General features: G+C 39.7%; 14 protein-coding genes and 1 long non-coding RNA gene across 33 annotated transcripts; 8 read left to right on the plus strand and 7 right to left on the minus strand.

Moving 5' to 3' along the window:
• The first annotated feature begins 1,682 nt into the window (after nt 1-1,682).
• On the plus strand, nt 1,683-76,457 carry ncam1b (neural cell adhesion molecule 1b). 6 transcript variants are annotated; one of them, XM_056373681.1, is made up of 21 exons: nt 1,684-1,964; nt 32,424-32,498; nt 34,007-34,216; nt 35,746-35,889; nt 37,234-37,371; nt 37,759-37,876; nt 40,577-40,737; nt 42,357-42,499; nt 43,798-43,821; nt 51,433-51,462; nt 55,247-55,397; nt 55,642-55,829; nt 56,287-56,383; nt 58,362-58,532; nt 59,133-59,261; nt 63,610-63,734; nt 64,343-64,523; nt 66,808-67,006; nt 69,959-70,075; nt 70,829-71,950; nt 74,395-76,457. In XM_056373681.1, exons 1-21 carry the CDS (start codon nt 1,913-1,915, stop codon nt 74,513-74,515), a joined length of 3,696 nt encoding a protein of 1,231 aa, XP_056229656.1. In that variant the 5' UTR covers nt 1,684-1,912; the 3' UTR covers nt 74,516-76,457. The 6 variants fall into 6 exon arrangements, with proteins under 6 accessions (XP_056229657.1, XP_056229656.1, XP_056229658.1 ...); XM_056373683.1 differs by having other exon boundaries at nt 70,829-71,968; nt 74,395-74,527; XM_056373684.1 differs by lacking the exon at nt 70,829-71,950 and having other exon boundaries at nt 1,688-1,964.
• A 2,183-nt stretch (nt 76,458-78,640) lies between these two features.
• On the plus strand, nt 78,641-99,243 carry zbtb16b (zinc finger and BTB domain containing 16b). The gene is made up of 7 exons (XM_056375081.1): nt 78,641-78,741; nt 79,974-81,246; nt 83,998-84,095; nt 86,378-86,464; nt 94,047-94,217; nt 95,322-95,489; nt 96,629-99,243. Exons 2-7 carry the CDS (start codon nt 80,069-80,071, stop codon nt 96,856-96,858), a joined length of 1,932 nt encoding a protein of 643 aa, XP_056231056.1. The 5' UTR covers nt 78,641-78,741; nt 79,974-80,068; the 3' UTR covers nt 96,859-99,243.
• A 7,258-nt stretch (nt 99,244-106,501) lies between these two features.
• On the plus strand, nt 106,502-113,767 carry tmprss5 (transmembrane serine protease 5). Its single transcript, XM_056374229.1, has 14 exons — nt 106,502-106,533; nt 106,687-106,897; nt 107,702-107,840; nt 108,249-108,329; nt 109,419-109,532; nt 109,856-109,997; nt 110,225-110,338; nt 110,446-110,489; nt 110,668-110,830; nt 110,976-111,160; nt 112,134-112,232; nt 112,327-112,469; nt 112,612-112,764; nt 113,581-113,767. Exons 1-14 carry the CDS (start codon nt 106,502-106,504, stop codon nt 113,587-113,589), a joined length of 1,629 nt encoding a protein of 542 aa, XP_056230204.1. The 3' UTR covers nt 113,590-113,767.
• Nucleotides 113,768-113,876: 109 nt separating this feature from the next.
• Nucleotides 113,877-116,717, plus strand: pih1d2 (PIH1 domain containing 2). Its single transcript, XM_056373509.1, has 5 exons — nt 113,877-114,236; nt 115,342-115,468; nt 115,615-115,842; nt 115,982-116,253; nt 116,409-116,717. Exons 1-5 carry the CDS (start codon nt 114,054-114,056, stop codon nt 116,541-116,543), a joined length of 945 nt encoding a protein of 314 aa, XP_056229484.1. The 5' UTR covers nt 113,877-114,053; the 3' UTR covers nt 116,544-116,717.
• Nucleotides 116,718-116,864: 147 nt separating this feature from the next.
• dixdc1a (DIX domain containing 1a) lies at nt 116,865-134,284 on the minus strand. 3 transcript variants are annotated; one of them, XM_056373507.1, is made up of 16 exons: nt 134,196-134,284; nt 127,716-127,894; nt 123,576-123,733; nt 123,322-123,467; nt 121,035-121,124; nt 120,731-120,784; nt 120,579-120,629; nt 120,223-120,327; nt 120,048-120,101; nt 119,863-119,955; nt 119,254-119,331; nt 118,539-118,700; nt 118,316-118,382; nt 118,049-118,157; nt 117,736-117,844; nt 116,865-117,471 (listed from the first exon to the last, which is right to left on the minus strand). In XM_056373507.1, the coding sequence occupies exons 2-16, from the start codon at nt 127,736-127,738 to the stop codon at nt 117,388-117,390; spliced, it is 1,383 nt and encodes a 460-aa protein (XP_056229482.1). In that variant the 5' UTR covers nt 127,739-127,894; nt 134,196-134,284; the 3' UTR covers nt 116,865-117,387. The 3 variants fall into 3 exon arrangements, with proteins under 3 accessions (XP_056229482.1, XP_056229483.1, XP_056229480.1); XM_056373508.1 differs by lacking the exon at nt 134,196-134,284 and adding an exon at nt 128,008-128,358 and having other exon boundaries at nt 119,878-119,955; XM_056373505.1 differs by lacking the exon at nt 134,196-134,284 and adding an exon at nt 128,008-128,357.
• nkapd1 (NKAP domain containing 1) lies at nt 133,837-137,633 on the plus strand. Its single transcript, XM_056373510.1, has 6 exons — nt 133,837-133,922; nt 134,212-134,288; nt 135,274-135,356; nt 135,511-135,651; nt 135,787-135,840; nt 136,542-137,633. Exons 2-6 carry the CDS (start codon nt 134,220-134,222, stop codon nt 136,984-136,986), a joined length of 792 nt encoding a protein of 263 aa, XP_056229485.1. The 5' UTR covers nt 133,837-133,922; nt 134,212-134,219; the 3' UTR covers nt 136,987-137,633.
• A 3,921-nt stretch (nt 137,634-141,554) lies between these two features.
• On the minus strand, nt 141,555-298,855 carry lrfn1 (leucine rich repeat and fibronectin type III domain containing 1). Of its 4 annotated transcripts, XM_056373502.1 has the most exons (8): nt 298,828-298,855; nt 298,546-298,612; nt 298,190-298,345; nt 197,532-197,628; nt 191,844-191,895; nt 167,261-167,366; nt 145,806-147,201; nt 141,555-143,472 (listed from the first exon to the last, which is right to left on the minus strand). In XM_056373502.1, the coding sequence occupies exons 7-8, from the start codon at nt 147,179-147,181 to the stop codon at nt 142,572-142,574; spliced, it is 2,277 nt and encodes a 758-aa protein (XP_056229477.1). In that variant the 5' UTR covers nt 147,182-147,201; nt 167,261-167,366; nt 191,844-191,895; nt 197,532-197,628; nt 298,190-298,345; nt 298,546-298,612; nt 298,828-298,855; the 3' UTR covers nt 141,555-142,571. The 4 variants fall into 4 exon arrangements, with proteins under 4 accessions (XP_056229477.1, XP_056229478.1, XP_056229479.1 ...); XM_056373503.1 differs by lacking the exon at nt 197,532-197,628; XM_056373504.1 differs by lacking the exons at nt 298,190-298,345; nt 298,546-298,612; nt 298,828-298,855 and adding an exon at nt 244,084-245,336.
• Nucleotides 298,856-303,986: 5,131 nt separating this feature from the next.
• Nucleotides 303,987-307,365, minus strand: socs9 (suppressor of cytokine signaling 9). Its single transcript, XM_056373151.1, has 2 exons — nt 307,203-307,365; nt 303,987-306,114 (listed from the first exon to the last, which is right to left on the minus strand). The coding sequence occupies exon 2, from the start codon at nt 305,948-305,950 to the stop codon at nt 304,238-304,240; it is 1,713 nt and encodes a 570-aa protein (XP_056229126.1). The 5' UTR covers nt 305,951-306,114; nt 307,203-307,365; the 3' UTR covers nt 303,987-304,237.
• Nucleotides 307,366-307,480: 115 nt separating this feature from the next.
• Nucleotides 307,481-322,864, minus strand: LOC130167189 (protein Smaug homolog 2). Of its 2 annotated transcripts, none has more exons than XM_056373150.1 (13): nt 322,533-322,864; nt 320,663-321,186; nt 320,030-320,500; nt 319,587-319,829; nt 319,349-319,458; nt 318,942-319,028; nt 318,295-318,568; nt 317,937-318,022; nt 316,485-316,600; nt 316,035-316,233; nt 315,331-315,457; nt 312,225-312,308; nt 307,481-310,407 (listed from the first exon to the last, which is right to left on the minus strand). In XM_056373150.1, the coding sequence occupies exons 2-13, from the start codon at nt 320,856-320,858 to the stop codon at nt 310,379-310,381; spliced, it is 2,022 nt and encodes a 673-aa protein (XP_056229125.1). In that variant the 5' UTR covers nt 320,859-321,186; nt 322,533-322,864; the 3' UTR covers nt 307,481-310,378. The 2 variants fall into 2 exon arrangements, with proteins under 2 accessions (XP_056229125.1, XP_056229124.1); XM_056373149.1 differs by lacking the exon at nt 322,533-322,864 and adding an exon at nt 322,186-322,325.
• gmfg (glia maturation factor, gamma) lies at nt 322,389-326,409 on the plus strand. 3 transcript variants are annotated; one of them, XM_056373155.1, is made up of 8 exons: nt 322,389-322,519; nt 324,497-324,604; nt 325,023-325,119; nt 325,250-325,299; nt 325,381-325,430; nt 325,549-325,631; nt 325,807-325,880; nt 326,223-326,409. In XM_056373155.1, the coding sequence occupies exons 2-8, from the start codon at nt 324,602-324,604 to the stop codon at nt 326,292-326,294; spliced, it is 429 nt and encodes a 142-aa protein (XP_056229130.1). In that variant the 5' UTR covers nt 322,389-322,519; nt 324,497-324,601; the 3' UTR covers nt 326,295-326,409. The 3 variants fall into 3 exon arrangements, with proteins under 3 accessions (XP_056229130.1, XP_056229128.1, XP_056229129.1); XM_056373153.1 differs by lacking the exon at nt 322,389-322,519 and adding an exon at nt 322,869-322,887; XM_056373154.1 differs by lacking the exon at nt 322,389-322,519 and adding an exon at nt 322,928-322,946.
• A 229-nt stretch (nt 326,410-326,638) lies between these two features.
• Nucleotides 326,639-331,984, minus strand: paf1 (PAF1 homolog, Paf1/RNA polymerase II complex component). Its single transcript, XM_056373152.1, has 14 exons — nt 331,757-331,984; nt 330,852-330,881; nt 330,627-330,719; nt 330,396-330,517; nt 330,227-330,293; nt 330,025-330,126; nt 329,821-329,926; nt 329,405-329,473; nt 329,030-329,133; nt 328,824-328,940; nt 328,561-328,689; nt 328,190-328,295; nt 327,528-327,612; nt 326,639-327,389 (listed from the first exon to the last, which is right to left on the minus strand). The coding sequence occupies exons 1-14, from the start codon at nt 331,801-331,803 to the stop codon at nt 326,959-326,961; spliced, it is 1,608 nt and encodes a 535-aa protein (XP_056229127.1). The 5' UTR covers nt 331,804-331,984; the 3' UTR covers nt 326,639-326,958.
• Nucleotides 331,985-332,203: 219 nt separating this feature from the next.
• On the minus strand, nt 332,204-336,610 carry LOC130168317 (uncharacterized). The gene is made up of 4 exons (XR_008827412.1): nt 336,499-336,610; nt 335,156-335,292; nt 334,794-334,838; nt 332,204-334,687 (listed from the first exon to the last, which is right to left on the minus strand). It is a non-coding gene; the product is annotated as an uncharacterized LOC130168317 (long non-coding RNA).
• A 150-nt stretch (nt 336,611-336,760) lies between these two features.
• On the minus strand, nt 336,761-351,851 carry taok1a (TAO kinase 1a). Of its 3 annotated transcripts, XM_056373972.1 has the most exons (21): nt 351,746-351,851; nt 351,483-351,566; nt 347,467-347,716; nt 346,454-346,525; nt 346,241-346,342; nt 346,085-346,130; nt 345,854-345,950; nt 345,634-345,747; nt 345,427-345,518; nt 345,095-345,188; nt 344,905-344,986; nt 344,620-344,787; nt 344,258-344,458; nt 343,996-344,124; nt 343,379-343,615; nt 343,149-343,277; nt 342,780-342,983; nt 342,402-342,641; nt 341,874-342,086; nt 341,493-341,675; nt 336,761-340,874 (listed from the first exon to the last, which is right to left on the minus strand). In XM_056373972.1, the coding sequence occupies exons 3-21, from the start codon at nt 347,596-347,598 to the stop codon at nt 340,332-340,334; spliced, it is 3,078 nt and encodes a 1,025-aa protein (XP_056229947.1). In that variant the 5' UTR covers nt 347,599-347,716; nt 351,483-351,566; nt 351,746-351,851; the 3' UTR covers nt 336,761-340,331. The 3 variants fall into 3 exon arrangements, with proteins under 3 accessions (XP_056229947.1, XP_056229944.1, XP_056229945.1); XM_056373969.1 differs by lacking the exons at nt 351,483-351,566; nt 351,746-351,851 and adding an exon at nt 350,307-350,596; XM_056373970.1 differs by lacking the exons at nt 351,483-351,566; nt 351,746-351,851 and adding an exon at nt 350,109-350,596.
• A 1,558-nt stretch (nt 351,852-353,409) lies between these two features.
• Nucleotides 353,410-363,063, plus strand: tsr1 (TSR1 ribosome maturation factor). Its single transcript, XM_056373433.1, has 15 exons — nt 353,410-353,597; nt 355,253-355,356; nt 355,441-355,669; nt 356,289-356,423; nt 356,564-357,015; nt 357,860-358,004; nt 358,577-358,758; nt 360,860-361,068; nt 361,215-361,374; nt 361,479-361,589; nt 361,733-361,865; nt 362,047-362,166; nt 362,346-362,486; nt 362,601-362,675; nt 362,763-363,063. The coding sequence occupies exons 1-15, from the start codon at nt 353,471-353,473 to the stop codon at nt 362,939-362,941; spliced, it is 2,502 nt and encodes an 833-aa protein (XP_056229408.1). The 5' UTR covers nt 353,410-353,470; the 3' UTR covers nt 362,942-363,063.
• A 9,570-nt stretch (nt 363,064-372,633) lies between these two features.
• Nucleotides 372,634-388,797, plus strand: hic1 (hypermethylated in cancer 1). 4 transcript variants are annotated; one of them, XM_056373434.1, is made up of 2 exons: nt 372,634-372,832; nt 379,436-388,797. In XM_056373434.1, the coding sequence occupies exons 1-2, from the start codon at nt 372,773-372,775 to the stop codon at nt 381,677-381,679; spliced, it is 2,304 nt and encodes a 767-aa protein (XP_056229409.1). In that variant the 5' UTR covers nt 372,634-372,772; the 3' UTR covers nt 381,680-388,797. The 4 variants fall into 4 exon arrangements, with proteins under 4 accessions (XP_056229409.1, XP_056229412.1, XP_056229411.1 ...); XM_056373437.1 differs by having other exon boundaries at nt 372,676-372,832; nt 379,452-388,797; XM_056373436.1 differs by lacking the exon at nt 372,634-372,832 and adding an exon at nt 373,994-374,652.
• Nucleotides 388,798-469,050: the final 80,253 nt, after the last annotated feature.

The following is a 469,050-nucleotide window of genomic DNA, read 5'->3' on the forward strand; positions in this document are numbered from 1 at the left end:
TTTTGATGTTCTTTGCATGTTTTTTCAGATGTTGGACTCTTATTTTGTTATAAATTACAAATTAAACTGCATTATTATGTAGTTCATCTTTGGCTTGAAATTCATATCAAGTATCAAGTACAGACAAAGGATTTTAAAAAATCAACACACTGGAAGATGCAGATGAGAAAGTAATTTAAAAGAAACAACAAAACAAAAAAACAAAATCCTGGCTATATGACCCTGATTATCACGGGGTTGTTAAGTTGTAACTAACAGGTAACTTAATGATTAAAAAATAACTTACTAAAGCTTAGTAGATGAGTTATAAACAGTTAATAAGAGCATACTTTGTGTTGCCAGGTTGTAAATTAATCCCTTTTTATATTTGGTAATAACACAGTTATAAATGTTGGTAATCCAACATTAAATGCTTACAAACTTAAAAGCTTTAAATGAATGAATTTGCAGATTCCCTGCAGCCCTTTTCCAAAAGGAAGGTGGTTATAGTTTCATTCAAAGGGAGTTTTTACACCCCAGCAAGCAGGGCTGACCAACAATTACTTTAATTATCAATTATGCTGCTGATTAATGTCATTATGTGATCAAAATGCTTGTTTTGCCTGGCCAATGGTCAAAATTGAAAGATATTCGGTTTATTATTAAGACTAAGAAAAGCATCAAATCCCCACAAATGACAACCAGGAACTGGGAAATTGTACAAAATTCCTGTAATTATGAATTAGTTATCAACACAGTTGCTAACAAATCAATTAACTGACTAATAATTTTAGCTCTACTGGCAACCCAAAAGTGGTGCTTATTAATTGTGTATAACTGATCTATAAAAATTTATTGAATCTAAATGAAAAACTCATGAAGGGTGCTTTTTCTTCACATGTATTTGTACATTCACTGTATTACTAGAGCCAGATTGTCCCTTTATGTGGTCTTAACAGCTTAAACCATATCAAAACGACATTTTGTTACAGAAAGGATAGCTTTAAATGGATGTCTTTTGTGAGCTTGGAGGCATGGATGGATTACTGAAGGGACCTGCTGGGCACAGGCCCACAGGCCCCAAGGGTCAGGGGGCCCTGAGCCAGAGCCTCATGTTTGAAGGGGTTGTTAATATTTCTTGTTAGAAAGTCAATCAAACAACAATGAAAAGATAAAACGACAACAAAGAGATGCAAGATATTTGCAAAGAAACACAAAATGACCACAAAGAGACAACAATTACCAAAGAGATACAAGATGACTTCAAAGAAACACAAAACAGCCAAAGAGATGCAAAACGGCCAGAAAGGGATGCAGAACAGCTTGAGATGAAAACCCCAAAAAAGACACAAAACGGCGATACGACCATAGAGAGATGCGAAGCATCAACAAAATGATGCAAAACCACAACAGAGAGATGTGAAACGACCACAAGTAGACGCAAAAGGACCACAAAGAGACACAAGCGGCCTATGTAAAATGTCCATCCTTTCATCATCTTTTTGTTTGCTTTATTATTTTTGAGACAATTTTAATAACCCTAATATATATCATACTTAATACGAACTGTATAATTTGGATGTTTATGATCATGACAGGGGTTTCCCCACTACACTGGTCTCCTTTGAGACCTGCGCACTATTTAACAGGAGGTCCTTTATTCCGCTGGTGCGGATTAATTCACGTGTGTGAGAAGGCTCCGCTTGTCAGTCAGACTTTGAACAGTGCACTGGCGCTCATCACCGCTAATCTCTGACCACTGCCTGTCATCAACGACGCTGCTACTGACACTTATCACCAACCAGCTGAGATATATAGATTAGGATGAACAGTTGCTAAGAGAGGCAGGAAACCCAGGGGCAACACCGTAGGGACCGAGCGGAGATTAAACGTAAGCTTCGCCGTTTAACGTTCACGTTACTCGGGAGTTGCGATGGTCCAGTCAAGGGATATTTTTTTAGCCTTGCTTCTTGTGGGCTGTACAGGTAAGGAAATCTTACATTTAACTCGAACTTTACGCTTTTAAGCTAGAACTGTTTTATGCTTCCGTTCCTCTATGAATTTCCCATCCATTTTCACCCTTTTAATATTGGTCAGGACCGCAGGCATCCACTCGTCTCCTGGTCTTCCCTCTTCCTCCGCCCGTAGGCACTCTGTTTAGCAGGTGCAACGGTAACGGTACTGCGACTGCTGCTAATTAGCTTACTGGCGAGCTGAGTGATGTGTTGTTTAAGTAAAGACATCTCTCTGCTAATGTGTTAGGGGACCGTTGTCTCTGGACACACACTACATAACACTGCTCTTTGCGTGACCAGCCTGTACGCTGACTTAGCGTTATTGTGCATTAAATAAAATATGATGCACAAGAAGAACAGGCTTTAAAATTGTATTAGTACGGATGTAGATAATGTACCAATGGAAATGTGGCATGGGGGTTACATTGTTCTCCATTTGTGGTCGTGTTGTGCCGTTGGTCTGTGCTTGGATGGGACGTGTTGGTTGTTGATGGGGAGTGATGCTGGGCTCCCTCTGTATTTGTAGACACACACCTCAATGCACACACACACACACACACACACACACACACACACACACACGCACACACACACACACACACACACAGCCTTCTGGGTTGAGTCACGGTCTCTCAGTTAAAGGTACATTGTGCAAAATAAAACACGTGGCATTTTGAATTGCACCTGACAGTGTGCACAGGTGTGATGGTGGCATTGAGGAGGGGTCATAGACAATGGCTTGCTTAAAATAAAATACATCAAAGGTCTCTCAGGGACAGTGTTGGTTTATTTGGACTTTCTGGCACACTGATGCATAGCAAGCACAACTGCTACTCTGAATCATCTGTTATGTAATCTGATGCCACGATAAAGGCTTTGAAATGAGATCCACTAAGTTGGTAAAATGTGTTGTTATGTAAGTCTATTTGAGGGAGTTTTGTGTCAAATTACATTTTTAAATAACCCTTGCACGCCCATTTTTTTGTGTGATTAAAACCAGTAATTTGACATGTGAGGGGCTTATGGTTGGAGTAGTACTCTTAGCTACACTCAGGCTCAGGGTTTTCGTGGGATAGCCTTTTAATCCTTTATGTACAATCCGGTATGTGCAGGGGTGTTCCTCAGGCAGGAGAGGAAAACGCAGTGGGAGTGGAGTCCTCACTGCATTGTAATGGTAATGCAATTTTAATTTCTCCTGGGTGTATGGGAGTATTTTATGTAGAAATATATATATTTGAAGAATGCTCTCCTATGCCATAATTGAATGTAAGCATATTTGAATGTGTTTGACACATTTGTACTGCTTATTTTGTCATGTATCTACCATAGCTTACAGTAAGGAATCTGTAAGCTACTTGTGAATAACTGGAGAAAAGCCGTTAATTTAATGGAAATGTTAGATGAGATCGGAAAAAAAGGAGAGAATAAATAATAAGCAAATAAGAGAAGAAATAAGCAGCTACATGCCTCAAAAATTCTGTTTGACAGAGAAAATCTTTTAAGTTTTTGTGTAGTTAGTGCTCTTGTTAGAAATTTATACAACAGTTATATAGAGACATTCCAAATGATGGATCTAATACAGTTATTAACCAGTTTTGCACTTTAACCATTAATGATAGATTGCTAAGGTTGATAGTGATATTTCTGGGATCACTTGTTTTGTTCTTTTGAAGAATTATGATTGAATATCACTATGAACTGTAAACTATATAACTTAGAGACCGTTTCACCATTTTGCATTTCTGTACTTCAATTTCTTGTTAAATTTCAGCCTTATTTGTGATAAACAAATTTTGGTAGATGTACCAGCCTAGCTGACTAATCGCTTTAACTCTATTGTACAACATAATTAAGAAAGGAAGAATGGAATTTGGGGTTTGGTTTTGGCTTTAATCCAAAATGACAAGCTGGCAAGCATTACCTTAAATGTACAATTATGTGCAATAGAAAGTGGACAATGTAGCGTTAGAGATAACACTGCATGGTTCTCAATTCTCATTTCACAATTTATCGCACTGTCAGTTAACATCCATATTCAGTGTATTTGTGTTGTTGAGTCATCTCCATTCTGATCTTGCATAATGTAGACTACCTTTAACAGACTGATGACTTTCTCACACAACTCAAGTGGCAACACTGAAGCTATAATTAAAATGTTTTGTATTAATGTTTGTTTCCTTTATTGAATATATTTGTTGTAGAGTTTGTAATGCTCAACACAAATGTCAGAAAAAGTATTTTCAAATGTCACTTTTTATCCTTGAGCAGTTGATTGAAGTCAAAGAAAATCCAAATCTTTGAATAGATGATTATATGGCATGGTTGCAGTATTTATGACTGAACTGACATTGGGGAGGGATTAACCATCTTTTTTCTTATATTTCCTCTCTGCTGGCTGCATGCTCAATGGGCCTGTTGAGCCTCTTGACATAATTATTAATTGATCCTTTTCAAACTGATAACTGGAATATGGAATAATTTCAAGACTGCTATTCTGTGAAAATGAAATATAGCCTCCAGAAATCAAAGCGAGAGAAGTGAAGCAAAGCTGGGCAAGATAAGAGATGAGTTCTGAATGTCCCCAACCTGTGGGACTGCTGTCAGAATTGCAACTCTGCATCCCGCCATATGGCTCTTTTGAACAGGAAAATGTGGCTCTAGTTTACAGTAGGATTGTTTCACTTAGCCTGTGTTACATCATCAGTCAGATCATGTGGAAATGATGACGTAGCTCCGTGCTGCTCCATTTACAAAGCAAGATGGAAGCACAGCTGACTGCAGGCCGACTATCAGAAGCGCCAGACTTTTTTACATTTGACTTAGCCTTATGAGGACAGAAATCATCATTGCCAAAAGCAATGGCTGCAAATTCAACAGCAGACCTCTCTTTCTTCAAAAAGATACAGTTAGCCTTCATTCTCCTGCATGACCACAGCCAATCAGTTTACAGAAATACATAGCTTGATTGAGTTCAGAGACCTTTACGGTTTGTCCGTGGCCTAATGAAACACGTAATATCAGGCCATACCTTGCAGAGAGGCAACAGTGAAAATGGTTAATGCTGCAGCTAATGTTTCTTTTTATTCTGAGAATAATCTTTGTATTCTTTTCTTGGCCCGTGGATTGATCATTTAGTCTCTAAAATTACTGAAAGTTTTGAAAAATGCCTGCCACAATATCTATCTGCATGAGCTGATTCCTGCAAATTGCTACTTTTTGCAACTAGCACCAAAACCTGAGGGTGTTCCATTTCCAATTATATGAAGCAGAGAAAAGCATCAAAACCTCAATCCAGTCAATCATTCACCTTTTGAGCATAACATATGATGGTGGCTTAGTATGCCACAGGACTGCTACAATGTGCTATATTGGACCAGTTGTGCAAGAATTATTTCAGCATTCTGTTCAAACCACCATAGAAACCAAGTTTGTTGAAGAAGGAACCAGGAGTAATTACTCCAGTGTGAAACTGCAAACCTTGATAAACCAAACTGATCTTCGACTTCGAGTGTCAAGCAGTACTCTGCAAAATTGTGTTAAAATCAGACAATGAATTTTGGAGGAAATCCATTAGTGAAATCCCACCACAGTAGGTAAAGGGCTAAGACCATATGTTTTCACCTGTATTTTCATTTTTTTTCATTTTGTTTTGTCTTATCAAATAACTAAACCTGCCAAGAACACAGTGCCTCCCTACAAGCTACAGCTAAGCTTTAGAGGACTTTTTTTGAACCAGAATTTGTTTCAGGATGGAAAAGATCATGGAAAAATACAACTACTGGATAGGCAGATAATTTTTGTGAAACAACTGTCAGCCACACATGCCCTAGGTCTTTTATCTATTCAGACTAGTAATTTCAACAGATTCATATGTTATCGTAACCATGAAACCAGTGAAATGTCCGTTCCCTACAAATCAGACTGTGGACTCATTTTTAAAGCTCTCATATCTTTTGCACTTCATTTTTTTTAAATATCACAGATGCTAACGGTTTTCTTCCACTATTAGGAAGGAGAAGCAAGGCAGGCTGTGGTTTTGTTCCAGCCAGTACTACTTGACTCTTTGGTGATGGGAGTGGATCAGACAGATCCAGGTCTGAGAGAGTTGAGAGGAGATGCATTGCCTAAGGACGCTAAAAAGATGACATTACACGTTCACGTGACCCCGTGAAGCACTGTGGGAGGAACATAAACATACTTTCCTAAGGGTTTGCTCACAGAAGAGGCACAGGCTTTGGGCTGAGTAGTTTTTTCAGTGATTAGATTCTGTGGTGGGAGTGTCCTTAATGTCATTCCTGTGAGATCTGAGTTATTATATCAGGGATTAGTGTTAATCAAGTTTAATTTAAGAGTGTGAAACAGGTTAAACAGAGAGGCCTGGGAGACAAGCCCGTTGTGTATCTTGTTACTACTGTGCGTACGTACTGAAAACCTTCTTCAGACACATTGCTTTTTAGCTAAAGATTGTAACGCTACAAACTTCATACTATTCCTGCTTCTCTCAATTTCAACAACATAATCTCAGAGCTATCAGGGAAATTAGAACACTATGTCCTTGTCATTCATCAAATTAGAAAAAAAAGAGGGCAGTGCTGTGAATGCAAGATCCCTGTGGACATGTAACTGTAGATTGGCAAACCTTTAGGCATAAAATGGCTTCTCTCTGCTTTGAAGCTTTAGCTCTGTGGAACAAAAGGAACCTGCGACTGGGTGTTGCAGATTTTGTGAAAGTTTTGTAACGTGTCAATAATCTGCAAGGAATAGCAAGACTATACTTGAAACACTGTTGTTGTTGTATGTGTGAAGCGCTCAAGTAATGCTTTATGCAGTAGATGTGACAATTACCTGTTTGTAAACAGTTTGGCAGTTGGGTTTTAGCACTTGGTCGATTGGACAGGCTGCCAGCTCCTCTTGACAATGGTAAAAACAACTTTGAGCCATTTAAATGCGGCTGTTTTCTTTCCCATTCTGATTTCCTCTAACCAGTCACCTTCAGCTGTGTAAATGCTCAGTGCACTTGGCAAAATGTATCACCTTTTTTCACTAGGCTATTCACTTACAAATAAAGGCTGATTTCCCCTTTTGCTTAGGCTGTTATAAACTGAGAGCACCTCCTGGCACCCTCTCTGTGCCTCTCCATGTCTTATTTGGCAGTGAGAGAAGCAGGGAAAGGCAGGACTCTTGTGACCCAAACTAAGTCATCACAGCCTTGCCATGTGGCCCCTGAAAGAGGAAATGAGCTTACAATCATGTCACTATCCATGCTGGGAGGAATTATGTCTCAATTTAGAAAGTATATAGATAAGTCTTCTCAACTCAAACTCCTGAAAGAGAGCTTACAGTATGTCCGATGTAAGAAAATGAGTGCACGTCTCATCTTACCATAATAAAGCAATATGCTGTTGGCTAGGATTTAGCTCTCAACTTCTTTTATGTAGTGTGAAGGGAAGCAGTGTGCATGTCTTCTCATGCATCCATGCACATCATGGTGCATTCATTATTGAAACACTATAGGATGCATTTACCATGCACAGAGCAGGGAAAATTTGGATTGCCATGCCTCAGGCTTTCTTTTTATGCAGTCACCATAGTGTGTCACCTTCTCTAACATTACACTTCTCTATGGCTTAGTCATTGCCTGGCAACTTGGAGATACCACTGTATCACACAAAGACATGGCATGCATTAATATTATTATGAAAAAAATCCCGTCATTAAAGAAGTGAAGTGATGCTCATTCAGGAAAAAAGATGATATTTTTAATCTCTAATTAGATCACAGTAAGAAGACACTCTCCAGGGGAGCAGTAGCAGCTATAGCTGATCCATTCAGTGTGCAGGATCCACTTTGAAATGATGTCAGTGATTCCCACAGATAGGCTATACTTGGGCAGCCTGTAGAAGTATTTTAACAGTTGTCAAGTACATTTTAACCCATTTAACAATTTTACATGTGACAAGTTTTGTCTGTTCTGAGGCATAGCTGTGGAGAGCAGCACATTTGAGTATTTTTCATGTAATCTTGCACATTTAACTGTTAACTCTCAATTCAAACGCTCTTTATTCAGAGGAAATTTGCCTACTCATGAAAAGATAATATGTAATAATCACTCTTTTATAAATTTATTAGCCTACAGCTACAGGGATCAGTGAACCGTCACATTATTCTCAAGTTGATCATATTTTATGGGTACATGTCTCAGTATTAGGATTTTTAGAGGACTAGAAGGAAAAGAAAATTTAGAAAGTGATATCACAGGAGATGGGAATTAACCTCATTTCATCCTCATTCAAGCAGAGTAATCTAAAATTATGCAATAGACATGTCCAAAGATAGAAAGGAACCTACACGGCAATATGGCACCTCATTTTGTATCAAGATGAACTGTTTCCATAGTATGTTAAATAAGGAACATTTTCAAAGATCTTTCTAATTGATCAGAATTGCTGTAGTCATTTTTTGACTCCTATTGCTTTGCAATTTAACTTCTAATAATGAGCTGTTTGTGGTATTTTTTGGATTTTTGGTATTCACATCTGAACATTACACCGGGGTGGTAATTTTGAGACAATTCAGTCTGAGATGTTGTAATCCACTTTGACCTCTTCTATCTGAACAGCTGATGGAGGCCTGTGGTCATTGATCCCAATGAATAATGAATGAGTAATGGCAAGGGCATTACACCATCTCTTACCAACATTTGCCTGTGTAGTACTTGCTCTCTGCAGTACGTGGAGAAATACTGCTCTTGTTAATGCCCTTGTAACAGATGGCATTATGACATAAACTTTTTTTTTCATGTATTTTCTCTTTTTCACCATTTTGACAGCCACTTTCCTTGAAACTGAGGTGTATGTATTATATTATTATAATAATACAATCGTTTTTTTTCCCCAACAGAGTAGCTTTGCCAGGAGGGAGTGTCACACAGAGATTCACACTACCACACATGTACCACAGATCCCACCGTCCTTTTTCACACACAGACACCTCAACCAATCAGATGTAACCACTGCAGCCTGGGCATGGAAGGAATTTTGTGAAGTTAAAACGTCTAATTTTAAGGTGTTTTCATTGAGGGCGCTGGATTGACAATATTACTTGACAATCTCATTGAGAGCTGAACCTACCACTTAGCAGAATTCCTGAACCCTACACATACACACACACATGCACAAGCACGCACACACATGCACAAGCACGCACACACACACACACACACACACACACACACACACACACACACACACACACACACACACACACACACACACACACACACACACACACACACTAGACAGGAAGTGCAGCTGGAAGATTCAAAGGGATTAGAGTCCATCTCTGAGTCAGAGGTCACTGGAGTACTACAGTTTACTCCTCAGTGGCAGGGTGGTGGGGGTGGATGAGATTTGTTCTGAAATGCTGAAGGCTGTTTTGATATTGTTGGACTCCGTAACAGTGTCCTTGAACCGGTACACCACCACCACTTCAGGGATGTTTTCTGGCTACCATGTAATTACACTGTTTAGTCCTTCTTGAAACCTGATTGAAAGGTGCTGGAAGTTAGCTCCAGCCAATTGATGAATTTCAGTTTCACCTTTTTGTGCAAAAGTTGGTCAATTTTTGACTCACTGACTCATGATTAAAGGGTTACAAGGTTTTGCTATTCCTGTGTCTGGAAAAGCTGTTTTCTGATTGACCTTATGTGGCACGCCTATTTTTCTTTTTGGGGTTTTGTCTTTTAAACTCCATTTGCTATTTCTCTTATTCATACAAGTAAAAAGTTGCTGTCCTGATCAGTTCACACAGTCTACTATACATCTGTCAAAGATCCAAAGATCATAATGCCTGACAACAGCACATCCACTACAGATTGAAAAGATAGGCTTTGGCACAGAATTATGTTCAGTATCAGCAAGCTTACAACTAGTTCAACTAGCTTACTGTACACTGTGTTGCCGTAGCAGCTTGATGGGCCTATCTTAAAAAAAACATTTCAAGAGCTGTGATGCAAACTTATATGTATGCTGGTTATTAAGTTATTAACAGTATTTGCATTCCTCAAAACCAATCACTAAAACACACAATTTTTACTTTGTTGATGTGCAGGCTGGTTTATCAACACTAATTTTTAACACTAATTTTATGCATAATAATAAACCTGTCATTGAAAATTGGACTGTGCATAATAGTGTAATGAAAGGGTGTAATTATGCCCACATCATGCAGGTGTAACTGACCACATATGAGCCTTCCCTGTGACTCTTTGTGGAAGAAGAAATATTAGGGGGCTATTTCAAGTCATTCATACCTTGTAACCTCAATCTCTGTGGCATTCTTGGCATAAAGTCAAAAACAGTCAGTGTTGGCATTGGACTCCGACATGGTTTGACTTGTCACCTTTACTGTGTACGATACCCATAGACACAGAGATAAAGGCGCAGTGTTTGGTGACATTGGCGTGTTGTAATCTTGGCTTCACTGAACTGTGATTCAAAGCAAAGCTGTCAAACTCTGTGGAGTTTACAGGTCAGCTCTCACCTTTGGTTACAAGCTTTGGGTATTGACCAAGAGGTGGGTGTTTTCTGTGTCACTCTGTGATATAATGACTTGTGAAGGTGTCTTAGTTTTGATTGACAGATCTCTCAGGCTGTCGCACTGCATGCTCAATTCACCTTAGCTCCCCTCCAGCTCCACCATCTTGCCAAATCTGGCTTCAGTAGCTGACAAAGATGTTGGCCAACTGTAAATCTAAATCCAGGCTGTAAAACATCCCTTTTAACCATCTATTACTGCATCAACGTTACCTTTTAAAAACTGTGAGAGCCAAGGATAATATTTATGATAGTCAATACAGAACATTTAGATTAAGGCTCAATGTAAGAAAGATACTGATGACTGGGACCCAGGGAGGATTGATTTCTTTGTCACCACACCAACAGAACCTACTGGTTAGTCCAGTGGAGGTGGAACTGGGGTGGTAGTGTAAACCTTCCATACATTATGCCCTGCCAGTGATGCACATCGGTCTGTGGCCTGCAGATACCGACAAGGACACTACAGCATATGAAATTGGACATGCAATATGGAGGAGAAAAGTGAGAAAAATCTAACAAAAATAAACATATACAATTGCATAATTTATTACATGTTTGAATTTATAAATGTGCAAAGCTCTATGTACCAAATTTGGCTGACTGAACAGATGACTAATGAATTATTAAGTGGCTGCACTATAACAGAAAGAGAAAGCTACTGCTTTCTTAGAGAATAGGAATACCTAGTGCTACATATTTTTCAAGTGTTTTAATAAGTGTGAACAGAATATATTCCTATCACAATGAAATGATGATTATCTTAAAAGTTTATTCATCCACTGGCCTGTAACTATAATACTTATGATCTTAAAATGATGTGGTACTCAAATAGTCAAAAATAGAAGTGATGATTGAGATTCATAACTCATGAAACTTGACTGTAAATCAGCAATTGGCAGTTGCTGTTTTGAACATTACTAATTACTAATTACATTACTAACATTACACAGTACAAAAGTCATCATAGCACTGTTTGTAATATTTGTGTAGTATTAGGCCATTGATGTAATGTTATAATAAAGTAGCATAGTTACTGCAAAAAATGGTGATCCTCATTAATGAATATTATGATTCTTACAGAACTGCTAAATATCATCAACACACGTTGAATGAACTACACTGCTTATTACAAGTAAAAGCCATTACCCCCCATTGTTTTCCTGTATTTAATCTAAATTGATCACAAAGTACTAGATGTAGATAAAGAGCAGAAGATGAGTTAGAGAAGAATTCTTCACCCCAGAGACAGCTGATATGGCAAATCTCATATTTGATTGAATAGCCTGGTCATAAGATTGAAACTTGCAGACATCCTTTGGATTTCAGTATTTAGAGACAGTGTTGGTATTTCTGCTGGTATTGATACAAGTACTGCCTATAATTATTGATTGCTGAAATCTTATTGAAAACTGTGCCCAGTTAAGATAGTAAGCGTCGGAGAGTGAGAACATAAAAGAGAATGAAGAACAAAAGAAGTGCAAGGTTACAGATCTGACTTAAACACACCATGGTGTAAGATCAACCCAGATGAGCAGACTGAAAATGAAATATCCAAACAAAATGTTTTATATCCTGCAGTGCCATCTTTTCTAACTTTTTCGTGTGTGCTCTGCATGTTTGGCATCTTGTCTGCTTGTCTGTCTTGATCTTTTTTACCATGTCTCTCATGCCCCTCCTTGAAGGATCTCCTCTCAGTATGACTCATTGACTTCCACTGCCTGAAAGCTGTCTTGCTCTCTTTGCCAGCAGAAGCCGGATGTGTCATGAACCCCTTTGTGCATCTTTTCCATGGATGCCATTGAGTGCAAAGGCGGATGACAGGCCATCTGAAGCAAATGAAACTATCTCACATCACCAGTCATAGTGACAAGGCCAGTGTAGAGACAGGGTATCTATGCACCCTTTAAAATGTTTGAAAATGGCTGCACAGCACCATTGAGAATTACTGCCCTCTAAAGATACTGCCATTGTTCTGCGAGTGTTTTAAATACCAACAAGTATTTACTGATTGTTATGAAGCTGCAGTCTGAAGCAGTTCAAGATAGGTTTTAGAATTTACTCAACTAAACCCTAGGCTGACAGGGTGCTTACATCATATTCCTCACAGCTTGTTTTTAGTATTTAGTCTTTTTTAAGCCTGAGACATTTTGGAGCATAGGGAGGTTTTGCGTAAAAACAAAACACGTTTTGTAAAGTAATCCTTTCATTCTTTTTTAGTGGACCATTATTCAAAATACAATTCATGTTGATCTAAAAAAAAAAAAATCAGTGAATGTGCTGCATGTATGCTGTTACCAAACAGTAATCATCCAATGTATTCTCAATGGCATACTGGTGACTTGTGTAGCTACTCCCACTGGAGATTCCTTCACAACAACCACCATTAGTAGGGAGAGGGGATATGCCTGTGAAGAGCTGTTTTCTACCTTATGACAGCACATTGGTGCTTTCTCTGCCTGAGTGGCTACGGTAACACACAGTTAAAACACATTTTGACTGAACGGGGTCAGAGCGGTGTTTCAGATGTGGATGTAAGCCACCGTGCTGGAGCTTTATGGGTGTTTGACATCAGCTGTTATGGTATTCATAGCATTCGTCTGACTTACTATGCCATATTGGAAAATGTTCTCACACAGGGTCTGTGGTGTCATGATATAATGGGGAGGCTGAGCAGTTTAAGTTTGAGTATTAGGTTGTGATACTATTTAGAATAGTTTTTTTAACTTCTTATCTACCAGAATCGTTTGCACTGTATTTGCGTGCATTGTCTGGAGACGTCTGTGCAATCACTGGAATTCTTCTTATACTGTTACTGTGATGTGTGGTACCTCCTGGGTGTTTAATTAGCTAGAAAGGACTGAGATGGCTGGTCATGTTAAAAACTACTTATAATAGTTTTTGTTATTCCTGTTGATTTTGAACTTGTTGTAGCTGAACCAGTGGTTGTTTGATATACTGGCCTCGGAAAGTGTTCAGGCCCCCTTCACTTTTTACACACTTAATTGTGCTGTGTTTTTACTTTTAAATGTATAAAATTGCTATAATAGCTGATCTTTTATATTCAATAAGCCATACTGGTAAAGTGACAAAATGTTTGAAAATGTATCAAAAATTCACAAACTGTGAAACTCTCATTCACAAAAATATTCAGACCCTTTGCTGATGTACAACTTGACTGGACTCCACCTGTGGTAAATTTAATTCTTTTGACATAGATTAGAAAGGCACACAGCTGTGTAAGTTCCCACAATACACACTGCATGTCAGGACAAAATCCAAGCTATGAAGTCCAAGGAGCTCTCTATGGACCTCCATGATAACATTTTTTGGCAAGGGATAGATCTTTGGCCATTGCTCATCAGCTGGCTAATACCATCCCTACAGTGAAGCATGGGGGTGGCAGCATCAAGCTATTGGCGGGGCTTCTCAGCAGCAGGGACAGGGGGACTAGTCAGAACTGAGGGATTGGTGAATGCAGCCAATACAGAGACATCCTTAAAGAAAACCTGCTCAAGAATGAATGCACATGACCTGAGACTGGGGGTTCACTTTTCAGCACAACAGTGACCCAAAGCATACAGCCAAGAAGATGCTGGTGTGGCTTCTGGACAAGTCTCTGACTGCCCCTGAGTGGCTCAGCCAAAGCCTGTCTGTGGAGAGACCTGAAGATGGCAGTTCACAGAGGCTTCCCATCCAATCTGATGGAGCTTGAGAGGATCTGCCAGAAATAATGGGATAAACTGCCCAAATCCAGGTGTGCAAAGCTTGTAGAGACTTAAGCAAGTAGACTTGAAGCAGTAATTAAAGTAATGTAATTGAATTAAGGGACTGAATACTTTGTAAATTAGAGATTTAATTTAATACAGATTAAAACATTTGCAAAAATTAAAAAAAAAAAACTGTTTTCTCTTTCTATCTACAATCTCTAATCTCCAACGCAATCAAGTGTGCAATAATCAATCTGAATAGTTTCTGAGGCCACTGTAAATGTCCTATAGTTCCTGTCAATGTAGACACAACAAATCCAACACCAGCAGGTTTATACTCATTAGACCATAAGATATAAGATGTCACTGTTTTGGGGTTGATTTGTATTCCTAAACAAGGAACTCATTTAACATAGCAGAGCTACCATCATATCATGTAATGTACAAAATAAGCATAAGTTAGACTGCAGGATCCAAAGTATCTGTCCACAACATGGAATTGTAATATGTTATGCAAAGTATGCAACTCTGTTTGCAAGCTAATTTTCTCACAGAACTTAATTAGAAAATTAGCTTAGAGGAATGCAGTGTTGAAATCCTTTTGCAACATGAGACATCATGATTGGAGGGCTCCATCTTGGAGCTGCTGTATTGCCTTGGGTTCTAGATATTTATTCAATGATGGGGTGACATGTTTTCCCACAGCACTTGGATGCTGTGAACTGAGGCAACTGTGGTTGGTTTGCTAGTGTCTCAAAGAGATCTTGTTTAAATAACCAGAGGAGAGATGCTGCCCTAAAACAACTGGCAAACGCAGAGAGGTGAAAGTCATGCGGAGTGCACTTAACACTGAATAATTGCAAAATTTTCATGTTAGTTTGTTTATGTGCAGCTGTGATAGTCTGTAACTATGTTTCTATTGTCATCAGTACACTAATACCTGCAAAGTACTATCCACAGACTGGTAAGCATGAAAAAAGTACAGCCACTACTAATAAATTTCCTGTGTTAGACATGAAATTGGAGGAGTGATGACATAATGTGTTTTCACAGAGACATTGCACATATGACCTCCTAAAGGACACTCCACACTTGCTGCAAATGGAATTTGGTGGTTTAATTGAATATAATAGTAGTTTTAAAACTGTCATTACACTTGCAAGTTTTGAAAAAAAAAAAAAAAAAAGTGTAGAAAAACATTAACGTCAGGGGCTGTCATATCATGGTCAAACCATTTCAGAAATCTGAATACAGACTAGGCTAGATGTTCCTGTGTCCCTCAGAGAAATATATTCAGGTGGAGCAGTAGTGTGTCTGATCAAAGACCACTGAATAATTTTAATTTTAAAAATGTTACCTGACCATGTCAAAAATTTAAATCCAGAATTCAGAATCAGATTGATAAATATTTTTTCATATATCCCCATTGCATTTAGTCTCTATGTAATATACTGTCCGGTGTGACATCCCTTAGATATAAGGCTGCAACTAACAGATACTTATGATTATTTACTTGCTAAATTGTTTTGTTTATGAAATGTTAAAACAATGTCATTCACAATTTATCAGATGCCATGGTGATGTCTTTATTTTGCTTGTCCAGAACATTAATATACTCAGTTTACTATCAAATATGAAAAAGGAATCGACAAATCTTCTGGAAAATCATTTGGGAAGCTGAAACCAGAAACTGTTTTTGCTTGAAAATTCATTGAAATGATTAATCACTAATCACAGTAGTTGCTGATAGATTTTATGCTGATCGACTTGCAGCAGCATGCCAGGTATAACATAACCCTTCACAGCCAGACTGGCCATCGGGTGTACCACTGCAACCCCCCCTCCTCCAGTGGAAAAATATCATATCACAAACACTGTAATTGATTATTTGACTTATTGTTGAAGCTCTACTTACATGATAGTGCTAGTTTATGTTGTTTTTGGTATAAATTCTTTAGAAGTTTGTGGCAGACGATGTGCACAGACGACACATATGTCAAAATGAAAACTTCCACTGAATGCACACCCCCCCAGTTTAAATAAAGGATGGCTTGAGTTTTAAAAATGACTTAAACCGACTTCCTCTGAAGACTTGAATTTCTGTTTTTTTTTGCTCCTGACAAATTTATCAGTAGTGCAGCCCACAGGATTTGCAACAGAACATTCAATGAACTGCAGCTCACATGTGCAGCATATACTGCCTTGGCTCTACCTCAGACTGAATTTAATGAAGGGATCTGTAGTAATCGGGTGGCTTGACTCATTATCATTTGAAGGTCAAACAAATGAGGTACATCAATAACTATCAATAACAAATCATGGCCAATGCAGTGATTTTGTGCAAACGTATAATGCATATCAGTAGTATGTGTACCTTACTCCATGTTAAACCTTATTTTCTGCTCTCAAGGTATAACACTGGAAAAACCATTAAAGGTATACATGACCCTCGAATCCATGTCCGACGGTAATGAAATCAGTCTAGGCCACTTAGCTGAAACTAGCACGTATTATACGTATAATGAGCAGGCATAAAATCAGGAAAAAGGCATTACCTCACTCTAATTCATCCCAACCCTGTTTTTAAGTGCCTAGATTAATGGCGATAGTCTTCCCTCTCTGTGGATGTCTCCGGAGATTCTAACCCTGAGGAATAGAATAGTCTACTCTCTGGAGGCTAGCCCTGTCCCAGTGTCTATTTTTACAGTCCAGCCTCTGATTGGCCAATAAGGTGTGTGTGTGTGTGTGGAAGCTCATGTTGTGTCATAAGGTGCCTGTGTGCCATCTGTCGCCCTCAGTGGAGCCGTTGTGAAGACGGACCACGCCTAGTCAGTCTGTCTCAGAGAATGCAAAACACAACCTTGGGCTTTCCTTGCTCTTTTGCACTGACAGCTATATCAGGAACATGAAGGGAATGCAGGATCCAGCTTCACAATTAGTGCTTTTAATGAAACCTAAACAGTGTTTTTGTTGTTCTTTCAAGCAGGTTACATGTGGTATGATCAAATGCAGTGGATTTCAATACTAAGTATTTCTTGAATGTGCACTAGATTTGTAGAGAGAGGAACACTTAATATTATGTGCCAACAGTAAACATGAGCAGATTTGCTTAGCAGGTGTGGTAATCGGTTGTTTTCAGTCATTGCTCTGGTTAAAGTATGAGTCTCACCAAAAGTGTTAAATGATTAAATCACAGCATTTGTATTATGGCTGACTGAAAATTAACACAAAGCAAACTACTTCTTAAGGTTGACTGTTTATGACTTATCTTACCTGCCCTTCTGCCTAAACCTTATCCTTCTCAAGCCTCAGTTACAGTATGTAGCATGTTTTTTTAAACACCTTGGCAGCCCACCTACCAAGGTTTCCTTTGGTTGCTGAGGTTTCTCTCTCCACAATTCATAGACTCTAAATGGTAATTGCTAAATTGGCCATTGGTTTGTGCATCTTGAGGTGTCTGTATGGTCACGCATTGATAAATTTTCACTTGTCAAGTGTATTTCTCTGCCTTTCGCTCAATGCATCTTGTAAAACTATTAGTATCTTACTGTATTGCTATTTTGCACGGGGCGGAAAAGGGAAGTGATCACATTTAACCACTGTGTGGTATACAGTACACCACACATACCGGTCTATCTTTAAAAGAGTCTAATAATCACAAATATGTCTCAGATGCGCCAATCTGAATATTATCAATATGCTACATAGGTCACAAGTGAGCCCTCAGTGTCAAAAAAAAAAACTTGACTGGTGTTAACCATCCACATCTAGCTTGTCAAAAGCACCTCTAATTAGTTGGCAAGTGAAAAAAGTTTGGAAGAGCATAGCACTGTTGCTTAAGAATGCAAATGGCTGGCTGTTATGGCTTAGCACAATTAGATGTGGCATGGATTAATGAGGTATATCAGGGATGGCCTTGAATAACATGGATGTGCGACTGGAGGACCAAGCTTGCCCTTGTCAGAAAGCCTAGAAACTTTTTTTATTGAAGGTCTTCATTGTAAATAGTCTGAGACAAGAATTTAGAGCACAGCCTTGAGAATAAATATTAAAAGCAACATGCTGTGAAAGTGATAGATTTGGAAAATCTAGAATTTGATTTTTGACAGCTTTTAAGACCATAAAGCTATGAGTTTTATTTCAAGCTACAAATGCAGTCAACTACATTCTCTTAGAGTTTTCTATATGTGAATGTGGTTTTCATTTTTTCATGTTCTGCCAGTGTCTCTATGGATTTAGTTACTGGGATACTCCTGCTATTGCCCCTGAACAAGGTGCTGGTCTCAGAACTGCAGCTGGTCCCCAGGCACTGTATTGTGTTTTCCCAATCCTCCTAAATAGATAGGATGGGTCACATTGAGAGGATAAATTCCCCCATGGAGTAAAGTATAACTAATTTTAAATAGGATAAAACAAATGAGCTCCTAAGTGGAGCATAGATGACTCTTGTGTTATGATCAAAGGGTTTTATTCTGATATGCAAGAGACTGATTTTCCAGCAGGGAGATGCATGAGAAAGATGAATTGAACTGAAGGCATTTCTGTGGCAGTTGTCTGGTTAGTTAGACGGCAAAGGATCCTATGCATATAGATAGGGAACATTATGGAGCAAAAATGCAGCACATTCCTCAGTCTGTGAGGTCGAATTAGGTTATCTTGTTCAGGGAACCTGGCTACTTGTGCACAATAAACAGATTTATTATTTTGTTCTTTTGAAATTACAGTTGATTAAATTAATATTATCAGTGCACAGCTAGGCATGATGTGTGCTTCACTAAATACTCTTTTAAACTAGCAGCAGAGAAAATATATAAAAAATAAAACGGTAAATTGTGTCATACACAGAGCAAAACTGAATGAATGTTTTTCTTTAAAGTCCACATCGACAAAACAAGATAAAACATCAGAAAAGCTTAATAGGCATAAATTTGTCTTTTACTTAGCAAGGTGATATCAATACTAAATGAGCACTAAAAATGGTTGAAAGTTCACCATTATTAGATAGAGTTTCATGGATCATGCAAAGGCAGTCACTTTCCACAGTACCTCTCAGTGTTGCTGTTTTATTGTTTTACAATCCATTTGTTTGACGAGACTCTGAGCTGTAACACAACTTGTTTTCAGTGCTGTTTCATCTTCTAAATGAAGTGAGGAGCATTGTGAAAAATTCAGTGAAGAGACGAGCAGATAGAAGCTTTGATTTCAAACTTGGTTACTCACTTGTACATTAGATATTTTCTGTGTCTTGGTCTTTTCTTTCTGTATGTATCATTCAAGTTCTTTGTATGTGCTTATCTTCAAACCAGGGTTAGTTTGGATAAACAACTGAGAAATAACCGTTAAGCAGTTTTTTTGTTGAGCCAGCAAAAGAGGCAGTTAATCTGAAGCCTGCTTGATTCACAGCCACGGTTTTGCTTTGATTTGATTGGCTCGTGGATTGAGAAAGTGTACGGTGGTCAGTGGGGACATAATCTGAGGACAGGAAAAGACCAGCTGAGGCATCATCATCTTGGCCGTTGTGGTGGGTGACCCTTGTTTATTTACTGGCAAAGACAAATTTTACTGGCATTTCATACTTGGCAGGTGTTAATTTCAGACTCAGTTAGTATGGGAGGCGGGACATCAGTATCTGATTGACTACTGGTGGGTGATATCCAAATGCTCAACTGCAGCCAACTGTTTCCATGCCAGCAAGCGAGGGAAAAGAAATAACCATGGTGAAAATTGTCCAAGATTTCTCTGGTCATGAGATAGGTTCGGGCTTCTGTCGACCGGTTTCTCTGTCTGCTGTCAACGTGTTCACACAATTATCTTCCTCAGCTCTGTAACCTTGATAAAGACATGCTCATGTCGGTTTTTATTTTCATTAGTGCTTTAATCCAATTACCGTGTGGTCTGCCCTAATCTCTAATGGGTCTGCATCGTCTTCCTCCATTCATAGATGACTCCAGAAGTGGCTGTGCACACTGTGTCATCCTACACAACATAATGAGTACTCAAGTGCTGCTCTGCCTCTCTGCCCTGCCCCTGGCTCTGTCTGGCTGTATCTGAAATGGTGCATTCCCTCCTATTGATCCTCTTCCTGGTGGAGTCACAGGCAGGCTTATCCGGCTCGTCCCAGCTTGTCTGCCTTCTGAATGGACACACAGAGAGAGCTGTGTGCATGTGCCAGGCTTCGGGGTTCTGTGTAGTCCCAGGCAGCTTGTGGCTGAGTGGTCATTGTGGCTCCCTCCCTCGTGCCCTCCTGCCCTCCCTGTCTCCCTTTTTTTGCCTCTTTGTTGTTAAAATAATAATTAGAGATGCATGAAATTCTGCCCAGTTAGCACAGCATTAGTGTATTATATTCTGATAAACCTTAATGGCTTTCTTGCTAGTAGCAAGCAGGGTAGTTGTTTTGTGGGTTTTTCCATGGGAGTGTGTCGTGACTAGCACTAACAGGGAAGCCACCGGAGAACCACTGTAATGATTAATCTGGAAGAATGAGTGTTATTTTGCGACAGACTGTGGTGATTCATTGTGTTCACAGAGATGTTAACATTTCAGTCATTGTTCATGCCACACAGACTCCCTATTCTTGTATGTAGTTGCCACACAGGATTTGAGCCGAAAATAAAAAATCTTTGCACAGTCCCCAGAATTCAGCCTCCAAGAATCTTTCCATTTCACTGATTATGCATGTCTCTTTTAGACATGGTGACAGGCTGCTCTCTCTCAGTCCTTGCACAGGTTGTACAGCTCTACTGGAGCCCTAAGTTGGATGAAAATCAAACTAAGGTTTTTGGCATAATTATTATTTCTCATCAGCCCTTACCTGTCTCTCAAAGTTGACAAGACATGCTTGTCCTGGATTTTGTGTTCACAGAATTGTCAGAATGATTTAATAAACCACAATAATATCCGTCCTATTATTTTTTTCCCCTATATTTTAAGTGTCCCTACCAGCACAATGTCTGCATCTTCTTCTGGCCTTGTTTTCAGCCTTTTAAATACTGACTCATTACAGGAGTACACAGCATGGCATGATGGGCCACAGACGCTAAGCTCTCCACCTCCCTGGGCTTTTGTTGTGTGGTGCACAGCTGAGGCAGATGCTGAGGGGCACTCACACTAAATTGCCTGAATGAGGGTGAATTCTGTTGGCCGCTGAAGTGGAGTGCACCGTAGCTCATTGAGTCACAGCTTATCTTCCACTAAGAGCGGAAGAGGAATGTAGCTCAGAGAGGCATTAGAGAGAGTTCATTTTAACTCATATTTTGGATTCACTTTGAGTCATGATGTTTAAAAGATCTTACAGCATCATGGCAGTGTTTGAGGCAGCCCAAAATATATTGTGAAACTGCATAGACTGGAAAATATCTTCCCTAATCTGAGTATATCTTGTGAGTGTATTCTCCTAAATTGGCCCAGTTATTGTGCTTGCACCTGTTCTTTGTACTATCCACATTAGGCTAATGAGTATTTTCATTGCAGATTAATTGATCAGTCTGTAAAATGAAAGAAAATAGTGACAAAAATAGGGATGTCACGATACCAGAATTTTGGTCGTCAGTACCCATACCAATGAAATTTTATGGTTCTCAATACCAAATTCGATACCACAGCGAAACAACAGAGGCTGCTGCTCAGTGTGCTAACAGTTGTTTGTAAGCAGTAGTTTAAATTGACTAATAAGGTGACAGACCCACATGTGAAAATATTCATTTATAAAGTCAGCATTATATTCTGACAGACTATACGGTATAATGACAGTAGCCTACTAATGTTGTGAGCACCCAGCTCATGTTATGAGCTGTCACTGTTGGACTAAACAAGCTCACTTTAGCCTAACATTTTGTGTGGAGCTTTGCTACAACAGATGCCAGCTGTCGCAAATAACAGTAACATTTCAGGACAAGAACATTTTGACAACATGTTAATATGAATTTCACAACTGAAACAACTGATCCAGATGCCTGTCTTTGAGCTGCTTAGATAAGTTTGAGGTGTTTCCTCCTTTCATTTAAAAATGCTCTGTGGAACCGTTTTCATACTGGACTTTGGTCATCCATAACTTGTCCCTGCTCATCCTCATCAAATACAAAATATCTACATACAACAGTCATGGCTTTTTTTTTCCCCCCACAAGTGGCGCCAGGCCTAATGCTGCACCGATACCTGCTGCCATTCCACATGTTGTTATTGTTAACTGTGCCTGCCTTCTTCTTCTCTTCACATTTGATGTCAGACTAGAAAACTATACTGTCTATACTGCCCTCATCAGTCCCGGAAGAATCACATCTCAAGTACCCACAACATCTATGGTAGCTTACTGTAGATGTTGTAGGTGAAAAAAAAACTAAAAGTACTGTCACATTTTCAGAATTTTGGCGTTGACTTGAACCAAAGTATCAGTTCTCATGACATTCCTCGATGAAAATTAAAACTGCAACAATTAGTCAATCAACAGAAAATTTAACAGAGATATTTTGATGACCAAATAAAAGTTGTTTTTTTTTATTCATTAGTTGCAGCCCAATGAAAAAATGTCACAGATTGCTTGTTTTTTCCAGCCAGAAGTCAAAAACCCAGATATTCGGTTTACTATCATGAAGACAAAGAAAAGGAGCAGTCGATTATCAGTATAGTTGCAGATTAATTTTCTGTTGATCAACTAATTGATTAATCAACTAATTGTTTCAGTTCTGGTCCGCATGTCATTGTTTGTAAGACCACACCTGTTGTTGTTGACAACAACAATAAATCCTGCTCAGAACCAAGCCAGGACATCAGGCACGTTACACCACATTTGTGTCTAAATGTATCAACGTCACATTTTGTCGTGTCTAATTCAAATTAACAGCAATTTTTCCAATTGACCTCTTAATGTCGTAGAGGTCATTGGTTGGAACATTATAGATTTGAGTTTTAAAGAGTTAACACTGCTGTCCTGAATGGTTTAATGAGTTACAATTAAATTTATAAGCTATGTTTCTATATTTGATCTCAAAATAGTAATGTTTTAAAGGACATTTTTTGATGTATATTTATTTTTAGTTAAATCCCTTCTTATAGTGATGCAAATCAAGCTACAGTACATGGGACTAAAATTATCCTTTTGGTTTATGACAAAATGATAAAGGTAATATGGCAGAAAGTGGGACATATTTTATGATACTTCAATATCACAGCCAAACACTTTTCAAATGGCCACTCTTCAACAACAGATAGAAGTCTGAATCATCTCCACTGTGGCAGCTCATCTTCTGCTGCCTCTGCCTCTTATTCTAATGTGTACTGCCCTATTATGCAACTCATAAATATGACCATTACATCAGGATTTCAAGTGATATTTTACGCCCTCGTTTTTTAACATGCAGCATTCTCCTGTCATGGAATAAATCCTGTTATCTGCTGATTGTGATTACAGAATATATTCATTTTCAGATGTAATTAATCATTTATGATTTATAAAAAGGATTTAAGTGCATTTGAATTATATTGTAAGAGTGTTGTAGATGACACAGAAAGAATATTTGGGATTAAGATTTAGTAGAGTAATTTGGATTGAAAGCTTTGAAATATATATAATTAAGAGCCAGGCAGTTTCTCTGTATTCGTGGTTCATTTTGTGTTGGCACGTAACCTTTAAAGCTAATGCACAGATTTACTGTAAGCTGACGGCCATCTGTTATGCAGTCTTATCATGGTTAAAAACTAATACACAAATGAAATGCCCCAAGTGTCTAAAGCCTTGCAGATACTGATGCCTCAGTTTGGGGTTATAATAAGTGCAGCACCAGCTGAGCCACAAATGAATTGTTAAAATTTGCTCTTTAAGCATCATGTGGTTTCATTGAATAATATTGTACACAGGGTTGAATTCATAGCTTTCATGTATTTGTAGTATGGGTTAAGTGGTGCAGACGTTGGCGCATCATATCACCAATGCTCCACCCAGTGAAAGCAATCATAATGATCAGTTGAAGTTGTGCGCTGTGTTTTGAAAACCTCTTCAATGTAAATAGTCACTCCTCAGAGGCTGCACTGCTGCATCCAATCAGACAGCCAAACAAGAGAGAGAGAGAGGAAGACAGAGAAAAGAGAGAAAGAGAGAGAGCAGTGATGTCAAAATGTGGGGAGAGGGGAGCCAGGAAACACGTTTCCATAGCAACTGGTAGAAGTGAGTATAACTGTGGTTGAGAGACATGAGCAGCAAGCAAATACTGACTTGTTCCTTAAAACTAGTAAGTACTGAATACTCTCACTCTGGGTGTGCATTGTTACTTCAAGACAGGCATCTCAATGGTGTGTTTGTTCTGCATTATATGCTTTAAAGTTAATTTCTAGTAATATGTGGATTTTATTCTCACTAGTATTTACTGAGAATCAATGTGTGAGTTTGATGTACTGAAACACCGCACATACAGTGGCTGTCTGCTGCAAAATAAACCAGACCAAAAAGAAAATACCTTCCAATAATGTTGAACGATTAGTTGATGAATCGATTAGTCGATTGAAATAAAAAAAAAATTCTGCAACTATTTTTATAATTGGTTGTTTATGTCCATTTTTAATTAATTAATGTTTCCAGCTTCTCCGGTGTGCCACTTTTATCCAGTTGTATGTTATAGTAAAAACTAAATATCTTTGGGTTCTGGACTATTGGTTAAATATAGAAAGCTATTTGAAGACATCTTATGACAGAAAGAAAGAAAGAAATTCTTATGTTCACTATTTTTAAAAATTTTACAAACCAAACATCTAATTGATTAATCAAAAAAAAAAAATCAGCTGATATTGACAACTTGATATTGAAAACTATGATTAGTTGCAGCCCTAGGACACATCTTATTCTAATTCCACAATAACCCACCAGTTGTAAATAGTTTATCATAATTTCAAAGTTGGTGAAGCTTGCTCCAGTGCCAAATATGTGTTTTGAGTTTTGTGTTTGTAATAATGACGCAATACCAAAAATATGTCTAAGTTGGGGAGTGTTTGGCAGCTTTTCTGAGCTAGTAGGTGTGGGACAAATAATCATCATAGTGATATATTGTGATGTATTGTTTGTCAGTCTCTTTTGCAATACATTATAAAACACACTGGCACCATTACTGAGGCACTTAATTCCCGGACATATGAACTCTAATATGTTTTTCTTTCCAGTAGACGCTACCAGTTAAAGGATGTCTGACACTGAAATAGTGGCACATATTCATGTTGCTCTGTGTCTTCAATCTTAATTAATTTTGGTATTTAATTTCATCAGTCTGTAAAATTGTGTATGTAGGTGTATGAATGTATTGTATATCACAAATCCCCTGTGTTGTAATACACTGATGTTACCTTGGGGAAAAAAAAAAAAAAATGTAATTTAGAAATATTGTTTTAGTATTGTATCATGAGTTACTCAGTGATTTCCGGCTGCACTACATAGAGAACATTTCATCTGAAGGACAGATGAGATTCTTTTGTTTGTTTTTGATTACAGATAGTTAAGCTAAGATTTATAACTGTGACTGTCAATTTGGCAGGCTTAAAGTTTAAATGGTTTTCTGTGTGTATGTGTATGTGTGTGTGTGTGTGTGTGTGTGTGTGTGTGTGTGTGTGTGTGTGTGTGTGTGTGTGTGTGTGTGTGTGTGTGTGTGTGTGTGTGTGTTTTACGCTGGCAGAATAGATAATGAGCATAATCCCACACGGCAAGTGAAGCGAGTCACGGCTTGGGTTAAGGCTTACTACAACATCCAATAGCACAGGCTGCAGCACCCGAGGTGTTGTTCTAAGATAACTACAGAGGCTGGAGGAAAGAGGCCAGGCGCTGCATAAATTCTCATCTATATGGTGTCCTTACTCTTCATATCTTATCAGTTACTTCCCACATAACTGTGGAAGAGGTTAAATATGAGATACAACCCAATCTAGAATGGATGGGCTTAGACTATGTGGGACTATTTACGGACCTCCGACTGCAAGCATTGATTGATGTAGCTCAAGGACATCAATGTACATCATTTTCATTCATGAAATAACACTCTTCCACCACCATTTCACAGACAGACAGACACGAACCCACCCATACACGTGCAAGCAGATGTGCATGCTTGTGTGTGCACTGGTATTAAGTTGTACAATGCCTCAGAGCTGTGCTGATTAAAATTACCCTTAAATAGAAACACAAAGAGCACATTATTTTGAAATGGATTGAATGCAGTCATTTCTGGTCCTAAACTACACTTTCACTCAAATAAGTGGCCCAAAATGTTTGTTTGTTACATCATGTTGTGATCTGCATTGAGAAGCAGCAGAAAAACAAACAATATAACTGATAACACAATACCAATAATATAGTATTTCTCAACGTTGCTATAAATTTAACCAGATTCTTCTAAGATTACAAACACTAAGGTTTCATTGATGACCTACAGAGGCATGAATTATTGACACTGCAAGCTGTCTCCTATCGTCATGATCAGCCTGCATCCAAATATGACATTGCCCACAGCTACAGTAAATGTTACATCACAAATGAACGGCTAATGTCAGAGTCACAGTTCCCGTGTTGCATTCAAATTCGCCTCGTGTTTTCCTGTTTGGACACAGAAAAACAGACCAACAACTAGATTTATTTTCTTGGTATTCTTCTTGGTATTGTGGTAAAATTTAGGCAGACCATCATTCTCTGCTCATACAGTATGTCATCTGTTAAATTTATTTCAGCCTGAACACATATGGTACAATTTTAAATAAGACTTAATTTGCTGTTCAGATTTTGGGATAGACCGACATTCTTCATCCATTTGTTGGCATCTGATCTTGGGGTTCCAGCCATATTTTGTATCCATAATTGTCAATGTCTTGAAGGCAGAAATTATTAAATCCAATTACCCTCCTTGGTTTTTGACAGTGTGTCTTGGTTTCTAGACTTATTCCTATTTTTATTCAAGCTATACTTCATCTTTAGTTTGTGGTCAGTCTCTCTGACATTAGTTTGTTGTTGGAAAATAACACTCTGAAGTTGTTGTAAGATGTCTTGTTCTTGCTTTTATTTATGGTATTATACTTGGTCGATAGAGAACGGTTTTGAAGGGAAGGGGATTTAATTTTTTTATCTTAGTATTTTTTTAAAGCTTTTTGATGAATAGCCGCAGTCTGAAGGCGCATTTTAATATGGAATGTCAAGTTTAACTGCAGGGAGATTACATGTTTTCCTAGAACTGGGTCACTCTTACCTACTTGAAATGTTTATCTCTCTTTAGGTCTCTCAAGTAGTCTTGTGTTGAGGGCCGTAACAACTACAAAACTTACCACCGATTTGGGCATGTAACTCCTGCTTGTCTGCAAGATTTATAAGCCTAAGGTTAGGTTTGCCAATTAGTGGTGCACAGCACCTTCTGATGCTCTCGGGCCATTCCTTTTCTACTCATTTTTAAGCCCTTGTTACAGTGGTAATACATAACAGTCATACTTTGAATCTTCTTTCAGGGAACTCTGTTAAAAAGTATATGCTAAGTTTACAGTAGATTTAGGAGATTGTGTTTGATGATTAGCAATTCAGTGAAATAACAGCGCGATTTAATGTCTGGGATATTAATATGACGAAAGAAAAAATCTGAGAATTGAAATGCTTACTCTTTTTTTTTTTTTTTACGAATTGGTAGATTTTCTTTCAAAATGTGAACACAAGTATGTTGTTCCTTGTGCAAAGAGGATTTGGGATGGAATTTATACATGCCATACTGCATTATCCTTTTTAAAATCCCTCAGGTGTAGAAATTGAAAAGTTCTGCTTTTGGCAACATGGTTCTATCGAAATGACACTTGCAGAAAGCAATGTGTTCTGATACACCTCTGGCTCAACAGAGATACTGATGTGCCCTTGATATTGATTGGCATATAGGAAATCAATTTCAATCAACAAAATTAAGCAAGCATTTGCTAATTAGCACTAAACACAAAGTACAGCTGAAGCTGATGGGTTATTTGGTCATAAACCAAAGTATATGAGAAAGTGATCACAGAAGTTTCCAAGACTGTACCAAATTTCATATCAATAGTTGTCAAGACATTTCACTCAAAACCACAATTGTGCACCACATTGTAGCGCTTGAGAGAGATCACCAAACACATGAAGTTACATTGTCTGAGAACCTTGAAAGTCTGTATAAAAAATTGTGCCAGTCCCTCAAGTATGAGTAAGTGAAAATTTGCTGGTGGTGCTGGAGTAGGAGTAGAGTAGATAGTCAGTAGGACACATTTGTCTGGGGACCATGAATTACTGCTCAAAATTACATGACAGTGTACCCAGTAGTTGTTATGATGTTTCAGTCTGGGCGAACTTTGTGGTCTCAACTGACCAACACTGCCATCACTAGTGCCAGGCTCTTAGCATGGCTAAAATATGGTCCTAAATTAAGGAATTAAGATAATGTTGCATTTATCAGTAAACTATGTTTGAAATTTGTGCTACAGGCAAAAACTAAAAGTAGTGTATATGTAAATCTCAACTTAATGTTCTCTTCTCTTCTTCTTATCTACAGTGCATGCTGCTTTAACTTCTATTATGTGGAGATGTCCATGCAGTTTCAGTTCTACTTGGCTTTAAAATGGATTGGTCACTATGGATTCACATTCTGATTAAATTTCTAGGACACACAGTTGCTTCGTGTAATTTGGCCACCCCCTGCTTTGAAAGAGTTTTTGCCCTTTAACTGGACTTGAGCTACAGTAGCTTGTTAGGCTCTTTAATATATGAAAAGTGAGCTGTTGGTTGGAGAGCAATTATTCTGTCCTCTTGTTCATAACTATCTGTGAAGAGGAGCCATGGCTCTGCCTTCGATCTGAGAGAACCAATTAGTGCTTGGGTTACAGAAATGATTTAATTTGGAAAACTCCCAGACTGTGCAGGTGTGTTGTTCGTGTATTCTACTGTTCTACAGAATAAGGAGAAAAACATGCAGTGAAAGGCAGGGAAGAGGATGGGAGATCATGTGATAGAAATTCCCTATGGGACCTTCATCCTTCTGAATGTCAGCTTGCTAGGAGGATATAAGAACAGTTTTGCATTGTTGGTTTTGATACAAGAAAAGCTATGTTGTAAAATATACTGCTTTTTGACTTCATGACATTTATTCAGCACACATGATTGATCTAGTTAGATGGAAGTTTCTGATATCTTAACACTTATACTAAACTGACACTAATCTTGCCTGTTCCTCTATTATTTAGCCGTCTATCTATGGATTATACTGCAGACTCACGTGTCAGTTTATTAGGTACACTCAGCTAAAACTAACACAATCTAATAAAACAGTGAGTCCTGCAATAACTCCTACATTCATGAAGGTTATAATGTTCAGTTTTGGTTTGAATCTGTTTTAATTAAGTGTTAGCTTTATGGTTATTTTGGAGGCTGCAATGTTTGGTGCTGTTAAATTGTATTGCGTTACACTAAGAGGTGGTTGTTATGTCTACCCTAATTGATATCTTCGGGTGGAAACAAAGCCCTTAACATTATAACCTTCACAGGGATTTTTGCAAGGCTGTATTAGACTGCATTATTTCAGCTAGATGCACCAAATAAACTGGCAACTGTGTACAATATATGCATCATACTATCAAATATCATGACTTACTTTTGCACTTAATTTGCTCTTCCAAATGCAATGCTATGGTAAGCATTTAAGATATATTCTGTATGATTTTGCAGCTTCTGCACTGCTCTGACATATTGCAGGGCATACAGTAAATCCTGACCTAGTAATCTTTTTTCATTTTTGAATGCATCATCTGTCTTTTCTCTGCAAGTATGTTAAAGGGAAGTGTCTGAACAGCAGTTCATCGACCTCATTGGGGTCTTCTTATAATGGGTTTATGTTATTACTGAACCTGTAGTTCTACTTTTTAATTGTGGTCTAACTTTGTGTTTCCATTACTTCCTGTTTTGGTTTCAGCCATTGGTTTTGTGTGCATAATATGTTTTTGAGGTTTTTCCCTGGGCTGATGTAAAGCGCTTTCAGACATTGAATGTGATAATGGGCTGAACAAATAAACTTCACTTGACTTGAATAATCATCATCATGCATCCTCCGCAAATGAGTTGCCTGTTTGTTTGGCTAAATGAATACCAACCATACTTATTTCCTCAGCCCAATTAAAACAAAGTCCTTATCCATAAAATTAGCATAACATTGTTTTAGTTAGTAGTTCACATGAAAATAAAATGTGAGGGGTTTTGATGCCTTGTTTTCATGTTCTTTCACTTTGAACATCATATCCTGCTGACAAAAATTAAACAATTTGGCTCATTTAAAAATAAAACTTTCAAACAACTGAATAATTGCCATGCATCTATTTTAATGTAGTACATTGTGCTTTGTGTTAAATTGACTCAAATGAGGATAATTTAACAGCAGAGACAGCGCAAACTACAGTGAGTTTCCACCTAACACTGGCACTCTGATGGGATGAGGGTTCATTCTGCTAAATGTCAGTCTCCCGAGGATGTAGCAAACATTATTTAATGGATTCAAAGTTGGGTATACTGAGCAGGGTCTAATCCCAGCCATGTATTGGATGCCCACCTTTGATCAGTTAATTGATTATTTATTTGATTGATTCAAATTAGCACTTGATTCATTATCAGTGCAAGAAGCTCTGAAGACAATTTTGGGAAATCTTACCTCTGTGAGTAGTAGCCACTTTGAATGGCAACCACTTAACCTCGGCTTTTCATTATCAGTTATAATGGTCAAAGGAATTAGACAAATGTTCTAATTAAAAATCTGACTTAAAATCTGGTTAAACTCTGAGTAAAATAATGACAATGTGTTAACAGTTACAGAGTTCATTTATAGCACTAATATACTAGAATCAGTAAGAAGTAAACAAATGTGAAAGGACAGAAAATCGATTAATCAAGGCATTTGAAATGTTTTTATCTTTACATTTTCACATTTGATGGAATATCACTTTTAGGAAAATTAACTTTTGTTGAAACAGATGCAACATTTTGCCTGTTCACTCCAGTTGATTTGTCTTCTTTCCCTATGTCACTTAACAACACTATGTGCCCTCTCTTACCCTGACCTCCAGTGTGTGTGCACATTGGAGATTGTTCATACACATTCACACATTCTTGCTCATGCATAATATAGAGCGGGATTTTGGGCCCCATTTAGTCACACTTCTTAGTCAACCCTGGGAGCCCTTGACTGTCCCCTTGGGAGATTCTACAGGAAACAAGTGAAGCTTTGTTCTAATTAAGCGCAGAAGTGTTTCAGGCCATACTTCTGACTGTGTCAAATAAGAGAAATCTGTTTTTTTTTTAATTTTTATATGAAGTCTTTGATGAAGTGCAGGCTGACACTGAGAGACACACTGCATTTATCTTGCTCAACAGACGGATGATTTCAAAAAAATCTTTTAAAGTGTCTTAAATATAATTTTTTGTCAAGGTAAATTGGCAGCACTGAATTGGTTCTTACCAATTGCTGAACGTTAACTAAATAATTTCAGTGCCTGCTTGATGTTATTTCTCTTGAAAGGACAGGAAGACTGCAGGCAAAAGAGGAATAGGAAATGTCCATCTTTTTGGTAATAGGGCTGCTCAAGCCAAAACTGGCATAGTCAGTTTCTTGATGTGCATGGGCATTGCTTTCCACAGAATTTTATTTTTTCTACTGCCTTTTCAACCGGAGTAAAAATATTAATGCATGTGCAAACATGGTTAATGCCACTTACAGCAAGCAACTACAGTTGATGAAGTAATATGGGTCACCTGCAAGAAATGAGTATCACAGTTTGAGGTTGATTTTTTTTTTATGCTGTTGTCTTTGTGTGTTAAAAGTTTCTAATTTATAACTTGTACCAACTATTAACTAAAACTCTAGTAATTAATAAAGATTAAATAAAATGAGTCTTGCAATCACTCCACTCTGACAACCAGATAGAAAATACAACTCTGCTTATGACTATGAAACGTGCAACTACAGTTAGGTACATTGATAAATCCACACCTGCAGGTCAAATCAACTTGCGGGATACTTAAAATGTCAGTGTTTTAAGCCTTTAAGCATTTCTGTATTCTTAAGAAGTGTGCCATTTATTAGGTTTCTGATTTTGCATTGTATATGTTTTTTCTGTTGTAGTTTCACTGGAAGTGATGATCACACCAAGTCATGGTGAGATTAGTCTGGGAGAGTCCAAATTCTTCATGTGTGAAGGTAAGTTTATCAAACTGTTCTGTCCTTATAAATATCATAGAGCTTTTAAGAAGATGTGGAACAAGCTGATACAGAATATAAAGTAGTCAATAACCGTAAAAAAAGATTCTGCAACCTTGAAGCAACTTAAGGAAAGGAAAACACTATTTGAAGTGGTTAAATCTGCTCCAAAACTATTGCTTTTTGGCTTTTAGTCACATTTTGAGATTTTTGTAAAGGTAAATGCAAGAAATGTGAAGTGATTTAAATAGACAAAGGGTCTGGACAAAAGAATCAGAAGTTTCTGTTTTGTGTTTAAATTTTCATAAAGATAACACAATAAAAGTTTGTTCTTAATGTAGAAAAACAAACAACATTTTTTAATAACTTCTTCTAAACAAATCTGCCAGAAAACAGCCTGATTCAAGTTGGCATGTTAATACTATGAGTGCACACAGCACAGATACTCTCAACTGGCAATCAATTGCAAAGGCAAGGCAGCTATATTTATAGAGTACATTCCAAAGCCAAGAGGCAATTCAAAGTGCTTTACATAACAAAGAAAACCCTTAGAATGATATTCAAACACAATAAGCAATAAAAACCAAAATAAAACCATTATATAGAATAAAATGAGAAAGAAAAGATAAAATTAAATACAAATAATAATAGACCAGAAATACAGTTAAAGTGCTGTTACAGTCCAGTAATAAGCTGTAAACTGCCCCAAATGCAAACAAAGGAAATAAAAGCGCAGTAGAGAACCAATCAGTCACAGGCATAAGGGAACAGCAGGGATTTTGATTTAGATTTAAAAGTGGCTGGAGTTCAGGTGCTTTTGAAATCATAAGGAAAGTTGGATCCATCTGTGTGCAGAAATGCTAAAAGCAGCTTCCTCCTGTTTGGTTATGACTCAAGGTTTTACCAGCTGACTGCTTCATAAGGCGTAAGAGACCCTACTGGATTTATATTTTTCGAGGAGATCAGATATGTAGTTTGGTCTGAGATTATTAAGGGATTTATATGATGAAATAATATTGAGTACTAATAAAGTACACATTTGCAACCATGTATCCTCTTGTAAAACTACATCACTTCACTAGCCATATTTTAAAAACATTTATCGGCATCCTGGTGATTTATAGGTTGAGGATGCGTATCACGTTGCTGAAAGGTCCTGGTTTTCAGTCTAATCAATCACTGACCTTTGTTGCATGATACCTCCTTTAATGTTCTGTATTTCCTGTTGCCCACTACATTGGTTGAAGGCAAATAATGCCATAAAGCAAACATTTTGAGCTTATTGTTGGCTGATGTGTTTCATTTTCTGACACTTTGGTTTTGGTACTTTTGGTTTTTGTAACCAGCTAAAATGTATAAATCACAGGCTTCAGCCCAACAGATTGTACAGCAGAAGAATGTACAACCCACAGTGTTCAGTCTGTGGGCACTGGTTGTCTCCACTGCTGTTAAATGTGTACCTTATAGATACTTGTTTTCTTATGTACTGCTCTTTACTGTGCTCTCAGTTGTAGGCGTTGCCAAGCACATAGACTGGTTTGGGCCGAGCGGGGACAGGATAGAACCGAACAGACCAGACATAACAGTAACCCGTAATGATGAGTCATCTTCCACGCTCACGCTGTATAAAGCTGGCACTGAAAATGCAGGGACATACAAGTGTGTCGCTACCAATGGAGACCAGCAAGCGGAGTCAACTGTCAAAGTGAAAATCTTTCGTAAGTATTTCCCCCCCATCTTATACACTTTCCAAACTATTGAGTGGTATGAGCACAGAAGAAAAAAATCCTATTTATTGAACTCATAGTATTTTATTGACTGCTCAAGGGCAACACATTACAATTTTTCTTTTCAAGTGAGGATGGATTTTTCATCAGTTCAATAAATGTTCAGAAGACCATTAGAGGGCTGCTTAATGATCCTGTCTGTTGTGCAGTTCTTGTGAGTAATGGCTTTTATTTTCCATAAATGCCAAACATCAGCAAATGTCCGTCAGAGACGAAATCCCTTGATTTTCCAAACAACTTTTCTGTTGTTTCAGTGCCTATTTTAGGTTATTATCAGAGGTGGTCACCCATGTAGATATTGTAAATTAAAATCAATATACAGTCTATCGCAAAATAAGACAGCAGTTTTACTTTTCACTTTGCTGTTTGAGCATATTTGTCTTGGTTCAGTAAATGTTAAGAAAATTGGAAAATTATGTTTTAAGAAAGAAAATTTAACTATTTTTAGATGTGAAGCATCTTATGGAACTGGCTCAGGAAACTCACACAGTCACATTAAGCAAGCTACTGCCATTGTCAGACAGGTTATACACATGCCAGCCTCTGCCACATACAGGAAAGTAATCACAGCAGCAGTTTGCAGATGTAATGCAATGTAAACCTATTGCAAAGAAAATAATAGCTGTGCCCCCTGCAGGCAATTAGAGCTTTTTTCATAGCTGTGTGTGTGTATGCCTCAGGTTTTATGTTAAAGACTTTTACCACCTGTTTAAAAAAAAAAAAAAAAGCATATGCACATATGCAAGCGTATGCAGCATATGAGTACATAGTTAAGTGTTGGATGTGTTTTCTGCTAATATCAGCAAAATGATGATGATAATATTCACAATATTGGATGGCCTAATATCTGGGAAGTTTGAATGTTATTCTGTAACTTTTTTCCTCAGTCAACTCTAAAAGGTAACATTAGTTCATTCCATACCGTGTAAAACTCGCAGCAAATTCCATTAACCACTTGGTTAGTTTTAGAAATTACTGCTCCTCAGTTCTGCTAACTTAAAGAATAGTGAGTCAGGGGAGCTTGTTTAGAGTAGAGTAATGTTCAGAGGAAGCAAGTTTGAGGGAAAGAAAGTCCTCTCAACATAGTTATAGAGAAGTTGGTTAAAGTCATAGAATTTATTCATTTTGACCTAGGCTTGGGTAAAGTCTGGGTAGAATGGTAAAAAGGCTCAGAATTGGATTTTTTTGTATGCAAAAAAGTGCAGCATTTGGTAAAAGTGCCAAGCACTCTTCCAGTTTTACTCTGTTTTTGCAGAAAAATTGCAGGTTATTGAAAAATAAATTGCTAGTGTGATTATGAATGTCGCATATGGAGTAAGATTTTAAAAGAACTGGATAACAAATGTTTATATCTGGTATATAGTAGTGAATAAAATTATATTTCCACCCAACAGTCACAGAAAGTGAAAGAGTTTTGATTAGACTTGGAGTAACAAATGTGTTTTGCATGTTTCTTTCAGAAAAAATCACCTTCACTAATGCACCCTCACCCCAAGAGTTTACTGAAGGAGACAATGCTAACATTATCTGTGATGTCATCAGTTCACCTCCTCCCACTGTACTATGGAAATATAAAGGAGCCAAAATACAGATGGAAAAAGATGGTAAGATTTCTCTGAACAGAATGGGGATGATATTTCGATTTCACCTGCTATTGTGATAAGCTGTTGTTATGCATTTTTGCTCAACAATTTAAATGATATTAGTATTTTGCTCAACTCTTAACTTTCGACAAACATTACAATATGAATAGTTTTCAATATCATTTGTAGTTTAGTTTGTATATAGTTTGGTTTGCATAAAATAACTTTAAATCCATTGCATTAGAAACAATCTTTGTGTTCCTTGTTGTATTTCTCTCAAAGGTGGAACTTGCACTCTTGAATTTGTAAATCTGGGAAGTATCTATGTAGTCATACTCAGAATTGGGTGCGTAACAATGTAATATGGCCAGAACATGAACAAGGTTTACCTCCGAGTATAAGATAATTGCAGTACTGCAGTTTCGTAGTATCAAAGATTTGAAAACTCTCAAGACAGCCAACATAAAGCATATTTTAAAACAAAAGTCTAACCTAAAAGCCAGACAAAATGTTACTAATATATTGTCACTATAATAAACATAGAGTGCAACATAAAAGAAGACCACATAGTCAAAATAGAACCACATACACCTAATAACAAGCTATAATGGATATGTAGATTTGCCATTGTAAAAGAATTGAAATTGTTCATGCCTGCGTTTGTGCCATTATTGTGCAGGGTTTATCCATTGCTCTGAAAGGAAAAATTAATTTGGTTTTGAATTTGAAAATACAATTGACTCACTCATATTCACCCTTGACACTGAGCAATATTATAATGTGTATGGTATTGTTAGTATTGCTCGCTGGAAAATAATAACACAAGGTCATGTGTGGGTTGTAATAGTATTCTGAATTACTACATGATTAAATTTGTTTTGTTCGCATTTCATCTCAAACTGAGGGGGTTCCTCTCGCATTTCTCCTTTTCTGGAGCTGATGGAAGGAGAGTTGGACTTTGGGATTTGACAAAGTGGAAATAATATAAAATATCTGCTCAAAAAAGACTTGTTATCGTGAGTTGTATTTCATCACATTAGCCTTGAGACTAGAAAAAAATAATACATAGTCCTCACATTAATGTAAATTGATGAAAATGGATAAATTCAACAACAAGTTTGTAATAATAATGCAGAGATATCTGTGACTACAGACATCAGTGTTAAAATGTTGTCAGCCAGATATATCAAAGTAAAGCTTTGCCATGGCCTTTTAATTCAGACATGAGTTCTCTTTATTTATGTAACTCTCCTGGTAGCACTGCAGCAGCTGTTCGTCATCAAACACTTGAAGTGATTGACTTGTGCCTGATTTGCCAAATACGTAACACACCTGACAGTGCATTTACTCTCTTCTTCCTTACAGTTCGGTTTAAGGTACTGAGCAACAATCACCTTCAAATCCGTGGCATAAAGAAGACAGATGAGGGCTCATATACCTGCGAGGGTCGCCTCATGGCCCGCGGCGAGATTGATCTGCGGGTCATCAAGGTCGTTGTGAACGGTTAGCGGCCCTTTCTCTCTCACACTATTTCCTCTTCCTTTTTGTTCCTGTGTGCATGTTTTTGTGCGGCAGGTGTCCCATGACGCTTAAATAAGCTGAAGATCCTTAGAGGCGACCAGGCTCAGCATCAATGTGGAAATAGTTGCCCAGAGCAACCATGTATCAAAGATGTTTCATGCTAATGAAGTCTGTTTCCTGCAACTTCTGAGCCTAGCAAATGAGTGTGCCTAAAATAAGTGTTCTGAATTTGTCACTGCTTCTGTTTCTGTATTCCCTCCTGCTATCTGTCTATGTATCTATGTGACTATCTGCCTATGTATGTGTGTATCTATCTACCAATTTATTTTTCTTTCAATTTATTTCATTATTGATCTCTCTGTGTCTCAGTGCTCCCGACCATTAGGGTATGGCAGTCGGAGGTGAATGCCACAGCAGATGTCGGGCAGTCTGCCATGTTGACTTGTGCTGTTGATGGCTATCCTGAACCCATGGTGACTTGGACAAGGTAAAGCTCTGGTAGCAACTGTAGAGAAAAATGCTTTCGAATAGTTGCAGCAGCATTTGTCAGATACTAGCCCAAAAAATTTAAACTATGTACTGTATTTGAAAATTTGTAGAATTAAGCTGCAGTTAAACTGGACGTTTTGTGGTTTATTATGTGGCTCTATTAAACAAATAAAAACAATAGCGATGCCTGACTTAATCTAACGATAAATTTAATGCTGTTGCATAAAATGAATTTAAGTCCTTTCACTTATTTATTATTTATTTTTTGTCATTTGTGACAACTCACACATATACCATCAGAATATTGACCAGTAAAGATCAATATTAATTTTTAATCTTTGAAGTAACTTAAAGCCTGTTAAAGTTTAAACTTTGTTATGTCACCCTTCAACTTGTGATGTTTGTAGAACAACTAGCTGTACTAGAGGTTGCATGAGGTTGTACTTACGCACAATGGTGCTTTGATGTACATCGTTTGAGCTCAAAGCCAATGCCAACATACTAACATGGCTGACAATGAAAATGCTAACATGCTCTCGTTTTGTGGGTGTAATGTTTACCACGGTCAAAATCTCATATTAACATGTTAGCATGCAAATAATTGCCTGTTAGCACTAAACACAAAGTACAGCTGAGGTTGATAGCAATATCATTTTTTTTGCAGGTATTTGGTCATAAACCAAAATATTGGACAGAGTAAAAATTTGACCTAATGATGGAGTTAGATGTAGAGTTGAGGGATTACCAATTTATCCTGAGGTGAATATGAATGTCTGAACCAAATTGCATGGCAATCAAATAGTTGTTGAGCTTTTTCATTCTTATCCAAAAATGTCAACCTGCTGGTGGTGCAAGGAGATATGTCAGCGGATCAACAAAGTCAGTAGAATTCATCCTCTTGGGACCATGAATCTAAATCAGTCCAATAGTTGTTGGTCATTCCACCATGTTGGTCAACACTGAAATCTCTCAACAGACAGACCAACCACTGAACCATGCAGTGATTTTGGCTAAAAATTAGGTTTTGACACATGTAGCACCAATTATAGTAAACAGTGCAAATGTATGTTGACCTATAGCATCAGCAGAGGTTAGAGCTGCGACAGACTAACAGACTACAAACAGACTGAGGTAGGGCTAATCAAATATAATGAGCTGTTTGGGTTGTTAGTGTACCATATAAATATATATATATATATATATATATATATTCATACATATATATATATATATATATATATACATACATACATACATACATATATATACACACATATATATATATATATACATACATATATATACACACATATATATATATATATATATATATATATATATATATATATATAAAAAACAAACTTGCTCCTTCATCTTCAGATTTGCCCTCTGGTAGTTCTTAGTTTATTTCACAGAATCATTTCCTCTTGCGTAAGATATATTAATTAAACATGAAATTCATTATAGCTTGTTATACTTCTATGTTATGAAGGTTGTTGAAGCTGTCTATAATACAACAGGATTGTGTGAAAATGTATTTTACTCACCATCAGTGACTAGTAAAGAAAATGTTTTTATAGAACAGAATACATAGGTTTCAACTGAAAAATAAACAGTATAGCCTGCTGGTTCAGTCTTTGTGTCAGAGAGCATTATGCTGCTTCGGTAAAATGTGGCTTTGTTGAACTGAATATCTTGCTCAGAGCATTTGAAAAGAAAAGGGAAGAGGTTTGTTGTCATTTGGCTTTTACAGGTAATTATTGGAATAGTCTAATTTGAACACTGTCAGTAGCTATAAGGTAACCGACCCACGTCAGGTATTGGTCCTATGTACCATTTTACCTGCTGCACACGAGACCAAAGTGTATAGTGGACTGTAGGGTTATTAGGGATATCATACTGACTGGTTTATTCATTGAAATAGGATACTTAATCGTGGGGTATTAAAGGTGCAGTGAACAGTGAAACCTGAAGACCTAAAGTGTCATCAAGAGCCACATTATACTGTGTGTCTGAATACAGCCATTGATAGGCTTGTGCTTTGTTAAACTGTTCCTGTTCATCTTGTTTCCAAGACAGTGGTTAGCTTTGTAGATAGCTTAGACTGGGGGGGGGGGGGGGGGTCACAAAGTACAAAGACACCAGAAGCATCTGTTGGTCTTGGTCTTTCGTATTTCGTGGCCCTTTGAATCATTTTTAATACCTGTGCAGTTAGACAGAAGCCACAACTTGTTGAAAGCTGTACTGAAGCCCAACACAAATGATCGCAGACAGTCAGAGGTCAGAGAACATTATGTCCTTTACACCTGTATTATGCCATTTCTGCCGATAGTGACAAACAATTTATAGTCAATTAGGCAAATTGACAAATTGAAAATAATTTTTTTTAATTTCCTAATACCAAATGTCAAAAGTCTCTCAGAAGAAAAATATTGTCCCTCTCATTTTCTGAAAACATTTTCTGCTCTGAGACTTTCAGCTTACGCCTTCTTCATCACTGCACCTCTACTGCATCACTTGATCTTTTTCACTTTGTAATTCATTTAGAAACTCCTGCATGTTTTCCTAATCTCTAAGGGTCAAGAAACATTTTACTTTTTTGAAGAACAGCAACCTGTTAGCATGGTGCAGTTTAAAAATGATCTTTGAAATTGATTTGTTAGATGTGTATAATGTTCAGCACTTGTGTTTTCCACAGGAACGAAGTGGTTCTCGAGGCAGGAGAGAAGTATAGCTTTAATGAAGACGGCTCAGAAATGACAATAATGGATGTTACCAAGCTGGATGAAGGAGAGTACACCTGTATTGCCAAGAACAAGGCTGGGGAAAGTGAGCAGGAGCTCAGTCTAAGAGTGTTTGGTAAGGAGAGACATTTTATATACATACATGTATTAAAGTGACAATATAAAATTCTCCAAGTGAGTGGGAATGAAATATAAGAGTATGTAGGTGGGGTAAAAACAATGGTATGGTTATGTGTCTTGCTTTCTAAGGGATACAAGATGAGGTGTTGTTTCAGTGTGGGTTGTGTTGTTTCATGTAAGGATGGAGACTAAAGATGTAGAGAATGAAGTTCAGCTCAGCTGAACTCTTTGAATTCCTGAACTATTTTTCTTTGTTTTTTCCCACTGGGTTGTTGCCGCCTTGATTTTGTCACGTAACAATGACCATAATTTCAATCACAATCAGAATATCAGTTCATGTAGTCATGTCAGTTAGATTCATATTAAGCTGGCATGTTAGCTGGTGCATTTAATTTTCCTAAACAAAAGAAGTGGCCAAAGCGTGGTTCCTCATAGCTCAATGGGTAAACAATCACCACAAAATTACAGCTTTTCAAAGCACATTGTTTACCTCTTTAGGAGATTTACCACATAATCTTGCAGATTTTCTTGCACTTTCAAAGCCCTGGTCTCCTTACATCAATGTGGAAAAAGCTGCAATCATGTTTCCCTTTAAACTCCCATTTCTGAATATTAAAGTTGCAAGTGTGTTTTGTGATCATGTTTTTTTTGACTAGATCTTGATTGGATTTGTTTAATATATGGTACCCATCAATACCAAGTCGGATTGGATATTGATATTTTCTCATATAATATAGCTGCACAATGCACCACTAGCCACAAAAATCTTTCTCTACAATATTCAATATTCTTGGCTAGACAAGCAGCAGGTAGTGGTAAAGGTAATGTTTTTAGGTTATTTGTTCTTAGGTTTGTTATTTATCAAGAGTTTAATGCTAAAATTCAAGGGTCATCCATATTGTGTGGATGCATTTTGAGAAATTTGATTGACAGCGCTGCAAAATAAGCAAAACAACCTCACAACTGTTCTTCACCGTTCTTGTTCATCTAATCAGTCGGTTGACATACTATAATAGCATATTAATTCAAGGTTGTAGTTGTTTTTTGTGCTGAATATTGTGTAAACTTCAGATGACACAATCTGTAAACTGTATTCATATTGAATAGACTTACATTTAGCAAACCCATTGCCTAATCCATGCATTCATCCTTCATGGAGAGGAATAGAAAAGATGAGAGCGCAGGGTAATGCACTTCCTTGCGCTTCAGAAGAAGCACTTGAATTTGCTGCGCTCTGCTCATGTCACAGTTGTGGCACCCTGCTGTTCTTTCAGGTTAGCTCAGGAGTACTTTAACTTGACAGTTTGCTCAAATGTAAACAAAAATGAAGACAGGCTCCTTTGAGATAGGCTAAATAAATTATTACATGAATTAAGTTTGGATCCACACATGGTTATCACAACTTTGCCGTCGCTGGGACTGGGAAAGCTTAAATACAGTTTTACTGCCATAAAAATCCCCCTCACCTGTCAAGCTACTGATCCTCATCCTCCCTTTGAACTCATCCCAAATCCAGAGAGTTGCTCTTTTACGTATTGTACTTGTGCTGCCAAACCACCTGGCTGCCTCGTTATGCTTGTGCGGATGTGATGACTATGTGTTTGTGTTTTACAGTCAAACCTAAGATCACATACATTGTAAACCAGAGCACGTCAGAGATGGAGGAGCAGGTAACTCTAACTTGTGAGGCTTCAGGTGATCCAACTCCCACCATCAACTGGAGCTATGGTGAACGCGTCTTCACTGAAGGAGAACAGGTAAAATAATAAAGGCGGTATGGATGGCAATAGTAGCTAAATAACTGAATCCTTAATTTTGGTCCTCAAGGCCTTCCAGCGTTTTTCCCTTTTGGAGCTAATTAACCACACCTGGCATAAGGTCGACTGCTACTGTCTGTTTCCCAGTTGCATACTATACATAAAAGCACTTGGTACTGGATGTACAAAAAAAATTATAGAAAAAAATGAAAAAATGAAGGATGATGGTGGTGCATTGTCTCTGGTGACAGCACAGAAAAAAATTAATGTAGAAATAAATCCCTGAAAACATTTCTATTACTTACTTCCAAATTGGAAATTAGTGATGTATTTCTGAAGCCGTAGTTTGACTGATATCAGCTAATCTCATGCATCAGTTCCTCTGTACAAAATGAAAAAGTACATTTTTTTTATTTTACTTTTCTTATATTATGCTTTATAAGACATCAATGTGTGATGTGGAACTGGGACACAGTGACTAGTAACCACCCGGGAAGAACACAAACCTGCTAGACACTGTGTCTCAGGGAGAGGAATTGAATACCTGTAACCTAAATTCAAGAGGTATATTGATGTGCCGGCGGGGTGCTTGTGCTGTTTCATTGTGAAACACCCTCAACAAGTTTTATGTACTTCTTTCTATTTCCCCTAAATTAGCAGCTCCTTCCAGATGACCCAGTGGATTTCATGTAATTAGCTCAGCAATACTCAGCCAGTAATGTGGAGTACACTAAGACTTGAGTTTTCCCAAATGTCAAGAAAATCAGCACCATAAATGCAATTATAACATTCCCAAAATAAGCATTCAATTTGAGGCAATAATTAAACGTTGTCCGCTTCTTACTGTATTTGCTAGAATCAGCACTTGAATGCTCAAGTGTTTGTTTAGCATTTTCAATCACTATTGCCATTATTCTGCTCATGCCAGTGATTGAAAAGTTTTTTTTATTAAAATGTTTATAATTTTTATCAGTCGATATTCTGCTCCCATCTTTTAAATTTGTTTTGGCACTGCATTGGTTAAGAGCTAGTTTTGTACCTTCTATTACATCCTTGATACCCATGTTTGTTCTCTTGGTAATATCCTCTATAATATTCAATGTGCAAACCATCAAAAATAATGAACACCTGATTGGTATTCTTGTACATCTAATGCCCACATGGGCTGGTTCTTCAAGGTCTTGGTGTCTTGCTACAGTTAACAGGCAATGAGAGGGAAAATGCTTCAGAGATATACTGTAGATCATGGAGGAATTCTGGAGCCAGTACATTACATGCACTACATTTTCTTCCTACAGGCACATCTAAACAGGATCTATCAGGTATGAAATCCGCGTGGCACAGAAATGTACTGGAGTAGTGTTGAAAAGTATGCCTCCAGATTTGACAAAACCCCCACTGAAATCAAATAATCCCTTTTTATTGAAAATTTCCCAGCTGTTTCTTGAAAACCCCAAGGAATGATCTCATCAGAGTTCATGAAATTGATTCGACTACTGCATGCTTTCCAAATATAGCCTGAAGCCTTCACTGATCTTGTGTATAGAGCTTATCTCATGAGATCAGATGAAAATGTGGTTAATAACATAATAATAGGGAAACACCATTTCTGTGTCGCTGTTGCATCATCATTTCAAACTTTCCATAACAGCATGAGGCTGCCTGGATTCAAGCCCAGTTATGTCTGTCCGTCATCTCAATATTAGACATTAGATGGTCTAACATAAATGTTGGTGTCATCTGAAAATTGAGGGTAAAAAAGCTCCACCTTAAATTTTATCTTTTGAGTATCCAACACCCAACCCCTGTAGACAAAAATCTGACTGTTTGAAACATACTGATCATATAGGTGGCCAGTAGAGAAGTGGATTAACTGACATTAATTCAAGCAGACTACAAGTACTGTGCTCTGTGAGGAGCAGAAATATGAACCTTATACAGCCACCTGTCAAACCTACACGGCAGAATGTTAGATATTCAAAAACAAATTTTGAGTGGAGCCTCAAGTGCAAAACAAGCTACCACCATATGGCACGTCACGACAGGCCTATTTTTTTCTTTGTAACACCCACAGTGGCATACATACTGGCATTCCAGTAAGAGTTTACACCTCAGTCCTATTATCCAGTATCAATGTCCCAGGAGACAGCATTTTTTGCAGAACACACCTCTAAACTGCTGTAGCTCTACTTTCTCTTCTGTCAGTGACAGGTTGGCTTCTTTTGTGGTCTTGAAGCTGTCACAATGGATGAGGAGACTCATCAGAGCAGTAGACAAACACTCGAGAGCTCTACATCCCACAGTTTCACCATGAAATATTATGAAAGACATTGCCTGGCAAGCTATACCGTAGGTGTGAAGATTGACTCTGCAGGTGAGGACTGAGGAAATAAATAACACTTTTAGACTTTTTCTTATTAACAAAAAACAGGCAACTACATTTTGCAGTAAGCACCCATTTTCTGCACTGTGTAGTCACTGACATGCTGCAACATGGCATGTCACATGACACGTTATGTGACGCACAGCTGTGCTGTGGTGGCAGTGTGTTTTGCACTTCATTCTGCAGTATACTGCGTGATCTGTGTCATCTCCTCTTTAAAGAAATGATTAGCAGCCTTACTGAATGACTGTAGAGTAAGAGTACGTACAGATTGCTATAGTTCTGATTATCAGCGGGGGAAATGATTTCCATGGTGGGGCTCCAACGAATGCAGGAGGAAACGGCTGCTAATTGTTTAATTGTGTTGTTCTGTTTGTTCATTTGATGTATGTCTGTCATGCTTTCTGTAATCATCATAACAGCTGTATTTCATCTAGAATGGGTGTGACAAGTGAAACAACATTCATTTGGGGTGGACATGGTTAAGTGAAAAAAGAAAATTGCAGCTGTTATTTCACTTAATTTTTTTGTACAATCTTTAAAGGATTGAAAGGGCAGCATTGGTCAGAAAACCAGTACAGATCTGTACTGTGCCATTTCAGATGTGTGGTGATGATGAAGAGATGGAATTAATTAGCAGTTTATATGAATGTGTTTTCAGTTCTTTGGCTCCTGGGTTGCTCAGCTCCTCATGTTTGGCTGGATCACAACAGCAGGGCCAGCCCTACAATCATGAATGTCTGTGACTGACTGACTGACTGACTGACTGACTGGAGTTGCCCCATTGCCTGTTGCGCTTTCAAAATGAATTGGTGCAAACAGGCTTTGTTAGGGTAGTGTTTCAAGCTACAGTGTTGCCAATATAGCGCATATGTCACTAGATTTAGAGACCGTAGGTTTAGAACTACGACTATTCTTACAGGCATTCATCCAGCCGCCCTTGTTTCCCTGCTACTTGGAAGCTGCAATGAAACGAAGTAGCGCTTCCAATTCACCAAGCCTCGCCTCCATTACAGCAAATAAAGTACTTTCATTACATGTACCAATATTACTAAAATAAGAGTAATAACTAAACGTAAGACACGGAGCAAGAGAGTGCATTAGAGTGGGAGAGAGAGAGAGAGAGAAGCCATTGGTAAATGCTAAGCTAAAGAAACTAGCAGATCTGAATAGCATGTAAACAACAGAAATGACAGTAACAGGAAAATGAGACAATATGATTACTACAGTACAGCAATAAAAAATAGGAAGTGTTGAGTTTGTATGAACACGTAATACAATAACTTTAATACGGTAAACAGGAGTGACTGAAAATGAGGCTTCCTACGAGGATCAATTATACTTGTCAAACAGCAGTAATTAGAAATAAAGACTTGTCTCTAATACAAGCCTGTCTCAAATTAAAGTCCAAAGTTTAATTTTTAAAAATGTTGCGGATTGTAGGCAGTGCACACTATGTAAGAGACAAAACAAGAAAGATACTCTTGCTTATAACTTTCTCTCTGAGCGATCACTTTACAAGTAAATTCAGCCAAAATCACAACAGATTTTGTCTTTAACTGTGTTTGCGTGTTTTTTGTTTGACAATGTCGCAGTTATGAAATCAGGATTTTAGCAGCAGCAGAGCAGCAGTTAGAAAGTTCACACATAGTCTTAATAGGCCGTGTTACAGTCACTATTTCATACTTGTGTCATTGTCTGACAACAGAAACAGAAAAACATGTAAATGAGAACAGCTTTATTGGAAACTTGGCTGTATTAAAATCCTGTATGTGTGAGCACAGAGAGCAGGAGAGAAGCAAACAGATAAAGGGCTGAAACTGGCTGACTAGTCTCATTCCTGTTTGCAGAGCTTTGGTTATAGTACATTGCATACCGTACATTCAGCACATAGATGTTTTTTTTTTACCTAATTTATGCAGAACCCTGTGATAATAATAAAATACAGTGCTCTACTTTATCACACATATAAATCATGTGCCTTTTATTGTTAGACCTGAAATTCAGCAGAGAAGAGGATTATCAGAGTAGTGTGATAAATCCCAGATTTGCTGTAATAGTCTAGGTTTTAGAAAAATGATCCTACCCTACCTCGGACTATGTAGGAGACTATGGGCTGTGACCCTATAGGAATACACTGACAAACTGTTTCATCAACTTCTCTGTACAGTAAGACTATGAGTAGTAGTTTCACTGCAACAACAGTTAATTGTGTAATCTGCATTACACAGTGGATCAATTAAGATTTTGCATTTGAGACGGACTATAACTTCTTTTAATGGTTCAATGCTCAGTCCACAAATGATACCAACTTGGAAAAAAGCCTCCGTCTTTAAAGCTAGAATACAGCCTTGAAAAAACATCTGTGTGGGTTTATTAAAGGTGCCCTGTGGAGTAAACAAACAAAGTTTCTGTTTACATTCAGTGTTGCTCACCAAAACACATAGTTTATATCCTTTAAGTCTAACTAATGTGTAGAGTGCATTGCTTCCCTTATAAAATATGTGTAAGCTGATTTTTCTTAAATCTACTTGCACACAGTCTTTTTCTCCCCTGCTTTTATTACAGCGTTACTTCCTGTAAATCGGTGGAATAGCGTGAATGTTTGTCTGCATTAACATGCCCAAGGACAAACAAAATGTGAGCCCAAATGTAAAAACATTATTCCATAGTGCTGCTAGTGGTCACAAAATCCACAGGGTAACTTAAAGCTAATATTTACACTTTCTATAATTTTCAGTCTCTCGATTACCTTATTGTAGACTCTCAGTTTACCTACTGTTAAATGAAAAGTAAAATTGCTAGAGAGGGTTATGGTTTTAATGATATTATCATCACTTTTCATGTGAGAACTATGTTATTTATGATGCAGCAGATGGAGGAGACTCTACTCTACAGCTTAAGCTATTGAATTGAGCAAAAAGATCAGGATTAGAGAATTCTTTCACATGCTGCTGATTAGTCATGTAAGAAACCAAGAGTCTATTTTACATCTAATATTCTATTAGCCATTCAGATCTTTGTCTGGCTTTGTTTGACCCTGTGCCCTTCTACTGTGATCTTGGGTTTTAAAGGTTAACTTGAGGAGAGACAAATTCATTCTGAAGATTCTGAGTGAAATCTTCAGTTTCGGCAGACAAAAGCATTGTCCGATAACCGTGAGTAAAGAGATGCATAATGTCAGGATTGAAGGAGATTACTGTATCATACAATAGTAAAGCCGTAGTACTGTACATGAAAAGGGACAGGATAAAAGGAGTATGTTCAAAAAAAATGTTGTTCACTCGTGGGTGTATGCCTGCTTAGAGTTACGTTTCAAATTCAAATTGGTACTTATCTGAGGATAGTTTTGTTTTTGTTTATACATTAATTAAAGTTAAGTGTTTATATTTATTTTAAAACTTTAATCAACTTTACGTGTGGTATGTGGTTGTTTCAGTCTTTTGAATGCATTCACTGTGAGTCGCACTAGATAAGTGTGTCTGTTTATTAAATGAAAATGTAAATTAAGTATTTATCCATGCTTTGTACATTATCTACATAATGAATGTTTTGCTTATTTGAATACATATTAAACATTCTGCTTGATGCAGGGAGTTTTTAAGCTGTAATTATCTGGAACTATTTTCAACTATACAGTGAGACGTTATAGTCAAATAAGACTTATTATAAAACTTAAAAGCAGAACAAAGTTATTAGTTGATTGGTGATGGCACTTTACGTTTGTAATCTGTTTGTATTAAAAAAAAAAAAAAAAAATTGAGTTTCAGGACACAAATCCGCTTTTAAGGCCTGCTATGTGTAACTTCCAGATTTCCAATTAGAAATTTAAGACTTGAGTAAAGAAATTAATGATTATTTTATTTGCAATGAGATGCTTAAAGAAAATTTGTAATTAATGTTGTGTGGCAGCGGTGTAGGCAGGGCATCTGGACAAGCTTTAAACGTTGCGTGCCAGTACAGAGAGAGCATTGTTTTCTCCAAACACAAAAGGCTGCTCATTTACAACAGCACGCCTGCTAGCTTAGTAGTCGGGTGATGTAAGGGTTTCTTCACCAAAATGCTAGTCAGTTTTCCATGATGTACTGGCAGAGGCTCCTAGGCTCAGCAGTTAATGACACAGGACGATGACAATATGCATACTCATTAGTTTCAGTCAGGCATCACCCAGTGAATAAAGCACAGGCAGGGTTCGGTACATTTATGTGTTTAGTGTATTTATGTTAGTATGTCGCCTCTCCCTGCTTTGCCCTCTTCACGCTGACATTACAATTCATGTCAGAACAAAGAGCGAGGATAATTCTCTATGGAAGGAAATAACAATGGGCTGGAAAAATGCTAAGTCCCAAAGGAACCGTCACTATATTGTTCTGCGCGTTTACTCGGAGACATGATTGTGTTATGGTGTCTTTGGTTGTGCATGCTCACATCTGCTGTTGTTCATTGTCCTTTTGTCTTAAACAATCACCTGTCACAGATATGACAGTGATAGTTGTCAGCTCACTTACTGCAGAGGCAGTGCTGCAGACAAGTGTGTGGATGAGGGTGGTGATGTTACAGACCATTAGGTTGCCTGTTTTAATTGGGCTACCACTCTTTCTCAGCACGGTGGTGATATGCAGCCAACTGTTGTTTGTAGTGATGTATGGTGCACCCTGTCTCTTACTGTGACAGTAGAGGACTTACAATGCTCTCAAGAACATAGTGAAATTATACTCATACATTATATTTTTTTTCTAATAAGTGTTTTACTGTGCCCGCTATTTAACTTCCTCATTTTGCTTATTTTCATAGTAAATAGTGAATCAGGTTTGTTAGTAATATAAACTGGTTGAATTCAAACACACCTTATGTGTATTGTGTTATTTACAAGCCTCCAGCATTGATTATGAGAGGATAATACAGGGGCTTGATTTACCGTTTTGCCCTACAATTATTCCGGCAGATTGCTTTCATTTATTTGACATTTTCTTGCTGTTGCACCTGATGAAATAGCTGTTTATCATTTTGCTTGTTACGCTTCAATACCTTTTCGCTATGTGGGCCATCACATCTCATCGTCATGGTTAACATTTTCTCCTCAGCATCATGAAATCCATAGAGCATGCTTTCCAAAAAGCTTTTTGTCTTGTGCAGCTGGGCTTTTCAGTGTCACTGATTTAACTTGACATAGCATGTTGTCTAGTACAGCCTAGTACAAGTGATCTGTTTGTTATACAGAGGTTTGATTTTATCTGTCATGATGTGAAGTAATTCTGTATGGGGCAGGATGTTTTACTGTATTTGAGAGAGATATAACCAACATGATTATTATAATCACTTATTCTTGATATATGTTAATTTATTTCCTGAGTAATAAATGTCAAGCCCATGTTGATCCCAGTCAAACAATGAGTCAAATATGCTTTTTGTGTTTTTACAAATAATATACTTGAACAATATTTACTATAATTTTATAAAATATGCCCTAAGTACATGAGACAGACATGAGGACATAACTGCTGCTACACGATGACGTGAAGAGGTCCTAGTTATTATTTAAATTATACGGTTTTGGTCAGTTATTGACTCTTTACTGCCACAATTCTTAAAATACAAAAAATAATAATATTTGTAAAGCTAATGTGGAGATTTATAAACATCCACTGACCAGGGTAGATACCATCATATTGTTTTTTAAAGAACGAGACTTTAAAATTCTGAATTCTTGCAAATCACAGTTTTGTCTGTTTTAGCTTTGGATTACAATCAAAACATAACAATGGGTGAAAAAACACTTAATTTGAAATTTGTAGTACAAGTATTGTTAACAAGTTACTCAACATAACCTGGGCCACCTGTAGGCAAAGATTTATTTGCAAGTCTCACATGGGGTGTAGAAAGAGCAGCAACTAAATTGCTTATTTTAAAACCGTCATTGTTTATTGAGAAACCTAGCAAGTGTTGTTCAATGACTTGATCGACTAGGGTACTAACTGTCGTTTCTTGATGTAAGAAAGGGAAGAGGAAAGGCTTTTTATATGCACAGCCAAAGACAACAGTGAGAGTAAATTCTGTTTTATTGGCTTTTATCCTCTCACTATTGCTTCAAGCCTCAAAAATGGATTGTGAGTCGATAATTGCTGCAGTACTTTTACTAAACAGACCGACATATCTCTGTTGTAGCAGTGTAATGGAGTCACCTCTTCCTGATAAACCAATAACCTTCTTATCTGTAAGCATTTGTGCCATCATGATGCCAATGGACTACCGCTTGGAAGCAGTATGTGCAGTACAGAAAAATAACACACTGAAAATTTACCTTTAAAATAAAACATTTATTGTCACATAATAGGCTTCTCTGGAAGGTAAATCCAAAGCCTTACCCCTTATTATATCTGTAGACCTTTAGTAAAATCAGACATTCAGCTCAGGTACTATGGGTGCACAGAAAATAAACTGTGGATATTTAATGCATGCAATGTGCAGCATCCCAGCTTTGTCTGGATAAGGATTACTTTCTAAGAATCGCTTTGCCTTGTGTTTGTTGTTCTGTCTCTGTCCTCTACAGGCATCATGGACTCGGCCCGAGCAGCACAAGGTATTCTAAATGCATGACTTTTTCCTACACCCATCCATCTTTCATGTCAGGGGAGTCTAATTCAATTCTGGATGGATGCAGATCAAAATTCTTGATCAAATAAGGGTCAGGGAAAGTATAAACCCTGTGAACGATGCAGTAGTCCGCCTGTCTCATTGTTTTAGTTGTTTGTGTTCCATATAAACTTAACATGCTGTAGCTTACTTCAGCCTGTGATTTTTTTCCAGATTTGTAACTGAACACAGGTTATTACAAGACATCTGCCTGCAGATATGATTTTTTTAAATTACTTTTTATGGATTGGATACATTAATCTTTAAATGCAGTTTGTCAACCTGTTTACTCTCTGATGCATTTTATTTATTTATTATATTTTTGAGGCAAAACTCACACTTTTAAGACCTCTGCGTCTTTCCACCCACATCTTCAGATCTCACTCAGTCCACTGCCAATTCTTGATTATAACTTATATAACTTATAACAGGTATTTTTGACATTGTAAAATAGTTTCCTGTCGTTCTAATTCTTTGTAACAAAGATGACTGAATATTTATGTAAGAAAAAATGAAACATGTCTATGTGCAGCAACCCAGAGTATCAGAGCCAGGTACTTTTTCTGAAAGAAAGTGAAAATTGGCAGAAGAAAGAGCTGCCCACATAAGCCTCTCTCCAACTTTCTTCACTATTGAATATGTGTTTTACATATGTGAGAAAATTGGTGAGAAATACCTCTTTGTTGGGTCCAATATTAGTGCTGAGTGCACCATACTGGAGGATAGAGCTGGTAAAGATTCATTTTTTGGCTTGCGAACGAACAGAAATTTGTGCTCTCACGAAGTATGCCATCCTCAATGAGCCCATCACCATTTCAGGCACAACATCATACATTAGGGTTGCCATTGTTATTTATACTTTTGTATCATTTGACAGGAATTGAATATGTATTTTTAGACCATTTGGTTCCTCAAATAGCATTGCTATTTTATTTTAAAATTGCAGGGAGCTCTGCACATAAAGTGAATTGGTCTTTTCCTTTTACTCCTTTTTGTGATAGTTTTGAGAGTGTTTTTTTTTTTCTTTTTCCATTCATTGTTTCCAGCAATCAGTAAATATTGACAGCTGATATGCATTCATTAATGACACCTGTGATTACACAAACTTTGGAGTGAAAAACCTCATCACTCACTACAGGAGGTGAGGAAGAACCTCTAATCAGGCACATGCTGACAGTAATTACTAGGTTTGTGTAAAACTGTGATTTACACTTGGTTACACAAACTTTTTTGTGCATCAGCTTAAATAAGCGGTAGACTTCATATACACTCTTACCTATAAAATGAGGGGGAAAAGCATCATTTTGAACATCTGGATTCATGATCAGCAGATTGTACAAGAAATAGGCAACTTCAAAAAGCCCAAACAGTGCATCTTAGTAACCTTACTTCTCAGTGTTTTAAGAAGGATGAAGATAATCCCAAGCAAGTGCCACTTTTCCCTAAAACAGAAACACATAAAAGGCTTAAAAATTTGTTATGCCATCCTTTTTTTTATTTTATGAACCACATTTTAGTTAATCTGTTGTCTCACAAATGACATCTCGGCCACATATATGTAGCACATTAGCGGTTTCAGGTTGTGAATGTATTGGTTTACATTAATGGATCAGGCGATAATTATTTTCACTTTCTGACATAATGACATGGTGTTAAAAATCCACTTGGACTCTGAATTGATCAGTGTGTGTCTTTCTGCAAGACATACCATTATGAGCATGAAGCAGTATGGGCACGCTGAGCATGTTTGTTGCAAACGCGTAGGCAGCTGAGTGTTGATTTGACAAGCCACTGAAGGGAAGGTACATTCTGGGGAAGGTGCATCTGTATGCTGGGACAGTTAAGATTTGGTGAGACATGAGTTTAACATGTCCTCAGTGTATTCTCAATTTTATGCTCTGATGTTCCTGCAGTATCTCTCTCCTCTGATGGTAAAGCTGAAGAAGCTGGTTGGAGAGCTCTGCTGTCAATGTTGTTTGATTTATTAGAAGAGCTTATGTCTGAAAGTCTTTTTTTTTCTTCCCTCAACTGTTTTATTCCAGGTTTTCACACAGACATAAAAATTGGTTTCATATGTATTTGTAAGAGGCAGTAAAGCCAAAAATATGATCAAGGAAGTTTCCAATAGACAGCCACTCTGGTGCAATGTTGCGTTAATGATGAAACCATTATTATGAAATGTTAATGTATCACACCACTAAATTGCAGTGAACATACAATTTCCCTCTAGTAGATAATGATATTCATTACAGGTCCCTGAGAAACTGACCATATGTGGTTCTGGCTTTGTTTGCATTTTGATGCTGCATTCTCCAAAAAGGAGCACAAAATTAAAAAGGACTTGATATTGAGGCATAGTGACTAACCAGGACTTCATGGTTGTACATAGTGTGGCATGTTGCACAGATGCAGGAGTCAGAAGCACTACCACAGGGGTCGAGAGAGAACACTCTGCACGGGGGTCAGAATAAAAGGGTAGTGTGTTATGTAAGTGTCTCCCTGGTCCTGCTACCCGCTATGCATAATGAATGCCCCAGACATGCTTTGTCTATTGAATTTGAATACAAACTAACGAGGGTTTCTCTTACATGGCTTCCCAGACTGGGCCCTAATTCAGTATGTGTAAAAGCAACCGTGCCATTGTTTTGCCTCTAGCTTGGATCAAAGCCATGAACGCAACCAAAAGAGGGGCTTAGATATTCAGTTGTGCAGCATCTTGTTAAAGGAATAATTCACAAAAACACCTCAGCTTACTGTATAAAAAAAGTACAGCGCAAAAACGCTTGTATGTCTCATATCCAATAAATTGGATTTGAATTGGTTTAAGACATACTGAGTTAGAGATTTTCATCTACACGACAGTTAACATTTTCTGTGTCATTAGCAGCCTAAATAAACAATTAAGTTGTGGTTCACCCAACTCATTTGTGAGGAGAAATTAATGTTTATCTGTATAATAAATGTTTTGAATAATAATATCCTAGTGGTGAAAATTTTCTTTATAAAAAGGCGAAGCTGGGTCTGTCTGACACTTAACACTACAACAGTTGAGTCTCAGATGACGATGACAACCACAACAACACAAAGTTATTGACCCTGAAGGTCAGGAAGCTACTTATGGTTGGATGTTGTAACTCTGCATATCAAGTTAATGAAACCAGGTATGTCTAGAGCAGGAAGGTCATTTACACATCTCATTAGCCAGCTGTCTTTTTCCCAGTTTTCAAATGCTATGTGACTTGACGTGTGCCTTTCATCACTGAATGTGGGGCATGTGCTAAATGTGAGTTCACAGAGCGCTGCGACCTAATACACCAAAAAACACCACACGTGTCTTCAGTGTAAAAGTGCGAGTGTGGTATATAAGGTGACGCTCTGTCTAGTGTCATGCTTCAGCATATTTCTCGACTCGGTAAGCCTTCGTGTGAAAAGCTCTAGATGGTTTCTAGTGCTTTCTGTCATCTATTATTGATAAGCTCCCTGTACTTTCAACTGTGTCCTTATGTTTCCACGTAACAGAGCAGAATGTACCTACTTCATTAATGTTATCTGTTCTGCTCATTAAAGGCTCACTTTCATAAGCTTTTGTTTTTCAGGTCAAACATCTTTCCTCTGAAATGTGCTCTGTAGATGTAAATGTGCAATATGGCTACGGAAAATAACTGACGTGATGTGAATGGGTTGTTTTTTGTTTTTTTTCCTAAACCAAGCTTTTTTCTGCTCCCATTTAGAGTCTGGATGGAAATGTGGTGGTGAGGAGTGATGCTCGTGTGTCCTCTCTCACTCTGAAGTATGTAAAGTATACAGATGCTGGCCAGTATCTCTGCACAGCACGCAGTGCCATTGGAGAGGATGATCAGCAAACGTACCTGGAGGTTCGCTGTAAGTATTTCCGTCACTTAATAGAACTGTTTGGGCCTAAAATATTTGTACACCCTTGTAAAAGTGACTTTACGTCAACATACCTACATCTTACAACCTTCCACCCCACCGAACAAAATAAACATTTCCTGATCATATAAAGCTCTTAAATTCAACTTTAGACAGCTCTATACTCAGGCACTATTAAAACCACAAAGTCTAAAATGTTTTGGCAGAAAGTTTCTAGTGTATTTTTGTTTCCTAGATGCCCCTAAGATACAAGGTGCAGTGGCAGTGTATACCTGGGAGGGAAATCCGGTGAATATCAGCTGTGAGGTGATGGCTCATCCCAATGATGTATCTATTGTTTGGCTGAGAGATGGACTGCAGCTCCCCAACTCAAACACCACCAACATCAAGATCTTCAGAACTCCATCAGCCAGCTACCTGCAGGTACACACACGACAAACCACAATTTACTCTCTATAAATGTACACATATACAGTCCTTCAACATGTATATACACACACACACACACACACACACACACACACACACACACACACACACACACACACACACACACACACACACACACACACACACACACACACACACACACACACACACACACACACACACACACACACACACACACACACACACACGTCATCAAGATTTCATGACCATAGACTTGAAGTGAAGGGTTTTCTTTCAACTCCATTCTGTAAAAAAATCAGATGAATAATTCAGCAGCAGGAGAGCTCACAGCAACAAATAAAAATAGGCTACTCTAATGGACAAACAAAAAGGTCACCTTCAGAGTGTTTGACACACAAGTTTGTTCATCTGTTTTGGTACACTGCCCTTCATCTATTTGCTGCTTTCTTTTTTTATTTTCCTCCTCTAGATAACCCCCGAGTCTGAAAATGACTTTGGGAGCTATAACTGCACCGCCTCTAATGAGATGGGCACAGAGTCCAAGGAGTTCCTGCTCATTCAGGCCGGTCAGTGATGATACTGCGATTCAAAGTCTGTCTTTATTTTGCATTTTCATGTTTGTGTCCGTTTTTCCAGCATTATCAAAATTTTAAGTATTGATGACAGGAAGAAGTCTTATGTAGGATGTACATATTCCATAATTGCTTGAAGGGGACATATTATGCTCATCTCCAGCCCTATATTTTTCTATATTTCTCCTGCCAAGAGGAGCGCACCGCCTCATCCTCTTTCTGTTATGGACATTCTGAAAGCAAACTGTACATAATTGATTGTAAATGGTAACTTCTCAAATCCATCGGTACATGCTCAAGCTTAGAGTGGACAGTATGTTTATCCACAGCATATAAAAATGTTTACATATATGCTCCCGTTAACGTGTGGGAAATGTGCTAAAATGCCGACTGAAATAGAATGCTGTCAGGAAACACCAAAGCCTTGTTAGTAAAATGTCATTCTGCTGTCGTCTTTATAGTAAACCTGCACCATCGGTTATTTCTAAACAAAGGGAATTTGTGTTTGCGCCAAAAAAAAAACAGAGTCTACACGATGACAGATGGCGACAGGCTATGACTAATCAAACTCTTCCTGCCCTTTGCTTTAACTGTCTTTGTGCGAGGGCGTGCCAAATTATTATGCAAATGTGTTACATAGTGACGTAGACAAGTTATGGAAGAAAAGCCTGGAATACAAACAAGGCAATTCAGCCACATGAGGAGCAGTGTTTTCTGCGGGAGAGAATAAATCCCTTTGCCGACTTTGGGCTTTGTAACTTAACAGACCTTTTACATTCACAAAAGCTATATAAACACATTCAAGAAAAGGGAAAAGCAACTTTAAAACCTTGTGTGTTAGGGATAAATAATCAGTAGTCAAGGTAAATTTAATTGTAGCACACAAATTAAATTGTGAGTAATACAAAAGGTTTTTTCTGGCCCTAGGCTTTAGGAGACGATTTTTCACCCATATTCAAAACACATTAGACCAAAACATCTACCACAATGTGGGATTACACAGAGCGGTGTTTGTTTAAATAGATGATAAACTTAGATGAAAAGGCAATGTAACCAACGTGAGATAATTTAACATTACTTCCCTCTGGTTGTTTAGACAATAAAGCGGATCTGAGCTTTTCAGTTTGTGCAGTGCAGAAATGTAAAACCATACATATTATTGTGCACACTCAGAATTTTACTCTTATTTAGATAAACAACATTTTTATCAAAGTTACTTTTTGTGACACGAGCTCACCACCAGCAGATAGCATAGACTGGATATTCACCAGCACATTAGACAAATGGAACAGAGAGCAGAGTGATCGTGCCAATGTTAAGCCACAATCTCAAGTAAACGAAAAGCGATTCAATACACAACTGTCTTCCCACCAGCGTGTGTGAATTTCAGCCACTAGTGCTTGGATATCGAATACAGGAGAATGTGGTGGTAGGTGAACTAAAATAAGACTATCTGCTCTTCTGATCATCTGATTAAACTTGCCTAATATGAATGTAAATAATGACTGGTCAATTAATTGTGTTCACCAGAAATCTGATATTTTCTATACAAAATTAAGTTTGTCTCTCAACTTCATTTTATTTTCTTCAGTACCAAATGCTTGCAATTTTGGGATACTTGAGTTACAGTGTTCTGTTATTTTCTTTCTGCAGTTATCATCATTTAAGGCTGATGTTGGATCAGCTGTTACATCAGTTTGTCATAGGGACATTTAAATGTTTTTCCCACCTTCAATTTTTTTTTTATGAAATAATGTCAAAGATATGCAACATTCAGTGCCAGGGAAATGGCATTACTGTCATAAATCATAGATGTCTTACTAAGATGAAGCAGTATTACATGTAATTTGGAGCTATTAGGAGCTGTGAGCTCATTCTGTAAGTGCAATGGAACAATGGAGTCTGACAGTATTGGTGTGGTGCAATCTAACAGGTTTTGTTGTAATCGCACTGCATTTCCTCCCTTTACCAGAGGTGCCATCAGCACCATCCATCAGTGAGGTGAGGCCCTTCTCCACCACAGCACAGATCCAGTTTGAGGAGCCTGAGTCCACTGGAGGTGTTCCTGTGCAAAAATACAAAGTGGAGTGGAGGACGCAGCACAGGGGCAGCTGGGTGCACAGGGTATTTGAGGTCGAAGATGGTAAGAACACAAATTGAAACTAATTTTCACATAATGCATAACACTGGAACACTGCATTAATTGCATTAATTATTTCAATTATTATATTTTGATAAATTCATGTGATTTTGTGATGTTTGCTATATGGACATAAATATCAATATTGTCTTAAAAATGTCTTTAAAAGCATGTAGCTACATTCATTGAATGAAAGGAAGTTTTCCCTTAGCACTTGTTACACAGAAGAGAAAAAATGAATGAAAATCATGAGATAGGATTAAGCAATAAATGATATTATTTAACAATGAAACAGGCAAGATTAACAATATGTGCAAAGACATCCCCAAAAATTCTTTAAACATGGTAACTGAGAAACAGCTTTCAGTTAGATCTGCTTCCGTGTATGTCTGGTTTTAGACCTTTTAGACCGTCGCTAAATAGATTTATCTGTTGTTTAAACATTGTTGGAATGAAATGAGAATTGCTCTAATCACTGTGTACTTGTGATGTAATTAATTATGCATGTATTGTTGGAACAGGGGATGTGTTTGTTTTACTGCTAATCAAAATTATCAAGGTGTTCTCAGCAGGGATTGCACTGCCTCTGATATATTGTAACAGGCTCCATCAGTGAGGTGACTATCACAGGCCTGAAGCCAGAGACCAGCTACGAAGTGAAGTTGTCAGCCATCAACGGCAAGGGTGAAGGTGAAAGCACTCCAGCTGAGTTCTTCAAGACAGAGCCTGTTCGTAAGTGGCGCAAGTTGCACACTTTACAGCTCACTATAGAGCTTCTATCAGACCTTTTTGACCTCTGTCAACACAAAAACATTACCTGAGGTCCCTCTCTCTTGGAGTAAGAAGTGCTTGTCTGTCCCATTACTGATCTAAAATCTCATTGAAGAGAAGAGTTTTTCAGCTGCTGCACAGCAAGACACAAGTCAGACTATTTGGACAGTGTCACAAAAGCTTCCAACAGAGTCTTTTCAGTCTAAAGTCTGTCCTCTTCCAAGTTTTTTGTTTGTGTAGGAGTAAAACTGACAACAGGAACTAACTCACTTGTGGGGGATCTAAATTTAAGTTTCGCTGACCTCCTTGTTTTGCTTACTTAGTTTTTCCATGGAGGGACATGGAAATCTAAGAATTAAGGGAACATTTTTATTGTCCAAGTGGCTTATCGCCATCTTGCTATTTTACACATGAAATTGCTCTCTGATTTCATCACATAGATCACACTTGGATCTAATCGCACAATCATTTAAAATCCACAGTTTTACAGTCCTTTATTAGGCTCATTATGGACTTGCAGACTATGAATTAGAATGTGAAACAGCAAGTTATTCCTTGGTTCTTTAAATACCAGCCTTGTGGTGAGTCTTTAACTCATTATTTAGTTTTTAGCCCCCTCTGTTGGTTGGGGATGAATGTTTTGGGACGAGAAACAGCTATCTGTTGGATTCACATTGATTGTGCCGGTTGACTCATAATTGATCCCGTTTTTGTTCCTAATTGTCTGCATGCTGCTCATCTCCACATACTTTCACTTTATAATTTTAATCATCAATTTTTTTTATCCATTTGCCATCATCTGTCTGTTGTATCCATCAGGCCACACTTACAAAAGTAAGTGATTCATCTCTTTTTGTTGAGCTCTCAGTTGAACTTGAACCTTTAATGTGCTAGGTGTTTTAATTCTGTTCAGTATACCTTTGCATTAGTATATTTGTAGAGCATTATCTTACCCGTTTCAGTTTTGCTTTAGATCTGTATGTCCTCACCCTGTTTCTCTGTTGTTTGACACCTACAGTACGTCTTAACTGTTCCAAGAGATTCCTGATGAGATGTTTAACACACACTTATATGACAAGATCAAAATTAAACCCATGGCAAAGACAATAAGTAAACGCTTGTTAAAATTCAAAGTGCTTGTTTAATGACTAAAATTTGAGGACTAAGACGGCAGGCACAGGGCAAATCATTTAGGGTTTTTAACATTTTTAATAGCAATTTATTACTCTAAACAAACATTTTTTGATGTCTATTAATAATTAAAGACCAATTAGGGTATCTGGAATAAATTAGCTGGAATAAATCCTTGAAATATAAGAATGTTTGACTTCATGCTGTTGAACCAGTGTATTAAAGCAGCCTTTGTGTTTTATGCGTGCCTCCTCTGCCTCATTCCAACCTTATATGCGGCAGTCATTTAATAAAATGTTTTGTTTCCTCCTCTTTTTTGGTATAGTCTGCCAGAAATGAGTCTTAGTAAACTCTTCAGTGAAGTGTTATTACAGAGACTCAGGTAGTCATTTGTGCAGACAGCTGATTCTTATTGCCTGATATCTTCTCTTTTATGTCCCTAGACGGCATTTTTCATTTTTTCGCTGAAGACACAGGTTTGTTCTGTAGTGAGGATAATAGAAGATTAGTTTTTACTGCTGTAGCTGTTTCGTTCCCTACAGGATAGCCCCATCACCCTGATCATCCTCAACTCCTCTGTCTGTAGATTTTATTTATTTTACCCACATCGCATGACATAGCAGCAGAGTTATCCAAATATGAATATTAATATAATTTTGATTAGCAGCTTTTGAATTAATTGGCTTAATGACAGTATCATGAATTAATGCTCTAATCTCTGCATTTCAAAAGCCTTACATTTCCCCTCTGGCTCCTGCTATTTGGTGTAATTTGGGAATGTTTACATTTGGATTAGGCCCATCAGCATTGATTAATCAGTTGCCTTGCAAATTATGAAGCCTGTTAAGTCAAGAGAATAAAGCTAAAGATGTCTATTGCACTTTTCACATTGAGAACCCAAACAGAGGATTGTCTGTGCTCAGTTGTTGTGTATACCAGTATGACTATGTTGTTGTCTTTCTGTTTTAGTTTTGTCTCTGGCTAATTTAAGTTTTGTTGTCCTCTACCTGTGTCTAAGTTGTGCTGTATGTCTTTTATGTCCCTCTTCAACCACTCACATGTGCATTTCATGTGACTTATTTGACTTGCATGGTGCTGATGATCCCGTCCTCTCAGCAGAAGGTAACTTAAAGTTGCAGATTTTTGAAAGAAGATTCCTAACTGTAACCGGAGAATCCCACAATTAAACAACACATTAATTGCTTCTATGCAATCATGTAACACATGTCTACCTCTGTCCGATTAATCAAGTCATGTAGACATTTGCCTCAGCAGGATAAATGGGGGAGAGCCAGAGCTGTCGTCACAGTAATATATAACAGTCAAGAGTGCTTAATATCAGCATCACTTGGATGGTTTTGATAGCCCACTACCTGAGGGATGGTACACCTCCTCCTTATAGGGTATTTCACTATAAATCAGGTATGTAATAAACACTTTCCTCTGATTACAAGAGAATCATAATCAGTGTCCTCACACCTTCCCACAAACTATGGCTCCTTCCAGCCATTTGCTCTGGTTCTCAATCAACAGCTATCAGTAATCCTGCTCAGTGCTACCATATACAATATATCTTCCACATTGTTCATCATCAAGCTTTGTCTGAATACCATCACTAGAGGCTAAATCCACTAACATGGACTGCTGAATTTATCAGGGTTTTGAAAGCAAGAAATAATACTAGTCTGAATACAAACACCTCACGTCTTTCTTGTTGTCTATTAGTAAGTAAAACTTAATTTTAGAACTTCAATGCTTGGTCATTTAGTTATGACTCAAGTTTTGTTGTGATTTATCTACAGGAAACTAGGAGACATCCATGAATTAGTCCACTTAAAGTTTTTGTAAACGATCGTCACCGTCTGTCAGTAAACACACAAGAAGCACAACTGAAGGAAGTTACCTTATGTATACTAACGCCAACAAAAAACATCAACCTCCAACCATTAGCCACGCTAGCATTACTGTGATATGCTACAGCAATGCTAGCAGTAAGCCGGCTAGAAATGGCAACATTTGCCGAATAATATTGGTCATAGCAAGTTAGCTGCTGTAGCCGTCACTAATGAAAACACACGTGACACTAAGTAGCCATCAAGTTGCTTACACAAGCAGAAGAAAAAAGCCGGTACTGACCACGATTTGAGCCAGTAGTCCTCATGTCCAGTCCGCCTGTGTCCTGGTTTTATTTCTTTTCTTTGTCGGAGGCCTTTTAGCTGAAATACTCGTTACATTAGAGGAGTCAAATCTGGAAGGTACTTTCACCTGCACGCGGTGTACCGCACTGTGCTATCCCACCTGTGGGCGGAGCTTGTGTCTTTTGGGGAGGGTCAACTGTTTAACAGGAGGGACTCACATGCACTAATATGTGCGCGTACATGCACTAACATGCACACGCACACCCTGTCAGACCTGTTACCAGTAGGAAGCAGAGAAACTCAGTTTAAAACACAGTAGAGGGTGTGTGACTTTGTTCTCTGCTCAGGACGCTATTACTCCATTATATCTTTACATAGAAAATAATTGTTTGCTTCTATATTGTTGTTTAAAATCTTATTTTCTGAACCTTTATGACAAAAACAGCCAAATTTGAAAATGTATTGTTGTTAGTTATATATTTAAGTATTTAATACATAACACTAATTGTGGAAATTAGTCCTATGAGTTGAAAGACAAAACATTGCTTAGTGTATCTGACTTGTACCCAGTAGTTATCTTTACAGTTAAACCTATTTCTAATTCTATGAACCGCAATTGTACATAAACATTTCAGTCAGTGATAAATAACCCTTTACCCTGAAGCCTTGTTTGACACTGGGGGAATGTCAGTCTGTAATTTTTGTTCCAATTGAATGTCACTCAGCAACTGGGACTGAATCAGATAAGCATGTGGCTGTGTGTCACTCGGTAATTAGTCAGACTTGAGACATACCATCTTGAGGCAAGTGATTAAGGAGGACAAGTGACCTTAAAGGACAACAACAAAGAGAGCGGCCAGTTTCAGACTTTAGACTTTCTTCAAATTTCTAATTAAGTTTTTTTTTTTTCCTCCCATTGTGTAATTTTAAAGGTGGACTGACAGAACTCCCTCATGCTTCTTCTAAGAAAAATAACACGTCTCTGCTTTTTTTTAAATGAGCCTTTAAAAAACCTCTGCATTGCTCTTGTGTGCCTGTAGGGAATCCCAATCCTCCGAAGCTTGAAGGAATACTTCAACCCAAAGGCAACTCCCTCAAAATCAGCTGGATCAAGCAAGACGACGGTGGCTCACCCATCTTACATTATCTCATCCGCTATAAACCAGTGAGTATGGTGATTAGAGGTTATGGTTATTAGGTCTATGTGAACTACTTTGATAATCATATTCATAATTCTTTAAGCAAAATGCCAAACATTCTCTCAAATATCCTCTCAACAATTAATCAGTTGATCAAGAACTTAAATGGCAGACTAATTATAAATTAAAATAATGAAAGTTAGTTGCAGCCCTAAAGACTTTTATGCTCATGCCTTCGTGTCAATGCATATGGAACTGAAACGATTGCTGATAAATTGATTAGATGATTGCCATTAAATGAATCTGAAACTATTGATTCATCAATTAAGCCTGTTTTGAAGCAAAAATGACAAACATTTTGATGTTTCAAGCTTCTCATATGTGAGGATTCTTTGCTTTTCCTTGTCTTACATCATAATAAATTGTAAATCCTTGGGTTTGCAGTTGGTTGGACCAAAGAAGGACATCACTGTGGGCTTGAAAATATCAACTTGAGTAATAGTGGACATTTTTCACTATTTCCTGATGTTTTATGGACCAAATGATTGATCAATTATTCTGAAAAAAATAAACTGTAGGTTAATTGATACTGTAAACGAATGCACATACTGAATATCTATCTGTGTGTCCTCAGATACAAGCGTCAGAGTGGAAACCAGAAATCCGACTGCCCAGCGGCAGCGAGTATGTGGTTCTCAGTGGGTTGGAGTGGGATACAGAGTACAATGTCTATGTGGTGGCAGAGAATCAGAAGGGCAAGTCGCAGCCAGCAACCATGTCCTTCAGGACGTCCACAGAGCCAGATGCCATCCCAGGTACCCTCCCTCAATTCATTCGCACTAAACTGGAACTAAACTGCCAGAAAACTGAGGAGCCAAACTCAAAGCTCGAAACCAGAGCGTCACATTCTATTTTTAACTCTGAAAGGTGAATGACAACTAAATAAATCTACAGAAAAAAATAGATTTCCTGGACAGCAGTGAGCCAGAAATGATTTTCCGGCTGAATTTTCTCACTTTAAAGTTTTGACAGCCCTTGCTAAATGAGCTTGAGTTTGCGCTCACAGAACTGGGACAGGCACTTTCCACAGAGGATGAAATGATTTCCTCTCAGTGATTGTAGTTTTTCTTTAGCTTTGTTTACTATTAAAATAGAAGCTAGAGTGGATAGTTTGTCCCTTTGTAGAGGCAGCCTTCAAATTGACCCTTGATAACCACTGATTAACTCAGCTTCAGGAGAGGGTTTTTTACTAACCGTACAAAAACGACACAGTCTGTTAGATTCCCTTTAGGTGCTAGACAGTCGAGCGCTTCGCTGAAACATCGCAACTCGCACCATTATATCTTCCTTTCACTTCTTTTCTAATTCATTTTCCAATCTAAAGCATTTCCCACTCACCCACCACTGAGTCACCTTCGAGTCAACATGTAGTTTTCCCCTTTGTGCTGTGCTTTTGCTTTGATGTGTTGCTGTTTTTTTCTCCCTTGATACAATTTTTTCCACCTTTGGTTTTCAGACCTGACACATTTTCACTTTCTCTCTTCCTCTGTTTTCCCCACCCTTCTCTTTTTTTCCTCTTTGTTTCCCTTCATTCCCTCCCCTGTACTCGTCCTTTATTCTCTTTCCCTTTCTCTCTCTATCCCCTCTCTCAATGTTCCTGCTCTCTTGCCTGGTCCTGGACATTGGTGTGATGGACCACGTGAACATTTTCGTCCTGACCTGTGTGCATTTTGGTGTGGTCGGGGTTGTGCTGTCCTCCCCCCTCAGCCACTCAGGGCTGCTCATCTGTGACATGCACTTTGGTATCACTCATCTTGTCCCTCATCACTGTACTTCTGCTCTCTTAGTTTTTGTTGGGAAAGCACATCATAACAGTAGCGGAGAGGTTGCCTTTTCTCTGGCCTGGCTGTCTCTCTGGACGCTTTCACTCCTTAAAACAGACTTTGTCCGTGACAGACTTGTCTCTGTTATGGGTGAGAAAAGGGTGCTGTGTAGCTTGAGAACAGACCAGACAGACATGCTGTACCAAAGGCAGTGGAAAACCTCCGCCTCCCACAGATTCACTCTGCTCAACATTAGCACAGCTAGTCATCAGTACTAGACAACAGAGGAGTGCCAGTTTACAGTAATGATCAATAGTGGAATTGAAATGAGGTTATTTTAAAAATAGATAAAACAGAGTAAAGGCTGAGTGCTGGACATATCCGTTTACATAAACACTGTTCTATATTCTTTAATCGCTCACAAAATTTTGCATATGTACTGTAAGGGTTTGTAACATTAACGTTTACATTATTAAAAACAGAATCGTCTAACTAAATATGTTTGTAATAATAATGGCACCGTTGATAAGCTGTACACAGAAGTATCATAAGGGAAACTGTTATTTTTGTGCTGATTACTAAGACAAATGTCCAGATATTTCTCATGCATGTAATGTGTATCAAATGTCATTCAAAAATACCTGTTTTTATACATTTATAATTGGAGGGTGCTTGACTCAGCTGTATTTAATTCACTAGCAGACCTTGTTTACATGTTAATTATTGGCATCACAAGAGTTAAATTATCTGTAAACAGAGAATATTTTAGAGTTGACACTCTGCAGTCTTCTGCTAGAATTAAAATGGACTTTACATAAATGGTGATGATGCCTCACAGGTTTTTGTGTTATCTGGAAAAAGCCTCACGTCCATTTTGTCCACAAAATGTCCTGCATGTCTGGGTAACTAGCAACACAGTGTAAGCTTTGGTTTGCTCTTCTTTCTAATACCAAATAAATGGGTTGAATATATATTTCTTATGTTTTTGTTTTTTCTAAAGACAGTCTAACCCATTTGCATATAAATTCCTCAACAAGCTCCATATTTAAAACGAAGTTTTATAAATAATTGAACACAAGTCAGACAGCAGAGTCTACACAAACATCATACTGCTTCTAAATTTATGCTGAGACAACTAGAACCTATCATTGCTCATTGCAGGTGAGTTGTTTCTGTGTTATGGAAGTATTTGCGGTTACAGTAGCATGGTTGTTTCTATAAAACTGTCACGCTGCAGTTGTTCAGCGCTCTCCCTCTCTTGTCTCATGTCTGGCAGATTTGGGTGATGAGGCAGCGCTCTCCATGGGCATCATGATCTGGGCAGGGATCCTTGTTGTGGTATTTGTACTCCTGCTGCTGGCTGTGGATGTCACCTGTTACTTTGTCAACAAATGTGGCCTCATCATGTGCCTCTGTGGCAAATCAGGCACAGGGACCAAAGGACACAACCTGGAGGAGGGCAAGGCAGCTTTCATGTGAGTATTAGAGACAGAGTACATGCACTTCAACAATCATTTAAAAAGTGACCCTGGGCAAGATCAACATTAAGGTCCAGCTATACTGTAGGATCCAGTTTTCTTTTCCAACCTTCATTTATGCATTTTATTTTCACAAACTGGCAACATAGATGTTTTTAAAGTTGCTCTCATCAGTGTTTTTATGCATCTTTCAGATGACTTTTGTTTTTACAGCCCGCTTTTGTTGGTGATCACTATCATTTCCTGTGGCAATAGACAGTTGTTTTCAGCAAAACAGCTCTAATAAACACTACCTGCCCAGCACCAAACGGCAGCCAGATAAAGTTAGAGGCTAGCAGATGTATAAAGTGGAGCATTTAACAGTCAAATGACAGATTCAAAATGTTTCAAGTCTGTATTAAAACAATAGTTAGGTGCCCTCATGAACATTGACACAGGGTTTTGCTTGCTGTGATCATTCTCCCTGTTCATACCAGCCATTGGGATATTCCTCCCTACTGCAATTTAAATGTAAATTACGGAGACAAAATTCACCAGTCCCCTTTCCATGTAAAAATATATTCCAAAGTTCTGGCTTCAACCATCTGAGTTAGACATATCAAGTGGACATCTTCCAAAGTTCTTTGTTCTTGTCAGTACAAATTTCCTAATTTTCTTACCATCACCACTGTAGCTCAGCAAGAAAACACTGTGCAAACACACCCCAACAACTGGAACTTTGGAAGACACGTATAAGCTTCGGATAAATATTTGTATACATTTTTGCACAAAAACTGCAGCTTTTCCCCCATCACTTACACTAAAAGCTCTTTAGGGAGGGATCTTTTAAAGGCCAGTATGAACAGGAGGAATAATTAGCGAGCTAAAACTTAAAGTTCATATGGGCATTCGGCATTTGTCTTTAGACAGACTTGGAAAAAACAGTGTGAATCTATCCTTTAAAGAACCACATATTTCCCTCAGGAGTTGGAATAATCTAAAACAGGTCTTTAAGTAGAGTGAATATTGTAACATTATTTAAACTCTGCATTAACATATGAACTAGATATCCTCTCTGGATAAGGAGAAACATGTCTTAATGCAAGTTGTAAATGCACGCAGAGTCTATTGTTAACAGCATAAGGTTGGATAAGCAGCAGCAATATAATGATATCTAAGCCAAGTATGAATGCAATCTGTATATTGTGACTCCAATAAGAAACTAGTGAAAATGTGTCAGGTCTGAACAATAGTTATGCGATGGGATATTTGTGTTAAACTGTCATAATTAGCGTATGAATTGAATGAGTTGTGGCCAAAAACATGTTTTGTGAGGTCAAAGCGACCTTGACCTTTGACCATCAAATTCTAATCAGTTTATCCTTGAGTCCAAGTGAAGATCTGTATCAAATTGAAGAAATTCCCTCAAGGTGTTACTGAGATATTGTTCATGAGAATGGGACGGACTATACAGACAACCTGAAAACATAATGCCTTCGGCTCTGGCTGTTGCTGGTGCAGAGGCATAAAAAAATGTGCCCAGCAAGTTGAATTATCATCTAACTGTGCTTTTTACCTCCCTTCAAGCAAGGCCGGCAAAAGCTACTAGTAATAGCAGTAGCTAGCAAGTCTTCCCTCATGAAGAAAGGTGATTTAAAAATGATTGATGTCCATCCAGGACATTGTTTGTTGCCCAAAAGCCCAATTTGCTAATATGCATACTGAGATCCGACCATAATCGAGATAATAAGAACGCTAATTAATACCAGGTGTAAATTCAAAGCCGTGTGGATCTAATGTCATTATGCAGTATAATGTATTGAGATACACATCACATATTACACTACATGCTAATGTTGCTCTCTGTCTGCTGGTTGTGTAAACATAGGCCGTTTTCTAACTAGTTCACCATATCAACTTTATATGATAATATGTTTTGTTTGGAGCTTGTTCTGCTGCCCCCAAGTGGCCAAAATCAATAAATTAAATATGACCATATATGATACTCTTAACACTATTTTGAGTAATAAATCTGTGATTTTAAAAGTATTCCAGACGTTCTTTAGATCAAGTTCTAATTTATCTTTTTGTTGTTTATACCTCATCTACTGCACTTGTACTTTGGTGACTTCCTACTTTTCCCAAAAAGCCTTTCAAGGACTGACATTTAAGATGATTAAGAGTTTTAGCTGAAGGTTTTACGTTTAGGCTGATGGAGCAAGAGATAAATGGGGAAGATTTTTCCATTAGGAAAAACTGAAGAGTTGTGCCTCAGGAGCAAAATAATCATGTCTTGTGATGGTCCACTCAGTCAGTATCTAAAGGAACAGGGAAAATACACAAATCAATAACATGGGCCATTAAATGAGATGAAGTTTTTAGAGTGGTTTTCTCCTTCAATGAAAATATGAAGGATGCTGGGTTTAAGTGAGGCATTGAACTAATACACTTGTGCACAATAACGCAGTTTCGAATCAATTTGAGTGGGAAGTTGCATTGTGTATCGATTTGTGCTACATTTCATGCTGCCAGTTTCTCTAAAATACAGCCATATGGACTACTTCATGTGTCAGCCGATCAAATATTCAGACTGTGATTGGGTTGAAGATAATCCATTTGGCCTGTATACATAAAGAGCTCTTATATGTAGGGCTTCAACTTATGATGATTTTTATTACAAGTTAATCTCAATTAATCATTCATCTCTCAAATGTCAAAAAATTGTGAAAGAAGGCCAATCGCGACTTTCATGAGTCTAAGGTGACGTCTTCAGATGCCTTGTTTTGTCCACCCGGCAGTCCATTTAGCTTATTGTGATATATGATAATAAATCCTCCCATATTAGACGCAGAAACCTGAAACATGGCAGAATTGTTTTCACTATTTTTGTTTGATAAATGAATGAGTTGATTATAATATAATTATAATAAGTCGCCATCTTACCAAGATGTACATCTTTCCGTCCTACAGAAAAGATGAGTCCAAAGAGCCGATTGTGGAAGTCAGAACAGAGGACGAGTGCACAGCCAATCATAACGCAGCAGGACCTACAGAACCCAATGAAACTACACCTCTCACAGAGCCAGAGTGAGTAAAAGCTGACATACAGCACATAGCCTTTTTACTGCTCAAGTCTTTTTAGCTGTTGTACATTGCACTCCACTTCAAAGAATAATTACGTTATTCAACAGGACATTTGACCCTTGAAATTTTCAGAAAAGTTGAGGTCATTCTTGAGTGGAGTCCACTGAACTGTGTTGCTTTTCTGTTTTTATTCCCTTTCAGAGGCATTACTGCACTTTGTGTTTCTTCTCCAGCCTTTGGAGATTTTCTCTCTCATTATTAACAAGGTTGAAGCAATACCAGTTAAAGACACTGAAAGGCTTTTGTCCTCTTGAGTGTGGTCAACTCATATGAAGTCATTTGACAACCTCAGCAGCCATCTCTCATATCAGCAGTCTGGAAAAATTAGATTACACAGTATGACATTGTCACTGGTACTGTTTAACCCTTATAGGTGGTTCTGCGTGGTGCTGTAGTTTTCTGCAGGAAGACTGGTGCTTTTTTAGTACATTAGTTTTCCTAGTCGGTGTACTATGTGTTGGTGTGTGTATGGGATGTATCCTTTAATGTCCACTCACAGCATGACGCCCTCTTTTTCTTTGTTTCTTTTTCTCACTAGGCTTAATAGCTGCTGTTTTTTAGTTGCTTTGTCTATGTTTGTGTGAATTTGTAAAGCCAACTAAATCCTCTGCATGCTCTCGTCCGGGCCACCCTTCCTCTGTCACAGTCACCCTGGTGTCTAGTCTGTGTGTCTCTGTTCTCTCCCTGCTCTCTCAGGCTGGCGGCTTTCACTGCTGCTCTGGCACTGGAAACCCTCTCCTCCGTAGCCACCAACTCTGACACAGCCACTGCAACAATTGACCCCGCTCAGGACAGCCCCTCTAGCGAGACCACTACCCTCACTTGTAGCCTGTCTACCCCGGCCAACGACCCCTCACCCACCCCCATCCTGGCCCCGGCCCCTACTCCAGAGTCGAACGCGACCCCACCGACTCCCCTCCTCTCTACGTCTGCCGTCGAGGCTAAAATGGCCCCCTTAGTAGAACAAAGAGGAAACAACACCCCAGAAGAAAAAGAGAAAAAAATCACTCCTCCTTGTACACCTGAACGGACTAAAGCTCAAAAATCTGGGACACCGATACCACCGAAGCGTCGACACTCTCCCAAACTTGCCGCTCTGAATGCTAAAGGTAGCCCCTCTGTATCTCCACTTGCTGCGTCTTCCTCATCGTCCTCTCCTACTCTCGACACCAAGAAACCTGCTCCAAGCCCGCCGGTCGCCAAGCTTCCCATGCAGCCACACGCTGTAGCCTTAGACACCAAAACACCAGCACAAACTGCCTCCATTCGAGCAACCACTGCCCCTCCAAAACCAGACACTGATTCAAATACCACTGCCCCAGACTCCAGTGGTCGTAGCCTTACTGCCTTTGACACTAACAAACCTACTGACCAAACAATTGATAATAACATACCCACTGCCAAAGATGCTGTTACTAGCTCTCCTTCAGTGATCCACAGTGCTCTTAAAGTCCTGGATGCTGAAGAACCTGCTCCTCTAGTTACAGACATCTTCTCTGCTCTTCCTGTTACTGCCATTTCTTCTGCTCCTGCCCCCCCCAGTCAAGAGGCACTGGTCTCGAATGATCTCCTCACAGCGGTGTCGGACACATATGACTTACTAACCCCCGACGTGGCACCCAGAAGTGCTAATTTAGAGTTAGAGCTGACAAACGGGACCGAGAGACCCTCCCTGCCCTCGACAGACCTTATTAGTTTAGACAGCCCGCCCTCTGCCCCCTCTCTGCCCAACGGAGACGGAGCAGACCTCCCCCCCTCAGGCCCAGTTCTGGAGGCATCAGAGACTCTGGCCAAGACCGCTCCTCCTGTCAACGATGAGTACGGCTCCCTCTAGAGGTTTATCTCTGTGTGTGTGTGTGTGTGTGTGTGTGTGTGTGTGGGGGTGTGTGTGTGTGTGTGTGTGTGTGCGAGTGTAATTTGTATGCCCATTCATTCACCACCGCATCTTGCCATTGACCACACAATATGAAATATTGTAATGGTAAACTGTGGTAATGACATTGGGATAAGTATCAGTGAGATGTTGTGGATAGAGGAGTGATATAATGGTTTTGTTTTTTATGCTTGTGTGTGACAGTTCTCCATTGTGGGGTCTCTACTGTTGCAACATTCACCACAAGAATAGTTGAGCCCCTTTCAGACATGCAGCTCGTTACATAAATGTGATGGCAATTTTACACGTCGATCTCATGTCTTGAGAAGTCCCTGAATCAATTTTACAGAAAAAGTCACAATGGCAATCTTCTTAGTTTGAAGCTCACCTCGTACGATTTCTGTAAAGCTTCCAACATGACAGTCTGAACTAAATATGCGCCAGATTGAAGTACAGGCTACAGCAGCACAAGGTAAAATGTCTTTCAGCCTTCTGAAGAGCGTTGTAAGAAATGTATCACTTCAAGGATAAAGCTGGTGTTATTCTGTATTTTTCTTACTGTCAACAAATCCCATGAAAAGACCAAAACCAACACGGAGTTGATCCTACTAACAGGTTCTGTCTGTGGAGTCAGAACCTGATGTTTTCTTGTTCCTCTACGCCAAAGAGCTCCATTGTTGTCTGAAAAGCTTTAAAAACAAATAAGCCACATCATTGCACTGGGTGACATGTTCCTTCATTACAATGTATGTGGGTACTGTAGTTTATTTGGAGTGAACCCCACATTCACTGTTCTGCTGCTGTTTAAAACTACAATATCCAGCTATTTTAGGAGATTAAGTCTTTTTTTTTTTTGATGAAACTATATATTTGTGAGCCATTTTTCACAGTAAGTGGGAAGTATTGAGACATGATACATTGTCATGTCTGATATTTATCAGAATGATACATTGGTTTGGGCCTTTTGGACAATAAGAAAAATATGGAATAACACCAGACTTATCCTTTAAATTATCTTTAAAAAAAACACTGTGAGTAACTCAATGTTGAATTGTTGTGGAGATTCTTCTAATATCAGATTGGTTTCTGAAAATTAGTTGATTTACAAAAAAAAATCAGCTATTTTGATAATTGACTGTCATTTTTTCAGAATAAATTATTAAACATTATGTATTTCCAGCTTTTCACTTTAATGGATCCAGTTTTGCTTTGTCTTATTCTACAATAAACTGAATATTTTTAGGTTTTTGAAGTATTAAGGGAAAACAAGCAAGTTTATGACATCACTTCAATTAATCATGATTTGAAGCCCTAAAAGTGTTTTTTTTAAAAACCCTCTTAGAACAACAATAATCAGACCTGCAGTCTCCCTCTCTGTATATTCTTTAATTCTATAATTATAAATATCCAGAAAAACAACCACTTTATGTGAGCAAATGGAAATAAAATGAGTGTCTCGACTTTATGTCTTCTCATTCTGTGTTTGGGCATTGTCAGACATTAAAAAATAGGTATTAATGATGAAATTAATGAGAGAATTTAGTAGGGGGTTGAGTTTAAGAAGAGGGGACGAGTGCTTACAGTGGCTATTAATTAAGTCTTCAACAGCAAAACAAGTTGTTAAAATCAATCACCTACAGAAAACATTCTTTACTTTTTAACTAAGCAGTTCCACCACTCCCTCTCGTGCGCCACATGCCAAATATCGCACAAGCATTGTGGCTCGTTCCATAACAGTCCTGTCAAATCTGAATAAAGCTGTAACACCTACAGTACATATGTAAGCCATCACTTTAACAGACAGATGAATCCAGCAATGTCTCATATTCCATGTCTGAAATGGGCCTTATTTTAATGACAAAACATTTCGTCTCAGGCAGTAACTCTCTGCCTCTGAGTGTTGCCTAAATCCTCAGCAGCTCTGCAGCTCTACTACAGAGAACAGAGGCTAGCCGTGGTGTTTTCCTGCTCTGAGCTGCAAAAGAGAGGAGAGGCGCTGCGGGCAGGATCTAGAAACTGTGCCTCACTGCTTTAACACGAACATGGATATCACAACCGCAAGCCCAGGGCTCATTGATTGTCCTATCACAGTCTCTTTGAGGTAGAACTAAACTGATCAATACAAAGTATTTGCTACACAGTTTAGGAATGAATTATATGGGTATGTCATTATCTGTTTAATTTTATCTGTCTGTTATCAAGGTGGTGAAGAAATATGTAAGAAGACGTCTGAATACATAATGTCTTCTTACATATTGGGTGAAGATGTCATTGAGAATAAATGGTTAAACTTGTGTTTAACTAAAGTGTTTGTTTGCTGAGAATTCTTTGTGTTCTTGCCAAAGATGATCAGATTTGTAATTTTGAAATTCTCCTTTTTCCACTGCAGGAAGATTTTTTCTGATGAGAAAGTCAAACTGGAGGAGGCCGAATTATCAAACGCCCTGACGGAGATCGCTGCAGAACACAACAGTATCATACAGACAAAAAGCACCGAGAGCAAAGCATGATGGGCCAGGGAAACCCCAGCCCAGTCCAAAACATTTTGCAGCAGCAACAAGCAAGAAACACTGCAGGAGTTTTGATTTCCAGTGCCCTTAACTACATATTCAAAACACACGTGTCGATTGGTTAGAGCGCACTTTGACTGTGCTTTCATTTCTGCTTTCATTCATGAAATGTTTACTACACCCAAGGAGTTTATCTTTAGGTCATAAGAGATTTGTTTTATTTTTTTATTCTTGTTTTATTTAAACCAGTCAGGATGATTTAGAAAATCTCTTATTATAATGGTTGCTTGGTAAATATATGAAATTAGACTCTACTTTCTATTGTGCTAACAGTTTAAATTGCGACTGCACACAGGTATTGGATTACTATGAGAAATGTAAAAAAAAAAACTAGAAATTATTTTTGTTATTTTCATGTTCTACTGCTCAAATGTAAAACTGTTTGCATTTTTTTTTTGTTTGACTCTTAATTTGTAGACTAGACTCATTAAATAGCTTGTTCTGCATGTCTGACCTGCAAGTGGTTGTACAGTTTTGTTTACAAGGTTTATTGTTTCACTCTGTCTGTTACAGGGATGTTCCATCTCTCACAGATTTACTGGCATTGATTAAACATAGGCCCGAGTTCAATGTTTGGATTAAAACCATATTTGCTATGGTTTTAAAAATACAGGATTAACCCACAGCACGCTGCAGGGGGAAAGAGACTCAGAGAATCCCACAACACATCGACTGTGCTTCATCAGATCAGATTTGGCCCATTTTATGATCAGATTTATTCAGACTGTCACTGCTGTACAACAGTGGTAGTTAAAAATATTCATTAATAAAATGTGTTTGATTAAAAAAGGCAACTCATTGAACACAAACATTCACAGAAAGACAAAAAACGCAGAACTGCTGATTCTCAGCCAAGGGTGGAAGAACCGTGAATCAAGTGATCAAATGTCTTATGATCTTGAGCTAAATATACGGCACATTTGTTTGGGGGGCAACAACTACGATAGCTATCACTTCTTCCTCACATTAAAGCAGATCAATGGTCTGGCTTCGTGCTTTGAGTTGTGCTTTTGAAGCAAAAAATAAATAAAAACCCTCAAAAGCATTTTTGTACTATTTAAAAACTACAAAGATTTCTTTTCCATTCCTGCCTGCAAGCTTGTGCACTGTGCCTGTGTGTCAGTAGATTGTCTTGTCATCAGTTTCTATGATAATCTGCATAGCTTTGTCGTGAGAGATTTAGCCTTTTCTTTTTATTTAATATATTGTATTATTAGAATAAAAGTACGATAAATGGACTAATGTGGTCATTATAACACGTGTAGTGTATAAAACTGTCCGTCTCTGGTCACAGCACTATATATTGCCAGCTATAGTGAAGGGAGGTGTTTTGAGCCTTGGCATGAATTCAGTCGGTTCTTTATAACGTATAACTACAAGGCAGATAGACGTGCCCATGTTTGTTTGGGGCAAATAGTTCTCATATTGATTTAATGAGTGTTAGCCTTTGGGGCTTGTTCTGGCATAAATACACATTATTTTCATTTCTCTCCCCCAGGTGTTATTCAAGTGTTCTGTAATGTGGTCTTTGAATTTCTTTATTTTTTCTATTTTTTTCTCAGTTTTTGTCTTTTTTGTATAAAAATCACTCACCAAGAGCGGCTGCTTGACAAGTTCAGGAAGCAGGGTGGTCCACCTGAAGCAGAGGATCAAACTTTTTGTAAAAGCTTTAGATAATAGATGTAATGTCAAGAGAACCGAACAAATACTAACAAAAAACAAGCTTTACCCACCTTGTACTCCACTGCTGTTACCAGACCACCTTGCTCCCTCGTCTCTGGACGCTCCTTTTGGTTTTATTGGGTCAAACTCAGAAAATATCTGTTGTGTACAGTCTGAGTGCTAACCCATTTACAAAATAAAAAATGGTTTCCGAATCTAATTTTGTCCTGGCCCATTTTGTCATTAGATTCAATTACTTTCCCCCACTTTTTTCACACTGTGTCCTGTCTCACATTCAGAGCGTGTAGTAACATATTTTGGACACTAGATGGCAGTAAATATCTGTTTTGAGATTACCTTTTTGTTTTCGCCATGTCATGGACACAGGACTATTTACAGAAAGGTTACAGTGCAAACAGGTTGTCTTGGGGCTGGAAGTTCCCCGGGCTACTTGTTCAGAAAGATGGGGAACAAATAAACACATGTTACATAATACATGTTTGTGTAGGAGTAAAGTTAATACTTCCAGGCTAGGATGTCAAAATACTATGTACCAGTGAGGGCTTGATATTTTCAGCTGTGGTAACCCCCCCCCCCCAAATCAGTCCCTCTAATGTGACATGAACCCGCAAACCGGTGCCGTGTCAACAAAGTGTAAACAACCACAGCGGCCAGCACTGACCCGGCACGGCATCCTGTTTCAGCCACCACACTGACCGACTGTCCCTTTTGCCCCACTTCATTTTTCTCTTGAGTCCTGTTAAACACAAACTGGTGTCATCTATATGCCCGCTGCCTGAATCAGTTTCTGCTTCTTATTTCAGGGCAACAGACTGGTCCTCACCATTATAGCCGACTGTGGTTCAGATGCCCTGTAGATGTCTCTGATTGCAGCCTTGATGGAGAGACGAGGAGCAGAGGGCGATCATTTAGAACCGTGACGTCTCCCCGTTGGTGATTTGCAGCCAGTCAAGTCTGCAGCAGCCAGCCACGAGGATACAGGAACTTAGGTGATGTGGCCTTCAAAGTAAAAGGGTAGACATGAACAGGAGAGGTGAATGGCTTTACACTACAAGGGTTGTATGAAACTGTGGGTATTGTTTAAGTATTAATTTTCGTCTACAGCTGTAGCTACAATTGAGGTAACGCCTCTGTAATTTTCTGAAAATTGTAGTTTTATGAGTTTATTCTTTTACGATAGAAGTATTCAGTTCGCTCATTTAAGTAGCAGTAAACATTTTAAAGTGAAAAGAGGTAAATGCAACCACTGGAGCAAACAAACATTGTTAATGCATCGTTTCTTACTTTTTATTTCCTGAATTTAAAAAATAGGAAAAATTAAATCATGACTGTGATGTGCAAAAGTTTGGGGAAACCTACTAATTGGCACTTAGTAACCCCTGTTGTTGTTTTTTTTGGCAGACATCGCAGCTTGCAGAAGTTCTTTGTAGCACTAAATGTCTATCTAGTCTTGATCGATTAATTTTCACCCACTTTTTCTTCCAGATCACTTCAAGTTCAGAGATATTTTGGGCCATCTTGCACACACAGCATGTTTATGCTCTACCCACCGATTTCCAGTCATGTTTGGGTCAGGGGACTGCGAGGGAAATCTCATAAGCTTCAGGTTGTGTTTTTGAAGTAGTTCAAGGTGGATTTTGAAGTCTGTCCTGAAGTAGAAGCCAACCTCTTTTCACTCTCACTTTCTTGACTGACTGCAGGACAGTTGAATCCAAATTTACTGATATTTACTGGAGTCCATTCTTCCCTCTATCCATGCAGTGTTTCCTGTGCCACTGGCAGCTACACAACCCCAATGAATAATATTTCCACCCCAGTGCCTAACAGTTGCCAAAGGGGGGGTTACTAAGTACTGACTTAGAAGGGTTTCCAACACAGTCAATAATTACTGTTTAATTGTTTCCTTTGTAAGTTCATGAAATAAATAAATAACAGCATTAACATCTGAGGAAAGGCTCATTCTTAGTGTCTGTCGCTGCATATTTTCACTACTAAAAATCAACAAAATGTGTAATTTGTCCAAACTTTTGCATGCAACCTGAGTCATTACACAGGCACAATGAACTCCACAAGTTACATTAGCCTATTATTATTATTAGTGATACAGTAATTTGTTAGACGCTTCATTTTAATTTGATAGTCTTTGTCGACAGAAAATGGCAAACATCATTGTTTTAAAATTACTTTGCCATAAATTCTGAAGTGTAGTTGTAACATAGGTTTACTATTAATTAACTGGACATCTCCTTAATGGCACATTATAATCGCGCTACATTCTGTCTTACACTTCAACACGTGGTTTTCCAGACTTGTTTTATTTTGAAAGTTGTACTCGGAAGTCGTGTTTTATCCCTACTGCTTTGACTGTCGTGGCTGGGTGATGATTTGCTTACTTGGAGCAGGACTGAGTTTGGAGCGGGTACTGTGAAATGTGTAACCATGATGTTGCCTGGATAATCAGCGGAGGACGTTAGGAGACAGAGGTAAGAACTGTGACAGCCGCCACTTTTATTATTTCTCCTGATTATTTCAGCCCGATCATTGTGCTCCGACGAACTTCTTTTCAGTCTCTAGACTAATTTCAATATGTTAAATGACGCCAATTTTGGTGGCGGATTTTTGTCATTTTGTCTGACAGTGGACATGTGGAAATCGACCGAAGTTTACCCGCAGCCTGATTTAGGATTTTACAAACTTGATGAAGCTCAGACTGTATCGCAGACTGTTTCACTTCAGCGTGATATCATTGGACTATTTTAGATAAACTGGGTCTTTTATTTCTGGACAGCACGCGTTCCCTCGCACACCGCGCAGACAGTAAATAAGCGCGTAGTGAGGGTTAATTTGTCGCAATGTGTTTGGATAATAAAGGTGGATTTGTGCGTCTGCACCTGATGCGCTCCGATGTTGCGGTTAGTTGAGGATGCAGCCTGTCAGCATCACTCGAGGTGCTGCTGAGTGGTCCGACAACACTAAACATCATCCAGAGCTTAATCGTCTCCCAGACAGTCATCCAGGTATTTAAATGGAGGGTAAATAACATGAAGCGCTGTCAGGATTGCGCTTCATCTTCATCCTTTTATCAATTTGATAGTTTTATAACTTATTCAGGGATTTTCAGCTGAGTGCCTTAATTGTCTTTTACACATCTAATCATGAACGTGCGCAGCCTAAATGAACTAATCAGCCCTTCAATGCGTTTGTTAATGGCAGGCCTACCTGTTGAGGGCATAGGTGTGAGTGAGTGTGCGTGTGTGCGTGTGTGCGTGTGTGTGTGTGTGTGTGTGTGTGTGTGTGTGTGTGTGTGTGTGTATGTGAGGAGCTTGATAAATTGAACCGTCACCTCTCAGTATGCAGACGTTATTACAGCGACGTGACCGCTTCTCAACGAGACCTCAGACTAATCACCTGCAATGGAAACTGTTGATGCTTTGCGCTTATCGACCTGTTGTCTGCCTTTGGTTCTTAATTAAAATAAATAAACATGTTGGGTGCATGAAATAAGCCCCCTGAAATGATCAAGTGAGGGGTTTATATTCTACAGAATATATTTAATCTGCTATTTTCTTATTCGTATTATTTAAAATAAACATTCCCATTGATTGAGGATGGATGGAAGTGTAGACTGGAGTATAATTAACTGTCTTTTGCATCACATTGTTAAGTGAGACAGGCGCTAACGATCCTCTACCCTCCCCCTCCACTCAAACCACAGACCCACAACCAGCTGAAGGCAAGTGAAGCAGGCAGGACAGCCACACCTCATGCGTGGGCTCAGCAAAGGTCCGAGTGGATACGGGTCTGACAAACATGGGTGTGCTCCAGCTCCACAATCCCACTCACCCCAGCACGCTTCTGCAGCGGGCCAATCAGATGCGTCTGACAGGCACCTTATGTGATGTCATCATCACGGTGGACGGCCAGGAGTTCCCGGCGCACCGCACCGTCCTGGCCTGCACCAGCAAGATGTTCGAGATCTTGTTCCACCGCAGCAGCCTGCGCTACGCCCTGGACTTCCTGTCCCCCAAGACCTTCCAGCAGATCCTGGAGTATGCCTACACTGCGTCCCTCCAGGCCACAGCTGAGGACCTGGATGACTTGCTGTATGCTGCAGAGATCCTGGAGATCGAGTACCTGGAGGAGCAGTGTCTGAAGGTGCTGGAGACCATCCAGGCAGAGGAGAGCGAGGAGGTGGCGGTGAGGAATCACAGCTCTGGAGACCACAGTGACCACAGCCGGGCCAGGCACTGGAGGCACATGTTGATGTCCAAGAAGCATTCCATACAGGACGGACCCAACCGCACTACTCCCACTGCTCTACACCACCTGGCACTGTATCACATGACGGAGAGGAGCTCCCCTGGTCCAGAGCTTGAGGTTGCTCCTGAATCGAGCCCCAAGGTAGACACGGACGTTGGCATGGAGAGTTCCCAGCAGCCTCTGCAGCACAGTGCAGAGTTATCCCAGGCTTCATCTCTGGATCCTGCTAGAAGTATAAAATCCGAGAGCATGCAGGTGGATGAAGCCAACAGTTGTGAGGGCAGGTCCTCCAGCGCTGGGGAGGGAAGCTGTGTGTCAGATCAGCCCAGAGACGAGGGCCCGGGGACGCCCCTCAGAGGCAGTGTGATCACCAGTGCCCGAGAGCTGAACACAGGCCCCGAAGACGGAAGACAAGTAGTGGGGAATTCTCTTGACTGTTTCCCTGGGATCGCTGAAAAACATCTGGCCTCCATATACACTGTGCCCTCCAACCACACAGGGGAGGGGATTCTGCCAGTGTCCGTTTCAGTGGCCCCGTCCCTGGGCGTGCCACTGGACCCGAGGGCCTACAGCGGTCTGCTGCACCAAGGCTTATTGCACAGAGAGCTCCTCAGCAGGCTGGGCCAGTTTGCAGCAGGGATGAGGCACGAGGGCCAGACTCAAGGCCAGCAGTGTTGTGGCGAATGCGGGCTTCAGCTGCACAGCAGGCAGGCCATGGAGCAGCACAGGTAACACGCGTGAAATATTCATCACCACCACATTTTTTACACTCTTCTGCAGCTTTACAGTGTGTTTTAATCTATTTTAGTTTCTTATAGTTTCATACTGGGCTCCGAAATTTCATTATCACTTGTTAAAGCCAAAAGAAAGAGGTCATAGCTTTAGTCTATGACATTTTTGCTGAAAAAAACAAAACAACAGTAACAACGCTGCTACACTCTCTGCTCCACATTTTTACTGATAAACATGTTAGGTCTAAGAAAAGATGCGCAGGGATTTGCAGGTGCATGTGTGCTTGCGCGCCATGATGAATGTAAGTAGTTGATTATGCTGTTAGAAAATGCATCGGACATGTGTGTCTTGAATGGAACTGTTTTTGGTCTTCAGGATTTTTCCCCTTCAACATTTTAAAATACTACGAGAGTTAAAAACTGGAAGGAGCAACAGCAAATATGTTAATTTATTCTCAGGGACACCTGCACTCGTGTCTTAACAGTGAGACGTGTCGGGAAGTTTTGAATCGGGTCTTTGTGAGGGATTTGATATAAAGAGGCCTCGGTGTCTTATAATGCTGTTATTTACAAAGCCTTATTTCTGAAATTCTGTTTGATTATTTGTGCAGAAGTGTGTCTGGCTGTCTCCCAAGCTATTTGATATGCATTCCTTTGCATCAGCAGAGAGGAGCCGCTCAGCAGGGACCAGGCTGGACGCTTCAGCTAGATGATGGATAACTTGTGCTTCTTGATTCGCTCTGCCGTTTCTTCTTTATTTCTCCTTTATTTATGAGCTTGCCAGTTTGTATTTTGTCATTGTACACAGAAAAACTTACCAGCTATCTCAATGACAACTCTCATTAACTTGATTGCAGATGTTTATAATTGTGTGTGTGCTTGGCAGTGTTTGACTCATCACTAATCATTAGAAACAAAACAAATCTGTGAGCCCAAAGTCCTAATATGTAACTAACCCATGATTAGGATCACAGCCTTTCCCCTGTCTGCGCCTGTGGCTGACATTTCAGCATCGTGCCACTTTAGAGTTGTGTTGAAACCGCCCAGCGAAACAGAGCATCCTGTGGGATATTTAGTGATGCGCGTTGCTTACTCATGGAGACAGGCGGATGTCCGCAGGTTGAGGGAGTTGCATTGGTGGCACTGCTTGAGGATGTAATGAAGATGCTGCAGGTCTGTAACCAGGTCACTGAGCATACACCTGGTCTGTAGATTGACATTTGTAGTGTTGTTAAAGAAGCGTCTCCTGGCACAGTCATAGTATGAAAAAGCATAGAAGTTAAACAGATTTGTTTTGTTTGTTTTTTTTGCTGAAGTAGTCCTAGTAGAAAAAGTAAATAGAAAAAGGAAGAAAAAGTTAAGAAATTGAGTTCCAAAATAAAAATGAAATATAATAAAAATTTAAATATTTTTTAAAGATAATGCAGAGTTAACTACAATACTTCAGTTAATTTTTAAAGGTTACTGAAACCTCTGCTGATAAAACAAATTATTGGGCTAGACATCTAATTTTTTCAATATCTTTAAATTAATTAACTCTAATTATCGTCTGTATGCTTTTTAGGAATAAAAAACTTTATGGCGTTTTTGCCTTTTTAAATGCATTTTTCTGTCTGTATTATACTGAAGAGGAGACAAGAATTGAGGAGAGAGAGGGATGGGGAATGAGAGATGGGGAATTAAAGTTTACAAATTTCCCACCTCGACTCAAACTGGGAAAGTTGTAATCACATGGTCTGCACCTTTAACCCCTAGGCCACCAGGAGACTCCATATAAGAGACTAGCTGTTTAAATAAAGGATTTAATAATAATAATAATAATAATAATAATTTTATGAAATAAAAATTGTTTCTGTACAATTTTACTAAATAGTTAACAGTATAGAGAGAAAAGGAAATGTAGCTTATACATCCTGGTTACATAGCTCACACCTAAGACTGCCAAAATAAAAGCTTTCGTTAGTAGCTAATGAATTAAATTATCATAGAAACTAAGTTACATCTTTAAACTTACAGTAAAAAGCTGAAAAATTGCCAGTGCTCCTGAGAATATAGCTCCAAAATTATTCCCTTTCCTTAATATGTAAATGTTTATTTTATGTGTGTTAAATTACATCCCAGGACATTTATTTTGACCACAGAGTGTGTTTAGCTGTGAACTCTTTTTAGGCCATTTGCTCTGCTGTGAGCGGGGTGATATAAGGATAACAGTACAGATGCCTTGCATGCTTGGATGTGTGTGATATGATATGATAGGTTTTGCTGCCGGCAGAGCTTCAGCGAATCATCTTCCTTTCTCCTTTTTATTGCAGTTACAGGAGAAGTGTATGTGCGCGCATGTTATGTTGGGATGTGAGTTTGTGTGCATGTACTTGGTGGGTGTGTGTGTGTGTGTATGTGTGTGGTGTTTGTGTGCATGCCCAGTGTCTTGCAGTGCTGGCGGGTGGAGGCACGCGTATGTCTGCACTCTGAAATTAGCCAGATATCCTATTGTCTGTGTTCTTTTAGCATTCATGCGTTGTGATTCACAACTCCAAGGGCCTCTTACACTAATGATGCTGCATTCAGTGAGGGATTCTTGCCGGAATTAAAACATGCTCCTCTTGTTACGAGGACAATGATGCTTCTGGGTTTGGGAGACTGTACAGAAAAGGCGCAGAAATGAGATACTTTTATTATCACGAGTGCGTTCTTCGCTCTGTTCTTGTCTCTGTTAACACGCTCACATTAGTGTTTGTCTTTCCACAGGAGGCTGCATAACGAGGAGAAGGGCCACGGCTGTGAATACTGTGGCAAACACTTCCAGGACAGCATGCGGCTAAGGATGCACATGCTGTCTCACACAGGTACTTAGTAACTCTCACACTCTTCATCTCACAGTATTCTGTGCTTATGAAGCCTCTTGATAGTGCGGCCTTTCAAATGCACCTGTTCATACTACAAACCCCCCCCCTCCCACCAGTTAGTGCTGCTCCGAATACTTGGATCATGCTTTCTTTTCCATGCTTAGGTCTATGTACCTCTCCCTCCCGCTCCTCTCCTCCCCGTCTTTCTCTCTAGTCTCTCTCCGTTTGAATCGTTTCTGTGTTTTTTCGGAGACTCTGGCAGCTCGCCAGCTCTGCCCCTTCTGAGTGATGACATCATCAGCTGCCGGCAGGCCTGGGTGTTCTGCCAGTGTTCCGAAGCGTGTGTGATGGCTCGCTCGCAGATGTGTGTCCAGGAACACACTGTACCCAAATGCAGACTTAATCAGACCTGACTGCTCTCCCAGCTACTTTATCCAAAATAGAGAAAGAGGAGCAGAGGGGTGGGGGTGGGAGGGTGGATCAGGGACTAAAAATGAAACTAAAACAGAAACCTCAACTGGAATATGTGTATAGACAAGGCGAGGTCCCTTGTTCGGGAATGACATACTGCTGACAGATGAGAGAGAATCTGCTTCTTTAAACTTCACCTGAGTCGTCCCTTTTTTCCCTCGTCTATACCCTCTGCACAACCCTAAACACACACGCATATTGTCTTGCATTGCTTGCAGACCTCGACAACACGCTTTGATTTTCAATTCGCAGTGACAGCCACAACAGCAGCACCTTTAACCTAATTTGAATTTTTGCATAAACTCTCCCCGTCCCAATGTGTCAACCCATAATGCTACAAAAAAAAGAGAGATGTGGATCTCATTTCTTTGTCACTGTGTATTTCGGTATAGCAGCCTTAGATCCCGCTGGTTGCTAAGGAGCGAGTGCTCCACTGCTCTAATGGGCTGATTTGGTATTCAGCTCGATGCTGGCTCTTATTTTGGTATGCCAGACAAAGTGTTTTGATGGAGGACGATTGCAGCCGCGTCTGGAGACAGTTTGATGGTTTATGGATGAGAGCACACTCCGTGCCTTTGACTGCACAAGACAATGCACTATGTTCTCTTCTTCCCTTATCACACAATCTCACACAACACAACACACCACACTGGACAGCGTCACACAACATCAGGATCTACAACACTGCTCCAGTGTTACTACTATATAAAAATTCTCTCAACCAAGTTTTATTTTTGTGCCGTGTAACAAAACGCACCATCCCAAACAGTAACAGTTTGTTTTCAAAAATTGTTGTTTTTAGAAATGAACAGATTGGGGCTTTTTTGTTATTTGTGTGCAGCACTGGGAACAGTGGCACAGTGTCTGTGTATAGAGGCATCGTAAGAGTTGAAAGAGGACCACATTTAGGCTGTAGCGCTCAGAGTTCCCAAAGCTTGTGGGTGTTTTAATGAGTCATTTTAACTTCATTTAAAGCCAGCTGAGCAGAAAATAGATCAGTGAATGAGCCCTGGGCCAGTATGGATCTGCAACCGATTTACATCTCTGTGAGAGCCAACCCACATCCAAACAGCTGTGTGTGTGTGTGTGTGTGTGTGTGTGTGTGTGTGTGTGTGTGTGTGTGTGTGTGTATGTGTGTCTGTGTGTGTGTGTGTATGCATATCTGCCCTATGTGTCTGTCTGTGCAGGTGTGAGGTGAGTGCATAACAAGGATTGAATGTTTCTGCAAGCAGTATGCATACTTGTCTGTTTCATGTCTTCATCAGAATAGACAAGGGCATTCCAAAGGTGAACTGGGAACTGTAGTTACAGTGTATGCGATGGGATTTGGGGTGTTGACTCTGAAGTGTTTTTTTGATAAAGGGATGTGCCGCAGGCGGGAAGCGTCTGCTGTAGAGAGAACACCCAGTCCTTCTGTGGCCTCTCAGGCAGACAGTCTGCTCACTGTTCAGAGACTGATAACAGGGCACGGTAAATAAAACTCTTCAGCTTGGCTCTTTTTTGTCAAGAAGGAGGCCCGTTGCACTCTGTCTGGTGCTTTTGTTTGTCCTGAGTTGTGTTTTTATGGCGCTTTCCTCTGCTCCATTGTACTCTGCGCATTTGCTTCCTTGTGTTAACACCTGAAAAGCACAAGTGTGTGACAAGCAAGCCTCTTTGGTGATTTCTGAAATAGGGCGCCTTTGTTCCTCTCTTGTTGCTTTTTCCACAGTTCTCTATAAATGCTAAATTAACTGACTTACTCTACAATTACAAACACGTTTGTGCTCATGACTGATCAAGATACATTCTTATAAATTTGATTTTATCTACAGCTCCTGCAGAGGCGCTGGTGTGTGATCAGTGTGGAGCAACATTCTCCTCAGAGGATGCTCTGGAAGCCCACAGGCAAACACACACAGGTACTCTACAAACGTGCACTAACACACACACACACATGCTATGTATAACCTGGACAGCATGCATTGACCTGTCGAGTAAGCCATGACTACTGGACTTGTGATCGTGGGTCTAAACTTGCTTGTCATGCTGGCAGGGTTAAACTGTTCCTGTCATTATGCTCCATAATTTATCAACATGGAGGTGGGAGGCCCTCTCACATATCACCCACTAATATCTGTTGGCATCCAGACCCACTGCATGCCACTTCGCCACAGCCGCAGCTTTACAGCACGAGTATTACAGTTTCACAGATATGTTATTCTCATCTGCTGCCTGAGAACAGCTGTGGAGTTATTTACCTTACACTCACACACTCAACAACAAGATGAACACCTTTTATCGTTTTCAGTATTCTCAAATTAAGAAAATCCTTTCCTGTCCAGCAAGTGCCTGCCATTAACAGTTGGCTCTAGGATGAGTCAAAATATTTTTTTCTTAAAGTTGTGCTTTTTGGCTGAGGGACTGCACAACCTGGATGGTGGCTTGTGATTTGCAATCTGGACGCTTTGGGTTTGGAACAAGTTGCCTGAGGAGCTGAAGTCATTTTCATTTTTTTTAAAATCGATTCTTAAAAATCAACATTATTATTAGTATTATTAGTGGCAAGCAAACAAAGAAACTGAGCAGTGCTAGTTAGTACGAAGTTAGAAAGTGCTTTACAGAAAGGAGACAAAAAAGATGAGATACAAAAACAAGGACAATTAAATGTATTAACGATGAAGTAAGAAGTACTAAAATCAGGAGAAAGCCAAAGAACACAAATATTTTTCTCAGTAAATTGGTATTTTTTATTATTGATGGTAGTAAGAGTATTACTATTATTAGATTCAGGAGTCGTTATTACTTTTAGTACCACGTTATAATTGAGGCCAACATATAAAAGGGCTTAATTAAGTAATGACTTCATTAAAAGTAATACTTTCTCTGTCGACCTCAACTTAAATTTATTGTGCCAGAGGAGAACGTCGTTTGGCAACCAAGTGAAACATGGAGCATAAACAGATTTCAAACATAAGATACATAATACATATATGTAAAAATGCTAAATCCCACCGCACAAGCTCACTTTAAACAATGTACATCGATGTATCAGTAATAATCCATTAAAACAATAAATTGTGTGCCTACATTTCAGCAGGTTTTTGATGATGTGTATTCTGTGCCAACATGGCTTGCTTCATATTTTTAGCTCTTTGATAAATTATGGAAGGAACCCTCCTGTGAATTGTTTGGTCCCTGACTCCTTCTGAAAGAAAGCTTCCAAAAATTTGAATAAATAAAACTTTTAATGACTTAAAATGTCATTTATGGCTCAAAGCTGGATGCTTAAACTGAAACAATTAGTTGTTTAATTGATCAACAAAAAATTAATCTGCTACTATTTTGATAATCGTTCAATTTTTTAAGCAAATTTTTCAAAAGTATACCGCTTCCAGCTGCTCTGATGTCAATATTTGCTGGATTCTTAGTCTTCTACCACAAAATTAATAACTTTAGTTTGTACACTGCTGGTTGAACAAACCAAGCAATATGAAAACATCTTGGGCTCTGGGAAATTATGATGGTCATTTTCCACTATTTTCTGACATTTTATTGACCAAATGATTAATCCAGGATTAACAGATTAATCAGTCATAAATATAATAGTTACTTGCAAGCTTATTTGAAAATGGACAAAAAATCCAAGATAAATTTAAGATAAACATCAACTAACATGATCATAAACCCACAACCTGGTAAATTCGATATTACAACAGCTTAATGCTGGTTTTAAAGCACTGGCAACTACTTTTTGCCATTGATAAAATCTTTGACAACCTATAAAACTTATACTGCAAGTACGGCCAGAAATGAAGTGGCTCATTACTCTTGAATATCATCCTATTATCTTGTAGCGAGAGACTTAACAACACGTTTTACTCAGACCTCTCTGACTGTGAAAAACAGGGGGATTGTTGTCAGACGGTACATATGCCTGACAGTGTCTGAATCCACACCTTTTCTGCTACTGTCAGAGAAAGGTGATAACCCTCTCAGGAGAACTGGCATGTAACTGTAACTCCGGGTGGCACACACAGTATGAATAGTTAATGGATGTGGACATGGAGGGGTGTTAACGATGCCCAGAAGTTTCTACCCTCATCTCCCTGAGTTGTAAACATCCAGAGCTCGGTTTCAGCTTGGCAGTGTGTCCAGAGCAGGGTACAGGAGGGCATTACTCTCTCATTTTGTCATGATCTCAGCTCGGTCTGCTGTGACGCATGACCCTTTTTACTGACTCTTATTGTTGCTCTCACAGCTGATGACATGAGCTACAGGTAATTTTATCAGCTGTGTTGAGGTTACATGGGGAAATTATGACACTGCTCCAACTCAATTAAAAGATTTAATAAATATCACCTGGATTTTATTTCTCCTAAAAACACACGTGATCTTTTAGTGCTCAGTGCTGTTGGTGCAGCCACGGCTTTAATTTGCCATGTGGCATAACCAGTGAGCCAAATGAGTTTCCTCTTAGCAGATTAACACTTGTCAGACCTCAGCAGCTGCAACACTGCTGTCCACCTCCTCTGGAGGGGAAATAATACTACTTTTGGGAGACCTTACTCTGAGGCAATTGGCAACACTGGCTGCAAGACCAGTTTACAGTGAAAGTCTCTTTAGCCATTTTGATATGTCAGAGGTGAATGGCCGTGGGTTGCTGAAGTTAGAGATCAAAGAGAGGAGGGAGAGGGGGTTGGGGGCGGAGTGGACTGTGGGAAGGGAAGGGAAGGGGGTAGGGGGTATGTGAGGACTTCCTGAGGGCAAGAGGATTGCTGTTGGTGTTGGATGCCAGGACTGAGAGGAAAACAACATCATGTGCTGCTGTTTACTCCTCACCACAGCACTGTCATAGTCTCCTCTGACCTACTTGTCAGTGCCCAAAATAAAAGAATGGATCTGTCTCCGAATTGCTCTCACAACAAAGGGGTTTGTTTAATCAGAGCAAGTCAAGAGTCTGGGGTACCAAGCTTTCAATATTGGAAAACCCGAGTCTGTAGCTTATCAACAGCACACACAGAAAGTGACTGTATATCCTTCAAACCATACTGACCATTGTGCCACCTTGCCTTCAAGGCAAAGGCCACAAGAGTGCTGCCTTTGTGTACTCACAGCAGCTGCACTGTTTCCACACATTATGGGCTGCTTCATCAAGTGAATAATATTACCTTCTGTCCGAACCCTAATTAAACAGTCCAGTAGTCCATTCAGATACGGCCCAGGCTTTATAATACAGCCTTCTTAATGCAGACCTTTTAGCTCGCCTAATTGAGTGTCCGTCATCATATTGCACTCTCCTGTTAATACCCAGTTGTAATTCGTACAAGCCTTAAACTGAATTGAACTGTGCTCCGTTTGGCCATTGTGTCCCCAGTATTTATTTGCACTGACTGTCACGATACACAAAACCTCGGGATGCCCCGTCATTTCCTGCAAAGTGAAATACAGTTGATAGAGAAAATACTGTAAACATTATTGGAATTGAGGCAAACGAAACAGTGTGTGACCTCAATGAACCGGTCCATGGAATGGTGGTTAAACACGAGCAACGTATCTCTTGTTGCATTAATTATTGAGTCGGCTGTTCCTCACTCGGGTAGATTAGCAGTCTACTGATGAGCACCCGGGGTTGTCTAAGGTACTGTAGTGTTTGTGTGTGCGCCTCTTGAGCCGCCACATCTAGGGGAAGTGCCTCAGTAAACACATACAGTAGTATGAATGCACAGGGTCATGTGAGGTCTAGCACATAATGTAGCCTGCATGACTGTATGTTTAACTGAGCGATATCAGTGAGCCAGTATACAGTAAGGAAACCGTATATTCACTGAGCGGGGCCTTAGGAAACAGTCTATACTGTCTTCACATTGCATACTCTAGCTGATGGGCATGATCAGCAATGATGTAATATTGTAAATTGTGAAATCCGTGTGAAATTCCTTGTCCTTTTGATAGCAGCAGGGGATTTGTTTAGCTTTCATTTGGCTGTCATTCACAATTTACTGAAATAAATACCTTAACAGATCAAATTCTGCAGGGATTTATTAAAATGGGGCAAATTATTTGCAAAACAGCAGTCAAAATGACATGTTTTTGTTTTCTTTAGAGTTTAACAGATATAAAGCAAAATTATTTACAAATCAATCAGTGTAAATGGTGGGCAGCGGACACTAAAGTTAAGATTAACACAGAAGAAATTATACAGATTTGCGGCCATCACTGAATACAATCTCTTGTTCAATTTGCAGTGGGTTTACTCCCAGATTCTCAGGGTGGGAAAACTTTTGTTTGCCGCTTGAAAAGAAACAGGCTGCGCTTATTTGTGAATGAAGGGATTAGCTTGAACACTTCACCCCAACAAGGACCATGATCCTATCTGGTTGCCTAGACACATGGTTTTGTTTCTTAGGCAGCGTGAGAGCCTGGCTGGCTCCCACCTCAGTTGGACTGAATAAGTGGCAGATGTATGAAGGCAGACCATGTTAAATCACATGAGCATACACATCGCCTTAGTGGAGATATGCTGAAATAACATAAAAACCTCAAACCACTCTGAATTACAAAACTAATTGTGCATTAGACAAGCAGCTCAGTAATATAATGCACACAGTAAAAGTTTATATCTTCTGCCTCATAGCAGAATTGCTTGAAAGTAAATCATTATTCTCACTGTTAAGGCTCCCTACCTCTAAACACAATGCTCAGTCAACTCTCCAGCCTTTTGAGGAATACCATTGATTACATGGTATTTATCCCATTCAGGGCCAAGGGTCGGGGGGTCATCCTGTGCCTTAAAACCCAGATCCCAGGCCCATTGTCTGGTTAAGGGTGAGAAAGCAGGGGGCAATGACAGCCAACTTTAGGGCTTATTCTCTCATAAAGAAGCTCCTCCGCACTTATTACCAAAGCTTACTGGAAAACTCTACAACTGCAAATCCTTTTCGTTTGAAAAGTTAACAGAGCACGGCGAGGCGAAATGCCACCACTAACACATACAAACACTTCCTTGCCTCCGAAGGTTTTTGTTTACACTTCAAGATATTATTTGTCATTTTTATTTTCAGCGTCGGTTGCGCAGAATAAAATCGAAAACGACTGCAGAGCTGTTGTCACTGTGTGTCAACCTGAGATCAAGAGTGAGATTCTTGTGACAGAATATTTGTCATGTTTCTTTTGTCAAGTTTCAGTATTGTTGGTGACAGAGGGATCAGGATATACATCTGTGAGTGTCTGCGAGTGTGTCAGGGAGTAACGCTTTAGCTCCTTAAAGAAACTGGAATGTTAAACTTTCAGAGCAGCCAGAACAAAGCATATGGGCTGCATTGAAACAGCCATTTACAATATATGATAGTTAATAAAGAGAGTGGAGAGAGAGGATAATTAAGGTAGCTTTGAAGTAACTACAAGGTGGATAATGTGTTATTCAGTTTGTTAAGGGCTCTGCTATGCTTTGCCTGCAGCTGAACTAACCTGGACACATTGGAACAGAAAGCACTCCCCCTGCTGGCTGCAGCAAATATTACCAGAGAAACTAGTTAAAGTGAATCAAGGCCCCACATCACAGGTCATGCAGTGACTGCATTTTGTGCTTCTTGAATGTCTTTAGCCATTTTTAGATAGATCATTATCCAGACTGCCCTGTTGCACTATGCTTAGTGAACTGGCATTAGTTAGGTATGACTCAGGCAGAAAGTGAAGCTGGTTAGACAGTGAAAGGATTTCCTGTATGGTCAGCGGATGAGGGGAGTGGGGAGGGTGCAGAGGCGTTGAGAATGGAGGGTCTTTTGTCTTCAACTAAAATATTGTGATCCGTGGGTGAGAAAGGGCCTTGGTCATTAGCCGACAGCATAAAGACAGGGATTGTAGGAGTTGTGTGAGTAGCCTATGACTAATGGGCTTGGTCAATGAGGGCCTGAACCTCATTGTGTAACCTTTGTGCAAAAGTCCACAGGATAAAGCCTCTGAACAGGTGCAGTTCATTCCACCGGCTCACCTCCCTCCAGGATTGTTAAGATCAGGGAATGTCTTTCATCCTGTCTTCTTTCTGTTAATGATTACGAATGATGAGTTCTATTAGAGTCGTTTTGGGGGGGAAAATTTCAAAACTAGGTTCAAAAAGAAACTATACATATATATATAAATAATTGTACATAATTTCAAAGAATAGGCTTTGTGTGTTTATGCCAAATTGTACTTATCTGTGAAATGTTAAGACTAAAAAAAGCATCTTGCTTTGTTTGAACAAATTGTGATACGTGGATTAGTAAACAACACACAGTGAATGTTTCTGATTTATCCCTGAAATGTGAATTTTCTTGATTTGTTTCTTTTTCTCTCTGCTTTGAACAGGCGTCTGTTAACTTGATTGAACCTAAAGCAAGTGTCTGACACTCTTCCCTCTTAGTATGAGTGTGCTGTATCCCTTTCCCTGCGTTAATTCCAATTTAATTGCCAGTTGCCTCAAGGCACTTCAATAACAGTAACAAATGATTTGATTTAGTGGACCTCATCAGACTGCATTTTAAATGCGACACAGCAACCCCACTTGAATTCCAATGAAGTGCTGGCACAGTCCTCTGTTTACTAATGATCCTCCGCTGGAGATGTCTGATTGAATCTGAGTCAGGAGCAATGGGACCTGCTAGCATTGTAAATGATCTGCAACCTGAGCAGACAGAGAAATAAGGACCTCATAATCTCACATTAAAGCCTCACTCTCCAGGACATGCACATTATGTCCAATGCAGCTGATTAACCAGTCCCTCAGTTTTACCACACATATGAATTTGCACTAGTCAAACACGCACAGTCAAACACTTGTATGCCAGCACTCAAATCCGTTCTGGCATTCACAGCCTGTAGATCAAGTGTTGACTGTATGACAGCCAATGGATCTTCTTCACAAAGCCATTTTGACTTAAACTACCCTAACAGCGACTCCCTATCTGTATTCCTCTCCACACTCTGTGCAACAGGAAAGCAGCCCCAAAGAGATGCCAGGTCACACACAGGATTAAACTGGATTGTGTTTTTTCCTGCAGTCCTGCCTTTAATGGCTTGATATCACTACTTAACATTCTGCACGGAGCGCATAGTGTAGGCATCATTTAGGGTGGAGCTACTATCAGCCGCTCTTTGAGCACAGAGACAGAGGACTTCACAGGCTGGAGCTGACTCCTGATGGGGAATGAAGAGAATAATTACACATCTAACACACCAGGAAGGAGCCATTGATTGTGTGATTGGCATGCTGTGCATTGTGTGGGAAATTCTTAAAGAAAACAATGACTTTCATGGTTTAAAATAGAACGTATAAAGACTCGCAGTAGAAAGTGCCTCAGGGCTTTTAGGGGAGTTAGTTTAGGTAGAGGCACTTGCTCTTTGAAAGAAGCTTTTCCCTCTGAGGACTCACACAAAGTTGAAGTGACCCAGTTTCCCCACTTAAGGCCCTGTCTGTGTATGGTACTGAAATAACTGTGCATCTGTGTCTTGTGCGTTCTCCAGGGACTGACATGGCGGTGTTCTGTCTGCTGTGTGCAAAGCGCTTCCAGACCCAGAAGGCCCTGCAGCAGCACATGGAGGTCCACGCAGGCATGCACAGCTACATCTGTAGCCACTGTGAGCGCCCCTTCCCCAGCCACACTACCCTCAAAAGACACTTGCGATCGCACACGGGTAAGACACGGATCATTTGCACCAGCATCGCTGTCTGTAGTGTCATCTCCTGTCACAAAACATAAACATTTGGTGTCAAACGCATGCATATGTTGAAAACGAGACAAAGACGGCGGGTATTTATTTTTGTATTTGGGTTAATTTCCTTAGGTTATTGGCTTTCAGGTTTTAGTCAATTTGCATGCATCCTCTCCCACCCTCCTTTTTTCCTTCTCTATAAGATGACTCACTTCTCTGATGACAGCACTGTACCGTTATGGCCGGTGCATATTTTGGGCAATTTCATCCTGTTTATATTTTGGGTTCTTATACAGCCTTTGGGCTTCTGCAATTCACGGCTGTCAGTTCTAGTGTGGTTCACCCAAAATGATAGAGGAAACCCAAATAAATATTGAAGGAAAAGCAAATGGAAATGACTTGTCTGTGTGTTCTACCGAGGGTGAGTCTTAGTGCCGCAGGAGACGGAGAGATATTTACTGAAAAGATGTCCCCCTTTCTTCTTTTACCTTAAATAACACTCCCAGCTGTCAGGACGGCTTGATGTCTAGACAGGAGAAATACATAATTGATGTGAAGAGACAGAAGTGAAGGGAGTTTTGGCCATGGCAGCGTATCTTGTTTGTATGCCATTCTGCTTGGAAGTAACATTTTGTAAATGTCATCTGCTCCGCAGTGGGGTGGAGGATTGGGGAGAATCGGCCTGTAATGAGGAGAGCAATGTATCCTCTGACTTGGCTGTTGCTGTGGACACTGAGATAATGAGGCACATAGGTCATTGGAGATGAGTCAAACCCTCAGCCTAGGAGAGAAATAGATTAACTACAGTATAGAGAACAGAGCAGCACATGCCTGGAGGACTTTTATTAGCTATTAGCAGACAGCCAAGAGGAGTGTCCTCATGTCATAACATTAGCAACGTTTGAAAGCACATTATTTCCCAGCCTGATATGCATGTGCACAAAGGCCTGTGTGACTATTTGACCTATGCAGCTACATATGCACCATACCATGTTGTGTCAAGGATAAAGTTAGCCTTTAATGTTTCTCATGATAATGGGCTGTGCTGGTGTTGTGGCTGCTGTTGTGACCCCACTGTGTTTTCAGGCGATCACCCGTTTGAGTGTGAATTCTGCGGGAGCTGTTTCAGAGACGACGGCACGCTGAGGGGCCATAAACGCATCCACACAGGAGAGAAGCCTTATGAGTGCAACGGCTGCGGGAAGAGGTTCAGCCTCAAACACCAGCTAGAGACACACTACCGTGTACATACAGGTGCGAGTTCAGAGACCAAAACACACTCAAACATACAGGAGAGAGCAGGGTCTTCAGGGCATTGGTGCTGTTAATAGAGCTTATTTGCTTAGTAGTTCAGTATTTTTTAAATTAAAGGGACATGAAAAATATAGAATATTGCAAGTCTTACTGTCACTCAATCCCATGAAAATACAAAAACATGCAATGAATTGTTCCTGCTAACAACTATTTTCTTTATATCCAAAGCCTGATATATTTTATTCCTGTGTGCCACAGAGCTCCAGTGTAGTTCAGAAACTATTAAAAACACATCAAAGAACCACACTGTTTCACTTGGTTATATGTTCCTTCATTATGATGAACACCGCCAATACCACATACACCATCCTGCTGCTGTAAAAACTCACCAAATGTTTATTCATATGCAGATGAAAATGGTCTACAAAGGCCCCTGTTCAGTAAAATTCACTCAAAACTACAGTGCCCAGTGGTTTCAGGAAATGATTTGTTCTTCTTAAAAAATAAAAGTATATTTGTGGCCTGTTTTTGGATTCATATCTTCAGTGGAAATGAATAGGCTGGAAGTTCTTTCCATGGGGCTTTTGAAAATAAGAAAAATATAGAATTTTTTTTACAGCCAAAATGACTCTGTCGCACAAAGATACATAATTTTTAAAGTGAAGAGACAAAACAATTTACGATTAAGGGCATTAAAAATTTTATGTGAATCTGAGGCTAAATACAGCAAATCCTAATCACTAGTGCCTTAAATTAACAGATCTTAAAGGAAAAACACCATTAAACAACTACATCCAATTATTTAACTGTTCCAACAAGTTAAATTTCCTTTCATCTTACATTTTACTGCCTGCTATCTAATATCTCACAGAGGTCAGAGAGAAACTGAATTTGTGCTGGATGACATTGACGGATCAATATCTAATATCAAACTAAAGGCAAACCGATATAGGTCTAATCCTAGAGCACAAACTCACACACGCGCACACACACACACACACACACACACACACACACACACACACACACACAATACCACAGTAAGTACAATGGACTGAAATCGAGGTGAATCCCGTTTCACCTGGCAGGCCACTGGCTCTGGGTCTACAAGGTTAATGCTGTATCGTTGAATTTTTCAGGTGAGAAGCCATTTGAGTGTAAGCTGTGTCACCAACGGTCCAGAGACTACTCGGCTATGATCAAGCACCTGCGCACTCACAACGGAGCATCTCCATACCAGTGCACCATCTGCCAGGACTTCTGCCCGAGCCTGGCCGCCATGCAGAAGCACATGAAGGGCCACAAACCTGAGGAGGTGCCGGCGGACTGGAGGATAGAAAAGACTTACCTGTACGTCTGTTACGTCTGAGCAGGACTTGGACCCCGTGCACAATCTGACACACTCACACACAGACACACACAGTTGGGTGAAAACTCCAATATTGCTTATTTTTAAAGCTGAAGGATAAAATGTTTCTTTATGGGTTAAAAAAGAAAAAAAAAATCTGACTCTTTTTGGATAAACTGAAAAATGCATTGTGGGAAGGTGTGATTGTGGGAGAGTTTTTACCTGACAACATGCTAGCATTAATACAAATCACAAAAACACAAAACACACTAGGGCTGCCAATAATGATTAATTTCATTATCAATTTGCTAATTTTTACTAATAAGTGATGACTCATTTAGTCTAAAAAAAATGTCAGAAAATATTGCCGTGGTAGTGAGATCTTCAAATAACTAGTTTTGTCCAACCAACAGGCCAGTCCAAAGAGATGCAGGTTATAATGATATGAAACTCAAATTCCCACATTTTGAGGGAAATAGTGTATATTTAGTATCTTTCCCTGCAAAAATTAGTAAATCAATCAATTGATTATGAAAATTGATGACAGTTTCCTGATCACTTAACCGTTTCAGCCCAAATACACACAAACATACAGGCATTCTCTCTCTCTCTTACACACACACAGTTTTGATAGTAACTGTATCTCTAATGGATCCACTGTGGTTAAAATCAGTGCCACAATGGCTGCGACTCCTGACCTGTATGTGTAGCAGGAGCCTTTTGATTGATTGCTAAACCATCAGGCAACCTGAGTCATCGTCTATGATTGTGCAGTAGGTGTTGAAACAATTCCATGAAGGCTTGACTGGCTGAACTTTGCAAGGTTTCTCTCCTAATTTCCTGTGACTTCTCAGTTTTGTTTTGTTTTTTTTCTGCTGTTGGATTTTTATTTTAGAGTTGTTTATTTTCTGCATGTTTTACTTGAATGGCTGCCACGTTTTGACCTCATAAGCTTGATCTCTTTAATTGCCTTGTCTTTCTTGCAGTGGGTGTTATTGTTTGAGGTAACTGGCTCACAATTTGAGTTTCTCTTGCAATGGAATAGGTTTTGCTATTTATATGTTGTTTATTTGTTACCAAATATGTACTGGTTTTCATCACAAAGTTGGCGTCTCTCGGGATGATTTCTAGTAGAGCGAGCTCTACCTCTCCTCACTTTTAACCGTTTGTTTTAAACCTACTGCAAAGTATTCATCCATTAGTAGTTTTAATTTTCTAACAAATACGTCATAACTTAAATGGTCAAACAGTGTGTAAAAAAATGCGAAGAGCCTCAACATGGCTTTTATGTGTAGTTTTTTATCATTAACGATATATAGATGTCTTATAAAATCACAGAATCAGAATTTTCTAGAAGAAAATTGAAGAAAACATGAAAAGAAGTCGTTTTTTTTTTTTTTACAAAACATGAAAAAGAAAATTCTGACATTGAATCACTATGAGCAGGTTATTGTCAGTTGTAGTGTAGCTGTAATGTACAAACTGTCATGGTATGTTATTCCCTTATGTGAGCCTAACACAGGCCTTATAGATTTAAAACATGTTGTATTTTTGTATTACAGTAATTTGCTATTTGTTTACATTTGGTATGATTTGAGAAACATCTTAAAGTGTGTGTTTTATAAGTCTCTGATTTGATTAAGATCCCTCCCTCGTGCCTCTTTTATAAGTAGCGCATCGATGTGCTTGAGTACATGGGTCTGTGCTATCGGTAGTTGTTTCTGGGTGTTTGTTTATTGTTACTTAATTAAAGATAGACTGCCATGTAGATCCACTTCGTCTCAACATTGCAACTGGAAGCAACATACTGTGATAGTGGCTGATACTCTGATGCAAGTTCCAAGCAATTTTTTGATGTAAAAGTACACGCTTGTCTCAAATTATTTCCTTCAAAGTGACAATGGACTGAGATCTTTGGATGAAAACTGTGTGTATAGCACATCTTGGCATGTGTGGGCATTACCAATGCCTTCTTAAGTAGCCAACAACACTCAGTGCCATGAAAACACACATTCACTGTATCTATTCTACATGAACATGCACTATAAATGGATTTCCTCGGTGGACCAAAAGAAATAGAGCACTTTTGTTTGAAAAGGGTTTTTTCTTTGATCTTTCTATGTTGTGATAATGCAGATGTCCTTTTATTTGATGTGTCCTAGAAGGATGTGATTAGCATTGTTTAGATTATGTCAATGTCTGTCTACCTCAGGGCCAGATCAAAGCTCGACCTGGTATCCAATCAGGGTTGTTCTTCTTGCCATGTGTGCAGTAAAATCCCTCTTCATTACAGCTTTGTAACACAGTGTGTGAAAGTGTTTTCTCAGTGTGGATTCAGGCACAACTCTGTATGCGTCAGTGTTCAGTGGCATGGTTAAAAAAAGAATAAAACAATTTACTATTTTATGCATCCTGTGCCCCAGTCTTTTTTTCTATGACGTGCCCCCACAGCCCCTTAACGATGAACTCACCCTTTTATCAACGCCACCTGTCATGTTCAAAATGCGCTCATTTGATTTGATTTAAACTGGATGTTATTTAACACAATTGTTAGAATCATTTTCATATGACTGAACTGTCAATGGTTATAGCACTTTTCTAGTCTTATTGATTACTCAAAGCACTTTACAATGAAAGCCACATTCACCCATTCACACTTTAACACTTTTCTACCATACACACACATTCATACACCAATGATACATCGGGGGCAATTTGTGGTTGCCCAGGGACACTTCGAAATGCGCACTGGAGGAGCTGGGAATCGAACCACTGACTTTCCAATTAGTGGTAACTCTACCTCCTGAGCCACAGCTGCTATTACTTTTGGCTAACTGTTTCAACCATTATTTTATCTATCTATAATATATATGTATTTATCTAATTAAACAGTTTTATATTTATAGCCAATTATTCTAATCATTTATCCACTACTTCTGCAATCTGTTTCAACCATTTTACTGTTACCTTTACCTATTTATATACTGTGAAGTGTTAATTCTTTACTTTTAGCTAACTGTTCAGGCTTCCCTGCTCTCTTGCTAACCAGTTTTCATGCAATATGAAATCACAAAACATCACATCATACATTTTGCTTCATTCTTTCTCCAAATGCCAAATAGAAACTGCACACGTACCCCCAGGGTACATGTATCCCTTGGGGAATCAGAGCTGTATGGTCTGACTTCTCTCTCTCCACAGCCCCTGAAACTCCTAATTGAACCTGAACATTTCATTTTTACAGCCCTGCTATTGCTCTGCCCATCATCTGGACAAAGACAATGCTGCTGATCCCTCTTAACAGTTTATTGGCTTTTGCCACAAAGCTTCACATTCTCAAGCTGTTTATAGAGTTTGTGTGTCATCTGGGCTACTTGCACCCAGCTGGAGTCATTCCAGGATCTGTGGCGACCTGATGGCAGTCTGCCAGAGCCACAGCTGGCCTGTATTTCAGCCCAGATGTTAAAAGGAGCTAAGAATCAGTATCCTAGCTCTGCCTCTGCTCCCTGCACAGCACAGTGGAAGTAAGACTTCTTAATTACTGTACATTTTTTGATATTGGGTTTTTGTTAGCCTAATTCCTTTGGGATTCAGCAGGTTATTGTGCTAGTGCAATGTGTTCTTTTGGTTTCCTTTTCTAACCTAGTCGTTTTCCCATAAAGTCTGAGTACCCTCTGAGAACACTGTGAATGTTTTATTGTGTAATCTATTTTCTAGCTATATGACTTCAAACCCTTCAGCTAAATTCCAGCCTGCAGTGTTTACAGTTTCTCTCTACAATGATCACGCTCTCTTGTTTTCTAGTGCTTTGAGTTTTTTCAGCTCACTCGTTTCACCACAGAGATAATTTAAGCTTCATTTTAGCTACAGTATGCAACTCCATTCATGTCTGTCCATTGAACAACAGTGTAAACATTGTGAATATATGTGTAAATGTCATTAAGAGAAAAACATTTAAACGCTGCTGATGCCCAAAAAGGGGATTTTGTAAATTGACCGGGTCACCACACCAGTCTTGAACACCTGTATACACAGCAAATGAACATAAGGCAGTGGTTCCCAACCTCTAGGTTCAGGAACCCCCGAGGGTCATCTGAGGGGTTGCAAGATGATAAACAAGAAAGAAAAACAGCACAAAGGCAAAAACAACAACAAAAAAAAAAAAACACTCTTTGCTTGTAGAGCTCACAAGTTCACAAACCACAAAGGTTGGGAACCACTGACTTAGCTTTAAGTGGTGGGATATGGAGGGTAACAAATTCAAACTTGTGAACTTGTTGGCAGTGCATAAACACACAGGTGATAGCCAGTGAGAGATCTTCTTAGATATAAAAACGTATGAGTAAAGTTTTAACACCTAAAGGGTTCAAAGAGCGAGTTTCATCAATGCTAAAATAGTCAGCAAATTGGAAAGAAAACAAATAAATTAACATATTAAACTGCAATTTCAGATGAGAAAACCTGTTTAATTTCCTTTTAAAAGCAGCTATTGTTTATCTGTAAAATCAAGTATTAATTTCCCTGTGGGAAAACTCATTGTCAAATTAATTTACACCATCCATTATCTACTTAGTTGTTTAGCAACAGATTGATTTATTCATTTGTAAATTCTTAATGACATAATCTCATTTTATTGTCCAATTACATCCCTGCTTATAATTTACTTTATTGTTCACTGCTCAATCAATGAATTGCATTGTGACTTTGCATTTGCAAGATTCTTTGGGTCTGTCATAATGCATAATGTCATGTTGCAGCAGCAGATGGAGGTTGAGTGCCTTGCTCAAGGGCAAAGAGAGTAAACAGTAGTAAAAGTGTGGGAATAGTTTTAACATTTTTCTAATTGATCCAACCATATGGTCTCAAACATTTCTTTCTAACATTCTCCAACTTTCGAGTGTTTAATAAGAAATTAATTTAGCTCTGAAGCAAATATGTAATTTTGACTCTGCATAAAATGACAATCACCTCTGTAACCCCTCCACCTCCAATATCAGCCCTGCGTTCAGTCCAAGGCCACGCTCAGCGGAGGAGCAGATTGAGTGGGAGCCGGTGTTAATGTAATCTCCTCTGTTTAATTAGAGTGAGCGTGGTGGGCAGCTAAAGCAAACCACATTACCCACCATCTGGTGGGGAGCAGCTCTGCTCTTACCCACCCTCACTATCATTAGCCTCTACAAGACAAGACACAAACACATACATGACAGCTATTTATTCATCCTGCCGCTTTCAATACAGACACAACTGCATACCATTTAGTGACTATGATGAGGCCATACTCACGCTAAGACCTGTCACAAGTGTATTGTCCTGTAATTACGATACGCTGCACAGCAAACCCTCTGAATTGAAATAGTTGTCAAAGACTTAAACTATAAAAGCCACAAACTGTCTAACAATAATTCATATCCAATAATTCATCTCCACTTTTCATCAAATGTGACACCCAACCAGCAACTACACACACATTCAAAATACTGAAGAAGGCAAAAGTCTATAGGACCAAATAATCATCATATATTTTATATTTCAAACTCTAGGATGAACACGAGGCTGCTGAATGTTCACCCAAAAAGTGAATCTAGCTTTTTACTTTGACTTATCCTCAGTAGATCTTAGATGAAAGTATTTAAATCTACCACAAGAGGGCAGTATGCTACCACAGCTGACATGCAGGAGACTTCAGACTGCAGGAATGGCTCAAGTACAGAGGATTTACTGCTCCACAGAAAGCAGAGCTCACAAGCAGTCAGCAGAGCAACACGGTTATTGAATCACAGAGAGAGAACCTGGCAGTCAGTTTGTGCGACTGTGTTTCCGTGTGTGTGAGTGTGTGTTGACGTACAGATCAGTGGCTTCTGCCCTCACCCTGTGCTGCATCAAGACCTGCACAGCTTAAAAGGGGGTTTCACTTCTTGAACACATGATTGTGACATGACACCGGAAACATGAGAGACCAAATACCTCCTTCATGCTTTGAGAAAGTTTCTGACTTTCTTCATATTAATTTCTTGTACATATGGTCACATAATGTAAGAGCTTAGCTTCTACATCAAAATAAGCATTTTACCCACAGTCTTGTGTTTTGGACCTGACAGCAGCTGGAAGATTTTTGGGCAGGGGTTTTGTAATACCCTTTCACATGTATGTGGCACAGTTATTGATCCTAACCCTTTGATGGCTATATTTAGGTGAACTAACCAAACAGTAGTTGACGCTTTTTTCACATCACTGGCTCGACGACAGATTCTCCTCAGATGGAAAAACTCTATCATTGTCTCATAAATGCTCGCTGGGGGATGTAATGACACACCGCAAACAGCAAAAGCATACTACCCAAGGCTGAATCAAAACCTAAAAAAAAAAAAAAAAAAATCCTATCTCCAGAATTGGACATATTCCAATTTTTTTCTCTCCTTTCTGTCTCCATGTATTCTATCTTGATATTTCCGCATAGGCTGCGGGTGTTGTTTGTGCATGTGTGTGATAATTGAATCTGTGAAAAAAATTGGTTTTCCGCTGACTTCTGAAAATTCACTAATATTTGCGTAAAATAAGCATTTTGTGCATTTGTGCGAGAATACAGACCTAATTTATTGCTCTGTTTGCAAATGTTACCAATGAAAACAAACCTTAAACGTCATCATACATATTAACTTTAAATATCAAAATATCTATTAAATGTTTACTTTAACACTTGTAAAGTGTATTACATTCTATTGAAAGACGTTTAGGAACGAAACTCCCAACCAGGGGTATGTTAGACGTATTTCTGCAGTTACCAAATACACACAAGCAGATTTACACACTGTCAGGCTGTTCTTGAGTATATTTACGGTGACAAATCCAAATAAACTACCAGCTACATCAGGCTTACACACATCCCACCCATTCTAATGAATTAATAGCAAAAAATCTCCACTAATAATGGTAGTAGCATGAATGCAAACTTGGCCAAAACTGCTACAGAAGTTTTAAAAAATAAAAAATAGGTACTTAGCCTAAACACAGGCAATTCTGAGATCACGTCACATACTATATATAATATTTTTAAGGAATAGTTTGATATTTTATGAAAGGGGGTTAGATAAGAAGATTAATACCACAGTTAGCTTAGCATAAAGACTGGAAAAGGGAAAACATAGTCTGTCTATATCCAAAGGTAAAACAATTCCCCAAAGCCAGGTTTCTGTTTCACCCTGTTATTTCCAGTCACTGAGCCAAGCTAACTGGCTGCTATCTTTAGCTTTCTCTTTAGCTGACAGATTTGAGAGCGGCATCGTTCTTCTCATTTAACTCTTAACAAGAAAGAGAATCATATTTCCTGAAATGTCGATTTATTCCTCTAAATAAACTCCAATTTAAAAGCAGTTTAGAGGAACACATATGGAACATGACAGGTGGTGGGGCACTTGAAGGGGTACTTGAGCTCATGTGATAAGGCTGTGTGCGTGTGTCAGATAAAAAACATCCACCAATGCATTTGGGCTGTGTGTTTAACAGGCTACACTCTGCCCTGCCATCTGTGGGAACTCCAACCTTTAATGACCGTCTCTGCTGAGAGGTCACAGCCAACTGTATCAATGATACAATTCTCATGGCAGTCCACACACCAACGAATGAGTTTTAAATGCCTTGGTGGGGTGGACTTTGAAAAAGAGCTGTCGAGGCAAACGCTGGCCAAATGTTAAAAAGAAGCTTCCCTCTGTTCTGTTCAGTCAGAACCTACTGTGGGATTTCTGAGAGGGGACTGAGAGAGACCGCATGTGATGTTCAAGGTCTGGACATTGAGAAAGGCACACATACTAATGGCTGAGATAAGAGTGGAGCTGATCAAATCTCACAGCACCAAACATGGAGAGCGCTTCCCCTTCAGAGTAGAGAGAGATAGATACAGCTCCAAACTGTGCTGCAGCCAGCCTCTTCACAGTGGAGCCTCAGACTGTGGTACATGAATAAATGAATGAATGTAGTCCACACTGGGGCATTTGGGCTCCGCCCCACCTCTGTGCCCGGTGACAGACTGTTATTGTAGTAGTCACATTGGAGGGATTTACCCCAGTATTCAAATTTCTGACCCAAAACATGACCATGAACCAAATTCTCATCAGTTACTCGTCAAGATTCAATATATTTACTTTAGTGATATTGACTTTATTTGACTTTAGATAGTTTCTGTGGTTGTTTCTTATAATATAAAGTGATATATGTGTGATAGTCTATACTCCCTACCATTAATGCAGTCTTATAGAACAGTCCTGGCATAAAGTCTACATTCAGGGAGCTTGTACTGTTAAGTTTTTTTTTTTTAAAAAAGAGGTGTTGATTCAACTTTATGATCATTTCAGAGGATAAAATTTGTGGTGTCGTTAAATTGTAGTTATACTGAGATATCAGAGAGCATATTAAATATTAGAAACCTGTTAAGTTCAATATGGCTGAAGCTACTTATTATTTTTATTGTCAAGTGAGCTGAATATTCTTTCGATAATTTTTTCATAAAATGTTGAAAAATCATGAAAAAATTTTCCAAATTTCTTAAAAGTCCCATTTAGCTTATCTAGTCTGACCAATTGTATGTGGATATTTAATCAAATTAAGATTTTAAGATTAAGATTACAGTGATACAAAACAAATTACAGCAGCAAATCCTCTTATTTGAGAAGCTAGAGTCAGGCAACATTTGGTGTATTTGCTTGATAAATGTCAGTTATCAAAATTTTTTTTGTTGATCAACTAATTGATTAATCAACTAATCATTTCAGCATGAAATATGACACAATTAAACAGCACCACAAACCGCATAGCCCTGAAAATGACTAAAGTTTCACCAGAAGAGGGAGACATGAAAATCCTTGTGAAACAGCAGCTATGTTGTCCTAGCTCTTCTGTTTGCCTCTGCAAGAGAAAAACACAGTGCAGCTAATATTTTCAAACAGTATTAACCTTACAACCCTGGTGATATGAATTTCAGCTGTTGCTCCATCACATCCAATTTACACCACTGATGCAATGCTCATTACTCTGTGTTTGATTTCCAAATAATTCCATATGACACCTGTTAGATGAGCCAAATAGATCTGGGTCATTTCTTGGATTCAGCTTGGCAGTCAGAGGAGGAGGAATTTTCTTCCTGGCAGTTGTTCCCTTCACCTGGACTCTCGCTAATCCGACACCACGCATATGGGAGATGCATAAATAACCTTTCTATCAAATGTTCCTTTAGTTAAAAAGGATCTAATTAGTTATTTCTTCTCAATAAGAATTCAATATGTCTTTCAGGAAATGAAGTGAGGACAGGTTTTGATCTCTTATCTCTGAGTTCAAGCTATTTTCTCACCACTTTCAAAAAGCCCATCCTGCTCATCTAAGTTGTTAATTATTTTTTACTATTTTTAGGGTTAATGATGTCCTTTGAAGCCGCTCAAATGCCACCTTCTCTACTGTACTTAAAACAGAGAGGATATTTGAAACACAGCAAAACAGTATTGTCAAAAAACAGTCTGACTGAGCTGGTTAAAAGAGTGAAGAGAGAGGAGAAAGTCATCTGTCAGCGGGCAGACAGAGCAGACTTCATTTTCTTCTTGAGTGTTGAAAGACGATAGCTTTGGATTCCAGATGATGGGGATTGACATGATGTGAGACTTTTCAACAATCTGCAATAATGACCTTTTCTCAGAACCTACAAACTGTCAGGTAATAAGGTGTCTCAGGGGAAAATGGACAATCTTTTGGCACAGGTAAAATATGTTACCTAGCAACCCACCCGGTGTCCTATCAATAGTCAGCTTGGCGGTATCTCTGGAGATGCTCTCCCCTACAAAGACCTGGTTCAGCTTGCTTCCACAGGCCCCATGACCTCCCTGGACAAACAACAGCCTCATTCTCTGCACCACTGCTGACCTCATTGTCTCTTTGTGAAGGGAAAATCCAGAGTTGCATTCTGTTAAATGGTGCATCAACTGACGAGCGGGACAGACCTCTCTACCTCCAGCACAGGCCTACAGATGAGCACGGACACCGCTGCTTTTTCCTTAGGACTGTACGCAAGGAAAACATGGTAGGAAAAGGGACTAAATATTCACTCCACCTTGCTAATGTAAGCAATCCTGACACCACCACCTCTCTCACATTGTCACCTTCACCTGCTGTTTACACATGTAGTACTCGCTTAAAACCTGTATCATACTTGTTTCTGTCACATTTCCATGTGGGTTTTTTTTGTTTTTTTTATAATTCATGTGCATGTTATGACCCAAGCTGTACAGCTGTACTGAATCTCTAAACTGCTCCTGCACATACATCCTATTCATGCTAATTCAATCTTAAGCTAAACTCAAGTGCTACAATCATATAAGAGTGCAGGTGGTATGGCATTATTTGATGGATTTTGTGCAATATTGTATTATATAAATTGCACCTATTATAACTACTGTGATACTCTCAATATGTTGCTTATAAAAACAGCTGCTCCTTAGAGAGTAAATCCATTAAAAAAAATACACTCCAACTTGATGAAACCATAAAACCCAAAAAACAAAAACAGGCAATGTATTTTAACCTCAAATAATTAAAATGTGCTGTACAAGACACAAAACAAGCATGCTTGTTCATTTTACCTCCCTCAGTGAGGAGGAATATGACACACACTTTTACATGCCAACAGCTCCATACATCTGGACTGGTCATTGGCAGCTAATATCCAGGATTACAGTGCTCCTAATTAAACCTGACAGAGCCTGACAGGTTGTCACGGAGCAGATAGTCAGCACGTAGTATTTCTTGCAGGGAAGCAAATCTGCCAGAACTTTATCAAAAAGGAAGAAGCTGTAAATGAGAAGCCTGCCTACTGTAATTCTTATAGAGTCTTGATGGAGACACATTATCAGTGATTGAGAACCCGACGGCTGTCAGTCATCCTTTTCACTCAGAGAAAACAGCAGGAGTCGAAGGGACCAAGAGGGTGCACGGCTGGTTAAAAGGGATTCATTCTACAACTAACGGTAAGCTGCAGCAGTGCACCACCCTAATGGGCATCAAACCTCAGATTACAACAGCGATCCTGCTTCATTAGTGCAAAAAACAACAGAGCTATTAAACACACACTGCTCTACATGTAAAGAACAAGCCTAATTAAGACTTTGCACTGAATCAAACTAAACTGAATCTGCATTGTGGTGATAAGAAGTCAAACAAAGCAGCGCTTTCTTCTAAAAATGTCAGTGTGTAGATTTGCTCTTCATCTCTTTAGTGTTGTGCATGTACAGAACATAGTTTATTCATTTCTGTCTCTGTCTCAGTGCTGTTTGTCACTATGCTGTGTATGTATTTAACAGCTGGTATTTAATAATTCTTCTCAGCTCATATCTGGAATCAGAAGTCATTAACTCCTGCCCTAACTGTTGCTTTAGCTCACAGGCTGGTGAGGCTGCTGGCAGCAGTGTGTGCAGTTGGGCTCCTGGGAGGCTTAGCTGTAGGTGTATGGTTTCTGGGTGAGTCGCTGTGTATAAGAAAGAATCACTAAATGAGCTTAACAGGAACCAGGAACTGGGAATGAATGTGCAAGACGTCTAGTAGCTATAGCTACTACACAGTAGAGCTCCTCCTGGATCCTCCTGGATTTCTGAAGCTAATACAATGTCAGTATCTGAAAGTTTTAGAAATTTGATATAAGGTTGCAACTAACTATTTTCATTTAATCCGCCAGTTACTCCCTTGGCTGATCAATTAATTAATTCTACAAAACATCAGAAAACAATGAAAACTGCCAGTATTCCTTTAAATTATTATTTTTTTTTTTTTTACATACACAAACTGAGTGCGACATACATTTTATAGCTGAAAAATAAACTTGTCAGTGCTCTCTGCTGGACAAACTATATGACAGAGACACTGGTTTGAAATTATTTCAACATATCTTTGGCATTTTTATTTGTTGATACCTTGATGTCTGCATTAAGGTAACATTGGCTGACAAATTGGCCTGGCTGGTACTGGCTACATGCCGGTCTGGCACTACTATGAAGTACTGAAATTTGTTTAAATCTGTGAATGATTAACTATTCCCACTTTTACTCCAGTAAGCTTTTAACAGGATGCAAAGTAATTCAGAAATATATCAGCAAAACTGATGCTGATGCTTTATGGGTATAATTTTCAAAATAAAGATCCCTAAAACTTGCTCATGAAACTGTTTAAGGACCATGTCCTTGAATTCATTAAAAGGAGTACTCTATTACATATTAACATCAATCTACAGTCAGTAAATGAGCAGGACCAGCATTTAGGACTAAAATTCAGGATATGCATGATATGTCTGCCTGTGCTGCATCAGTTTTCTTCTCACCAGTCCTGAAGGAAAGATTTTATAGCAGCAAAAAATAATAATAATGATGTTAAGTATTTTTTTAGTGAGCTATTTTCCAACCAACAGCACCTCGCAACAAAAATATTTCATTACTTTAATCCTCTGCATCATAATACTGTATGTTATTGCTTTACAAGACAGGCTTTGCCTTCATAAAAAACACGTTTTTCCTGCTGATTAAACAACCGATTAACTGTATCTTTTCTACATATAGTCAAACTTCTGCTGAGGCCTAGCTCCTCCCAAAGTCCAGTGGGACTTGGAGACACAAAGGAGACGTCTTTCTGCAACGTGACAGAGGACATCACCATCTCTGACCCCAGGAAAGGTCTGTGTTCCCTCCTCTCTTTGGTGTTTGGTGCAGGCAGGCATTTCTTTCACTGTCTTTTGAATTAACAAACAGAGCGGGATTGTGTGGCTGCTTATTGTTAAGTCATACTGGGTCATGGTTCACGTCTGTAGTCATTATTAGTTGAAGAGAAGCAAAATTATCATTCACTAGCTGTTTCTTGTTGCACATAATGATGTGTTCGTATTGACTACATTAGCATAGATACTTGTGTTTTTCCTAATCATTTCCCACTCATAGAAATGCCTCATTCATTACTGCTGACTGAGAGCTTGTCTCTGAAGGGATTTTCAATCAATCAGGTTCAGTGTTTTACAGAATCAGCCCGGAGAACTCCCTCCTGGAGATCCAGCTGGGGAAGCTGCCCACCTGGCTGCCGGTGTGCTACGAGAGGTGGAACTCATCGCTGGGAACGCTGGTCTGCAGACAGCTGGGTTATCTGAGGTTTGCACTCCTGACAAGATCCCACACCACCTCAGCCCTTAACATTGATTGAGACTGGAGCGCCCACTTACTAACTTATAGTTTAATCTCAGCCTGCTTTGCCAAGGCTGAAGGCTTGGCTTATTTATGATCTGCTAATACCTCATTTGCAATCCTGCTTCACACCTTGTGAGTCTGAATTATCTTAATACCCACTCCCACCCATTTTGCATGTGTTCCCTTACCAGACTGACCAAGCATAAAGGAGTGAATCTAACTGATATTGGGCCAAACCATACAGATGGCTTTATACAAATTACCTCAGAACACAAGAGCAGCCTGGAAAATATGTGGCAATTCAGGTAAGGCAATTTGTCTGAGGACATCATACTCATAACGATGCAGAGAAAATTGTGGCTACTTACACATTAATTATGCATCATTAGTTACCCAATTTATTTTCATTTAGGGGGAGCTGTATCACAGGGAAGGTTATTGCTTTGCAATGTTTTGGTGAGCAAATTAAACTTAACTTTTTGTTTGACTTTGCACCCAACACAAAGCCCTGTAGTTCTTACCATTTTCTTAGAAAAGGCTTTACATCAGTGGCAGAGAGAGTGATTGGTGCCACTTGCTGCAGCGCTTTCTGATCAATCCAATTCCACTTCTTGATGAATGGATCTCTGTATAGAGTGTGGGACACGAGCGAAGTTGCCCAGGATAATCGGGGGAGTCGAGGCTACACTGGGCAGGTGGCCCTGGCAGGTCAGCCTCTACTACAGCAACCGTCACACCTGTGGAGGCTCCATCATCACCAGTCAATGGGTAGTCACAGCTGCCCATTGTGTGCACAAGTAAGACTGCCGACCTTACTAGCACTAAAGGTCAAACTTTACAGCCTCAGTGAAGGAGAATAATCAGTCATTAACAGCTGCACTGGACACATGACAGTTCTCTATTATCAGTACCTGCCTCTTCCCTTCTCGTCTCAAACGTCAGCTACAGGCTACCTCAGGTATCCAGCTGGGTGGTCTATGCTGGCATTGTCACCCGCAGCTCGACAAAAATGGCTCAACACACAGGGTATGCTGTGGAAAAGATAATCTATAACAAGAACTACAACCACAGGAGCCACGACAGTGATATAGCCCTGATGAAACTACGGACTCCACTGAATTTCTCAGGTCAGTCTGGGAGCCTCCTCACAAGCTTTGCACACAACATATGAACTGAAATAGCAGCCCTCAAAAAAGACCATGACCACTGAAAAAATATTAATACTATGGCCTCAGTTCACCATTTTATCCTCTTAGTCATTTCACACAACATAGTGGTATTCTCCAGCTTTTATAAAGAATAACTGATCACTGCCTGGTGTAGGTTGTGCTAACTTTTGTAGTCATAATGAACAATGATATAGATCAAAAAGATACAAACATATTTCACACCACACCCCTCCCTGCAACTACATCTTATACAACAAGTTCTTTATACAAGTTCAAATGTAGACATTCAACCTCAACAAAGCTTTCCTGCAAACATGTTTTAAAACTTCTGCTTTGAGTAATAATCTGTGTCTGTTAATAGTTTTTTAATTTCCAAAATTGAACTGCTAGACAAAAGATATCTCCTACTTCACTCTCAAGTCTCAGCGTTGAGCACTGAAGGTTTCACGTTTTCACATTGCACTGATGGTCACATACTGGACCATGATTGGCTTCCATGTAATGAAGTCATTCTCGTTTATAAACCTCTTAAACTGAGATTTTAGGTTTCCCCCCTCAGCAGATGAAGGTAAAGTCAGCCTCCTAGTGTAAAGCTTTGCACATAAATCATTCTGTACAGAAGAGCTCAAACATCCAAGCAAGGTAGTAATAAACAAAATACATTTTTCAGTGAAGGGGCACATTAGGGACCCACTTAAAGAACCCAACCATATTCAGAAAACTGGATAAACTTGAGGGAGCCCATTACAAGACAAAACCACAACAGGAGAATAAATATAGCATCTCAAATAGAGCAGAAGAAAAAGCCTTAATGAAAGGGTTTGAAAAAAAAAAAATCATAGTGTATTCCAAATTGTCAACTTGTTAGTTCCTGCATGTTGGAATTCAAATATAAAGAGGGAAAATTAATTACTTTTTTCCCTTTAACCAGATACGATAAGGCCTGTATGTTTGCCTCGGTATGAGTATGATCTTCCAGGAGGTACACAGTGCTGGATCTCTGGATGGGGATACACACAGCCTGATGGTGGTAAGACACTACTGCAGCGCTCTAAAACAAATTTACATCTGAGTGTGCCAAGTGTATTGACAGAGCAGCCTGAAACATGTCTTTTCTCTCTAAGTTCACTCACCTGACACCTTGAAAGAGGCACTAGTTCCCATAATAAGCACAAAGAAGTGCAACAGCTCCTGCATGTACAATGGAGAGATCACGTCACGGATGCTTTGTGCCGGATACACAGAGGGAAAAGTGGATGCATGTCAGGTCAGGTGCATGTTTTGAACACTAACTTGCAGAGGCGTTTTAAAGATTCACCTTCCTTTCTGTGATTTGCTTAGAATGAACCACAGGCATATTGAAACCTGGGTCAGTCTATAATGAAGAGCGTCTGTGTTTACCTCTCTAGGGGGATAGTGGGGGCCCTCTCGTTTGCCAGGATGAAAACGTGTGGAGGCTGGTAGGAGTCGTCAGCTGGGGAACCGGATGTGCTGAGCCCAACCATCCTGGTGTTTACACCAAAGTGGCAGAATTCTTGAGCTGGATCTACGATATGATTGAGGTAAACAGACTTCTTAGAAATTCTGTGGTATTTGTACAGTACAAAGGAACTAAATATTTGCATTTGATGCTATTTTACACTTTTACACCACAGCATTTTAGAGCAAGATATTGTACACTTTACTGCACCACGTTTACAATTTGCAGGTCAAAAGCATACAAAAAATATGATCATTCTATAAAATATGGTGCATAGTGGGTTACACTAAATCCCAGAACACTTCAAAATGCTTCTTTTATCCAATCAACACTCCAAAACCCAAATATATCCAATTTAGTATCATATCAGATTGAGCTGGAACCAGCAAATGTTTGGCATATTTGCATGGAAACTGAAATGATTAATTGATGATCGAAATAGCTCGACATCAAGTTTCTTTCATTGACTAATCATTGCAGCTCTGGACTAGACTACTCAGCAGAATGTAAAGTAGTTCAAATTATCGTCACATTGACCAACATTAAAACGCTGCTTAAACAGTAAATGATGCATCAATATCAAAGCCAATCTAATAACATCTTGATAATGTACTTGAATATTTTTAATTTTGCTGATAATGCTTCTGTTCCTCTGCTTAAATACGTTTTTGAAAGCAGCATTTTTCTTATGGAGTCTTTTTTTTTTTTAACAATGCTGCTTTTACATGAGTAAAAAAGATGACAATATCTCTTATCAGAGAGCCCTAATTAAATTCTCACACAGCCATTATCATGATTTATATATCATCAGCAATGTGATGGAATATTTACAACTGCACAATGTAATATGATTACAGTTTTTACACACACTGCTAATACTGACCGTTTCTTTTTGCAGAATTACTGAAGACACCTCATGAAGCACGAGCAGAGGATGCTACTGATATTATTACTGAGACATTTGAAAATTAGTTAATATTTTTACTTTTAGTGTCCGTTATATGATGTACACATAAAGACAGCCTAGAGACAAAATGCATTTTTACGTTATATTTTCCATGTACTGTAAATAAATTATGCCTCTTATAAAACTGTGTAGTGTCATACTTGAGCTGTAGTTTACCGCCAGGTGGCGTCTGTGTATCATTTCCGCTCATCAAGTCTCCATAGCAACTGACAACATTAGCCGAGTAGTAGTTTGTTATATTTATGTGGTACTATTCTCTCTCTCTATTTTAGTCAAATATTTAGTCATAAATAATATTCAGAGTGTCTCCGGTTGTTTTCTTATCAGAGAGCTAACTTAGCTAGCTAGTGGCTCATTAATATTAGTGTTTGCTAACTCCAAAGCAAGACGACATTTACCTGAAGATGTCCTCTACTGGCGGCACAGAAGGTGTTTTGCAGCAGGTCAACCAGTTCTGGTCCATGCTGGACGACCTGTCTCAAAATGACCCCGCAGCCTACCGCAGGTTCATCCACAAGCAAATGGAGGAAGGGGCTGAATTAATGGCACCGCCTGAGCTCGACTCCAGTCTGTGCACTGAAATCTTGGTGAGTTATAATTTTAAGTGGCAGCGGCGTATTAACTGGTTAACTTTGTTTTAGAAATCTACAAGCCTCATTCACGTCAAACATTCAGCGTCAGAGGAGGAAAAAGCACACGTGTGTCTCGTTAATTGTGGCCCGGTGTGCAAAGGTGTTGCACCAAATCCTGTGACCTATCAGATTCTGTGAGTCACTGAGGAAGTTCACCTGTATTGATACGGTTGATCCTGCAAACGTTTTCAATATTTGTTTTATTTTATTTTTATATATCTTAATTTGAAAGTGCAGTAGTGTGCAAAAGTTAGTAAAGTGAAGATGCTTTCAAAAATAAAGCCATGAATAGTTTTTATTTATCGATAAACTTCATACTAAGTGCAGTAAACAGGAAAAAAAACCTAAGTCAAATTAATATTTGGTATCACCACCCCTTGTTCTTCTGGGTTCACTTACACACATGTTCTTAAGGTACTTGGCAGGTAGGCTGTTCTGAGCATCCTGCTGACAGGTCACATCATATGTAATACTATGGGAGCACCATACAATGTTTGGCTACAGTTGTCAAAATGTTTTAAGTCTGTGGCAAAAACACAGATTCAGATGTGTTTTCACAAAAGTGAAATGAAGACATTATTACTGATATTACTGAATTACACATTTTAAAAGATGTCATCAATAGATTCTTTGCATTATTAATTAATGTAAAGATTATTTTCTTAATTATTTGTTTGGTCTATAGTGAAAAAGACCCATCAAGTGCTCTCAAAGCCCAGTGCAACATTTTCAAATGTCTTGTTTTCTCTAATCACAGTCAAAAACCTCACTCATCATCAGAGGAGGCAAAGAAAACCAGAAAACATTCACTTTTGAGAGGCTACAACCTGTGCATTTTTTTTTTTTAATTACTTGAATGATGGCTTGATTATTAAGGTGTGGCTATCTAGTTCTTCTTTTAGTTCACTTACTTAATTGTCACTTTCAGCTCTACTGCCTTACCCCTTAATATACAACATCTGACTTATACTACACACAATGAAGCTGTCACACCTGTGTCCATTTATAGGTCAGAGATAGGGTGTGTTTTTTACAGACAGTACATCTGTGCTCTCAACAGGAGCCCAACAAAGGGTTGCTGTATATCAACATATGCAGCTGGAAACGTGTGCCTGCACCTCAGGATCCCAGCAAGCCACTACCTTTATGTGCAGGAAAACTGGAAACAGACACAGATGAAAGTCACGGTAAAAGACAAAGCCAATTCTGGTCTTATTTGTATTTTTTGTACAGCACTTTTTTCAACTCTGGTTGATTTAAATATGTTTTTTTTTAAATAAACTTGATTTGATAAACAATAAAACTATATAAATTGGATGTTTTCCTTCCACAGGCTTATACACTGTGTTGGATGTAGCTTTAAACCCTGTAGTGCTAGAGGAAAGTAAGAAAGATAAAACAGAAGTCTATATGCTGGCCCTGAGCTTTGCCCACCAGCAGCTTGGGTTGAGGTTATCTCAGCAGTACACTGTCATCAGCTGTAGCCCGAAAAGTAGTTTAGATGACTTTCACCGCCGCCTTGGGTTTCAGCAGTCCAAGACCTCCAAACAACCCGACACAGGTAGGGCAATAAGTTTCATATCCTGATAAGCTGCTACAAGCCCTTGATGTTGGAACTATTTTCCTTTGCTGCTGCAGGTGTATCATCTTTCACCTTCTACCTCAGTTTCTAATAATCTATAGCACTCCATTTTTTGCAGCAAGTCAAACCCCAGCTGCCCTCCTGCAGCAGATCTGCTCTCTACGTTCAGAGAAACAAGACGTGGAGCTGGAAGCCCAAATTATCTCTAGACCTGCGGAGCACAAAAAGGATTTGATCCAGGTCATCTCCACCACTTTTGTGCAGCCTCAGAAGCCAGAGTACCAACTTCGGGTGAAAATTGATACAGCAGGAGTTCCTCGCAGCGTGGAGCTGACAGTGGAGCTGCCAAAGGTTTGCTCTGTGTCAGAGTGCCAGCTGAGAATCTCCAAGGTTAGCTGTTACACACTCCCTTGAACAGAGTTATAATGAACCACTTTAGAATCCAATGTGTGTCAGTGCGTAGTTGGATGTCATTAAAAATACATAACTGACCTGTTCCCACTGTTATAAGTCTTATAATGTGCTGAATGTACTTACATCCGCAGGACGACGTCTTACTGGAGGTGGAGGATGTTTACTTTTTGCTTCTGGAGTTTCCAAAAACTGTAAACGAAGACACTGCATCTGCCATCTTTAACAAAAAGAAACGAAGGCTTGCATTGACAGTGGATGTTTTGTGACCATTTGCTTTAATGGAGAAACAAACACACACACAGGTGATCAGCAATCTGAAAAACCCAAGCTAACAATCAATAAACAGCTGCCCTGTGAACTGACCCCTCCCAAAACCAAAAATGTTTTTCTGAAACAATATGTCACTGTGTTGGTTGATCTGCAGCAGCAAATTTAATTCTTCACCCAAAAAACATTAATTGACTCTAATGACAGTATGTGGGTTTTGTTTGTTAATGTGTGGGCGCATGAGGAGAAGTGTATAATGGCTAGGAGCTGGTGTACGGTGTCATTACCTGATGCTGTGGGAATAATTGACAACAAAATGATCCATGCAATAATTCATGTTTATTAAAACATCAGAATTGATGCAGAACAACAACATCAGTATTTGGCAATCTGGAACGTGTGAAAAATGCCAGTCAACACTTTTATTGAAAGAGTTGCATACTATGCACTGATTGCAGCTTTTTAGAGCACAGCTTATCACATATTATTTATTGTAAGTCACATTAACTTTCTTTATAATTCAGAGTTTCAGGTTAACATTACTGACCATCAATTGGTAGCCCCACATATTAAACTATGAGCTGCAAAACAATGTCTAGTATGCATTCCTTCAAAAAAAAAAAAAAAAAGTGGTACCCAAATGTCAAATTCAAGTCAAATTCTTCATATGAAACATTCACTTTTAAAACATGGTTTTATACTGAAACGGTGTTAGATCCATTGGTCCCAGTTAATTGTATTATAACTATTCGTTTTTATGGCATCACAAGTATTTTTTTCTGTGAAATCCTGGTCCAGTGGGAACAACTGAGGTTTGTAGTGGTGATCTCTGGTTTTTGGCCTCTACCTCCTCTCTCCGTGGTCCTCCTCCACCCACGCTACAATCTTCCCCTCCCAGCCAGGCACGACTGCTCCGTCCTGGAATACCTGAACAGCCAATACCAACATTTACATATCCAAGACAGACTCGCATCTATAATGTACAGCCAAAAGGTCTGCATAGAAACTGAAAATGATTATTCAGTGTTATCATATTCTCTGGGATGGAAGTCAGTCAGCCCATAGTGTTTTGAAGTATAGAGCAGGCACGGCTATTATTAGCATATCTTTCTCTTTAACTGGCATTTTACATTTGCCTGCTGAAGCTGATGTGAAAAGAAGTAGAAGCTATAATTTAAGTCCCACGCCTACCTCCTCTTTCACTGTGCCAAACTCCGGGTCAAGGGCCTTGAAGTGGTATCTGAAACTGCCTTGTCTGTCTACAGCGGCCTTGAAGTCACGTAGTGTCACTTCGCCCAGCCTGTAAGCACACACCCCCAGAGGCATTAAGCTTTTCTAATATAAACATTTAACTATCACAGCCACAGAAGCATCTATATATAGATTTGGTCATGCAAGAACCCAGCTCCAGCCCAAACAGCAATTTCATGCACACTCCAGTGAGGGAACAAACAATAAAACAATAATATAAACCTAGAGCAGCATAAAGTGTGTTTATTTTCACCTTTTTGGGATGTTAATCAGAAACGGAGTGAGCGAGCGATCAGTGAAGTAGAGCACTTTAGTGGATACAGCGGTGTCCAGTCCCGGGCTGCTGTGTGAGTGTGCCATTTCTGGAAATAATTACAAAAACAGCAAACATTGTTTTTCACAACCACAGCCAAATAATGCTCTCTCTGCACATAGCAATGTAACTGAATGACACAGCCAGAGATGAGATGTTGCAGAGGATGACAAATCCTAAACAAAACAAGGATTTTGTTTGTCTCACTTGAGCTCGGCGGCCAGGAGTCACGGTCTGTTGAGTTGGCTCTGCGTCCTGGTGATTTAAATTCCTCCTGGAGGAAGAACCAATTACTCATGGTAAACTGTCAGTTGCCATTTGTTGTTGACTCATCATTCATCAGATGACAGATGTGTTGCTACTTTTTAGATGTACTTTGAAATGGTGTGTGTGTGTGTGTGTGAGAGAGAGAGAGAGAGAGAGTGCGTACCCCTCTGTCTTGTCTGCGCTGGGTATCCGCTGAGTGTAATCGGTCCATGAGGCTGGACACACCCTGCTCCAGAGTGTCCAGGGTGTGATGTTGGGGATCGTGGCCAGAAAAACTGTCTCTCAAACTACGCAGTGCCTCCCTAACCAGCTGCAGCTCTTCACCCTGTCACAAACTCTTAATAGTCATACACGCTCTATAAATGTAGTTTTGATTTTCTATTTATTGTCTAGAAAAAAAAGCTGGTAGGTGAACATCATGAGATACTAAGTCAGATTTTTTACTCACTAATTCAAAATTATAATACTAAATTTGATTTATGACTTATTTCAGTTTAATACTTTGACTTTGTAGGCAAACGTTTGGGCTTATTATCTCATAAATCTGCTTAAGTTTCATCATTTGAACCTCTTGTAATTCTGACTTTGTTCTTCATAATTATGACTCTAAGCCTCATAATTATGACTTATTATGTCATAATTTTGACCTAATATCTCATAATTTCAGTATAATATTTCATCATTATGATCAAGTCAACATTATGCTTACTTACTATCTCATTTTTACTTACAGGGACTACAGTGATAACTTTTCTGCTATATTTCTGTCTTTCTGGTGGAAATCAGCTTTCATGCAATAAGACATCAAGTTGAACTTGGTAAACTGAAAATTATAGTATTACAAAAGAGCTGAAATAAAAATAAAAAAGGGCATGTACCGGTGCATTGTGTTGAAATGCTGGAGGAGATGTCGAAGCCACTGAGTTGCTGTAACCACCACTTTCACTCCTGAATGACTGTCAAACACACAACACTATATGTAAGTAAAGTGAGCGAGAACACAAAACACAATATGATGTACCCAAAATAAAAAGGTTACTGTTCTTCAACCCTTTTGATTACAGTCATAACCCTGGTCTCAATCAATCAAGCAATCCCACACAAAACTACTCAGGTTTCTGGAGTTTTTCCTCCATGACAATATGTTTATTGGACGGAAGCTTGGGTATCCTCCCTCACAAACAGCTGAAAAGTTGAGGAGTGAGTTTTCTGTTCTGTGTGCTAACCTGCTACAAAATCCAAAACAGCTGTTGCAGTTATATGGGGATCCTGAAATGCTTAGAACAGATAGAACCAGGAGACCGAGAGCCTTCAAACAACCTCTAATTTGTCTGAAGATTGAGTCAAACACAGACCAAAAAAAAAGTACAGTATTACTACCAAGGAGAAGCGCTCTATAAATAAAGATGATATATTATATAATTATATATATCTTTTACCTCCAACCATATATTGTGGAAATACTTGAAACACGTCATGCTCCATACCCGTGCAAGGCTGACCTCATGTGCCTTATGCTGAGCTTCATCCAGTTTTTGTTGCTGTTGCTGCAGTATCCTGTCCTTCCTCCCAAGTTGCTGCTATTATAACAAGAAAGATGGATGACATAAGTTTTCATATGCATGTGTGTATCTCAGGAACGCACTGAAATGTAAATAAAAAAAGACAATACCTCATATTCACTGAGTAATTTGTTCCGTTCACTCAACTTGTGTTTGAGCTCTGCCTGCAAACAGAAACATCAGTTTGATATATGAGGGCTATATCATTCTCACATAAACCTGCCCCCGCGGGTCAAGCAGTGCAAATATTTTATTGTGTCAAATGGAAATCATCACTTGTCTCACATTTTCCCCTTCCAGCTGATCTTTGGCCATGTTGCATCTCAGTAGTTCCTGCTTTAGCTGCAGCACATTATCCTCCTGCACCGCCAAGCGCTGCTGCAGAGCATCCTAATGAGAAAGAGAGGGAGATCAAAGAAACGTGCACAGAAGATGTGACTACAGATACATCCACCTATCGACAGCATACGCCCACCTCTAAGCTTTATTATCTTTATAAAGAAATGAAAAATATATGTTGTGTACGACAGAGCCTGTAGAATCCTCAATTTGGGAGGGTACACGAGTGAAATAGATTGAATTATATCCTATAATCCATTTTGATTCACACATAAAGGACAAAATTAGAGTAAGCGGTTTACCTTGATGGCCTGAATGTGACGTGCCTCTTGTTTGTGTCTCAGGAGTTCCCTCTAAAAGCCACACAAGTGAACAGAGAGACATTAGAGAAAGGGACTCTTTGCTCGTAAGGCAGCTCTTCTATACCAAACCTAATTACATTTACGTCCTGTACCTTGAGATCAAGGGCTTCCTCCATGCTTTGGTCCAGACGACTGCGGATTAGAACCTTCAAAGGGAGAGAGGGCATGAGCAGCGTAATTAGAGAATGGAAAAATGTCAGATTGTATGAGGAGGCAGTGGGCCTGTGTGACAGCGGGCTAGCAGTTTAGAGCGATTCATTCGTGCTCTACGGTATCCACTCTTGAGAGGAGTGATGGCTGCAAACCTCATCACAACAGAGGGGCTGACACTGACACTTCACAGAGAGAGGCGAGCAAGTGTTGTTTTCTTGAGTTAGCAGAGAGAGGGCACTGTACCAGCTGCTGTTCAGTGTTAGCCCGGTTATCTCCGAAGCTCACAGATCCATCCTGGTCCTCTTCAGGGAGGGAGCCATGGAGCAGTAGAGCCTGAGGACAAAACAAGAAGCCTGATATATTTCTGTATTTTGTATTTGTAAATACTGAAATTCTGTATTTTCATACTTGGCTGCTCAACAAGTTTTCCATTTCAGCTAATCAAGCCAATGAATTCAGTGAACTGAATCAAATTAAAGCAAATTGAAAAGCTCGTAGAGGTATACAGAGACTTCCTCTGCTCACCTACATCAACCCGTATATACACATCACCACGCACACATACACACATATTTAACCTCCTAGGACCTGGCGTCACATATGTGGACCTCACATTTTGGGTTCTCTAGACCACAATACTAACTTTTTCTCAACAAGGGCCTGGTGACCACATATGAGGATATTATACTGCCACTCAGTAATCGAAATTTAAAACTAATGTCCTCATATGTGGACATAATTTTTCTCAGGTCCCAATCAGCCTAAATAGCAAAGAATAGAGCTCGGGTCTTAGGAGGTTAAAGCATAAAACAAAAACTCTCCCCTGTTACCAAAATGATCCTTCCAAGTCTATTAAATTAATAATGAACAGTTTTAAGTTACACATTTTACAAGAGGGTGCTTATTTGCTCATTTGTATTACCTGTTAGTATTCTTAGTATTATCTTGGCATAGCAATATCTTCTTTGCTGTATTGCATTTGCCCAGAATTTGATTTCTTACATCAGCAGTGATGTGAGTCCATGTAAATCCCTGAAGGTCAGTGTGGAATAGAGAAAGGTCTAAAATGTCTAAAAGCAATTTTTGTTTCATTCATTTGAATCACTGAACAAATCTGAGATGTGGGTGGTGATTCAGATTCCTGGAACCAGGCTACAAACTCAATGTATAAGTGTCTTTAACTAAATTGGATCCCATAAAGATAAAAATATAGACAGGGCTGTACAGCTTAGCAAAGTGATTGCACTCAGTGTGAACATGACAGTATTATGTGGGAAGTTGACAGGTCTATTTCTGTAAAAGTCACTTCACACATCTATTTTAGGTTCTCTACAGCGTGTTGACTACAGTATGTCGACTTGTTAAAAATACTCCATCTTTGGATATTGTACAGACATGTGATAAAGATCTTTCTTGATCTATATCAATAAACTGGAGAAGAATATGGAAAAAACAGCACGTTCTCTTCACACATTTGGAGTCAGCAACTACTACATTTTAAGTTTGTGCATGAACTTTATGTGATGACTGCAGTACCTCCTTATCTTTATAATTTCACATAATTTCAACACTTTTTCCTCATATGATGTGGGATTATTATTATTATTTGGGATGTCCTGATGTATTCTTCTTATTTGTTATGTATTGATCTCTGTATATTGCCTGCTTTACTATCATCTGCACATGATTTATTTCACCATAAAGATGATAACATGGAAGAATGTGCTGGAAATATAAGCATGGGACTGAAACAAAAGAGATAATGGACAAAAAAAAAAAAAAAAACTGCATTTTACCAATTATTTACATTCAGATATATACTGTATGGACCCTGTGTACATAAAATACAAAATATTATAATATATTCAGTGATTGTTTTCATATTTTACAAACATTTGAAATATTGGACTCTGCAAATAAAAACATTTCCATTGCAATAGAGGCACCTGAGTAGCAACTTAATCATTAAATGTCACAGAGATAATTTTGCATAAACTTGTCAATAGCGGACAACCTGTATATTGATTTGTTGAGAAAAGATAGATAGGAGATGGTATTTTGAAGAAAGTCAAAACAAAGACAAAGAGAGGGCAGGTGAGTTTATCTAAGTGCCTTCATTATTCACCTTTATTTATCTCAAATTGGTGACTTGACAGGAATGCCAAATGTCCTTTGTTAGCTAAATATTTCAACATAGAAATAGAGGATAGAGAGCATCAGGTGTTAATGATGAATCTTGTTAGCCTGATACTCAGAGAGAATAGCCAGTTTTTTTTTATTCTTTATATCTATCATTCTTATTATTTTATTGCTATAAAAATCATTTTTAGTATAGTCTATTTGAATCCATGAAGAAACACTGCAGACGTGGGCAGGCGATCATAATCTGGAACCTGGCTTAAATTTCACTGTTTGCTAAATTTGAGCTGTGGACTTCCTCTGATGCATCTGTGGTCTTTGTGCCTTCTGTCAATATGTTCATAGCAGCGGTGCAGTTTGTTTTTCATGTGTGCTGTCATCAGGAACTTACCTGTAGGCGGAACACCATCCTCCTGGCCTCCTGCATCTCTTTCTCCAGCTGCTCCTGGTGGGCGTCCAGCTGCTCCTCCCAGGACTTCTCCTCCTCCTGCCCATCATGCCCGAGGGAGGGACACAATCCACAGAAAGACACCTCCTCTGAAAGGAAGAGATGAACATGGGGGGGGGGGGTGAGGCAAGGGAGTTTATGTTTGGATTCACTGCATCGTATTTTGCTCAACAAGTGCTGATGTGCAGCCAACCAACCTGTGACAGATTTTTTCTCTGTCAGCTCAGATTTGTCATCCTGAAGTTCCCCCTGGTCCTCAGACTGATCATGGATGGTTTCCTCTTTAGGGGTGTCAGTGGCCTGGGTGATAACATACTCCTCTTTGGGGGAGTGAGCAGGGCTGGCTGAGCTGAGACTGAAACAGATGGTGGGCACAGGCAGGAGTGAACGTTTGCATCTCCTGCCAAATGAATGGCAATAAATAAACCTAGCTACATAAAATGGAGATATACAATTTAATAACTCCCCAAGGAGGACAAAAATGTGAATTAATCCCATCTGGGCTAAATTTTTTTAATCTGATTTTAAACATGCAATGCCCATAGGAATACAGTGAATCACAGCTTATTAAACAAATAATAAAATGAATGAAAACACATCACAGAACAGGACTGAAACCTGTTCAGAGAATACACAGCCAGAACAAGAATTCTCCCTGTCATTTTCCCACAGGAAATTCTTTACATAGTTTGCTCCCCCTTTGGCCACAATTTCAAAACATAATGCTTGCATAGTTTTTTCTTAAAGACTGGTTTTCTTGCAGCTTATGAATATATGTTTTGTGTTTTTTGAGAGCAATGCTAGTGGCTTGAGGTTCAGGCCAACTGTCATCTTCACTATGCTGTGTTTGTAGAAATAAGATACAGCTACTGTGACCTGTGACCTATGGCATTATGCATGGTCCTTTAACAGGGGATTTCGTCTTTTTCCCTCTGTGTCTGTGGGAAAACAAGCCTGCGTCTGTGGAAACAGATCTAAACTCTGTGCTAGCAAAGGGATAGAAAAGCACCACAATTCATCACCCTGTTCCCGAGGCTAAAGACTAAGAAGAAAAAATATATAACAGTTGACTTAACCGTGGGATAACACTGTGTTGAGAAACCAGTGAATGTCCTGAAGGATTGCATTTGCACGGTCAAACATGTTCTTCCCATACATATGCAGTAAGATCTGGATTGTAGTCGATGAGATTTTCTGCTTATCTAATAGCATTACTCAGCACAAGCTAATATCACAACAGACAGCAAACAGTAACACTTGTATTATCTGTCACTTTTGAGTTCACACTGCCTCTGCATGGAATAATTGTGCATAATATTTCTGTGACTTATTCATCATAATGTGCACTTAAGGTCTGTTTTAGGACTAAGAGTCTGCAACAATACAGGTGAGAGCCTGTGAGATAAATGCTGATGTCAACATGTTAAATACTTAAAATAACAATGCTGACATGGAACTATAATGTTCACCATCTTCATTTAGCAAGTTAGCATGCTAATGCTTGCGTATTAACACTAAACACTCAGTTGGCTATTCATTGGACAAGGGCACAACAGTGCTAACCCCTACACCACTGTGCTGCCCTAAATCCCAATGTCAGAATACTAAATTGGTCAATTCATTGTTTTGATGCCCAGGTTAGAAAATTTGTTATTTCACAGCTTTTATTTCCTATTATTGATTATATCATATAACAGAACACTTCTGGAACACATCCCCACCCTTTAAATGTAGTTTACAACATTTGTAGATTTGTCTTGAGGTGACGTTATCTTACACATCATTGTTCCACTTAACTGGTTACCACTAAACTCTGGTGGACATTTTCATTGGTTGCTTTTTATTTTCAAATCCATTTGCTTCAACTATCCTTTATACTTTAAACTGCTTTTAGTTCCATTTAGATACATAGTCAACACCCTTTTATTTATTGTGCCATTAATTTCTAAGGAAATTGGAAGACATGCTTTTCAATTTAAAGCACCATCACACTGGAACAATTTGTCGAACTCACTCAGATCTATTACTACCTTTCATGGCTTTGTTGGCAGGGATAACTTATTTTATTCCATGTTAGTTTTGTAACTGAGATGTAGTGTGTGTGCTTTGGGAGTGTAGGAGAGCCTGTGTGTGTGTGTGTGTGTTTTTGTTGATGTTTGTATGCTAATTGTTTTGTGTCACCTGGATTATTTTATTGTACTATCATTACTGTTATTTATAAAGGAAATTATGTATTTCAAGGGGTTTATTCTCAATTACAAGTGATGCTGATTGGAATCTTTTGTTGGTATTTGGTCATAAACCAAACCACTGTTTGAACTAAAATACTGACCTGATGATGGTGCTAGATGAAGAGTCAGAGGGTCACCAAAGTCATTACAATTAAGCCTGAGGGGGACATGGATGTGTCAATGAAATTACATGCTAATCCGTCATATAGTTGTCACAAAAAAAGCATAAATGTCCACCTCATGGTGGCGCTAGAGGTAAAGTCAGGGGATGACCAAAGTCATTAGGATTGATAGTCTGGGCATCATGGATATGTGCACCAAATTTCATGGCAAATTATCCAAAAAGTGTTGAGATATTTCAGACTGGACACAGGTGATGGACCAACTGACATACCGAAATTTTTGTCCTGCTGCTAACATGTCCAAAAAAAGTATATACAATTTGTCATAGTGTGAACTTTTTAATTCAGGAGAGTAAAGTCATGTGACAGTTGTCAGGCTACAATCAGCACACTGAGTAACCTCTGGTAGTTATGTCATCCCAACTCCTCCGAAAGAGTAATTGCAACAGGTCACGTAAAAAAAATGAACTGAGCGTCTTATCAGATGCTGCTGTGATTATCCTTAAGTGTTTTTCACAAGGGGATCAAAGAAGCTGCCTCCTACTAATCTTGTCGTTGCAGATGATGACATTATCAAGATACCCTCTATCATTGTTTCAGACTGCAGTTCAATAAACTCTAACAAATGTATTTTAGATGCTAGCTTCTGATCTGTGGCACCAAAGGAACACATACATACAGACAGATTTGGAACATATGGGCTAAGCCAGAGATTAAGCACTGGGATTTGCAAGAGATGAGCTTCAGTGCAACAGATTAACATCATTTGATCAGCACTGGTGGAAAGTTACTACATACATTTACTCCAGTAGCTACTGTACTCCAGTGCAACTTTGAGGTACCTTTGAGTGTTTCCATCATATGTTACTTTACATTTATGCTTCACTATATTTCAGAGGGAAATATTGCACTTCTGACTCCACTACATTTATCTGACAACTGTAGTTACTCTTTTACTCGTAGATTTCACATAATAAACATATGATAATCTTAATAAATACAATTTATTGCTAGAACACTGAACCAGTCCTCCACAACCTTTTTGGCTTGTGGCCCCTTAGAAAACAGCAGTGTCTAGTTGGGACATTTCAGATGTCTAGCAGTTCTACCAAAGAAAGATCCCCCCTTTACACTTCTCAGATGGTTTCACTTAAAACAGTTTGACACCCAAAGAGGTAAAATGATGCAATGAATCATTTTAAAAATTCTTTAAAATAGTTGTGTGGCATAACTTAGATTTTTCTTCTTTCCTGTCCCATTAATCATCTCCAACTCTTCAGATTTATATTGTTTTTATTGTATTTAAGTAGTTAAATTCACTTTCACCTCAACCAGCTACAGCAGAAATATTCTGTTCATACACTGATGCATCAGTATTGATAATCTAATAAAGTTATCAATAATAATAAATCAATCAATCCTGGGGATTTTTTTCTGAAGTATGAGTACTTTAACTTTTGATAAGGATGGAAGACTTTGATTTAGAAGTTCAGTTTCTATATAGTGTTTGTTGTGGTAAACACAAAATCTTGGAAAAGATGGTGGCTTTTTAGAATATGTTCACAATCCAAAAGCCAGTTTTATCAAACAAAAATGTAGAAAAAAACACCCTTTATTTGCTGTTCCATCCTCTGAATCATGAAATGGAAGAGCCAGTAATGGAAGTTGGACTGTGGTTGCTAGGCAATAGCAGCTCAGCTCACACAGACAAATACAGGGACACACCCACACCTACTGCACTGTAAACACAGAACAATAACCTGCACAGTTTGGGTATCAGTCAGTTGTTATGGTGGCATATGTTTCTAACACCAAGACTGAAACACACAGACGCTGATCAAGATGATTAAGACGATGTATACTCTCATGAATTTAGGCCTCGTGTATTGTATATCTCCCTCCACTGATACACTCATGTATCGTAGACAAAAAGAGCAGTCTGTCTTCACGTAGAGAAATAATAATAATAATAAACAGCACTTACCATTTCATCTGTTTTGCTCCCATGCTGGTGTTCACAGGCTTAACCTCCCAGACAGTCGGAGCGCCGCATCTGGGTGATGCCCTGCTTCTCAGTTAGGACCATAGCCCAAACACAGCCAGAGGCAGCAGGGAGGGGAGCAGCCCTGAAAGCAGCAACCAGAGGAGTCTCCACGTCGCACACTGTGTTCAATCAGACATAACAGCACATTCAAATCCTCTCCAGCAGCATATTCCTAAAAACATAAAGCTCCAAATCCCAAACACAAGCCCTGAACCCTTCCCCTAAATCATACCAAGGCTCAGTCCTAGCTGGCAGAGGCAGAAAGAGAGAGACAGAGGGAGAAAGGATTGGGGCTCAGCAACACCAGCGACTGAAGTCTGCCTGGTTTCTCATTGCACTCGCCTTGTGGTTGAGCTCACCAGCTCCCATTCACGAACACAATGTTTTTTGTTCCTTGCGGACAAGAACTGATGCAGCCCTTGTGCATCTTTTTCACCCTTTTTTCTCTGCCGGTCTGTTTGCATTTATTGCCTCCGCCCTCCCTCCCTGCCTCCTTCCCTCTTTCGCTTCTGCTCGGTCGCACTGGCTTTGTATCAGTCTTCCCTTCTTTCAGTGAGCGAGGATGTCAGACATGGCTCTGTCTGGGTGTGTTTACCCTCCCCCCTCTCCCTCATTCCTCCTCCCTCCTTTCCCCACTGCTCTCTCCTTTCATGAGGAGGAGGAGGGAGATTCTCTCCTTCTCCTTCTCTCTCCTTTCCCTGTGCTTTTTCTGTACTGTATGTCACTGCAGCTAAAATGAGAGCCAGCACATGGATGGAAAAAGAGACATGAAAATCTATATGATGAACTCTTTTGTTTGTTGAAAAAAAATCACAAGCTTGCAAAACAACAACCACACAAGCTGAAATGAGAGGTTAATGATATATTTACACAGTCAGTATAGAGTTCTTTGAGAATAAACAAATGGAAATTGGTATCTATAGGACGCACACACATCAGCCTACAATTACAGCTCTTTTCACAGCAGTCATGGTTGTGTAGCATATGTAGTAAACAGTGTTTTTAATGCAATTGTGACAGGAATCCTTAAAAAGACTTATTTAGAAAATACACCAAAACATCAGAGCCAGATGAAACCTCAAATGTAAAAAGTGTCAACATTATAATTTGAGCAGCAGGCAGCAAGAACAAAAGGTTTTCTACGACATGTGTTAAGTACTCCTTTGAGAAGCGCTTTGACTGAGCACACTGTCATTAAGCTGTTAGAAAATGTTGCTGGTGTCATCAGCAAGAATGTCAAATAGGTCTCAACGTGGCAGCTTGCAATCCTGCCCAGAACAAAATGACACTGTCTTAAATTCTGTATGAGCATCATCAGCATATGCTCCAATGAACTATTTTACTGTAGCGTGTTAACACAGAGCCATGAAAATGCCGGCTAAAGCAGTCCTAGATTTATGTCATCAATATACCTTATTGTGTTGGCTATGCGGAATGGCCCATCTAAGAATACTTATATTATGTTATTAGATTAAAATTATTGCTAAATTAATGATTAAGCATCACATTTTGCAAGGCAGGGCTAATTTTACTATTCATTATAGTTTTGGGTAGTTTAAACTTTAATAATAAATAATAATTACTTGATGATCTTATTTTGAATTAATGATCTGCATCTGCAAAGTAACTAGTAAATTCAAATTACTTTCCACCACTGTATTTCAAACATGCATGTGTGTCTAGATTAGATTGATTTCCTATGACATGACTGAGATGTGCTGATTTTCTTTTCTTTTTTTTGGACACCAGAATGAAACCAGCTATCTAGAATACAATTAAAAATCATAGGAATTTGTTAAGAGTGAATTTCAAATCCTGTTTTATACTCCATAGTATCTCAACATTATTGCAGCATGTTAACACATGTTAATTGGTGAGCTACAGATGTGTTACTGGTCGGTGTATTTTATTACCTCTGGACAGAGCCAGGCTAGCTGTTTCCCAGGCTAAGCTAACAGACTGATGCCTGTAGCTTCATATTTCATGTACAGACATGAGGATTTCCTGATACTGATCTTCTCATCTAACTCTCGCCAAGAAAGCAATTAAGTTTCCCAAAATGTTGAATTATTCCTTTTATGTTGATCAGTATTTATGCATAATCATTGTCACTCAAATTAATGATTCTCATCATATTACGGCAACTGGTATTAAACTAATCAAACTGTTTTTACTTTTATTTAATAGACAAAAGAACGAGCATAGTTAAAAACTATTCTGAAGGAATATGTTCCCTTAGGTTTGTAATTATTCACACTGTGTCTAGGATTCACTGTCTTTTGTAATCCTCAGATGCATAAATTCACTGTGCGTCAGCTGTTTTTGTCAAATATTTGGTTGAAATTTGCAAAACTGCCAACTGGAAAACACAGGAAAATTTGGCTATGCTTTTCCTGTGAAAACAAAAGTGTCCGTCGAGGCAAGAAAATCAAAGTGGCTGCTGTATCCACCTACAGTCTCTGATATTGTTGGGCAAGGATTAAATAGATAAACTCAAAGTGGGACCATGCAGCACTCAGTCCATGTAATATTTGCAGAGAATAAGTAGTGCATGAATATGGGACAAAGTGAGCTGCTGGTGAAGCGTTGATATCAGTTTGACATTCAGTAACTTCTCATTTCTATTCTTTTCAGCATTACTTTCAATGTTTTTGCTCCAGTATTAAAAAGACAAGGACAAACTCAGGTAACAGGCAGACAATGAAGACTTGGCAGACCAAGATATGACTGAGGGAATTGGGGGAAACAAGGTGTTTCTTTAACAGAGAATATTCAATGGCTGCATGGATGATATATAAGGAGTGACTTTGTTGTTCAAAGTGTGGTGGGAAAGTCATTCCACCACTGGGGAGCCAGGAGGTGGGAAGGAAGCCGGTTTGCCACAGGGACAGCATGCAGTCAGCCAATTTGTAAATCAAATGAGCTGCTCAAACAGAACATATTGTTTGCATGGTCACCATGGATTCTGATTGTAAATTATTATTGTGCCTGCTATGAAACAAGAGGTACCAATCTTTTGTATTTCACTGACCTTCAAGCAGATATGTATGAAGCACCACAGAATGATAAGACTTTGTCCCTGGGAATCTCATCCCATTTTTGTTGTCAAATACAATTTGTAAAAGGAAGTCAGTGGCTGTTTACGTTTATTGTTTGGGTGATAACAGCGTATTGTGAGAAAGTTAATTGAAAGTCAGTCTGTCGTTATAAATCAGCTGTTGCCCAAAAAAATTCATGCATCAAAAAAACTATTTGGCTCGGATATTATCTGAAAATTATCAAGCCCTCAGAGCTCATTCTTATGTCAAGGCACATCCTCCTAAATTTGCTATTTGCTTAACAGAAAATGTTTGGAAAAGTTTAATCTTCATATGAATAACAAAAATATTCAATCATGCCCTATCTTTAGAAATCTCAGATCTACTTTGATACACACCAAAACATTCCTGCCAAGTTTCACTGAAACCTGTCAACAAATGTTGTTATATATAATCATGCTTACGAACAAACAACAGGCAAAACACAAATCTTCAGTGCTGGAAGAGCTATTTGTATCCTTTACCTAACTAAAAGTAATAATATAACAGTATAAAAACACTCTATTACAAGTCAAATGCCTGCATTCAAACCCATAAAAAGAACAGAGGTATAATCAGCAAAATGTAATCAAAGTAAAAACATTTTTTGAGAAAATAAAGAGAATTTTTTTCCGTATAAGGAGACATTTTCTGCTTTTTATCAGACAGCTATTTTTTGTGTCAAATATTGTTCACAGTGCTTTGTACTTGGACTTGACAGGTCTGAGTATCTTGACAAAAAAGGAAGCGTGGATAAGGAGAGATAAAAAAAAAAAAACCTAACAAGGTCTAGCTTCTGAGTTAAAAAAAAAAAAAGCCCATTGTGGTAAGGGTGTTATCAAGGCTCAAGATAGATGGATGTATTGGACAATCCTACTTCAAGATTGAACTCACTCTACCCACTTTACATACAAATATGTAGGTAGCTCTGTAAAATTAGTTCATACAGGAACAAGATGAAACTTTGATTCCCACAGGGTAGCTGGGAACACACAATCGTCTTCTCACTCAGTGATAACACGGAACAGCTTCATACATGTATCAAAGTAGACTACTTATTAAAACCACTAATTAGGCTACCACTAAATTAAACACCATACTCTTCATCATGTTATGCCTTTAAAATATTGGCTTACCAGGTTATTTGAAATAGGCTGAAGCCTAATTAGTTTTACAAAATGACATATCTTTGAACATTTTGCACATAGGCTATGTTGATAAAATGCATATGTATTTTACATTGTTTCCACAGTCTTTTGGATGGCTACTCTTAAAGCTAGGGCCAAATATATCATTGTGTGTAACACTCTGAGGACTTTGCATTGTAGTATATTGGTTGCCTGAAGTGATGTAGCATATTTATATGTGGGTATAAGTCAAGACAGGTCAAAGCCTAAGCACAAAGTAAGACTGGAAGCAGGGGGATATGATAGAATACTTTTTGTGAACTCATATTATTTCCATTGGTATTTTTATTCAGTTGTATTTATTTTTTATTTTAAGTTAACAGATTAACAGTTAATAGATAACCTAGATCTATCATCACACTTCAACAGAACTCAAAATGGCTGATCTGTATATCTTGTGTAAATGACACATTTAGACATTGGACATTAGACATTCTGGTCTCATTGGCGCTGTTGAGACCTATTGTTATAGCCTACCTGTCCTCACACTAAGTGAAACTGTCAGCCTTGCACATTCTTATAATGCTGAACCAAAAAAGTGATTCTTGTTGTATTTGTGGATAGCTCTGCTACAAGATATAAATGTAACACCCAGTTACCTAGCTACAATTTTGACATACTTATACCTGAGTAGTTTCATTGTATAGTACTTTGTACTATACTACTTTTTACTACTCTAAACGTATTTGATATAGCTTTAGTTACTTTGCAGGTCAAGATTAATAATAAAAAATATTAACCAACAAATAAATATCCAAGTATTATTATAGGATATGACTTTTAGGCAACGTATAAAGTAATTCAAATGACAGCTGCAACTAATGATTATTTTCATTGTTGATTAATCAGCTGAATACATTTTCATAATTTAGTCTATAAAATGTTATATGTAAGTGTTGAAAAAAAAAACAATCAGTGACAAAAGTCCCAGAAGCGGCAACTTCCAAATGTTCCACATTCCACATTTGAAAATGTGGAATTAGAAAATCTCTGGTACTTTTGCTTGTAGAATGACTGAAATGATTAACTGATTATCAAGATAGTTCGTTGTTGTTTTGTTTTTTGTTTTTTTTTGATTTACCACTAATTGCATCACTAATTAAAATTATCCCCATATTTACCTATTACAAAATTAAACTGATACACACATTCATGCATCAATAACTTTAACCCAATAATATTTTATAGTTACATTATGCTGAAATGGCTACTTTGATCTTTTACTTAAGTAACATTTTCAGTTTTAATTGTATGGGAGTATTTTATATTGTTGTATACTTTTTAAAGAATCTCATTAACTTCTTCCGCAACTCTTTGTGTGTGCCCCTGTAAGCAATAAAACTCCACTACAAATTCACAGGCTTTAGCTTATCCAGTTGTTAGGGCTAACTTTTTTTGCAAAATAATTGGGTATGTAAACATCAAGTGGAAACCAGCACCATGTCTTACACCCTAAGTCCTCATTTCTCTTCTCTTGTTCTTTTTAGCAGGCTGTTGTATTTGTCTGCCCTGATTTTGTCTGCGAGTTACACAAAAATATCTGGATCTTTTTAGCTTGCTAAGCAATGTGAGCCATTTATTCCGTGTATAAAAGGTTGATAATTAGCTATGGATTTTATTAGTCGGCTACTGTAAAAAAAAAAAAAAAAAAGCCTATTTACTGCTAAAGTCAAGATTTAAGACAAATATCAACCATTTTAGTGATTATTTTATATTAATGATATTGCTGTTGAATATTGCTGGTGAACCCTTGGAACAGCACAGGTCTTTCCAACGTTCAGTGACGTACACTGTACGTTACCGTTACGTACGAAAAAAAGCGGAAGTACCAGCAGAGACTGAGCTACGTTTTGTTCCTCTTGAATGCTACTCGTTTTGGAAAGGTACTGTTTGTACACATTGACGAAATGATGGTGAAAGTGTACAAGTAGTAGTAGTGGTCTGTTGTCCGTAGCGGACTTTAAACAGGTTAATTCATAGGCCTATTACTTCAATTTTATCTGTTTATCTGATTGTCCAACACTGTTAGCTAGCAAGCTAGGCTAACAGGCGAGACTTCGTTTAACAGCTATCACGTATTTGGAAGTTAAGCTGTTATTTCTGCCTTATTTTAACGTTTATTAACCAACAATCTGTTTTGTTTGTCGATTACTTACACGACTCTCATGTCAGGTGTCGCCATGTCAAAGCAGCCGTTGGGGAAAACCTTGTTGAGGAATGTAATCCGCCACACAGATGCCCACAACAAGGTGCGTTTGAGTTCACATGTTCGTGTAACAAGTGAGAAACACACTCAGTTGTCGGTTTATTAGATACAAGTAGCTAGTAGCTGACCTGACCCCGTGAAAGTCATAATGGTCAGTTTTTATTAAAACTGATTAAGAAAGGTGATGATTCAAGTGTATGGTCATTTTTTAGGATGTTGTTTGTGGTGATTTTGTTTGTTGTATTTGGGTATGTGAGGGTAGACTAAATAACCATATAAACTGGCAACTGAGTTTGGCTATGGTGGGAAACAAGACAACACTGTTGATTTATTCTCTGTTCCACATAATGTCAGAAAATTGTGTAAAATGCCCATCAAAATTTCTTAAACTCTATGGTGCAATCAACACTCTGAAAGTTATTTGGTGTACTATAATATAAAAAAAGAAATGCAGCAAATCAGCATATTGTATAAACCTTGGAATCGGTAATGCTTATGTATTATAATGTTTAAAATATCATTTAAATAATTATCAAAATAGCTGTCAATGTTCTGCCCATCTATTTAAATAAATTAATTGTTTCAGCTCTAATAAGTTGCATGTTTGAGAAAAAAAGTAACTTTTCATGTTCATGTGATGCCAGGATGGTTTAATTTCTCTCATGATATGGTTTTGACAATGTTCTTGAAAATGAGGGCTCAAGGGAAGTTTGATCCTTTAAATAAGCAACAACCTGCGCATGGATCAAGGTTTTGGGTTTTTTTCTGGTAAAATGATCTGGTTACCTTGCAAATATCACTGAGTTAAACTATAATTGTAAGTAATACTGATATTTGGCAGCCTTGAGCATGTACACAAATTGATTTGCAGGATTTTTCTTTACCCACAAGTGTTGAGGAATGTATAAAACCTCTGGAAATATTTGAATCCATTATAATTTTGCTTTTGGCAAATTCAAATTAGGCAGTTGGTGTGTGTGTGTGTATCAGCAGTTTTTAATGTACTCACTGATGTTGACCCACTGCAGATCCAGGAGGAGATGGAGATGTGGAAAATGCGAGGCTGGGAAACGTCCCACAACAAACATTTTTCAGATACAGAGTGTGCGAGGTAGGAACAGTGGATGTCCCTGTTTAATTTGAGCCACCTGGACACAAGAGACACCAAAGCTCAATTGGAACTATATTTCATAATGTAGCTCTCACTTCAGAGAACTGTTACTGTATGTTGGCTTGCTGATATATTAATAGTGGTTGTGTTCCAGGGGGCGTATGCACTGTGATCGAGTACCATATGAAGCTAGAGACCTAAGTCGAGGCAGAGAGCGAGTCTCTGAACACGACGACCGAGAGGCTCGATACTGGTCTCGCAAACTGTATGAATTTGAGGCCAAAGATCCTGACAGGTACAGTTTATGGTATAATCTTCTTTTAAATACAAGTGTTTTTGCTTTCATGGAAAATGACTGGAAATGGCGAACATTTGAAAGCAAATAACAATAAAAACTGACAAATCTTTATTTTATGTGCTCCCAACACAGGTGGGGACATAGTGGCTTTAAGGAGCTGTATCCTGAGGAGTTTGAAAGTGATAGGTAAGCAAAAATGCAGCGCTGCTTATCTGAGCAACAGATTTTAACTGAGCTACATATGCAACTCTGATCTTAAAGGGGCAATCCAGTGGTTTAGCACTGTACTTTCATGAAATTGGAATTGTAAAACCATCTCCAGTGTGGGCCAAGCTCCATAAAATCCGGATCCTTCACTTCCCACAATGCAGCTCGAGAGCATTTTGCTATGTTGTGTTCATGTCACATCAGATTAATTGTAGTTATGAGCTTCTGACTTGTAAATAATGTTCGCATCTAACAAAACAAATATGGACTGCGTGTAATTCAACGCAAGTTTAATATGTGGTGATGATGTGAACACTTCCAGTCAATAACATGGGAATTTGCATCTCTACTATCGACCCTGTGTGACATGTGGCATTAGATACTGTCTAGCAAATGCCACGTCTTTTAAACTTCATGCTATTATGTTTCTGTTAAAAAATGAGCTCCAAGCCAAAGCTGAGATAACCCTGATGACACCATGAAGGATTCATTTTTTTCAGACTTCTACAACTTTTCATAGGGTGAGTACTGCTCCTGATGAAAAATAAAATGATCTGATGTGTGAAATTGGTGGATTGCTCCTTTAAGTCATTATTTGATGTCTTAAATCCTACCAAGGCTTTGTCTAGCCTGTATTTATTCTGTTCAATTTGTTTTGTTTTTTTTTGTGAAAAAAATAGAGCTACAAAGAAGCTTTTGCGCCATAAAATGAAAAGGTCAAAGTCGGATACAGAAGCAAGCTTGTCAAAACACTCAAAAAAATCCTCTCGAAAGAAGAAAAAGAAAAAGAAGAAGAAAAACGGGGAAGTAAAGCGAAAAAAAACGAAGTGTTCAAGCAGTGACGATAGTAGTGACGACAGCAGCGTTACCAAAGACAAACAGAGGAGAAAAAGGACTAAAAGTCGACGTAAGGACAAGAAAAGTGCAAAAGCCAGAAGGAGAGATGATGACAGCAGCTCAGGGGACAGTGATGACGGAGGAAGGGAAAGACAGACTCACAGTCGCAAAAAGAGTAAACAGGACTCCCACAAAGACTCAGACTCGGGGCCAAACTCAGAAAAGAAGAGGAGGAAAAATTGGAGAGCAGCCGGTGAGGAGAGCTCAGATCATAGTTCTGCTGACTGAGATGCACTGACATGGACAGATGCACAACTCAGGTAACGAACAAGAAAACTACTGCAGATCCCTTTGTTCCCCTTAACCGAACAGAGGGCTTTTCACTGTATGGCCGTTCTGTTTTGTACTTTGTTAGACATCAACAAGCCTGTGCTGTCGGCCCTCACTGTGGGCGTTCTGTGTAGCAATATCACATCACCTCTGCAGTGGCTTGAAGTACTTTGTACAGCAGTGCAGGCAGCAGGCAGCGTGAGGAGTAGGTGGTGGGGTATCCTCATGAAGAATTCTCTCGACTGCAGGCTCATTGATTGATCTCTGACTCTCGCCTGAGACTGTCAGCCTAACGTGGAGACCATCTGTCCTGAAATAACCGCTTTTTTAATTTTATTTAAGAAAGAAAAACAGTAAAATTATGCAACTTTCCTCACTGGTTACGATAGAATGTCCATGTGGTTTTAATCATGTTTTTTAGTTTTGTAAATTTTAATATTTGTATGCAGCACATTGTCATTCGTGAAAAATAAACATCTATTTTTCTGTTTTCTGAAATGATTTTTGTTTTTTAAAACAGTTGAATATTCAGTATATATTTTTTTTTAAAGAATAACTCTGTGCTAAAGATGTCTGTTTATTAAAAAAAAAAAAAAAATTAAAAACATCAATTCACACTGTTGCACTGGTTGACACGTACCGCTAGTATACTAAGCGGCTGGGCACCAATTGTGTATCTATCCACAGCTGAAAGTAGTGCCTGACAAATTTCCTCCTATGTAAGTAATATTTGCTAAAACCTACACCTTTTAATTATTTAATTATATCTGTATATTTATGACCCGTTTTTAAAGATTTACATGGTTTTGGGCCAAGTGTCACAGACGAGGTATGGAAGTCAGACAGTAGTGAAAGGCTGACTAACACTGTTGGTTTTGATGTTTTCATGGGATTTGTTGATGATAACAAAAACTGAATATTGCCAGCCTTATCCTCTCACAGAAATGGTTATACATGTTAAACCATGTGTCATAGATCTGACATTTTCATTTTATTCCTGAACATATTGCAGTAAAAATATGAAAACCACCATTTCCACCCGTCTGCTCAGATTCTGTCAGTTTAGAACATTCACACAATTTAGGAGCCAAATAAAGCAATGTAATGAGATGCTAGTGGAAGTCTAGATAGCTGAGTTAATAATTCACACTTGAATACTCTGAAATAACCTCTGACATAAAACAAAAAAAAAAATACATTTACAATTTGAGGTCTTGTTATTTTTCTTGATTTGTCAGGCTGTTTGTAAAGAAATAAACAGGTTGGTTTCCTCTTCGTAGACCATCATGGATCAGATGTCACTGCAGTTTGAACACGCACATCTATTCAAGATGCAGAAGACACACCTTAATAAGCTGCTACTCATGATCAAAGTGAATAAATGTAGAGCTTTATGGAAGTGCTCTTTGACTGCTAAGCTAGTCAACGAGCACTCAGTGGTTCAGGTCTGTACTGAAAAGCAGCAGAGTGCCTTCCCCTGAAAGGCCTTATTGCTTAGGGATTCTAATACATTGGTAGGATTTAAAGCCTGAGAAAAAGACTGAAAAACACCAAACAGCCGCAAGCATACAAATTTAACACGACATTCAAACAGCACTATTTGAACCAAATGAACATCATCTGTGTCGCTGGTAGGTTTCTTCTTGACACTACATTTGTATTTTCACATTTTTTTGACAGTCTAAATAAACCTGGTAACAAGTAGTAGGCCTGTGCCATCTGGGTATTTTTAGATAATCGGATGCTGAAGGAAGTGTTGGTAAACCATTTCGAAAGTGTGTGTACTGCAAATGCCTGAAGCACTTTGCTGAGTCTGTGTCAATAGGCTAAGTGTTCTCTCTAAGCAGCAGAGAGTGGGCTGTTTTGAGCTTGGCTGCAACTGCCCAGATCTTGGAAGTGGAAAAAAGCAGATGAAATTCGACTGGTCAAATCAGTGTTGACAGAGGTTTTTAAAAACACATTGTCTAGGTTAATAAGCATCTGGCAGGAGGGCAAAATCCATAATTGAATGTGTATTTATAGCCACATATATCTAACTTAGTCAGAATTCTATTATTTAGAAACTAATAAATAGATCATTTCTGGCTCCGAGGATTTCAATATTATTCAGTTGGTCCATCGCCTTCATCCTGACTAAAATATCTTAACTACTGGATGACTTGGCAACACCTCAACGAATATTGCATGGCTTGCCATGAAATGTTATACAGACATTAATGTCCCCCCAGGGTGAATTGTAATAACTTGATTAGCAAATGGTAGCATGCCTTCTTGCTAAAGTAAGATGGTTTACATTGTAAATATTACCTGCTAAACATCAGCATCTTAGCCTTGTCATTTTGAGCATGTTAGCATGCTTGCGTTAGCATTTAGCTCAAAGCAGCACATCAAGTACAGCCTTGCAAAACCACTAGCATGGGTGTAGACTCATAGAATTAGAAATAAATGCAAAAAAATTAGATTTTTTTCCTGCTTTGCATCTTGCTACATTATATATTATGAGATATTTATCAACAATATGAAGTGTAACTTTTTGCTTATATCTGTTACTGCAAGTGTCCTCAAATGGTTGCGATGACAGCAGTTTCCACATTTCCCAAGTAATGAAACACTACTTCTCCTAATCCCAATTCTCTCCACAAAAACTGTGTACAATGTGTCTTGATTTACATTTTCAGATTCCACTTCTCAAATCAGAAAAAGGAGTGTATTTGTACAAATATCACAGGTAGGTTCAAGGCAAACCATCAGAACAAGGGTCTGTCTGGGATCAAAATCATGTACCTATATCATGTTTAAGTATGATGAACATTAGCCTATCACAGAAAAAAATGATATAAGTTGGCATCAGCGTTTGAGCTTCACCACAGTTAGAATAGGGTTTGGTGAAAAAAATAGATAAGTCTTTACATTTTATACTCACTCAAACAGGTTCAGATTGGACATTTCAAACACATATTATTATGCATTGAACAAGCAGTGGGATCTTCAGTGAAAAAAAATCACACAGTCACTCAGAACTGCTGATGAGACAAAACACACTTTGCTCTTTCCCAAGTGTTTGCTAGTTTGGCTGGCCAGGACGATTTTGGAGCCTGGCTGAGGTCTCAGCCTCCTCCTACCTAAGCAGATTTTGTGTTGAATTATTACAGATAGGAGACTGGAAAGCATCAGCATTAAATGAGGAGATGGACGAGGGTTGAAAAATGTGTGCACCACAAATTGACAGCTTAGCATTTACACCCCGAAGTTAAGTCTTCTTCTCGTTGGAAAAAAACAATATTTCAGGTTATGTAAAATGTGAGTGGTTTTGGCTGAAAACTGGTTAAGTGTGATGAAGAGAAAGGAAAGGGATGACCCCGTTCTTAGACTCAATCCTCTCTGTCACTGAGGATGCAAATTGAAGAGGAATTAAAACCTCCAGTGTGACTTATCTCTATGCTCCATGTTTTATCTGTGTGCTGTCCACGCAGCTGTTTGATCTCTGCCTGTGCTAAGTAGCTGCAATCAGAAGGAGAGGGTGGTTTCTGTAGCAGCAAACAAATATCCCTCATCCACCCTGATCATATCTTTTCTCGCTGTCATGTCTGCTTTTCACCCCCCATATTAAGCATTTATAGGCAGTTTATAAACAATTACAAATGCTTTATAACACACTATAAGATGGTTGTAAGGATATTATGGGAAATTTTTAGTGTTTATGGATGGATTTGTCAACAACTCGTCTTTTGAGGCATCTGTAGCTTGTGTATTTAGTTAATGAATGATTTACATACGTTCATTACATTTTGATTACATTTGTAAATGAAGTATGAACAGAACACCATCTTCTGATGAAGGCCATGGGGTGAGGATTTGTGTATGTATCTAATCATAACATCAAATATGACTATAGCAGTGGTATACTTGTGTTATCAAACATTCGTCATTCACCAGTAACGGATGCTTCACAGGAGGCGTAATAGTTGCTGACAAATACCTTAATAAACACTTGAAAACGTGTCCTTACATCTGCTCACAACTACATCACAGTGATTCATAAATTATTTGTTAAGTGTTTACTGCTTATAAATGATGAATAGGGGGAGGTTAAAGTAAAATCTTAATTCTTTTTCAATATCTAAGCTTTCAGGCAATTCAGAATTAGAGCTTAATAAAAACTAAACTTTAAATGCCACATGTGATGCACATTTCTGCTAAATACGGTTATTAATGCATCCTCACTGCAGTGTGCAAGTAATTAGGAACCTTACAGAGCTTTGTCTCCCCCTAGTGGTGGGCAACTGATGTTACACCCTTGTTAAAACAGCTGGCTGCATTTGAATTCAGCATCTCAACGTCCAGTTATCATGTCCCTCGTCGTCCCACACTCCACTCTGCTCCATGGCCGTCGCGCAGCTTTCACAGAGGCCTTATAAATAGTACTCAGTACATCAAATATTCATCATCTCTATTCGTGAGTCCCTCTCTGCAGCAGACACATATTGCTGCTCCTGAAGCACAAGAAGGAAACGTCACTTACACAGTTAACCCACACAAAAAATTTAATACCCTTCGTGAGGGGATAAATGGTCCAAACTTTGACATACTAAATAGGGAGAGGTGTGATGACACAGGTTTTTAATGTAAAAACTTGCAGCCAACACCCAAATGCTTTGTAAAAAGTCATGTGACATATGACTTACTTACTTACATAGTTAGTACACATACACCAATGTTTTAATATACTTATATATGTCTTTTTGTTTGTTGTCTTTTTATCTAGACCAGCCAGATACAGTACCGATTAATATACAGTCACATCTGGGACAATACCTATTTAACATCATATAGTCCGACTGCCGAGGAGGAATCCACAGCAGGTTTCCAGGTCCATCCTCTCTATGCTAACATTAGAAATCGGCATGTGTAAAATTCTGTTCTTTTTTTTTTTTTTATTATTATTATTGTATAGACTGGTGGTGATACTTGTCCTTGTATCTCGTGTCTTCTGTGCAAAAGTTTTTTTTTTTGAAAGAACCCAAAACATGATTGACATAACAGGATACCTGGCTGTTCACTTTACAGTTATGATGAAGTTTTTTTTTTTGTTTTCTTTTTTTTAAATTTTTTTTTTTAAACAATTCAACAGTCACATCCAGATGCCACACCCTTTGCCATGTCACAGAAAAAGGAGAAAATTAAAAATCCAAAATAATGCTTCCCATTATCAGGGTGGGAGGCAATGATAGAGAGGAAGGTTTATGACTACAGTGAGCAGCATCCTCCATTCGTTCATTTTTTTAGAATAAGGCACCGCTGCATAAAGAAAGGACATGGCCAACAAACCTCTCTGGGAGTATGATGGGGAGGCAGGATGAAGGGAGACTGTGTTCTTCTCCAGCAACTCACAGAAAGTTTGCATGTGTAAGTAAATGTGCTTGTGTTTATCGTTTGCTGTGTGCAGGAAAAGTGTGCGTTATATGGCATGTAGGCATATTTGTGTTTTTACATGTGTGTGTTTGTGTGTGGCTGAGCCATTTTTTTCAGCTACACTGTTTTCCTCAGACTGTGCTCTCAAGCATCCACTCGGTGCTGCTGAATGTAACTCTCCTGTTGGCGAGCGGAGATGACTCCACGTTGAGCTGGTTGGTGGACTTGTGCCACCTCGTCCTCGCTCTGCGTGGGTAACTATGACTCTGAAATATGGAGTAATCCCCACCGTCAAAAGAGAATCTGTGCCTAGTTCGTGCCAGCTCATTAGGGAGCAACCCCATGTTGGCCAGGGTACTTTTCTTGTCCTTGAGCCTGGGAGCCTCCTTGGTGCCAGCATTGGGACCTATGAGACACAGGGACATGGTGGAGCCCGTCAGGCTACTGTCTGTCTGCGTGTCCTCAGACGGGGGACCAGAGCGCTGTGCATCCAGGCTGGTTCTTCTCTTCATCTTGTCTACAGTCAGCGGAGGCAGCTCCACCTCCAGGATGGCAGTAGTGGCAGCTGGATCCTCCTTCTTCTCATTGTCCACTCTCAGCACCAGCGCCATGCACTCTTTGGGCGCCTGCGCTTCGCGCTGGCCCTCATCAGAAGGCTGCTTGGAGATGGAGCGCTGGAGCCGCTGCTGGCTGCCGTTGGTCTGTGAGTGCATGCTGGAGCTGACCTTGGTCTTGCTGTCCTCTGGGCTGCTGTAGGTCTTGTAACGGATCATCAGGATGATGATGAACACCAGCACTGAAGCAACAATTATACCACCGATAATGATGATCATAGTGCCTCCCAGGAACTGACTGTGCATGAAGCGGCACTGGCTGACCTCACTGGCCGTGTGGAACTGTACGCAGCCAACCACACGTGTGGCTGTTAATGATGTGATACCATCGTCATAAACCGCCAGCACACAAAGGTCATACTCCCGCCCCGCGGCCAGATCATTGATTAAGAAGTTCTTACTGGTAGATGGGATCATTCTGCAGAGGAAAGAAACATGATGACGATGTAGAGGATTAATCATCAGAATTACAACACCCACATATACTGATTTGCATAAGGTGTATTAAATCACACAAAGGTGTCAGTTCCACACAACAAGAAGACAACCGGGCCATCGCAGCTCTAGCATTAAATATCACTCATTCTGGTAGAGAAACATAAAAAGTACTACACTCCATTAAAGCTGACAAATGAGAAAATATGTAACATTATAAAACAGCAATGAGAGGTTGCTCTATTGGGTATGTGTATAAAATGACAGTGAAAGGTAAACTGCACGGTGATAAACAAGGCAGAAGTGGCGCACTGTCTAAAGAAAATGCCACAACAGCTGCGGGCTGCAGGACAAGTGACGCATGATGTGAAGACAGTTTTGATGTGTGAATACCTAAGGTCACATTTTGTTGGCAACTGCAAGATTACATGACTCTAAATACGAAGGAGAAAGGCATTGTCTTCAGGTCAACATTGGCGTTAATATAATTAGAAGCTTGTTCCTTTTCCCTAAAGGGAGATTTTGATGGTTATCATTTGTAGGTAATGATGTACCACCTAAAGACAAAACAACACTCAGCTCCATGCCTAAACTGGATGAGAAAATTATACAGGAGAGAGACTCATTATATCTGATAAAACCTAGGAAAAAAAGTCGACCACTGTTATTAACTCGCTCCGTGAACACATAAATCCTGCAATACTTTTCCGTACGCTAGCTTCACTTTATGTGCGTCACATGTTGCATAAGAAACACATCGAGCTTATTCTCTTATTTAAAACAATATTTTTGTAAGCTTTGCAAATGGTAGTTTTTATTCACCATTTTAAAAAGAGTGAGCTCATACTGCAAGAGCATGTCTCAGTTTTTACTTGTAACAAAGGGTTATTCATTTTCCCATTTTCCCTGAATAATCACTTCATACATACATATATTACACATTGCAACTTAACTACTGTATATTGTAACTTACTATGAGTAACTTGCCTATATTGCCCTTGTGCTTCTATTCCTCTCTTTGCTTCAACCAAGCACTGGTACAAAGTAGTTAAGGACATTTAATCAAGTACTGTATTTCCATTTTCTGATCTGTGTAGTTCTTTTCAGAGGGAAATAATGTGACAGCTGTGGTTACTAGCTACTTTTCACATTAAAATTTTAAGGTGATGAGCTTATAGAATTCAATGCAAAAAATTATAACCGGTAAATTAAACCGGTACTTCCCAAACTTTTTGGATGGTTACAAAAAACCTTCAGTGCCTTGTCACAGTTCAGATGTCTGTGAGTTTACAGAAGTTCCACCAAAGAACGATTTCCCCATTAAAATTCTCAGATGGTTTCATTTACTATTTGAAGCCCAAAGAGGTAAATTGTCCAAAAAAACAAACAACCACATAAAAAAAATGATCTTAAGACCCCTGAGGTTTAAGTTGTGATCCTCTGGAGGGGCGTGACCCATAGGTTGGAAACCACAGTATAGTAGTTAAAACTAGCTCTACCTCGACCAGTTTCAACAGTAAAATGTTCCTTGCACATTGTTGCATCAGTGTTAAAAATCGAATAATGTCATGTATAATAACATATCAGTCACATTATTCTGCAGAATTAGTTCTTTAACTTTTGATCATTTAAGTATGTTTTGCTGATAATACTTCTGTATTTCAATGATGTCAAATTTTGAAGGCGGGACTTTTGAAAGGACTATTTTTATAGCATGGTCCTGCTCCTTTTACTTACTGTAAGTAAATGATCTGAATACTTGTTCCACCACCACTGCAACCAAGCCTATCATTAGACAACCATATCTAATCGCACTCTGTGTTGCAACCAATTAATGTAGACACTTGCTAATGATATAAACAGTTACATGCAGTAAAATAGTTGGTCTCATGTTATTGTTGTCAAATTATGTTTTAATGATGCTGAAAAGGCCCTTTAGTCCTTTAGAGCACTGAAGTTCACAATCTATTCATTTGATTGCAACAATCTACTCAAACATCAGAATGAATATTGTTTACTAAACCTGTAAATATCTTAATTATACTGTACTTTTTATGCATATTACAATGCATTTTAATGTATTTTAATTTATGGAAAAATATTCTTTCTCAGTTTATCCCCCAGACTACGCTATAGGGGTTCTGCTTATTTTTGGACATACTTAATCATTTTGCATCTTTGGGATCCGTCAATCTGCTGTAGCGGACCGTTGTGTCATTCAGCAGATGGTAACTCCAGATGTCTCACCTTTCCTCTTGTCCCTCCTCTACCACCCTCCTCTCCCTCCATTCATCCACCCCCTGCACCAAGACTTACCTGTACACCAAAGTATCATCTGCTGTGCTGTTGTACTGAATCTGGTACATCCTGATGCCGGGGATATGGCGCTCAGATGGCCAACGGATCACAGCTGACGAGGAGGTCAGCTCTGTGACCATCACCCTCCTGTCCTGCTTGTCATAGCCCTTTGTGTCATTGCCAGATTTGGAGGAGGTGGTGATGTCTGAGAGACCGGGGTCCTCACGCATGTGGCCTGTGTTGTTAACAAACAAGGGTAAGGGGATCATGTTGATCTCAACAGCAGCTGTAGCAATGCCTGCAGCATTGGACGCCACACAATTAAATGCTCCGCTGTCCTTCAGCGTAGTGATGAGAATATCAAGGGTGCCATTATCATACAGGATGGTGCGGGAATTATTATGCACCAGCTTGCCGTCTGGTGATCGCCAGTGAATATCTGGGTCTGGATCACCAACAGCTTTGCATTTAAGAGTCACACCCTGCCCCTCCATCACATACGGCTTAGTGGAAAGATGTTTGGTGATGAGCGGAGGCTCACAAATGAACTCCTCCTCTTGGATGGACCAGAAGTATTTGTCCATGAGGTGCTCTGGTGAGGCACAAGTCTCCAGATCATCCTCTCTTGTCAGCCTGCGGAGCCACAGCAGTTCACAGTTACAATGAAGAGGGTTTCCACCGAAGCTTACAGCCAGAGTGGACGAGCTGGAGCCCTTGGCATCAGACAGGACCTGTGCGTGCTGGAACAGGCTGTCTGGTGGCAGCTTCTGCAGCCTGTTTGAGGTCATGTCCAGCCGGACCAGCTTGGTGAGCAGCGTAAAAGTGCCTGCTCCAATGTGATCAATCAAGTTGTGGTCCAGTGTGAGTGTGTTGATGTTGGTCATTCTGGCTATGGCTTCCCAGGGAAGGCTGCGCAGGTTGTTGTTGGAAAGATCCAAGTCCTCTATGGTGGAAACAAACTCATCAAAGGAGGTGGGGGCCACCTGGTGGATCTGGTTGTTTCCGAGGATGAGGTGCCGCAGGTTGATAAGGCCTTTAAAGTGGTCGCTCTTTATCACACTGAGGCGGTTTCCATCCATGTGGAGCGCTCGCAGGGATCGCAGGCCGAAGAAGGCATGGGGAGTGATCTGGCTGATGGTGTTTCGGGACAAGGTGAGGTGGACCAAACTAGTCATGTTGAAAAAGTCTTTCCTGCGGATGATGGTGATGAAATTGTCAGTTAGTCGCAGCTCGACGGTCTTGCGGTCAATGGTGGGGGGCACGAACAACAGGCCAGTCTTAGCACAGAGCAGAGTTAGAGTGGGGGACAGGTGCTGGCAAATGCAGCGGCCGGGGCAGCTGTACCCTTTCACCAGAGCTGCACAGAGCAGCACGCACAGAACCAGTCGGTCCATTGTTGATCAGTTTCCAGGTCCTGTGTGTGAGACAGATACAAGGAAATAGGAGAAACAGTGAGTTAAAAAATAGAGATCTCTGAATGAATAAATAGCATCATTGCCTTTATGAGACCTGCTACAAAAATCAAGAGTCTGACCAAGATTGCTGAGACTGTCAGCAAGGTATCAATCACAAAATGAAATGGAGCTTTTCTGAAAGAATGGCACCTGGGATGATGAAAGGCTGTGCCAATACTGTCAGAAGCTCGTGTCTCTGTAGCCTTTCAATGGAAATAACAGAATGGCTGCATTACCACTGAACCATATAATTTGTCGAATGATCACAGGACAGTTTTCCTATATCAGGTAACCATACCATGTACATTTCCATCATATAACAAGGTTCGTGTGTTTTTCTTGCTCTGAATTCCACATCAGGGTGGAGAATTAAAGGTAGAAAAGGGCTCTTGTCAGCAGTGCTCAAGGAGCTTTATGACCTTTTCATGCTCTATGCTCTCCGCCCAATGCTTCCGCGATGTACTGCAAAATTAGACAGAAACCTGTCATGTAAATCACGGCAACAAAAAGTAAAGGTGAAAACAGCGGAAATGCAGCTTGTTTTTCAAGTCTATCCAATGAAGGCATTATTGGATGATTCTCGGGTTTTGAGGATGCTCTGATTCTCTGATTCCCCTTTAGAGGTATTGATTTCTCTCTTGGAGAGAACACGCCTGTGGTGACAGGAGTAAAAAGTGATCCTTTGCTGTAATAACCATAAGAGACCCCAGTGGAGCACCAACAGTGATGTGCTGATGCCCACTTTGGTGTCCATCTTCACTGTTAATACCTTAAGCTGCGCTGTTGATGAGAGAACATGTTAACGCACATAAAGTAAACGGCTGACAACTGACTTCTCTTTTCTAGGTTTAGAGATCGACATAAAGGTTGCTTCAGCCTACCACCCCATCCAACCCCACAGGGTGACAGCTTTGATCCCTGCCAGATCCAATGTCTCAATCAACAGTGATGTCTGTTTTTTTTTTTTAGAGGTCCAGCGTAAATATTTTTAATACACTCAAGAAATGCTGGCTGCGGATTTTAAGCACGATTTGAGTCTGTTTTTATGCCCTTTTGATGCTCCATCCAATTTGTCATGAGTAATTTGAGCCTTTATATCCACGTTACGCTACATCGAGGTGGTGCTGACGTCTTTAACACCACCGATTTCGTCCCCCATTGTGCCCAAAGGAAAAGCATCTAATGCTCACAGTACCAATAGCCCTAAATTAAATTAGATTTAAAAGTGCCTGCGGTGAAAGTCATAGAATATTTAAAATGCCACATGTCAAATTCCGTAGGAAAATAAAGTATAAGCAAAGTTTTCTTCCTCCTCAGACTCTCAGACGAACTTAATTGTATGCTATGCACGAACACTGTTTTCACACGTCTTAAACTTTACAAACGTGGCCTGATGACATTGCCTCATGTCGTTGCTATGCGTGAGAGAAGTGAGAAATTGCAAGTGCACTGCTGTCGTTTTACATCAACCTGTGTTGCGTTTGCCAGCCAGCAATGAAAGGTCTTAGTTGCTTTTTTCATTTGAACTCGCGTCGTGCACACACGCACGCACGCAAACACACACACACACACTGGCTGGTTACTGTCTGACAGACAACAGGGCACCTCGTTAACTATGAAATACTGCTGTCCAATCAGAGCGCTCATTAAAATCTGGTTTTGTATGATGTCATTTTCTGAGGGACGTAGAACAGCTTGAAGCACAAGCTCAAACCAGTGGGATAGTGTGTTAAATGTTGTTGATCAAATATAATCAACACTGACAGTATTACTCCTTTTTCATACTACTTTTCACTAGACCATTAAACGGTATTTAAAAAAAACACCAAACCCAAACTTTTGCTCAGTTTGTTTACACACTCCCTCCCTCCTGGTTCTGACTCTGCAGGCTTAGCTATAACCTCCATTTCCAGGACAGAACCACCTAACTGTCTGAAATTTCAAAAGATTTCTCCTTGTGCAATTTATTCAACAAAGAATATACAAGCAAGATAAAAATACAACTAGCTCACATAGTTATTTTCTCTGTTCAGTCATATTTATACTGAGGTTAAACAATTTCCTTGTACAAAGACACACACTAGGTGGTACACTGTGTGAGAAAATTTCCAAACCTCCAGAGAGAATTTATTTATTTAGCAACGCTCCCCTATGTTGGTAGCACAGTGTGCCTGCCTTGTCTAATTTAATTCTCTTAAATTTCCTTTTTTAAGATTCTGGGGAAGCTAAAACTACAACCGAGTTTGCTTCCTCTTAAAAAGGTTCCCTTAGAGCTACAATACAGCAGGGTGAGAGGGTTTCAACAGTGCTAAGATCTTTGGTTCAGATTTAATCTAATATTGTTGCCCAAGTTTGTTGAGTTTCATCACAATAGAGACCTCGCTTGCTTGTGTTAGTATTCAGAGAGTAACTAGGCCACAAAGCTCATGGTTTCTCAGAGGACCATCTGTGCCAGCGCATGTCCTGCCTCACCGTCGAGGATACTCTATTGATCTTTCAGCATCTCAGGGCGGGAGAAAACTTTGTTGCCACGGCAACTCTGGTGTAAAATGTAGGTCTTTGAATTGCATTAAGATGATGTTGAGTTGCCCGAAGAGCAGAGCTTCAATCTGAATGGGAGCTCAGAAGGTAAGAAGGGACGTACACGTCTGAATGGCCGAGTGAATTAAAAAGAAAGCTCTGCCTCGCATTTCTATTTCTGTTTTATTGCTTAATATTAGTGCCAGCTGCCAAATCTATAAGTAGACAATGGGAGGGAGCATAAGGTGAACTGGAATTTAGGTTTGTTTTTGTGTCCAGTCATGCAGGAGCACACAGGACTGCTTAGACCCCTTCAGTTTTAATTAAGAAAAGGTTGTATTCACATTCTGTAATATTCAGACACTAAAACAACTAGGCTATAAATGTTTTTTTTTTTTAAATCACACATTTACATTCATCCAGGAATATAATGATACCCATGACACATACCTATATAGTCTATGCACACATAGAGATATAAATATGCACATACTGTCTGTGTAAATGCGCCTATGGAGCTGTGAAACATCTGCAGAGCTTATGAAACAGTGCAGTCATAGCTTCATTTCTAAACCCCACTTAAAGTGTGTCCTCGTTTGCTTTTGAATATAGTAAGGTAAGCACTATAATTCATTATAATTGAAATTTGAAGATTTGCATATCCTAAGCCACCCATGAATGAACCTGCCACCATGCTCAAGTTTTCTCAAGTCTTGATCGGTCCCACAATCCACAAGCTTCTTTTCACATCTGTTGTCCTTGGCCACAAAAAGCCGTATTACTACAAGTTTGTCTAGTAAAAAGAAAATCATGCAGACATGCAGAAAACAGCCTGAATCTGAACCTCTGAACAGGAGAATATATGCAATTTGTTTCAAATTTTATATATTTAAATAAGCACTGATATAATGACATTTGACTTTTGACTTGATCTAAAATAAAATGGGGGGAAGTGGTCTCAGACTTTTGGACCCCACTTTAAATACGTCATTGTTATTGATCTGGTCAGAATATAACATTGTATGAATCTGAAAACTTCTGGAAATGCGGCACAGCAAATTGTGAAACAAAATAAATATTGTTTATTTACTTAACTTTGTAATATAATTACCTATATTAATATTGATCATTTGCCAAAACAAAGTACTAGTTTTGTTTTAATTATGCTTTTGTTTAATTTTGCCCCCATAACACAGCTTAAAATGCATGTCAGAATTAGTGAAGCTAATTTTACAGGGAGAGCTAAGTAGCTCTCCCTGTGGACACTAATGACTGATGACTCTCATCTGTATTAGAGGTGTATTAGCGCTGGTGGTTTTAGTTTCTTTAATGCCTGTGAAAGTTCTCCTCTGTTGTACCCTGGTTATTTGTGTTTTGTCTTAAGTGCAGTTTTTAATTTTTAGACATGTGCTTATGGTATGGGCTTCTTCAGAAGCTACACTGTTGTCTAGAAGACGCCTGCTGTCTGCCCTCCTATTGGTGGGTGTGTTTCTGACCTAGCTTCAGTTTGGGGTGATCCTTATTATTGATTACTGTGCATTTTGATTCTGAGTTACCCTGCTTGTACTGGGTGTATTTAGCTTTGTTTTAGCCGTTTGCACAGACATATACTCTTGAGTGTGTGTTGTTAACCACTGCACCAATAGAAGCAGTCCTTTCACCAGCTGTGTGGGGATTTCTGTCCCTTGGTGCCTATTTGGACGTTAACTGCTTGAACAAGGGTTGTAAATTTTTCTGCTTTACATCTGGCTGTGTGGTAATTGTTCTCTTGCCTCTGATACTGGACCAAACTGGATAAAAAGAGGTGATGGCAACTACAGCTGGAGCAATTAGGCAACCAACAGAGGAATTAATCATCAAAAAATGCTGATAAATGATTAATTATTTAAATCAGTTATCAAGGGAAAATGACAAATGGTCTCTGGCTCCAGCTTATTAAATGAGAGGATTTGATTACTTTCTCTTTGTTATATCATTGTAAAAGGATATTTTTGAGTTTAGGATCGCCGGTTAAAACAAGTAACTGAGGACATCCCCTTGGGCTCTAGGAAACTGATTGTGATTTTTTACTATTCTGACATTTCATAGACTACACCTTTATTCAAAAAAAATAATTGGATTAATTAACAATGAAAACAATCATTAGTCGCTTCCCTAAGAGCAACACTGTTGACAGGTCTTGGAACAAAGGTTGGTAAAGTTTTATTTTACATTTCCTGTATTTGCCAGTTAAACACATGGAAACTTTCCTCACACTTTCTTAAAAAAATTGCTGATTTGGTATTTATATGTTAATTACTAGGACAGTTCAATGAAAGGTCTACACAATTTAGCACTGATTGTAAGGGAAATGGAGAAAGTGTCAGTCATTACCCTCTTATTACACAATCAAATAAAATAAACAAAAAGCCCTAATTCTTGATTCAGTACACAACGTGCTACAGTGAGTCATTTTATTTTACAGGTCCGGTCTTAGCTAGAAATAGTGTATGTAAACATAAACGTAACATAAACGCACATCTATAATATATGGCAGTTCAACGTCATAAAGACTTTTTGTCAGTCTTTTTATGAAACTCTATGAACTATTTTTTACTTTACTACCACATAATTTACTATTTTTTACTTAAACACTTGACTATAACAAGCAATTAACATTTTCCCTTATTATTCATACTAAACTTTGAAATTTTGAAACTGATTTGAAATACCCCTGTAATTAACAATTAAATACCAGCAATTTTACAGGAAATTATAGGGAAAATTTCCAGGAAATTAGATGGAAAATACTGGACCTGTAAAGCAAAGCGTTACACTTACATTACATCTGATCCTGAGCACAGATTATTAAGATTATCAAATGTTACCATTCACAAAACACAGAACAAGCATAATTCTGCACAAGGTATGTACATGTGAGTACAGTATATTAAACACAAAGCCACCCACACACAAACACAGGAGAATACATGCAGAAACACAACAACCTATCTACACGTCCGTGTAACATACAGACAAACATGCTGAGCAAAGAGAGAGCGAGCAGTAAGAGGAAAAAACGAAGAAAATAATAAATTAATGCACAGTTTGGATTTCTGCCTCAGACACACTAATGTAAGTTTGTGTCTGTGTGTTTATATTTTTGTTCTCAAACATACTGAGAAAAAAACATGAGCAAAAAATAAACTTGCCTGCTTCTTATTAATGTTCTTATGGTTTACAAATTCTCAATAGAGCTCTGTTCAAAGAGGAGACACCTGAGCAGGTGCTTGTGAGAATTCTTCAACAATCAGCCGCTCGCTTAAAAATGACTATAAGTGAGAGCTTAGAAGGCGTCATAAACAATGCCGGAGGAATCAAATAAAGGCTGAAAGATGTCGTCTCAAACAGCCTGTCCTATTTCTGACTGTGTAACACCTTTCTGCCGCTGCACTCCTAACGCACAGCATCCCGTTTACACATTAAACAGAACGAGCAGCTGCAAGGACAATAACGCATTCGCACAACTTCTTTATTTAAACACAGCTGAATGACAAGCAGCTTGCTTTTTCACCTGCTCAGTTACACCCAAATACTGTAGTATAACTCCAACATAACACTGTTGGAAATGTTAATTAGGACGTTCCTGAATTCTCCAGGATGTTCTCATGATTAATTAACCAGACAGAAATAACGGTTTTACAAATTGAACAACTGAGGACAACTCAGTTATATTCTCATAAATCACAGAACTGTCACATGAAGCAAGCACACACCTCAGTTTCACAAAAATCAAATGCCCAGATCAAACAGTGTCTCCTTAATTATTGTCCTCTGTGAGAATAATGTATATGAATCTTAACTACCATCATTACACTCTGCTTATTACCTGTCAGCTTATATTCACTCAGAATGAAATGTGGCCTCACTTGATGTAATGTTGGGATCATAATGTGGTGACAGTAGCTTCTTTTTCCAGGGCAGCATACCTCAGATGATCTTTGTGGTTTTTTGTAATGAAAAACACCACTGACCTTTAAAATTTTAATTCATGTGAGAGCACGCTCAAGCTGAAATAATTAGTCGATCAGCATAAAATTAATCAACCCAATAGTTTCCCCTATTACTTAATTCCAGTTTTGTAGCTGTGAAGATTTGTAGCTTTTCTTTGCTGTTGCTGCTTGAATATCTTTGGTTTTTAGCCCGTGATAAGACAAAACAAGAAATAAGAAGATGTCACATTAGGTTTAAGGTACTTGCCATGAGAGTTTTCCACAATGTTCTGGCTTTTTATAGATCAAATAATTAAATTGGTCTCTTTTTTTTTTTTTTTTTTACACTTTTTGGGTGTTTTATTTGAAGTCTTGACATCCATAAGAAGATATATTTGTGGTTGTAAGCCTCTCTCAGGCTTATCTCTGGAGCTCTAGTAACAACACGTTGGTGAGCCAATCAGAAGAGAGGCTCTGAGCTTCTCTTCTGATTGGCTGACCACTTTCTGAGAGACTGAATGAAAATATAGCAGATTTTAGGTAAACACTTTGATAAATCAAATCCTGCAAGGCTGGACAGTGAGTCCGGGTGGGCCGGGCTTGGGGCATGGCTGAGAGAGGTGACTGCTTTGTTGTGACATCACAAAGTAACAGAAGAGCTTATTATATATTATACTACTGGTAAGTTACAAAGTCCTGATGGCTCATTTTAAGGCTCGGTTTCTGAATACAGGCTGTGTGCATTTCTCTGTGGACTGAATGCTTTAATACTTTTACAGTATTAATGTAGCACCTAGACCTGCTTTATAAAAAAAATGACATGGAAATCTCAATTAGTGCAATATGGGACCTTTAAGCCGAAATGGCAAAATTGTCTGACTAAACGACCAGTATGAATATGTCAAAATTATATCAATGAGACTGAAAAACCAAACGGAAAATAAATAATCTGCAGTTTAATGTATAATTAAAATATTCATTAATGGAAACCCTAGATTACAGTTACATTAGATGAAGCTCAAGCGTATTTTGAATGTGACATTGAAAATAGTCAGTGATCAAATATGGACAATGCCAGAGTTTGTCCTTACCTCACAAAAACATCTGTTCAGAGTATTGTAAGGATATTTTCTGGACATGACTTTGTCAGGAAGCTGTAAATACCAATTAGACTGTGCAGGCAGTGAACTGCTAGCTGACCTTGTGTGACTCTTGTCAGGATGCAGGCATAATTATTGACAGGCTGAGTTCATTGGAGTCAGTTCTGTCTCCACCAGTGGACGCCTAAAGTGAGGCTCCACAGCCCCAGGGATTTCTGGTCGCATCTCATCAAGGGGCGTGGGGTGGGGTGGGGTGGGGGGTGGGGGGTGGCAGCGGGCTATTGTCGTAAACAGGAGAAGCATTTGCATATTATAATTATGCCTGCATGCAAAGATGGTCTCCTCGATTACATCCCATTTAAAACTTTCAATGAAGAAGAATTGAGAAGCACAAACTACTGCAGCTCCATAAACCAAGAGCTTCTCTAAGCAAGACTGAGAACATTAGAATTACATTGGCACTGCATAAATATAGTCATGCATATCACTTGTCAATTCAACACTTAAGGTGATTGATTGTTACCCTTACCTGCAACAAGCTCATTTTAATTTGAATACAGATATAATCAACCCTCAATAGCTGGTGCAACAGTTGGAAATTATCTCAAAGTGAATAAATATGTTTTATAATAATTAGGCTTTTGCAATTAAAATAACACAATAAAAAATCTGCTAATTGTTAAGGATTGGTAACTCAGTTCTCTGACTGATTTCCAAAAGTGTACCCTTGAATATTACCTGCTGATTCACGCATAAAAAGTCAATTAGCTTACATGGGGGGGATTGGAAGACATACCTGTAATTAAGATTAGTTTCACCAAATATCTACTTTGACAAGTGGCATAACATGTGGACAGATTTTCCTGATCATAGTGCTGCAGTTAATCTGCTGATTAATTTCTTGATTAATCAATGGTTCGGTTTATACAATTTCAGAAAATAATGGAAAATGCCCATCATAATTTCCCAGAGCATTAAGTTGTCATGTGTATTGTTTGTTTTGTCTGAACAATCCAAAACCCCAGAATATCCAGTTTACTATCATACATGACTGAGAAAAACTGGAAATATTTGAGAAACTAAAACCACTGAATATTTTGGCATTTTGGCTTTTTAATAATCAATTAATTATTTAATCAGTTTACCTCATCGTTTGTTTAAGAATTTCTTTACATCAGACAATCTTCACAAATAATCATGGTATGTGAATCTCCCTCACTCAAATAATCAAAGTGGAAATGAGCTTGAGTCACATGAATGACATACGAGTGCTTTTTCATGTGAAGTGATTGTTTCTTGCTTTTTAGGTCTCACAGCCACTCACGCTACATTTCTGCACAGAATCCTGATTACCGTATATTCATTCACTCAATCCTTCACTGAAATAGACTCACTAATCACAACCACCATATGATGCATAATGGAATTATTTGATATGGTGTTGTTCCAGTCAATCCACTTTACACACAAATTGCCTCCACAACTAAGCCAAAATTAAAAAAAAAAAACAAACCCTCTGACTGCATTCCATCTGTTAGCTGTCATGATTAATAGAATAAACAGGACAATTCACTGCCCTCTGATTTACAATGGCCACTTGCCTATTTTAGATTTGCTGTGAGAGGTTTTGCAGAGCTTCACACTCAGAGAGGACGCTGGCCTTTCTGAAGTTCACACTTTGGATAAAGGACACTGCAGCAATTATAATAAAGATCAACTGCGCTGTTTCATCTTTAATGATATAGAGTGTTAATATGCTGGGCTTGAGTAAAATTATAACATATACTAAAGTAAAATTAGAGTGCTAGATGGATACATCCTGAAGGAAGGACATTTAGTCATTCAGTAGCTCGTTCAGTACAGACAATACAAACCAGTGCAAAGGATACAACTGACAAAATTAAGACAATAAAAAAGGCAATGACAAATAATAAAAATCATACAAAGACTAAATAACAATAAACAATAATGAATTTTGGGAAAATGTACTTTAAGTATAAAAGTAAAGCCAAAATGAGCTCTGTCAGTATTACTTTATCATATATTGTATCATTGGATTATCATTATTGATGCAATAATATGCTTTAATATACTTTATAACCATGCATTATATTTGATATGCTCATTTTAAGCCTTTAACATCTTCATCTGCAAAATAAAGTGTAGCTACTGCTGCAAAACAAATGTAGTGAAGTAACAAGTAGAATTTCACACTAAATGCAGTGGAGTAGAAGTATGAAGTAGCATAAAATTAAAACACGTAAGTACATCAGATTTGTACTTGAAGTACAGTACTTGACTAAATGTACTTTCTACCTATGAATGATATGAATAACCTGCAAATGTAGTACACCAGAACAATATACTTTACTCACTGAAAGAAACAACCCACCTTAGGGATTGCAAGGGCTCAGCCTAAATTTGTTCCTTTTTGGAGACATGTCCTGACATCTACCAAAAGCCTGACAATACACAGTGTGGCTGTTACTCCTTTCCCCATGTAGCAGTTTCACCGACACCTTTCAAGAGATTGCTGAAGTACAGTCAACATATTTGACAATTGAAAAAAAAAAAGAGCAGTGATAAACAAGCATTGATAAAAGCAGGAGCTGCTGGCAAACAATATGAGGACAGAGTGATTCTGAATGACACCCAGCTTATGGGATTTCTATTTCTAGGCTTAGATATTTTGAAATTCAGCAAGGGTCAGTGACAAGAATTGGTTATTTTATAAACATTGTAGCAGCGTGATTGTCTCTTCTATGTGTAGTTTGTGCATGTGTTCCCATACGGTGACAGTTTTGTTACTTCCTCACTGATGCATGTCTATTTGTCCTCTGCACTTTTCATTTTACCCACTGAATTGTTATTTTATTGTATTCTGGTCTTCTTGTTCCTTGGAATTGCAGCTCCACACCCTCCTCGCTCTGTGCAGATGAGCTGAACAGCCCTCTGAATTGGTGCTTTATGATGCTACTTTGTGCTACGGTGATGCTAAGGAATCCACACTTGGTTTCAAATCCTCCTCCCAAGGCTCCTATACTGCATTGATCCTGCTCTGTATGTACCCTTGCAAGGCATTATGTATGCCTGTTATGTGTTTCACTGCCACAGCAGATTCTAGCTAAGAGTTGATTCACACTTTGGAGACAATATATCTCAAATGGCTGAACTTAAACAACTAAAGATGGATTACTGACCAGCTTGTTCTATATTAAAGGAAGCATGTCTGAAACAAACAATGCAGACAAATCACACAATAGAATCACAAATAATTGATTCCTTTAAATCAACTACTACAGTTACAATAAGGATTTTTTTCAAACACAACAACACATACACACTATCATGGACTAATTTAAGCTGCTGATGCATCTAACTTGGGTTTTTAGCCACACTAATGACATAGTTCTAGAAACAACCATGTTGGTTACTCCGTAAACCGCTAAATATCTCAACCACTACTGATAGCCCTGATCTTTTATACAGACATTCATGGTCCAAATGGGATAAATCGTAATGACTTTAGTGATCCTGTGTGTTTTCCTCTAGTGCCACCACTATTTTGACATTTTTGCCTTTGTTTTTTTTTAGTGAATTGTCTGAACAACTATTGCATGGATACAGATATCCATGGTGTCCAGATGACGGATCTTAATGACTCTGGTGATTCTCTGACATTGTATCGAGTGCCACCAGCAGGTCAAATTTTTCTCCTTTCCAGATACATATCTCAGAAATCTAAATGATAAATTGGGAATGGGATTTTGTAAAAACATTCATGGTTTCCGGACAATGTTTCCTATCCTGGATAGGATGTATCCTGATTTGGGTGATCCTCTGACTTTTCCTCTAGTGTCACCATGTGGTTGAAAGTTGTGATTTTGAGTCATAGTACAGGATGAATTGTAATATCTTTGGCAATGCCATCATCAGGTCAAAATTTGAATTTGCCCAAATACCTGCAAAACTGACATTTCCGTCAGCCTCAGCTGTACTTTGTGTTTGGTACTGATTAGCATATTAGCATAATAACATTAGAATTAGGTCAACGCTATGCTGCGCCTCAGTACAGCCTCACAGAGCTCAGGTCGATTAGTTGTTACAATGTAGTGTCTCACCAACATGAACATCAAAAGTGTTCTTGACGGCTTCATTCAAAGGTGGTGTTAAAAGCCGGTCATCATAGAGAGAGAGGGGAGTCGTGGTATCATTTAAAAAGAAGGATAATGGTATGCATTCTCAGACAGTCTCTCCTGGAAGAGATGCCCTCATTGTGTTGCACTTGGCTGTTCACACACTAAGTGAAGGAAATATAGTTGTATCAGGAATGAAAACAGAGAGCTAGAAAGTTACAGAAATGGTCACACAAAGTCCCCCAATCAGATGTCCCAAAGGTGTGGGGGGAGTGGGTTTCTGGAGCTATATGACCACCTGACAAGCAGTTCATATGGAGTACACTGGCCTCTGGTTTTCTTAAACTAGAGTACTGCCTTGCTTCCTAACCAGACCCTACTATATGTATATGACTCCATTAAGTCAAATACAGAGTAAATATCCTATGTGTACCTTCTCCTTTGAGATTAAAGTATTATTTAATTATCAAAAACAATTGAGATTTATTACCAATGGGATCCACATGAATAAATCTACTGTAAAAAAATAATGGAAAAATTCATGCAGCTCTAATTGATATAGACGACAGTGGTCCAAATTCACTCAAGGCTGTAATGCTTGTGTGTGTCACAACCTCAGAAAGAGGCAGCTTTGCCTGCATGTGATTCAGTCAGTGCACACAAATAATGGATCACACGGCTTCAATTTAACACCCTTCAAAGGAAACACTGCAAAAAGCAGGTCTAGGCAGAACTTTTGTCAAACAAATATTTTGGGTATTATATTCATATTTTCACTACAGGGTGTCTGAGCCTCACTAATCTGGTCTCTGTGTCAAATAAAGCACCTTTCAATGGCAAGACATACACAGTGGCAGTGGGGCAGTAAATAGACATAAGGTGTGGATTTATCTACAGTTGTCTTTGTACCTAGAAAATTAATTGAATTGAATGAAGACTTGCTGCTGCCAACAACATCACCATGTACCAGTTCCTTTATTTGTTCACCGTGACAACTAAAAACAAAACAAAACAAAACAAAACAAAACAAAACAAATCGCATTAATCTTATACACCATCTTTTGTAAAACTGCTAATACTGGATTTGCATTTGCATTTATGAATTTGTTTATTTGTGCGGTTTGTATGATATGTATTGACTTGTTTTGCTTTAGTATGGGGTGCACCATGAAAATGTGGTGCCATGTTGTTCTTTATTCATGTATTTTTAAATGTTATCTTCAACTGCAGTGCCAGATTAACCCACTAAGGGAGCCCAGGACTACTGAGCCCCTCCCCAGGGGCCAGGAAACTAACGAGCCTCAGGGTTTGCTGTGTGTTCAGTTGGTATGTGATTATTTGATTAAACACAAATTTATTTAGAAATATACAGCACATACGAAATATCTAAGACAATAAACCTATATTTTTACAAGGCCCCATTACAAGACAGGGCCTTGTGATTTGTTAGGGGCCACCTTCAGTTTCTTTACATTCCAGTTTTCATTGTGCTGTAGTGGTTATTATCAAGCTAATTAGCAAATAATGAAATCACCACAAAGTAAATGTTTAATATTAGTAAAAGTATATGACACACAGACAACCTGAGGGGGCTGGGCCCCCTGAGGGTCTGGGGCCCTGCAGCATTATCCTCCTTGCCTGGTTGGTGATCCAGCCTTGCTTTAACTACATTCAAGTTACAGGTACCCTGTTGAAAGAACAAAACACATTGTATGTATCCTTGAGGCCTAATAACTGCATTTAATGCATTCATAAAACATTTACAAAGATGATTTTAAAGGAACTGGAAAGCTACGGTACATTGTCTACATGCATGTTGACTTGTGATCGGATCACTGCTGCAGCGGATGCATGTCAATGTCAGGTCTGAGCAGGGGCCATGGTGAGCCACTCTTAAAAAACAGTGCTCCACAGCGCTACTAGTGGTTGAAAACTCCACATGGTACCTTTAAAATTTACCCAACCTTTCTGTAAAGTTTCGTAAAAAATGCAAATAATGAACTCAATTATGTAACATGCACGATAATAATAAATTGTTTAAGATATCAAAGTGTTAGAAAGATCTAAATCAAATTAAGACCCAATTTTATATCTCCGAGCCTGGAAGTGTTACCTGCCAGGTTCATATAAGGGTCATGTTTAAGAAGTACTGATATGCATGATTCAGAGCGAATTAGATCTTTATTTGACAATTCTGCCTCCGATTATAGTTATTTGTGGAAATTAGGTCAATGCAGTTAATCCATGACATATCTGTATAATTAGTAATTATATCAATGAAATGTCTAGATTGAGCGCAGACAAGCTCATGCCACACTTTGTGAGTCCCTAATCACAAACCTGTCAGGCCTGTTATTTGAGATTGAAAGACACATTTAGCTCTCGCTTATCAGTCACATAATTATTTTTTATCTAGAATTTTTTTCATAGCTGTGCACAAAGTTAATACAGCTGGATCCTTGTAAAATAGTCAATTGCACTTTCTCTATAATGGAAAATCAGTGTTACAAAACTGGATTAACTACTGTGTAAAGTTGTTGATGATTTCCAAACCAGCCAAAAGAAATTAACCGGATTAAATCATTTGAACCTCCAACCCTGTCATCAAAATGCTTTAGCTACTTCCTTAGTTTCATTTAAATTGCATAGCTGTTTAACCTTGGAAATATATTTCTTCTAACTAACTATAATATAACAAAAAAGGTCAAGATCTATTTTCTGAAATAATTATACTGGCCGATGTTAATGGACAAGAAACATTAAATACAGTACATCTAGTGACTTTACCACCAGCAAGAGGAAGTTCATTATGGGCCATTGCGCATGTGGCTGTACCATAAATAATTAGTTCACAACCTATTTGAGGAAGGTGGCATTATCAGAAATTGCTCTTTATTTTCTGTCTCTAGTTAATTAGTAAATTTGATAAATTAGCCACTGAACCAAATTGCTGTCCAAAAGCTATCAAGTTAGGAACAAATTAAGCCTGAGAAATGAGGACATCAGAGAACATTCACTGGGATTGAGCTGAAAGTGATTTTTTGGGGGGGTATTGTTCCCTTTTATTGGGCAGAACGTGAATTTCATTCAAAATCTTACATCAAGCAGTTTCTACACATTCAACATCTCCCAAATGGGTGCTTGCTGCCATATTCAATGCAGACGTCTGCTCAGTGCAGAAAATGATTTGTAAATAACTCGCTGCCTTGGATTTGAATGAATTCTTAAAGAAGATGTTAAGATCACTTCCCAGGTTTGATATATGATCTGAAAAAGAGAGGGCAGCGCGGTAGCTCGAGTGGTTTTGTCTTTCGTTTTGATCTCCGGCCCTGGCCCTTTCTTGTGCAGACTCTGTTTATTTCCTCAGTGTTTGTGTGGGCTTACTCCAGGAGAGTGATCTTTCATCTAAATGAATTACACGGAACTGGAGATATCACTTGCTAATTAGTGGAATACATAGCAAAGGGTATGTTTTTTTTTTGGAATGACAGATATTTTATTTGTTTCATGTAGTCTGACTGATAGTTTTCATATGCTGCAGGAGACAGGTGCGGGGAATGAACTGAGAATAATGCAGCTATAAAACATACAACACCAATACAGAATGTGACTGGGATAGTTTCAAATGACATTTCTATAATTTACTCCAGACACTAACACACACCATAATCTTGGACAACAGGGCAACCTGCTCAGCGCCATTATTGCACTTTAATATAGCTCTGCCCATGCCACTTGTCCATAATACTACAACCAGGCGAGCTCATTGTGTTGCCAGGACCACTTTTAACATCCCTGCCTCATGTGCAGCTCCTCCTCCTCCTCACTCTCCTCTGCCTATGAGCCAATGCAAATTACAGTAACAGCTTGGACGTGAGTATAATCTCAAGTGGTGCGAGCTGGGCTCCATGGCAAGGCATGCAGGCAGATGGAAGCAGAGACTCTGCCAGGCCTCTTTAGGGGCTCCCACTCTTTCTCCAGCATGCTAGACAATGGAGGAGCTGTGGCTCATAACCAGCTACTGTACTCGTCTGCCACTATCATGCAGCCTACTCCCTTACGCTGTATTTGGTAAATGATATGAAAGGAAGGGGACTCCTGTCATGGCCTTGTTTAGACCCATGCACAGATGGCCACATTATATCATGAGGCACTTAAAAAAAGCAGAGGGCAGAGATGGTTGTTCAGATATTCACATTTGGTATGATGAAGGAGAAGTGAGGGGAGCACAGTGGGTGTGTTTCTTTATGTATCTCTGCACAGCAGGTGGTAAAGGCCTTTCCCCTTGAGCTATGGTAGATTTATAAATAGCACTTTAAATAAACAGCCTACTCTATTTGCATAAAAGTTCATATCAGAATTCAATGGAAATTATTTTTGCCCCATTAGGAGAAAAGCTTTGATTCTCTAGAAAAAGCAACATATATTATTCATTAATGCAACTCCAGTGAGTACAACACTACTTCCAAAACTGTACCTATGTGTCTGAACATACATCATCTAGGCAATATTCATACAATATACACTATGAAGGATAATTAAATTGAGCATATTTTAAATATGTTATAGGTTTGGGTTGCCTCAGGAAGAACAATTTAGTTTCAGCATTGAATTAGTTTTTCTACTGTCGGTATCGCTGAACTTTCACTAACTTCTGCCTCTGATAGCCATGAACCAGAGAGACGCTCTGCTCTGTAATTTGTCATGCCCTGTTGATTTCTGAAAAAGTGAATAAAAAGATAAATTTATGAAAGAGAAAGGAGAGAGGGAAAAAAACTGATACCTTTCTGATTCAGATGCTTTTTTAATTCAAAAGCTTGCCTCTTTGGATTTAAGCACTGCAGTAAAAGTTGCATCAAAATATAATGCACCTGTTATTTTGAATGAATGAGCTCCGGGCTTTACACTTGCATGACAACACAGATCAGAGGTTCTCTGTTTTGCTGCTCTGGGAGAAAGGCTTGTTTATGCTCACAAACACTGATTGTGTTATTCTTGGCCATTAATGTAAATTGATTCTTAAACTCAGTTATATTCCTTGTAAGTAATGAGGACGCTTATGCAATAAGGTTGCACCTCCATGTGTCATTAAACATGCCTCTGAATTTTTAATCATGTGACGCCGTAAATCAGGGAGCTCCGAGACAAATATATGTGCCTCGGAGGAGTTTGAAGAACGCCTTTCCTCCCGTATACATACATAACAACAAACATACAAAAGAATATGATGTATGAAGAAATCAATAGACTCTGAGTCAGTTGTATGTCAAGATGAGGCTGTTTAAGTGACTCAGTCTTCAATATGTTGCCAACCCTGAGTGCATCTGCACTTACAAAAAGATATTTGACAGAGAGACAGAGAGAGAGAGAGAGAGAGAGAGAGAGAGAGAGAGAGAGAGAGAGAGAGAGAGAGCGAGAGAGAGAGCGAGAGAGGGAGAGAGAGAAAAAGCACCAAGACGCAGAGCACTACTCCCCTGGAGCTACGCATCTATTGTATCTGACTTGTGCTCACACGCATGCAGGTGTGTTTGATTTTACTATATTTTCCACTATTTTTTTGGAAATAGCTTCAGCTGCACCATTTCAAATTCACAAAACCCCTGTTATTCTGAGATGTGGATGACAAGGAGTGTATAGCTTAATTTATGTGGGTGATTAGAGCTGCAGTTACAAGAATCAGGCTCAGAGATGATATCTGCTGATATGTGCTGTAAACCTCAACAATACCCTGAGCTGCTACCCGACGCTGCCTGTCACTGTCTCCTATACTTGGTATTCCATGAAACACTGACTGCTAAACTCAGACTACCTTGACAAGAGAAGCAGGCCACAAAACACAAGACAGGGGAGGGGCGGCATACATGCACAATGGAATTTTGAATATGTGAGGGTAATAACTTGACCTCCTCCTCGCTCTCCCCTCGATCCCTGATTAAAAACGTGTATTCATTACCTACTTATAGAGCACCATTTTCTCAGTTGTAGTACCATAATTTTGTGCAGGCAGAGATGAACTGGTGGGGAATCCTGTTGTTACGCCTCTTATCGCCCTCAAACTTGACAACCAGGATTAAACTACACTCGAAAGAACAGCTGGGCAAAGATGCCGAAAGAATACATATGGGCCAAAATTGCTGTACTTTCCCAACACAAATTGCTTTTATTTGACGGGATGGGTTGATTCAATTCTCTTAGAAAGGATTAATTTAACTATGGGAATTATTTTCTTTTTTTAGGACAGAAACAGAACAGGATGTCTCACAGTGCACAAAATATGCAGAGTTATGCAGGGTGCATGACTGTTGTAGACGCTGCTTGTTAGGCGTACGATGAGGGGGAGGGGGAACACTGAAGGGAACAGCAGTTATGTTCAATTCAGTAACACAAGCTGGCTAATTAGCACTGCCCTGCCATTCCCTTTGAACCAGCAGAGGACAAGTGGGAGCCATCATATTTCTTTGTTCTCAGCACCGTGTGATTCCCCCCTGACCGCAGGAACCACAGGGGTTCTGACCACAATGGGTCAGAGGTAGAGAAAATAACCTCACTTCCCACCCCCCTCCTTACTGAACCCCAACCCCAGGGGAATTACCCAGACCTTTTCCTAAAACCACGCCCTCAGCAAAGCACAGTTACTGGCAGCACGCGGCATCAGATATAGTGCCTAGATGTAGAGCAATGACATTTTCAGGATGCAAACCTACTCCAAATACACCAAACAGATGTTAAGGGGAAACAGGTACCTACAGCACTTCAGATGCACACAATTATTTTCAGCTGACTGCTCTCTGAAGACGGAGCACAGATCATTAACTCTATCCTCTGGTGTGCTCGGTTTTAATTAATGGTTTTATGCTATATAATGTACAATTGAAACATGAAACTGCATTTATGTACTGCTCCAGCGTTGTGAAGAGCGTTTTATGGCCCATTTCAGGTTAGTTACAGATGCAGTCAGTCACACTGAGACTCCAGATAGAACTTCTATGTACAGCACGTGGATCACATCACATGAAATACTTGGCAAAATTAGTTCAGTGGTTTAGGCAGGAGAGTAATTATTCATAGAGGAGTATTGTGGAACCCCCAACATTATCTGACTATTTGGCTTGACATCACCAAACAGAACAAGAACAGACTGCAACGGAAAGTCACGTCCAGCACTTGTACACCTCCAGATTCCTGAAATGGGACAATAAAATGACACCTCACACCCTGCTCACAACCATCTCTGCTCTGGTAGCTGCTACAGAGCCCTAAATGCGCAAACAAGTGTGTAATTTGTATTTTTTCCTACTAAAATTTCTCAACAATATCCTCTTGCTGTCAAAATTAAGATGAGAGACTAAAAGAGATAATGAAAATGTTGACAGGCTCAAAGCAATAAGTTTAATGAACAACAACACGAGCTTTGTGGCCTTATTTTGCCCCACGTCTTGCCTTCCTGGCTAGACTGCCTCCTCCTAGCATATTTTGAGGATAAAAAAAAAAAATCATTACATTTATATATACTGTTTAATGAACACCACCCTTTTAAAATCCATCACAAAGTGTTTGTTGTTGTTAAATCAGACATCATGTGATGTCACAAAACAATCCCAGGATAATAACCCTGCAACACCAAAACATCTACTGTACTTGCAAATTATATACAGTGTAAGACAGTTTAATATAGAGCCTTTGCATATAATCCTCTATTATCAAATGTAAATCTAAGGAGGCTCTTTATACTGTCCATAAACCACCTCCTGTTTGCATATAAAGAGAAATACTCCCACACGTTATTTGTAACCCTGCAGACATTGTATGTTGTTGTGCATTTGTTATCTATATACAGTATGGGTATCTCTTTCTTCATACCCACAGTACCTGCCTGTACAGAATAGCCATATGTTTATGTTTGTGCATCTCTGTTTCAATCTAGCCTTTATTTAGATGCATGTCTATATGTATCTTACTGTTGTCTGCACTGACAGCCAGTCAAAACCTGCGCCAAACTCCCTGTATGCCTAAACATACCTGGCTAATTAAGCTGATTCTGTTTTGACAAACTCCACCCATAAGGCTGTTTAAACTGTGTAAAACAAATGCTGCATAAAAAAGAAAAAGGTATTTGCAAATTTGACCCAGTTCTGTCCTGCACCTGTAGTTTCATCGTCTTTTCTGTAATATATTCCCACCGGTGATCTACATAGTACTGCATCTTCAATCTGCTGATGCCCCACTGCTAACACAACACTTTCAGCACAGTTAGAGCCGCTCCAGCTGATGATGAAGCTGCAACAAACTCACCAGATATCAAGCCCTGGTTTCCATTGCAGGTTTCACATCAGCATCCCGATCAGCTGGCGGTCAGAGAGTCAAGGCTGAGGCAGGGGACTCCACAGGAAAACACCACCTAGAGGACAAAAATAGGTTTAGGCCTTTTGTTAGGATTTAGACACATACAGCTGAGGTGAGTTCGCAAACTACACTAAAAACCCTGCCAGACGTGTGGTTGTTTTAACACATTTTGGGATGTTTATCACCTACCTCTAGATAGTATTCTAGTGGAGGAGGCAACATTCCTCAACACACTAGAGAAGCAGTCATACATTCATAATCTCATTGACTGAGCTTGCTCCTTTTTCCACTTGGCAGCTTTGGGTGCGATATGAACGCTGATCTGATTATGAAACAACAAGAAAGAAGCATAAGCTGCGGGAGACGCACCAGAAAAACAGAGTTGGAGATACCATGACTATGAATGTGTGTCCTGTCATTAATATTTCACTGCATCATTGTAGCTAAAGAAGGAGAACAAAGTGTAAAGGGGAGCATAATGAAAAATTAATCATGTTTTGACACAGCTTTGGAATTTATCTGTGCAAAACAAAGAACGGGCGAATCTTCTGCTTGTGATGAGATTTTGTGACTGAGAAAATAAGGTGATTAATGCGTCTAAATAATTACTGCACACTTTAACATAACGTTATTGCAATTATATGCACCAATCTGAGGAAGATGGATGCGAATGAGGTTTTGTAACTCACTTAACAGGCTATTCTTACTGCAAAGTTTTTTGTTTTTTTTGTTCTCACACTGGAGAGAGGTGACTGCCAAGGTCGCAGGCCCTCAGTTTCTCACTTGTCCCTGGAACTCAAAACAAGCTACATGACATGTCTCAGCTCTGAGTACAGCAGCACGCAATCCAAGAGAGATTACCATATCGCTCGCATTTGTCTGCAGAGAGCCTTCATGCATTAAAAAACAGAATTCTCCACTCAGGTTCTCCTTCCAGCTTTACTGTACATGAATTTGTATTCAGAGAGGGACTTTAGGCCTGTCACCTTCAGCTATTCACCTAGGCAATAAAGTATTTATGACGCAAGCTTTTGCTTTTTGATACGTCACTATAGTGCTCTTCGACTTATCTCGGGCTGGGTTCAGTGCTGTCATGTCAAGAGTTTAAGAAATGAAGCAGAGAAACAAAGTAACAGTGTAGGTGTCACAAATTTCACGGTCTATCATTTCACAGTCTATCATGCCATGCATATTAACGCCTTCCACTTGTGTGTATAGTGGTGCTGCAGCCCGGTCTGACACTCAGTGTGACAGTGAGCAGTGTGACTGCAATGTGACTGAGCAACCACTGGGAGATTCATAAAGTTTAAATTTGTTTCAAACAAGAAGTCCTTCACCCGTCCAGAATGGCCTTACAACTGATTTTTCAGTTTTGTCTTCATTTCCGAGCATCAGATCATCACCTGGCCAGGCGTGATAAGTCCGGTGTCAGCCCAGAACAAGCGGGTCTCGCTTAATCTCCAACATGGCTCCCCTTCACTGTATCAAACGCTCAACTTCCCTGCTCCAGTTTGCTCTCACAGCCACAAGATTTTACCTCTCTATTTCTCTTTCTCTGCAGGCCCTTATATGAAGTGAACGGACAGAAAAAAAAAATCCTTGGTGCCAGGCAACTTTGGCCAAAGGACATACTCCGTCAAGTCATTATCCATCACTGTGAATCCTTCCTTCCTATCTGAGCAAGACAAAGACAGTTGTTAGGGAGACAGTCATCCGTCTGCACTGCCAGCTTTGTTACTTAGAATACTCTGGTATGATAACAGGGGCGGCTGAGACTTCCCTTTTTACCTCTCTGCAGTTACATTCTGTCTTTCAGTCCACATAGAGACCTTTCCTTCTTGGATATCAAAGAATCCTCTGCAAAAACCTTGAGGCATCTCATTACATCAGACCCTGCTGACCATCTAGGGAGACAAAAACAAGCCTTGGAGCTTCAATCAATTATAGATTTGAGTGAATGCATTCATAGTGGAGATAGTCGCCTTTATTTGTGCTCCATTCCCCAGATATCGACAGCAGTGATAGCCATTCCTGAGCTTACTGGCAGGTAAGCAAAGGACCCACAGCATTTAATAGACCACAGAAGTATGTGAAATTAATTCCACCATGACCATGTAAGGAGATTCCTGTGTATTTATTACACACTTTAATTATTCTTAGCTTACTTGACTGGAGTAAAGGTTTTGGTTAGAATTTAATCTTTCATCGAGTTCCTCCTTTCCCTAACTGCAGGGATCACGGTGCCCGAGATAAAGACAAGTGATAAAGCAGCCGCAGCTGTAACACGCTTAGGACATTCTCAATGTCATCATGACTCAGCAGACAGAGCCACTCGTTGAGGAAACAGCAATGCTGTTCAGAGGTGTAGAGTAGCCTTATAGCTGTCATAACTGTGAGGTCAAACTTATCCTCAGCAGATCCACGAAACTGAATGCCATCAGACCATTTCCCTTTACCTCTGGCTTTACAGTAATTTACTCTTCACGTCAGCACTTTGATTAATGACTTGATTTACACACACAGGATCACATACGCTATATGGCAAGATATCAATCATAGTACTGTATGCATTCATGGATTTTCAGCAGCTGTGTTGCCACAGTCAAAGCCTAATTACATCTACCTAATAGGTGTGCATGATGAGCAATAGCCCAAAACTGTTAACATATTGAAGATACTGTATGTCTCTAAGTGTACACCTAATGTGTTTAAATACATCGGATATATTCCGTTTATTCACTAGTTGCAAAATTCTCAGTCAACTGGGGACAAAACCACAAAAGTGAGATGATTATTAAGGACGAGCATCTGTTTCTGTCTGAGCCATTTTCACTAATCTAAAACACCATCAGACTCTAATGAACGCTCCCATCCCTGTGGCCTGGCTCGAACGGAACTGAGCTCTTTACTTGAAATGAGACAAAACAGTTTCAAGGAAAATTGCTTGTAGGAGCAGTTTGATTGAATAATTAGCTTTTTATTAGCTTCTACAAACCTTTGGCATTTGAGGTCAAGAAAAGATGAATGGTGAGTGTGTGCGTGCGTGTGTGTGTGTGCGTGTGTGTGTGTGTGTGTGTGTGTGTGTGTGTGTGTGTGTGTGTGTGTGTGTGTGTGTTCCCCAGCCAATCAATACTCATGAATCTGCTGTTGCTGGAGGGCAAGGTTACTAAGAGAAGGCTTGGAACTAAAGGAGCAGGTTGGGATCACATAAAAACCCAGTCACAGTGATAATTAAGGCTGGTTATAACACGGTTAGACTCCAGCACACAAAGCTGGAGGATCACATGTTGAGGTCTTCTGTAATGCATTAGCTGAAGGTGCAGAGGCTTTTCAATAGGACTTCATCCATTCACGCGAACATGGGTTAAGTTACAGGTCTGAACATGCAATTGGATTTTGCTCACATTACTATCAGATCCTCAAATCCAGATATAGAGGTCTTCTTTTTGCTCTGTGACTGCAGTTCATCCACAATGCAGCTAGGGCTGCAATTCATCTGCCGATTTTTTTTTTCAATTTATCAGTAAATCCTTTGATCTATAAAATGTCAGAAAATAGAGTAAAATGCCTAGTGAGCCCAAGGTTAAGTCTATGGTTTGACCAATGCTTGTTTGTCAGGTCAATCTACAAAGATACAGAATAAAGAGTAACACTTACCTTTAATCCTTCCCACTATCTAGCATTTTAAAGCACTATCCAAACACTTAACAACTGTTTTATAACACACAATAACACACTATCATGTAGTTTTGTCCATTATGTTCATGAATGTATTTGTCAACATTTATAGCTTTTCCTACAAAGTATCCATAACTGGTGTATCAATGAATGGCTGATAACACAGTGTAACACAGATGTAGTTATATTTATTGATGATTTTTGATTACACATAAGAACAAGTCCTGTTGATATCCTATTCACTATACACACAGATCTAATAATTATTATCAGGCAGCTTTCAATGATCTATAAATGTGTTTAAAACTCATCCGGACTGGACTTACCATAAATAACTGGATAGATATACTGTACTTGCTGGAAAAGGTTACTTCATCTTTAACCGTAAAGATGGACTTCATACAACACTGGGATATATGGGTGCAATATGTCAAACCTGAGACCTGATTTGTTTAAGACAATGAACTGGTGGAACATCCATAATTTTGTATGCATTTATTTTTTCCTTTGTGTATTCTCCTTGATGTCCAAATATCTCACTGTAACATGTAATGTATGCAACTATGTTAAACCAAATTGCTACAAGCATTTTTATTTATTTTTTCTCTGTACTTCTCCCTCTCTAGGTGTTATAGGTATGCTGTGTCTCTTTTATCACAGTTTTCTTTTGAAAATGAAAATGTGTCGACCTAAATGAAAATTAGACTGAGAGACTATATTTTTGGTACAAAATACTTTCTTACTTGTATTTTATTGGATTTAGAAATTAACCACAATTTTTCCCTTTGCTTGTAAATCCATTTGTAATGTCTTTGGCTGTAATACCATTGCATAAAAAAATTAAAAAAACTCATAAAAGACATGTTGAATTTGAAGGTTGATTCTGGACCTTGGAAACCTTGGGTTGAGTTCCTAACTCAAGGTTCACTTCCAAGCTTTCATGTGGCCTTCACCTGTGAACAGAGTTTGCTCAGTTGTCATGGACAGTGAAGAAGTATTTATACCTTAGATAGATTTAATGTTACATATGCTTCACATAAGGTGTTATGAAATAAAAAATGTCCCTATGGAATAAGTGTTTAGAACAATATGTTTACAACTGCATTACAGTGTTTTATAAACTATTTATTAAGTGTCCTTGTCGTGCTTATGAATGCTAAATAGGGGGAGTTGAAATACAGTGTTGCCAAAAAGAGAAAAGAAGCGAATCATTACATTTGAGAAGCTACACATGAAATGTTTGGCATCTTTGAATGAACACGACTAAGAGTCCACAGCCATGCTCCTGGCATGGTATTCAGACACAAACAAAAGTATTAGACAACTTGACATTTTGACTCAAAGATGACGTTAGAGGTAATGTCAGAGGATGTCATCCTGAGGGGATGAATGTGTGTACCAGATTTCATGGCAATTCATCCAAGAATTGTTGAGATATTTAACAATATACGTAAAAACTTTGACCTGTTGATGGTGGTAGATAAAAAGTCATTATGAATGTGCAAACTTTCGAGTTAATCCAACAGTTAGTTTGGTTTCTGTCTCGATAAAAATTGTGGACCAACAGACCAATATTGCCATCCCTAAAGCCATGCTGCTAGAAAGAAAGAAGATTACTTGATTTTCTGTTTAAATTGACTAATTATTTAATTGATTAACTTTTTCAGCTCTAAGAGGTTCAGAGGGGAGTAAAAATTACCATCCAAGATTTAAAAAATACAAATGAGATATTGTGTGATATTTAGGTCATGCATGGTAAAAAGATCACAACTGTGTTGAAATGCTGTTTTTTGCACACACTGCTCTGTGAAACATCTCTGAGATAATTTTGGCTCCAGTTAGATTACAATACTTTGGGGGAGGACTGGACATGTTTTAGAGATATGATCAGCCAAAATTTTGTAAAACCTCGTAGTAGGTCAAAGCTCACAAAACATCAAACATCCTAATATGATATTAATCCAAAACAACTGGCAAGTGATGAATCATTTAATCTAAATTTGCAGTGAGTGGATATAAATAATAAAGTTAAGTTTGCTTTTGACCATGTTTAAATTCTGTACTACAAAATAAAAGGCATCACCAAGAGTAGAAAGTGCAAAAATAAGTCAGACAAACTCTATATTAGAGCATACAAGTTCTTTCTTAACCTTGTAAGCAGTGGTTAAACAAAACAATACCAACTAAATGTCCCCTAGCATTTTGGGTCCTTTTAACCACATCACATGGTCTTCATCGGCAGTTGGAGTTTGCTCAGTTGTCATGGAGATTGGATCTCTTTAGGCTCAGTAGATGTTATGATTTCATCCAAAGCATTTTTAGGATTGCTTGTCTATGCTGAATTCCATCAATTTTGTGGGAGCACTACTGCGCATACTAAAATAACCAGCTCACACGTCAGCAGATCCATCTCCTGTGTTGATGATAAATCAGTGTCTCAGTGAATCTAAATCAAGCTATATTTTCCCACAAGAACAAATTGCTCACTAGGATTAGATTTTACATTTCCCTAATTCCCAAAGAACGGTTTTGCAATGTGGTTCCACCAATTATGTGCACAATCCTTCCACAGGCAGGTCTGCACATCTTAACACACTGTGTTCAGGTTCTGGCATCGTCACCAGACTGCACGGTGCAGTTTATGGAAATTTTCAGGGGTTTGACGTGTTCATATCACATCAACAGGAGGAAATATCATAAGGGCTTAGGTAGCTGAATAGTAGCACAGTCTTGTGGCAGTATGAGGCAGTAAGTATACTTAAGAGTAATATGAATGCACAAAGGACAAGCAGCTCTTATTAAAACCTAAAACAATAATTCATCTGAAGAATTTTTTTCTATCATTTTCACTGTGCTATGTTCTGTATTTGCTTGGGTGAATATTCATATCTAACTTCATTAACTGAGGAAAATGCTGTCAACCGAGAATATAGAAGAGCTTATGATGAAAAATGATCCAAATTTAGTTCACCCAGTGATTGTTTAAAAACCAGCACAAGGTGCTATTGCTGTCTGCATGTCCCATGCCATTACCATGTGGCGTAATTTCAGTTATAATGACACTGATCATTTTGTGCCGCTGTAATAAGAAAAGACAGGACTGATACACCAAATGAAGGTTTTACAACTACCTCTCCTGCCCCATTGAGTTTTAACCTGAGAATGCAAATCGACCTCATGAAAACCAAGTGATTTCATGGTTCACTGACTGCTACATAAGCATATGGTCTGCAGTCTCCAGGACAATGTATTATACAGGGGGGGTATACATATGAATCTTACCTTAATCTGTCACTGTTCGTTTTGTAATCATTCAGTCATACTTGGTGTACTCTTGTACATCACTGCTGCAGCATCACAGTTTGCTGCATTATACTCTTTGGGATCATTTAGAAACTCGGAGGAATTCAAGCGACTTTTTACAGTCAGCTATATTATGCCATCAGTATTTACAGTATGTGGAAAAGACATGGTCCTCTGTTCACAAATTCAAGCATGAAGATTACAAGGGCTTAGTACGACAAGTATTAGCATATCCTGTTACATACAAGCCTCTAAGCAGGGTTATGACAGAGTAATGGAGCTGCCTTTAGCTGGTTGAAATTTTGTACAATTAATTGAATACTAGAAAAAAAAAAACTGCAATAAAGCTTTGGCACCTTTGCTGCATAATCCCTTCGCAGAGATCAATGATTCTGAGGGAGTCTGAGTCAACAGATTTTGAAGGCTGAGGAGAGAAAAAAGCTTTTATTATTTTTTACTATCCCCTCTCCACCAATAAAGTGGGAGGGTAAAACCATTTTACAGAGCCCCAAGCACGAGCGTAATTTGCTAAATGAATGTGACAACTTGTCTGTAAACAAGAGCTGGGACTAACTATGAATCATACTTGCTAGCCAGATATTTTTCCTTATTTACCATCTGCAAATAATGTCAGCGTTGTGCCCAAGCGCTGCCAGAGCTGTCACTTTGACAGGTTGTGGAGGTGGTGGTGCAGCAGTCACCAACAAAACAGGTTAAAAAAACAAGTGCTCTTCATTTCCTTCCCCTCATGAAAACATCCCAATTCTCCCCAGCCTGGTAAAAACTCAGGCTTCTGTAATTTGTGTCTCATTCTTGGATTTATTGCCAACTGTAACAGGATTTGTCTGTCAAGAAGAGGAAGTCAGGAAGAGGAGACCAAGCAGGAGAGGAGAGGGTTGATAAGATCGTTTGCAATATGTCAAAGGAAGAATAAAGAGGGTTTATCTGTTTTCCTCAACTCACTCTCATTTCGCTGGTGCTGAATCACAAAAATTCATTTATTTCATTTTTCTTTTTCACTTTCCTACAATAAATGAAGGTAACTAAGCAGCACTATAAGAATAAAGCTCAGTCTCATTAGGTACAGAAGTTGAGTTGTCCTACTGCAAATCATTTCATTTTACCTCTATTCTCACATTAGGTTGCATGTGCAGTAGTCACATAGAACTTAAACAGTGATACGTACTTTCATATATCACACTGACTACACTTATTAGTTATAAGGTGAGATCTTCCCCCATGCCTTAGATCTTATTTTCTGTGCCTTTGCACACAGCAAAAGAGAAAGCTAGGCACTGACTTATCGTAATATGAAAGGTGGAGAATTTGGCCAGAACAAACTCACCTGGATTCACAGTGGAACTCAAAATTTGAGCGGTAACTTTATGTGTATTATTAAAGGACCATGCTATTGCTAGTTGCATATACTCTCAACTATTAAATAAGCTGTCATGAATTTGTGCACATAAAAGAGTATGTACTAGACCTGCTCTATTTGAGAAACTGAGAAAACTTCTGTAGTGATTTGCCGCTATATATACATAAAAATTGACCTGACTTAACACATTCACATTCATTTTCCCTCCAAAGGACAAATGGCGATAACTTTGGTTTCTGTCTAAATACCTGCTAAACCAATCACATTCCCATCAGCCTCGGCTTTAGTTTATTTTGTGCAAATTAGCATATGTTAACACATTAAGATCAACTAAGATGGTGAACGTGGTAAACATTATACCTGCTTATCATCAGCATGAGATCATCACTGTGAGCATGTTAGCATGCTGACACTAGCCTTTAGCTCAAAGCACCAAAATGCCTAAGTATAGCCTCACAGAACCACTAGCATGGCTGTAAAATCTGAAGTCTTGTTAAATGATACAGAGAAAAGTAACATTGTAGATCAAGCTGAGACACTGTTAGTGGCTAATGTTATCTCTTTACTTTAGTGTATGTTCTTGTGTGCTCCTTTTTCTCATTTGTGTTTCGTGTTTTTTTTTTATCCTACCTTGTTTCCTAGAAACTACATTTATATAATACTATCATGCGACAGCAAATCATTTTTGAAGAGAACATATTGCTGTTTGGATAATGTTGTTCATGAACATAATGAGCGAACAGTGTTAATGAATATACATGCCAGGTCTCAGAATACAAACTAAGCACATCTACAAAATGTTACCTAACAGCGCATTTCATTTGTTTTCCTACATCCTCTTGTGACAACTAAAGTGTGATTTATCTTTTTTCTTTGTATTGCTGAGGCACTCAAAGCACTTGGTTAAGACTAGAAAAAGATTGTAGTTTTGATTAAAAAAAGGCAACAACATGTTTACCTTCTACCAAAACCATAATCTTTCCCTAACATTCCTCAAAGTGTTTTTGAAGCCTAAACCTAACTACACACGAGGACGTGAACCCAAGGTGTCAAAGTCGTCGCACTGTACGCCCCACCATCCACCGTGACCACCTCCCAACAATGAGTTTCAGCACACAAATGTACAACCTCCTTCCACGGAGAAAATGGTACATGTGAACAATATCTAGCAACACAAATATAACAGAAAAAAATTTATTTCTGAGGAAACTGGGTTGCTTTGTTTGTCAGTTAGTATTTGCCTGAATGTCAGTTTCACATGTGAACCTCGAGCTAGAAAGAGCTTCATTACTTTCACCTGTTAACTGTTAGATGTGTTCGTATTAAAGTTAAAGTGGTTTGTCTCTCATATCATTTAAAAAATGTAGGTAAATAAACCCCCGCCTGACTCTCTTGGTCCCTCACAAATGCATGAGCACAGACTCTGAGCTGATCAATAAATAACACAGTTATTAAAGTTAAGTTGAAAAAAAAAAAAAAAGAAATCTTGGAAGTTTCTACAAAGTCTCACTGAACATCTTGGAAAATTCCTTCCCAGCTCCTTAAAACAAATACTGAGAAGCACCAGCCTCAAAACATCAACTATTAATCACATTTGAGGTTTTGTGCTTATGAGTGAAATACCCATAACACCTCACTGCCCTGCATGGTCTCAAATTACACAATCAAAGGGAGCTTTGGCATCAAAACAGACTTGAAGTGGGGCACAACTTTCACATACTTCACAGTAATCTAAAATTCACTTTCACCCCATGCATCATATTTTCTAACTGTGAAAAATGTAATTTTAGGTTGAACTGTCCTCAGAAAAAGAGATTTATTAAACCTCTTGAGCAGATAGGGAACCTAACGTTTCCTGTCCTTCACTGCAGACATACCAGATAACGACCTTTATCATCTCTATCTCATCTGTTTCTGTTCATTCTTTCTTGTTAATCCACTGAATTCATGATTTGCATTTCCATCATTTGCAAATCCAAGGTTTTTCATGTTTAAACTAATTACAGTAAATGATTACTTTGAGTGAATGCTCTGTCAGTAGACAAATAAAGGCGAATGTTCAAATATTTCAAATGTAAGATATTTTCACAGGAAGTGTGGGTATTTGAAGAGACATTAATTGAAAATGAATTCCCACCAGCATCTTTAACACACTGTATAATTTTCCTGATGCTACGTCCTGGTCTTGATTTTATGCACTTGAGCACATTTATCTCTTTATGTATTATTGATATACACAACAGATAATGTTACAACAAGGTCTTCAGGATCCATCCAGCTTAGATGGATAGCTGTTTTTTTTTCTTCAGAACTCTCAGTGACTCCTCCATATGCATTCGACAGTTGTAAACATATGTATACTGCTGGCGTGGCTGAGCCGCACATCTATAATGGATATAGAGTTGCGTGGGGTGGAACAAGTCACCTCTAGTGAGATACTAGGACTTTATGAAATGTTAAAATGGGCCTCTCCAAATATGTTCTGCATTTCCATGAATAATACCCAGAGCTTAGAGTACGAAAATGTCAATCGCTCTCTGCCAGGCCTTCAGAGATTTTCAGAGTGCAATGAGAAAATGTCTTTCTTAAATGTACGCTACTCAGGAGATCTTCTGCACCTTGGTGTGCTGCAGTCAGTCAGTATTTCATAACCTGGACTAAATCTTCTAAACCTCAAGATGTGCAGTATGCCCACTGACTGCAATACAGCAGTTTTTTTTTTTATATAAATCTCATACAAACTGTATATTTCTCCTAGGTTTTGCAAAATGCCGTTTCCCCAAACTGCTACTTTCTATGAATAATAATGTTGAAAAATTTAAATTGAGTTTTAAGACATCCCATGGCTCATAGATGGTTTTCCTTGAGCTCCCCTTGTTGCTGTTTGTGCTTGTGATTGCTCTGTTTGAATTCCTTTTGATCTCAGCGCAGCAGTTGACACCACAGACCAGGTCATCTGGCTTGAAAGCCTCGAAAAAAGGGTTTATGTCACAGTTACTGCCCTTCAAATGGTTCAGACCATAACTTAGTGATAGATCACTTTCTGCTGTTGGAGGTCGTGCATCATCTCAACTGTATTTCATGTTTGGTGTTTCCCCTGAATTGATTTCGGCTTCTTTCTTGATGAAAACACTCTTTATGAGCACACAAAGAGCTTTTAATCAATGTGCAAAAAATGTTGGCAATAAGTCTCTCACTGTAATTAAATTATTCAGAAGAAATGTTCTGTCAATACATAATGAAAGCCAATATAAAGTGTTCAATAACATTTGCAACAAAAGGACCAAACCATTCAACTGCTATAAATGAGTAAAAGTGACTTGCCTCCTCCCCTGGTCTTCCATTTTTTGGGGGGCCACAGTGATTTCCACAGTATTTCTCAGGTAGACTTAACTCTCCATAGTAATAATATTGGACGATCTGACTTGGTCACATCATTTGCAAAACAGGATATCTATTTCCCCAGTGAGCACCCACTAGTTCCAGCCTTTACAATGCACCGATAACGTATTTAAAAAAAACACATTTGCAATAAAAAAGATGTTCATTTCTACTTGGTAATGAAATTATTAGAACTGAATCATTTGTCGAAGTATAGCAGTAGATTCACGTTAATGATTTGCTTCCAGATATAAAGTGATATCTCCAAACTAAAATATATCACTAAACTGCGAGTTAATGATAATGAATCTAGGATTGCTGAATTCCACCCACTCAGCTCTATTAATCCGATTCAACGGGAAAAAAAATTGCAGCTTTTCTGGAAATTCCTGTTAAGTCTGTGAATCAGAATCTTGTGGATTTTTACTCAGATCTTTTTCTAAGACCAAGATGTGAGAACTACTCCGTCTTCCTACCACTACTGAAAATACTGATAAAATATTGTCTTTTCCAACCTCCAAAGTTATCTGTGCTTTTATTTCATCTCATTTTCATCACCACAACTCTTACCACCAGTTGGAAATCTGCAGTCAGGCCAACTAGGATCATGCTGCTAATTTAGTGGGTTTTTTTTTTTAGTAGAGCTTCCTCAGTTTTTCTACGGGTACTAATTTGTGACTTGTCTCTTCAAGGCTCATGACTATAAAAGTAATTTAGGAGGGTAAGATTATCAGCACCTAAAAAAATACCTCTTTTTACATTTTTCAGACAGCAATGCTGTTAATAATCAGCTTATACTTCATCCTAACATCTTATGTCACTTTATTTCAAATACTTCTCAAACTATTTTCATTTTTGTATGAATAAATTATACTATTATATATTAGGGTTGGCATTTAGCTTGTGTTCCAAAACACTGGCACACAACCTTGTATTATAACTTGACACTGTGTTCAATATATGGCTGCAAATCATGATTAATGTAATTATTAATTATTATTATTATCTGTTCATTATTTGTAATCTAATTTGTTTAGTCTATAAAATGTCAAATTCAAATGTCTTGTTTCATCCAGTTCAAAAGCTACAATGAGATAAAACAGAGGAAATGAAACAAGGATGTCTGGCATTTATTCTCCACAAATGGCTCAAATGATGCTTAGTTAATAGAGTATACATTTTAGCATAATTGCATTATATCGTTATGTGTCACCTTGCTGCAGATCACTGTAGCTGCTCAGAACCTGCAGAATCTTTCACATCCTAAAAAGAAACATGACAGAAACATTGCCACAGCTAGGTCTTAATACATTTGCTTGTGTCATATTCCTTCAGTGACTTATTCCTTTCTAAAGCCTCAGATTTTCCGTTATGGCTTTGTTCAAGGTTAAATAAAAAACCCTAAGCTAAGGAGACTTTTTTCTTTTGTTAGGTTTGGGCCTGAATCGTATATGTTACATCTTTAGTTGTGCATTTCAGAGCTGGTGTTCTTGAGGCAGTACGCTGAAGCTGGCAGATTCAAAAATACTCAGGAGGAAACCAGATTGCGTGAGCTGTGATTTGGGAGAAGTGAAGTGAGTCTCATTTTCTTTTGTACTGTACAAATTATGATGATTTAAGATGAGTTACTCTTCCATGAAATGCTCAAACAAATCCTGAAGTATTCTGGTGCACAGATGATCAAAACTTGAAGTAGTTGCTCAGTTCTGAATTTGCTAAGTTTGGCTGGGAAGATGGCAAGATGGACGACTTATACAGTATTTTCTCTAACCTTTCTTGTATTATATAGTAAATGCTTTTGTCAATAATGAAGACAATGACAGTTTGAAAAGCTCATCTGGAAAATTATTTGAATAGGGTTTCTTTACTTTTAGACTTTTTTTTGTAGTATTGTTTACATGAATTTGTGGAGGCTGGCCATACTGTAGTTGTATGCATGACGCAATACTTAAAATCTCACTCATTTACTCAACATATGATGCCAGACTGGGAGACAAGTCCACACACAGACTTGAGTACTGCAACGCAGAGCGTGACCGTGAGACAGAGGCCAGTGATTAGCCCCATCCACTGGGGAAAAAGTCCGAAAGTAATGCCTCGGAGTGATGACGAGTAGAATATGGAGATGGTGCAGTGAACCGTCACGTACACGTCACCTTCTGTAATGGTATTCACTTGATTAATTGAAGTTAACGTGTCTGATTCTTGAAGCTTAAACACTCAGGTTTGCTCTACATATCTGATTAAAGGTCAGTTCACTCCAATTTATTTGCCAAAAAGGAGAGGACACAGGGGAACAAGCACAGGCTGGGAATTTAATCAGCGTGCCACCCTGATGCTGAAAGCTGGTTCTGCTCTGTAAGCAGGCTGCTTCACGATGACACGAACATCTGAATATGGGCAATGGTGTGCGACTAATGATCAATGACTGAGACAAACTCAAATCACAACATAGTGACAAGTTTTGCTGACAAATATTTTGTTAGGACAGACAATGCTGATTAATACTAAGAGTTAAGGTCATTTCAATTTCAGTCTACTTTAAAGACATGTTTCAGTGAGATGCTATCTACTGATTATCCTGCTCAAATCTTCTCACAGGGACATAAGGTGTTTTCAATAAAAAGATAGAAATGACCATTACTCAGTCTGGATTCAAGAGAAGGACTTTCACAGTTAGACAGAATCAAAGCAGGAAAGTGGTTAGAGGAGTTATTGATCCATTTATTTGGGCAACGTCTCTGTTAAAACTGAGTGGACTTCACCTCAATTTGCGTCTGTAAGTCCCTTGATGTCTGCATGCACTCAGAGAACGATTAAATCGACATTAAAAAACTATTTTCCAGCCCGCAGTCTGTCTTTGAAGAGTATATACACTTAGAGGCTGTAACTGTCAAGTGCGGTATATGTGAAATGACTTCAACTGCGACACATTACGTTTACAGTCGGGGGAAGGATTTCGTTTTTTGTTTCATTAGAGATTATATTCCTGAGTCTGTCTCTTACTGAGTCGCTATGATGTTGAAATTCTGATAAAAGTGGGTGGATTTAAATGAGGACGATTTTGTATTTAAGAAAAAGAGTTTTGTCAAAGATGACGCACTGCATCTGAAAGAGATTTACTACATTTCATACCCTGCACTGTGCAACAGATTTGAAAGCTGTAAAAAGCTTAATTTATATTTTATCTTATTTTGTTAATGTATCTGTTTACAGTGCAGCCAAACAAACTCCCAACATGTTAATAAAGAAGTCAGACAAAACTTGGCCTCTGACCGTTGTTATCTAAATGCATGTTTTAATGAACGATCTTAGTTTGCGCTAATCTCTGTGACAAACCCACTTTCCTTTTTTCCGTTTCCGTCCTCTTCACGACGAAAGACATTCTCTGTGTCATGTAATGTGAAGCAACAGCAGTAAGATGTTCTCTTTGCATTAGCAGTAACTTATCAGTGACATCAAATTGGAGTACATGCCGCATCCTTTTCTATGAATGTCTTGTTCGTGTCAAGGCAATTTGCAACAAACCTTCCAAATTAAACGGCAAAGTATGTCATTTGTCCATGCCCTCTAGAACGACACAAACAAGTGACGCCCCATGTCGGCAGGACGGCATCATTTCTCTTTGCCTTCTGAAGCCGTCACCACTCTTTGTGTAAATAATGTCATAATGTGGTTCAGTTAAGGTATAAAAACAGCTTGGTTAAGTCTAGGGAAAGATCATGGTTCGGGTTAAAATACGCATCATTATGGTGAGGAACGTGTCCTTAACACCATAAACATGGCGTTAAGTTATGGAATGATCGCAGTCATCCTTTGACAAAACAACCATTGACAGCTGTCTATCCTGTTCAAGTCCTATATTTTGTTGACACAGCCTTCCACCCTGACCTCCATCTTCACAGACGTTCTTGCTCTAAAACACCATCGCCAGACTTCCACCTTTGCTCGCTAGAGGCCTTTGTCACTTGATCGTAAACAGATTTGTTTACATTTTGGTGCACTTGCTGAAATAGCTTATGTTTTCATTCTTTTTGGGAGTACGGTCTGACTGGTTTACATACATGCATTGATTTCCTCTGAATTATTATTGCATGTAAAGACAATTTCAGTCCAGCACAGGAATGGCAGACTCCACCACTATTAATAAAAACTACTATATAGAGTAGTAATTGCTGAATGTAAATATGCTAAATCGATATTTCTGAACAAAATCCTTCCATAAAAAGCATCAAAAATGGAGTCTGATTTTATTAAAATCTTGAGGATTATACATTTTTCGATAATTGACTGAGCCCTGCAGTATAGACAGCTAGTCGCGGAGATGTGAGTATTAAAACCCAAAAGAAATGCTTCACAGAGAGGGTATTCAACCATCTTCCCTTTCCTGGCAGTTACTACAGCAAACCTCACATCAGCATGAATGAAGGAACAGCAGTGAAGAAAAATGACATGCTGTGATGCCTGGAGAGAGATGTCCTTCATGGGATACAATACTGCAAATGGTATTATTATCTGACTACTGCATTCTGTTATTCCTCTCACCTCTTTCCTTGTTGTGCCCGCACTGTGATGAGGAAGCAGCCATATTTCACCTCGTTATTTATATATAGCTGTAATAATCCTCTGTGTTCCTTCCCCATCATATTCATTTTGATATTCTACAGTATTTACGACTAAGGGCTTTGCAGCGCATAGTCAATATAGGTGGAGGGTAATGAATAAATTAAGCATCAGGGTGAAGGCACAGTCCTACTCAGAGATCACATGTATTTTGCTGCCATTTTAAAACGGGCAGATCACTGAGGAATATGGCAGAAGAATACGTCCAGTCAGATGCAAGTGAGCGGATGTAAATGGGCGGCCATTGGGGAGCACCTGAATAATTTATACCTTCCCTTGTTGTGCTGCACAATCAGGGAAGGTTTATTTCAAACAAAGAGAACATGATGTCTGTTATGAATTTCTGTTATGCTTTGTCTCACACTGTCACGTTTGTACTCGCAATTTTCATCTGCATTAGATTTATTTTATTTGATGTATCAAACTGCTGACATGTAGTTGTAATTGATGCAGCTCTGCATGAATAAACTGAGCAGTTTATAAAAAAAAAAAAAAGAAGTTGTGGGTGTTTAAAAACACAAAAAAAACTGCATTTCAGCATGATCTTAATCTGATAACTCTCATCTTCCTGCTGCCTAGGATGTCCCACTACGTCTTTCTCCAGAGATGCCAGGTCTCACTGACACAATTCTCCAGAGATATTCACAGCGTGAACCATTAAACATGGCACTAGAAAGACTTCACCAAGAGGCTGTTTGCCTTTTCTTACCAAAACTCCACAAGCACAGTCGAATGCATTTATCATCTCTTCTGTAGTCTTTCCAACATGCAACAAAAAAATACAAAATTTAAAGTCTATAAGTAAAGGAAAACACAACGTAAATGCTTCATGCAGTGTGTAAACAGTAACTTTCTTTCTGCTACCACACCTTCCTCTGTGTACAACAACATATTACATTTCTCTGCAGGTCAATGGCTACAAGCTCAAATTACTATTTAAGATGGCTTCGTTGGGCAGTAAAGAGAACAACGGAAAGAAGCAGAGACAGAGCAGCTATAACCAGCACTGATACAAACAACACATGCAACCTTAAAGTGCCTTTTTGTGTTATTATTGTGTCTGTCTGTCATGTCATTCACTTAAGATTATAGTTTTAAAGTCCTGTGCAATGTTGTCTTGTCTGTTGCTGTGACAGTCTGATTATTGCATGCATGTGCAGATGTCTGTTCTGTAACGGTTTCACTAGCTGTATCCTGTGTGTGTTTTGATGTTGTTTTATCTGCTTGTTTGTGCCTTTTAATGTGTAACATCAACATGCTCAGGGATTACGGATGATAATTAGTCTTTTGGCTAAACCTGATACATTTATATCATATTGATGTTAATTAATGTGTGTCGTTTGTGTGCCAAATGAATAAAGTAAATCTTCAATGTTATGCCAATTTGTAAAAAATACTGTTTTTCAAGCATACAAAATTGCTGTAGCTGAGAAAATGCCTCATTCTTTCTACTAAAACACCCAGAATACACTGCAATAAATGGAAGTCTCGCAACCCTACACCATGCCATGATGCCCCCCAGTTCCAGTATATCTCCCACTCCAGCTGAATGAATGTGGCTTTAATTCTGTACTTTGGCATGCATTGGTTTACAAGCATGTAACAAATGTACATACACAATAATTCTTCCACAACAGTGGAAAAAATCATTACTTTTGTGCAGATGGAAAAGGTTAATAGAAATAGTGAACCTCGCCATAATTGATAATGCTAATTAGCTGCATTTATGTGACCACATTTCTCATCACTTACAAACACACTGTAGGAAATGTCACTGAAACACTTACTCAGCAGGTAGCTGCACTTGTTTTCCTGTCGGCATTGGCTGCTTCTTTCAGCCTATTTTTAAAATAAAGTTTCAAGCCATTGTTACTCACAGCTGCACACTCAGGCCAGCGAAGCCAACAGCGTGACTCAAAGATAAACCAATAGATACGAGCAATGCCACAAGGAATAAAACAACACTGCCAACTGCTTGCTATGTTTATGGGACCAGTAATGTCAGTAATGTAATAATATATATGATATTAATATGAATTGGATATGAGGCTAATAAGCACAAGGGATCTCACTGAATACAAATATATCAAGGATATAAAGAGCATCAATATTCCTGCTTTTCCACTTTCCACACATCTCATTCACACACTAACATTATCATCAGCTAAATTCATACTTTCTAGTGACAGTAGTGGCTACGATGATAAAGGTTCATTGAAATCAAATGACTCGTAATCATTCAATTTAGATTTTCCAAAGTATTCAAGTAATTTCTATCTCTACAGCTGTGCCTAAAGTTACACAGCTTTTATTTAGACAGGCATAAATTGTTTTGCTTGGTGGAGTTCAAATACAGTTGATTCTTGATTATTTGATGCATTTAGGTACATGGTCATGTTTTCCTAGCAGCTAAACTCATAAATACATCAAGAATATAAACAGCAGAAAACAATTTGGCACATGCAGCCTAGACAGTTTCCAACACATTGTAGCATAGGTCTGGCTAACTGCCAGTGTAAATCTGAACACAGATACATACAGCACATAGACACATAGAAATGCAGATATCTTTGTGAAATAAACAAATACAGACAGTAGCTCTGTGTTAAAACTAATTGGCTACTATTGACTGTTTAATTAATTCATTAATTTTACACTGAAAAATGTACAAAGCTTTTTCCTCAACTCCTAGGTGACTAACAACAGTCCAAAAATCAATATATATTTTGAATGAAATAAATAAATGAGAGAAAAGCACTAAATCCTCACACTGGAGAAGATGGAACCAGAGGACATCTTGGATTTTTGCTTAAAACATTACACAAACAATTGTAATAAACTCAGGCATATTGCAATAAAACCCTGTCTCTGAGCTATACTGCATGTTATCGCACTCGAGAGCCAACATGTTGTCAGTTCATTTTCTAAATCTGGAGACACCTCCCTCAGAGGTGGGCCAACTAAAACTGAGGAAACACAGACAGCAGCTGAAGCCGGGGTGAGCTCTCAAATCACAGAACTCAGTGGGAATTTTTATGTCAGACTTTCACATGTCATATTACAACAAAAGGAGCCGGGCTGAGAGAGGCAGCTGATCCTTTGATGATTCAGACACGCAAGACTGAGAGGAAGAATTTCTTTGGAATGTAAATATATGTGTATAAATATTATACATAATCAGCCTATAAATACTGTATACAAAGATATTATGAATAATAAATATATGTAAATTTTAATATAATAAAAATACATTTGCATATTCATTTGATAATTTATCGAAACACTGGTCTTTCCATTACATTCAAAATGAAAGGAGAGATCCACATTTCACTGTAGTTTTTAACAAAGATCCGAGAGGATTACGTCTCATTTGCAGCTTGTCTTTGGAATCAGGCTGCAATTTGCTGCTGCGTGAGACGGTAAGTCTTACTGCACTGCACATGTGGGCAGCGAACGAGAGGGATGTTTGCTCACCTCTCCATCATAATCTGCTGTTCATCAAAGAGATCTATTTTCTGCCCTCTTTGTACCTTTTCAGTGGACTGCAAACTCTGACAAAGTGCCTGAGTCTATGCTCTTTAATGATGATATATGAGAGTTATCCTGAGGATGTTGTCAGATCAGGGGATGTGCTGTGGGTGTAAACCTGGGTGATGACACGAGGAGAGTAAATAGAAAAAATATGGTATTTTTTTCTGTAATTCAAAAAGATGACTTATCTTGTGATGGAGCTCTGCTCTTAAAATGTCAGGAAACAATTGAAAGAAGTCCAAGATGCTTTAACACTGTTAAATACTTCTTAACACTGATTATTAACCCCTATTTTCTAATGTGTTTCACTATAATTGGGGGTGCCACGACTTAAGCCATTACTGGGAGAGGAGATCAAAGCAGTGCAATAAGTTTTCCAGCTGTAAAGTGGCAAGTAATGTGCCTTCATAAGTTTAGATTTTCAAGTAGTTGCTGATCATACTTGTCTTTGATAGATAGGAAATGTGGTGCAAAGCTTGTTTAGCAAATTTTCCACAAACTGATTTTTGCTGCATTCTCAGACATCTATGCCACTGAGGTAATGAAGATTAATTCAAGAATCCACAGACACACACACTCTTAGAAATGGATTCCGCTGTGTGTGAAATCTAGCTGTTGTTCAACCCGCATTGCTTTGACACAGTGCGTTTTCCAACAGCCATTTCTCAAACTGACACAGAATAAAGAAGGGTTGTGGCCTCCTCCTGTTTAATTATAGCGCCCTGAGAAAAGCAGCAGATGCCAACAAAAGACATCAAAACAGCTATTTGGATGAGGAGAGTCTAATTTGAAATGAGTCAAGAAGCTCTATCTTGGTGTGCTGGTATTTTTGGTATGCTGAAGATGCTCTCAAGGAGGAATATGGTTAATCTAAGAGCTCTTTTAATTTTGCAAGATATTAGACTCATGTCATTTGGTTTTGCTTTTTCCTGCTGTATAAGAAAAACATTTACATTAGGACATGCAAGTCAGCTGCAAAACACTGCGAAAAAGCAATAAATGTGAAAGTGATATACACAATCTGTATATCCTCTGCAATGCTGGTGATAATCAATCATTTATAAAATACCTTCCTTAGGGCTTGTTAATTATTATTAAGAATTATGGTAATGATTTCATTCTATATAGAAAACACTGGGTATTTTCATAACCTGAGGTAATGCTAATGAAACCTTTGTCAAACTTAAGGGAAGGAGAACTGTTAAATAAGCATTTTAAAACCATCCCAGAGTATCAGCACTAATTCAATTATGTGATATTTATTTATTTACTTGCTTATTTATTTTGTTGCAATCTTATGTTTACATCAAACACAGTTTAATATTTTTGTTTACTGTGCTCATACTGTGGCTATGAGTTAACAGTTTGAGACAGTATCTGTGATTAGGTGTCACTCAGATAAACTTTATTTGTTGTGACTACTGAATTGGCAACCCTGAAAGCTCTGATTCTGTAAAATAAAATAAAAATTAAAGAAATAACATCTGCTCATTTTTACATCTGTCTAGTTTGAGCAGAAAGAAATATAATCAAAATATTTGTCGAAATGATCAGTATCAGTGCAACTTTGAAAACTCACTTTTTTCTTCTCTTCCACATTTTCTTTCAAATAAAAAGAGGAAACATTAAATCAAAGTGTTCTAAATCCAGAGACCAGAGGTGTATCTGTGGTGTAATTGTTTTTTCTTATTAAAAACAACTCGATAAAGCCGACATATAAAGATGATATGATATGAGGAAGACAACACATAAACCAGACTATCCACAGTAATGAATCTGTGATGCGCTCTGTTCTGTGCAGTCTCTAGATATAAAACTGCTTTGAGAGGACAACCTAATGGAAGTATTGTCAACAGAACCTCACATGTAATAAGTGGTCAAAGCTGTCAGACTCATTTCCTGCATTCCCCGCCAAAAGAGACCAGAATCCCCTTCTCAAAGAATATGAGGATAATTAATAACCTCATGACCACATCATCAACTTGCATTTAATTTAAAACCCCACGCTAAAAATATTCTGTGTGGCTAAGTTGCTAAGAGCTTCATCAAAATACCTGAATTAATTTGTTTCAAAGAATCTTAGCAACCAGATATTCAACTAGCAACCATTCTCACAAGAGGCTTTATAACCCTGTTCATGGCTTTTTGCGTATAAAAATAATGGCTAATGCAATGGTTTTTCCTTTAAATGTTTTGTTAATGCTCATACTATGGATTACTAACTTTCTATTTCTACCCAACTGCCAAATTAGCTGATATAGCCGATGTCTGCTTCCCTGAGCAAAGCTGAAGCCAGACACTCCCCTTGTTCAGAGAAGCATCCTCCAGGACGGCTAGTTCAAAGCAAGAAAAATCAATGTCCTCTCACTGTGCCACATTATGTAAACCCCAGCCACCTGAAAATGATCAGTTTCAATATCTGCAGTGCTTAGCTGCCATGCCTGGCCTGTCTTGATGTCCCTCATATACTATGATATGGTGTTCCATTACAACAATATATGTGCCTCAAAGAAATGTCTCATTTTTAAATATAAGACTGGATTGTCAGCTTGTTTTCAGGACGAGTTCAAACCAGAGGTGGACAGTAACAAACTACATGCAAACTAAGATAACATATTTGTATTTATTACTTCCATTTTATGCCCCTTCTTACTTCTACTGCACAATGTTTAAGAAGGAAATATTGTAGCCCTTTACTGCACTACATTTAGTTTACAGCTATTATTCACTTATGTTGCAGATGACATAAATTATAAAACATATGATCAATTTATAAAATATATAAAACATCACTTGAAAACATGATGTTAAGATGCGTTGTTAAACAGCCCAACAGATTATATAACAGTTAAACTGACCTCCACCTCCTCCAACCACTACATAAACAGTGTTTAAATCTGTCGCAATAATAAAACAATGTAAGGGGAAAAAAAGGAAAGAGGTCAATCTATATAGTGAGTACTTTTACTCAAGTATAATTTTGAAGGCATGACTTTTACTTTATATTGCAGTATTGCTTTTAAATAAGTAAAGCATCTGAATACACCACCGGTTTAAACTCTCACAAGACCAAAAGATCTTGTTATTCTTGACATATTGGACCACAGATTAGATAGCACCAATATCAGTAAGTACAGTCCTATCAGATGATTACTGTAAAACACAAGGAAACTAATTTAGCCAGGGTACATCAAGTTACATAACTTCTGTCTCCACACATAATAACTTTTGTTTTATGGCCTGGGAAAGTTGACACACAATTACCACTGTAGTGACATTGATGAAGCTGTTAGTAAAGGGCTGAAAAAGCCACAACAAGTCAAATCTTTCAGTTCGATTACAGACGCTGACTTCTTACCGAATGGAGCAAAGAAGAAATTTTTGCAGGTTGTCAAAAATAAAGCAAATGGGAAAACAATAGGGGGAAAAAATCCAAAGTCACAGTACGAAGCTTAGATATTTTTTTTTCTTCTTTTTGCATGAGGCATTAATAAAAAATATGTCATTAAGAATATCCAGCTGCTCTATTCTCTGAGAGATGATAATGTGCTCTCACAAGACTTTCAACAAAAGGAGCACACATGTGGCACTGGTTCATGCTGAGTTTATGTCATGTGAGAGTACAGCAGTTGAAGAGCTTTCTTTATTTATCTGCAAACAGTAGCATGAAGACAGCTTGGTCGGTCTAAGAATAACAGTAGCAGCATATTACAGACATTCACCTACCAGGGATCCTGTTTAAGGTCTGATATGTGCTTAGAGGCAGCGCCATAAATAATTGCTTAAATACAGTATATAATGGCGACGAGATCTTCCCTTCCCTGAATCATTATTTACAGTAAAAAGCAAATTCCCTTGAATATCTATGACCAGCCACGAATTCCTATGAGAAATATCAGTGCCGTGCACGTTCATGAGTTTATCAAACCATCTATTGTATGTATCCTCAATCCGTGTTCACAGCAGCCCAGGGTGTTTTCTGCTGTTCATCAGAGGGGCTGTTTTCCCTATTGAGATAAGAAATTAAATCTGCAGGAGCAGAGGATGCTGGGTTTGCTGCAGGGTGGCGAAGCAGCAGCTCTGATAATGGAGCCGACTCCCATTGTGCAGGCTATGAGGCAAACAGCCGTGGCGCCAGCCCAACCCTGCCTATGTGAGGGGATAGCTAACAGTGTCACTCTGAGGAGGCTCGCTCTCTCTCTCTCTCTCTCCCTCTCTCTCTCTCTCTCCCTCTCTGTATGCGAACATGTGGTTAAATCGGCATGTGACAGGGAGAGGAGGAAAAGAACGTGATGCTCTGTTCTTACATTCCTCTGTCTGCATGTGAGTAAAATATGTGTAGGGAGAGAGGATATAAAATGGGTAAAACTGTAAGGTTTGCCTTTGTGTTTAATGTAGTGAGAATATGCATGCATGGTGAGTCAAACATACTGACCCCGTGGAATAAAAACTGAAGAATCGATTGAGTCAGGGGAGGGAAATATCTTTTTTTTTTCTTTAGCATATTATTATCAAAGCCTTTCCTCTCTATCCCTCTGCCCCATCACTTTCTGTTCATGCTCACAGTCTGGATGGGTAATGTGTGGTAGTATATTATGTAAATGTGAAGAGGGTTTTAATTTCAATTTGGGTACTCACCAGAATATTGTGTCGTTTTGGATGCTCCTCACGGGGTTCACTTCAAAGCAGTCTGCAGAGAGAAATAAACGGTCACACCTTAATGTGCAAGCACAAATAACATTGGGGGCCATACGGCACCAGTTGTAATAGTGTCAGAATCATAAAAAGGTTCAATTTATAGTTCAATCTTTGATTCCATCCCAGACTCAATACAAATGATTTGATATTTCTATAGTGGTGGAACAATCATTTTCTGCCCAGGGCCTCTCTGCCAGATCAAATTTAGAAAAGGAGAAATTCAAGCAGAAATATCATTTTACCTCTCTCCTCCTTAAAAGACAATTTCCTGCTTTATACGCATAACTAATATTTGTCTTTAGCCTGTATTATGATTAACCTTGGATTGTACACTGGCCTTACCTTGAGGTTAGTTTTTCTTTCACATATGTAAATTTTTTCCATTACATCTATTAAATGCAATGAATGAATTCAATGAATACTGACTACTGAATACATAACATGTAGCGTCCTTGTGTGGTGTCATTATTGGATAATTAGTTTGTCACTATTACAAATAAAGTTAATAAGTTTAATAATAGATAGATAGATAGATAGATAGATAGATAGATAGATAGATAGATAGATAGATAGATAGATAGATAGATAGATAGATAGATAGATAGATAGATAGATAGATAGATAGATAGATACTTATAGAAAGGATTAGACGGTTAATGAAGGTGCTTCTCAGGCTGTTCATCTCCTCATGGAGGATTTTGGACCTCATCCTCCCGTCAGCCACCTCCTCCAGGCTGTCAAGGTGTACTCCTACAACAGAGCCTGCCTTTCTGACCAGTTTAATTAGCCTGTTTTCATCACCAGCCATAATACTGCCTCCTCAACACACAACAGCAGTACACCAGCCATCACATGGAAATTGCGAAGCAGCCTGTTGCACACACTATATGGCTGCTCTGTCCCGTCTTCTAGAGGACATCACAATTATCTGACCAGTCTGGTTTGTTGTTAAGGTACACGCCCAGGAACTTCCTCCTACACCTACAGCTCCTCACCCAGAATGGTGACAGGTGTAGGAGGCATCCTATTCACTTCAAAAGTCCAAAAACATTATTCTCACACTGCACCCACACCTCTCCAGGTGGGAGTAAGCTTTGTGCAGTAGGTAAATGACGGCATCATCCACGCCAAGGTTTGTCTGTACGGGATACAGAGGGACTGCCACCAGTGGCATCAGGTGCCGCAGAACCAGCCTTGCAAAGGTCTTCAATATGTGAGAGGCCAGTGCCACTGGCCTGAAGTCAGTGAGAGCACTGGTGCATCCCCTCTTAGGCACACGGACGATGCATGAAGTTTTCCCTCATGCATCAAGTGAGGGGACCTGCTGCATGTCCAGGGAGAGGTTGAAGAGGTGGCAAAGAGTGCCAGACAGCTAACCAGCACACCCCCTCAGCACCATTGGGTTGACTCAATCAGGCCAGGAAACTCCTCAGCTCCCTATTTACCTGGTTGATAGTGATAGTCAACCTGACTATCACTATCACAAGTCTTGACCAATGTTGTCAATGCATAAGTTAATACAGTATAGTCCATAATGCAATCTGATAAATCATTAATATCCTCATCTTTTGCAGTGCAGAATACATGCCAGTCTCTCAGGTCTCTGTGTCTGAACTGTCGCGACACGGCTGCATTCATGGAGGGAGGTAAATGGTTACTGATAAATGGATTCATGCATCACACTCATACGCAGTCATACACTGATGGAACAGCCATCAGGGGCAATGTGGGGTTCAGTATCTTGCCCAGTGATACTTCAGCAAGTATGCTTGGAGGAAGAGGGGATTGAACCACCAACCCTCTAATTAGTGGACGACCCGCTCTACCGCCTGAGCCACAGCCGCTCCAAGGAGGAACGTAACAACCACAGCAACTGTATGAGAATTCCTGTAGCACATAGGATGGTCACATTCCCACTGCTAACAGTTCAGTATCAGGATTGCACAGCCTAGATTTCAAGGTAAATGTCTGATGAAAACAGCAAGCCTCTTCCTTTGCTTATACTGCTCTGTTTCCCTCTGTCCACTTGAACCAGCTGGAACCCCTCAAGCATGACTTGCACTCACGATACTGCACTCACGATATTCCCGTTGTGCCACAGTGTGGACAGAAAGTTCATTCATCTTATTCGCCAATGATCTCACATTCCCCATGATGACAGATGGCAGGAAAGGTTTAAATTTCCTCACCCTTACTATGTTCTCTTCTTAACCTTAGCTCCAGCTCTAACCCCTCTCCTGTGTCTCCTCAGCTCTGCTGGGATGCCTGCCGCTTTCGGCTAGGCGATGTTACCAAGTCCAATCAACTGACCAAGGTATGACAAAAACAAAAATAGTCCATGAAATTCAGAAAAACAGAAAAGAATAAATAAAGACTTAGAAAAAGACCAGACAAATCAATGGAGAGGAAGAGGGGTTCAAAGGCAGCCTGCTCATCTGGCGCCATCATGAATTCAACGTCAATGTTACGGTGGAAAAGCATATACCATTACATACAGCCTCCACGCTGAACATAGACTTGAAGCTTATATTGGTGTTGCACACACAGCCCACCATAGCTCATTACTTTTAATTAGACCCACCTTTTTAGTTAATTAGTGACAGCCACACTGATTCTACCACTCTGTCAAACTCATGAACCAACACATATTGCCAAAACACATTAACATTTACCGCCTTCAAACTAAAAGGCCAAGTCGTTAAACAGGTTTTACAGGTGGGTGAAATTGGTATGACATACAGTACCAACAGTGTACTTTGTTGTCACTGCTCCACATCATATCAAGAAAAGATACAATATTGAATTTGTATCCAGTTTATTTAAAGAGCCAGTACAATTTGAAATACACTTGCACTGACCAAGGGCATGCCTATGGCCTATCGCCTATGTATGCCAATCAAAAATCCATTTTCAGTATTTATACTTTATATTATTTCCTCTCTTTTATTATTCAGCAAAAATGTTTGTAAACAAATTTAACCCTTTAGTTTTCATTCCTACTTTTAGCTCTTTCTTCTGGCATAATACATGTGTAGGTTAGAAAGATAACAAGTGCAGATTTACCACTTGAAATTTGTTTACCAATAGGTTCTTGTTTACAAAAAGAGGTAGACAAAAGCAGGACTCTTATTTCTTGTCAATGACTGTCAATGTTCCTCAATGAAATTACGTTTTATCCGCTGTAGCTTGCTAGGCAATTAAGCAAATACTAGATTCATGAGCTGGTTGAAAACAACTTCTCTGACTGACTTTTTAGGGTTTCCAGCTGGCTTATAGAAAAGCTAACTAAAGAAACATCATTGTTTCAACAATTGCAATTTAAAGCTAGCTGGTTCTAGTGTTATAAGTATGATAATGAAAAATGTAAGATCAGGCTGTTATTTCATGCGTGCTTAGATTACATCAACTTTTTCAATAATGTAATGCTGTAAAGTGCTAGTCACAATTGGAGATTTTTTTTTTTTTTTTTTAACATTAACATGTAACAACACAAACTTATGTAAGCTAGTTAGGTAATGATGTGCTTCTTGGCTTGGTTGCTACTGTAAGCTAGTTAGTCAGACATGCTATCGATTGCAGCTTCTGACAGAGCAGAAAAAAAGTCCATTCATTCCACTTTCATTCTTGTGCATTTGGTTTTGGAAAGGCAACCCCCCCCAAAAAAAATCTGCCGCCCTCCAAACTCTTTAAAGTAAAGTATTGCTGTAGTGAACCTTTGAAACACTTTCTCGCAAGCAGGAAAATCAACTACATTTATTCCAATGACTGACTTCAGAAAATCATGTTGCACTTAAAACTACATTTATAGGCATCCCTAATCTTCTCTGGTGATTTTACCTGCTGAGAGCATATAAATGCTGGGCATGAATATGAGTATCAGTGCAGTTGCAGAAAAGACCTGTTTTTAAGCATTTTTGGTGCAGTGGTGTCATGCACACCTCAGCTTCAATCTCCCATGCAAAAGACCAAACTGTGGAGGACTCTGGGGAAACAAATAAAACGAGATAGGTATAAATAGCTTTCAGGGGACACAAACAAACTTCTTGGAACTAATTTAAACTGCCGCACTGTATATAGGCTAAAACAGTTCAAGGCAGCCACAATTTCTTCTCTCTTCCCCCAGTGCATAACTAAATGCACACATGGAGCTATCACAGTTAATTGAAACTTTTGCAAATGGAGAAAAACTTTTCCACTTTTTTCTTTTTTCTTTTTCGGGAATAATGACAAAAGAGGGGCAGCTCTGATTCTCCTCCGTCAAATTTAATTGCCAAAGCAGCAATCTTGATTAGGATCTCAACAGTCCTCTTTATCAGCCCCAGCCACAGCAGCACAGGGTGTTTGTCCAAGCAAGACATATTTACCCAACCGAACTATGACTTCTACCAATGTGTAAACAAGGAAGGCCTCTACAAAAGACCCTGACATTGAGAGCAACCTTCAAAGGTAGTTGAGTAACTGTCCATTACATTCAATGGAGACACGCCACCCTCAACACGTTGGTGATATTCCAACCATTTAGCTAAATCTAAAATCTTCCTAGTGTTATTAAGGAATCTGTGACATATCATTCAGTGTGAGTATTTTGCCAGCTTTTTTATACAACCTAAATCCTTTATTTTCAAAACGCCATTACCTAACATCCAGTGGCCGGCTTTCTGGCTGACCTAAGACAGTGATGTGAGAAGTACAATTTCACGCATGCTTCACTTCACTGATACGTCCAACCTATGTTCCTGTGCCCTGAGGCATTCAACACAAAGGAATTGATTAATACACACTGCGCACACACTCACTCTACAAACATCACTCAAGCTGTTCATGCTGCTTTTGCTGTAATCTTACATGTTGTGACTGCATGCTAACTGCCCCTCCATCTACTCATCCAACTCCCACGCAGTCGCATCACATACATACACTGCACGCACATAGACTTCAACCGAGTGACACGGTGATTAGGTTTGTGAGAGGATTTTCCACTCTACATTTTAGTCACTGTTGTTATTTTTCTAATTAAAAAAAAAACACTGGCAGTGAGATGTGTGATTTGCATAGGAGAGGGAAAAGGTTGTATACTCAAAAACAAAAGCAGTTATGCTTCAAAACATCGTTCAAAAATCAGATGTCATTAGGATCATACACTGCCTCCAGGAATATCTTCATTTCTGGTAATGCAACAGGATTTACTGAAAGAGATGACTTGCAGCTTTTAGAGCTTAACTGGTGCGGTTGAAAATATATATATTGTGCTGCAACTTATGCTTATTTTCATTATGAGTTAATCTGCCTATTTTCTCAATTAATCCATTATTTGTTAGAAAAGAGTGATGACTGCTGATCATAATTTTCCAGAGCCCAAGATGAAATATTCAAAAGATCTGGTTTATGTGACGATCCGTCAAAAATCCAAAGATTTGACGAAGAAACAATTCAGGTCTCATGTTTGAGAAGCAGAGAGTAATCATAGAGAATTTACAATTTGATGAACTTAGAGGGAGATACAAAATAGACAGTAATGCTTTCTTACATTGTGCTCAATCAAGATTAATTTTATCCAAATTTCCCAATAAATAATTTGACAAAAAAATTTGATAAAAAATTCTGGTATTTAGCCCCAGACATACGTACTGTGTCAGGTCTGTACAGGTTGTTGATTCTCTCCTCCTCTAACCTCAACATTCACCTCAGTCCCGATGGGAGCAAGACTTATGGGTTTCACTCATCTCTGCAGAGTGGGAAAGAATATAGAAGGCGTCCTCAGTAACATCCCGACTTATACAACTGAAAATCTTACACAGAGCTTTTATCCCTCCCTTAAGAATTGACAAAAAAATGGAGCCAAGCTCCTCTGATCTGTGCTGGCATGGTTGTGGACTGATTCATATGCTGTGGCACTGCTACACACTCAAGTCCTTGAGTAATTATGAATATAAATCTCATTCCTTGTCCTGGGGTTTTGTTTGCTGGGGTCTAGGGCTGCACAGCTAAGGTCCAGGAATACAGCAGAATAGCAGGTTTAGCCTTTTTTGACTGCTATGAGAATAATTTTGTTGAATTGGAACATTCGTATGTCATTGTTTTTCAATAGAAATCTGGCTGCTTGCATTATTAAATCTTCTTGGTATGGAACGAATAGCTGATATGATCAGCGATTCTATCTACAATTTTGGAATGAAGTGTGGAAATGTGTATCAACATTGTGTATTTGCAATGAAATTACAATGGACTCATTGTGGGGCCCTGTATGAGGGGATTCTGAAACCTGGTTCCCCCACACAGGCCGAAAAGACCTTATGATCATAATTACAGATAATTAACTAAATTATGTATTTAACTGTGTGCTGTACTGTAGTTATGTCTGCCCTCATCATAAACGTGTTGTATATCAGTGCACTGCTGTTAGTTGTAATGTAGTGTGGTCTTGTTTTTTCTATATGTATAACCTGTATATAAAAATATTCTTCCAAACCAGTTTTCTGATAGTTCTGATAGTTACTTCACTAATCAATGAATGTATTTTCAGCTCTATACACATGTAGTCTTATATATAATTATAATATATATATATATATAAGACTGACGATTTACACATGATTGATGAAGCATCAGATGTTAATCTGCAGCTGTCAGAGTGGTGGTTTGCCTCTCCCTGCTTTTCTAAACCCAGAGTAGCAACCCAGGCTTCTCATTCACGGCCTTCCTCAAGGACAAACAGCTATTTGTTGTGTGTTTCAGGATCTCAGAGCTTCTGTACACAGGGTGAGGCAGGCGTTTGGATAACTGTAAGCTTGGATTATGTCTCCACATAGCGACAAAATGGTTGTTTCATTTGACTTTTTTTCAAAGATTTTGCAGTGTTGCTTCAGAAGAGCATTCGACATATACTGAAACAGTTTCATGCTGAAAAGAGAAACCTGCTATTGCCTGCATTTTGCAGTACCTGTTGGTATGTGACTAGAGGCCAGCGATGCCCATAGAAACATTATCGCCTCTCAGTCGACACCCTCTAGAATTCTTAATGAAGAGTGAAAAAGAACCAGCTACAGGGCCTCTCTATAGCAGTGTCTAAACCATGTGTGAAAATGCTAGGCACACAGCACATCCACTTCCCCATTTCTCTGCTCGACTTGCCACAAGGCTAAAATAAATATTTTGAGGCCAACACCACACTGCTAATATAAAACCCCCAATAAAAAACAAATAAAGAAACACATATTTGATGTTGGGCCATGGTGAACTTAACCAGTTGGATGAATTATGAGAGGCTAGCCGATGAAGTCTTAGTACAGCCTGCTTATTCTGTCTGTATATTCCCCCTCTCTTGAAATGATCAGTGTGGAATACAAAACAAGAAGTGACATGGTGAGAAAGGACAGGATGCGAGAAATACATTATCTAACACGCTGCATGCTTAACTGATGGCTTGACTGCAGTTTGCCTCTGTTGTGCATGTTAAGCATGTTGTGATTTCCATCACATACTAAACAGCCGTGATACTCTGCTGCCTCCGCTGAGTGTGATTTAACAGACAGCATATGGTTCTCTTAGCATGCCCACACAGTTGGCACACTGACCATTACCAGTACCTCCAGGGCGGCCAATATGACCTCCAGAGATGAGAGAGCTCCAGACAAAGGCAACAACCCAAGGCAAAGTAGAAGCCTGTACTGTGGGCTGCACTGCAGAGACCTGGAACACATGAGCACACAGAGATAATGGCGGTGGTGGAGGTGTAAAATGATGACGAAAAAATGACACTGATATTTTACAATGATATTTAACATGACTGTGATGTTGTGACTCCTTTGTTAGGAAGGAAATTTCGTCACGGTGTAGACACTGACCGTGGTGACACTGAGCTATAATACAAGTTGCCTGAGAGAATCACATCAAATAATATACGCTCTAATAATTGCTGTGGTTATGCAGCTATTTTTAATAAAAAAAATAAAAAATTTAAAAAAAGAATTGCATTTGCAAGTCTGTTTCTCCACAAATATAAGTCAGTGAACCAAGGGGAACATGGTAATAGAATAAAGCAATTTTCATCTCATATGAATAATTATGCAATAAGAACAACCCAACGTAGTGCACCAGTGGCCACAGAGGTCACCAGGGTTACCCATGAGCCTTCACCATGCAGACTACGAGCATGCAAGGGATCAGAGTTTCCCTCCGTTCTTGATGAGTCAGGGAGGATCGTCTCTGTTGCTCATGATCTGATGCTCTGGTAGTAAGCTCTTTCCCCTCCCCTGCCCCCTTGTGAGCTGAAACCTCTGATGATGTCCGTACTGCTATTAATACACTTAGCCATGCTCAGCACATTTACCAGTACCACATCAATAATCAGTAAGTATGAGAGACAGTGTGCAAGAGGGACGGGTTTGTTTTAACACAGCAACTTCTGGCTTCCTAATTTCACAGAGCAAAGTACCACGTTCGCAACATCCCACTTCTGACTCGTTATTTCTGTGCTTACGTACTCATCTCTAAACCAAAACAGAGTTTTTACTTATTAATGCAGCCATAAACAAGCAACTGACTGGGTAATGGGTACTTTGACTGGAAAGTCTTTAATGGTCATATTGATTGTACTGAACAGGACTGATAAGGTCTCAGAGAGCATATACCCCATGTCAGCAACATTTCAAATGTCCCACTAGGGATAGCTGCTCAACTTACTCAATGTCTTCTTTCCATGTCTACTACAGGGGGGCGATTAAATTTGAAATCAAATTTGGTCTCAACATCAAGTAAAACCAGGGTGAAAATCACTGATACTTTTTTTATTATTAAAAGCAACTAATGTGCCCTCATGTGAGGGAAGAGCAAGTTGTCATGATTTATGAGGTGAATGCATGATTAATAAACTACTGCTGAATATATTTACCATTAAATGATTTGCTAATTTCTTTTTGCTGTTCTCTGCCAATTACTAAAATTCACATGCAGTTAACAGTACGAAACTGTGTTTTGTGGTTTGTTTTTGTTTTTTTTAAATAAAAAGGTTAATTATGTGAAAAGCAGCAGAAGCGCAAATAGCAAATAGTACATGCACAGAGATTAGTGTCCAAGTGCCCAGAGCGGGGTCTAAACCTGAAGGTGACCTGAACGTGATATTTTTATTTATTTTTTCACTCACTTTTTTTGTATTGATCCTATTGACTCTGAAGTTCTGAAAACAAGATTTATCATTCTTGCATCAGTGGAATTGATTGTCTTTTCTTTTTTGCTCAGTTCACTGAAACTGAAACTGTGGGGTTGTATAATTGTAAAATTGCAAATTCAATCATTATTGCACACAAATTCTATGCAATGTTGGCCTCCTGAGTTAAATGTCAATTTTTGGTGTAGTCTCTTTTCCTGTGTTGCACCAGGATTAGATTGAGCATGGTTGCCAAAATTCTATAATCCCACCCCAAATTTATTTAATGCTCATGTTTGCAGTTTCACAAAAAATGGAAGGAGAAATAAACAATATAATCAGCTGGTTGGCTTGGGATAAGCTTCTGTAATGGCAGATAATGTCAGCATGTGCTCATCCCCTTTAAAAGCAGCAGACTGTCTCTGACTGCAAGAAGAATCCAGTCTGGCTTCTCCCTTAAGTAAACTGGTGCCATGCAGTGTGCCAAGTGCCAAGGTCCAAAGCACAAATGTACTGCACCCCAAATACGATTATACAGCACTCCAAATATTCTTCCAAGGATACATCATGTCCCTGGTTAAATTTAAATTGTGTTTCAAGAGATACTAAAATTCACCATTCTTTCCATGTGAACAGCATGTGCATATAGTTATTTACCAAACAATGAAAGCCGAGGACCATGTGTTCATTATTTTCATCTGTTGCTTGATTCACAATTTCACTCAGTTACTCACACAGTTTAGGGGTTAGCTTACAGCACTTTTCTGCAAATGTGCTAAGATTTTTGATGAAGCACTGTACATTCACTTAGAGTCTGTGTGCCAATGTACCAACCAGGTGTTCTGAAAAGCACAGAAATTTGTGTAGTTTTTGCTGGAGCCTCTTGCCATGTCAGATGAGTAAATTCATTCATTAATGGACCAACGCTGTTTTGAATAATTGTGTAATTTTCCATTAGAAAAATTGCAGCACATCCTTTAAATTAGCGACGACAGCCGGAACACATGCATCATTTCCACTCCTGTATGACGGCTACATGTAGTTAATCCGCTAAAAGGGAAGACTGTCATACATCCTACATGTACATGTGCATGACATTACGGGTATCATAATTAAACCTTTAATTAAATAATGACGGTGTGTAAAGCCATGAGAAATTCTGCTGGCACTTATACCAAAATGCATAACAAAACTGCCCCACCCCATGATCTGCATAAACACCACCTCAGCCTGCATGTCGCACCTTTTAAAAGATTTTTTTTTTTTTTTTATCACCTCTGCTTAGCACCAACAAGTGAAAACAGCTGTTAGGGGAAAACATTGTCCCTTCACCTACCTTGGTGCAAAGATGTTTGGACCCACAAAACTAGAACTAGCATTGCACTGCCTACATTTGCAAACCTGCATAGATACAGAGAAGTCTATCTTTTGTTGCAGAAAAGGTTTCAATATATGCAGATGAAAAAAGGAAGTCCAAGGCTATGGCTTCCCGAAGCAGCTGTTCTGCCTTGCTGCTGCCAGGGAGACACAATAAAAATACAAAAAACTAAAGTTTTATACCTCACTAATAACAGGCTGTTATTTCATTGATCATTTTAGATTTACCCATTCAATAAAAAAATAGAGTCAACACATGTTAGGAAGTCCAATGACAAATAGCTTACAGCACAGTCATGGCTGAAAATGGAAAGTGAAAAGATTTCCTTTCAAGTCTACTGGAGAGGCAAAGTTGAAGGCATTTTGAGAATCATATTAAACCCAAATGTATCATTTACAGGCCCACAAGCTTATTACTACCTATCTAATGATGTTAAAGATCATATAAAGCTTCAATTTTCAAACTATCTGAAACACAGCAAACCGTGTCCAAATGGCAAATTATCATCAAATGGGAAGAATAAACGTTCATATTAAAGCATGAAGACATACAAGGCAGTTTTCCTGCAACACTGCTTGATTTTAACTTTCTTTTCTATGATTGTGTATGTGCACCATACACAATTATAGAGCATATTATGCTCCACCCACATAAAAGTTTAACATATTTTAATTTTAGCTCATAAAATTAGAATACATTTTATTCAAATCTACAGTAGTTCGTTTAATTCAAATTCAGATTGTAATTACACTGAGTTTTCTGTTTACTACTTCATTTCAAATTAATTTTACAATTTTACTAATTTTAAACAGTGGGGGTGTTTTCCTGACTGAGATTCAGGAATAAGTGAGTATACAAAATGAATGGATAAATATATAAACATACATGATTTCCATATGCTACAGCAGGATTTTCATGTAAGGTCAGATGAGATGAGATGAGATGAGACGAGATACAATGAAACCTTAATGAGTTCCATGAAGAAACTAGGCAGCAGCAGCTGCAGGAGGAGCAAGTATTGATAGGATATAATAAGAACATCCTGAAATATGTTGCGTTCTACACTGAATGTCTTTTTCAATGCATCAAGGGCAGGATTTCGAATGCTTGGCAGGACGGTGTAGAAGCAGAAACAATGCAATTTTCAACATTTAGCAACATCTGAATGTGTAACGTCAACAATTTGCCTGAACCCACTTGTTTTTGAAAAGTGATTGTTTTCATAGCTCTCTCAAACTGTCATGGTTAGCTGGACTTGGACAGCCGTGCTTAGTCACGCTGACAGAGCAGTGCTTCCACAAAACACCAGAAAAGCCCTGTTATGATCCACAGCTACAGTCTCATTTGAACTCGGGCACCAAATGTGCAGAGAGCGCCATTGTTTGTTTAGCCCCTGAGATGTGCTTGAGTGTTAGCTTTGTGTGTCCAGTTATTTACTTCAATATCTGCAGGCCCCATAACTACCACAGTGTTGGGGTGCAAAGAATAAAAGGCAGCCTGGATTACCCTTGATGATATTGTATTAGACAGGCAGTATTTCGCCAATGGTTTAAATATGTTTTGTCATCACAGCGTCAGTGGATATACAGTAACATTTATATCACTGCAGTGGCTAATAATAGCAACCTGCCAGCTAGCACTGCAAACACTGTGATCGGAAACAACAGTAAGCCTGCAAAACCGTCGTATCCTATCCATTCATGTCAGCGCACTGACACCCTCACTGATATTGAAAGGGATTATGTGACTTAAGTCTGCATGTTCTGCATGCCTGAAGAAGTGTTCTACTTGGATGGGGGCTGATCTCGTCGTGCCAGTCAGCCCTGTCTGAATACTGACTTCCTCCTTCGCAGATAATCCCATGAAAAAGACAACTCTTTAATGCCTAACATCCTTAACACAGCTCTCTCAATTCGTTGAATCAAAATTAGCCACCATGGACGCCCAATCCATTTTGTGCCTCACCGTGGACCTTTTCCACACGTCAGTGGTGATGTGCCATGAGCATGAATCCGGTTCAAAGTGATTGGGATAGAAAGGTATCACTGATAAGGAGTATGTTGGTCAATATGATGGGCCAACAAGGCACATGTAGGCCTTGTTTGTTGCCGTTATCAAATTAAATCATCTTAAATTCTTTCCACTCTACGGTATGGGTGTGTTATACAATCTAATTTCATTGCTGTTCATCTTATGCTGGGTTCAACACAGATGCAGCTCTGGCCTCTCTTGGTCTTCGGTGCAAAAAAGCTGCAGATTTCCATTAAGATAAATTGGAAAATGCCCTGATAGAAAGGCCACAAAAACTCAGTGTTTACTGCAAGGTTTCATGAGAAGACAATAACTGGTTTCTTTTTTTTGACAGTAATCTTGTTTCTCCTGTTTCTAGGTATGACCGTGTATGTATAAAGACCTCCTGCCACATATTTATGGGGACTTTTCTTTGCAAATCTTCTGAGCGGTCAATACAGATTTGAACTCATTTAAATCCTTCCATGTTACATTATGATATTGTGAAATGCAAAAACACATGTCATCCTTTTTTTTTATCTTAAGTCTTCCATAAAATGTAAATCTGGGTCCAGTCGAGGACATCTGTGCCGGATAAAAATGAAAGGCGGCTGAAGGAAAGGAAAAGAAATATGGCCATGTGTCTGCATGAGTAAAGGACATTACGGTCCAAATGCTCCAGACACTATCCAGCAGATTCTGAGGAGAGGCAGTGGAAGCCAGAGAGGCCATGATGAAATAGGAGGGCAGTCAAACAGATTGTTTGCTAAGAAATTGCTAAGAAATGTCAATCAAAATGTTATGCCCTCGAGTGCAGGTGGAGTCAGCTCGCCTGCAAAGAGTGCTAGTAGAAGGAAGACTGAAAAATTATTTTGAGTGTCTGTCTAAAAAATTGTACTGTACTGGTCCAATTTGAACCAAGAACCCTTAGATATCTTCCTTTTATATATGGAGGCGGTCACTAATGGGTTTATCAAAGGATAAGAAATTATTTCCTGATGTTTTATAGATTAGTTATAAGCCATTACTGAAAACAGCTTTTCCCAAAACTTCTTTGGCTCAGGACACTTGCTTTGTCCTTATGGCTGCAGGGCATCACTGCCACAATCCATTTATTAAATATTTATGACCATTTACAACAGCAGGCTTTATGAATTATTGTACAACCCTTTAGCAATGATTTCAAATTCCACATGATTTACTAACTTTTGCTGATGGCTGTTAAAAGGTGAGAAATCCGGTGACCATATATTAATGACTTATAAATATAAATAACAGCACTATTGATGGTTTATTATTCTTAATTTAAGGCTGCTTTACAACTGCACACCTGATGGCTAAGAAAGTGAGAAATCCATGAACATTAATTAATGACTCAATAGCAAGTAAGATTTTTCATTACCTGGCAGCCCAAAAATTATAAATAAAAGATAAAAGTAGTTGAGAGCTACTGCAACTGAAATAGATTCAGTATGGCTGTAACAAAGACTTTAAGTAGTATACTGTAAGTGAAGACGCATAAAACAACAGGGAGTCTATAACAGACACTGGTCCACAACCATTTAGAGCTTTATGTACAAGCAAGAGGAGGCTAAGAAGAAATCATGTCTGTAGAATTAAAAGGACATTAAAAGTTGGTTTGATGTTATCAAATATCAAATTGACCTCTTTAAGTGGGAACACTCAAATGCACATGTTAATACTGTACAAATGAGCATTAATATGTTCCATAAAGTTCTGTATGTAATCTCTAATGGTCTCTGATGGTGAGCAATGATTGAACCCATCTGTGTGTTCTCTGTTTAACCAAAAGACACTCCTACCTGCATTTCAAATAACAAAGGCATCTTAACAACACCTTTCTATAAAGTACTATACTTTTAACCCTTTTCAGAGCAATTAATTTTGAGTCTCTGTGAAATGGCTGCATATGCAGCATTACCATAGACAGTGCTGTACATATAGCCTGCCCTTTGTAAAGCCATGTCGCAAAGTACAATAAGACTAATGTAACCTTGCCATGGATTATCTCTCAATTTAGCAGCACTGTTGACATACACAGTCCTGGTTTGTGCAGTTTCTTTATTTTTATGCAAATTTGATGCTAGCATAAAGGAATGGTTACTATAATTAAATGACAAATACAATATGGCTGTATCTTATCAGTGAAATCAAGCCCAGTTTTTTTATAATCTTTATATTAAAAACTTTCAAGCAATGATGCAGATTTTTTTAATCCATATGCATATGGTGTGCAAGGTATGAACCCATTTAAATCACAATGAAAAGATAAATTACAAGTCATATGTAAAAACACATCTTTAAGCCTCATGGAAAACCTTTGAGGACAATCATATAAATGAGGTCAATTGTGTTCATTGCATCCCCACAAGTAATCACCAACAACCTTATGCTTTTCTGCACATTTTAGTTACATAAATCCAAACTGCGAGTGCCTTGTACTATGCTGCCTTTGACCACAGAGAACCAGAGATGAGGGTGTTGAGGGAAAAAAAATGAATTGTTGATTGTTAATGGCTCTGGGAGCAATGAGAGACAGAGCAATGAAACGGCTTTCTAATGTCTTGTTGCACCATGAGAATGAAGCAGACAGGAGTGAAAGGGTTTTTGTTCTGCCAAGGTCAATTGTTCCACGTTGATTTTATTATGAAGTGGAAAAGAGCTTGATAATAAGCTTGTTTAATAGCTGTGTTTCAAAAGTTATTAGTGGGTACAACAATAACAACGGAGAACGTATTGTATTTTAAGTGTAGGCATGGAGCAAACCTATTTTATCTTTATTGCCAAAATGAGCAGTAGCACGGACAGAGCGTTATTTGCTGCACAGACCTAAAGTCGTTGAGCCACTGAGGCAATTTGAGCTGCGCTTGACAGCATCCATTATTTATGACAGCGCCCTCTACATATTCTAAAAGACATATTAATTAACATGGTTTGTCAGTTATGTTTTATATTACTGGGGGCATCTTGACCGGGCCAGCAGAAAACAAGAAGTGCATACACCAAGCTATTTATCATTAATTTGTCATCATTTACATTTAGGTGGGAGAGAGGAATCCAATTATGTAACCCAAGACATGTTTTATCCCTTATGGGAATAACCCGTGAAATAAGACTCACCCTGCAGACTTTAAAGCTAGATTTCAGATTGGTGTCATTGGAGTTAATCCCATTATAGGGGCAAATAGAAGCCACGCTGAAAGAACGGATATGTATACAGAGGAAATGGGATCAGTGCAGAGATTCAGCCAACCAAGCTATGTAGGGGTGAACTCATGGTTTAATGGATTAAAGCCAGTCAAGCCGTGATGATTAACCTGACCCGGTTGTTGAAGAGTGGCCCCCTTATACCTCAAAGCTTGGGAAATATGTGTCTGTTCTCGATCCGGATCATGGGAGGTTTGAATCAAAACCATCCTCCAACCATGGCCACCAGACAAGGCCCTTGGACACCCCGCAGATCCATCTGTGAAAGGCAGATGACGGGGGAGTTTGACTCGTACAACACACCACGCCATGACTCACAGATGGGAGCCAGCTCAGGCAGGATTTGTCACCATAATGGGAACGGTGTCTGTATATGTGTACTGTATGTGTGCGCATGTGCTCGTGTGTATGCACGTCTTGTGAGGGTGTCTGTGAGCACGTAAGTATATGTGTGGTGAGACCATGGTGTTGACTTTCAGCGGAAAGGGGGTGGGTGGAGGAGAGGCGCTTTGACAAGTGTGTGATGCATTCTCCTGTGACGGCAGCAGCCATCAGAGAGCAGTGGGCTGTCAGAGACTGATAACCCAGACAGGAGGACTTTACCACGACCCCTGTCACTGGGCCTAATCCACGGTTCAGCAAGGCCCTCAATACATAGCCCTTTAAATGTACTCTGGAGTATGAAACTGGCTGTTGAGAATGTTTTTAAAGCATATTGTACATCTTTATTTCTGCATCTATAAGCTCTTCTTTGAGCTGAAATAACATCTACACACACCAAAGGTTGTCATTTTGACAACTGCAGATGCATAAATTAGATAAAAAATATTTGTGAATTCATAAATTAATTGAAAGCAAACTTGTTCCTGCAGTATCACATCCTGTCTTCCTTTAATTCAAATGCACTGTACAAACATAGTGTTTAGTCTGTGAACCCTACAGTAGCTGCTCTTCACTTTGGCTCCCACTATCTGCACAAATACATAAAACAAGTATATCACTGCTACAGCTAGGGCTCCTTATCAACGTGTTGAGCAGGCCACCACGTCATTCTAGCTTATTTCCACTTTAAATTTACTAGATATGAGGTAAAATATAGCTAACTCTAAACAGATGGATGTTGTTTTAGATGAGTTGGGCTTTAGTGCTAGCGATCACCAGCCTACTAGGACCAACGATAGTAATAAGTGAGCAACAACAAACCAAATGCAATCTGTCAATATCCTGTTTCTGAACAGACACCTACAAAGGTGCAAGAATAACATATTCATCTTCTGTTTCACAAAGGTCCATTCCTCCATTTTGCATCATTCTTTTCATGTCCAATTCTCACACAAATGGCTAAGTTATCCATATTTAAAAACCGAACAAGGAAAAGCCGTTGATGTAGTGATGTTACAGGCTGGGGGGGCTATGAACTATAATCTTCCAGCAAATCCTGCAATTGAAAAGGTTTTAGGTAGAAATACAAAAGTGACTTTGTATAATATAATCTAAACACTTAAGCCTCACCTTTGCATTTTTGAGAGTGACTTAGTTCAGGTCAATGTTCTCCGCTGCTTCACTCTCAATGAAGAAAAAAGAGCAAGAGCCTCTCTTCATTGACTTACTCCTCCAGAGACACCAAGCACTTGTAGTCAAGTAAAAGAACACTTCAATGCTTTCAGTCAGCTCAAACAGCACGTAGTCTGCACAATGCTCATGGGAATATTCAGGTAAAATCTTTATATTGCTAGTTTTATCACTACAAATAGAAATGCTGAATCTTTGGGAGCTCAACATTATGCTCTGTAAATAAGCTTCTGTATATGTATATTTAATATGAATATTGAAGTATGACTGATAGTAAGTAACAAGCCATTTCACCATGGGTTGAATTTAGTCACTTTTGAGTTGTGAGTCATTTTTCATTCCGAGGAATTCTCAACACATTGGTGCCTCATCCAAGAATTGATAACTTGAAACAGCATTTGTTTTTACAAGCTATCAGAGGATCTAACTAGGAGGACAAACAATAAGCAGGAATGGATGTTTTGAGAAGGATAATAATGAAGAAGGGTAACATTTTGCATTTAAAGGATGTCTGGCAGCCAACTCTCAAATCTCGGATGGCCATGCTTCCCACAAGCACATCAATGTACCACACAAACAGATTTTTTCAGACCAAACCACTCTTTTAATTGCATTTGCAATGCAACGGTGCAGTAACTGACAAAAATGAAATGATGAATATGATGTTCACATTGTCTACACGCAAATTTAGAGTAAATGTGATTTATAGTAAATGGATTAAAACATGCAGAAACAGCAATCTCGCTCTTTAAATGCTCAATTAGTCAGTTGTTTCAACAGTATGTGCAGGCCGGTTAGAGATGCCTGAACAGGCCTTCAGCTGCCTGACCTGAGCATGGGAGTTAAAGCAATTAACAGAAACATCAGCTAAGCTCTGCAGCTCACAATCTACAGTCAACATGAACATGTGGAGTTCAGCAGAGGTTTGAAAATCCTACAGTGACTTAGATGATATCCTAGCATATACAGCTGCTTGCTAACATGATTGCACAGCATTTATAATTGTATTTATGCTCAGACAATTCAACAGTGGGGACCTTTGTGAATGCTGGGCTACTCAAAATAGTAATAAATCAGGATTTGAAATGAAAAAAGAATCCAACTATCATTACAATTTTATCATCTTCTGTAGATGTGCAAGAATACCACAATGAGACAGCTTTATAAGCACACAAGCTGGACTGGCTGCCATGACTACTGTATCCTCAAAACCAGATATGGAAGCAGTTAAAGATCATTTTATGAATATGTTACAACTGTTCTACAGCACCTTTACTACCAGTAACCTTCTATTGAACCTTTTCTGAACTCACAATAATGTAGCAAAAGAAGTTGAGGGTCAGGGCTCCATTCCTCAGTCAATATGTGATGAGATAGATGATGTAATATATATAATGTTATTATATAATATGAAATGGTGGTGCAGCAGCAAATCTTGAATCTTAACATGGCACACAGTGAGATAAGAGCAGTCAGCATAAGAGCCAGATGTTATCGCTTTAACATACGTAAACCATTTCATGTGTGGGTGATGTGTGAGGAAGAGCCAGATTTTGGTGGAAATATAACTCTTTGGCGCATGCACCGCAAACAGACATAAAATAGAGAAGTAGGTTCTTGTTCTGCTCAGGTGGAGAACCGATACACCGAGCTCGCCAAGGCTGCAGAGCAGAACAAGTACTGCCATCACCAGCTGTGGTTAGTGGGGTAGCTGTTTAACCGTTAACAGTGGGCTGGTTAGCAGCGGCTGAACCATTAAACTTAAACATTTAAATATATACGGTATAATACCTTTTAATGATGTAATCTGTATGATTCATCCAAAAAGTAGATCATATTTTTAAATAAGATCGTCCGCAATATAAGATCGTCAGATCACCCAGCCCTATGTCAGATCATTAACTATCAAAGCAATCCCTGGGTAGCCCACATACAAAGAAGTGAGCCTAGGAAAATGTAGACACAAATTCAAACACTGCTACTGTAAATGCATAGCAACACTTTTCATCTTCATATTGAGGTGTACAGCAGTTTGTACTTATAACATAAAATAGTCTGAATATGATACAAAAATGTACAGTACCTCACGAAGAATGACCAACAAAGAATGGAGAGTGCTTTACGAGACAAATGAACTGAATACAGTGTTACTACTACAGTATATTGACTAATAATAGTATATTGAAGTAATAATTGAGTCACCAGTGTTTGAGTTTTCGAATATTACAGATTTCTATGTTGCATAGTACTGGTCTTTCTAAGAATGTACTCTTTGTGACCATGAATGTTTCATCTGTGTTTGCATAACTCACTAAATCTGACATAGTGGCATCCGCAGCTCACCTCAGCCTACTCAAGAAAAAAGCAGACATCATGCCAAAAATGATGCCTCTTTCAAGTTGACTTTAAAATGATGATAGCGGCCTGCTGAGGATGTCACTGAAGTTATTTCTTCATATTCATCTCTTGAGTCTTTCAGGGAGAGGATTCGGAAATTTGAAAATCTACTGCGTGTATTAAGTGAGAGTTCTGTGTCAAATAAGTGAAACAAAATATGTGAGCAATGCAAAGCTCTGAAAAAAATACCGATCTCTGACCTGTGAGATTACCTGAACAGCATACTGAGCCAGTTTGGTTGTTTTATTTACTCCATAGCTGGACTGCTGCTGCCACTGCTGCTGTAGCAGTTTCAATGTCTGATTAATGACTGTGTGGTTTAAAAGGACTCGAAACTTAATAAATCTTAACCATTCCCTTGAAATCTGAGTGCTTTCACCAGACCATAAACATAATTTCACACAGTGCCTTCCAAACTTCAGGCGAATGACCAACGTTGAGTATATTGTGTGTTTTGTTTGATGATTTTAATGCTCAACCTGAGGGCACACATCCCCGCCCACAACAACACTGCACCTACTGCTATGAAGAATGCCTGACTCTCGCTATACAGATCTTGTGTGAAATGTAGCTTGAAATATAAGAAATCCTTATGCGTATCAAAATCAATTAAAACACTTGACATATCGCTGTTGGTGTAACTATAAGAGAAGCCTCATTAACTTCAAGAAACTGTCAATCCTAATATAAACTCATAGGCTTGATCAAAAGGTGCCTATGTGGTATGGATAGTCTGCTTGTCAAATCCCCATGAGATTGACTTTCAGGCTCACTTTGAATTTATGTTCTCAGCCAACATAGTGCCTCTCTGAAGGAAACTATAAAGGGATGAAAGTTGGCATCTGCCTGTCATGGAATCAAGATTCGCTGCCGCACTACGCCAAAAAAACAAAAAACAAAAAAGAAAACGGCGGCGACGAGGAATGAAACAATCACCATCTTTGACAATTTCTGCTGCAGATTTCCGAAGAGCTGCTGCACATGCAAACAATGGCACAAACCATAAATGATACACCTTGCATGTCTGAGAAAAGAGCAGTGTGGGTGTAGCACTAATGGAGCACTCTTCTGACAGTCAGCTCTTTCAGTCGTCTTATGAAAGCAGCTTGCATCTTCGGCTGAGGTTAATACAATGGTATGTTTGCAGAACACTTTTATTCCAAGAATTACTCCAGTTTGTTTTGCAGGTTGCCTACATACACAGTGTCTACTCTTTGCTCTGTAGCTCCTGCACTCTATTTTCAATTTTCCTCCATAACAAAACAGTTAAATGTTCGCATAATCTACAGACTTCAGCAGTAGCCACTGAACCACTTCCCTGTGACAGTGTTATTTTGAAAATGACACTTGGCCATCCCTTGTATAACACCACACACTGTCACAGTCAGATACTGCTCATCTCGGCACAGTAAGTCACACTTCCCATAAGCTTTCTAGCTGCAAAGCCCAGTGATGACTATGTGTGTTGAATGCAGCTTAAATAAGGAGCACAACAAAGCAAATTAGCCCCGTAACCATCACTAAATAGACCATCATTTTTAATCCTGAAGAAGCAGCCACGATGTCTAGTGTCAGTACGTTGTTGCATGTTGGTCCTCATCACTGGCAGAGAAAGACAGTTTTTCCGAAACAAAAGGAGACGGGCCGAAAACAGCCCTATGGGAAAACTAGTCTGCATATTTTTTAAGAGAGCTGTGAGTTGAAATTCACGACATGCTCTCAATTAATGACAGGAAGCAAGTGGATGGGCGAAGACGGGGGAAGAGCAACTACAGACAATCAACATAAATATCCTACAAAAGGGTCTGAAGGGAACGTACCACCAGGCACCGTCAACCAAGGGTCTGATTAATGACAGCTCCCTAGTCTGCAGGTTGTTTCATCCGCGGTCATACAGCGCTCCACTCGTCCCCGAGCGCCTCAAAAGTCGATTACTCCTCTACAAATTCACTCATTATAAATCAAACAGGAGACATTATCTGCAGGAATATCATTGTTTTCTCAACAACTCAGACGCATGAACAGGGACATAAACATAAAAACAATTCTGTACAACATTCTTTAAGAAGTATGTTAAGCTGTATATGGCAAACTTGACTACAAGTTTGCCTCTTTGCATATACTGAGAGGTGCATATCAGTATATGTATATGCTTTATTTATTTATAATCTAGAATTTCAAAGTAAGGAGTAAATGTAGCTGTCATATAAATGGGGTACAATTACAAAGCAGCATAAAATGGTACCTAAAAGCAAATGCACTGTTACAATCCACCAAAGCATATATTGCACAAAAACAGGGTTATAGAGATTACCAGCGATGGAATAAGAATTATGGAGATAAAAAATGCACAGTATGTATAAAAGAGCCTTCATCGATCTCTTCAACAAAAGCCAAAAATGAGAAAGAGCACTCTGTCACGCACATCAAGAGACAATAAATTGCCAAAGATGGAAAAGGCTGCTGTGACAGAATCCTGGACGACAGGGTACATTTTTAATCTTGGAAGTGTTGTCTGTAATATAACGTTAATCCCATATGAATGCTGAAATTTTAAAGCCTGTTAAATGACCATTCTCCATGCTGGCATCTGACATTGGTATCACAATCATTTGTTTAGCAACTGTGCAGCTGTCTATGCTAACGCCAGTGTTCTAAAATTTGGTTGTGACGCACTGAAGGAAAAGAATAGGAACAAACAATTTATAAACAACACCATTGTTGGCAAAGATATTTCAACATTTGTTATCATTTTTCACTCTTTGTCCTTTAACTGCAGTTGGTGTGTTGGCAAGCAATATTTCCTTTATAACCGGTTTGTCTTTCATATTGCTTTAATTTTGCTGAATATACACAAACACTGCTCATACAGACTGTAGTAGTTGTTTGAAGTGAAATTCATTCAACTACAGTAGTCATAAGCCATTCATAAGTATCATGGGGTGAATGTTAATTGCGCAACAATAGGAGTTTGTGTCCCATTTAATCCGTTGCAAAGCATGATTCATAATAATAAATACATAAAACTGGGTGAATTTCTGCATGTAAACAGAGCCACGGTAAACACCTGCTGAGGAGCTTCACTTCAACTTTAAATTTTGACATTCTACCATGTAGAAGACACAGCTCCTCACACAGGATTATTGGTATTAGGTGCAGATACAGATCTTACAAACAGTGTTGACCTGCTGTGAGAATCAGTGAACAGAGCCAACACGCTGCCCGCTGTATGCCCACAGCAGGACGGGTGTTTGCACAAACCTGTAGGTGCAGAGGTTTGTGCAAAGCTTCTGTAGTGTTTCATCTAACGTTTCAATTGTGTGGCGCTCTTCTTTTTTCCTTGTTGCTTTCAAACCAAAACCTACACTCCTATATAGTATTTTGTTACTCCAGCTGTTAAAACTTCATTGCTCATAATTGCTCCTAACATATAACATAAGTCCTTCTTGTCTTGTGATCCACTCCGCTTTGTCAAAGATGTAACGGTCTCAACTCATCATTACTGAACCTGGCCGGCATTGTACTGAGGTGGCTTCACAATAAAGGCCTTGCACTGTCACTATTCGTCTCTGGGTTGTTTTGTTCCCTCCTCCGGACTTGCTAGCCCCTCCTTCATTGTTTTCCCCCAGCACAGATACCTGTCGTACTCCACCCATCCACCAGATGTCTCCGGACTTTGCCTGTCTCCATATCCACCTGCTCACCTGTTTTTCCATTTTCCAATCACTGAATCTTCCCCACCTACCTACACATCTGTTCCTCATTTGCTTCATCTGCTGTATTTATACCAGCCCTTTCTTCCTCAGTCACTTGTCAGATCATCTGCTAATGTCTCAGTGTGTTTCCCGTTGTACTTCTCATACTGTAGACTCGCGTTCCTGCTACCTGTGTGGGTCCTGTGCTCCTACTACCATCTACAACAGTACAACGGTCCCAGCTGACGTCTTGCGTGTTCCTGAGTCGGGGGTTACAAGCTGATGTCAAGCTTCTTCTCAAGGCGGGACTGTCAGGACCAGACTTGGGAACAGCCTTGATGTCAGCTGAGTTTGAGCGTCCCAGCCAACGTTTCGTCTGTTCCTGAGTGTGTTCTTGAATCGGCTGCCCTAGCCTGCTCCCAAAGCTGTATTCCCAGCTGAGGATGCCCTCTAAGATTATCAGCGTACCTGCCCGATGCTCCAGTTCCCAGCCTCCACTGCGTCTGGTTGTCAACTTCGCATGTTGGCCTGTCTGGCCCCCCTGTTGCTGGCCGCCTACTCTGGACCCCTGTACCCTGCTCTTCCTCCGGGGGGACCCGCCTTCGCCAGCAGCCTCCTGCCCTTTCTTGAGAGAAGACCCGCCTTCGCCGGCAGCCTTTGTGCTCTCCCTTCAGAGGGGACCCGCCTTCGCATCAGCCTCCTACCTGATCTCTAGAGTGGACCTGTCTCCACCATCAGCCTCCTGCAGAGGGGACCCGCCTACGCCGTCCGTCTCCTGCTTGACCTCCAGAGGAATCTTGCTTTTACCAACGCTTAGCAGACTGGTTTTGTCTGTCTGTCCTGCCTCCAGGCCATCCTCTAGACCTACTGGCTTCTAACAAATTTATTGTGAAGCACATGCAGGAAATGTCAAGCTGGTCTCAGTGGTAGCTTAATGTATGAATATTAGTTAACTGCAGCAAATGAAGAGAGCAGAAAACGATGCCATGGACAATGTCATTTGTGTGACAGAATGACTTCTGGCAAATAATGATAAAAAACGCAATGTTGCACAGAGGACTGTTGGATTGTTGAAAATTCAGGTGTGGCACATTGCCATGAGTCAATGAATGTAGCAGGTAAAGTATATTAACATCATCAGACCAGCAGGAAACAACAATTCTGAAAATAAAGCATAATTCTAGGTAATTCTTTGTGACATTAACATATATGTATTTCAGAAAAAATGCTGGGCATAGGATTCAACACTTTCCTTTTTCAATTCATAAAAGCATTATTCTCAAAATCCCAATTCATTGCATTTGGAAAATCAACTGAAGCACAGAATAAGGAACATAATGTGAAGAGGGGAGAATATATTTTTAAATGTAGCACATGCTGTGCTCACAGCTCCATCTTTAACATAGCTTTGTGAGGAACAGGCAATTATCTTTGCTCCTCTAAAGTCACTAAACTTTTGGTTTGCGTTTATTGTGAGTGAGACAGAACTCAAACACTGTGAACGAAGCAAAACGGGAACATTTCCTCTCCATTAACACTTTGTTCCTGATCTACGTGTAGAGTATTTTTTTGGCTCATTTCCCTCCTCACACCTCCATTTTGAATTATTCATAGAACGTTTCACATTTTGTGATCATGTTTGTTTTTTGCATTTATGGGGCAGAACCCTTAATTCGACCATTAACTCACATAACTCATTTGCTGCTCAAATTAAGAAACAGAATAAATATCAGTGAGAACTGCAGCACTTTGCTGCTGCATCTAATGTGTTATAAAATGTTCAAAAAGGCTCTGAAGTTACGAAGAAAACTGGTAAATAATATTAAGTATTTCACAAGATAAAAGCAAACAAGCTAACTCATGTAATCTATAAAACATTAACCAACAAATGCACTGAATATATTGCTGTGAGTAGTTTATTTAATGCTTAATTAATCATTAACTGTTCAAATAGTTAACACCCATGTGTCTACAGCAGGTGCAGGCCCGTAGTGGTCCTCTTGAACCTGAAATGAGTTGCTAGAAGCAAAGAGGAGGCAGTGAAATACTGTCAAACTTCAAACAGCTGTGGAGCTTCCCCGGTCGTACCTTCACTCCAGTCTAATTTTAATACTACATCCCAGAGTGCTCCAGCTTTGAACCTTCTCTACCTGTTTTCTCATATCTTGGAGTCACCTGGCGCTGAAATGTGTATTCATGTTTTGACACAAATGAATTTTGTTTCAAGTCACATTTTTCTTATGAGCAGCAGGTCTATGCAATATTAAATGGGAAATGCAGTGCGTATGCCAGAGATTTGGGCTTGGAAAACATGTGAAGCATCTGGCCAGATGTGCTCTACATCATTCATTTATGTACAACTAAATAATCTTTGAAAGGAGTGACCCACTTGCATGCATACATAGGTCTCAATCTCTATTTTGGGCAGTTTGCAATGACAAGTCTTCAAACAGTGACTCTGACGTTGTATTGTGTCGAGGGAAAATGTACATTAACCACGAGTTTTCTATCCAGCTCTTTAGTAACCTGCTTTTTTATCCACAAACATGTGTGATTCTTCAATAAGAAAAACATGTCTACCATAAAGTTTTTCATTGATTTCCTCATAAATACCATTCAGACAAAGCGAGACTTCATTAAATAGTAAGTAGTAAAGTAGTAAAGGTCTGTTTTAAAAAAAAATTATGTTAGTAACTCAAGAACAACTTGTAATCAAACAGACTTCACTGAATACGCAGTCTATATAAATATGTACTGTAATAATATGTAATTATGTGCTGCATCTCTAAAACAACAGCAGATTTTCAATGTACTCTCATGGTCATTAACTCTTATGCTAAACTTACAGAGCCATTTTCTTGTAACCAGAACACGTCTTTCTATTTTTGTCAAATAATTACAAAATACTGCAACAAATAATTACTTTTCTTCTGACTTATGGTGGTTTACGGTTATTCTAAAATACTATAATTTGACTAATGTTATTTTAGATCATGTTGGGATAAATTACTTTGTTCAACAATCGACTAATGTTTTGATCAGAGTTTCACTTACTTTCATATTAAAACAGCCAATGCTGAGTCCCACAAATTGGAGAAAGAATACACTTAATTTTGAACAAACTATGAATTTCCTGACAGACTAGGCTTAAATTGTAGTCAAGACGAAAGTAGAAATCAGCCAATGCAAGTGACATTAAACAATACATATACACGTTACAAATTAAGGTAAATTAAAAGTTTGAAATGTAAGACAATCATTAAAAAGTTTGTGATTGATTCTGCTATTGTTATTGTAATAGCAACAGAAGTAGATGCTAGACCCCTGCAGCTTAAACATCCTTTATTTATAGCATTAACACTATAAATTCACTGAAGCCATTATTATTCAAATAACATTTTAAATTTCTATATCATATTGAATATTCATATTAACTACAACAGCAGTTTATTTTTGCTGCATATTCACAGAATTCATCTTTTCAGCTATTTGTTCCAAACAATAGGAAGATGCAAACTCACAAGATCAGAAGTTTGAGTTCGTGTCAACAGATAAGTGATATCTGTTACATCTGGGACTGCGACTGTTACATGTTTTATTGTATGTACCTTTTCGGTGCATCAGCCCTTTCTGAAATAAAGTAAGGAATTCATGACATGATCCCTTCTCAAGCTGAAAGATTTTGTTTGACGGTGATGGGAGATGTTGCCCCACTTTCTGCTCGGCCCCCTTGGGAACGGTCCTCACTCTTCCCTCCTCGCCTGGTTGAAAACAGAGAGCCAGGCGCAGTGAAACAACTGCACTAAATACAGCCCTGCAGTTACCATAGAAACCAGCGCTGGTGCATCCCTGACTAGTCCTACTGTATTTCATTTTGCACTTGACCCAGAAAAACACTGGGAGGTTGATGTTTAGTTTCTTCTCAGTCAAAGTACAGGTGATATAACAGGCAGGAACAAAGAGTTACACCGTGAATGAGGAATAAGCAAAAACCCAGAGCTTTCTAAAGGAGGTAAAAAGGGAAAGATGCAGGTGTGTGAAAAGGATAGAGAGGTATAAGCGTGCATGCAAGTGATGATGCCAAAGGCGCTTCAGGGAGAGTGAATTTACAGTGACAACAAAATAAAGTACCGCTGCAAGGCTGGCCATAGCTAAACTGGACTGGACAGCACATGATCGCATTTGAAATATATCAAGTTCTACTTGTGCTGACACCTTTCCTAAGATAAAGGACAATGCGACAACGTTTTTTTTTTTTTTTTGTAGGAGTAGTGTGGCAGTGCTGTTATTAAAGTTATATAATGCAAGGTGCTGCATTGCATCAAACAGAATTGTTTTAAGACACTGTTGCCCATCTTGCTTTAAAAATTCACACACAGGTTACATTAAATTCAATGTGAATCTTCCAACTGCCAACAAAATTATCTGAAGTATCTATCTTTAAGAAGAACGAAATGACCTTGGGGGTCCGCAGCAACAAGTCAATATCAGTTATCAGACAGCTCAGTTCATAATTATAAACTTTTTATGATATGTTGCCATTCTATTGGACCCCATAACGTACAGGCATTTCACAAAGTTAAATCATTTTGTACTGTGCTCTCAGTTCTACTGGGACATCATTATAGTGTCCTAAATAGGTCAGGAGCAGCCCATTATAATGCAGCCAGGCTTTATTCTACAGAACATGATAAAGCTTCGGCATCATTACCACCCTTTTCTAACAACACCCACTGATTCCCACGTGTCTTTAAAGTGATAATACACCAAACATACATGATTTCATACAGTTATTTACACAGTTATTTACACAGTGGCGCTGAGCATGTAAAGGCCTAAAGATTAGATACAACATGAGACTTTAAAAGTCTGTCAGGTTTGTATTGGAAAAACTGGTGTAAATGATGCAACTATATCATACACAAAGAGACAGCTACATTTGAGCTGTGGGCACACTAAATATGTAGAGGCTCCTAACATCTATCAAGCCAACAAGTCACAACTGATCTCTAAAGTCTTCGCACTTCAAAGGAATTACTGCTGCTACAATCCAATTTTGTGGCTGGTGGTTGGACTATATACTGCGATTAAAGAAAAATGATATCACTACGGGCTCTCTATACAAAAAGAACTGCAGTCAGCACATACAATAAAAACAAAATTTCAATAAGGCAATCAGAGAAGAAAAATGGGTGACTGCTGAGTACATTTTCCATGATAAATCTTTAAAAGCGACTAACGCTGGGCATTACTGAGATCAATGGCTACATTTTATATTACAGGTAGTTAGCAAGGTGTCTATCTTATATACATGATGTAGTGAATGTGTGGTGCTAGTGGTTTTATTCCCTTTCAACATTTATTCTTCCAGGGAAGGTTTGCCATGCTTGCAGGATGCGGTGTGCTGGAAACACACAATACCAAACAGTCACATAAACAGTCAGGAAAAAAAAGTGGCACTCCAATCACCATCAACTCACTAACTATAAATAAATTCACCTAAAATATCAACACATTAGATGATTCTTTTACTGTTGACCACTGGAGTGCTGCCTTTTTTTCCTGATTCTGTTTTTGGCAGAGAACCCAGCTGAGGTTCAGAGCAGAGGTAACACACCTGTTTCCTTTTATATCAGTCAACACTAACACAACGATAAGATGAAATGTTCTTTGGTCGATGTTCACATTACAGCTGTACAAGAGATAGGTTACAAGGTCAAGAGGTAAGAAACTAGAAGAAAGGAACAGGCTTGGAGGAAATAAGCAAAAATAAAATCTATAATTTGGACATTAAATGTCCTACCTTCATCATTTTATCAAATAGGATAAAATGATGAAGGTATTTGACATTTATGTCAAATAGGTTATGTTTGACACTCCTGCTCCCATCTGTAGAACGGGCATAACAAGGGGCGGCTACACAAAAGCACCCTTATAGCTGATGCATATTCTGTGTCATTGCACTGTGCTGCCATTCCTTCTCAACACCACTTTTAGTAGCCGCAGAGGGAAAGGAGAAGCCTCCTCATTCACTCATGAACCTCTGGTCCACTGACCTTTAGCTTCATACCATCATATTATCCTTCAGATGAAAAAGCTGGAAATGACAATTATCCTATATAGAACAGCATTCCTCATAGGTTGTTGCGCTTGTAGTCCATTTCACTTTTAAAACCTATTAAATGGTCTACTCCTCTATTATTGTAATAGCCAATCAGGCATTCAGCAGCATTAACAGGGAGACCAAACAAGCTAATGATTGAACAAATGCAGTGGCAAATTGGACTAATTTTCTGCTTTTTCTGCTTCTTTTTTTTCGCATTGAGCAGCAGCACTCCATAATGACTGTCTGACATTGGGTAAGCACAGGGTCGTACACTCCTGTTTTTGTCTTTAATGGTAATTTGAATGGCACTGGCATACAAATCCTACACTGCTGGACGGGGCTGAGCCAGTCCTCCACAGTTAGGGCCTGGCGGCATCATATTACAGTGCTGGAAATCTTCTATTAAGTGTGAGCACTATGGCACAAGACAACTGCGGTCTTTCTAAGTGGTCTATGAGAGCACTGCTAAAAGGAAAAGCACACGAGTCATATAGATGTTCCTACTAAGAGGCATTTCACAGCATGGGAGGGGGCGTAAAAAAAAAACAAATTATTTGTGACAAGTGCACTTACACAATGGGTGAATTGTCACAAACCATTTTAAAAAATCACAATCTGCCACCTAAATGCCACAGAAGACTTGAGCAGGACCTCTATAGTATGTCAGCTGTGAGAGCTACAAATGTGCCTTAAAGCGAAGTGGAGGAAACTGTATAAAGTGTATATATATATGTGTGAGTGTGTGTGTGGTTTCTTAAGAAAGAAAAAATACACCAGAAAGTGAAACTTCAACCCTACCAAACATGCAAAAATATTTTGTGCATTTTATGTTTTAAAGTTAAACATAATTACATGTCAATGTAATGTCTTATCCTCTCATTTTAAGTCTCAATTCAGTCAAAATCCTCCCCCAATCACAGAGTAAGAGAGCAGACAAGAAGAAGATTAAATTAGGGTTGATATAACCCCTGTAATGGCAAGCCTTGAGAGATGATTAATGGTAATTGTATGACTATCAGATAGTTAAAAGGAATTCAAATGAGACTTGGTGTGTAGGCTCAAACGGATGATGCGAACAATGTAGAGTTTTTGTATTTTATAGAGACACACTTTTGAATCCCTTTTAAATTACTTTGTAGAAATTCAACAGAAAGTTAAGGACATTTCATCCGTAGCATCAGTATTCCTCTGTAGCACGATCCCTGTTTCAGCCATTAAAAAAAAAAAAAAATGTGTATCCTAAAACATGTTTTTAGAATGTTAGAAAAGTTATTATACCTGAACTAATTTAATATTGTATCATTTACTATGAAGAATAACAGAAACAATAATCCAAGATTGTTACAGTCACTATTACTGTACAGCTGATCTAATTTAAAGGGGCGCTCCAACAATTTTACGCATAAAAATACTGTTGCTGAAAAAATGACTCGAGAAATCTCTTGAGTAGTTTCATCTTGAGCTTGGAAACAGTTTCTTAAATAGAAATCACGTGTTTCAAACGGGAAATGTGGAGTTTTTAAAGATATAAGCAGACAGGGAGGGTCTCAGGAAAATGTCATTGATTGCATTATGGGAAGTGTATGATCCCGTGTTTTTGAAGCTTGATCCATACTAGAGATGAAAAGTCTAGATATGTCAGTCTCTTGTGAATCAATATTAACGTTTTAATGAAAGTGCAATACTAAATTGCCTGATTTGTCCTCTAATAGTTCAGTTTTCTCTGAAAGAAGAAATCACAGTGATCTTATCAATAAAATGCAGTATGATCCAATATCAGAAGAAACATTACATCAAACTATTCTTCACCATAAGCCCGAAGCATTACTGTAATGTCCATTTAGTAACTGTTCTTAATGTATTATATTCAGGTATTTTAAAAATATTATTACTTTCTGGACATCAACTAACACTATATTACCTGAACTGACAAGATATTTGGAATCAGTAACCATGTGTACTGTATAATATAATTATACAGTACACATGCATCTGTGGCTTAGATGAAAGCTGTTCATTATTGGCCTCTGATGTACAGCATATGGACTCACAGCAGACATCATTAGCATGGGTGATTAACTGGCCAGGTTAAGTGTCTTGCACTTGAGGGCCTAACGATACTATCCGCCTCTAGGGATCAAGTCGCCTGAACGGCAAATCGCCATATCCCCAAAATCAGTGCAGCGGCAGGGTGCCAGCCCGGGTGCTGGTGACACATCATACGTATTAGGTGACTGTGTTTGTGGTTACACGACTGAACGTGAGAAAGAATGAGGATGTGAGCCAACGTCAGCGGGGAGTGAGACAGGGGGAACTGTGTCACAACAGAGCGACCGGGGGAAGCTGCGATGATTCCTCCTAGATTGAAACACGCCCATCTCACATTCAAATTTAATGAGAGCATGTTGGGAAAAAGTCATAGAGGAGTTAGGGTGGTGGTAATAGGGTGGCAGCCTCAAGCCATTAAAGCAACTTAAAGAAAATCAATTTTGAATCTCAAGTTCAAAGACATCTCAGTCAGTGTTTGACTGTGAGCCTAAGTGAGCTGGCACTGGGGATTTCTCTCTTTGCATTGCACATTCTTCTTTATGAGTCTTAGTAACAGGTTGTTTCCTCTAGCTACCACAGAACCTTAATAGATTGTCTTTAGACTAGTGAGGTGTAAAGAGCTATATTTTTGACTTTTCTCTATGTAACTTGCATGGATGCCAAAGAAAGGAGTGTGCAATGTTGAGATCCTAAAACACTTCACACCACCCGAGTTGCCAGAGTGCACTGCATTTACGGGTGAGAGGTCGCAGTGCCTCTAGAGTCCGTTCTCATTCTCTGAAGGCAGAGCACAGGGTTCGCAGAGTAATTCCAGGCAGAGAAAACGATGCTTTCACCATTAGATGCTGTTGTTCTTGTGCAATTTCTTGAGGGTTCATCGCTACTTTTAAGTGTTACAAAAGGGTTTTTGGGAAGGTGAAATTCTACTGGAAAAGAAACTTGAGACTACTACTTTCACTTTCTTGAACTACCCAAATCCCTTTCTGCTCACCAGTCAATTGACTCCTCCTTTTCAGTGAGAGAGCCAGTCATATCACGCTGCTGTTGATGGAAAAGTGAAACAGTTTTAAGCTTGATGCCCATGAGCAGTTGCATGACTTGTTCCTACTCACTAGTGTTGTTCACCCACTGATAAACTGAAAGTGTGTAGAAGGTAGCAGAAACGGTGATGAAGCCCTCTGTATCCGAATCTAACCTGTTCTCAAAAAACAGCAGGGGGATGAATATATTACAGCATGACGATTCATTAGCTGAATGTCAGGCATTAAGTGTGCACTGACATGGCCTTGCCTTTCAACCATAGTTCCCTACATGAAAGAGGACCTTTAGTTAGACTAGAGTCATCCACAAGATAATTTAATAACTTACCATAATAGCTTTCTGTATTTTGATAAGGGATTTTCAATGGGACTTCATCTGTGAACCTTTGCCCTCTATGAGCCAAGATTTTTTATTTTACTGCAATAGAAGCTTTTCTATTTCTAGTCAGAATATGAGTGAATGTGGGTTTATGAACAGCCACCCCCTCATATTAGCTGGAATAGGCACCACAGGCATTAAAAAAAATTTGTATCAACTTATCAACTTGGAAAATATAATTGTATAAAACAGCATAGAACACAACAGGAAATCCATTTAGTAGCTGTTGCGGAGCTGTCAATCATATCACCTGAATTGGGTCCCACTTGATAGTTGTAAATACGTTTCTATATTTATGTGTAAAGTCCTTCATAAGTGCTCAGAAACTACTTGCTAGTTTTAAGATAGTGATTTACTACATATGGGTTCCACTATTAAAATTTAAGTAGTGTCTTAGTTAAGACTTTAGTCATATGTATATCAGCTGGTCCATCTAATCAAAAGCCCTATATCTGTGAAAACAAGAAGTCACCGTAGCATCAAGAGCTGTAACATAATTCAGTTTTAGAAGAGCAAACAACATATTAAACTTTATTGCAGATCCTTTGAAAAATGATTTTGGTTGCATAGAAGAAGAAATGTGGGATTCAGAGTTAGCAACATTCATGGGAGAGAAATATCAGACTAGGCTAAAGTGACTGATGTTATTCAATTGGCATAACATTTTGTAATATGAGGTATACTGTGCGTTTTGTGAAATGTAATTCAAAATGTTCATCATTAAATTAAACAGTACTTTGATTAAGTGTCAGGTCAGATAAACCTTTCACTCTTCCAAATATTTTTAACAAGCTAACGTTAGTTTTGTCACTTAGGCAACAGTTAAACCTGCCAGTTACTGGGTTTTATATTTAGTGAGACGTAGGAACCACTTTAAACAGTGACATCCATATTAATTCAGTGATGCATAAAATTTCCATTTAGCAAACACTTCCGCTAAAACAAGGATAAGTTTGAAGTTACTAACAGCTGGTGCAACCTAAGCTTCATCAGCAGATGAAGTTGGAAGTTAGTTTATTGTCCATGCTGGATTAAAATAATTAATAAAGTAATAAAGGGAAATCGGAACAGCTACGATTCCTTGATAACTGTGCAAAATCCTTCTGCTGATGTAAACTAAAATAAAATCTGCTTCATATGGAGATTTGCTCAGTTAGCAATGATTATAACTCAAACGCTCACATACTGTAAAGAAAGAGTTCAGCAGGGGATTCAATGAATCTTCCCTTTTCTTTTTTTTTTTTTTTGCAGGGCCCTATTCAAAAACCAAGATAAGAAGATGAAGGTAAAAATATTTATGTTATAGCAACATCTTTATCTGTCATGCACAGAGAATTTCACTGCAAACACTGTGAAGCCTGAAATTTCTAGCTAAATCCCCGTGGCCATTTTGTGCAGCAGAAAGATACGGCGCCGGCATATAGAAAGAAAGGCCAGAATTCTGTTTTTAATACTTAATTCTGAAGTCACTGCTGGTAAGTGATCTTCGCGCTCTCTGCATACTAATTTGCACAGACGTCGTCCTTGAGACCCGTGTGATTAATAATGGATACAGTGTGACTATATGCCAATAGCAGGAGCGAGCTGTAGAGCAGTGAACTGAAACTGTGTTTGAAAATGTGCCTCCTTCCATCTCCACATCTCAAATGTAGTGTGTTTAAATTAACCAAGACAATTAAGAGTTAAATTTTGCCATGTTAAATTGATCCTCTCTTGTGGTTTTGCAGCAACTGGATACAGGAAATCAGTGAAATCTGATCATGTAGTCAGAGCCCTGCCAGCCCTGCAGCTACGCAGCTGTCTGTAGCATGCGTTTCTAAAACTGCTTTCTACCTAAAGAATATGTCCAACACCCATATAAGACGTTCAATAATATGGGCTAAAATACACACAATGAATGAGTAATGTTCTCTTGATTGCTTGGGGTATTATACTGGCAAACTTTCAGCAGGAATACAGTGGATTAACAACAGTAGTAGAGTGTCAAAGCTCAGCACAAAGGATTTCTCACATTATTGTCATCCTATTATAATAAAATTTATGAAATGAAACAGCTGTCAAATTAGTATCGAAGATGTGCAATCCAGCCCAAAATCCTCTTTTTCTGTAATAAACTGACTCTAAACTGATATTACATGGCCCTGCTCCAAATTTAGATACATGCAGAAAGAAGTCTGCTGACAGTAACATCTGCGTCATTCCTCCTTTAGATGTATCTTCATTGGTGGGTGAGACAGTGTACTGAAAACATGACATTTTATTTTAGCCTGAGTGTGATCTGCGAGAAATCAAGCCTGCAGTTAACATGTACAGTAAATCTTGTATACAGTGCACACCACATGTAGACATTACGCCGCTACAGATTCATTCGCCAGGGGCCATTTTATATATTTCTTAACAGAGTTAAAACGGAAAGCAAACAAGTTAACATGCATAATTAAACAAAACTGAAACACTTTCTTAAAATCTGGTAGAGATGATACTGTATCCGGGCAAAAGACGACACTAGAGTACGCTTGCTAATCAATGTTTTGGTGTGGATGAAGACGCCGTGCACATTAAGATGTAAGCTGCTTAACAAAATTCAATGCATATGAATGGTCCAGTGCTCTCAGTGAGTACAGCCCTTGTGAAATGACCCAGAGATTCTCTTCTCTGCAACAATGTCTGCTCCTTTGAGGTGATTGAAGTGCACAAGATCCCCCTTTAAATTTTCTTCAAATCTCATCCAGTTCTGTCATTAAGAGTAGGCTCGAGAGTTTTTTTGTGCTGTATGAACTACTTTCAAAATGGATGGACAGATGGAGCTTTATTGTAATTCCAAAAAAAGATCTCAAGGGTAAATGGTGGATGAAGAAATCTCCGCCTGAATTACAAAAGGGTACATTTATTGGCACTTAGCTGGTTGCTATATGCGGTACACTTGTGATATGCACCATTTGCTCTCATGGTGCTAAAGTCTTAATCCTCTACCTCCCGGAAATAGAAATGTTTACTATTCTTGTCCTGTTTAATAGGTAACTGTGTTCAAATTAGCTTTGCAATCACGCCAGAAAATGTGTCATATTATTGCAGATGTTGTTTTCATAGACAGAAAGTGAGCCTCCACTGCAGCACCTTCCAGGTCTGTGATAGTCCTGGTAACTAGTGGAAACAGTCTACTATGCAGAGAACAAAGGCAAACCTGAAGGATGGGACCTGCCAATGATTCCCCCTTGTGTGCAGCCACAAGACTCACAGGCCATGTTGATTTACTGACAAAAACAAGGTCCCCTTCTGTGTGAGTCAATGCTGGTGTGAAACACTGCTCAAACAGGATATTTCGCTCTTTAGTGGTGCTCATCTCTCAAAGGTAATGGCTTGGAAAATCTGGGTGCCTTTAAAAGGCAACAGGGACTACAAGGCCATTATACATTTCTTATCCTACTGACATTGCCATCACAGCTTAGACAGGCTGACATAAAGGGTCAGTCGCTTATTACTTTCTCATAGATGCTATGGTCCAAATGAAGGGAACGATATCATAAAGACTTCATTTTAGAGACTTCATTTGTTGCCAGTGTAACCTGCACATGGCAGGTCGATTCAATGTCAATCCCAACTACTGCTCCTATCATAATCATTTCAAGCATTTACAGGATGTAGAAGTAGAGTCTGCAGTAGTGGTGGATGACAGCTCAGCTCTTCATGTGCTCTAGCATTTCCACTGGTGCCTTTTACGTCTTCTTGATTCCAGGTTCAGAAGACACCGTAATCCGACAGACGATCGGGCTCTAGTATACCACCTATTAAAGATGCTGGAAAAATATCTGTGCACCCCAAGAACATGTGGTCAATAGTTGGTGTACAAGACTTACCTCGCTAAGCCGGCTTATACTTATGTGCTCATAGCACTTCTAAGCTTCTTAACGAGTAAGCTCAAACTGAGCTAATTATTCATGGACAGCCTCCATCCCAGGGAACACAGCCAGGGATGAGTACCTAAAATCATGAATTTTGTACTGTAACATATGGACACCGCTTAATTGCCTATTTCAAAAAGCATGCAGAAACATCTACCCTTGCTTTATACGCTATAGAAGTAACAAAGCTGGGGGTGCCCTGATAGAAAAGTGGTTCGGTAACATACCAAATAGGTGTACATGCCTTAAGCAGCGAGTCCCTGGTCATTCCTCTCCTCTCTTACCCTGCATTTCCTGTTCGTCTTCACTGTGTCTATCAATTAAAGGCAAATAAATGTCTAAAACATAATAATAAAAGCAGCACTGCTTTTCTCCATGCTTATTATTCTAAAACATAGCCTTACGTCAGATCTTTGTCATCCACAATCCTTTGTTTCTGGCTTCGCCTGGTAAACTTAAACTGGCTATGATATCTTGATATTTTAAATTAAAACTGTAAGTCAGCTGTGGCTGTGATTTCTCTAATGTTTTCATATTCAAGGCAAGCTTTTGTCCCAAAAGATTTAAAAGCTGACTCATACTTAATTGTTACTCATCTTAGTATGTCTTTCACATGTGCCTTTGTCATTTTAATTTAGCTACTTCAAAGTCAAAAGTCTCTTTCATGGTGCTTTTCTGTGATGTTGCTTACTGTCACCAGAAACAGGAACATTTTGTGAATCAGATTAGTGAAAAAAATCTTCCTGAGTTTGTCAAGATTTATTACTAATTCTCCATTTCCTGACTACCAACATGAAATTAGAAGTCCACTGTACATGTCATTTATGTAAATTAGTCATCCACTAAAAAGAGCAAACACTGTACACGCTGTAAACTGTACACCCGAGTATATTTCATGCAAAACATGTTGTCACTATAATTTTCCTTCATATTTTCACATTAGTATTTCATATTTATATGCCCAGAAAATAAATCGCTGATCAAAACTGTGTGCATCTGTTGAAGTACAGCTCCATCTGACATCCCCAAGTAGCAGAGGTATTATGATTGCGCAACATTAACAGAGATACTTCATTACATTTACATTGTAAATCCAGCTTACTCTTTTTTTTCTGGCATATCTACATTGATTTTCCCATATATGTAAATTGCTTGCTGAGGCACTTCATCACCTGCCACACCAACAACTTTATAACTTCATTCTGGTTATCAGCATATAACCTAAAAACTCATTTATAGGAGACAATTGGATCACCTGTGAGGATCACTGTTGCGCAAAGTAAAGATGATTGCCTATGTAAGATTCTACAGTAATCTGATCCAACATGATTAACAGGGAGTTCCTAACAATCACAAACTCCAAGTCAAACATATTACTGTGAAAATAATTACATATTTGAATAATAGTCAGGCAGGCTTTTAATGGGAACCATAATGAACTTCAATTCTGCGTGCATTATAATGGGGTGGGGGCAGTAGGAAATGGTGAACGGAGCTGTGCATTAGGTGCTTTTTGAAACTATGGCTAAATTAGTAGCTACAAGGCACCTGCTCATAGTGCTAAATTATGATGCTACCAGGCAAATTAAATGTAAATGGTATGCAAAATACTGGAGAGAAAAATCAATGTCACCTTTCTATGTAGCATGGCCGAGCGTCCAAACAAGACATACATAAAGTGAAAAGCTAGTGTCAAATCCTGAAAGCAGCTGAAGATAATAATGCATGAACTGACTTAAATAGTGTAAATGGTGTATGACTCAAGACAGAAAAATTATTTTTTTCTATTTTGTGAGGTCTTGAGTTTTATATCATTTCAGCATCCACATCTGGATATACACATAGATATACAATCTATGGGCTTTGGTGTACTTGTCAACCATGTTGTCATTAGCTTAGATCACTTTTATCCTAATTTTTAGCCATGCTAGCAAAGTTGTTCAGTTGTTCAGTTGGTAAACTTTTGTGAAATTATTGGATTTATTGCCCTGAAATGTTGTGCAGATGTTCATGGTTTGACGAATGAATCCTAATGACTGCCATGACCCTCTGACTTCAACTAGCCCTGCCAGCAGGTCAAAGTTTTCACCTATCCTGTGTAATAGTATCCACTAAATGCACTGGCAAAACCTTTGGCTCAGACATTTATGGTTCCCAGATATTAAATCTTAATGGATTTGGTGACCCCTTGACTTTTCTTCTAGCGCCACAGTAAAGTTATTTAAGTCACTGATTTTTGCAAACACACCTGCCCCCAGATAATGACAAGACAAGCGTATGTGGCAGATTTTTTACCCAACATTGGAGGACAAAATTTTTTAAATGAAGTCTCAGAGGACTTTTGCTTTAAATGTCAGGGTGCAAGGTTGAAACAACCTTTTAACTTTTGTATTAAATATCAAATTACCTGAGTGAACAGTATGATCTAAATGTTCACTAACTCCTGGAGTAATTACAGTGAAGTCTTCTATGTCAGTTAAATGAAAAAGACTTCTCAGAGATTATAGATAAGCCATTAAATCTGAAAATTCATCACAGAAACACAGAATAAGATTCTCTGTGATAACACAAAAGGTTTAATTACTATATAAACTGAGGACATCATGGTGACCATGACAGCTACTGTACAGCAGTTCTGTTAATGTTAGTATCACATGACCATCACTGTCATAGGCCCCTCTCTGTCACACAAAAAGTATTTCACCTGGAGCCAAATCATTTGGAGTCTATGAAGTGTCCTTGGACCAGAATGATGGAGCTGTAGGCTCAACAGCCATATGTTAGGCGACCGATTAGACTCGAGCCATGCTGAGAGAAACACTTCCCCTCAAGTCAAACATGGAGGTGCATCTGGTTTGAATAAGGCTTGTTTTATACCTTCACGTGTCTTTATTGCCTATCCAATTCAAAAGGACAGTTTAATTTAAAGTTTCACTGCTTGTGAACACATACACAATATAGGGACTTTTTAAATCACCATCCATCAATATATTGTAAAAAACATTCATGATTTTCTGTCATAGCCTAAGCTGAAGTGTAGTAAATCAGAGCATCTTGCTGAAAATGTCTTTCCTTCCATATTTAGTCGGATAAGAGCTTCACTTTCTAACTGTCATGGCGGTTATTTCTATAGTTGAATACAGTGCTGAAACATGGAGGAAAAGATGGGACAAGGATTGATATGTAACCAAGTGTCCCTGCTGGATTCAAACATAGCATATCACAATTACATGACACACACTTTATCCAGCTGAGCCACCAGGATGCCACAAACGCCTAACAGGTTTGACGAATGTTTGCTGCCATGGCAACCCATCAAATAATACTGATGTGTCTTATCATTCCACGTTAGTCCACTTTTTTTTTTCTTTTTTTTCTTTTTTTAACCTGAGTGAAAAGGTGTTTTTCTTTTTTTCCCTATAGAAAGACAATCTATATATGGCCAGTGAACTTGGTTTTCATGTGTTTCACAAAGCTTTCGCAAACACATCTTATCATTAGCATCTTAATCCCACAAATTTTTTTAAATGTGTGATTCAAAATTGAATTTCCTGTGGCTATTTGTAATGATCACAGGGGACATCACTGAAGACCGTAAAATGCACAACGCATTTCACTGTCTAATACGATGAAGTCTCTTCCCCAAAGCTACTCAAGTGACAGCCAGCTGCCAAGTGTCTTGCTTGCTCAGCTGTCTAATCTAAAAATTACTGACATGTCAAAATTCAAAGAGTTTTGCAGCTGTAAAGATATTCAAGAGGAATTCTTTAATTTAATGATTGGATTTGACACTCAAGGCTGTATAACGGACTGCGTATTCTTGACGAACACGTTTCATGAACATCGTCTTGTTAACGTCAGTACATGTGATTCAGACTTCAAAGCACTTTTTACACAATTATGCCATTTTTAAAATACTACCAAGATTTTGGCAATGATAGCAAAGAAACATATGTATGTTGTAATTCAATTTCAATCCTCTCTTTAAATAATGGTGTTATTAAAATGCCTGTGTAGTCTAAATACAGTCAAGTCGAGATACAATGGAAGTGCTTAACTGCTGAATGTCTTATCACAGTCACTCAATCGACTTCTCCTCCCCAACTGGGGATCAAAGGGGTATCCATCTGCTATTACTGAGCTAATGCCATGCGCTCTTTCAGTTAGAGGATTTCTCAGACGTTATCTCCTTTTCATCCTGAACCGGAGCTTTATTTCCGCAGAGACGTGTACTCACAAAGAGGCACCCAATCATCTAGCAAAACAAACAAAGTATGAGACAAGAGGAAAGGGCAACTGTTTTAAGTATTATATTTCACAGTTTGTCGTATTAACACACAACAAGTTACCAATTAGACAATGTATTTGTGCCATTTATGGACGCTTTATTTGTGAAAGTAAGGTAACAGGAGCCAAGCTCAGTCAACAATTATCATTACTGAGATTCAAATCGTACCTCAGTGCTGAGCTGAGGCATGGAAATCCTGACAAATCTACGTTGCCTTTGGTATGGAGGATTAATAATCAGAGACAGTGACAGCACATGCTCCCTAAATTAACGTCTCATCATCTCTGCAGCATGATCTCAGACACTTTTCGTACAGATTTGTGTAGGCTACATGAATAAGAATTTCCTGAAGCTATGAAGACTGGAGAGGCAGTTCTTTAATCCTTGAAGTGACACTTTCTCAAGTTGCTTCTGTCATTAACTAATTTTGTGAAAAATGGGACAATATGATACTGGACTCACTGGATGAATATAAATATAGGATAAACGCTATGAAAGTGATATCTGCAATGTAAAACTATTTGAAAAGTGCATCCAATATTATCCTCTGTTCCAAAAGTAGAGCAGATATTTAAGAGTACAAACCAACAGAAAATGAAAGTTTCTGGCAAATAATTAATCATGTACCCCCTTGTTACAGCTTCTCTATTGTGAACATTTTAATAAGCAAAATAAATGTATTGATAATTTTAAAAGGATCATCAATTGCAGCTCTAAACTGAATATCGTTTCACTCTTGGGGGGCATTTTAAAGGATCAAACACTTAATAGATTGATGACTTATTTGTTGCAGCCCTACTTGAGTGTCAGATTGAAGTATGAGCAGGCTCAAACAAACTGAGACCCAATGACACAAAAAGTTATCGGATCCTTACATTATTATTATTATATTCAATATTAATTTTTAAGTATTAATTCATTTACCACAGTAAAAGTAATTGCTGAATAAAGCAGTGAAATGTGCTGAAGTATGTATGAAGTATGAAGCAAAACACTCAGGAGAAAAAAGTCATTGCCTTCTCAGAGTGCTGGTTTAAGACTGTCCATTTTAAGGTCTTGTACAAACAGCTATCAGATGAATGTGGTGTAGCAAAAAGTTCAATATTTCCCTTTGAAACATAGTAAATTATACATTCATGCAGAATGGTAAACATGAGGTCAAGTACCAATATCTTTGCAGAAGAGTAAATCTGTAAACATATTTTACTTTCCATCTCTGCTTAGTTAAATCGTACATGTAGCTCTGCAGAATAAGCCCGAAGCCTTCAACCATCCGTCCATCCAAACCTCCAGGAGGAGGCTGACACGCTTTATGAATGTCCTGCATCACTAATCCTGGCCACCATAAATGAGGCCCTTTTAGTCAATAGACACCCAGCCCACAATGACTGCATCCAGTCATCATCTGTCAAGTTTCTCGATAGAGAAAGTAGTTTGTCAGGCCAATCTAATGAACTGATCTTGCTGAGGCCCGTCAAAGTGCATCATCAATAACAGTAAGCATGGATGGCTCCGAAAGGCCAAAAGCATGCTGCTATTGCCTGTTGGAAGATAATCACTCTTTAACGATATTATCACTTTACATTGCTAGGCTGGTTTATTTGCTAGTTTGCCACAGATTATATTGATGCCGGTATCAAACCATAAAGCTTTCATATTGTTTCACATCTCAGCACCGCTCGTATGAAGATGATATAGAGCTGACCTTCTACTGGGCACCGTTTTCTCTGACACGAGTCTGGTTGGCATGTCTCAATGCATCTTGACAGACAGGTACGCTAAGGGCTGAGACTGTTATGCCACTGCTGTTTTTCTTTTAATGGTTAAGTTTGAGTTGCTTTTGTTTTGCCAGTTCACATCTCATGTAAGTCAATGTCAAGCACCTGCCCTCAGTAAAGGCCCTTGCAGATGATTCCCCACATCACAAAAGATTTAATCGAGAACATGGTATGCTAAACCACTCGTCCTTCGGCTGGTTTGTCTTATGTAAGCATGCCAGTTTAGAAACTGGGCAGTTCAGAATAAAAAAAACCCTCCTAAAAATCTTCTGGTAGTGCTGTGGGTTAATTGGACTCCAGAGAGAGACTTCTAATTTTCAGATAGCAGTATATGGGGCAGAGTATTGCCTTTGCAATGGCTAGTGCTTGCATGCGTTTAATGTAGGAAAATCAAAAATAAATAAATAAAAAATCACAACCCTAACATTAGAATTTACGGCATTTGCTAGACGGGCTTATCGAGAGCAGCTCAGAGAAGCCCTCGGCATTGATAATTACAACAACAGCACTGGATCAACTGAAGGCATTTGGCAGCGACCTGATCATCCCAGCTGACCATAAGTGTCCTACAAAAAGTGAACTGGTGTGCTGGACTAACAAGCCTCATTCCCTTGAATAGATTTCCATTTATATAGGGCACAATAGGCGGTCACACTTAGGATACTGTCTTTAGTGCAAAACATGCCAGTCAAAGTGCTCACATTGTCAGCATGGCAATTTCTTTGCACTAAATGGTAAAATAGCACTTTCTGTTGCTTTGTATCCTTTCAGTAAATAGGTATTCCAAGGGCTTTAACCACAAGTAAGGTACAGAGATTGTCCCATTATAGTCTTTTATGGGCTATATTTGGCTGAAGCTGCATTGTGACTTGGCAGTAGCTGCACAAAGCGTGTACTTGATCCACTTCACATGAGGCTCTGTTCCAAAAGAAATAAAGATAGTTTTTTGGATATTGTCAGTGCCCCACTAAAGGGCAGAAGCATCCTCAAAAAGGTTTTGACAGAAATCCTCTTTGAGGCACTGTGTGTTGTTTTTTTTCCCCATTTTCACGGATGTTGCTGTTCACTGTCTGGAAATGGTGTAACAACTAAGTTTTAATCACAACACATTGCAGTGTTCAACATAATTACAAACCAAATGCACAAATGACAGCCTTATTGTTGTTTTTATATCAAGTTTCTCCTTGGTTTGTCCCTTCACTGTCTAAAACAGACTCTGTTAATATGTACAAATTAGCCAAAGATAATAAGCTAGAGTAGCTCTAAGAGACAGTGACATCAAGGACAGACAGATGGGCAGCTAGACAAACAGATACATGTATATACACATCCATGCACACATTTCTGGGGATTTGGAGGTATTATTAGACCCTGTTTAAATTGTTAAATGATTCCAAAATAAAACGACCGAAAGCTGAGTCCCAAGTTACACTATAAATTCTTAGGAGGTTTAGAGCATGTAATTGTGTTCACACTGGAATAGTGGCAAAATTAGGTACAGAGCACATATGAAGAAATTGATGATTTTTGAGTGAGCTGTTGATGTACACTATTCTTCCACAACGCAACGAACAAAAGAAATGGAGGACCTACAACAGTATTACATTTTTATGGTGATATTTTGCTTTCTCTTTGTAAAGTTTAAAGTTCCCACAGTGGGATTCATAGTGATGAACAAAGTGTATCATTTCTAGTGCATAAAACTGGAAAGTGCTGATGTCTTGTATACTAACTGCAAAAACAATATATTAAAATGATTCATGCATAATGCATATTGTTTACATTTAGTATGTAGTATGAAACTGGGACATAGCCTAAGAATTCTTAATTTGGGGGTACTGTGGTGGCTAAGCATCTCTAATTCATTACACAGAGAGCTGTTCCTGTTATTTAGATTTTACCCTCATTGATATAAATGGGTTGGACAAAATAATAGAAAAAAACCTGTAAAAAGTACCAGAACTACATTTAAATCAACACCTCTTTAAAACCGTTTCAACAAAAACTGAACATTGTAACTGTCATGAAGGTAGGATTCATTGCAGGACTTGTTGAATTAGACTAATAAACTGGCAACTGAGTGTAAATGAATAGGTGGGTGGATATCCATAGAAAGGACTGAGAATGGGTGCTCCCTAACCGTGAAAAAAAGCTATAGCTATATCATGTAAATTACATTATGCTAATCTATGCTACATTCAAGCAGTGAATGCAGGAAACGCATGAAAATTTCAGGTGCTGCAGGATTTATACGGCCTACTAAACAACAAGTCAGTCTGTGAACACATGGGAGTCACTGGGCACACTCCAGGGATACAAACGTCAATTCCAAGAAGTGAGACCTTAAATATCACCAAAAATGAAGAACTGCTGAAATTAACTCAGTGTTAGAAAAAGCAGCAGTTCATGCAATTTGGAAACAAGGATAGAAACATACAGTAGATGTTGAACTGAGGAACAGATTTTCTGAGCCACAGTTCAACCTCTGCATCAGCATGAAATCCACCCTGCTTAAATGTCCTTCTGCTCACGTATGTGCAATAATGTGCTGATCAATGCGTTATATTGCTTACTTAAAGAAAAGTGCAGCCAAATAAATAGATCACACTGCATAAACACTTCATTAAGTAGGTTATCAGGTTAACCTTTGTCTGTTATGGAAAAAAATTCATGTTCATGTTTCTTGATTTCACATTAACACTGGAAAAGAAAATCAATCATAAAATCAGATAATCAGACTTTTAATCTGCAACGGCCATAATGACGACATTCCGCATCCATTACTACAGAAAACACCAATTAACAATTCTTTGTGCTACATTTCTGCAGTAGCTGTACCTTCAATCTATTCTGAGGAAAATGTGTATTTCAGAGCTATAAAGCTTTTGAAGGTCTCCAAGATTTAAACATCAACAATGTGCAGCTTTACAGAAAAATAGTACACCACACCTGGACATAAACCTGCTAGGTTGCTATTGTTTCAAAAAAGAAAAAAAAAAAAGCCCAAGGCAGTAAATTATCAGTTTATGATTCTTGTGTGCATATTAGATAAACATCAAACAACATATGCAGCAGCAACGCCTGCGCACAAATGCGAGCCAAATGCGTGGATACTGCTGTTCCTCTGAGGTAATGTATTTTTCATCTCTTTAAGCTCTGCATTTTTGTGATGATCAAGCCTTGTTGGAATTGTATCAATGCAGCAGTGGTCCTTTGACATTCTCCTCACAGACATTAGGCTTGACAGAGATTTAATCAAGGCTAGATGAGTTTTTTTTTCCCTCACTATTGTTTGTCAGCTCTAGAAGCGAAAAATCAAGAGGCCAAGCAGGCATCTCTCAGAATTCAACATCTCTTTGATTAAGTATTAAGACATTGGGACTCTGTGGAAAAATTAAAGCACAGAAAAAAAACTTTTGTAATAATAGTCTCTGATTCTTCTTCCCCTATATGTAAGAAAACAATACCCTATTGTGGTTGCACAACATCAAACAGTATGAAGTGAAACACATCCCGACAGCTGTCCCGGAACAGCATGCATAGATACTTTTAATAGACAACTAGATAAAAATACAGTCAGTGACAAGATATTATTCACAGACTTTTTGTTTTTGCACTGGGGTGCTAGATTATGCATGTGTCTCTATTAAAGCCAGACATTCAACCAAACAGAGAAAACATAATGTGAAGGTTGAGGCTCTTAACCATTTGCTTCACTAGAATAGTTGATGCTTTTGCAGTCCTCCAGCCTTTAATAGGCAGAAGAGTTTGACATCTCCATTGATGCTAGTGCAGCCTGATGAAGAGCATGCCATATGACTCTCTGACAAACTAATCAATATGTAAAGATAGAATGATCTCTCATCATAGTGGCATAGTCAGTAGGGGTAAATCATGGAGGCATTATCTTTTTCTTAATGCCTCAGTTTTGTCCAATATTTCTTAGGTCAGAGAAGAAATTCTTAATAGGGCTAGTAAGACCTGTGGTACTAAGCCCTGCACAATAATATATTGTTCTTATGCATTATTTAATGGGACTGTGGGATAGATAGTTTTTGTGTGCATTTCAAATTCTGTATGAGAGCATGTAGCACTCTTAATTGGCTTTCGAGAGAGAGCCAAAGGGAAATGCTGTTCTGGTAGAAGATATTGATCAATATGACCAGATGCAGCTACTGAAAGCATGATCTAAATCAATGTCACCTTCAGGTAAACAGTACAAGACTGGAAGCTGCAGTGTAAGACATCAGTGGGACTTTGCTATTATATTGTACTACATCCAGACATAGCTTCATGTTTACATAGTGATATCATATCACTTTATTTAAATGACCATATAAAAGGCTCTGACACGCAGCGTCAGGAGCAACAGTTTAAGTCTGCAACAGTAGCAGGGTGACTGCACAACAGTGGTTCTTGAGGGAGACAGATGCCACCAATGATTTTCCTATCCGAGCCAACAGAAGGAACGGACGACTGGCTGGTACCATGCAGTAGATCGCATGGGTATAAAATGTGATGCTCCTCTGCAGTTTAAATGCCATATGCACGACAGCAGGTGAAATGTTTTTTTCCCAATTTGATATGTGTGTCAGGACTCTATCTGCTCTAGACAGGTTGAATATGGTATGTTTGGATTGTAACAGCTGCTTACTACTGAGCTCAGCTGGGCATTCAATATCATACCACATCCTGCACAGTTATTCCTGAAAGAATTAGCTCTCTGTTCTCTCTGTATAGATCTTTATGTGAATCTGTAGCCCCCTTCAGACAGCTAGTCTCTCACAATGACTCTCAGCTGCTACCCCCAATAGACCCATACTCCAGCTCCCATTGTACATTCTGGTTACACCCAATTTCTCCATTTTACATGCGACACTCATGAAGTAGTGCCGAGCAGGTCAGTCTTTAAGGCACTAGTGCTCGTTGTGCTCACCTGGTTTTCAGTCACTGTCAGAAACAAACAGCAACTTAAGCCATGGGTAACAGGGATGCTCCAGGCACATGTTCAGTCTCTGTGACAATAAATGACAGTTTTCCTTATTCAGATGTACTGCTCAGATGCGAGGGGCTAAAAGCCTCCAAGATAAAAGGAACCATGGAGCAATCATTATTTCTAAAGATAGCATGTCAGAATATGAATGTTCACGAAAAAACATGACTGACTACAAAAATTATAAAGTCTATCTACTCTGGTTTATGCACTTTTAAATTGTATTTTTGTGAGGTTTTGGAGGAGTTTTCTGCTGCTTTGCTTTCCCTGCAGCTGAGGGGAGTTTGTTTCATCTCAATATATTGACTGAACATTTGCAAACAAGTGTTTGCCAGAGTACTTGATTGAGTGTAAAGTATTTGTAGACATTAGCAACAGTGCAAGTCACTTTCAGCAAATAATGTGGTTCATTCATCCTTTTTCAACAGTGCTTTTCCTGTTCATGGTCACAGGGAACAGCAGCCTCTCCCAGCATGCATTGGGCAAGATGCAAATTACACTCTGGACAGGTCACATTCACCTTCAAACAAAATAAAAATAAAGTTTCCAATCCTCTTCACATGCATGTCTTTGGACTGTGCATGGAATTATTTTACTCTGTGTGCAGGCATGAGAGATAACCATTAGTATGAGCTAATCACTGCATTCAAACCCCTGACCCTCTTTCACATGAGGTGAAATCATGCACAATATGCTGCACAAAAAATATCTTTTGAGTCCTCAACTAGTGTCAAATACTTCATTCCTTACTGATGAGTAAGAAGGAACATTCTTTAAACAGGCTAATCTATACATACTGTGTCAGATATCTCATGTGAGTGATCAACAGATCTGTTCACGCCTTGTAAAATATCACTGCAGTAGCATTTTAGTGTAATATTTTAGTGCTCTTACCTTGTGCTCCTATTGAAATTCATGATGCAGCAAAGTTGAAAAGTGGAAAGTGTTTTATGCCTCTTGAGGCCTGAATGTTATTTACCTGTGTTTCCTCCGGTGTTCAATGCTTTCAGTGCAACACTGCCTTTTCCTGTCACTTTGTTACTCGCTAACCTTAAAAAATAAATTCGAAGACTAGCTCTAGTTTAATTGCTTCAGTGCTTTGGTGGCTACTCCTTTGATCTTTTTGGCTAGTTGTAATTACGCCATTTCTTCAACTTTTTTCATGCATCTTGAGCGCTAAATAACTTGACTTGCCTTGGGAGAAACATCTACATCATTCTGTCGACTGATAACAACTTAATTGGCACTTATTTTCTCCTTTCTTTACTGGTTCTTTTCTGCATGCAGAGTCCAGAATTAAAAAAAAAAAAAAAAAAAAAAAACAAGTGGTTAGAGTTTTTTTTTTTTAATTCACTGACATCACTTCTTTTAAGTCTTTCGTGGTTTGCATCATAATATCCTTTGATGTTTATTTCCAGACAATGCATGAGTGCAAAGGCAGCGTGAAGAAAAAAATTCCTTCATAACAAGACTGGTGACCCTTCTCAGTTTCAACAAACTGCCTTTTGTTAATGCATGGATCAGCCTGTTATCTCTCAGCCTCTTGACTCGAAGCCAGCACACAATATTACACGGTACTGTGATGCTGTACATAACTGTGTGTAGGACTGACTGAAAATCATGCATGCTAAAAGTTACTTATACCATTTGACTCTTTGAATTATATCTTAGAGTAGCTTGAAAAAAAATTTTTTGGAGCATATGTGTACATTTTGCAAATGTCAAGCTGCAAGCATGACTCACTCTAAAACGGCTACTCTATTATGCCCGATACAGACAACAAAAACAGGTCCACATATTCTCATATCAAGTCTTTTATACTCCCAAATGCAGATCAATAGCTTATGCTTGCTGTTACTCTTTCATTCCTGCACTGGCTGATAACCCTCTACTGGTCCCGATTTCATAATGCTAACACATGACACCATGAGCAGCTGCTGTAACACAATGCAACAGAATGGCAAGGCAGAGAGACTCCATTAATCTCACCCCATGGCCCGCATGTAGCAAACTAAAGGGAAAAAAAAAAAACTCTGCACGCATGCCATTGTCACTTTCTTTTTATGCATTACCTGCTGAGGTATGAATTTGTTCTACAGTCATTCCCTCCCTGCACTAGCATTGCTAAACATAGAAGTGTTGGCAATAATGCATGATAATGACCATCCTGCCTGACTTCATTAGGCAAACACATGACAGCAAGTGCTCTGAGCTTCTGTTGTAACATCCTGCAACACATTGACAAGCCAAAGACGTGATCATCACCACTTACTGTAGCACACAAAGCTAGTAAAAAAAACACATCTAAATACATAAGAGCCCTGCTGCATGCACTGCTAATTCAAATTACAAATCCAATAAGGCTCAAGTGTATCAACCCTCCTAAGAAGAAACCTCATTAACCTCTGTTTTTAGGAATCATTTCAAGTCCCTTACGTAAAAACCTGTATGATGCACAGCTTTAACCAAACATAATTTCGATTTGCTCAATTCACACAGCCAGTCAAAAGCACAGGTTCAACCTTTGCTGAAACACTTAACAATAACAGTGAGCCAAAGCCCTGAGCTGCTTGTGCTTTTGTTTTGTTTTTTTCCACCATAAAAGCCTTATATGACGTATACAGTAGGGGTTTTTTTATTGCCCTTAGACATTAGAGGCATCTGTCAGAACATTGAACAATGCCAAGACCTTGTGGCAACTTTCATATTTCATCTGACTGTGTAATTTCAGTGGACAGTTGCAAAGAGGTGGTGCTCTGCCTAGTGGGGACATACATACAGTCCTAAGGCTCACTAAGAGTAAAGGAGGGTGCATACAGTAGATGCAGCTGGTAGTCAGTGTTTTTCAAAGGCACTGCAAGCTGCAGTAAGACTCACTGCACGCCCTGATGTAGCAACACAGCTGCCCAATGCCTACATCTTCCCCAAGGGATGTCTTGGAAGGTATTATGCGGATAAAGCCGAGCTAGATGAGGGATGTTCGCTTGACTTCAGTGTAAGCATATTGACATCTAACCCCACCTCAATCTAATAGATTTACAACCTTGCTATCGCCAACGCAGGCACCCTGGACCCTCACTTCTCCCATCTGTTGTTGCCAATGTCCTCTGAGTGAACAGTATTTCCAGAGACCAGACACTGACCTCTCTGGCCCTGCAAGCTGAAATTACAAAAGCCGGAGTGTAACAAACTTCCAGCAAATGCTGAGTTGAATCCAAGGAGGCTGGGCTTATTGAGTAACTGGAAAATGATGAGAGGGGCTAAAATTTCCAGCTGCAAACGTAATTGCCAGCATTCACTCACAGTGCCCATGAGATCATTATCATGCTGCATCAGTGCTTCTGTATCTCTTTATCATCTCTAAACCTGCTAAGCTGATTGTCAAAAACAAAAAGGTGTGCAGCCCTCTAACTCATGTACACAGTGCACACATGCTGCTGAGGCCTCCAATCACCATAAAACAAGATAATCATCTGGCTGTATCCCTTTTAAAACTCAACTCATAGGACATGAGCAAGTTTTTTCTCATCGTTCAAGCTCTGTGTTTCCACAGCAAAACTGTCCACTCACTCGGCAATCAGTGCAATTTGCCCTGATGGGAGGTGTTTCAGTGCTGCTGCTAATTTATGAAAAGTCTTGGTCTCTGCGTCGTGCTGATGCAGACACGCCCGGCCATTTCCACTTGTGCTCCAGTCTCTGGGAATTCAACTCACATGTGTTTCACCATCCATTTCACTGCACAGCTATAGGAGCCACAGTACAGCTACAGTATGACAGGGCTGTTTTTTGGGCATTGGACTCTGCCTAACAGACAGTAGAACAGCACTAATACTATCAATAACTGCTCCACCACGTGAGGACTGAATATCACAAGTAACCTGAACACATCTCTGCTAGACAGACATCACATTATCCAGCAGACTACTGTGAATGGCTGCCTTTAAAGTAGAGCAAAGATAAGATTTGCACATTATGCAACACAGAAATAGATAGATAGATAGATAGATAGATAGATAGATAGATAGATAGATAGATAGATAGATAGATAGATAGATCATAATGCAGGCCTATTATGCTACATTTAGTAGTTTGCACAATCAATGCGGCACATCATTTGGACAGTGTTCAGCTCATCACAGAAACATACATTTCATCCAAACATGTGTCAGAGGTGCCAAAGTCCACTGCACATTTCTCACCAAGTCTACTTAGTGACTTACCAAAAGTGGGACTAATAAAACAGATGCCAAAGGGTTGATCCTATTGCACATGATTTCCGCCGTCCACGCGCTCGTCTCACTGGATAAATTCACAACGCATCTCAGATGGCAGCGAGAGTTCATTTATTCCAAATTCACGCGTAAAAACCTTCTTGTTAGGCTGGTCGGGGCTGTGCTGAAAAATCCAACGGACGTGATGAGCGACAATCTGCTGCTGAAGTGTCATCAACAAGAGACCGAGGGGTATCTTCCAGTTACCTGCGTCTGGATGAAACCCCACCTTAAATCCCAGTACGATCCGATTGAGGTTTAAAGGCAGAACATGTAAAAACTGAAATCCCCAAAAAATCCACAAGCTCAGGAGAGTCCCGACGCTCGCGTCCGAGCCGTGTTCAAAGGAGTTAAAGCGTCAGTACGTGGTCGTATCAAGTCCCCCGCGTAAGGGTTCGTAACGCAGGAATAAGGTGGATTAAATCTCCAATAAATCTCACGCTTGTAATGAATTGCAGTGCAGATGGTGTGAGGAAGGAAACTGCAGTCCGGGGCTCTTTCTGAAGAGATAGGTTGCGCTCTTGGAAAAACCTCCTGGCGGCTTAAGGTCGGCGTCAAATTCAGGCTTTAAGTCCGTCACTAATCACGAAGGTCAAAAACTGTCCGCCAACACCGGTTTACCACAGTGCAGTTATCACGGCTGTTTTACCGCCAGTTGTTTGCCATTACTGTGGCCGTTTGTTGTCATAACTTGCCCTATATGAAGCGCAGAGGAAGAATCCCACCCATGCACTGATACCGTGATATTTTTTTTTTTCCCTTTCTCCTCTGATACTATGCGTACGCATGCCAGCAATTAGTTTTCATACATGACTTGGTCTGTCCGCTCCTCCAACAAAGCAATGCGGTCGATTTCTCCGGGCGGGATGTGGCAGGAAATCTTGCTGTGTCGCGGAGAACAGGCAGCCTTTGAAAATGCGCCTCTACTCCTCATGCAGGCGTCCACCTGCGTAATAAGAGCCCGATATAAATGAATACATGTTGTCACGCCATGATGTCTGAAGCAGAGCAGAGCAGAGCCAAGTGGCCAGTGGACACATTTCTTGGCATCAGAGGAAACGACTGACACCTTTCACGGACAGTGCAGCACTGCAGCAATGTGATGTCATTTACGCTGTGTTTAAAGCATTTACACGACAAGCTGACGGTTTGTTTCACTGTGCTGAAGACGAGAGGGAAAATGTTTAACATGACAGTGGCTTCGTCAAGACGGGAGGCGCTACGGGGTGTTTGCGATACAGCGGGATGGGCTGGTGGCTCATAGTCCAGTACAACAAGATACTGCAACGGTGGGGAGGGAGGGAGGGTAAGAGGCTGGAGAGAGAGGGAGGGGGGGTGTTAGGTCACTGCTGCACTTTTAAAAAAAAAAATCACATTCACCCCCTAAAGGCATAAGACTGCTTTGTGTTCAGGCTCTAATGAATACCCTTTTATTTCCTTATCCTTCTCAATCTTGAATGCCCACCATAATATGTGGCAACACAAATAACTTGACCACCCACATGTCTCAGACAGCACTTCATGCTTTGCTTTGCTTTGGGACAAGCAGTCCTCTTGGCCCAAATCAATGGGAATGGATACCCAGCATATAGAAAAATAAACATGAATATCCACCCACCCGAAAAAAAAAAAAAAAAAAAAAAAAACACAACAAAAAAACAAAACAAAGGGTAATCCTCTCAGAGTTGCAAAAGAAAATCCAGAGAGCCCATCCTTCATCATAATGTGCACATCCACAAAATGCCTCTAAGAAGAGGATAACATGTTTTGAATGTCTTTTTTTTTCTTCTGCATATTCATCCCCAAGTGCATTGTCTGCCTGCATGGAGGCCACAGGACATGTGATGAGAAAAATAAATTCTGGTGGACTTGACAAATCCTGTCAAATCCAATCCATTTGGCTGCAGGAACATCACACATACTTGCACACAAGAAAAGTCGTGTTGTATATGAAATGGTGGATATATAAGAGATCTGAGTCATTTAGAAAATCTGGATAGTATGAATTTACCTTTAAAGTGCAGTTCATTTAAATGGAATATGTCGGCTGTGAGTTGAATTAATAAGACATAAAAAAGTAGCTAATGATACAAGAAAAATTTAAGATGCAATGAAAATATCACACATATCAGATCCCAAATGTAAGACTATATTAGTGTGGAAATGATTAGAAATAAAAGTACCACACTGCTCATTATAAAGTACCACAGGCGCACTTTATGTCCTTAAAGGAAAATAACAGAAATAATAAATCTTTATACAAATATTTTTTATAGGCATTGTTTTGGAATAATATATAACCTAACTACTGTAGCTGTAGGTTTCACATCATCTTTGTTTCGCTGCTGCAACATGACAGGTGGCACAATTATCTGATGTTCAACTCTTAGTACAAGAGCAGCAGCCTGTCGTAATTAAAGGGCATTCCATAATGGGTGGGGCACCTCCAGGGCAGTTTAAATGGATTGGTGAGATGTTACGCAAACTCATTTTGGGGACTCATGCACTCACAAAGCGAAGCTTCCTATTTCGAAAGCCAATTTTTCTATCAAACCTTCACTATTTTATTGTAACTCAACAAATATTCACTACATAGTTATCCTTAAAAGGGTTGAAACCTGCAGAGTTTAGATTTAAATACACCCTCAAAACTAGTTTTTTTTTTTTTTTTTTTTTTTGAATCGATGCGATCTTCTAAAATTTCATTGTGCTGCAGAACGTGCTGTATGAGCTGGAGTTTCATTATGTTATTGCTCTGAGCCCAACCTGAATGAGCATGTGTGTTCCTGAGGTGGGTGAGCGCAAAAGACGCATGCAGCGAATACTGATGGAAATTGAAAAAGAGCCATGAAGGAAGCCAATCTGCTATTTATATCAGGCTGCACTCTATGGGGCACAGCTCTCTCTCACAGTAATGCACTGTAAGTGATTGATTAGTGTGATATTGAGAGATTGTCCGTCTTAACTGTCTTCCCTCGCCAAAGTGATGAAATTACTGCACACTAGTCTTTGAAAGCGTAATGGCAGATTAGGCCACTGTGATCCATTTACTGAGGAAACTTAAAGTTGAAGTTGCTCAATTTATGTTCAGGTGTACACAGTCTTTGTACGTGTCCACCTAAAAAAATGCCATTTTTGACACAACACAGTTGCCTTTGTCACTTGTTTCAACAAACTGTGCAAATCAATTTCCATTAGGGACGAGGAAATTCACTATTTCTTCTCCCTGGCTGAGCCCCTAGGACCTATGATGTGATGCTCCATCGGTTCAACGTGTCTGGATGGTTTTGCATGTGTGTGTACTTTGAATTTGGATTAGAATTAGTGCACTGATGGAGACTATAAAGCGCTGTCTTCAGGAACAGCAACATCATTACAGCGTATACGGTGCTCTGTAGTGGATTGGGAGCAGTCTTGTTTATACAGTTGAATCATCCTGTACATTAGCGCTAGCTTTCAAAATGCAAAAAGTTCCTCTTAATGTGCTTTAAACCTTCCATCTCACCATCAAATGCGGAAGCACCATAGATGTGATTTCCACAGTAAGGGTCTGTAATTGGCTTATCAGTGGTGCTTTTTTGCACAGAGGAATAACAGGAGTCTGTCAGAGGCAGACTATTTCAACAGAGATCAGTATTAAGTGGAATGTACAGTATGTTCTGTATATACTGTATATGGATAAGAGCATACGGTGCTTCTTTGTTTTATTCAAGCAGGTTTGTTCTCAGATCTCTGTAGTATCAAAAGCAAATGATGCAAAATTTACAAACACTGCTCTTCCACTAGGTTATGATAAAAACGCATGCACAGCAGGTGGAATGTGTACAGCAAACCACACGGATCTGCAATTGCTGTCGACTCAGCAACATTGTAAGGTCACTCTCATGGTACCGGTGTCACAAATTACACAAATGTTATATATTAACCCACTCTTACCAATTTCTCATAAGGCAATCACGTATTCATGCTTTCTAATGTACTATATCTCAGCCTTGGCCTGCTTTACTTTGAATAAAACAAGTACTGCTTAGCAGCTTTAAGGGCTCTTCAATGTGTCCTTGTATGGGGAATCTTAAAGATAGACGTAGGCCATCTGGGGAAGTGTGAGGTACAGCTCACTCACAAGCCGTCCTCCAAGTTTGTCTTTATGCCTGAAGTTATAAAAAGATCCCTGCTGCTCTTTAAGAACAAAAGACAAAGCTTTGAGAGTAAAGACCAACGTGTTTTAGCTGCAAAGGCTTTCATCAGTGTTAAAAGATTACATGTACGGTTAATTCATCTAAAATACATGTATAATAGCCTCTTAGATGCCAATACTTAAAAATATAAGAAATTATATCAGCAAATGTAATTAAGGATCTGACATTGTACCATATTAAAACGGCTAGAGGATATGTTTAAAAACCACGTCCCCCATTTATTCTTGGGTTAAGACATAAAAGGGAAAGATCCAAAAGGTCTCTCTCTCTATTTTTTCTAATGAAATTTAAATCACCTCCTCCTGGACCAAGAGACACCTTCTCAGTGGCAATAAAAGAAAAAGCAGACATAGTGAGTGTCTGGCCCCTTTAAAGTGGCTTCCTACAAGATTTTTGACACCCTATCTCTTAATGGAGCTCCTGCACTCAGTAACTCAGTATTTCAATGAGCACTCTGTTCCACTTTCCACGGGGGCATGAAATCATCCATCACATCTGTTGTTTTACAGTTAATGAATTTCTGCATGCCTGCAGTCTTACAAAAAGTTTTCTGTATTTCTCATATATAGTCGATTAAGGCTATAGGCATCTCGAATATTACTGAATATCTTTATTATTGACTGCAAATTATCGCGTAACCCTAATGAAGGGTGACAGCGAGGGGTTTCTGACATTAAAGCTTTGTCTGTTGTTTTTCAAGAGCAGCTGCATTTCTTTTTTATTTCTTTGGTTCTTTTGATCTTGAATTTTGAGAAGCTGTTAGGTTGTGACGTGTTTTCTTTTTTTAACCCTTTGAATATAGACAGTCCTTACTGGCTGTTGTTGACAGCAAGCAAAAGGTTATGAAAGAAAACTTATGCCAGACTAAAAAAAAAAAAAAAAAATCTACATTTCACTTTGGTTTAACAATATAACATAACATTATCTCCAAAAACAGCCTGACCACACTATTATTTTTTATTTAAAGCTGCACTCATTGATATTTATATATAGAGAAAGAACAAACTGAAAACACAGCAAAGGCATATTATCACCTTATAAAGTTGTAGCAGTTGCTTATTTAAACATCCAGCTGACGCATTAGCTTTCATTATTGGCCACCTGACAAATATAAGTTCTCCTTTTAGCTATTTTGGTCTCCACAAACACTCGAGGGAAGTATTAGGACTTTTTAGCTGCTAAATGCTCAGTTCATGCAATATGCTATGTTTACAGACTAGATACTGACTGTGTCTGTCTGCTGTTTGGTGCAGGCAGTGTGGGTTATCTAAACTTTTTTTGATGAAAACAACTGCCTGCTGCGCCTGAAAGCAGGGTTGATGAGACAGGGGAGAAAGAACCACAACAGTAAAGTTGCAGGCTGTAAAATTAAAACAGTGAGTTGAAAGATGCTAAAACGCTCTACAGAGCTGAGGGAAACCACTGAGTCAGGTGATATTTGTCTGTGGGTTTGTCACTACATGCAACACCTTTCACACTACACACAGTCATTTGATCCACTGTTGATATAAGTAATACTGGATAGCGCTTCAACATTCAATCCGCTGCCAGGTGTTAATTGTGAACTAGCTCATCCTTAGTCAAAACAAATGAAGTCAGTATTTCTCAAATTTGATTTGCTCAACTTGTGATGGATCAGGAAGTCTGATCCTAACACAGTATGTCTGATCCTAACTGTACTTTGAAGGAAAGTGTTTTGAGATTAGAAAGTTCAGCTAAGAATTTTTATCTGAATCCTAAAATGTTTGTTCTGTATAAAGATATTACATCCTAAGATGTGTGTGCATGCTGTGGGTGAGGCAACTGTGATTTCAACCACTACCCCCGATGGAGCCTCCACGGTCCTGCCGAGAGCAATTTCAGACCCTATATCCCTTGTAATGTTTGTGTATGCACTAAAACAGAATTAATTCAACAAAAATTTAGCAGAAGATGCACGTCAGAACATCACTTCTTTTATTTTCAGTGTTTGTTTTTCTTTTTTCTTGTTTTTTCCTCCCAACAATCTATTTTTACATTACGTACTAATTTTGTCTCAGATTGATCCAAAGTGTTTTTGTCTTTGAGGGAAGCAGAGAGAAAAATGAGAACTGCTATCTCAAGAAGAAAAAAAAATCTCAGCAGCAGATTTTTCAAGGTACCATGGCAACAGAACATTCAAAAGAATTTTGATGAGAACAGCAGGCAAAGAGAGGCTGATTACAAGGGAGACAATTTGTTACTCCAATTACAAGAGCAACAGTCTGATTGCACATACACAAGCATTGTGTTGTATTCTTTATCTGGACCACTGTGCAAAAACACTGTTTTTTTCTGTCCTCTTCAGTCTGAGGATGAGAGAGAGCGGCTGGAGCATCCTGGTGTGGAGATGAAGGGCTCAGTCTAGGTAGCTGTTGCCACAAGGCTAGTTTAGCAGCTAAAGCGTTGGCATAGTGATATGAGGTGGACACGGCTTTGATTGGCAGTGCAGCAGGATGAGGAGCAGACATGCAGTGGGCGGACAGTTTTTACTTCTTTTTTTTATTTTTTTTTTTTAACTTTTTTTTTTTATCCTGAGAAACTCAATTTCAAATCACACAAGAGGAAGTGGCAATGGACACAGTGCTGCAGCTGACTATTCTCACTTCCCAATCTCACTCTCCAATGCTCGGCAAACAGACCACCGTCATGACAAACATAATCACTCACAGCACAGATTCAAAGAAACAAAAAAAAAGGCTCTATGCACACTCAGTTAAACACCTTTATGCGCTGAACACTCAATTCTCAGCTGCACATTATTAGGTGATGAGTGTTCTTTAAAAGTCCCTGTCATCAGGAACAGAAGCACAAAACAAGAGCACTGAGACTTTGCCAACAATCACAGATATGCACTTACACACTTCATCTGCAAGGCAGATAATTCAAAGAGAATCATTGATGCCATATGGGTTGAATGAATATTTATATCTAATGTTTTGCATGAAAAATATGGAGTGGGGATAAGACATCATGTCAAATAAGTTTTGAGTTTTAATTGAAAATCCTTACAGTCACGTTATAAAGTTCATTTTGCTGTGGCCAATTTTTTTATGTCACCAGTTCATTTAATTGTGTTTTCTCTGTTAACTTCACTGCCCAACTGACATTTATTGGCATTTTAGTAATATGTATATTGTCTAATAACTTAATATATGAAATTTTAAGGTTATACAAGATATTATCATAAATTCAACTATGACATTTTAATTGCTGCTGACAAATGTGGTCTATGACTGTTCTATCTCATGCAGAGCCCTTCAAGGTCTGTAATATAAAACATTTGTTCTATTGTACTCAGCTGCAGAATGAAGGAAGAAATTAGTCATACAATTTATCACCAGCAGCCATTGTTGCTAGAATTAAAGCTGTTGTGAGCGTAGAGTCTAGTATACATCTGAATTTCTTCTGTAAGTCAAGAAGTAATCTCGTCAAAATGACAGCATTCAATCACAGTGAAACCCCGGGCCCCCCCCCCTGCACATGAAGTGAATTGAGCTCAGGAGTCAGTGAAAGGATATCTGACTAGATGGATCTGGAGGCTGCCATTGTATGAGTTCATGTAGGTGAGTTTCAAGGCTCCACGTCATGGTTTTGTGCCGTAGAATAGATGAGTGTTAGGGTTCAGTGGGTGTGAGGAATAGAGGCTACCAAGGCTGAGATAAAAGGAGGATGCCGACTAACACGCAGAGGATGGGAGGCAGTGACTAAAGGCCCTACCTGAGCATAGCAGTGCCACAGAGCAACCCTCATCTCCTCTTCTCGGGCTGACTCTGATAGAGTGTGTTATCAGTGCAGACAGGCAGGCTAAATCACTGGTTGAGTAAAGGTTAGAGCTACCGGCCTGTTACTTTGCCCATGAGGGCAGGCAGGTGAATGTCAAAGCAGCCTGAATCACAAGGGAACACTCTGGGGTGGAGGGTGAGTCAACCCCCCGGTCAGACGCTGATTTATGCATTACTTGTGTTCAGTGGTGCAACACCATATTAAACTGAGCAGTTCACTGATGAGCAATATGTAAACTACGAGGATCATTGGGTTTCCTTATGCTTTTGCATGGAGTACTAGAAATATGGTTCTTCAAGCACACTCCTGGTGTTTCAAGCTTAATGTCTGATACAATTAAGTTTAACTACGTGTCGATGCAAGGAAACAGGACTGTAGTGCATCCTGACAAAGAAAGGTGCCGACGGTATTGGTGAAGACCCAGAAGCAAACAAAATAATTAGTGGAGGACCTGCTCTACCTCCTGAGCCACAACCTACAACTTGCTCTATCAATGAACATGACTTTGTGCCAGCCAGTACTTTGTTACAGTCTGTATCTTTAATCTTGGAGGCAAATGACATATACAAAGGGGATCCTAAAAACGGCAATGGTAATTATAATAAATCTCTGCCACAGACATTCATCCACACCTTTTAAAGACTAAACGTTCTGGCCCAACCTCAACATCACTTTTTCTTTGATGGTTTTTTGGCACATCACTTCTGAGCCTCCAAATGGTCATTGGTAAGTCTCGTATCACCTGCTACATAGTGTTTTAAGAGGTGGATCAGTCCCAGAAAAAAATTAGGATTACAGGGAAGATTCACTTTCACATCCAGCTGCATTCAGTGAGTTTTCAGTGTTACACAGAAAACAAAGGAGGCTGGTACATTCATGCACATCAGATGGGGTGCGCTGCTCTTTATTGTAAATGTTTTCCCTGCAAATTTCCCTTACTATGCAGATTTTGCATCTTAATAAATACAACGTTCGATTCTCAGTTGACTATAATCTGGATATAGTTAAAAACACAGCTTATAAATTCATACTGTATGTAATCATTTGACTGTAGTGTAATATAGTTTTCTAATGATCTGGTCTCATATGGTGCACTATTTGCCTTTAGGCTTGACACTAATTTCTCTTCTGTGTTTTCTTGTAAGGCCGGAGCAGAGAAATAAAACTGTAGATACACAATGTCTTGTTTCCACCTGGCACTTAGAGTAGATCTGGGACTTGGCTATAATTGAGACTATGCAGGATTCCATTAGTACAGCTGTCCAACAGGGAGGCAGCCTGTTCAGGCTTCTCAACGTACTGTATCCGCCACTAAAAAGCCCTTAACACAGGAAACCTTATTTAATATTATTGGTTTCAAGCTCTCTCCTCTTTCTCACAGGGCATGCTTATGTTTGGGGATTTTGCAAGTTATGCTAAATGTAAGTTTGAGAGCAGCTGTTCAGGCGCCATAGTTGTCATTTTATATTGGATTAGTGAATGCGGTTTATTCACAGGCCGACTGCGACAACTGTCTCTCTGCTCTACATTGACAGTTCTTTATCCATAAATCCCTCAGTTGGACAACAGTGCTTCAGGTTAAACAGCTGTTGTGGCTCTTTCCACGCAGGAGTCAAGTGTGTACACAGGAAGAGAGGGAGAGGTGGAGTTGAGCCTTGGGCACATGCAGCTCTGCAACTTCAATAGATAGCACAAAGTATGCTCAGCAACTGGGCCCACGGCTCCTTTTTTCTCTTTCCTGCCCCTGTCATTTTAACCAGACTTGTGATAGAGCCTGTTTGCTGTGAAACCCCATTAATTTCCCCAGGGGCTGATCATTCAATATTCAATAGCTAGTGTTATACAGCACCAACTGTGGATCAAGCTACTAAGGCTGCTCTCCCTGACCAATATCATCAGAGCTCAAAACAATTTCTGCAAGGGGATCACAAGATCAGACACAAATAACCTTGTTTTCAAATGCTCTCTCTCTCTTCCAGCTGTCAGTTTGGCTGTAACCGGCGTTACGTGCAAAATATGTTTGTTCTGCATTAATGTACACAGAGAAAAAAAAATGTACTGGGTAAAATATATGCTGTGACACATTTTAATGGGTTGTTTTTTCTCGATGCATATGTTTAGCAATGAGACATCTTTATGATGAACTAAATGTTCTTTCAAAATGTCACAGGAAAGACAAACAGACATTAATTCATTTATCACTTCTTAAAACGGCTCCATATTTTTTAAAAGTATTATGAAAAGGCTGTAGGTGCTAAAATAGTATAGAGAAGAGTAAAGAGAAGATGCTGAGTTACAGTAACTTTTCTACAAATTATTGTGTTACTGGGCTGCGCTCAGAAAAGATACGAGCCTAAATCTGCCGCTCTGCAAAAAAAGTGTGAATAGCATGAATTAGGCCTCATGCTTGTTAGTGCCTTTACAGTATTCGCTGGTAAAGGATGTCAGTGTAAGGCATGAGGGGGAAGATCAATTGCTGTTTAATCCTGTTTTGGTTTAACTGTATAGCGACTCTTTTGAGCAATTAACTCTGGCAGTGATGGTTGAGACTGTGTGAAATCTCTTGACATACCGTGACAGTGATGTAACTGATGTGTATGTCCAAAAATGCATTGAAATGAAAAAAATGAAGCTATGTGTGATTTGATAGCTTTCAACATTCAAATGAGTTCTGGCATCCTCAATGTCACCATGACTGTCTATACTAGTAAATGGGGTTGCCTAATATGTTTTGAGGGAAATGTGATTTCGGCTTGGCATGTTTTTTTTTTTCCCAGTCAACAAAGTGATCTATCGTTATGTTCATGGGTGGATGGTCGGTGTACGTAGTGCGGTTGCTTAAAACTGCTATAGTTGCCATGAGTGGAAAGTGTAGGGAAGACAAATGCGAGACTGTCTTCCTAAGAAAAACGTCAGTATGAGTTGTTTCTTCTAATGCCCAAAACTACATTTTCTTACATTCAAATGATTTGAATTATGAATCTTGTCCATCTGAAGCAAAGGAGGATATTGTGTAACATCATCATAGAGTCATAAAGTCCGCAGTAGGACAGGTCAGGGTAGCTGTTCCCTAACCTTTACCAACTTGTTTTTGTGCCTAAACCTAACCCAGTCTTAACATAAAACAGTTTGGAAGGCACTGACAAATGATATTATCCTGCTGGTAGGGACATCAGATCAGAAAAATGCATGTTTCGCTCTGAAGGATAATCACAAATGACCTATTTGGTGGTTTAATAACTTGTTGAACAGTATGGTCATTGAAAACGTGTCCTCGTTATGTCAGAAAAAAAAAAAAAAAAAACATAATCCAGTTTCTTTCAAAATGTATTTGCTGTTGCAAATGAGTAGTAGCCTATATAAATATAATATCTAGGAGACAGGACTGGACAGAGGCATTTTTTGTGAACTCTTACCAGCAGATACAGGCTGTCAAATCTGCCCTTAGAGTATCTGTGTGAGTGACAGAGACAAATGCAGGGAAGGAGTTTAACAGCTCTACCTCATATGCACTTAAACCTAACACCACCTTGACATGTTGGAATTTATTCTAATTTTCTTGACAATGTTCAATGTCACATTAATGATTAAAAAGTGCGTGTGACATTACCTAATTTCAGTACGAAATACTGCGTGATTATTAACAGTCTTCAATCAAGCTAATGGACAGCAGGAACATTCAGCTGAAGTTATTTTTTGCTAATTTCTCAGAACAAATCCATCACATAAAGCAAGAATAAGTAAAGCAATGTATGACTATAAATGACCCACTGTGCTCCTCTTGTTAGTTTTTTGTTGAGTTTAAGGAATTCACTTACTGTGTATAAAGTGTCCGAGTCAAGCAACTTTTTTATCTGATCCTGCAACAATTACACGCACATCCCCTTGCAAACCAATTTGTTCAGACAGTCTTGGAAACGTGGAAGGCTCCTGGCAGCAGACACTTCCACTTCAAGAGTTTCTGAGTTAGTGGGTGATTAGGACCAGTTGCTGGAGAGCAGCCAGGATTGGAGTCATTGGAAAGGCAGGTAGGGTATAAATTGTCTTTGTTCGACTAGACTACTCAGACTACTCATCATTCCCAGCACCTCCCCAAGTTAAATGATTTGTCAATTTGCTCATTGGCTATGAGCAGTGTGGATGAAACAATGTCAGATCCAAAACAAGATTTGAATTTCTATCTCATTTAGTCACTGACCAATCTGCACCCATTATGCTTCAGTTAATCAACAAAAATTGAGAAACTTTATTACCAGAAGTGGCAAAGCATATGCTTATTTTTGCTGTAAATGGAAATTTCAATGCAGCCGTCTCTTTGTGAATCAATAATTTTTTTATTTGGTTTTAGTTTAGCGTTAAGACTGGAAGCAGCGGAGAAACAGCAAGCCTGGTTCTGCTCAAAGGTAAAGAAATCCAGCCGCCCTACCAGCACCTGTTAAGTTTTTGTTACCTTTGCAGAGAGCCCCTCGTTTCCAGTCTTTGCACTTAGCTAAGATAAACTAACCTAGCGCAACCTTCTCCCAGCTGTAGTTTTATATTTACACAAGATGAGAGGTACTGATCTTCTCATCCTGTACCAGACTTGCCTGATATCAAGACAGAAAACAAGATGTAATCAAGGTTGAAAAGTGTGTGTGAACTTCTTCATCACAACATTCAAATTTCTAACCTTCTTGAAATGAATTTATCTCTAAAACTGACGCCTCAAGTTTCCCAGCTGAAATGAATTTGAGGTTTGTTGAAGTGGAATCAGAGAGAGGATGCTGAGCAGCTGAGCCTGTTTCAACGTACAGCTGGAAACAGGTGCCATGACAGCTTGTTCTTCTAAATCGATATGAGATGAAAAAATTGAAATTTTATGTGAGGCCCCTGGAGGGAAGCAAAAAAAAAAGATTAAGTATGGAAATAAATAGCAAAGGTTAACACAACTCAGTAATGTAAAAGTGGGATAAAATATGTTTTCCTCTCTTCACTTTAAGAAGCAGATAACAAAATTTGACCAAAAGGGAAATAATTTCAGGAAAAAATACATCTTAATTCTTGCTTGTAATTGGCGAAATTTGTTAGTGAAAGTATATTTACTTCAGCTGTCAAAAAAATTAGTCAAGACAGCTGGAAGTAATCATGGCCAAATAAACACAATAGGAACCTTCTAGCAGGGTAAGATGATAGAAAATTAATTTCTCCTGCGCCTCCTCAGGATTCTTTGCTTTGTAGGAAGTAAATGACAGCCAAGGAAAGTGAAACAAATGCCAAAATGTGGGTAAAAATATCTGCTTATTCAAATGCTTACTGTGGACACACTATCTAAAATCAAAATAGTGTATAATATTATCCACAATGAGGTGGGAAAACTATGCACTTGTGTGGGTGAAAAACTTTCTTGTGGCACGGTTATTTATACCTTAACTTCTTTATGACAGAAAGTGAAAATGAAACTTGAAAAAAGTTTGAAAAATTAAATGAACAACAAGACCGGATGGAAAAACTGCTCATATATACAGTATTTTAATAATATCCAAATTCCAATTAAAGCTGTTCTCATTAACACATTTTTATTCTTTCATGGACAATGGAACAAGTTTGAAATAGTGACTGAAACGCAGCCCATTGAGACTACATGTTAACCAGCACTCACTTCCAAAGCCATTTCCAAGCTGCTTCTTTGCACTGCCAAAATCCTGATTTTATACCCACAACATCGTCTGACAAAATGACCAAACACATAAACTAAAGACAAAGACTGTGTTGTGATCTTGTGGACAGCTTTCCCAGAGGAGTAGAGGCTGTTATAGCTCTACATTGATGCTCATGATTTTGAAATGAGATGTTCAAGAATCACATTTGGGTGCAGTGTTTAGTGTCCGCACACTTTCAGCTATATAGTGTTTGTTATGATGTTTTTGATATGATGTACCTTGAATGTTTGGAAAGCAATATGTTGCACATGGGAAGAGGGTTTTTATGATGTTGGACGGTATTGTGATTTACTGTCTAAAATATTCACAAATTACTATAAACCTGAAAACATGTACAAAGAACTGTTTAATTAGTTTACTAAAGCGCAATCCATTGTAATGCTAAATCTATCACAATATACCCCTATAGACATATGGGTACCTATCAGTTCCAGTCATTTAATACCTGTGTAGTCATAAAAGTTATGATCCTAACTAAACTCTGTGTGAATCCAAATCTGAGCAACTGTAATTTAGTCAAGGTTATTATTTTTGATGGATTCTGATTTGGGGGTAAATTGGCAGTGTCATTTGATACAAATTTTTCTGCATTAGTCCTGCCAAGCATCTCAAAAAATATGGCTCTACATCAATGAATTTTACACAACTACACGCCAAAAATCCTTGAGAGTTGCTTTTTTTCCCAGTTTCCAGTATTTCCTTAACTACTGCTTTCACGTCGCCCAAGCACTGCAGAAAGAAAGCTGTGTATTCCACAGCATTTACTGGATATAATGTTATCATTTTAGTTAGTTATTTTAATTATATACACAACTATGGAAATAAAATGTTCTGTCTTCGGATGTTATTCAAACATTTTAGCTTGTAAGAGTCTTCAGAGAGGTGATTCTGTGGTAAGTGGAGCATAATTACTTCCAATTTGCAGTTTACAGTTTTTTGAACTGAGCATGATTCAGATGAGTACACAGTGAGCTCTCACACTCTCCTCTCTGCTTCCATCACTTTTCAGACCTCAGAATAAAACACTCAAAAAAGACAAAAAAAATGGGATTCTTTTTAAAATGAGTGCATTCCAGTTATTGAGTAATGTTGGTAAATCCAATTTATCCAAGATAATGTTAACCTCTGGCTTTTTGGTTCATCTAATGGTATCACTTTCAAACTGCAACACTACATTTAATTTGAAATAATCGATGATATCCCACAGGTATGTACATTGGTTCATTTATTTGCCAGTTTTTAAAAGCTCTGTGAATGCATGATGATAATTATTATACCTTTAATTTAACTTCTGCACTGGAAACCTCTGTTCAGCTCAATACCTGAAAAAAGTTTTACAGGAAAAAAAAGTTTTAATTTGGATGTCAAAGCACAATGAAAAATAATAGTTTGCCTGATGTGTCATTTCATGATTATCAAAGGTTCATCCTTGATTTACACTGAGCACTGAGTTTAGACTAAATGTCTTGATGTAACCTTCATTTTAATGTCAGAGCTGAATTTATACCTATTTTTACATGATATATAATTGGACGCTGGTTGTCACAAATATAGTCACGAGGCCTGGGGCAAGATGCATTAAACTGTGCCTGCACAGACAGAAATACGCTTTCTTTTTGTCAGATTTACAAAGTCATGCATCTGCCTGGTTCTGTCTTTTACATCTCAGTCACTGTGAAAATGGAAATACAATCTCCACTCCCACAGTAAGCCATATGTAGAAGTGCCCTCAATTATCTGTTTGCATATTGATACTTCTGCCTGTTCCACTTGTTACACCTCTCAATGAAAAAAGCAGCAAAGTAGTGCAATTTTACCAACTGTGCCATACTGGTGAGGATCTGTGACAGCACCATTACAAACGACTGTGGTTATTTGTAGTGCCTGCACCATTAAGGGCTTTTTCATATTAGATTGCTTCATACAGTGCCCGTCTCTATTCCCCCGATGCTCAGCTTTCACATCAGTAATGTTGTTCTGTACACGAGTATCAGCACACGCTGATACAGTAGGTGGTGGTATGCACCTAGTTGGTTTGGTTTCCACCAATAAACACAAAGAGGAAGAAGAGTACACTGTTGTGTTCACATTCTAAACAGTGGTCCACCTCCACCTCCATTTTGAGATATGGCCAAAAACATATTTTGAGAGGTTACAGTGACCTTGACCTTCGACCACCAAAATCGAATCACTTCATCCTTCTGTCCAGGCGGACGCTTGTGCCAAATTTGAAGGGATTGCCTTGAGAAGTTCCTGAGATATCACGTTCGCTAGGCCAAAAGCGTGTTTTGTGAGGTCACAGTGACATTGACCTTTTAACCTGTGACCATGGCATAAATAACTGCCTCTAAAATACATAGCTTGAAACAAACTATTTCTCAGCCAGATTAACTTCACTTGACCATTTGGTGGATGTGAGAGTTCCTACTTGAAACAAGTAGCATTAAATTAGGCATGTTACATAAAGACAAGAGGCTTGTGTGTGCAGATTTGACAGCCCTCCCCCGAAACTGTGCAGCTGACACGCTGTAGAAAGGGAGAAAAAAAATGTCAAGCTATAGATCTTCAGAGAATGGCACCGTGACATTTGTTAGCTGCCTCTCTGTGTAAAACTGGCTCTGCCTCACAGGTGACCTTCCAAGGTCTATTTTTGTCAGGTAATGACTGTCATTATGAATGTCTTTGCTTTACATTGCTTCTACTGCAGCAGGCATGCTCAGATAGAGAGATTTAGACAACAGCAGCAGTCCGGTGCTGATCCCTGTGAATCTGACCAGCATCAATGGAAGAGCTGATGGGTTGTCAGGTTTCCCACATCCTTGTTCAGAGAAGAGGTGGAGGTGCCGCCCTATCAGAGTGTGCTTCAGCGCCTCCAGCTCCCTCTTGATTGCCTGACATTCTTTATCAACAGTCAAGTAATTCTGTTCCCTTGGCAACAGTTTCCTGCTGATACAAAGAATCAGGTATCACCTTGAAAGTTTAAGAGTGAGGTTGGCAGCCTCAGTGTTTTCATTTGCGTGCAGCTGCACCATAATTTTCAGGAGGAAACTAGGGTTTAGTTGTCAGGTCTGAGCATTTACTTGTGTCCCTTCTTGCACTGCCCTACATTCAGGACATGACATTCTTCCATTTATTCCTCTTTACCACCTCTGATCGGTCACTGCAGCGCTATAGAGCTTCTATACAGTGTTTTTCTATAGTGCTATATCTGTTATCTCTTTTGTTTCTCAGAGGAAGGTCTCTGCTCTCATGTCATATAGCTATTACTAAACAAAGCTACAGGTAATAATCTAACTGTAATTGAATTTACATTTATAATAAATAACCAAGGCGACTTTGAGATTAGGCTCTTTCTAGATGCCCGAGTGTGAGATTGCACTGACATTTTTCTCCCTTTTTGACCTTTTGGGGATTGTGATGGGGGGATCACAAAATGTAATTCTATTATGCTATTAACTCCCCGACTGGCACTGACATGCATCAGCCCTGAATTAAATGGAACAATGTTATATTCACCCTGGCAGCACATTATCAGCACGGTGTTGGTTTCCGTGCAATATTTAATTTCACTTATATTTTCTCTGAGTCTGGAGAGAACTCTGACTCTTCTCAGGCATATTTTATTTACTGGTTATGGTCTGGATAGAAAATACATTCACTTTCATTCATTGCTAGAACAAAGGAGATTACCTGACAATCATAAGTGGCATTTTCTCATAGACAGTTAGATGTAAGCCGAACTACACGAACTACATGTCCAGTTGTTTGAAATGGCAGATAACATACAGCTGCGCTGCATTTGACAGTGCTTGAAGAGTCTGAATGGATGATTTTGCCCTTCTCGCCCCAGAGCCCCTTTATGTTTACTCTCATCTAGTGTCTGAGTTCTTCTCATGTCAAAGGTTAGCATGTATCAAATATTATAGGGAGAGGCAAACTCGCCAATAGAAAGAAAAGATTTGAACATCAAAACTGGCTCTCATGGCTGGCTGATCATCATGGGTCAAAGGCTTTATAACATTCACTTATACCCCCTCACTTCAGGTGCACTCATGTGAACAGAGTGAGCAGTGAAAAGTTTGTAATAACTGTCAAAATATAGGAAATGTGAACACACAGCCATATTTTTAGGTCTCGAGGCTTTTGGAAATGGCTCCAGCTAATGTTAATGTTCATTTGTAAAAAAAAAAAAATATCCAACACATAGGGGCTAGAGAAAATTTTTCATTCTTTGTCCAGTGATTTATCCTCAACTCCTCCAATTGCAATTGCATCCTCATTACAAACTATTCCATATAATTGTATTTTCTTCAGCTACAACAATGACACAGCCAATTTAAACTGCTGTTTCTCCAAAAGCAACCCTCTGTCATGTTGGTGATTTTCTGACAGTGTTAATCTACTATCGCTGTGAGATATATTAGTCAAATATTATTACATTATTCACACAACCACATTTAGTCCAGACAACAAAACAAACGACCACCACCAGCTGAAGAATCCACAGACTGTCCACACACATCCATGCTCTCTTGCTCTGTACCCCCATTTTTTGACATTTTGCAGCCTTATGCTAAAACCCCCCAAAAAATTCTCCCCTTATCAATCTACACTCGATGGCCCACACTTACAAAGTGAAAACAGAATTTTAGTTTTTTCAAATTCATCAAAAAGGAAAAACTGAAATATCACATTGGCATATGTATTCAGACCCTTTGCTATGACACTTGAAGTTTAGCTCAGGTGCCTCCAATGTCTCTTAATCATCTTTGAGATGTTTCTACACCTAGGTTGGAGTCCAGCTGTGGTCAATTTAATAGATTGGACATGATTTGGAAACACACACCAGTCTATATAAAGTCTCACAGCTGACAATGCATATTAGAGAAAAAAACCACGCCATGTGGAGGAAGGAACTGCCTGCAGAGCTCAGAGACAGGACTGTGTGGAGACAAAGGTTATAGGAATGCTGCACTGAAGGTTCCTACGAGCACAGTGGCCTCCATCATTCTTAACTGGAAGAAGTCTGGGACAACCAGGAGTCTTCCTATTGTTGGCAAAGGACTAATTATCATTTGGACTTTGCTAAGCACTGCCCACCTGAATGGGAATATTACAATAACAAAACTATGTAATTTGGTACTGATTGCAGAAAATTTTATTATAGGGTTTTTAGTTATGTTAGTTGGAATTGAGTTAGTTGTGTTGAAGTAATGAGCAGTTGTTTGAAGAAACCCAAGTAAATATTAATCTTCTCATTAATTTATTGAAACTTTGCTATAAAATATATTTACACTTCATTTATGCAGACAAATTTTACATTTTCAGCTGACCTGCGACTAAAGACTCCTGGTTGCTCTACCAATTAGCTGAGTCATTAATCAGCAGGAGACTAATTTGTCTCTATTTTTCCTAGAATTAGTACAAAATATATAAAAACAGCTCCCACACTGTCAACAATTAAGGTAAATTAATGAACAGCTATGTTTATATAGGTGTGCAAAGATCACTTTAAAATGTTAAATTACACAGCTCTATCCAGGAAACTACCTTGCAAATTATTAGAAAATTATGGACCCATAAAATGAAGGGTTATAGAACATTATTGTGTTGGAGCTATTAAATGTTACTAAGTACTGATTGGCTAGATAATTTCAATGTTACATTCAACCCCAATCTTATATTGTGTGTGTGTATATATATATATATATATATATATTTTATTAGTAAAACGTGTGACAGATGGAGAGCAGCGTGGAGATATATGACATCCTCGAGTCACTGTGAATACAGAGTGGATAAAATGTGTCATGCAACGTGAAAAGGTTGTAAATTTGAGCCGGAGCTGGGTCACTATGGGGGCCAGGGAGAGCAAATGCCCTTCAAGCGCTTGAAAATATGATTCCCACTCCGGGGGAAATTTGTCAAGGCAGCATTGATTGGGGCTGTGGTAGGAAGGGTGACATGCTCAACATGCTGAAACAAGCATCTTCTCAGCCCGGAGCAGCAATACCAATATTTCATCCTGATCTCTTTCCAATAAGTAGCAACAACCACAAACACAGACACACCTGATTTACTGCTGCTTAAAAATGTAATTATAAGTCTTGACAAATAAAATCTCTCATCTGATCATTTGGTCGGTGAGTGTGTTATGGGCATGAATCCCTCATATACGCTGTGAATTTCTATTTTTTCACTTTCACTGTTTTCTATTTAGGACGTCACATTGATTATTGCGGATGTAATCAGCAGTCTTGGCAGTTTGATTAGTAAAGGCAAACCTAAATGCTTCGCTGCAACGCCGTCTTCATTGTTTCTGTGCACCGTGGAGGAGATCCCACAAACAAACCAAGCCTGTGCCTGTGAGTTGTTATAATGATGCACTTTAGTTTATCAAATTATGTCACTGTGGTATTATCACAGTTATGGCCCCGGTGGATACTAGAAAAAACCCAGTGCTCTTCCAAATGCTTCCTAATGAACCATGCTGTTTTTCTTGCATAGTCAAGAGTATACACACACTTGTGTATGAAAACCCTGCTTATGACAGGTTAGGTTTTAATGACCGCACTTTAAACCATGCAAATAAGGGATACAAATGTGGGGAAAATAAAGCATTACTAAGGTAGGAGGCAGATTTTGTTGGCATGGAGAAAATCAAATGAAGACTACATTTTTGCTTCCAGGAAGATGATATTTTTATCAACAAGATCCACATAAAATATGAGAATTTCTACATGAACATAGTGTATAAAGTGAAAAATGTACTTGATCACAATCTTATAGGGCTAGGTTTGTTTGAGGCAAGACAATTACCTACACTTTCTTTTCAATGCTGACAATTTGTCAAAAGTTTGTGATGCATACAAGTTTATACAAGTAATTTTTTCTTATTTATTTAAATAAGAGTTAATTCCTCATTATAATAATGTCACTACCATCATTTTATACAAGGCTCAAGTGACATTCACAGTTTGTAAACATATTCCTTTTCTTAGACCCAATAGATTGATATGCATGAGTGGAGCAATTAAAATCGAAATATGTGGACAATTAAATTAAATGGCGCTAATTGCTTCAATCATCAGTTCACCATTCATTTTTTACACAGCAACATAGGCATGAATTTATTCCTCTTCTGTTAAAGGTCCAACGGCAGCATAAAATTTCCATTAGCAGTGTCTCTGAGCCAAAAAATCTGTATTTTCAGTGCTGCCTGTTTGCTTTTCTTTCTCTGTGCAGTCTTCGCTGCTTTTTCCTGTCTGCCAAATATGAGGTTAATATTCATGCTAGAATCCACCACCAATGCATCAACAAAAAACAATTTAGAAAGATGGATTTTACCATCATTTTAAAAAGTCGTTTTTAAAATTCATTTTTAGAAGCTAAAATTATGCAGTCCACTTTACTATCTACACTGGTAGAGTCAGGGTTTCCCTCCATCCTAAACAACAGTCACACTCATTAAATATATGAAATTGTGTTTTTACCTGGAGGTTGATGTTATATTTTGTAATATTATTTTTCATGATGGTAGGAAGAAGGAGGAAGTCCTGCTATCCACACTGGATGGCGATATCATGTACACTCACATTCTGCCTCTAGCCTTAAAAGGAGCGATATGGAAGTTTTTGCTATCGTTACATAGCCAACGTGAGCAGCAAAAGAGGAAACATTGTGAGTTCAGCCTCAAACGTCATTCCTTTACACACCAAGAGCTGTCTCGAATGGTGGAAAGCAATTTTAACTCTTGTTTTGCTTCTATTTCTATCACTTAATTTCTTCTACCAAAGTTAGCATGCTACCCAGCTAGCCCCGGTCCAGCCAGACCATTTCATGACTTGACAATATCGAGTCAGCTCAGCTCAGTGGGCGTATTATAACCTTGTCTTGTAAATGGAATGACAGGTGAAGCTCGTTGACTGTTGTAAACAGCTGTTAATGTTAACGTTGGCTATGTAGCATTCAGAACTTGCAAACAGTTCATTTAAACCATTAGAAATCATTTACCGTAATGCTGTTGATTCATCACTCAGTTCAGTAGCTATCAGACTCATCTCTGTTAGTTACATGAAAAGGTCAGACAGTCATCACTGTGATCTAAGAGGCATCAGTGCACCTGTAGTATACTTAACAAAACCTTGCCATCTAAGTCGCAGAGAAGTTTAACGTCTTAAGTTGAGGTCAACGGGAACGGCCGTGAAACCAGATCACAAACAGGTTAGCTTTAAAAGGGAGAGAAGATGGTGCAAACATACAAGGTACATTTCAACACAGTCAACCAATGTGGAGAATTATGGAAAGCAACCGACACACAAAAAGCACACACGCTGCTGCTGAGGATGACAACTTATTGAAACCCACCTGGTGGTGATGAAAGCAGCCTGACCCCCCCCTTTGATTAATCAAGTGTCTCAGCTCTTGCAGAGAGAATAAGGTTAGTATTCCTTGTGCATCCTCTCCCAATTTTGACTTTACCTACACGGTCAGCATTTAAAGCTGAATGTTTTTCTTTTTATACATTATAATCTTTGAGCTTTCATTTATCATTCATTTGATTTGGGTATTTCCTTTATTTCATTCCTAAAATATAAATGAAATACTTTGCAAGGGTGTCATGGTTCAGCAGTCCTGTGGATTGCTGCTCCGAGTCCAACGGCACATCCTGTCGGTTATCACAGTAGACATTAATCCCCTGAATTTCAGGGTCTCAAACCTCACCTTGGACAAATGAAAGAATAGATGATAAGGATGTCCTGAGAGAATCCTACTTACTCTGAATCCTGCTTCACTCACTACCGTTTTAACGTCACTAAATCAAATATTGGCCCGAACTGACTGGAAGAAATGGTTGTCTGTGTTTTTTCTTGTCTGGGCTACCCCTGAACTCCCCCTGCCAGTCAACTATAGCCTAAAGTCATTGAATGACACTGCAACACAGGTGAAAAAAATTATACGGTATCTAGACATAAAAATTTATAAAATGCTACCGACTGCTGGTATTTGTCTAGTGCTGAAACATTTAGTCAAACAGAAATTATATCAATAATAATTTATTGTTTAAGGCGTTATGAAGCAGTATGCCAAACTTAATACAGTTCCAGCTTTTCAAATGTGAGGATTTGCTTTTTCTTGGTTTTATATGTTTGTAAATTAAATATCTTTGGCTATCTTTTGGACTTCTGTGTGGACAAAACAAGCATTTTGAAGACACCACTTTGGGCTGGGGAACTGTGATGGGTATTTATCCATTATTTTCTCACAATGAATAGACTAAATCAGTGGCTCAAGGTCAGGAACCCTACAAGGGATCACAACATAGGTCTGAGGGGTCACAAGATGATTATTTTTATGAAATCTTTCTGCTAAACCAAGTTCTGTTTATTTTTTCAGACTTTCGTCTAATCTTTGCCATTTTATAGTGAATTACTGGATAATTTGACCAGCTCAGGCTCACAGAAATGACATAAAGGAGATCACTCTGGAAGAATTGCCGGTCATCAGGGAGCATTCACATCGTTTTGTTTTAAGGGGTCTCCTGGGAAAAACTGGGCTAAACTATTAATCAATTATTTAAAAAACAATTGACCGCTTAAGCAGCTTTAATTTTCTTCCAACTAATATCTTTCAATCATGGCTTGAGTTTCAATATCTGAGCAGCGTCTGTTAACACTCCTCGCACTGTGGGCATTTCACACTGCTGTCTGCATGTCAAGATTCTTCACAGCTGGTAACAGCAAAGGCAAATGTGCTGTGGTGGAGAGGGTACACCTGTGTGCAGCACTTCTGACACAAAAGTACTCCCTTAAGTGTTTCGGTCAGTTCACTATCCATGCAAAGTAAGTGTCAGAGAAAAGTACTACGGTTTCTCCACAAATTCATGTTTACCGGTTTGGTCTGTCTGACAATGAGGATGATAATGGAAACAGCTTTTAAAGTGAGCAGTCTATTGCTCAATGGATTGAGTATCCATTGCTACTGTTTGAGAGACAGGTGTGTACTTCACTGTTGACTGACTGTTGTGTTCGTGACTGACAAACGAATAAACGCAACATCAACAGGTGTCTAATGCAGCTCACGGTGGCCTGTAATTTACAGAGACAAGGTTACTTTTCCATTGTAGAGCTGAGGAGGTAACGTACCTATCATCATGCTAAACACTATAATAATACTGCTTTTTGGCTTGACAAAAAAAAAAAAATGTACTACAGACTACTTTAGGTGTTTTTGCACTGCCATTACTGTGGTTCGGTTGATGTGAAAGCATTTTCACTGTTCCCTCTGACAGATGACCTCCGGCCTCCACACTCTGCATTAAAAAGAGGTGTGTAGTAAACTCCAACCAGCATTACTTTAGCTATAGCTTCTAATAATAAAACAACAATTTTGGAATCCATGACTTGCATTGTGATCAACAAATATCTGAAACTTTTGGCCAGGAAACATAAGCACAGCTCGCACCTGCAGCACAGCCGTCTATTAAAATAAAAGTTTTTAAGATTACAAACTTCATTTCAAGTGCATTTTGATAACTATATAACAGAGTCTACAGGATCTCCTGGAGATTTTTCATAGCAAAAGTAAAATGTCAAATGTCCTTTACATACATTACAGCATTATGGTGATGGCAGCTTGTTTACTTCAGCCTCCAGCACAGATGCTGATGATATTGGTAAAAATTGTAATAATTGTACATACATATAATCACGTCCTGTGGTTGGAGAAGTTTGGCCCGTGATTTCAGGTTGGTCTGGGCTATGATTGTGTCAACAACCTTTCTCCAAGTATAAAATTACAAATAACAGACACTCACACACCAACTCAGTCTTTGTTTCAATATCAGAGGGAATGATAAGAACATGGCCATCTGCCAGTGATGTTAAGCTCCACACAAAATCAATATTAAAGGCCTAAAATGCAATTTAACACAACAACATTACACCATAAAAGAATCTTGGCCTACAGCAGCAGTGATCCACACCACGACCATTACTACCAATAAAACATTACTTAAAACAACATACCACTCGTAAAGGAAGAACAGGAACAGAGCAGTCACAGTCTGGCTTTTAATAATAATTTGCTAGAAAAATGTTGATGTTTATTTTTGAAAAGGAGGATTTCACAGTGGTCGCTCAAGTGTTCAATCTGACAGTCCATGGATAAATTCATTTCTAGCAGTGTTGCCTTTTCTGCCCCATGAGGCTTCATGAAATAGGTCTCATTTCTTTTGTCTGTCTTATAAGCTCAGTGGTAGATATCGCGGTCAGTGAGGGAAACAATGAAGGTTTTGTTATTGAGTTAGATTTTTTTCTTTTTTACCAGTAGTGGGATGAATGTCTGTATAAGCAGATGTGGGTGCACAGTGTCAAATCCCCTGAAAGAAGACACTTCTGCCCCCGGCAAAAGCGCTCCACCACCCCTGCTCTCTCATCATCAACACCCTTCTCTAGTCCTTTTTTTAAAGTTTTATTCCCAGCCGTCGACCCCCAGAACCATCACAACTTTTCACCCTACCAGAGGCAACAAAACACTGTTAGGCTCCACAGGCTATCAAGGTGACCCTAACCCTAACCCCTAACCCTAACCCAACCCTGTGCACAACAGTTTCCCCACTATAACCTTCCACTTAACGCTGAAGAACCAGCCCTACCATTACATTTTACACAGGAGCGACATGCGAGCAGCTCCCACCAATTTTTCCCTGAAAATGTTAATGCTGTGCAATTGCGCTGATGGACAAGACCAATGACCATCTTGAATGTTAAATCAAAATGAGATTACTAATATAATCTTTTATTCCACCATTATGCTGAGCCATGCCTGTAGATTTTTCTGCTGTACCACACAGGGTCATCACACCTGCTTCTAATTGAATATCACAGCTGTACTCAACACAAGAGGGCAAATCTATGGTGCCTCAATTAATGGGAATTGTAGAAAGAATGTGATATTTTATTCATGGATACATTATTTCTAAAGTTCTCCTTTTGCTCCACAGTGGGGCCTGGCTGAAGTGTCAGGGCTTAATTTTCTTGCTTGAACACACTACAGCACAGGCAGATGCTAACCAGCACCACCAGGATCTTAAACACTTCTCTAAATCTCAAGGACAGTCTTCTCACTGTATGACCCTGCTGCCCATGAGGCACATGTGTCACACACTGGCTGTACTGGCTATAATTAGTGTACACACGCATGATTTCAAATGAAAGATTTCCCCGATTCACGATGAGCTGTCATGACTGATTACCATGGTGTCATATATCAGTTAAAAGTTGGCTGACTACACTTCATGGTCCTTGGCAGGGTCCTGATGTCAATTTGTGAAAAAACTCTGCCAGGTCTGGAGGAGCTCCTTGACTCACAACAATCCTAATCTAGGGCCTAGAGGGAGGCAGGGCAGGGATGAAGGGGGAAAAGGGACACACTGAATGGATGCTAGAGTGGACTTGAGTGTGAGGTCACAAAAACTGTTAACAGTCCAGGCACTTGGCTCGCTGCAGTATGTCATAGCTCTGTACCCACAACTGCAATTTTATTTCCCAGTGGCCTCAATTTGTCAAAAGGGATTCTGTGTGTCAGGACTTCCCCTCATAACTAAGGGCAGTCTAGTTGTGTGAGAGAGAGAGGCCTAAACAGCTGCAGTGAAACTGCTCTAATGCTAACACCCCTCTACTTAAGACAGAATAATCACTGTCAGACAACTGCGTTTCCTCTGCCCCCTCCCTCTCCCACTCTCTAAGTTGCTTCAGGGGGTTGGTGTGTCATGCCCAGCATAAATAGAAAACAGCATTTCCATCTGTCTGGTAAACAAGCTGGCTAAGCTGTCACCTCAGCTCACCCATTTTGGATATTTCCCATAGATGAGGAGATTCAGATGCTTTACGCTCCACACATGCATTTATCAAATCAAGCCGTAGCATTAATTCCATCTAAAACCTACCGCTATGTTTATATGTGCTTTTTAATGGAACGGAGCACAATGGAGTGCCAGGACTGCAAAGGGACAGACACTATTCATCTCACTTGAATTGAAATAGAAATTGTTAATCTTTGATAGAAATAAAAATTTAAACACGGTTCAAACACTAGGAAACAGCCAACTCACTTTTATGTGTCACTTGTTTACTGCATCTTGAAAGCCTTTGGATGGCTTTCCTTTGATGCACCATAAGATGCCTTTCTGTTAGTGAAGAGGTAATAGAAAGAGATCAACATCATCAGGGTTAATAAGCGCAGATGGTGACATTTCGGGATCAAATTTCCTACTTGATATTTACAGAGAATTGCCAGCATTTTTCATTTCACTTTTTAAACTCCTGAAGAGCTCCTGACTTATTCTAATTTAAGACTAAATGACTAAAATGGTAGAACACTTCTATAATTACAATAATAATCTTATTTATTGTCGCCTATGTACATGTACATGGTACAGTTTAGGGTATTTTTACAACGAATTGTCTGTTAAAAAAATATAATAACACAATGTACTACTGCAGGAAAACATCTGTGAAATGTTGTGATGCACTAAGTGAAAATGAAAACTGGTAGAAATATTGTAGCAAAGCAAATTAGCTCACTCACACGCACACACATACGCACATAATCACAAATACTGCAAGTCAAAGGTTCATTGGAACTAGATTTTGTTTAATTTATGCGGCCACATTTTCTCAGCGCCATTGCACCTTTTGTTCGTTTTTTAATGGCTGATTATGAAATGGAAAGTTATTCAACACCTGAAAAAGGTTCCAGCTGAGATGGGAGTCAGCTGTGATTGGACTATTTATGCAACTTCAACCAGCACTTTGTATTTATAATTGTGTGAATATTAAAAATGTGAATTGTAAAAGCTTGTTAAAATTTATTGATAAAAGCTCTCCTATTAATGCTACGCATACAACTTCAATGTGAATACACCGCAACCACAAGCTCCTGGCCATCATGGTATTAATTTTAGACTTTTCTACCATGTTATACTACATAGTACGCGTGTTGCGACACACTGGTATTGATGATAACCGTGATATTTAAAAATGCAATATTGATCCTGTGTTATTAATACATAATAATAACAATAATAATATATGATAATATCGTGATGGCAGATGTTAGACCTTGTGGTTCTTTAGTTTATTAGTTGATCTGGTTTCAGTGTAATTGTTCTTTTTGTACAGTTATGGTTACAGACTCTCTACACCTCCCTCCAGCCGTAATTAATTTGCTAGGAATGAGACAAAACACACAATAAACAAAGGCAAAGATGAATCTGACCGATTACCATTGTTATTATTTCAAAACTTTCAATAGATATTGTGATAATATTGTTATCGTCACTTGTTTCAGCCACAATCATCGTGTAGTGAAAATCTGATATCATGACAGCTTACTTGATAGCCAAAACTTTTTTCATAGAAGAAATTGTTAATAAATTGTGTTATTCACAGACTCTATGCTTGCCATGGGCTTGCATAGTTTGCTAATATAAACCAGTCAGAAGATATTGGAGAACTGGACCAAATTGGGCCAACTGACTGGTGTCAAGTCTGTGATCAACAATGAGTATTTAATCCTGTGGTCCCATGAGCCACCACTGTAAGACTCATACATAATTCTGCACACTGCTTGCACACAGATATACACTCATGGATGCGCACACACACACACACACACACACACACACACACACACACACACACACACACACACACAGATACACAGATAAAAAGACAGAGACAGATACCCACCTCTTGCCTCCTGTCAAATTAGTTTACAGCTTCATAAACAAGGTGCAAATAAGCTGCGATACCAGCAACAAGAACTGTAAAAACCGACAGCTGTGTTGATATCTCCATCAGGAGGGATAGAGACGACTCCACTGCAGACATGACACTCTTCTCTTTACACAACTTATTAGCCAAAGTAATCACTTAACAATGCTGCAGGTAATCGGTGTAGACAGGATCATATGGTCACCCATTTCAGATGTCATCTGCTGGGACATGACCTGAATTTTAACATCACCACCATCAATGTATTGCCTCGCCAAAACAAAAGAACAACAAAACTGTTTGCTTTCAGGATACCAATTGTGTAATGCAAAGAGGAACTGATTTAATTTTGTTTGTTGGGGAAAAATCAGCATGTTGCGCGTGCATTTCCTCTCGACACCAGAGTGAAATCAAATCTATTTCTCATTACAGAGGCAGCGTGCGAAAGGCGCAGTGTTGCATATCCATGAGACAATGTCGGACTGTTTTAAATCAAAGTCATTGTCTGATATTTACTTTCTGAGATAAAAAAAAACAAAAAAAAAAACAAAACTAACTTCATTAAAGACCAACTTTTTGGATGCCAAGCTGCACAGCATCAGTCTAAGAAAGCCATTTTTCTTGGGTTAAACGACGTGACTGAATAAATGTGAGGCCTTGAATTCTTCTGTTTTAACAGCCACAAAACAGAGTTCAATCCTTGAATGCCAAAACTAACAACAGTTTACTATCATAACTTCAGTGTTATCAGTTATCAGCCTGAGGATATCAGATATTCTCCCCAGTGGACTGGATTCATGGTGAGATTAATGCAGGACCAAAGTGGGTCAGAGGAATATTGGTATCCTGCCTTTTATTTTCCTTTTTTGATCAAAGATGTTATATCCAGTCCAGACAGGAAAGGCACTCTCATATGCCTCATACTGAACAATGAGTAAGGAAACCTGTGCAAAAGGAGCAAAAGGAGCTCTCCCTTATTCCCAAAATAGAAGATTTGCTGTTGCTGCAGATAAGGTGTCACCCACTGAAAACAGCACTCAATTTTGTTTCCATGGTGGCCCTCTATCTTCTAAAAGACACGATGTAGAGCCACTTCTGTTAACATCACATTTATTTCTCCGTTGACCTTTCTCGGGGATAACTTCTTGAGTGTAACTTTTGTTGTTCCAGATCTAAATGTTTCCAGATGCTACACTGTATTATCCATTAACTGCACCCAGTAGGAAGTGCTCAGTGCAGAAGAAACCTAGAATGAAACCTCCGGCCTCGTCCGTGTCAGATATTGACTCCAGTATCAAATTGAAGATGCAAACACACCTGTATTTGTATTTTTTAACAGTTCCGAAAAGGAAATAGCTTTTAGGTCATTTCACTCCGAAAGCAGAATGAGATGACAGAATTTATGAAGCAATGTGCTTTGATCTTGGTGTGTTGTCCTCATTTTACAGGAAACACCTGCCTCAAACACATTTAGGGAGATTAGGAGTGAGCTTGTTATCTTTCCACTCCATGCTTGTGTCTTTTACAGGACTGGAATTTCAATGCAGGACCAGACAGTGTGAAACTGTTTCCACAACCAGCAGAACACAGACGTCGTTCATTTGTTGCTGAAATGTTGTTCAGCTACATCAAGGGCCTGCTCATACTGATAAATCTGAACTGGGCTGTTGCGAAGGTAAAGTGATGCTGAATCTTTAAAGACCAACAAGTTAGCAGTAGTTAAAGTGCAATTAAAAAGATGTATACAGGAGCAAATAAAAACAATTCATGGCAAGAATGCTTATTTCTATGAGATTTAATCAAGTCTATACTATGAATTGAGTTTGAATTTGTGATTCCATAGCATTCGTGCCTCACCAAAAAGAACACAAAGAACAATGCACATGTATATCCCAATTTTCACCTTCAAAAGATTCCTTGAATGCTCAAGAGATCTGCAGAGACATTTTTCTACAGGAAGGAGCATTACTCCCTCACAATCATAAAGTTTGCACTGAATAAATACTTGGAGCTCGCAACATTGTCTTATTGATGTGCAGAATATACATGGGTAGGCGGAAAATCCCAAACCAAATTTCAGTGAGACAGATTGTGATCTCATCATCAAGGAAAGGCGATGGCTGAGATTGATTGTGCTGCGTCTTTTATAAAAACAAAAAAAAATTGTTCTCTTGGCAGCCCACATTGTGGATTTCTCATAGGAAAATCATTCTTTGCTCTGAAAATAATACATCTGTGGCTGTGTACATATGCTCCAGGCTAGTGTGTGTCAGCCAGCGATCTTTAAAGAGTATGGTGGTGTTTTATGGTGTTAGTTTGACAGGGGTGTAGTTAAACCTGCTGCCAAATTTGCTGACCTATAAACCACACTGTCTGTTTGCTAAAGTTATTTGTTATCTGCCATTACCTTCCTGTGAAATGTACACACACCACACACACCTCCCACTGTCACCATGCAGAGTGTATAAGCGAGTTGAAATGGACAAAATAAAAAGGGGCAAAGTATCAGAAGAACATAAACAATCAGCTATCTCATTCCCGCAGCCTATCTGTCAGTCTTATCTGTGTCTTCCAACTACAATGATGTAAATAATATCTCACTGGACCCTGCCAATAGTTAGAGCACATCAGCTGAACAAGGCCCATGCTTTGTAGATCTCATTTGATTTTCACTGCTGATAGTGGATGCGGCAATTTATGCCAGTGTTCATTCAAGTAGATGGAGATCAAAGAACCTCGTCCTACCCCTCCCTTCACTCCCATCTCTGGTTTCATCAGATCTGCAACAGGACTCCTTACAGAGGCTTCCCAGTTCACCCACTGAATCATCAGGGTCAAAATCCATTTCTGCAGAATAAATGTGCACTGAAAAGCTCAAGTTTAAAAGAAATTTGCATGTATTCACAAGTTTATGAACCGTGGCAAAATTAGTTCTTCCAATCTTTCCTGATCAGACCTGATTGTATTAAAAAAAAATGCAGTGTGACATATTATTTTCCTCCCCAGACTGTGCAAAGAAGTTATCATTCTCAAGTGGTGCTGGGCTGTATATATCACTTTAAAAAGACAAACATTCATTCACAGTGCAGCTATGGGCAAGGTTATTTAGTCTTAAATATCAGTTTAAGTCAACACCTAATGCATTAGAAATCCCCAAAGGGAGAAGGGAGACATTCTAAAATCAATTTTTGCTTTCACGTTTCATTTATGACTAACATCTATCCATAATGGATTGAGCACATATTGGTATACTTTATTTATTAGCCAATTTGTTTTGCATTATTCCTGACAGTCTATTTATTGTTGCCGTTTTGTTTTTATCAATCCTGCTGCACTGTACGAAAATTAGAATATTACTTCAAACAGCTTTCACGAATGAGTTAAGAGCATGTCCCCTTCAAACAAAATGAAGTGACACATATTTAACAAACAGTACTATTCTAATTTTCTTTTTAACAAGAAACCAATATTCCTTTTTGAAACAAAGAGAAGCTATCAACGTTCGTGGCAGGTAACAATGTAAGACTGTTTTGTAAGATTTGAAACAGGTGTTTGGAATGAAAATGCTATGTCAGATACGTTATGAAGTATTGTACGTAGCAGATCATACACGGTAAAATTTTCTATATCAGTGGTTCCAACCTTTGTGGCTGGTGACCCCTTGAAATGAAGCCAAGTTGTGGCTCACCACCAAGCTAAGAACCACTGTTCTACATCTTACATGTTGCATGGTTTATACCATCTACATTCAACTCTAGTCGTGTCAGTGTGGTGAGAGAAATTAAATGCTGCTATGAGTCTAGTAGCCTTACTGTGTCATTTTAACAAGAGCTCATTACAGCTTCACCATGACAAAATTCATACCCTGAAGAAAGGAAATAAGGTGCAACAAAACAGCCGGTTTCTATGAGACCAGGTAACACAAACCTGGCAATTCTCCTCGGTTGTGTGTTGCAGTGGATGCACCAAATGTTCAACTACATCAGACAGATCATTATTAACCCTTTCAAAGTGACCCTGCAATCTATGAATATACATGAGATTCAATTTGTTTGTACTTCTATGAGGGAAACACTGAAAGATGCGCTGTAATATTGTTGCACTGATATGATTATGTCATGCAACCAAGTAACAAAATAAATGGTCATCTATGACAGCAATCATATAGAGGTATCATTAAATCCATATTCTCATTAACAAAAACAAGGCCAAAGATGCAGAAAAATGATGTTCAACATTAGCCTAATTACTGAAATGGTGAATGTTGTTGTAATTTATTAATAACTGTAAAAATATGCAGATGAATATTCATTAATGCCTTTGTGATGAAACACCGATAACATCTGTGAAGTCTTTTACAGTCAGCCTCTGTTCTTCCTTAGAGCAGATGCTCAAATACTTTAGTCAACAAAGCACACCTCCGAAAGGGGAAAAACAAACAAATGTGCCAAATGTTTTATCAGATCTTCAATAAGAGAGCTTATAGAAAGCAGAGACTGTGCATCAGACAATGTGCAGCCGAAGAGTCTCACTGGACAGTGGAAAAGCTGCTCCAAACTACCATGCGGTGAGGTAATTCACAGAGCACTGATGAAGACAAGGCACCATGATTTAGCTTCCCATTAGCGCGCATATGCACACACCCTCGTCTCTACACACAAACACTCTCACACACAGTCGTTTTTCAGCATTATTCTGTTGGAGAAATTGCAGCCTGAGCAAACGATACAAAACAAGCACTTTTTGAGTGCTGTAAATGTGGCAGTTGGAGGCAGTTAATAGCAGCGTTATTTAGCCCTTTGCCAACACTAGACTCTTTTTATTCCTTGATTTCTAAAAAATAAAATAATAATAATAATAATGTGCCTATATAAAAAGAAAACAGAATTCATACCACCAATATGAACAGTAAACTGTTAGCCTTACCCATGTGTTTATGGCTTATATAGTTCCAATATGGAGCAGAACTACTCTGTTGTTTTCCAATTTCCACTGATGCCTCAGACTTATTTTCTTTTTTCTAGATACAAACTTTTTCATCTCACACCTTCTTCAAGCAACACCTGAATAAAGATAGAAGATAAAAATGGAAACAACACAAAAAAAATGGAAGAATGATTTATTTGTTTTTCTTTTTTCATGTGTGAAAAAAAGCCTGTATTAGACTTTCAGGTCTTTCTCTAAACTTGTTCTGAGGTGTCGTATACAGTTCAACCTTTTCAAATGTCAGTTGTATCCTGTAAGCCACAGTAAAATAAGAATTCAGTAGCAGTTCTGTTGTTCCCATACACAATGATTATTTTGCCTCTGGTTCATCTTGAATAAATTATGGGTTCTTGTGATTAAGGTTGCAAACAAAGTTTTAGGTTTATTATCATTATTTGTGTGCTAATCAGTGTTACCGATTCCGGTGTTTGTTTCCTCTAGAAACACCCAAACACGTAGCAAGGACATGTTCAGTAGATCTATTCAAAAGAGTGAGGAAAACAGAGATTTTTTTTTTTTTTTTTTTTTTTTATTTGGATTTTATTCAAAATTTTTTGAAGCCAGTTACTATTGGTATATATATATATATCATGGGTTGAACTGAGCTTTTTCTATATTTAACCAAACCACAACCTTCACCAAGACAGGTTTAGGTAATAACCTTATAACATATGACCTTAACCAAGCCCTAAGCTCCCATTTTCTCATTATTATCAAAGCATCTTAGTGGCCTAAAACTAACTACACGAGAGAGGCAGGATGTAAACACCAATCACTGTCCTTTGCTTCAAACTATATGCCTACCATAGACCCTGACCACCGCTCTATGACTTCCTTGCATAGCAAGAACACAGCACTGGACTGGGACTTGGACTAGAAAATAACATGCCACTAAACACATCAAACAACAGTTTTGCAGTATTAAAGTGTAAATTGTAGGACAGGAGATTGTAAGTAAGGGAGAATATATAAGACAGTAAGAAAAAAAACTATTTAAAACACCATTTACTGATATTGCGCTATGAAAAAAATTTAGCTATAACAAAGCCATGGCTCAATTTTAGCATCTCTAAAAGTTTCATACATGCAGTTTTCTTGCTTCTGACTTAGCCACAAACAGAAGCCCGTATTCATATTTGAGCCGAAGGCTAGACCCCTTTTCATAACCCTGTGTCATGTTGTCAACAAACTAACATTTGAGGTCCCTGAAAATCCTGTATTACAATGTCCTATCAGTGCACCTGCTAGAGGGCATGTTGCAGCTGCAGACCCAAGAGACTGACTGCATGCCACATTTTAAAGCAGGATACAAAGCAGCAGAATAAAAGAGGAGGTCTGTGGTTTCACTGTCAAGGTGTGGTGACCCGTAGAACATGTATCATAACTGATTTTCTTTCTTTATCCTCTTGGTTATCCTTTCCTGAAAGCTGTAAGTGATGTGTGGGCCAGGGCTTATCCAGACCCACATCTAGAAACCAGCCACTGCAACGGGGCTTATGGAGATAATCAAGGGTCTAGATTCACTAACACCACCTAGACTAGGCTTATCAGGCTCTGCAGATGCTGTTACCAAAAGCTATCATTCTTCCTTTCAGGTTTTAGAGGGTGATGTAGTAATGAGAAACTTGACAGGAAATGGTTATTTTACTGTCCAGTTTACACTGGTTTTTACCAGAACCTCAACCAGCCTCAGTGATATAAGCATTATAGGTACTGGACTGGATTTTAAATAATATAATTGGGTGGTTGGTAATGGAACAAACTTTTTTATTATAGACATAACCCTTTAAAATATACTAACATCCATAATAATACTTTATAGCCTTCCTCTATTTAACATGCAGTGTATGATAGAGTTAATTATTCAACTAACTTTATCTGACGTGATTGCATCTTTTAGACTGAAATTCACAATTAAAAGCAGAATTCCTAATGCATGTATACATTTATCTAAATAACCCTGTCAGCTGGCTTTCCACATGGGCTTTAGACTGTGCGGATAGTTAATAGGTATTCATAATTTTGTTTGCTAATATCTACACTGCTAATAATTCAACAGCAATTACAGTGAAATGGATTTGACAATGGATTTGAGTTGACATCCACAGTAATGAGCTGTCTGCATTTATGAAGAATTGATAACAGTTGTTTTTGCAAATACCTGTCTGAAGGCAAAGGTACAAAGGTACAAGGCCTCTTTACCATGAATATACTTACAATCCATCAGAGTCCAGTTCAACTCTGCTTCGTTGTTATTTGGCCATCATTTTGTCTCCTACTGTAACTATGTCTTTTAAACTGTGACTCTGCACTGAGGGAACATTTAATTAGGGCAAAGTGCTACCTGTAGGTCAGATTATGTGGTAGCTGGCTACCTCCTGTTTTGAAGTGATTGCCATCAAAGTGAAGGAGCTCAGCATGTGGACCGTTACTCAACATGATGCTTATGTTACGAGATACTGTGCCTGATATTGGTGATTTCTGGCTTTTACACTATATAAAGTCTTTGGCAATTGAAGAAAAGTTGTATACTTCACTGCACTTTTAATGTAGCGTTTTTGCTCATTTGATTCAGCTTTGTTTTTACTGATGAATCACCAGTTTTACTGTTGGAAATTAAATCTTGTTGCTTTGATGCCATTTCATGATCAACAAATCCCTTTTGCTTAAAAGACCCCAATTACTAAGTGTGAAAAATTTCCAAAGGATGTTGGCTAAAAGTTAATTCAGGGAAGAAGCACACAAACACGGTAAGTAACAGAAATAAATTCCTCTGCCAAGTAAAATCACACACACGCAACATCACACAAAGAAAGGAGGAGATCGAAGCCAAAACTACTGTGATTATAGCCTCCAAAAACTAAGGAGAGTGGTGATTATAAAGATCATATTACAGGGCTTAACAGTGTCTCAGAACTTCCTTGCTGACTCAACTGGTCCCAAAATGACACCACAGCATTTGATCTTCCAGCCTAGAACATGCCGTGGGCATTAGCTGTAGGTTGTGATGTGAAAGTGAAGAGAGAATAGAGAAAGAGGTGGTGGATCTGCACCACAGAGCCCTAACTGCAATATTGTTTTACTATTTAAGCATCACTGAAGCATGATAAAATGGTTTGTTTTGTTTCAGGATGGTGGTATCCTCATGAAAAGAAGTATCTCCTGAGTTGGGGATTTATCTTTATCACACCAAAGGTTAACATCACCCAGTTAATTTCCTCGGGGCAGCGAGTTAAATTTGCTACAACAATGACATGAGATTTATAAAAGGTTCTGTGTGTAATCACTTTAATGAAAATATTAAATGGGAATGACATGAGGTCTAAGACTAGAGGCTCTGATGCCTCTGACTCACCGATGTAGACCAGGGCCCTGACTCCCTGCAGTCGTTTTGGTTCTCTCAAAATACAAAGTTTGGAAATCAAACACTGTTTTTCTCTTTAGGTTTTCACTTACATCTTGAATGCATTAAAACGAAAGCTTGGATTATTTCAGTAAAGTACTTACAAAATATACCACTTCAATGCAACTCAGAAAATAAAGGGAACATTGCAAGTTAAAATTTTAAAGTTTTAATTTACTTTATAACTTAAATAATTTAAAATGTAATATATATTTGCTATATTTGGTTCCTTCTCATGCAGGAATTTACATTGGTTACTGAACCCTGACTTGCTAACCACTTGTCAGATTATTTCACAGAGAAGAAGTAATTAATAAATAATAATGACATGAAACAAAATGTCTAGCAACAGATGATATACAAATTCAGAAACAAACTCAAACTCAGTATCCATAATAAGAAACATGTTATTAATGAGCAGCAAGTGGGCCGATGTGAAGAAAATGACTGCAAAGTTTAACTAAAAAAGATCAGAAGTGTCTGTGTTACACATTGACATTGTTGTTCAAGTAATATTTTTAAGTCTCACATAGAATTATCTCATCGCTGGATGTTTAGTCTGGAGATAATTATTCCAGCAGTCACCAAGTGACGTGTGGGAATTATATGCAAGCACAGAGTGAAAAAGAAAAAGAAAATATCATAAATTTGTAATCTAGCTCTACCACAGTGTCAGGTGCTTTATTTTAGCACAATGCAGCTATGAATTTAAATACTACGAATATTCACTTGTAGAAAGCAGTAATCACCGCAAACACTCATTCTGAGGGATAAGCAGCTTCCCATCGTGAGTTATTTCCCACTGACAGCAAGCTGATCAAAGTACAGAAGCATGAATATTAAGTCAAAATGAACACACAATGGTTCTGGTGGGTCTGTACTGGGGGTGGATTTTTGAGCATTATGGAGAATTAATTATCACTTCAAGAAATCTGAGTATTCTGACCTACATTCAGTAATGCAATGACTTCTGGGATGACAACACCTCTTTCCACAGCTCTCACCCAGCAGATAGCGAGATAGCAATGTTAACCGTGTGATATGCAAAATTCTGTGTATAACTATAATCCTGACAGAGGACTTAAAGGAAAGTCAGAAATGCCTTCTAGATATTTTTCTCCTCACAATGACTTCACAGGATCAATATGCTAACTGAGATAAGGATTGACCTTACACAGCAGGAGATGACGGGACGAAATTCATGCAAAAACAGACTACCATAGAGTGGGGAAACTGTTATGCAAGTCTTTCTAATATTCTGCTACTCGATATGTGTTGTGCTATATGTTTTAGATGGGCAGTATGACACCTAGATTTTGAGTTTAGGTATTGTGGGAGAGGCCCCTCAGATTGCTGTGATTTCATCTCTTTGCACAAAACAGTACAATGGAAATGCTGAGACAAGGATGAATGACCTAATCTTATTTTATTTTAAAAGGTTAGCCTTTTCTCCATCTCTTGGGCCCCTTGCCAGCTCTGGACCACCAGGTGCCCCATCTCCCCCTTTTAAGACTAAGGCAATGTGGCCCATTTTACAAGACATTTAGAAATGTCACAGTCATTAACAGTCAAAAATGTAACCTAACGTGTCTTCTTCAGGAACAAAAAGAGAGGCTAGCACACATGATATGATTTTACAGTACATTACTCAATGAATTTTCTAATTCATCTGTAACAGCCATTATTAGCCATCTTTATACAGCAAAAGCCATATCAAATCCAGCTTGGATAACATTGTAATTTGGCACACACAATATTAGTGTCGTGGCAGGAGGCCAGCTTCAACCTATTTTTTTCTGAAGAATTCAATTTGGCATTATGCCACATGTGAACACTGCCGGTGAATTATCGTGTCCTTCCCTTGAGCACATGTATAAACACATTCATTTATACCTGTAAATGGCTTGGTGGTGACATGTTTCTGACCATGATTTGTGCTATGATGCTGTTGTCTAATTCTGTGCTTATGTAAGGCGAGCCAAAAAGACACGAAAAAAAAAAAGCCAACCACTATTCATTCTCCCTGGATAGTAAAATTGCAATTTAGGTAACTCCCCCATCACCTCTGCAGCTATTCCACACTAAAACTATCAAATATAAATTGTTCTTACTGCCTTAGTTAAAGGGTTGGGAATATAATTTCATGATATATGTTCAGGACTAATGTGTGGCATGATGCACCTCAAGCCACAACAAACATAGACAGAAGTGACATATCCATTATGTCTGTCTGAGGCAGGGAAGTGACCTTTGAAACTCATTCTGTTCCTGCACACGGATTAGAAAGGAGAGCATGAATTCCTCCTTTTATCAATCAAATGTTTTTCCATGTTTGTAAGGTCTCACTCATCTGAATAATCGTCCATCAGGATTAATGTTATAATGAAATGCTAAAAAAAAAAAAAAACCATTTCTTTAATAGCAAACTCGACAACCCATTCTCATACGCCTAAAACAATTCATTTTACCAGACTGTTTGCTAATTCAGAGACACACAGTGGTCTAAATCATATCTTATCTGGAGGAATGTGGGGGACAGATGCAGACCTAATGTGCATGCCAGAAAGGATAAAACCGATCAAAGAGAAACAGTCAAATCTCGGTATGAGGCTACAGTGTGGATATGTTGACTCAAATGACTGTAAGTGAGCTGTTGTACTGCCCTGAAAAACAGCTTATCTTTTTTATTTGCAACTGTCTTTCAAATTTACCATTTAATTGTAAATGTTTCCACATAAATTAGATCCCTGGTGATGTTGAATACAGTGCATATTTAATGGGAATCCCAAGAATGATATTTTGAGTGTGAACTTGGCTTAAGATTTCACCACCAATTAAGAGAAAATCAGCCAACGCAGGGATTTGCTGCATTTAATCAGCTGACTTGAAGGGCTGGTTGTTTTGAATCGCAGAGGCAAGGCCAAGAGGTAATTTGACTAGACACACATAGGGCATGCTAATGACTCTGTGCGCTTCATTACCCCAGCCTGGGACTGCACTGCTGAAATGAGTATTACTGAACAGATCTTTCTATCATCATACCTTTTGTATGACTTAAATTCCCTCCTACATCAACTTTCTCTTGAGTTTGGTGTATAATATTGTTTGCATATCTGAGGCCATGCAAATTTGATTCCCCAATTGAATTCCGAGAATGCCACCGCAAAGTCATTACTACTGCCATCCCACTTCATTTACCAAGCCCTGACGCGACAGTGATTCGTTGGAATGAGAGTCCCTGCTGAAGAGATGGAGATAACAGGATGATTCATAGTCTTTCAAAAGAGGTCACAGCTTCCTGTGCTTTTACGAGAGGAATTTGGGATTCCCTCAGTGCCGTGGTGAAGGGCAGCAAGCCAAGCATCCCAGTGGGCATACAAAATTAGTTGTGGTGTGGATAAGGACCAAACACCTCAAAACTAATTATCCTGAACTCCAATTGTCAAGTCTAGTCTTTTCGATAAGCATAAGCAGTATTAAGTCTTATTTTAGAATGTGCACAAATCCAAACCTTAGTATACTAGAGACATAATTACTGTCAGAATACCAGAAATAACAAATGGAGTACAATAAATACATTTTAATGTTTATAAGGATGACCATGACCACACAATGGAAATTGAAAAGCAAGACACGAGTTGTCCAGATAAAGGGTGGAAATTCACTTGTAATAAAACAAGGGGATGTGAAGGTTAAATGCAAGCTCTTCCCTCCATCCTCCCTGTCTCTAATTACTGGGCAAGAGTGTGAGAGAGCCGTGCTCCTGACTGCAGCTGCTTGGTGACTGCAGCAGAAACCAAATCTTCTCTGCTGTCTATTATAATGATAGTGACCAGACCCTCAGGCAGGTATTTCTATAGGGAGAATTGGGCTCTGCGACAGCTTCTAAGTTTAACCTATCCTTCCTGATGAATCAAACACTGTCTTGATTTCTAGATCGTAACCAAAGATAGCCATCAGGGTGTATTGTCATGTTGACAATGTGTAAACGTGCAGGGGTTGCACTCATGCACATCATGGCACTTGTAATAAACAGACAAGATCATTAATTAAAGTTCCATTTTAATGAGACTGTCAGTGCCTCCTGGCTAACAACATATGCAATGATATACTGCATAATGGTAACGTAGCTTTATCATTGGAAACTGGTGACCAATGAAACCATTATGTTTCTGGTTTGTCACAACAGGCCATGGTGGTGTTATATTGGTGCTAAATTCAGAAATGACAGGTTACTTCTTATTTTAATTTATACCACCTTTTTCATGCATTGTAACACAATAACAACAGTAATGCAGTGTTTGGCTCCATGTGAGAAATTGAATAAAGAAATTTGAAATATCTTTGTATTTTACCCATAATACAGCACATTTTCATAGCATCACATTTTAACTCGTCACCGGCTGCATATATTTTCTTTCCTGAATGGTGCAAGTTTGTTACTGTAGGATGGATTTCAACAGCAGATGCAAATCAAAACCTTGCAGATACAGTAGAGCACTAACATGCTGCATCCAAATTCAATCTTATCAGATAAACTGAGTTTCGGGTTTATGCGTCACAAAATTTTTCAATAGATGTAATCAGTTTGTCACTGAATTGCAACACCACATTCACTCGCTCACAAAAAAAGCATGATTTAAAACATGACAAAGTTTTAGTTTAATTAGAAGCAGTGGACCTGTACACTATGGGAAATCTATTTAATGTAAACTTTTTAATATAAATTTAACTGTAAAAACAGTTTAAACACATGCCATACTATTAAAGAGATTTTTAAAACTTGACAATTAACTGCAAATACCAACTGTGTAGATAGTGTAAAAGTTGATGAAAATTGTGATAATTTGGCAAATATTTCATAACACGACAGTACAGGAAATGTATCCAAGCTGGTATAATACAGAAAAGGAATGCAGGAAATTAGCAAAAATTAAAATCAACCTTGAAGTTTCCTTCCCTTAATTTAATTAATTTTCCCTTCTGACTTAATTATACTTCAGTAAAAGTAGACACCTTGCAAAACATAGTAAGTCCATTCTGTAGCTGAAACACAAACAGATAATCAGCCAAACATTTATATATAGCATCTCTCATCCAATCCACTAGATAACAGTGTTGCTGGGACACTAAAACATGCAAATTCCACACAAAAGAGGTCAGAGATAAGAACCAAACCTGCCCTGAGGTGGCTAAATATTGAGTCACACTGCCACTACCCCATTAAATGTTAACCTTTATCTGAAAACACCCTGCCCCTGTAATTATATATAGTTTGGAGCTCAAAAAGACACAGCATAGCATCTGGTGTTGGCAAACAAAACTCTCTCAGACAGCCACAGAGTCAGCTGGTGTATTCCCCTATTCAAGTATTAAGTTAAAGATGCAACTACAAGTTATGAGAAAAGGTTGTACTGAGGACTGTGCTGAAAATTTACTCTTAATGGCCACTTTATTAGGCACACGTGTACACTCTTATGCATTCCAATACAAGTGTTGTGTACCAAAGTCTACTTTTATAATTTAATTAGTATTTAATTATTATATATACAGAATTAAATCTTTCACATGCAGAAAAATCAAAAAATATAAAAGATCTGATCTTAACTCCTCACTCTGTCCAAGTGAGTCATGCAGAAGGTCTGCTGTTCCTTCTGCAATAGACAACCACATTATCTGTCATTCTTATCTCACGAATCAAGATCAAAGAATAAACTCAATCTCCAATATCCAACATAATTCCATATGACTTGTTTAATTCAGCCAACAACTGGTTTTCAGCTTTGATATGCCAAAGGGAACAAAAACCTCACTCTTTCTTTCCCTCCGTCTCTCTCACACACAGCCCAATAAACTGAAAGACTGAAAAAGGTGTCCATCAACTGAACTGTTTGTTTCTGTCTGTGCTGATAGAGAGGGCGAGTAGGACTGCATAATGCGACTGAAATCGATATCACAATATTAATAAGAATATTTTTGATGTCACATCACAATACGATAAATATATGAAAACATCACATACATGAACAATCTTCAAACTAACGCCTGATTGATGTTCAATGCAATGGCCCGTAGCCCCACTGTAATGCATTACATCAGAAAAAACAATTCACTCTTTTTTCTTTCACACACATCTACGTCTACACTCACAGCTTCCATCCAGCTGATTTTATGCACATTTTCAATTTACGCATTAAAGGAATTTCAAACTAACACAAAAAAGCCACGGTTCAGTTGATACCTGCGTTGTTTTTTTTCTCCTTGAATATACCGCAGATGTGAAAACTTGGACCAAAATAGTCACGTGACACATGCAGTTGGAAGACAATAAAATAGGTTCACTCTCCACAACACAGATGTACATTTTCTGACTCCCTTGTCAAACAGACAAACAGGTTCATCGCCTCATTTCTAGGCAGTTGTACATAGATAATAGTGAGGTACACAATGTGCTGACTTTGCTTTAATACCTGGCTCCGGGGGAAGGATGCCCAACGCACTGTGCAGCTGTGTGAGATTCAGTCTGTCAGGATAGGGTCTTGCTATGGTTGGGTAGAACATGCAAATTAGCAGGTAAAGGATTTCTCAGACCAGCTGGTGTTTAAAATTATAACTTTCAATTATGGATTTTGAAGTTGACTATGAAGATGTTTTTTCTCAGCATGTCCCTGAGCAGGCAACACCTCCATTCCTCCATTTGATTTCCATCAGAACTGTGTTTAAATGGACTTACTTTTATTACTCATGCTTATAAATATTCATTATATTTTAGCACATGTGCTTTACTTCTCACTTCTTTGACCCCGAAACAAATATGGCTGAGCATGCATTCCTACATTTGGGTGCAGCTGATTGAAATACCCTTGGACCCAGTTGTGTTACTTTTATTAGAAAGGCAATGCAACATGCAAAATAATGGTAAAGATCAAGTCTTGCAATCCATACGGCTGCATAGTGTATGAACAAAGCAACCAGCATTCATTAATTCATTAATTGAACCTAGCCCTCTATTTTCTCACATGGGCATTTCATTAGACATTAGATGAACAAAGTCCTGCATAGATACAACATGGGACAGTCAGTCATTGGCTGCCCTTTACCTACACAGTGTCAGTGTCAGTGAGCTTAGACTAGGACTGAACACGACATGAGCAAATGGTAAGCAGTTGAAGGATTTTGTGGAAGTAGTCAAATACATAGCCCATGATTACTAGAGATGTAGAGTAAACGCATCAGACTTTATTACTGTGAGTGGTTTCTAGTGACAATTTTACCTATCTCAAATGGATACCACTTTTGGAAGCTCAGTTCTCTTTGAACAGTGAAACCTCTTAGTCTGGAGCACCAAGCGATGAGTATTAATACAAACATTTTATAGACGTATTCCCTTTAGCCAGCTTCTTACAGGGTTTCTGCAGGGTTCACTGAGTTAAATTAAAACTTTTTAAAGACCCTTTTAAATACCACATACAATGCAATTTTATACTTGTTTCATAATCATAGCAGTCAAAGTATGATAGAAAATCTCTACAGATGGTATGGCCAGGAATGATATGATTATTATCATAGTATCTGAACGACTGTGCCTTAAGAGAGCGAGTCATTCACAAATTGGAAGGACAGCGGTTCAATTCCCGGCTCCTCCGATCCACGTGGTGAAGTGCCATTGGGTAAGATGAACCTGCCGATGTATTGATGATCAATAAGACTAGAAAAGCACAATATAAGTGCAGTCCATTTACAATATCATCATCATTTAGTACCTCCCAGCAGTATATAACAATAATTCTTAATGTTATAATTAATTAAATTAGCATGACCTGGATTCAGATAAGCGAAAATGGAAAATGCATGGATTGACTACCCAATTATAAGTTATCTAAAAAATTAAAAGATATTTGCCCATAATATGAGGCACTCAGCTACTGTAGTTCATAGTAGTGACAGTAGTTGCAATAGGTCAGATGGTGCTGGCTGAAACTTTCAAGGACTGAAAAGCCTCATGCACAGACAAAATTCACTTTCGAAACAATCCCACTTTTAGTTTAAGTGTGTAATGTCTCTTGGCAGCCTAATCAGCTACAAAACCATTTTATAACCTTACCACTTATGGCAGGCTAGAGAAATTATTGAAGATGTTTGTAAATTAAATTTAAGACTTTATAATACCCTCTAAGGCCTTTTTGAGGTTACTGAATTCACAGCTTTTTAAGACTTTTATGAACCTGCAGCTACCCTGCTCCAGTTCAACAGACACCCTTTCTAACACTATAGGCTACATCTTTGAAACAGTGCCTATTAATAAGAGGTGATGTGCTGAAACAAGTGACAAATAAAATGTTTTCATAATTTAAAAAAAAGAATAGTAGCAGTCCCATGGATAGAGAAAGCACGCCCCCCTATTTATCACACCTTCAAATCCATAAAAGTAGAATCAGGAGTTGCAGGTGAGGTGCTAATGACTAGAACCTCCGTAGGTAGTGCAGGTGGAACCTGTCTTATTTAAAACCTCTGGTGTTCTCTTTGCTATTGAAATGTGTGTGTGGTGTCATCATGCCAAGATCTAAAGAGCTCTCTGAGGCTTTCATAGAAAAGGTTGTGGATGCCTGCGAGTCTGACAAAGGATTTAAAAAGATCTGCAAATTATTTGAAATAAATCATTCCACAGTAAGGAAAATCATCTACAAGTGGCATAGATTTCAAATCCAAAGTTGTCCAGGATTGGCCGGCCCAGGCATCGCTGTCCAAAAAGAGCATTAGAGCAAGACAGTTTGCCACTGAATATACAGGCAAACACCAAGCCTTTTGGAATAATGTGCTCTGGACAGAGTTGTTTGACCACAGTAACAGTATACATGTTTGGCCCATACCAAAAACAGCTTTTCAGGAGACAAACTCATACCAACTGAGAAGCATGGTGGTGGATAAGTTTTGGGGTATATATATATATAGTTTGGGGTTGCTTCGTTGCCTCAGGGACTTGGCATTTTGAAGTCATTGATTCAACCATGGATTCTGTATCGTAGCAAAGAGTACTGGAGGATAATGTGAGACCATCTGTCTGAAAGTTGATGTTGAACCTGAAGAAATGGAGGGTTATGAAATGGCCTAGTTAAAGCCCAGTTTGTTGTGGGGGGATTTGAAAGGGGCAGCACATGCAAGAAAACCCTAAAATATCTTGCAACTAAAGGAACAGACCTGATGTCAGAAACTGGTGGACAACTATTTCTGCTAAAGGGAACGATACGAGTTTCTGGGGCCAAGGCAACAACATATATTGATATTTCTATTGAATAAATGACTGAAAAAGCCAGTTTTCTTTGAGGTTTTGTAAGTCACCTTTATCTATAGGCACTGTCTGAAGAAGGATCAAATGTTTGCTTGTTCAAATACGTTGAAAAAGTCAACAGTTTCCTTGAGGAAGTTAATTTCTCACATGACTGTAGGTGCACTGTGGCACTCAACTTTATCATTTGTTCAATAAAAGAACAAATCAATTGCAACAAAACGCCTTCTACAAATGGCTGATATTAACTCCACATGCAACAAATTTCTTATACAGAGTAAAATGTGGATCTCACCTTATCTCTGAAATGTATGTTACAGTGCATCTGAACCAGAATTTTCAAGTAGATGGTTTTATTTTTCAAGTGATCTTGCAGGGTGTAGAACAATTTAAACGCTACAGGGTAGCTTTTCTCATGAGCCAATCTAACTAATGTGGAAGCCAGTGCCATGAGATGGATTTGATATTTTCTACAGGTTTGAGAAATTGCTTCTTCCCAGGCTTACAACATTAAATCTTAAGTACACATAAAAACATAAAACATATGGTGGTGGTGTCTCCTTCTGAAAAGGCCAGTCAGCTACAGAAAATAATCTCATGGGCAATATTGATCACAACTAAAACTTTGAGAAATAGGTTGTTTTTTACCTGCCCCTTACAAAAAAAAGTAGCCACAACACTGCTGCTGCTGCTGGATCTCTTTTCTCAACAAGTGAAGATGAAAAGTGAAACTGTGACAGCCACACTACACCACACCCAATAAAATCCAAAATACCGTACATCATTTCACACTTCTCCTCTTTGTTGAACTAATAAGTAAACCACAAAACATGCTTTGTGCCAAGAACATTTATTGCCACTGGTCATTGCTGACCACAGGAGGAAGAAGTTGGCAGCTCGACTGGACTCGCAGTATGCCAGAGACATGTCATCATGCCAAGTCATAATGTGATCAAATCTGCCTTTCTTTGCTTTGCCACGCCTACTCTGCATAGCCACTGTAACTTTCTCTGTCTCCATCGCTTGTGGCATTGCCGTGTGCAGATTCGATTTTTTTTTATGCCAAGAAACTACAAAATGCTGCATTGCAGGCCCCTCACAAACAAATCATTAACTATTTTCTGGTTCTGTGCAAAGAAAAGCACAACCTAATATGGAAAACTAGTATTAAGTAACAAATATATAGCCCCATTTCCTTATTATGGTGTACATTTTATTCAATAGCTTTTGGGGGTTTTTCATTATTGCCATAAGTTCCCTTTCAGTTCAGTTCCCTCAACAAAAACCTGTATTAGTCCAGTGGAAGTCTTCATGCTACATTTCAGGAACAACCACAACATTTAATATTGCCCCTCTTGACGTATCCTCAGTATTATTGAAGTAACTCTATTGACAAAAAAAAAAAAAAACATGCTTTACCTCATGGCCAAAAATGAAAGAGTATTTCCTTCCCAATGCTCCCTATTCTCAATGAGAAACAGAATTTAAACAAGACATTATGCAGCAGTGGACAAGTCTGCAATGAACCCTGTTACTTTGAATTTGAGATACAGGATAACAATAAAACCAAAGCAGAAAAGGAAATAACACGTCTGTCTAAAACATTTGCTCTGTCAACAAGCAAACAGCCCATTTAGTTTTTCTATAATGTACCCTGCTCTAAGCATTGCATTTGCTGTCAATATTTAGTCAGGCCTTAAACAAAACTATGAAAAAAGATGTGAAGGAAAGATGCCAGGGTGTCATGACTCTCCTGCCCTCAATTATGTACTTCTATTTTTTTAATGCAAGTTAGAGTAACAATCTGTTTTTTATTATATATGTACTCAGTAATCACTGAAACTAAATTAAACCCAGATCAATTTATCGTTCGGCTGATCTTATCGGCCGATATTGGCCTGTCACAGATATATCAGTGCATATATTGATATGAATGCTTTTATTAAGAAGTAATAATGCAGTGAAAATGCTCAGGTCAAGTCAAGTTATATAGGCAGCATTTTATATATATTTGGTCCATTGTTTTCATTCAAGTTAAATATATATAAAATACTGTGCAAAAGTTATAGGCAGGTGTGAAAAAATGCTGTAAACTAAGAATGCTGTCAAAAATATAAATAATAATTGTTTATTTTGATCAATTTACAAAATGCAATGTGAGCGAACAAAAGAAAACTCTAAATCAAATCATTATTTGGTGTTACTACCCTTTGCCTTCAAACCAGCATCAATTCTTATAGGTACACTTGCACAAAGTCAGGGATTTTGTAGGATTATAGTCAGGTGTATGATCAGCCAATTATACCAAACAGGTGCTAATGATTATCAATTTCACTTGTAGGTTGAAACGCAGTCATTTACTGAAACAGAAACAGCTGTGTAGGAGGCTTAAAACTGGGTGAGGAACAGCCAAACTCTGCTACCAAGGTGAGGTTGTGGAAGACAGTTTCATGTCACAGGTCATACACCATGGCAAGACTGAGCACAGCAACAAGACACAAGGAAGTTATACTGCATCAGCAAGGTCTCTCCCAGACAAAGATTTCAAAGGATCGTAGACGCAGTGGCACTTAGTGCAGCAGATGAAAAACACATCAAGCTTATTTCCCTTCGAAATCGGAGGATGTCCAGCAGTGCCATCAGCTCAGAACTGGCAGAAACCAGTGGGACCTAGGTACACCCATCTACTGTCCGGAGAAGTCTGGCCAGAAGTGGTTTTCATGGAAGAGTTGCAGCCAAAAAGCCATACCTCCGACATGGAAACAAGGCCAAGCGACTCAACTATGCACGAAAACATAGGAACTGGGGTGCAGAAAAATGGCAGCAGGTGATCTGGACTGATGAGTCAAAATTTGAAATATTTGGCTGTAGCAGAAGGCAGTTTGTTCGCCGAAGGGCTGGAGAGCGGTACAATAATGAGTGTCTGCAGGCAACAGTGAAGCATGGTGGATGTTCCTTGCAAGTTTGGAGCTGCATTTCTGCAAATGGAGTTGGAGATTTGGTCAGGATTAATGGTGTCCTCAATGCTGAGAAACACAGGCAGAGACTTATCCATCATGCAATACCATCAGGGAGGCGTTTAAATTTATTCTGCAGCAGGACAACGACCCCAAACATACAGCCAATGTCAATAAGAACTATTTTCAGCGTAAAGAACAACAAGAAGTCCTGGAAGTGATGGTATGGCCCCTACAGATCCCTGACCTCAACATCATGGAGTCTGTCTAGGATTACATGAAGAGACAGAAGGATTTGAGGAAGCCTACATCCACAGAAGATCTGTGGTTAGTTCTCCAAGATGTTTGGAACAACCTACCCGCAGAGTTCCTTCAAAAACTGTGTTGTATTGATTTGATTTAGATTTCTCTTCTGTTCATTCACTGCATTTTATTAATTGATGAAAATAAACACTTACATTTTTGAAAGGATTCTTAGTTTACAGCATTTTTTCACACCTGCCTAAAATTTTTGCACAGTACTGTATGTGTGTATATATATATATATATATATATATATATATATATATATATATACACAGACACATTTGTTCTTATGTTTTTTATTTATGGTTATTTATTTTTATAGTTATTTTAATTAAGTGAAGTTTACCATTTCAGTGCACTGATGTCATTTTGGACAATAAAGTTTATTGTTAAACTGTAAAATATCCTGCTTTCATTACATATCTTTTTAGAGATATGTGTTTACATCTATATATCAGCCGATATATCAATATAAGAATTTTTTTTACTCCCTTATATAGAATGGCTGCATTTCTATCCTTATTCTGGTCAGATGTTCACTACATGTTAAATAAAAATGGAAAAAAGTCATTTCTACAGCAATCTCAGAAACTGTTATAAGTTACACAATTTTAAACTTCATTTAGATTTTATTGCCATATTCACTGGTGTCAGTGAATCATTAAAAATGAAAACATGTCTGACAGACTGACTAGAAATGATCAAATTGATTAAATTAAGTGAATCCTGTGGACTCGACACCAGCTTCCAATTCCAATATTGCACAAAATGCAAATACTCCTACAATATAAATCATAATGGCCTTGCCATACAGTAAAAGATAAGCCATACCCCTACAAGCCTGCATGTACTCTAAAGTCCCATATTCCTGATCTATTTATAATTTTAAGATTAAAGGCCATTAAAAGTGTTTGTTAAACTTTTTTCCTCTATTCTCCAGTTTCTGTCCATAATATTATAATATATTATGTTGCAGTCTTCATGTAGCATAACATAGCACGTAGCATAGCATAGCATTGCACACACAAATCCATACAACAATAATCGTAATGTCATTTGTTTAACTAACTTTTGACCGGGGTAGATCACCATGGTAACCTATGCTGCAGGTTAATTTCAGAGGGGACTTTCTTAAGTTAATTATTAAATAAAACTGTATAGAAGGATCTCCACTGCAGATGGACAGGTCCATTCTCAATGTGTTTGTGTGAAAGAGAGAAAAAGAGAAAGAGAGAGCAGGGCAAGGAGTGGCCTCTGCCACTTCTCAGTCATCGCAGCGGGCATGTCAAAGCTTGCAAACTAGCAAGTAGCTTGCTCATTGGCAAACATTGTGTAAATAAGCAACCTGCACTTTCTCCATCAATTTACACAACATTATGCCAAGAATCACTTCATTTTTGCTTTAAACCAGAAAATATAATCAAGATCTTCTCCTCCTCAAACATGTACTCACAGCAGGTAAACACTAAACTTACTGGCTCACCAGTAAAGCACTAATTCTCTGCCAGACAAATTTCACCCTCATCTGCATCATACAGTTTTTTCTTTTTTTTTTTTTTTTTGTGGAATCCCACAGTGGTTTTTACAGGTTTTCAAGAATGGCCAAACTAATTTCTAGTTTTTCCTAGACTGTGCCCCAGTAAAATTTGAGCACCTCACAATATTATTAAGATATACATAATTATTCTGCTAGGATTCAACATCTCCCTGCCTCTGCCCCTACACACCCATAGTCCACCCACACAGGTGTTTTCACTTCTGTTGACTGATTAGAACTGTGTGGGCGTGTACAGACTGTGCTTGACTGACATCTCCCTCAGTCCTCTGTTAAGTCTGTTGCAACTGTAGGGAAGGGACAAATTACACTGTTGTAATTTCTGTCGTTTTTTCTTTTTTTACATCACACAATTCCCAGAATAGCTTCACCCAGCTTCCACTAGACCTGAGGTCTAATCAGCCACAGTTATTATAAACACCTGTGTGGGTTTGCAAGGCCTTTGAAAGACGAGGCGCTCCAACTTCACTTGACAGTAACGGCTAGACCTTTTACCTTACAATAGGCCTTTTTCGCAGGAAAATCACAGGTGTCATCATTAACATTACTGAACTCTCTATGCCTTCACGGTAGCACAAGATTCAAACCCACACCACTTAGCTAAGTGTTTACCCATCCTTGCTCTTTACTATGTTTACTTTCCACCCTTTTTATTTGCGTATTCACATTTTTTCAGTGTGAACTTTATGCACCACATGACCCCATCAGAATTTCCAAGAACACTACAAAACAAGTAGTATCCATGGTATGTACACTAAACCCCAAAGCAAAGCTAAAGCTTCACATTTGATGGATGTGAAAATCAGTCACGCAACTCTACACCTGTCAGTGATGATTCAAAATAATGATTCATTATTGTCTGAAGTCTACAATTACTGCTCACTAAAAACTCTTGAGTGTTTGGTATGAAGGGAACAGTGAATGAGTGATTTCAGACAAAATGCCAGATTCCTGCTGGTTTTCACTGTAGACATAATTAGAGACTATTTCACACCTGCTATGCCCAGTGTATGGAATTAATTAGAAGTGCTCTGATCTACATATTCATGGCATCAAAATTTACAAAAGAAATCTGTTTGGGGTGGCTAACCCTGTGTTGCTGTAGTTTGTAAACATAGTAAAGTCGTTTCAGCGTAGGAGAGGAGGTAAAAACTAAACTTAAATGAAAACCCCATGACATTATTATGATCTTGGATCAGGACCATCTGTTGTCCATCGCCAAACTTTACTGAGCCATACTGTGCCAGTGCATCAGTATTGTTTTTCACGTTAGTGAAACTTAAAGTAGAGTAAGAAAGCCATATATCGGCCATATTTATATTCATGGAAAACAAAAAAGACAATTTCTCCAGATTATTTATCACAATTTCTCGAGATGATAAGTAATTATGGGGTTTTTGAAAATGAGTGTCAAGTTCACTTGATCACACCTGATTTCAGCCTTCAAGATCATTGTCATGACTGTTGGGGGAAGATACATAACTGAGCAGTAAGTCGAGGCATAAATGTGTCGTTTCATTGGCTGCAGTTATGGGTACTCCTTGATGTGCCATTCTTAGCTTAAATCAGTTACACTTGTCAAGACTCCATCTATGCATGGTGGCATGGCACTCTTTATCTCTGATAAACATTATCATTAATAATAGAAAAAGACCTTTTGCTTTCTTGCGATAGCAAGTTGATTATCTCATTGTCTCAAGATAACAAAGCTTTTTGGAGATAATGAGATAAATTAACCCATTAACACAAGAAAACTAGCTTTGTTATCTTGAGATATGGGAATAATTAACGCATGATCTCGAGATAACATCAGTGAAAAAATAATAAAAAGTAAAAGTAAAAATTAGAAAAAGTATAGCTATTCTCAGCTTCCATAGCTGAGGCTGCAACTTGCTCTCTTACATCGCTGTACTCAGTGTGTTGTGATGTCGCACTGTTTTCTCTGGGACTGATTGAGTAAGCCTCAGAAATATATTAACTGGACCACAGAGGTGTAAAACACTCCATGGTACTGAGTGACATGCGTGATGCAAAAATACACCAATCACTGAAAAAAACAACTTGACAAGCAAGACAAGTAAGTTGTTTGGCTGCGGTATAGTTAAAGCCAATATGGGCACCTTTTTGCTTTGAAGGCAGGAAGTGTATATTTAGATCCTCCCTGCCTCCCTTCCCTCAAGCTCATTCCCCAACATGTGTCGCCCATGATGATGCGGTGCCTAACAGAATGAAGCATACTTTGCCTTAAGCTTTGCGTAACTATGCCTAAAGCTACCACAGGCACTGCAGATGGTTAATACAGGCAATCTATATTTAAAAGCACTGCTGACATTTACCTTTGTTTTTAAGGCAGTCATGTCTGCTGCACATCACCACAGCTCCCGATGACAGTGGAAGAAGTGTGTTTTTATCAGATTACCTTGCATTAGACAGCGCAATTTATCCATATTTGGGTGGCAGTGCAGCTACCGGTCAAGTTAACAAAAGCTAATTTCACAAATACTGTAACATAGAACAACATGAATGCAGGCACACACGGCTCAAGAATAATGCACATGTACTATCAATAACTAAAACTAATTCCAAACAACAATCCATTACCCGGACAAACTGAGCACAACCCAAAATATGACTGAACTTCAACAATCAATAACCACTATCATAATGCTGATCAACAAATCAAACCATGCGGCTGCAAATACCACACACAAACACACACACACACACACACACACACACACACACACAGTACACTTCATGAAGAACAAGAGAATAACAGCAGCATGCTGCCAAGCTAATGTTCAGTGCAGCACAACAATGCAATATATAATTTTAAGAGAATGACTTTGTCCTCTAAATCCTACACAGATATTGCCAAAGGGGGTCAGGAGCATCTGAATGGGCTTCTGTTCATCTCATCATATTGCACACCTTCTTCAGAGTCTCATTATTTAAATTGTCCATAATGTGTTGTGCAGCTTTGTGAGCACCTGTGTGTTTGTGCTAAATATATTTTTCCTGAGACAGTAGTGTTGTGTTCCTCTTTTCTCCACAGTACACGGCTATAGAAGTGTGTTGTTTACCTGACAATCCAGTCCATTATGTCTCAACTAACTGGCCCGGAGTGGTGTTCCTCCAAAGTTAGCATTGGAAAGTTGCCCAGCTGTCCATGCTAACGTCCTCATCCTGCTTTTGGCCAGGAACAAGTGTTGGTCGTATTTGTCTTTGCTTCCAATGCCCTTTAAAAAATGAAAAGGTATATTTTGTTAGTGGGCCGTTTCTGCCCCCTGCAGTTTGTGCATCCATCAGGTATCTAATCATTGTTTTGGTACTTCTGCATTGATAATCTGCAGTTAGCTCAAGACACAGATCTGTTTTTCACAAATTTAATTACAGCCCAAAATTTCAAAACCCCAGCAGGATATTTCACAACACCTACCGCTTTTTGAGGACATCTCCAGACACGACAAAGGGTCCCCCGTCGAGTTGTTACAAAAACATTCCCCCTGGGGTGCACAAACAACATTTTTTAACCTGTTTCGCCAAAAGATGGCAGCCGGAAGTAACATGTCTGAAGATACGAGAATCCTGTTCTCCTCCGCCAGCTAATAACAGCAGATAATTTAGTTACATAATATTATTATTTATTAGTCCTATTTTATATCCAATTATTTTAAAACATGATATATAATATTATATTCATAAATTATTTGTAGCATACAATATGAGCAAGATGATAGTTTCCGTTTTAATTGTATAGGAAAGTCTGTGAAGAGGCTAGAAGTGTCTTCATAGAAATACAGATACAGAAGTACAGGGTAAATGGCTAGATAGATAGATAGATAGATAGATAGATAGATAGATAGATAGATAGATAGATAGATAGATAGATAGATAGATAGTTTTTGATATTTGTGTTATTTGTGACGTGTATATTTTTTAAGTATGCTGTGTAGGCCTAGTAAAGAAATACTAAAACAGTGTTTTATGATAAACCAAACCAATACAATATTGCAGTTACAGCCTGCTGCTCGCACAGTTTCATGATTGACATTTGGTTATAAAAACAGTCAGAAATGCTAAATGAGGCAATGAATATTGATGATAAACATACAGTATGAAAAGAAGAATAACTCACATTCATACTTGAATGCATGGAAATGCAATGTGAATTGAAAAAATAACCAAAACATCATAGTCACTTGCTTTACTTGACAAAAACAATACAGACTTGTCATTACATGATTTACCTGTGATACCAAAATTATTATAAAAGGCTTTCTTCACCAAAGACATTTTGACATGTCACAAAAGGAAAATCACAGGTTTAAGTAGTAAAACTAATGGTGGTTTAGATCCATTTAGCTGCTCTGCTCCCATGTGCATGCTGTCATGGCTTACATTTAGCTATGAGCTATTGTAAAAGACACCTAGATTGTATAAATGGGATATGAAAATAACATTATACTATGTGACTCAAAAAACTACTGTACATCTCAACCTGGTTCCCAAGAAAATGCATTCACTTTAACAGAGTACAAAGGTGCGTTATCAAACACTTACTGACATACTATGGCAGTAAACAACAATTCATTTGCATGACAATTGTGTGCACGGTGGTAAAAGAGTGGATATGTTATGGTTTGTCTGATTTGCTTAGAGTCCAGATAATTTAGTTGCCTGTGCTCCAGCAAATGAAACTCATCCACCCTGTGACAAAATGTTGAAAGGATGGAAAATGTATACCTGGAAATATCAATGGGTCCAAAAGGTGCCCATTGTGAGGAATGGCTCTTACAATAACTAGCTGGCGAGGTCTGCACATTTCTTATTCCATTTGTAATTTTTCACTATAACACACTGGACAATGCAACTGTTGCAACAACAGCATAATTACTCATGGAGAGCAGGAGTTATGTAGTTTAATTTATCATTTATGCAATTATAAATGTTTCCCTTCCTTGTATCAATGATGCATGGGTGTTTTTAGGAGTCATTGTGAAGGCTTATTATAATTAACCATTCTTCTCAAAGCAAACGATGCTTATCTATAATTATATCTGTGTTATCTGTGGCTCCATTACAGTCTGTATGTACAAACAAATCATGATACATATTACAACAACATATATCAAATTACAGGATATGTTAATTTGCAAAGCTTCATATATAATCAAACATTATTATCTGTCCCCTGTATGTTCCTGTATTATTTCCAGGCTGCTGGTTGATGACTTCATGGGCTGAAGCCTGGGATATGGGCTGCTGTGTGTCATTTACACTACTATCCCATCAATCTGTGTTGTGTCACTGGTTTAGCGGTAGCATGCCCAACACCTCCATTATTCCATCAACAACCTGTCAGTGCAGAGGAGGTAAAAAACAGAGGCAGCAAGAGATTGCACAGGAAGAACACAGGCAGCTCCAAATTACAATACTGATGTTTTTGTGAAGAAAAAGCTTCATATGAGTTATTACATGCCTGAGAGAAGTGGAGTGGATTTAGATTTTAAATAGGAGGGAAAGGAAATACTATGTTGTCAAAGGCTTGCTTCCAGGGAAGCAAACATCAAACGTGAGCATGACACTGGGTGACAATGTACCACCTAAGGGGGGGAATAGCAAGACTTTTAAGAACTGAAACTTTAATAACTCAGGAATGACTTACTTGGTTTTGACAAGAAGTGCTCTATTTGAAAAGGTATGGCTTGATAGGCAAGAATGTTCCTGCTAATGTTCAAGACTGAAATTCAACTGGATTCATTTATTGACCAAAAATAACTCCCTCCCAGCTGCAGTGTTTCCTCTGCCACAGAAATGTATTCCTCCTGTCTGGGTGGATAAGAAGAATCATGTCTAGCTGCATGCATCTTGCAAGAACTTTAAAATAAGTTTGATAAGCCCAACCCTGAATTAATGGCCTAGATTCACACTACAACTCATGGTAGTTATCAATCTATATGGGTCTACATGCAGCAGCCAAAAGCATAGACCTACGAAGAGACCCTTTCGCTGTAAACATTTTCAGTCTCAAATAAGACAAGTCTGTGCCAAGTTGAGCCCTTTAGGGCATTTGTTAGATTATGACCGGCAGATTATTTGAGGAAGTAATTGTCCCCAGGTGTTATGAACATCCCAAGCTTATTCTCCACCCCCATGATGCTCAACTGTAGAGATTAGGCTCAGAGGAAAATCTCTTCCCTCAATGGTAGAGAGGGAAAAAAAGACGTCCAAAGAGGCACAAACGCACTAAGTATGTGTAGCCAATCAGCTTTCTGCTTTGCTTGAGCATGCTGGCCCTCTGGGCCCGTTGATCCAGGCAAAGAAAAGTCCTCTTTTTCCCCCCAGGACCTGTAATACCTGCATGATGAGTGCCACAGAGCTGCCAGCTGCAGCAGCCACACTCAATCCCACCATTACAAGGCACCACACACAGAGCACAAACAGGCCTGAGAGCAGCCAGTGTAAAACACACTGAAGCTCTTTACAGCCACCTGCTGTGCTTCATGTAATACAGCATTTTTGCATGGACACAGTATATTAAATGAAAAGCTATTAATCTGTATGTGCTGTTTTGTCAACATAAATAAATAGCTAATATGAATAATTAATGATCTATCTAATGGCAAATTTCCCCACTGTGGGACTAATAAAGGACGATCTTATCTAATCTTAATTGCATATTGAATTGTTAACACACTATTTTATAAGTAATTTCCTCATAATATCATATATCATTGTGCAAAATCCGAGACAGTTTAGGTAGTGGTGATGAGTCTATAAACTGTTGCTTTCCAGAGGAATTCTCTAGAAGAGACCAAACTACATATTAATTCATTGTTGATTTATTATCAAATCACTTTGTCCTCCATATATTTGATTGTATGCTTAAATTTAACATTTCTCTATGTTCAGTTGACCTGCTGTGCACCAAGACTCAATTGTAAATCATTGATTAGAAGTGTGCCATTTAGGAAAGGTGGGATCTATAAAATAAACCTAATAAACAAACATTAAAATGTGGCCCAGACACAAAAACACATTTTATTCTTACTTGCCAGGAATACTAGATGGTGGTGGGAGATATAAAACAACAGCCTTGAGCTGTCAAGGGACTGAAATTGCATGTGTAGAGAGTTCGTAGTGTAGGCCACACTTGTGTATGCATGACAGGTCAAATGTCTTCCAATGCAGTAAATCTTATTTTATAGTTTCGTTTTTATAGTGACTTAATTAAGTATACAAATGTCAAAGGTCCAGACTTTGCATTTTGAATGCAGACATCAATGCTGCCTTGGATCTGCTGTTTAAATTATAGCAGCTTCATTAGTGGATGAGTGCTTGTCATGAACAATTTGCATCTAGCGTGTCAAATCGCCCATCTCAAGGAGAAAGCAGCATCACAGTGGTTCAGAAGATGAACTGGGATCCATTCTCCATGCTTTCCCATTAACACTGGGACGGTTGTCTTACGTGATTATTACTTACTGCATACAACAATTAGCTGTGTGGTCTCTTGTGTGGTTTCATTAATACAAAATGCTGCTCACACACAGCAGTGAAATGACTCTACTGCATAGGTAAATTTTGTAATTAATCTATGAATAAGTCCAAGATAATAAGATAAATGAAAGTCGGTCTAGCATGGTTTTTTTTTTCTTTTGTGGCATAGTCATTCATTTTATTTGCACATTCAAACATACTGATGTTTCTTGTCTGCCATTTAAGAGTTTTAAGAGATGCAAGTTTGTATTTTATATTTGGTTAATTTGCCAATATTTTTTGAGCATGTAGGTATATATCATGTACTATACAGTGCACTATACCCTGGACTCCCATACACTGTCTTTGGGCATTTGCTCCTTGATTTAGGTTCATATAGTGCATTTTGATCATTACCTCTCCTCTGTGCCTTTTTTGCTTAGGACTGATTCATCTTTACAAAGCTTGCAGGTTTTTTGTCGCTGTAACTGGCTTAATGTCAAACTCCAGAAAAACCTCAAAATACATTCCTTCTCCCATCATTTTTCCTGTTAATTAAGATTCATCAGTGCTAATTCACTACGGTAATTTTGTCACTTAACTGCTGGAATGAAAGATTAGTGTGTAGACACCCCACCTCTTTAAAATATGCACAGCAGGAAGTAGAGAAGCAAGATAATTTTTTTTTTTACTGCAATTACACGCAGAATAAAAAAACACAGCCTGGCCAAACCTCTGGACTAAGTAAGAGTAGATTTGGACTGCACATCACAGCAGTCAGTGTTTGAGCAAAATAATGTCCATTGATGTCTGGCCTTAATCATTTGAATTCTGGTAATACAGCGGCTTCACCTGTGACCTTCATCAGTTTGTGAAGGATACATTTGATCCTTTACTTCAAAACTAATGAAGACTGTTGGCACTGGCGGCGTGCAATTTTACCTCATAGGAGATACCACAGATGATGATGTGGGGTGAAAACAAGGCAGCAGAATGATGTATTACCTGAGCGTATGGCATTCATTTACTAGTAGATGTGTAATATCATTCTTTGCATGGTACCCTGCAATGAAACCACCACTTCGAAAATGAATGTGAGCAGTGTGTGACAAATATATATTCTAGAACAAGACTTCTGCTTTTTAATGAGAGCAGGTAGCACATGCACCTACCTCTCACCCCTTATAATCAGCTCTTGGTTCAATGTGGGAGCCAATGATTAATACAGCAGACGTGCTGCACTTCCACACCTAAGTAACAAGTTGGAAACTTTGTCAGTATGTATTCCACCTTCTCAGCACGTGACTGATGAACAACTCTATTATTATAATCATCTTGATTCACACCACGGCTGAAAACACAAATGATGTGTGAAGGTAGGTCTATGAACACCACATATCAAAATAAGTTTGTTTAATTTGAGCATAAAGAACTTGTACTGTGCAAGATCAGTTAGATTACATATTATCTCATCAGTGTAGTTCAGTACAATTGTTAAGACATGTACAGCAGGAATAAAATAAATAAGTACAGTGCAGTGTAGGTTAATACAGCCAGATAGAGTGAAGCAAGTCTCATTGTTCAGTTCAGTTATGAGAGACTTGCATTAAAAATATATTTAGTAGTTTCTTTTAGTCAGTTGTTGTTCTTCATTCCCACCAGGTATCCATTCTCCGTACACGTACTCTCTGCTTATAGTGGTATTCTTTCAGGTGCTTTTTCAAAGCATTTGGAATGGGAAGCATGTTAATGCCATCATAGGTGGTGCAGCTGCTTATGACCGCTCTGCAGATGTGTTGCAGGCTGAAGGGCTGTGTGCGGTGGATGGGGTTAGACAGCAGGGGCTCAAAAAACATGCATGAGTTGGGGTCCTTGTAGTGTTCCAGCAATCCTGTAACTGTGGAAGCGTGGAAGACACTGGGATCGTGCACGTCAAAGCTAAAATTGTGATTCCACTGTTCAATGCGTGCATGTAGAGAGCGGCCGTAGCGGCGGAAGCTAACGGAGAAGAGGTAGTCTTCCTGGGCAGAGTCACGCAGGAGAAAGGTGCCTTCGGGCTTTCCCTCCAGCAGCGTCTCTGCCTCGTAGCGGTCCATGACCCCCCAGTAACATGGGAGGTTGGTAATCTGCAGCAGGTCTGGAACTAAACAGTGAATGTAATCAATTTGAGTGTGAATGCGGTAGCCATCTTGAGATTTGTGATGCTCAGTCTGAGGAAGTATGGCTCTAGAGGGCATGTTGGTCACTGTAACCTCTGGGTCAACCACAGGGTCAGAGATAGTATCACAGGTGTGGACAGAGGCGGATGCTGAGGCGGATGCTGAGGCTGATGTTGAGGCTGATGCTGAGGCTGATGCTGATGCTGAGGCTGAGGCTGAGGCTGAGGCTGAGGCCACCACTTCATCCAGAGTGTCCAAACAACTCTGTAGTAGCAGCTGGTGGTGCTGCTGCTGTCTTTGGAAAAGAAGCTGCTGTTGCTGATGAGCAGGGGCTCTCTCAGCCCCGGCTAACTCATTCATACCATGAGCCAGCTTAGGGCCATGCTTGTAGAGAGGGTTAATTTGGGCCGTCACCTCAAATGTGTGGATTTCTGCATTGGGTGGTGGTTCAACACCTTGTTCAATGCTAATGCGCCTGCGCTCTCGTAACCTGTCATCTACATCCTCCACCACAGTAGCCATGGCTGAAGTTGGGGCACTGCACACTACTGCAGAATCCAGCATGGGAGGCTGGGTAATGGGGGCTGTGTGTTGCTTTATGAGATACCACTTCTGAGCCAGCTCTGATCCTACAGGGAAAGGGCAGTCATCCAACATCAGCTCACTGAGATGGATCTTCCGCCTTGAGGAGGCACAGGCGGTTGATGATGAAAGAGCCTGTGGAGGTGGTGTTGGTGCTGCTGCACTGTGCGTCTTTATTGGAAAACACTGCCCCATTGCATCTTGGATTTTTTGCCGGAGAGTGCGACTGCTGCTTGACCCCCTGCTCTCACCATCACTTGTTGCAGGTAACTCACTGACAGAGCTGACTGTTCCCAGCCCTGGCCTGGCTGTTACCCGTTCTTGCCCTAGTAAAGAGGCAGCGACTTCCAAACCCTGCCATCTCCAACTCTCCTTCAGAGGAGAAGAGGAGGATTGGTCCCTGGTTTCTAGGTCACTTAACAGCTCACCATACTCAAAGCCATCACTGACAGGCCGCTCAGCAGCTGGTTCATGGCAGGCAAGGCCTTTTTTCTTCCCCTTTCCGCCTTTCCGTCCAACACCTGTATCTCGTCTTTCCTCTGACCGGCTCTGTCTCACTTTGGGACGGGCCCCCCTCTCTCGATCTTTCCCTCGGTTCCCTGATTCTTTTTGTAGTGACATGATGGATTATATGGTGAAATGGCAAAAGTTGCGCCGCTCCAGGGACTTGCCAAAAGATAACTTGTAAATGCAGTTAGCTATTAGCAGGAAGTCTCCCATCCACATCCCTTGTATGAGACGTAATTATCATTGTCTATGCATTGTGGCCACAGACTTTAGAGAACCTGCAAAATAAAATGAGAGATCTGCTTAAATGTTGAAGTTATTGGAAACACTTACTTCAAAACATCAAAAACTGATGCAATCGGAGACAACAGCTCTGCTTAAAATTCTGCCTTCATGAAGGTTGTAATGTTCATGTTAAAGCTGTTTTAGGTATATTAGGCAACTAAAGGAAAGAAATAACAGCCAACACACGTCCAACATCCAGTTTCATTTATCAAACCACAGTGTTAGTTCTGTGGCCTCCAGCTCTAGGAGAAAATTGTCTGTGCTGTAAAGCTGTCTGGGTCCAGCCTGCATTAGTTTATCTTAGCTTTCAGCAGAACTGTAAATGGAGTCCATTCTTACTCCTTAAAACCTAGAATATCCTGCCTATTATTAAAGCACACAAATGTCAGACAGTCAGAAACAGGTAAAAGAAGGTTGACATAAATGTGATGCTCTTTGCTCTGATTTCATACGATTTGAAGCGTCCTTTAAGTCAAAGTTACGTTAGACCCATCTTTTTTTTTTTTTACCGTAAGTTGCAACGGTGACAAACTCAAAAACCAGAGAGCAATTGGGTTTCCCTTTTTGAAAACAGTCTATAGGCTAGCTACAGCTTAGGGACTGTGATTAAAAAAAATAAGTTGACAGAGAACTACAACAATTTTAACCCAGTTGTTGTGCTAACCCAACTTCCTCCTTTTGACTCGAAAAAGATCACGATCCCAGCAAATGGGATGTGGCTGTCCTCTCACAAGTCACATTATCGGGAGAAAGTAAATGACCAATTAAAATTAGAAATGTAAACTTTTTCCACTGCAACTGAAGGCAGCTAGCGTTAAACACTCGCAAGATGTCAAATGTCTTGAGGTAAACCGGCGACTCAGTCATCCCTTAACAGTAAAACATACCAAGTGATAACATTAACGTTAGCTTCCAAGCTAGCGTCGTTAGCAAGCAGCTGTTTACGGCCGGCAGGCTAAGTTAGCAAGGCAGCTAGCTATCTGTTAACTTGGGCACTTTTTCCTGTAGGAAGAAAGGTTAAATTGTACTTATACCTACTTATATCTAGCTTTCCCGACAACACCATAAACTGTAAACATACCTTAGCAGTTGTTATCAAGTTTCCCGACTGAAAAGCTTCTGTTTCTTCTAAGATGGAACTAATGACGGGAACAACAAGGCGGCTAGCTCACATTAGCTTGATAATTGAACAGCTGAAACCGTGCAACCCGGATGTAAAAAGTAATTGGAGTAATTTCTTCGATAACGTCGGAACATAACTGCGCCTTTTACACCACAAACGACAGCAATAAAAAAATGACAGCTGTTAAAAGGCGTGTCTAATGTGTATAAAGTAAGTAGACAAACACAAACCACAAGTGAAGTTGCAAAAGAACTGAACCTCTTTATTTGGACTGTCAGTGATCCGACGGATGCTGCACTTCAGACCATTCACACATATGAGTGACAGTAAAAAAGTAGAGTGTAAGCATGGGATGCAAAAGGTTCATAAAATATTAGAAAATGTCTTGGGAGTCATCAGAATTAAATATAAATTGTACAAGACAAATATATGCAATGTAGCCTACAGCTGGCTGCATGAATTCAATAATTAAGCCTGGCAGGGACATTAACATGATCTCAGGACCACTTGGTAGAAGTCTCCATATGACACAGGCTCTGTACCTCCTAGTGGATGCTTGGTATGTAAAAAATACACCCGGTTGAACTTATGAAGTGCATTTCCCAACTCATTTCATGCATCACTGGAATGTAAACATGGAGTAAACATATTCCTTGGCCTGTTATTAGTGTTCAGTTTACTCATAATCACATCATTTGTGGCTCAGATAAGCATTGTCATCCCCTGCTGCATCTTCATTATGCACAGACACATTGCATTGTACCTCTGTGTCTATTTGCAGTTATGTGTAGGCTGTCCAAAGCTACAGAGGCTATGAAAAGGATAATCTGAGCCATTTGTAACATAACACAATTGATATACAGTATAGTGAATAGCTAAAAATAAGATCTTAAAGTTGTCAGCATTGCTAACTCACTGAAGTCCTTTGCGGGCATGAGTGTGATGCTTTTTTAGTAAGTCAGATCTATCCAAGAGCCTGCTCTGAAGAAATCCATGACTAGAATACTACTCAAGACCATTAAATCAACTTGTTGAGGATACTGGAGCTGTGCATTTCAGGCACCACATGAACAGTTTATCAGGACATGACAGCTAACAGTTCAATCACAAGGTCAGGAAAGCTACTCTCTCTCATCACTGCATGACCAGAAAAAGCAGGTGTTACATGCGTCATACAGTTATCACTTGAAAAATCTACTAAGACTCATATGGAGTCCATGGAGTAAGGGGTAGAAGGCTTCTGTTTTCAGGCTCTACCCAGCCAGCTCATGTGCGAGAAGGCTTCAGTTCTTTAATGTGTTACATAGTGAGACAATGGAGTATTCATGACATCACATAACATGAATTGGGCATTATCCCAGAGAGATGTAAACAGTGACATTTAGGCGATATAAACATACAACATTAGTTGCAAGATTTCTGCTCTCTAGCTGTTGGTGACACTGGGCACCATCAACCACCATGTCCTCTATCTACAACAGTGCTGTATTAGTGTGGCAAAACATGCGATTATAGAAAATAAGCATAAGTTATCATTATCAAGGGAGAGTAAAAAATACAATTGGAAAAGATATCTGTAAATAACCATCTTTACTAGACAGACCTCCTATGGCTCTGCTTAAATAAAATGTGAATGGTTATCCCTGCCTTATGATGCAACCAAAAGTGATCCAAAAGTTAAGACCATATTACACATACATGCACCTCCGCTCTGCCACATTCAAAGACAGAGGCTGTATAAGACTGTTTTTGATTCAACACTGATACCACATGATAATGTTAGGGTTCTGAGACTGAAACACATTGAGACACAAACAGAAAATATGGACATAGTCAAGCACCTTGAAAAGTATGATTCATCAAATCATCACATTGGCCGTTTGAGGAAGAGGGCACTGTGAGGATGAGGGCGCTGCGCTCTGGAGCATTTATTAGAAGATCAAGCTTCATTTTCCAGAGCCAATCATAAGGGGGCCAGAGGGTTGAAATGGGTTTCATTTAGTTTTCTCACCCAGCATTAGTGTAAATTGAAAACACTCTACCCTCCTTGCTTTTATCAATGCAATATCAAATCAGCTCTTGCACAGTACAAACCACACCAGCCCTTATTCACCCCTCTGGGGATTCCTCGGCACAAAATGAGATTCATCATCATTTGTAGTAGGGCATAAAATAACAGAGACAAATTGCAGCTGGCATAAATTCTTCAAACTGCTGTTCTTTTTACAAAAGTATACCATTCTGTTGCATTTCACTACAAATATCCTTCTCAAATTAACAATCGTACAACCCTTCTCTTTGGCTTTGTAGAAGTTTAGAGGAGGACAGTCACTTCTACTTTAACTACGTGTTCAGGGAAAACAACCAAGACAACAGGTATGCCTCCAGTTGAATTACAAGCTTTTTCTCAATCCTTTTGGTCCTCCCTTTCTTACCTTTGCCACAAAAACCAGTTTCTCTAAAGAGGATAAAAAGAACCAAGGAAAGGAGTCCAAGTTTCAACCAAGACAAGCTCTCACTAGCACTGGTTATAGAACAATTCGGGTTGCTAGGAAGTGTATTGGTGTCGGTATATCAACACCTGTCTACAAGTGGAACCTTTCATTGAATGTATCCCCGGGCCAATTACGGTTTAGTGCCTAATATTAGAGATAATTTAATAAAAGTGCCTTACTTTTGGCTGGAAATTTTCTGAATCTACACATTATGTGGTGCAGGGGCTGTGGCTGTCGGCGTGTTCTGGATAGAAAGCCTTGCTCCATGGCAGGAGGAAAAGAAGAGTAACTCATAGGGCAGAACCCCTTTAAGACAGCACCAATCCACCATTTTTCTCTCAGACCACGGCAAACTGAGCCTCTGCACATCATGTCACAGTCCTGCAGGTGACATGGAGCAGTTTGCACAGTTAACCTTTTTTTTCTCTGTCCTGCAATATAATAATCATCTGTATTCCATTTTTAATAAACTTAGTTGTATATAATAAAGTACAAAAATATTAGAGAACATATACACAGTTTTTTTGTCATTTTGTAGTGACTGCTTTGCCTGGTTTTCTTAAGCATACGTATATCTTTGTGCTGGGTGATGAGGAACTGAACAGGCCTCAACTGAAGTGTATTTTTCCTTTCTTCTGTTCATATTGTTGATGTCCGGTCTGTTCCATCTGTGGAGGAGATTGGAAAGAAACGCGATTCAAGACATTTGTAATCATAAAATATATGGCACCATTCACATTTCATCCTTGAAAGGGTAGTTCACTATTGAAGAGTGCTACTACTTTTCCTCCTTTCCCATGGGCAGAAAAAGCTATCGATGCCTTCTTATGTGTCCATTAATCTTTATATTCATTGCATACCTTTCATAGATCTTTATGGTATGCCTGCCATTGAACTTAGCACATCCTATATTTAGTAGATACATTTCTGGATTAATAACAGCTCCTTCTACAAGCTGGAAAAATGCACCTTGCAGCTGAATGAAAGTATGTACAATATCCTGACAATACCTTTCATCAAAAGCCCACAGGATGTTTGATTATATGTAATTTCCCTTTAACAGTGAAACAGCGAATTAAGTAAACGCACACTGCATTTTCTACTAACCCAGAAAGTAAGCTAAACCAGGCTAAACTTACACTACTGGTCAAAAGTTTTAGAATAGCTAAATTTTTTTTTAAATTTAAATTTACATTATTCAGTGTGAATTCGGTGTTTCTGAAATTTTGATACATAGAACAAATGCACAATTTGGGATTTTAAAAACAAGGAATCACGGAATCTTCTTGTTGAACTAAATTCAATCTAAATTTTTGACTCATCCAGCAGATGAACACACTCCTCAAGATGTTCTTTCTACAATGGAAATAAAATACTGTTGCAGATGTTCCCACTAATGTGTTGCACTTGTAGTTCGCTTTGCTTTCACCTTCTGTCCAGTTCATCCCAAACCAGCTGGATGGGGTTGAAGTCTGGAGACTGTGCTGCTCTTTCATCATGTGAAGACACTGTCTCGTTCTTTTCTTCTTGTTTTGTGTCACTATCTCGCTGTAGGATGAACCCCCCCACCAACCAGTCTGTCTTCCTTTGTTACTGCTAGCACTACAGAGTACTACTTCCTGCAGTACAGTATTGTCCTAATAATGCATCAGAGAGTGTAGTAACACAGTTTTTTCCAACACTGGCTTTGTAAAGACAAAGGGTTTGTAAATCATCAACAGAAGTTGGGGCACCTGTAGGAATTGTTTGCATTAACTTTCAAAGGCTTCATTTACTTCGATTACTGCAGGAAAACTTTTTTTTTTATAGCTTACCTTTATACCATTAAAGGTTATTCGCTGGACTTGAACTGCTGGAATTTCAATCAAGACTGGAAAATGGGGGCGTTCTTAAACTTTTGACTGGTTATGTACTTTCAAACTGTACACATGGACACAAAAAGACATCAATAACCTAATGTGTCTCTGGGAAAGGAAGGAAAATAGTTTAAATTCCCCAAATTCCATCTAACTCAAATTCATGCAACAGGAATACCTGTCTAGCAGTCACATAATACTCAGGAAAAATAATACAGAGCTACTGAGCCTTGAGCTTGTTTGACATGATGATGCAAATCTTGTCATTCAAGTACACCATACAGTACAAAGCACAGAGGTATCTCTGCGCCTTTCTCTCTCTGCAAGGGGAACCTGCCTGTGACTTGACTAATTATATTGTATAAGTCAGATGTTATTAATATTAATACACAAATAGGAAATGTGTATTATGAAAATCAACAGATTTTGTTTCATCTCTGTTTGCGTAGGGCATGTGTGTGAACAAATTAGTTTGTACTGCTTTCCCCGATGGACACAGCCTGCTCATAAAACCTTTTCTCTCACTGCCTTATTATAATAATATAATAAGGTGCTGTTGTATAGTTGTCAGTTGTGTGAGGTCTAACAGTCAGTTGCCTATTTAGTACTGGGCTGTTGAGGACACTTACCCCCTAAGGCATGCTCTGTCATACTGAGGCACAGTGACTCCAGCGTGGGGTTGATCTCCAGGTCAGCACCTGGAACTTGGCATTCTGAGGGAATGAGTAAAAACAGTTTAGTCCAAAGGAAGATTAAGGTTTAAATTACTGTGAGGATTGCCATAAAGTCTGTTTTTCTTCTCGCTCTAAATTTACAAAAGCACCAGTATATTTTGCTCTTAATAGATAATGTCCACAGAGGATTAATTTGCCAATTTCACTTGGAAAACAACAGTTTCCATTATCAAGACACAAGTATGCTTTATCTGGTTTGAGGGAAAAATTACCACTTTATGTGCGCTAAAGAATAGCTATCATTATGGTAATGTGAAGTTCAGATAATTCGTTGGCCTGATAATAAGAACAAGGTGACTGATACTAAATGCACTGAGTAGTTGTACCATTAGCCCAAAAAAACAAACAAAATTTAACATGATGAATCTGCTTTTAGTAAGGATGAATCAAATCCAATTGTGCTGACACTGCAAAAACTACAAGCGACCGTTAATAGTATACAGCTTAACCATATTATTTATTGGCTACTGGGCTGACATAGGAATGCTCACAAAACCTTTGGCCCATTTTACTGTGCACAGATAACTGTAATCCAATTAATTGGAGGTTAAAACATTATTGAATGTTAAGTCATTATTCAACTCTGTTGTTAATGTCTTTTAGAGTTTGCAGTTAATTCTTATTTCAGCTTTGCACAGTTTTACAACACACTATAATGAACCTTTTAGCTACGTTTAGCTTCATTTTGAATCAAATTTGAATGATTGATTTTAGTTTGAAACTGTTTCATCTTCTGATTACTTGAGTCGCTTATTATAATGGGCTCGGTTGTGAAGTGAGTGTACCAACATTGGTGCAGCTTTAAGCTTCAAAAATCATAGTCAAAACTACAAAAATAAGAGCCCAGTAAAAAGTGCACAAAGTGTGTCACACTCACAGACAAATAGAATTCTTAAAATTTTTATATTTTAATATTTCTTTATGTTAAATGAAAATGCTATGGTAACAGTACATCTAAAAGATGCCCCTGAGTGCCAGGAACAGACTCAAGCCACGTAACTACTGCTGAAACATGCCATTAACCAATGAACAACCTGATAATCCGTTTGACTAAATTCAAGCCAAAGCAAACAAAACCAAAGGGCGAAATTATTTTCACCATGCGACTATATAAAAACTATATAATAATGAATAAATAAAAGTTGAGTTTAAATTTAAATGTATGTAATCTGTTCATGTAAGTGGGTGAGACAATTCACTGAGGAAGGGTACTAGATTGCCTCTGCAATCCTCTTCCCTAGTTCTATGGCTAAAGTCAAGTGTGTATTCCTTTGCCTAGTATGAGTCATATCTTATATTTCACTTGTTTACAAACCAAAATGTGACCACTCAGGACACACTTGAGATGTATTCTGATGTCAGGCGTAAACTGCAATCTGTCTCAAGTGGATGCAGATACGATATGTAATACTGGTCTGAGGAGGGACAGAGTGTGAGTGAGCTTCAAAGTGAATTCACAGTACACAGGCCAGCGATGACCATTTTGGCGTGAAGTCCTTATATTCAGCTGCAAGACTGTGCAGAGATGAGTGATGCCTACACAGCTTTAATTTTGGATTGTTTGGAGTACCCAGAAGAATAAACTCTTATAATACTTTTGTCTCTTTATCGAGGAACATATCTTTTAATACTGAACTCCCTCTAGTTCTTGCCTAATTTGTTGTATGTGGTCTCTGTACACGTTTGTATGTTTGATTCCTTGGTTTTCTATGATCTGTTACAGTAAACCTAGAAAGGTGAGATATTTCTGTAATCCTTATCTTTATAAAGAAGATTTTATAAGAGTGAAGGTGAAGGTCTATGGTGGATTCTATATTTTACTATGAAATGATTCCTAAAAATCAGTTTTAACAATCCATTTATGTGTGCAATATAAAATGCATATTAAAAGTCAGAAAAGAAGCAAAGTATTATATTTTTGTTGTAATTTTTAAGTTAAAACAATCAGCAAAATAATACACTTGACAAGGTGTAATATAGCATGTTGTGTGGGTGCTAGACATGTCATTTCTAGTAACTGAAGCACTGTTTACGGAGAAAGGTGTAGTAAGCAAAACACCATATCAGAGGTAGCCTGGTTGGTAAAAAGACACCAATGCTTTTCATCCCTTTTAGCTGTCACTGCATTAACCATGAATGTTGAGACAGCATACCGTGAACTGTACAAGCTAACACTTTAGTGGAACTGTTCACACACAGTTATGACCTCATGTATAATGATTTAGGAGAAACTTATGGTCTCCATGGTCTTGTGAAAAGTTTAATTTGAGAATGAAAAACATTAACACTATTGTTTCTTTAAAACACAGCAAATATCCAAACTGGGATTTCGGTAAAATTATTTTAAAAACAATAGTATGATATACATTCCATTTAAGGCATGGAATTTATAACAATGTGAGGCTGGCCAGTTAAAGTTATGAATTTTTGGGTTTCACACTATTCAATTATGGAAAACGTTTACATCAATTCCGTTAAAACATGACAAAATTATCACAGAGGAATTGGCAATGCTTGAGTGTGGCGTCTGGCACATGAGATGAAGCAACCAAAAGGTTAAGTATATTGTTTGAGGTGACTGATTGTTTACTGAAACATGCCGCTAAGCTGTCTCGTTATTTTGTCCTTGGCACAGAGGGAGAGCAGCCCTCTAGTTTGGCATCAGACCAAATGGCTATTTTTTTCCCCAAAAGTTGTGTAGCTTATATAGCTTGCAAAACTCAATATCAGAAACAAATCTGCCACTTCCAAACAAACCATTTCCAGTTTAGCTTGAAAAGAATAATTTAACTTTGAAAATAAAAGGAGTTCTTGATGAGCAATATGTAGGTAATACTTGAAATGTAAACAGGAGATTAAAGGAGGCAAGACTGACAGCTGTAATTACCTTTTGTCAAAGAATAAAGTATGTCAAAATGTTAGCAAGGATAGAGATAGGCTGTGGGTGAGAGCATACACCCATGTTAATGAAGAATCAAAGAGGCATGACCTCACACAATACCTTGCTGCTGGAACATGAGCATGGTTTGCGGGGATGTGTGGACAGGGAGTGAGTGGGTCCGCTGTACAGAGCTACGACTCTGACTTGGCATGCTGTTACTGCCCCCAGGGTTGGCAAACCACAAATTCTATAGAAGAAAACACATTTTCTCATTAAATGATTCCCACTGACTCTGGTTTGTTTTTCTTTCAGCTAAATCCTGATGCAAAAACTCTTTAAGCTATGATAATGAATCAATTTGTATCAACATATGCTGCCTAACCCCTTGCACTGCCTTGTGAGTGCTGATTAAACTGCCAAGGCATTTCGTTTTTCACTTCTTTCACTTTCAATGTAAATGTTTACTAAGGTGTATTATGACTCCTTGAGCATTCCAATATGTGGGTCAATACCTTCAGGTATAGTGATAAAGAAATATTGAAGAAAAACTAAAAACACAAACTTGTGCTAAAAAGTCTTGAAGAGAAAAAATATAGTCAGGTTGAATTATTCTAAATAACTAGTTTTGGCTGTGATTATTCTAAATAACTAGTTTTGGCTGTGCAGTCAGCTTTTAGTACAAAAAAAAAAAAAATCAAATATCTCCTAAGACAAAAAAAAAACTGACATAACTGATAAATACAATCCATTTTGTCCGCAATTTACAGAAAGCTTCATGTCACAAACTGGCATTAAAATGCCCATCCAATGACAGGAATACTAACTTGTCTACCCTGGCCTGCCAGCACAGGATTAGTGAGTGTGTGGCGTGGAGATGCTCCCCCGATCCCACCGGGACTCAGAAGACTTATGCGCCCGGCTGGAAGTCCACGAGGAGTCATCTGGAACTGCCTTTGCCCTCTTCGCCCTACACCTCCACTCACAGAGCCTGCTGTGGGGAGGGAGTTGGACCCGTACGTCCAGCTGGAGTAAAAAAATTTAAAGATTTTTTTAAAAACAAACAAAACAAAAAGGAACATACATCAGAAATCAGTGATAAGTCTGTTCAACTGCTGAAACTATATCATATGAAATGACTAATTATTTAAATAAGGTAGAGAAAGTGAAAGAGAAAAGGGAAGGGAGATATGAGTGCAGGGAGACATTCATCTGGTGTGACATCTTCCCCGCTAAATAGGGAGATCAAAGGTAATGGAAGACCAGCAGAGTCTTACCCTTTCTGTCGGTACACTGGCATGTCCAGCATAGCTTTCCGAGGGAACAGGCGGAGCAGTTTGAGGACCTGCTGCTTCCAGGAGACCAGCCTTTTCTTGTGAGTTTCTGTGAAAGCCTGACAGAGAGAGAAAAGGGCCACAGAGAAAAAAAAGGCATCAGCTTTCAAAGAGCATTAGTAAGGTTTCGGGAGATGGTTTTGAAATTTGTGATTTTTCTTTTTTAAGTTATATTTTTGGGCATTTTTTTGCCTTTATTTGATAGTACAGTGAGAGCTAGACAGGAAAATCAGGGAGAGAGAGAGGGAATGACATGCAGCAAATGGCCGTGGGTTGGATTCAAACCCATGACCGCTGCAGTAAGGACTAAGTCCATGTGGTACACGCTCTACCAGGTGAGCCACAGAGATACCCTGAAATTTATGATTTTCAAAACCAAAAGGTTAGTTTCATTCTTCATTTCAAGTAACAAGTATATGACCGTGTTGTAGGCTATTTGCATTCAACCTAGTGTCAGCTGGTTTCAGGCTTTTATGTCTTTGCTTTTCTTCTACTCTGTGTTCACATATACAGTATTTTACAAAGAACGAGTTAAAGACAACAGCTGTGCTGTGATTTCAGCTATATTTACTTGTAAACTGATCACTCAGAGAAAACGCTCGAAGCTAATTCACATCAGCTGCCATGCTGTCAGCATAGAGAGGTGTGTCTGCGGAGGCCGACCTCATACTCAAAGAACAGTACTGGCGACACTCTTCTCTGGAAAGTCACTAAGGTTTGTCCAAAAAGCTGCCAAATTTGTCGCTATGTGCTTTTTTGAAAAATCTCTGTAAAAGGGTCGGGAAAGTCGGGAGATCTAGTGACAAAGGCACTAAGTTGGCAACACTGCTTCTTCTTCTTGTTTAGGGTTTTATGATATAGATATAGATATTTTATATCTCCTTCTGGTTGAATTATCCATTACAATCTTGTAATTAGTCCGGTTGCACATCTTTAATCCCGATCTCCACTCCACTCCAATCCTATTCTCTGTAGCCCTGTTATGATTGTCCTTCTCTGCTCTTCAGATTTGCTGCATGAAATCAGGACTGCAACACTGCTAGTTCGCGACTAATGAGGAAACTCCAACACCTGGCCAGCAGACCAATGGTGTAACCTTATGACTCACACGACACTTGGGTAACCAATGGTGTCACTCCATCGGTCAGTCAGTCATGGACATTTGTGTTTATAGGGCTGGTCCTGCTGTAGCAGTCAAGCCAAAAAAGCTAGAGATGACTAGAAGATTCTCTCTTATTAACAATTCATGTGCATTTGTCTATATGATAATATTATTATTTCATACTTTTAAGGTATTATTAAAGGTATAACTTTTGGCGCTCTAAGATATTTACGACACTGTAAAATCATTAAATATATTCAGCAAATTAAAATAATTAACGTGCAGGTTCTCACCTCATGTGTCAGACATTTCTCAATGAGCTGAAGGTAACAGCTTATATTCTCCTCATCTGGCCTGGAGACGAGCAGCTGGGTGCACACTGCGTGAAAAAAAAAAGCCAGGGTTTATATATTTGTGTCCATTTTGATCTGAGGGAAATCTGTGGATTTGTATATATGAGGGTATGTGTATATAAAGATATGTATATATAGATATAAATGTAGATAAGTTTTTAAGTATCTATGTGTTTTATGTTGAATATTGACATTGACATAAAATGTCTAAATCATTTTTATTACAGTATTTTGTTACACTGTACACTGTCTTATCAGGAATTAAAAAAAATAAATAAATAAACCATCATATTCTTACCTTTGCCCATGACACGGGTGAACTGTCCAGCAATATCGCCGTCTGAGATGGGTGTGGCTGAGGAGTCTCCATCACAGGGAGGTGGGTTGTGGGACTGGAAGCCCTCTGAGCCTGGCTCTTTATCTGCTCCTGTTTTTGTGGCTTCTGACGGGGAGGAGGCAGTGTCCAAGGCAGGCTGTGCTGTACTGGGTGGGCTGTAGGCCTTAATTGGTGTGATGATGATCTGCTGCAGCTCCTGAAGGGCGTTACGTAGGTTTCCTCCTTCCAAAATATCCTGACAAGAGACAAGCTCAGTGTCACATGCTGTATAAGCTATTCAGAGAGGTACAATTTGAGCGCATGGCTGATGTTGTAGAGTAGAGAGGAAAATATCCAAACTGTAAATCTGGATTTAAGCTTTAAGAACAAACATTTCCCCGCCTTAAATGTCTTAGAGGAATGTATTACACTCTTAACAGCTCTGCTCCATGTCTGTTTCTGTGCCAAAAGAAGAATGGGGATTTCCCAATGGAAAAGTGTCACATGATCATCAATGAATACATACTCAAGTCCATTTTTTTATCAGTACGACTGAAAAATCATCAGGACAAAACACTATTGCCCCATTTTTTAGTACAAGAAGAACATCATCATCCCATTTGAATTACCTTTTCTAAAGACTTGAGCACACTCTGTCTCTCTCGCAGTTTCTGGATACTCAAGGCAATCTTATGCCGTGCTCCTTTAGTGACATTCTAAAAAGGAGAGATAGGAAATAACAAGATGGCATGAGACGCAGGCAAGTCATTTCTTGTGGGAACACTGGGCAATTTATACAGTTACTAAATAACAAAGCTAATCACCATCTGTTTCATTAAAGCCAAGGGGCAAAGGCAAAATCACGCCGTTTGTATGTGTGACTGGCTTGCTATAACTGTAGGGTGCGGTGCTTAATTTCATGCCTCATTGAGAGTTGATGTATCATCAGGTTTGAGGACAGTAATGTTCACGATTGATAAGGAGGGTGAAATAGTCAAAGCCCTGCCCAAGTGTGTGTAAAGGGAGGCTTAAAAACCTGCGACTCCAGGTGCTGCTCTGTGAGAATCATCATCTCCTCATAGGTCATCTGGGAGAAAAGCGATGCATATTTATGAAGGCGGAGACTTTTCAACCATGCAGGAACGTCTAGAACAAACACATTGCAAGTCATGTTACATTTTGGATTATATCATCACAGCTGTTGGCTGTGCACGGCTTTTACCAGAGCCGAATGCCATGAGTGCCCTTGGCTCGGATAGGTAATGAACTCTGACCTTTCATGCCACTGCCATCCTCCTGGAAAGTGTTTCGAGTGGAGCCCTGTTCTTCTGTCTGCTCACTGCCTGAGGAGGCTACGCTGCTCTGTGGTGAAAGGGGTGCATGGTCTGTTGGAATGAAGTTCTGCCGGCCACCTGCATCATCTTGGCTAACCCACTCAGAGCCACAAGCCTGGGGACTGGAAGGAATAACGGACATGGACTTCTTCAGAGGGCTGGGCTGCATCTGCCCACCTAGACCTGGCAAGGGAAACAATCGAGGTATGAGGAAAAACTGAAATTACATTCTGACACTAACACTTTAACTAAATGCTCCCTATTTGCATAATATGGGTGTTATGTCCACAGTGGTCTCATAAAAACAGTCAGTCATACCAAACTATTTCCTGTCTGCACTTTCTCCCCATTTCAAAAAATAATAGGTGAATGAGAAACATCACCTGTGTTATTGCTGTTAATGGGAGAGGACATCCCGCCTGGGAATGGCATGTGTCCGTTCTGGCCTGCTGGAGATGTGCTGGACGATGGAGACTTGTCATGCCAGCCAAGGCCAGGGTCCAGAGCCTCAGCCGAGCTGGGCCATTCATCTGAGCCCTGGCGTGGGTGGTAGGGGCTGGATGGGGCCCGGGGTGCATAGCCACTGGATAGGTGCTCCTCCAGGTGGTTTAGCCACATGGCCAGAGAGGTGCGGTCATCCAGTGTAGTGGCAGGGTGGATGAGAGCATAGGAAAGCAGCTGTCTGCTTTCTTCCACAAACAGGCTACTCTCGATAGTGTGACTCAACACCTTCTGCAGCAGCTTCATATACTCACACTTGGCCTCACTGTTGCGAGGCTGCAGCAGAGGCAGATGTGACAGCAGCAAGGACACCACTTTCTCCTTTGGCTCCTGATGCCATTTGCTGACAATTGCTAATGACAATGGGAAAACAGAGAATTTCACCAGTGATTAATCTTTTATTACTGATTTAATATAAGCTATCTCCAATTGTAGAAAAAGATATACCTAACAGTCTTTCATACTAAGAGATAACTGACAGCACAGCACAAAAGGCTCATAAAACTCTCAGCTACCTGCATTGTTGGCCTCAGCTTCAAGGATGTGGATCTCTGTGCAGTCTGCCAGCCAGTGTTCAAGGCAGATGTGTAAGAAGCGAGCCTGGGTGCGGGACACCCTCTTCAGAAGGGACAACAGTGCCACCGTCTGTTCACACTCATTCCAGCCTTTGAACCAATCTGTGAGGATACCTACCTGGTCTCGGAACATCATGGCGTGTCTCCTCAGTAAGGAGAACAGGAATGTGTTGATGAGGAGGGGGCTACTGGAAAGACTGCTCTCTCAAACACAGATAGGATCAGTCTCGCCCCGCACAGCGGGGTCGTATTTGCAACAGTCCTGGGATCCCCTCAGACTGGACCGAGGGGCCCTCACATGGTTCAGGTGCAGAAAGAACTGCAGACAGGGATGCCGTGTGGATTATTGAAAAGTTGTTTTATGAAGTGAGGCTGAAAGTGTGTGTCAATTGTAGTTGGTAATGACACAAACAGGAAAATCTTTTTATTCACTCTTGCGTGTTCAGGATCACATCATCCGCGCCCTATTAAATCAACAAAAAGACAAAGAGAGAAACCTTAGGTCCGAATTCACAAAATGTTTTCTTCAATTTTAAAATCTTAACCAACCCAATAGTTATTCAGTATACATCCTTTCCAAATTAGTTTGGCTTTTTTAATTTTACTGCATTCACTATCACACCAATCACATTTTTATATGTGAAGATGAGTGCTTTGACAAATCAAGTCTGTCCATACAACAGATTTAATATTGGAACATGGGCTCCCTGTTAGCCGATGACAGTTCTGTTAATATTTGGGGACAGAGTTTTCTGCCCCAGATTTGCAAACAAAGGAGTTGTGATTTTGTTTGATGATGGAGATGGATCATCAGCTTAGATGAGTGAAAAACTGAACTAACTGTGGGAGACTGATCTTTTAAACTGAAGGTACATGGATATTACATTCATAAGAGATGATGGCACACACAGTCATTACATGACGAACAGACTGCTTCAACTAATTATGACATTCAATGAATGACAAGTGGAGTTTTATAACTTTCCCATAGTTACAAAAGAGACTCAATGTGTATAATCCCTCTGATAGGTTCACAATAAAGTGAGATAAGAGAAATGTCAAAGTTAATGTAAGGATTTACATAACCTTTTACTTATACTTTACTTAAACTTTATCAATTTACAGAGACTATTGCCAATATTGCTCTTGCTGCTTGAGTTATACTATAATGATAAAGGCGCAAGTCATTCGCAAAAGGTGTGCCAAACATGTTATACACAGGATAACAGCCCAGGCCAATAACATAGAGTAATTCTTAACGCATAACACTGAAATAGGCTGCAATCTTGAGCACAAGGGCTGTCATTGGTGTCCAGTAATTTCAACAGCTACTTATAATACACAGTTTATCTGCTACATACTTACTTCATAGGTAACGTTACATGTCAAAACTACTTACTGCCAACACTGCAAATGGTAGCACCTGTAACATTAACAGCTATACTTTTGATGAAAGGACAAACCTGAGTGTCTGGCTAAGAGCTCCGGTCAGCAGACTGATGTTGTGATTATCCCTGCGAGGTTTATTAACTTGAAATGAGCTAACATTACACCCGGCAGCCTAGCATTAGGTAGCGGTTAGCCAGAGTTAGCTCGGTTGGCCTAGTCGGTGATGAGGGATTCGGGATTTGTATTGTTTTTCGTTGACGCTGTTGCTGCCCCTTTTCTCCGCTTCGTACTTCAATCTTAGCGGTACAAACAGGGACGTTGAAACGCGGTTTTAATCGACATCACGTTGTAGCTCATTAACAAGATAAAGTTATAAGAGTGGAGATTTACAAAAAACGCACTCAAAAGGTTTGTTGTTTACCTTTGTCAGTTGTCACTGGTTAGCGAGCTAGGCTAAATTGCTAATGCATAGCTAGCTCGACGGTAGGGTAGGATAGCTAACAGCTAGCGCTAGCTTCTTAGCTAGCGAGTTTTGCTAATAGATGCAATAACGTTAGCTTAGCTGAAAGAAGCGTAGATTTCAATCCCATACGTGTTGTTCCTTAAGGGTATTCCTTTACAGCGGCAGGCCGCAGCGGTTTCAAACATACCGTGTTTAAGAATTTACGTACAAAAATGTTTATTGCAATACAGAAAATAAAGAGTGTACGCCTGGAGAAATCTACTTCGATTTTGAGTTGACGTAAGACGTGGGCACATCGTCATACGTCTGGACGGTACGTATTGTTGTGTTCCGCCCACAGTCTGGTAAATAAAAAGGTTCCGATTCTAACAGGTAAACATGACTTTTTTTGTAGTAAAAATAGACACTATGGGCATATTCATATAGGAAAAAAAAACCACGACAACCATATATATATATATATATATATATATATATATATTATGATACAAGTTTTAGTATGAGAGAAAAATCATATTTTCCGTGGCTTGTAACTGAGTAACCAGTTACCTAGTCCTAGTCTACCACTAGTCTCAGAAATGAGGAAAAATGACCACCATGTTTCCAACCCTAACCATATCATGTTGAATCAACACAAGGCTATTCTGTTTATTATTTTATGGAACTGAGAAAACAGGACAGGATATAACAGATGTCTTGCCTACTACACATACACACTGATTCTGAGCTGATTTGGTTTAAGTGCCTTGCTCAAGCATATGGGAATCAAATTGTCAATTCCACAATTGATAGGCAACATGCTTTAAGATCTGAGCTACAGGCCCTCTTGAGAATGACTTAAATGATTAACTGACTATCAAAAATGAATCAGCTTACCATTTCAGCACTACAGTAAACTATTGAATTGTTTCTTCAGAGTGGGTTTTAAGCATAATGTCTTCTGGCCACTATCAGTTGTTACAGCAGGTGTTCACTATCAGCTGTGACTGGCAAAAGGCCTGCTGTGACATCACAGACTGAGGTGTGGCCAGAGCTGCAACATGACCTAAAGTTAGTTAGAAGTATAGCAGCAGTTTTTTTGCTGTATGTGATACATTAGTTTGCACAGGTTGTATAGAGGATCATTAATTAATTATAAGGTTGGTGGTTTGGTCTATGGCTCCTCCTCCACTGAACCCCAACTGCACCCAATGTAATGTAATGTAATGTAAGATATTCACTGGGATAATAAACCTGTTCTTCCAGTTACAGTGACATTGCTATGACAGTCATGTAGTGTGTGCTGAAGTGGGGTCATGTAGGCTACAGTTTGAAACATGCAGGGAAGTGGCACAAAGTGCAACACAGAGCGAGTGCAAGACTCAATGATCAAATGCCTAGAAAACATACACTATAATCTGATCGACTTCAGTAACATTATGCACCACGACAGTATAGTTGCAATGCAACAAAAACAGTGAGTACAATTTATTGCATATATTTCTATACTTTGACTTATAAACGTGAATGTGAGACTTTATATCTTAAGAGTATTTTTTATAATGTGGTATTGTTAGTTTTAAGGATTCAAGTATTTGATTTACTTCGGGTGAGTTAATGGGAAATGAAAGTAACTGTAACCAACGCTGGAAGAATCCTACAGTAAAGTGATAGTGATACACAACCTATGGTAAAATTGCTCTGTTTCAGCTACAAACAGTATGGATCTATTCAAGTTAAACACCCCACTCTCTTCTGTCATGCTAACATTTACAGGTTTTGTATGCGTATTTTTTCCTTGATCTATTTTGTTTTAAAAGATGGTCACACTGTTTCTTACAACACACGGCTGAGCTTCATGTCGGCATCATCTCGTGCTGTTGAAAAGAGGAAGCAGCACTAATGCTTGTCCTTTCTGTGTGTCCTCCCCTTGCCATCTTAAGGAGGATCTCTTGACAGACTTAGAGTAGCTGTCAGTCTGTCGCAAACAGTTTCAGCAAGGCAGTATCACCCTGAAGACAGGAAGGCAGAAAAGGAATCCTTTGAGAATGGTAGGTGAAACTGATGCAATTGTTGGAAACATTTTGCTTTTCTGTTGAAATTTATTGGATTTGATGAACTGTCACTCAAACGTATCTATGCATATATATTTTTTACTTTACCACTGCGACAAGTTGGACGTCCCCCGCGCTCTTTCATACAGGAAACTACATTCTTGCTTGTTGCAGCACAAACATTTCCTGTCCTCAATATGTCAGAATAGTGGCATAAATGTTTCATGCATCCATGCAAGGTGGATAGACATGAACATCTGAACAGATCAAGCAGATGTCTCTTACCCTCTTTCTTTGTTTCTATTTATGTCCTGTAGATCAATCCACTTAACTTTATCAGAAGCACAGGAAGATCATGTCTTCATATTTCTTAGATTGACACAGTTTGAGTAATATTTTTTACACCATTTTGCAGTCAAGCTCTCTGGTTGTGTGTGAAGTGGATGAAAGTCTGAAAGATAAACTGAAAAAGTTTAGATTTCGGAAAGAGACCAACAATGCTGCCATACTAAGTAAGTATCACATCTCCACTCTAACACATTTTTAACTTGATCAACACGGATTTAAATCCCATATAAATATCGGTGCATCAGCAAATATAAACATGAACCAAAAGTCTAAATATTCATTGTTATGTCTTAGTGAAAATAGACATGGAGAAACAGCTTGTTATTCTCGAGGAGGAATATGAGGCAAGTCAAAGTATTGTAATTTTTCTCTTTTAGATGATTTAATTCAAAGCTGAAAGTCACTCACTCAACTTTGTCTTTCAGAACATCTCACTGGATGAGTTGAGAGATGAACTTCCAGAGCGGCAACCCAGATATCCTCACTGAATGTCTTGTGAATAGAGAAAAATCTCACAAAGTATATTAGCAAACACTGCATTTATAATAAGACTGCAAACTGACTGTATTTTAAGTTCCTTGACAAAAGTGCACATTCATTGTGTACAGCTACAAGTATGTCCATGATGATGGCAGGGTGTCCTACCCTCTTTGTTTCATATTCTCCAGTCCAATGGGTAAGTAATAATCTTTTTTTAAGTCAAAACTGATCTTTCTCCATAGACTGAACTATTGTTTGAAGAATAACTGAAGGCAGAATTATGAAAATTGGCATCAGTTGGGTTTGTTGATTTATGTTTGACTAGTCAAAAGACAGAATCCCTTGGAAAAATGTCGTCTGCATTTTAACAGGATGTAAGCCAGAGCAACAGATGATGTACGCTGGCAGCAAGAATCGACTGGTCCAAGCTGCAGAGCTCACAAAGGTAATTATATCAAAATTTCACCTCTATTTTTATCACCTTGTATTTTTTAATCATTTTAATGTCATTTAAAAAATAAACCACCCTTGTTCAGAGCAGTGCCTTTATAGGTAAATCTGTCCTTCTCGATTTCTGCATTTTTTAAAATTCCACATCTGGAACTTGATTAATTTTCTGAGAATCACATGGAAATTATGCATTCAGAGTTTATTCAGTTAAAAACAAGAAAAGAAAACACAATCATTTTAAGTTAATACCTGCACTTGTTGGACTAGTTAGCCAGTTAATCATCCCTTTAATGTTGTGCAATTTGTTTGAATGTGACATTCTCTGCTTTACTCTGAGGTCTTTGAAACAAGAAACGCTGACGACTTGACAGAGGAATGGCTGAAGAACCAACTGTCGTTTTTTCGCTGAATGAGTTTCTCTTATTTCCTAAACTATCAGTCTCTTTCTTTGTGAAACAGGCCCTTCAATTTTAAGTTTCAATTTTTGTGTATGCTATTGCTATTAAATGATTTACTCTACACAATTATGTTTTAATTTGTCAGTTTTGCATTGAAACCATATTAATATTGTTTTCTAACTAAAGTCTGAATTGAGCATCAACTAAACAAATCAAATGTTTTATTGTTATTAAATGGAGCACAAATAATCCTATACTTATTGGACTAAATTAAGCGGTCACATTCACGGAATGACTTATAGGTTCCCTTCATTCGCTAAAGAAGGAAAAACAACAACAACCTTTGACCACTGAGTTCCTTACAAAATGCCACCTGCAATTTATTATCAGTTTCAAAGCTGTAACATAATGACATGTCAATAGCTGAGAGAACAAAGACATTTTTACATGATACTATACTAAATATCTGACAGACAAAATCAGGGGAATGGCGTACAAATACCTACTGGTGCTTGGGCTAAATCTAAAAATTGGACTGAAGAGAGATCCCAGTCCAAAAGCAATGAGCATCTCACTCACAAATTTCATTGGATATTTGCAATCATCAGTGTTTGTAGCTGGCTGAATATACAGATAAGATAGGTAGCCGTCGCCAAGCTGTCCGGACCACAGGTCTCATTCACTGTCACTGGCATCACTGGAGTCTGAGCCTCTCTCACTTCCACTTCCACTTTGAGCCCGGGTCTCTGAATGGTCACTGCTACGGTCGCTGTGCGCTGGAGACGCACTGCGACTCCTGCTGCCTCCTCTGTTCCCACCTTCATCCTCACTCCCACTGCCCTCGTCTCCGCTGCTCCTGGCTGAGTTCTTGGGCTCGTTGTCGTCACTGTCGTCGTCACTGCCAAAGATCTCCTCCTCATCTCGCATCTCTCTGGTCCTCTCCTCACCGCTTTCACTTCCACTGCCGCTTGCTTTCCTCCTTCTCTTCCCTCTGTCCTCATCCTCATCTTCATCTTCTCCCCTTTGTTCCCGCTCTTCATCCTCCCTCTCAGATTCACTACCAGAGTTCTCTGCCTCACTGCCGCTGCCCTTCTCTTTGTCATCACCTGCAGAAAACAATTCAAGTATCACACAGAGCAGATGGTGAATGATTTAGCAGACACACTGACATTACCATAGTATAGCCAATTCAGTAAAAAGTAAGTGAAGAGAACTGCAGTGGCAGAGTATAAAGGAAAACTGACCAGAGTCCTGCATGTCCTTATCCAAGTCCATGTCTTCCTCTTCATCTTCTGGCTCATGGTTCTCCAGCTGAGCTTTACGTGCTTCCTAAGAATCAAAACAAAGGGAATCATCAGTCACTGGTAAACAACAAGGTGCACTAAGGAGTGCAAGCTTATAGCTGTTACTACATATTAAATTATTCTGGTCACTTTTGTTCAGCTTACTGAAAAACATTATTAAATATGTATTTAATATATATAAATGTATGATGCATATGAGAGAACCAAACACTGACTACATTATATGAAATGTTAAAATGCTATTCACAAATCACCTCCCACACCGGTGTTAAATTGCAACTACTTTGTTCAGTAGCTGAAATGTGTCAAAAGGACCAATTGTATTTGATCAATGTCACACCATTAATTTATAATGATACATACTGAACAATTTTCTAAACTCATGTAATATTCTTTAAAACAAATACAGTCAGATGTATTGTAATAAATAGTAACTTTTAGTTACGTAAATAATTTATTATAATCCACAAATCATAACTCAAAAGTTACACTTTTACCAACACATAAAACGACTGCCCGAAGTTTAAATGCACCAATAGATACTCCAAGCCTTGAAAGTGTAATGTTGATAAAACTGAGGGGAAAGTCACAAGAACACTCACCTGAGCTTCAAGCTCTTTCTCGTTCATATCTCTGTGCTTACACACCAGCACAGCATTTGTGGTCGACTGTGCTCCAGCCTTGGCTCTTCTCTTGCTCAGACGCACCCTGCAGGAGAGAGGAAAGGATGTCAGAGGACAAGGCCAATCAGCTTCCAATGAAAGCCCCATATGTCACTGGTGGTGCTGTTTGTTTTTGTGCGTTACTAACTGGCATCAAACTTTCTAATGCATAGCAATCAACACTTTCACATCCACACTTACTTGCTTGGTCTAACTGCACCAGCTGTAATTATTGCTATCAAAAACACTTCTCCCTTTCGTCATGTTGAAGTGCAACAATAGAGAAGTGTCTTCTGTAATCAATGATTTACCTTGTCTCGAGCTCATTGTAGTAAACACCATCTCCATCTCTGAAGATAAAGAAGTAATTCTCCTCATAACCCTTGCTGGCTTTGTTCTTGACATTCCAGTTGTACTCCCTGGCTATCTTGTAATCATACCTGAAACACAGAAAATAAAATACATTATTACTTCCTGGTATACAATTTAAAGCAAGCAAATTAACACTGTTATTTTTAAATGCACTAAAAAAGATTTATTTTTGGTTTTTATTTGATGTAACATTTTTACTTACAGATCATCAGGCATGTAATCCATTCCCTCCTCACAGTCTCGCTTGCGCTTGCGAAGTGTGTCTTCATTGGGCAGGAAGTAGGCCACAAACTGATTTCCTTCCTCATCCATCATACCTCTGTTTTCAAGAGACAAGAAACATAAATTAGTATTTCAGCAAAAATGGTTTTTATACAAACATCTGCACAACAGCTATTTTGTAGACACCTGATCATGGCCTGAGACATCATTTCCACTCCTGCTGGTCCTGATATGTCTTTAGGTGCAGGATCAGAGTCAAAGATGACCTGAGCACATGGGTTGATCCACATCTGAGGAAAGAGAAAATGTATAAAGCATAATTATCTAAGTCCATAAAGTGCCAGTTTGTCAACTAAAGTACCATTCAAAAAGGCAATTTGAGCAACATATTTTTACTGTTGCATATAAATTTGCTTTATTTTACTGTTTAGTGTTTATTATCTTTTCCCATCTCTGCACTTCTCCCACTACAGTGTATTTGGCACGCAATGTGAAATCATCCCCACAGACTCCAAAAATCGATAAACTGGGTGAAATTATTTCTGTTAATAGCTCGCTCACCTTGAAGTCAGGGAATACAGGTAGTATCTCCACAGGAGTAACTCTGGGTTTACTGTAGTGCTGTGTAATCTGGAGAGAAACAACAAAACAACCACAACTTTATAAACCATGGCTCATTTTTCAATTACCTAACCACGCATGTTGACCATTTTGGATAATGTGCATCTAACAGCTGACCATTAAAAACAGTATCCTACTGTACAGAGCTGCTCCACAGCAAAAGCTTTAGAGGAAGATATCTTACTCATCCTAATATTCAGACATTTTCACACAATCCCCAAATGTGATGTTGCAAACCCATGAGGTCTTTCAATACCCAGTTTGAAACTACTGTCCATTTAGCTATTCATATTGCTTGAAGGATGAAGGATGTTAAACAACAAGGATTTGGCCAGCCTAGTTATATGTTCACTCACTGATTTCTGTGCATCCTCAAATGTTTTCTCAATAGCAGAAATCTGGCTGTCTCTGTCCTTGTAGATCTCTTCTTCTGTAAACTGTTGTTTGACAGAGACACCGATCCTGAACACAAAACATGTCTAGGTTAGACACACACACAAACTATATCATATACCTTTCTACTGTTGGGTGATTCAAGGTAAAATCAGTAAATAACTTACTTGACTTCCACTTTCTCATTGGAAACGCCATATCTGTTAAACTCAGTAGAAATATATTCTGTCTTTCTCATCCACGGGACCACTTTGGCATGCTGCTGTGACCTTTGAGAGGAGAAAAAAAAAAAAAAAAAAAAAAAAAAAGAGTAAACCAAAAATCTCTGCATAAATTTAAAACATCAGGCTGTGTATTTAGTAGACTTACCTCTTCGAACTGGATGGAGCCTGGATGTCCTCTTCCAAAAGTTTTTCATCGGCGGGATCCAACAATACTGACAATTTAAAAGATTGGCTCAGTTTACACAGATATTTGACCAAGACAGTCTCTGAAAAAACTAAGAATAGAATGTGGCATGTGATCACAAAAGACTTACTGTTGGGGTCTATGCGGTAGGTGTCTGGGTTGATGAGATCGATGGTGACCCCAAGGTCTGGCTCAGTCAGGAGTTCATGCTTGTGCTGCTTCTCTAGAGAAGTGGCTTTATACTGTACAAACCTGCCACAGCAAAAAAAAACAAAAAAAACAAATGTTAAGACGTGTCTGTGTTTACAAGTGTTTACGTTATGGTTAGTGAGTGCAGAGGCAGATGGGCAACTGCATTTACCTGTGCTGATCAAATGGATATGTGATGAATTTGGGATCAAAAGGGATGTCGGGCAAGCTGTTGCAGTACTTCACACGACAGACAACTCCTGACCTGTTGTGGGCACAGAAGTAAAGGACAAACTCAGTTGTGGTTAGCCAGTCATTTTAATGTGCCTCACTTCAGATGCATGTTTCAAATTACTGTACATGGTAGCAAATACAAAACGGTGTTAATTCTACTCACCTCTCTGGTACAGTTCTGTGAGAGGATGGCCTATTGAAAGAGAAAAGAGCCATCCGTCAATTCTGTTACCACCTCTCAAACTACTGCTAGACTGTGACGTATACACTATACTGTGATGTCCTCCTCATGTATGTAACAGGGAGCACAAAAAATTAGAAACACCTCTCAATATAATGTAGTCCAGTACAGCACAAACTTCAACTATGACCTCAGTAATAAACATTTTAAGTGAATTCACATATTTTCGAAAATGTCAACAAAAGCTGAACATTAACTTCACAAATGTAAAATTTATGGCAGAGTTGTATATATTAAATTGCATAAGATTGTACTCCTGCACCTGACAATGTGGTCACTGAGTGTAGTACTCGTACTGGTACCATTAAAATGAAACGTAAAACATATTCTAGAGGACTGTGGGGTGCATTCACATTATCTCTAAGGATCTGCTCAGTTAACTTTATGTTAACCTCCAGATATTTGTTCCGTAAATTTATTAACGTTACTGTTAGCATCCAGACAGGCTAACATTGGTTAGCTTACACTACGTTTGGCTACCATTAACACAAAAGTCAGCCGTTGTATTTTCCACTACTGTAACCTATTATAACTGACTGAAAAGACTTAATTCACTTTTATAAGTTAGTAAACTTATGCTGAATAAAATTATTAATTCACTTAGCGAGCAGGTGAGCTTAAGTTAAATTGACGTTAAGCTTGCTTGCTTGTTTGTTTGTTTTTTTGGCTAGCTAACTGGCAATATTAGCTAACGTTATACACAACGGAAAACTGCGCAGCCTAATGAAGGTTACCGACTCAAGTTTGTTAAAACATTAACGTTAATACCAATAGTCAAATACAGACATCCAGTTCGGTTAACGAACTTGTAAAAAAATTTTAACTACCTGTGTCCGTCTTCTCGTTGAGCTTGTGTCTGAATCGTTGGAGCCATGTTTGTGACAAACTGCTCACAACTGAAGGCAAAGTTCTTTGTCTGCACAAAATAAAAACACTAACACGCCTGATGTCAACCGGAACCCTTGATCCAAGTGAAACTACACACGACTGTTAATTCTTACTTCTATCACAACCACAATGCATTTTTACTTTGTCCCGGCAGAATAGGGCAACGACCCGGTAGTGTTTGGAGACTCACAGCTCTGCGCAGATCTGCTTTATTGTGAGCGACCTCTGCTGCCCTGGCATGTGAGGTATTAGGCCCAGTGTTGCATACTCAGCAAAAACTTGTACTTAAAATACTTCCCATTCATTTAGCATATTGATAAAAAAAAACAAAAAAACAACAATATTGAGATTCTTTGTCTCAGTAACAAAAGGAGACCAAAAGTATCTAGTGGTTTTGTTCAAATACAAACCCTTTAATTGACAGAGACCAAGATGGAATACAAAAATGTCTGGCAGACCAATAACCTTACAGGCTTGCAATGAGATATATATATATATATATATATTTTCAAAGTATAATTGAACTTTCATCTCATTCAATGGATATGACATCAACATATTATTTTGAGAGCGGATTCTCATCATAGTTTATACCCTCACCACTATTATATTTCTGTCTTTAGACACACAACCACAAAATTGTGTTGCTCCTTTCTGAAAAAAAAAAAAAAAATCTTAACACAAGGTTCACACAGGGCTTTCAGTCCCCTCTTGTGATCTTCATCAGCAGATGGTGCTTTTGCACTTGCCATGGAGATGGTTCAGTTATCACATGACCTCAGTGTGGAATTTCAGTCATGTAATAAGTAGGTGGTCTTATATCGAGCCAGAGATACATGACAACTGAGCAAAATCCATCTGCCGATAAAGACCACAAGATGTAGCTGAAAGTATTTCCAATGTTAATAATGAACCTTTAAGCTCAAATAATGTTGTTTTAACAGTTCATCTAATGTAGGTGAGGGTTCTCATAAAATCCTTGTTCAAACTATGAACTCTTTATCATCATATATCTGTTTGGTTCAGACTTACATCTAAACTCAAGTGTATGGCTCCACCACCTCCAATATTAAAAATGACCTCCTTGTTAAGCTTGTACCATTACACATACACCAAAATATCTGATAACTGTTAATGACATTCAAAGACCTAACCTATAACTGATGTACTGCAATCTGATATTTAAAACAAATATGGCTGCAGAAAGCAACAACTACAGTTGCATAGAACGGTATTATGATCAAAATATCATCTCAGTGCAAGTCTCAAAATGAAGTTTAAGAAAAAAAAGAAAGATGCACTAAACTCATCCTTTGTATTGCATTTTCTGCTACATTCATTCTGCTTCCCAAAAATCTGAAAGTGAAAGTATAAATGTTACATCAGTGGGGGTGGCTCACGTCAATCGTTGAGGACCTCCCTCTATGTCTTATTTGTGTCTTCACATTAAAAGTGGGCCTACATTTACCTACACTATATTGCCAAAAGTATTGGCTCACCTGCCTTGACTCGAATATGAACTTAAGTGACATCCCATTCTTAATCCATGGGGTTTAATATGATGTTGGTCCAGCCTTTGCAGCTATAACAGCTTCAACTCTTCTGGGAAGGCTTTCCACAAGGTTTAGGAGTGTGACCAGTCTTCCAGAAGCGCATTTGTGAGGTCACACACTGATGTTGGACGACAAGGCCTGGCCGAGGTAAATGGAACGCACCATGATGGTCTCCGCTGTAATTCATCCCAAAGGTGTTCTATCGGGTTGAGGTCAGGACTCTGTGCAGGCCAGTCAAGTTCATCCAGACCAAACTCTCTCATCCACGTCTTTATGGACCTTGCTTTGTGCACTGGTGCACAGTCATGTTGGAACAGGAAGGGGCCATCCCCAAACTGTTCCCACAAAGTTGGGAGCATGGAATTGTTTTAAATCTCTTGGTATGCTGAAGCATTCAGAGTTCCTTTCACTGGAACTAAGGGGCCAAGCCCAGCTCCTGAAAAACAACCCCACACCATAATCCCCCCTCCACCAAACTTTACACTTGGCACAATGCAGTCAGACAAGTACCGTTCTCCTGGCAACCGCCAAACTCGTCCATCAGATCGCCAGATGGTGAAGCATGATTCGTCACTCCAGAGAACGCGTCTCCACTGCTCTAGAGTCCACGCTTTGCATTGCATTTGGTGATGTATGGCTTGGATGCAGCTGCTCGGCCATGGAGACCCATTCCATGAAGCTCTCTACGCACTGTTCTTGAGCTGATCTGAAGGCCACATGAAGTTTGGAGGTCTGTAGCGATTGACTCTGCAGAAAGTTGGCGACCTCTGTGCACTATGCGCCTCAGCATCCGCTGACCTCGCTCCGTCATTTTACGTGGCCTACCACTTCGTGGCTGAGTTGCTGTCATTCCCAATCGCTTCCACTTTGTTATAATACCACTGACAGTTGACTGTGGAATATTTAGGAGCGAGGAAATTTCACGACTGGACTTGTTGCACAGGTCTTATCACAGTACCACGCTGGAATTCACTGAGCTCCTGAGAGCGACCCATTCTTTCACAAATGTTTGTAGAAACAGTTTGCATGCCTTGGTGCTTGATTTTATACACCTGTGGCCATGGAAGATATTGGAACACCTGATTTCAATTATTTGGATGGGTGAGTGAATACTTTTGGCAATATAGTTGTATGTTAACAAGGACTGTGCACAACTGTGTACAAGGCAGTCAGTGCAAAGGAAAAAGAGCTAATGCTTTTCATCATATGTTCCTCTGTCACATAACTGCAACAGCCCTCTATTTAGTGTCTTCCAGTTGACTTCTTGATCTCTTCCTGTCTCAGGTCTGCATCTCTGTCTGCATACTGGTATCAACTCTGTGGAGAGAGACAAGAGATTAGACCTTGCCTTTAGACACACAGTTCATATTTCAAAACAAAATGTCATAAACTCAATTATTCAGGGTCATGGCAAAGTTCATACCTGCTCAACATGTATATCATCGGTCCAGGATCATCTGTAAATACCCTGTAACATCAAAAGAATAGGTCCATTTAAAAATTATGCTCACTAACCCATGAACTAAGTACACACAACACTAATTCCATAATAGACACTGCCCATGAGGTCTGAAGTGTTTTTCCATTCATTGGTTCAGGACAGGAGTTGAGGACTCTTAAAGTCTAATTCTGGAACTTATCAAGGAAACAGAGACAATGCTTTACCTTTCATTGCATGTCATTCAATGCTCTCTTCTTTCCCATTACTTCCAAAAATAGTTAGAACAAACTATTATGAATATGTGATGCACATAAATGAGTTAACCATGGACACACATCTCTTACCCATCTCCCCAGTGGTAAAATACTCGGTCCTGGTAGAACATGGACAGAAACAGCCACACACTTATTGTCTCGACCCAGAAGATGACAAACAGGAACCATAGCGATGACAGCAGGACTTCACACAACATCCTGGAGCTCTGTGAGGACAGCATGCATGGAGAAGAAATAAGTGACACCTACTGGAATTGAGCTTATGTATATTGTGACTATAAAAAAAAATTTCTCCTGTTCTCTTACTTTTTTATGTCATTCTTTAACTCTGAATTGGGATTGGGCAATAAGACGATTTAAATGTGTCTACTGGCAGAAACTATTTTTTGGGTCTGTGACTAAAATGTTGCTGCTTTCAATAAACTTATTGATGACAGTGTGTGTGAGCGTATTGGACCACTTTTAACAGATGCATATACATAAAAGAGGAAATATGGTTAATAATGTGCTTGTTTTTATAAGTATTTTTTCTAACATTTTTAACAAACTTGTTTAGTATATTTCATACATTATAATTCTTATTCTGCAATTGGTTTGTGCTAATCAACCCCATGTATATTTGGTATTTGACACCTACAGTACACGATATAAAATACTGTCATAGGAAGTGGTTGAATAACTAATACTTCACAAACGTATTGTATTAAGCAATAACATTATGGGGTTGAGCATAATAATGTGGCTAAGCCAAAACAAGCAAGTGTTGTTTGGCAGTATATACACTATACATATATGAAATAATAAAATAAAATTCAATAGATATGTGGTGGCTGATTCGTAAAGTTAAACCTGATGTTTGAGAAACATTACCTGGCTAACCTCCCACTTTTCTGATTTTATTTTGCTTTAAAGTAAAGTTAGCAAAACAGTGTGCAAACATGTAAGCTAACGTTAAATGTCCACAAATCTGCAATACGACCTAATATCATTGCCCTTTACGAGAGTTTGTGTATCGTTGCAGTGATTCATACAGTTGTTGGTCAATGTTGTCGATGTAGGGAAAATGTTTAGTGTTAAACAAATAATAACGATGACTAACTTAGCATGCTAGTAAAAGTCCAGCTACATGTAGCTGTGCTAACCAGATAGCTAGCTAACAGCTTCTTATTTTAAAGCCGCTTGTTTGTGTAGTTAGTAAAGCAAAAACCATTCGTTTTGTCTTTAGCACTAATGATTACATTTAAATGCATATGTTGCATCGTTATTTCGAGGATTTTAAACCAATAAAGGGATACATTAATGCAAGTCACAATTTACAGCTAACATTAGTTAAATATTCATATTGTTAACGGGACTAGCACAAAGGTAAGTCGTGCAAAATGAATGTTGAATCTTGTTTTGAGACTACTTACTCAAGTCAAAGACTCTTGAGACGGCATTCCCTTCCCTTTCCAGGGTAGCTAATGAGTAACATCCACTTTTGTTTACAATGCTCGTCATATATCACGTTGCATGTATTTCCGCTTCTGGGACCACTTCGCATTGGTTGATTGATTCCCTCAGAGGTCCTGTCATTTCTCTTCTGTCATGATAGTATAGTTGACACTATATCATGTATGGCACAGAAGCAACCTTATGTTGCACGTGAGGTCCAAGAAACACACACACAAGGCGTTATACTAAAATTACTTTATTACAGCTGATTTCTGTTCAATATCCCTCTGCCAACACAATGGTATATATAATACAAACAAAATAGTAAATTTGATCCTATTTTTATTGTTTTGTGAACCTTTTTACACAATTTAAATCCACTTTTAGTACTTTACCATCTCTTGTGTAGTATCTTCATAATCTCTCTGACATTCAATAACAATCTCCACCATCTATACATTTTAATACAGGTTATGAGTTGTAGTGGTAATGTGCCAAAGAAGAATACTGACATCTTCAAAGAAATGCAATCTCTTTTCATAATTTGCCTGTCACCACAACATCTTTTCAAGCCTTTTTACTTTGGGCACTAGACCAGAACCAACTTATTTTTATGTATCATACATGTCATGCCATCAGCCCAATGATAAAACATGGAGATGAGACAATGCAGTGGTATCTGGGCTTGGCAACTCAGGTATGGCACAGTGTTTGACCATAGAAAGGATCGCCATTTTCTGTTGCCGATTCTCATTCAATATCCCATATACTTTCAGTCAGTAGGACAAAATTTGACATCAAAGTTTAAGTAAAAAAAAATTAAAATAACAAATAAAATCCAGGTTGGTGGAGAGGGTCTTATGACTATGACAATGATTGACAACAATATCCAGACTCCCTCACACACAACGCTGACACAAAAGTGAACAAAAATTGTGCACACAAACTTAAGGTTGGCATGTATGTGAGGTTTGTTTGGCCTAACATTCAAACTCTTGGCCTTTGCTTTTGACTTAAGGTAAGATTCCAATAATGATAAATACATTCCCCTTTATCAAATATCAGTAAATCAGAAAAGAAATGATGAATGCAACCTGTTGTGTTACAGTAGCTGGAACTAAGGACTTGGCATAAAAAAAAAAAAAAAAAAAAGAGTTTTGGGACCAAACCATATAGAACTTGTTATAATGCATACTTTCTAGGTAGGATATATACACATGGGAAATGGAAATCCCACCTATTTAAGAAAAAGACCCCAGCATTTTTGTGTCCTCGAGTATGATAGGAATATATATCACAGTATGACATTCAGAGAGAGCCAGCATCTGAAAAGTTGGCTCTGAATCAGAGTGGAATGGGGACAAATTGTCAAACATGTGCAGAGCGGGAGAGAACAAACTCTGCAGTAATAATGCTCAGATGGCCCGGTGACTAAATAAATGGCATTTATAGGAGATGACAGCAAACACATGCATATGAGGCATTTGTTTCTGTACACAAAACCAACAATATCTTCCAATGAGCTATGTCCAAACAACTCAAAACCACTTGAACTTTGAGAGCAAAAGGTTTGCTAATATCAATGTGATCTGTCAGTTAAATAAAGTTAGTTTCAGAAATTATTTTCTTAAAATGCAAGTTTAGTTTTTAAATGTTTTCTTTAATACAATATACACATATGAACATTTAACTCCAGCTTTGTGATTCAGGGGAGCATATATTCTTATTATCTATGAATAATTATCCTTAAAGGCCTTTTCATCAAAGTGTTTTTAATCTTCTGTATGGAAATGTGAAACCTCACATGAACAGAGAGGCTGTTAAAAGTTTAAAAGGGCACTGGCTTCTCCAGTGATATTCTATCAACCAGAAAGAAGCAAGCGAGCAGAAAGATATTATTCAGATAGGATAGGAACTGCTAGAGCTATCAAAGAAATACCTAAGTGCTTTTTGACACATTGATTTTGTATTTGGCCATTTTTCCAGCGTGTGCGTTGACTCAATTTTACATTTACATGTATATGCTACAATGTCATCATGCGAGCGTGTGCTTGATTCAGTCACCCTTGTACCTGGGTTCTGCTGAGATGGTGTATCGTTTATAACTTAGCACCCTTCAAATTTTTAGTGTTACTTAACTGGGCCCCAACATTTTTTTCCAACAGTGTTGTAGTTTTTTTTATTTATTTTTTTTTAGTAGTGCCAAGCCTGCTGTCATGGTCATAACAATTACCTTACACTGCCTGCCTGCACATAATGGGCTCTCTTCAGTTAACTCAGTTGAACTTGTTCTATGGAATTTATAGCCAAAACACATCTAAAATGTCTGCAGCATCCTCACATCCTCTTCTCATTCAAAATCTGCATGAACACAGGAGGACATAACCTACAACAGCTACAGTGAAACCCACATTCAAAACACAGTAAAAGCTGCAGAAAGGGGGAAATGCTTTCACTTACATATTTTGTTGCCATTCACTAGGCCTTGACCGTGTTCAGGAAATTGCTCCTAAAAATCACAGCACAGGTTAGCTTGACTCCTCAACTTAACAACATGCGTACCAATAAAACACTCATCTACCAGGTGCTTTGCGAAAAGAAGTCAGATATTAATTTTACACATATTTTGCTGTATAAAGTGCTTTGAAAAAGGCAGCAGTTTTAAAAAGGCACTAATAAAAATCAACAGATCAATAGTAGGATTGTTTTAAAGGCAAATGAGTTTTTTCCCCGCACAATTCCTCCTCTCAACATGTACAATGACATTCTCTGTAATGCAGGGGTTTCCAAGTTCACCCCTAGAGTACCGCCACTCTAAAGACCTAAAACCATAGTTACTGATATGCACAAGTAATTATCTATTCCTCAAAATCTATAACACTTAAACCAACTTTACTGCATACACAGTGAATATAATAATCTGAAAAAAGTATTTGGGATCTCTGTAACTAAAATCACAGGTGTTAAAATAGACTGAACTAAACATACACTGGCACTGATTAGAAGTGGTTGATGAAATTTAAAGTATTAAACTATAAACATCTAAGATTTTTATAATCAAAGGTTACAAGGCACTGTAATAATGTAGCATAAGCCTTAAGCAGTTAAGATTAGTTTTTCTGGCTCTGAATTTGTAAAGTCTCATTTTGGCTGCTGACCAGGAAATCAGGTGAAATAAAACTATATTTGAAGGAGGCATCTAATTTATCACAATGACCATTACAGCAGGCTGGTATCACAACAGCAAAGCAAATAAAAAAATCTTTAGTTAGGTCTGCTGCATTTTTAACCATCATCAGAGAATTGGCCAGTGTATAAATGAGTAATGAATTGGGTGAGTCAAGGAGATGGGCGGGGGGTCTTAAACAAAACAGTGATTGTTTGATACCACATTTCTAAGGACATAGTTAACACATGTCAAAGGCTTTTTAACAGTGTTTCATGTGCAAAATGAGAGCAATGGCTGTAAATAGCACAAAACATATATTCTAAAAGTTCCATATGAGAGAGCTGTAAATAAAAACAAATGGGAGTATTATGTGTTGACACTCAAATTGCTTATGTAACATAAATTTAAGGATCTGTATGTGTGCCGATAAACTGCCGTGAGGACGGGCTATGCCTTTTCCAGCCCTTTTGACCTGAGCAACATTTATTTAATCACACATCCACATCTGTACACGGGAGAAACGAAGGGGAAGTGTCACAGAGAGAGACAGAGCAGCAGAGCTCAGCCAACACTCTGTCCTGCTGCGTTTGTTGGATTCTACATCTCCACGCTCAAACTCTGACTCCATGGCTGACGGGGGATCTATGTGTAGGAGAGGTGTGACCCGTTAGATATTTGAGAGGTGACACTGGTACTCCTGCTCATGTTCTGCTCACTGCGCCCTCCTGAGGATGTCCTCCCCATTGCTTGGGGGCTGTTCTGTACACCTCCACTGCTGCGGGAGACCAGGGCTCCTGCTGATGGGTGGCCCCACGTTGGTGGGCCCCCACCTCCCTGCATGCCCTGCCCCCAGCCCTGCTGCATAGATGCCCCTCCTGGACTGGAGTGATAGTGGTGATGGCTGCCTTGGTGGCTTGACCCTAAGCCTGAACTCCCACTGCCCCAGTGTGGCCCTTGGGAGCTCCCAGATGGGTGGTGGTGCTGCTGATGGTGACTCCAACTCCCTGAAGCCCCAGGAAAGCTATTGCTAAGGGCCTCTGGGGAGATGTTTGATAGCACCATGTTGCTGAAGCCCAGGCGCATGCTCTCTGAGTCAAAAGCCTCAATTTCTCTGGCTTGACGTTCCAGCAGGCTCCGGATTCGTTCCAAGCGTTCATTCTGCAAGGACAACATCTCCTCCTCAATCTGCAGGAAAAAATTGTGAATAAGAATATTTATATACTGTATGTGTTTATAAACTGTAACAGAAATCATTACATAAATGGTACAAAAAATGATTTTTGGACTAGATAGGAAGTAGCCTGGACAAATAGTATCCCAAATGGAACAGAGATCATTTTCTCCTAAACACACATCCAGTGTAACGCTGCTAAAGAAATGCACAGGTGTAACCAATATAATTAATGATAGCTGCGTTCCATTTAGCTGCTTCAGTTTCAGGGTCCTAATATAGTACATACTATTAAAGGCCCAGCACAACCATGGTACAATGGCACAGGTGTTTTCACTTATTTGACCTAATTAGACCTCTCTAGGACAGAGTGGAGGTTTACAAACTGTGCTGTTGATTTTGTCACACCTGTTACAGCTGGATAAATTACACCTATACCTAATTGCACCTATATCAATTTTATTAGTAGCCTACATGGGAGTCCACTGACCTCCCAGCATAGCTTTGACCACCTTTGACCAGAATAACTGAAAACCTGTGTGAGTGTACTCAGAGTAACTCTAAAACTCAAATCTTGCCAATAATAATGGTCAGACCAGTGTAAATCTCAAGAATCATTTATAGAAGGCAACCTTCTGTTCCAGCAGGGCCCGTCGAAGTGACACCCTCTGCTCCAGGTCCTTCTTCTCACGGTCATGCTGGGCATCTGTCTGCATCTTGATCTTGCTCTGGTAGGCGTTGAGAAGCTCCAGCTCCTGCTGTAGCTGCATTCGTAGGGCTTGGCACTGAGCCTCCTGAGTCTCATCCAGACGGAGCTAAGGACAGAGAGATGATCACAATCAGGGTCCAAGGAGTAGAATACATACACAACCATTACTGATTTGGACACATCCTCTAAAAAAAAAAAAAAAAAAAAAAAAAAAGTAGCAACATTTAATATGGGTGGTGCCTTCATGGACATGGTCTTCCTTCACAATTTTAGGATTCTACATCCTTGGCATAGCCAGACTCACCGCCTGAGTGGAAAGCATTTCATTGATGGAGTGGTCATACTGCTCTGCCAAGATGGCGAGTTTGCGGTGCTGCTCCTGCTTTAGCCGTTTAAGGACAGCCTTGTGCTCTGACTTTGGTGTGGTCTCCAACAGATGGTTCCTCAGTGCTTTGTACTGCCTGGTCTGGATCTTACAGGTGTCCTGGAACTGCTTCTTGATCTGTAGCTCTTTGGACTGTGTTGTGGAGAAAAGTGATTCAATTATGCATATCTTTATATTCAAAAGCAAACAGTGAACAGCACAAATACATTTGCCTAACCAAAAGGGGGGGTAAAAGCCATACACTCATAACCCTAATGCAGTCTTCGTGCTCTAAATTCCATGCACCATGCTTCACCACATTTTGGCTTACACGAAATGAGGAATATGTCAGCAGGGGTGAATTGCTTATTAGACAAATCCTGCAGGTACCTAGAGCATCAGTATCATTAAAATGAGCACATCTACTGAAAATTCAATGTACATAGATGCTGACAAGCTTATTCTCACCTTGAGGCTCTTAGGTTGCTGGCGAACCTCCATAACATGTTTGCGTCGTAATTCCCTCTCCCTCCTCTTGTTGTACTCCTGCTGATTGGTGAGCTCCGTCTGGTGCTGCAGGCGGATCAGCTCAGCCCTCGTCTTTTGGATGGTGTTGAGCTGGCGGAACTCCAGCTCTTGCATGGACTCATGGTGCCGGAGAAGCATGGCATGTTCCAAGTCCTTCTGGGTCTGACGCTTGTTTAGCTCCTAATTATTTGCACATGCAAGGACAAACAACACAGAGATGAGATTTTCACCCAAGATAACTCCAAATTTTTGTTAAGTAATTAAACAGTATTTGTAACATTTGAAACCAAGAAGTACAATGTAGGAGAGAGTACTGACCTCTCGCACTAAGTCCTGTTCAACATTGTGGCGAGCAATCAAGATTCTCCGTTTGAACCTGCGGCACTCCAACTCAAGGTACTGCCTCTGTTTGCGCTGTAAATTGGCCTCCTCCTCTGCTTGGAAATGTTGGAAGTTCTCTTTCTGCTTGGACAACCACTCCTGCTTTTCTTTCTTGGGTGTTGACTGGTTTTCATTCAGCTCCTAAATGGAAGAAAGATTACAGGTCACTGGTAGAACTGACTTCATAGTACTGATTGATGTATATTTGCTAACAGTAAGTAAGCTGAAAGACACCCTTATGGAGGACAATATATATATATATAATATATATATATGTGGAGTAAGAATATAAATTGATCTGCCTGCCTCTTTCAGTTGCTCCTTGCGAAGTTTGTACTCCCGTTTTTGGGATTCTAGGAAACTGTTGAGCTCTTTCTTCTGCAGACTCTGGATATGCTGTTGGAACTTCTTTTCATCATTGTTAACAGTTTTTGCCTAATGGAGAAATGCACATCATAATCAGTTTCATCTATGCAAAATATTAGCCAGAGTAAATGCTAAATCTTTATGAATACATAAATGAGAGGAAATAATACATCTTTCTCCATCGACGCCTGGTGCTTCTTGATCAGTTTCTCCATCTCCTGCGCAAAGCTATTCCTCTGGTTCTCCAGCTCCTTGTCCAGACGGAGTCTGTGCTCATCCATCTCAGCCTTCAGCTTGTTTTCCAGAGCCATCAGCTGTTTCTGGTGCTGCCGTCTCATGCGCTTGTAGCCCAATATCTGCTCCCTTAACTCAGAATCCTGCTCGTGCTCCTTAATCTGGCGAGTGAGCTGGAAACACAAGACACAGATTCTCTTCATATTTTTTTTGGCTGGAAGTGCAAGTTGTTGAAAGAACAATATATATGTGTGAAGCAACTACATGCATCATGTAAAACTGAGGTATTAAAGAAAATATGAAAAAATTGACACTTATTTTCAAAGCATATCCAAGCGCATAAATGTTTCAAACTGGATCATGGCACTGATTTTGATGACATACAAAACTTTCTAGCTTTGAAGCAAAAGCACTCACTGATCAATAGATTTTTGTCTTTTAACAACCCATTGAGGTTCAAAATTTCCAGCAGGTACACAAGCAGCTATTTTAGTTATCAAGCAGTTGTTTTAGCCAACTTCTTATTTAACCCAAAAATAAAGTGTGTCGTTACCACTGAGGCTGTGCGTATAGTGGCAAAGTGTTCGCGGTTTCGTTTTGGCCGTGGAGTTTGTGCAGGTGGTGACTGTGGCTCAGTTGGCCGGGTGTGAGGTTCTGTCTCTTGATTATATGTCTGTTCATCCTGAAGGGGACACAAAAATGCACAGAGGAACAACATATTAACAACACATTACAATTACCAATTTTAAACAGTGAACACGATAAGACACTAAAAGACCTGGTTTTATAAACAGACCAGAACCTTAACTTCTTACCGGTTTCAGGTGTATGACGGAGCTGTTGGACATGACAGTGTGGTCTCCCTCCATGTCCACCTCACTCTTGTCATCACCTGCATCTGTTAGACTGTTGACAGAGCTGCTCTGGGAACTGGCACTGATTGACATACTGGGGATTGATTGGTTGCTCCCCACGCTGTTCACTGTACCTGTCCTACCCACATTGTGTTCTGGCTCCTAAAAATGACATACACAGCAGACGGTAACAAAGTTACAACGAGGCTCTCTAATAGCATGGATGGATATAATACTATAAAATACAGCATTGCTAAACTGGAGATGACAGATAAAGAGAGATATGCAGGTTAGCAGCAGTTGAAACATGTCACATGACAGACCTCCTCTTCATCTTGTGCCTCAGTTGTGGGGCCATTGTGGGCTTCCTGAAACAAGATCTTCTTCATTTTACGATACTGTAAATTGTCCAGCTCTCGCACTGCATCCTTAGTCCGATTTATCAGATCTATCAGAACCGAGTCCGGTCGTTCACGTTGGACAAATGCGTGCTAAAGGAAGGACACAGAAAAAACCTATTATATTAAAATCCTGAGTTCTAATGTGGCTATAAGGATTAACCATGAAACATAACATTGCTATATCATAGCCATTTTCCTGATTCGTACCTTTAAGAGCTCTTCAGAGTTCGGCCTGTCCTGGGGAAATTTCTGAAGGCAAGAATCTACAAAGTTTCGGAAATAATCCGTCCTAAAGTTGAGAGATGAAATGTAGAAAAAGCATACATAGTAGTTATTCTGTGGACTCTGTTTTTAAGAAACAATACACTAGCTCTTAAAAATGTAATTCTAAACTCACCATTCACTAGACTGCAGCGTGGGGCTCTCATTCTGTGCTATATGGTATAAGGCACTCATTGCATTCATGTTGAACAGTGGAGGCTTCCTCTCAGCTACAAACCAAGTAGCAGGTTACACCAAGGAGTCAGATGTGAAAGAAAATGAAAGAAATTAGGAAGAGGGAGAAAGAGCAACATGATTTAGTTATTGACTGATTAAATGAGCACAATTAATGCTGGCTACAATATGTTTGTAAAAGTATAAAGACAGATGTGTGGATGTGAGCAGTGCAACAACAAATGAGGTCTAAATGTTAGATGTGAATCAGGCCATATACAACAGTGACTATACCTAATTCAATGCAGGTTATTCCCAAAGACCAAATGTCCACTTTTCCGTCATATTGACCCTCATCCATAGCTAAAATGACTTCTGGGGCCATCCTAAGAGAAAAAAAACAGACAAAGCACAATAAAAACATATGTGAATGGCAAGTTAATGAAAAATGTGCCACAGTGCTGTGAGAGGAACCTTTAAAATACATGTTTTGTAACTTACCAATATGGAGTCCCAACAAAGGAGTTTGCAGGACAGGCAATGGAGGCAGAACCAAAGTCTGCTAGTTTTACCTGCCCTGGCTCCGTCAGCAAGACGTTTCCCGCTTTGATATCTCTGTCAAACACAGAAAGAAAGGATTATAACTCGACACAGACAACAGAACGCCTGAGGGCATAAGCATTTGGTGCCCCGCATGCTCCTGAACACTTGAGACACTCACCTGTGAATCATGTTGTGGGAGTGAAGATAAGCCAACCCTTGAAGAGCACCATGGGTAATTGCAGCTATTTCAACTTCTTGCAGAGGTTTCTTGTGAACTGGAAGGGATACATTCACCAACAGAGATGTAAATTGAGAAAAAAACTAACAAGGATAAATTTGAAAAGGGAGACTACCCTATCTGCTTATAGTCATACAGCCTCGAAAAAAATCACAAAGGTTTTCAACTCACCTTCTAACAAATCTGAAGCCGAGCCTAGACAATACTCCATAACCAGCTGCAATGAAAAAAAGAATGTTCTGTGTGAATTATGTATTTTTCTCCTCTTTATTCATCAGTGGGTAATAAAGTGTGGTCATCATCACTGTCAATTATGTTGAATCTTACCCAGGCAGTGTGCTCTCGCAGGTAACATCCTTTGTACTCTATGCTGTTTGGGTGTTGTATTCTCTGCAGGAATTTCACCTCCTTGATAATGTCTTGCCATTTCTGTAAAAACAGAAAAAGTAGAGCACTATAACAACACACGCAATAACATTAATGTGTAATGTGGTAACAACTGCTTGTTAACATGCTGTAGATTAGTGAAACCTATCTTACCTCAGTGGACTGCTTTCCATTATAGGACATCTTCTTGATGGCCACCACCTCATTTGTCCGCACATCCCGTGCCTGAATGATAAGCACATTACATTTTGGTGTGATTGTCTTCACTTAAACTTTACCAATTATAATGAATGTTCTTTTTAATCTCCAAATGTGTTTTTACATTGTTAAATCGATGGTCACTGGATATGACCTCACTGCCCAAACCATCATGAAAACACCATCTGTATTTGAGACTCAGCTAAATGATTCACATTAGAATTCAGACTATGTAGAATCAATGTAGCTGTTTGGGTAACATGGCATTGAATAACAGAGGTCCACTCTCCAGTTAGACAACCACCGGTATAACAACAAATTGGGACTTGTGATACAATTCTCAGTAAGCTAACTGACATAAGCAATGAATGCTTCTAACAAATCACCCACAAGAGCCAGGTCACACCCACAATATTACATTTTAAAAGATACTGAGACAAAAACACACCATCAGAATCACAAAATATCACGATAATTGATTTTGCTTACTCAATAATTTGCTTGAAGTCAAGTGTTGACTGTTGTTGGCTGACACACTGATACAGCGTCGCTACAACAGAGCTGCGTGTCTAGAATCATTCTGAAATACCAAAAGTCTGAGACCACTTTCATATTTACTTTTGGACCCCACTGAAATGTTTACAATGATCTACAAGGCCTTTGAGGTTCAATACAACAGTGCTCTCAAAATGCAGAATATTGAGAAAAAAGAATTTACCTAATTTTCAGCAAGGTAATCATGGCAGCATTCATTTTATCCTCTACACTATGATGAAGATGTAACAACTGAATTTAGCCATTCATGTAGCTCAGTGGTATACAAGAAACTGCCCTGACAGCCCTTAAGTTTTTTTTGCCAAACCCCTAAGTGTCCTCACTGGGGATGCTGCATTTTTTGATGCAGCTCAGGTGTCAGAAAAAACATGGCCTTAGGTTCGAACCTTAACCTTATATTGTGAAATACTCACGAAATATACAGCACCAAAGCTGCCATGTCCGATCTCACGCAGATCTGAGAAGAGCTTTTCTGGGTCCTCCTTGAAGAAAAGTTCAGCAATTTCGGGGTCCTTCAGGCTCCCCGCCCGACTGCTGTTGGGCATAATGGGGAGTTGGGGGGCAATGCCGCTGCCGCCAGCAACTATCTGGGTCTGCGACAGCGACTTGAAAGCCCCCACCAATGGCTCATCTGCAGGACAGTGGTGTCATATGTGTTCAGAGCTAAAAGTACAAGGAGAAACAAGAATGAGTACAATGGAAAAAATACAACAGCAGCAGAGTGGGTTAACCTAATGCATTTATATGTCCCCACTATAAAGTACAGGGCATCAGAATAAATACAAGTACAATATGCTCGAGAAGGGGTTTCTGGATGTTCAAGATACACACATTCACTACCTTATTATGTTACAGTGAGAGGCAATGTTAAACAAATGAGTGAAACGTCAGTGTAAAAATCACAGCTCTCTGACTGTCTATGTTTGCAATAACAGAGTCCATTAACCCGAGCAAGAGAAGGCGACGCAAAACACAATGTGAACCATGATGTCAGGTGCGAATGTGGAGAATGGCCAGTTGGAAATCCTGAGGTAGCAAGAGATAAGTCTCCTGTTTCCATGGTAACAGCAACTACAGTAAGGAAATCAGTGGGCTGTGTCCTGACAACCTCCTCTCACACCTTCAGTGACTGGTATGTAGAAAGACAGATGTGATGAGGATACAAAGAACCAGCTCAAACAAAGAAACCGAGGTAACAACACTATGTTTCACTATGAGATAGATGCCTGAACTGAAAGAAAGCATTCCAGGGATAGGACTACTTGTTAAACCTGTACTTGGTAAACATACCAAACATTGTCCATGTAACCTTCCTACAAGTGATTAAGAGTCAGTTCAACAAAATTACAAACACACACACACACATCACCAACAGCAACAAAAAACCCATCTATTCCCAATTAAGATATCCATAGACACAACATCCCATTTGAATGCAGATTTTTTTTTTTTTTTTTAAGGTCAACTCACCCTTTGAACATACAGAAACTCCACCGTCAGACTTAGATTTTAACTGTTTGCTGCCCATTAAAAAGTTTGTTACACAGCTTTACTGCTGTAATACAGATGTAGACTGTAAAAGATCACTGAGGAAAGTTTACTGAGTACACGCGGCTCAGATGATCAGCTGCAAACAGATGCAGAGCTGACGCTAGAGTCACAAGACTTCTTTCCCAGCCTGGGAGAAACAGCCCCCAGTTCAAGCAGACATCTTTTGTCTCACAACTACACTGAACAACTCACTATTCCACACAGATGCAGCCACGGCCCTGAAATAAAGCCTCATTACCATGTGAGACTGTGCCTCTTTATTGCCATTGTTCTTTACTACATTGTTACTCTTGAATGAGCTTTGTTGTCATATCTCATGATGGCATTTTCAACTGTGGACACATGAGCACAAAAGTGAGTGATGATAACTGATACCTTCATAAAACACCCTTGCGTTCCAACTAGCACACACACACATGCACAAGAATGCAGCAGGACAGGACAACAAAGCTGGAGGGCTGGAATTCCCAATGTATGCCCTCTATGCGCTCAGCATTTCCTGTTCGCACAGCTATAGGGAGGTAGGACTGGGCCCTGGTGAACACTGACTACTGATTATCTGTCTTTCTTGACTTAACAACAATGGCATACTTTCAGACATACATTGCAAATTTAAACACAGTAAAAAAATGTTTTTTATGCTTTCATTTCATACAGATAATTGATCTATATAAAATGCAAGTGTCATCACTTCTTGGAAATCGGTACACAACTTAAACTTATCAGTAATGTAGGTCAGTTAAGTAATTTCCCTTTGGATCTCCAATCCATAGTACAAAAAAACACAATTACACTGTGTCAACCACCAGTGTTTCCTTTATCTTTACCACCCATGTCAAAGAATAGAAACCAAAGACTAATCTTTTAGTCAATGTATGTTTATGCACAGGCCTACATTACAGTACATTAATGAAGTGGCAATTGGGCCTAATCCAAGGTAGGACAGGTAGACACTTGTAAATACAGTAGTTTTATTGCTCTGTAAGATTTAAATCACTGTTCAATTTTCAATATTTGTCTTAGAGCAACCCCACAAATATCAACTCTGGGTTAGTAGCCCTGCCTTACCTGCTGCGTTGTAACCTAAGTTACCTGTGGCTAGGGAACACCTCACTGGAGTTACAATATAAGTGGAATTAGGGAGAGCACTTAGTGGGATTTACTGAAAGTTCTCACTTTTCAACCGCTGTTTCAGTTGTCACACAAGAAAGTCAAACTAACCCAACAACACTCTCAAGCGTGCGCAAAAAAACCAGACTGGCCAACGTTGACTGTAATGTTAGCAACCCAGCAAACTTAACGTTAGCTAAGCTAAGTTACGTGTCATATGATGAAACAATCCAAGCAACAATCACAGCGTGTTTACTACGTGAAGAGTTGAGTAAGTGCGCGAACGATGTTAAATTAAACCAACTTTAACAGTCATTTATCAGAAACTGCTAAATTAGCAGGCTAACCTGTGTGATGTTTGCTAAGTTAGCTTAGCCAGTTAGCTGAAACTCACCCTCTTCTGACAGGCCAGGTTTCAGCGCTTCAGATAATGTCGTGTAGCGTTAATTCAAAACAGTTTGGGATTATAAAAGTATTCTTCCTGTTTCATCCCAGTTGCAGCAATTTCGCCCGCTAAATTCATGTGATTCTTAACGCTGTCAATCGATTATAACATACAGATTTGTTATATATCATATGTTAAAATCCCCACCCTTGAAGTAACTGGGGTGCCAGAATAGTCGAATCCCACTCCCAGGCAGGTCCAAAGATGGCTGCCGAGCGCTCCACCGCCGCCTCCCTTCGTGAAAATACGTTGGGGAGAATGTGAGGGAAGTTCAAACCCCACAAAAACACCCATAAACAAGCCGCGACAGTATCCGCGATGTCGTTACAAAAACGGGAGATTTAGCCTAGCACACTGGCATGTTAACTACTTTGCTGCTTAGATATGCTGTAACTCTGCCTGGCTGTCCGTCTTCCCTCGGCATAGTGCGAACAGCAGTTCCGCCCTGCCTGTTGCAGTAAACTCTCTCTGACCCAACATCCAGAGGCGGAGACACTGGAGCATAATTTAAAAAAACACTCTAAGGCTATAATATATAGGAGAGCAAATACTGAAGACTGAATACTGACCTATATAGAACTGATTTTATTTTGTGGACTTTTGTAGTTAGTCTATTGAAGGTGGCATAAGAGTAAAGTTCATAGCGTCTAAATAGGAAAGTTTCATCCTCTGGAAAGCATGGAGGTGGTCTTTACTTTTCATTGTGGTCTACCAATTCTGTTATTTTATCGTTATTTCACTGGCTATTTATTTCTTACATACAAGTGGAAATTAATGGTCACGGCCTCATTAATAACACAGTAGGATAATTCATTCTCTCTGTACAATAAATATCAGTAGCAAGATTTCTTTCAGCAGTGTTCAAACATTTTGGTTCATAACATTGTTCATTTTTTTTTTAATTTAATTTCGGCAAAAAAAAAATATACCTGCCAAAATTCATGTAATGCTGACCACTTGTAGTGTTGATAGATTATGGACAACACCAGAAGAAACAGACTTTGGCCCAAGAACACATGAAAAAGCAAGGACAGAAACTCAGGGATACATTAATTTGCTGTGTCACTGGCAGTGAATCAGCTTTGCAGCAGATGTCAGCTTATCTACACTACTGTGTCAAAAAAATCCACAATATCATTTTGTTGTCATCCTGTTCTGCACTTAAACACACACACAGACACACACACACATACACACACACACAAACACATTCATAGATGCATACTTCCATGGTCCACATCATGGAATTAACCAGTACACTACTAACACAAGCGGTCTACCATTGGCTACTTAGCAAGTCCACTGGAACAGAGTGTTACGCACCTTGCCCTGGCGATCCTCCTCTACAGTAGGCTTTGTTGTTGAGGGGCCAGAGAATTAATCTCAAGGCCTTCCACTGTATTTTTCCTGAGGATTTACACCAGAATAGCTGTCAGCATCTTTAACTGCACACTATGCATCATCTTAAGATAGAGAAATATCGAAATCAAACATTAAATGGTATCTAATTTCTGAAAAAAGTTTGGGATAATCTGCAGCGTAAAAATTGCGCTCTGGTAGTGACTAGGTGCAAAAATGATACTTACAGCATACTTCTAGAATCCTTCATCAGCAGACAGAGATTATGCAATTTTCCCCTTCAGGCAGTGCATGATAGTCAGCAAGTTCAGTCTCTCTCTAGCCATCAGCTGCATGGTAACTCAGCCTGTACAACAGTCTTTCTGTTGTAAACCCAACAAATGGCAAAGTTCTACTGGCTTTTAGATCTCTTTGGGTACTTCCTCTTCAGACGATGCCACATGTGACTGGTGCTGCATGTGTGTTACACAACTTGATGAAAAATGGAGATCCTGTCGGTGACAGGCAGTACATTTGGCTGTTTTGAGCCCATAATAGCCCTGACTAAACTGTATAACAGAAAGCAGAAGAGGTTGGCCATATAAGGCTCTAACTGCAAACCAAAGAGTGAGCACTTAATTCCAATGTAAAATGTATAAGCACAATTTATCTTAAATGGGGATGATGATAATATGCTACATTTTAAAATGAACAAACAAGTATTATTTTTCTTTAAATTGGTCAAAGCCATGGATTAATTGATTGTGGAAAGCTAGACCGGTACACATAAAGAATTTACAGGTGGTTGCTGTCAGGAGTAGTTACTTATACTTATTTATACTGCATTAGGGTAAAACAATGAGACCCATTAACTAAAGGATGCTGCTATGGCAGAAAGCTGTTCTCTGAAGGAACAGGTGTAGGAGGTGTGAGCTCAGTTTGGGCTGAGGTAATTGCATCAGGGGCTCCTTCATTTTCTTCTCTTGCCTACATCTCAACTTCTCCTTTTCCCCCCTTATCACTCTTTCCCGGCCAAAGGAAGGAGTATCCTTTGTGTAAAGAGAGGCCTCTCACTCTGGGGAAACTCCAGAATGGCATAATTGAAAAGAGGATGAATCATTGAAGACTTTTGAGAAAGAGGATTGTTATTGTTAATACCATAGTATGGACTGATGTTTTCAGAGGGGAGTAGGTGGGTGGGTTTTTATGTATTTGTGGATATAAACATCACACACAATGTTATTTGAGATCATCTGAATTCACAATTTTAAGTATTGCAGAAACTGGATTTAAAGTATCAAAAGTAATTGTGTTATATTCCTTTAGGCCTATATCATAGTTAGGCCTATTACTGATGCATTAGCTGCAGCGAGTATAAGCAGCATTTTAATGTTGTAGCTGTTTGAGGAGGAGCAAATTCTAACTACGTATCATACTGTTTGGTAGATTAATCAATAATAATGCTTCATATTTTGTATATAAAATCTTAAAGCGCTACACACCAATAGTCCAGGCATACAGGTGTTTTCAACAATCTTGCCCAACTGTACATGGCATGTAGCTACAAACTGTGCTTGACTGACATCCCTTCTTACCATTTCAGTTTATTTTGCTGTTTTGCTGCACGTTTTGAGGTTTGCTATCATTCTTATTATTACACAGGAATTGGTGACATAATGAAATTCACAGCAAAGTTCCATTCAAGATTCAACATATAGGTCTAATCAGCCAAAGTAATTGAAAACGCACGTGTGGGTGTGCAGAACCTTTAATTTGCGAAGTAACTAGTAAATACAACCATGCATGGAGTTAAAAGTACATGTCCGTATTTCTCTTAGAAATATAGTGAAATAGAAGTAGTTTATAAAGTAGCATAACATGGTAATACCCAATAGATTACCGGGGCTTTTATTTCGAAGGAAAAACTCTCCGGAAACTCTGAAAGGCGGAAGTAAAATGCGAGACTTTCCCACATGGTGAAAATGGTTGCGAGTGGGGAAAAACAACAGGGCCACAGATCCGGCATATATAAACAGAAAAATAAAGGACACAAACATGGCAAGCACCGGACGAAAGGTGAAATTGAGAGAGAAAACAAAGGTAAGCCATGTTCGATTGTTTTTTAACGGCCTTTGTTAGCTGCGATGTGTTAGCTTGTGGCTGTAGCCACGGCTCTGTAGACACACGTGTTAAGTTTTCCAGTGGAATTAGTTCTGTATAAAATGTGGCTCATGTAAATCGAGTCCTTTTGCACAATGCCCTTTCAGAAATTGCCCGATCGTGTGCCGAGTGTCGGTTGACATTCAAGAAACTGGTGGAGTACACATCTGTCTCCTGTTCACCTATGACCATTTAAAGCGGATGGGACAAATCAGCTGTCCCACATACCACAGGAGAGAAAAAGCAGTTGTCATATAATAGGCGTATAATAGTAGTTTAATTGATGTCAAACTCTGTTGTCATACCTCACAACTTCACATGCCTAAATCATGTATTTTAATATGCTAATAAGTAAATTATGTAAATCATACATCTTGTAGTATAAATTAAATGTCACACAGTACATTAGCACTGCAACCAATACTATGATTTGAAAACAACATACACAAAGGAATGCTTTGACGTGAGTTTTAGTTACTTGCTTGAAATAAAATTACAGACGTTATTTCACTATACAAATCTTGAGTACAGAGGATCCCAATGACCCGTGAGTCTGTACCACAGAAATGAACAGCAGCCAATGAGACAAATCAATGAAAACTATGCAGCGTAAGTTCTATAAAGAGGACCCACTATGACTGTCCATGACTATTTGTCAGACTTGCTGTTGGTTCACAGGGATATGTCTATATACAGAATCTGAACTAATGACCAGTCTTATATCAAGTAAACATGAACTAATGTTCACTTTTGGTAACACAATGTGGAGTTGTTTTTGTTGTTCATTATTTTGCATTAATGGAAACTTCTGCATGACAAAGAAATGTGCACACTGGAATGCAATCCATTTCAGCAATGGCAAACCAAAGTATTATCCACTGAATCAATCCACTTCTATGAGAATCAGAGAAAAAAAAAAAGAACATTAGAAGCTTCTTAAAGTAAAGGCAGTTTTTGTTGCAGGGCTATTGTATTGAATTGCACTGAACTCTACGGGTGTTTTTACTGAATAGCCCATCTAATATGTTTCAAAGCACCAAAGATATTATAGACATTGATCATAACTCCTACTCCTTCTACAGAAGGCTGTCCGCATCTACTGCAGATTTATTGACGACTTATAGCTAGAGCATATGTTTTACCTCAAGGACACATTCAAACATTCAGATATTGAATTATGAAAACATGTACTGTTCCATATGAGCTTCTGGTAATTGAAACCAGCATTTCCGAAGGCAGGCGACAATATAATGCACTACAGGGCCTCTTCTGAGTAGCAAGGTTATGGTTTGTTTTGTCAGGCTAGTTTACAGCACAATTTTAAACTAAGGTCTGCATGCAGATAGTACTGTATTAAATCGTAACAAACATTAATAATATTCCAGGAAACAGCACAAAAGCTAAATCAAGAAGTTGTTAGATAGTTTCTAACATTCTTCAGCAGTTTGTAATTTATATAGTGCAAATAGTTGCTCAATAATAAATATGGCTTTGAAAGTGTGCACCTTCATATATACTGCATATTTGGTTCACTTGTGATTTTGCATGTTGCAACATACAGTCGTAGTAAATCCTTGTGTTCAATTGTTGCACAGGGAGAGTGTCAGTGACCGCTCTTACCAAAAAACAGAGGAAGGAACAAAAGAAGATGGACAGAAGGCACAAAGCCAACCAGCTACGCAGGAATAAGAAAGACATGGTAATATTCTATTTCACATGAATAATAGTTGTCCTTGAATTGCTGATTGGTGCTGAATAGTTTCCATGTGCCTCACCTGTTTAGGTCCTGACAGAGAAGCGACGTCTAGGCAGCAGGGACGGTCCTCCCCATTTGGTAGCTGTGGTGTCTCTCCACGCTGGAGTTGATGCTGGTGCCATTACCAAACTGCTCCGGGGTGAGGGTGCTGGGGGTGTCGTACATCAGGAGCGGTGTGTCAGTGGCATCAGTGACAGTTTTGGGCTGATTCTGCCTCGTTTTAAACAAAGGTTCACCTTTTTAAGCTACAGCACATGTAAGTATCAAACGATATGGAAAGTTGCTTCTTCAAAAACACTGAACTGAAATGAAATAAATTGAATAAGATACAGTTGCATGAATAGCGTTGCAAACCTGTTTTTTTTTTTAAATTAATATATATTTGTGTTTATATTTGGAAATGAAACAGCACATATCCAGTATATATACATAAACTAGACAAAAAAGCACTCGCACCTAAGTGCTGTCTGACACCCTTTCCACTGCTGCAGCCAGGTTGTTCAGAACTTGCCAAAGAAAGTAAGGGCTTGGATATACTAAGGAATTACACAAAAAAAATCAAGGCAAAAAGGTTTGAAAAAAATGTATCCTCCAAAAACTCCAAAAAGCTCAAAACCTTTCAATGGCAGCGTAATTCCTTTTAAAGTTTTTTTCCTGAAGAGCAAGGCAAGGTGGTACTTCATTTAGCCAATCGATTATTCTATATATTCTATTATTACACAGTAAGACAGTCACAGAGACAGTGAAATGAACTTCTCACAGTGCTTTACCCCTAATACAAAGGTTGAGTATGTTGGCATTGGTTCAGTGTAAAATTGGTTAAAATTTGTTGTACAAATTCTTTCTTTGATGAGCATTTTGTTTTCTTCGGACAGCTGAAATGCACTCCCTGCTGGATGTGGCAAGGATTGCAGACAGTCTTGTATTTGTGCTGGACTCTACTGAAGGTTGGGACAGCTATGGAGACTACTGTCTGTCCTGCCTCTTTGCCCAGGGCCTCCCCAGCCATGGTGGGTATATACCTCTACCTCACTGGTAGACTCCACCGGTGACACCAGGACAGACTGCTGTATCAGTAGATTTTGTATTTTTTTCCTTGTGTACACTTTCTAAGCCCTTGTCTTTCTGTCCACGGATTTATCCCATGTAGCACTGGTGTGTCAAGGTGTGACTGATCTCCCTGTGAAGAAGAGGGTGGAGTCCAGGAGAGCTCTGTCAAAGATCACAGAGGTCCGTTTCCCTGATGCCCGTCTCTTCCCTCTGGATTCAGAGCAAGATGCCACTCTACTTCTCAGACACCTGGGCACTCAGAGACAGAGAAAGCTTGGTTTCCGCTCCAGACGTTCCCATCTCTTGGGTCAGCATGTCACTTTTACGCCCAACAGCCCCGCTGAGGGGACAGGTGGTGGGCCCACCGGCCTAGGTACTCTCTGTGTCTCCGGGTATGTCCGTGGCCGCCCTCTACGGGTTGACAGACTGGTGCACATCAGTGGGCACGGAGACTTTCAGCTCAGTCAGATTGATGCGCCATCAGACCCTCTTCCCCTCAACTTAACCCCCAGACCAGCAAAGCCTGGCAAGGGAGGAGACGTTGACATGCTGGTAGGTGTTTTTGGACTCAAAGTTATTGCTTATTTTTTATCGATTAAATTTCTCATATCTCAAATTGCAGTTGTAGAAATTAAATATTTATTTTTATTATTTATAAAGTCTTTGTTCCATAATCTATCATGACAAATGTTTTTTTATAAAGATGTCAAAAATAATAGAATATTATAAAGGTACAAACATTAATGTATGAAGAACAAAGGAACTCACGTATTTACTAAAATAAAGAACTGTCATCAGGAGGGAACCCAGGGTTCTGCAGCAGGTGAAAGGACTCAGGCCTGAGCTTCATCCTGTATAGAAGCTCTTCATCAAGCTAGGCTCCTCTTCTGGCAGGTCCTCCTTCAGACCTGCTCTTCACAACAAATGTACACAAACAAGTGTGACCACTTTGGAGTCATTTAGGCATTAATGAGGTGCTGACGTAATACACCTATGCTTAAAATTGTAATTTTTCAAAAATGGTTGGAGCAAAAATCTCTATTCTGTCTGCACAAACGAATTGAAACAGTCTTTTTCATATCATCATCACATGGGGCGCCTCATGTAGCTGCAATGTTTTCAACAGTGTAAATGCGCAGCCCAACAGGAATAACTAGTAACCATTTAGTTTGGCTTGCAACACTCATTTCACCATGGACATTTAGAAAACATTCACTTTGGTAAACTCAACTGTGGTTCTTGCTCAGCAGGGAGCAGTGCGCAAATTTAAGTTTCAGATTTTCATACTAAAAGAGTGGCTCACTGTAAGATGTCAAATTCAATTCAAGGATGTAAAACTCTCCTCTGCTCTTGAAAATGTTTGCGTCCGTTTACCCAGTCATCTGTGTTCCCACAGGATGGAGATGAAAATGAGGCTCCTGTGCGGGTGCTCATGACAGCAGACCCATCCTGCAGGGAGAGTCTGCAGACTGAGGCTGAGGTGGATCCCATGGACGGAGAGCAGACATGGCCGACTGAAACAGAGCTGCTGGAAGCTGAAGGTGCAGACACAGAAACAGAATTCATTTTTAAATGATACAGTTGGTAAGATGAGGAGACCTGGGAGCCTGCATCAGTGTTGAGGTTGAGGCCTAACTTGCATTAAAGCCGCTGGTTTAGATCAATTTTTTGGGGGAGAAATCCTGCTATACTGAGTACATAGGTGAACTGAACGGAAACAATTGTGTTGAGAACTTTGTACAAATGAAGCTAGTTTACCAGGTGCTGTTGACATTTGCCACACGTTCCTTGATTACAGTTTCATATTACACCATGAGGTGACATCTAGGAATCAGTTTGAAAGATGTTTCTAAAACAGATTTGACGGTGACTTGCAAAAATAAATTGTACATAGCTGCAGTGTCCCCTTCAGTCAGCAAAATGAAAAGTTAAAATGTACACACCTGAGACAACTCCAAATTATGACTGGCAACCACAAATTGGTTGTGTATTAAATTCCTTTCTTGATTAAAATCTGTGTAATTATTAATATTAAAGTGGCTACATACAATTAAGCCTGCCGCAATAAGACAGTAATCTAAATGTTTCTTTGGTGTTTCTCTTTGCTGTTTAGAGGCCAGGAAGAAAAAACGTGTAATGAAGGTTCCCAAAGGAACATCAGACTACCAGGCCTCATGGATTGTTGACGACAATGAGGAGGAGAATGGAGAGACGGATGAAGAGAGCAGTGATGACGATGATGACGACATGATGGATGAGGCCATGGATGGAGAGGATGACGAGAATAACTCTCAGGTACATGTTAAAGTAGAAGTATTTTAAGCCTTTTAGTGGAGACTACAGGAAAGGAAGCAGGGAGATGAAACGGCGCGAGGTCTATGGTCAGCATCTTAACGTCTCAGCTCGTCACACACTCCATCGCCTTCTTTGGAATACTTCATGTCTTTATAGTTTGACAATTAAAATTTCAGCTTCTTGAGACTTCTTGCTTGAGAACAATTTAACCGTGGTGTGTGAGATCAGAATGTGAAGGGAATGGTTCAGTGAAATAATTTCAAGGACAACTGTCAATTCTAATTTAACAGGTCCCAAGCGGACATCTCCTATTCATTTTCTCTAAAACAAATAAAAAATGGTAGAATTAACTACTTCGTTATTAAAGTTGTTGGTGATTAATTTTCATTTTTCCTAATTGATTTATCCATTAATAATTTCAGTAGACGTTCAGCCTGAACACACCGGGCGGGCAGTTTATGCAGCTGCTTGTCATGGCAACAGTCAGTGTAATCTTACGGAGGATGATGGTAATCAGTGGGGAAGCCGTGATGTCTGAGTGTCAGTGGTTCCGGTGCTGGCGCAGTGCATACGTGACCCACGGTCAGTGCACCTCGCGGCTGAGAGGCACTGTTTGTTTTCTCAGTGTCTGTCTCTGGGCTGCAGTGCCAGGCTGTTCACCACAACAATAGTGTTTGGAGCAGGAGTCCCGAGAGAAGCCTCCTGTCTTCCTGTCCCTGTGAAAAGAACTTCCTGTCTGGACGAAGGGAGGGGCAGATCATTTATTTATTTCCAGCGCTGCTTGAAAAGAAGTCAGGGAAACTCTCCTTATGCAACGGGTTCATTACGATCTGTGATTGTTATTAGCATGTGTTTGATGTCAAGGTCAGTGTACAGGAATACATATTTAGAGGAGGGGGTAACAATAGGGAAACGGGTACTTCAAATGATAATGATTATTATTACTGCAGCAGGGATGTTGGAAAGGTTGTGAATCAACCCCATGCTGAGTGCTTTTCCCTCATGTATCTGGCTCCTCCTGTAATTTGCCAGTCATGGGAGCACTGTACTGCATGTCTTCTTTGATGATTCATTTCCTTATACAAACATATTTCCCATGGAAGTTGAATTTCTAGATATTCTAAGTGTGGGTGTCTGGAGGTGCCGGAGGCAGTGGTTTGTTGACACACGGGGAACGGCATAAGATTTAAATATATGCAAATTAAGGAATCCCATAATTTGAATTCTGGCAACGCCTTCTCACATTGACACATATACAGATGCAAATACTACTACGCACGCAAGTCTTCTTAAAACACTGTTCTCATTGTGGCTGGGCCGGTCCTGTTTATGTTTGGCGATTGTACAATTACAATTTCTATACTTAGAATCTCTTTGACTGCGCTCGTGTTCCCAACATGTCCGTCTGGTCATTGTTTGTAAAGGCTGCAGTTTGGAAAATGAGGAGGGAAAAATATGTATAAAATTTGCTTTGTATTGGGGGGAGTGCAGCAACTTTGCTATTCCCTTGCAGTTTTCTATTTATAGTAGAGACACCTGCTCTATGTATGTTTGGATTTGGAATTGTATGTGAATAAGAAGTGAACATTGACATTTTTGGGGGTAATGGTGCAGAGTTTGAACAGTGGACACTACTAGCAGTACTGTGAATAATTTCATTCTTGCCGCTTGTATTTGGTAATGTACTGTATATGTACATAGTATTAAAAATTCCTGAAGTAATGAACCATTAATTGGACCAATGGATGTAATCTCTGTGTGGCACTGTTCTGCTGTTTCTATTGTGTCCCTGAATCTTGTAAGTGTCAATGTAGGCTAGTGCGATCATTTTCAAACCAGATGCTGTGGTTTTTCTGAGGAATCCAGAGAGTCATTCTGGATGCCATTAAAAATAAGTGCAGTCCGTTTACTGTAGGGGATATTCACAAATGAGGGTGCAGTCTGCTCCGTTAAAATGGCCTCTTTTATGGCCACTTAAAGACATCAGACAGCAGTGATCCAGATATGTTTGCAGTCAAAGAATCAGGAGCAGTCTTCTGTCCACAGGACTCGGTGCTACAGTATATTAATACAGATTTGTCCTACACCTTCCCTTCTTAAGGACCTTGGTTCATGTTGTGGTGAAGAAGATGAGGAGGAGGAGGAGGAAGAGGTGTGCTCCACAGAGCGAGCTGGAGCAGATCAGCGCTATGATGAGCACATGGATGAGGCTGCAGAAGAAGAAGGCCTAAAACGCTACCGTGAGGCTCGAGCCAATGAAATGTTTCCAGATGAGGTGGACACACCCCTCGACGCGGCAGCTCGAATCAGGTCAGTTCGTCTTCTTTTATGAAGGATGAGGAACAAATTTACAGGTATTGTGAGTCTAGAGTAGAAGGGAAAACAAATTCTGAGATGATTTTTTCAACACAGTTTGATAATTGCCACATTTGCTCCTGTTGCTTTACTGTGTCTAGGTTTCAGCGCTATAGAGGCCTAAAAAGTTTCCGCTCTTCGCCTTGGGACCCCATGGAAAACTTGCCTCTCAACTACTCGCGCATCTTCCAGTTCCAGAGCTTTGAACGAACTCGCCACCGCATACTGGCTGAGGCTGCAGCAGAGGAAGAGGGAGCCATGGTAAAGAGAGGAAAAAAAAAAAAAAAAGTGACCGTCTTCATTTATTAAATGCACTTCTTTTCCAACTTGTGGCGTCACTGACTCTGCCGCTCCTCTTACTTCAGGTGGGCTGGTATGTTACACTGCACATCACTGATGTGCCTTTTTCAGTGATGGAGAGTGTTCAGTCAGGCAACCCTCTGGTGTTGGTGTCCCTCTTGCCCCACGAACAGAAGGTATGATCCACAGTTCTGACATCTGAAAGCCGTTGTGTCTGATTTCCTAACCGTCATTTTGAAACAAAGTCACACTGACAGTTTTATTGTTATTGACTTTTCTGGCCTCTTTTTTTTTTTTTTTTTTCCCCCACTGGCCACAGATGTCAGTGATGCACGTCTTGGTGAGGAGACACCCCAGCAACACAGAGCCGATCAAATCTAAAGAGGAGCTGGTGTTCCACTGTGGATTTCGGAGGTTCAGGGCCTCTCCCATCTTCTCTCAGCACACCTCAGGTAGAGCACGTAATTCGCCTCGCATGCATGCATTAAAACAACTGGATTTATTGTTACTTCTATTCAAAATATATTAGCAGACAGAATGATTATAGGTGTGAAGGTTGAAACAGATTTAGCTGCAGGGTATACAGTATTAAATGAATACCTGAGCATTGAACTCTGCGCTGCTCTTCTCCAGCTGACAAGCATAAGATGGAGCGTTTCCTCAGGCCAGACGCCCCCACCGTGGTGTCAGTGTACGCTCCCATCACCTTCTCCCCGGCAGGAGTCCTGCTTTTCAAACAAAGGGCGGCTGATGGTGAGATAAAAAAGTCCTGTTTATACTTGAAAATATGTCAATTTCATTAGTGGTCTGGCTGCCTTGATTTTAAACTTCTGACCGTCCAGTCTGACATCTAATTCTTTTATCTAATTACCCTCTTAAGTTAATTCTGTACTGGTATTTGAGCTTGTGTTCTCATTACTGTGTCTTTCTAGGCATCCAGGACCTGGTGGCTACAGGCAGTCTGCTCAGCTGTGACCCTCAGCGTGTTGTGCTGAAGAGGATTGTACTGAGCGGACACCCGTTCAAAATCAACCGGCGCTCTGCTGTCGTCCGTTACATGTTCTTTAACAGGGGTGAGAGGATGTTCTCATACTTTTCTTACTAAGGCTACAGAATATCATATCATGTTTGACTTCTCTGTGGCTTTAATTCATGGTTTACTGCTCCTTTGTTTCTTTCTGTGACAGATGATATCATGTGGTTTAAACCAGTGGAGCTGCGAACAAAGTGGGGTCGGAGAGGCCACATCAAAGAGGTTTTAGGTGAGAAAATTTAAGTCAGCAGCTTCCTTACATATAACCTCAGTTTGTTATCTACTGTGAATTCTGACCGCCTTTTTATTTCCTCAGGAACACACGGTCACATGAAGTGTGTATTTGATAATCAGCTGCGCTCTCAAGACACTGTCCTGATGAATTTGTACAAGAGAGTGTATCCTCGCTGGACGTATGACCCCTATGTGCCCTTGCCTTTGCCTTGGGTCAAGAGAGAGGGCACTGTGGAGATAGACGACTTGGACATGGAATAGTGGAGGGACAACTTGACGATGCGAGAAAGACACATATTAACAAAAATACTTAACAGCAGTGTGGTCACGTCATTTTCACGAAGTGAAGTGTGTATTAAATAAAACTATTTTGATCCAAAGTACCTCCTGTTTGTAGCCTCTAACTTGCTGCTGAGTCTGTTTTGGCCACTAGATGGCAGACATGAATAAGTATTAATAAAGTTTCTTCACTGTTTTGTTGAGCAACACTCACCTTTGTTTGAAATAGGTCAAAAATATGTGAGTGACTACCAGTGAACAAATAGCTGTATGTGTGTGTAGAGTACTTTATGATTAAACAAACATCAAGGGCTGTTACCACAACAGCTGGCAGGTCAATAATAGTTTTTACATTAGTCATATGTCAAGCCCATTACACTGGCAACTCTTTGAAGTCATGCAGATGTGGCTTAAAGCCTGTAGCCACATTAAAATGTACAAACTAGGGCAAAATCATTAGATAATGTTTGTGATATTTGAGGGACTTTAATCACAGAAAAAGAACTCCCAAGTTGTACTTTTAAGCAAAAATTATTTTCCACAATCTCTCAATGAGTGACTTGTGGCCTTTAAGACTTTGACAAATAGCAGCTGTCATGTTCATTTATTTACATAATCTTTTATCACAAACATGCCTCAGTGACTTAACAAAAAAAAAGAGGCTACCAAGACCCAATTAATAACCAGTCTTGGAATAAATGTAATACTGTTGAAACTATTTAAGATGCATGGCACCACCGACATTACATTAGTGTGAGGGCAAGACAAGAAAAACAGCTTCCCTGTACCATAGATATAACTTAAGTGTTCTACCTAAAATTGTATGAACATCTAAAAATAGAAGCACTGATAGTACTTCACCTCCTACTAGCAAAACTCATCCATCCACACACACACACACACACACACACACACACACACACACACACACACACACACACACACACACACACACACACACACACACACACACACACACACACACACACACACAGAAAGCTTTCTCTCTCCACGGTGGTCTCACCCTGACCTGAAGCCTCCTTTTTAGCTCTAGTCAACACACACACTCAGATCGTGACCCCTCCGTTGTTTTCAAACTGAGGCTGAAATGCTCTACAGCTCTGCATCCGTCCCTGCCCCATGCTTTCTTACTTAGGAAAACACTGATTTATGAATTGCAGTATTTATCATAAAACTGAGCTCTTGCATGCTTGCAGCAACATGATTCATCTTGGGGCTCTGTTGGGACTGCACCATAGAGGCATGCCAATATGTCTGGGAAACCAGAAGGTGAAGACTTTGGGATGGAGAGGAGAACATGATCCAAGAAACGAAGGGGAGCAAAAGTTCACTCTGCATTTTTATTTGATTATGGTGGAAAAAGCTGAAGAAAAAAGATAATACAATCGAGAAAGACGAATGTCTCTATTACCCATGGGGGGCAAGCTGGGAGCTCTGGACAGTTTTGTGGTAACACTTAATTTATTTCCAACTTTACTATTTTTTTTACACATATGAAGGCAAGGGCACAGTGATGTGTTGAACACATCTTGTTAAGGCTGAGGGGAGGGGTGTTGTGTGCTCTGCTGGCCAACAGTTCATGGTAAGGGGAGGGGGAATTCAATACCCCCATGATGGAGAATGCTCTTAAAGTAACATGTACAAAAATGGAGCAGAATTTTACATTTTTTCCTGACACTATCAATTTGAAACAGATAAACATTTAGCTGTTTGGGGACCAACTGCGACGTGGTAAGGCTGAATCCAGCCGATAAGTGAAGTGTGTGTTTGGCACAGGCTGCCGTCAGAAGACGTGAACGCTGGTGACTTAGTGCTGTTTGGATCAGGAATGTCTTGTGGTTCCCAGTTCACTGCCACCACACTCAGTTGGCTCCCACTGAAGATATAATGGGTGAGAGATTTTTCCGTTGGATGTGGATAAAGAAACGGAAGGAGAGAAAAGGGGCAGTTAGGGAGTGAGAGATAGGGGAAGAGCCAGTTGATGTTCAGCATGAATAAAACCAGAAGTGGTGGGAGGAAGCAGTCGAAGGAATTCAAAAAAGGGGGACGCATAGAATTTGGAAATTAAAATAAAAAGTTAGTGGGTGAGAGAGAGAGTGAGAGAGAGTGAAATGGAGGAGTGTGAGTCTGAGGCGGTGTGGGCGAGGGAGTAGGAGAGCAAGAGTGGCTGGCGTTTATGGATTGCAGATGTGGCGCTATGGGGTTTTGGCAGGGGCCATGCGCGCCTGAATCCTGCACCGGCTGGGTGGCACCGGGGTGAGAGGGAGGTCACCACACCGCAGCACACAGCCCATAAAACACTGAGAGTAGTGGGGGAAAGGAGAGAGAGAGAGAGAGAAAGAGAGAATAGGCCTCAAATACACACTAGCCCGGGCAGCAGGGGTGAGCAGATCACACTTTAGGTTCAAGCACGCACATACATACCCAAACATCATACATATGTTGAGTAAGGCTAACAATAAAGCCATAGGATGATACATAAAACTTAGCATGCAGTTCAGAGCCGATAGGCTTATCTTAAATTTAACAAGGACGAGCCGTTCATAGACACTTTCCCCAGCCATGACAAATCACACCAACTTCACTGTTAAAAGAAAATTTTCCACTTCTGTACGCATTAATGTTGAATTTATTACAAGTGCTTCTGACAACATTACTAAAGAGAAGCCAGCCAGCCACGTGCAGAGCAAAAGTGTTCAACTGGAGTCTGTTCTCTTAAGTTCATCCACCCACTTGCCTATAAATTCTGCCATTCCTCTTTCCATCCTCATCATTCCTCATTTGTAATGTAATTTACATGTCTTGGTTATTTGTGGAATAGTTTGGACAAGTAACTATTTATACAGACAGACTCACATGTCTGACGGTCGAATATTTAGGAGGTTGGTGTTAAAAAATGGATGTTCAATTTATGAATTCTTTTATTTTGGCTGGAATATGGGAAAAGTGTTAAAAGTAAACCGTCAAACTCACTCAAACACACACACACACACACACACACGCGCGCGCGCGAAGAAAAAGGAAGCCATTATAAACGCTGCAGTTGTAAAACTCGCTGCCTGCAGGAGGTGTGAGTGTTAATAGTTGTAGCAGTTTCTACTTTTCTTGCCTATTGGAATGTAAACTGACATATCTACATCTGCAGATCTTTCGTGTCCTATAGCTGGCACATACCGACATGTACTCATAGATGTAGTACAGGTGTACAGCTCCATCTGTGGAGAATCTGTAGCCTGCTAAATGGGAATGAGAAAAATATCTGAGCGAGTTACTAGTAAGTTCCATTCGGTGCTTTGCATATAAAAACTACAATACAATATTAATTATAATTAGGCGACTAAAAATACAGATTCATGCATAATAGAAACACTTCAGTAAAACACTATTATCTAAAAAATGTATTTGTGCTGATGTTGCAACATAAAACCATGTGACAGCATTAGTATCCAATAGTAAACCAAACTTTTACAGACTTGTGCTTTTGTTAATGTGATGCTTTGTAAAGTTTTGCCGGTTAAAACCCTTTGAGGAACATCTCATGCACTCCCCTGTTTATGTAGATGCTGCCTAACAATACTTTCGTATTAGGTCAGCTCTGTTTTCCCTTTCTTTTGTGATATCCTTCCTTCTCTTGTTCCCCTTTTTCTCCCCCTTAGCCTGGTCCTGACTCCCTGGTTCCTGGGGCCTGGCCAAGGCGTGTGTCCCTGGAGGAGCCGGAGAGGAGATGGAGAGAGGGGGCAGAAAGGGGGTGCAGAGACCGACTCCAAAACCACAGCTGCAGCAGCCTCTCCTCTCCTCTCTCCTCTCCTCTCCTTTCCTCTCCTCTCTCCTCTCCTCTAATGCCTTCCCTCCTTGCCTGGCACACTCCCCAGCTCTGCCATTAATCAGAGCGGAAGGGTATTTTAGTGCATGTGTGTTTGTGTGTGAAGGAGAGAGATGCTGACTGTGTGAGTGGCAAACTGAGTGTTTATGTGTATCTCTGGATGGGTCGGTAGTGATGGTATGGAGACCAGGATCTCACAACATAGCTGGAGAGTTCACCCAGAGAACAAAAGCGGGAGGGAGGGAGGTTGACAGACATAAAGCCTGGTGAGCAGATTGGGACTGCCAATGACTAAAGGAAGAGGTAGACAGATGATCTGCAGAAGTTTTTAGCATCACAGGATGAGACCAAGATATCTAAAGATGGCCCAGACCTTGTTTATAACTATCTGAAATCCCTTTGATCAAGATTCTTTGGACATCTTTGAGAGAAAGGTGTCGCAACAGCAACAGCAACAGCAACAGCAACAGCACCTGCACACAAACATAAACTAAGCACACTAAGCAAACAGTCCATGACCTGACATGTTAACAAATCAAATCAAGGTTCCCTTCAAGGTGTATGCTCTCTTTACGTTCCCTCATCCAGCCCCTGATTATCCAGGTGGGAGTGAAATCCGCAAAGAAAAAAAAAAGGGATAAAATTTCCAACCTGCTCTGCTCTCACCCCCGAACGGGCCTCCCAGAGTGCTTTTCTGCTGACATCACTGCACAGAGACCTGGCAAGCCAATCTCTCCCCTGCTCTACCATTCCCCTCTCCCTGCTTCCTGCCCTGATGATGTCACACACCATATGGTTTTCAGCAGTATCAAGCCGGAAAAGAGATTTAGTCAGCGGAGAGGAGAAGGAGAGAGAAGGAGGAGGGCTGGAACGGGGCACAGGTCGGACACAGAAAACAAAAGGTCCGCTCTTCCCCTTGTGTGTGCTGCGAGTGGAGGGTGGGGAGGGAGGGAGAGGAGTGGGAGGAGGTGAGGGGGCAAAAGGGGAATGGCTGCACTGTGTGAGGCTAATGAGGAGAGACCAGGGAGCAGAGACCGTGCATTGGACGGCCATGTGTTGCACAGACGCCGATTGGACACACAAACACGCATACACAGAGATACCGACATTTAACCAGTCACTGACACCCACACTGTAGTGCAGGAGGAGGCAGGACTAAGCTAACAAGACCATGCTATGTGCATTGCTCAACCCTCTTTCATTCAAAATCAATCAAATTTGAGAAACATATAGTTGATGCAAATTGCATATTAAGGCCAGTATTTGAGCTGCTTTCAATTGCCAGAAATCTAAAGCGCCAACAATTAATAAATTCATATTGTAGAGATGTTGAAGAGATGATCGCACCGATCATTTATACCTGGCTCTGCAGTTTTCCTAGGCTCTGCAGAGCATTTTTGCATCTTTCAGCTCATTGTTTTAGTTTTCTTGCCGGCAGCTTTATTGTTCAGGTTCATTCTCATCTCTGTTTTCAGCTGCAGCAGGTGGGCATTTTCAGCAAAACAGATCACCACTGTACACCGTCTGCCTAGCAACAGCCGGTAGACAAACTCAGTTAGCAACTAGCTGGTGAATACAGTGCAGCCCTTAGCGGCTACAGAGTCAGGTATTTTTCTCAGGAGTTGGCAGACATTAAAAACAGAGCTACCAGGTCGGCAAAAACACGACTCTAAATTCATGTTAATGTTGTGAATAAGCAACTGTTTGCTCACATGTTAATCGCATCGACTTGAAAGGTGATAAAATTGTCATTTTTGTGCTTACAGCTCGTTTCTGTCGCTGTTGTTCAAGCTTTAGTATCACATGATCTTTCTTAATTCCTCAATTTCCTTACTTTCTGTAAAGTGCCCTGAAACAGGAAATTTAAACATCAAGAATCCCATGACAACTTTCCATAAGCTGAAGGAGATTGTGTGATACGATCATAAACCCCAGAGCAGCTACTAAATGGACTCAGTGGTGCGATTGTTTTCTCAGCTTCTTATGGTCTTTTTCATATGTATGGTAGCCCTTGTCCCTTTGGTGTGAAAAATCAACCTTTTCGTTTCACTTGAGTCTAAAATATGACACTATTTTGCATTCAGCATATTCAAAATTAAACAAGTTGCATGAAATGCTTTCACCTATCTTGCCTCCATCAGGGTGGTATATGAAAAGATTCAACCTGCAGAACCCACTGTCAGTTTAAAGGAGTAGCTAAAAGTTTTGGGAAAGCTTTTTTTTGCTTTTAGTTAAATGGGAAGATCAATATCACTCTCATGAGAGTGTTATTGATCTCCTCGTTTAACTCTTGGCAAAAAAAAAAAGCTTTCCCAACACTGAGTGTATTTCCCAAAATGTCAAACTGTTAACATATTTATTAATTTTCTAAAAATCGTTGTACCGTTTTCTGTAAGTTTTATTTTACTTTATATTTCTCTTGTAAATTCACATGGTTAGTTAATAGATTGTTTAGACTGAAACAGGAAACAACCTCATATACGAACCTTATGAAGACAAGATAACCAAAAATGTTTGGGCAGTAAAACATGGTGTGGTATGAGGTTCTCAAAAATAACAAGAAACTATTTTGAATTCATACATGTTTCCCTTTGTGATAAAAAAAAAAAAAAGGATCTGGCTCTAATCATGGCATGATAATCGTCCATCACCAGCAGATGGGTGAACTAGAATAGCGACCCAACGCACACAACAGCTCAGCTCATTCAAATGACATGCCTTGCACGCCTATGCTCTAAAGCTGTCGCAAAACTGCTCATTACAATGAATTAAGAGAGGCCTGTGTGTAAACGTTGAGCCTACTGTTCAATTTTTTGGTGGTGAGGGGAATCTGAAGCTGGAGGGGGGTGTGTCTGGTATGGTGGGGCGGTCACAGCAAGCATCTGGAGATATGTGTGGCCATGTCCACTGGAAAGAAAGACAGAAAGAAAGAAAGAACGGAGAGAGGGATGATTGATGAGAATGAAAGACAGAAGAGAGAGCAAAAAGGCCCTGTGTGAGTAGTTGAGAAAAGTGTGGGACATTACACTCAGATGGTCTGTTCCAAGGTGTTAAGATTACACTTATACTGTCCTGTCTGTTGTCCAGTCCTGCTCCGTCTGCTGGCAGACAGAAACGGAGCAATAATAATGTGATTGCAATATTCCTCACTCAAAACTTAAATTGAAACAAGGCGGTCTGGGCCTTGGAGACATGGTGACCCTGCAACATATCTGCTCACAGATGTCTGAAAAAGTTGGCTACAGCCATTCAGAGTATTCACCCCCTCATTGTGTTTCCATATCCACCAAGCTCCTGCGAGATATATGTCACATGTAAAACCTGCAATGCTCACACTTGGAGAAATGGTGGGAATGGTTGTGTGATTTAGAGGGTGACAGCCGACTGTTAAGGGATTTAGCTGCTCAGCCTGCCTTATCTCCAGCTCTGGTTCCTCACTGAGTGTTGGTCTTTGGGGAAGTAGATCTGGGATGGGCTCCCCGGGTCTGTGTTCAGGACTCGGCTCTCGCAGCTTTAATTGAATCATTGCTTACAACCTGCAATTTGGAGGCTTTTTCAGTTCATTAAAAGTTCAGTGTTTCAGGTTTTGCCGCGCTCCAGATTACGGTATGTTAAATTGTGTTTTGACAGGCTGAAGTTTAATGTCCAGTGCAGGCCTCTGGAGGCTGATTGATTAGCGAGATAAACTCTGTCCGGGAAGACAACAGCTGTACCCAGAGACACACAAAGAACCACAAATTCATTCAACATTACTTTCACAGTATCATACTTAAAAAAGAAGAAGAAAAGACTTCCCTTCTATCAAACATAGGTTACATGCCACTGTTAACCACATCAAAACCTTTTTATTTGCTTTAACCCTATCTACCCTCAGTGCACTGGTGTTTGATATCAGAAAATTTGTTAATAATAGGTTATGATGCTTTTGTAAACTATTCGCACGCCAGGCTTTGACCCTTGACCCCTATAAAGTCAGAAAGGCTTAATAGGGGTCAAGGAAACCTAACATCATTCATATAGTCCACATATGTATAATCCATTAGCTGTATGGAATGGAACCAACACATAAAATATTTCTTCATTTTCAAATAACCCTGGTTACCTTGGAAAAGAAAATGTGCAATACATCAATATTAGTAGACCAATAGATAGAATATAAGAATTCAGTTTTCATCCTGGGACTTGCAGAGTTTAAACACCACCAACAACCATAATGCTAACATTTTTTAAAGAAGTGTAAATTAAAACAGAAAGAATCCAGGAATGTAAAAGACATAGCCTACCTGACAGGCAGCATATGACATCACTACGTGTTTCCCTTGGTGGAAAAACTATTTTGGACCATGAATTGAAACACGCTGTCACATCCTTGATAGAACCTATCTATTCTCCCGCAAAGCTCTGCCTACATCTGTCTGTGAGGTTATCACCAGTTCATCAAGAGCACATGGGAAGTGAGAGACAATACCTTCCTCCACTCCGGCGGGCTCTCGGGGTGGCTCGGATCACCTCACTGAAACAGCAGCACCTTGAACTTGGATAATTTCAAGAGGAAGTGAGAGCCTGCATGCTTTAGATTGTCATCTGCTGTTGTGATCAAAACAAACATGAACAAGCCTCAGACGGGTAAGTGTTTCACTGGATCACATCGGCTGTCTCTTAATGACCTCAGTGATGGTAAAATAATTAGTTTCATCTATTTCTGTCTGCGGTCAATCAAAAGGCCTCAGGATGACTATGGAAAGACTAAAAGTTGGAGGCCTGTCTGACATAATCCGTCCAAATACAGTGGATTAAATGTGAGTTAGAATTAATGTTTATAGAAAGGTAATGACCCCTGCAACCCACAGTGTACAGAAAAAATAAAAATTTACTTTTTCAGAGACACTGAAGCTGATTAGCAACAGTATACACACTCACACTCAGCATTTCTCTGGAGTTGCTTTCTCAGTTACTTTTATGATATAAATTGGAATAACCCAGCCTTGAGTGGCGGTTATAGAAAAAATGACAGTGTGGAGTGCAGCTTATTTACAGACAGTCTAAGACTTTTTATCTTATTCTTAATGATTGGAAGTACTGTAACTAAATACATTTAGTCAAATACTGTACTCATAATTTACTTGAACATTTTAGAGGGAAATATTGTACTTTGTACTCCACTACTTTTATCTGACACCTTTAGTTACTTTTCAAATTAAGACTTTGCACATGAAACAAAATCATCCTATATAAGATTATATTGCTCTGTGCTATATAAAGCAGCTCCACCCTGACTAATCACAACATTAAAGTACAATTTACATGTCAATGCATCCATAATACTGATTCAATCACAGAAGGATATAACATTATAACACTAGCAGGGACTAAAGAACCAAAAGCACTTTTACTTTTAATGCTCTGTGCATTGGGCTGCATTTATACTTTTCAAATGCTGGATTTTTAGTGGAATTGCTTTAACTGAAGTAAAAGACCTGAATATTTCCTTCATCACTGCAATTTTTTTTGTGAATAAATATTCATCACTAAAGGTTAATGCACCTGATGTGATTTTACTTCATTTTAATTTGCAAAGGTTTGGCCGACAACGAGGCTAACTTTCTCTATGAATACCTAATCGATATAACAGATTGATGGGTTAATGTGTTGTTCAGGTGGTGCTCACAAATAAGAGGTCGTGGCTTTGCTTCCTGATAATTTGCCCTAAAATCACTACACAGCACGTCCACCTAGATAATGCCAATGGGATTCACTGCCGTTGGGTGTCGCTGTGCGCGTAAAGTCTCCACCGGCAGGTTTTGGTCCGACCGGACCCCAACACAGTCTGAAGTGTCAGATAGTCTCGTTAACACGTGAGAAATACAGTGTATGGAAGAGGGCGAAAGTAGGGGGAAACGGGCAGAGAGATAGGACGAAGAGAAGTTTTGCGAAAGAGCTGGACTTGGGAGGAAAGTGCGGAGATCTCCATGAGGGAATGCCGAGAAGGAGAGCAGACAGACGGCCAGAGCACCAGACATGAGTCCGAGGTAAGGCTGTGATACGGCGGAGAGGCAGGGATGCCATCCACGCAGACGTGTGATCGCACCGTGTGGGAATGAGCAGCGTTTAGTGGACTACAGCGAGAAGTTTATATAAGTTTAATATGCTCTGTAGTGTATTTCATTTTAGATCCGATACTCCTGGCTAAGGCTGAGCATCTGAATGACATGGTCATGTCCGGCCTAAACCTTACAGTATCTTATATAAAGTAACTTCGGCTTCATTGGACATTTTCATTATTTATTATTAGCCCTGTTATGTGCATATTTAAATCATCAAAGACACTGTATGTCTTGTGGAGGAGATTTTCGGCACAAGATGTTTGGCGTCAAGAACGAAAGAAGCGTGCAATTTATAAAAGCTACATAAAATAATTAATGAGTTTCGATGTTTTTTTAATACTTAATAGGAAGACTCGTAGTTCTACAGCAGAAAGTGGAAAAATATGAAAATAAAAAAGGAGGCAATTCCTTTAATAACAGCACAGTGCCCATAGCGGGCTCTATGTTAAAGCAAGCACCATGCTTGCTTTTACTTATATGAATGTTTTCACATAAAAAAGCAAAGTTTTTAAGTAGGCAGGCACATGATTTAAATGTTATCAGAGAAGGCCTCATGTCCTTATGTTGCCAGTTTTCAGGGGATACAATCACAATCAGTAGGATAATCCTGCCCTGTCCAGTCTTAAGCTCCATGACCAGGTGATGTGATAATATGATGGGTGAGGACTTTTACTGCATAGCAGGTGTTTTACCTGAGAGAGAGAGAGGGAGGGAGAGAGAGAGAGAGACAGAGAGAGAGAGAGATGTTTTAAATTGTTTAAAGTGATTGATGAACCCTCCTTTTAGTTTCCACTTAACGTACTGTTCTCTAAGTGAAGTCAGGGGCGCTTCTTAAGGCTCCACATTTTCTCAGGGGAGGTCCGTAGAAAAGGTGAAGGACACCTATATTTAGACCTTTCATTATTATTGATTATCTGAAGTGTACAAGTACAGAAAACCAACAGTTAACTGTGAATTCATTGCCTACAGTACACACAAAAAACATACATAAATTGTGATTGAATTCGACTTCATTTTTTGGCCTCAGGGACAAAATAAAATTAAATATGGTGGATGTTTGGGGGAAGTCTAATTCCTTGAAGGTCTTTGACGTGAAAAACCTTAACAGCTCCTGATGTAACCAATAATTTCCATCATTAAACTGCTCTGCAAAGTTTAAGTGGGCTGCCTGATCATAAATATGGAACATATATATGTAGGCATACACTGGCTGCCTGTCTCTTTAAGACGATGTGTTGAGAAGTTCAAGTCGGGGTCACTTGAAGTTCCTGCCCTCGATTTTACCTTTTAGTTTTATTATAGACTGACATCACACGGGGCGCTAAAACACTTAAGGCGCATAGAGGCTCCATTATCATCCCGGTGCGCGTTATTGCTCAGACTCAAAAATAGCTAAGGAAATTACTAGAAAAAAATCGGAGGAAACTGATGCTGGTCTAAGCACGTATTTTTTTTTTTTTTTTTTTTAATAGGAGGGGATGAGAAAGAGGGGAGGGGAGGGGCAGATAGACAGAGAGAGAGGGAGAAGGAGGGAAGTGGGTGGGAGGACGGACCTAAGGAGCGACAAGAAATTCATATCAATTAATAATCATAAAAAAAGAGCTGGCAGACACACTCGGAAAACTGGCATGGTTTGTTGGAGGCTGGCAGTTCAAAGCTGAAACGTCAGATATGACTCCTAGAGACTGCTGAGATGATCATTAAGGGAGACTTAGATCGGATGGCAGAAGACATCGGGCATGCAGGTAAGAGCTGATATGCTGCACACAGGCACCCAGACAGGAGGAGGGGAAGGGTGACATTTAGGCTTTTATGCATTAAACTGCACAGTGTCGGCTGACAGAAAGAAAATATTAATTTTTTTTATATAGTCATTGAAATATTAGTAGACCGTATTTTCTATCATGCAGCCTTTTAGATCTTATTTTTTATTTAATTGGTGTCTAATTATAACATCGACAAGAGATTTCGCTTTTTCTTCTTTCCGCATTAAATTAGAGTCGGTTGAAAACATCCAGCCTTTTTCAAACCCGTGCAAGTCAGTTCATTTCTAAATTGTTCAGGATAACTTTGATGTAATGGCGACTTTAGATTAAATCTTGCTTCCGAAATCAGCAAAATGATCCAAAAAAAATAAATAATAATAATAATTCTAGAACTAAACAATACAAGTCTGATACACGCTACAAAATCTAAATGTTCATCCGAGTTTTAATTTTTTACATGTTTTTATTTGATCTTATTTTACTCAAATTTCATGTAAAAGCTCAAGGGGATTTCTGTTAAAAGGGAACTTCGGCGTCTTCAATAATCCCGTAATTATTTTTTAAAAAAGGAAGTCACAGCAAACTCATAAAGTCCCTGTTGCAAATGATAAAATAGGCCCATCGTTGTGTATTAGAATGTCACCACTGAGTTAAGGTGAACGCAGTCACACTGAAGAATATTGTAGAGATATTTGTGAGAGGGGCTTCTTTTTTTTTCTTTCTTTTCTTTCTTTTTTTTTTTTTTAAAGTGTATGAATTCCTGGTTTCCTTTAGGAAGGCCGAGATTTTATATAGCTGCATTAAAGAGATGCTTCTGAGTGCTGCTGACAGCTCCAAAGACACAAAGAGTTGGTATAAGAAACAGCTGTGATGCACCTTGAAGTAGAGTGAGCGGAAAACTGTGGGTTTCTGGAGGGGATTTCTGCTCTTTGACGGAGATAAGGAGGAGGTAAAGGATGAGTCGCTGCAGCTCAGAGAGATGGATTCACTCGTGATTCGGTTTAATGTACCTACAGTATGTGAGACTGAGACAGAGAGCGCGGCGACACACAGCCTCAGCACACTGCACTCCGTCATGCTGTGCTTGCTCTCAGTGCTCACACATTCGACAATAACTTTAAAACGAGTCCTGAACTTCAAACTTTGCTCCTTAATAAAACGGTAAAACAGGAAAATAAAGTTTATATACGGTAGATTTTATTTAATCTTCTAATGAACGTGCAGTCTGTCGCTTGTTAATGCACAGGATGAAACATTAGAAAAGTAAGTCATGCAAATAAAATTAATTCAAAGTGAATAATCTGCTGTAAAACCTGCACGACATGCGATTATTATAAACCAATAACTGTCAGTTTATACTGCTAATGCTTCAACAGAAGTGTTGATTATTATCATATCATATTAATGTGATTCTACATGATCTCCTGTTTAAATAAACTCAGTAAACTCGGCTCACATCAAGATTAGGACGCTGCGTGTTACTCTCATGCCTCGGGCACTATTTTAGAAATGTGGGATGATTTTTTAGATGCGCGATTACAGCAACAGGAAACTGACGCTGACTCTCCTCTTGATGTTTGCTGACCTGACTAAAACTGAACTTATTCACTTATTCATGTGTGCAGCTACTCCATCTGAACTTCAATGGAAAACCCACAGTCCTGTTATTTCATGCATGTAAAACTTCTCGAGCCTGTATTTGACTCTTGTGACTCACAAAAATAACAAGAAATAAATTAGTTGGATTGAAGTGATATAAAAACTACAGTTAAATTTCTTCTTACAGGTTTGCACTGACTTTCTTCTGCAGTGTTGCCTCATAAATTGCACATATGATTATATACGAACATGGTCAAATGGGTTCTAAAATAAACAAGGGTACATGATCGTGGGCAGAAAATTGAAATGAAAGAAAATACAATGTCAAGACGAGGTTTGACGCAGAGGTCTGGAGTGTTTATGTGACTGAGACTGAACGTAGAGGTAGGATGTTTAGTCGTCCGTCTTCACCCCAAACCACAGAAGTGACAAACCAGACAAAGCACAGGGACAATGAATATTAATCTGATGCAAATACCTGAGTGCCATCTCCGTAAACTACATCACCATCATTTAACTTTCCACAGCCTGTTGACGGCTCATTAAAGAGAAGTCTATCAGATAAAAACAGCCCTGCATCCCAGAGGGGCTCGACTAACCCTCCCTCGGGCGACTGTGACTGTATGTGCAACCGAGAAAAAGGATTTCATTTAACCTGTTTAACGCAAAAAACACACAAAACAAGTTGTGGTGCAGCCTTTGAATGTGTTTATAGGAATATTGTATGTAGCAGGCTTGATGTAAGATGTGTTTTCAGACAAAATATCACTGCAATCATAGCTGGCTTCCTAACAGGATGCAGTGAGCTTACACATGCCCTCCAGATCAAGAGTTTTATAAAACATGTTTACTGTGGTCTTTTACATTTTGTCATGAGCTCAGATATTTTTGAAGTCAAGCTGTAGCTCCTGAGACTCATTCTGATCACAGCGAGAGAAAAGAGATTCGTTCTGTGTTTATGGGAAACCCACAGCCACCTTGACAGTTGTTACCACAAGATCTCACCAAAAACAATTTGTTGTGTACGCAGCACATTGCAGGTGCATAGAAATGTTGCTTTTTGCATGATGTTTTTTTTTTCTTCTATCATAAAAAGAATTTTGCAAGGATATATTAATAAAAAAAGTCTGTCTTTATAAATCAGTACATAAAAAAATGTTTGATTTTCTATTTTGCTTCACGATGCACTTGAACTGTGTCGTATAATCCGGTGCTGTAGACCGCATAGAGACAGGAATGTACACTGATTGTGTGTGTGAGTACACAACGTGTCACTATACGCCGCACAGTAACCAGTAACAGTAACAGTGAGCTGAACGCCCCTTAATGCAATGGAGACTGCAAAAATTCAGTTAAGTTATGGAAATGACTGGGACCATTCCTCATATCACACTCATTTCTAAACATGTTTGATCTGACCGACGCTGAAATTTATAGTAAAGTGTGACCGTTGAGTAATCAAAGCCAGACACAAACCAGAAGTGGAAACACTTTAGATGACAACTGGACACATGATGGAGCGTAAATCCAGTGTAAACCTGTCAGACCTGCCTTTTTATTCATAGTGTTTCTTGTCTTTTTTTTTAGATATTCATGACCAGATAATAAGTAATAAATAGCACACAAGTCATACGTGCAGGTATGAGGACAGAAGAACCTTTTAAAATAAAAATCAAAAGTGATTAACTAGAAAAAAACCCTACATTTAAAAGACGTATTTTTCTTTCATATTGATGACTGTTCGCCACATTATCACTCGCTGGATGTCATACTGACAGTAACTTTTCATTTTCCACGCCTGATGCTGAACATGCATTTACAAAAATACACCGCTCAAACTGTAGCAAGGAGCGACCTTGACTTTTGGTAATAGATAGTTTAAGCAGCAATGCATTGATAGAGAAAAACAGTCATCACTTTCTTTTTTTGTTCAGGATTCTCCAGAATTCCTTAGTAAATCATTTGTCAGATTTTTTTTTTTTTCCAATTCGTACTTCCCTTTTCTTGTGCTGAGCGCGTACACAGAATGAAATAAACAAGAAGTGAATGAGCTGGTGTCAGGAAGACCGTGATCAGACAGATGACATGATATTTGTTTAGTTGCTTGTTTCCCATCAGTGAGACTAAGCCCCTTAGGGACAGTTTGAGACGTTTAATCTCCTATGTAAACTATCCTCAGATGCCACTGATTGAACAATACATGGTGTTTCTTGCATGCAGCTGATGTGGTTTATTTTAAGCTTGATGGAACAATTAGTGTTGATATTTAAGTGTGTGTGTATGTGTGTGCGTACGGGTGTGTGTGTGTGTTAGATCCCTGGAGCTGTCCTCATCATAAAGTATTGAACCATCTAAGGTTGATTTACATCCTGTGCGCTCCGTGTTCCTTATATGACTGGGCAGAAAGAGGAGCTGAAAGACCCGTCTTTTTTTGGATGTGTCCTTCCACCACAGGTTTATACCTGCTGTTCATCATAATTGTGAAACATTCATCTCTTGCTTTGTTTAAAACTCTGAACACCACTTCTGGAATACTTTATCAGGAAGCCAGCAGTTACAAAATATATATCTGTGGTTTTCTGACTTTACTTCTTTCTCTGTTTTTGCTTGCTGCAGAGGAAGTGAATGCATAGACTAGAATTTCTGATAATGAGAAAACCATTGCAACCACTCACCTTTAGCAAAAGTTCACTTTTACCAAGTGGCCTTCGCGTGCACTTCCCACACATAAGTTCTGCACTCTGCACACGCTCCACTGAGTGGAATCTATGAACAGATCATGATGATTAAAATAATTTAGTAAACAAGATGAAAAAAAATCCAATAATAAAACTGTAATTATGAATTTTCATAAAAATGCTGTGAAATTAAGTGATGTGTTTCAAAAGAAAATTTGTTATTAATTAATATGTATTAATCCTCAGAAATGTTTCCTCACGCAAAGGCTATTTTTATTTTTCTATTACTCCTACAGTTTTCTTTAAATTGTCGTTGGCAATCGAAGATTCGGACACATCAGCATCTAAAATATATCCTAATATAGTCTGATGTGTAACTGTTTCAAAGATAAAATACACCAATAATAATAACTGTGGTGTTACAAATTACGCAATGATTGTGTTTTGGTGCCTTGAAATGCTGACTGCTGCATGACGTTTTACAGATATCTGTTGTTGCAGGTGGCGGACTGAAGACGATGCTGGATGCCATGGAAGTTCCAAGTCATGCTAGGGATCTCCTCCTGCAGCTCAACAGCCAGCGCACCAAGGGCTTCCTGTGTGATGTTATCATTGTGGTGCAGAACGCCCTCTTCAGAGCTCACAAGAACATTCTGGCTGCCAGCAGCCTCTACTTGAAATCTTTGGTGGTCCATGACAATCTCATCAACCTCGACCACGAGATGGTGAGTCCAGGGGTCTTCAGGGTCATTCTGGACTACATCTACACAGGCCGCCTTACTGATGGAGACCCCACTTCTCCCACTGAACCCAATCTAGGGGCTGTCCTGGCAGCAGCTAGCTACCTTCAGCTGCTTGACTTAGTGGCTTTGTGCAAAAAGAAGCTGAAAAGACATGGCAAGTACCCTCCCCGCCCAGGTCCTGCATTTCTGCCCTACCCAAAGATGGGACCCAATAGTATGGGGTTAGGGAGCGGTGGCAGGTATAGGGTCTCTACCCCTGTCATTCAGCCTTGCCCTCCAGGAGGAATTTTGAACAGCCATGCATCCCGGGCAGCACCAATAGAGGAGCTAGTTCCCCATCGACTAGCCATCCATGCTGGGGAGCTGTATGCTCCCACCTCCACCCAGGGCTCTCAGGTGTTCCCGTCCCTGCAGTCAGCTCTGCCTGCCCAGCTCGGGCGCTCGGCCCACCCTGACAGGAACTGCTCCCCGAACTATGGCCTTGACCTCTCCAAGAAAAGCCCCAACTCCCAGTCTCAGCACGCACCTTCTCAGTCCCATCTGGCAAACACTCACAATGATGAGGAGCGGGGCGAGACTCTGAGCGGCCGCACTAGTCCCATGCAGGGGACGAATGGCAGGGCCTTCCCCTCTGAAAAAATGGAGTCGACCGACCAGACAAGCTCCCTCACTCCTCCACCTTTCCCCCATCTCAACCAGCCTCTTGGCCCACACCTTCCCCACCTGCACCGCTCAGGCTCCCAGGGCACAGATCGCTACCCATGCCCCCCCAGCCCTGACACCCCGACGGAAGGTGGAGAGGCAGGCAGAGAAATGGGTAACATCTACCGCTGGGTGAAACATGAACCGCTGTCATACACACCTGAAGATGAGGATGAGGATGAGGATGAGGAGGAGGGGGGTGAAAATGGAGAGCAGCATCATAACCACCACAAGGCTGGGGAGGAGAGTGAAGGAGCAGACGACAAGAGCGGGTCAGGCACAGAGGAGACAGGCAGCAGTGAAGGCCGCCCCTCCCCTTCTGGACCAATGGGGAGGTTCCACTTGCCGTATGAGCCGGAGAGCTTCGGGGACAATCTGTATGTCTGCATTCCCTGTGACAAAGGCTTCCCGAGCTCAGAGCAGCTCAATGCACATGTGGAGACACACACAGAAGAGGAGCTGTATGTCAACTCTGGTGGGGAGATGGGAAACAGCAATAACAGCAGCAACAAAAACATGAGCAGTAATACAAATGGTTATGGGGGCCTGAACAGCAGCAACAGCCTGAACAGTCTGTCCCATCTGGAGAGCAAGTCGAGCCAGGCGCTGAGTTCAGGGGGCATCGGGGAGATGATCCGACCCTACCGCTGTTCCACCTGTGATAAGTCCTACAAAGATCCGGCCACTTTGCGACAGCATGAGAAGACCCATTGGCTGACACGGCCGTACCCTTGCAGCATCTGTGGCAAGAAGTTCACGCAGCGTGGTACTATGACGCGCCACATGCGTAGCCACCTGGGCCTTAAACCCTTTGCCTGCGACTCCTGTGGCATGCGCTTCACCCGCCAATATCGCCTCACCGAGCACATGCGCATCCACTCTGGGGAAAAGCCCTACGAATGTCAGGTGTGTGGGGGGAAGTTCGCCCAGCAGCGCAACCTCATCAGCCACATGAAGATGCACAGTAGTGGAGGGACTGCAGGGGGCCTGACCACAGATGGGAAACTGAAGCTGGACTTTTCAGAGGGCATCTACCCTCTGAGTAAATACACAGCAGAGCACCTGGGGCTGAAGCAGGAGAAGGCCAATGAACTTCTCATCCAAGCTCAGCAGCAACTGGTAGCTGATGCAAAGGTCATGGAGAGCCTCTACCCACTGTCCAAACTGGCCTCAGAGCACCTGGGCCTCACCCACGACAAGATGGACGTCCTGGGCCAACCCCTGCCCCCTCCCCCACATGCCCTGTCTGAAGCCCGCACCATTGATCGCTACTCACCCAGCTAAGATAGGCCTGTATAAATGGCAGTCACCAATAGGTCTGTGTGCACACACAACTTGCAGTATTCTAAAGCCATTCACCTCAACTCAGTATCTCCTCTGCACCTCAGACTCAGGCCAAAAGGAATTGGTCTGCTAATGCACACCAAAAAGTGTAGACTGTAAGTGCCTTTTTTTATGCATCTAATGTATCTTAAAGTCCTTCTTCATAAAGGAGGCCTGTGCTATTCCATGACCAAGGGACACTCACTCAAAGAAGTACAGTATTTATGTACAGTGTATGCAAACAAACATTCTTTTTTTTTTTCTAATTTCAGCCATTGAGCCAAAGTGACAAATTGAAAACCAAAATGAAATTGTTTTATTTATTTTTGTACCATGGTGAAATCCAAAGAGAAACTGTTGCAAGGAAATGTTGCAATCAGACCCTAAACCTGTGTACTATTAAGTATCATCTGTGTACAAGACATGAAAAAGCACATAAGGACAAGATTCAGGGTTTGTGTCCAGACCTGAGCGGAACTTTTATCAAATGAATAAGCCAACTCTCCTGGACTTTAAAGTAATGGGAGGATATATTTTTTCTTTTTTTTCTTTTCTGTTTTTGGGGTACTGGACAATTTATGTATCTCACCCTCCAGCTTCTCCCCATCCTGTTCCTGCTTCCCAAGTCGCGAGGAAATAACTGAACGATAAGAGCAATTGCTTCACCATTTCGGTAAAGTCTCCTCTGCTTTATTTTCTTCACATTTTTTAAAGTAATCCACTCCCCCGCATACTTGTGCAGATAAAAGCTCATACTACGTGACAGTAGTGGTAGTTTAATCAGCCTTACACTCAGCGTGTAACCCTTCTTGAGCTAAAACTTCCTCTTGCATTTCGACTAACATCCCTTAGCTCTCAGTTGTTATTGAGATGCAGCAAGCACAGCCCTGTGATCTCATTACTGGGACATGATTGCACATACCCAGTTGATGACACACTAATCCCTGTTCACGATGAGTGTAGCTTCATCTCACGGTGTGGACGAAGCATGGGTGTTGCCTCTGACACTGTGCAATGCAGCTGAGGCAGGCCGCAGAGGCAAGAACCAGGTCAGAATTACTGACACAGAAATCTGTCATTTACTGTCAAAAGCAATTACTCCATTCACAGCAGCCTGATGATTAATTTTGGAGCGGCAGCAGTCAAACGCTGCATTGGACGCCGTTCTGCTCCACTGTCTGACCTCTCATTTGACCTCCCTCCCCTGTAGTCTGTTGTCTGGGAGCCCTGCTACTGTTGACAGGCTAAAGTGTGTGCTGTGCTCAGCCCTTTGCCTTAAAAGTGCTCCACACACCACACACATAGACGCTCCCTCTCCCCCGACACACACACACACACACACACACACACACACATAGCGAGTAACTAATCTGTCAGTGATATGAACATAAGAAGGGGTTTGTGGGTCTTCCCTGGAAGCCAGCGGGTGAACAGCACACCCCAGCTGCTGTGGCTCAGTAATCCCTGTGAAATCTCACTTTCTCCTGGACAATTCGCACTGCTTGCCGGCATGATGTCCCATTTCATGCCTGCCATCTTACCCCTCTGATCCACTTATTACCATCACATCCCAGCCTAGCAAATGTCTCCCGGCCTCGCCTCCTTTTTCCCCGGCTGGTATCAAACGTGGAAACAAAGAATGACATATTTCTGTGTTGGCTGACCAGCAGTTCCTCCAGCTTGAAAACAAAAGAGCACTTAAAGGTTGCGGGTTGAAGGCACATTCTTGTCTTTGAATGTTTATTCCAAAGAACATGCTGCCCTTTTCTCTATTTTATTTTTCCACTTTTTACTGGTCTTTGATTCAGATTAGAAATGTCTGACCACTATAGTGCCAATGCCAACCTCAGTGGGTGAATGTGAAGACTAAAGCCATAAATACACTGTGATAGACGTAGTGAATCTTAAAGGCTTAAACGAAAAGAAAAGAAAAAAAAAAAAAAAAAAAACAAGATAATGTGCCTGACTTTTGGGATTGTTTTTTTTTTTTTTTTTTTTTTTTTTTTAAATGTAACAGTAATTTAAGGGCTTCTTTTCTGTAGCATATGATCATATCAAACATGTTGTTTCCTGTCACTTAACTTTTCATTACTTTACATTTTGATTTGAACTGAAAGCAGCGCACGTGAAACTGGTGCTTACCTCAGGACTGAACCCAGCATGGGGATGCTAAGCTTTAGTAAACCTTTAAATTCATAACAATGTCATCACACACACACAGACACACATGCACACACTCACACACACTTTTTTTTTTATTGTCTTATTAACAGGGCAGTGGTCCTGTGTTAAACCTGTGGTTATTACTGTGTTTATACATTTCTTGTTACAGTTTTATGGTGGAGCGATAACATGTGATATTAACATTTTTGTTTGTATTTTTACTATGCGGTATACATTTTCTATTGTGTTGTCCTCAAGGAGGCTTGTGTCTGTCTGACCAATTCCATTGTTATAGCATAAGGCAAAGTCATTTTGGTAGTATCTTAACTGGCTGTTTGTGAATTTTCTGAACCACACTTTAGTGAGCATGATGGTATTGATCTCTGGTTTCAACCACACACGCAGTCTAGGTGACAAGTGTAGTGTAGCTTGAAATTTCTGTTTGCTCACAAGACATGATGTATTATGAGTAGTTCTGTAAACAGACAAGCAGTGGCTTTCTAGACAAGTATGAAAACTACCCTCATATTGTTTAAAGCTTTTTTATCCAGAGGTTATTGAACTTTCGATGAGAGCCAGACTGAGGCCGTACATGCACCCGAACACACAGGAAGCTTGTTTTGCTTGATGCTTCCAGTTCTGTTGATAAAGAAACAAAAAGAAAAGAGTCGCTCAAATGAAACATTATTAACGGTCGGCTCTCGGTCCAGAAACATGTGCATACGTGTTAAAAAAAACGTAGGAACGGGCGGATGTCAGTCGTGGGAATTTCAGTCCCCTCACTCCCTCTCATTCACGGGTTTAAATGAAAATCTGTGTCCTCCTTTCCCTGCCTTCCAACATTAAAACAACATTAATTGTTTCCACTGTCACTTCAAATCTGTGCAGGAGGGAAGAGCAAGATAAAGCCTGAACATTTCTGAAGGCTGTGCACTGTTTTGAAATTTGCTTAATTGCATTAATGTGTATGATAGACAGAGGGGGAAGGTTGTGTATCTATAGAAAGGGGAAGCGTTTTCTTGTCTGTTTGTGTGTCCCTATGCTATTTGAGCATATAAGGGGCTGTTAATGCATGTCCTGGGAATAGCGTTGGTGTGAAGGAGAAGAGCTGAGGAGCAGGAAGTGAACTTTTGGCTGGTGTGTTGTGTTGAGCAGGATGTGCCGTGTGTTTCTGCTCAGAGGCAGATAGAGAGACAGAGAATGGGGAGGGAGAGGAGCAGGGAGAGCGCAGCAGGGTGGACACGAGCCATTGTCTCAGTATGAAAGCCTGTTCGTACTTCTAAAACTCTCCATTCAGAAAACAAGTAGACTGTATCTTCTCTTTTCCTTCCCCTTTTTGCTCTTTGGGAATAAACTTCTGCTCAGTATCACTATGATATGACATTGTGGGCTTTCAAGGGCTGAACAGCGAGGAAGCCATTCAGACATTTTGTTACAATTTGAGGATGTTGTGGATTCAATTTTTTTTTGCCATCCTTCTGATCAAAGGAATTCATTACAGTATTTTCCCCATATTATGTCCATATTGTGAGCATTTAAAAAAAAATTGGGGCAGGCCTGATCTGAAATTATGTTGTAAATCATAATTAAAAAAACTGGCAGTATTTCTTTTGCTCTGTGGTTGATTCAGTTAGTCAAATTAGAAGAGCCTTGTTTCAATTTACTGGTGCAGCCACTCACCCCATGGGGCTTTAGGCCATATGCCTTTGTTAAAGTTATTTATATGACACATAAACTCAGAGAACTTCATGCTGCCACCAAAGTGGTTTAGATGAAGATGTTTTAAGAGAAATAGAGTTGGGCGTTCAGTCATTATTATGATGATTACAAATATAAATGACAAACAACCAACTATGCTAATATTTTATTTTATTTTTTAGCCTATTTCATTCCTTTTTAATGTAATGGCAACCATCCCAGGCCCATAACTTTTGTAACACTAACAATATAGAAGTAAAAACAGTCTGGATGAGTTCCAGCGGCCCCGTGTAGACCAAAAAAGGGGTTTGGTTTAATGTTAAAAAATGCAAAGTATGCCTTTAAGCTTTCTACCAGCGGCAGCAGGCCGAGGTCACCTATGAGACTCTGACAGGCTGAACAGTCCTGATCTGCAATCATCCCGCTGTTTGACATTTATTGTGTTTCACGCTGTGTGCCAGAAGGACTGAAGCACTTAGCAGACATCGCAGATGCTCAAAACAAAACTCTGTGACAATCTTTGTAGTTTCCACGGGTTCTATTGTCGAACTAAGCTTTTGCCTTGTTCTGAAAGCCATTATCTGTGTGGCTACTCATGAGAGCACAGCGCAGACATGCCACTATTGTCCAGTGTACATATTTCTTTTTATGAGGACTTGTGTTTAAATGTGAGCTAGAGCCAAATAATATCAATAATCCAGTCTTATTTTGGCATTGAAACCATAAACTGACACTTAGGTCAACCAATACAAATGTGCCTTAAGTGTAACAAAGCATTCAGTAATTTTGCAATAATCTGTATGAGTTCCGTATCCGTATGAGTATACGTGTTTGTGTGTGTGTGTGTGTGTGTGTAGGTTTTCTGATGTGTCCATATTGTGCACCTGTCCATCTACATGTCTGAACGCCTTTCCCACAGTGTAGCCGGGTGAGGTACAAGGGAGAGATTTGACACTTTCAAGGGTCTTTATTACAAGCAGCTGCTTTAGATTTATTTCCCCGAACTGCACTTTTCTGGAAAAATCATTGTATTGTGATTTTTTATTACTCTTATGATCCCCTAGAAGTCCCACAATTGCCTTTCCTCTGGCACTTTGCTTTCTTTGCTTTCCTCCTCTTCCTCCCTCCAGTGCAGAGCTTGGCCACACTCGTTCACCGCCCTTGTTACCTCAAAGCAGAGCTTTCCTCCTCACCTCTCTCTGTCCCCTCTCTCTTCTTACACTCAACACAAACCGCTGACCCACAGCGCCTGCTGCCCCCCCCCCCTCACATGATCCACTTACTTCCAGCTGTTTTTCATGCTGAAGAAGACAGTTGTCTAAATGTTTATATGAAGAGCTACTTTCTTTTTCTTTAAGCCCTGATCAATTTCCAAAATGAACTTCGTGGCATGTGTTAAAATACAGCAGATGATGGGCCAAATAAAAAAGTCTGACATCGTTATTGTATTCTGATCCTCAAGCCAAAAAATGGCTTACAAAGGGGAGATTAAAGACAGCATATCGTTGTAGAGGAAATGCAGAATAATGCGAGGGGAAATGTTCAGGGGAAAATATGCTCAGAAAGATGCCAGTAAAGTAAACATGTATGAAATTGCACAATTGAGCCGGGGCCTCGGCTGCGCCAGCCAAGTCATGCGCTGAGATGGAGGGAACAAGTCAGAGAGAAGGGTTGAGAGGAAAAGAACCAGAAACAGAGAGAAAATAGCTTGTGCTTGATAGTCATAACCTTCAGTAAATAACAAAGGAAAACTGCTTGCTCTGTGTGTCTGTTCACCTCTTTTTTCCACCTCGTTCTGTGAGCTCACTATTTCATTTCCCTCTTTTAGGAAATTAATTTTTTTTCCCCTTTTCATTGTTTATTTCTTCAGGTCATTGCCAAGGTTGTTTAACATTCATGTCAGCATGCCCTCCAAGATGTCATCCTCTTTCCAGACCTAACAATTATCACCCAATCAGCACATGACCCACAGTAGGCTCTTTGTAGTTGAATAGGGAAGGGGGTTCTGGCTGTCCACGTCTTCCTCCTGCATCTGTTTAGTTTGGATCGCTGTTTCTTTCTCTACCTTGGACGCATACAAGACAGACTAAGTGGACTTGAATCTTTTCGTTTACGGTGAACAACCTCTGCTTCACAAGTTTCAATTCACAGACAGACAAAGAGCAGGGACTAAACGAGCAGGAAGTTGAAAGAGTGAAAGGTGGTCAGGGAGAAGATTTGATTGTATATCTGTATATCACACACACACACACACACACACACACACACACACACACACACACACACACAGCTGGATGGCAGACTGCTGCTCCAGATTAGGTCAGATTTAATTAGGCTGCCCTGCTCCGTTTGGAGTGTCGCTTCTTGTAGAAAAACCCATTATTAAAGAAAAGGCGATTCCACTGACGGCTTCCACCCCACACACTGAAACCTGTGCCAAAATGTTACAGAGCCTCAGGGTCCTCTCTCTCTCTCACACACTCACTCTCTCACACACAAACACACACACACACACACACACACACACACACACACACACGCACGCACACACACACACACACACACACACACACAGAAAAGCATCTATTCTGGTGTTGGAAAAAGGTTACATGTAGAAATGATGGATTATGATCTAATGAAGATCACTGTGACGTTCTGAGGTGGTTGTACCCAACTGGTTGTGGTTCAGGGATACGAGAGTTCAGCAGTTACACAGACTGCCACGCAGACAGCAGTAGCTACAGATAGATGGAAAAAAAATACATACATCACAAATTTACAATGGAAATTAGATTTTTTCAGTGGAGGACAGGATCTTATTTCAGCAGGCATGAAGCAGATGTTCGTGAAACATTAAAAATGTCCAGTGTTTCGTTTTGTGGTTTTACAACAGTTTATACCATAAAAAAAAACAATTAGAAGCAATACATTAAACCAAACAGTATTTTTCTATTTTCTGCATTTCATGTCAATATTGATCTTACTTTGCTTTAGTGAAATGAATGTATTTATTGCATGTCAAAATGTTTTATAGTTAATTTTTGTGTAAATTTCAATTGTGGGTTTTTATGATAATTTCATTTAATTATGGTGTCTTGATAAAATCATGTTGATAAGGCTTTTATTTTTTTTAAAAGCCAATGTGAAAAATGTCATGTTTTTTTTGTTTGTTACTATACTCAAAATCAACTTGGCAATAAAGTGAATTGCATAATGGATTTACGATGAAATGTGTCAAATCATTTAATTTATTGGGTTTTTTTTGCACATCTAAGTCAAATACAAATACTTATACATAATAATATATAAATAGAAATGTCTATTACACAAACATTCCATTAAACTATTTCGTAGATATGACTGAAATGAAAGAAATTGCTTATATTCTTGAATTTAATATTACACTAGATTTACTAATAATAATCTTTCATACCAAAACTTGGAAGTTTGAGACCAGAGCAGTGACCGTTTGTGTTTTTTGACACATTTATTGTGCATGATATGGGTTTCGTATTAGAAAATAAAATATTAGACAAAAGACCACGATCGAGACCATTTCGCAGCAGTGATGACCGCAAAAATGAGCAACTTCTGTTCATTTTCCTATAATACATTCGCCTTCAAGCCTATACTCTCCCATATAGAGACATGTGAGTGCCTCATTTAAGACAGAGAATTTCAAATGAATCTCATACATCACACACAGTCCACATGCAACAATGAACAGATCCATTACTCTGTCAGCAGGAGTAAAACCAGCCAGGCAGGCACACACACTCACATCCTTTTCCACTGTGTGAAAATCACCTTATTATCACCAGCACATAAGAAATCATAGTGCCTTCCAGATGTTTGATATGAATCAAGTTGCCACAAATTACGTCTTGACATTAAACAAATTAGCATTTCTTCTCTCAGGTGCTGTAAATCATCAACATTCATGGACTAAAGGTGCTTCCTGCGAGCTCATATTCACCAGGTGTAATGAAAGACATCATCCGCTTGATGCTGCTTGAACAGTAGGCGAAAACAAAAGGAACAGCGTGACATTCATCACGTCTCGGTTCATACCGTTCCTGAAGCTGGAACACAGGCACAGTTTTCTCTGAGTTAAAGGAAAATTCCAGTTTATTACAATGTGGGTATTATTTTCATAGTTGTGGCCATCATATCTAAGTTTGACAAAAATAATCTTAACTCAAAGTCCACTTACTAGCTTTTTCCAGAACTTTCAAGTTAGTAAGCGTTTCCATGGTCAGGAATGAACTTGTCATGATACTATCTATTCGTTATGAGAAGACTGTACTCAATAAAAGTATTGCCGTGATCTGGGAACATGGTGGATCGCTACAATCAAGTACTAAGGGGCACAAGCATTCAGATGATCAGAGAGGTTGTAAACAAGCCAAAAGTTCAGCCACATAATCTAAACCACTTTATTTGGGGATAATTGGACATTCACAACAAAAAAGTGTTTCTTCAGGTACTGGTGTGACATAAAATATGAACCAGGAAGTTCAATTTTAGAAACAGACCCATGAGTTGCTAGAGATTCCAAAGTGCTGCTTCTAGTACTAGAGACATGACTACTATAGAAACAGGATTTTCAACGCTGGGAAGTTGTGATAGCAACAATTATTTAATCTTTCGCTGCAACATTTGCGAGGCGAACATTATGCATGTATCTGATTGGCTAATGCAGTAGATGATCTCACGGTGCAATGCGTTGCAAGCTGAGCCAGGATCAAACTTTTTTGTCATCCCTGTTAATTCTTTTTTTCAGAGTTGAAGTCAGTCTAAATTTGAAAGTTGGTAATAATCCCTCACTACACAAGAAAATCTTGTGTGCACACTTGCAAGAAAGTAAGTACATTTGATTAAAGTTGAACCAGAACAACAACTCTTTCAACTGTGATGGATGTTTACTACAATAATTTTACCATTCCTTTTATGTTCTCTTCCAAATAAGTCCGGCTGCCCTGGGAGTTTGTTTAAAATCTGATCTAATGGTGTGATTTGATCTTTTCTGACTTTGTAGTGAGGGCGCTCCAAGTACCCAGAAAATAAGAGCCAAGATGTAATAAATAGGAATTTTCCATCAATGTCTTCTATTCAGGGCCAGTTGTCAGAACCTTAGTGCCCACTGCTCACACTGAGAAACCAGAACACTTCTGGCACCAGGCCAGTGTCCACCCTGCCCCTTTGCCTCTCTGCCACTCAGAGGCATCACATATTAAATGGCAAAGGTCTGAGGTGTCTTGTGTCGGGCAGTGGGTGCCATGATTCAGCCTGGTAATGTCAAGGGGGGACACAGGGCTGGTGCCAGGTCTTATTCACCTCACCATCCCCCAGAGCTCCCACTCCCCTCTCTGCTAGAAAAAGTGTGTCAAATCAAAATGTTCACAAATATGAATGTGAGCGGTTGCCGGTCTGTGTGCGTTAGTGCAGTGATGCAACAGTTCAGGATGTTCTCCCTCCTTGTGAGCAAAGTATGCTGGACGAGGCTCCGGACCTTTTTCACCCTGTAGGAATAATCGGGTGATACATGAACAGATGAGGTTGATAATCAGTGAGGTTTCCAGTGGAGTGGATGTTTGTGTAACCTGGTGCTTCAGATGTGGAGTAGATGGGATGTGAGAAGGGCAAAGGTGTTGACTGCAGAGTCATTTAAACTGTGAGGGACTCTGATGTCTGCAGCAAGTGACGAGATTAGGAAGTGTGTGTTCATTAGCATTTGTGTGTGAAACGGTGACTGAAATGACAAGTGTATCAACATCATTAAAAGCAGTTCCAGCATAATTCAGGTCTGTGCCCACTTTTTCACTTTTGTGACTTCTATGATTCCAGGAATCATAGAAAAAGTAGCAGCTGTCAATATTATGACATCAATATGAAATTGTTCACCAAGTTGTTTGAGGACTGTAAAAAGGTCACAAACTTTAACATTTGAAAATAAGCCCCAGTCACCGTTTTGTGTTAACATAGTTGGGCTCGTTCAACCACAGAGCTAAGATGAGATAGGATGAGGCTTCTTAATTTCCTGCATTTCTGATATCTGTCTTTCTCCACTCTTAACTTATATGTTTAACCAATAGCTAATGTTCTCTGGGCTCACATTAAGACACTTCCTGTCAGTCACACCTCAGTCAAGTCAGAAAACAGTTCAGCTGATTGTGCATGCAGTAAAATATGTGAGTACAACTGGATTTTACAGTTATAGTTTAAAACTGGCATCCTCTGCTGGACTTTTTTTTACTTTACTGCATTGCTCCAGCAACAAATCCTGCCTTTGCAAAAGAAAAGAAATATTAGATCTTAAAAAATCCCAAAAGTAGGAAAAAACAGATGGAGAAGTAACATTCTCACGGTTTGACTTTAAGCCATGCACACAGCAGGCTTTAGACACTAAATGTAGTTGAATACTTATCACAGATGCAAATGATCTGTGTTTACCGTCATTGTAACACAGGGTTTTCCTTGCTAGCATTATGTTTCTGACTCATAAAAAGACAGTGACACACTGAAGGCACAGTTTCTATCAGTGACTTTCAGCTTCCTCTGTATGTAGGATGGAGTGGATGTGCATTAATATACGTGGGCGATTACAATTTCATTCTTGTGTGGCTTCCTGCTTAATGTTTTCACAGCACAACTCCAGACCAATGCTTCACCTGTTGAATGTGTCCACTGCTTGAGTCTTGGATTAATGTGGCCATTTAGCTGCTACACATTACTGTATATTTTGTGCTTTTCATATAATTGTATCCACATTGGGATGAGTTGGTGCCATAGGCAAGTGGATCAGAAGAAACCTCCTGAGTATCCTGCACACTGAGAACTATTTAATGGATGTAAAAAGATGTAGGTTATAGATAAAAGAACACACTGTGCATCTAAATATGACTCTTATTCCTTTAAAGGGTGTTTTGGTGTGATAGTTGCAACATAAGAGTCCGTAAGTTCCATTTAGTTTGTGAGAGAAAGAGGAAAACACGGAGATGAAGGGAGACAGACACATTAGTCCACTTAAATGGCCATAATCATGACCTTTACATGTTGCGTCTCACGCCATGTTTTACCGTCTCCCTCCTCCTCCTCCACTTCTCCACTTCTCTCTCTGCTTGTCTATCCCACCCCTGCTACATTTCACTGCTTGGACTCCCACTGAATGGAAAACAGCTGGGTCGGGGACTGCCCAGAGCACATTATGCCCAATTCTTCAATGAATTCCCATCTACCTCTCCCCTCTCCTCCTCTGTCCAGTGCGCTCCCCTGCTCCCTGTCCTCATTTAAGGTGGGGCTGTGCAGCTGAAACAAAAGAAAAACAGCCTGTATGAGAACATGTTTCTCACCCACATATGGTACTCTCTCCCTCTCCTTTCTCTGAATTTGTTTCCCAACCCTACTCCCTGGTGATTCTCTGGTGTTATGGCTGGTTCTGCTTTTGACAAGCTGAAAAACGCGAAGATATAATTCAGCTGAGCTGCACGGCCAAGTATGCATATAGTTAAGTAATGTGTCAGTTATCACTTTGTCCTGCTACCCAACCTATTTCACCTGCTGTGTTAGACAGGGGCCAGAGTGAAGACAAAAACAGGCATAAAAACTGTGCTTCAATAGCATTGCAGAATAAGGGGATGATAGGGTACAATGCATGTTGGAGCATGTTGTTCCAAAGTATGATAAAATACAAATTCTGCTGTGGAAAAATGGAAGTGGACCTTCAGGTTTTTTTTGTTAAACTACTATTTCCAAGGTCATGAATGAATCTTAATGCTAAAATACAACTTTAGCCTTGTTCCAGACCTCTTGATTCACTGCCAGTATCTTTGATTTTATCAGTAATTCAAATACTTCTGGTTTTAAGAATGGGGATGTCATCTTCCAGAAAGATGACGACAGAAAAGTTTCCAAAGTGCAGATAAGATTGACTTACAACTCTAAAATTGGCACGTCCATTCTTTGTTGACTGAAAATGATGTTGGCATGTTCTTTTGTACATGTGGAGGATATGTATCCAGCTCTTCCAAAACTCATCTTAAGGTAAGACTATATAACATTTGAAAGAAGAAATAAAACAACCTTTCTTTTACAAATTTAAATCAGCAGTGACTGTGAACCAAAACAGGTAATAGTTACAGACTGAAAGACCAAAACAGTGAGCTGAAAGTCACAACAAAGGTCTGTAGACCTGAGGAGAACTGCAGTGATAATCATCTGTGGGTTCGTCACTATGAGTGGTCCCTTTCACACACAGGTCATCATTTGATCCATTGTTCATATTACAAATATTGATTATAGCTGCTCTGTTGAATTCCCCATCTTCACTCCATTCAGTATACTCAGTGGGTTTAGCTGCTACAGCCCTACCTCGGCCCTGTATGACCAGTAGGTTAAGGCGGCTAACGTCCTAATGTTTGCTTACATTAGCAAATTTTTGAAAGATGCAGCTGCTATTTAACCAAAGTCACTTAGTCAGATTGATGATTTCATGATGTCTTACTACTTGTTACTAGGTTTTTACATCATGGGAAATTAAGGGAAATTCATGGTGTCATCATCCAGTCATTCCCACTTGTGGTGACAATAGCCACTGTTCAATACTTACTTACAGTTTCACTTCTAGGTTAAATGGTGGTCAAAGGTCGCATGAATATAATATGTGAGGGCTTCAGACTGCAGGGAGTAACTAGCCTACCATTGCCAACAGCCAAAACTTCAGAAGAGTAGTTCAAATATATGTTATTGGCTTGTATAATTTTTGCTTTGTTGAAGTGGAGTCAACCACAAAGCTTAAACATGGCGACTGGTTGTGAGTGATGAGGAGGATTATTAAAGTGCTGCATGGTTTGGTTGTGTGATGAAGATGCATTTGAAGAGAGCTGAAGACAGTGTGAGATACAGTGCAGGGTCAAGGGAAGTTTGAGGAGGAAGTATTGCTTCAGCCTCTGAGGGGGCCTAGGTGACAAATTGGGTGTATATTGTGGGCAATGTGTGTGTTTGTGTATCTATGCCAGTGCAATTTCCTGCCTGCAGATTGACTAACATGTGGGCACCTGCCCTGACAAATCCACCCATCCTGTTTCTCTCAGCTTACACAATGCATTTGCTATTTCTGCTGCTGCTGCACCTCTTTGCAAAAACATGCAAATAAAACACATGCAGTATAAAAGTGTGAAAACTGTCCTGCCTTTTTTTCATAAGGACCCCAAAACACCTATAAGATGACCTTGAGCATGAGGTAAACCTCCACGAAAGTTGCGTCTCATACCAGCCCACATGGTGATAATAGAAACTGGTATAAGAAGTTCATGAATTAGTCATTCACAGATGCTGGAAGCAACAGGGAGAAGCATACACGTAACACAAACAGGGACTTTACATTAGAAATTCTGCACATCCAGTACAGTGGAGAGCAGCGGCCAAGGCAAGCCTGGACAAAGTTGCATGGCCTTGAGGGAGAGCAGCTGACGGACATGACACACACATATATATTCAAATACAAGCAGGCCAAACATTAGAGGTAATAATGAGATCTTCATCTATTAGGGGGGAGGCAGAGAGAACCTTTATACTGTAGGCCTGGAGGGGAAAAAGTTAAACAAACTAATGAGTTGGCATGCAAACATCCGCAGTTCAGAGGCGTGTTACTGTAACAGACACATTTAGGGTTTCTGTGTTAGGCCTACAGAAGTTGTGTGACCTTTAATTTAACAAGGTGTGTCCTCATATGAACGCACTGGTAGTGTGATGTTTTGTGCATATAACACAAAGTGTGAAGGTGAGGCTGCCAGATCTGTTGCTGGAACTTTGATGCTATTGTGTTTGGTCACACGCTCTCAGGCAAAGACTGAGCCTGGGCACACATACTGTATGTGGGTGCGTGTGCATGTGTGAGCGCACGTGCGTGTGTGTGTGTATTTCACAGAACAGAAAGTCACTGAGGTGTTAAGAACAGGGTGTCCATTACCTTCTCAGTGTGGAGTTACACACTTAAAAGCAGTCCATTAGTATTCTGTTCAGTTTGACAAGGGTAATAAATTACCAAGTGCTTCATCACTTTCACTTTGTGTGCATGTGTGTCTGTGAGTGCATGTGTGTGTAGATACTAGAACCCTAAAGGTGAGTAGAAAGTAAGGGTGTTGTTTTTGTGTGTTTGTACACCTGTTTCTCTCTCTCTCTCTCTCTCTCCCTCTCTCTCTCTCTCTCTCTCTCTCTCTCTCTCACAGAGTGTTTCTGCCTGTGTGAGTCTGCTCGTTTGTTTTCTAAAGATTGTCTTATTTTTTGCTTCACACTCAAAACAAGCAACAAGCGGTGCAGTGGGTGGCTCATTAATTGTAAAGTTAGTTTAAATGTGTGGGTCCACATTTCGGTAATATCCTCAAGCAACACACTGAACCCCAAATTGCTTCCCATGAGGGTGACAGATGTAAGGTGCTTTGGAAAGAAAGCATCTGCCAGATTAATGTAATGTAAATAAGATTTGAAAAAATACCAGAAAAAGATGTCTTTTCCGTTCACTTCAACTGCATTAAATACAGTAAAATGTATAAAAAGCACGTCATTGGAAGAGTGAGAGCATGTTGTAAATGCACATGTGGCAAAGAGAAGTTACTCGTCTGTCTGAGAGACTCAGAAGACGACATGTGTGTGTCATCCAGCTGTAGATTAGAACCCCATTAGCCTCAGTGGCTGGTCTGCTGTTTAGACTGAGTGTAAACACAGAGAGAGGGATGGTCCGAACGTCTTCTGTCTCCATCTTCAACCTCCTGATAACACTCGCAAAAACACACACATATGCACACGCACAAATGCAAACACACAGCACCACGTCTGGACAGCCACCCTTTACTATGCTGTGTGTTTGCTTGTGTGTGTGTGTGTGTGTGTGTGTGTGTGTGTGTGTGTGTGTGAGACTGTTAGAATGCTCTGTTGATTGCTCTCATGCCCTCCACTGGCACCCCCCCCACTTCTTTCTTTCTCTCTCTCTCTTTGCTGCTGTCTTCAGGCAAACTGGGCTCTTCTGTCTTTCCCACGATCGTGTTTAAAAAAGTGTTTCTCAGCTGAGACACAAGCACAACGCTCCTATCAGCTATAAATATTGTCAGTGGTATTAAGTGGAAACAACTGGTTTCTTTGTAAGACAGAAAAGTTACATTTATATTATGAAATGATAAAAGCATGTTGTTGTCGTTCAGTGAAGCTTGTTGGCATCATGGATATAAAACGTGGATCGAGATGATATCCAATGATATCTTTATCTTAAGTAAGGTGTTGGGACACCACAAGCCTGCAGACCAGCTTCATTGCTCGCATACATATTTCTACAGGTCTCTGGAGCTCTATAGAAGGAATTAAGCACTATTCTTCCAAATATTATTCCTTAGTTTGATGTTTTAATGATGGTGGCAGAGAGTGTTGTACATACTCTGCTCAAAAATCAATTGTAGGTGTTTAATGTAGTTGAGATCCGATAAATGTGAAGGCAATAACTTAAGATTCACATTCTTTACATTCTCATGAAGTCATTCAGGGACCCCTTGTTCCCCGGTCCCTGGAAGCATCTGCAGTCTTTATGCTTGTTCAATATTTCATTCTTATTTGTGGGATGAGAAGTAGCTGGTTAGCTGACTGGAAACAGTAATGATCCTTACTCACTATTGAACACATTATATATCTTTTTTGCTTCATCTGTGAAAAAAGTGTTAAAAGCAATTTGAGGTTTTATGAGGGGTTAAGTAAACTGAAGGGAGTCTTTGTCCAAATTCTGCTTTTTATATTTTCGCTAGGACATATGAGAGATAACATGCTACTTAGTGAGCTTTAAAGGTTCTAAAGCTAAGCAAAAGGAAAGTAGCTTTAATTTTAATGGACCTATATGAGCGGATCTTTTCCTCCAGCAGGAAAGCAAATTATCTTATTTCCCACAATGTCAACCTATTTCTTTAATTTGTCACCATCTGTACGTGGGATGGCAGGGGCAAGGACATGTAAGCAAAAATACTTTGGTGTGAACTACTTCTCTGCGTGTTGAGTTGTCCGCTCCTTTACAGTATGTCGCAGTCAGACTTGTACACGGACACCACAGCGAGCGAGTGTACATCTTCAGCCAGTTCTGCCCCAGTTTGTTGGCAGCCGCCTCACTGTCTGTGCTAAAAGTCACGTCGCGAGGAGAGAGAGAGAAGTCCAGAGAAGCGGGGTAGGAAGGAGGAGGGGGGTGTAGAGGGCACAAGGAGCAAGACACAGGAAGTGGAGAAAGATGAAGAGCTGGGAGACAATGTGATGCACAGGGGTGCTGAAATGGGAGGGGGGGGGGCACGCAGAGGAGGCAGAGGAGGAATGTTGGAAGAGGAGGAGGACAGAGCAACAGAGGGAGAGCACAGGGTGTGTGCATCTGGCACTCGGAGGCAGGGAAAGATAGCGTGGGCCAGGCTGGCCGGACGTGTGTGTTTGTGTTTGATTGAAGAGGGATGTGAGACACAGACCCCTCACTGGCTCTGTTTTACTGGAATGCTGCCACGGAGAGATGGACACTGACACACATGCTTTAGACACACATGCACACATTTGTACAGTGAGTACAGAACATTGAGACCGAGAAAAGAAGAGTGGAGGGAACGAGAGACGTAAGGGTAGCATGGATGGTTACAGAGGGGGGCATCTGTCTTAAAGACACTTAGCAAGCAGCTGCAGTCATTACAAACTCATTCTGTGCAAACATACAAAGCTTTATTTCAAATTTTAGGGGAGTGCCCAAAATTTCCAAATAAGCCAAAACAGAGAATAATAATAAGAAGAATGAAGAATAGAAGGGTTTTAGCAGCAGTAAAAAATTGTTTGGGAAATATGCTTATTCGCTTTGTTGCCAAGAGGTAGAGGAAAAGATTGGTGCTGCTCTCATGTCTGTATGTTAACATATGAGGATGGAGCCTGCAGCTGATTAGCTTAGCTGAGCATAAAGACTGGAAACAGGGGGAAACAGCTAGCCTGGTTCTGTCCAAACAAAATCCATCTACCAAAATCCATCTACAACACTGTAAGGCTCGCTTGTTAACATATTGAAGTGTTTTGTTTGATCTGTACAAATACCAAAATGTAAAAACGATCCAATTCCTGGGGTCATGTTGAAATAATTCTTGGCTAGGAGCAGTTGCTAGGCAATCAACAGAGACTGTGAAGTTATAGGTCACAGATGAAACATTGTTTCATTTTTACACTTTGATTTTTGGAAAGATTAAACAGACGAGATTTAATGTGTTGATTAGTTATATGTTACCAAAATATCAAACTACTGCTTTAAACAAAGTGAGTTGGTGTGTTTCAAGTGGTGGCGTATATTAAGGTATTAGCTGAGAGGATAGCAGACAAGGAGAGAGAGGATGAACTAATGAGCTGCCAAGCGAGGCTTCCTCACAAACGGTTGATGATAAGGACCTTCTGTTTTTAACATGACACTCCGGGAAGAATGACATGTCTCAAGGTTGCAGTCACAAACCATAACAGGATGAACCTTAGGTCACCCCCATCAGCTCCTGCGTGTGCGCTACTGTAGACAACCATGCCCTTACAGAGTGGCAGCAGGGTGACAGAAGCACAGATAGGCACACAAAGCCGACACATGGTGCCTTCGGATATTCACAGCGCTGCTTATATAACCTGATGAGTTAATAGGTCAATCGGAGTTGGACAAGACTGATGTAAACGTGTCTGCTGACAGGCAGCAATATCCTGTCCAAAAATGTCGTACGCTCGGTTCTAATGGCATATTTCTGCCCCAATAACGTCAGTCAGGACCCGCCGTCTGAGAATTCCTTCGCCCCTGAGAGTGACTTCCTGTCCACTGAGGCAGAGTGTCCCTATCGCCACGGAAACAACATTGCGGAGTGAGTACAGGAGCCGCTAAACATTCTGCTCTTCCTTATGGGACTCCAGAGGCCAGATGGACTCACACACATACACACACACACACCTAAACAGGGAGAGGCAGCACATCCAATAATGGCACAAGGAGTGTGTGTGTGTGTGTGTGTGTGTGTGTGTGTATCTGTTGGGTGGGGGAGGATGGGGGAGGGACATAGGGGGGTCCATTGTTTCAGACTGGAAGGCAGAAGTGTTGGGAGGGGGTGAGGGAAAGTCAAGGGAAAGCTAAATTTAGAGCACCTCCACCCCCAAGTATTCCAAATATTCTTACGTGTATTTGGATGCTCACGTATACACTTTGTTACTTCATCCATTTCCAAGAATTACGTCATTATGCAGCCAAATAATCATCTGTGATTTGAAAAGTTTTCCTCTTGATAAATTTGCGATTTACCTACAGACTGAGACACCCACTGTGCTTTTTATAATTTACAAGGTACTTTAATGTTTATTTTTGATTATTTATAGAAACAACAAACAGACCATTAACTACTTACTAACTACTTCAGTTCAAATCTCTGTGATGATAGTGATAATAGTTATTATCTTAGATGAGAAGATGGTTCAGTAAACATGGGGTTAAATCTTCATGCACATGTTTTGGGTCATTTCCTGCTGGTTTTGCAGCCCTGACCTGCTGGTGCGGACCTGGCCACACACACAGACAGACATGCACATACACACACGTCCAGGGCTGACCTACACTTCCTGTCAGACAGCGACACCCCCTTGGAGAGAAAGCATCTGTCTCCACTACGTCCCCTGCAGAATCTTCTGTCCACCTCATTGTTCTTTTCACACCTGAGCATAATCACTAGGGACCACGGTTGAAATGACGGCAGACCCCTGAACAGGTGCTTTGATAAATAAAAAAACAAAAAAAACAACACACATTCTTTGTCACAGTAACAGTTACAGACCTGGCAGTGCAGGATTTACTGACACAAGCCCTGAGACTGTGCGTTTCAGGCTGAAATATATCAGTGCTGACAAAAAACACTATAAAAACTGTTCTTAAAATGAAAAGCATCTTGCCCTGGATCTTGCCCCATGTAAAATAATGTTATAGAAATAGTAATAATCATGATAATAGCAATAAATACATTGAATTAAATAAGTTGTTTTAAAAATTACTTAAAAAGACATAAAAAGACAAAACTAGATACGGCCAAAGATATATTTAGGCCTATATACTTGTACAACAAATCTGAAATGATATCTCATCTTTCCTTTCTCATAAAAAAACTCTGACATTCACACCCAACCTCAGATGCAGGGCTGTCGTCTGCTGTCTTGCCCCACTCAATATGATCTGTCAGTATTTGTCACTGCAGTATTTCTCATATATGAAGTTCTTTAAAACTTGAATTACAGACATCACATACTGCATGGAGGCAAATGCATCTGTAAAGAGCATCCAGCCTGCCTACTGTGACCTCCCCCTTCTTCCTCCATGTTCAGCAGGACTGTAGCTGTGACGTATTATCTTTACTGTATGTACATAATGTGTGTCTGGTATGTGTGGGTGTGTTTGTCTATAGTTGCATCTGGTTTACCCATCAGGGCTCCAGCGTCATGTCCCTGACCTGGTGAGGGGCACGGCGTGGTGAAGCTACGTGTCTAACGTGTTTCCGTCCATTGCTGGGGTCTGATGTCACTCGGGGTGAGGTGTTGGGGTTCAAAGTGAAGACTGGAGGAGTCTGGGGGTGAGGGGTGGGGGGGGACTGTATGATATGCTGGCAGTTAGGTGGGAAACATCACAGCCTGAGTCAGGCCTGGATGCAATGGAGCCATCTTGGAGAGAGACAGTGTATGTATGAGGGTAGGGGTGCTTGGCTAACAGATTTTTAACAAGGTTTTAATGACATGCTGCAAATGGCCCGTGATCCCGAATACAACAGAGACTCTGGTGGATCACACACACACCCTGTGTGGGTTATCATGCATTGGTCAGCTGTTAAAATCCACATTGTGCCCCTCAGGCTCTCATTTTTACCTCTAACACATGCATCTCCTCATCTTATTGCAGTCAAAGCGACCACATGCTGCGGTCTGTGATTACAGCCGAGTGTTTACAGTCCTCTCATATTAACACTTGTGTTAAACAGCATGGGGTAACATGCTGTATCAGGGGTTTTTTTGTTGTTTTTTTTTTTTCAAAATGCACAAAAATTGGGTTGACACCTCGACCAGCTTAATGGCGATTTCCAAACCATCTCCCCATCAGAGGCAGAACATGTAGAAAATAAATTAACTTTGACTGAGGAGAGAGACTATCTCAGCCTACGGTATTTTATTGCTTTTATTGGACAGAGGACAGTGCAGCGAAGAGAAAAGATGGAGATGGAGGAAAAGTGGGACAAGTTCAAAGCAAATTTGAACACGTAGGTTACAACCAAGAAAATCAGGACTTTAGAGGAAGAAGAGATCACTGTTTATGCTTTCATATCGGGAATCTCGTCAAATGTGCTTCAAAAATATGGTTTGGGAAGTGTATTGCATTCTTTCTTAATAGTATTTATGTATTGTTTTTGCCTTTCCACTTCTATATTTTACTGTTGCTCCATTTATCTCGTGCTACAACCCAGCGGCGATGCCCAGTTTCACAATACACAGGTAAATTAGGAATGGCACTCCATATTGGAGATTGCGCAAGTCTGCATCTGCATCTTTCTGAGTGTGTGCTCATGTGTGAGGGTGTGTGTGTGTGTGTGTGTGTGTGTGTGCGTGTGTTCTGGGTGTACATGTACACGTGTGTAATGAGAACCAAATGGTGGTGTGTGTGAGTGCATGGTTTCTCTCCCCCATCTCTAATCAGACAGCCCCCAGGAGTACGGTGTGAGCGTGGACTCAGGGCTTAGAGCGCTGAGCTGCTACATAAATCAGCTCTGCCCATGGAGAAGCCTGGATACATGTGGACTCCACTAACCTGCCTGATGGAGCCATGAAATGTTGCAGAGTGCTGGGTCGGGGAAATGTTTTGAAGGGTTTCGGTCTTATTTTGGTCCTCAGTAACTGTGAAAGGTGTGAAAAGAGGTGTGAAGCTGCAGAAATAATGAATTCTGCAGCGTCTGATGACTGACCACACTGAGGCCTATTGTGGTCTGGGTAGGTGGTCTCTAATGACAAGGCCAGGTACTGTCTAAAGAGGGATAATTTATGCTATATGCTTGTTCTTTCGCATTAGAGTCCCAGCTATGTTACTACATCCTTTTTTCATCTCTTCCATCTCCACTCTCTCTCTTTCAATCCTCATTCCCCGCAGGAGGTGGCCTCTCCCTGTCCTCCATCTCTCCTTCTCCTCCCTTTCTTTCTCTTTCACATCTGGTCAGGCAGCTGTGGCTGGCCAGGGTTCAGAGGGGTGGGAAGGTGTGGAGGGAAGAAGAGGAGGAGGAGGGGGGCAGTGGTTGAGTTTTGAGTAGGCTATCAATTCCAAAGCCCAGGGCACAGTAAAAGAAAAAAAAAAAGATTTTACACAAAAAGTGCACTGTGAAAAAAAAAAAGTTTGAACCAAATCTCTTCAGTTTCTCTCAGTCTATCTATCACACTGTCTCCCTGTGCACTATTAAACCCTATTAAAGAGAGCAGAAGTGCAGGGAGAAGGGGTGTAAGGGAGGCTGGGGGTTTAGGGAGAAGCAGGGGAAGAAGGGGGGGGGGGGGGGGGGGGTGAGGGCAAAGATTTCAATATCTGATTTCCACATCTTAAATACATTAATTTATCTCACCCTGGGGCTCTTTTAAAGTTGGGAGAAAGGAGAGGAAGGGATGGGAGGAGGGAGAGGAAAAGGGGCGAGGGCACTTATGACATTTTCATTGTGGAATCTTGTTTCTATTGTTTCTGTGGTCAACATATTGCCCAAAGATTCCACATGCCATCATGGCCACACAGGCTCTGAGCTGCTAAACGGTCACAGATGGTATTACACACTTTGTGCGCATGCAGATGACTTGATTCCTGTCAGGCTTAGGTGCCTTTTTTTTCTGCAATATGCCAATGTCAGCAAGTGATTTACCGCCCTCTTTACGCGTGCGTCATTGTGTTCCACATTCCAGGATGTCGTCTGCGCTACCTTTATGCCAACTAGGCTGTCTTTGTCCATCTCCACCCTGAGTGCCAGTTCCTCTGCACTCCAGCTGAAGTTCACGACCTCTCAGAGTTCACGCTGGGACGAGGTCCTTTCTGAGGGAGAGTGAACTCTTCGCTGTGGTCTCACGTGACTCCGAGCATATGCTAAGTCACCTCCAGGGTGGAAAAAAGCTCTACTTTCAGTTGCTTGCAGTTCCTTCCAACTCATTTTATGGCCAGTTTCAGAGCGCAAGGAGCCAAACAAACAGAGAGGGATACTTGGTCAGAGTGAGGGGGCAGACACAGAGAGACATAGATGGACCTATAGTGTACACAGAGACTGAGCAGGAAGCGAAAGGTGGGAGGGAGCCAGTAGGAATGAAGGGTGTACAGGTGTGTATACATGCGAGCGCTCAAGTGGTGTGTATTATGTTTTCTGACAGTGTGCATGCATGTGTCTCTGTGTGTATATGTGTGTGGTGCTGGGGTACTTGGGAAGGTGAACTCATGCTCCTCTCGGTACAGGAAGCCCCTGATTAGTGCTAACGAGAATTGCAGACCATATTAATGCAACCACACACCTCTCCCTCCCTCCTGCCCTCCCTCCCTCCTTCCCTCCCTCCCTCCCTCCTCCTTTTCTCTCTCACTCCTGCCATCTGCACTCTACACTCTCTGCCAGACATCATAAACCCACTGCAGAGGCCTGAGACACACTCCAGAGCACTGAGGGGGGCAGGCAGGGGGCTGCCACGCACTCAGCCCCACTCTCGCACATTCAAACCCACAGTAATACGTCACTCAAAACAACATACATCGTGCACACACAACCGAGAAATCTTATACCATATGACAGATAGTAGAGCTCAGAGCACAAACATTTACACACCTAAACAAACACAGAAAGTACGGTGAAAAGCAAAACATTACACAGGCGCAAACACTCACAGTTACACGGAAACACGCTTTTTTCGGTTTCCAGCAAACTTATTTTGCATCGAAAAGAGTCTGAGCTTGCAGATCAAAGATAACGAGTGTGCGAGGCTGCAGAGATGAAGAGAGGGAGCGAGAGAGAGACGATGGAAAAAAGGTCTGCTGGTGTGCAAGTCTTATTAAATGTTCCTGCAGATGGACAGACAGGGCGTTTTCATATTGAGACATGGATACCCTCTCCTCTATTCTCTTGACTCCCACCCACACATTAACATGTGTTTCACATTCTAAGCGGAGATGTGCAAACCAACGGCCAAACACTCAGTGTGACTGGCAGCCCGCTCTCTCACTCTGCAGACACAGAAATGAACTTACAGAACAGCATTATGTCTTTCAGTGTGTGTGTGTGTGTTTGAGTTCTTGATAAAGATGAGATCAAATTGCATACTTATGTTCCAAAATGAGAAAGAATTGTCCCAGCTGAGGCTTACTGATGCGAACTAGGTGGAAATAGTGAAAATTAGAACTCACTTCACATTGGACCGTCGTCACTTCAGTGTTTAGATTTTAACTGTACACTGTGGTTCAGTTCGATATTAAGAACTGATTATAAATAGCAACCAGTTATTGCATCATGATTGTTTCTCTGGCTTTCATGGTGTGTTAGGTAGCATTCTACCTGGAGATAGCAGAAAGCACATCCACTGCAAAATGCTGCAGATTAAATCAGTGACAGCAATGATTGAATACACTCCCTTCAGCTTGAGGTTTCGGCATAATGTGTTGTGTTTGTTCACTCTCTGAACATGTCTAATGTAAATCACCCTTATTCTTGTAGTTTTTATTGCAAGTGTCATACACCATTGTTATTTGGCCAATAATTGTTTTTGCACCTGTCTGAAGTCCCAGTTTGGATTTTGCTATTTTGAAACCATTACTGGGCTACTGCCAAATTGGGAATTCCTGCAGCTGCCACTTTTATTTCTTGGCACAACCCAAATAATTGTTTATTGCAGTCTCCAAATCTGAAAATGTTATTATAATCCCAAAATTTGAAATAGTGCCATCCAAATATACTATGTTATAAGACCCAGGAGGGATTAGATAACCATTCCATCCTCCCTATTGTTTTTTAGAGCACAACCAAAACACATTTTTTATGAATCACAAATTTTGTACACTGGTGCCAAAATGTGCTATCTGTTTATCACATCATATCCCACAAATTAGTTTAAGCCATCCGAAAATGTGTTGTTTACAATCCCAAAATTTAAAAACTGTTGCCCAAAATGTATTATTTGCTATAGTCCCAAAATTTGCTGTAGCGTCCCTCAAATCTAAAATCCCCATATCGTGAGCTGGTTGGACGATACTGGATATACAAAAATCATCAATACATAAAAAATGTTAAAAATGAACCCAAGTAACCCAACGCAATTTTCCACCAGGGGCCCCCTGGTGGCTACAGGGTCCTTACTAGGTGCATAGTTCACATGACTAGACTTCATCCTTAGAAAGAAAAGCGCAATCTCTTCATATATATGCACATGTATATGTATATCTACATGTAAGCAGGGGGCCGCTGCTGTTTGATCACAATCAATGGAGGAGTGAGTTCATTGTGAGCGGATGAGGAGTAGACATACACACAAACATAAATACACACACACACAGTTAAAAGAGAGAGTTAGATAAAGGGGAGACTGCATGAGGAAACACATGGCATTATACGCCAGTGAGTCAGAGAGGGCAGGTAGTGTCTGTGAACATAAGCGTGGTCACAGACGAGAGAGGGTTGAAGAAAGGGTGGTGGGCTGGAGACAAAGGCAGAGGTGGCGGGGTCGGCGAGTGGGTGTGTGGGAGTGTGGGGAGGGGGTCTCTCTTTCTAGTTTACCCAGCTGGAAAACTAAGACACCCAGACAGAGCCCTGATGTCACCTACTGTACCCTACCCTCTCAACTCCCCTACTTCCTGTTCCTGCTGGAGTGATGTCACAGACCAGCTGGGGATGTCACGTCCACACCCCTCTATCCCCTCCGTCTGTCCCCTCTCTCAACTCGGCTTCAATCACTGGCGTCCCACTGTGACCGGGGACAGTCAATGAAGCACGTACCAAACACAGACAGAAAGGCAACCATGCGGACACTCAACACACACAGCGAGCATGTTCACACACAGGTCAATTATGCCGTAAATATAAATCATGTAAATTAGGTAATATCGGCAGTGCAAGGGAAAGAAATGCTAATAACTACAACAACACATGTGTGATCCCGTACCACAGTATAATTGGTTTGTTGTTTTATGTAATTCACTTGTTCCACAAAGTTTATACGAAAGAAAAAGGAAACACTGCAACATGACTCGAGGCACTGCGCGTATCCAGTGACCTCATCACACTTTGCTCCGAACACTCTGCTCCTTAAAGTGCACAAATGATCTAAACCAGTCGTGACTGCTGATTTGATTATGATTGCTCACAATAACAGGTGTAGCGCATGTGAACCAGCGTCTGCTTGTATCAGTTATCACCACTTATAACTCCATTTTGGCTCATAAACCACTGATTTACTTACAAGCCTTTTGTAAAAAAAAAAAAAAAAAAAAAAAAACCTCAGATTTCTGTCTAGATCATAAGAGCTGGTTTGTGAACATCATTCAATACCGTCTTAAAAACAGTATCACTTCTGGGAGGAAGTTATCTGACGGATTTATGGCCGAATGTGACTATAAAGAGCTCTCAAGCATGTTCAACCTCTTTGGGCCACCTCAAACTTATGAAATAGTCTGAGGTCCTGTTACAGAGAAACAGCATTTGTCAGATTCTATATAACTGTAGTGTTTGTTGGTATGTATGTGTCACTTCCATTGTTCTTATTCCGCCCAGTGTCTACACTCAGAATGGAGAGCTATTAAAGCTGACAGGTTTTTTTTTTTGTTATTATTGTGGAGTGGCGTTGAGCAGCTGACACTACTGCTCCCTCAGGGTTGATGTTCAACCTGTCAACATTCACTTTCAGTTTGTAACACACCGGCAAAACAATGTCACCCTTAAAATAGGGTTTTGGCTTATTCTTGGAGGGGAAGCCTTGATGTCCAAGTACATGACGAGAGCCTCTCAAAACCATTTGTAAATATGTATCAGTTAATAAACCGATAAACCAGCTTCAATTATTAAGGTCTACTACCGTGTTTATTTAGAATTTCCCGGATGATAAACTAGTTTCGAAGACAAAATGCATTTCAGGTAATGACTCAAAAGCTCAGCCGTGTATCAAGAGAAATTCTGCCATAATCAATCAAAACAACATATAATAATTTAAAAAAATCCCTTCTGTTTCCAAGGTCAAGACTGAATTTCGAATCTTAACATCTGAGCCAAGACTGGGACAGGATGTCCCAATGCTCAGAAAAATGGAAATTTAAACATTTACCATTCCTTGACAACTCTATCTGCTAAAGAAGATCATGTGATATGATCAAAAGCAGCCACCCATGGGAATATGAAAATTGTGTCACAGAGCATTTCAAATGAAAGGAGGAAATAGTCACCTCAAAGACAAGACATCCGGGTCTGTACACAAAATTCAGGGTGAGTGAGCTTGTGAATTGCGACAGCTGGTATCTGTTGGAGCACCACTCCACAAACAACGTTCACAAAGGCTAACATTAGTGTGTTTAGACTAACATAGTGACAGCTCATAATGTGAGTTGGGTGCTAACAACATTAGTAAAGATTCGTCATTACCATTCAGACTGCATTTTGCATAGTGTACATATTTGTATTGTATAAATTTATATTTTTCTATATTTTTTCACATTTTTATTGTAAATATTTTATCTTATTGTTAAATTCATCTATTTATATTTAAGCTATCTGACCTGCAGTACTTACTTGTTTTATCTTTGTTTACATTTCTTTTCTTCTTACTATGTTTGTTGTCTTGCACCAAAGCACCAAAGCAAATTCCTTGTATATTGAAAACCTACTAAACCAGATTCAGATTTTCACCCTAAAGTCTTTTTAGACAATTTTAACTACTGCTCTCACTCTGACTATATGAAAGTGTGTGCATGTGAGTATGTGGTAGCACAATGTGTGTGCAGCAGCCTCTGTTGTTTCCTGCTTTTTGCTGTAGTACTGAATTTGGTATTGAGAATTGTGGGATTTCATTGGTATTGGTACCAACCACCAAAATCCCACAGCAACTCTGACACTTAGTAAGATATCTAATCTCCTGCAACTGCATGCAAATATGTACATGAATTGCAAAGCTTGATTAAAGAAATAAAGAAATGTGACTAATTGTTGAGAATGATCTTGAAACACAATTTTGAATGAAGGCAGATCACTATCACTCTAATCATATGAGGACAATGTCATTTTGGGCTATTCATAAAAAGCCATGATCAGTTTAATGTGGGTAGGAAGTGTGTTAAACCATTTGGTCCCAGATGAAATTAAATCTTACGACACAGTACGAGACTGATTGACTGTTAAGATGAATGCTTATTCAAAAAATTCCCATGTGATGTAAAACCAAAAGTGAATGTAGGTCAGACAATGACATGATTGAATTTGTTGGCTGAATCATTTCTTTCGGCATTTTTAATATGCTATAAATGACTGTCCAGGACCTGTATTATTTTAACTTTAATGTGCAGAGGAACAGGCCAATAAAAATGTTTCAGTCTTGTCCATTCGTGCCTCTCACTCACTTCAAAAGCCATTCAAAAATACCATTAGAGGGAAATTTCCCTCAGTCATTCCCCTGCTCATTTACAATGAAACACTGCACAGCTCTGTTTCACTCACTTGTTGAAAGAGAGAGAGACAGAGAGAGAGAGAGAGAGAGAGAGAGAGACTCACGTACCCCCCCCCCCCCAAACCGCCACACACGCACACAGTTCCACTCATTGACATAATGCGTTCCCTGGCTTCTTACTCTAACCTTAACCATGACAACTAATTGCCTAACCTTAACCTAAACCTGTATCTAACCTTATCCCTAAAACCAAGTCTTTTCCTCCCGTGGAGGCTTCAATATTTGTCCCCACGGTGACATGAGTCCCCACTGGGATATAAGAACAAGAACACACACACTGTGTTACGTGCAGGCCGACAGGACCCCCCTTGTAGAAACTGAACACCACAGTCTTCCTCCCTTTAGGCATCCCCTCTCCCCTGCCCTGAACCCACCCTGTCCCCTGCCGGCCACTGTCCTTAACCAAACACACAATACGCACATGCACGCACGCACGCACGCGCGCACGCACACACACAAACAACACAGACGCACGCACATACACTGTACCCGACTTTCTCACACAACCGCACTATGCCACACACACACTATACAAACACTCTCTGAACTTTAATATCGGATTATGTTTCAGTGATGCACATGCGCGTGCGACATACAGACATACACACGCTCTTCATGCCGGCCCTTCTGAAAACACACACATCCTTTCACTTTCTTTGATGGATGAGGAAATGCTCACACAAACACATAAACAGAACCTCCATCCGAAACCCCATTACATCTGTATGCTTTTCCTAGAGCTTCAGTTGAGTCTTTCAGGACCTGACGTATCAGGCAGCTCCGCCTCCCCTCCTATCCTCTCTTTCTCTCCCCCAGCTTAGGCCCTACCTGATTGTCTGCTTGTTTTCCCTGGCGGCTCCCAGCTTCCGTTCCCAGGCTGGGAGGTGGGAGGTGGGAGCGTAGCCTACGACACATACTTTCCACCCATGAAGGCCGAGGGCCAGCGGCGGTTCCTCCTGTCCACAGGCCCTACAGGAAGCACTTCAGCCCTACTGCTGCCCAACCGCTCCAAACTACTCCTCTGGCTCAGGCCTAGGGTGAGAGCAGGGAGGAGATGGGATGAGTGCATAAGACAGGGATACTAAAAGTTCATAAAAGTCTCCTCTAAGCCAGCTACATCTGGAAAAGCATCTCCTATCCACACTAAGATGGAGTTTTTCACACCCAACAAAAAAGCTTTTCAAAAACGCTCTCCAGAATGGATTCATCTGAAAATTATTATTACTTTTTAGTGTCGATGGGGAGATTTTGGAAAACAGTCGTTGCAAGCGTGCAAAGTTGCATCGTTTTTTGCTGCTCTCACCTACTTTGTAGCATGCTTGCACACTAGCATTGCTAATTAGCACTAATTAATGCTGAAAGTACAGCTGAGGTTAATGGGAATGCCTTTGGTTCTGCAGTTATTTGATCTTAAAGCAAAAATTATGATGTCTGGCAGAAATTCTGTACAGACAGAAATTCATGCCTGGAATACCTGTCCAAGTAAAAACAGTTCAGGTAATAAAGGCGGGCAGAAGGGGACAGAACCATCAAAATAACTCCCCACCAGATGTTAGCTGTGGAGGAAGAGGAGATTTTCTTCTTTTCCTGTTGTTCAGGCATTTCGACATCGAGGAAGATAATCCCAAAAATGACTTCAAAACTTCAGTGTGGACACATGTTGTTAGGAGATTTAGCCAGACTAATGTGGGTGCAGTCTGAGATATTCAGTGTGCCGGACGCTAAAACAATAGCAGCAGAGAGGAAAGACAGGACGTCAGTACGACAGTAACGCTTCTGTCACAGGTGTGTTGAAGTAGACAGTTTTTTTCTCCTTCTGCTTTAATTCACCACCTGCAGGTCTTTATTCTCCACCTTTTCCCAGTGCCACTTCCTGCCCCTTTACAGGCTCTTCTCAAAGTCAACATGGCCCCTGTGATTAGTACGAATGACTCTCATTATGTGGTAATGCTGTAATTACATAACCCAAAGTGCTACCCTGCTGGAGTACGCTGCAACTTCTATCCTTGTAAGTGACAGCACTCGCACACCCACCAGTCTGTGAGACTTGTTACTCATTTGTAAAGAGATTAATTTTTTCCCCAGCTGTTTGCCTCTGGGTTTTTTCATGCTGGAGTTTGTTTTTTTCCATGCTTGGGGCTGAGCCATTCTGTCACTGTTGAGGGTTTGATGTATTCAGACATGGAGGTGAACCTAAACAAAGACTGTGAGGCTCTCATGTTAGATTAGTTCTGTTTTATATGAGCTGAGTGCTACAGTAATCCAACCAGATCACATAAGGGTAATTTGGTACCCATTTCCTCGTTCAACAAGCTTTTATGTAGGCCCAGTAATCATCTGCAGAGAACTTGAACTGTACGTTATACCGCTAAAGCTCAAAACCAGCTGTACAGGCCAATAAAAAGACAAGTAAGGATGTGTTATTAGACATTAGGACTTCTTTGCCATGCACTGGGTACAAGCACTGCACTGAAAAAGCAGATTTCTCCAAAATCTGACTGCCGGTTCGCCTCAGTGCTCAGATCTGTTTTTAGTGGTGAGTTTGGAGGAAACGCAGACACTTACTGTTTCTTGCAGACACTGCTTAAAAGCAAGAGTGGCTTTTGTAAAACATGGGTCAGTAATAACACACTTCAGCACTGAATGATATCATTTGGCGCTGCAACTGTAATTCTGAGTAGAAAATCGACAAAGAATAACTCTGGAAAATGCCACTCTAATTTCCTTGCAACTGGATGATTATCTGCAGATAAATGTAAACTGCATATGAATTTGATGGTGTGAGGAAGAAACGGTTGTCATAAGATTATTAATATATGATCTGATAAACAGTTATTACGGTTAGTCATAAAAGATACAACTTATCTCAGGAGATAGCTCTGCAGATAGACGCATTACAGAGGCGCAGTGAATCAACAGCCATGACACTTCCGCTGTGAACAGTTCCCCTAGAGATAACAAACATGCCCACAGAGTCAGTGTGATCAGTGGGTTGGGTGATTTGACAAGCAACAGTATAACATGAGATTATACAGATTTGTCAGTCACAAGAGATTTTGTTATTCGATTTCTACCAAGGTGACTCTGCCTTTACATCTCTTTTTGTATCTGGAAATTATGGGAAATGTTATGAATCTAACAAATTTTTTTTGCATTAATGTGTCAAAAAAAAAAAAACTTAATATGTGAGAGATTTGATTCACTGAATTAACCAAAAACAGACATTACCATCTGGGGACTTGGTCTGCTGTATCATTTAAAGGGAGGTAGATGTAGTTTGGCTCGAGTAATATTTGAAAGGAATGATGAGCAATTCAGCAATTGAAGGCATAAAAGTCCCTGCAGAAAAGGTGGAGTTTTCTTAACAAATAGTATAATGCAAAGTAAACAACCCTTGGGGAAGTGCAACAAAGCCACTTAATGCTAAAGTAAAACCAACAACTGAAACCCACAGCCTCACAGGCTGTCCCAGACATGGGACGGAAATATTACAAAATTTGTTTTTTATGCAAGACCAAGTTATACCAGGGCCCAAGTGACCAAAATCATTATTGATACAGTTAGCTAGTATTAAATATGGATGATGTAATCTCGTGCAAGGGAGAGCCGTGTGTCATGATTTATGAGGTGAATGCAACATAAATAGGCTACTTGTGAACACAAAATAATCTGCCAAACATAAGGCATTTCTGTTTCCTGTTCTCTGTTAATCACTTAATCAGATGCACGTGATGTAACAAATAAATGTTTATTGTGTGAATTTTATGAACTGACAATGTGATTGTTGCTTCACAAAACAACAGCAGAGAAGCATGAGAGTTCATGCACTAACAAAAGCGTTCATGGGGCTAGACCATGATCTAACTGGGACGGGTCCATTCTTTTGGTATTAATTCTAGTATCGGTGTATTGATAGTTTAGTATCAATCTGTTGAGCCCTTGCTGCCACATTCTGTTCTAGGAGATTTTTTTTTAGGCATTATCCCATGTACCCCAACCATAATCCAACCTTTTAGCCTACGTGGCAACCAAGGACACAACTCCACAACTCCACATACATGATTTAAACCTACACTCTGTACTGTCCCTCCTTTGACTGCTGTACCCTGGCCATCTCTGTCCAGTCTGGATTGTTTCCGTCTTTCTTTCTGTTGAATCCTCCTCCTCCCAGTTTAGTTAGAACTGCAGAGTGTCTCTCTCCACATCCTGATATAGGCTGAAAAGCTATCTCACTGGACTCCACCTCTAACCCTGATCTCCGTCCCTCAAAACCAACCCTGACCCGATAGCCTTGAGCCAAGGTTCATGTCCTGCATGTCCTCAAATGCTTACAAAATGAAAACACACACACACACGCATACACAATTCAAGAGATTGTTGTTATTATGTTATTAGTCTGTTGATAGAAAGAAAATTTTTACTTTGTTGAGTTCTGTTGCAACACTCATGGCTCTAAGGATTCTGAACCATCTGCTTACTCTGAGAGTTATACAAGACTTGTCAATGATAATTGCATGCTTATGAAAAATGAAAAGAGATTTCTGCCAAGTAATGTTGGATAGTTAGCACGCAGTTTATTTACGGCTAACTGGTATAACTAGATTGGCTTGTAAACAATTTGGAGTAAGCCTCGGTCTCCATAAAAACTAACCAACAAACAAACCAAAATTAAAAAACGTGAAAAAACAGTGTCACAAGTACTAAGCGTCAAGTAATGAATGCACGCAGCAAGAGAAATAAAAACACCTGTTCTGAGAAGTTCGTGCCAATAAAGACAACTACAGTATCTGCTTAAAATGGAGTCGTTCCATAACACACAATTGTGGGTGAAGAATAAAGTTTTTCGGTGATTTTTCTTTTCTTAATTTTTGTTTCTGTTATCCATAAGTTGGAAATTGCATTGTGTGGGTGAGAAAAAGGAACCCATTCATTCACAGTAGCATTTGTTGGTGGTAGTGGTAATATAGATATCAGGGTCCTTATCCTTATCCTTTTCTTTTCATATCTGGCATTTAACATTATATTCAAAAGTGTAATAATCTGAGTCTAGCATAAATATCATACCATAAATATCAATTTATTTATAAACACTTTGAGGAGCTCAGTCTGATCAGAATAATTAGCAGCTCATTTGCATTTTCTATTTTTTCACTTTCTATTCCTGTATGTATTTTTTGAGCTGTGCTCACCACAAGAGGACCTAGTTGACTGTAAACCCCAAAATAATAATGTCTTTTAGTGGGAAGAAACACAAAACAACTGTGATGGGTAATGATGCATAAATTAAATCTGTATTAAAGACTGCTTATTAAAAAATCTACTACATTAAAAAAATCAGGGTATTTTTTTGCTGAAAATGGATAAAAACATAAATGTGGAAAAAATAACAGGCCTTTTATTTTCAAGTTTTCTTTATCTTTATGGATGCCTTTCTTACACAGTAAAACCTTGTAAAAAAAAAACTATTTTGAAATGTGAAGTTTCATCACAACTACACTTACACAAACTAAAGGGAAAGAACAACACATGGTGAGGCCATGAAAGAACCATGTCTGGATGTGAAATCAGGTTGAGCTACTGATTTAATGTTCAGTCTGCCTCCTCCTTTTCACTATTATTAGAGGGCGTGAATGAGTGGACTAATCCTGATTGAATTACATAGTAAACTCACTAGCTGGGTATCCACAGCTAAGACAGTGTCCTCTGTGTACCCTCCGCTCAGAACAGGAAGCTGCCAGCCTTTCTGAGATTAGGCCTGTTTCCTCTCTCCATGCCGCACTCCCAGCGACCCCGTGGCCCTGTGACCCTGTAACCTTCCTCCCAGTATGTATGGCAGACACACCATCGGCCGAGGAGCGTGCCAGCTGTGTGTGACACACACACATGCACACACACACACACGCACACACACACACAAACACACCATTAAATCATTCCTCAGAAAATGACACTTGAGTTCAATTCAAAAACAATATGGCCTTTCCTGGCACAGGACTGGAATGCTGAAGTGTTCACCAGACACAACACAGTCACGTATGTCAATACTGTATCCATATACAGCACTGCTCCAGTACCCCTCACCAACCATGCTTCCCCCTCCCTCTCTAACAAATTGTGGCAGTAATTTTTCCCTCTCACTGAGTTTTACAAGCCGTAATGTGAAGCACCTGTAGCCACAGAGGGGCCAGAAGAGGGTTGCAGGAGTCTGTCTGTGACCCAGCTTCAGCCTTGCAGGACACACACACAGGTAAATTATATTTGATATGTCATCTTTTCCTCTGCTGCTGACCTTGAAGCTGGTAAGTTTATAATTTTTATAAAGGTGGGAATCAGACTTTGTTAGTCACACTAATGGTACGCCTCCACGAATGAAAATCTCTTTGGGTTGGTTAACTCTAAAGTTTCACTCATCCGGAACATCTACCAAATAGATTGGCACACAATTTAGTACAGGCATTCATGGTCCCCAGATGACATATGCTTATGTTTTCGGTGATCTCCTGACTCTTCCTCTAGCGCCAGCAGCAGGTTGATCTCTGTGCTCGAGGGTGAAATGTCTCAAGAAGAGTTGGATGGATTGTTGTGCAATTTGGTGGACACATTCATGGTCTTTGTGAACTCTGGAGATCTCCTGGCTTCCCATGTATAACCACCATCAGGTAAAAAAAAAAAAAAATTAAATTTTGTCCAATACTTAGTTTTATTAACAACAGTTTTTTGCCTTTTTCTTTGTGCATTAGAACCTCACACAGCTGCTGGCATGGCTATGGATGCGTAGGGTACTTTCTGTAAAATACTTCTATTTCTGTGAAACCTTCAGGACATGAGATCAAAGATCAAATTGAAAGTAATGCTCAGCTCAACTGATAAATCAGCAGCACACCCATTTAAACCCTCATGTTAGAAAATAATATACAAGCTCAGCATCACCCACTGATCACCCACTGCAATAAAGAGATAAAAAGAGCGAGAACGTGATGAGATGATAACACTTCCTATGAAGTGGTAGATACAGAGTTCGACTATGAAGAAAATAGGCCTATATAAACCTATATCTCATACCTACTGTATATTTGTACCAGAAGTCAAAGTATTATCCAAGACTGGATTATAAGATACTGTACCTAAAAAAGCCAATGACTATAAATGGTGCATCTTCTCACAATGACTGCGGACATTTGAGGTCACATTTAACACTCCAAAGTTCATAGCACTTGCTGTTAAATGGAGGGTGAGATTCCTTTCATCTGACACTGTGTGTGTGTGTATGTGTGTGTGTGTGTGAGTGTGTATATGTACAGACGTGTTCTATTTAGGCCACATGTAACACCCAGGCACTCAGCTTGCTATGAAAACAAGGGGTCATTAGTCAGTGCACAAGGCTGTAACCTGCAGTTCTCTGAGGTTTCAGGTCAGCTGCTTTCTATTAAGTCAGGGGGCTGACTTGGTGCAGGCTGAAAGTGTGTTAACCCTGGCCGAGTCACCGAGTTTAGGTGCAAACACTGATGCTATTGATGGCCTTTTGCTCTGAGTCACTCAAGAGAAAAGCATCAGAAGAGAGGTTGTGTATGTGTGTGCCTGAAGACACATAAACACACATAACAAACTAACCCTTTGACCCGCCACTGCTGTGGTATCCGCATCCATAAAACCTTAAACTTCTCACTGCAAAATAATGGTAAATGCTGCTATTATTTTTAGTCAACCATGCAGTAGGTTTATGCATGTGGTTTCTGGACACATCGCCTTTAATTATCAGTAAGGAGTCATGAGCAAAGTAAGCGCAAACCTCTATTTAATTTGGCTAATTAAAGCACGACTGTCAATTGACTCGACTACAGCAAGGGTATAATTGTAATAAGAAGCTTGTCACCACAGTTGTACCGCAGGCGATACACAAAACGAGCAATGACTTTAGCACAGTGTGTATTATGACTAAAGTATACAGAGGTGTGTGTGTCTGCTTGTACTTGTTCTATGTGTCATTCCTCAGGCCGCTTTCTCAGAATACTTTCTTATTTACACTCACAGCTTTTCTTGGATGTGCTCCTACATGCCACCAGTCTCTTTCTGTGAGTAAAAGTCTAAATATATCAGCATGCACCAGTCTGTTAACCACAAATGTCATAGCGAATGAAAATAAACATGAATGACAGTAAAAGCAAGAAAAGAGGCAGGGACAATAGGAGATCTGCAGCACAAGGTAAAATAAAGACTAAAATCAAAAGATGCATGTATTATAGTTATGTGTACAGACAAGCTAGCAAGGCTATCAAAAATTAGCTTAATGATGCTTTCGAGGCATCAAAACTACTTGTTTAGGTTTTAGAAAAGATTGTGGTTTGGGTTAAAATAAGTTTTTCTTAATGTTAGAGTAACTTGGTTGTCATGGTTACAATAATAAACATGATTAAGTTTGCGGAAAGTCATGGATTAAAGTAACATCAGTGAATATCAGTTTCACGCTCCCGTCATAATTACTGCAGCTGCTAGAGGTCGCCTAACAATAAAATCTATGGGTCGCAATAAGCCGCTTTCACAGACGTCCTATAGAGTCAGCGTTTAGGACAGTCTCCTTTTCAGGTATGAAAGTTTTATGGTTTTACATTGTTTGGTGAGTGCATGTACTTGTCACTGGCATGCTTAATGTTTCAACATGTTCATATATGGTGAAGTAATTTAGCGATTTACTTGACAACATGCCAAAGCTAGAAAACCTTTTTTTTTAATGCAAACTGCACTGCCAGCCAGGAGATGAGCGGTACTTTCAGAGTTAAATATGTTGTAGGTGTTGTTGAAATGTTATGTTTTTAAGCATTTCTGTAAATTTACAGGTTGCAATAGAGTTCAAGGTTATTTAGAATGAAGCCGATTAATATTTTGGGAACTGTTTTATTGATTAATCTTATAAAATGTTATGCTTCTGTGCTGGTATATGACTGCACTGACATACAGAAATGTCAACCAAGTGCAAGTACGTAATGTTAAAAAAAATTACATCTTAATAGCCAATTTCCATTTACCAATAGATTTATTGGACAGTTGTTATTTTCTTTGTCATTTGTGATTACAGTGAACACATCACAAAGACAACTGGATGCATCACACAATTTGCATGCGCACTTATTCATTAATATATGGTTATTTTCATGTCTGTATGTGCATGTGTGTTATTCATTGACTCAAAATCCCCCCCCCCCTTTTTTAGCACTTTACCACATGCACTCATTTTTCCACTGACATTTACCTTACTGACTTTTGTGAACACTTTCCATTTCTCTTCTTAGTTTTCATGAGTACAACAGCCTACGCTATTGTACTTGTGCATTCTCTCTCAAACACACACACACACACACACACACACACACACACACACACACACACACACACACACACACACACACACACACACACACACACACACACACACACACACACACACACACACACACACACACACACACACACACACACACACACACACACACACCTCATACTGTTTCCCTTTCACACCTGGCCCCAACCTTTGGTCTGTGGTTTCTTGGCCCTCAGTAGCAGAGATCCTGGGCCTTGGATGGTGTTAATCAAAGACTTGCTTTGACTCAGGTCCAGTTTACTGAGTGAGGAACATGTTCAGTCAATGAAGATGCGGCTGCAGGGCAACGCAGCTTGTTTGAAATGGAAATGAGTGCTGCTTCTTCCTCTCCTAGCTATCACCAGGACTCATAAAGGTAATTCCCCTAATTTATCAGTGTGAATCAATTCCAAATGAATTATTCCTTTTTTTTTTTTTGCGGAAGGATGCCACCTGTAATGGATCAGAGGCTTGTTGGGAGCTCCAGAGTGTGTGTAACAGTGAGGTGTGAGCATAGATCCGGGCTCAGTAGAAACATTTAAAGCCTTTGATAAACATTCTTATCTAGAGGTGAGATGTTGAAATATGATCTGCTCAGACAGAACAGAGAGCTAAAGCCCAAGGCACAAGGCATGTGTTTGTGCGTGTGTGTCTGTGTGTGCGCATGTGTGTGTGCATGAGTGTACAGTAAGTGTGTATATTAGTTTAATGGTGGTTGTCCCCACTTTGCCTCACTCCCTTCATCTTCGGTGCTGAGGGCCTGTTTTATCAGTTCCATCAATGGAGCTGACAGTAATGTGTGCCCACCCATGTAGTTAAATGTGTTGGTGTGCTTTGTCTCAGTGAATATATCGCATCTCTGTGTGTATCCGTGTGTCTGTGCTTTTATGTGTCTATCTGTGTGTCTGTGCTTTTATGTTTGAGTGTGTGTGTGTGTGTGTGTGTGTGTGTGCGTGTGTGCGTGTGTGTGTGTGTGTGTGTGGGTGTGTGCCAGCCAGCAGGCCGGGACAATACTCAAAATATCTTCGCTGATTTATATGGTCTCCTCAGGCTTTGGAGCGATCCCCTTTATGACTAAAGTCAGCAAGAGTTCTGTGAAGGGACAGCCAAGCTTAATAACTTAGCCGGTGCCAACTGAAGCACACGCACAGGTAGTTACATATGCTACGTAGACACACACAACCAAGCACACAACAAAAGGTCGATTATATCTACATGACTTAATGTAAACACATCACAAAAAAAGAAATCCAAGTACAACAGCATGTCAACTGCACAATGAATAGATCAGTAAAATCTGACTTATTTTATCCTCTTTGCGCACAAAACCGCACGCAGTCAACCACAAATTCTGGCTCCCTTAAAACTTTGCCATTCACTTAAAAAAAACAAACAAAAAAAAACCTCATCTGGATTCTTTTTACGAGAGTGCACATGCAGCGAGGTGCAGCATTGGTATAATCACTGCAATTCCATCAAACTCAATCTAATAAACAGGTCACACAAATCCACTCCAACATCCCAGAGAGGCAGAGAAGATTCAATGATTTGGACTGTGATAGAATTCGTCTACTGATATTGTCAGACGCAAATAATATAACCGGTCTTCATAACTAAATGACAAAATAGTTCTTTCATTGTTTCCTTCCAAAACAAGTCTTGTATCTGCCAACCCTATGGTTAAACAGCAGCTTAACACCAGCTGAAATTCCTGTTGTTGCTGACCTCCAGTGGTTCAGATTCTCACTTGGCTGCAGCGATGTAGAAGCGTGCTCACGGTGTGGTTAGTACGCGTCGACATCACTGAGACTTAACTTTCAAGCACAGGAGGCCAGTGCTTTTCAGTTTGACATTACACTTCTCTTTAAGACATGGTTAAGTTTAGGCACCCGGAACTGCTTGGGTAATGTTAGGGAAAGTCACTTTTAAAGTAAAAAAAAAAAAAAGCGGAGAGACATGAGGCAGGACAGAAATACCATGTCCAGGGGAAAAGTCAGACACTTTGCTTGCCCAACTATCTACCACAACATCCTGTCAATTAACGTCAGCTGCGTGTCAGCCACGTTTTGTCAGCACTGTCAAAGCGCTTATGAGCACACAACAGTACTTCGTTGGCTGAATGGATTGAGTGTAGATACCGATGGACGACTGCAGCTGGTGCTGATATGATGCTGACATGCTGCTTTATGGAACTGGGAACTGTGGTATTTTTTAATTCATCCTATTCTGGCTTCCCCTTAAGTGTAAATATTTGTTTTTTGAGGAAAGAAAAACTAATTATTTCATTATTTGAGAGAAAATAATGTCTTAATAAGTTTAGGCCCATTTGGTCAAAGGCTCCGAAAAGATAGTAAGTGGACCTTAAGTTTAGAGCATTTGATCCCAAAGTCTAGAATGAACTAACATGCTAACAGTCATTTTAGGCAAAACTGCCAAAGGCTGCTTATCAGGAAACATAAACTTGGGTTGCTTAAAGCTGGTTGGACGAACTCAAACAAACTTTTTTTTTTTTTTGCCGTCTGACATTATTTTGTCATTTCAACTCTTGAGCCCAGCCTGTGATCTCAGCCTCCAAAGGGCAGCTCATGTTTCACATGACTATTAACGGCCTGTTGAAGTTTTCATCTATCAGTGAATTCTTATCAGAGTTTTAAAATTGGGCCATTTATCTCCCAGTTTTTACTGAGTTACCACGGGGGACTAGCATGATTCACTAACAAGACTGTATACAAAAGTAATTTGTCTGTGGAGAGATAGTCTGCCTCTTGAGGCCACCAGTTCCCCTTATGTGGTGTTTTACTGGAGCCACGTTGGTTCTTGAGGAGGAAAGTCTACCCAGCCAGATATGAGAGCACCATGACCAGGACACAGGGGTGACGAGAGGCCGGCCGAGGGATGGAGGGAGGCAAGAGGGGGGGGGGGGGGGGGGGGGGGGTGTTTGAAGTGGAAAGGGGTCCTAGAACCATTTTATAGCTTTTTCTTATGCCCTTCTGCAAGGGGAAAGCAAAGGGGTGTCGTTTTTTTCAAACACATAAAGTTTGAGATTTTGATGATTTATAGAGAAAGGAAGAGAGAGAGAAAAAGAGAGAGCAGGAGGGGGAGGAGGGTGGTGGCAGGGGGGTTTAAACATGATGCAAACCATTTGGAGTGGGGAGCGGAGGTTGCCAGCACAGCCTGCTCTGTTTAAACTGGAGAGGAAGTGACCGTATATACAGCATGCCAGCAAACTCCCTCTCCCTCACTGTCTTTCTCTGTCTCTTCTTTCTCCTTGGTTCTCTCTCTCTATCTCTCTCTCTCACACACACAAAAATCTGAGTTTCAGAAGCTCAAGAGAGTGTGTGAGCACACGTACTTACATACTCACATCCACAGAGGTCAAATGATGGCCATTGGTTAGAGAGTGTGTTTGTTATTCTAATATTATGTTTCTTTACATCACCGTCACCAGGCCCATCACCATTATTATCATTATTACTATTATTACAATCTGGAAGGCTGGGGGGTACACGGGAGAGTGAGAATAAAGGAGCGCCGAGGGGAGAAAAGAGCCAAGAAAGAGAGACTGAAAAATGAAAGACAGAGCAAAAGGGAGGAGAAGAGGTCAGCGTTTTCCCTCAACACCCGTCCATGACTTAATCTTATTCCGCTCTACTGAGACCTTCCCAGGAACGAGGATTTGGTGCAGACACAAAAAGAGAAAAAGATGAACAGTGAGAGGGAGATGATGGAGAGAGGAGGGTGATGAGGATGTGAAGGAGAAGAGGAGCAACAGGAAGACTATACAGAAAGCCTGTAGGATTGATGGTTACTGAACCTCACCTTAAAGGATCATTCCAGTTTTTTACAACCCAGAGGATAAAGCTGTCAATATTCTGTATTTTTGTTAGTGTCCAGTAATCCCATGAAAATACCAAAACCAATAATGTTAGTTCGTCTATCAATACGTCCCGACTTACTTTCCTACTCAAGACATATATTTTGTAAAAACAGTTCAAAAAGCTATAGTGTTGCTTTTGTTGGCTTGGACAGTAGGGGATTGTTTCAGCTTCGGATTGAGTCTTCTAGTGTGTATACACGGCAGCAGGACGTTACGTGGGATCAACTCAAAATAAGCCCATGTGGCTATGAATAGACTATTGTAATGAAGGAACATGTCACCCAGTGCATAAGTGTGGTTCATTGATGTGTTTTTAAAATTCTTTGGAGGCTTTGAGTGCACGGACAAAACTCGTCAACGGAATTAAGTCATTGTTAGTTTTGGTCTTTTCATGGGATTTGATGATGATAAAAAAAAAACATAGACTATCAGCAGACCTATCCTTTAATGGCTGGGATCTGGAAATCTGGTGACATCGTTAAAAAAAAAAAAAAGTCTGACATGGCAAAGACGCACAGCATCAGACAATCGTATATATTGTCTTAAACAAACCCCCACATTAGCAAAAGTTAGTTGGAGGGAAAAACAAATAACAAAATGGTTACTCAGATTTCCAATTTCCCGGTTTGACTTAACTGTAGCTACAGATAAAGTTTTTTAGATGATCTGGCTGAAGTGTAGAATGTTGGTCCAAAACCTGTCTGATCGTCTGACTGGGCATGTTTGTTTGGGAGTCCAGATCACGGATTTGCTGCCCACATTTCACATTTGTTCAGCAATTTTAGCAGCTCTGGTATTGATAGCTGTTTTCACCGGTTGGAGAGACAGCTGTCTGAACAAAAGGTCAGTCGGACTTAGATAAATTGACATATATTACTGACATATTTCTTTGAGAGTAGTTCTTTGCCACATCTGTTCCCGTATTGACAAAGTATTTTATCTTACCATTAAGAGTACTCCTGAGTCACACTAAAAGTTTCTAACTAAACATTTTCTCCTAAATCCTATTCACAAAGCTGCTGAGTGCAACTTTTACTAAGGAAAAGCGAGAGCTACAAAGATAAGAGGTAAAGAGAAAAGATACTCCGTTGCAGTAACCACAGTGATTGGTTGATGAGAGGCAGATATCTGCTGATGAAAATGCATGTGTTACATCTTACAGCAATTTAAAGAAAAGAGGAGGAAATGAACAAATATAGAAAATGAATGAAAATGAATGAAATAATAACAGATTAGGTGCTGTTTTCAAGAGCTGCGCATTTTCCAAAATGCATCTGCATGGTGACATTTGTGTAGAGAGAGAGAATTCTATTTTACAATAAAAACTTAAATTCAATTCACCCAACAGAAAAAAACAGCATGTTTATTGTTAAGTGAACGGACCGGCTAACAGATGGACGGGACATCCCCATGTTGTCGACACTGTTAAGTTGCATCTTCCCTGTTGCCAAGTAGCACAGCATTGCCAAACACTTCTTGCAGTGATTGGGTTGTTTCGGTTGGTTGGAGATGTAACTGGATCCCTCACAAGCTCGACAACAATTAACAACAATTATTATTCCCCAGCGATTGAGGCGGTATCTTTTTTTTTTACAATTCAACATTGTTTTTTAGTTTCCCAACAGCAGTCATTTTACAGATCTTTGTAATCTGGTGTGAGTGAGTTAGGAGTCCTCTTGGCTACTTTTAACTTCTCCCAGACTGAGGTGCTACTTTTAGCACTAAGTGGCTCTGTGAATTTTTCTTGGTCAATAATATTCTTAGTGACACGCCCATTCATTTTTGGAATTTCTACTTCATTAGTAAGTTAGGAGCTACTTCTAGCCTCAAGATGCTTTGTGAATACAGGCCGGGACTTCTTCTTAATACAAAAATAACAATAATGTAATATAGTAATACTGTCTAAGTTGTAAGTAAAAGTGCCTGCCTCCCTTGTGCATTTAACATTGCATTGCTGCAACCATCTGCACTGTAATGGTTCCCAATCAAGCGTGAATCCAGCTAAAATAGAACTAATAGTCCCTACACTCTTGTTTGGGTTTTTTTTTTTTGTAGCAGACAGACAGGCCACCTATTTCTGTTTCTGTGTATGCTTCAGCTGTGGTGAGCCAGTCTAGACCTCACTAAACCGGAGCACTGTGGTCTGGTGATGTAATCCTAAAAACACACTGTACAACTAATTGGTTTATGATCACCTCCAAATTGGCTCCCAGTGGACTTTATCAAATTGAGAGGCTAACATGAGTGGAAAGGTTATTTGGCAGATCAGAGGTTTGACAAGCTGCCCTGCTCTTCCATTTTTAGTTCAGACAGAAAAGAAAACCGAGCACTAATGTACCAAGTGCTCGTTTTTACTGGTACTGTTTTGTATTTCCAAATGAATTCTTATGAGGATGGTCATAAAATGAAAGCCAATAAATGGCTAACTAAAATAAAAGCAAGGTTAAAGGAGGACTGGTAAACATCAACTTATTCAATCATGAGTCCCTGCATTTGATATCCCTTTACCAAAGTGAAGCTACGGTTGATTTTGATTTGGATTTAGAACCAATACACATATGCCAAACATAGCATAATGTTTTTCAATTTAAAAGAAAACTCACTCAACATTCAATATTTAATTGCCATTTTAAGTGAAGTTGATGGAATTTGCTGTAGTGAGCTAAAATAAAGCAAAACAAAAACCTCAAGACATCTCATAACCACACTGAAGACGTAAAACAAGTGGTAAAAACATAAAATTCCTATTATATGCAACAATATAATGCTATGCACCATGTCCTTATGTGAAGGTAAAATTCTATTACCACATGTACACTCTTCCATTAAAGCTCTCTACACAAGGATGCACAACACAAGCTGTAACTCCTTCAGAGTATGCAAACACACGCCCACACGTGTGTGTGCGCCTGTGCGTTTCACTGTGTCTCTGTGTGTGCGCGCTGTGCTGTTGTGTTTCTGGTGGCTCGGCTTCAGGATTGTGTCGAGGCTGTCTATAATAAATGTGCCCAGGCGAGTGGGCCCAAAAAGATATATCACAAACAGGAGGGGAGGCAGAGTGCACAGGGGAAGGAAGAGGATGGAGCAAGTGGGGGCGAGAGGGGAGCAGAGTGGGAAAAGAAATGAAGAAGAGGAGAAAGGGAGATGGGGGAGAAAGGGGAGGATCGATTGGTAAGGAAAAAGAGAAAGGGGGGCAGGGGCTGCTTTCTCCTGGGCCCTGCTATGTTTCCCATTATGTAAGCCCTGGTCACCGGCAGCATGCCAGCAGGCAAAATAAAAGAGTCTCTCTGGCTTGGCACGGCTCGTATTTTCCTATCCTCGGCGCGGGGTCAGGGAGGGGTCAGGCAGCTGGATGGGGCGCTGGGGGGATTGTGGGGTCTGGGCTGGCCTCCAAAACCCAAAAGGCCCAGGGTTCAAGTACCAGCTGAAAGCAATCAGGGGGAAATCTGGGAGTGCCACAGCTGCTCGCAGCAGCGTTGTTCTGTGGCTCAACTCTCTCTCCCTCTTTCTCTGACTCTCTCTTGTCCCACTTTTCCCTTCTCTGTTGCCTGTTTCCCCCCTACCGTTACTTTTCTTGACAGACACGCAAAAAACTGCATACTTTAAACATGAAGCCAGAAGTATATGTATGCCGGCATGTGTCTGAGTACACATGTGTGTGGGCGCACACATCACAGTTGTGTTTTTGTGTAAGCTCATGTGTTTGCATGTGTGCTGGTATGTTTGTGAGTGTGAGCGTGTGCAAGTGGGGTCACCGAAAAGACACAAAGGGATAAAAACAATAGCGGCGGTCCAGTCTGCGCAGACCACAGCGTATCATTCACTGCGGCATTGTATGTGTGTGTTTGACTGCAGAGCGTGAACATCTCTGGGAATGTGCGTGTCTGATGCTGTTGTATTTTACACCAGGTATGTGTGTGTGTATTTGTGTGTATTTCAAAAATTCCATCAGTTCAATCAACACAAGAATGTGATGGGGCTGTAAAAGATGCTTAGCGTCAGTGTTTTTGCATCATGACATTTCATTTTAAATCTACCCATTTCATGCCAGCTATACCCTGCAGTATAGAAAGTGCCAGTGTAAAATGAGGGATTAAAGGTATATTGAAAGCAGGTGGGGGGAATTTTCCTGCTCTGGTTTCAGTCTAATCTTCCCCTAAGAGGGCACAGTGAATGCCAACAAATACAATAGCTTTCTCAGTGATTACTTCCATCCTCTGGAAGGTTTCTAACTAGTCTGAGTCTTTTTCCTTCAAAATGACAGAGTCTGTATCCACAGGGCACAAGAGGTCACTGAACAGTTTGATGAGCCTGAAAACAATGTAAACCTTACACCAGAGCCAGCTCAGCAATGAGCCCTAAACCCAGCTGAACAAGTATGACTGACTTGGAAGGTGTAATTAGGTAGATTTCTAGCCACCTGTTTTCATGTTCAGTTTCAATATGCGCAGAACAAAGCTGAGTGGAAATGCCAAATATTTGGAAAAAAGTTTAGCTAGAATGGAAAAGTTAGCATTTTGATAAAAGAGATTCCCATATATGCAACACTATATCTGATTCTTCTTCTTCTACTGTTGAAAAAGCATTCATATCAAGCTGCCTCTCTCTTGCTCCCCCCCAACCAGACAGCACCACCTAAAAAACTACACAATCCCAGGTTCAAGTCCATGCCAACCGAATGCTGGAACATCAGTGTTGACTCTTAAGCCAATGTGCTTGGGCGTTGTTCAGGGATATTTTCATGGTGGTTTTCTTTGGAACTCTATGCATTGGGGGCATAACTTTAACATGCCCAGTTCAGTTCCAGTGTTATGTTTCGACATGAAGTTGGTTCAACTAATAAATGTGTTTGATGTGCAGGGCCACATAACACATTGCTCAGATTTAAGAGGTGTGTCGGGTCCTGACTGTAGTTACCCATAATACCCTTATCTAGATAGATCCGTACAGACATTTGCATGCGTCCTTTCAGAAGTATAAAGGCTGCATAAGTTGGTACACAACTACAATAAGCATGATGTATGAGTTAGCTGCTGCTGATTAATTTGTCCTCATCGTCGTTTCAGTGATTTGTGTGAACATTACTACTGAAACACATAAACACACGTTCCTGTCGTAGTGAGGTGCTGCTAGTTGCACAATTGTTAAAGGACAGTACTGCCTATTAAACAAAAAGGGCTAAAGACTTAATGGTGACACCAGCAGTGTTGGGCATGTAAGCCCATTGTCGAGGTGTCAAGACTCAGGAGCTGCACCTGAGACGACATTTTCTTGCACCTTCAATAAAACACAGAATAAATGAAAGTGAGGTGCAGGCGTAATGTTGCATGCCTCTTAAAGTGTTACAGATACATGTAAATTTCCCCCCAGTGTGCAATGAAGCTGTTTTGGCAGATTGCAGCAGCTAGACACCCCATTAAGACACCTTATGTAGTTGTTTTCTTAGCCCTAGCACTAACCTGTAAGAGCTTACCTATTAACACAGTCTTATGAGAAACACTTGCGATGAAACCCCTCATCAGCTGAGAGATTAGCAGCTACAGGATCATTACACTTACTCCAGAGCTATTCATCTCATAATGGGCCAGAGATAGTGCAGAGCATTCAGCAGGGCCATTAAGCTTTGCATAATGTTTATGATGGGTCATGGATCTCCGTTATGTCTTGCTTAATGTGCACAGCAGATTGTCTCCTGGCCTGCTGTGTATCCACCAAGCTGGCACCGCTGCGCCTGCCAGAGCAAAGAACTCTCCTCACAGACAAACCAGGCCTGCAACCTCTGTTATCATCTGTATTCCCTGTGCTGGGCTCTGGACTCCCTCAACTCATGCCCCCCATCCAGACACCTGGGAGGAGGAGGAGGAGGAGGAGGAGGAAGGAATGGAGAGGGAGACGGGGGAGGCAGACGGATAGAGCAGCAGAGTGATTGAGAGTGGCAAAAACAGAGGAAGTGATAGAGACAGAGAGCTAGCCAGCTGAGCAAGACCCCAGACACAAAGGGCTGGGATGACACACACAAACACACACGCAAACACGCACACACACACACACTCACATATGCTCACTAGTGGTCCAAGAAAAGGGGAGACTGAAAGATAGGACTTGTGCCCGGGGCATGTGCTGGAGGAGACACCCACACTCGTTCGTCGATTCGTTCCCTCGCTTGGAGTGACGGAAGGAGCAGGGCTGGCTGTCGTCAGCCTGGCCCAGAGCAGGAAGTGTGCTGGGGATAAGGCAGCCATGTGGCAGGATGTTATGGATTTCTAATTAGAGCAATTCATCTGTCAGCAAGGGCGCGCTTTCACTGGAGCTTTCTCTGGTCCTGCATTCGCCGGACTTCCATACTTCACACTCCCAACTTCTACCACGCTTTACACACACATTCTTCACCCAGAGTGAACATGAACATGCACACGTGTCCCTGGAGACTTTACAGTCATTGCTTGTCCAACATACTTCACCTCGGACTGACAACACCAGAACAAATCATTCCATCACCACTGCTCACATCAACCAAACAGACCAAAACAGGCTTAGGGGATCCCTCGAGAGAGCTCATTCTTCACCATGACTAAGATAAGTACTTGCCAATGCAGAAGGTGGAGAGGCTGGGAATGAAACCAGTTGTCTGCACACATAAACACCCTATGATGCAGCATTCTCAGCTTGCCTTCAAGGCAAGTGTTGCAGAGAGTGCGCTGCTCCCTGAACAAAAGCGATTCGGCTAAGCTGGATACTCCAGTGGACTTCGAGCACAGAGCAGAGAGAGCTCCCCGGGGAACAGACCCCGCTATTGTGTTACACCAGATATCCTGCCGCTGCTCTTTTGGACAGGAGCTGATAATCATACAAATAAACAAACAAAGGGGAGGTGTGTTATATGTCTGACGTGTGTAAGTGTCTGTGTGGGTGTGTGAAACAGAAACAGATACTGTAATTAACTGATAGCTTCATGAATTCTTGTACAGACATTCATGATCCACAGAGGATAAATCTGTATGATGTTTGTGATCTAGTGCTACTAGCAGGTCAAATTTACACTTAACCTCCTAAGACCCGAACTCTTGCATGGCGTGCATTTTTAATTTCTGATTGGGACCTGAGAAAAATGATGTCCACATATGAGGACATTAGTTTTAAATTTCGATTACTGAGTGGCAGTATAATATCCTCATATGTGGTCACCAGGCCCTTGTTGAGAAAAAGTTAGTATTGTGGTCTAGAGAACCCAAAATGTGAGGTCCACATATGTGGACGCCAGGTCCTAGGAGGTTAATCCAAGTAAATATATCTACAACTGCTTGATGGATAGGGACAGAATTGGGTACAGAGTTGACTTCTCTTATTGCGCCAATAGCAATTTGATTATTTTGGTGATTGGGGAAATATCTTCACAAATATTGGATAGAATGCCATGAAATTTGGAGCAGATATTCACGTCCTCTTTAAGATGAATGATAATAACTTTGTTGATCCCTTAACTTCTCCACACAGTGCATCATCAAAAATTCAATTTGTCCGCTTCTTTAGTTTGTGACTAAAATGTCCTTTCCTGTTCTGCATGTCACATCAAGAGAGCATTACAAATACGAACCTGTTGTTTAACAATCAGTTAGCAAAAAGTAACACATGGTAGCGATAAAAATAATAAGCAACAACAATAAGTAAAAAATCAGCACAACCAAAATAAAAAGACGTAAAACGGTTTTGAAGAAATCCTCCTTAACCAAATCTATTGTGCTTTTTCTCTCTTCTAGAGCAAGGGTGAAAGTGCAAGAGAAACTGCATCATGAAAAAAAGCACTAATGGAAAATGGAGCATGATGAGAAAGATGGAAGTGGGGAGAAGACGGAAGAGTGTACAAGAAATGAGGAAGAGAAAGAGAGGGTCAGAGAGAAAAAGGGAAAGGCGGGCAGTAAATAGGAATGACGAGAGGACATCCAGCGAAGGAGTGATAAAGAAAAAAGAGGGTGTGAGAGAGAGCAGAGTGAGCTGGGTGGAGGTGAAGGAGAAGGGGGTGGGGTGGGGGGGAAGGCTCTGCGAGGCCGGGAACACAGAGCAGCGGCCGGGGGGATGTTTAGATAGGTGCAGGCTGCCACTAGGAAGTCCACGCTCCAGTATAAACAGGCCGCCACACAACCCAGCACTCCCAACTGTGGGAGAAATCTGCCCTGAGACACACGGAGTGGCGCTGGCCAACAGAGCGAAGGAAGGAGGGAGGGAGTGAAGGAGGGAGGGAACGAGGGAGTGGGTGGTGGGAGGCAAGGGAGGATGGGTACACGGCCACTTTCAGATCCCCGCAGAATATATACACAGCTGAGTCTGGCCTCTGGACCCATTTCCTCTCTCTTCCCTTTGCCGAGGTCCACACAGGACTCCTGAGGCCATTTTTCCTGCTCTTATCTCCATGTAATCTCTACCTCATATACCCCCAATATATATATATATACACACACCCACACACACGTGCGCGCACATACACTTGCGTGCAAGAGTGAAAGCACACACAGATATTTGTATTACTATACTTGTGAGGTCCTCTGTTACACTACACTTTATCACATCAAATTCAAAGCACTAACTTCTTCACTACACACCTAAACTCAACTTTGATCTTCAAATTAACTTAAACTTGAAGCAGCTCTAATCAATAATTTCATGTTAATGACATATCAAATGACTATATTCTTATATATATTTGAAAGGGGTCGCTTGTAGTGACAAACCCACAGACGATGATCACGTGACTATGCAGTTAGCCTCAACTCTGCTGAGTTTTTCAGCATCTTTCAGCTCATTGTTTGGATTGTTTGTTGGTTCACTCTCATCAGTGTAATTTTCAGCAAGCACAGGCAACTTCTCTCAGATAAACCTACCATACACTACCTGCCCAAAACCAAACAGCAGAGACTTAGAGTCAGCAGTTGTCTGGTGGATGTAGGAGGACTTTGCAGATAAAGAACCAGATACTTTCCTCAGGAATTACAGCTTGGGTTTTACTGTTGTGGTTTTGGCCATTGTTTATATCAGTTATGATAACACTGTATTCACCAAAGTTATTGCTATGATCTGGGAAACCAGTTACATTACCAAGTCAGAAAAGGAAAGAAACATGAACTGTCAAGTTGTAAACAAGGCGAAGTAGCCACATTACCAAACCAAAAGTGAACAAACCTGAAATGCTGAAAATAGTCCCACAAGTATGCTAAGTGAAATCATTCCATGTTGAACCAAGAGGTGTTACTGTAAACAGTGATGGATGTTTAGAACAGACAATTTCAATGTTCGCCCTCGCTTTCTCTCCTTTTTAGTGATGTTGCCATATGCCTGGATTGGTGAGACCAATGTTATCATAGGTGGTAATAGTGCCAAAAAGTATGATAATAAGGCCCACGGTACTTATTCTTTAAACCCTGCACTTAAACCTGCAATGAATCATTTTTTGGCCACTTGCGGGTAGCAGAAACCATCTGTGAACAAAGCATTGACATATCCTGTCAACCTTCCAGGTTGATATGGCACACTTGTTAGCAGACAGTTGCTTATTTACACACTCAGCAGCTCAGAGCAGCATTAGCTTCATTTGAAGTCATGTTTCAGGCCACCTGATGAATGTAAGTCTAGTATTCATTCTGCTTTAGCTCTGTCTTTGGTCTCCTCCAACACCTGATGCAAATATCAAGCCCTTAAGCTGGTAAATATTCCACTATGCTCACCAGCTAGTTTCTAACCGTGTTTGTCTGTAGTGTTGAGTGGGTTTTTAGACCACCTTTGTGAAAACTACTTCCTAATGCTGCCATAAACAATGTTATGAGCAGAGCCCAACTGATATTGAATTTTTAGGGCAGATGCGGATACCGATATTAGGTAGTAAAATAATTCCTATATGTATATATAAACACTTGTGAAAAGGATATGTAATGAAAGCAGGATATTTTACACCTAGAATAATAAACTTTAATGTCCAAAATGACATCAGTGCACTGAAATGGTAAACTTCACTGGGAATTAAATAAAATAACTATAAAAATAAATAACTATAAATAAAAACCATAAGAACAATAATAAAAACCATATATATAAATAAAAACCATAAGAACAAATAAATATATATAATATATTTAATATATAATATATAATATATATATATATATATATATATATATATATATATATATATATATATCTCAACTGAAAACAAAGGATCAAATATAAATAAAATGCTGCCTATATATGCTGATATATCTGTGATAGGCCAATAAAAATCAGCTAACCGATAAATCGGTCAAAAAAAATTTTAAGACTGGACATCTAAATAATGAGTTAATAATGAGCTTGTTTTCACATCATCATTTGACACGTTGTTATTATTATGTTATTATAACCGCTACTACTTTTAATACTAACCCTACTACAGGAACGGAAGAATTTCCTTAATGTGGAGGAGTTTCCTCATTTTTTCATACCAATCGGGACTATATAGTTTCTATAGTATAGAAACACAAAAACACCTGCACATACACACAACTCGAATGACCACTTTCCCATTCAAGCACACTAGCAGTCTCTCTCTCACACACACACACACACACGCACACACACTCTCTTGTGGTTTTTGTGCTATGCAGAGGGTTTTCAAGGGAAATTCCTTTGAACATGAAACCCAGTGAAAATATGGACGGTAAGTGAAGAGAAACACTCAACATTCCACGAGAACCAACACAACGGCAAACCCCTCCGTCATTTCGGGCGCTCTGACTTCCAACTGACATCATGTCCTGTTAGGTATCATGTTCCCCCCACTCCACATCACCTGGAGAAGAGCAGGCACACAGATGCAGTCACGCTCATGTACACACACGGCAATGTTCAAGTCCATCTGCACCTGGCCCAGACACCTCTGAGCTTAGTGAGGAGAAAGGCCAGTCTTACCATGTTTAGTCTGTTCTTCTGGCCTTTCAAAGTGTGACAAGACCCATGAGGGGCTGAGGAGTAACTCATGGGACTTACAGTGTCATGATAGATTCACAACTCTTCTCCCGTAGACATATATTCAGTGAATATTTACTCTGTCTCTGTCACTGTGATATAGTGTAGGTAGCATTAGGCTGGAAAAGGAACAAGTTCATAGTTTCATGTTTTCAATTTTAGACCGACAGTGTGTTACTGTATCTGCTGCACATATGGAAAGAAGAACTGAACTATTAATTAAAGACCAATATTTCACTCAGTGTAAACATTGAGGAGTTGGGCCAAGCTGATTCCCATTCACTGAGCACTTTATTAGAATCACCTATACACCTGCTTGTTCATGCAGTTATCTAATCAGCCAATCATGTGGCAGCAGTGCAGTACATAAATCATGCAGATGCATGTCAGGAGCTTCAGCAAATGTTCACAACAAACATGAGAATGGGGAAAAATGTGATCTTGGTGACTTTGATTGTGTCATGATTGTTGGAGCCAGATGGACTGGTTTGAGTATTTCTGAAAATGCTAATCTCCTGGGATTTTCACACATTGTGTCTGGAGTTTTTACCCAGAATGGTGCGAGATAAAAACCAAACTGTGTGGTAAATCAGATAACCACTCTTTACAACTGAGGTAAGCAGAAAAGCATCTCAGGATGAACATGTCGAATCATGAGGCTGATGAACTACAACAGCGGAGGACCACATGAGGTTCGACTCCTGTCAGCCAAGAACAGAAACCTGAGGCTGAAGTGGGCAGTGTCACCAAAACTGGACAGCTGAAGACTGGAAAAACATAGCCTGGTCTGATGAGTCTGAATTTCTGCTGAGGCATGGAAATGGTAGGGATAGCCTTTGGCACCAACAGCATGAAGCCACGGATCCAACTTGCCTTGTGACAACAGTCCAGGCCGGTAGTGTAGTGTAATGGTGTGGTGAATGTTTTCTTGGTACAATTTTTGGTCAATCATTGTCTGAATGCCACAGCCTATCAGAGTATTGCTGTTGGCCAAGTGCATGTGCGTACTTCCAGCATGATAACACACCATGTCACAAAGCAAAAGTCGTCTCAATCTGGTTTCATGAGCATGATGATGAGGTCAGTGAACTTCAGTGGCCTCCTCAGTCACCAGATCTGAATATGCAGCTGACAAATTTGGAGAAATTATGTGATGCAAACATGTCCACAGTCACAAAAAATGAATGTGTCCCACATCTTATGGAATCCATGCCACAAAGAACTCAGGCTTTTTTCAAAACTACTCAGTATTAGTATGGTGTTCCTATTAAAGTCGGTGTCAGAAAATGTGAACAAAATGACTTTTCCAACTTTAAAGATATTAAAATATTAAAGATATAATGTGTGATACAATGTGTGTTTACATATTATCTTTACATCTACAGTATAGTTTTAAGGATATGCTGACATGTCATTGAGCAGGAAGCTGAATCCCTCTCAGCTTCAAAGAGATCTTTTCCTGGCAGTTTCATAAAATATCAAATGTTATGGTTTAGTTTTATATTTTAGGAGTTCAGAATGTGAAGAATTTAATTCTCCAAAATGGCCACTGAAGCTCTGCTGGCTGCCCATGGACAAGTGTTGCCCAATTTTAAAACATATTATCAGATAAAGTCAAGATACAGCCTCAACTGTTCTGCTCTATAAGTGCGTGTCATGGCTCAGTGCTGCTGTGTAATTTTGCAGCAAAATTCAAAGGAAGACCAGAGCAGTGTGAGGGCAGCTGTGGAGGAGAGCATGAGTGGCCGAACAAGAGTGGGCCAACACCCAGCCTAAAACATTGATGCAAAGATACACACACGCAGACACACAAACTGGCTGCCAGTAAACACTAACAAGTCCAGCAGCTCTTCCTGGAACAGCACCATGAAGCAGCTGTGAGTCCCAGCAGAGCCTGACTCTCCCACTCACTGGGCCTCTCACAGCCAAACACACACCCATGCCCTCACACACTGATATACATACCACACAGTCTCACACAAAACCTCACACGCACTTATTTTATGTTGCTCATTGGATTTTCTGCTTGTTCGAGTTACGGTTAAAAAAATATTGCTTTTATTTTTCCGAAATTGATTTGTTTCGGTTGGAAAGATTTGCGACATCGCACAAAAACTCAAGACATACAAATTGACCAAATGTAAACCAACATGGGATTTTCAAACCTGATCAGACTTATTTGTTAAGATGAGGACTGCTCAGAACCAGAGGAAACTAAGAGAAAACTGAAGTGGGTAGCTTCAAATTCCAAATCAAAACAAAGCTTCTGCTTGATACACTACAAAATTGTTAAGTTTGTGAACCCTAAAACTAACCCCAAACCGAGAAAACTGCTTAGCCAGCAGGACATGCCTGGAGAGATAGTTTTAACCATTTCCAACCCAACAATCACAACTCACTCTCAGCCTGCAATTATCCCCAATCTTAACCAAGTTTTTTTATTTGTTGCCTTGCCTTAATCATAACTTGACAATAGTTTGGTTGACATAACGTCAGTCTTTTCCAAACATCAACCATCTCAACCCTGCTGCATCATTTACTGTTCTTGTACTTATCACTGTATTACAAATTTAGCTGTACCTCACTTGTATTCCTCACCCTCAACCTTTATGCTCACATCACCCCTGGTGGATACACATCTAACTTTAACTAGGAAAGTCTCAGTATGTGCATGTGGGTGATCACACTGATATGTGTAGGCCAGAGCCATGCAGACTGGTTCTGACTTTACATATGTCAGTCAATGTTGGAAGAGTCATAAAGATATAAATGAACACATTTAAATGAAAATCTTTAATTAAATTATTTTATTTTCCTCTATTTTAACACACAACCCAAAGGGCATGTATGATTAATGTCAACCTTGTAATGTTACGAGTCACAGTATTGTTGCATAACACAGCTTCTGATGATTGAAACTACTTCTGACATACTATGTTTGCACAATATGTAATCTGCACATCACACTTCACTTCTTTAAAGTTGTTTAAAATTGCCTAACCAGCACACACACACACTACATTACAAAGCACAGAGTTCGAAAATACACATCTGACCACATATTACGTAGGTACACAGATGTGCATAAACACACCCTGATACAATCATCATGAGTATGATCATCATACACACACACTCTGCTGCACCTGCACATTACTGTCCAAGTAATAATTAAAACGTCAGGCACAGAAGTACAAGTGAGGAGGGTCATACAGTATACAGAATATTATACAGTGGATTAAAGAAGTGTGCCCACTCGATTTTAAACACCTAAAACTCCATGTTGCTGGCACATGCTTGAAAAAGTGATAACAGATTTTTTCTAAACCAGAGTTTATGGTATTTCCAGATAATGGCGGTTTCATTTATTGACTCACAGCGATTTGTGTCTTCCAAGAAAAACACTTCATAGTTCTGCTGTGTGAACTGTTACAGTAGCCTTCATCTTTCAGTTCTCACATTAGCTTGTACCAGTATGGCCTCTGTCTGTATAGCTGTAAGTAAACTGTATTAACCAACCAGCTTACTCAAGGTGCCTGCTCTAATACTAACACCATCTAAAGGTTGTAAACTAATGTGTGTTGATCATGGGTTAATAGCTGAATCATCTAATAAATTAAAAAATTATTCAGCTGCCTTAAATTCCAGTATTCCTGTGGTTACATCCTCCAGTTTTTAATAAAAAGTCCAGAATTGCATCATTCTGTTGGCAAGTTACGGGATTTATTTGGAGAAAAACAAATAACCATTGCCACACGGACTTACAGATAAGCATTACGATGCTTCTAGCACAAAAAAAAAAGTGTTTTATATTGTGCTCATTAATCTAAAAATATCAATTGTTAATGTAGAGTGAATTAAAAGGAAAGTGAAAAACGTGACCTGTTCAAATGCAGGGATCATTCCATCAGCACATAAACTCTGCAGCTTGCTGACACTACTGAACATAAATGTCCAAATGTTTCATTACGGTGCACAAACAGACGTGAAGAGGATGTAAGATGCACTGCTGCACTTTCAGTGACACAGTTTCCCAGGCTTTGCTCTAGTGTGCGTCTTGCGTCACTACTTCTGGTCTCATGTGGTTTTTCAGTGGTTGCAACTGCTTCAGTTCACAGAGCGAGCACTAAGCTTCTAAAACAGCTCTCATGATCACAGATCCATCCTCACATACTTACTCACTGTAACACGTTAGACAATCAGCAGTGGTACAGTTTTCCAATCAGGACAAAAACAACTGAGAGAGATGATTCCAGGCCTGACATTCCGATCTGGGAAATCTCCTCCAGATTTCCCTGAATGAAGCCCTGAGCCACTCACGAGCTTTGGGTTCGGACTTGGGCCCAGTCTGAATGACCTTAGCAGATGCTTCAAAAGGAATGCTGGAGTCACTGTGGTACTGTCTTGTGCTCCGACCCTCCTCTGTACTGATGTGAGCCACAGCCATTTCATTACACCCCCCCCCCTCTGACCTAAGGAGCAGAGTGAGTGATGAAACCCGCTCCCTCCCCAGAGTCCCTGCCCTCTGGCTATTCTGTGTGTGGATCAAGACCTACAGGGTAAGACGGTTAGCAGGCAGTGATGAAGAAATCCTTTGATTCTGTCGTCCAGGACCGAAGAGAAATGGCAATACACAAGTCTGCAGGGTCTTAACTTTCCCTGCTGTGTTTTTAAAACCAGATAGAGATGTGGAAAAGACGTTTCATTCAAAAATGAAACAGTACCTGGAAGTGGAAGTGCACCGACAGTTTGGTTTTGCTGGAATCTCCACTGGTGCTGAAACAGTAAAACTGTTGTTTCAATGATTATTCACTCGACAGAAAATTAATCGACAGCAATTTTGGTAACTGATCAATCATCTAGGTCATTTATCAAAGAAAAATGCAAAACATCAGCTGGTTGCAGCTTCTGGAATATGAGGACTTGGTATAATTTTCTGCAAATTCGTCAACATGATCGACGAACGTCGCTCACATCACAGCCATTTGATCTGTTGTTAACATAGGAATAAAATGACTGACCAAAAATGAAAAAGGTTTAGGTATTTTTGCTTTTATTTAGATAGTGAAGTGAGAGACGGACAGGAAAGTCAGGGAGAGAGCGAGAGGGGATGACATGCAGCAGAGGGCCACGAGTCGGATTCGCACTAAGCCCATGTGTTGCGCGCTCTACCAGTTGAGCCACGGAGGCGCCCCCGAAAAAGCATTACTTACAGTCAACCGCTGTATTTGTTTTTGGCCCACTGTGAATAACTTCCTGAAACTAAGTCAGAAAGAATCAAACGTGGGGCATAATGAGAAAAAGATCTCGCCTCTCTCGGCAGGCTAAACAATCATGCTACTGTACCTGCTCACACACATGAACAGAGTCAAGCGCCACCTGCTCTGACAGCAAAGCACCCATCCAAGATGAACTGTAAACTGTTCACTTGATGAGTTTTCAGTCATACCTATGTGTGCATGGACACACACTTCAGATGAACCAAGAGTAAACACAATAAAGGCGCACGTCTGTCTTCTGTAAACAGCTCCTCTAACCTGGGCGCCCATTCAGACGGGGCAGTCATCCAGGATGAGCTATAATGCCGCCGAACGAGCCCATCCACCAACCCATGTGTCTGTCGCAAGCAGTAAAGAGAGCAGTGAGACTACCCAGTGACCGCTGGTTTATAATCAGTCAAACACAGGCGTGTCAGCCCTGCGCCCTGCGACAATGTGCTATGCACACTACACAGAGCTGGCGGCCCAGCAAAAGCCAGCTGAGCTCTGACATTCTGCCTTGCCTTTTTGCTAAATTGAGTCAGTTCATTCTCATGACCCATGGCAAATCAACGTGACCCATTTACGAGGCTGTCTCAGCGGTTCCTGTCAGCACAGCCCCTCTGGTACATCAGGCACAGATACAGGTCCTGTAAGAGATGACAGTGTGGAATTTAAACATTTCAAACCATGGAAAGTGTAATATTAATTTTTCTCGTAACTTGGGCCATATGGGATTTGGCACATTTATCAGAGGGACAGTAGAGGAGGACTAATGCAGCTGTGGCACGGTGCTTATCACAGTTTGGATCCTGAGACAAACCTCTGGATTATATCTCAGCCCTCTTGATGCCTGCGATGTAAAACTTGGATTGGATGCTGAGAATCAAATCAACAGCCATCCTCTTACATTGTAGATCTTCTGCCTCAGACACCTGCAGGCACAGATATTAGTATGATCGGGTTACTTTCCCTGCAGGCTGTAAATGGTAAAACTGACCTTACTCGACAGCTTAGGGCTGACTTTAAATATCCAGGCATCCATCAGTGCCTACGAGAAGGACAAGAAGTAAGGAAAGCAGAGAATGAATGTGAAAAGGAGTGTAAAAGATAAACAAGAGTTAATGGGATAGAACAGAGAGGACTAAGAAGAAGGAAAGAGCAAGTAGAACAGAGGATGGCCACTGAGAGAAAATAGGTAATTTATGGTGGAAAATACCACTTTGTCTCACAGGTTGAGTTTCTGATGTGCTGGAAGGCAGACTCAGATGCGTTTCTCATGTCATAGCCTGGGGTAACTGCTGCACTTATTTGTGTGTGTCTCAAGGCGTGTCATACGGGTTATCTGCTTGAATCAAGGGAATCATTTAAAAGGAAAAAAAGTAGCATGTAGCCTGGCTCTGATGTGCTGATAAAAACTTTACACGTGTACAACTCCACATCTTGGAAGAGAGTTAAGAGCCTCTCCAGAGGAAACAGTGTGCGCTCTGTACACACACACTTAGTGCATGTTGCAATGTCTGTGTGTTTTGTCTTGTGTGTCTGATTGAGAGAGTTGCATTTTCGTGTGTGTGTGCATGCATGCGTGCGTGCGTGTGTGTGTGTGTGTGTGTGTGTGTGTGTGAGAATATGTGTGATTAAGAGGGAGGGGGTGGGGGGCTGGGGGGGTATGCAGGTGGCTTGCTCCGGTGTTCTGCCAAGAAAGCTGAATACCCTGGGGTGGGGTGGAATAAATGAGAGTGGGAGAGGTGAGGGAGTGGAGGAGGAGTGCAGCAGGGGAGGAAAGGAGAGCAGAGGGGACTTGATTTAGATGGTGGTTATCATAATCGATTAAAAATTGTTTTCTCTTCAGTCTCAGCACCCTGTGTCTCTCACTGGGGCTTGGGTGGGGCTTCCAGAGAAGGGCCAGGCCAGATGACTTCATTGCCATATGGTATCTAACCTCTCAGTCACACTCATTTACAACAATACAGCGCATACCCATTCTCCAAACACTCCCTTTGTTATGCAGCACTCAGTAATTCTGATAAAGCCATGCCCATACACACTGATCCGTCAGTCTAGGAGGAACCTACAGTGAGTGGCCTCTAACCACAGTCAGCCTCCCTGATGTAGAGTGATTACTCCTATGAGTGAACTTACAAAGACTCACACAAGTTTCTCATTGATCAGTTTCCTAGTGTGTTTGCAATCTCTTGCGTCTGGAGTCACAGTGTTAGAGGCCTGCTTGATCTCACAGGCAAAATCTGCTGATAGACTGAAATTTTTTGTTTGCTGATGGGGAACCATGGCTGGATTCACTTCTAAGGAGGCCCTTGGGCAAAAGTTTGCTGTTGGGCCCCTGTGGATCCCCACACATTTTACCGTCGGTGCATTGTGTTTATAAAGTACCCTGCTGCCTTCAAGCTGCACACACCCTCAGGAACCAACTAGAGCTGTTGGAGTAACTGAAGAGATCTGGAAATGAACACATCATGCAGCATTGCGCCCGCCACTAGTTGCTTGTCGTTATAAGCTCAAACATGCAGATAAGCAACCAACAACATTCTCCAACAATGTACATGATGTGCCAATTTCTTTTTTTTTCCTTTTTTTCTTTTTTAACTGTAGTACGAAAGAGGGATCCCACAAACTATAATGATGGTCTTCTTTTCCATCAACATGAACTCCACAGACTAAACATTTTGACTCAATACTGCATCACTTTTTTACTGTCACTTTTTCATATAAACCCCTATTCATTTTTGTTCAGCGGCTCTTCACTGTCATGCTACCTGATGACAGGTTTTCTGTCAGTTAATTTGGTTAAACACAACTTATATGCATTGTGTGAGCACAATATACATTAAAATTAATAAACTTTTAATAAACTTAAAATTATTTGGTTGATATTGTACTTAGCAAAACATATTTCCTGACGAATTAGCAAATAATCACAACACCAAATGCCCCAGACCACCAGGGGCAGCACGTGGCTCACTTTGCTTGGCTGATAATCCAGTCTTGTGTAAAGTGCATGCTGAGCTGACAAGTCAGAAGTGAATCCTGTGTTTAGTGGATTTTAGTGTCTCTTGAGTTTGGCCACTACCATCCAGCTGACTACTGGCATCTATTCAAAAGCCGATCCAACAGTGTTATCTTCATTATACAAGATTGTTTACACCAAAACAAATAAAACCACATAATTGTACAGCACAAAGTATACCTGAATATGACCTACTCCACGGCCACATATCTAATCCAAATTCCAGCATCGGCCTCAACTGCAGCCATAACCCCAAACCAAAAGATCCCAGTGTGACTTGAGTGTGTAGTTAAAGCATCACATATTTCTGTAATTACTATGTGTTTTAAAGAAAATGTTGCCTCTATAGAAGTCAATAGGATGAGGGGTTACAGTAAGCTGTGTGCATTGACGAGGCGACGGAGAGAGGGAAGAGAGAAGTCACTTGGAAATGCTATAGCGAGCCAGTGAACTCTTGCTGGTGACGGCACAAAATATGGAATGCATTACGGAAGTGACAGAGCTGAGGACGAAGACACAAACAAACACATAAATCCGCCATAGACAGACACACAGACGATTGCAGAGACAGACAGGCACCCTCTGCCATAGCTATTTCTCTACATCTGCTCTGTCTCTTCCACTCCCTCTCCCTGCCCCTATCACACCATCTTTGCAACCTTAACCCTCACTTCCTTGGCATTGCTCCCCACCCCCACCCCTTTCGCCTCAAATCATCTATCAAGCTGTTCTTCGGTTTCCGTCTCCAGTGCCCAGGGTGGACCGGGTCCCACTCCTCCAGTCCATCTTCCTCCTCTTGTTTTCCAGCTTGAGGCCCAGAAAGAGAGAGAGAGAGAGAGAGAGGCAGAGAAAGTATTTGCCCTGTCTCTCCCTCTCTCTGGCTGTGTCTTGGCTGCTCTATAAAGGTTAGTGAGAGCATGGTGTGGGTGTTGGTGTCTCAGGGTGAGTTATGGGTACAACAGCCAGGGGACCCCAGAAAGAAGCGAATGAGTGTACTGTTGGGAGAAGGATGAAAGAGAAAAAGAAAAGAGGGAGGGATGGAGGGAGGGCAATTTAAGGGTTCAGAATGCCAAGTGCTGATGTGTTTGTTTTCCATCACTGCTGTTCCGGGCAATGACAGAGAGAGAAAACAAACGGCAACACTGATATATTACATACAGACTTTCAACTCTATTCTCAAAGCAGTAATTCTACAAAGAAAGTGTCTCACTTATCGCCAAAGCATGCTTATCTCTTCATATCAAAATCTTCACACTTGGAATCTTAAAACAGACAAACGACTTAAAAAAAATAAAAAAACAAAATGGTTTTGCTCACAGGAAGAAAAAAAAAAAACCAAAAACGAAACAATGTATGAACAGTATAAGCCTGTAACTGTGGGCGTGTCTTCACAGCAGGCTCAGCATCACATACACTGACTGTGCAGCTGCTGAGATGAACATGAACAGAATCGTGGTGTTGGTGACATTAGCCATCACGATGACTTGACCAGAGCATGCACGTATTCACGGCATGGCGTGTGTTCAAAACTGTGACTTTTACTGTATCATTTCAATGGTGTCTGTCAACTTTTACACTGTGCAGTGGTGCTTTACGCTAAGTGTGAATACCTGTCTTTATAAGGTAGTGTGTTGCTCCTGTTGCGTGCAGAAACAGTTCCAGGCATGCTGGATTGTCTAGCCCTGGCGCTGTAAGGCAATGTATGGGACAGATTGGAGGGCGGAGGAAGAGGTGGAGGAAACATTGGAGCAGTAGATACGGGGAGAAAAGACAGCGGCTTGCCTCCATCAGTCCCTGAAAAGCATGTGGACGGGGAGACACGAGTTGTGCAGCTGGATGGAGAAGAAAATGGAAAGACAGAAGAAAGGGATGAGGGAACAGGAAGGGTAGAGGGAGAGAGAGAAAGGTAGAAGGAGAAGGTATAGTACAGTCTCTTAAATCCCAATGACCTGTCAGCAGCCAACATTTTTCAAACCCACACAACTTTATTTAAAATTGTAGAGGAGATCGTAAAGTTTCCAAGGATACCAAACATTACAGGCTGAAAAAATGATGCACAAATCTGAGGTTTGAATAAACATTATATAGCTTCAATGATGAGCTGCAACATGCCAATAAGGAATATAAAGTATGTGATACTGTCAGAGAGAGGGGAATAAGATGTTTTCAAAACCTTAAGTCTAGTTAATGGGAAATGCAAAGGGCCAAAGTGGATGATAAAGGACGGGAGAGAAGAAAGAGCAGAATAAAAAGTCAATGGGACAAGGAGAAAGAGGAAGGGGAAGACCCCCAGCGGCCCACACAGACCCAACCTGTGTGCTGTCTGACCTGCAGCATTTCTTATGAATGGAAGGAAATTGTGTCCTGAAAAAAACTATTTAAAAAGCATGAGTAATAATAATAGAGTCAGGCCAGCTTCTGAGAGCAGGACAACAGTGTACAGGACACAATACAGCAAGAAGAAGAAGAAGAAGAAGAAGAAGAAGGGGGAAAGGAAAGAAAGGACAAGAGATAGAAAGGTAAAGGGACAACAAGAGAGGTTTATTTTATTAGCCTTTAATAAATATCTGACAGATTTCCTGAGGAAATATCGCAGATCACATGTAAAATAGTTTAAGACTGATGTCAACTGCAGCAACATATGAAATCTATTAGCGAGGAGCCACAGCAGACACAGGGTGAGAGGGAGTGAGAGAGCAACGGAGGAGCAGAGAGAGAGAGAGAGAGAGCGAGAGAGAGAGAGCGAGAGAGAGAGAGAGAGAGAGAGCACTGCTGAAAGTCATGCAGGAGAAAAAAATCTCACAGCCTTTCCAAATTCTTCGAGAGGTAAAAAAGTCAGCCAAGACGCAAAATCAGAAAAAGGAGGAAAAAAAAAAGAAGAACAGAAGCGCATGCCCGCGCTCATACATGCACACACACACACACACTTAAGCACTGATCTCCACATCCTGCTGGGTTCAGGGCCAGCAGTGAAACGAGTGCCCAGACACCGCTGCCAGCCCCAGGGAGGGATCGAGAATGGAGACACACACACACACACACACACACACACACACACACACACACAGAAAAACAGAGAGGAAGAAAAAAAAGCAAAAGCGAAGGGTTGGCAGGAGGAGCAGCCTGCCAGGAGTGCTACCATCTGTAAAATAACATGACTTCAGGGCAACTTCTTGAAATGTACCTCTTCATTCACGGTAACCTCTTCACCTACTGTAGTTAACCTGAAAATTAAAGCTCACTGTCATCAGCCCCAAATATTTCCCCTTTGGAAATGATGCATGCCTGTATTTGTAATTCTGAAATTACAATTACAATTAAATTTAAGTCTGATATCTATAACAAGCAGAACACCCTCTGTACAAAGCAGAGGAGGTGGGTATTTTTTGCTGCATGTCTGTGACATTCTACATGCAAAACACATGTAATTATATCTGTGAGAAAGCTCATCACTTTAAGAGAGATACTGAAAACCACACAGGCAATCACTAAATCTCATGATGGTGAATACACACACACACTCCCACACACAACCTCCCACCCACACCCACACACACACACACACACACACACACACACACACACACACACATACGCACAGAGTGGTGGTTCCGTATTTTGGAAAGAGGAACTTGTACTGGCTCGGTGGTGCCAGTATGTCTGTGGCAGTGTGGCAGCCATGGTGTTCCACCACCCTCACCCTCGCTCTCCACCAAGACCCAAACCACAAGCCAATACCCACAAGCCAGAGAGGCCTGGATGAATATACCCACCACCACACACACACACACACACACACACACACACATACATACATACATGCATGTGTGTGTGTGCGTGTGCATGCATGCATGCATGCATGCATGCGTGCATGCACACACACACACACAACACACACACACACACACACACACACACACACACACACTTAACCAACCACACATACCAAGTAAAGAGGTAGAGTTATGGAAAATGAGAATGAGTGAGGTTTCTGTCTTTCTCTGTCTTCTCTTCCCCCTTTTTAATCATCCAGGCCTGAAAGGGCACACAGAGTTCAGCGGGGACAAGGAGGTTTGCAGGCGGGGAGGTGCGGCTACAGAGATGAGCAACAGTCTTACTACATACTACACTGCCTAGCCTGGGAAACTGAGGTGATGACTGGACTGAGATAAGTCTGTCACAGGGCATAAGAGTGTGTGTGTGTCTGTGTGTGTGGGTGGGTGTGCGCGCAAGACCGTCTGTGCACAGTTGTGCTCTTTGTCAGAAGTACCAACACTACAACAGAAGTAGAAACTCATGCTGTCTTTGGTGCTTTCAGCCCATTCATCTCAGTGTTCTCGTGTCACTGTCGCCCTTGTGGGGAGAGGGGGTGTGTCAAGTGAACACTGCTTGTTAACAGCCCATCTTTTTTTTTTTTTCTCATACAACCACAGGTGGGCACCAAAATCATATCTTACTGAGAGTGGCTTTGAGTAAAAGTAACTATTTCACAAAGTAAAAATACTCCATTAAAAGGACAAGTGCTTACATCATTTTCAACTAAAAATACAGATACAGACCACGTTCACTATCTTTATTACTGTTAAATCGTTGTTTCATTTTTAAAAAGCATTTAAATGTTTGTTTTATTGTAAAGCAATCCAGATGGTGCTGAGTGTAGCTACTGTGCTTTATAAAATGTTGGTTAATAGTCACTGGTAACAATTCATCATATTTCATTAGTTCATCATTTCTTTCACATGTAAAATCTTCATGTGCAAAGTAACTACAGCTGTCAGGCTAATGTAGAGGAGTTACAACTATATAATATGCTAATCTCAGTCCCTCAAATTTACAAAATAAAATGGCAAAAAATGTATTTAATTATGTAAAATGTAAAAGTCGTGATCACAAAAAATTGACCTCTTTCAGGATGATTCAAAGACTTAAATTGCAGTAAATGTGTAAAGAGCATTTTAATGTTGAAACCAGTCCAGGTAGTGGGAAATCCAACTAATGCATATTGTGTTGGGAAGTTTACAATTCATCAAATTTCATGTGTTTATCATATATTCCATATGTTAAATCTTTATCCTCAAGGTAACAATGCTGTCAAATACATTTACTGGAGTAAAAATATGATCCTGATATGCACAGGAGTAGTAAACTACAAATCCCTGAAAAAACTATACTAAAATACAGTGCCTGAGTGGACCCACGCAGTTACTTTCCACCTCTGCTTCGTTTGAATGTGTTTATAATAAGCAAAGCAGAATGAACACTGCCTGCAGCAAAAGCATCATTTTCACTTTAGTGTGGAACAGACTGTACACTACCCAAGGTGTCCGTTTAAATCTTACACCCAGAACTCCACATCTCACCACGTAGCGCGTGTGTGCGTGTGTGTGTGTGTGTGTGTGTGTGTGTGTGTGTGTATATTAAGTGTTGAAGGTTAGGGTTCCTGTATGTGTTCCCCCTAGTTGTGTAATGGCCCAGTGGAGTAGAAAGTGATGAGAAGCTGTTGTTTGAGCCCAAAGCAGGCCCTTATATGGAGCGCTGGAGCTGTTTTCTCTCCTCTCCGCTGTCTTGCTTCTCTCCAGAAGTGCTACAAGGTCGGAAGAGAAGAGGACATCCTTCCAAGTCAACATATTTACATATTTGCAGCGATGTGGGGATATTCAGCAGAATGTTGGCAGGCGAGGCAGTGGTCAGCCAGGACAGCTGAAAGTGGACATCTGGGCCTGGTCCTTGGCTGCGGCTCACTCCCTTACCCTTATCACCCTATCTCTTACAGATGAAACATTATAAATTTGACAGCTTTGTACAGCTCATTGGACATCTTAAGATTTTATCTTCAGTGAAAACTTAGAATGAACCTACGCATGAAGAACCAGATGTAATATATGATTATCATCCATAACATACTGTGAAGCTATAGAGCATATTTTATGTGTAATTGTAATTGCTGTAATGTAGCGAGTTCAACAACAACAAAGATTTCCTCTCATGATCAACACACCAGGTCATGTCATGCCTGTCATATCTTATACATCTTTTGGCAACGGCCCAGGGATGTGCCCTAGGGAACCCCTCGCCTTCTTCTTCACTCCCCCACTACTTCCACCCCCCCCCCCCCCACACACACACACACACACCTTCTTTCCTCTCTCTCTCTCTTTTGCCCCCTTCCCTCTTCTCTCACCCCCATAGCTCTTGCAAGGAACACAGCGCCATGTTTCTCTTGGCAGAACTCTGCAGGCTGTCCCTGCGTGCCTGAAAAACCAGCGTTCTCCCCCTCGTCCCTGCAGCCAACGCGCACATTTCTCACATTTTCTGCCTGCTCTCTGTGAACAGTTCACTTCAGTCTCCTCACATCATCCAGGCTCCCAGGCACTGCAGGACAGGGTGGGACAGATACGTCCTCTCACTTACATTACATCCACATCCTCCCTGTCTCTCTTCCTTCTGTCTCCAAAGTCTCTCTATAATTCACTCTCACTCCAGCCAAATCCCTCTCTCTCGTGGTTACTTGCCCTTTTCGCTCTGTCTGAGTGAGCCAGATGAACGCAGGTGTGTGAGTGTATGCGTTACTGTACTTTGATGAGGGAAGGCTTCTGATGTGAAAGTGTCTGAGCTAATAGGAAGGAAACCGGGTGTTTGGCAGGCACTGTTTCTCAGACAAGTGTCAGTTTCTTAACTGGATGAGACATCTTTGTGCCCTCAAACTGACTCTCAGATAAGTCCAGCTGCACAGGTGCAAGACAAAGTTCAAGTCAAATGCAGGAAATGGTGTACCCACTACAGTAAAGACGGTAACCTTACAAGGGCTGAATGAAATACAGAGAGAGGCAGGGTGAATGTGTGGTCGACTGCACACATGAACACATTTTCAGACGAACTGGGCTTGATTCAAACAACTGGAATTGAATCCATTTGCCTTCAACTACAGAGGATGGACGTTTAACCTCTATCCCACACACCGGGCTGTTTGGCAGCAGATCACCATTTGTATTTATTATTTAATTTATTTTTTCTAAACTTTAATTTAAACTTTATTTCCTCTGTGAGTCTGGGGTCTGGGCATTGCTACATAAATGAACGTTCTCAGAAAACAGGGAAGGGGGGAGTAAAGAGGGAGGAGGAGAAGGGGGGGGGGGTGAAAAGGAAAAAAAGTGCAGCCTGTCTCTTGGGTGCCCTTTTTGCCATCCCATTTCCTATGCATCTGGTCTGTGTTTGTGCGGAGAGGGAGAGGGGGAGCAAAAGGGGGACGGCCGTCTGGGGCCGATTAATAACCAGTGATTTATAGGAACTTTTATAGAATAATACAATAAAAATGTGTGCGTACGTGTGTGCGAGCGCATGTGTGTGCATGAGTTTGTGTGTGTGCGAGCCTTAGTGAGAGTGCACACAATGCTTTTCTAATTCTGGGGAATCAAAAACAAATTATCGGGAAAAAACACAGACCGTGCTCAGGATAAATTGGGCACAGATGGAGGCAGGAAATAAAAATGAGCGAGGAGAAGACACTCGGAGAAAAGAGCGCAGGAGGAGGACAGGAGGACCGCGAGGGAAGAAGGGGGTACCAGCAAAAAGTGACAGAGCGAGGACAGGACAGGGTGAAGATGCAAAGGAGGTAAAGAAGAGGGAGGAGAGAGGGTGAGCAAGAGGACAGGGATGATGTGGAGGAAGAGAGGAGAGTGGGAGGAGAGAGATCAGGGGAGTTCCCATGCCCTGTGCAAAGGAAATGGGCTTAAGAGCGGGGGTTAGCATGTGTGTATACTGTATGTGTGTGTATGTGTGTGAGTGGGCAATGAGATGAGCAGACCCCTCTCTGGCACACAACAGCGTTTCCTTGCCAAAGTGCAATCTGACCCCCACCCCTCTCACCCCCCAATCCCTGTTCATCCCCATCCATTCTCATCTCTCTCTCTCTCTCACTCTCTCTCACACACACACACACACACACACACATACACACACACACACACACACACACACACACACACACACACACCACACACACACACACACACACACACACACACACACACACACACACACACACACACACACACACACAAACACCTCAGTAACTGAGTGCTGGTAAACTGATGGGTCCTCTTGTCACACCCACATGGCTTTTACATTTTGCTCATTAAACCTGATGTTGCACCACCAACAGCAGGTATGGCGTTAGAGAGTAGTGTGTCAAATTAAAAACTATTTCAAATCTAACTCAGGTTATTCATTTTATGCAACAGTGATCTACAGTACATGCACAAGCCTTATGCATGTTTGTGCACGAGGATACATGCCTTTTACGTTGCCTTGTGACAGAATTTGAGTCCAGTATATGATGTAAACACACTAACTAGTAGACCACATGGTGATATTGTTGATTATATTGGACACATGATGCTGTGACATGATGCTTACCTAACTAAAGTCCAATAAACACATTTACATAGCCGATTATACTTTCTAGTTTTAGCTGTCCGGAGACATATGGACGGTTGTCAGCGTATATATTTGCTGCTAAGTAACAATACAGTTACTATACAGAAAAGCCAGTAAGCGAGTATTTGATGTTTAAGGTAATATAAGAAACAAACTATAAGAGAATCCTCCATTTTATTTTCGCCAATATAAAATGTCTGGCTCCTTGTGACTCAGTTAAAAAAAATCTATATTATTGCCAGTTATAACATTGACTAAGTTTTAAACTTTCAAATATTGGTATATTGGTATACTTAGCAACAAAAGCCACTTCCGGTTGAGGTCTAAACAAAACCCATTGCCTGGACTAAAGAAAAAGTTACTTAAAAGTATAGAGAGCCACTACAGCCTGCACATAATGCACTAAAGAGGAATTACAAAATGACCTAACCAGAAATGCAGTGTGTATACTGACGTATTTCATACTGGAGTATGTCATACTCAGGTGTCTTTTACTGGTCTGATGAGTAGGAGCTGGTTTGTCACAGGATCATCCGATGTTGGGCAACAGCAAACTCTGACTCTGCTCTAGAGTGGACAGTGGGAGCCAGCAACAAGCACTTCCCAGTATGAATGACTTCCTGTGCTACGGGCCTGGACTGTGGCATCTGTCAGCCCTCCACCCCTCCCTGCTCCGTCACTCCCTCCACCTCTCCCCTACTCTCTTTACGAGTCCACCAGCACTTCCTACACTCATGCTTTGCCTCTCCTCCTTCCTCCTCCTCCTCTCCATCCCTTTGCCCTTTTGCCCACTCGGCCCCTGACTGGGGCCTGAATCACACAATGTTTCACTCCGTTTTCTTGTAAATCCTCCCTCACCCCAGGCCTCCACAGTGCCCTCCCACCTTCCTCTTCTTCCACTCCCCTCCTTCGACCATCCCTTGGCATTGCCACCCACACACCAGTTCCTGTTGATCCCTCTGGCCCCCTCATTGCCCCCTGGGCCTAATTTTGGTTGCCCATGGGTAGAGGCTAAAGCCAGGAAAGAGAGAGGGGTTGGTGGTTGTTGGCAAGGCAGCAGAAAACTGAGAGGACCTTCCCTGGAAACTCCATCAGTGGCTGAATCACTCTCAGCTGTGCTTTACTGAGAAGTAAAAAGCTGGCCATGCACTTCTGGCCCCTGAGTATTTGGCTTTCTGTCCAATTCTGATATCTTTACATCTTCATCCCAGTGACCAAATATGGCACAATGGGAAATCATTTATCCAGTCCTTACACTTAAGAGAATGATGCTGATTTGGATTGCATTGTTGATACATTGTCCATCCCTAGAAAGTGCATAACATCATGAATGAATCATAATGTATAATGAATCTGCAAAAGGACATCAAACGTTTTTTTACAATTACAAAGGAATGTATACCAAAAGAGCTGGTGACAATATTGCATTATGGACTTTGACTCTGATGTCTGTCAGTGACAGCTTAGTGTCTTTATATTGGTAGTATTATGCTAGTTTTGTTTCTTTTTGCAGAGTTCAACTTCAAGGTTCAATTTATTTATTCACATTCATACAACTATTGGAAATTACAGTTTTCCTATCCTAATCAACCAACACTGATTACAGAGGATAAGAAATAAAATATTCATATTTATTACAATTAATACTGTTAAACATCTGGGATGGAACAGCACTTCCCTTTCGCAGCCTGTTGAAATATTTTTTTGATGTCACATTATCTACATTTGATGAGCTAAATAAGCTTACAAAAGGTCTGTAGTATCATCCTTTATGTAAATATGTCTGCAGAGGTTGCCCTACAGCACGTGTATGGGTTATTAGATCAACTGAACTGTGGTTGACACTGAAAGCAATGACTATCAAAACCAATCATTATGTTGCATCTTAACTGGTTTCCAATAGAAACATTCATATAAAGGGTTTTCAATCAACTGTCATATTGTATTTCAGGTTACCTTTGTGTTGCAGTTTCATAATGAGAATGTCTTTTTCTCTTTCAATCTACGTGACGTGTGAAAAAACAGTTGCACTCCACATCCACTTGTTTCCCACTGTCTTTGCTCCCCCACTGACAGAGGCCTATGGACATCTCATGTTTCCTCCTACCAAACCGCAAAGACTCATGACAACTGTTATCTGTCTGTGGACATAAAAGACAAATCATGCTGCATGTTAAGCTTGAAAGCAAATTCGCTTTCACAATCACATCCACTGATAGTAACTATGTCTTGGAGTATGTGAAACTGGACACATGTGCCTTCCCATGCAAAAGGTGGCTGCAATGACAAAGGGGCAAAGGACGGTTACGTGCACAAAACAGGTTGAGTACGTGCCGACCTGCCCCTGTGTGTATGTGAAAGTGTGTGCATAGGATTTTTTAGCCCCAGAGTGACAGCAAAAGTGTGCGTATGTGTGACCACATTGAAGTGAACATGCCCGCCACAAAAGGAGAAAATGAGAGAGAATTGGAGAACAAAAAGAAAAAGGCAGGCGTCAGAGGTGCAGCAGAGTGGCGTCTGTACAAATGTGGGTATGAAGAGACACACATAGAGGCACATGTTTAGAAAAAAAACACACAGCAGGCTGACACAAAGCCACACACCCACAGGTTTCACTTCTGCCTGGTGTGGCAGCACTCCTGAAACACCAGTGCACCGAGGTTAAGGTTCATGTACAGGTCAGGGCACACACACACACAAACACACACACTATACTACTCCAAGTAATGCAATTATAGAGTTGACGTCGGACAAAGTAGAAAATCAACATAACAGTAGAGACATGTAGCGTACATATAGTGTACCTGCTATTCTGCATTTATTATTACAACATTAAATAAGTGGTTGTAAAGTATGATGGGAGAAAATGGAGTCAATGTGAATAAAGGAGAATGACAGGGCCTGTAGGAGGCAAGAAAAAGCCACACACCCTCACACATGAAAAGACCAAGACAGGAATGTGTCACAGTGCCAGTATGTGCATGTCACTCATTATTCAAATCTGTAATAATCAGAGTTCGGGAAGCAAAGCTGGCGAGAGAGCTGAGACTTGCCAACATTGCTACAGGGGAAATAAGCACATGAGAAAATACGTTTGTAGTGACGATACAGAGTTATACTGAGATGGGGAACTTGACCCTGGGAAATGAGCAGGGACTGTGTTGGGCCTCATTTGCATGGTCACACTATCAGACTATTTCTTAATCAACCAACGGTGCTTATCTGTAACCTTATGAACTCTGTCTACGGAAATAGTAGCTGCCTTTTGCTGTAGATTAGAAGATTTTACACCAGTCAGACGCATGTAAGCATGTGTGTGTGCTTCTGTTTGTGTTCAGCGCATGTGACAGACTAAGTGTGTGTGTCAGAGCGTCGACAGGGGTGAGAGCAGCGCTGGTTGGGGGGAGAGGTTGCGGGCGTTGGAGGGGTGGGCGAGTCTTTCTCATGGCCTCGGAGCCCTCTCTGGACCCTGTTCTCGTGTTGTGATTGGTTAACTCCCAGACACTGTCACTGAGACCAGACACAGCCCGTACACACACGTATCTCAGAGGGAGAAGAAGAAGAGAGGAAGAGAGAGAGAAAAAAGAGAAGGCAGACAGGCTGACAGAAATGCAAGGAGATGGGGGGGGGGGGGGGGCAAGAACGTGAGCCGTAAAGACAAAGTGGGTTAAAATGAATGTGACACTGAACGTCAGAAAGTCAACGTGTCAGTCAGTTTTACAGTTAATGCAGCATGGCAGCCTGTGCTGCAAACATCACCGTAAACAGTCTTCTTCTCTGTCAAAGGAAGAGTCTGCCCTCTGCTGACAGCATTTTTGACTACATGAGTAAAACTTCAACTCATCAGTGCAGTCTGATGTTGAACTTGGCCTGTTCTCATGGGTAGTATGGAAGTAGCTTTAAGCAGAAGTAGCAAACACAGGAAGGACTGTATCTCTGATATCAAACTAAAAAAAAAAAAAAAAAAATGATGGCTAGAAAAGACAGCTGGCCAACACTATTTTTGAGATCATGTGGAGCTGTGATCATGAGAAAAATTTTTTTTAAGCACAAGACATAGACATTTCTAACTGAGACACCACAGGTATGTTAGAAATGTAACACTACTGAGATGTGCATTAAGTCAAAACTTGCCCTGCTTTTTATGAAAAGTAACATTTGTCCTTTTGCTGTGGGGAGAGCTTTTTGGTGAAAGTGTACCAGTAGTCACCCTTACATAGTAAGGATAGAAATAGTGCTACAAATACAACTCAAGCAGCAGCACGGACAATTAAATATCTGTCAAAATAGATAAGTTGAGCTGTGAAATATTGAGGTAAAGGCACAAATATATTAGGTCTACTCTGACTAACTTTTCTTAGGGAATGCATTTGTGGCATTCTGACAATTTGAAAATTAACACACTCTGTGCACTGATACCTCTCTTAAAGTGTTAACTTTATTATTAAAAGCGCTCCTTACAGAGTGGGGGTTTTAAAGAAAACTTGAAAATCTTGTTTTTGTGTAACAGTGGAGGGTTATTCTATGATTCCTGTCTTCCAAAAGTAGTTGAGCACATTGCTTGATGTAATACAAAAATGTCCCTCAGTAAAATCAGAACACCTAAACTGCAGATTGTTCTCAAAACACAGGAGCAGTATCGATACCACAGTGGAATAAAATGCTAGTTATGTGTCAAAAATATCCTCCTATTAACTGGACAATGTCTCAGTAGACTGGACAATGAGCAGGGAAAGCCTCAGTGACAATACTGCACCTTTATGTGTTTGACACCACAGAGCTGAAGCTGTGTCAAGAGACAGGAGTGCGTTTAAAGGTAGCCCCGGGCACAGAGACTGGGCCATTAGTCAAAAGCTAATGGCTGTCTTTAATATGCAGAGTTATATAGACAGGCTAACAAGGCACTGACCCAGAGCAGGCAGGATTAAAACAATAGTTTATACAGTAGTCTCTGTTCAACCGCACATAAATCACCTTCAGTATCAACACACCATAAGAGTGTTTCTATAGATTATACACACTCACTTGCGGGTGTGTATACAGACGCCCTCAAGCAGGTCTGGCACTTTAGTGTTAGCACAAGCGGTGAGGTTGTTTATCCCACAGTCAGCTGGTAATCCCTCTGTTAGTCTAAGCGCTGCCCTCAGAAGTATGAAATGCACACACGGCACATGAGGGCACACACATGCTCACACACACACACACACACACACACACAATCATGAATTTAAAATATAGTGAGCTTTTTACTTCTAAAGGCCTTACTGGTTGAAAGATAAGGCTGAAGTTTTCTTATTGTCGACAAATTCTGAAAAAATAAAAAAATAAATCAAACCATCACTGCCTTGGTCCATCAATCAGTACTTTATGACTGTCCAATCAGAGCCTACTGAAGTCAAGTCAGTTTTTACTTATATAGCCCAATATCACAAATCACAATTTCGCCTCAAGGGGCTTTACAAACAGTACAGCATACAACACCCTCTGTCCTTAGACCCTTGAATCAGACAAGGAAAACCTCCCCCCAAAAACCCTGTAACAGGTGTTTGGGGGGGGGGGGGGGGGGGGGGCTTTAACAACAGGTCACAAATATGGGTTTTCAATTTTTCCTACACTAGCCTCAAGGCTCTAGGGATAGCAATGTCAGTCTCTCAGTCTGTTCACTGTTTTCTTCAGACTGAAATATCGCAAAATTATGGATTGCTGTGAAATGTCTTGAGAACTATCAAAGTGACTGCTGTTCAATTTTCCGCAGATATTCATGTTCCGCTCAGAACACATTGGGAAAACTTTGCTGATCCCGGACTTTTCATCTAGTTCAAACATCACGTCAAAATTTCAGTTTGTCCAAAGTTTTGGTTCATTATCAAATACCTGCAAAACATGGATGTGCTAAAACTAGGACGGTGAACGTGGTAATTATATCGGCTAAACGTCAGCATGTAAGCATTATCATTTCAAGTTTATTAGCATGCTGTCATTAGCATTTAGGTAAACCCTAAGTACACCTTCATACAGCTGTTAGAATCTTAAGTCTTATTGAAAAGTTAGTCAGTTATTTCCTCAAACAGCTGGGCACTGTAGGTTTAAACAAATATAAAGGATTAAAATGTGTATTTGTTTGGGACTTTGAACTTTGGATTAAACTAATTAATTCAGCCTGATATTGAACGTGAGACAAGAGGGCCTGTTGTCATCAGTGAAGTGGCTATAAGAAGTATCCATTTGGTGCTTCAGTAAGTATTTAACAACAGGATGGTTGACTCAAGACTGACTAACAATAAACACTGTCCATGTTGATGCAGATAAAAGAACATGTCACCAAGTGGCTTGTTGATGTGTTTTAATAGATTTTGGGCAACAACCGATATCTAGAATAATCTACATCAGGCTCTGGCTATACAGGCAATACTTCTTAGTAGAATAAATTAGAGGGATTCACTGTTGCTTTTGTGTCTTTTCGTGGAACTTGTTGACAATAAGAAAAATAAAGAATATTATTAGCCTTTAAAGGCTACCATCAGAAGCATGTGTCGCAGACAGATGTACTTTCATCAGGACCTTCCACTGACAACAGATGCATCTCATTTCCAACAATAACCTCAACCCTCAAAACCACAGGCCTAACCCTAACACCTTCGCTCTAACCTAAACCCAATGATGGGTCACTGTAAACTTCATTTTGCAATAATGTCCTCATTGCAGGGGTGTATAGCTCAAACAAGGTTACACAAGAATGTATGAACAAAAGAACCCCCCTCCCCGCCAAACACGCACAATACATATGCTACGGCAGCACACACACACACACACACAAAAAAAAAAGAAAACAGTAAATTATCAATATTTCAAGGGTTCTCCAGTGTCCGTCCCTCTCGTTTTAAGGAGCATGCTGGCCTTGCCTTTCTAAGAGAACTGCTCCTTAGTGTGTTTGCCAGTGCTGACGAGAGGCTGTAACCCTGGCAACAGCTGCTGAGGTGCTGCTATCTCTTCTCCCTGCCCACTGATACCCATCGCTTGCTCTACCTCTCTCTACCCCTCTCTCTCTCTCACTTCTGTAGTGAGTCATGATGGTGTTCATCAACTTCCTGTGCAACAACTCACCCTGATCCCCCATAGTGCACCAAGGATATGTTTTGTTTTGTGCACGAGTGTGAACATGTGCTTGCGCTACAGATTAAAATAATTACCACTTTTAGGCTTTTGCTGTAGTGGTTGATTCATCTGTTTTATTGTTAATCAGTCTCTTGTTTCATCACTTCATTTTCAAACAAATTTTGATAGATTTTTTTTCTTAGTTTTTCAAAAACCTATGAAAGCTTTTGGTTCATTTAACTGGCACAAAAACAGGTTTTATGACAGAAAAAAAGCAAATGTTTTTCATCACAACCATCAGATGTTCTCTGCGACGTCACTTCTTTCTAATGTGGTTTTCATTGTCTCTGACATTTCCCACTAGGTGACAAGTGGTACGTGTCTAGAAGTGTGCATTTCTGCTCCCACACAGGCCAAATTACGGTCATCACTGCAATGAAAATAGACCACGTCAAAGCTTGATTTTTACTACTGAAGATGTTGTGATATGAGTGGAAAAAACTTTCTGGTCTAAACATCACAGCTTAGCCTGAACCTTACACGTACGGAAAAATTTATATGCGTGAGATTACCGTGCAAATATACAGATATGTGTGAACGTACATTCTGATACTTCTAAGAATACCTGCAGAGTTTAAATCATTTATTTATTTACCTTTCCAGGGCTTTTCCCTATCAAGTCCAGCTGTCCATATGTCTCTGTGATACATGTGTACAGGTGGAAGATTGTTATATTATCAAGAGCCAACACTGTGATCCAGGGGTTTCCAGCATCCGATATGCAGAGAAGATAAGGTGTGTTTGAAAGGCTAGCCACTCTGGCTAGCCAAGACCCATTCATAGCCAACAACAGCTGGCTTGGCATCCACACACCTTCATCTGTCTGATCTGGCCCCAGACTCTGACAGCAGATCATAATCACATCCATTCAAGATTCAATCACTGTTTCTGGAACAGTGAGAAGAGTGAATGAGAAGCATGCATCTTGGCTCAAGCATATGCGTTTCATTGATATTAAATGACTTCTTAGAGCAAAGTGTACTTTTTCTTGGAGAGATACATGAATACAACTGCAATGAAAGTCTAGATCATGGGTATAAACGTATGTCTGTGCACAAGTGTGTGTGGCCTGCTAGCACAAAGTGTGAGCACAGTTCAGAATAAAACTAAACCACAGAGAGGCAAAAACAGGTCAACAAACGTTACCAAAGATAAGCGAACACACATAGCCAGATAGAGATGCCAAAAAGCAGCACTGCACACTGGGAGATAACAGAGCACTGTTGCTTGGTTTATGACTCCAAATTCACAATATGTACTTTTCAGTATTGTTTATTTATAAAAAATGAAAAATTTGTATGCTTTGTGCGTCTTCTCAGCTCTGACATGATCTCCCTGGATGTCTTCCTGGTGTTTTCAGTGGTTAAGAAAGTAATGTCTTCATGAAAATGAGAGATACATTTATTCATGAGCTGCATTAGCTGATTAGTGCAGTACTTTACTGCAAGGTAAAACTTATTTCTTGAATTAAATAATTATATATATTGCTTTTCCAGACTTTTTTTCAGAAGTGGTTGTTGATAAATACTGACTAGATTTTACATAAAAGTACAAAACATCTAGTCAACACATAAAATTATGCTTTTCTAGAAGTTTTAACTACCCATCAGCATAAAGTATCTAAATCTATCCCAACCTAAACAACATTAAAATGCTTTTAACATGTTAATCCATAAATAATAATGAGCCAATATTATGATATTTATAACAGAGTAAAATTGTATTACAAAGGGCCCATTCTTTACATAAACCAAAATATATAATATCTGTAAGTATGGAATGAACACATGCGATAGAAATAGACTAACCCTCACATAGTCAGGAGTGTAAGTGTCTTGCACTAGGAGAGGGGGAGAAGAGGGGAGGCCTTACTCCAGGCGGAGTGTAATTTATGTTTTGGTTCATGGATGATGTATTAAACGGCTACCTAATACCGACATTAACATTACAATACATGGTGCAATTAACCTTATTACTCCACTGCTCTGAATTCACTGTAGCTGCATGATTTACTGCTAAAATACACAATATTTTTTACAAATACTTTAATGTGTCAGTTGATAATAAAGATCCTGACACAATTTTTTACCTTTGAACATTTTGTCTACAGTACACAATCTTTATGTTTTTTCCTGGAGATAAGGAATTGACAACACGTGCATGATACAGTCCTGTGTCAAAAAGTAACTTAAAATATTCACCACAATCTTTGTCACTTGACCTGCAGCCCCTTTGTTCTTCAAAATTTGTCGTAAATGTATCCTGAATGCAAATCAATCTCTCCTGATCCTCATTTACAAAATGCATATGCAAACAAGATATGGCATATTTTAGAAACAGATTCAAAAGTCTTGACTACATCCTGTGGGGGAAAAAAAAAAGTACCACAGAGAGATAGAAGGTATGAGAAGACGGTGCTGCTGATGCTAGATTATCTCATTTGGCTCATGACTGCAGGTTCATTTATCTTGTGAGAGAAGATTGTGACATTTATGGCAGGAAGAACGCCTTCCAAGGGTTTGAGGGCATGGCAGAAGCACAGAGATGGAGACTGTAACTGAGGCCAGGACAACACTGGAGCTGCCTGGATTTGGGACCTCTGGGAATTGGTGAAGCCCTGTGGAGCCAGTGGTGGTTTAGGTTTCTGCCCTGACACATTCACAAACGCTACGCAAACATACACACACAGATGTGCAAACAACCGAAGCATGTGGTGACACTGTTGTACTTGCATATAAGCAAATAACAGATACAGAGAAACAAACATTAATTTCATTCATCTATTGCAGGCTCATTTAAATATAAGTAACTGTGAATATATGGATGGGTACAGTAAAGTCTCAATTTAGCTTCTTCACTTCATAGAAAATGAGACCTGTCAGCGATGAGTTACACTTGTGGTGCAGTGTTCCATGGACTGTAATGATGCATAAAACATTCAACAACCACTGATTTACTTTTGCTTTTAATTATTGCTTGGCTAATCTCATACAGTGTGTGTGTGTGTGTGTGTGTGTGTGTGTGTGTGTGCGCGCATCTGTGTATGTGAAAGTGTGGGAGCTAGACCCACAGAGTGCACTGACAGGGCAGAGGTACTTCCACCCTCTCTTGTGCAGCACAACACAACAGCAAACCACAAAGTCACTTCTGCTACCTCTACTGGAACAAAAGGTCAAATATGATCCTGAACCTACTGTCAGTAAAGCCCAGTTCCCTTTGACTTCAGCTTTTGTCTTTAAGATGTATAATTTCTCTTTTTTTATGAATTATTTATAACTGTGCTCTTTGCAGATTCATTGCAATGCTTTAAAAAGGCTGCAGCACGCGCAATGACAAAAAAGGCAAAATGAAACAAGCAGCAGCTTCAGCAAAAACCATAAACCAATTCATAGACTAGAATAATGCAAGTTTTGGTGTAATATTTCAGTCTCACTGGGTCATCATTTCTCAGAATTTCACTATCTATAGGTAAATTCATGATCTGTTTTCATGTCTTTTCTACACATTCAGTAGCTGTTTTAGGACACTGACAGTGAATTTGATACTGTACTGAACTGTTATGATGTAACATTTCATCTCAACACATTTCAGGTTCCCTTAAATCCAACACAAAATTAGTCTCTACTGTTGCAACAAGTGGTAAAGAATAGAGAAATAAACCCATGCTGGACTACAAAATTAGACTACGCTAGCATAAAATCATCTTACAACTTTTATAATTATCAGCTCAAGTTACATGAGCAAAAGCAGCTTTCATAACAACTTCATTCTTCTCTGTTCAGGTGAAGTGAAACTGGTCACAGACAAAGAATACCACGGCAGCCAAAAGCTAAAGTTCCTGACCCCTGGGTCAGCTGAGCTGCAGCATGTGTGGGACTGAAAAAAGCAGCATTACAGAGAAGCTCCTGACGCTGGCTGCCTGTGTGGCTTCCCCATCGGTCGCTGCTTCCCTGTCTGCAGGGGAAGCAGGACAGTGCCAGGGTGCAGTGTTTTATGAGCTGGTCTCAACCAGACTCCCCACATTCCCACAAGCATTGCGCTAAAGGACGTGACTCTGGCCATGCAGCTGCTGCAGCCAAACCACAGGAAGCGTGTGCACTGTGCATCTTAACACATACACACATTTAAACTTACATATACGTGCACATTTCAGACTCTGGCAGTAAGGCTGACTCACCAGACTTTCCATAAGAAACATAAGAAATTGTTCTACTTGTGTTTAATTAAAGAGGAACGATGAATCATCTGGACCTTGAAATACTGCATTTAGCTATAACATTTTCTCAACTCAACATGTACTTACTAGTTTATTCTAGGGCTTTGGACCATATCTCACATCCTTCTTCAGTGAATGGAAACTTGCTCAGGTGCTATCTTGTGAACCAAATATATAATAACTTTTTTTTTTCCAACCACACGTATGTGTTCCATTGGTCAAGAATGAACACCAATTCTCAGTGTGCATCATGATTTTGTGTTATATACTAAAAGATATACACTGTCTTTGCATCAGAATCTGGTATCTATGCAACAGTTCCAGGCCCGACTGCAGAGGCGCGTGAGAACAAAATCTTTGAGCCCCCTTTCAGCCCCCCTCTAGTTGGAAACACCTGTAACAGGATTTACACTGACAGGCTAAAGCCTATGATCACAACCTGAATGACAATATCAACAGCTGTAGATATATTCTATCATACAGGATTTACACCACGTGATTGCAACAGTGCTTTCTTGGGCCAGCAGCAACAATATCACAGCATTAACCTTCAGTGTGTAGCTGAATGGCATACACATGCACATAAGCCCCACCTCCACCAATACAGTTTCTTTGATTCAGATTATTCCATCAATCACACATACACTAAGAGAGAGAGAGAGAGAGAGAGAGAGAGAGAGAGAGAGAGAGAGAGAGAGAGAGAGACAGAGAGAGAGTGAGTAATAGATTCGACTGCGTAGATAGGCCTGTATCAGGCTTTTTCACATGTATCAGGCATCCTGACAGAGACACAATGATACAATAACCAACTGTTTTCCAAAAAAAAAACAATATCAAATGCTTCCCATTTACATGTGCAATATCCAAATTGCAAATTTTTATTTATTTTTTGATAAAAAGGTGAAATGTGTGGCAACATACTATAAATAAGCGTTGTGGTGCTACAGGTGCCCCGGCCCACAAATCATATTCTCCTGATGTAAGGAAACATGTGTGTTTAGTGCAAACATCATCATCATTTTGATTTTGTTGTGATTGAAAATAAAACACCAAAACGACCATTGCAACTGAAATCGTAACTCATATCGCAATCGAAATATCTGCCAAAATAATCGCAATATATATTTTTTTGCATATCCTTCAGCCCTTTTCTCATTGTATACACACAACACCTTGGAGACAAGAATATATACCTTAAACTAGGAAAGCCCATCAAGTGTGGATAATAATAGGACAGAAATCCTACCTCCTGTGACGGTCTTCTTTCTGGCCTTTCTCACCACATTGTTGAACTCCAGGTCCTTAACGAGCTCCGACTCTGCTGCCAGCATTGATGTGTTGTTGGCTCATCGTTGTTCTCAGTTCATTCGTAATTCTCGCCGTGTTGTTTTTCCAAGTTCGTCAACAGCAACGTGAGAAACTTCTTCAAAGCCACAGACACATTAGGAAAGGAGGACTGCAGGCCAAGTCCCAACATGGTGTTGAACATCTTTGGTGGCGACTTGTCTCGTTCCCGCATGAATGAGGTGAACTGTAGAAGCTCGTTGCATTGTCCTAGCCGGGCTCTTTGCTAACGCTACCATGCCGACTTCTGATGGAGATAGTTCGTATATATTTCCGAATTTGAGTTTCTCTGATATCCCTTTCTCTGGTTCGGCTTTTTCTTTGCTGCTCCACCGGTTCAACGTTAGTTTTTCATGATGTCTAAAGAGCGGGTTTGTCAGCCGGTCGGCCCGCTTTGCCGCTAAATTCCCACGATCACCACCTGACCTCACCTGACCTGACTCTTTATCATCATGATACAGACACAGACAGCAAATCTATTACAAAAAAATAAAGTAATTCAGCATTTATTGGTTCGTATTTCTAAATACACAAAAAAAGCAAAGCAAAGCAAAGCCAGCATGTTGCCACAGTTGGTTGGGGTTTGGACGCCTTCTAGAGGTCGGAGGTCCCCGCCCCGGTGAATAATTCGTGCTTGAGGTGCAGTTCAGTTTCCTATAATTTCTGGTCATCATTAGTATACACATGCTATATTTACTGTCTTTTCAGACTCTTCAAATTCGGATTGTTTTTTTGGTACAGTTGTTACATTTTTGGTCTCTCTCTCTCTCTCTCTCTCTCTCTCTCTCTCTCTCTCTCTCTCTCTCTCTCTCTCTCTCTCTCTCATGAATGTAGCCAAGATGTATGCTGTAGATGCTGTACATGGTGTAATGACAGACTTGACTGACTCACTGCTGATGTCAGAAAAAGTCTTAGTCTCACGTAAACCAGCTTTTTATCTAAAAGTAGGGAATGATTCAATTTCCGCACATAGGTTTTTGTGTCACAAGGAGATGGAGAAAAGGCCAAAGTAATTGGAAAATGCTCACTACAGATTATGTGATGTATTTCAGAGCTCCATATACATTTGAAAGAACTTCTTTAGAAACTCAAAAAGCATCCGTTCTTGAATAGGTTCTATATGTGTTTGTGTAAAAGGTTTGACTTTTCTATGTCCATATGATGGTAATGTAGATACAGTAGATATTTGAGTCTGGTGTCAGTTATCTGTGTGGGCCTACTACCCTAACCCTAACAACATTGACACTTTGTAAACTTGACACATTAACTTACTAGACTGCAAATTTAAGGTAGTCTGTGGAGTTTATGACCATTATTAGCACTATGAAGCAATGTCCATGATACAAACAAGACTGTTCCCCATTTGGCTTGTGTTGTGCACACTCACAAGGACTCACATGTGGTCAGTACAATTCAGATCCTGCAGTAGGTTTCACACTATTGCACTGATCAACAGACAGTGGCTATGATGTGCCAACAAATGCAGCAACGTGGTAGCAAAGTCACTGAAATGATGAAAAGAAACAAAGGCAAAATGCAAAGTATTACAAATATCAAGATTTTTTTGAGGAAGGAAATTAATTGGTGCTTTTTGGTGCGAAACACTGAATGTAAATATAACTTTTGTTTGGTAGAAGAAAACTTAAACTTAATATAAAGTATGATACCAATTTACTTTGTTTTTCTCTTGTTTCTTTGATCTTCTTTCACTACCTAAATTTTGAGCTCCAGACCTCTATGCTCTGGTTTAAAAGAAGATCTGGAAAATGTTGGCCCCTTCATCATGTGAGAATCCTCTGTACCCTTGCTGAGGCCAAATAATGTTCCCTACAAGCATAAACTAGTCTACAAATCTATAAAGGGTGGACATGTAGAATTCCAGTGGCCTTTCCGAACTGTCACACAGTCAAGTGTCATATACTGTGATGAAACAAAGGTTTCCATGTTCTGCTCCAGCATGGTACTCTAACGCAGTGATGAATACTTGACAGTGCTTCGAAAATCATGAGTGCAAATCAACGCAATCTTCCCCTGTGACTCAGATTGCAGAGTACAAAGCAGATTTTGAAAAGGAAGGCATTCAGTGGGTTTCAAGTGTGTGTTGGCATATCCTGTGTGAGGTTGACCAGAGATAGATTACACACCCAAAGTGTGTGGTGACCTGTGCTGCAGCCAATCAGCAGTGGTTTAGATTATAACACTAAATCATTTCATATCACAGCCATATCTGCTCTTCCCATGGCAGTTAGGAGCCGCAATCTTAACCCACACAGTCACTGCAGGAATGTACAATGAAACAAACTTGGTTCTCAACAAGTTACCAATTTGAAACAATTCACATATATAAAGAATTAGTGTATAGGTCCACAGCTGACACAAAGGCATACTGACACAACACACACCCGCAATGTGTGGCATTAAATATACATCAACAGGTTGATCTATAAGTGACATGAACGTGCAGCTGCTGACAGCACAGAGGTTTTGCAAGATGCATCCATACATCATGTTGCAGTTGTTCATAGTGGGACATACAGTGTTACTGTATAATAGATGTGAGCCAGCAGAGGACAGGTTGTTTGGAACAGATGAAGGCAGGACATCAATACCTTCCATTTAGGTTATTAAATCTTCATCTCTAACAAAAGCGAGAAGAGTCACTGGAGCTTTCAAAGTAGGACTTGTGGCTTGGCTCTCCGGAGGGTCTTCTGAATAGAGGGCTGCAAAGCATAATAACTTATTTAAATAGGCTCATGTGTTTGCTGTGTGCTTACTGGGATATTTGTTTAACTAGGATGTATTAAAATATGCATAATGTACAAGAGCTGTCCTTAAAATTTTGTCAGACCAATACTGACATCTATTGGTGGCCTAATCTCTAAACATGTAGAGAAAGAGGTTCCATCAGTGCCTCTTCCTAAACAAACAGTCACACATATATTATTATATATATTTGGGTTTAGTGCAATTTCAGTCTAAAACACAAAAGCTAGTACATTATTACAAGAAAGTACCTCGTTCGATGAATTTAGTATCCCAAGAGTTTTAAAAGCGTGCCACAAGTTGGGACACAAGTACATCACTCAGCATCTGTTGTTTGGTTGAAGAATCACTTGATTTCTGAATGAATAATTTTGAATGAGCCAAACCTTATGTAAAATGTGTGAAATAACAGAGACATCCTTTGTCTACTGGTGATTTAAATCACAAGAAATCAATCACTACATGGGGAACATGTTTCAGTTCATTATTCATGTAGTTCAAAAGTACCCCAACTCCATTTTGTGTTGAACACTGAATATTGAATACAGATGCCCAAACAGACCACAGTTAAAGTGAATGAAACAGCGACTATTTGGAACAATTGACACCTGGTAATGACACTTAATAGCACTAAATCCACTCTGTTAAAATGATTGCAGGCTTGAAAAAAAGTAAAGTGCATTGTGCACTGCTATTAAAGGTCTGAATCATCTTACAAAGAGGTCAGATTTTTGAGAACAGAATCATCCATGTTGCTGAAATCTCAGAATGGAATGGCTGTAATGGAAGCATAGTCATGCGTCAGTGGTGTTAAAAAAAAAAAAAAAAGCGCTATGTAAAAATATTGGTTTAATTAAAGGATTCACACGGTGCCATGTTAGCCCTTGGTCATAAAGTATATTTGACTACATAAGCTATTTTTAAAAGGGTGATGTTTGCAGATACATTTCTGAAAATGCTAATATTTTTGGGCCTGATACAGGACACTTATGTAAAACACGGAGGTGGCATAAAGCCGCAGATCTCCAGCTAGGTCTTACAATACCAGTACCTTTCTGTGTTTCTCTGTCAAGGTTAGCCAGGGGAGATAATACAAAGATGTGTGAGCGTGTGCATGTGGGGGAGGGGGGGGGGGGGGGGGGAGTGAAGGGGGGGGGTGAGTCATCTGGATGAGTCATGTGCTGTGTGTGTGGACAGCTCAGGGAAGGATGGATAGGGACAGGAAGGCTGGGGTGTGCAGGCCAGGGTGGAATGGCTAAGGTGTCTCAGTGCTCCGTGTGACTGAATGGAACTATAGTTAAAAAGAACAGATGTGTTGAGTTGCAGTCAGATATGATTCCATCAGGATAAGTGAGCATACTGTATGCCTAAGACCTGCTGCTATACTGTACGCTCCGTCTGATACATTTTTAATGTATTCCTGAGAGACAGAATGACGAATACAGTTTAATATCACTCACATGAGCTCCAGATCCAGCAGTATGTGTTCACAACCAGCAGGGGGCCCCTCTGAATGCAGATTCAAGGCAACATCTCAAAGGAGCAGAGGAACTGAAAAAGCCTGGGGACTGTGAGAAAGTTTCACAAAAAAAAAAAAAAGGGCAGATAAGAAAAATAAGGTCTGTTGGTTTCCATCATGCAGTGTTTCAAAGTTTCATTCAGAGCTCATCCTCTAGCTCTATTATTTTCTCCCCCCTTCTTCTTTGTCTCTCAGAGAATAGGTTCACATCAAAGACTTCTGTATTTCCCTGATGATACAGTTCTCACTTTCCGGCTCATTCTCCCAACCAAATACAATATGGCATGCTGTAATTCTACACAACATACCACAACTACTGCAGACAAGATATGAATGAATGAAAAAAAAAGAGCGTTTCTAATGAATGGCAGTTATGAAAGTATGAAAATCAACTGTTCTCTAAATTGTGCTACCATGCTGGTAACTCTTCCGTTGGAAGAATCGTGATCAGCTGAGTCAGACTGACGACTTTGTCCAAATTTATCTGATTTATCCTCAGTGAGTCAGTGGAAGACTCCAGGTCTATACCTCGATCAAAGAGAACCTCTGCCCTGAAAATGATTGGTGACGAATGCACTGTATCCATGCGCACAAAGTAGGACAGCATCAACTTTACATGCTGCATCTGACTTAAAAGAAAACGAGTGAACATCAGACATTACGATGCCCCGGCTGGTAGGACGGCACATACAAAGACATTTTTTCTCTCTCTCTCGCTCGCTCTTCTACAGAGCCCACACCTGTACTGGTGATTGAACAGTCATGTCTGTTGGAATCAAACTGCCTTTGGGTGAATCCTGTTTAATTAATTCTCACCCACTAACACTGGCTTTCCAACGGGGAGGGGGGTGGTGGGTGAGGGGAGCGGGTGGGTGAGGGAGAGCCGACGAGGAGGAGAGGGGAGTGTGATGAAAGATTCATGAGGAGTGGTGATGTTAGAATGAAGATATGGGTTTAATGTCAATGTATGGGAAAGGGATGCTGTATCCAAATGAGCCCCCAAATAAATATGCATGAGAACCAGATACATGTGCATCGCAGTACATATACCATGATGTGAAGCAGCAGATAGTGGGGAGAATACCCACAATGATTTGCTTTATTGTTGCACTGAGTATGGGGTAATTCCCTATTTTGACAATGTACTGTAGCAGCACTGTTGACACGGCTCCAGGCCTTCAGTTCTAACAAGCTGCAGATTGGAAACCAGGCTGAATCATTGTCAATGTTGAGCCTCAGTGCATGTAAAACTATGCAGCTGTGGTAGGCTAAGGGACAGAGAGGAGGAAAAACAGAGAGAGAGAGAGAGAAAGAGAGAGAGAGAGAGAGTGTGAGAGAAAGAGAGAGAGAGAGTGACTGAGTGGGAAGGAAAGAGGAAGAAAAAAAGGGGGAATGAGCAGGAAGAGGAAGAGTGGTAAAGCAGAATACTGATTAGTGGTGTGTGTGTGTGTGTGTGTGGGGGGGGGGGGGCATGAGCAGGACTCTGCAGGTGAATGCTGAGCCCTGTGGGGTCTCTCTCTCCCTCTTTTTCTATCTGCAAAAATGATGCTCATGTAACCAGCGTGCAGAGAAATGAACAGATACCGGCCGGATGGGAAGAGAGGAGGAAACAGAGAGAGAAGCAGTGTGAAGAATAGGAAGAGAATTCAAAGATGGTAGTAGTGGGGAAGATTACTTGCACTTGCAGAATAAAAATGACACAAGGGATCAGACAGTGTGTACAGAGACATTCCCTGGACATCAAAGTGGCGTCCCCACAGTCTCTCACTCCTCCTTTTTCTCTCGCTTTCTG

This window comes from Seriola aureovittata, chromosome 4 (genome assembly GCF_021018895.1).
Source record: "Seriola aureovittata isolate HTS-2021-v1 ecotype China chromosome 4, ASM2101889v1, whole genome shotgun sequence".
Classification (NCBI taxonomy): domain Eukaryota; kingdom Metazoa; phylum Chordata; class Actinopteri; order Carangiformes; family Carangidae; genus Seriola; species Seriola aureovittata.

Bases quoted from the DNA above. Each gene is read 5' to 3' on its own strand.
- nkapd1 (XM_056373510.1), top strand. From the start codon at position 134,220: ATGTCAAAGCAGCCGTTGGGGAAAACCTTGTTGAGGAATGTAATCCGC. The intron at 135,357-135,510 runs GTAGGAACAGTG...GTTGTGTTCCAG, and splicing joins TCAGATACAGAGTGTGCGAG to GGGGCGTATGCACTGTGATC. The intron at 135,652-135,786 runs GTACAGTTTATG...CTCCCAACACAG, and splicing joins GAGGCCAAAGATCCTGACAG to GTGGGGACATAGTGGCTTTA.
- taok1a (XM_056373972.1), bottom strand. From the start codon at position 347,598: ATGCCCAACAGCAGTCGGGCGGGGAGCCTGAAGGACCCCGAAATTGCT. The intron at 344,125-344,257 runs GTAAGAAGTTAA...TGTCCCCTTCAG, and splicing joins CCGTCATACACCTGAAACCG to GATGAACAGACATATAATCA. The intron at 342,984-343,148 runs GCAGGCAGATCA...TCTTCCATTTAG, and splicing joins GCAAGGAGCAACTGAAAGAG to GAGCTGAATGAAAACCAGTC.
- ncam1b (XM_056373681.1), top strand. From the start codon at position 1,913: ATGGTCCAGTCAAGGGATATTTTTTTAGCCTTGCTTCTTGTGGGCTGT. The intron at 1,965-32,423 runs GTAAGGAAATCT...TTTCTGTTGTAG, and splicing joins GCTTCTTGTGGGCTGTACAG to TTTCACTGGAAGTGATGATC. The intron at 67,007-69,958 runs GTGAGTATTAGA...TCCGTCCTACAG, and splicing joins GAGGGCAAGGCAGCTTTCAT to AAAAGATGAGTCCAAAGAGC.
- socs9 (XM_056373151.1), bottom strand. From the start codon at position 305,950: ATGTCACTACAAAAAGAATCAGGGAACCGAGGGAAAGATCGAGAGAGG.
- gmfg (XM_056373155.1), top strand. The intron at 325,300-325,380 runs GCAAGTCAAAGT...TTTGTCTTTCAG, and splicing joins TTCTCGAGGAGGAATATGAG to AACATCTCACTGGATGAGTT. The intron at 325,431-325,548 runs ATATCCTCACTG...ACAAAAGTGCAC, and splicing joins CTTCCAGAGCGGCAACCCAG to ATTCATTGTGTACAGCTACA.
- tsr1 (XM_056373433.1), top strand. From the start codon at position 353,471: ATGGTGAAAATGGTTGCGAGTGGGGAAAAACAACAGGGCCACAGATCC. The intron at 357,016-357,859 runs GTAGGTGTTTTT...GTGTTCCCACAG, and splicing joins GAGGAGACGTTGACATGCTG to GATGGAGATGAAAATGAGGC. The intron at 358,005-358,576 runs GTGCAGACACAG...TTTGCTGTTTAG, and splicing joins AGAGCTGCTGGAAGCTGAAG to AGGCCAGGAAGAAAAAACGT.
- dixdc1a (XM_056373507.1), bottom strand. From the start codon at position 127,738: ATGGGAGCAAAACAGATGAAATG. The intron at 120,102-120,222 runs GTGAGACAAGTG...TTCTGTTTGCAG, and splicing joins ATCAGCTGGAAGGGGAAAAT to GCAGAGCTCAAACACAAGTT. The intron at 118,383-118,538 runs GTACGCACTCTC...TTCTTCCTCCAG, and splicing joins AGCGCAGACAAGACAGAGGG to GAGGAATTTAAATCACCAGG.
- paf1 (XM_056373152.1), bottom strand. From the start codon at position 331,803: ATGGCTCCAACGATTCAGACACAAGCTCAACGAGAAGACGGACACAG. The intron at 330,127-330,226 runs GTAAGTCTACTA...CTCCTCTCAAAG, and splicing joins GCTCCATCCAGTTCGAAGAG to GTCACAGCAGCATGCCAAAG. The intron at 328,296-328,560 runs GTAAATCATTGA...TCTCTCCTGCAG, and splicing joins TACAATGAGCTCGAGACAAG to GGTGCGTCTGAGCAAGAGAA.
- pih1d2 (XM_056373509.1), top strand. From the start codon at position 114,054: ATGTCCTCTACTGGCGGCACAGAAGGTGTTTTGCAGCAGGTCAACCAG. The intron at 114,237-115,341 runs GTGAGTTATAAT...TGCTCTCAACAG, and splicing joins GTCTGTGCACTGAAATCTTG to GAGCCCAACAAAGGGTTGCT. The intron at 115,843-115,981 runs GTAGGGCAATAA...CATTTTTTGCAG, and splicing joins CTCCAAACAACCCGACACAG to CAAGTCAAACCCCAGCTGCC.
- tmprss5 (XM_056374229.1), top strand. From the start codon at position 106,502: ATGACCTTTTCTCAGAACCTACAAACTGTCAG. The intron at 107,841-108,248 runs GTAAGCTGCAGC...CTGTTGCTTTAG, and splicing joins GATTCATTCTACAACTAACG to CTCACAGGCTGGTGAGGCTG. The intron at 110,339-110,445 runs GTAAGGCAATTT...ATTTTCATTTAG, and splicing joins GAAAATATGTGGCAATTCAG to GGGGAGCTGTATCACAGGGA.
- LOC130167189 (XM_056373150.1), bottom strand. From the start codon at position 320,858: ATGATGTTCCGAGACCAGGTAGGTATCCTCACAGATTGGTTCAAAGGC. The intron at 319,830-320,029 runs GTGATGTTTCTC...TTCCCTTGCCAG, and splicing joins CATTAACAGCAATAACACAG to GTCTAGGTGGGCAGATGCAG. The intron at 318,023-318,294 runs GTAAGAATATGA...TTTTTCACGCAG, and splicing joins CACCCGTGTCATGGGCAAAG to TGTGCACCCAGCTGCTCGTC.
- hic1 (XM_056373434.1), top strand. From the start codon at position 372,773: ATGAGGGAATGCCGAGAAGGAGAGCAGACAGACGGCCAGAGCACCAGA. The intron at 372,833-379,435 runs GTAAGGCTGTGA...GACGTTTTACAG, and splicing joins GCACCAGACATGAGTCCGAG to ATATCTGTTGTTGCAGGTGG.
- zbtb16b (XM_056375081.1), top strand. From the start codon at position 80,069: ATGGGTGTGCTCCAGCTCCACAATCCCACTCACCCCAGCACGCTTCTG. The intron at 94,218-95,321 runs GTAAGACACGGA...CTGTGTTTTCAG, and splicing joins ACACTTGCGATCGCACACGG to GCGATCACCCGTTTGAGTGT. The intron at 95,490-96,628 runs GTGCGAGTTCAG...TGAATTTTTCAG, and splicing joins ACACTACCGTGTACATACAG to GTGAGAAGCCATTTGAGTGT.
- lrfn1 (XM_056373503.1), bottom strand. From the start codon at position 147,181: ATGGACCGACTGGTTCTGTGCGTGCTGCTCTGTGCAGCTCTGGTGAAA. The intron at 143,473-145,805 runs GTAAGTCTTGGT...TTTCCTCTGCAG, and splicing joins GATGATACTTTGGTGTACAG to AATGATCCCATCTACCAGTA.